At 39.5% G+C, this 543,851-nt stretch overlaps 2 protein-coding genes across 8 annotated transcripts; one reads left to right on the plus strand and one right to left on the minus strand.

Moving 5' to 3' along the window:
• The first annotated feature begins 198,110 nt into the window (after positions 1–198,110).
• Slc39a10 (solute carrier family 39 member 10) lies at positions 198,111–283,647 on the plus strand. 7 transcript variants are annotated; one of them, XM_051190194.1, is made up of 11 exons: positions 245,237–245,338; positions 249,360–249,464; positions 249,896–250,920; positions 252,611–252,818; positions 264,130–264,299; positions 265,245–265,433; positions 270,921–271,041; positions 272,257–272,625; positions 273,409–273,489; positions 278,516–278,706; positions 281,102–283,647. In XM_051190194.1, exons 3-11 carry the CDS (start codon positions 249,907–249,909, stop codon positions 281,258–281,260), a joined length of 2,502 nt encoding a protein of 833 aa, XP_051046151.1. In that variant the 5' UTR covers positions 245,237–245,338; positions 249,360–249,464; positions 249,896–249,906; the 3' UTR covers positions 281,261–283,647. The 7 variants fall into 7 exon arrangements, with proteins under 7 accessions (XP_051046149.1, XP_051046154.1, XP_051046155.1 ...); XM_051190192.1 differs by lacking the exons at positions 245,237–245,338; positions 249,360–249,464 and adding an exon at positions 198,111–198,179; XM_051190197.1 differs by lacking the exons at positions 245,237–245,338; positions 249,360–249,464 and adding an exon at positions 198,164–198,184.
• Positions 283,648–283,801: 154 nt separating this feature from the next.
• Positions 283,802–484,872, minus strand: Dnah7 (dynein axonemal heavy chain 7). Its single transcript, XM_051190199.1, has 61 exons — positions 484,727–484,872; positions 478,607–478,694; positions 476,125–476,305; positions 473,911–473,986; positions 468,692–468,817; positions 466,881–467,000; positions 462,731–462,914; positions 462,036–462,215; positions 457,130–457,402; positions 455,956–456,083; positions 453,517–453,595; positions 450,673–450,897; positions 448,857–449,003; positions 446,320–447,005; positions 444,465–444,651; positions 427,854–428,047; positions 426,165–426,363; positions 422,346–422,486; positions 414,726–414,938; positions 413,605–413,714; positions 409,327–409,495; positions 406,261–406,363; positions 405,998–406,125; positions 403,591–403,803; positions 401,714–401,812; positions 398,621–398,869; positions 394,901–395,050; positions 392,690–392,872; positions 391,779–391,955; positions 390,378–390,509; positions 388,691–388,915; positions 386,437–386,634; positions 385,020–385,175; positions 383,675–383,843; positions 382,127–382,253; positions 380,722–380,941; positions 374,890–375,762; positions 372,668–372,897; positions 368,276–368,606; positions 367,409–367,755; positions 364,650–364,830; positions 361,775–361,960; positions 358,359–358,522; positions 348,546–348,700; positions 342,916–343,106; positions 336,966–337,099; positions 335,708–336,043; positions 329,626–329,752; positions 328,233–328,427; positions 327,067–327,159; positions 318,460–318,636; positions 316,129–316,290; positions 314,979–315,179; positions 310,185–310,346; positions 307,341–307,526; positions 305,317–305,454; positions 301,159–301,389; positions 297,776–297,928; positions 296,174–296,351; positions 291,132–291,235; positions 283,802–284,060 (listed from the first exon to the last, which is right to left on the minus strand). Exons 1-61 carry the CDS (start codon positions 484,864–484,866, stop codon positions 283,854–283,856), a joined length of 11,817 nt encoding a protein of 3,938 aa, XP_051046156.1. The 5' UTR covers positions 484,867–484,872; the 3' UTR covers positions 283,802–283,853.
• Between the last annotated feature and the right edge of the window lie 58,979 nt (positions 484,873–543,851).

The raw sequence follows: 543,851 nt of genomic DNA on the forward strand, positions 1-543,851 counted from the left end.
AATAATTCACTTTTGAGTGTATTCTCTCCTGTTGCTATTTCCTCTGGTTCACCTTCTGAAAAAAGTCATGAATTGAGAAGCATTAATTAAACTTGAGTCCAGCAGCACTTCCACTTTAATGAGCAGGAAATATCACAAATCAGCAAATAAATACAAAGGGATGACTCACAAAGTTAGCCTCAGTCATTCATATACATGTTCTATAATTCAGGAAAGGACACACATAGGTCCCCAGGCTGTGGCACTACAGGAAAATTAAACCTTTGGAAAACACGTTCAACTTGAAGGTTTAAACCCTTCAGCAGCATAACCCCCCTAACAAAAATTAAATTATGGGACCATGCCTCAGCATCTTTCCTTTGTCTCTCTGTCACCATGAGGGTAACAAGCTGTCCTCTTAGACCCTCTGTCAAAAATGCTGCTTTTCCACAGACCAAAACCCAACAGAGGAAACCACCCATAAATGGCAACCTTGTCCAAATGAGGCCTTTCTTTCAATGAGCTGAGTTATTTCTGATATTTTGTATAGAAAATCAATACTGCCTTAAAAAGCACAAATATATGACCTAAGATGCCCATTTGCATACAATCAGGGTTAAGTACATTTTTTACTGACTACAAGGTTGTAAAAGTCTTTGTAGAACAAAGAAAGGATATTGAAGTTTGTTTGTTGTTTGTTTTTTTTTTGTTGCTTTTTTTCTGTGCTCACATTTACCAAGTATACATTTGAAGAGTATTCTCTAATTACATATGACCCCTCATTGAGATTAATGTAATTATTGTTCATGCAATTATGCAGCTTATAGACTGTCCAATTTTGCTTTGAGACAGTTCAATAAATATTTTATTGGGGATATGTAACTTGAATATGTATGATCATGTGTCTTGATAAATGAGGTTAATTTAAAACTTTTGACTATGAATTGTGGCATGATTGCAAATTTTTATTTATTTATTTATTTATTTGTTTCATATAACCAAATCCATTTAAATGAAAACAAACATTTATAAACAATATTTCAGAATTTGGGTGTTGTTCTTTCCAAACTACTTCCTGCTGGTAAGGGGCGATGTCATGGGGGATTCTAAGAAGATTCAGAAAATCTGGCTGTAGTCTGTAAGGCTGCTTTGTCCAGCTGTTTTGAATGTAGGATCACCTGGTACTCTGTTTCAGGTGGTCTGGCTTGATCAAACCACATTAGTCTGGAAGGAATCCACAGCTTTTCATTTTCTGTGGAAACAAAAATAGAAATCCTTTTCCCCAATAACTTGTCCTTGAACTTAAATTTTGGAGTCAAAGAATTTTTTAATTTAATTTATTATTTTACATGTCGATCCCAGTTCCCTCTCCCTCCCTCTTCCCTCCCTTCCTCCTTCCCTCCTTCCCTCCTTCCCTCCCTTTTACCCTCTCTGCCCTCTCACATGCACACTAAGCACCCTCCCCTCCCATCCTACCACCCCAATTCCATATGTAGGGGAATGCCATCCAGTTGGGGTCATGTAGATCTGACAGGTCCCAGGATAGCCAAAACAACCCTATACAATAAAAGAACTTCAGGAGGCATCACCATTCCTGACTTTAAGCTCTATTACAGAGCTATAGTTCTGAAAACAGCCTGGTATTGGCATAAAAATAGACAGGTAGACCAATGGAACCGAACTGAAAATCCTGATATTAACCCACACACCTATGAACACCTGATTTTCGACAAAACAGCTACAATTATACAATGGGGTGAGGACAGCATCTTCAATCCAGCTGGCACAATTGGATGAGGGTGTGTAGAAGACTGCAGATAGACCCACCCATGTCTGTCGCCATGCACAAAACTCAAGTCCAAATGGATCAAAGACCTCAACATCAATCTAGCCACATTGAACCTCTTAGAAGAGAAAGGAGGAGGTACCCTTGAACAAATTGGTATAGGAGACCGCTTCCTGAACATAACTCCAGGGGCACAGACACTGAGAGAAACAATTAATAAATGGGACCTCTTCAAACTTAGAAGCTTCTGTAAGGCAAAGGACTCAGTCGACAAGACCAAACGGCAGCCCACAGACTGGGACAAGATTTTCACCAATCCTACATCTGACAAAGGGCTGATCTCCAAAATATACAAAGAACTCAAGAAACTAGTCAACAAAACACCAAACAACCCTATTAAAAAATGGGGTACAGAACTGAAGAAAGAATTCTCAATAGATGAAATCAAAAAGGCTGAAAGACACTTAAGAAAGTGCTCCACATCCTTAGCTATCAGGGAAATGCAAATCAAAACATCTCTGAGATACCATCTTACTCCTTCCAGAATGGCTAAAATTAGAAACACCAATAATGATTCATGTTGGAGAGGATGTGGAGAAAGGGGAACACTCCTCCACTGCTGGTGGGAGTGCAAACTCATACAGCCATTTTGGAGATCAGATTGGCGGTTCCTTAGGAAAATGGGAATTAGTTTACCGCAGGACCTGGCAATCCCCTCTTAGGCATATACCCAAATGATCCACATCCATACAACAAAGACATCTGTTCAACTATGTTCATAGCAGCACTATTTGTAATAGCAAGAACCTGAAAGCAGCCTAGATGCTCCTCAATTGAAGAATAGTTAATGAAGATGTGGCACATCTACACAATAGAATACTACTCTGCAGAAAAAAAGTAATGGTATCTTGAAATTCGCAGGCAAGTGAATGGCACTTGAAGAAACCATCCTGAATGAGGTAACCCAGTCACAAAAGGAGGAACACAGTATGTACTCACTCATATATGGATTTTAGACATAGAGCAAAGGATCACCAGCCTATAATTCACACCTCCAGAGGAACTAGGATACAAGGTATATTCTAAGAGATTCATATAACGTCCCTCACAGAACCGGAAAGGGACAAGTCCCCCAGAGGACATGGGAAGTGTGGGGGGCAGCGAATGGAGAGAGAAGTAGGAGAAAATGAGGGGGAGGAAAGGAAAACACATGCGACCAGGAAGATTGAGCCCGATTAGGCATAGAAGACAGGACAGGGAGAGAGAGAGAGAGAGAGAGAGAGAGAGAGAGAGAGAGAGAGAGAGAGAGAGAGAGAACATAAAAGAGGGAGCCAATACCGGTTTGAAGATAAAATTGAACACAAAGAAAAGTCTAGAGAACTACAAGACTGCTGCCAACTAACAATTTGAGCTTCCGTGGAAAGGCTACCATAAATGCCCTTCCCGGAGAGTGAGATCAACAACTAGCTTATCCATGGAGCCCTCAACTAATGTCTGTTGGAAACAGGAGCAAACACCCATACATAAACACTGAGTCGAACTAGAACCCAGATGCAGATGGATAGGACAGGACCAGGCAGCAGAAACACATAGAGACAGTTTACCTGAACAAGGAGGAATTAATGGGCCACCAGACTGACAGCTGGGAAGTCAGCATGGGACTGACTAGGCCTCCCTGAATATGGGTCTCAGCCAGAAGGACTGAGGAGTCTAAGGGACCTCAGACAGTGGAGCTAGGATGCCTGGTGCACAAAAGGACCTTGCTAACATATCCCCCATGGAAGGATAACTGCCTTAATCTAGAGACAGGAGAGAAGCCCTAGTTCCTACTTCACATGGCATGATTGCTATTTATCCTTTAAGTAATGAGATTGGCTAACCATGTCTGTACATATCAGCAGGTCTTTTATATGTGTGCCTGTGTACATTCAGAAATCAGAGAGGGTGCAAGTTCCCTCATAGCTAGACTTAGACATCCTCTGAGCTGGATTCACAGACATTTATACGATGTCCAGGTTTGTGACATGAGTGCTGGGATCCAAACCCTACTGGACTGCAGAGCAAGTAGTTTTAGGTGCTGAGCATATCTCTATCTCCCAAACATCAAACTAGTAGGAATCTAGGAAATATTTTTTCATGTTTTGTTTTGTTTTATTAGTGGTATGATTAAAGCTTAAGTTATGGAAAAGTTTCTTTGCTCCTGATATGGAACACAAGAAAAATTAAAGATTTTTCTACACAAATTTTATACTTTTCTCACTGACTCTAGAGAAATGTCCAGAGACCAAGAAATATGACCCCAACTAACAATCTGATCAACAAAGGAAAGGCTACCTTATATACCCTTCCCTGATAATGAGACAGATAACTATGCCATCATAGAGCCAAACCTCTGGAATCCAGTTGCAGAGAGGGAGGAATGATAAGAAAAGGGTGGCAAGACCAGACTACAGAAACCCACAGAGACAGCTGACCTGAACAAAGGGGAGCTAATGGACCCCCAGACTGATAGCTGGGAAACCAGCTTTGGACTGACTCAGACCCCCTGAACATGGGTCTCAGTTAGAAGGCCTGGGCAGTCTAAGGGATCTCTGACAGTGGAACCAGGATTTATCCCTTGTACACAAAAGGACTTTGGGGAGCACATTCCCCATGGAGGGATACCCACTTAGCCTAGAGACAGGAGGGAGGGCCTAGCCCCTACTCCAAATGATTTGACTGATTTTGTTGATTCCTCCTGGAAGGAATCACCCTCCCTGTGAAGTGGGAAGGATGGGATGGGAGGGGGGGGTCAGGGGGCATGGGAGGGATGGAGAGGGAACATGAATCTATATGTAAAATAAGAAAAATAACTAATATTATGGCTAAATTCTAACATTAAATATGAATCTTCGGGCTTTATAGATAGCTCAGCAGTTAGAAGTGTGCACTGCTCTCACAGGAACCCAAGTTAAGTTCCTAGGACCTATTTAGAGAAGCAAAAAACTGCTTATAACTCCATCTCCAAGGGGAATCTGACTCCTCTGACCTTCGGGAATACACACTCATCTGCACACACTGGAATACAGACACAAAATTAAAAATAATAAAAATAGAGATCTTTACCTATTATTAGGCTCCTTGAGCCCCAGTCTCCCAGTCTCATCCCTAGCTCTGTGGCAGAAAATCTGCTGCAGTCTCCCTTTCCTTTCTGACCCACACACGAAGGGATCACAAAGACCTCCTCCAACATTTCTTTCCCTAATTCACCCCAGTATTTCAGCCTCCAACACAAGTGTGCATTCCCTGTGATCACACTAGCGTCCAACACCAACAGACATTTGTTACCACCACTTTCCCAACAGCCTGGTCTCACAGCTATATCAGTCCCAAAATAACACAGAGAGAGACTCTATTAGTGATAAAGCTACAAAAAAGCAACAACTACTAAAAGAAATGCTGCTTTGACTTACAAATTTAAGTCTAAGGACAGGTTACTAGATAAAAGAATTTCTATGTTTCCACAGAAAATGAAAAGCTGTGGATTCCTTCCAGACTAACATGCTTTGATCAAGCAAGACCCCCTGAAGTAATGTCCCAGGTGATCCAACATTCAAAACAGCTGGGACAAGGCCATCTTGCAGACCACTACAGGCGGGATTTTTGTGTCTTCCTAGGATTCTCATGGTATTACAGCATCCACAACCAGCAGGAATCAGTTTGGAAAGAACAATACCCAAATTCCCAAATATTGTCTAAAAGTATTTGTTTTCATTTAATTGGAGTTGGTTATAAATGGTTAATGAACATAACCAATCTCTTTTTAAAGGTAAAAAGGGGATTATGGTATAGAAATGAATACCTTGCTTTGGAATAGATTTTCATTTATTGATACAAATTTAAGGTCAATTTTGTGATATGTATATTTCTCCTCCTGTTTAGGTATTGTGTTTATATAGCTCATTTAAAAATGTATAATTTAGTACATATTATAAATAGTTACCTATGATAGTCAAAACTTATAGTGTTAGGATTTCTAGATATACAGAGATATATTTGAGATGAATAAATATTCTTCAAACCTTTCTAAGACCTACAGAATATGGCATTTAAAAATGGTTTAAGGTTTTTCTTAACAGTGAGGCACAACTGCTCCTGGCAATATCAACTGTGTCAGAAGGGAAGATGGAATCGAAGAAACTCGTTATGAAGTTTGTTTTCAATATGGCAAGACTACCCATTTGGTCTAGACTGTTTAACTCTATGATTTATAAAGTAGACATACAGGACCCACAGAAAAGTGACTGCTGAAACAAGATGGACAATGCTACAGGATTTCTGCTTCACAGAAGAGTCTGCCAGACATCTACAGAACACAGAGAAAAGTGACTGACAAACTGCCAATACAGATGGACAGTTTAAAATTTCCTGCTTTGCTAAGGAGTCTGACAGACACACTATGACCTACAGGCCAAAGATGAATGTCCCAATTTACAGAACTTTGGGTGAGTGTCCAGGTATAGAGATGTCTCTGTTAATTCTAGAGTTTATATGTTATCCTTATGTGGTCTTTTATGGAGGTGAAGACAGATAGTTATGGTTAAAGTTTCCCTTAGTTAAGATTAAAGATAAGTTACACATAACACTTTAGACTCACAAAGATAGGAAAGATGATAGAATATTTTCTTTAATTCCTGATAATGTTGATGGACTAAATGTTGTTAATTATAGTTCTTATTTGATAACTGTTTTGTTATATATTTTACTATGTTAAAGTTAAAACCCTTTTTATTTTAGACAGAAATGAGGAGATGATTGGTGTTACGAGTAAGGTTTTCCAGCCTGGTTTCACTGCAGCACCAACCCCAATTAACACACCGAGACTCTGTATTTGATATAATGCTGTTGGCCAGGTACTAATTTCTTATTGGCTATCTCTGTCTTAAGTATTATCCCATTTCTATTAATCTAAGTATTTCCACGTGGTCTCATCTTACTGGAGAGTGGACCGGTGGTTCTGCTCTTTCCAGTCTCTCCATGTTGACTCCTCCCTACTACTTCCTCGAATCCTCCTTGTCTCCTAGTCCTGCCTATCTTGCTTTCCTATTGGCCAATAGAGCTTTATTTTTATTCATTAATCAGTATGAGAAACATATTTACAGAATGACATCAGATGGGAGATGTCATTCTGTAAATATTTTGGTCTTATTGATTAATGAATAAAGCCCTATTGGCCTATAGGAAATCAGGATAGGAGAGACTAGGAGACAAAGAGGATTCTGGGAGATGTAGTAGAGTGGAGTCTCCATGTGATCTCAGGAGGAGAGGATGCAAATCTGGCATTCTTGGTAAGACCATGTAGAAATACATATATTGGTAATTATGAGTTAATATTTAACATGGAGCTAGCCAATAAGAAGCTCTAGCCATTGCCCAACAGCTTTATCATTAATAGAGTCTCTGTGTATTATTTTGGGACTGACATGGCTCTGGGACCAGGCTGGCAGGAAACTGCTCTTAACAAAAGACATTCCTTATGATCACAGCTGCCTCAAACATCAGCAGACATTCCTTGTGAACACACAAGCTGATCAGGCCAGGGAAATGGGTTCCCTAACTGAAGAACTTCATCACTCTGTTGCTTCTCCAAACCCAATCCTCCAGTCTCAAGTTCTTCAATACAACACTGGCTGCAGGTTTCCTACCCCCTGTACCCCCATCTCCCGTGGACCCCACAAATCTTTCCTCCTAATCTTATTTCCTGACTTGTTGCTTCTTTCAAGCTCAAATGCATCAGGTACAACCTTCTAATCCACAGACCACTACTGCCATGGAAGTAGGTAGGCTGCCTGTAGATCTTTCCCTCTCCTGCTCCTCTAGATTCAACCACCAAGTCCCATCCCCAGTGCTCTAGCAGACCCTCTGAGGTAACTTCTCTTCACTGACTCCTCCCATTTCAAGAAAAAAAATGTAAATCCTAGCTGAACACTCTGCTCTCCTCCCTCCTGTTGAAGCTCTCAGATCTTAGCCTATCCCCATTCCTAAATGTCAGCTTTCAATACCCAGAAACACATTTTCCCTGGAACCCCCACTGGCCATAGAAAAGTTCCTACCAGGCAATACATAGATAGTCATCACATTACAAAAATCTAGAGAGGAAACAAAAACCAAGGAACAAAACATCCACTCAACAAAGACAAATCCAAAAATCATTGCCTAGACCTGTACCCAACCCAACACCAGAAGTATGGACATCAGCATAAAAACACAATCAATAACATCCAGGGAAATATGTACCCACTAGAGTCCTATTCTCTTAACCACAGCAAGCTCTGAATATTTCAACTTGGCTGAAGCACAAGAAAAAGACTTTAAAACTAACAATGTGAAGGTGAAAGAGTTCCATAAAGAATAAATTAATGGAGGCAGAGGCAGACAGATCTCTGTGAATTTAAGGCCAGCCTAGTCTACAGAGTGATTTCCAGGACAGCCAAGGCTTGAAAAAAAAAAAAAACCACACACACACACACACACACACACACACACACACACAAAGAAAGAAAAAGAGTGAATTGATAAATCTCTTAGAGAAATCCAGAAAAACACACACCAAAAAATGGATATAAATGAATAAATCTGTTCAAGACCTGAAAATGGAAATAGAATCAATAAAGAAAACAAAAACTGGAGGAATTCTGGAAATAGAGTCTTTTAGGGATTCAAATAGTAACTACACAGACAGGATTCACCAACAGAATATACGAGATGGAAGAAAGACCATAAGATATTGAAGACACAAGAGGGGAAATGGATATATTGGTCAAAGAAAATGTTAAATCTAAAAATTCCTGACTCAAAACATCCACAAAATCTTGGACACCATGAAAAGACCAAACTTAAGAATAATAGATATAGAGAAAGAAGAAACCCATATCAAAGACCCAGAAAATATTTTCAACAAAATCATAGAAGAAAGTTTTCCTAACCTAAAACAGGAGTTGCTTATAAAGGTACAAGAAACATACAGGACACTAAATAGATTGGACCAAAAAATAAAGTTCCCTGGGCAAAAAATAATAAAAATACTAAGTGGTACAGAACAAAAAAAAAAAGAATATTAAAAGCTGTGAGAGAAAAAAAGCCAAGTAACATATAAAAAATATATAAAAATATTTACTAGAATTAAATTAAATCTATTAGAATTACACCTGACTTCCCATAGGAGACTCTAAAAGTCAAAATACTATTAACAGATGTACTGCTGACTCTAAAACACCACAGATGCCAGCCAAGACTACCATATCCAGCAAATTTTTCTATCACCATAGATGGAGAAAATAAGATATTACATAATAAATGAAAATTTACGCTATTTTAATCTATAAATCCAGCCTATAAGAGGTGCTAGAAGGAAAACCCCAACCTAAGGAAGTTAACTACACCCATGAAAACACAGCAAATAATCACAGATGAGCAAAATCAAAAGAAAGGAAGCATACTCACACGCCACCAACAACAAAATAACGGGAATCAACAACCATTGTTTATTGATATCTCTCAATATCAGAGGTCTCAATTCCCCAATAAAGAATACAGACTAACAGAATCCATGCACAAACAGGTTCCATCTTTCTACTGCATCTAACACACCTCAACATCAAAGATAGACACTACCTCAGGGTAAAGGATTGGAAAACATATTCAACACAAATAGATATAAGAAGAAAACTAATGTAGCAATTTCAATATCTAACTAAATAAACTTAAAATTAAAACTAATCAAAAAAGACAGGGAAGGACACTACATATTCATCACACACATATGCCTGTGTATACACACACACACACACACACACACACACACACACACACACACACACGTCCACCAAGAGAAAATTTCAAATCTTAGGAGCTATACCCACAACACCAACACAAAGGCACCCAAGTTTATAAAAAGAAACATTCCTACACCTTTTCTCACAAAAACAAAGAAATGGTGTAATTTTCAAACATTATAAACCAAATAGACCTAACAGATGTTTATATAACACTTCGCTCAAACATACAAGAGTCCACCTTCTCCTCTGCACCTCGAGGAACTTTGTCTAAAACTGACCACATGCCAGATGCAAAGAAAGTTTCAACAAATATAAGAAACTTGAAATAATTCCCTATATCATACCAGACCACCTTGGGTTAAAGCTGGATATCAACAACAACAGAAGCAACTGAAATCCTACAAATTTACAGAAACTGAACAAAAAAAAAAAAAAAATAGATCAAGACAGAAATACTTTCTAAAATTCAATGAAAATGAATCCCAAACTTGTAGGACACAGTAAAGTCTGTTCTAAGAGGCAAGTTCATAGTTCATAGCACTAAATGCCTACATTAAAAAAAAAAAATGCTGGAAAAAATCTTATATATTTAACAGCACACCTGAAAGCTCTAGAACAAAATAAGAAGTAAGTACACTTAAGAGGAGTTTATGGCAAGAAATAATCAAACCCGAGGCAGAAACCAATAAAATAGAAGCAGAAAGAATAATATAGAGTCAATGAGAAAACGTGTTGGTTCTATGAGAAAATCAATAAGGTGGGCAAACTTTTATCAAAACCAAAACACAGAGGCAAAATCAGAAACCAAAAGGACCTAACAATAGAAACCCAGGAAATCCAGAGAATCATAAGGAAACACTTTTTTTTTTTTTTTTTTTTTTTTTTTACATGTCGATCCAATTTCACTCTCCCTTCCTCCCCCCTTCCTCCCTCTCTCCCTCCCTCTTACCTTCTCTGCCCAATCACATGCACCGTGACCGCCCTCCCCTCCCATCCCCCCACCCCAATTCCACATGTAGGGCAATGCCATACAGGTGGGGTCATGTAAATCTGTCAAGTCATTTGAAGTAGGGACTAGGACTTCTCTCCTGTCTCTAGGTTAAGGCAGTATCCCTCCATGGGAGATGTGTTCACAAGGTCCTTTTGTGCACCAGGAATACATCCTGGTTCCACTGTCTGAGGTCCCTTAGACTGCTCAGTCCTTCTGGCTGAGACCCATATTTGGGGGGCCTGAGTCAGTTCCATGCTGAATTCCCAGCTATCAGTCTGGGGGCTGTTAGCTCTTCCTTGTTCAGGTCAGCTGTCTCTATGTGTTTCTGTAACCTGCTCTTGTCCTCTCCCTCTGCATCTGGATTCTAGTTCAACTCAGTGTTTAGGTATGGGTGTTTGCTTCTGTTTCCAACAGGTACTAGATGAGGGCTCCATGATGGTGGATAACTTAGTTGTTGATCTCACTATCTGGGAAGGGCATTTATGGTAGCCTTTCCATGGTTGCTCAATTGTTACTTGACGGCAATCTTGTAGGTCTCTATACCTTTCTTTAAGTTCAGTTTTCTCTTCAAACCAATAATGGCTCCATCTTTTTTGTTCTCTCTCCTGTCTTCTATTCCTACCCTAACTCAATCTTCCTAGTCGCATGTGCTTTCCTCTCCTCCCCTTCTCTTTCTCCTACTTCTCTCCCCATTCACTGCCCCCCACACTTCCCATGTGCTCTGGGGAACTTGTCCCTTCCCCCTTCTGTGAGGGACTTTATATGAATCTCTTAGAATACACCTTGTATCCTATTTCCTCTGGTGGCATTAATCATAGGCTGGTGATCCTTTGCTCTAGGTCTAAAATCCATATATGAGTGAGTACATACCATGTTCCTCTTTTGTGACTGGATTACCTCATTCAGGATGGTTTCTTCAAGTGAAACACTTTTAAAAGCTTAACTCAACAAAATTGGAAAATCTTTTTAAAAACGGATAATTTTATTAACAGATGAAATTTTCCAAAGTTAAGTCAAGAGCAAATAAACAATTTAAAATAGAAGCAGTCCCTTAAAGTCCCCCCCCCCAAAAAAAGCCCATGGTCAGACAGTTAAAACAGAATTCTACTATTCTACCACACTTTCAAAGAAGAGTTAATCCCAATACTTTTCAAATTATTCCAAAAATAAAAAGTAACAGAAGAAATATTGCCCACTTTGTTTTATAAGTCAAGGTCACAGCTACTCTGAATCCCAAACCACGTAAAGACCCAGCAAAGAAAGAATTGAAGACCAATTTCCCTTATGAACATAGATGAAACACACACACTCTCTCTCTCTCCCTCTCTCTCTCTCTCTCTCTCTCTCTCTCTCTCTCTCTGTCTCTCTCTCTCTCTGTCTCTCTCTCTCTCTGGATTTTTGTTTGTTTCTTTCTTTTTTGTTTTTCAAGACAGTTTCTCTATGTAGTTTTGACTGTCCTGGAGCTTTCTCTATAGACCGGATTGCCCTCAAACTCACAGACATCCAATGCAAACATTCTTAATAAAATACTTGAAAATTGAATCCAAGAACACATCAAAAATATCATTCATCATGATCAAGTAGGCTTCCTCTAGAGATTCAAGGATGGTTCAATATATGAAAATCTGTCAATGTAATCAGCCATAAAAACAAACTGATAAAAAAAATAACATGGTCATCTCATTACATACAGAAAATGCCTTTGAAAAAATCTAACACACCATCATAATGAAAGTCCTGGAGAGATTAGGGATAAAAGAAACATATTTCAATCTAACACAGGCAGTTTACAACAAGCTCCTAGCTAACATCAACTTAAATGGGGAGAAATTCAAAACAATTCCACTAAAATCAGAAACAAGACAAGGTTGCCCACTCTCTCCATACATATTCAATATAGTACATGAAGTCTTTGCTAGAGCAATATGACAACTGATATAGATTAAGGGATACAAATTGGAAACAAATAAGTCAAAGTATCTTAACTTACAGATGATATGATAGTATACATAAGTGACCCTAAAAATTCCACTGAGGAACTCCTACAGCTGATAAACATTTTCAGCAAAGTAGCTGGATATAAGATTAACATACAAAAAGTAGTGGCCCTCCTATATACAAATGACAGATTGAAAAAGAATCATGAAAGCAACATCTTTCACAATAGCTTTATGTGATACAGAATGTCTTGTGTTAATTCTAACCAAACAAGTAAAAGAATTGTGTGATTAAAATTTCAAGTTTTTCAAAAAAAGATATTGAAGATATCAGAAGATGGAAAGATCTCCCATGCTCATGGATCAAGAGGATTAACATAGTAAAAATGACCATCTTACCAAAATTAATATACAGATTCAATGTAATCCCCATCAAAATTCCAATACAATTCTTCACAGATCTTAAAAGGATAATTCTCACTTCCCATGGAAAACCAAATAATCCAGGATGTCTTAAAAAATAATCCTGTACAATAAAAAACTTTTGGAGGTATAACCATTCCTGATTTCAAGTTGTACTGCAGAGCTTCAATAATAAAAAACAGAGTGGCATTGGTATAAAAGCAGACACATTGATCATTGGAATTGAATTTAAGACCTAAACATAAACCCACACATTCACTAAAATGCCTCAAAAGAGCTCTATTCTTCTAAGCATTTGGGAACATAGGTATGAAATTTTAAATTTATGAATGGGGTTTTTCATGTACTAATATTTTACATTATGGACACCTACATACCAAGAGCTGTTTATAGTGCTTGATTATTTTCTACTCAGTCATTTAATCATTATAACCATAGATGGTTGCCAAATTTGCCCTATTTTGCATCTATCTATGGTACAGAGAACTTCTACAGGGGTTTTGGGTTTTTGGTTGTTTTGCTTTGTTTTGTTTTTTCTTGTTCTGGTTGTTAACTATTTTTGCCTTTTTCAATAGAAAAAAAATCACACAATACATTCTGGTCATACTAGCTAGTAAATGAAGGAGCTAGAAAAAAATGCAGACCGTTTTATTGACTCCATAATCCAAGAGCAGGAACTGTGGTATCCCACTTTCTCATTGGTTGCTTCATTGTTTCTTCTTGCAATGATATAATTTCTCAACTTATAATAGGTGATACATACAATATAATGCACCTAGTTAGTTAGACAGTGGGCTTGGGGAGGACTTTCATGTTGAGACACTCACATGGTTCCTATACCATTACAGGATACTTTGATTTCCCAAAGCAACTTTAAAAATAACATTTAAAAAACAACTAGTAACATATTCAATTCAGCATATCCAACTGACTGACATGAGATGGATGGGGAGGTCATTCCCATATACCAACTAAGCAATTTTCTAACAGATTTTCTGGTGGACACAGGCTGGAAGGGCTGTAATTTCGTTCAGTTATGATTTTCTACCTGGAAATAGCCTCAGATCCCATATGTTAAGGGAGAAGTCCAACAAGACTGTCCTCCAGTGCAAATGTATGTCCCACACTCTGGTAGACTGCTTATACACTGAGGTCCCCACAACCCCCTACTCAAATTTGATTGGCTTGCTAAAATGACACACAAGGAAACATTTTACTTAAATTTTCTGGATATTATACAGAATGCAGATGAACAGACAGATGGAAGAGAAGTATATATAGGATAAGGCCTGTGGGAAGGGCCTCTTGCAAGGGTGTGGTATTTCCATGCCTTCTCCATGTACACCAACCTTTAGAATTCCTATTGAGCAGTGGTTTTCAAACTAGGGATCATAGCGCCTTTGAGGTTGCATATCAAATATATCAGATATCTTGCATATTAGGTATTTACATTACAATTCATAACAGTAGCAAAATTACATTTATGAGGTAGCAAGGAAATAATGTTATGGTTGGAGTCACCACAGCATGAGGAACTGTATTAAATGGTTTCAGCACTAGGAAGGTTGAGGACTACTGCTAGAGGAACTCCTTAAATATCTTCCACAAGGGTTTTCTTCTCTTGTCCCAGACTTTTTGTAGATCTTGGTCTTTATCATCCTATCACCTCTTTTTTGGAGATTGCTGGGAGAAGCTGACAGTTCCAACCCACCAATCCTTTAATCATCATGTCTTTATAGTGACTGGTCCCAGCCTGAAGCTATCTTCAGGCCTTACTTCAATTCATCCCATTTCCATAACCACAAGTGTAGCCAAACAGCTTGAATACAAAGACACTCCTGTCACTCAAGAAATTCTAAGGATTTTACAGCTTTGTACAAAGTCCAATACATGAGAGATTTTTATCAGCCTTCTTACTTGGGAAATTATACAATATAAAGGATTTTTATGTGAGAAAGCAAGAACAATGACTAAACATATTGCAAAGTTCCTGTTATATCTTAGACATATCCATCAAAGATTATTAGCCTTGAAAGCCAAACAATGTCAAACAAAAATTGAATGTTATACATGATCTACATATTTAGATATTTTTCTCTTCAATATTAGTCACAGAATTTTGTGTACCAAATCAGTTCTTACCTGCCTAGAGAGGAAACCTCTTCATAGCTTGTAGGTATTGCAGCTATTATGATCTCCACTCTGACTTGGGAGATTACAATACAGCTGCATACCACTCCATTGTAAAATCACTTTTGCCTGAAGCTGATATTTATGTTTCTCCTGAAAGCTTAATAATTATGATCCTTGAAACGCCCCCTTTAAATTCCATGCCCAAACTTTAATCTGCTGGTTATTTTATAGATTCTGGTCAAGTTCTCTTCATTTTTCATGTCTTTTAAAATAACTAAGGTTAAAGTAGGACGTTTTATATAATTTGCCATTAAAATGTTATTTTCTTTACATCACTCCATTTTGTGAGTACTGAACTGGGAGGCAAAAGACTTAGGATGAACTCCTCTTTTCCTAGTTTATTACCTAATCCTTTTGGATAACTCCTAGCTTATTTTTGTCTTGGGTTGTTTATATATGGATACCAGAAACTGCATGAGACAATGTTTGTTGTCTCCAGATGCTATGGTTTTATGACTTCCTCCAGCAAAACAATATATTTTAGTGGATATCTGTGTATTGCTCACTTTTTTTGTTTTGCATTATCCTTTGAATATTTTTTGCTTCACAAAACAAATTATCCTTTCTTTATCCCCAGGGATTTTCAATATATTTATTTTTTCAGCTTGTCAAAGTCAATCAGAAATCTTTCTACAAAGTACAGAATTCACTTAAAATATCTGCCCTTCAAGTCCAACATGCAGCAGCAGGCTGGGGTAGAGGAAAGGAAAACAAAATATTTCTGTGAATATTGAATCAGTTTCAGGAATTTTATATAAACTAGTGTTTCCTACCTAGTATAAAAGATTAGCAGTGTAAGAAGTGGATCAAAGGTGAGGTTAATCTTTACAGTTGGTCTTCCATTTTATTCTTTTCTGGCAATATTTATTTAACACCCTCATTTACTGTGTTAGGTTTCATGCCAAGAAAGCCTTGAAAAATTCAAATCCTAAAATAGGCTTCTACAAAATGAGGAAAAGGGTATCAGGCATGAATAACAGAGAGAATTCAGGACTCGTTCCCAGTTCCTTTACCACTATGAGCCAGCTGGAATCTGATAGCAAAGAGGTCTGTGTCTAATATCAACCTCAGGACTGGACAGCCACTGTGCCTTGCTCATCTCTGTGTGTGTCTTTGGGGAGTAGCTTTGTCTAGAAACAGACACTGTCTTTACTCTTTTACCAATACTATTTTCTCACACTTACTTCGTTCCCATTTTCCTATCTTCCCACACATCTCTCCTACTCTTGACCTTTATTTGCATACAGGCAATAGACTTCAGTAGTTTGCTGTACAGTCAGTCTCATGTTTCCTTTGTTACTTGACTTTCCAAAATTATACTCAACTTGTTTCTCTAAAAACACACTGTCAACTGCTTTCATCCTGTGACAAAATGTTCCTAAAAACAATTATCATTCTACTGTTTTCTTGTAAAAATCCTGAAGGTGTAGGGCGATGTGTTATTCTTGTTGGTGTGAAGGGCAGATTTTCTTAACTGGACGTCATATAGTTGGGGAGGTCATGGAAATTGTATTGTAAAAGAAGACTTGAAAAAGTTCTTATAGCATTTGAATGAAATGAGATAAATCTCCAAAATTTTTCATGTATGTTTGAGAACATTCAGAATGTGCTAACAAGCCAGTACAATAGGAAAGAAATAGCAAAACAAACGATCTAAGTATCTTATCTTCTAGGTTATAACCGTAGACAAGGAGTTAGGCAGTCTAAGAGGAGAAACAACAGTAGAAAATATTTTAATGAGAATGAATATGATTATTTGTTGAAGTTATTGGTCACTGGCTCATTCTTGGTAAAACATATGAACACCCACACACTTCATGCCTTGGTATGTAGCAAGTTGTGCTTGCCAAAGAAAATATTAAAAAATAAAAATTCAAGGTTCTGAGAAGAGAGTTCAGTGAGTAAAGCATTTGGCATGCAGACAAAAGGCATTAAGTTCAACCCTAACCCCTATGTAAAAATGATGGATGTGGTGGTGCATACCTATAATTCAAGAACTGGGGGCCAGAGATAAAAGGACCTGTGGGGCTTATTACCCAACTGGTCTAAGCAAACTACTGAGCTCCAAGTGCAGTGCCAGACTGTGTCTCAGGAAATAAGGTAGAGAAGTACCTGAGGGTAACACCTGATTCGAACCTCTAGCCACACACATGGTCCATACACATATATACACACAAAATCACCCAGGTAAAGGACAGTCATTTCCTTCAGTGGTGCTGGCCCATAGTAAGTAGCTTATGGTCCCGTAAATAACTGACCAGCGTTCATGCAAGCAATCCTAACTACACAACATGAGTAACAAAAAAAAGAAAAATAGCTAATTAACTAATTTTTAAAAATCTCTCAGAGAACTATCAATTAAGTGTAATTTTAAAAAGGGGGGCATTGAAAAGCTGCTAATAAAGAGACCTGTTTTCAAATTTTCTACAGTTTTTCTCTAACATACTTAAAATTCATTCTAGTAAGACATAATTGTCCTAGTTGTGATACCTGCAGAATTATTTAGGTGTTTTTTCCATACTGCTGTTATAAAGTATGGTTTCAATCCATTGCTCACTTGGCTACAGCTCAGTCAGTAAGCATGTTAATTAACTAGGTAACATTTAAACCACCACTTAAAATCAGGCAAATACTTCTAAGCAAGCAAGCAGGTTGTCCCCCTACACCCGGTTATATATGTAGAAAAAACACTGATTTTAATTGATTTTGACGACAGTATCACAGTAAATTAATGTTAAAAATTAACTGCTTGGGGGAATTTATACATTTGGTAAAAACGGGATCCAGTGCAGTTGTGTTCAGCATCTTTTCATTTTTGCTTGGTATTTTTAAAATGCTTCCAGGAGAGGCAATGTTTTATTGATTAGCCAACCCAACAAGTTTTTGTTCTGTATAAATAATTGCTAGGCATTTCAGCAAATTCTAGTTGTAAAACCGACTGAAGTCAACACTGCTTGGTAAATTACTGTAATTCTTTACTCAACATTTTTCATATTTCCATTAACTTTTATCCTCTAGTAAGTACTAAATGATAAAATGAACGTACAGTTTGAAATAGTTTATTCATGCCCAAACATTACAGCTTCATAAAGGGCATCACTTTTGGATACCTAAATTGTCAGGAAAATAATTGCATTTGCCTCTTAATTGATGCTTATACCTCTTTGAGGCCATCATTAATGAGCCTCCTTTAATTATTAGCCAGAAAATATCTTCATATAATTAGCATTTTCCTGACACCCACTCTCTTTGTCCTAGAGGAACAGAGAGTGAAGCAACCTTTGAGAAGTTTCATTAAAAGTCAGTGTCAGGGACACATGTTCCCAGTGTTCATGGAATCTGGACCCACCTAACAAAAGTCTGATGGGAAGTGAAGAGAAAGTTCTTCAGGTTGTCATCATCAGTGGTGGAAGTCGGCTTCAGACATTCTCCTCTGCTGTGTGAGAATGAAGAACATCTGTGGGAACAAATGCTACCATGGGCTATTCAAGCAAACTAGGATTTCCACTTTGAAATTTGATTCCCAGATATGTTTGGGGATGACCAAAGAAAAGAAAGGGGAAAAATGGACCAGATCCATATGGTGTCCTAACTCAGTATTTACAGTCGCTACAGAGAATAACTGTCTTCCGTCATTATAGGCATTCATACATTAAGACTAGATAGATTGAAGCCATGCTTTTAATAAGGCAGAGATCACATGACTATCCACTTTGTTCAAAATACTGGTACTCATAGATCAGAAAGTAATCTGAAAAAGACAAATTCAGCCCCTGAATGTTTTCTGCCAAAGTAGTTAAGATTGTCATTGCAGATAAAAAGCAAAAAACAAAAAAATAAAAAATAAAAACTCAACCTCACTTGTTGACTCTATCCAGATAATTAGAATATTTCTGTTAGGTTTAGGTCATAGCAATTTTTTTCTGTTATCACAATCTCTAACTTCTGTAATCAAGCCAAATAAATTTAAGCCAAATGAATGGGGGGAAAAAAACAGTAGCAATGGTAACATTGAGAATAACTTGGTCTTTCTTTTTATTTTCTTTTTTCAGTTAACCTAAACCCACAGCACAATATGAGTGAGATTAGAAATGTATGCATACAAACCACCTTTGCTCTGGGCAGAGGCTGGCACCTACTTAGCACAGAAAATACATACATTTCACAGAAGGAGATTCAGCAAATGTTTTTAGTGTTTTCTGCTTGAAAACAGACATTTTTAAATTCTCTGGGATTATGACTTTGGTTTCCACATGAGTAAACACAGACTGTTTCTCTCCACCACAGTATATAAGATAAATATTGTAAATTATTTTTGGCATTTAGAAGATAATTGCTGGATACTTCTTTTGGTCTTGTCAAAGAAATTATTTTAACAATGGGAGGAAAGTATGTGCCATGTTTTAAAAGTGCATACTGTGAACCTTAATTGCTGAGTTATATTTGGAACATGCCATGCCAATTACATTTTGGCATTTCAGTATAAATGCTACCTACTATAAAAACAGTTGCATTTTAATATCATGAGGAAAACACTTATTGCTATGGACAAGAAGCTAGAACTGACTGAATGAGAGGAAAGCTGTGAGCCAGGCATGACTTTTCAAACCTGTTATCTCCCCATGCAAGTGGTTCCACTGAAAGGACTGTGTATTCCAGACCAGCATGGACTACATAGTGAAGTCAAGTCCAGCCAGAGGTACATAGAGAACTGTTATCTTTAAAACAAAAGTAGACCAAGATTTTCCTTTTTTTTTTTTTTTTTCTTTCTTTCTTTTCTTTCTTTTTTTTTTTTTTTTTTTTTTTTTTTTTTTTTTTTGCATTAGACATCAACTTTTTTTTCCTTCTTTTATTTAAATTTGAAACAAGGTTATTTTACATATCAACCTCAGTTCCCTCACCCTCTCATCCTCCCCTATCACTCCCACCAAACCCCAGCTCATCCCCTTTCTGCTCCCCAGGGATAGTGAGGCCTTCAATGGACAGTCTTCTGTCCTGTCATTTGGGGCAGGGCCTAGGTCCTCCCCCGTGTAGACATCAACTTTTTAAGAACTCTGCTAAAGAATGAATGGCATAGCTCCATGGTAGGTTAGGGAGGCCCAACCGCCTGAAGTCAGCTGGGAATTTTTTTTTTCTTTTTTTTTTTTTTTTTTTTTTTTTTTTTTTGGAAAATTTTACTGAGTCTGTTAGACAAGAAAACTTCTGGAAATAAGTTCTGTGAATTATTCTGAAACTTCTGACCAAATGATACTGGCATCATCTAACAAGCCCAAGCTCTGCTGTCAATTCCCACATGCTATATGTAAAATTCATCTCATCTGTTAAAAATGCATTGACTGCTTCGGCAGAATACAGACAGGACTTTAAAAGCCTGATTTTTTTTCTGTATGTTATTACCCTAAATTTATATCTCTTACCTTTTTATCTAGTCTCTGTAATTCGAGAATGTGGGAACTATTCTATAAAGTTTAATGCATTCCATTCCCACTTGTGAGTACCAGGTCTAACTCATTAAGACTGTCTTATAAAGCCCTCATTGGCCTTCTTGCAAAAATCCTTTTCAATTTTTATCACATGCCCATATGCAATTAGAAGCAAAGGTCTGATGTGTACGGAGCAAACTAAGGTGGTACCTTGACTGCACTTGCTCAGTCCCAGAACTGAAAGGGAGACCGACTTCATGACCGCCATTGCTTTTAGCTCCCCGAAAGTATCTTAATTGGATTTGTGTTTCCGTTTTTAAAAACAATGGCTATGCCAATAATTCCTTAAAATAAAATTAGTTGCTGTGGAGGGTATAAAAGAAGTAAGCTGTGAATCTTGTCTTTATGAAACTAATAGTTTGATACAGAAGGTAAGGTATATAAATAAGCATAGAGAGAGATGAGGGGTGGATCATTTAGTGAAGAGGAAAATCACTTCAGAGAAGTCTGGAGTGGATTGTCCAGGTTTAGGAGTTAACCCAGGAGAAATAATTAGAAAAGAGAAGTTCAAAGTCCTTAAAGGTATGGGGACTCTAAAGTCTTCGACCACCTTGGGCAGCCTCAAGTCCCCGCTGGAACCTAGCCACCTAGCCAGGAAGACTGGAGAGGCCTGCCTATGCTCAACCTGTCCATTGCAGTACAGTAGGAATACTACAAGCCACTGAGGGCTTCCTATTTAAGTGAATCTCTGAAATTCCTTTTCTTCTTTGTCTATTCTAGTTGTAATGTATACACCAACTCATACAAGAGGTTTGCTTTGGTTTTGTTTGTTTGTTTTTTCGTTTTGTTTTTGTTTTTTGGTTTGTTGTTGTTGTTGTTGTTGTTTGTTTTGTTTTCAAGGCAAGTTTCTCTGTATTGCTTTAGAGACTGTCCGGGAACTAGCTCTGTAGACCAGGCTGGTCTCAAACTCACAAAGATCCACTTGCCTCTGCCTCCAGAGTGCTGGTATTAAAGGCATGGGCCACCACTGCCCGGCAAGAGGCTTGCTTTTTAAATGCATGCATCTCGCACTTAAAACCAAAATTTCAATACACCAGCCACCAATGAACCCTGAGTCTCTGTTGGAAACACAAGGAAAAGGAAAGCAGTTTTTCAGAGGGCTAAACCACGCCCCCTTCAAGGGGGCTTTAGGTGGTTATGGATTCCCACGACATTTGCTGCCAAAGGATTAATGTCTGCCCCGAGTCCTGGGTGGATGCCAACTAGGATAATTGCTTGTGGAAATATTAACTTGGGTAAGCTGAAAACCGCCCATATATTAAACAATCCAAAAGCTCTCGCTTTCTCGCTTTTCTACGTGGTTTTTGTTTCTGGGCAGCCTCATTATAGCTAACGGTTGTTTTTTTTTTTTTTTTTTTTTTTTTTTTTTTGTTATTCACTTTCAGAATATTGGGCAAGTAGAAAGTTTAGAAAACTGAATTAAATCCAAAATAGGCTGCTTGAAATATGTAGGTGACGGGGTGAACTACATTCCTGGGCCTTCTAAGGCAATCATTAGCAAGCTCATTGTGGCTACTGCAGGTAAAAGTTAACTCATTAATTTTAATTGGGAAAAATCATCTTGACTTCCTTTTTCTAAAGCCCACACTTCATCCCATGGTTTAATTACGTTATTAATGCACCTCACCAAAAAAAAGCAGTTCATCTCTTCTTGATCTCCTAATAAGCGTCTCATGACAGTTATCCAAGACTTCCCTGCTGTTTTCATGCCCTGAGTCCTCCACGCTCTCGTTCTCCACAGATGAGCTCATTCCCACTTAGAGCATGCGCTGAAAGCAGTTAGCGCACACTCCCCCTCCTGTTCTGGCCTCCATACCTGCACACATGTTACTTGAAGTATTTTCTCAAGGAGCTCTTTCCTTTGCTTCCAACGCTCACCTGTCACAGTGTCCCTTGTCTCTACAGAGTGTAAAGCAGAAACTTCAGCATCATTTGACCAGAGCTTGCTCCAGATATACAAGCTTAGGACACATGCTCACCTGGCCATCAAAACCTGTGCTTGAAAGATTCAAGATGTCTGAAAAGTCAAAGGCTCTAAATTCAGAAAGATCCCATGGGGAATTACCTACCTACCTACCTACACACACACACACACACACACACACACACGAACACATGTTCACCCACGAACGTATACACAGGCATGTACACTCACGCACAAGCCTGCACCCACACAGACATACACACATGTACACACACACACACACACACACGCACATGCACTTGTACATACAAACAGACGCTCAAGTGCTAGTTTGTTTAGGTCCTAGTCAATTCTGCTTACCCCCAGGATTATTTTATCTTCATTATTTTTATTGTAACCTGTAAATTTCTTCCTTCGTGCTTGTTTTGTAGAAATTCATACCTTTTCCCATCTTTTCTTTTTCTTTTCACACCAAACTTGTGGCAATGGCTTTAAGAATATATATGCATGAGTGTGTTGTGTTGCTGTGTACGATACCACCAGTATATAAAGCTAAAAAGAAAGGTGACTCAGAATTCTCTCTTCTCAGGAACAGACACAGTGAACTCATTGGAGTTCTCCATTCTGTGTCTTGTCTTCATTTGGAAAGATTTAGAATGAAGAAAGATATAACATCTTTGCTACTATTTTTTTAGATTGCAAAGTGATTTTTTTGTAACAATATAGCTCAGGTTTCTTTGTTCAATCAGACCAACAGTGTGTGTGTTCACATGTGTACATGTGCACATATGTGTGTGGGCATGTGTACACATGCATGTGGAAGCTCTCAGAGTTGATGTTGGGAGTCATTGTCATCACTCTCCATCTTATATACAAAGCAGTAGAGGACAGGAGGGAGAAGAAAAGACGGTGGAGGAAGGGAGTATCAGTTGTCCCTACCATGAAAAGCTCATGCAAGGGCTTTTCAGAGAAGGAAATTTCTGAGCTGCCTATGGAAGTGCCCTGGAAGGGAAAGAGGCAGGAACCCGGAGTAATGGAGACTGGTTCCTCACATCTGCATGTGATGGTCATAGAGAGATCACAACAAAAAAATATCCATGGCTTTAGCTATCAGGAGTGGCCATGTGAGAAAGTCTGGAAATTAAAGACAGGACATCTGTATCTCATCATCTCTCCTACTCCACTACAGCCTCTCTAATTCTCTAGTTGTCATTAAGCCACTCTAGTTTCAATGAAGGGAAAAGAGCGTATTTATAAGCCTGGAATTGGGCTAATTTAACAGAAGTGAAGTCTTGGTCTCCTCAAGTTTGAAAAGAGACTCTTATTTTTTAAATGATTAGAGCTAACAATTTTTCTTATGTTTTCACTCTGCTATAATATTAAAATTAGGCCTTGCCACCCTAAGAATAAAAAAAAGTTCATGTGTATATTCCATGTTTTGATACATACACATCTGTGCTTCATACATATACTGCATCATATATATGTTGCATTTATGTGTGTGTATGTGTGTACTCCATAAGTCTTCTAGTACTTTAATGATCTCGTCTTAAATTTTTATCCACCTCTAGCCAATCTGTGTGATATGAATGCAATTTAGAAATCATTTCCCAAATGGTGAAGCAGCTTAATTACCATCTTTCCCACATACACACCTCACAAAGGGAATAAACTTGGCACCCTGAGAAAGGGAAGCCTGAAGCTGTTGCTTATTTTCTTTCTTTGGTGTCAGACTGGTTCCCTTCCTGAGTCCCTCAACTGTGCCCTCTTTCAGCTGCACTCTGAAGCCAGAAATCTCTGTGAGAGCAGCAGCTTCTCAGCTGTAGCACTGACACGTTTGAAAGGCTGAGTCGGAAAAGAGCCTGTCCTGTCAGGCAGAACCTGGGCTCATGGTGAGAAAACACAGTGCAAATTAAAATTGTCAAACAGTGACATGTCTCGTCCTGTGAGGAATTAATTCCTTCTTTTGCTTCTCTGTCTGTGAAAATAATTTCAACTGGAAGACTACTTGTCAGGAAGGCTATGGGAGAAATTCTTTCACAGAGAGAAGGGTGGGGGCAAAAACTGATCTCATGCCACAGGTATGGGGCTGCAGCGTAGAACAGAACTGGGATAGTCAAAGTGCAACCAACCGAGAAAAGAGAGTCCCCAACTGCTAAGGCAGCTCTCATTTAAGAGCACCCACTTTCTCATTAAAAATTAGGTAAGACGTTAGATGGTGATTTGGGATGTTATAGAGATTTTATCAGCAAGAAGCTATGAGGTTTGGAATAAAATTGTCAATGCCTATGTTTATTTAATGGTCTTCTAATTATGGGGCTAAATTTTCTGGATATCTAGCATAATCATTTTAAAATTATACGCATTTACAGTATATACTTTTGCAAAATGATAGTATATCAAACGTTAATATATATTTTGTTTCAGTTCAAGTACATAAATAGTCACAATAAATTCAGTAAGCAAAAACATATTCGCCAGAGTTTAGCATTAATGTAACCCATTGGAATATTTTCTTTGTTGTTTATGTGGGGTTTCATTTGTTTATTTTTCCCTTTTCATAGATAGACTTGCCATAGGCCAAGCTGGCCTCATCCTCCCCAAGTACTGCCTTTCTTTCTTTTACTATAGAGGCTTTGGTAGACCAAAGTGTCCATAGTACATTTCTGAAACAGGATTTTTTTAGCAGTATCCATCAGCTCAAGCCTGGTGTCCACAAAATGCAGGCAGGGGAACGTAGGTAACCACTCTAGTGATCGAGGCTCCTACCAAGTTCTGGCTAGGAGTGGTTACCAATACATTGTGATTCAGGTCACAGAAGGGAATCACATTCTGTGCGCTTTGACTAGATCATTGCTAAATGTTTCCCTTCAGAAGCATTACGTTAATTTTCAATTTCAGAAAGAAAATTACTTTTTCAATGCTTATAACAAGATGCTACCCAGGTTCATCCCAAACCTGGACCTTTGCCAAGTGCCTTGAGATATTCTTGACAGATAATTTCTTCTCCCCTCCTCTCTGCATGCACCATGCTCTTAATTATCTAGTAGGTGGAAAATATCATTTTATGCTAAATGGCTTTCCGCAGCTGCTATTTGGATTACCTATAAAACTTAGTCACTAATTCACAATGGGCCCAGATAAAGGTTTTAAATACACTATGACTATAGTGCTCGTAATTCTGTTTTTAAAAAAATATTGTTAGTGACATCTATCTATATTTAATGTATAGAATGAAATATGTTGGAGAGCTTAGCAAGTGAAAGAAGGCAACAGAGCCATTTATCCAATTAGCAAGTGTTTATGGATCAACTCAGATACAGCACTTGTACCTCACCCCCAAAGAAACAAATTTAATAGATTCTCTATACTACACAATGTGTTCGTGTTTCTCAGACCATCCAGTGTTCAATATCTAGTACTTAAATATTTACATATATGTGATTATATTTTAGGTAAAATTTAAGAATGCTTCAAAACATGTGTTCTTTGAGCTATTATGTACTTGATGACATATTAAGTTATTTAGTCTTTTTGAGTGTGTCACAGAACTTTCTAGGTATCACTTTCTTCTGAGGTTAGAATGATATCCTGAGAATCATCACTATGCTGATTAAAATAATAAGGCTTGCATCTTTTTCTGTTCACATATATTCCGTGGTATGCAAGATGTGTTGGTCATAAAACATTGCTATTTCTATTCAGCCCCTACTTTTGTAAGGTCCTAAAGTTCCCACTTTTGTGGGGATAACCACAGGCAATGGCATAGGCTGTATGTTTGGTGAATCCCTTTGAACCATGAGAAACAACTCAAAGGTCTTCCATGCCTAATGTTGGATTTTTTGTTTTGTTGTTGTTGTTGTTTGTTTGTTTGTTTGTTTCTCTCCATTTTTCAGATTATAATATGATGGCCTCATTTCTCTTTCTCTGCTCCTCCCTCCAAATCTCTGTGCTCTCAAATTAATGATCTCTTTTGTTATTAACTGTTGTTTTTTGTTTGGTTTGTGTGTGTGTGTGTGTGTGTGTGTGTGTGTGTGTGTGTGTGTGTGTGTGTACACGCGCACACATTCTCTCATATATCCTTAAATGTAACCTGCTCTGTCCATATAATGCTTCTTGTATGTATGTTTTCTGGGCTGAACATTTAATATTGTGTAACCAGTTGCTGTGTTCTTCCCTGGGGAAGGCAATTTCTCCCACACTCAGCATTCTTTACTTGCTTATAGCTATTTGGGTAGACTTGAGGCCTTGCATGCTTTCCCTGTTCCATTTTGACATACATGTCTATTGTTTTCTTTGCTTGGCAATCAAGGGCAAAGGCAATCAGCTGTGTATTTTGGAAGTCTCTTAAACACCACAACCAATAATTCAAAGGAGGGCTTCTCATTCCTGGTGTTGGGTTTTTAGTTAGGAAGTCTCTAGCCCTTGGAGGAAACTTGTCATCTAAGACGAGAAAAGTTCATTAAAATTGCATGTGCATGTCTATACATAGACTTATATGTATTATATGTCTTTGAAGATAGTTAATAATATAATGCCTTATGATATTTTGGATGTTTTTTGACCCTCATCCCTCCTTATGTATTTACCTCCTTCCCTTAAGATTCCTTATTTCCTATTTCTCTGATCAGATTGCTGGTACTGTGCTATCCCACTCTCTTGCATCCCCCCCCCAACACTAATGGTCCCTTTCTATTTTGCTAGTTTCTGCAGACACTCAAGATTATGTACTCACATTCTGAACACATGGAACCTCAGATAAGGGAGACCATGCACTTTCTGTCTTTCTCGATCTGGGTTTCTTTACTCAATATGGTGTTTTCCAGGTTGATAGTTTGTTGGATTTTTGAAAGAGTCTTGCTATGGTGACTCATAAACTCAAAATCTTCCTTCTTTGCTTCCTAAATTGCTGTAATTGTGTGCATGAGCTACAACACTAAGTTCAGTCTGCATCTTAAAAGCACTGAAAGCCTTAGCTTTTACCTGACCAGAATCCAGGCTGTACAACCTCTTGAGAAGCTTCATTTCCTACTTTTCGTTGCTGTTGCTTTGTGAGGAGTCAGTAGACACTTAGCAACTTGAAACAACAACCCACCATTGACTGGAAAGGCCTCATAAAGGTCTTTCCTGGGCTGGGTTCATGTTTCGCCACCTTCTAAGAATCATAATAATGTTTCCTCCATGGGAATACCTTATACACAGGGCAGCCAGACAGTCAGAATAAAGCTTCTCTTTGTCTCTGTCTCTCTGTCTCTCTCTCTCTCATATTCTGTGTGAGTGTGTGTGTGTGTGTGTGTGTGTGTGTGTGTGTGTGCGCATGTGTGTGTGTTGGATGGAGAGACTCAATCACTTGATGCCAAAGTCACACAATGTCAACTTTGCTGCCTTCTGCTCACTAAAGCAAATTGCAGGTAGATCAAACATAGAGAGACAGACCACCTCTGTCACTGGGTGGGTGACAGTGCTACTGCTACCACTTAGGGTAGGAGAAATGATTGGCCATATTTGGCTGTCTATCACTTCCTGGAAGTAAGAAACTAAATGTGGCCACAATCCAATTAATCACCAGAATTAAAACGGAGTCTCAAGAAACTAGAAAATATAAAGTATCTCTATAACAGCTAAACAATTCTGGGAGGATTGTCTTCCTTTCTTTCTGTCTGTCCATATTTTTCTTTATTTCTTTATTTTTAACAAGGTTTTACAATATGGCCTATCCTGGCTTCCTGCTTTAGCCTTCTGAGTGCTGAGAGCATAGGCAGGTGTTACCACAAGTGACTTAAACAAAAATCTTTAAATATTCTCAAGTGACTAAAGAGATGGCTCAGTGTTCAAGAGTATGTATTACTCTTGCAGCAGACAGATTAGTTCCCAGCAACATCTGTAACTCCAGTTCCAGGGGATCCACTACACTCTTTCTCACCTCTACAGGTACATACATGGTATACACACACACATACAGGCAAGATATTTTGCACACACAAAAGAAAAATAAATATTTTTCCAAGATGCTCAATATCATTTGCTGTGGAATAACCCTTCTATCCTCCTATATACTATGAAGATGTGTTGCTGTCATTGTTAATGAAAAGCTGACTGCACTATAGCTAGGTAGGATTTGGGGGGCAGAAGACCACTAAGAAGAAGAAGGAGCAGAGTCAAGGAATCAAGAGAGTCTCGAACCAACAGAAGAAGAAGCAACATGGGAAGTTCATAGATGAGGAACATGAGCTTTGGGGAAGCACAGAGATGAATAGAAATTGGTTCGTTTAAGTTATTAGAGCTAGTTGAAAGCAAGTGTAAGCTATTTGACAAGCAGTTATAATTAATATGAAGTCTCTGTGTGGTTATTTGGGAGTGGCTGGCCAGACACAGCTGGCCTGTGGTCCCAATGAAAAACTCTGCCTACAATTATTAATCAACATGAAAGTGTAATTTAAGTCCTATATATCAAAGTATCACGATACAGTCCATAAATATAAAGTTACTGTTTTTAACTTAAAGTTTTGTGTACTAGGTACAGTTGGATAAGAGAAACTTATAGTTTCAGGCTAATTATGGCTGACAAGTAACTGAAAGTTTCACAATGTGATTTTGAATGTTCCAAATGTATACATACAAAGAAATGATAACTATTCATGTTGACAGATATCCCAGCTTCCCTGATCTGATTACTAGACATTGTATATAGATTGCACTGTCAGTAAATACAAACAATTACTATGTGCCAATTAAAAATAAGAGAACATTTTAAGTAATTACTTATTAATGTGCATGTACTGGGTATGCCTGGTGTCTGTATGTGCAATATTTGCATGCAGAGAGCAGGAGAGGGCTTTGAAATTTCCATAACTGGAGTTATAGGAAGTTATAAGCCACCAGATGTGGGTGTCAGGAATTGAACCCAGATCCTCTGCAAGAGGATCAATTGTTCTTAACCACTGAACCATCTCTCCAGCCCCTAAAAACATATTATTAAAAAAGAAAAGTAATAGTGGCTGGGGGAATGACTTTGTTCATAAAGGACTTCTCTGGCAAGAACAAGTTCCTGAACATGATCCCCAGAAGACATACCTGAAAATCTAGATACTTGAGGTAGTATGTTCTTGCAACCTCAGCAAGAAATGTGGAGACAAATGGATCATTGGAACTCCCTGAGTATTCATATTCCTGGGTATTCATTTTAGCCTAGCTATTGAGTTTCAGGCCAGTGAGAGCTTTGTCTAAAAAAAAATAAAGTGTTAATAGCATCAGAAGAACAACATCTAAGGTTGTACTCCTAGCACACACATGTACAACTACACATGCATGTGCAGGTATTGCATACACATACCCACACACAAACACACACCCCACACACATGCACAAACACACATGCATGTGCACTCACTTTCATACAAACTCACACATATTCACCACCACAGGAATGTGCACTTATTGCATACAAACACACACGTATATAAACATCACACTATAATGAAATCATACCTATAACATATCTTACCCATTCATTTATTCAAATCATACCTATTACTTCCTCAGTTCCAAGCACTGTAATAAGAGGTAATGTAAATATGTCACTTTTTTTTAACTTCTAACAGCTTTGAACAAATAGATGGCAAAATAAGGTAGTGGTGTATTAAAGAGGGCCTAAATATATAAATGCAGCAGTGACCAAGAACTGGGAGGCCAAATAAATCCAGAGACAATCTTGAAGGTCAGGTAAACATTTACAAGAAAGTATGAGAAGAAGCAAGAAAAGAAGAAAGAAAATCTGTTGCACATGGGTATGATAGAACATGGCAGATGTGGAGAAATACAAGGAACATTTCCTTCAAGGAAAAAGGACAAAGCTATTTTTAATTGCTAGGCAGGTTAACCAGCACACTGGGGAAGGAGGCATGATACCCTGACCTCTTCTACTGCCTGAGACCTGATACCCTGCCCTCCTCTACTGCATGAGACTCGATACCCTGTCCTGCTCTACTGTTTGAGAGTTGATCTAATTTTTGCTCAGTACTTTACAGGATTCCTTATTGGTGACCAATAAATATTAGTTAAATTTTTTACTGTATCTATTAATTAGTGTTTGGTACTTAATGTGGACATATTGAAAAGATCAGTTTCCTGGTTGGTTCACAGATTTGGGACAGAAATGAACATGCAACTGCCATGCTAAAATATTGCAGAGTCTCTTTAAAATCAAGTAGTAGTAGTTTTTTATACATTTTAACATGAGTCTTGCTGTTTGATACATATCTTTGAGTGTTTATAGTTTATATAGTACTGCCTTTTGTCCTGTTTTACTTGAACTAATTTTCCTTGGAAGTATAGCCATGGATTTGGTCTGAAGTGCTGACACTTCATTCTCAAATCATTTCTAGCAGAAATTCCTGAAAGACTTGTTGAGCATGTTGGCAATGTGAGATGAGATGTACATTCTAATATGATTGATGATAAACTCAGATGTACTCTGGCAATACTGTTAAGGGTGAGAGGAAATACTGAACCCATAGCTCTTGGGTAATAGAAATTAGTGAATATAGGATGATATTACACATGGGTAACAGAATTCATTTTAATACTTATGTGTCCTAAATCCATGTCTAGTAAGTGAGAATAATCTGGATAATTCAAGAAGCACAAATTAACAAAGATCCCAGCATATCCTCTAGTATGGTAAGGACATGAGATTTTCATTATTTGACCATATTCAAGTAAAAACCTTCTACTCTATATCTCGTGTAGAGACAGATGCTTAATTCTTATCCAAGACTAAGGACACTTGAATAATTTATTACTGGGCACAGTAGTTTATCTTTAACTCCTATCAGTCCTTCACTATCAATCAGGCCAGTCCCTAAGTAAACAGATGAGATTTTTACCAAGCTCTGACAGCCAACAAGCATTGTTGAGCCAAAAATGAAAATTAATTCCATAGACAATGACCTTCTTCTGAAAATGCTTACATACTCAAGGCTTGCATTCAATCACTGCAGAGTTGCAGTCCACTTGATTTAAGACAGGCCTTTCTTTCTATCATTATATTGCTGGGTTTCAAGCAGGAGCTGCTGGGGAAAGTATTTGTCAGATAACAATGCTGTCTGAATCTTTGCAAATGATGAGGTTTGAAACATTTAGAAGTCAGTTAGGAGGAAGAGGAAGGGAGAGGTGGGCAAAATGGAGCAGGAGGATTGAGTCAGGGAAAGAACAGAGGAGAGCAAGAAAAAAGATACCATAATAGAGGAAGCCATTATAGGTTTGATGAGAAATCTGCCACTAGGGAAATGTCCAGAGAATTACAAGGATGACCCCAACTAACAATCTAAGCAATAGTGGAGAGGCTACCTTAAATGCCCTTCCTGTTAATGAGAATGATGACTATCTTGTATGATCCTAGAGCCTTCATCTAGTAGCTGATGGAAGCAGAAGCAGATATCCACAGCTAAACACTGAGCCAAATTCCTGGAATCCAGTTGCATAAAGGGAGGAGTGATGAGCAAAGGGGTCAAGACCAGGCTGGAGAAACCAGGCTGACCTGAACAAGGGGGAGCTCGTGGACTCCAGTCAAATAGCTGGGAAACCAGCATAAGAAAAACACAGACCCCCCTGAATGTGGGTATTAGTTAGGAAGACTAGGCAGTTTATGGGACCTCTAGTAATGGATAAGTATTTATCCCTAGTATACAAATGGACTTTGGGAGCCCATTCCATATACAGAAATACTTTCTCAGCCTACACACATGGAGGAGGGCCTAGGCCCTGCTCGAAATGATATGACAGACTTCAAAGACTTCCCATGAAAGGCCTCACCCTCTCTGGGGAGCAGAAAGGGGATGGGATGGGGGTTGGGGGTTGTTGGTTTGGTGGGGGAGACAGGGGAGGATGAGAGGGTGCAAGAACTGGGATTGACATGTAAAATCAGTATGTGTATATATATATATATATATATATATACACATACATACATATATATATATATATACATATATATATATATATACACATACATACATATATATATATATATATATATATATATATATATATATATATATATATATATATCCAGTTTCTTTCCACATAATTTCATTTCTTCTCCCATTGGAATGACCACAAAGCATCAGACCCAGAATGGTTTGCAATGCATCTTGAGTGGTTCAGATTCAGATGCAAATAGCATGCTTTCAGTACCAACTCCATTTCAGACAGTTAAATTTATCACAGTTGATATGAATTCATTCTTGAACCAAGTGTAGCTCTTCTATTTTTATATACTAAATGATAGAGATTCAGGAACTGGGGGAGTCTATCAGGAGAGTACCTGCTGTGCAATCATGGTGACTTGAGTTCAATCCCAACACCTGCCTGAACAAAGATGTGTAGTGGTGTGCCTATGACCCCAGTACTGGGAAGGCAGATTCTTGGCCAGCCAACCCACTATTCAATGAGTTCCAGGCCAAGAGAAAGGCTCTATTTCCAAAGACAAGGTGAACAGCACCTGAAGAAAAACCCCTCTGGCCTCATTATATACTAGATTAAATGATATTTTTGGAGTTTAATCAACATAACATTTCAAGTTAATGTTAAACACAAGATTTAGAATTGCATTTCCTGATTTTAAATTCTGAGCTCTCTCAATTCTTTCTCTCCCTCTCAGCAAAAGTCATGGTATAATATATTATTCTCTCTAAATGGCCCCACATATATTGTAACTACCAAAGTAAATTATAGAAAAGTCTAGAAATTTCAAGCTAGATTTTTTTTCTCTCCTAGTCTAATCACCCAGACCTCATCACAATATCGCCTTCAGGGAAATTTGTCATTGACTAGAAAGAAGCTGATTTACAAACAAACCAGCCCTTCTGGCTTTTAGTAGTTATGAAGGCTTTCCATACCCAAGTACATTTAGAATCAGCAACTAATGCAGAATGCTCTCTGTTTTAAACCTATTTTTAATGAAACAAAACCCCAAGCGGTATTCATAGTCTTCAAAGAAAACTTTCTAGCTTTAGCTGAATATAACTACTGAGTTGAGATCTTTTCTCAACCTACAAAAGTAATTAATTCACCACCTGGCTTACCGCCCCAGAAGGATTAAATATAAAACATGAAAATTGCTTTCAGTGAAGGGGCAATGAGATGAGATCGCATGAGAACTTAGTAAAAGACTCTTAAGATCAAACGCAGCACACTGGCTGCAGGTCAGGGGTATCTGCCATGTACAAATGTGCCAATGCTTCAAAAAACTGGCCTTGCAGCACTAGGAATATGTCTCCTGGGTCCATTTCTTGGAACCACTAGGGAGACTTCCATTTACCCCATGCTTTTTGCTTCCTGGCCACCATGAGGTTTTTGAAGTCAAACAGCATTGGCATAAAAGGAAGGATGTCACCGGGTTGTCTAAAAAGAAACATAACTACAGAATATAGGTACCTGATCCATATAGCATTCTCTGTGGTTATAGATATTCATATTCCTTTACCTGCTCAGCCCCCTCATCACCCTCTAAGTAAATATTCCTACAAAAGGAGATTGAAATTCTTCGGAGTGAAGACTACAAAATACAGCCATGCTTTCTCCTTCCTTCCAGTGACTCAGAAAACCAGGGAAATGGAATCAGTAATTAAACCTCAGAGTCAGCCTGGCCAGGGGCAGGTGGTTTACCAGTTGTCAGTTCTGTGGCCTCATTCACAATGAAGAGTAGAAACAAGAGTCATGTGGAACCGCTATATAAATGATGGCCCAGAGCAAACAGCATGGGACTCAAAACACAGTAAACACTCAGCATGGCTACATCATCATCATCATCATCATCATCATCATCATCATCATCAGTCTGAAACCTGGCAAGGTATCTCTCAACTCTACTCTCCATGTCTTTGTGGCTTGAAGATAAAAACACAGGACGAACAAGGTCCTATGAGACAGTGGCCTGCTGAGTTAGTGTCTGTGCAAAGAGGATGGAAGCAGCTGAGGGGGTTTTCAGAAACAGTATATCAGGTCTTTTTTATAACTTTTTATATTTTTTTCTTATTTTTCATATTGATCACAGTTCCCTCTCCCTCCCCCATCCTCCCATGACCTCTCATCCCATCCCATTCCCCATCTACCCCCCAGGATGATCCACCCTTCCAGGAGGGATCATCAAAATCTGTCAAGTCATTTGGGGTAGGGCATAGGCCCTCCCTCCTGCCTCTAGGTTAAGGAAGTATCCATAGGTGAATGTGCTCCCAAAGTCCTTTCGTGCACCAGGGATACATCATGGTTCCACTGTCAGAGGTTGCTTAGAATGCCCAGGCCTCCTAACTGAGACCCACGTTCAGGGTGTCTGGGTAGGTCCAATGCTGGTTTCCCAGCTATCAGTCTGGGGGTCCATTAGCTCCCCCTTGTTCAGGTCAGCTGTCTCTGTGGGTTTCTGTAGCCTGGTCTTGCCCCCATTTTCTTATCATTTCTCCCTCTCTGCAACTGGATTCCAGGGGTTCAGGTCAGTGTTTAGCTGTGGGTGTCTGCTTCTATTTCCATCAGCTACTGGATGAAGGCTCTAGGATGGCATATAAAGTAGTCATCAATCTCATTAACAGGGAAGGGCATTTAAGGTAGCCTCTCTGCTATTGCTCAGATTGTTCATTGGGTCATCCTTGTAGATCTCTGGACATTTCCCTAGTGCCAGATTTCTCTTCAAACCTATAATGGCTCATTCTACTATGCTATCTCTTTTCTTGATCTGCTCTATTCCTCCCCTGACTCAGTCTTCCTGCTCCCTCATGTTCTCCTCTCCCCTCCTCTTTTCCCCTTCTCCTTCTCCTAACTCCCTCTCCACTCACCCCCCCCACTCCCAATTTGCTCAGGAGTTTGAGCAACTATTTTTATCAGTAACTTGGTTGGTGATTTATCACATTCAAAGACGAACTGACATATATAGCATAACACCTAACGTTCCTTGCATCAGCCTTTCTCAGCTTCTTACTAAAAGGCTGTGAAAAAAGCAACACCTTATCAATACACCAAACCCTGGAAGGGCTGCTGATGTGAGGATTCAGGACCATGCTCTGGAGCAATTTGAATTAAGCAGCTTGTATACTGATGTGTCCTGGTCCACACAGCCAGATGCATGTTCATTTTATCTACCTGGTATTTGTTGATCACCTACAAATACACTTAAAACATCCATGTTAGGATCACACAGTTTATCCAGAGAGTAAAGCAAATTCCTGCCTACAAGGAACAAATAGACAGGTGTGGCCATTAAAATTAAAATGATACATAATTTATCATATGTGATATATATATATATATATATATATATATATATATATGGATGTGTGTGTGTGATGTGTTCTCTGGTTCGAAGTGCAATATAATAAATTGTAAAAGCAAAAAGACTACTGGCAGAGAGGGTAGGGGCAGAGTACTCAAGGAAAGTCTCCCCACTGGGGTAAAATGTAATCAACACTCAAGAAAAGGTTAAAGAAAGAGTTTCAGCTACATTGACATAGGAGAGAAAAAATCTGGAATAAATGCTCTAAGGTAGGAAGATAAAAGTAGATAAGGTATATCTCTTTCCCTACCTGTCCCCTGAATGAATGAATGAATAAATAAATAAATAAATAAATAAATAAATAAAGTGAACTGCTATATTTGGATATTGAACACCACAAAGCAAGCTCTTCATGGTGCTGGAAGATCATGGGACCTTTAGGAAATGGGCCTAACAGAAGAGCATTAATTAACATGGAACATGGGGTGGTTTTCATGTGGACATTTGGTGGGTTTTGTACAACCCCTTGAACTATTATCAAAAGAGCTAGTGTGGTGGTACCCCTGCCTTCTCCCACATGCTTTCATCATGATGTGTCACTGTCTACTGTCCTCATCAGGACCAAACCAAAGGAGCTATCCAATCTTAAACCTGGAACTACCGACATTGTAAATAAAATCAATCTTTTTTCTTTAAGAGTTAGCTGCTATGGCAAGGCTTGTCATAGTAATGCAAAGGCAACTAAGGCATGAAGCTGAGAGGTTTGTTTTAGAAAAAAGGAATAGTGTGAATAGTAAATAAGGAAGGTGGGCTGGGATATAATTTAGTTACACAGAGCTTGCCTGGACTGTGTGGAGTGCTGTGGAGGTAAAAACACAAAACAAACAAAAAAAAAACAAAAAACAACAAAAAAACAAAAACAAAAAAAAAATGCAATAGGATTCAAGAAAGGCCAAGTAACATAATATAAAGTTTAGTGGAAGTATGTAAAGAAATGCAGTTGGACTTATAAAGAAAACACCACTCTCTGGTTGAGCAAGCCTTGACTTGGCTACAGACTGTGTCAAAAATATCTGTAAATTTTAGCACTTCTTTAAGTCCAATGTAAGTCAATGACTAGAGTAGCTATTGATACTAAGAACCAGAATTCTACATAATATAATATCCCAAATCAGAAATGGGCATTTTGTTTCATGTAGTTGAAAAAAATGCTGGAGTAGAGTTGTGAGCCTTTATTTCTCTGTGAAGGTTGGGATTAGATGAATGTTAACACTGTTTAGTATCCAACAGTCTGGTACTGCAACATGGCTTCATGAAGCTGAAACTAAGACACTGACAGGAAAATAATGGAGTATGGGTAAGGAAGGATTGTGTGAATAGCTATAACCTACATATGAAAAACTTTCAACTAGATTTTTGTTATCTTTGTCTAATCTTCACTGTATCTAAAGGAATTATTATTATTATTATTATTAACACTTAAATTTCTCATTTTATCAGCATCTCATTTTTTAAGCTGAAGATTAAAATTCATAGATGTTAAGGAATGAACATATGGGGTAGACTAACAGTATAGTCACCGGCCTCCCTGAAGGAAGGAATTCTGCCTCCTCCCAGAAAGATTCACCATGCAGATGAAGGAATGCCATCGTCTGCTCCCTGACATGTTCATGGCCCTGCAAGCTATGGGATGCTGGGCATTAGCTGAGGTCAGTTCTCCCTCGTGGTTTCGCCTTGTGTTCACTTCGTCTCACCATGTAGCCCTGGCTGGCCAGGAACTTGCTATGCATGTGAGGCTGACTTCAACCACTCAGAGGTCCATCCATCTGCCTCTGTCTCCTGTGTGTCATTATTTATTTATTATCCTCACCTCCATGAGTTTTTCCTCCAACCTTGAAAATTAGTTGGTACTATTATATAGCTATCAAGTGAGTGCCAGAGAAAGGGAGAATGTAAGGAGTAGATAATAGGAAGACCATCCACAGAAGCTGGGATCACCTATCCAATGTGGTGTCCTCATTCCCTGTCCAAGAGCATTCTCCAAAGAAACTATGCTCAAGTACACAAAGCGATAGGAAGATATTTAACAAATATTGTTTATCATGTTAAACAATTCATTAGAATCCAAATCTGTCATAAAAACATGGATGAGCAGAGAAGTAAAAGAATCAACCAGATCTGTTTAAGAGTTATATATGTCACTGAAGAAAGTCGAACAAAAAAAAGGTACAGAATGACAGATACATAGTAATGACCATTCTGAACAGTTAAAATATAGTATGTTTACATATGAACATGTGTAAGTGTGCATGTATGAGTGTGCTTGTGTGAGTGTGCATGTGTGAGTATGAATGTGAGAGTGTACATGCCTGTTCCTTCTTTGAGAATCTTGTCCTTCCTTGTCATTTCACTTTCTTCTTTGTTAAGATGTACACATTTTTCTCTATTCTGAGATGTAGTAAAATTCTTCTGAAGGGTAAATTCCTCCCATGAATAGAAAGGAACAGGAAAGTTCATCTGGCAGAACATTGGACTTGGTTTTCAACTTTGCTCTTTCTTAAGCACTTCAAATCTTTATAATCTTGCTCAAGAAGTCCATTGCTGTGGTTTGGTTTAAGATCCTCACTTATCTTTCATGATCCAGCTTAAACTAACTGGGATTAAATTCTCCTCTCTTATTTCATTAGTGCCACTTGCAATCACAAACGTGTGCTCTTCTTAAGTTTTTAATATGCCTGTCTCCCCACTACATCGATTCCCTCTAGAGAAGAAATTTTCTATGTTTCTGAATTCCTCCTCAGAAGTTGGGAAGAGTTCTTCAGGTGTTTGCTTGTCTTAGTTTTATCTCCACTTTTTCTCTCTGTCCAAAGGCTGCCTGATATCTATAGGCTAACTAACCCTAAATCAATGTTATATCCTCCTCTCTACATGTGTGGACTTATCCTGACTTCAAATGCCTATCAGCTCTTTCCTGGAACAGCGCTCAGTTCTGTAGTGTAAATGTATGCATGCTTGTATGTGGGTTCCTGTTTTCAAACTTTTAAAATTATCTTGGCTGTTGAAAAGGATACATCTTCAAAAGGATTTCATTGTATTTTCATGGATAGCTCAATGACAGTTAAAAAATCTACCCTATGGAGCTGGTGATGGCAACAAGAATCAATAAACAAGCTTATAGTTAGCTGACATTCCAGTCATTTTCAGGATTAGAAAATTGTTAGAATTTGATAAGGTAACACAGGGGGCTGTGGGAGTTTTCTGATAGACATTCTGAATTAGCAAGTACTGAGGAGACTTCTATTACAGCTTATATATGATTAAATAAAGCTAAGTAATAACCAACCATAAAGAGAATTCATTTATATAATTCTGACGTTGACAGAAATTTCACAACACAATTCATTTTTTTTTAATCTTATTCCTCATCTTTCCAGGTTCACTTGTGTTTTTATTGAAACACACCCTTTAGTATTTAGTAGGAAAACCTGAGAACAATAAATATGATCTATTTTTTGAAACATGACATTTTTGTCCTTGATTTTATGATATTTTTGTTCTGGTACTTTAAGAAGATTCTTTCTCTGGTGTTTTATGGCATCTATTAGCAGAAGTCAAATGTCACTTTAATGGCCACTCATTTAGAAGTAGGCAATTTTTTCTCCATATTTATATTTCAGCATTTTAACTATAAATATCTAACTAAATGCACTGTCATTTAGTTTTTAACTGACAACTCAAGCTATATTTTTTTAATCTGACAACTCAAGCTATTCTGTCTATATAAATTAATTGCCTTCGTCCCTACTGTTGGAACAGCCTACATAATCTCCAATTGTAGACTATTTTCTATTAACTTTCTAAAGTCTACTTTTATAATTTTTCCAGGTGTTCTGGGTTGAACATAAACTGTCCTCCTTAGGCGCATGTGTTGGACTATGTGGTCCCCAGATGTTTGTTCAGATTTTGGAATGTTGTGGAATATTTAAGAAGTAGGTACAGCTGGGGGAAGTCTGTTGCTGAGGACAGGTTTTGATCATTACAGCTGGGTCCAGGTCTGGCTCCAGCTCTTCTTTCATATGGGGTCTCTGTGTGAGAAGTAAGACATGCAACAGACTCCTGTTGCTGTAGATAGAATAGAGCCAGCCACCATCACCGCCACCATGTGCCTTCCCTGCTGTGAGACACTGGATTCCATGAACTGTGACCCAGAATAAGCCTTCCCTGCCTTCCCTGAAGTCACTTCTTCAGGTATTTTGTCACAGTGAGTGACAAAGTAACAAAAAGACCACGTAATCATTAGATATAAATCATAACAGCATTCTGATCTGTTTCTCTTAAATTATCTCTTACCTTAATTATCAGTGTGTTTTTACATAATTCAGAGTAAATTCCTTAACATTGTTTTCAAGTTTGTTATTTTTTTTTCCACGTTGTGATTAGTAGGTTAAATGCTCTGTGCATTTAACCCAAAGTGGATCTTTAGCAGCCCACCTGGATAAAAAGGCAGGCACCCACTGACATTTTGAAGACAGGTCTTTTAATCTAAAACTAGGTGTAAGTTATCTCGATCATACATGCCCCTTTAGAGTCCTCATTTGTTTGTTGCCTATCACTTACAAATATTTGTAGCTGGCCTTGAGGGAAAGAGTACCCAAATCAATCTGGCACCATGGTGGTTTGCATTGTAGTTGTCAGCCTATTTTCCTAGAAACCTTCCCTATGTCTTCCTAGTCTAGCATGGACACATTACCTTCTGAGGTCTGAGTTCCTTGAGCCCACAAACATGAGGCTGTTCATCAGAGAGAAACAACAGTCTCTCTGATTTATATCTACAAATATAAATATCTATATAGTCAAATATATATGGATCCCAGTGAGTGGTGTCTATGTATAAATTGTTCTCTGTGGTAACAGGCTGATAGCATCACTTTGAATAGCCCATTCACTGATGCTTCCTATCTACTTAAATCAATAGAACCAATGAGACAGAATTACATGCTTCCTTTATTGGAAAAACTAGATTTCTTAAGATCTGGGAATCTGTTTTAAATGTGCACACACTGAGAAATTCGGAAGTTTTGGTTGTCTTTTGGCCTGGTGACCTGAACATCATGTGAGCAATCTGTTCCTTTGAAGACTGAGAATATATATAATCCTACTTGAAAAGAAAGAACACAGGTATGTCTTCAAGCTGTATCAAGCTTGTTAAACTTCTGGTTTTATTGAGATTATGCTTGTGCTGACAAAGAATTAGGAAAGCTGGTAGAATGTGATTGTAAGATATGGTATTAGACAAAGGACCTGCAATTCGCTGATAGGAAAGGAAGCTTGTAACCCATAGCAACAGCTACCTTTCTGAAACAGTATTTGTGAAAAAAAATAAGAATTTACTCATGAGTTTGTTCTCTTGTTCCTCAGGAAAAAAATGTAAATTCATTTTTAGGGGTGACATGAAAGAGAAACAGGTATTACTAGAGAGCTGAGACCATAATAATAAATGCTCTGGTTCACAAAGCTCCACCCACTTTTGACTTTCAGTACAACTTCAAGCACATCATACAATTTGTCTACAAAGTAGAGATGCTAATATTTGCTGTATCTTTAACAGATAAACATTCCTTGAATGAGGATTAAGACTTCACATAAATACAGCGGAATGCTGTTTTTCCTAACATCTTTAAAGCCTACTAAAAATTTAATCCATTTGAAAATAATTGCTTAATTACATGAAAAGACATGAACACCTGAATAAAATAAGATTTCACACCCTGTGGGAGAATTCACATAGAGCTGTCCCAGGAATTTACAGAGGGAATAAATTGGACTCATAAACTTGGGGCCTTAGGTCAGGTATTATCTCCATCTAAAGCTTTTCCCAACTGTAAGGAAAAAAAATTAGCCTTGTTTTATGAGATGAAAAAGTCATAAAACATACTGCCCTTACACAACCCAGTGAGTCAGATTGCTTCTTCTCTCAGCAATTACTGTACGAGCCCCAGGAATCAAATGAATTTGGGGGATGCTATAGGCCACAGTAAAATGCCAACGCCGGTGTTTGAAATGAAATAGCTAAGCACTGTCAGGTAGAGGCTTGTGTTATGAACAGAGCTAGCATTTAAAAAGGAGCAGGGCTCTGCCTACCTATTCATCACCCCTGTGTGTGCTGGGAAAGAAGGTGTACTGGCCGATTCACTGTGGTGCACGTTTGTGTTTTCTTCTGTTTGAACTGCTTTTCTTTTAAGATGCATTTTCAAATGTCACTGATGGCTGATCATAATTTGTCAAATCCTGTGTTTGTTCTTTAAACCTCATCTGCTTTGATGCCTTTGAAACACAAAAGTCTTCTTTCTAAAATCCATCCTGTAAGACAAGACAATCCTAGCCAGGGTCTTAACTGAGAGTCACAGAGGGCTCTTCCCACTCTTAAGTAGGCTGAGCTCTGTACTTCATTTCTACTATCATCCCTCCACTGAAGGCTCCCAAAACTAGAGAAGCCTGACTTCTCTCCAGTTTTTAAAGTCATGTTTTTTAAAAGCCCCAATCTTTAAATTCACATTTCAGACAGTCTTCACTAATGAGCCCATCATGCTCACATAGCTCTGAACACCTGCCTAAGAACCATCAACCATCCCTGTAGATAACTGTAGTGTAGATAACTGGTGCCCACTGCAACCAGATCGTGGTTCTCGCTATCATTCTTGCTGTTGTACATTGTGACCGTTGTGCTCTTTATGTTTACCTGGAGCGGCCTTATAGCTACCTGATGCCAGCAGCTTCTTTTTGCCAGCCTGATGCCTTGGAAGCTCCAAGAACATGATCCCATTTCTCTTACTACACTTATAGTTTTATGCCCTCCAAATTCTACTACTTATTAGCCACTAAGCCACTGTAATGTATTGTATCTTTCTGGCATCCTTGTTGTCTTCCTTCATGACCTTTCAACACTGGTTGCATGTTATGGGCTGAACCTCTTCTCTACAGATTTTTATATTGAAGTCCTAACCTCCCATGCATCTGGAGGGAGAGACTTAAAGAACTAACTGAGGTTGAAGAGGGACATAAAGGTTGGCCCCTGACCCAATAGAACGAATGACATACATAAAGAAAGAAAAGAATCTAAAGTGTGTAGTAGATACAGGACAGCATGCAATGCCACAGCAGGAAGGTAAGCCACCTATGACCAGGAGGTCCCATAAACAAGTAAGGTTACTGACACTAAATTTCAAGCTTCAAAACTTTGAGAGAGGAATTTATGTTATTTAAGCTACCCAGCCTGTGGATTTCTGTTACAGTATCTGAGGACAACTCCTCTTCTAAGAAATCTTTCTGGATGTCTGTACCTCCATGGAGCCCTTCATGCTTCCTTCTGTGTTGCTACTATGCAACAGGTTGAGTTTGTGTATCTAATAAACAAGGAACAATTATTCACTTGTTTTCAGATTTTGAAATGTTTAACAAATATAATGAGCTATCTTAGGTTTGCCCTCTAGTCTAAGCATGAAAGTTATTCATATTATTCACACATACCTTACAAGTGTAGATGAAAGCTAATTGCATTTTTAGGGCATCTGAGTTTGACTGTGACTTTTGTCATAAAGTCAGGTATACAATTTTCCATTTTGTGATATCACATTTCAACTCAAAGCATTTCAGAAATTTTTTAATCTGTGTTAGTATTTTGCCTGCATGTATATACATACATCATACATAAACACCACCCATGGAGGCCAGAAGAGTATGTCAGATCCCTGGAACTAGAGGTACAGTAGGTGGTTGTGAATTGCAGTATGCAGCCTGAGAACACAACTAGGGTCCTCTGCAAGAACAGTAAGCACTCTTGACCATTGAGCCACCCATCCAGGCCCTGTAGTTCAGAATTTTTTAACCTGAGGATGTTCACTCTATACTATGTTTTCCTGTTTTGTTTATGAATAATTTCAGAATTGCTAGGTATTTCATTAACAGTGTAGAGTTATTGCATATCCTTCCTCACCATCTCTTACTCATAATACATTCTGTAAGGAACTCTGGTACAATAGTTTCTATTATCAATGGTTTTTCTCTTCTAGTGTTCTATTCTGGTTCAGGGTAACACAGACTCTCACATCTCATTTGATAGTTCTATCTCCTTAGAACACTCCAGTTTATGACATTCCTACTCTTTCTTATTTATTGTGCTCTTTATGCTTTTTTTCAAGGTATAAAACAGTTATACGTGAAATGTTGTTCAAGTTCATTTTTCTGTTTTCTCCTGATCCAACAAAGTCTCCAGTTCTTGACAACAGTATTCAGAAGAATGGTTGGATCCTTCTCGACATAACAAAATGATAGCGGCCAGGGAACATGGTGCTATTTTATGTGATGCCTACTTGGATCTTAGTTACAGTAATGTCTGCCAGCTTTCTTCACTATAAAGTTACTCCTTTCCCTTTAGGGTTAATAAATATCTAAAGGCTCACACTTGTAAATTATGCAAAAATTCTTTAATTATATTTTTGGCCATGATGTAGCATCACTCTGTAAATCATGCCTTTAAAAAACTTATAGAAGCCTAACCTATATTTTTATTTTTTTTAATATTTATTAAATATATATTAAATATCTTCTACCGATAGTCTTTCTCCGCTATTATGAAATGAGTATATTCTTAATGTTTTATATATTTCTTTAGTTATAATCCACACTATTTTTAATTATGTCATTGCTCAAATTATTCCAACTACACAGCCTTTGATCTCAGACATTCTTAAATGTGGTTCATAACTTTTTTATGTCCTTGATTCCAGCAATAGCTGAATAAGTCCTTTCCAAAATGCATCATAATGACTCTGGCTCCACTGCGCCTCTGCACTCACAATGACACTCAGGAGTACATTGGACCCACACAGATAACTCAAGACAATCTCCATATCTCAGGGCCAAATGATTAATAACCATCAAGCATCTGAAACTGCAATTTCTCCTTGACATGTAATTTTGCAAGCTCAAGTTGCTGCGGTTAGACCATGTATGGGGCTAGGAGTGCTGAGTATCATTCTGTTTGCACAATGTTTATCAACACCTGTGTCTCTGATTCTAATCCTACATCTCAGACATGTTGTACACTTTTTGTATACTCTGAAGATGTGTCCCTGCCTATGATGCCTTCTGACTCGTTTAATAAAGAGCCAAGTGGCCAATAGATAGTCAGGAGACAATAGTTGGTACTTCTAGGAAGAGCCAGGAAATCAGGTTTTTTTTTGGCAGCCAGACATGGACAGAATCAAACATACAGAATGAGAAGAAATAAAGAGTCATGTGGCAGAACATAGATAATAGAAAGTTGTTAATTTAAGTTATAAGAGCTAGTTGGGAATAAGCCTAAGCTAAGGCCAAGCTTTCATAATTAAATATAAGTCTCAGTGTCATTATTTGGCAACTGGTGGTACAAAGAAAGTCTGGCTACACAGGGCTCATCCTAGTGTCCTTCTTTTCCTTATTTCTGCTTCTTTTCCTGGTTATAAAAAGCCTGGCTCTCATTCTCTGTGACATATTTACTTGTTGTCAAAAAAAATTTAAATTATGTCAGAATTTCTGACTCTTACTCTGTGAGAAACAAACTTATTAAATATAATATAGTATCCATACCCATTCTTTTTGTTTAAGCTCATGGTACTAAACAAAAGTAATGTTTCCCAAAGTTAGTTTTTTTCATTTCCCACCTCCTTCGTTGTAGTTGTTATTCATTTGTAGAAGAGTTAAACACACATAACTCTGTTCACCTTTTTGGAGGCTTCCCCACATCAAGGTTGCTTTTGATAGCTTTGTGTGGATTTCCTTGTAAACATACCCTTTTTAGAATATCAGTTACATCTTATACAAAGAACAGAGTTTCTGTAGATGAAGAGACCACTGCTCAAAACAAGCTCAATAAAGCCTCCCTTTCTATAGATATTTCAAAGTTATAGACAGTAGGCCAAATACAACCAATAAACCTGTTTTTAAGTTAGTATTTTCCAATATTGAGCAAGTACTTAAGAAAATATTAACATCCCTGCTCTCCCCTAAATTGAAAGGACTAGATTAGAACTCTAAACTTGCATTTGCAGAAGGCAGGAACTGGACAGAACTAAGAAGTGACTGCCTTCCTGAGTTAATTATAAACTCTTCAAGGAAACATCTTCTCTACTTTCTGGCCATACCCATTTCTTCCACTTCTTCAGCCTAGGATCTAACACATTCATCACCAAACACCTGGAGCTTGGTGTGAATATAACTGAGTAACAAGTTCACATTACATTAACATATTACAACTATAGGACCACCAACTAATTATTCTAAGTGTAGAAAATTTTACTAAGTATGTTATGCACAATACATCATTAAACACTACAAACATCTCTATGAAGGAAGTAAAACCCTCCTCTTTTACTAAAGAGAAAATGAAGACCCCAAAAAGTTAACTTAATAAAGAATGACAATTTGATCAGGGATTCAGTTCTTTAAGACGCCAGATGGTAACAGCAGATGGGCAATAACATGGAGGTGATTAAAAAAAGGCTGCACAAAGAAAGATCATAGAAAAACTGGAAAAGATGAAGAAGAAAACTTACAAAATAGTAAAATACACGATGATAAAAAAAAAAAGAGAATAGAAGGATAAGAAAGTAGTTACAAGAACAGCTGGCAAGAAGAGCAAAGCCCTAACCAGAAACTAACAAACAAAAGCAAAAAACTGCAAAATAGTAAGACCCCAGGCAGTCATTGTTGGTGAGGATGGTCCATACAGGCTCCCCACAGTCCACAGCCCAGTGCTCATTAGATAGAAAGAGAATCTCCAACCACCATAGTGTCTTAAGTCAACTTCATATACTTGATACACTTCCTTATTTTGCTTCTAATGTGGGTTATCTGAAATAAATACTTGAGCAGCCAGTGGGGACAGGCACAACAGAATGGTCATTGTCTGTTGGCTTAGTACCAACACTAAACCTAAGTCTCTCTGTCTCTTTCTCTCTCATCTGTCTCTCTATCTATCTATTTCTATCTGTATCTCTCTCTCCCCCCCCCCTCCATTTGGACACTGAAATCCATTTTCTGGTGGTGGTAGAGGCTAGGTGTATTCACTCTATGAAGGTTCACTGAAATAAAGTGACAACAGCAAATCAGTTGGAGAGAAATCACACAAGTGTGTTACATTTGTGGAGACAATCACATAACATTATCACTCAGCAATCCAACATGACTTAAAAAGTCATGTGTATTTTTCACCGTTAGGAGGGTGAAAACAGCAGAGCAGCATCAGAGAATCATGGCTGTTGTTTTGGTAACTCTATAGGCTTAGAAACATACGATGGCCTAGAACAAAGTCTATTGAGCATTGTCAAGCACACCATGATTCTAGGTGATTTTCTATGGGACTGAAATAGAGAACTATGTTCTGAAAAAAGGCATACTGACATATTTCACTCTTTTTCCTGTGTTGTGAAGTTAAGAAAATCTTGAGGAAGAAATGAGGAGAAGTCATTTCTTCTTTGTTGAGTCAGGTGAGAACTGGAAGAGCCTCACCTTGAGCTTAGGGATAGGGCAAGATGCAAAACAAAAGTAGAGGGGATTTTGATTCTGATTAGAAAGGTTTTTCATTTAGTTGAGATAAAATTGGTCATAGAAAAAAGCAACATATTGTTTAAGTATTATGTTTCAGACCCAACACCATTGTTTTGTGACTTAGTCTTGGGAACGGTCAATAAACATCTGTTCAACTCAAAAAGGTCACTGGAAAGTGATCAAAAAATGAGTCCATCTAGATATATCTTAGTGAACAATGAGTTGGAATTAGTCAAAGGACCATAGATGACACAAGGTACCTACATCACTGAAAAGCCCACCATAGCAGGGGTGACAACATATGAAAGCTCCCCCCATACTGACTCAGCTCAGCCAGTCATATCTCTTCACCCACAAATTGGTACTGTTTAAATAACTTGGGGGACACTTTGTGAATCTTCAGGGACTTCCTGCACCTGATAGCTTTTGTTGTATTCCCTGAGTATTAATGGCTTCCCTTGACAGAAGTTTTCCGTCTGAAGGAAATAACTGAGCAACAACTGCCTTCAGCACCATCTACCAAAGAAGAGCCTCCCCATCTGCAACCTCACCCCATCCTAGCCCTTCTCAGGCAATTGGCTTTACTCAGCAGCTCTGGCAGGTCAGCAAAGGGACAGATTCCTAACCACCCTGACTTAAAATTATGTTTCTACAAAGCCAGCCCTACAGAGGGTACTAAAAGGAAAACTCGAACCATAGAAGGTTAACTATACTGACAAAAACATCAGCAAAACCCAAAGAAAGGAAACATAGACACACACTACCAATATAACAAAATATATACATTCATGATATATACTTAATTATGTATCTATTGTACATATAAAATAATATATAAAAAATAGATATTAACAATTGGTCATTAATATCTCTCCATATCAATGGACTAAATTACCCAATAAAAAGATACAGGCTAACAGAGTGGAATCAAAGACATGATCCATCCTTCTCCTACATACAAGAAACATACCTCAACACAAAAGATATACATTACCCAGAATAAAGGGTAGGAAAAAGATTTTCCAAGCAAGTGAACCTAAGAAGCAAGCTGGCATAGCTATTCTAATATCTAACAAAATAAACTTCCAACCAAAATTAATCAAAAGATGGAGAAGACCATTTCATACTCATCAGAGGAAAAACCCTTCAAGAGTATGTGTCAATTCTCAACATCTATGCCCCAAGGGCACAAACGTTTGTAAAAAAAAAAAAAAAAAAAAATAGTGGGAAATTTCAATGCCCCACTCTCACCAATAAACAAGTTATTGAGACAAGACTAAACAGAGAAATCATGGAGCTAACAGACAATATGACTAAAATTGACCTAACAGATAACAATTTACCTAACCACAAAAAAATATACCTTCTTCACAGCACCTCATGTAACTTTCTCCAAAATTGATCATATACTCAGTCACAAAGTAAGTTTCAATAAATACAAGACAACTGGAATAACCCCCTGTACCTTATCATACTACCATGCATTAAAGATGGAATCCAACAACCCAAACTACAGAAAGCCTACAAACTCATGGAAACTGCACAACTCTCAACTGGGACAAGACAGATAAAAAGAAACATATATAAAACTTTCTATAATTCAATAAAGATGAATGTACAACATACCCAAGCTTATGGGACACAAAGAAAGCAGAGCTAAGAAGAAAGTTCACAGCATTAAGTGCCTTCATAAAGAAATTAGAGAATCCTCATATGAGTGGGATCTAAAACACACCTGAAAGCTATAGAACAAAAAGGATAAAATACACATAAATAATCAAACTGAGGACTGAAATCAATAAAATAAAACAGACAACAATGCAAAGAATCAATGAAATGAAGAGTTGGTTCTTTGAGAAACCAACAAGATAGACAAACCCTTGTTCAAATTAACTAAGAAAACAGAGAGAGGATATCCAAATTTAAAAAATCAGAAATGAAATGGGGGATATACCAGACACAGAGTAAATCCAAAGAATTATTATGTCATATTTCAAAAAAAACTGTACTCAACAAAACTGAGAAATCTAAAAGAAATAGACAATTTTCTTGAGAGATACCACTTATCAAAGTTGAATCAAGACCAGATAAACAATTTAAGTAGACCTAAAATAGAATAGTCATTCAGTCTCCCAATCAAAAAAGATTCCATAGCCAGAAAATTTCAGTACAGAATTCTACCAGACTTTCAAAGAAGAGAGTATATCAATACTTTCAAATTATTCCATACAATAGAAACAGAAGCAACATTTCCAATTTTATTTTATAAGACCACAGTTGCCCTAAGACCAAAACCACATAAAGACTTAACGAAGAATGAGAATTGATGCAAAAATACTTAGTAAAATATTCACAAACCAAATCAAGAACACAGGAAAAAGATCATCCACCATGATCAAGTAGGCTTCATCCCAGAAATGCAAGGATAGTTCAGCATATAAGAAAAAATTGTCTATGTAATCCACCTTACAAACTGAAAGAAAAAACTCATAAGATCACCTCATTGGATGCTGAAATAGCCTTTGACAAAATCTAACACTTCTTCAAGATAAAAGTCTTGGAGAGATAAAAGATACAAGGAACATACCTAAACATGATAAAGGCAATATATAGCAAGCCAATAGCTAACATCATATAAATAGAGAGAAATATAAGACAATTACAATGAAATCAGTGACAAAATGAGGCTGTCCATTCTTCCATATTTATTCAATACTGAACTGGAAGTTTTAGCTAGAGCAATAAAACTAAAGGAGATCAAGGGGATACAAACTGGAAAGGATGAAGTCAAAATATCACAATATGCAGATGATATGATAATACACAAAAGCAACCCCAAACATTCTACCACTGAACTCCTATAGCTGATAAACTCCTTCAGTGAAGTTACTGGATACAAAATAAACAACAACAAAAACAAAAACAGTGGCCCTCATATATACAAATAAAATCAGGAAAACAATACCCTTCAAAATAATCACAAATAATATATATTATCTTGGGATAACTCTAACCAAGCAAGTGAAAGACCTGTATTTCAAGAACTTACAAGTCTTTGTAGAAAGAAATCAAAGGAGATATCAGAAAGTGGAAATGTCTCCCTTGTTCATGGATTGGTAGGATTAACAGAGTAAAACTGGCCATCTTTGCCACAAACAATCTACATATTTAAAGCAATTCGCATCAAAATTCCAACACAATTCTTTACTGGACTTTAGAATAATACTCAGCTTCATATGAAAAAACAAAAACAAAAACAGGATAGCCAAAACAATCTTATACAATAAAAGAACTGATGTTATCAACATCCCTAATTTCAAGCTGTACTACAAAGCTATAGTAATAAAAACAGACAGGCTGATCAATGGAACCAAATTGAAGACCCAAACATAAATTCATACACCTATGGACATTTAATCTTTGATAAATAATCCAGCAATATACAATAGAACAAGAATCTTCAGCAAAAGGTGCTAGGCAAACTTGGTATCAGCATGCAGAAGAATGCAAATAACTTCATATCTCTCACCTTGCATAAACTTGTTCAAGTGGATTATAGAGCTCAACATAAAACCAGATACAGTGATCCTGATAGAAGAGAGAGTAGGAAATAGACTTAAATGCATTGTCATAAGAGACAACTTCTTCAACAGAACACCAATCAAGCAGGCACCAAGATCAACAATTAATAAATGAGACCTAATGAAACTGAAGAGCTTGTATAAGGAAAAGGATACTATCAAGAGGACAAAATGGCAGCCACAATGGGGAAAGATCTTTACCTTTTGCCAGGGGGCTAATTTCCAAAATATATAAAGAACTCAAAAACGAGACATCAACAAACCAAATAATCCAATTAAGGAATGGACTACAGATCTAAACAGAGAATTCTCAACAGAGGAATCTCAAATGGCTGAGAAGCAATTAAAGAAATGTTCAACTCTTTAACCACCTAGAAAATGCAAATCAAAACAACTCTGAGATTCCATCTTACATGGTCAGAATGTCTAAGATCAAAAACACAAGTGACAGCTCATGCTGGTGAGAATGTGGAGCACAGGGAATACCTCTCCATTACTGGAGGGAATGAAAACTTGTTCAGCTGCTTTGGAAATCAATATGGAGGTTTCTCAGATAATTATAAATTGACTACTTCAGAACCCAGCTATAGCACCCAGCATATACCCAAAGGATGCTTCATTATACCACAAGGACACTTGCGTACCTATGTTCATAGCAGCTTCCTTCATAATAGCCAAAAACTGGAAACAACATAGATGCCCCTCAATGGAAGAATGGATAAAGAAAACATGATACAATTACACAATGGAATATTACTCAGGTAATGACATAATGAAATTTGCCTGCAGTTGAAAGGAACTAGAGAAGATCTAGTAAGATAACCCACACCCAGTAAGACAAACATGGAATGTACTCACTATAGATGGATATTAGCTATAAAGTAAAAGATAACCATGTTGTACTACACATATCCAAAGAAGCTAATTAACGTGGATGGCTCAAGTGGGGAAATGTGAATCTCTCTGTGAAGGGGAAATAGATTAGATATCACATATGGATGGTGGGAGAGGTGGTGCATAGGAACAGGAGAGATCAGATGTGGAAACTATGGAGAGGGAGAGAACTGGGAAAGACAACTGTTATCTGGGGACATCTCTGGTAAAAGCTAGAAAACTAGTGCAATGGAAACTATGAGGGTAACACCAGCTACAATGCCTAGCGGTGGGGATACAGAGTCTGAACCAGCCATCTCTTGTAAGCAGGCAAGACTTTTAGTGGAGGGAATTGGAACCCCAACCCAGCCACATGACTTTTCACCTACAATTTGCCCTGCCAACAAGATATGTTGGGGTAAAGGTGGCACAGAAATTATAGGAGTGGAAAAGTAGCTTAAGACCCCTACCATGATGGGGAGCCTACCCTGACACTGCCAGGAGGGCCAGAGACTGGATAGCCTAAAGACCTAGGATAGAAACAAGCATAACGGGGAGGAATAGTCAATGAAATGGCTCCTAATGATATTCTGCTATACTCATGGATGTTGCCTAGCCCGATTGTCATCAGAGAGGCTTCACCTAGGAACTGATGGAAAAGATGCAGAAACTAACAAGCAAATATTAGGCAGACCTAAGGGAATCCTGTGGAGGTAGAGGATTATAGGAGCCAGTGGGGCCAAGGACACCACAGGAAAACATACAGAACCAACTAACCTGGGCTCATAGGGGCTCACAAAGACTTAACTGACAACCAGACAGCCTATGTGGGACTGATCTAGGTCCTGTGCACTTATGTTACAGTCATGTAGCTTGATCTCTTTGTGACTCTCCTAATAGTGGGAGCAGGGGCCATCTCTGACTCCATTGACCATTTTTGGAAACTTTCCTCCTACTGGGTTGCCTCATTCAACCCTTATAGGAGAGGGGGTGCCTAGTATTACCTCAACTTGATATGCCATGTTTTGTTGATATACATGGGAGTCCTACCTTTTCCTGAAAAGAAAGGAGAAGTACATGGGAGATTAGAGGGAGGGCTGGAAGGGAGGGAGGGGAAACTGTGATTGGGCTGAAAAAATTAAATAAATTAATTACAATATGTGTTTTGCTTTCTTCTTACTCTAATCGCAGGATAATTAATTTACACCTGATGAACCAGGCTGCCAACATCTTAGGCTTAAAAGCCATCTTATAGGGAAGACAAACTAAGTTTATTCCTGCTTATGATTATACCTGTTTCTCGAGAATTTGGGATATGCCCTACCTGTAACTTAACTACAAGTGTTTCTATAGCACCTGTTACAGGAAACAGCAACAATGCCTTTGTTTCAAAAATTGTTATAGCCATGTTGAAACCCTACTTTTATTTCACAAGTTTATTATGACATCCTGTCATTGTAACTACCTTGTTATAACCACCTTGCAGTCATGCCTTTGTTTCAGGAGGTCCTTATGACTTAGGTTCTGTTTATGCTTAGGTCCTTATTATGCTTAGGTTCTGTTCCTGATGCCCACCAATTCCTCCATTTTGAAACACTGTACATTTGAGCTATAAAAACCTTGTCTTCATGTCTAATACTGATCTCTCAAGCCCCACCATAAGGGGAGGCAGCCCTTGTACATGAATTTAGAAAGCTTGCTTTAAACAATTACTTGCTTTAACTAATTTGGCCATTGTGATTTGGATTGCTGGTCTTTTTCCTCCCATCTTTGGAGCTAGCAAGTCCTGCAAAGCACATTTCTTCAAGGAACTTTTCCTGTTCTAAGAATTCCCTCCTCACTGTAAAGTTTGTGGTTTTTTTAAGAACTTGAAACCTCTCGTTATTTCTATGAGTTGCCCCATCACATCCTTCCCTAGAGATAACAGGGATTCAACCAGTGCTTTGGAAGGAGTTAATAAAATAATAAGGTAGAAAGGATAATATTTAAGAAAATGTGATTTGTTTTCTATTTAAAAATTCTCTCTGGCAGTTTCTGTCAGCAATGACTTTAATAAACACTCCCAAAAGAGAAAGAATAAAAATAGGTGCTGTGAAAATTTTAGTCTACTTCTCTATTCCTCCTCCACCATATCAAAAAAGAGTCCACTTTGTAGCAGAAGTGAATATGGCTGAGAAAAGATGAGCTTGAGAAGCACAATGTCCAGATATCACCATTTCTATTTGGTGATGGAGTTTCTGAACCACATACTTCTCAAACATGTTACTCTGCACTGTGTTTTAGAGCCAGGAATACCTGCTGGATTTCTGTAACCTGTACTGCCATCCCCAGAGAGCTGGTCTATCCTGACTACACACCTCCATATGGATTCCAGGCCACACTCTTTCTTAACTGTCCCTTTGGAAAAGTTTCATCTGCCAGGCAGGAGGGCAGGGAAGGTAGCTTGGAAGTTCCTGTTGCTTCCAGCCTTGTTTCTCATCACCTGAGTGAATTCATGCCCTCCTTCATTTTCTAAATGTTTCCTGTAAGTGAGGCAATTGTGTGGTCACCGGGCAGACTAAGATGTCTATAATCCATAGCACAGTCAGTTCTTCAGAAATGATAAAATAATAATAATAATCTTTACTTAAGCCCAGGATCTCAAGGATGGGCTTGTGGGAACAGATGTCCAAGCTAAAGACCAAGTAAAAGTCTGTCAATGAAAATAAAATAGCAAAGGAGAACATCCCAAATAGGAAACGACCTGAACAAAAGTACAAATGTATGACAGAAAAGGAAGACTTCCACAGTCACTCAAAATCATTAGAAACTCCAGTTGGAGGCAGGCAGTGCAAGAATGAGGCAAGAGAGGTGAATGGGACCAGTTACACATTACTGTGTTCATCATTCTAGAGAAATTGGTACCAAGAAATAGAATCAAAGCTGAAGACCTCTCTTTGTAAACAGGAAAGCAAAGGCCAGATGACTTACTCTTCTCTGCCAGGTGTAAGAGTCTATTTTTAGTACTTTCAGCATACTGTGACAGGACAAGGCAGTACAGAGATTCCTCCATCTTATATTCTCACTGAGCATGTTTCAGATTTAATAAAAATATGATCTTTTGATGGAGAATCCCATGGAAAATTACCCAACTCTATTCTAGAAATCCAAGGTCAAAATGTCCCAGCTAACTTGCATTAGCTTCTTGTGCACAATCCTCTCCAACTAATCACTCATCTTAGTTTCTGATAAACTGCTTGTTTGTGTGAAGCTCACTCTTCAGCTGCAGAGTAAAATACCAGTATGTGGTTCTCACTTATAAAAGCCTCTCGGACTAAATGCTCAGAGCTACATTTAGGACCTGAGTAACTGAATGTAGTCCCAACTAGCTGAAATAAAGACTTTCAATTGTTTATAAACTGTGTCTGTGTGGTCATCTCTGGTGGGCTCACTATAACAGTACCAGTGCACATTGTTATGACTGAATTATTTTCCTTTTAATTCATATGGTCAAGGTCTACCTCAGAGAGAGGCTTTGTATGGAGAGATGGCCTTTAGACAGATAATTAACTGAGAGTGGGGACACTAGGGTGGTTCAATATGCTTTGTGTCCTTCTGAAGGGGGAGGTCATGTAAAGAAGTGAGAGAAGCTGGGTATCTGAAGGCCAATGATAGTAGGCTAAGCCAAGTCCTTCCCTCAAAGTCCATAGAAGGAAGCAACCCTAAAACAGCTCCATTTCAGCCCTTTGGCCCCAAGAATTCAGACAGATTATTAGGGCACTCCATTTGTGGTACTTCTTGTCTTCAGGAAACTTCTGTCATCAACTTAAGGGTTTCCTTCAGATGCTCTTCATCCTTACTTTCTTCATCCTTATTTTTCTGACGCCCTGAAGGGGAAAGTTTTATATATATATATAGATAGATAGATAGATAGATAGATAGATAGATAGATATAGTGTTTCATTTCATTTGCCTTCTTTTAACATCAGTGGGTAACCTCATCTCACAAGGTTGGATGTAATGTAGGAAAAACCTCACCAATTTTCAATCCCATAATAATCAAGTTCTATAATCACACACAAAAAGAGAAAAGTACAAAAGAAAGCCAATGCTGAGCCCTCTTGTGAAGCGAGCACAAAGGCAGAGATGGAATTGGCCACGTGCTATCATCAGCTGAAGCAGCGAGGCTCCTTTGTAATCCTGGCAGCTATTCCAATCTTTTCACTCACAGTGATGAACCGAACTTTTAATAAAAGAAAATATTTGATCTCCTTTTAGCCAAAAGTCTTCCCTTCATAAACCCATTTAATATTCCAGAAGGATTTGCTTCCCTTTGAAGAAACGTAAGTTTGACATTCTAAAGGCATTCATATTTTAAAGGCTACAAAAGGATTTTTTGGAGAGTCCCCAGGAAAGTACCAACTCACCCCTGTGGCTTGAAAGTTCAATTATGACAGACATTTCTTTCAGAATAGCATTTCTACCTTTTAACCTTCATCTAAATAATGTCCATTTCTTTCTCACTGTGATGGAGTTCAAGACCTTGAAATATGCTTTAAAAGTTGTCAAAGGCACGGGAGAAGTAGCTCAGCAGGTAAAAGTACTTGCTGTGCAAGCCTTACAACCCGAGTTCGATTCCAGCAACCCATAGAAGTGAGAACCAACTTCCAAAAGTTATTCTGTAATCTCCATCTATGCATCATAATACATGGGCACTGGAATGCATGCACACACGAAATAAAAGAAATTATAAAAGTTATAGAAGATATACAACTGTGCTTCTTTTATTCTTTTCCTGGGTTTTAAATATTGCCCCACTCCAAAAAAAATAGTAAATAAACTATGTTTTCCAAATAGAAAGTGGAGGTGATGGCTTCAATTTTTTTTGAGACTGAGTGGGTACCTGGCACACATATCTCTTTTATCATGATGCTCTTTTGAAACAAGAAATACACACCTGCTTTTGGAAAGCTGATGCCATAAAAACCCAAACGCGGAAATTATCTCCATGTTGAAGATTGAAACTCTCTTTCAAAACTGTTAACCATGCTTGTAGAGGTGGCTAGAGGACTGCTTAGAAGGCAGATAGTCTTTCGGGCAGGTGAAAAAGACCATGGAAACGCGATTTAAAGCGACAACTTCAAAGCTGACTCCATCTGGCAAGTAACACAAAGTTATGCTGACTCAATTCCTGGAATTTTTCCCTTATGAGAAACAGTAAAATCCATATGAATGAAGAGTGAAGTTGACAAAGATGTTGTTTTATAATGTGGTAGAAAATAAATAAAAGGTGAAAGGACCTTGGTTTCCTAGGAGCTAGGGTTGTTTGTGAGCAACAACTGACTACATAACTAAGCAGAAAGCAAAACTATGAGCAGGGAGACAAAACAGGGAGGAGTCAAGCAGGAAGGACAGAAAACCTCTAGTAGTCCAAGCAACAATAAGGAATGGACAATCTATTTGGACATCACCACTGTATCAGCCAGCTCCAACTGCTTTCCCCTCTAGAGTAAATCCAAAAGTGACTCTTATGAACCTTTCTCTGCTACCCACCTTGAAGAATAAAGAGCCCTTCAATCAAGCCTGCTCGCAGTGGCAGGAGTAATATTCCCTAGAGGAAAGTGGGCAGCATGAAGAGAGGAAAGTTTTGAAATGGATGGTCTGTTTCATAAAGTTAATTAGAAGAACAAACAAACGTCCTCTACAAGTAAGCACATATGACAGGCAGACATATGCCACCTGTATTCTTAAGAAGAAATTGTGTTCAGCCTTCAGATTTCACCTGAGTATGACTTTATGTGGAAAACCTAGTGAACTTTTAAAAGCCCAACAAGTGACAAATGGACTAAGACAAATTGATATCAATGCATCGTAAAATATTAGTCACAAAAAAAAAAAAAAGAATGAAACTGTGCTCTATGACAATACGGATGGGACTGGAAATCATTGTTATGTGAAATAAGTCAGATCTGGAAAGATGGGTACCACATGATTTCACTTCTATGTTAAAGCCAGAAATGTGGTCTTATATAAGGAGCAAGGTGACTGGTGGTCATGAGAAGCTGGGGAGCTGGGGGAAGGAGCAATGGTAGATTGATCAATAAAAACTGAATTACAATTAGAAATTCTCTTTTAGTTATTACCTAGCAGAATTATGCAAATTATTATTTATTATATATTTCATTAAGCTGGAACAAGTTTAGATACTGTGTTAGTCAAATTTGATGGGATACTGTAATGAAATATGTGAGGGAGATCAACTGGAAGGAGAAAGAAGGCTGGAAATGCAGCCCAGTACAATGCATTGCCTAGCGTGTGCAAGGCCTGGGATTTAATGCCAGCACCACATTCATACACATGTGCATGAACTCATCTCTCTCTCTCTCTCTCTCTCTCTCTCTCTCTCTCTCATACACACACACACACACACACACACACACGGAAGAACAGATTAGTCCTGATCATGGTTTCAGAAATTTTAGTTCATGTCTATCTGGCTCCCCTGTGCAAGGGCTGGGGGGTGGGCAGTATATAGCTCATTAGGCTGTCAGTTCATGGGGTGGAAAAGAGGAAAAAGAGGCAGAGGATAAAATATACTTTCCAACCACATACCTTTTCCCAGCTGAAGTTTCTGCCATCTCCCTATGATCATTAAGTGGATGAGTCCCTGGATGAAGTTTGAACTCTCATGACTCAGTTATCTCTGAACATTGCTACCTTGAGGACAAACGCTCGCATCATGAACATTCAAGGGCTACTTCAGATCCAGTCCAATAGCTAACATGTTCTCTTTAAATATGAATATTGGAGAAAAGAGCTACTTGTAACCTGATCTGAACATGGTACAAAAGATCCATATTTGCAAATGTATCATAGCTCCACACAAATAAATGCAATGCTTTGTTTTTAGTATATCAGTTTAAAATGTGATTTAAAATATTGCTTGCTACACCTGCAGTTAAGATTTTTACCTTTTGATATGCTCAAAACACAACTATCTGCTAAACTTTACAATTACAAATTATTATGAACATATTAAAAGTGTCTAGATATACTTTAGAAAGCTTATTATCTAAAAGCTAAAGGAGTAGACGAACATACATGGACTCTAAGAATGATACTTTGGGGGCTAACAAGACGGCTCATCCCACAAAGGCTCTCCTCACTAATTTGAATTCTGTTTTCCACATGGTAGAAGGAGAGAACTACTGCCAGGATTTCTGTGCCTTCTTAGGATCCCCATGACAGAACCCCCTATCAGCGGGAAGCAGTTTGGAAAGAACGATGCCCAAATTCCCAAATACCATTTATAACTGTTTGTTTTCATTTATATGGGGTTGGTTATAAATGGTTAATGATCACAATCAATCTCTTTAAAGGTAAAAAGGGGATCATGGTACAGAAATGAATACTTTGTTTTGGAATGGATTTTTATTTACTGACACTGATATAGATATGAGTACTTTTTAAATGCATTTTCATCTATTGATACAATTTAAGATCAATTTTATGATATGTATATTTCTCCTCTTGTTTAGGTATTGTTTATATAGCTCATTTAGAAATGTAATGTATAATTCAGTTACAGATTATAGATAGTTACCTATGATAGTCAAAACAGAGTTAAGTTAGTTAGGTTTCTAGATATATAGAGATATATTTAAGATAACAGGCATTCTTCAAACCTTTCAAAGACCTACATAATATGGCATTTAAAATGGTTTAGGGTTTTTCTTAACAGTGAGGCACAACTGCTCCTGGCAACACCACCTGCGTCAGAAAGGAAGATGGACATTAAAGAAACTCATTATGGAGTTTGCTTTCAATATGGCAAGACTAGCCATTTGGGCAAGATACTGCTCTTGTCTAGACTGTTTAACTTTATGCTGTATAAACTAGACATGCAGGACCCACAGAAAAGTGACTGGTGATTCAAGATGGATATCAATACAGAATTCCTGCTTCATGGAAGAGTCTGCCAGACATTCTGCAGGACATAAAAGAAAAGTGACTGACAAACTGCCAATACAGATGGACAGTTTAAAGTTTCCTGCTTTGCTGAGGAGTCTGCCAGATGCACTGTGGCCTATGGGCTGAAGATGGAACATTACAGAAGAACTTTGATGACTGACCAGGTGAGTTGTCTCTGTAATTTCTAGAGTTTATATATTTATCCTTCTATGGTCTTTGATGGAGTTGAAGACAGATAGTTATTGTTATAGTTTTCCTTAGTATTAAAGGTAAGTTACATATAGGACTTTAGAGTCACAAAGATAGGATAGTTGACTGAATATTTTCTTTAAATCTTGCTACAAGTTAATGGAATGAATATTGTTAACTGAGGTTCTTATTTGATAACTGTTTTGTTAAATATTTTTGCTATGTTAAGGTTAAAACCTTTTTTTATTTAAACAGAAAAGAGGAAATGATGGGAGATGTCATTCTGTAAATATGTTTCTCGTATTGGTTAATGAATAAAACACTATTGGCCAATAGGAAAGCAAGATAGGCAGGACTAGGAAACAAGGAGGTTTCAGGAAGAGATAGGAGAGATTCCACATGGAGGATGGAAAGAATAGAATGCTGGCCCCTCTCTCCAGTAAAATAAAACCATGTGGAAATATTTAGATTAATAGAAATGGGTTAATATTTAAGACAGACCTAGCCAATAAGAAACACTAATAACTGGCCCTTGGGTTGTTTTTTGAGCTCCACATGTGTGTCATGGCACAAGCACTCTCATGCTCATAAGTATAAGTAGATAATAGAGTCTAAAGAGATGGCTCGTTGGTTAAGAGCATGTGCTACTCTTTAAAAGAACCCAGTACCCACATAGTAGCCCTCCGCAGTCTATAACTCAAGTTTCAAGGTAACCAATGCCTCTTCTGACCTGCACAGACACCAGCCTCAAACAAGGCATACACACACGAGCAAGGAAAACACTAATAAACACAAAATAAGTAACTAAGATGTTTTCACATGTGTTTTCAATCCGCATAGAAAAGTCTACTTCACAGCATACTTCCTGCTATTTTAGCTTGTGTGTGTGTGTGTGTGTGTGTGTGTGTGTGTATACACATATACATATATGTGCATGTAATAATATTGAAAATAAAAGTAAAGGAAGCTGTCAACTTGAGAGTGGGGACAGAAAAAATGGTTCTAGGGAGGGTACCTAGAAGGGTCTGGAGGGAGAAGAGAAAATGATTTATTCTATTTCAATTAAAAAATAAATCCTGGTGTGAAAAAAATGATATTTATGAACACTATATTTATGAGCAGTATAGATTTTAATTTTTAAAATAATTTAATAGATATTTGACACTACCTCTCTTCCAAATTCTGGAACTACAAAACTGAATGGGGCATAAATGGCACCTTCAGCTCTTTCAGAATCTAGAAGACTGGTAATAAATGAGAGTAATGTCATGTGGGGAAGCAATGCAGGAATACAGAGGGAAGGCTTGGGAGGAGTTGGCTCCTTTATCTTGACTTTAAAGGATTAGAAGTGAATCAGAGGAGAAAAGTTTGCTGATCAGGGAAATATAAATATTAAGAAATATGGAAAGACATGAGAAAACCCCTAAACTTATTGCCAGACCATGACTTAAATAGGGCTAAAGAACTAGTATCTAGAGTCAGAGTCATGTCACAAAAGCTTTGCAGGACATGAAATGAAGCATATGGCACATTCCTCACTCCAGGAAGCTGAAATGGAGAATGACTATGTAGTTTAAAACCAAACTATACTACATAACAAGATGCCACTTTTATATTAAAAAAAAGCAAACACTAAGAAAGAAAACCATAATAGAAAAAAATAAACTCAATCTTGTAAATCATCATCATTTCTTGACCTCTTTGTCCTAAGAACCAAAAGCTCCCAGTCAAAAGGCTTGAGAAATGGTGTCTAATAAAACATGTACAGTGTCTTTAACAGTATGGAACCAGCATCCATTCATGGAATCCTTAGCAACGGGAAACCAGCATCCATTTCCTGAGGTCAATCCTCAGTTCCAAAAATAAAAGTTCCATTGAAGTATGAAGAAATGAATTCATCTCCAGAAGAGTGCTCTAAGAAACCACAACATTGTGTGACATGTGCTTAGACTGGGTAAGAAACTTTAACCTCTAACTTGGTCAACTAACGCAAGGCACGGCCCCAGTAATAGTGACCCAAAGCTGGGCCTAAATAATGATACCAGACTGAAGAAAATACAATTTTCACTGTCCTTCTCTTCTTCTCTCCCTGGAGCTTGAGAATAAGTGCAACTTTAACAAGAAGCCAAAGGTAATGATCCTAAAACCATAAGAAGAACCAACCATCATCAAGGTAACTGTAAATAAGATGAGGACAATTGTAGTCCTTGATGTCATCACTGAATTTCTGAATAACCCAATGCTTCATCACTGAATTTCTGAATAATCCAATGCAGAAGAATAAGACCTGATTTGTGGTGTCAAGGGATTTAGCATCTCTCAGGGAAGAAATTTCCATAAGCAGTACAAAGCATCATAGTAGAGAACAATGTAGATGTGAAGAAACAAATAAAGGGTGTGCTCAGTTAAGGCCAGAGGGAAGCCTAGATTCTGCTCCTTAGTCTTTAGGATAGTAAGGGGTCCATGGCTACTCTACAAGTATACTTTATTTTACCACATTGACATTTACTAAGTGTTTCATGTTACAGCCTCACAAAGTCTCATAATTATAAAAAGAAAAATTATTTTTAAATCAAAGTGCTGACAAGCATCTCATAAATTCCATATGAATTAAACACAAGTGGATTTGTTGTGCTATTGTTCTTTTGCTGAGGACTGAACCAAGGCCTCACACCTGCTACACATCACCCTATCACCAGCCTTTTCTCCTCCTCCTACCATTTATCTTGTTTCAGAAAGGTTTTGATGGGCAGTATGGACAGTCATGACTGGTTCCTTTGAAAGCATAGCCAAAATGGTAAGTTCTCATAAAGACAGTCAGCCTTGTAATTACAGCTCAAAAAACTGTCTTTAATACCCTGGGATCTTCCCATCAGTTAAATCATCAGTTATGTTGTAAATGCCATTTGGTTTGGGTTTCATTTTACTTAAAAGAGATATATAAATGTATAATTGATGAGAACATTTATTGCCTGGAAACACTATGGCCAGCCAGCTTACTTCTCTACCTAATAATTTGTTATATGAATTCTTACAAGACATCCTGACAAGTTTCTTACTGCATAATGAAGCAATGTGCTCAACAGCCCTCATGGTTTCTCAAGCCCAGGGACTTGAAAAAGGAAACCATACTAAAGCAGTTGAATTTCCATTTGTCAAAAAGAAATGTTAAATATTCTTCCAACTTCATTGAACTTTCTTTTAACCTGTGCTGATGGAGATAGAGACATTCTCCCCTATTTCATCTTGGCAAAGTGGAGATTAATGTGGAAGTGTTGTGTGTGTTCATTATTTAAAATGAAGTCACTTTTCTGCTGAGCAAAGGCTTTAGGCATAAAGTTCTTCTCTATTAGCAATATTTTGACTATCTCCACTCCAGAATCTTTATTCTGACAGTCGGGCAGCTGTGCAATTTTACAGCTTCCTGAGCTAAACTCCAGAGGCTGCGAGTCCATGCCAGCTGTCTTTCAATTTCACATCGACTCTCTTGGTGTTTTGTCAGTTGAAAGCTTCTGCAACGTATCCAGGGCCTGAATTCATTAGATAAGGGAAATGGGTCATCTAAATCTTAGCGAGCCTCAACTGCTGTAGACATTCGCTATTGCAAATTCCTTCAAGACTGAACTGGAAAATAGACCCCATGGGTTTGGGGCAGTGTTGGTATTTGATGATACCCTCCCAGCAGCAGCTGCTGAAGCTATCTGTGTCTCAGTAAAAAGTTCTGTTTTAAATTCTCTTTCCTTCTCATTTTCTGTATAAAATGGGATGCCAACAGTTTCAACTATCCGGCAAGGTGACTTCAAGTTCCACCGAGAGGCAGATGAGAGGCAACAGGCTCACCACTGTGGCACCTTGCAAAAATGGCTATTAGAAGGAGAAAAATCTATTTTATTTTTAAATAGTTCTCTGGAATCCTAAATCAGATAAGAGACAGATTGGCAGGATCGTTAGGGAAGCTGGGAAACAAAGTTTAGACCAACAAAAGGAGGCAGTGATTCCTCTGAGAGACACTGCCTCGTCGTCAAAAGCTGTCACTGTCACCTGCATTTTGAAACTCTGTGCTTCTCAGATCTGCAGAAACCCAGGCCTGCCCACAGATCATTATTAGACAGAAATATTTAGTGTATGTCTGCACTCTAAACTGGAAAGGGAAAACAGAAATGGCATAAGGACTAAGAAAGACACAAACTAGTGTTTCATCTTAGAAAGATGAAAACCTGAATCTGCTTTGCCAAGACAGTGAGGGGGGAAATCTCTTTATTATCTTGATAATAAAGAGAAATAGAAATTGCCTTGAACTGAACTTCAGATTATGTGAACAAACTTTTATTTGTTTATTGCCAATTGCTTTTCTACTAAGTTCTTACATTAGTGATGCAAAGCATATCCACCAGAGTCAACATGAACCACTCCACAGCCAGCTCAGGTCTTACTGTATGTAAGACCTGGGGCATGCTGTTTGCATTTACTACTGAATTGTAGGTGCCTTGTTGAGGAAATGTGGATAATATTCAACTCACCATGCTACTACTAGAGTTGAGTGAGGGAAAATGTACACCAAGTAGCAATAATACAGTACATGAACAATGACTTCCAGCTATTAATTTGTAATGGGTGCCATGGTGGAAACTCTGTATATGAATTGTGCACTTTGTATTGATAGCTCAGCACAAATACTAAATTTATCTTGGAGTATGTTCAGGATTGTATGTATTAAAATTCAGTTTCTACATAACACTCTGATGTTGGAGCAGAAAGTATGAGATCAGCAACTAGATCTTTACAAGAGAACTACAAATTACATGACAGTGTTGTCCCATGGTGCATTTTACAGTGATAAAAATCATATTCTATTCCTCATACACATGACTATTGAGCACATGAAATGTAGCTATTGCAGCTAATTGAATTCCCAGCTTTCTTTTAAATCATTCAAATTTCCATGGCCATATGTGGCTAATGCTACTAAATTTCATAGTATAACAGTATACTGACCAACACTCTCATTAGATGATCTAGGGAAACTAAGAGAAAAATAGTACAAAGTGAGTAAAAGTTTAATATGTGGTCTGGAAAGATATCTCTGTAATTAAGAGCACATGCTGCAAGTGAAAGACTTGATAAAAATGTAAAACCTTTGAAAAAAAATTGAGGAAGATATTAGAAGATGGAAAGATCTCCCACGCTTATGGATGGTTGATACAGTAAAATGGCCATTCTACCAAAGGCAATCTACAGATTCAGTGCAATCCCCATGAAAATTCCAATGCAATTCTTCATGGATTTTGAAGAACAATCCTCAGCATCATATGGGAAAAGAGAACTAAACAAAACAAAATAAAAAACCAAAGATAGCTAAAATATTCCTGAACAGTAAAATAACTGCTGGAGATAAAACCAATCCCAATTTCAAGTTGTACTACAGGCCTATAGCAATATAAAAAACATAGTGTTGGCATAAGAAAAGCACAGTACTAGCATAAAAACAGACACATTGATCAATGGAACAACAAGACATAAATCCACACACCTATGGACACTGTGTGTGTGTGTGTGTGTGTGTGTGTGTGTGTGTGTGTGTGTATGAAAAAGCCAGAAATGCACACTAGAAAAGACAGCATCTTTAACAAAGAGTGCTGTTCTAACTGGATGTCACCATGTAGAAAATGCAAATAGATCCATATCTATCACCCTCCACAAAATTCAGGTACAAGTGGATCAAAGGCCTCAACATAAAACCATATGCACTGAATCTGATAGAAGAGAAAATGGAGAATAGCCTTGAACTCATGGGCACAGGAGACAACTTCCTGAACAGTTAGCAGGCACAAATATCACCAATTAATAGAAGGGACCTCATGAAACTGAAACGTTTCTATAAGGCAAAGGACACTATAATTTGGTCAAAGCAGCAGCATACAGAAAAAGAAAAGATTTTCACCAACTCCACATCTGATAGAGGACTAATATCCAAAATACGTAAAGAACTCAAGAAGCTAGATAACAAAAAGCAAACAATACAATTAAAAATGGGATACAGATCTAAACAGAGAATTCTCAATAAAGGAAATTCAATTGGCCCAGAAACACTTAAGTGTTCAACATCCTCACTCATCAAGGAAATACAAATCAAAAGTTCTTTGAGATTCCATTTTATACCTGTCAGAATGGCTAAGATCAAAAGCATGTGACAGCTGTCTTGGGGTTTCTATTGCTGTGAAGAGACACCATTACTATAGAAATTCTTATAAAGGAAAACATTTCATTGAAGTGGCTCATTTACAGTTCCGATTTAGTCCATTATCATCCAGGCAGGAAGCAAGGAAGCATGCAGGCAAACAGCTGTGCTAGAGAAGGGGCTGAGAACTCTTACATCTTGACTTACAGGCAACAGGAAGTGATCTGTCTAAATGGGTGTGGCTTAAGCATATATGAGAACTCAAAGCCTGCCTCCAAATGACACACTTCCTCCAATAAGACCACACCCATTCCAAAAAAACCATACCTCCTAATACCACCACCTCTTTAGGAACCATTTTCTTTCAAACCACCATAACTCATGCTGGCAAGGATATGAAGTAAGGGAATACTCATCCATTGCTGTTAGAAGTGAAAACTTGTACAGCCACTATGGAAATCAGCATGGCAGTTCCTCAGAAAGATGAGAATTGATCTATCTCAAGATCCAGCTATGCCACTCTTGGGCATATACCCAAAAGATGTTTTATCCTACCACAAGGACACTTGCTCAACCATGTTCATTGGTGCTTCATTCATAATAGCCAAAAACTGGTAACAAGGTAGATATCTTTCAAAGGAAGAATGAATAAAGATAATGGGTACATTTTACAAAATGGAATATTCTTCAGCTTTTAAAAAATAATGACATCATGAATTTTGCAGGTGAAAGGATGGAACTAGAAGAAATATCACCCTGAGTCAGGTAACCCAGACCCAAAAAAAATAAACATGATATGTATTTACTTATATGTGGATGGTATCCAAATAAATGATATCCAAGCTATAATCCATAGACCTGGAGAAGTTAGAAGAGACTAGGGGAAAACAATGGATTTCCCTGGAAGGGAAAAATAGAATAGATTTTATGGCTGAAGTGGGGGCAGTGGTGGATAGGAATAGGAGGATCAGGTTGGGTGGGAGAGAAAAGATAGGATTGAGAGAAGGAATCTAGGGAAAGGTAGCTGGAATTGATGGGTATTTGAGAAGTGGTATGGAAACCTAGGACAATAGAAACATCCTAAAATACATGAAGGCAAGCTTAATGAAGTCTCCAAGTAATAAAGGAGATGGAGTGTAAACTGGCCATCTCTTATGACCAAATGAAGCTTTCAGTCCCAGGACTGAGTTATATCCAATTGAGTTGTTGGCCAAAGGAGTCCCTTGGAAAACCTAAAATAACCCAAGCTGTAGCCAAGACAATAGATTGCTTTCCACAATCTGGTAGCAAGGATCCATTGCTGAATACAAGCCCATACAACTCGGAGAACATGGAGAAGTCAACCTGGTACCTACATATAACTTTCACTCCTACATTCTAGTATCTGTGTTAAGGAAAAATACTCTTCAGACTACAAAAAGGGAAACATAAACACCAAACCAGTCACAAAATCTTTAATCTACAATGCTTTACTGCCTACTAACTATACTAGAAAAATTGTGTTACAAGGCTTGTAAGAGTAACCAACCAATGTCTGATTGGACTTAAGGCCCACTTCAAAGGCTAGAACCCATAAATGACACTAAATGTGTAACCAAGAACCAGGGAAGAGATAGCTCAGAGACCTGGCATCAAACCAAATATCACTGGTCTTTAACAAAAAATAATATGGGGGAAAGACTTTGACAAAATTCAACACCCTTTCATGATAAAGATCTTGGAGAGGTCAAGGATAACAGGAACACACCTAAACATTATAAGAGCAATATACAACAAACCAACTGCCAACATCAAACTGAATGGAGAGAAACTTAAGCCAATTCCTCTAAAATCAGGAACAAGATGAGGCTGCCCTCTCTACATATCTCTTCAATATCGTACTGGAAGTTCTCGCTAATGCTATAAGACAACAAAAGGAGATCAAGGGGATCCAAATTGGAAAGGAAGAAGTCAAACTGTCTCTATTTGCAGATGATATGATAGTTTACATAAGCAACCCAATAAACTCTACCAGGGAGCTCCTACAGCTGATAAACACCTTCAGCAAACTAGCAGGATACAAGATAAACTTAAGAAAAAAATCAGTACCCTACGTTTTTCAGACGACAAAGAGACAGAGAAAGAAATCAGAGAAACATCACCCTTTACAATAGCCACAAGCAACATAAAGTATCTTGGTGTAACGCTTACCAAACAAGTAAAAGACCTATATAGTAAGAACTTTGTGGCTCTAAAGAAAGAAATTAAAGATACCAGAAAAAGGAAAGATCTCCCATACTCTTGGATAGGTAGGATAAACATAGTAAAAAATGGCAATCTTGCCAAAAGCAATCTACAGATTCAATGCAATCCCCATTAAAATCCCACCACAATTCTTCATTGACCGTGAAAGATTAATAATCAACTTTATATGGAAAAACAAAAGACCTAGGATAGCCAAAACAACCCTATACAATAAAAGAACTTCAAGAGGCATCACCATTCCTGATTTTAAGCTCCTGATTTTGTATTTCTGAAAAGAGCATGGTATTGGCACAAAAATAGACAGGTAGACCAATGAAAATCCTGATATTAACCCACACACCTATGAACACCTGATTTTCGACAAAACAGCTAAAATTATACAGTGGGGGGAGGAAAGCATCTTCAACAAATGGTGCTGGCACAATTGGATGAGGGTGTGTAGAAGACTGCAGATAGACCCATGTCTGTCACCATGCACAAAACTCAAGTCCAAATGAATCAAAGACTTCAACATCAATCCAGCCACATTGAACCTCTTAGAAGAGAAAGTAGGAGGTAGCCTTGAACAAATTGGTATAGGAGACCATTTCCTGAACATAACTCCAGGGGCACAGACACTGAGAGAAACAATTAATAAATAGGACCTCTTCAAACTTAGAAGCTTCTGTAAGGCAAAGGACTTAATCGACAAAACCAAATGGCATACCACAGACTGGGAAAAAGGGCTGATCTCCAAAATATACAAAGAACTCAAGAAACTAGTCAACAAAACACCAAATAACCCTATTAAAAAATGGGGTACAGAACTGAAGAAAGAATTCTCAATAGAGGAAATCAAAAAGGCTGAAAGACACTTAAGAAAATGCTCCACATCCTTAGCTATCAGGGAAATGCAAATCAAATCAACTTTGAGATACCATCTTACTCCTGCCAGAATGGCTAAAATTAGAAACACCAGTGATGACTCATGTTGGAGAGGATGTGGAGAAAGGGGAACACTCCTCCACTGCTGGTGGGAGTACAAACTCATACAGCCAGTTTGGAGATCAGTATGAAGGTTCCTCAGGAAAATGGGAATTAGTTTACCACAGGACCTGGCAATCCCCCTCTTAGGCATATACCCAAGTGATCCACATCCATGCAACAAAGACATCTATTCAACTATGCTCATAGCAGCACTATTAGCAAGAACCTGTAAGCAAGAACCTAGATTCCCCTCAATTGAAGAATGGATAATGAAGATGTGGCATATCTACACAATGAAATACTACTCTGCAAAGAAAAATAATAGTATCTTGAAATTCACAGGCAAGTGGATGGCACTTGAAGAAACATCATCCTGAATGAGGTAACCCAGTCACAAAAAGACGAACATAGTATGTACTCACTCATATATGGATTTTAGACATAGATCAAAGGATCACCAGCCTATAATTCACACCACCATAAGAACTAGGATACAAGGTGTATACTAAGAGATTCATATAAAATCCCTCACAGAAGAGCACAGGGGAAGTAGGTGGAGGGCAGCAAATGGAGAGAGAAGTAGGAGAAAACGAAGGGGAGGAAAGGAAAACACGTGCAACCAGGAAGATTGAGCCTGGTTAGGAATAGAAGATAGGAAAGAGAGAGAGAAAGAGACAGAGAGAGAGAACATAAAAGAGGGAGCCAATATTGGTTTGAAGAGAAAATTGAACACAAATCAAGGTCTAGAGAACTACAAGACTGCTGCCAACTAATAATTTGAGCTTCTGTGGAATGGCTACCATAAATGCTCTCCCTGATAGTGAGATCAACAACTAACTTATCCATGGAGCCCTCAACTAATGCCTGTTAGAAACAGGAGCAAACACCCATACATAAACACTGAGTCAAAGTAGAATCCAGATTCAGATGGAGAGGACAAGACCAGGTGGCAGAAACACATAGACACAGCTTACCTGAACAAGGAGGAGCTATCGGGCCACCAGACTGATAGCTGGGAAGCCAGCATGGAATTGACTCAGGCCCCCCTGAATATGTGTCTCAGCCAGAAGGACTGAGCAGTCTAAGGGACCTCAGACAGTGGAGCCAGGATATATCCCTGGTGCACAAAAGGACCTTGCGAACACATCCCCCATGGAGGGATAACTGCCTTAACCTACAGACAGGAGAGAAGCCCTAGTCCCTACTTCACATGACCTGTCAGACCTACATGACGCCAACTGGATGGCATTCCCCTACATATGGAATTGTGGGGGGGGATGGGAGGGGAGGGTGGTTAGGGTGCATGTGAGAGGGCAGAGAGGGTAAAAAGGGAGGGAAGGAGGGAAGGAGGGAAGGAGGAAGGGAGGGAGGAGGGAGAGGGAACTGGGATCGACATGTAAAATAATAAATTAAATTTAAAAAAAAAATTGACTCCAAAATTTAAGTTCAAGGACAAGTTACTGGGGAAAGGATTTGTATTTTTCTTTCCACAGAAAATGAAAAACTGTGGATTCCTTCCAGACTAATGTGGTTTGATCAAGCCAGATCGCCTGAAACAGAGTACCAAGTGATCCTACATTCAAAACAGCTGGACAAAGCAGCCTTCCAGACTACAGCCATGATTTCTGCATTTTCTTAGAATCCCCCATGACAGTGCCCCTTACCAGCAGGAAGTAGTTTGGAAAGAACGACGCCCAAATTCCCAAATATTGTCTATAAATGTTTGTTTTCATTTAAATGGACTTGGTTATATAAAATAAATAAATAAATACAAAAAATTCAAAAAAAATCAAAAATAATATGGGGGCTGGGGAATAGTTGGCATCACTATTTGCTAATGCAAAGAACCTGGGTTCAGTCCAGTCCTGGCATGCTGGACCATCCGGAGCCTGCAGTCCCCTCATCCTAGGCTCACTGCTCAGGTGAGTGTTTGGCCAGAGCTCAGGTCCAACACCCCCCACCCCCTCCTTGTAACTTCTTGGATCAGCTGTGTGCATACTGGACCTGCCTCTCCAAACAGGACCTTCTAGAGCCTGCCCTCACCTGACTGTTGGGCCCCTTTGCATGCCTTCTCTCTGAGTGCTTGAGATCATCCTGAGCCTAACCCTATCACTGGTCTTGCTGTGGCCTCTGCTTGAGAGAACACCAAGAGCTCAGATCATCCAGAGTTACTGACATAGAAGTCCTGACCCACCTACAGCCACAGGAGGAGGAGGTTAGAGAGAGAGAGAGACCCTACCTGTACCCACAGGAAGAAGCGATGAGAAGAAAGCAATACAAGAAAGCACTCAACAATAGAAAGACCAGTATGGCACCACCAGAATCTAGGGACTCTACACAAACTAGACCTCAAGATATCAAAGCAGATAAAGCAGAAGAGAATGGCCTAAAAAAATAACTTGTTAAAAATGATAGAGGCCCTCAAAGATGAATGAGAAAATCCCTTAAAGAAATGGAAGAAAAAACAAACAAAATATTGGAAAAAATAGAGGAAAAGACCAAGCAAAAAATGCAAGAAATGAACAAATATCTTAAAGAAAGTAAGGAAAGCCAAGAACAAACAAACAAACAGATGAAGGAAACAATTTAAACTAAAATAGAGACAATAATGAAAACACACTGAGGGAATGCTGTAAATAGAAAAAAAAAAAAAACAATCAGGAACTACTCATTCAAGCATAACCATCAGAATACAAGAGATCAAAGACAGAATCTCAGGTGCTGAAGATAAATTAGAGGAAATAGATTCATCAACCAAATATAATCTTAAATGCAAAAAATCCTTAACACAAAACATCCAGGAAATGTGGAACTCCATGAAAAGACCAAACCTAAGAATAGTATGCAGAGAAGAAGGCAAAGAAGGCCAGCTCAAAGGTACAGAAAATATATTCAACAAAATCATTGAAGAAAATTTTCCCAATCTGAAGAAGGACATGACTATGAAAGTACAAGAAGTATACGGAACACCAAATCACCAAATAGAGACCAAAAAAAAAGTCCCCTCACCACATAATAATCAAAACTTCTCCATGGAAACTCTGAAAGCCAGAAGGTCCTGGATAGATGTTCTATAAACACTAATAGCCCACTAATACCAGCTCAGGTTACTATATCCAGCAAAACTCTCAATCACTACACATGGAGAAAATAAGATATCAAATTCAGCCCTACAGAAAGTTCAAGAAGGAAAACTCCAACCCAAGGAAGTAAATTACACTTAGTAAAACATAGTCAATAGATAATCCCACTTTTCGGGGCAAATATACCACAATATCACCGCCAACACAAATCTAAAACAAACAATAATTAACAATCAATAGTCCTTACTTCCCCTTATATTAATGGTCTTGTTGCCCATAAAAAGACACAAGTTAACAGAATGGATATGAAAACAGAATCCATCTGTCTGCTGTATACAAGAAATACATCTAAGATTCAAAGACAAACAGGACCTCCAAGTAAAGGGTTGGGAAAAGATCTTCCAATCAAATGGACCCAAGAAGCAAGCAGGTGTAGCTATCCTAATTTCTAACAAGTTAGAATTCAAACCAAAATCAACCAAAAGAGATGAAGAAGGTCATTTTGTATTCATAAAAGGAAAAATCCATCAGTACAAAAATCTCAATTCTGAACATCTATGCCCCAAATACAAAGGCACCCACTTTAATAAAAAGAAACGCTACTAAAACTCAAAGCTCACATAAAATCTCACACACTCAAGTGGGAGATTTCAACACACCACTCTTACCATTAGACAGGACCACCAGAAACTTAACAAAGAAACAAAAGAATTAACAGAAGTTATGTCTCAATTGGGTTTAACAGACATCGATAGAACATTACATCCAAACACAAAAGAATATATCTTCTTCTCAGCTCCACATGGGACCTTCTCTTGTAAGGTGTACGGTTTTTCAGCCCGTCACCTGCTCTTGTTCCGCCACCAAGCCAGCCCCAAATAACACACTGAGACTCTGTATTTGATACAATACTGTTGGCCCTGTTACTTGTTTCTTATCGGCTAGCTCTGCCTTACTTATTAACCCATTTTCGCTGATCTATGTATTTTCACATGGCCTTCTCTTACCGGGGAGGCGGCTGGCGTCCAGCTCTCTCCAGACTCTCCATCTTGACTCCTCCTTACTACTTCCTATTTCCTCCTTGTCTCCTAGTCCCTCCTATCTTCCTTTCCTATTGGCCAACAGTGCTTTATTATTAACCAGTATGAGAAACATATACAGAATGACATCTCTCATCATTCTCTAAAATTAACCACATACTCAGCAACGTAAAAAACCTCAACAGATACAAAAAAAAAAAAGAAAAAATTGGAATAGTCCCCTGTATCTCATCAGACCAGCATGCTTTAAAGTTGGAATTCAACAACAACACAAATTGCAAAAACTCTATAAAGTCATGGAAACTGAACTATGAGCAATTGCACCATTCCTGGCTCAAGGAAGAAATAAAGAAAGAAATTAAATATTTCCTAGAATTCAATGAGAATGAAGACACAACTTCCCAAACTTATGGGACACCTTGAAAGCAGTGCTAAGAGGAAAGCTCTTTCCACGAAGTGGCCCTATGAAGAAAATGAAGGATAGTCACATTAGAGAATTAACAACACAACTGAAAGCCCTAGAACAATAGGAAGCAAACTCACCCTGGAACAGTAGACAACAGTAAATAATCAATTTGAGGGCTGAAATCAATAAAGTAGAAACTAGGGAAGCAATACAAAGAATCAATGTAATAAGCAGACAAACCTTTATCCAAACTAACCAAAAAGCAGAGAGAGAGAACATGCAAATCAGCAAAATCAGAAATGAAATGGGGGACATAAAGGACACTGAAGAAATCCAGAGACTCTTCTCTTAGAAACCCTTTCTTTTTTTTCTAATGGCATACAGAATGGATCAGGATGGGAAGCGAGATGGTGAGAAACTGAGAAGTATAGAGGGAGGGGAAACTGTAATCAGAATATATTGTATGAAAAAATAATCTATTTTCAAAATAGGGGAAAAAACATGTGGTACTCTTCCAGAGGTCCTGAATAAAATTCCCAGCACCCATATGGTGACACCAGGCATGAAGGTGGATCAAGACATACATGTAGGCAAAATAACACATATACATACATTATTTTTTAATTTATGCTCAATATAGATATCAAAAAAGTCTACTCCCTTAATGCAATATTTGGGACTTTGGAACAATATGATTTACTAAGATATGAGGAATCAATGTTTTTCCTACTGAAATCAGCAAGGAGTAAGTAAGATCATAAAAGAAAGTTGTAAGGTATTTGATCACACTGTGAACCCCAAGATTAAATGATTTACTTGAAAAATCTGTTTCTAGTTGTGGTGTGTCTCAGCCCTGGCACAACCTTTAATCTAAGAGCTTTCTACTTATTGTAAACAGGATTAAATAAAGTCAACCATAGATCAAGAGGAAGAGCAAGCAACAACTTGTCAGGGTAAAACCATAGGGAGTAAGAGAGAGTCAGGAGGACAGATTGAGACAAACACAGAAAGCAGAAGAAAGGGACATTCAGTCTTAGAACTTTTGTTTGAAACAATGTAAGAGAACCCATTTTGAGGGGACATCAGCAAAAGAGGAAAGTCGGTCAGGTGCTTTCTCTGCCTCTCTGAAGGAGCAGGTTTTCACTCTAGCTCCCATGTATTTATTGGTAAAATATAATTATTGAGATTTAGTCAAAGGCAACATTTGGTGCTCCAATACATGGCAGGACCACATGGGCAGAAAAATCAGGCCAGCTTCAGACAAACTGAGAAGCCATCAAATTTGGTAAGACACCTGGGAAGTCCTCAAGGAGAGAGTCAAGTAATATTAAAAGGAAAAATCTTTCCCACTTTAAGGATGGGAAATATCATAATACATGGCATTAGGACCCTATATAATACTACATTAGACAGCTTAAAAATAAATGCAGAAAATGAAAGATAAATGACATAACTAAAATTGACATAATATCAGTTATAATTACTATCAGTCTTGTTATTTGTATTTTATCCTTAATAGCCTTACTTGGTTTTTGTGTCAAATATGTAAAGTGAATTGAAAGACAAAAGCCTTATGAAGACTCATGAATGAAGATAAGAAAAATACTCACACACAGAGGAATTTAGACAAGAACCTACCAAGGCACTGTAAGATGAGACTGAAGAGGGGTGTCCCAATGTTATTAGAAAACCAACTTTAATTTGTCCACTTACTATATAAGAACTACCAGAAGATGATAGGCAGGCCCAAGATTATCAAGAAATTAAATGGAATCCCATAGACATTTTAGATTTAAGGAGACTAAAAGAAGTGTCATTTTACATTTACCAAATGTGAAGCAGACATTGAATTCATAGACAACTCAAAACAAAATTATCCCCCAAAACTGGAAATATTTGGCAATAGCAACATCGGAAGCTGGTCCTTAGCTTTGTGAACATGATGAAAACAGGAAGCTAGGGCCATAGGACAAGATAGGGCTAGATGGATTGATATTTTCCAAGATCAGTTTCTAGATGAAGGTCAATAGGCTGAGTTACAAAGGAGGCCTGAATTTGATGATCGCACCTTAGATTTATGATATGTAGAAGTTTTTAAGGCTTGGGAGAAGGCTGAGGAATCAGGAAAGAAGTCTGAGTCATTTACAAAAATTATACAAGGCCGAAAAGAAGCCTTCACTGATTTTGTTTGTTTGTTTGTTTGTTTGTTTGTTTGTTTTGCAAAGATTGACTTCAGCTGTAAAATGAATAGTATCAGATAAAGAAGTCAGAAAAAATATTAATCAAATCTTTGGCTTTTGTAAATGCTAATTCAGAATGCAAAAGGATGATTAGGTCTTTAAAGGGAAGACGATCACCAATAGATGTACAGATTAGTAATACACCTGATATTGGATCTCACATTTATGATACTTGGATAGTAGTAACTTCTAAAAGTTTTAAGAAAAATCAAATGTCAGATTTTAATGTAGGTAACCAAGGTCATTTGAAAAGGGATTGTAGGCAAGGCATTCCTAAGAAAGAATTTTTTTCCTAGAGATAATCCAAATAGAAGGCCCTAACCTTCTGGAATATGCAGAAGGTATAGCAAAGGCTGGCATTATATTATTGAATAGATCAAGAGAGGACATGCAAAGGAACTCTTTGCTGTTGGGAAACACACTAAGAGGCCTCCTATAGGCCCTGAGATCAAATTCAATTTGGTCATTTCCTGTCAGCATCAGAAACTCATACACAGAGGAATGAAAAGATTTAATGCCTGTAGGACTGGCCTAGACCCCCTGAATATGGATGGCAGTTGTGTACCTTATCTGTTTGTGCATCCCTTAGTAATGGGACGAGGACCTGTCCCTGGTGCATGTGCTGGCTCTTTGGAACCTATTCTCCATACAGGAATGCCTTGCCCAGACTTGATGCAAGGGGGATCAGAGATCATTTATATCAAGACCAAAGCTAAAAATACAAATAAATGGCATTAAAATTGAAGGTTTACTGGACACAGAAACATATGAAATATTAAGGTCTCCAAATTTGTGGCATCCAGATTGGCTTATTCAGTTAAGTATATAGGGTCAGGAGGACAAATAGGAAAACTAAAGCCATATGTGGTTAATACAACCATGAATTTATGGGAACATTATTTGTTGCAGCAATGGAAAACACAGATTAACATTCCTCCCATCTCAGAAACAAGCCATAAAGAATGCTTCTGTGAAAAATAGTAAAAGTTATTATTAAGAAGAATCACAGGCTGTTCGAGTTGTACATAAACAAGGTACAACAGCTATTGCTCTTTCAAAGGTACCTATTTTTATTTTTTTCTTTGATAACTTTTTTATTTAAATTTGAAACAAGCTGGTTTTACATGTCAATCCCAGTTCCCCCATCCTCCCATCCTCCACTGTCCCCCCTCAACCAACCCCATCTCACCCACTTTCTGCTCCCCAGGGAGGGTGAGGCCTTCCATGGGGAGTCTTCTAAGTCTGCCATACCATTTGGAATAGGGCCTAGGCCCTCCTCCATGTGTCTAGGCTGAGAGAATATCCCTCTATTTGGGATGGGCTCCCAAAGTTCATTCGTATACTAGGGATAAATACTGATCCACTACCAGAAGCCCAGTAGACTGCCTAGTCCTCCTAACTAACACTCACATTCAGGGGGTCTGGGTCATTTCTATGCTGGTTTCCTAGCTATCAGACTGGAGTCCATGAACTCCCCCTTGTTCAGATCAGCAGTTTCTATGGGTTTCTCCACCCTGGTCTTTATCCCTTTGCTCATCACTCCTCCTGTCTGCAACTGGATTCGAAAAATTCAGCTGTTGATGTCTGCTTCTGCTTCCATCAGCTACTTGATGAAGGCTCTAGGATGGAATATATTGTAGTCATTCTCATTACAGGAGAAGGGCATTTAAGGGAGCCTTTCCACTATTGCTTAGATTGTTAGTTGGGGTCATCCTTGTAGACCTCTGGACATTTCCCTAATGTAAGATTTCTCTTAAAACCTATAATGGCTCATTCTATTATGGCATCTCTTTTCTTGCTCTCCTCTATTCTTTCCCTGACTCAGTCTTCCTGTTCCTTCATGCCCAACTCTCTCTTCCTCCTCCTCCTTTTCCTCCTCCTCCTTCTCCTCTTAACTCCTTCCCCCCACCCCCACCCTCACCCCACCCCCCCACCCCCGCCATGCTTCCAATTTGCTTGGGAGATCTTTTCCCTTCCCCCTTCTCCAGGGGACCATGTATGCCTCTCTTAGGGTCCTCCTTGTTTCCTAGCTGTTCTGATGGTGTGGATTGTAGGCTGGTAATCCTTTGCTCTATGCCTAAAGTCCATATATGAGTGAGTATATACTGTGTTCATCTTTTTGTAACAGGGTTACCTCACTCAGGATGGTTTCTTATAGTTCCATCCATTTACCTGCGAATTTCAAGATTCCATTGTTTTTTACTGCTACTCGTATTCCATTGTGTAAATATACCTCATTTTCTCTATCCATTCTTCAGTTGAAGAGCATTTTGGTTGCTTCCAAGTTCTGGGTATTACAAATAATGCTGCTAAGAACATAGTTGAACAGATGTCCTTGTTGTATGAATATTCATCTTTTGGGTATATGCCTAAGAGTAGACTGATTCCCATTTTCCTGAGGAATAGCCATACTGATTTCCAAAGTGTCTGTATGAGTTTGTACTCCCACAGGCAAAGGAGGAGTGTGCCCATTTCTCCACATACTCTCCAGCAAAAGTTGTCTTTGGTGTTTTTGATTTTAGCCATGCTGACAGGAGTAAGATTGGCACCTACTTCTAAAATGATTAACTGACAAACCTGTGAGGGTGGAACCTTTGACATCAGCAAAATTATAGCTACTTAGAACAGCTGTTACAGGAGCAGCTAAATGCTTGATGTGTTGAAATTCTCCTATATTTGTTATTAAAAAGAAATCTTGAAAATGGAGAATGGTAACAGATTTAAGTAAAGTGATTCAGCCAATTGTCTCTTTATAGCTTGAAATTCCATTGCCTTCTTTACTACCTAAAGGATGATTACTATAGAGATTGTTTTAAAAGACTGGGGTTTTTTGTTTGTTTGTTTGTTTGTTTTTTGTTTTATTCTATACCTTTTTAAGAACAGGATAAAGAAAATTTTGCCTATTTATCATAATGCTCAACCTGTTAAAAAGGTTATCAATGGAAAATTATTCCACAAGGACTCTTTAAACAGCCCCATCTTTCATCAACATTTTGTATAACAGCATTTAGAAATAATTTGTAAGTGGTTTCCTCAATCAAAAACTTATCGTTATATGGATGATATTTTACTGATTCAGATGCAGATACCTTAGAAAAATGCTTGATGAGGTAAGGAGAATTGCTCCAAAAAAAAAAAAAAAAAACAGGAGATTTCATTAATTATCTAAAATATAAGACATGTTTGTGGGAAATTCAACCAAGGAAAGTACAAATCAGGAAAGAAGGAAAGATCAATTACAAACTCTTAATGATTTTCAAAAATTGCAGGGAGATGTTAACTTACTACAGCCCACAATTAGATTAACTACTCAAGAGCTGCTACGTAGTTTATTTCAAACCATGCAAGTTGATGAGGACTAAAATAGTTCAAGAAAATTACCAGCTGAAGCTGAGAGATAATGAACTTTTGTGGGGAAGGGATTATAGGATACAGATGTGGATCACTTGAATTTACAGCTTGCTTGTGTTTTATTTTGCCTTCTACTCATTCTCCCACAGGAATTCTTATGCAGAGAGAAAATAATATCTTAGAATGGATTTCTTAGCACATAAATAGAGTAAAAAAAAAATAAATACCTGTATAAAAAAGAATTCTGAAGTGATTCTGAAAGGAAAATTAAGACTTCACCAATCAGCAAGAATAGCCCTAACAAAACTTGTGGTACCTTTTACTAATGCTGAAATTACCTCGTTATGACTAGAAAATGAACATTGGCAAAGAGCTCAAGGTGGTTTTTTTGGGAGAGATTAATAATAAATATTCTAAAACCAAGAGATTTCATTTTAAAAACAAAAAACCCAAATTGGATCCTTCCTCATATAATAGAAGGGAAACCAATTTCTGGAATCCCTACATTCTATATTGATGCAAATAAATCAGGAAAGGCAGGTTATAAGTCAGGGAAAAATAAGTAAAGTGACTCAAAGCCATTATGATTCAGTCCAAAAATCAGAAGTTTATGTCATTCTTACATTATTAGATTTCCCTGAATATCTTAATATAATTACTTATCCTCAATATGCAGAAAGAGTTGTTTTACATGTTATTCCAGATGATTCAGAATTAATTTTGCTATTTACTCAACTACAACAAACAATCAAAACTATAAATCAATCCACTGTATACAACAATATCAAAATCCTTATGGGTCTACCATGGCCTCTAGCACAAAGTGATGATGAAATTAATCAGTTATTCGTAGGAAATGTGCCAGAAGCCTCAGAATATCACAGGAAACACCATGTTAACAGCAAAGTTTAAAGAAAGATTTTTCTATCACTTGGCAAATAAGAGAATATCATATATATATATATATATATATATATATATATATATATATATATTAGACTCCATATATAATCAGACTCCATTACCTGCAGGAAGTAACCAAAAAGTACCCAATAAAATTAAATTTGGCAAATGATTGTTTCATTTTGCAGAGTTTGGAAAATTGAAGTAATGCACTATACCACAGATTCCATATTCAGAATTGCAATGGGCAACTGCTGTAAGTTCTGAGCAGGCTGATTCTGTAATTATAAATTTATTAGAAGTTATGGCTATTATGGAGATACCTAGATAAATTAAGACTACAAAGCTGAAGCAGATGTTTCTAGTACAATGAAACAGCTTTTTTGCATATTAAAACATAAAGCATATTACAGGTATACTACATACTCCTACAGGACAAGGGCTATAGAAAGATCTAATCACACTTTAAAGGCTATGCTTAATAAGAAGAAATAGGCAATCAAGACCCCCATAAATAGATTACCTAGTACTTTATTATCTTTAACTTTTAAATGTTAATGAGAAAGGAATAACAGCTGCAGAGAGACTTTGAATAGTAGAAAAATTTGCTGAATTAAATCATCCTGTATATTTAAAGATGTGGTGACCTCAGAATGGAAACCAGGATATATGTTACATTGGAGAAGAGGTTTTGCTTCTGTTTCCACAAGAGAAGAATAGTTGTGGATACCATCAAGATTAATTAAATTCAGGTTGAATAGTAAAGACCTCTTGAATAAGGAGAGGTAATAGGTCATCGGACAGCTTGGTCATTTAATCCAAACTTCTTTATGAAGATTAACAAATGCTTTTCATTTGATCAGGCATAAAAAATAATCTTTTAATGATAATTTACCAAATGTATATTTGCCTTACTGGCATGAAATGAAAGATGAGTTTTCTTAAACTATGTGTCATAATTCCATGTTAGAATGTTAGACTATAGATTTCCATGTAGCCCATGCCATCTTGGATATCAACTGTCAAGTTTTCTCCTTAAATAAAAACGATATTGTTTTGTTGTTGGTATGAAAAATACAGTTAAGAGATTTAAAATATCTTAAGTAAATTCAAGGAGTTACTACATTTCAAACTTGTTTTCTAAATATCTAAGAGTTAGCATAGCTTTGGAGTTAAAATAAAATATTTGAGCAGGGTGATGGTAGTCCATGCCTTTAATCCCAGCAAAGACAGGTGTATTTCTATACATTAGTCATTTTCTAAATACTAGAGTTACAATGAACAAGGGGATAGCAGCACATACCTTTAATCCCACCACCTAGGGACAAAACATAAATACAGCTCCTAATTGGTATGTTTGCACAGTAGAGAAATCACATACCATATTTACAGCTTATTATAAAAAATCCCTTTGTGGGATTACTAGAAAAGTAGGTATTTTCCAATGGGGACAAGAAAAAAGGGCAACTATTGCAACTACCAGCAAGCTATTCTCCATTCATGCAACCCTGATCAATATTGAACCAGATGATACCCAAATTATGGATATCATATGTGTTAGTTAATTGGAAATTAGAGACTCTACATAAAGCAAAAATGAGTTCACCAACATTTACCTGTTGGCTTCTATTACAAACTCTTCCCATATATGGAGAATAAATATTCTCTTTGAGAACAATTCTGCACATTTTCTGAAGCATATGGAGAACCTTATTCCCAGTCATTGCCAACCACCCTATGATCATAAGGGTACCCTTACAATGATGGATTGAACCTGTTCAATGGCTGAGTCTTTTGTAGGCTTAGCCATGTAAGGAAAGGTATTACAATGGAACTGGTACCAATGCGAATTCCTCTTTAATGAGCAGGACATGATAGACAAGGGTCTTTGCTTTCCCACTCTTTAGAAAATAGCTCAGTTGCCCATAATCTCCATCTGTCAACTGCTGACCCCTTCCCCAAGAGAGGGACATATTAAACTGTGGAGCCCAACAGAACTGTCACAGAATTTAGCCAATACAAGGTTTACTGATGGTTCATTAACCACTGATAGAACCAAAATTAATGAAAAGCAGCAGCCTGTAGACCAGGAGATGGAATGGCCAATACTGAGGAAGAAACTACAAAATCAGTACAGCAATTTTTACTATAAGACAAACAAATGGGAAATCAGAAGGGAAATGTAATGCAGCTATATGATCATGATAGTGGAAAACATTAACTGACAGGTAAATGGCAAAAGTATCTATATAGTCATGGAACACATGAATGGTATGTTAATTTGAAAGAAAATGGCCCCAAAGGGGAATGTCACTATTAAGGGGCATGGCCTTGTTGGAGTAGTGTAGTCTTCTTTTGAGCAGTGTGTCACTGTGGGGGGTGGGCTTTGAGGTCTCTTTTCTCAAGCATCAGTCAGTGTGACAGTCAGTAGACTTCCTGCTGCCTTCTAGTCATGATGTAGCCAGCACCAAATCTGCCTGTACACCATGCTCCCTGTCTTGATAATAAACTGAACCTCTGAAGCTGTAAGCCACCACCTCAATGAAATGTTTTCTTTGTAAGAGTTGCCATGGTCTCTTACTCCCACCAGAATGGCTAAAATTAGAAACACCAATGACAACTTATGCTGGAGAGGATATGGAGAAAGGGGAACACTCCTCCACTGCTGATGGGAGTGCAAATTTGTATAGCCATTTTGGAAATAAGTATGGCAGTTACTCTGGAAAATGGGAATCAGTCTACCACAAGACCCAGCAATCCCCCTCTTAGGCATATACCCAAATGATCCACATCCATGCAACAAAGACATGTGCTCAACTATGTTCATAGCAGCATTATTTGTAATAGCAAGAACCTGGAAGCAACCTAGATGTCCCTCAACTGAAGAATGGATGAAGAAGACAAGGCACTTTTACACAATGGAATACTACTCTATGGGAAAAAAAACAATGAAATCTTGAAATTCACAGGCAAGTGGATGGAACTTGAAGAAACCATCCTGAATGAGGTAACCCAATCACAAAAAGAGGAACATGGTATGCACTCGCTCATATATGGATTTTAGACATCGAACAAAGGATCACCAGCCTATAGTTCACACCACCAGAGAAATTAGGATACAAGGAGTATTATAAGAGATTCATATAAGGTCCCTCACAGAAGGGGAAAGGGACAAGATCTCCTGAGCATCTCATGTAGCCCTGGATGGCCTAGAAATCACAGAGATCCATCTGTCTGTCTCCTGAGTCCTGAGATTAAAAGCATGTGCCACTTCTATGGCTTCTATGGCTATGGCTGGCTTTGTTTTCTGATATTCAGTAGCTTTATTAGATCATAAACAATATATCACTATAAGAAAGGACCAAAAAGATTTTGAAATTGTCAAGCACTTTGACCTGATATCTCTACCTGTAATCCCAGTTTTCAACCAACAGGTCTCTGGATTTTGTAAAGCTCCAAAGAAGATAGCTTCTTTGGAGCTCTACCTGGTAGAAAACTGGGGAAGTAAGTGAAGCCTGAGAGGACTTACACAAAGCCTTTCAAAACTAGAATATGAGCAGAACAAAAGGAAGATGAGGGAGAGGAGTATGAGGAGGACACTAGAAGGAAGGCTAGAAACCTCCCCAAACCTCACAGAATCTCAGGGTGAAGCTTCATAGATGAAGATACACCAGAGATCCACAGATGGCCTGTGCCTCACTATATTTCTAAGCTTAACCTCCATCCTATGGATATGTAAGATGCTGATAAGGTATGTGGTGGGTGATGTTGTGTAGAAAAAGTAGAGCATGTTCCAGAAAGAATGCACTATGCAAATAACCCTAAAAGCCCATGGATGTGGTCTGAAAACTCCTGGTCTTTTGACTACAGGACTAATTGAAATGCTAAATGCTCTTCACTCCTACCCACCTCCTTGCTTGGAAGGATACCTTTTCCTAATAAATGATCTCTGCTTTTCTTGATTTGTGTGTCTCTGATCAATTCCTTGTTAAGGACATGGGAACCTGAAGCTTCTCCAGGATCATTAATATTCCCATTTAAAAAAAAAAAAAAGTTTGGGGTCTGATACAAAACTATTTTGTCCTTTGATAGAAAGTTGGAAGCTCTTGCTTCCATGAGAGCTTCTAACTCTCACCCTTCATCTTCTAGTGGTCATGAGTCAGCCTTCCATAGTCTTTGTGCTTTGATCCATCTAGTAACAGCCACAGCCACTCCACTTAAAGTACCATTTTGCCTCCATCTGTTAAATGCTTGCCTTATCGCACTGCTCTTCCTCTCTCATCAGTATCCCATCACTGTTCCCCACTAGAGTTCCATCTACCTACAAGGATAGTAAACCAAAACTTAGTCCCAGCACTTAATCTGCTTCCTAGTGTCCCTTTATTTCTGTTGTTAAGTAGATCGGCATGAACAAGAATTCCCAGAAAGAATCTGATGGCAAAGGCTGACTGACTGATTGAAACTTCAGTGGTGTGGAGACTGAGCAGTTGTAAGCAATACCATTTGAGGCCCCAGCCCCTTTAAAGACCATTTACTGTCCTCCCCTGTAAGCAAACTAACACCTTTGTGACCCTTATGTAAATGCTTTGGAATGTGCAAACAGTCCTAGGGTTTTTACCAACCAAAAGGCTAAGAATGTGATCTGAATAAGATAGTATCTGAGACCTATAACCTGCTTACCTCATATACCCACCATTGTATTTGAAAAGTATCTTAATTTCCGACATTCTTTGTTCTATTAACTTCATGGAATGCTACCTCATTGGAACTTGGAATTTGAGAGAACCTGAGTCTGTGATCCTGGGCTGTGGGTGGTCACATTTGCTTCCAAAATAAACCATCTCTTTTGTTCCTTTGTGATGAGAGCTCTTTCTTTAGTCAATAATAGATTTCCCCAGCTTCCATCTCTGAAAATAGTTCCTATGGCTCTGATGTAGGCTACAGAAGGTTAACTGGTAATATTTCTTGAGAAGAACTGTGGGTCCTAAAGGAAAAAGGAGTGGCCAGAGGAAGTTTAAACAGAGCTAGACTGCAAGGGAGTGTTAAAATAAATCTCTATGATGAAGCATTACATGAAACAAAAAGGTTTAATGAACTTTTATAGATGTTAGCAAGAAAAAGACAGGACCACAACCAAGCTTCTCCAACTACCATTCATAGGGCTAGAACCTTAGAAAATTTCCTATAGCCCTAAAAGAAAAAAGTTCTTTTTGCATTGACCTTACAGTGGGTAGAGGAGTGGGAGGGAGTTCATAGGCAGTAGATTTTGCTTCTGGATTGGTTGAGGTTGCCAGTAAGGACATAAACAAGAAAGAACAGCCGTAGTGGTCACCACAGCAGGATTTGAGTTGAAATTTTAACATACATTGAACAATGCTAAACAATCCTGTGTTCTTTTTTAAATTATTATTTTTTTATGTTATATGTATGTTGTTTATGCATATGTCTGTGTACCATGTACATGCCTGGTGCAAGTGTAAGCCAAAAGAAGGTATCAGATCCTTAAATGATTGTGACTTGCCATGTGGGTGCTGGCCACTGAACCTAGGTCCTCTAGAAGAGTAAAGTGCTCTTAACCACTGAGAAATCTCTTTCCTCCCTACCCCTCTATAATTAAATGTATGAGGTCTCTGGAGTTTCACCTTCCCAAGAGGCCTCAAATAGTATCTGAGACCTCTGAAGCTGAGCATGACATCTAGAGTCAGCCTGGTTAGGGCTGGCCCTTAGCATTTGAATCTGTGTAATTGGAAAGCAGAATGAAACCTAGGCTAAAATGTTCACTTCAGCCAAGCGCAAGAAGGGCTCAGCCTTAAGTTATCTGCAATCCTCTGCAGTCACAGGAATGAGTCCCTATAAGAAACATGAAAAAGAAAAGAGAAGTGTTTGGATAAAGGTTTGTCTATCTTGTTGATTTTCTCAAAAAGCCAACTCTTTGTTACATTGATTTTTTTTTTTTTTTTTTGTATTATTTTCCTGCTTTCTACTTTATTGATTTCAGCCCTCAAATTGATTATTTCCTGGCATCTATTCCTCCGGGATGAGTTTCCTTCTTTTGTTCTAAGGCTGTTAATTCTCTAATGTGACTATCCTCTGTTTTCTTCATATGGGTACTTAGAGCAATGAACATCCCTCATAGCACTGCTTTCAAGGTGACACATAAGTTCGGGTATGTTGTGTCCTCATTCTCATTAAGGAAGTCCTTAATTTCTTTCTTTATTTCTTCTTTCACCCAGGTATGGTGCAATTTCACATTGTTTAGTTTCCATGAGTTTGTAGGGTTTCTGAAATTTGTGTTGTTGTTGAATTCCAACTTTAAAGCATGGTGGTCTGATAAGATACAGGGGGCTATTCCAATTTTTTTGTATCTGTTGAGGTTTGTTATGTTGCTGAGTATGTGGTCAATGAGTGTGTGAGATTCTATGTGATCTTTGAGTTTAAGTAGCATTTCTTTTATGAAGATGGGTTCCTTTGTATTTGGGGCATAAATGTTCAGAATTGAGACTTTGTGCTGATGGACTTTTCCTGCGATGAATATGAAATGACCATCTTCATCTCTTTTGATTAATTTTGGTTTGAAGTCTAACTTGTTAGAAATTAGGATAGCCACAACTGCTTGCTTCTTGGATCCATTGATTGGAAGATATTTTCCCAACCCTTCACCCTGAGGTAATGTCTGTCTTTGAAGCTTAGATGTGTTTTTTGTATGCAGCAGAAGGATGGATTCTGTTTTCGTATCCATTTTGTTAGCCTGTGTCTTCTTATAGGTGAGTTAAGATCATTAATGTTGAGGGTGAGTAAGGACCATTGATTGTTAATTATTGCTTGTTTTAGATTTGTTGTTGGCAGTGGTATTGTGAATATATTTGTTCTGCTTTACTCTTGGGTTCTAGTGAAGCGGGATTATCTATTGCCTATGTTTTTGTGAGAGTAGTTAACTTCCTTGGGTTGGAGTTTTCCTTCCAGAACTTTCTGTAGGGCTGGGTTTGTAGATATGCATTGTGAAAATCTGGCTTTGTCATTAAATATCTTGTTTTCTCCATCTATAGTGATTGAGACTTTTGCTGGGTATAGTAGCCTGGGCTGGCATCTGTGGACTCTTAGTACTTGTAGAACATCTATCCAGGACCTTCTGGACTTGAGAGTTTCCATGGAGAAGTCAGGTGTAATTTTGATAGGTCTGCCTTTATATGTTACCTGGCCTTTTTCCTTCACTGCTCTTAATATTCGTTCTTTATTCTGTATGTTAGATGTTTTGATTACTATGTGTCGAGGGGTCTTTTTTCTTTAGTCCTGTCTATTTGGTGTTCAGTATGCTTCTTGTACTTTCATGGGTATGTCCTTCTTCAGATTGAGAAAGTTTTCCTCAATGATTTTGTTGAATATGTTCTCTGCACCTTTGAGCTGGGCTTCTTTCCTTTCTTCTATGCCTATTATTCTTAGGTTTGGCCAATTCTACCAGACATTCCCTGTGAACACACCAGACAAGCCTGACAGAAAAGCTAACAGGCCAGCAAAGCAGATGGCAAGCATCGGTTCTTCCTTGGGCCCCCTCTCCTCCATATCAATCCCGCAATCTCATCCTACTGCTCTGCAGCAGACGACCTGTTGTGGTGGCCTCTCCTCACTCATTGCCCCCATTTCCAGAGAACTAAGCAGATCCTGGTGTGATACTCTGCTTTCTTATCTCCAGCGATCCTCCTCTCCTTCCCCAGTACATAACCATTCCTAGACCTAGAAATAAGCATTTTATCAGGAACCCCAAGTGGCCACACCTGTCAGGATCCCACAAAATTTCTTGTCAGGCAACACTGAACCACCACACTCTCCTAAGGAATAGAGAGGGGCCACAAAAAACCCAATGAGTAAAATGCCCACCCAACAAAGACACGACCTGATATCAGCAGCTAGAATTACAATCTTCTGAAACCTGACAACTAAATACTTTTTGTACACAGTGAAGATATATCACTCTGACTGGTTTAATAAAGAACTGAACAGCCAATAGCTAGGCAATTTACAGGCAAAGAGGACACTGGGAAGAAGGGAGAAGATACCAGGGACACAGAGCAAGCAGCATGGGCTTTATAAGTAAAGGTAACCAAGCCATGCAAAAGAACATAAATTAATTGAAATGGGTTAATTTAAACTATAAGAGAGAGTTACAAACAAGCCTACGCTATCCCATGAGCTTTAATAATTAATAATGTCTCCAAATCATGTCATTTCTGAGCTGCCAGGCAGGTCAGATAGAATCCCTACAATAAGTCATAATAAAAACACAATCAATAACAGCCAGGGCAATATGTCTCCACTAGAACCCAGCAACCCTACCATAGTAGGCCCTGAGTGTTGCAACACAGCTGAAGCATAAGATGAAGATATTAAAACAGGCTTTATGAATATGATAAAGGTCCTTAAAGAGGAAATAAATAAAGCCTTTAAAGACATCTACAAAAACACAAACAATGGAAGGAAATAAATATAGCAGTTCAAGACATGAAAGTGGAAATTGAATCAATGAAGAAAATACAAACTGAGAAAAACCTGCAAATGAAAAATTTAAGAACTCCAACAGGACCTCAGAGGCAAGCCTCAAGAACAGAATATAGAGATGGAAGACTGAATCTCAGGTATTGAAGTCACACAATAGAAGAAATGGATATACCAGTCAAAGAAAATGTTAAATCTAAAAATATCCTGGCAAAAAACATCCAGGAAATCTGGGACACTGTAAAAAGACCAAATCTAAGAACAGAAATACAGCAAGGAGGAGAAATCCAGGTCAAAGTCACAGAAAATATTTTTAACAAAATCATAGAAGAAAATTTCCCTAACCTAAAGGAGGACATCTTTATTGGGGTAGAAGAATTTTACAGTACACCAAATAGACTAGATGAGAAAGAAGTTCCCTTCAGAACATAATAATCAGAACACTGTACAGAATATTATTTTAAAAAGTAATGTACAGATCACTGAAAGATATAAGGGACAAAAAGCAAGGAACATATAAAAACAGTCATATTAGAATTACACCTGACTTCTCAAAGGAGACTCTAAAAGTTAGGAGGGCGTGAGAGATGTTATACAGACTCTAAGAGACCACACATGACAGTGCAGACTGCCATACTCAGAAAAAATTTCAATCACAACAGACAAGGAAAATAAGACATTTCATGATAAAACCAAATGTATGCAATATGTCTACAAATCCAGCCTTACATAAGCTTCCAGCAGAAAAACTCCAACCCAAACAAGTTAACTACACCCAGGAAAACATTGGGAATAAATACTCCCAGACCAGCAAATCAAAAATCCAAAGAAAGAAAACACACAAACGCACCAATAACAAAACAATAAGAACAAAATAACAAGATTCAACAAATACTGATCATGGATGTCTCTCAACATTAACGTTCTCAATTCCTGAATAAAAAGACACAGACTAACAGAATGAATGTGAAAATAGGATACATCCTTCTGTTGCATCCAAGAAATTCACCTTAACATCAGGAATCTGCATCACCTCTAGGAAATAGGTTGGAAAAATTATTCCAAGCAAAAATACCTAAGAAGCAAACTGTTGTATCTATTTTAATATCTGACAAAATAAATTTCAAACGAAAACTAATCAGAAGAGATAGGGAAAGGTATTATATGCTCATCAAAGGAAAAATCTACCAAGTACAATATAATTCTTAACATCCATTCCCCAAAGACAAGGGTGCCCAAGTTTGTAAAAGAAACACTACTACAGCTTACAGCACATATTGACCCTATGCTAGATAGTTTTATTTCAACTTTACTCAGGGAATCTCAATTAAGAAAATGCAGGTGAGTCTAGTCTATAGAAGTGTTCTAGGACAGCCAGGGGTACACAGAGAAACCCTGTTTCAGAGGGGGGAGTAGTAAGGAAGGAAGGAAGGAAGAAGGAAGGAAGGAAGGAGGAAGGAAAGAAGGAAGAAAGGAAGGAAGGAAGGAAGGAAGGAAATGTCCCCATAAAATCAAGCTATAGTCAAGCAGGTAGGGCAATTTCTTAATTAGTGATTGACGGGGAGGGCACATCTCATTGTTGGTGGTGACATCACTAGATTGGAAGTGCTGGATTCTATAAGAAAGTAGGCTGAACAAGCCATGATGAGCAAGCCATAAACAACACCCTTCATGGCCTCTCTATCAGCTTCTGCCTCCAGGTTCATGGCCTGTTTGAGTTCTTGGCCTAACTTCCATTGATGATGAGCAGTGAAGTATAAGCCAAATAAACTCTTTTGTCCCCAACTTGCTTTTTGGTAGTGGTGTTTCATCATAGCAATAGAAACCCTAAGAAGACAGACCCTCACACACTGATAGGTGGGAAACTGCTGTCTCATTTCCTGTACACATTGATAAGGGGGTTCACAAAAAATTATCTCACAGCAGTTTTACAATTCTGAGGAAGAGGCACAGAGTTAGAGGTGTCAGGAGCTTATCTGTCAGGAATTTAGGATGGTGTCTAGCACAAAATGAGTTTTCCTTAGCCTTCACGACAGCATCTTTGGCAGTTCCAAGCCTCACAGTGTCCTATCAGAGATCTTCCTTTCTCTCTTTTCTTTTTCTTTTATATCATTTTTTATTATCTTATTAATATTTTGGTCTCTCTTTTTATCCTGCAGGTCTTTTGCAAATATATTATGGCTTCCAACTTAGTGTTTTATTGGGATTCCTGAATGTATGAATAAGTCTGTGTTCCTTCTCTTTGGCCTCTTCCTTCTGTTTGTTTTTCCCTTATGTTGGAAAGTACTCATTTTTGTTTTATTTTACTATATTTTATTTTATTATTACCCAAAATTCTAACTCTACTTTTGTCGAGTGCCCTCCTGCCTATGACTTCTGGCATGGAGACTGGATCATATTGGTGTGGAGCATTTCCCCTAGCACCAACTAAAAACAACATAAATACAAGGGATTCCTTTGCCCTTTAGAATGGAAGGATTTCTCTCTTCAGGCCCATCGCCATGCTACCTGTGACAGCTGTCTCTCGTAATAAAGCTCTTCTTGAGCCTGAATGCTTGCTTTCTTCATTCAAAGCCCTTTTATGGCTGCCTGTGGCCTTGACTCTATAGCTGTCCTAATGTAACTCTCCTGCTGGGTAATTCTTCTAGATCTCCTTCCAACATAGCATCATTAGGATGTAACTAACAAGACCTTTGCTATGTCTCAAAAAAGCTTTAAGACTCTTTCACCTCTACAGTTTCTAAGTTTGATCTTTAGGATTCATGCAGTTTCTTTTCCATTTTTTAAAAATATCTTCGAAGTTTAAGTACAGTGTAGTGATATGTTGTTTATGATCTTGGCTGGAGATCAGAATGTGAAGATAGCCACAGCCATAGAGGACAGGCAGTGCTAGTACAGACGTGTAATCCCAGTAGACATACTCGTTAGCCATTGAAGCTGGGCACTGGTGGTGCTCGACTTTAATTCCAGAACTAGAGAGGTATAAGACAGGAACAAAGTTTAAGAACTGGCAATTGTTCACCAGCCGCCTTGAGGACAAGATTGCTGCAGCCTTGATAGAGGTAGGAGCTCTCTTGTGGTTTGGCTACTTTGCTTCTCTGATCTTCATCTTGGACCCCAATATCTACCTCTGGGTTTTTATTATTTGTGCTACAGTTCAGTGATCCTCTGGAAATGGTGAGTAACAACCCCAATCTCATCTCCGCTGTGAAATTAAAAAGTAAGTAAAGGCCTTTTACGAAGTCATATTTTGAAAGGGCTCACCCATTCAACACTGTGAGGTCATAACAATGGTCTCACTAGAAAGTCAAGAGCAGCATGGAGAAAAGACAAGGCTATGAAAGATGCCCATGAGAAAGTGGTTGAATTTTTCTTAAATTGGGGTTTTAAGCAGGAAACTATCAACCTATTGTGAGCCAGAGATGGCAGTAAATTCCTTTGAACACTATACTCACTACTATTTTGGTTAATTTCTCCAAGTTTAATAACTGTTTAAATAACTGATAAAAGATTCTGATCAAGACCAGTCATGTCTTCAAAATCATGCCTGTACATTTGTGCTGCTGGGCTTCCTTAGAGCAAAGGAAGCTACATTATTCTGAACTCAAAATTCCCTCTGATGCAATTAAGTTTATGAAGCCTAAAACCTTCCCATCCTGGAGATGAGTTAGTGCCCTTAGGATGCATACGTCTTGACTTCCTTGGGCCGGTGCCCACACCCAGGGGAAAAAGCTGAGGATGGAGGAAATAGCTCTACAATGCAGGAAAAGTCTTACTATGTAACTCCAAACTTAAACTACTGAATAGTACTAAGAAAGAGGCTACATAACTAAGGGCACCAAAGAATTCTAGAATCAGCTCAGTAAATAGTAGAGCAAGGAAGGAAAAGAACCACAAAGAAAGAAAGCCACATTAAGCCTAGGCATTAGCTTTATCTCCATCTTGGTAACTCAGGAAGACATGGCACCATCAAGTCTCCTTTTAAAGCAGAAGTGTCAGAGCTAAACAAACAGTTCTCACCAGAAAAATCTCAAATGGCCAAAAGACATTTAAGGAAGTGTTCAACGTCCTTAATCATCAGGGAAAGGGAAATCAAAACGATTCTCAAATACCATCTTAAACTTCCCAGATTGGCTAAGATCAAAAATACTGATGACAGCTTATGTTGGTGAGGTGTGAAATCAGGAAATACTCCTCCACTGCTTGTGGGAGTACAAACTTGTACAGCCACTTTGGAAATCAGTGTGGTGGTTTCTAAGAAAATTGGGAATGAATTTATCTCAAGACTCAGCATACACCTAAGGGACACTCAATCATACCACAAGGACACTTGTTAAACAGTGGTAATAGCAGCATTATTCATAATAACCAGAACATGGAAACAACCTAGATGGCCCTCAACTGAAGAATAGATAAGGAAAATGTGATATATTTACCCAGTGGAATACTACTCAGCTGTAAAAAAAAATGATGACCTCATGAAATTTACAGGCAAATGAATGGAACTAGAAAAAAAAATCCTGAATGAGGTAACCATTCCAGATCCAGAAAGACAAACACAGTATATATTCGCTCATAAGTGGATATTAGATATAAAGCAAAGGATAACCATACTATAACCCACAGCTCCAGAGAAGCTAGGTAACAAGGAGAACCCTAAGAGGGACACATGGATCACCCTAGGAAGGGAAATTAGATGAGATCTTCTGGGAAAACTGGAGGGGTGTGAAGGAAAAAAGGGGGGATGAGAACATGAGGGAACTAGATGGTAAAAGGAGGGAGGGATGCAGTGGAAGATCAAGGAAAGAGATATCTTAATAGAAAGAGACACTATAAGGTTAGAGAGAAATGGTGCTAGGGTAATTCCCAAGAATCCAAGGATGATCCCAGCTAAGATTCCTAGCAATAGTGAAGTGGATGCCTGAACTGGCCTACCCCTGTAACAAGATTGGCGAATATCCCAACTATCTTCATAGAGCCTTCATCCAGGAATTGATGAAACCAGACACAGAGATCCACAAACAAGCACCAGGCCTAGCTCTGGGAATCCAGTCAAAGAGAAGAAGGAGGGAATACATGAGCAAGGGGGGCGTCAAGATCGTGATGGAGAAATCTACAGGCAGCTGAACCAAGCTCATAGAAACTCATGAACTCTAGACCTACAGCTGTAGAGACTCCAGGGTACCCAATTAGGCCCTCCATATGTAGGAGATAATTGTGAAACTTGAACTATCTGAGGGACCTCTGGCAGTAGGACCATCATACAAGCCTGGTACATGAACTAGCTTGTTGGAGCCTATTCTCTGTGGTGGGATGCCATGCTCAGCTTCAATGTATGGGAGAAAGAGGGGCTTGGCCATGCCCCAACCTATTGTGCCAGACTTTGTTGACTCCTCATGGGAGCCCTTACTCATGAGGAAGAGTGGACTGGAAAAGGGCTGGAGGGGGGCGGGAGGTGAAAAGGAGCTGGAGGAGGAGTGGGAGGGAGAACTGTAGTTGGAATGTAAAATAAAATTGAAAATAAATAAATTATAAAAATAAAATTAAAAAAGCAGAAGCGTCTTTCTCATACCAAAATAAGTAAAAGTTTGGAACATTGGGCTCTATATTTCAACACTACCAAGATTTTAGCCAAGCACTCTCCAAGGAAAAATAATCAAAAGAAGATAAAACACATGTTGCAATACTTCCAACCAATAAAGGGGCTGAAACTTTCAAGGAATATGGTTGTTGTTCTGAGTGGATTTAGCCCTGGAATGGGAGGACTTTTGTCTTCATCTCCATCACAAAGGCTTAGCCATTTGAACCATGTCTTGTAATTAGATTGCATAGTGCACACAATGCCTTCAGTATCAGATCAGCAGATCAGTTTGCTGGATCCTGGTCCATCCAAGCTCATACAAAACAAGTAAATAAGTGACATGATAGATTTGCTGGGCAGATCAGAGTTTTCTGCCTTTATGAATAGCTCCTTTGGGAAATTAAGGGAAGGAGTCACTTTATGTGGGCACAGTATTTCTGTCTTTTCTCAGTTCAGAAGGCCTTGAGACTTAGTATGAGGATTTCTCCTGTGACTTCAATTCATACTCATGGGCATCGTTTTGATTTATGAAATTCAGACAAAGGTCGCAGTTTCCTCATAGCAAAAGAAGAGCTGGGACAGAAGGGTGGTTTGTGCGCGTGGATACATAGACCCTCTGGCTGAACAAATAAAATAGTAGTTTTCTTTCTTCAGAGAAGAGAAAGTGGGAAATTTCACCTCCATCCTCTGAATATTTACTGGAATAAATGATAAAGACATTTAAATAATGAGGGAAGACATAAGAAGGTTTTTGGGCTTTTGTTTGTTTTGTTTTTTGTAGAATCCTGTTGTGCTGGCCTTAAAATGTAGTAGAGTACTAGAGCACCAGAAAAGACCACAGACTCAATTTAAATTACAATTAAATAAGTGTATTAATTACTGCTAGCTAAGTGACAGCCCTAAAGCCAAAATGAAGATGTGCTATGCAGAAGGGATAAGGGAGAGGGTTTTTTAAAGCAGGGATCAGTTACCCCATTTCTGTGGAATGTGCAGCAGAGTGAGAAACTGCTCCATTCCCCTCAGCTGGTGAGTGGCTGTCTCTTTCCCCCTACAAACATAAAAAGAGGAACCCTCTCATTCCCAATTACACAGCAATAAGCCTGTTCACAAAAGCCAGAGCAAGCAGTTAGTTATCTCAGTTTTACAATTTTGGGGAGGGGATAAGGAATCTATCAGAGTTACTGGGAGCTTAGCTTTTATGAGTTCACAGAACAAGGGGTCCAAATGCTGACTATAGGTATGCATACACCACCACACTGCACTTTACACAGATTATAATACATGAAATAATAACAATGAGAAGAAAGTCCTAGGGGTGTGAGTACCTTTTGGCTCAACCTAACTCAGAAAGTTATATACCTCTCTGTGTGTAGAGAGGGACATAACAGGAAATGTGGTAGTACTGAATATCTTAGGAAACCTTAATGGACTCAGAGAGCATTTGATAGCCTGGGACAGAGTACATGGCACCCAAAGAATTGACAATAGATTATATAAATAAGTGGTTTGTTATGGATCTAAAATAAGGGATAGTGGTGTGTCACAAAAGTCTACTGACTCATTCTTTCTTCCTGCGATGAGTTGGGTCTTCTACTGTTAATGAAATTTAACTGAGATAAATTTAAAAGGAAAAGAAGGCAAATGGCACAGTTGTTCAAGACTGTTGCCTCTGCAGAACTGTTACAGTGGATACCACATTACACTTAAGCAATAATGACACATGACCACGCACAATGAGGAGCTAAAGAATATTACGTTTGAATTGTTGTAATTCCCCACCATAATTCAAGAATAATCCTTCCTGCCCTTAAAATCTGCCCATAAAACATGCTCTCCAAATTCCCATGATGCAACTCTCCTGAGAAGTTTGCACCTACCTCTTATTTTGTTGTAACTAATAGTAATGGCCTTTTCATTACGTGTTTTCTTTTCTCACCCACTCTTAAGTTTCCCTGTGTAGTATTTATTTCTTAATAAACCTCACACTTTGCTTACCACACCAATAAACCCTAATTTTGATTGACTGACCCATCCTGAAACTCTTAAAACAGTTTTAATTAGTGTGAAGTGTGTATGTGTGTCAGGGGAGACAGAGAGACAGACGGATGGGCAGCCAGGCAGTCGTCCATGCTATCACCTGCGTGTGGAGGTCAGAGGAAAACTGTTCAGTCAGGCTCCCACTCCCACTTCCACATTGGTTCTGGAGACTGAACTCACCCACCAGTGTCAGACAGCAAGTACGTTTAGCCACCCAGCCCCTTCTCATAAAAACCTCCCCTGTGGTGGAAGAGTTTCCCAGTGCCAATTGAGTGGAAGACCTAAAAAGAACAGCTGGCAATTCTGATTTGCTTCTACCACCGATGACGACAAGACTACTTAAGGCAAATGTCCTTTTCTGGTGTGTCCCGACAAGCAGAGGAGAAAACTTTCCAGGAAGCCTCCTGCATGGCTGAGAAACAAAGGAAAGTCAGAGGGACCTTGATTCTGTAGTTGATTCCAAGGTTCAGTCTCCAGACACCATGTAAATCTGAGAGAAAAGATGTGGCTCCACAAAGTAAAATCGTGTCACAGCACATTTCTCAGGGCTTGCTTTTTTGAAATAAACAAATTGTGTTCTCCTTCCAAATAATCACATGAAAAAATATACCAAGAAGTACCTACTTAACTCAGACTTGTATACAATAGAGAAGATGAAATTAGATTGTCAAGGCACCTTTACTGGTTTCCCCCAAAAAAGGGGGGTCTCCCTAAGAAATGCAATAGTCAAAAGATATTTTTCATAGCTGGGTAGGTACTACCATTTGTTTATCATAATCCGTAAAAGAGCCATCGGGCACAGTCATCTGCAAGATTCAATAAAAAGCACATTATAGCCTACTGCAATTCCCCACACACACACACATACACACATTATATTGATGTAAAAAGGCCTTGTACAATGCAGGAAACTTGCCAAGTTTTTATTCAATGTTGAATCAATAGCTACATCATGTATCATTTTGTAACATTTTGTCCAGACATAAATGATAATAAGACATTCTATTTGTAATTGTTTTAAGACATTCAAGAATAATTGCCACTGAGCCGTTTCCCAAATGATGCACATAGAAATACGACTCGATGTCTTTCCTGTTTCTTGTGCAACCTTGTAACAGTGGCAGAACACACCTGACTGCATCTGGTCATTAAGCACTGGAGAATGTATGCCAGTTTCTGACACAGAACTCCCAATAGCAGGGTGTTCAACACTGAGCAAGTGTAATGTCATTCACTATTCAATAGCAGCTGAGAGCAACAAAGGTAATTCAAAACAGACTAACTGGTATGGTTTGTATATGGCTTGACTGTGTCTTGCAAAGGGTTGTGTGTTGAGGGATTGGTTCCTAATGTAGCAATGTTAAGAGGTAGCAGAGCCTTTGAAAAGCAGAACATGGTGGACGGTCATTTGGACATTAAAGAGATACATCTTTAAAGGGATAGATGCTCTGACGGGACTCTGTCCCTCTCTGGCTTCCTGTGTAGCTATGGGAGTCACCTTCTGACACTCATACTGTGCTCAGGATGCTAATGGCTATGAGGACTATCAAGCCTTCACCATAATGAAGAAAATGCCAGCACCTTATCCCTGAACCTCCGCAACTAGAGGTAAATAAACATCTTTGTAAGTTATCTAGGATCAAAAATTCCATTATGACAGCAGACCACTGAGTAATGGTTACTAAAATTCCTTCCCTGGGGGGAAACATAAAGCAATGTCTATCCCTATTTCCAAGGTCCCAGGAGACAAACCTAGGCATAATTCCACTGAAGTTCACTGTGGGGGAACTGATGGATGTACTGGACTTCCTTTACAGAGCCCAGGTGAGGAGTTTCATGAGTATGGACACTCCTCCCATTGCCAGCCATACCTGGAATAACCTTACATAGCACCATTGGGGGCTTCCAGAGTAGCTAACTAGATGAAGTCCCCTCCCCCTCCCCCCACCTCTACCATCTTGCCTTTCCCACCTCTGTATACTGTAGCTCTTCTCCCAGGTCACATGAAACAGGTGGTAGGCAAGCAGATGGGTCCCCAGGCAGGGGAATCGTAGGTCCCACTCCATGTCTCCATTGAGGGAGTTGGGCATCAACTGGATAATCTTCTGCAAGGGGCCACAGATGAACTCCCCAAAACAATGGTTAAAGATCTCTAAAGATAGTCACTCATGACATTACTATGCTAGCCTAAGTCCTTATTCACAGTTATAAAATTAGTATAAAAATCCCCACACATGCACATATATCCTTTAGAGTTATTCTTGAAATTTTCACTTTGATCTAGACAGCAACTTTGTTCAGACAGCAACTTGATTTCAACTGCACATCATGTCATTACTATAGTGTTGTTAAAAAAAAACAAAACAAAAAACCTTAATTGCTTTCCTTATTCACATAGATATTATTAATCTATAATGTCTTTATAGTCTTCTCAGGAAAAGGTTTCTAAGTTTCTACAACTTTTAACATGTAGAATATTAAGTAAGTTGATCTGAACTTGCAAATAATAGCCTCAGATAAGTAATCTTAGATGGAGTGTTTGTGTCCAAAAGGCAACTTCTACAACTTAGGGAAAGAAATTGGACAAGCATCTTCCTGTTTGGTTGGTGCTGTTTTAGTAGTGAAGTATATTCTCTCCTTCAAGGAGAGAACAGGTACACATTTGTCCTGATCCCAAAGTAAGAACCGGGCATATTCTGGCTCTGACCACTTTAAGGGGGATCAAAAGACAAAAGGTGAAGGCTGCTCTCCTGGGAGTGACCCATCACAAAGTCCTTCTGGGGACAAAAGCAGCTTCAAGCAAGGCAGCTGTTTCCCATCTGCATTCCCCCCCCCCCCAACTCCCCGGGGGTAATGCTTTCCCAACAGAAGCCCCAGGGACATTTTACAGTGCAAAGTAGATCTTGTAGAGAAATCAACAAAGCTCTCCAAGGTTCCTTATTACACTTTGAAAAATCTAAGTCCGGAAGCCCTGATGATGCGGAACTGGCCTCTAGGAGCTTCTCTGATCTCATTTCCTTACTGCTCCCACCCCACTTCCTCTCACTCTACCATGGACACTAGCTGCCTAGTGCCTAGTGCCTAATGCCTAGTGACATGCACGCGTGTCAACCTTGCTCCCACTTTAAGCCTCAGCATTTGAGGATCTCTCCGCTTGGAACACAAGTTCTGCCAGAGAAGAAGCCTTTGCTTCCTGGCGAAATTTCGGTCTCTTATTCCCCGTCTTAGCGGTCTCTCCTGATGACTTCAGCATAGCACAGAAGTTGTTCTCCGTAAGTTGCCCTGCATTATTGTCTTTAATGTTCCAAAGAGCATTACGTGTGTGTTTATCATCTTCCTTCGTATAATGCAAACTCCATTAGATCAGGGAATTCATTTCATTAACCACGGTCAATCCTGGCAGGGCATGGCATTGAGTACAAACCCATACACATTCCTTAAGTAAATGATGACAGGTGTGTTCTCAAGGAAAATTGTCCACAAATCACAGCCTACCAAAACTTAAAAATCAACCTGTAACTCCTTGCTACACCGGCCAATGTCAGAGAAAAGTAAGCTCACAAATGGGAATAATTGGACATACCAGAACTAAAGCATACCTTTGAGTAAAACAGCCTGGGAAAAAAAATTAACAACCAGACATTTTTAAAAAATCAATGAAGGAAACTTTCATCTTATTACCTTGTGCTCTGATTCTAAATCCCATAACGATAGCACTGTCCCCATCTACCGTACAAGAGTACCGAGCTGGAGGAGGGTGTCAGGATTGAAATAATTAACAGACCACCACAAAAAGTGAAGAGGAAGCTGCTGCCCTTTATTACAAAGAGTAATGGGCTTATACCCAAGCCAGGGGATGGGCTAAGCATAGGAAGAAATCGTGCACCACCTACACCTGGGGTCAAGGCATGGACACTGCACACCAGAAAGTTATGAGAACAAACTTGTTTGATCAACCTTGAGAACACAGGAGTTCTACAGCTGGGTGGGGAGGAAGAGAGCTGTAAGGGAAGAGTACTTAAATTTCCCAACACCCATTCCTGTATTCTATAGGCCTATGCTGTGTCCAAAGCCAGTTCCTCAAGTATGCTTACCTCAGGACCAAGCTTATGCAAAGATGCAGCATCTCCACCTCCCATACTCATCATCCTTTAGGCTGAGAGACACGACACATTGTACTCAGCAGGAGGCTTGGTGGCTAATCATGGGATGTTACAGCTGAAACAGCAGAGAAATTATTTAATCAAGGCCCTAAATTTATAGTGGAGAAAATCAAGGTGTAGACAATAAAGTTTGCTGTTAAGCCTTCATGATTCTATTGAAGGTCTTTCTTAAATATGTTTTGTTTAGAGAAGGTTATTTGCTATGTCCCCTATTTTGATCATTACTAATCATAAACTTGTTTCTTGTGCTCTTGCTTTCTTTTTACTAAACAACTGTGACAAGATCTGGCCCAGACAGGCCTCAAATTCATCACTCTGCTGCCTCAGCCTCCCAAATGCTGGGATTACAGTGGACACCACCATACCCAGTATAATGAACAACTCCTTCAGACCTAATGTAGCCTTCAGCTGCCAACATTTGCATATCTAGTAACCCTTATTGTAACACGAATAAATAAATGACCTAGAGATTGCTATTTGAGTTCAAACATCAAGATGAATATCAGAAAAGCAAAGCAGCTTACCACTAGCTTCTTACCTCTACCTCAGGCTGATCTTGTCTCCATGAGCTCTCGCCAAGCCTCAGACTGTAAACTCTCCTCAGAGTGGCTGGAGAATGAATGCCTCTCTGAGACCTTGCTTCTGTCTTACATACTTCCATAATGTTGAGATGAAAAATGTGAGCTATAATTCTCTTTTAGACTGATTCACCCTTGTATAGCTCTGGGTGGCCTTGAACTCAGAGAGATCTGTCTTTCTCTTAACCCTGAATCCTAGGATTAAAGGTATGTAGCACCACCTTCTGGCTTCTGGCTGCTGGCTGCTGGGATTAAAGGTATGGTGTCTATGGCTTGTGGCTGACTTTGCTTTTCTGAATCTTTAGTCAAGCTTTAATAAATCATAAATAATATATCAATACATGCTATTCCTTGTCCAGATACACAGCTCTGCCCATGACCTTTTGCACCTGGCTAACTGGAGCACATACTAGCCCTTTCCACAGTAATTGGTTAATAGATTGGCACATGACCTGATGAGCAGTAGTTACAAGACTCTTAAAGTCCTAGCTAGCCACAGGATAACAAGACTTAGTCCTCAACAGACTACAATACACCTACAAGTTTAAACAACACAATTAAAAGCAAGAGATAAGAAGATATGAATACCCAGTTACATTGTTCAACTATTTGGTTCATCTGTGTACACACCTTGACTATTCATATTCCAATCAAGACATGTTTTGTCTATCATATGCCACCAAGAGAACATTAGCATATAATAACTGCAATCAGAGTCACATGAAATTACAGAAGCAAAGCAAGTACACAGATACAATATACAGTGACTTACACACACCTGCCTTCATTAAAAAAAAAAAGACCAGCACTCTAAAAACTGGAAGCAAGACAAACACATATTTAGCTTGTGTCTTGGCTCCAGCCAAGAATATAGAAGCAAGTAACAAGGGACCCTGCCTGAGTTTTAATCATCTACATTTCTTCCTGTCTCAATCTCTAACAGAAATGAGTGCCAATAAGTTGCTTTAGGAAGAAAAGAACTTTGCAAATAAAGTTTTTATTTTACTTGCTGATTAAATAGGATTTAGTATATAACTGTACTATAATTTTTAAAAAATGAAGTTGTAAAAGCTCAAGATCAAATTGGAGATTTGTTTTTATTTTAAAGGAAAAACCTGAAGACTACAACAACTGCACCCACAACTATCCCAGTTGCTGTGACCCCCTCTTGTAGTTAAAATCAGAGGATGTTTCATATGCCATCTTTTAGTTTCAAGGAATAGTAATGCAACCATCCATATTGACATTCCTACTTATCACCAATTAGAATACAAGCATTAGCTATATTTTCTGTAAGTACATTTACTCCTTTTCAGCCTCTCCTGTATCATTGTCTATCCTTCCTCTTTTGGGATTCTTTATTCACACTCTTACCTTTTGATTAATAACTTATATGCTATCATAGAGCCCTCATCTAGTAGCTGATAGAAATAGAAGCCAACACCCACAGCTAAAAACTGAGCTGAATTCCTGGGATCCAGTTACAGAGAGGGAGGAGAGATAAGAAAAAAGGTCAAGACCAGGCTACAGAAACCCACAGAGACAGCTGACCTGAACAAGGGGGAGCTCATGGATTTCCAGACTGATAGCTGGGAAACTAGCATTGTACTGACTCAGAACCCCTGAACATGGGTCTCAGTTAGAAGGCCTGGGCAGTATAAGGAACCTCTGATAGTGGATGTATCTGGGGTACATGAAAGGACTTTGGGAGCACATTCCCTATGGAGGGATACTTCCTTAGCCTAGAGGCAGGAGGGAGGGCCTAGACCCTACTCCAAATGACTTGACAGACTTTGATGATCCCTCCTGGAAGGCATCATCCTCCTGTGGAGTGGCAGGGGAGGAGGGGGGAGGGGGGTTTGGGGGCATGGGAGAGAGGGAGGGAGGGAGAGGGAACTGGTATCAATATGTAAAATATGAAAAAAATAAATATATAAAAATACATCTGAAAAGTTTTTTTTTTTCAAGAAAGTCTACCAAGGCTCATCAAGAACAGCAGAAGCCTTTAGCATTTGAACTGTAGACTACTCTACCTTCCTTTAATCTAAAGATGACAGAAATTCCAATCTGAGCAGCTGTAGCTGAAAACACAGAAGTCTCTCCACCTGCAGCTTACCTTCAGAAACCTATTTCCTCTCTAGGAGAGGCAAGCCACAAGCACTCCACCCTCCATACGAAGATCAATTTGGAAGAAGCCAATTTCCAGATAAGGGTTCCATTCTTCTAACCAGCTGACCTGTAGATACAAGCTGTACCCCAGACAAAACATTAATATTGAAAACAATGCTGAGACACTGCATCACTCAGGCAGAACTGATGAGGATGCAACTGGTGCAGGCACTCTGGAAAAGACTAGTGTGATGGGTTTCTCACAAAACTAAACATGCTCACCATACAACCCACAGTGTGACATTTACTTCAGAGAGGTAAAAATGTGTTTTCCTAGAGTAGCTGTGGTGCTGCCAGGTTATCCAGGAGGACCCTTGTTATCACTTGTGTCACATGAACTTGTCCATATGATAAACTGTAAGGGATGAACTACACACCAAGTGCTGGTGAAATGTGTGAAAGGTTGAAGAATCATATCTGTGTCAACTTCCTGTTTATGTTATTATGCTATAACAAAGTAGGTGTTTCTGTGGAGGAATCAGGTGAAGGGTTATAGTATTGTTTTGTGTCCCAAGCTTTCACAACTATATGTGACTAGATAATTATAATAATTTTTTTAATTAATGAAAGTGAATTAATGTCACAGAGTTGAATGATTATTGCTAACCATTTAAACCAAATAATTTCCATGTTTCTAAATGGAGCTAGATACTGACCCCAGGACTTTGTTAAGGAAGTACTCTGCTAAAATGCCACATTCTAAGGCCCATTTTGTCCCTTTAAGAAATCAAAGACACTGGAAATTATATTTGATGACTACTTTCACCAGTTGTGTCCAATAATGCCACAGAGGTTGGGTGGTCAGTATTTTTTAACTGTGAATCTAGCCACACAGGTATGAAGTCCCCAGTCTATGGTGGCCTCATTTCTTTGGGCCCCCAGTAAGAACAGCTCCTCACAGCAAGAGTTCAAAGCAGGGCAAAGTTTTAACAGTGGGCCTGGAAGCAGTAAGGCAGAGGAAGCAGAGTCCCATAATCCTCTTCAGGACATATCCCAAGTGACCAAAAGACCCCCTTCCCCCAAATCAGGCCTTAAAGGTTTCACAACCTAATAGCACAGTATTAGAGATCAAGGCTTTAGCATGGATGTGGATAGAGAAGCAGTTGACAAACCACAGCAATGTGAAATCAAATCTTAGCCTTCTTCGACACTAAGAACAAGGCTAAGAATAACATTAAGAGCAACGCTAAGGACAAGCCACTTACCTGTCCTCAAAGTCAGGGTTGTAAAATAGTATAATTTCACATGGGAAAATTTTATAGAAACTAAATATGACACAAATGCACAAGCACATGGTCTTAGTTAGCATCTGGGAAGTGCAAACTAAGGCTACTTTAGCCTACCTTTGCAGCTGGTAGAATGGCCACCATCAAGAAAACAAAGGACAGAAAACACTGTTGGGGAAAAGGAACCTTCATTCACTGCTGTTGGGATGTAAACTGGTACAGCCACTATGGAAATCAGTGTGGAGGTGGTTCAAAAAACTAAACATAGAACTACCATATGGCCTAGCTGTGTGAGTTCTGGGTATATACCCGGTAGAATCCAAGTCAGCCTACACTAGAGATGTGCATCCGTGTATATTGCTGCATTAGAACCAGGAAATGGAACTAGCCTAGATGCCCAAATAGATAAAGAGAATGTGGTACAAGTACACAATGACACTTTATGCAGCCATAAAAAAAAAATGAATTCATGACATTTGCAGGAAGATGGATTTAACTGTAGGTCATCATGGCAATCAACATAAGCCAGACTCAGAGAGAGAACATGGTTTCTTTCATATGCAGGCTATAGATTTTAATGAGAGAAAAGGCACTGGGACAAGAGGGAGAGGGGAAGGACAGAAGAGGAGAAGGGAGGGAGGAAGGGGAGAGGGGGAGAGAGGGAAGAGGGGAGGAAGGAGGAAGGGAGGACAGAAAGGAGGGAGGGAAGGAAAGAGAGAGGGGGACAGAAGAATAAAGAGCTGAAGAGGAAGACACGAGAAAGGAAGAGTAGAAAAGAGAGATGCCTGTGATGCGAAAACAGAAATAAGAACTGTTTGGGGGGACAGGAGATAAATAATAAGTGAAGACAGAGAGAGAGGAGAGGGACAGTGATGGCAGGGATGAATGAAAAGAAAGCATTGCAACACAAATGTGTGGAGACGCCTCTTGTGTTCACTAGAATCTTGTTTGTTTGTTTGTTTGTTTGTTTGTTTGTTCTTCAGGACAGAAATTCTCTGTGTAGCCCTGGCTATCCTGGCTCTCACTCTATAGACCAGGCTGGCCTCAAATTCAGAGATTGACCTGCCTCTGCCTCCGGAGTGCTGATGGCTGACTTGATCTTAATATTTTTGGTAAAGAATTAAGTGAGTATTGGTTTAAAATTGGAATAAACCTTGGAGATTCTCTACCCAACCCCTAAATGCTATAGGAAAGAAATCTGGAGTGCAAAGTGGCAGAGAGTATCATAAAGAAGCCTGTCAGAAGATCATTAAAAGATCCCATTTTAGAAGGATTTTAGATGTTTAGAGGAAATTACCTCAGGTTCTACTTCTTTTCTAATATCTCAAAGCCTGTTTTCATAGCAAAGAGAACCACACAGCTAAATTCTAACAATATAAATATATAGCATATACAATATTTCACCCTATTTTTACCCACAATTTGAAAAACAGTGTAGCTTGTCTTCCTACTCTCTCTGCAAACAGGAAGAAATCAGTAGACATACAGATATTTAGTTCTGTGTTATTGTTGGTGATAAGAGCTCAAGCACCGCGGTCAGATTTTAGCTCATTAATGCCCCATGTCTGTCAATGCAGTCATCGCCTTTACCTTATAAATGAGCTCTAGATCTTTTCCCTCCATGGAGGCTGAGCAGAAGGTAAAATGGACAGGTTTTTCCTTGAGATTATCAGGACATTCTTATAGGCTTAATCAGTTTTTGTAAAATTCTTCCTGAATCAAAGCTTAAGGATTCATTTTACAGCAATATTTTATTTATCCAAGTCTACCCATCTTACTATTTTCATAGTGCTAAGATCTCTGTTTTTAAGTTTACCCTGAGCCAAGCACAAGAAGTATGTTTAGGAAAATGCCCCTTTCTGAGCCCCTAGACCTGGACTGTAGTCATCTTAATGTACGCATGTTCTGACAGCCTTGTACTACGTTATACATCTTTATTCTTTAACAACTCTACTTTGGAAGCCAGACTGGATAAAGCAATAACTTCAAGCTCCCTACGGGATTCCTCAACCATAATATCAGCTTTCTAAATTTTATTGTGTCAACACAATAAATGATAAAATCTTCCTGTGAACACTTTACACTTTGCGACCATATTAACCTATATAACGATACTCTGTGTCTCGTTGTGGATATCTTTTGCCTTTTTTATTTCTTCTTGTATAAGAATGGAAATGGAAACAAACAAAAAGCTCCATCCTTGCTCCTGCAGCCCATTCACACCACAACGCAGATGCCATGGACTCTGGCTCAGCCACTTCCCTAAGTGCTAATCAGGCCTCTCCACCACTCTCCCCTCTGTGCGCTCTGGAAGGCTGTGCCAATCCTTGCAAGGCTGGCTGCAACTAGACAATCACCAAGGTGAAATGTTATGTCTCAGGGGACTGATGTGTGCTTGGCTCCTGGAGGAATTCAAACATCAACGAAATGGCCAATTAAAGTGGATTCAGTCAAATGGTGGTTAGACAAGAGGACATAAAAGGTCATTTCTAACACTGGGATTCTGTGATTGTAACAGCATTCTTTTCACAATCTAACTTCAGTTGAGTTTTTTTTTTTTATAAATTGCTTCTTCCTCCCTATTATTACTAAAGAGAACAAATGTTAAAGTTATTGTATAAAAACTTAAGATGAGCAATGCATAAAAAATTAGGACAAATGTTTGCCTCAGTTTTTAGAAAGAACTCCACTTACTAATTCCTTTAGAAAATTATTTTGTCACCTTCCCATGTCTGATTCTTCTATTCTATTTGTGTATAGTACTGTGCAAACATCCCTTCCATGAGGGAAGTGTGCTGTATCTCCACTGCCTAATTCAGCAGCCACATGTAGCCAGGAACCTATCAAATGCATAAAAGACTAAAAGAACCAAGCAATTTGACTTTCTTGCATTTTCATTAACTTAATGCAAACAACCACAGGAGATAAAGACTACCAAATTTTACTGAATAGCATTTTACATGACCAAGATGATGTTGTTAGCAACAACCATACTTCTGCTCCCAGGTGAAAATTTCCTCCTGGATCCCATTTGTAAATGCAGAATGGCAGAATGCACCAACACCCAATTATACCACCTTCATATAAGGATTATTTTGAGCTAAAGGCACTTGAAAAATACCAGATGCAAGAGAAGCATCCAGTTCTTTTTTCTTTCAGAGGCAGATGAAATTCTCATGCGCTACACACATATCCCACCCCCCCAGCAAGAAAAAACAGTGATGTTCTCATCAAGAATGACACATGTAGGCCAAGAGAGCTCCTGGCGTTCACACCATGCTGGCAGGTTGTCTTCTGTCAGCCTCCCTGCAATGACTCTGTTTCTTTGAACAGTTGCTTCTTTATTTTTCCACTGTGTAAGCATTAGATCGTGCCCCTTCTCTGGGCTTTCCCTTGGAAGAGTTCATGCTGCCTACAACATATAAACCCTTGCATTTCTCTTCTGTGAACCATTTGTACATCCATCTAGAATTCTCAGTGCAGCTGTACTTTGTCTAGCTTGCATCCCCACCAGTGTTTCTCAAAGACCCCTTTCAAAATCCCTCTACCTGCAGAAGTTAGAGAGAACATATTCCTAAAGCCAACTGTTTAACCAGATATTAGGCCAGGGAAGTTAGATATTAATTTTGAGTGTTTCTTTCATCTTTAAAATGTGTGTAAATGCCTTCATTCTCAACAGGATATGACCAATTTCTATAAAGACATAGAGATTCAAAATAGCTGACCACCAAATAGAAAACAAAAGTGTTCTAACTTTTCATTGACTAACCAGCAAGAGGTTACTTCATTGATGCTAATTACTAATTAAATTAATGATTAACAATTTGGGGAAAAGCAGTTGCATTGACAACTGTTGTGGAGGAACTTAGCAGATCTGACACCCAGTCAGTTGCTTTTCTAAGACGAATATCACTAAAGTAACTGAGCTTTCTATTAAGTGTGGATTTCAAGTAGCAACTCTTTATTTATGGGTTTATGAGCTGTACCCAGAAAATAATTGCTAGAACATTGATAAAAAGAACTAGTGGGTGAAAAACAATTTTAGGTACATGTGGGTAGATATTCACACTGTAGCACTTTGCTAAGATGTCTAATCCATGTGGCCAATGGTACAATGCCGCTTACCTTCCAAGAGACAGCCTCTGAGACCATTTCCAGCTGATGCTTTTTTACTTTATTATAAATATTGACATCATATAAAAAATACATGCTAAACTCATTTTGAGAGTTGTTGTTTTTCTATAAAATAAATACTCATAATATATTTTTAAATATATATATATATATATATGTTTGCCTAAAGCCATATCTTTCTCAAGGTCATCCTATGACCAACAAATAGAGGCTGAATCATTGCAAACCAAGGAAAAGCAAAAACAACTAAACCAAAGAAGACTATGGTCTTCCTTTCCTTTTCTCGTGTTTGTCATTTGTTGCAAGTGACCTGAAGAACTGCTTGAGCCCAGTGTGTGGGGAAAGGTGCATTTAAGTTTGCTGAGTAAAGTTAAATTGTGAATTTGAAGATGACGGGGTGGCTGGTATTAGAGTGCATGAGCCCCAAGGTTAAGTCCCCAGCATCAAGAAAACAAGCACAGCACCCCATGAAAGCTAACTCACATTCTCTTGTTTAAAACTCTTTCATTAATATTTTTTGGCATGACATCTGCATTCCAATTAAGTTTTGAGAAGCTTCATAGTAAGGAACATGGCTTCTAGTCTACCTGACCTTGGGGCCATCAAGCAAGACTTCATTTGTTTGGGAATTGTTTCTATATCACTTCTAAATAGCAGTAAAAATCTTCTGGTTCCCAACCCCTTTAAAATGTGAGAAATATGATTTTGTATCATTTTAGTTTCATTGTGAGAGTGGTTTTGAGTATACTTATACTTGACAAGGTTGTTAAAAGCAAGTGTACAACATACATACCAGGGTATATTGGATCTTCCTGATCACAGATGCTGTATTTAGAAGAGCATGTCCCTTTCTCTCTTCCTAGCTTTTTAATTCATTTTGGCTTCTTTGCACTTTGATAGATGGTTGCCATGGTATTCTCATCTTCTTTGTGGCCAGGGCCAATGCAGTGGGTCAGGTAGGTAGCTCAAGCCTGCTCATTACCATGAATATTGACACTGGCTTCAAACATCCATTGCTTTAACCAGTGACTCATATACTCAGTTGCCCTTGTAATTTTAAATTGTAAGACTTTTAATATGTGAATGAACTGGTGGTAGGAAAAAAAAATCATCCCTAAGTTCTATATAGTTTCCAATACTTCTGTGTTATCAGAGAATACACTGCAAGAAGATGAACTCAAAGTAGAAAGTAACTATGCTTATAAGCTGGCTTTCCTTTGATGGGTGATGTAGAAGAAAATTAACCACATGTGTAAAACAACTACATTTATTTATGTTTAACAAGAATTGAAGAAGAATGGTAATTATTTATAAACATGTCTTTCTAAAAAATTATATCTGAGCTCATGGAGCAAGCTTATGTCCCCTTTAGTCTGGCATAGCCTCCACCTTTGTTCAGCTGAACTTTAACACCTATGGTAGATATTGAGCACATCCCCAAGTAAAAGCTATCTTCCCTACTATGGATAAAGGAGATCCACATCCAAGAACTGGTAGGTAGCTATGAGGCTACTACAACACCATACAGAGCAACGCTTTCTCTATGGAACCCTTAGAGGTTGCCACAGACCTGCATTGCTGCTCAACTTCTTCCTTGGCTCGATCCTGCATCGTTCCTTTCCGTCTACAGTAAATTTCCTGGGCACAAAGCTAGTGACTTTAAGGAGAAGTTAAAATTCAAGTTAAAGCAACAAATCTCCCCTTCCTGAAACAGCAGAGAGTTGTTTCTTACAGCACTTCTACTCATTTGATAGCAACAAAAGTCTAGTTTTCTAGCCACTTATAGTGAATGATATAACAACTAGACTTGTTCTAGACTGCATTATTCTGATACAAGTATCAAGATTTTATTAATTACGTTTCTCTTTGCAGTGACCAAACACCCAAGAGAAACAACTTCAGATAGAAAGGCTCTATTTCAGCTTAAGTTTTGAGGACCTACATTCTGTCATGGTGGAGAAGGCTTAATCCCAGGAGATGGGGAGTCACACTGAGTGCCTGGTTAGGAAGTAGAGAGAAAACAGGAAGTGGATCTGCCAGGTTCTAAAACCTGAAGGCATGGCTCAAGGGGCCAACTTCTCCCAGCCAGGCTGCATCTACTAAAGGTGGAACAGTCTTCCCAGTGTCTCCAGCAGAGAGTCAAGAGTTTAAACACAAGAAGGCTATGCCCACAAATCTCATCAACATGGCTATCTAAACAAGACCTGAACAAGGACAATGCCAATCAACATGTTCCATGGAAGGCAGAAATCTTATGAAGCCTTACTCCTGGATAAGGAGCTACAGGCACCAAAGGAATTCTGAGAGTAGAAGAATGGTGCTCCCCAGGGAAGAGCCCCTAATTGGTTATCTAATACCAAGTGGTAAGCCCTGAGGTCATATACATACAAGTAATATCATACAGACTGAGCAAGTTGTACTCATGGATTGAAGAAAAATTTTTGAAAACAGAAGATATTAATTTGAGAGAGCAAGAGAGAGTATATGGGAAGGATTGGAAGAAGAAAAGGGAAGGGGGAAACGTAATTATATTTTAGTAAAATGGAACTTTAAAAGAGAGAGATCAAGCACAGAGGGACCGGTTTGTGCTGGGCACTCACATGCAATACGGGTCAATTAACTCTGGAAATAGGAACTCTGGAAATAGGCCCCAGAAATCAGTATTTTTCAAAAAGTTCATGGGAGTCTGAAGTCCAGCCAAAGCTGAATACATTCTGGATTTTGAAGAATGACTATATAATTAAATAATATAGAAGAAGATGGTTCTGCTGTGTCTCCCTGGCCTTATATATGCTAAGATATGTTACTACCTCCTAACCTGTCAGCCAGAGCCTCTTGCCCTGCCCTTGAGCAGCTGCTCAGGCAAAGGATTGGATGTTCTCGGTGTGCTCTCCTGAAATCACTGGCCTCTTGGCCTGCACCACTGATTCTGTTTTCCAACTACAATATCTCCTGAGTATGTAACCATGCAAAAACGTTCCACTGCTATCTATGCAGCTATCACATCTCAACATCACCGTTACACTATAGCACTATAGCACTATAGCCTTCCAACTATAGCATTATTTTTCTGCCCCATGTTTTCAAGCAAGCATGCCTAAAGGATCCAGGAGGCATCATCTTCTTACACTTTCTCGCCTACCACACTCCCCACCTCCCTCTTTAATGGGTGTTTTATCCCAAACTTCCAATCAAAGCTACTAGTAGCAAGATCTCAGAGGTGCTCCTACTGACTGCATGGTTCATTCTCAGCCCTGAATCTTTCTGAAGACCAGCAGGAGGCTTTGACAAGTCTACCACTTCTGCCTCAAGACTCTGTCTCAAGTATCATGAACTTTGAAGAGTAGAGACTCTGTGCCTACCCTAAAGGTTCCTCCTTCTCCACCTTCTTTGCTGATCCTTGTCACCTTCCCAGACTCTACTCATTACTTCAGTGATGGACCCAACTTGTCTCCTCACCATCAATTATTGTTCTTGTGGAATTTTCCAGCCTTCCCATCTTTAAATACTATGTTGGAGTGTGCCTCTCGGGGATAACCTTCTGAGGCAGACTGTTTAGTATCCCAGGTTTATTCATCCCAGCTATCTATTTCCATTGCCACTTGCATGTATAGTTATTTAATGTTTTCACATTGAAAATACAGCATACTTTCTCCTCTAACCTGCCCATTCCTCTCCAGCTTGGTGAATAGCACTGCAGCTCAGCATTCTCATCAAAATCTTTAAAGTCAGTGTGGACTATTGCCTTCAAGTCTGTGCCACAAAATCTGTCAGGGCTACTTGAAAATATGTTTTTAAGAAATATATAGAATGAGGTCACTTCCCACTTCTGCTCTGCTACCACCATAACTACACTATGGCCTTTCAAAATAAATCCCCATGTCACTGGTAGTTTATCAGCCTACTCTTCCTGTCCCCAGGCTAGCTGGCTGGTTCCAGCTCTCCCTCAAGAATAGCCAATCTCTAGAATACAGGGGCCATTGTACTCTGTAGTGTCAATCTCTCCCACTGGGCTATGGGCAGATTCTTAGTTAGCCTTTCATCCCCATTCACAGTGCAGTGACTAAGCACATTTTAAGTTTTCAATAAATGGTAAGTGGATAAATAATGGAATGGATGAATGTTACAATAAAGGCCACAATGAATAAAGAGATTTATCGATCTTCTTGCTAGAAAATTCCAGGGGTTGTTATTAGCTCCATTCACTGGGCATGCCAACTGAAAAGAACGTCACACTTGCTTTGACATACTCATTTTTCTCCTGGATTCGGTTGGTAGAACTGAATTGTCTTTCTCCCTTCCAGTGGCTGATTAATTTAAACAAAGGGGCATGTGTGGTGACCCACGGAGCACACTGACCAAGTCAGTTGACTCCAATAATTCAATATGTACAAAGAAAGTCTGTTGAAACAAGAAAGTTGCTAATGAAGCCAACAAAAATCAATCCTAAAACTTTGGGAGGCCTAGAATACTCTATATATTTCTAAACTATCTCAAAACTGTTCATAAAGAGATTAGGTATCTCTTGACATATTCCTGGATAATTCATGTTGGCAGAATGTAGTCTTTTTAAAGTTTTATTCACATTTATTGTTTACTTTCGATGCAAGTCTACTTGATAATAGTTCGCAGGGGCTTACGCCAAACCCGAATTAAAATTTACGTTGATTTATTTCCCCAGTGACCGAGGCTGCTTGCTTTGCGTTCACTTTCATTCTCAGCCAGCTTACTCAAAATTGTTCTGAATCTGAGTTTTATAATTAGGACTTAACATTTAAATCACATTCAGGAATCTGTGCATATGGTTAAACAGACTGTCAGAATAAATTATGACCTTACCAAATAGTAATCTGTTTGCATCTTCTCACAAAAGCACTCGCTGAGATTCCTTAGCCATAGTTCACCCCTCATCCAACCCAAGACACTTGTTCACAGTGTTGGCACTTTCACCATCCTATTCCAGGACTTCCAACCTTAGCGGTATACTATAGGTCAGGGAAAAGGGGGCGGGGATATGATACGGGGCTTTTCAGTAAAATGTCCAACGTGTTTATGTTATTACTATTAACCATATATACCTCTATTTTTATTGGCGTAGCATATCACATTTTCCGAATCTCCGATAATCCTGTTTAGGTAAACCAGACTGGCAATTTTATTCCACAGTGCATTTGGGATAGCTGAGGTTGGGGGTGGGAGATAAGCGACTCCACAGTTACCCCTAGTCAGCGGCAAGCTGAACCATATATACCCAGGAGCCTTTCCAAAAGTAACAGCCACAATTCTGCACCAGCTACCAGAACTCCCTTGCTCTTCTGCCTTGCTTTTTGTTTTCGTTTTTCAGGATTTTGTTTTATTATTTGGCTTTAGTTTTGGCAGGGCTCAGGATCGTACCCAAGATCCTCTGCACATTAGATAAAGAGATCTTGTATGGAGCTACATGCCTGCCCTCCACAGTTTGGTTGGTTGCAGGATGTTTGTTTGTGTGTTTGTTGGTTCTCATTATGTAGCCCTGGGTATGCTGGAGCTCACAGAGATCTGCCTGCCTCTGTCTTCAAAGTGCTGATAGAGAAGATATACTCCTAACTGTTCTTAATCTATGCACTATTATCAATAGCTACGTCTGTGTTGGATGTTGGGGAAACCTGTTGGTAATTCCAGCACTCTTGAAGTAAGGAAGAAGGTTCTCAAACTCAAGGACAATCCGAGTCACATGGAAGCCCCAGCTGCAACAAACAAATGTACCAAGAAATTAGCTCATCCTTGAACTTTATTCACAATACAGTGTGAGTGACTGGTTCTTCCCAGGTGTGTCAGTGTTTTGGTATCAAAGACAGACATTCAGAACATTAGCAATCAAATTTCAGCCTTTAGCGATTAAGAGAAAGCCAAATGGGCTGGTGTAGGAGGGAGTAGAGGGTAGAGCTCTTCCTGTACTCCTAAAATAACATCTGGAAGGCTCTTGCAAACGCATCTAAATGTTATACTCAGTTCCAGACTCCCACAGACGTTAAGCACCAAGTTAAAGCTGCTTTAGACAAATCTAATTTTATTCCAAAACTCAAGTCAACACGTTATCAGGAAAGGTGAGGAGTTTAAAGGAGTTGAAACAAGGAAGTTACAAGGAAAGAATGGGGTTACCACAGGGGGAAATTCCACAGATAATTACAATTCAAGTTGTTGTGTTAATCACATGTGCAATATTCTGTCAAGAGAAAGAGAAATTGAAAATATACCGCTTTCTCTCAAAGGATGACAGAAGCAAAATCTGTATGCTTTATTCCTGTCCATCAACGTAATGCCCCTGCTGAACTCAGTGGCCTCCAAAGCCCCTGACACAGCACTGCAATCATCTTTGAACCTGGCTTCTGTCCATGGGAAATACCATGTAAATTCCTGACTATGCCTTTCTTTTCCCTATAGTGTTTTTCCCATTTTTTGAACTTCTGTTAGCTCTTGACCTGTTTTGCACTATCAACTTCTCAAATGTATTTTAACAACTTATTGAAAATTATCCATTTGATGTTTCCCTTGTTGAAACCTGAGGATACTAAAAAAAAAGATTAAAGTAACTAACTGAACCTGATAAAATCAGACACGCCTTTCTTTGAAGCAGTTCTGACTGCTTGGTTGTTTAAGTTCACAAAGTAACAATATCTCTTTAAATGCATAAGGCGGGGTGGCTTGGCAAGCTAGCTAGTTCACTGAGTAAATTGAGGGATTACATTAAACAGAAAGTGCAGATCTTTGATTGCCTAGCGGATGGAGCTGTAAACACACTTGATGCACAAACCTGACAACAGGACCAAAACCCAAGCATCTGCAAACCTAGTCTGCACATCCAAGGAGAGGAGAGGCCCAAAGAAAGACTCTCCAGAAGCTCAAGGACCTGGTTGACTGTCTCAAATAGGGTGGGTAGGTAAGGAACAACAATGAAACAAAGTGTGTGCCACAGGCACATACACACAAATGACTGCATATACTCCTATATTTATTTAGGTTCTTCAACGAAACCCATATTTATTGCTTCATTATTCACAGCAAACGGAAATGTAATCAACCTAGATGTCCATCTGCAGATGAATAAAGAAAATAGGGTGCCTACACATGATGATATTTTGTGAAGCCATTAAAAAAAAATGACATTGTGACATTTACAGGAAAATAGAATTGCAAATCATATTATTAAGAAGATTTAAAAAAAAAAAAGTCAAACTCATAAAGATGGATACAATGTTTTCTTTAATATGCAGAGACTAGATTTAAAAATTTAAAAGTGTGTGTGTGTGTGTGTGTGTGTGTGTGTGTGTGTGTGTGTGTGTGTAGGTTATAAGACTAGAAAGGGGATCAAGACATTTTCAAAGGAGAAAGGAGAGAGTACTGAAAGGCATGTAGTAAAAAAGCAGAAGGGTGAACTAACTGGAGGAAGAAGAGGACCAAGTAGGAGGAAGGGCACTGGGGGGTGGGAGGATGTATGAGAACAAAGCATAGCAACAATGTATACAAAATGCCACAATGAAGACCCATTTTGCATGCTAACCTAAAAATCAATTTCAAAAAATAAAATCTGAGGCTGGGCATTCCCAGCACTGAGATAGAGAGGCAGGGGGATCTCTGTGAGTTTGAGGCCAGCCTAGTCTACAACCAGGACAGCCAGGACTACATAAAGAGACCCTGTCTTGATGCAAGATATAAATAAAGTCTGTGCTGGGAAGAAGCTCAGCAGGTAAAGGCACTTGGCCACTGAGCCTGATGGTCTGAGTTCAAGCAAAAGGAGAGAACCAGCTTCCAAAACTGTCCTCTGATACACAGCCTTAGGCCAGCAGCGTGGGTCATTCACACAGACACAGTGTCACACAGGTGGTCTGCCCCACATGCACAAAGTAAGTTTAGAATAATAAAAAAAAGTAAACTCTCCAGTGAAAACATTAAAAAATTAGCTATTCTCTTCACAAGTGAAAAATTAGTTTGTGGTTTGTCTGTATCTGTATCTAAATGCAAATTTTATTTCTCTTTTAGATATTGTGACAGGACAATTCAGTGCAGAGGTTCCTCCATCTTGTATTTCTTGCTGAGGCCATTTCAGATATAACTAGAATGTGTTCTCCTTGATGGAAAATCTGGTGGAAAACTGCCCAACTCTGCTCTAGGAACCCAAGGTCAAGATGCTCCAACTAACTTATATTAGCCTCTTGTGTAGAACCTTACCACCACCACCCCACAGCTAACCACTTATCTCAGCTTCTGTTAAACTGCTTGCTTGTGTGAAGTTCCTCCTGCATCTGTAGAGTAAGATACTAGGATATGAGTTTTACCTTTAAAGCTACTTGGTCTAAATCTTCAGGGCTACACTAAGAATGCAAATACCTGAGGGTAGTTGCAGCCAGCTGGAATAAAGACGTTCATTGGCTATAAACTGTGTCAGACTGTAATCTCTAGTGAGTTCCCACAACAATATATTGTCCATAAATTATGTCTATTTACTTCTTCGCTTAAAAGGAAATATTAAATATAGAAAATAAGACGTGGATATATCCCAGAGATGGAATACTTGCCTAGAAATTATGAGGCCCTGGGCTCTGGCTCCAGTACTGAGGAAATTAGGGGTAAATAGAGGGATGGAGAATAACCTCCCTTTTAAATTAAATATATAGGAGCTATAAAAGTATTTTAAAAACCTGATCAAGTAGATACCCAATAACCAGAAACAAAGAAGTTTCAAGAAAATGAACCAATCAGAATTCACAGAACAAGCTGTCTATTGGGTCTTATTCCTGTCTTTAAGAAGATAACCACTCTGAATACACATGTTACTAACTTAGAGATGGATAAAGTGAAAGAGCACACTAAACTAAGATATCATTTCACAAAATTTCATTATCACAGTGTTATGAGCAGTTTCCTGCCAACCTGGTCCCACTGCCACATCAGCCCCAAATAACACACAGAGACACAGTATTAGATATAAAGCTGTTGGCCTGTTACTAGTGTTTCTTATTGGCTGGCTCTGTCTTAAATATTAACCCATTTCTATCAATCTAAGTGTTCCCATGTAGTGTTAACAGAAAGACTCCGGACCTCTTACCCTCTCAAGACCTACATCTTGACTTCTCTCTATTACACCTCCCAGAATCCTCCTTGTCGCCTAGTACCACCTATCTTTCTTTCCTATTGATCAACAGGGCTTTATTCATTAACCAATAAGAGAAACATATATACAGAATGACTGCTCCCATCATCTCCTCTTTTCTGTCTAAAATTAAAAAAAAAAAACTTTTAACTTTATATATATATATATATATACATATATATATATATATCAAAACAGTTATCAAATAAGAATTATAGTTAACAATATTTAGTCCAATAACATCTAGCAAGATTTAAAGAAAATATTCCATCATCTGACATCCTACTTAAATTATCCAGGAATGTTTCTAAATACCCTTAAATAGTAGACATCCCCAAACAATAGAAGCATTGGTGACTATGGTTTAGTAAAATCACTTCTCCATTGCAAAGAGTCCACTGTCTTTACAGTTTCAAATGCAGGACCATCTTTCCTGAAATCCTAGAAGTGATGACAAAATAGAAATGGTCTTAGAATTAGTACAAAGTATGGGAAACCTTATTTATTCCTGATTTTATTGTTAGCACAACAGAGGTTGAACTGTGTCTCTGCTCTTCACCACACTCAGGCTTCCTTCATGCTTGTCTAATTTCAAGTTTGTACAATCTGTGGGAAGCAAATTAGCAAATGGCCACCTCCCCTCACAGAGGAGCCGAGGCTTCAGCTAAAGAAACAACCTCAAAGTGGTCAAAGCCACTTTTATTTTCTTCAAGTTGAGCAAAAAAGGAGAGAAGAAAAGGAAAAGGCCATCTCTAAAAGCATAAATTTCAAATTTTTATAGATGATAATGTCAAGAACTTTGCCTAAATGAAATTCAAATGTGATTATGTCTGAAAGGCTGTTATTTCTCAACCAGAACTTCTCTTCTAGCTAGTTCAGTCATGCTTTCTTTACTAAAAGGAATGTATGTATGTATGTATGTATGTATGTATGTATGTATGTGTAATGCCAACAATGTATGTGTAGGCCCATGGAGTCCAGAAAAGGAAGGCCCATGTCCTGCTTCTACTCTCTACCATTTCCCCTTGGGCAGAGTCTCTCACTGAACATGGAGCTAGCTAGGTTGGTAATTACCAAGACCAGGGATCTTGCACTGTCTCCATCCCCAACAGTGATGAGGTTACAGGCACCCCTGTACAAAGTTTGCTGAGAAAGCAAACTAAGCTATTTGAGCTTTTATCCACTGAGCCATCTCTCCAGGCTTGGCAGCCATGTTTCTGTCATCTACTTATCAGAGTGTTTACGGTGGTTGACAAACAAAGGGCTGCATCATAGATGGCAGGTACAATAGGAAAGTGGCAAAGCCTGTATCTTTTGACAATGAAGCCTGGGAAACACGAATGGGGGATTTTTAAATCACTGTCAAGCAGAACCAAGGTTTAACCTCAATCATATCTGTTAAAAGACAGGGTGCAGGTGTGAGATATCTCAGAGAATGAAGGCATTTACTTGGAACAAGGACTGACAGCCCGAGCTCAACAGAGTGGAAGGGGGGGGACGTAACTCCAGGAAGTTCTCCACTGACCTCCAAATGCATACCAAGCACACATACCTCATACAACCATATAAATGTAATTTTTAAAACTTTTTAGAAAAGATTGTTTTATTTATATGTATGTATTTGTTTCTCTCTGTGTATATGCATATGTGCGTTGGATCTCCTGGAACTGGCATTATGGGCAAATTGTGAGCTGCTTCAGGTGGGTGCTGGGAACTGAACTCTGTTCCTCTTCAAGAACAGCAAGAGCTCTTAATCATTGGGCCATCTTTCCAGCTCATACTTCTAAAAGGTTTGGAAGGCAAGGTGTTTGGTTTAGAGTCGTTTGCAGTAGTTTCAGTTATTATCAAATGATTATCAAACAAGGTAGATTGTGAATCTAAAAAAAGAGAGTATTGAGGACTTGCTAACTTTTTTTTCTCATTAAACAGATTTCCTGTTTAAAACAAAACTCTGTGTCCTATTATCCAAAATAGGAGATCTTTTAAAAAGAAACAAAAAACAACTCTGTTCCCACAGATCTGTAAATAATTTTCTCAAAAGCTTTGTTTTCTAAGTCATGTCCCCTGGCTCAAAATGCACACACCCAGGAAGGGCAACACTGCCTGTTGACACTCACTACTGCCCTTGTGTCTTCAGATTGACGTCGTATGCTATGCAGACATTCATGTGAGCCCATGCTCGAGAATAAGGAACACTAGCTGGATAGCCAACCAGAAACCAAGGCAGTCCAACACACAAATTTACCCACTACCTATTTCTGTTTATATTTTAAAAGAACATTGCTAGCTTGTTCTAAAAAGACTTGTTATTCTTTCCTAATTCAGTTTTGTCTACGTAAAAAGAACTATTTAGACAGACCCACGTAGTTGACAGGAATGCTGAGGAAGGAGCATGAAAGAAGGAGATCCAGTTGTGACCAAGGTGCTCCGTATTGGATCTGCTCAACCCCACTGCTCTCTTGTCAGTAATTTATTAAGTTTTCATATTTACAGGACAAGTCATCTGGGCAGTATAACTCCAACTGTTCAGTTCCTTCCTTTCATTTTTCAAAGTGTATAGATGCTACTCCTCAAAATAAATGACTAAATCTTGTAAAGCCAAAAGCTGGAATGATGCTAGACAACTGGATATGGAATGTCCATTCCCGTTTGAGTCTTTGGGTTCTCAAGTTCTCATATGTTCTTCTCTCACACATTTAAAAATGTCTCCATTCAACATCTCATGTTCAGATATTGCAAAGGACCCTACATTGCCCCACCGAAAGAAAATCCACAGCTGGTAGGTTTCTGGTGATGTAGTCAAATGTAGCAAGAAACTTGCTCCTGGCCTTAAAATAGATATGGAGTCCAAGGAATGTACCAGGACCTAAAGTACACTAAGCCATCAGATGGTACCCAAATGAAGCTGATCTCTTTATATGACTTGATTGTTACTGGCAACTTATTCTTCACAATCATGAGGGCCACGCAATTCCTAGCATCCACATAACAAGCTGGGCATCCCCCAACATGCTCCTGAAATGCCAGGCTCAAGGAGGTCAGAGGCAGGAGGATTGCTGGGACTTATGGATTTTCATCTGTTAAGACAGATTTACTGTGATTTTTCTAGAAACTATGCCCCTTACCTACTCATCATGGAAATCACGCCTGGCAGTGGAAACCTAGCCAACTATCCAAGGCTAGTGAAGTCATGGGTCTTGGAGTAGAACCTACAACCACCACTTTACTAAATCAGCATGATGTCTAACAATACTCTTAAGTATTTGTCCTTATACCCACAAGCAAGTGTAGTTCTCCCCTTTATCAAGGAAACTTCTTGCTGCAACAGAGGGAGACCACTACAGAAAATGACAACCAATCAAAATACAGAGTTGTGGAGTCCAATTCCAACTGGTATATCTAGCTGCACCACCACACCTAAGGCTCATGGATCATAGGAGAAGAAAGAAAGTAAGGGAAGATTAGATGAGGAACAAGCTTCCCTCGGGAGGAAACTCCAGAGAGGAGCAGGGAGTATGCAGAGATGTTGCATCACCAAGAAATGTCAGAAGCCATACCCTTGGCTGCTTATATATAACCAGAACACAAACAGTACCAATAGACATGCCTCTTTGGATTGGGGAGGGCAGCTCAGGAAGCCTCAAATCTACTCAAAGAACTATAGCAGCTACGGAATGACAAGAGCAAGAAAAATAGTCTTTCCCAATACCAAATGGTTAGACCTGAAATTATGTACACAAGTAACATGGATATCATATTCAGAGTTAATGCACTTAGCTGGACCCTCTCAGAACTCTGAAATTATGTACACAAGTAACATATAGACTGAGCCATTTGTGTATATGTATTTAATAGCATATATATTTCAACAATTAAAAAGGGGTCCTTGATTTGAAAGAGGATATGGATGGTACATGGGAGGGCTTGGAAGAAGGAAAAGGAAGGAGAAATAATATAATTTTATTGTAACTCAAATTACAAAATTAACAAAAATTAAAGAGTTAAAGACCAATTTAAAGAAAAAAAAATGCCCCACAGAATAGCAGCCAGCAGGGGGAGCCTAAGCAAAATTTTAAAATGGTGCCGGTATTGGTAGCATGATATAGCCTTGTTGAAATAGCCTGCAGAGGTTCCCCCACCCATGAGTTCTGTCATTCGGGGCAGCATAGACTGCCCCTACTTGTTGAGTAAGTTAATTAATGCTGAATCTCAGCTCCCCAGTCCTTAAAAAGGTAGTTGGAGGAGATAGTATTTAAAACCTCCACAGCCATAACCATCTCTGGTGTTCAAAGTCTTACTGGCTCAGCCTCTAATGGGGGAATTGTGGCCTTCCTTGCCAAAGAAACCTGAATGTAACCTCAAAAACTGTCTAAAGCCCATTTCATTGTTTATGATAAATGTTTAAAATATCTCCCTCCCTCCTCCCCCCCTCTCTGTCTCTGTCTGTCTCTCTGTCTCTGTCTCTCTGTCTCTCTGTCTCTCTGTCTCTCTGTCTCTCTCTCTCTCTCTCTCTCCTTGTAAAAAGGAAACCATACCCTTGAAAGAAAAGAAAGTTCCAAGTCCAAATAGGTTGGCAGGTCCTCTTTGAGGTAGGAAGCAAGCGTTCCTACCTGCTAACCTTGGCGGGGTACTTTCCCCCTCCCTTTTCCTATTGAGAGCCCTCTGAAGTCTCCTTTGTGGAATAATGAAGAAAACAGGCTGTCTGCAAAGGCTGCTTGTCACCTCTGAATGTAGTCCATCAGCATGCTGCCACTTCATCTTGTTTAGGCTCATCGACTGCTCCGCAGAAGGGCACCGACGCCCACATCTATCTCCTTGAGACAGGAGGCGAAACAAATCCTTTGTCCTGTCTCCAAAAGGGCTGACAAGCTTTTAGTGGTGTTTATCTTCACTGAAGGATGATAACCTTCGAAGTGAAAGTTGAAAGAGACTGACGCAATTAAGGACCATGGTCTGCATTCCCTGGTTTTCTTTTAAAGTGCAAAGGGCAGGTGACGCTTGTATTTTTTTTTTCCACTTGTTAACACTAAGTTTTTTTTCTAAACTTAGTTATACTTATATACAAAAGAAGTCAAATGTTTCATGTTGTCATTGTTTTGCAAAACTGAAATTCATTTCTAAACCTAAAATTCTTTTAAGTGATGTGCCTTCGGTATTTTACATCCTATCCACCACCCCTCCCATATTGTCCATACTGGTCCTTTCTTGGCTGGTAATTTGTGACTTTGTATCATGATATCATGTCATATTCACACAGTCTTGAGATTCCCCTGATTGTTGTCAAGTCTAAGGACTATGATTGTTTACACTGGATTGACTCAAGAGTGAAAAGCATTAAACTGGTGTTCCACCCTTAACTTATATATTAGCTGTGTGTTTGTTATCTAGGTTGTGACCACTACCAAATGCAGCAGCACCTGGTAATGTAACTTGCCAAGGCTCCAGCTAAACCCAGCAATTGGCTCCCTGGAGAAAGGCAGAGGCCTCATTGCAAAAATGAGTCCTTGAAGACACCTCTGTAACTCCCCTCCTCACCCTTGCGACTCCCCTCCTCCCCAAAAGCTACATTTCCATGGGAGCACTTAGCCATTCCTGTGACAGGACTGAATCTTCAGGTTACAAGGGTAAGATCCTAAGATCCAAAAGGAGCCTCACAGGCAGCTTTACACCAGATTGGTGGTTCTCTGCAGTTAGCTAGCTGAATGCCAGAAGAGGTTGAGTCAGCATCGCCCACAGCTGAGCTCTGTGTTTGTCCTGCATTCCCAAGTGTAGACAAAAGAACTTTGTGCTCTTAATCTGGCCTGCAGGCTGTGCTTAGCTACCCTGGCTTTGGCCTTGAAAGCATGACACAAGAATATCTAAAGGTTATACTATATGGCTTTGGCTCGGAAATTGAGATTGCATCCTTCATGTGTTATCCTAATAAAACACAAGCCCTCCCTTGTTCTTTTCATACTATTAATACAGAGCATGAAGGTCACTCTTTGCTCTGAATTAATTTTTATCCTTCTACATTTCAACCTCCACAAAATAATCATTAAATCTTATGGATATGCTAAGGAGCAATGTTTATTTTACTTGTTAAATTTAAGCAATGTAAATAATAACTGCCTTTTAAAAAGTATAATATAAAGCATAATAAAATCAGTGACACTCCATGACCAGATTTTAAGAAGCTCAGAATTGTGGTCCAGGACCAGGCATAAAGGGACAGTTTTGAATTATTTTTTAAAATCATTTAATTATTTTTATTATTGTGTGTATGTGCATGTGTGTGCGTGTGTGTGTGTGTGTGTGTGTGTGTGTGTGTGTTTATGTGTACTAGCATGAACACACCATAGCACATCTGAAGAGGTCAGAGGAGAGCTTGGGGAGTCAGTTCTGTCCTTCCACCATGGCTTCTGGAGCTTAAGCCTAGTTTACCAGGTTTGCACAATCTCCTAGTTTGGTTTCTATTGCTGTGAAGAAAACCAATTGGGGGCGGGGGGGAGGGGTTATTTCAGCTTACAAGTTATAATCATTTAGAGAAGACAGGGCAGGAGGCCAAGGCAGGAATGTGGAAGCTAAGATGGTGGAGGAACCCTGCTCACTGCCTTACTGTCCCCAGCTTGCTCGGTTCTCTGTTTCTTACAACTCGGAACAACCCACCTAGGCGTATCACAGCCTACTGCAGGGTAGGCTTCTGACATCAATTGTTAAACAAGAAAATGCCCTACAGCCATGCCCATGGGCCAATCTGATGGAAGCAATTCTTCAGCTGAGGGCCCGTCTTTCCAAGTGACTCTAATTTGTGGTAAGTGACAAAAAGCTAACCAATACACATGGCAAACACTTTTACTTGGTATGCTCCCTGGCCTTTGAGTTAAATTGTGATGAAATGCATGAAGTAACTGTTAGTGTGGTAGGAGGAAGGCAGTGTATATTTATCCTTAAAGATAAAGTGCTTCTTCAAAGAACCCATAGGTTCATAGTACAGACTGCGTGACAAAACTGGATAGCCTGAAAATAAATAGAGATAATAAAGTATATTTCTACAGAACAACATAGCGATAAACTAATTAACTATGTAAATTATCTAATACAACACGTTCTTAAATGAAAATTTACCCTCCCCTCCCCTAGGCTGGAACCATGGAGCCTGTGCCAGAGAAGAAAAAGAAGCTTCCTGCAGTGCCAGAAACACTTCAGAAAAAGTGAAAGAATTTTAAAGTGTTGAAGGTGAAGTGGCTACAGGAGAAGTTTGTCCTAAAGACACTTTAAAAGGCAAGGAGGAAGCTTATCTGTGAAAAACAACAAAGCACTATCACAAGGAATACATGTAGATGCACAGGACTGACATTCAAATGGCTAAGATGGCAAGAAAAGCTGGAAATGTCTATGTAGGTGTAGAACCAAAATTGGCATTTGTCATCAAATCTGAGGTAGCAAAGGTGTAAGCCCAAGTCCACAATGTGTTACAGTTTCTCCATCTGCACCAGATCTTTAAGGACACTGTTATTAAGCTCAACAAGGGTTCAATTAGCATGCTGATTGGGAGTACCCCAACCTGAATGCAGGTACTCAGGTTAATCGAGGTAAATGCACTAATCTACAAGCCTGGCCTGGCTATGTGAAATCAAAAAGAAGCAAATGGCCTAGACAGATAATGCACTGTCTCTTTGTAAATGTGGCATTGTCTGCATGGAGGATCTTATTCCAACTATATATACAGTTGGAAGACACTTCAGGGAAGGGAATAACTTCCTGCAGCCCAATTATCTTCACCATGAAATAGAATAAAGAAAAAAAAAACTCATTCTGTGGACAGTGGAGATATTAACAATGGGGAAGACCAGACAAACAGGCACTTTTTATTTTTACTACATCTTTATTATATTTCTTTTTTGTTTTTTGTAATCTAATCTATTAATAAATAGTGACAGCTTGGCAAAGAGAACAGAAAATAATAATGAAAAAAGATGACTCTCCTTTTTCAAAATCATTAAGACTCCCCTGTGGCTAGTGCAGTGAAGATTAAATAGGCAGTATACATCACTTGTCTAAGCCCATGCTGCATAGACCGGATAAGGCCTTGTGTGCAGCACCAAAACTGTGAAGAAGGCTTTCTGTCTGGAAGATGAACGTGTGCTCTAATGTGACAAATCATGGGATGCTATGGAAAACTCCCATAGATATCAACAGTCCATCTCACTGACAAAGACCAGCTCAGGAGAGTCTCCAGTTAACTGTCCAATAAGGTATCTAGCTGGGAACACCTACAAAGTGAACTAGTCTCCGCATCCCTCTGCTGAATCCAGCCAACACTTTTGTCAACCTCAGTGATCATTATGAAGACGACATTAGACTAAATCTGAAACCATGGGATGGAGAATAACTTCCACTCCCTCCTAGCTAAGGCTCACTGAGCCACTGTCACGGCATCTGGGACACTGTTAAGCTATGATTTGGTCATTGTCCTCTGCCCTGCACTAGCCTCATCTGTCTTGCTTGGGCTGAATGAGTGTCTCCCCCGTGCCGTGTCACATCTTCTTTTTCATTACCTCATGGAATCCTTACATCAAGTGAATGACACATCGGAAACACTGTGAGGTTAATTAATGCTTATCGCTGTGAAATGTGAGGCAGGGCAGGAATCTGAAGACATGGGCCTACCAGTATTTAAACTGCCTCTCAGAAGCAAGTGGTGAACAGGGAGTATTGTAGCAGAAAATGCAGGCATGGCCTGGTGGCCAGCCTTCCTGACCCAGTGCACTTCTAAATAAGAAGCATGGTACACCATGCCCCAGAAGTCAGAACATTGAATTCTGAAGTAGCTGGCCTGCCGATGAGTTTGCACCTTCCACATCTTCTTTAATGTACTTCTTCCATATAAGGACCCTGGTGGTGCAAGTGCCAAGTCCCAGGTAATGTGCTAACCAATCCCAGCCCATAGCTTCCACTATACAAGTGGTGGCTCACATTCAAAAAAACAGCAACTATTCACCGAAACCATCTCCTGAGTGGTTTATCTCGGCACCCTTTACCAACCCACAGGCATTGCTGTCTGTAGCTCACGAAGAAGAGGAAAAGGAAAAGAAGAAGAAAGGAAGAAGAAAAGAAGAAGCAGGAGGACAATGATAGCAAGGCTGAGGAGGAGGGGTGGGGAAGAGGGAACAGCAGCAAGTGGGCTTTGAGTGTCTGGAACTTATTAAACTTAGCAAGCACACAGCTTCTTCCACCTAGGAGGTTATAATGCCAAATCATAGCTTAGAGATGTGAGAGGTCAAATTGCCACTGGCATCAACCTCAGAACATTTTAATGAACCGTGGGCCATCAGCCATCAGTATTTAAAGAAAGAAAGAAAGAAAAATCAGCCGTGTGTTGGTGGTACACACCTTTAATCCCACTACTCAGGAGGCAGAGGCCGGTGGATCTTTGTGAGTTTGAGGCCAGCTTGGTCTACAAAGCTAGTTCTAGGACAGGCTCCAAAGCTACAGAAAAACCTTGTCTTGAAAAACAAGCAAATAAACAAACAAAACAAACAAACAAAAAGAAAAAGAAAGGAAGAAAGAAGGAAGGGAGAGAAAGAGAGAGAGAAAGGAAAGAGGGAAGGAAGGAAGGAAGGAAGGAAGGAAGGAAGGAAGGAAGGAAGGAAGAGAAACATCTATTTACTTTCCTTTGGTCAGAAGGAAAAATGCATCTTGTCTGGTCTGAAATAAGTTTAAAACTGTCCCTGACAAAACAATGCCTTTTAAAATAACATTAAAAAAGAGCAAACCATGATTGTGCTTTCTCCTGATATTCATAGCTCCATGGCATTTAATTGCTTCTGTAGGCAGAACCTTGGATTTGAAAACTCTATAGCAGTTGTGTGATGTTGTTTTACATAAAAAGATCAAACTGAAAGCCATCTCCTTGCTCTGTCCTGCACTCTTTCCTCTGTGAGGTTGCCCTTCTTTATGCTAGCTTTAATTCCCTGCCAGAAGAAGAATCCTGCCTTCTTTTCTTCCTCTCCGCCAAATTCTTATTGATCAGTCGGTGATGAGTTAGTAAAGGCTTGATGAGAAGGCCGTCTAGGCCTTCAGTGTCAAGATCAAGGAAGGCATATAAAGAGATGCCTTTCATCTTTTCCCGAAGTCATTGCCTTAGGTAATCAGTTCGTGTCCAGAGGCAATGAGCATCCCAGATGAGGTGCCATGACTCGGAGAACTCTGGCCCCAGTGTTGTCAGCTCATTAAGGATACAGTCTGCCACAAGTGACTTTTAAACACACAAAGTAGGAAGAATCAAATGGTTTCTGCAGTGACAGGGTCAACTGGATCAGAGCCTGAGCCTGGAAATAAATCCAACTCTGAAGAAGTAAACAACAAAAGAGACAGAAGACACGTTGGTTCCAGACATGGGGCTTTCATCTGTCAGCCAGCAAGCTGCCGACTCTCTTACAAACTCAGGTTGTGTTTGTAACATGGTGTCTTATCACACCATGGGCTCATCCCTCTTGGTCTGTGAGCTCTTGAAGACTTAGGACCCGATCATGCATATTTTTATTCCATAGTTTGCAGCACATTCGCTTTCATATAGCAGGTGTTTGATGTGTGAAGAAATAAAAGAGGAAAGGAGCAAAAACTCTATGTCCTGTCTCCCAGAGGCATTTATAATGAGGCCTTTGCTGTTCGGGTTTCATAAAGCCACAATAGAAAACAAACCATGATTGTGGGAAATAGCAACATTGGCAGATGGTGTGGGAGGTGATAGGGATAAGAATGACTTTTGTTTAGGGACTACAGTGTCCCAGTTTTCATGTATCACCTCATCTAATCCTTATGATGATGTCATGTGAAGGCTGTTACCCCTTTTTTATGTATTAGATAAAGAAATCAGGGCTCTGAAAGCTAAACTTATTCAAAAGCCAGGTGACAAGTAACTACCCCACCTGGAATTAAAAGCACCGACTCCAAGGCATGCTTTTCTTTATTTTTATCAGTCTGTTTACCATGGGCAAACAGCCATTTTAACCATATTTAGTCAATAAGTGTTCCTATCAGTCTTGCACCCCAAGCATAAAGGGCTATTCTTCATGGTCCCACTTTTTATTTTAAGGCTTTATTCTAGAAATTTCTCTTACCACAAAGATATAATAATTAGATACAAACACATTCTATTGGCTAAAATTACAAAGGAAACGTATGTGTGTGTGTGTGGGTGTGTGGGTGTGTGTGTGTGTGTGTACTCAAGTCTTGTTTTTTAAGATGGAATGTCTCTGTGTAGATCACAGTGGTCTGGAACTCATTATATAACTTAGTGTAGCCTCAAATTCATAGCAATCCTTCCATCCAAATTCCCAGGCCCTAAGAATATAGGCATAAGCTACCATGCTGTCTATTTCTTCTAAGAAAAACACAACCACAGCAACTCTTATAAGAGGAAACATTTAATTGGGCTTGCTTACAGTTCAGAGGCTTAGTTCATTATTTTCATAATGGGACATGGCAGACATGGTACAGAGAAGTAGCTGAGAGTCTTACATCTTGCAGGCAACAGAAAAGTGTCACTCACTGGGCATGACTTGAACATATGTATGACCTCAAAGCCCACCTCCATAGTGACAAATTTTTTCCAACAAGACCACACCTACTCCAATAAAACCACACCTTTCAATAGTGCCACTCCCTTTGTGAACCATTTTCTTTGACCCTACCACACATGCCCAGCTCAGATTAAAACTATTAGGCAAGAGTTTTCAAGACATTGAGCACTAGTCAGTAAGACAAAGTGACCCCAAAGAGATGGTAAATGGCAGGAGTCCCTGAAAGGCTTCAGCTTCCTGTTCTGAAAGATAACACACAGAGAATGACTTGTGTTGAATACACACAACTAATTGTCCAAGGGGACTCACAGCAGCTGGAAATTGCCAAACGTAAATCCAGAGAGGAGAGGACTCAGCAGACAGAGAGTGTAGCTGATCTGTAGAGGTGTGCTAATTATTTAGTAGAGTCCTGATCAATGTAGGCCTTTGAGGGAATACATGTATTCATGAAATAAAAGGCTAATGAATAAATAAAAACATGTTCATTGTAAATAACTGGTGGTAGCTTTTGTGCCAAAATCACTCCAGTGAACATAGGGGATATTCCTAAAACCTCTAAATGTTCTCTAAGAAGTTTGGCAGTACCAACCTCAGAAAGTGACAGAATTCAAATGCAGGACTCAGTGCTGAGGGAAATGGCATTGTGACAGTAGTAGTCAAACTAAGTTGATTTTCTAGAAAAGGTGTAAACTGGGAAGAATATTGTTCAAGGCTGGAGTTCAATGAGCCAGTGTGCTGATCTAAGAGGATGTTGGTTGCTAGGGAACAAGAGCATTTTGAACTAGGAGGTTAGAAGAAAAGGACCCAGTGAGTCTGGTTTTAATTTCAGTTGTTTTATTATTAAGACAATAAAATCTTGTTATTCCTTTTGTTTGATTTTCTTCTGATACATGACATCCCTCTGCAGCCCACGATGGCCTGCAACTACCTATGTAGTCACTCAAATCTGTGACTGTCCTCTTGCCTCAGCCTCCTTTGTACTGGGATTTCAGTGTGAGCCACTACACCAGAAAACAATAAAATATGGAGGTCACATTCACATACAAAGAATTATCTGGTGGCAGGGACGAAAGTCAAGGGCTGGAGAAGTGGCTCAGCAGTTAAGAGCATTTGCTGCTGTACAGGGGATTGAGGTTCAATTCCCAGAATTCACATGGTGGCTCCTCATCATCTGTATAACTCCAGTTCCAAGAAATCCAGCACCTCCTTCTGGTCAAAAAGGGAATCCAGCACTGCCTCCTGGCCTACAACACCAGACATGCAAAAAACTTTTTAAAAAGAACTAAGTATGTAAATTGAGATTATGTAACTATCCCCCCCCCAGGAGCATTCAGCATTTCCCTCTGCAGTATAATTTAAAAAAACAAACAAAAAACATGGCTGCGGTTTCCATAATTATGAGTCATTCAATAAATTAGGAAGCATGGATTTCTCTTTTTTTCTGAATTTATAGATGCCCCACACCAGGGAAGAAGCCTAGAAAGTCTGAGCAAGAAAAAACTGCATGCAAGCTTTCCTCCACTGGCACATAAGCCATCGGGACTAGTGAGCCGGTAATGTTGTTATCGATACAGACTGAGATCCAATCGTGGCTAAGGACTGTGCAGCTTCAGGCTCAAAGGCAGTGACTCATTCCCTAGACTGTCCCTGGTGGAGACAAAATGCAGATATAAAAAGAAAAGAAAAAAACAAGTTTTAAAATAATACTTGCTACCACCTTTTGTACAGTTCAAAACAAATCTAAGCAAAACACCATAATCAGTTCTATGTACTTTCCATTATACTCTTTTATTTTGCTTTCTCTATTACATGATTCTTGTCCTATTCTTACCATTAATATATATCTTAGGTGGACCTCCTCTTCCTCTTTCACGTCTCTTTTTGAGAAATGTCTCTATGTAACCTCGGGCTGTTAAGATCAAAACAACCTTCCTGTCTCAACCTCCAGGTATAGTGTTGTCCTGGACAGTGGGGACAAAAACAAGTTTTCAGAATATGAGTTACTTCCTTCCCTACAGACCTAATAACCCCGAGTTGTTGCTACCAGTCTAATTACTGGCTTTATTTTCTAAGGGAGGGAGGATGGGAGGGGGGCAGACTGTGTTCTTCTAACTTCTCTTAAACTCCCGACCACAAATTATCCCCCAGCCTCAGCTCTCTGAGGCATGTTCTATCATGCCTGGCTCCTCCATCAGACTGAGCTCTTTGGAAGAACTCATGACTAGCTTTTTCTTTGTAGCCCCCTTTCTTGTTCAATGCCTGGACATTGTAGGCACACTCTAAAGATTTGTCAAAATTAGTTGGCTTGGGCTATTTGTAGTGTGGATTCCAGGAGGGTAATTGTCTCCCACCATCTTGTTCCTGACATGTCATTCTTTAGTTACTAAACTAAATTTTTCTAGGTAAGTAGTTTTTTTTCTTTTAATGTAGGATAAAAATAATACTTCTCTGTTTACATAATTGTAATGAGGAACAAGTGGGTCGAGAATTGTTTTCATCAGAATATAGTAAACTTTATGATTCACTATAATTGTCATTATTAATTTTGCTTAGATTCTGATAACTAATGCAATGTGCTATGTGAGCATTACTTGTTAGGGTTGAATGCTTGTTTACCTTCAAAAATTCACACACTGGAGTGCTGTTTATATCCTCCAATATGAAGATAGCAGTTGGGGTGTTGGAGCCTTGGGAGAAATTGTGTGGTGGCAGTGGAGACCCCATGTCTGGGAATTAGAAGAAACTTCTCTTGGTCAGGTGTGTCAGTACCAGAAGAAGGCATCATGAAGACCAGCGAAGAGTGCTCACCAAACTCCCAGTCTTCCAGTTCCTTGATCTTGGACTTCCCAATCTCTAAAATTGTGAGAAATGCATGTATGACCTATTTACAAATGCCAATCAGATACCGTGGACCTGGAGTTACAGGCTACTATGAGTGACCCAAAATGGATTCTGGGAACTGTACTTTGGGTCCTCTGAATGAGCAGAGAGGGCTTTTAACCACTGAAGTGTTTCTCCTGCTCAAACACATCCTCTTTTCATGGTAAATGAAGATGTGAATGAATTTTCAACCAGAGGAGGTTATTTTTCTCCAAATGTGACTTGGTACCAGTGATGGTTAACATTGGTTGTCAACATGACTAGAATCACTTAAAGAGGACTCTCTGATCATGATCATGTCTATGAGGGAGTGTCTAGCCTCGGTTAATGGAAGTGGGAAGACAGTCCTGAAATGTGGGTGGAGTCATGCCCTGAACAGGGGTCCTAATCAAAAGGGAGAAAGCTGGACGGACACCAGTATTCAATTCTCTGCTTTCTAGCCTTGGATAGAATGTGCCCATCTGCTTCAGGCTCTGCCCACCATGCCTTCCTGCCATGATAGAATGTATTAGAGCTGTGAGCCAAATGAACCTTTCCCATAAGTTGCTTTTGTAATGTATTCTGTTACAGCATTAAGAAAAGCATGTTTCGCCCTCTTCTGGAGGGTGTCAGAACATCACTTTGGCTTCTCGGAGTTTCCGAAGACAATCCCTTGTGGAAAGGAGGCAGCAGATTCTCTGGAAACGTCAAGGTCAGCCATGTTTGGATTCTGAAGTACAATGTGTGGAGCTTCTGACCTGGTGACCTCCTGAAGAGACAGCAAGGGAACCAGGTGTGAAAGGGGTTGAACTTTAGGAGAGAGACATCCAGGAGTCCAATCACTGGCCTTGGTCTAGTTGATGATGGAAGATTATTAAAGGAACAGCGCCCCTTACTGCAATCAAGACAAGAAGGCATCACTAAATATGATGCCAGATGGTAAAACCACCTCTATGAGCTGAAAAATTAAAATTTTAAAGTATAACTAGGAAGAGATAAGAAACTATTAACAACAACCAGCCAAGCTCCCCTTCCTCCCAATCCCTCCCTATTCTACTTTTCATCTGTATTATTTCTCACTTTATGTGTCTCATAGAAGTAAAGTGGTATGTTCACCATTTACGCCTGGCTTATTTCACGTCAGTGGTGTTTGGGGGTTCCTTTTTAATGGTGTGTATGTGTTGGGAATGAGGTATGTGCATATGAAGGCAGCTATTATAGAGGCCAGAAAAGGGCTTCATCAGACTCCCTGAAGCTGAAGTTACAGGCAGTTGTATGCTGTCAGTCATGGGTGCTAGGGACCCATTTCTGATTCTCTGCAAGAGCAGTACATTCTCTTAACCACTGAACGGTCCCTCCAGCCTTGGGGGAGGTTCATTCTTACTAGAATACTTGTCAAAGGATAAGTGATATTCCACTGTTTACATATATACTGCATTTTGTTGACAGATCTGTGTTTTCACATTTTGTCTATTATAATGGTGCTATGAGAATTGGGAGCAGGTTTATTACTATTTTATCTATCAGAATACTAGCTATAATGTAGGTGTTATACTAGTGTTTGCCACATTTATAGGTCTCAAACAGCTTTAGCTTATTTTCAGTTTCCTGGAAGCAATGCACTACTTAAATAGAGAGAGTACGTTACAGCAATGCACTTGGTTTCCCCCTTCCTATCCTTTGTGCTGTCACTGCTCTTCATTTTATTTTTACTGATGTCATAAACCCTACAAGGCATTGCTATTATTCTTGGTTGAGCAGTCAACTATCTTTTAAATGATATAACTAATAAGAAAATAATGTTTTCTATATTTACTCTTATATACTTTTCAGGGAGTTCAAAAGAAAACAGAAAAGAAGAAAAAGAAAACAAATCACTGAACAGGCAGGACATCTCTAAGGGGTTTGTTATGGGAGTGAGCCTATGCAGCTACGGAGGCTGGGAAGCCCCATAATTTTCCATCTGCAAGCTAGAGACCCAGACCAGTCAGTATTTAATTTCAACACAAATCCAAAGGCTGGAAAACTAAAGGCACCAATCGTGGTTTGAGTGCTGAGAAGATGAGGTGAGGTGTGCTATTTCTGTCAGGCAAGCAGGAAGTAGATAAAATGAGCTCTCTCTTTCCCTTTTTGTCTGCTCAACCCTCAACAGACAGCAAGCTCCCCACCTACACTGGGGATAACCATCTCATTGCTGAATCAATGGAGTTAAATGTCCATTTCATTTGGGAACACCCTCACTGACATAGCCAGAAACTATCTTTAATCTGGGTACCTCGTGGATAGTCAGGTTTCTAGTTGCATGCCTACTGTCATAGTTGATGCTCTTCATGAACCTGTGCATTTTCCAGCTGGAGTCATCTGCTTGCTGCCTCAAGGGCTTCACTCATTTCTTTTAGTCTAGATTTACTGTGAGGAACCCTGTGTATCAGTACTGTGTATCTAAAAAAAATCATCCTTACTTCATCCTTATTTCAACTCTGTGAAAGACCTTTCCACGGAGGATGGAATTCTAGGTTGAAGATTTTAAACACATTTCCCCAGTTTTCTGGATCACATTCCTAATGAGGAAAAACTGGGTGTGTTGTTATCATTGTTTCTCTGTTCATGATTTGTTTTTTTCTTCTCTGTATGTTAAGAATAATTATTATTATTACTGTTGATTTGAGACAGGTTCTGCCGTCCAGGTTTGCCTTGAATCTGTAAACCTTTCTGTCACAGCATCCCTAGCATTGGGCTTGCAGGCTTGTATCACCAGCTCTGGTGTCTGATTGCCCTGAAGAACTCCCTTTTGTCACTTGCTGTGGGCAATCCGATTATGACATCTTGCTAAGGTTTGTATTATATTTCTTGTAAATCTGAACTTTGTTAAACTTTTTGCTATTGTCATTTAATCAGTTCAGATAAGTTTACTCATCAACCCCTTTAATATATTTTTATCAAATCCTTATTTCAGACCCAGCTTCTGAAACAGTGGGTTGTGAGCCCATATGGAACTGTGGAACTGAATCTGGGCTTATGAAAATTTAGCAGCAGTAAAAGATTGCTGAACACACAGTGACCTGAATTAATTCAAAATGAGACATGCAACGAACCAGAGGTGTTTCCAGCTGCACTTGCCATGTTGCACTCTTGGACTTCACTCTAGCCTGGACTCAAACACACAACATGCGCACTTTGCACTGCTCAAACCCAATGAACACAACCTGAAACACCTCAGCTTACATTCAAGACTACTGTATGCTGTGAACTGCAAGTACTTATGGAACATAGCTTTCTCTTATTATTGAAAACACAATTGTTTGGGGCATGCAAGTGTTTGTCATGTCTTTGTGCACAGTAGATGTGGGTATGTATGTGTGTATGAGTGTGTACATCTGTAGGACAAAGGTCTACATCCGTTGTCTTTCTTCATCACTCTCCACCTTATTTTTTTGAGTCAAGGTCTCTCCCAGAACATGGAACTTGCTGACTCAACTAGACTGGCTGGCCAGTGAGTCCAGATGCCTTAATTGTGTTTCTTTTGCTGTGAGGAAACACCATGACAAAGGGCGACTTATAGAAGAAAGTTTATTTGAGGCTCATCCTTCCAGAGAGATAAGAGTCCATGATGGCAGAGTGAAGGTAACAAGCCACAGGCAGCTGTAGCAGTTGCTAGGATCTCACCTCTCAACCACAAGCAGGAAACACACAGAACTACCTCGGAAGGCCAGAACCTCAGAATGGTACAAATCCTTTGAAACCTCAAAGCCCATCCCCAGTGACACACTTCCTCCAGTGAGGCCTCACTTGCTAATCCTCCACAACCGAGGCTGCCAACTAGGAACCAAGTGTTCAAATGCACAAAACTTATGGAGGACATCTCCTTCAAACTACCACACCAGAGATATATTAAATAGGAAAGTTGATACTGATGAAAGATAGAGCAGTGGTTATCAGGAGAATGGGGGAAGAAAAGTCACATGACCCTCCCTCGAAGACTTTCACGTAGGGGCTGGGGATCTCAACTCAGACTTTCATGCTTGCACTGCAAAACATTTAGATGACTAAACCATCACCCCGCTCCAACAAAGACTTTCTACAATATCAAATATATAGTTAAGACTGAATTTCTCTATGTAAATATAGAGAATAGCCAACTCACTAGTATGAAAATGTACTTTTATATTTAATACATGAAAAACTTATGTGTCTAGAAAAAAAACTCAATACCAATTTCTTTGTGATTTGGTACCATACATGTTTGATATGCATACCTACTCTGTTCATCTTCCTACCTGGTGTTGCGTAACAGCTTCCCAGGTGAAAGGGGTGGGAGTAGAAAACATTTTAGAATCTATGGTTTTGGGCCTCCAACTGCTTGTTTCTGGGTCCTGTGACGTCTTCTCGTCATTCACGTATCCTATTTCGTTTTATTTTATTCACAAAACCTTTTTAATGCTGTTCACTTTGAACACTTTCAAGGGTTGTGCCTCCAAGCTCACTAAATCATTTTCCTTTGGTGACATCTGATCTGCCTGCAACTTTATCAACTGCATCTTATACTTTAGGTAGTGTGTGTGCGCGCACGCGCGCTCACGCGCATGCATGCGCTATTTAGTTCTGAGTTAGTGTTATTTGATCAAATCAATTCTCTGTTTGTGATTGATTATTTTTCTGCTCTCTTGCCTGCCTGCTTCCTTCTCTTTTTCTCCCCCAACCCCACCCCTATCCAGGCACTGCCTTCATAGATGCAGGGTCTCACTCTGCAACCCAGGCTGGCCTGAATCTCACTATGTAGTCCAAGATGGCAATCCACCTGCTTCAGCCTCCACCCCACCAGCACTCACAGCATAATAAATAAATAAATAAATAAATAAATAAATAAATAAATAAATAAATAAGAAAACTTAAAAATTAAGACTTGAAAATTAAAGGCATGCTGAGAGGTAGATAGACAGTCAGAGACAGACGGGGACAAATTGATTTGGAAAGCAAACTGAATATTTCTTTAAGATCTGATATTTGGAATCATTTTTGGGTCAGTCCAGAAAAAAGAAAGAGAGAAAGAAAGAAAGAAAGAAAGAAAGAAGGAAGGAAGGAAGGAAGGAAGGAAGGAAGGAAGGAAGGAAGTTGTTAATCTGGAAATTGTTTCTGTCTGTGCTATCTCCTTTAATCTTTCTGATCCAAATTAACACTCTCCAAAATTAGCTTTTCTCCAGACATGCATAACTTCCAGGAGTTTAAGTAATTCTAGTCATTTCTTGTGCAGATTCAGTGAGACTTGTAAATAAGGATGAATTTCAAGCCAAACATGCATTCAACTACATGGGATTAATTTCTGTTCAGGAGAATTATTGAGGACCATAAACCCTCCATGTGATTTCTTTCATGTACGTAAGTAGATATGAAATAAACAGTTCTTACTAGTTTACTGTGGTATTTGGAGGACTTTTGTTTGGTGTGGGGCAATAATCATACAATTATTCTGACTGGTCTACAGTCTAAAGAAAATCATTGCTGTATACTTTGTCTTTAGAAGTCATGTTTTATGCCAGGCGTAGTGACACCTGCTTGTTGTATCAGCACTAGGGATACTGACAAGAGGGGTGTGCAGCAGGTCTGAAGCCACTCTGGCCTACGTAGTGAGCCTCAGAGAGAAAGAGAGAGCGAGAGAGCACAAAACTAGCAGCAGTAAAGAAATTCAAATTTTAAATATGATTATATGATTCATGCCCTGCCATTCTTTAACTTGTCTTTTAGACACAAAGTTTTACAATGAGTAGTGGGAAGATAATTATTATAATTCCATATTATAAGGTACAAGAGAATTTGAAAAATGTTTTCATCTTTTCTTCACTAGAATTAGAACATTTCAGAATGTTTGGCTTATATGTTTCACCCATTTCTGTATATGGCAAATGGCACAAGCATGTATATAGGTGGAGGCACAGACATATATGTAACTGGGGGCACAGACATGTATGCAGGTGGACGCACAGACATGATGCATGTGGGGGCAGTCATGTATGCAGATGGGGTCACAGACACGTGTGCAGATAGGTACTTTATATGCTTGGGGTCAAGAAAGTTGTTATGGAGGTTGTCTTAGTTAGGGTTTCTAATGCTGTGAAAAGACACCATAACCATGGCAACTCCTATAAATGAAAAATATTTCATTGGGGAGGCTTACATTTTCAGAAGTTTGGTCCATTATCATCATGGTGGGACATGGTGGCATGCAGGCAGACATGATGCTGGAGAAGCAGCTGAGGGTCTTACATCTTGGCCTGCAGGCAACAGGAAGTGGTCTGAGACACTGGGCATATCTTGAGCACAAGAGATCTCAAAGCCCATCCCCACAGTGACACACTTCCTCCAACAAAGCCACACCTCCTAATGGTACCACTCCCTGTGAGCTTATGGGGGCAATTACATTCAAACTACCACAGAGGTGATAGGTTTTTAACTAAACATTCTCCTCCATAACTTTGATTAGAGATGAATTTCTCCTATAAATACAGAAAAGTGAAAACTTGTCCTATATGACCAATTCCACCTTCCTGGGACTTCATCACATGTCATAGGCCTTTTGTTTAGCCAAAAGCTACTCACAGCACATTCTTGCCTAGAGAGGGCCTAGAAGGAGGGTAAGCCTAAATAAGAAAAATCCAATTAAATTTTCTCCTGCACTCTACCACACTAAGGTCTGAACAACTTTGGACATATGGGTATCTCTTGACCTAAAACTCATCCATCTCCCTGAGGCCTTCTGTTCTTGTAGAAAATTTGAATAAAATAATAATTCACTAGATCTTACTGGGCTTAACTACAACTGTGTCAATACCACCATGATACATACTGCAGTTGTGAAAACTAAATAGGTGGTGGATAAATTCAATTTAGAAAAATTTATTTATGGATATTGGTTATTTTGTATCCAGTATCCATAGATTAAAATATGGGTGAAGAGATGATTTGATGTAAAATGAAATCAGTAATGGAGATGTTTAGATTGAATTTCTACCCTGTCACATACTGTGACTGTGAGCAAAATACTTAACCTCCTGGTGGCTTCATTTATATATCTAAAGAAGGGTAAATTGCCACCTGCATTATTTACAGAGAGACTGAGGATTTCCTTAACACACTAATTAGTAGGACTCTATTATTTTGGTAAAATTCTAACTCTGCTGGAAATCTGCACAGATTTATGGGAAACGTACATGCTGAAATTACTACTGATTTCTTTAAAAGAACTATCCAACTATAAAATTGGCAAATGTTTCCTTTGGGTGAGATAGATGAGTTTGCTCTGCTATGAACCCATCAGCTATTCTATCAGACCACAAGAGAGCTCGAGTCCACAGGAATAGTCCTACAGTAGTCAGACACTTCAACACACAACCCATCAGAACTATAACGTTCATCATGTCTGTAACCACAGTTCAACCCACTGCCTTATGTAGCACACAGATAGGCCACCAAGGACTCAGGGCCATGACTCGGGGTGGGGATTTGCACTTTGTAACAACTTTACAAAAGAAAGAAGAGGAAGTGGCGGAGGAAGAGAAATGCAAAATCCCATTTCACTAATTGTCTCAGTTAATAAGACCACACAACTTTTGTTTCATTATTAAGATGCAAACATCAACAGCATAGAGGTTTTTGCCTATTTTCCTCACTACCTGTGCTGGGTAATATTATGTCAGCTTGACACAAGCTAAGGTCTTCTGAGAGGAAGGAAATTCAAGTAAGAAAATGCCTCTTAATTAGTGATTGATGTGGGAGGCCCAGCCCGTGGTGTGTGGTTCCCTCCCTGAGCTGGTGATCCTGAGTTCTGTAACAAGGCTGAGCAAGCCAGTAAGAAGCACCCATCCATGGTCTCTGTATCAGCTCCTGCCTCCAGGTTGGTGCCCAATTTGAGTTCCCGCCTTGATTTCCCTCACTAATGACAATAGTCACCTGGAAGTGTAAACTTAAACAAACCCTTTCCTCCCCAAGATGCCTTGGTCAGGGTGTTTCATCACAACTGAAACCTGAACTAAAACACTACCTTTACCCCAAGTCCTAGAACAATGTTTCTAAATATTAAAAACAAACATTTGTTTAATTATTAAACTATTCTCAATCATGGGTATAGGGCCCTCTTTCTTTGAGTCTCAAAGGAACCACTGAATTTCCCAGAAAACAATTATTTAAAAAAAACTCTCATTTTAGGATTATCAGATTATATGATATAAACAAATTGAAATATGTGTTGAGAATATTTTTGGAATGATGGAATGACAGCTCCAAAGCATCCCTACTCCTCATCACATCCATTAATAGGTGCCACCTGCAACCTTTTGCCATAAGCCTATGTTGGCCTAAATTACTTTTAAAATATCCTTTTGGTCTCAAGAAGTCTTTAGACAACAGACAATATACTTAGAATATACTTTTATTCCTATTCACCTACCCTATACACCAGGAAATTCAGAACATAGATTCAGTTTACAAGAAAATTCCTCCTTCTAAACAACGTTTAAAGCAAATCTTGTTATATTCTGTGAGAATGGATCCACTAGTAATAGCAATCTGAATGTACTGTGTTAGAAAAAAAAGAATAATAAAAACAAGAAAAAAAAAAAGAATAATCAACTAGATGTTAACAAATTTACCCAGGTGTTGGATACATGAGGGAGGCGGAAGCAGGGGGATGATCTTCAGAGGGGAGGCTGGGCTGTATGTGACACATAGTGCTAACCTGTCTTAGAATGGAAGGAGAAGGAAGAGGAGAAAGCAGAGGGGTGAGGTGGAAGGATGGGGCTGGGAAGGGAGAGGAGAGAAAGGAAAGGAGGAAGACGAAAAGTTAAAGGGGAGCAGGAAGGAGAAAAGGAAAAGAGAAAGATGAAAAGGAGAAGGAGGAAACCATCAACAAACTGGAAGTATAGTCTCAGTATCTCACAGCTTAGCTGAGGAAATGTTTAAATTATCCCACTGAAGAGAACATGATCGGTTGACCTAAACTAAAAAACAAACAAACAAACATATACTTTAGTGGCTTATCTAGCTTTATTCTCTAATTCTTCATTTTATCCATTGCATTTTATCCTTCCTTTCTAATTTGTATGTATGTGGAAGGGTCCAAGAAATTATTTTTGCACATTAAATTGATTTTTAACCTATTAAATTACTTTAGAAATCATTCATAGGCTGTTACTAAAAACTATGGAAAAGATTAAAATCAACTCAAAAAATTTTTTGAATTATTACATTCTAAAGTTTAACTTTTGGGTTTGGGTTGTTAAACCCAAAATATATGTGTATTTCTAAAATATTTCAGAAATCCTAAGTAATAAAAATCAATAGACTGTCCTGTCTTCATCCGTGTGGAAGAGAGGAGCACAGGAGCTTCTGCACACAGAAGCCTGGTATCTCTAGGCCATGTCCCTGTCCCTGTGCACTCACCACCACCACAAAGCAGTGGCAGAGGACAGAGGGTAAGCTGATGGCTTATGAGGATGTGAGGGATGTGACAGTTTAAGTTATGATCCTCCCCGGAAAAAAAAAATGTATGTTTCTGATCTAGCAAGATGCTCACCCAGTGGAGGCACCTGCTGCCAAGCTTGATGGCATGAGTTCTCGTAGTGGAGAAGAGAACTGAGTCTTGCAAGTTGTCGTCTGGAACTCCACATCTATCCCCAGTAACAAATATGCTCACCCACTGTCTTAGAGTTTCTGTTGCTGTGACAAAACACCATAAGGGAAAGCAACTTTCAGAGGAAAGGGGTTTTTTTTCTTCATAACACTCCCAGGTAATCATCCATCACCAAGGGAAGACATGGCAGGAACTAATACAGAGGCCATGGCTTACTGCTTACTGGCTTGCCATGGCTTGCTGAACCACCTTCCTTATAGAACTGAGAGCCACCTGCCCAGGGCTTATGCTGCCCATAGTTATCTGGGCCCTCATATACCAATCACTAAGAAAATGTCCCCACAGGCTTGGCCAGAGACCTGTCTGGTGAAGACATTTTCTCAGTTGAGGTTCCTTTGTCCCAAATGACAATAGCCTGTGTCAAGTTGATGTAAAACTAGCCAGCGTCCACACACACACATGCACCATGCACACACACACACACACACACACACACACACACACACACTCACACCACAAAATATATACATAAATTATAATTTTAAAAAACATTTTAAAGATGTGTTCCAGGGGTTGAAGAGAGACAGCTCAGTATTTGAGAGCATATGCTGCTTTTTGAGAGACCTGAGTTCAATTCCTAGTACCCAAGTGGTACTAGGACCCACTGTAACTCTACTTGTAGAGGATCAGATGACCTCTTCTATCCTCTGGGGATGCCAGGCACTTGTGTGGTGCATAGACATACATACAGGTAAAGCACACACACACATAAAAATTTCAGAAAAAGAAATGTCTTAACCCTAAAGGAGGAGAATGAAGCCTTACTTGGAAATAGAAACTCTTTCACATAAGGAAACTGGGATAGATTTTTATCAGATCAGGGTAAATTCATGAAAGGAAGGACATAGAGAACAAAGACACAAGGCCGTGTCACAGAAGCAGAGATTTGGCATAGCTAGCAGGCCAGGAAGCCAAATATGTAAGCCAACACTTGAAGCTAGGAATGAGGACCAGTTCAGAGTCTCCCTCAGGGCCCTGAGAGAACCAAGCCTTCAAACACTTGTTTTCAAACCTCAGCCTCCTCCCAACTGTGAAGCCATGGATCACATTGTTCAAGACTCCCAGTTTGTGGTACTTTGCAGTGGCGGCCCTGGGAGATCAAAGCAGCTTCCTTTTCTCCCATGTCTCTTCCACAAGTAAGCCTAGACATGCTTGATTTGGCTGTGTGAACAGGAAGAGAATGTGATCCTGGTGACGAACCCCCATGAATTCAAGACCATTTCCTCAGTGTCAGCTCCTGGTCTCCAGCCCTACTTGTGGCCCCTGTGAGCAGAGTATGGTTGGCCCATCTTCCCCATGCTGCACTGGAATGAGCACATAGTTGTTGTTGTTTTTGTTTTTAAGAGGTTTTCTACTGTTGTTGCAAAGAAACAGATAAATAGCAATGAAAAGTTACACAATTCTCCAAAATACAGATGCTGTGTATGGCTTTCCTAAGATGCCATTGAAGTTTGGCCTGTCCATATCAAGGGGGGAAGTTGCTCAAAAAGGATGCCTGTGTTCATGTACAGAATCACTTTGTGTACACCTCTAAATGCAGTGCCTGCCTGGGCCACTGAACATAAATGGATATGAGGATTTAGTCTCTGGTCTCAAGAGATTATGCTGCATAAGAAGGGAAGTGTTTAGCCTAAAAAGGGCAATGGTTACGAAGAACAAGTACTGGATAGTTATTAAGATTGATGCTAATTAGCTGTCATAAGCACCTCTACAGTAAAAATGACTCTGAACTAAGGATTGGCAACTATGGGTGTCTGTCTATTGAGGAGAGGAAGGCACTCCGCGATGAGCAAGAGTTGGAATATATCTGTATTCACACAGAGATATACAGTTGTTGACAAACTCACAAAACTACAAAGTTTTTGTTATGCCAGAGCAACATGAAATAAAATGTAAAACAAAGAAGGAAACTATCCCATGGAAATATAAAGACAAAAGAAAAAGATCAAAAAGTTTAGTTCATAAACTCCTGTGGATCCTTAGGTAACATTCACATTTGGCTCCATGTGTCTTCCAGGCTTAAGCGTCATCAGTTAAAAGACCCCCAATATCAGGAAACCAATCCTTTGCACATGAGATCAAGAATAAATAGTATTGGTTATAATCCTGAGTTCCATATGGTAACAGTAGGAAGAACAGAAGGCCAGTGGGTTGACTCAGCAGGTAAAGAAAGGGTCTGCTCTTCAAGCCTAAGGATTGGCATTTGATCCCCATAGCTCACATGTGCAAAGTGAAAAACTCCCAAAAGCTCTACTTTAACCCCCAGGTGTGCCCTGTGGTACACTTGTGCCTGCCCACAAAAATAAATACGTAACTGTCCTTTGAAAATGGTAAAGAGGTCGATCAAATGCCCTTGGGTCACCAAGTCCACGTGGGTAATTAGAGCAGAGAGAACTGAGGGTAGCTTCCATGTTTCTGGCATTGGTGACAAATACAGAAGTGTCCCAAGAATGAAAGGAAGGAGGAAAATGAATTCCATGTGTGAATACTAAGTACACAACGCACCGTGTCTGCCTGCATGCCACCATGTCCCACTATGATAATGGACTAAACCTCTAAAACTGTAAGCCATCCCCATTAAATATCTTCCTTTATAAGAGTTGCTGTGGTCATGGTGTCTCTTCACAGTAATAGAAACCCTAATACAGTTGGAGATAAGGCCTCTGAGAAGCCCCTCTTCCATCTATGCTGGGATTTTGACTGGCTTTATCTTGTGAAAATCCTGTGTAGTAACGACAGCTGCTGTGAGTTCAGAATGCAAGGCCATGTCATATACAGAAAACATTTACCATGCTCCTCACAATCCTCTAGTTTTTACATCCTCTCCAACCTTCTTTTGAGATGCTTCCTCAGCAGGAATGTGGGGGATGTCAGTGTCCATTTTAGGCTAAGCACTAACAAGCAGCTATTCTTAATGCCTTGACCAGTTATGAGCCTCTGTATTAACTGATGCCCACAGCACAAAAAAAAAAAAAAAGCTTCTCTGATCAAGATGAAAAACAATACATACCTATGGTTATAGATAAGGCCATTTGACAACATGGCCATTTGTTGAAACAATAATAGGCTCCCTCTAGGACCTATCACCCTTACCCCCAATATATTATTTTAATAATATTTTAACATGCATTTTATTAGCATATATTAATTACTTACAATGGGATTCATTGTGGCATTTGTATACATGTATATGTTATATTTTGATTACATTCACTGGAATTTATGCTGGCCTTCCTTTACACTCAGTTTTTTTCTTTATCACATCGTCAATTTGAACTCCATCTATAACCATCATCTGCCCCTTCCTAGGTCCAGGGACAGTGGTTATGTCAGAGAGGACAACAGAAATAAAAATGTAAGACAGTAAGCTAAAGGGCAAGAATGATTGGCTCTAGCTGCATTCTCAGGACGGGGTGGCTGAGATGGGAGGAACTTTAAATTCAAGGTCAGCCTTACATCTACTGCAAAATCAAGTAGGAGAAGGAGAGAGAATTAACAGAGAAATCTGTCTAAAGAAATGTTATGGCAGTGGAGAGTACCATCCTTGTCTGTGTTGGGCCCTGCATTTAGATTGGCAGGAGAGTCCACATTTTAACACATTCTCTATGTTTTTGTGGAAGCAATTTGAGTATCACAGAGTCAATTATGACAAAAGCAGATACAGACACATGCACTCACATACAGAGAGACACACAGATCACACACACACAGGAAATGAAGTCATTTCTGGCCATGGGGGAAATTAACACATAGTCTTATTAACTAAAGCAGCAGAGTGTTCCACACATCTTTACAACTGCAGTTCAAGCTAGTTCAGGTGGGTCAAAATGGAGACAAGCAATATTTTGCTTCTGCTGTTAAATCTCATCCATCCCAAAACAATCTTGGGAGGTTTTAAACAACACACAAAAATGTATTAGGTTTAGCTCTTATCAAAGGATATGTTTTCAACTTAAACATGCTTCAAGTGAGAAATGATTTGTACTTTTTTTTTTTTTTTCTCCCAATGTTTGGGATGTTGTACAAGGATCCAAATGAAGATGGAGTTAATGTTAAAGACCTCCTTACCGTGCTGGCATACGACTTCCTTTCTATGATTCATAATTGCATTCATGCACAGCATGTGTTCATCATGACTGTGAGTCCTTTAGCAGCTACTTTTAAATTCCTTCAAAATGAAGAAGCCTGAAATAGCTTCTGTAGGATGTGTTTACTGGAACAAACTGAAGTACAAGATTTCTTTGTAATTGTAAGGCTTCACAACCTATTCTTTCTTGCAAACCCAAGGCCTCTTGCATACTAGGTAAGTGCTCTCCCAGAGAGCTGTGATCCCAAATATAGTATTCAGTATTCAAGTCTTTTTTTCCTCACAAATTATATTGTATGTTGATTTTTAAAAAAAAGTTTATCAAAGAAAATAATAAATGTTCACTTTTGAAAACTTAGCAGAGCAATATTTTAAATGTTCATGCCTAAGCTTAAATGTTATGGAAAAAGCCAAATAGTTCATGAGAGAAATATTCAGTCTTTAATAAATTTATTACACATGAGTATTCATTAGAATTTATTATTTTATTATAGACATTTATATTAGGAATGAAGATTTGTTATCCTTACATTACATGGGCATGGATCTATTTTAGGTGAATTTCTAGCAGATCAATATTTTTATATAAAACCACATTTGAGGTCTTAAGGTGTAGCCAGCACAGAAGTGAGACCTTCAATCCCCAGCTCTAAAATTAATTAATTGGTTAAAAAGTGCAGTTTGTGAGATTGAAAAATATTTTTTTCTCACTCACTACAACCAGACCACAGCACTCAGAGATACCAGGCAGTTGCTGTACTACTGAATTACATCCACAGCTCAATAAACACTGTTTCATGCCCATCCCCTAGTCCTGTGGTGCAACTCCTTACTGGTAACGATGAGATTTCAAAAGTCCTGTGTGCCCAGAGAGGTTTCTGTCCAGAGTATGACAGCCGCATGAGCAGAGTGGCTCAACTGGGGTGGATGGAAAGAAAGACTCCTGTCTTTAAAACTTACATATATATGTTATCATATATGTAATATACATACATATTGCAAGTATTTCTCTAAAGCTTTGTGTAGTGGCAGAAGTCTGAAATCCCAGCAACTTGGAATACTGAGACCAGAGATTCAGTGTTCAAAGCCAGCCTAGACTTTCTCTCTCTTTCTCTCTCTCTCTCTCTCTCTCTTTCTCTCTGTCTCACTCACTCTGGCTTTCAAAAAAAAACTGTTACTTACTATGAATTTGTGGATCATTCTTAAAGTATCAAATAAAAAGAGTTTTTTCTATTGTAACACTGTCACCCAAAAATTAACTGCAGTTAGTAACTGTTCCATGAATATAAAATACAAAAATATTTTATGTATTACACCCCAGTACATGTTCTTTGTTTCACACGCACAAGCACAGTCACGCCAGACATACTGGTTTTTATCTTGTTGAAAGATATATATTTAAGATCTGTTCAAATCTGCAGATGGAAATCTTCCTCATTCTTCCTTAATTACAAAATAAGCAGCTAAATGTCTATGTTAGGAAGCCATTCTCGAATGGCCAAACACTTGGGTGGTTCTGACACTTGCTAACACTGCTGCAATGCATGTTCATGCATAAAGTCCTAGTTGTCAAGTTGCTGGGTCAGAGTGTACACACATTCGCCACCTTGACAACTTGCCCTCTTGATGGATTTGCCATGTTTCACTCCCACACGCCAAGAGCTAAGGGCTGCAACTGCAAGGTGTCTTCTGTTAACACTTCTATCTGTGGCCAGGAATGGCACTCATCCCAAATACTAGAGAGAACCTGTTGCTTCGAGAATTCCTCCCCTGGGAGACATAAACATTTACCTCCTCCTCACAACATCCCAGACAAAAATAAACCAAAGCACAGTACCACCAAGTTCACCCTGGGAACCAACAAGTTTATTGTGATTAAATACAGAGCATGAATGAGCAGGTGGAGCATGGATGAGCAACGATACTGGCTTCACCGGGCATCGGCAATGGCTTCACCATAGGAGCACAGATGGGTTTCATCAGGCATGGGCAATGGCTTCCCCACAGATGCATAGATGCATAGATGGGGCCCCTATCAGTTAACTTTTCACGGCACGATAGCACCTCTGGAAGTACCCCTTAATCCTTGCCCATGTGAAATTAGAACAAAATTACAAAGCCTGAAGTAGTGACTTGAATCTGAGATGAGATTCAGTGAACTTTCCCACTCCCTCCTCTGAGGGATATCAAACGTCAACAAGCATGCTCTTTGTTTTTTTTTTTTTGTTTGTTTGTTTGTTTTTTCAATGTTTTTTGAAATTAAGATGTAATTACATCATCCCCCCTTTCCCTTTTCTTATTTTATTAAACTTTTTTATTTTATTTATTTATGTTTATATATCAATCCCAGTTCCCTCTTCCTCCCTCCCTCCCTCCCTTCCTCTTTCCCTCTCTCCCCCCCTCACATGCACCCTGACCACCCTCCCCTCCCATCCTTCCTCCACTACACGTGTAGGGTTATGCCATCCAGGAGGGGTTATCTAAATATGTAAAGTCATTTGAAGTAGGAACTAGGAGTTCTCTCCTGTCTCTAGGTTAAGGGAGTATCCCTCCATGGGGGATGTGCCCAGCAAAGTCTTTTTGTGCACCAGGAATACATCCTGGTTCCACTGTCTGAGGTCCCTTAGACTGCTCAGTCCTTCTAGCTGAGACCCATGTTCAGGGGGGCCTGAGTCAGTCCCATGCTGGATTCCCAGCTACCAGTCCGGCCAGTTAGCTCCTCCTTGTTCAGGTCAGCTGTCTCTATGTGTTTCTGCAACCTGGTCTTGTCCTCTCCATCTGCATCTGGGTTCCAGTTCAACTCAGTGTTTAGGTATGGGTGTTTGCTTCTGTTCCCAACAGGTACTTGATGAGGACTCCATGATGGTGGATAAGTTAGTCGTTGATCTCATCAGCAGGGAAGGGCATTTATGGTAGACTTTCCACTGTTGCTCAAATTGTTAGTTGGGGTCAGTCTTGTAGGTATCTGACCATTTCTTTAGGTTCAGTTTTCTCTTCAGTCCTATAATGGCTCCCTCTTTTGTGTTCTCTCTCTCTCTCTCTCCCTCTCTCTCTCTCTCTCTCTCTCTCTCTTCTGCCTTCTGTCTTCTATTCCTCCCCTAACTCAATCTTCCTATTCCCATGTGCTTTCCTTTCCTCCCCGTCTCTTTTTCCTAGTTCCCTCTCCACTCACTGTCCCCCCAACTCCCGATGTGGTCTGGAGAACCTGTCCCTTCCCCCTTCTGTGAAGGACCTTATATGAAACTCTTAGAATTCACCATGTATCCTAGTTCCTCTGGAGGTTTGAATTATAGGGTGGTGATACTTTGCTCTAGGTCTAAAATCCTTATATGAGCAAGTACATACCATTTTCCTCTTTTTGTGTATGGGTTACCTCATTCAAGATAATTTCTTCAAGTTCCATCCACTTGCCTGTGATTTTCAAGATTCCATTGTTTTTTTTTTTCCACAGAGTATTCCATTGTGTAGATGTGCCACATTTTCTTTATCCATTCTTCAGTTGAGGAGCATCTAGGTTGCTTCCAGGTTCTTGCTATTACAAATAATGCTGCTATGAACATAGTTGAACAGATGTCTTTGTTGCATGGATGTGGATCATTTGGGTATATGCCTAAGAGGGGGATTGCCAGGTCCTGTAGTAGGCTGATTCCCATATTCCTGAGGAACCGCCATGCTGATCTCCAAAATGACTGTACAAGTTTGCACTCTCACCAGCAATGGAGAAGTGTTCCCTTTCTCCACATCCTCTCCAACATAAGCTGTCTGTTTTAGCCATTCTGGCAGGAGTATGATCATATCTCAAAGTTGTTTGGATTTGCATTTCCCTGATAGCTAAAGATGTTGAGCATTTTCTTAAGTGTTTTTCAGTCTTTTTGATTGCCTCTATTGAAAATTCTCTCTTCAATTCTGTACCCCATTTTTAAATAGGGTTATTTGGTGTTTTGTTTACTAGTTTCTTGAGTTCTTTGTATATTTTGGAGATCAGCCCTTTGTCAGATGTAGGATTGGTGAAAATCTTTTCCCAGTTTGTGGGCTGCGATTTGGTCTTGTAAACAGTGTTCTTTGCCTTACAGAAGCTTCTAAGTTTGAGGAGGTCCCATTTATTAATTGTCGATCTCAGTGTCTGTGCTACTGGAGTTATGTTCAGGAAGCAGTCTCCTATACCAATTTGTTCAAGGGTACCTCCTACTTTCTCTCCTAAGAGGTTCAGTGTGGCTGGATTTATGTTCAGGTCTTTGATCCATTTGGACTTGAGTTTTGTGAGTGATGATAGACATGGGTCTATCTGCAGTCTTCTACACACCATCATCCAATTGTGCCACTTTCCTCCCCACATTGTATAGTTTTAGCTGTTTTGTCGAAAATCAGGTGTGCATAGGTGTGTGGGTTAATATCAGGATTTTTGATTCGATTCCATTGGTCTACTTGTCTATTTTTGTGTCAATACCAGGCTATTTTCAGGAATACAGCTCTGTAGTAGAGCTTAAAGTCAGGGATGTTGATGCCTCCTGAAGTTCCTTTATTGTACAGGGTTGTTTTGGCTATCCTGGGTCTTTTGTTTTTCCATATAAAGTTGATAATTATCCTTTGAAGGTCAGTGAAGACTTGTGGTGGGATTTTAATGGGGATTGCATTGAATCTGTAGACTGCTTTTTCAAGATTGTCATTTTTACTGTTAATCCTACATATCCAAGAGCATGGGAGATCTTTCCATTTTCTGGTATCTTCTTTAATTTCTTTCTTTAAAGACACAAAGTTCTTATTATATAGGTCTTTCACTTGTTTGGTAAGCGTTACCCAAGTTACTTTATGTTGTTTGTGGCTATTGTAAAGGGTGATGTTTCTCTGATTTCATTCTCAGCCCCTTTGTCATCTGAATAAAGTAGGGCTACTGATTTTCTTTGAGTTTATTTTGTATCCTGCCAGTTTGCTGAAAGTGTTTATCAGCTGTAGGAGTTCTCTGGTAGAGATTTTTGGGTTGCTTATGTAAACTATTATATCATTTGCAAATAGAGAAAGTTTGACTTCTTCCTTTCCAATTTGGATCCCCTTGATCTCCTTTTGTTGTCTTATTGCTTTAGCTAGAACTTCAAGTACAGTATTGAAGAGATATGGAGATAAATTCCTGATTTTAGTGGAATCGCCATAAGCCTCTCTCCATTCAGTTTAATGTTGGACGGTGATTTACTGTATATTGCTCTTATTATGTTTAGGTATGTTCCTGTTATCCATGATCTCTCCAAGACTTTTATCATGACAGGGTGTTGAATTATGTCAAAGGCTTTTTCAGCATCTAGAGAGATGAGCATGTGGTTTTCCTTTTTCAGTTTGTTTATATAGTGGAACATGTTGATAGATTTTCATATGTTAAACCATCCCTGCACCCCAGGGATGAAGCCTACTTGGTCATGGTAGATGATTTCTCTGATGTATTCTTGGATTCAGTTTGCCAGTATTTTATTGATTATTTTTGCATCAGTGTTCATCAGGGATATTGGTCTGTAGTTTTCTTTCTTAGTTGTATTGATGTATAGCTTGGGTACCAAGGTGATTGTGGCCTTGTAAAAAGAGATTGATAATGAGCCTTCTGTTTGTATTGTGTGGAAAAAATTGAAGAGTATTGGTATTAGCTCTTCCTTGAATTTCTGGTAGAATTCTGCACAGAAGCCATCTGGCCCTGGGCTTTTTTTAGTTGGAAGGCTTTCGATGAATGCTTCTATTTCGTTAGAGGTTATAGATCTATTTAGGTTGTTTGTCTGTTCTTGATTTAATTTTGGTAAGTGATACTTTTCCAGAAATTTGTCCATTTCCTTTGAAATTTCAAATTTTTTGGAGTACAGGTTTTCAAAATATTACCTGAAAATTGTCTGAATTTCCTCTGTGTCCATTGTTATGTTCACTTTTTCGTTTCTGATTTTGTTAATTTGCATGTTCTCTCTCTGCTTTTTCCTTAGTTTGGATAAAGGTTTGTCTGTCTTGTTGATTTTCTCAAAAAACCAACTCTTTGTTGCATTTATTTTTTCGTATTGTTTTCCTGGTTTCTATTTTGTTGATTTCAGACCTCAAGTTGATTATTTCCTGACGTCTACTCCTCCAGGGTGAGTTTGCTTCTCTCTGTTAATTCTCTTATGTGACTATTCTCTGTTTTCTTCACATGGGCACTTAGTGCAATGAACTTTTCTCGTAGCACTGCTTTCAAGGTGTCCCATAAGTTCGGGTATGTTGTGTCCTCATTCTCGTTGAATATTATAAAGTCCTTTATTTCTTTCTTTATTTCTTCTTTAACCCAGGTGTGGTGCAATTGCACATTTTCAGTTCCCATGAGTTTGCAGGTTTTCTGCTATTTGTGTTGTTGTTGAATTCCAATTTTAAAACATGGTGGTTTGATAAGATGCAGGGGACTATTCCTATCTCTTGTATCTGTTGAGGTTTGTATGTGGTCAGTTTTACAGAAGGTTCCATGTGGAGCAGAGAAGAAGTTATATTCTTTTGTGTTTGGATGGAATGTTCTATAGATGTCTGTTAAATCCAATATTGACATAACTTCTGTTAGTTCTTTTGTTTCTTTGTTGAGTTTCTGACTGGTGGTCCTGTCTAATGGTGAGAATGATGTGTTGAAGTCTCCCACTATAAGTGTGTAAGGTTTTATGTGAGCTTTGAGTTTTAGTAGTGTTTCTTTTACGAATGTGGGTGCCTTTGTATTTGGGTCATAGATGTTCAGAATTGAGGCTTTGTGCTGATAGATTTCTCCTGCAATGAAAACGAAATGACCATCTTCATCTCTTTTGATCAATTTTGATTTGAAGTCTAACTTGTTAGAAATTAGGATAGCCACAACTGTTTGCTTCTTGGATCCATTGATTGGAAGATCTTTTCCCAACCCTTTACCCTGAGGTAACGTCTGTCTTTGGAGCTTACATGTGTTTTTTGTATGCAGCAGAAGGATGGATTCTGTCTTTGTATCCATTCTGTTAGCCTGTGTCTTTTTATATCTGTATTAAGACCATTAATGTTGAGGGAGAGTAAGGACCATTGATTGTTAATGCCTGTTTGTTATAGATTTGTTGTTGGCAGTGATATTGTGAATATATTTGTCCTGCTTTACCCTTGGGTTCTGATGAAGTGGGATTATCTATTGCCTATGTTTTTGTAAGCATAGTTAACTTCCTTGGGTTGGAGTTTTCCATCCAGAACTTTCTGTAGGGCTGGATTTGTACATACATATTGTGAAAATCTGGCTTTGTCATTAAATGTCTTGTTTTCTCCATCTATAGTGATTGAGAGCTTTGCTGGGTATAGTAGCCTGGGCTGGCATCCGTGGACTCTTAGTACTTGTAGAACATCTATCCAGGACCTTCTGGCCTAGAGAGTTTCCATGGAGAAGTCGGGTGTAATTTTGATAGGTCTGCCTTTATATGTCACCTGGCCTTTTTCCTTTGCTTAATATTCTTTCTTTATTCTGTATGTTAGGTGTTTTGATTATTATGTGTTGAGGGGTCTTTTTTCTTTGGTCCAATCTATTTGGTGTTGAGTATGCTTCTTGTACTTTCATGGGCATGTCCTTCTTCAGAGTAGGAAAGTTTTCCTCAATGATTTTGATGAATATGTTCTCTGCACCTTTGAGCTGGGCTTCTTTCCTTTCTTCTATGCCTATTATTCTTATGTTTGGCCTTTTCACGTGTCCCACATTTTCTGGATGTTTTGTGCTAAGGATTTATTGGATTAACAATTTTCTTTGGTCGATGAATCTATTTCCTCTAGTTTATCTTCAGCGCCTATGATTCTCTTCCATTTCTTGTATTCTGTTGGTTATGCTTGTGTCTGTAGTTCCCAATTGTTTGCCCAGTCTTTCTATTTCCAGCATTCCTTCAGTTTGTGTTTTCTTTATTGTCTTTATTTCAGTTTTCAAGTCTCAAACCGTTTCCTTCACCTGTTTGTTTTTCTTGGCTTTCTGTACTTTCTTTAAGAAATTTGTTCATTTCTTCCAATTTTTTTGTTTGGTTTTTCTTCCATTTCTTTAAGGGATTTTCTTACATCGTCTTTGAGGGACTCTGTCATTTTTATGACAACAATTTTTAAGTCATTCTCTTCTGCTTCATCTGCTTTGGGGTGTTCAGATGTAGATTCTCGTGGTGTTATGCTTGTTTTGCTATTGTTATGTGTTTTCTTGTATTGCTGTTGCTTCTTCCAGTAGGTACAGGTGGGGTCTCTCTCTGTCTCTCTATGGTACTCCCCCTGTGGGCTTATGTGGGTCAGAGGTTAGATGTCTGTAGCTCTGGGTGGTCCAAGTTCTCTAGGATGACTATCCTCAGGCAGGGGCCTGGCGACGGGGGTTAAAGATCAGGCTCCAGCCGAAAACAGGTGATGGAGTCAAAGATCCCAAAGACTGGGACTCAGGATATTCCATGTGCCCATAGGTGGATCTAGCCTGGGCCTGGCACTCTCCAGTTAAGGCCTCTTTAGCAGAAGCCCTGTGATGGGGTTAAAGGATCCAGTCTTCAGGGGCTCAGGATGACCCCGAGGGGATAGGCAGATCTCTGGGAGGGGCCCAGAACTCCTGTAAAGGACCAGCTGAGGGGGTCAGAAACCAGGCGGGTATGGATCTCGGGTGGTCACAAATGGATAGGCAGGTCATGCACGTGCAAAAATATACAAGCACAACTTTCTCAATTCATTTAATGTTGCTTGCATGTATATAATTTCATGGCTGACCAATTGGTGTTGGATAGCCGAATTGGAGGCTCAATCCTAGGGAACACTATTGCAGCCTGAAAGACATTTTGCCATGCTGGCCATTGTTGTGGGTGATATCACATCTAAGTAGGACTATTGGTAACTTACCTTTCTTGGCAGATTGCACAGAACCCTCTGGTTCTATGAAAGGTAGTTTTCAGGGAGGAGGCCAGTTCAGATCCCATAGTGCCATGTTTGATGTGGACGGTGTGTTTCTTCAGCAAGCAAGCCTATTCTTGATGGTTACATACAACCAAACTCTGCATACCTTACGAAAGCAGTTGCTACTTACTCAGAGAATCACGTTCCACAATACTCATCAATCTTCTGTAGAATTCTCCTCCACTTAGCAGTGTACCTAGACATTCACTGGGTCCTGGTGACAGCTCTTGAAGGCACTTGTCTTATTTCGAGAGTTAGTTTATTATATGTATATATATTTGACATATTGATCAAAAGTTATCTACAATATGCAAATTTCCTTGTAAGAGGAAAATATTACATCTTTCCTGCTTCTTATTTTGTCCTTGTGACATCTATAGTCCCTGCATCTGGCTACTAACACTAATTAATACTTGTTTTCCTTATGTAGAACTTTTGCTCCAAGAAATCAAAACACATTATGAACATTATCTCATTATTCATGAAACATCCCTTTAAGGGAGATATTTTCAATTGATTTCAAAGGAGTACAAAGTATTGGCCAGAGTGCTAAGGATGCTCCTTAAGGGTTTACATGAATTAGTGGATTTTTTGTTTGCTGGCTTTCTGATTTGAGTTCAGTGAAGTTCATGGCAGAGGTTCTCTGGGTTGTCTTCATTAAGAGAAGTCTTTATACTTTTACAAAACTCTAACAAGCAAAACAGTACAGAGGTCTCCAGATGAGCCAAGAAAGGTTGTAAATTCTTAGTCCCACTTCTTCTATTAAACAATTACGAAAAGAGTAGACATTAGGCCACAGACAGGGAGAAATCCACACGGTGGATTAAAGTTTATTAATCTTAAGATTAGGGGTGGTTTATTTATTTATACATTTATTTATCTTTTTTTTTTCTTTTGATACAGGGAGGCTGTCCTGGAACAAACTCTGTAGATCAGGCTGGCCTCAAACTCACAAAGATCCACCTGCCTCTGATTCAGGGTGGTTTAAATGAAACAACTAACCTATGCAACTTAATGAGGCCCCCTCAAGGATTAATCACACTGGACTGGAGGTCTGTAAACTAAAAGGCATGCTGTTAGTTTTAACAGAATTCATAGATAGTAGTGTGAACATGGAGGCAAATCTGATAGCTCACCCAGTTTCCATTGCCAAGTGGTGTCTGATGAGCAGTGGCAGAAGTGCCTGATGTCACCACTTGACACAGCACATATGGCACCAGCACTGTGGCCTCCAGCGCTAGCTGCCTAGAATTCTGGCCCAACATAAGGAAGATAATTGACAAAAAGGCCCAGGAAGGCCAAAAAAGACACAAGAATGGCTCTGTGGCATTTTCTTCAGGCTTATTGTGGGCCCAGCTACAGGTACAGAGTGAATCCCACCCACATCTCATTTCTATTCTTCTCTCACTAAAGGATGTGAATGTATCTCACACAGAAACTCCACTCAGGGATCTTCCTGCAGTTCTGAGGTCTTAACAATGGCTACCATTGCTTCCCCTTGTTACAATTTAAGACAGAGGACTGTGGCTTCAGAGGGGACTCGTAGGCAGTATGGGAAATAGAAGAAAAGTCCATAAATAAAACCCTCTCTTGCTTTGTCACGTCAGCCAAGAGTGACTTATGAACCAGTAGCAGAGATCAAACTGCAACACACAGACTTTTTCAGAAAGAATGCTGCAGCAATTTTTTTTCACTTCAAATACTAAAATAGGAGGTATTCAGGGGGAAAAAAGATGTGGAAAAAGCTGTAAGCTCTGGTTAGGAAAGCGTACATGCATTTTGTGCCTGTTTCCTTGCTAAAAGCAGTGGAGCTTTGGCTGCACACTTCATGTCCTCGTTAATTTCAGTGTAACAAAAGGCTTCTCCTTGTGCTTACTGTTTCAAGCTATGCAAAATTATGAACACTCAAGTAAGTGTACAAAAAAAAAAAAAAAAAAAAAAAAAAAAAAAACCCAAACCGTGCTTACCGCCGTGCTTTTATGGTGACGCACATCAGTATCTCTGACATTGGAAGGACACAGTCAAGGTGACCCAACTATATTAAGCACACAGACTTGGGGCACTCTGTTTCCTGTAGGCTTGTCCTTAGAAAATGGGGAAAGTTGCCAGATCTTGTACACATAAATTTTCTTACCCTACTTTGTTCCTGATATGGGATGTCCCCTGGTGATTTCACAAGACACCCGCTGCACTGCTGATCAAAGCCTGCTCCACCACCCCACCGCAGCTTATCCATACTCATGGGATAGGGTGAGTAATTTGTTGTCAGACTCTAGACCACTGCTCTCTCCACCCCTGGGATAGCTTGGTTTTAATCACAACAAACTTACCCTATTAAGACTCCTTAGATCACTTGCAGTTTACTGGACCCCAGAGATATTTGTACCAATCTGAATCTCAAGGTTTGCTCCCAAATTTTAATTTAATTCATTTGATCACTTTATAAGCCACTGATACTGCTAACCATACAGGGGACCTTTTTAATTAACCTTTTTATTTTAGTGGTTTGGGAGACTATCCAATGCAGGAGCCTTTGGAGTCTCTAAAAAATGGGAACCTTTTCAAAGAATCATACAATGAAATCACTTTAGATCCGGAAGAGATGGCCATGCTATCTGCGATGGATCTCTTGTGCTATGAAATGAAGCTTCCTAAATATATCATTCTTTTTAGGATAAAATAATGGAAGCATATAGTCAGAACTTGAAAAGGCACACAACACTGAACAATGAGCAATAAATCTTTGCCTCTTGCCATCTAGTCAGCATCCCTGGGGGAAAACACTGCTACAGGTTCTTATGATTTTTCCAGAAATATTCATGCTTACCTTGACATCCTTTCAGCCAGAGCTTAAACCTGGTGATCTGGTGTGGCCCAAGAGGTTATAAATTAATCACATTTCCTAATTATCATAAAGTACCAGTGAGATTTAAAAAAAAAAAGGGGGGGTCTCAAGTTGTCCAACTCACCATATAATGGATAATGGAAAATGACCTTGAATCTTCCTGCCTCTACCTTTCTGGGGGTAGGATTGTAAATGCTTGTTAGCAGTGCTGATTATGTAGTGCTAGGGGTGGGACTCGGGTCTCTTACTTGTTGGACAAGCACACTCCCAAGTGAGTTACATCCTTAGCCCCACTGTGGGGCTAAGTATTCAGTATGTCACTTACTTGGGCAAGTTCATTAACATGGTCCTAAATTTCTCCATTTATTTGGTAGGACTAATGGGGCCTGCCAGATGGAATTGTCAGGATTATGTGAGGTAATAATATACCAAAGATCCAGGCCTACCTTGCATAATGTATAATACTTTTGTAAGGTCTTTCATTTCAAATTCAAGTCTCTTCAAGATAGGAATTATGGTGGTATGAATGAAAAAAATGTTCCCATTAACTCATACATTTGAATCTCTGGTTCAATTGGGAAGACTTAACAGGTGGAACCTCGCTGAAGGAAGAATGTCACTGGGGGGTGGGCTTTGAGAGTTTATAGCCTTACCCCACTTCTAGGCTGTTCTCTCCACTTCATATTTATAGTTGAAGATGTGATCTCTCAGTTTCCTGAGCCAGTGGCCTGATGTCATGCCTCCCTAGCAGCTCAAGATGTGAGCTTTCATCTTGCAGCCATATTTCCCTGATGTTACATGCAGTTTTCCCAGCAGCCTGGTCCTACAGCCGCATCATCCCCAAATAACACACAGAGATGCAATATTAATTACAAATCTGTTAACCTGTTACTAGCATTTCTTATTGGCTATTCTGTCTTAAATATAAACCCATTTCTATCAATCTAAGTGTTTCCACGTGGTATTATCTTACCAGACAGAGGGTCCAGATCTCTTCTCTCAAACCCCTACATCTTGACCCTTTTCTACTACACCTCCCAGAATTCTCCTTGTCTCCTAGTCCCACCTATCTTGCTTCCCTATTGGCCAACAGGGATTTATTCATTAACCAATAAGAGAAACATATTTACAGAATGACATCTCCCATCACCCTGCCTTGTAAACTCCTTCTATAAGTTACCTTGGTTGTGGTGTTTCATCATAGCAATAGAAAAGCAGTATCACACTGTTGAGAAAGTAAAAGAAGAGAGGAATCTTTGCTAATGTAAGGATGCAATCAGGCAACACAATGGAGGTGATGCTAAGAACAGACTGACTTAGGGCTGATGAATTCCTAGTGATATATTTGGTACTCTGGAGAAAGCCAGGAAATGATTAACTTGATCAAGTGAAAGATTTTCAGTACAAGTGAAAGAAAAATCTAACCAAATAGTTTAAATAATTAATGCTCATGCCCACATGTCTTGGGATGATGGTTTTAAGAAAACCTAAGATTTTAGAGTATCGCTATTTGTTCCCTCTGATACATGATGCTGTTTGCCTCTTAGAACATTTCCCCTGACAGCAGTTAGAAGCAACCCTAGCACCAGGCTTCTAAAGTCATAGATTACAAAGCAGTGAAGACCTTGAAATAGGTTCTATAGATTAGAGAGACATTTTCTCTCTCAAAAACTTGAGCTAGTGTCTCTTTAACTTCATTGTTCATAACTGGTCCCCATGTTTAACACCAAGTTAGTGCCATTAGCAGGGAAATGCATCACTTCTTAAATCAAGATAGTCAAAGTCATTCACCGGAGGTAGACATTCAAGCCTATCTCACTGGAAGACAGAGTTAATGAAGGTAGAAAACTGCTGATGGTAAGGAGGGATTTCTCAAACCTCTTCTTTCCATGCCATGCTCTTGGGCTGGGTCCATGTGCAAGGCTTCTTTTGGGAGAAACTTAAAGAAGAAAATAAAGTTTTTCTCATAAACCTAGATATCTAAAAAGATATTAACCAAGGTTTTTATATCCCAGGTGGTAAAGTATCAAAGCATAGAGTATTACCTTCTCAAAAGCTTTTCAAAGACTAGAAGAAAGCCTAAGCCAAAAGGGTTGTGAATTTCAGGTCATTCTTAGGCACATACCAACCCTGAACTTCATGAGACACTTGTATCCAAAAGCCAAGACAAAAAAAGAAAGAAAAAAAGAAAGAAAGAAAGAAAGAAAGAAAGAAAGAAAGGAAGGAAGGAAGGAAGGAAGGAAGGAAGGAAGGAAGAAGAAAGAAATAACAAGAAAAAAGAAAAAGAAACTGAACAGACTAACAAAATACTACAGATAATTTCACTCCACACGATCCATTTTCTTCTTCTGATTCCCAGCAGAATACAGGGAATCTTCCCTGCCCTCCAGCCCATCAGAGGCATTCAGTGGAGAGAGATTTTTGAGTACAACAGTTGCTTTCCCACTAGAAAAAGAAGTGTGTAGTTCTTTCTGAAGCCCAACTAAACCTCTGCAAAAGGCTAGAGAGGCAGAGCCTTCCCTTTCCTCCCTTGTGATGCATTCAGGATCTTGGACCTGAGTAGCCATCTGATGGGTACTACTATTAAAATGTGGAGTAAATAGGAGGGGAGCCACATGATCAGTCTCTAAAACCTGGAAGTGAGGGTACCAAAACTTTTTCCTAAATCACAAAAATTATACTGACTTAAATACTTAAGACTACAACATTTTTTGAGATAAAGTATTTTTAAAATAAAATTAAAACAACAATAAAGAAATACAGAGGACTGGGAATGTAGCTCTGTGTTAGACCACTTTCCCAGCATGCAAAAGGCTCTGGGTTCCCCTCCCAGCACTGCCACAAAACAAAGGAAGTTCCTGCAAAGCCTAAAAGTGACAATTGATGAGTTCAAGGCTGGCCTACAGAGCAAGTTCCAGGACAGGCTCCAAAGCTACACAGAGAAACCCTGTCTGGAAGAACCAAAATAATAAAATAAAAATAAAATGACACTTAATACTTAAAAGAAAGAAAATGTTAAAGGCACCGGGGAGAAATCTACAGTTGATGCATCAGCCTATGGCCTTCCCATTTCTCCACAGCTTTGATGGGTGGAAATGATGGCTGTGTCATTTCCACATGTTGTGCTCCTGTCACAGTGTGCAGGTGACAATCAAAAGAAAACAACTGCAAGAACGCAAAGCTGGAGATGATGATAAGAGTTTCCTTGCACTTCATACTGAGGTTTTTGACTTGGTGTTTTTCTAAGACAGCTGAAACATTCCCAGGGAGTTTACACAGAGAGATGTAAAGACACGAAAGTGTCTCCTTTTTTTTCAGTGTATCTAGAGCAAGAAGACTGATTAACTGTGAACACTTAACAAAAAAGATGCTATTGGGCAGTAGAAATCTTACAGTTGACAGATTATTGGTCTTTCTCTAAAAATAAAAACTAAAAAGCCACCTGGGCCTTCTGTTTATGAAACAGATGAGAAAAGCTGGGGGAAATCTTTCCCTTGGGGAATATTCCTGCAGCCAACTAAAGAGACGGCTATGGTACTTTTGAAGAGGCTTTGGTACAAGGATCCAGCTCTTCACGGTCACTAGCTGAACAAAACAAAGATGATTTCCTCTGGTCCCTATTCTAGTTTACTCTTTGAACTCCAAACAGTTTATTTATTGTTATTATTTTCAATTTGGCACAGATTCTTTCAAAAGTTATCTTGGTTCCCCTTTTTGAAGTCTTTTTCTTTGAAAAGAGAAGACGGTTTGTTTACTTTGGTTTCTAATGAGCCCCACCTCTACACCATCATCTGTTGGGCAATACAGCCTAGAGAGCACCACTAGTCTGACCCCAGCTGTGGACTGGATGTGAGGGCACTGCAGCCAGGACAGTGGAAATCTGAGGTAGGTGCAACACACTATGTCAACATAAACATGGCTAGGTGTGAGCCAAGGATGGAGTTTCATATGCTGAGCGTACACAGCTCATCTTTATGAAGACAACTTAATATGATTCAGTTCTATTGGTACATCAATATAACTCATCTCTTTGTATTGTACTCATCTTACATATTCATCTCTATCAATATGATTCATCATTTTCAGTACAGCTCATCTCTATCAATACAACTCATCCCTATCAACTTATGTCTATCAATACTTAACTCATGTCTATCAATCCTAATTATCTCTATCAATACTGCCCGTCTGCATCAACGTAACACATCCCAATGGACAAGACTCATCTCTATTAATACAGCTAACCACTACCACTATAACCCCTCCCTGTCAATCAACGTATGTCAATCAATTCTAATTCTGTCCAAAAGGTTTTCTGTCTTATGCATAAGACTCTGAGGAACACTTACCATTGTCACACAGTCATTTCTATGTGAATAGTCATATGTTGGTCACTCAGCACTAGAGGGCATTGTGCAGTGTTCCTTGACAGTAGTAGCTCAGCTTGAACCATCTCTGGTTTTCCTTTGATAGAATCATGAGACTCTGAATCTGACCCTGTAGCTTGGAACATAGTTCAGTGGTGGAGTATGGGCACTCAGGTCACTCTCTGGCAGCACCAAATAGTAATAAGTAAATGAGGCTGGATATTTCTTCCTTGTGGATTTTAGAGGCTTCGCTCTGTGAAAATTTGTTTCCTCTTTGAGATTTTTCTCCTTTAAGTTTTATTTTCCAAGTCCTGTATTTAAACTTTACTTGGAAATCTTTCAGAGTGTGTGTGTGTGTGTGTGTGTGTGTGTGTGTGTGTGTGTATGTAATGGAATTGGGAATTGGGTGATGCTGAGAATTACAAACACATTTGAATCAATGCTTTTGTCTCTAATAAATAAAAAAGCTCAATACATCTAGGATATCTATCTGATAAGCAGGTATACATACATATATACATAAACGTATATAAACATACACATATAAACATGGATAAGTCATATGCATGTAATAATATAAAGATGATCAATAAATGCTTTCATAAACATCAAAATAACAGCTATAAATAAAACTGATCCAAATGTTTATTAGTGAAAACTCTTATTTACTTTCAGCTATGGCAGTAATTTTTGATCACTTTAATCTGTTGTATTCCAATAGACTTTAAAATATTGAATAGTGTATTCTAACATCTAAATTATCAATAAGGAATAACATTTTAAAATTATAATTGAAACTTATGACCTGAAAGTCTATAGATAATATCTTATTAAAATGTACTATTTGGAAGGAGGCTAACAGATTGGACAACTGATAAATACAAATGGATGGATGAATTGTGAGTAATTTCTAACAGTATTCCATACTGAGTCATTACCTAAAAACTATAATATTATGTCTAGGCATATAGTTCAATGGTAGAGTGGCTGTTGCCATTTGTAGAGACTTATTTTCAACCCTTAGTACTTCATTAAATTAAATGAAAACTTTTAAACACCGATATTGATCTTCTATTTTCATGTAGTATCTCGAAAGATGTTGTTTCTGTTTCAATTTTCCTTTGAATTTTTGTTGTGTCCATTCATCTATTCAACAAGCATTAACTGACTTACTGAGAATTCAGGACTAGAAATGCAAAGACAAATAGAGTACAAAATTTGCCACCCAAAATTGTCAATGTATTACTTTTTTTTAACATGCATGGAGTGTATCTCAGAACTACAGAGAGGAGGAAGAGGAAGGGCAAAGGAAGGGGAGAGAGATGCATGGCTTAGGACATCACCTCAGACAGAAGCTCAGGCTATAATCCTGGGCCTCCATCCTTGTACCTTCAAATGATAGTGTATTAAAGAAGTGATTTGTAAACTGTACAAATCTTTAAATGAAATGTTTTTAGCTTATAAATTGTTTCTGTAAGAATACAATGACAACTTTCATTCTATAATCAAGCTTCCTTCCTTTGAATTTTTCATTTCAAAATTCCAACATCATGAATAAAACCCACTAAATTTCCAACCGCTATGTCCTACAGGAAGTAGGCAGGTGCACCATGATTTTTGAAGGAGAAGAGGCAGCTACAGTAGAAGCCTTGTGATTATGTTAGAGTCTCAAATGTAGGCTGTGATCGTTCTCTCTACTTCTGCTTCACTATTAATCCTTACTGGGTGTTTGTTTCTGCAATTAGAAAAGAAAAACATGATTTCAAGCAAATTTTATTAAATCAGTTCAATCTTTCTGCAAAATGCTCATTTCTCCTTAAGGCCAGTCATATCAAAAGCTGCACAGATCAGTGAGGAGACATACCTTCTTCCACAAAGTGCAACGGAAATTGTTCGAAGGAACCATCAGCAGGATGTGTTGAGTTTAAAGGATCATAAAGAAGATCCACAAAAGGTTTGCTGGAGCAAGTCCTTGATTGAACTAGGTGTATGAGGAGTCACAGCTTACATTGCTTCAGGGTCTATTATGTAGGGATTTTGCCTTCTGCTGTATGAGCACATTAAGCTATATTGGGATTATGATGGAAGCTTACAGTAAAGACAACTACCAGCTGTTAATCTAGTCCCTTGGCATGCTGGTAGAGTCATGCCTGCCACCATCACTTTCCACTAAGGGATGAAGAAAGTGGCTTCCATTCGTTCTACTTGTGAAAAAAAAAGTCTGTACTTATTTTGAATGATGAGTCATTCTAGAATATCTGCTGTCAAACATGAGCTATGAAAACCTTGGGAGGATAGAAACAAAAGTCAAAAGAAAATATTTAGTATATTATTTCTTTCTTGAAGTTCCTCTCATTTTATCTTCATTGTTTTTTTTTTTCTTTTATTTAAAATTCATTCCAAAGCAACAGATAGTATAAAAATGACTTGTGAATACTTGTGCACAAGGAGCCTAAAAAATAGAATTATGCTTCAGCAAGTTCAAACTCCATAGCACGTGAACTTTTTACCATGAGTGCATTTTGGAGGAAGATGTCACCCATACTCATCCAGGGACCTTCCCAGAAACAGGTAGCTATTTCAAAGACATTATTTGGGGGGAAATGTACTGAGTCTTCTCTCTGAATATAAAGTGGCATTTCACCAATCTAACAATCTAAAGGCAGCGAAATGTTATTCTAAAATGGCTAAGTATATTTCCTTTAAGCGAATATTAAAACAAAAACAAAATTTACCACTTTGAAGAAACCACAGGAAGCCATATGGTCCCACCCAAAATTCCTGCAGGCAAAATGTCCTCCTGGGGAAGGAGGTTCAAGGTGTTTTTAAGAATGGAGCTTTCATGTTCCTGCACATTAACAATGGCACTTCCTGTTTTGACCTCCAGCAATACCGAGGCTCTCAAGAAAGCAGATCATGGGCTTGTCCTTTTTGCACAGTAAACTGGTTATAGTTTCCTTCGTGGTGTGTATAGAGGTCAAATGGAGATTGCCACTGCACAGTTCTCCCAAGGCCTAGTAAATTGACCTATAGCAACCTCACTAAGGATTCAGTAATTTATAGTACCCTAGCCATGAGCTGGTCATTGATGCCAACAGAACATGTAGTGTTCCTTATCCAAAGTGGATTGAGTCTGCTTGCTGCTCTCTGGCCTGTGATTTATACAGCTTTAGCAATCCTGCAGGGTTAAGAGGTTCCTCCCTTCTGTGTTAAATCTTCCTTGTTTGCTCTATTACTTTTTATATGTTTTTAGACAAGGTTTTCTTAGTCACTGTTGGCCTTGAAGTCTGCCTCAGCATCCCTAATCTATATATGTGGATGATATGCCCTGCTAACCTCCCTCCTGTGGGGAAAGAAAAAAGAAGTACAGAGATAAAGCCAAAAGTTAGCCTAGAGGAAAGGGAAGAAAAAGGAAAAAATACAAAAAGAATTTTAAAAAAACAGCCATCCAAATAAAAAGATATTAGTTTAAAAAAAATAACTTTCTTATCAAATGTTATAAACGTCTCTTCTTAAATATAATGTATATGTTTTTGGAAACGTATTTAATTTGAATAAGTCTGCACAGATATATAACTGTTTTATATGGCTGCTTCATTTAAACTACTTCAGTGATTGGGACAAACACAATAAATGCAAAATCCTTCAGGTGTTGAGTATAGTATTGTCACTAATGGCTTATGTGTGATTTACTTTAAAAATTTAAAAACCATCTGCTTTAGACAGATTCCAAATTATTGCTGAGAGCAAATGATACTGAACGATAAAACATCACTACAGCATAAGATAAGCCAAACATCTCAAAGCACAGGGTCTGTGGAGCTGTGCAGCAATAGCAACTTGTAAGGACTGGAATCCATGCAACTGGTTGACCAGATGTTGGAAGATATCAGTGGGACATGAGACAACCAAAGATAATTAGGAAAGAAAGTTTTTTAGCAGAATGCATTCTGTGATGGAAATAAGCTTTTGATGCCAAAGGCTTTCTGACACAATGATTAAGATTTTTTATTAGTAATCTTAAAAATGTATGGATCTTAAAGAACCACTAACGGTCTGAACCAATGTTTATCTTCCTTCCATGGAAGTAAACAGCCCGCTTGATCAAACTGTTTTACTCTTAAAAATTAGCATTTATATGTGATTTTTTGTTTTGTTGGGAGAAAAATAGCCTTATATAGCCTAAGCCATCCTCAAACTCTCTATATAGCTAAGGGTCAAGGACTACCTAAAATGTGTGATCTCCCTGCTTCCACCTTCTAGGTGATGGAGTGACAGATCTCTATACCCTATATATCTCAAAATGGAGAAACAAGCTGTAGGTTAAGCTTTATATGGTGCTAAGAATTTACCCAGGATGTTGTACATGCTAGGCAAACATTCTACCAGCTGAGCTACACTTCCAACCCAGAAGTATAAATTTGAAGTTTTCCTTTTAACCCAAGGGTAATGTCATATCCTGTGAAATTTGGTGATATTATAAAATAAGGTTTGGAAGTTCAAGAATAAATGATCTTTGCTAATAAAAAAAAACACACACACAAGCAAACAAACAAAAGAATAGGAGAAAGAATAGACCCTAGATATCTCAAAATGGAGAAACAAACTATAGATTAAGATTTGTTGGGAGGGAATGTTAAGAAGCAAATTAGGATCACAAACTCTCCTCCCCCAAAAAAAAAATATTATTGTAGTACTTCAATCTTAACATTGTTTTTACCTCTTGCCTACTTAGAGAGAAAGGTAAAGCAGGTTTTCTTCCTTTTTTGATTTGGACTTGACACCTTGAATAACTGTTGCCAGGGTAAATAAATCTTCCATCCAATCCACCCTAGTTAAGATATTGCCACCAAGGCCATGCCAATGACTTTTAATGTCGATATGGCACTGGTTTGTGTTCCCCTACTTTAAAATACTTGAAGCTGATATTACTCAAGTCTTCATTGAGCAATGTTCAATGGGCGAATGCTTCTAGGGTACCTAGGCCCTATTTTGTTCAAGATGCAAATTAACTTACTACATAGTGAAAACTTGATTCCTGAGGCAGAGACAAGCAGAACTCTGTGTGTTTGAGGCCAGCCTTGTCTACATAGGAATTTCCAGGAGAAAGAGAAAGGAAAGAGGAAAGAATTACTAGAGAAAAAAATTTTGTTGACATTGAGCATGAGATTCATGTGCCTTGATCCTTTCTCTTCTGACTCCCTTTCTGAGTTCTTGGCTGATTAAGAAATGTAGGAACTGGTAAGTCTAGTAAAGAAGATAAAATATGTGTCACATAAAAATGTTTGTTGTGTGCAAAAGGAATCCCTCATCTGCAGCCTTATTAGGTAGGTTTAGGGTATTTCCAGTGTATTTTAACTTATTCTGACTATCTATGTGTGTGATGTAGAGGAAAGGCACACTGGTAAAGGTAGGAAGAGAGCTTGTTGAGTTGGTTCTTTCCTTGCATCGTGTGGGCACCAGGGAGCACATTCAGGTTGTCAGCTATGGTGTCAAGTGTTACTCTCTGAACCATCTCACCTATCCAAGCTTGAGTTTTAAGAAACAGTGTCACATAGGAAGAAGCCAAACACAGGTGACTGATTCTTTGCCATCTCTCTAATAGATGTTAAGTGTTGGCCCATGGTTTTCTTAGTCCATACAGTCACAACTGTAAGGAATGAAATAAGATAGTGGCTGCCAATTTGATTTCACTTCACACTTTCTATCAGCTACAAGATGCTAGGATGATGCAAAATGTTGAATAGATGACACAATTGCCAGGCAAGCAGTACATAAAGCAGTGCCCAAGAGAATTACATGTGTTGTCTAACTTCTTTGTATAGGAGAATAAGTGTCACCAGAGACCAAACCCAGAGCCTCCTATATATCAAGCTAGTGTTCTACCACAGAGCTACAATCCTCCTGTTAACTCCCCGGGAAAACTTTTCAAATAAGAGTAGAAGGAAACAACAACCAAATATTTTCATTCCAATTATGACTTACAATTTTCTATCCAAGATAGTGGTCCACATGCATGCTGGTCTCCCTACATCAAAGTAATGTGCACAGTAAATATTCTGAAAGTAGTTAGCAACTTACCAAAATATTCATAAGATCATAAAGAAACTAGAAAATCATTAGACAAACAATGCATACAAAATAGGATATGTTGCTGGTATAACCTCATCTCTTGCATATGATCATTAATCCCCAAATGGTTGGTTTTCATTGTAGGTTATATGCAAAAAAGTCAAGACAAACTGATCATTAAAAATTATCCTCAGTTAGCTGAGCAGTGGTGGCACACACCTTTAATTCCAGCATGTAGGAGGCAGAGGCATGTGGATCTCAGAGTTTGAAGCCAGTCTGATCTACAGAGTTCCAGAATAGCCAGAGCTATACAGAGAAACCTGAAACCTGTCTCAAAAAAAAAAAAAAAAAAAAAAAAAAAAAAAAAAAAAACCTGAATTCAATCCCTAGAACCTACATAGTAGAAGCAGAGAAGCAAGTTTTACAAGGTGTCTGACCTCCACTTCTAAGTGTTATTCCCCAGCACTCAGGAAAACACAAACACAAGCCACACAGTATGGATTATGGCAGCACTTGTAATTCCAATGCTGGGGAGACAGAGACAAGAGGATTCCTGGGACCTTCCTGCCTGTCCAGACTAATTGGTCTATGAGAGATCTGTCTGAAGGAAAAAAATTCAAAAGGTACCAAGATGGATATCTCCTGACAGTAGAGGCTGTCCCAGCCTGGTCTTCACACACACAGACAAGGAAAGATGTGCATCTGTACACACACTGCACACACAAAGAAAAGTATACATGTTAAGATATGTTAAAAGCATGTGTAGTATTCATGATACTGGCATTACTAGAAGAGTCAAAGATGCAAAAACAAAGCTATGGTTGATCCCGCATTAGTATTTCACATTTCCTGAGGACTTAACTATTAACCAAAGGAAATATGTAAACAGTTTAAATCCCACTTTCTGCATCCCCCTTGGCATTGCTTACTGCTGTGTGCTCGGTGCTCTGTGCTCTGTGTTCTATGCTCTGTGCTGTGTGTTCTGTGTTCTATGTTCTGTGCTCTGTGCTGGGTGTTCTGTGTTCTATATTCTATGCTCTGTGCTGGGTGTTCTATATTCTATGCTCTGTGCTGTGTGTTCTATGTTCTGTGCTCTGCTCTCTGTCTTCTGTGTTCTATGTTCTGTGCTGTGTGTTCTGTGTTCTATGTTCTGTGCTCTGTGCTGGGTGTTCTGTGTTCTATATTCTATGCTCTGTGCTGGGTGTTCTGTGTTCTATATTCTATGCTCTGTGCTGGGTGTTCTATATTCTATGCTCTGTGCTGTGTGTTCTATGTTCTGTGCTCTGCTCTCTGTCTTCTGTGTTCTATGTTCTGTGCTGTGTGTTCTGTGTTCTGTGCTCTATGCTGTATGTTCTGTGCTGTGTGTTCTATGTTCTGTGCTGTGTGTTCTGTGTTCTATGTTCTGTGCTCTGTGCTGGGTGTTCTGTGTTCTATATTCTATGCTCTGTGCTGGGTGTTCTATATTCTATGCTCTGTGCTGTGTGTTCTATGTTCTGTGCTCTGCTCTCTGTCTTCTGTGTTCTATGTTCTGTGCTGTGTGTTCTGTGTTCTGTGCTCTATGCTGTATGTTCTGTGCTGTGTGTTCTATGTTCTGTGCTGTGTGTTCTGTGCTCTGTGCTGTGGGCTGTGTGTTCTCTGCTCTGTGCTGTGTGTTCTATGTTCTATGTTCTGTGCTGTGTTCTGTGCTCTGTGTTCTATGTTCTGTGCTCTGTGCTGTGTTCTGTGTTCTGTGCTCTTTATTATTTTTTTAATATTGCACTTTGAGATTAGCTGTAACAAAGATCCTACTTTAGAGATGAAAGAAAATTACTTACAGGCCCAGGCAGATGGGTAGGCATTTCAGGTCATTGCCAACTCTGAAGCACACCGAGGGGGTCCACTTCCAGCCATTGGAAAGCTGAAGTGTGAACTAATTGTTGATTACAACCTTCTTCCAAGTTCACACACTCCTGGCTGCCTAGTATAGGAGGTGCAATTCGAGATCACATTTCCAAGCTCTTTGTTCAGAAAGTATGTGATTGAGAAGCAACTTCAGGAGAAAGATCCAGGAAAAGAGGGCAGGAGTAGCCAGCCATTATGGAACCCTCATGAATGTTTGTCAGCTCAGTCATGTAAGCCTGGTAAAATAAGTACCAAGGGCTCATCAGGACTCATAGGTGTTATCCGGGCTAGTTTTCCTCTCTATGCTTTATGTGCTGTGCTAAGAAGGGTCTCATTTCTACAGACTTGTAAGGAGTTTTTCTCATTATTATTATTATAGTAATTCCCCCTTCCAGCATGTATGGGGGGGGAGGGTCTGTGTGTGTGTGTGTGTGTGTGTGTGTGTGTGTGTGATGAGGGTGATAGTGTAATAGGGATCTTATAAGAAAATGTTGCATTATCATCAGGGTAACCCCCCACAGTGTGTGCGTGTGTTAGAGATGGAGGGTGTCTTAAGGATTAAACCAGGGTCTTGAACATATTAGGCAAACACTAACCTGAGCTACATTACTAGCTCCTTTAATGTGAGTCTCGGAGTTTTGTTTAACAACTATTGAAACTGGTGGTTTCCACGTCTCCTAGCTATTTTGCCTTTTTTTTTTTTTTTTTTTTTTTTTTAATTACCTGTATGGTATTTCAGGATATCAGATATCGTGAGCTATTGGGAGGCCCTACCTCACAAAAAGAGGGATGTTACCAGGTGGTGGCAGTGATTCACACCTTTAATTCCAGGCCAAGGCAAGCAGATCTCTGTGAGTTCAAGGCCATCTACTAGACTACACAGTAAGACACTATCTCAAGAAACAGCTGGAGCTGGAGAAAAAGTTGTGTGACTAGGAAGGTAACTCTGTCAGGAAAGACTTGCTTTCCAAGCATGAGGAACTGAGTTTGATCTCCAAAAAAATCATGTACAAAGTCATGCTGGGGAGGCAGAGGCAGATGCAGTGCTGGCATGGCGGCCAGACATCCCAAAAGACTCAGCAAATTGTAGGCCAAAGAAAGACTATCTATGCAAAAGAATGCTAATAGCACAGACAGCTGAGTGAATGAAAAGTGTCCCCCACAGGCTCTGGGCACTGTTCCTGCAGGCTGAGGAACCTGTAGGAAGTAAAGCCTGGCTGGAGAAAGCATGCCACTGGGTGTGGGCTCTGAGAGTTTACAGCCACACCCACTTCCTGTTCCCCCTCTGTCCTTTCCATTTGTGGTTGAAGATGTGACCTTTCAACTTCTTGACCTTCCTCATCATGGATTCCCCTTCTGGAACCATGAGCCAAAATAAACTCCTTCTTCCACAAATTGCTTTTGATCATGGTGTGTTATCACAGCAACAAAAAGTACGTAATACAGAAATCAGTGCTAGAAAGTGGGAAGCTACAATGTAGAAGTTGACCTTGCTGTTGGGGTTTTTTGTTTTGTTTTGTTTTTTGCTTTTGTTGTTGTTTTTGTTTTGTTTCTTTGTGCCTCTTGTTGTTGTTGTTGCTTTTTGGTTTTGTTTTTTAACTTGGAAGACTTGAGAATTTAGGACTAGAAAAAAAGTTGAATGCTACAAGCAGAGCTTAACAAGACATTCTAGCAAGAACTTGGAAACAGTACTGCTAAGAGCAATGCAGAAAGTAGAGGCCCAGGTTAAGTGCCTCTACTTAGTCTCCATTAGCAACTGGGATAGAGGCCACTTGTGTGACACTTTAGCAAGGCATCTGACTTGAGAGTTTCCCTGAGACAAAGCTAAAATTAATGGGCCAATTTCTTTCTCAAAGGAAATTCCAAGACACTATAACATTGAGTCTGTAGCATTGTTATTACTGCTTATTCTTATATAAATCTACAAAGAAAAGAGCAAGTGGGACAGAGACAAAAAGAACACTAGAGACCCAGCCACAGCCCAGATTATGGTGGGTGATGCTATAAATTGTTAAGGAGACACTTCCTACTCGCACTGGGGCAATAGGAAGGGTGCCCCCAGGATGAGAATGAGCCCAGGCTGCTTTCTTCTAGAAAACAATTATTTCATCAAACAAAAATGGCTACCAATGTGGTCAAAGGGTCAAGGGTCCATATTGAGATGGTAACTAAACTTGGCAGTGTCATCTGCCTGGCACCGACTTTGGAGAATTGGAAAATATAGGATTGAAAGGGTCATGGATTTTTTCTCCCTGACTTCAGACAGCCACTGAGGCCAGGCAGTGTGACACAGTGGTGGAGGGTCTGAGTGGCCTTTGTGTGAAACTGTAAAAGAGAAGCCTGGATCTGACATTTCTAGGTGTGCTAACTGAAGATTTGGGATATGGGAAAAAGGTGAACAATACTATTTGCTTTTTGTCTAGAAACCTGGATTATGTACAAATGAAAACCAAAAAGAACCAATAATGTTCATAGGTAAGATATATTTGCCCTAATTTCAGTCCTGAAATATCTCCACAAAAGTAACTTCAAAGGAGAAAGGCTTATTTGGTTTAAAAGTCTAGGTTTGATCCATTATAGCAAAAATCGAGGAAATTGCAATGTGTCCCAGGTAGTCACACCACACCTCCAGTCCAGAGTACAGAAAAATGAGTGCTAGCATGCATACTACTCAGATCATTTTCTCCACTCCCAAACTCAGGGAATGGTGTTACCCATAGTGGGATGGGTCTTCCCACATAAACCAGTGAAATCAAGACAATGCTCCTCGCAGACACACCTACAGACCAACCTGAGTTAGATAGTCCTTTGTTGAGTCTGCCATCACCAATAATTTTAGCTTGTATCAAGTTGAGAATTAAAAGTAACTATCACAACATTCTATAATATTATAAGAGAAAATTCAAGGCTGTGACTATGTCAAAGGAGGCTTTATATTAGAAACTCTGGTGTGAGAGGTTGTGTCCCCAAAGCAGTTCAGAGTAAAACAGCTTGGAGACATTCTAATACAGAACTATTTCTCCATGTTCTTCTTAGACTTCAGGTACTGAATGGGTTATCACAAGAAAGGATCTTTGATTTAAGGAAATGAAAAGATTAAGCCAGAAGAATCCAACTTTCCTAACCTGCAATGCCACAGCTCACAGACAGACTTTATCTTTGCTGTCTCTATCTTCACTTGCCTAATGTACCAAAGGCAGTGGGAAAGCATTGCATGGGGTTGGATCCTAGATTCTTCTCTGGGCACAACAGCATCCTTTCTAAATGAGGCTCTGGTCTTTATAAAGTCTAATGCATGCAATGTTGTGAAACACAGTTTTAAGTTTAGCATACTCATCTACCAGGTTGAAAAAAATGGGGAAGCATAAAAAATTCAAAGCCAAAGCAAAACTATGTTCTACAACCAAATGTTCTTTGATTGCAATCATTTCAATTTCAGAAAGGAAGATGGGGAAGGAAGGAGGGAGAGAGGGAGGGAGGGAGACAAGGGAGAAAAGGGAGAGAAGGAGGGAGGAAGGGAGAGAAGGAGGAGGGAGGGAGGGAGGGAGGGAAAAAGAGAGAGAGAGAGCTTTCTCCAGTTTCACCTCTTGAAATAAAAGAAGCAATCTGAAGGAGCAGAATTATCACTGATCTTAGAATCCAAAGAACAGGATGGGACTGTGTAGTATCATGATGGAAACAGGATAGAAACCCTTGCTACTTTTCTCCAGTAAGCTAAAGGTTGCCATGGTAACTTATCAGGCTATGAAACTATTGTGAGTTTTAGGATACAAGTTTTGATTGCTTTCTTAAAAGAGGGTATCAAGTGCTTGTATGGAAGGCGTGTGAAAAGAATCTTTTCGAAGTAGATCAAAGCTGGTTGAAGTTACTGATTTGAACTTCCTCCTTGGGAGGAAAACAAAAGAGTTATATCAACGAGTGAATCTTAGTAAGCCTGAAAGAAAGGACTCAGATTAGCTATCAAGGCTAACAAATCAGAATTCTGAAATAATTTACATTAACATGAGATAAATTGCTTGCTGCTTGTTCTCCTTGTCTCTTGGTTTTACTTACAAAAGACTCCATTTCAGTTGGAATAAGGCCTTCTATATTCTTTCCATCCCAGATACTTTGTACATGAATCCCTCTTAATTTTCTTTAGAGGAAAGCAAAATTGAAAAGGTTCTTATGGCAGAAAGTTTCTATTAGAACAAGTATTCCTAGTAAAAGCTTGATACCCATAGTGCCATCAATCATCTTTCATTTTTGTTTGTTTGCTTTCTGAAGTCCTGGAGTTAATCGTGGGCCTTGGGCATGTGAGGCATGTGCTATACCACTGAACCTGGGACCTGGGTTTCACCCAGGAGGCAGTCGCCACCCCTGTCCCCACCCCAAATGGGTGTGGTCTGTGCTACAGGTGCGGGCAAAATAAATATCTCACTACAGGGTATGGGTTTGTGAATGTATAATCAGTGCCCTTGGGAGACAGAAGAAAGCATCAGATCCCCTGGAACTGGAGTCACAAGCAGTTGTAGGTACTGGAATGGAATCTGGGTCCTCTGGATGATCACTAAGCACTGCTGATTACTGAGCCATTTCTCAGTGAGATATGGTCTCACTAAATGATTCTGGTTAGCTGACATTCACCATGCTGTACCACTGGGCCACTCTTATGTGACTGATTTTGTGTGGTAGTAGCTGTCTTTACCACTTGGGCTTTTCAGAGCTGTGGACCATGCTTTTGGAAAAATAGATCTGAATAAGCAAATAGGCCTTCTTCTTCTTCTTAGAGGTTTATCTTTACCAAGAAATTTGCAGACTAATTGGGAACTGGAAGCCAAATTCGAAGCAACATTAAAACAAAACAGAACATGAAGAAATCTCATAGCTTCTTGACAGTCATGATCATCAAGACTCCCCAAGGAGTCTCCCTATTTAGTACCCTATGTACAACTTTGAAAAGGCAAGACCAAAATACCTTTGACCAAGTTCAGCTTTGACCCATGATAAAATCTCTGAAGAAAATAGAATTAGAAAAAAAAATGTCCCCCAACATAATCAAACAATACAATATTACTTCTTTTAAGTTTGGAACAAGACAAGGGTGACCACTCTCTCTATTCTTATTCAGTGTAGTGCTAGAAATCATATCCAGAGCAATAAGATAAGAAAAATAAATGAAAGGAACATACGAAAGGATATGAAGGAATCAAACTCCCCCTATTTTTAGCTGCATGATCCTGTATTTAGGAGAATCACAGAAACTTTTAAACTGGTAGATACACTCAGAAAAGTCAGTATTCAAAAAAAAAAAAATCTTCTCCAGAAAACAAAAACAAAACTAAATGAAAAACTAGTATCTTTTTTTAAATAGCAATGATGAACTTGCCTAGATAAATGGATCAGGGAAAAAAATATTTCATTCATGATAGTTTCTAAAGAATAAAATAAAATAGTTGGGAATAAACCAAAATCCCTACAATGAAAACTTTAAGAAACTGAAGAATAAATGGAAGACTCCAAATACCTGATATAGAGACTTAATATTAATCATAAGTGCACAGTCAATAGCTTAGGCTTCTTACTAGTTAACTGTCACATTTTAATTTAATCCATCTATGATAATCTACATTCTGCCATGAGGCATTACCTCTCTTCCATTTTGCCGCCTCCTGTTTACTCTCCATGTCTAGCTGGCAACCCCTCTTACTCTGCTCTTCTTCTTCCCAGCATTCTCTCTATCCCAAAAATCTTGCCCAGCTATTGGTCAATCTACTTTTTATTAACAATGAGAGCCACACATTTTCACAGTATACAGAAGGACTATTCCCCAGCATTTCCCCCTTTTTGACTAAATATAAAACGAAGGTTCTAACTTTAACATAGTAAAATTACATCCAACAAAAAAGCTATCAAGTAAGAATTACAGTTACAATATCTAGTACATTTGTATTTGAAAATTTAGAGAAACTATTGTATTATTTATCTTATTTTTGTGAGTCTAAATTTTTATACTTAATTTACCTTTTATCATAACTAAGGAAAACTTAAACTATGACTATCTAGTCTTCACCTCCATCAAAGACCCCAGAAGGGTGAAATGTTACATAACAACAGGGACATCTGGCTGTCTAGACACTCACCCAATACTTTTTATAGTGTTTATTTGGCCTGAAGGCTTAGAATATCTGACAGACTTTTCTGTGAAGCAGGAATTTTGAAGGACTGTCCTACCTTGCCTTGGCAAATTTTGACAGTGGCTTTTTTTTCCATCCCATACAGAGAGGCTCTTTGGTGCCCATCATCTTCTCTAGGGTAGATTGGTGCTTCCAGGAGCAGATGTGTCTCACTGTCATAAAAAGCCTTACATCATTAAACATGATAAATGCCATATTATGTAGGTCTTTAAAGAGTTTGAAGTTCATATCTCTAAATATATCTGAGTATGACCTTGAAAACATACTTAACTTTCCTTTAGAAAAAGGCCTTTGAATTAAACTCTTTTCTTTCACTTTATTTCTGACTTTGACCAATAACAATTTGTAACCAAGCCCCCATTTCTTTACACTGTGTATCTCCATGAGAATGCTCCAGCATGTTACTGTTTTAGTGACTACCTGGTATCTCCCTAGCAGCTTCTTTCTGCTTTCCTCTCCCCAGAATTTTCCTCCTCTGGTAGCCCTGCCTATACTTCCTTCCTGGCTGCTGGCCAATCAGCATTTATTCATCAACCAGTGATATATATAACTGGTTGATGAATATATATATATATATATATATATATATATATATATATATATCTCACTGGTTGATATATATATATATATATATATATATATATATATATATATATATCATCAGCACAAGCCTATAATCTCAGAATTTAGGGGTGGAAGCAAGCAAGAAAATCAGAATTTTAAGGTGTCCCTCAAGACCAGGCTAGGTGACAGGAGACCCTGCCTCCAAAAAATGAAAAGTGAAAAAGAGAAAAAACAAAAACAAAACCCTACAATTAAACACCAAAACAAAAACAACCACCAGAGACAAAATAAAATATTATCCAGTGGATAAATGGGCCAATGAACAGAAAAGATACAAATGGCTAATAAAACACTTGAAAAATGTGTTCAACATTACTGATGAGAGAAATAAATATTAAAATCTGTCTGTCAAACTGTCCTCTTCAAGAAAACAAATGAGAAGGAACTTGGAGAATAAGGTGAACTGTATTTATTGCTGTTGGAAATGTAAATTTTCATAGGAGTCAAGAATTAGCAGGATTGTGGATGTAGCCCAGTTGGTAGTATTTTTCTAGCATGGGTTCAATATCACATAGAACTGATAATTATAATCCCTGTCTCTGGGAGTAGAAGCAGGAGGGTCAGAAGTTCAAGGTCATCCTCCTGTACAAATGAAGTTAGAGGTTAATTTAAGCTTCACAAAACTTTGCCTCCAAACAAAACAAAAAATGAAAGACAGGGGTGTGGCAGGTGGAGAGATGGCTCAGCAATTAAGAGCATTGCTGCTTTTGTAGGGAACCCATGTTTAGTACCTGGCACCCACATGGCAACTCAAAACCATATGTAATTCCAGTTCTATGGAGTCACCTTTGTAGGCTTTCAACATGCACATGGTGTACATGCAGTCAAAGCACTCACTCATACACATAAAGTAAAATGAATCTTAAAAAAAAAAAAAAAAAAAGAGCAACCCCCAGGAACCAGAACTACCACATAGCGAAGTTCTATCACTCTTGGTTGTGTGCTCAGGGGACTCAGTCAAAACACAGCAATCTTTGCACACCTGTATTTGATGCTCCAGCTGTTTATAGCCAGGCTGGCTACCTACTAGTAGATTAATGGATAAAGAAAATGTGGTACGTGTGCACAATGTAAGAGTCAATGGGGAAGTAGAAATATCACAATGCCAGCCTGTAATCTTAGTGCTTGGAACGTGGACACCAAAAAACTCAGAATTCCAGATCACCCTCAACTAGACAGGAGACTGAGGCCAGGCTGGGGTGACATGGGACACAAAAAAGCAGGAAAGCCAAGGAGTAGACTGATACCCTAGGAAAGAGAGGAGCCAGGCAGAGAGGCACAAGAGTAGGGCTGTAGATAATAATTAAGTGCAATGCCATGTATGTGTGAAAATATTATTCTCTTGCATGCTAGCCTAAAACTATAAGGGGAAAAAGAAAAAGAAAGATCAAGACTCAGCAACCTACAGATTCCTGAATATGACTTCAAACAAGTCACTCTTGGATGACGTGCATTTAGTTAGACCTCTCATTAGCTATTACAAACTTCAACATGGATTAATGTGAACACCTTCACTTTACACCAGATCTTATTCCTTATCTATTTTTCTACAATTGATAAGCTAAGAGTTCCTTTTATATTTTTAATGGCTCAAGAAAAAAAAAAAAACAACCCAAGAGGATATTTTTTGACATGTGGAAGTGATAGAGATCATGAATTTCACCCATACATGAAGTTTGTTTGGAACGCAGACATTCTTGTTTACATGTGCCCTATCTGAGATTGCTTCTGGTCTACAGCTTTACCACTCTGAACGAGCCCTATCTCATCTGATCTCAGAAGCTAAGCCATGTCGGGCCTGGTTAGTGTGTGGATGGGAGATGGCTTCTGAACAGATGCCCATAGACCTCCTGTCAAGCAAAACCCAAATATTTACCATTTGGATCCTTGCAGAAAAAGCTAGCTTCCCTCTAACATAAATCATGGTCTCCACTCTTGCCAGAGAACAGCCTGGGTTACCTAACAATGTAATTAATCAAATTATATTACATCTCCTAGTTCTTTCAATAAAAGCTCATTGTCCTGAACCTAAAATTAATGTGCAGACTCCTAGGATTGAATGTGAAGAAGGAAATACACACACACACACACACACACCAAACAATCAAACAAACCAAGAGACACTAGACTTCTAAGCAATTTCTCTGACAGAAACTGAGAAGTTTTCAATGTAATTTGCTGTCGAGTTTCCTTTTTCACATAGGAAACTAACATGCGGTGTTTTTAACCAAGTGGAAACTGTAAAGACACCACGGCTTACCGATTCTTTTTCCAGAAGAATTAATTGCCAGTGTATGAAAGTTCAATTTTCTAACCTTGTTTGTCAAACTGACGTTGAATGTGCTGGAAAAGTACAAAGGAAGGGGTCTGCTGACTTGCCGCCTGAGACTTCATTCATCTTTGATTTACTCCAGGAACCATCACAGCATTTTTCTGGCAAACAATAAGCAGCTTCCTTTACCCTAGGAAAGGCACCCTTTTGAATGAAACATCTATTTGTGATTCTCATTTAACCTAGTTTGTACCTCATTATTAAAGTCAGGCGACTGTAGTACATTTTCTTGGGTGCTTGGAGGTGGCTCATTTTTATTAACCAACTGAATTCCCAGTTGTATAAAACCTGATTAGGTTAGGGTGCATTTGCTGATATAGATAGTGGTTGATGGTCATCTGCTGGAAGTCTACATAACTCGAGATCCCTTGGCTGCTGGCTAATTACTCACTTCACATTCAGGCTGGTAAACACAAATCTATATAAGGAAAGTATGAGTCCACTCTTATGTGTATTTTAAATAAATCTCAGAACATATGCCAATATTAGCATCCAGAGCAACCATGAGTTGTCACACTCAGGTTGTGTTCTCTCTCTCTCTCTCTCTCTCTCTCTCTCTCTCTCTCTCTCTCTCTCTCTCTCTCTCTCTCTCCCCTTTCTGTTTTTTAGCACAGGGTTTCTCTGTGTAGCCCTGTCCTCTTTAGACCAGGATAGCCTCTTAACTCATAGAGATCAGTCTGACTTTGCCTAAAGGCATGTGCCACCAACACCAGGCTGAGGTTGTGTTTTCTTCTGATTTGGCCTCTCTGGAGAGCACCTATGAGCTGTAGCTGGGCTTAGTAGGGGCTCTGAGTGTGTATAGATAATTTAGAGTGTTTTCATGAAACAGATCTGTATCTTGCTGGATAGTGAATGCCTTGGAGTCTTAACTGACCAGATGTCCCTGTTACAAGAAGCTTATTTATGCTTGCATGTAGCAGGTGGTGGCCATCTGACCTTTGGCCCATTTATTTCTGCCAGCACAACTAGTGTCCTGGGGGTGGGGGTGGGGGGGGCTCATTCAGGTATGCTGGCTAGGCACACAGAGGAGGCAAGGCAACAATAATAAATGTACTATAGAGTGCAGAGAGAAGAGACAAAATTCTCTGCAGTGAAGGGCAAGGCCATCTGAGCCGTGCACACTGTTGCTAGGTAGGAAAAAGAGAAAGCAAACCATCGTTGGTTTGCCCAAGTCCAGTCAATCACCGTGTGTTTAGGAGTAGCCAGTGTGCCACATTGGCCCCATTCACATAGGGTGTGGGGGTCTGTGGGAGAGCCACCAAGACTATCCAATTGTCCCACAGGGAGGTAGTCACAGGAGGCCATTGTGTACAGTAGATAACTGAATCTGACTTCCCTAGGAACTGGGAGGAGGCAGAGAACTGGAAACTATGCCAAGGGTGACTAAACCGGTCTTCTGTGTAGAAAAGAGTTAAGTCTGCCTTCTAAATAGATGCAAAGATATGATCAAATTTTAAGGTTTGGGGTCAAGGGGTATAACTCAATGCCTGCCTAGCCTGCAAGAGGCCATGGAATTAAATCCCAACACCACATACACTGGGTGTGAAGGCACACCCTGTAAACCTTAGCAGGTGAGAGGCAGAATGGTGGCCTTAGGACGTGTTCTAGTTGGGCACCCTTAGCTGACAGCCTCAGCATCAGTCACAGGGCCTCTGTGGGAGGAGAACTCCAGAGGACTGAGTTCACAGATTCTTACAGCCCTACATCTGGCACACGGAGTTCTCTCAGAGCTCCTGCTCTATCAGTACAATGGGTTGTCGTGTCCCATTGGGCACCGGCACAGGTGAGGGGTCCACTCTCATCAAGGCCTCTCAGGAAGCTCACTACCCATAACCTGCTGAGAGGAAGATTCTACTCTGCCAGAATCAATCATTTCCTTGCACGCTCTACAGCTTTTGCAAGAAGTTGATTACATTCATTGGGGTTGAAGCATAGTCTCCAAAGGCCATACCTTCCTAGAAGTTTGTCTTAGGCATTTAATGTATCAGTTACTCCTAGGATGCATACTTGCCAAAATTATTTGGTATAAAATATTCTAGTATGCAGTGCCTTCTTTTAGGCAATTTAAATTAATTGAAGAGAGGGGGCAGTCCAGTATGTAGGTAAAAAGGATGCTTGATGTGCTGGCTTGATTTATATCAACTTAACACAAGCTGGAGTCATCTGAGGGGGAAACTGCAATTGAGAAAATGCTTCCATAGCACCAGTTTTCAACCTTCCTAACTCCACAATCCTTTAACACAGTTCTTCATGTGGCGGTGACCCCCAAGCACACAATGATTTTGTTGCTACTCTATAACTGTAATTTTGCTACCTTTATGAATCATAATATAGACATAATATGCAACCCCTGTGAAGGGGTAACGTTCTCCCTCCAAGGGAGTCACAAACCCACACATTGAGAACCACTGCTCCATACACTCAGTGGGTCGACAAGTCTGTAGAGAATTTTCTTAATTAGAGGTTGACGCAGGAGAGCCCTAGATGTTGTGGGTGGGGCCACCCCTGAACTGGTGGTCCTGAGTTCTATAAAAACCCAGGATAAGCAAGTCCGGAAGAGCCAGCATTCCTCCATGGCCTTTGCAGCAGCTCCGGCCTCCAGGTTCCTACCTTGTGTGAGTTCCTTCCTTGACTTCCCTCAGTGGACTTTGATTGAGGATACCTAAGCCAAATAAACCTTTTCCTCTCCAAGTTGTTTTTAGTCATGGTGTTTCAGCACAACAATAGTAAACCTCTTGCTTTTCCGGGGGAAAATAGGAATTCCCAAGTCAATGTAGTGAACTTTTAGATTTCTTGGGTCTTAATTTACAATGCTTCATGAGTAAGCAATGTTCCACAAAGCCAGTCAGGATCCCTGCTGCAGACAGATCTACAGGAATTTTCATTTCCCTTACAGCTGAAGGTCTAACTGCCAAGCAGAGCAAGGCGGGCGGTTCTTGCCTGAAGTGGAGGGAAAGCGCTCGGCTGGTAGCCTGTTCTGTACAAACTGAAGAATCTGCCCTGAAAGTAAGGCTTGTTGCAAAAACTGAGATTTAATTAATGTCAGATCTCTAGATAAAGAATGCATGTAATATAAATCTTAATTTCTGGAAATGATTTACTCTGCTTGGCTGCCACAAATCAGCACTGCAGCTTTGCACAAAGCCCTGTCCATCTGGCTGGAGGTTTTCTCTGAGTCGCTGATCACAGGCCTCTTACTCTTACTTTTTCACTAGTCTTCCTTTCTGACTTTTGAGTACTTTCTGTCAACTGATATTTATTTTTACATCTTTAAAAATTATTTTTACTTTACTTTTCAGTTTTGAGACAGGCTTCCCCTGGGTTGCCCAGGCTGGTCTCTTGCTATGGGTTAAGGTAGTCCTCCGACCTCATCCCTCCCAAAGCTGGAAGTTCAGGTGTTACAAGCCAATGCCACGCCTCCCTGCTTATTGGCAGCACATGGGTTTCTCTTTGCTGTGGTTTGAATATGAAATTTTCCACTTGGGGTCTACATACTGGTGCTGTTCTCATGAGTTGCAGGAGCTTGGAGAGGTGGGGCCTCGCTGAAGAAAGTGGGTTTCTGGAGGGCAGGCCTTGAAGTTTAGAGCTTCCATTTCCCCCTCTGCTTCCAATTCCCCTGAGGTAAGAGGTGAGGCACCCCAGCCCTGCAGAACTGCAGCCCAGTACAACCGCAGCCCCAGAGTTCCCACCACCCTACCTTCCCTGACACAAGGGGCTGCATGTCCTCAAAGTGTGTGCCAAAGTAAAATCCTTCCTCCTTTAAGAAGGTCTTCTTAAAGTTTCCTAGGGTCTTCGGTGACAGAGATGAAAAAAGTAACTAATGCTGAACCCTGGGACTGATAAGTGGGCATTTTCTTCAGGGAATCTGGCCATATGGTCGGTTAGGCTTTGGAGTTAGTTTGAGGGACCGTGGAAGACCTAAAATGTTGTAAGCAAAGCTTACTGGGCCATTTCCCCGTGCATCTCTAGGTACCTGGTTCAAACTTCTGAAACAGAGGACAGATTTTTCCAATCAACTTAATATAACTTCCTTTAATTGAGAGGCCTCTTAAAGAAATGAACCCCTGAAGAATCAAGGAGACCCCTGATGTGTATTTTTATGCTTAGGTTTTAGAAAGGGTGAAAGGTCATAGAAAGTAAGATAAAGGTTATGATTAGATATAAATGCTTTGAGAGGAACTTAACTAAGGGCCTCGGGACCTCCTCTGTCCCATTTCACGGAAGAAGAACAAGAGGAAGGTCAGAGACTTCCCTGCTGCTTCTACTCTTTTCTCTCTCAGATGTAAAGGTACCATGTTTGCAGTTAAGACTACCATTACCCCAAACCTTACCATTTGCTTCTGTTGTGACCAGGGGCATGTTTTCTTTCTTTTCAAATCCTTATATGTCTTTTCTTCCCATTAGAGTTTGTCTACTGGAGACAGGCCCTCACTATACTGTTTACACTGGTTTTGAACTTGTGGTCTTCTTCCCTAAGCCTTCCTAGCACCTGGGATTCCTGGACTGAACCTTGATGCTAGGTTATGCTACTTCATATTCTTGAATGCTCCATGCATACTAAAGGAAATATAGGTTCTATTGCTTCTGGATACAGTGTCTTGTATATGATAATTTGATGACATTTTCTGGTAGTGTTGATGGTTTTTGTTTGCTGCGTTACCCCAGGTGTGAAGACCTGTGGGTTCCTAATAAATGAGTTGTATGAATACCTGACTAGGTTAATGAATGCATGATCTATATAATGAATATTATTGCTGTTTTTATCCTTACCTAGAATCATTCTCCCTCTCTGCCTCCTCTCTCCCTCCCACCCCATCTGCCCTGGACCCTCACCAGCACCTGGTGCTGATCAGAAACAGACTCAGGTTCTAGCACCTGCACCATTCCCCAGGCTCAGAATTCTAAGAACTGGGCTTGCTGAAGAATCTTCTCAAATCTAGCCAGTATAGATCTGTCTCACTACCTTCTAGATGCTTCTAGACAATCACAGATAAGCATCTAGGTGGAAGGCCACCTTATTCTACACCCATAACTAGTGTGCATAGTGTTCTCAGTTACTCGGAGTCTGGTGATCTCTGCCTTTTGTTAATGTGCTGGAAGAAAACACCCAGAGGAAAGAACTTAAATGTTCGTTAATAGGTCTGGGGCTTCGTGGTACAGCATTTGCCCACCTTACACAAGGCCCTAGGTTCACACTCAGCACTGGTGTGTGTGTGTGTGTGTGTGTTTGTATGTATGTGAAAATCCATTCCCATCCCCAGCACTGAAATATGAGTATGACAAATCTGATTTCACAGTAGATGTCTAAGGAGAGGGAATAGAAGGAACTAGAAGGAAGGGATGTTGCAACAATTTTTTTTTTTTTTTTTTTTTTTTTTTTTTTTTGCAGAAAGATATTCTTCAGGGTTTTTATTATTATTTTACTCTGTCTTTACAAGGCTTTTGGTTCTTTGCATAACTCTTTTTAAAAGAGATATCAGTCGAGTTTGTGGCCCTAATAAAAATCGCAGTGCCTACTACAGAGACCATCAGTCTTTTCAGAATGCTCTCCATGTTTTCCCCGAAAGTTGTATTTCATGTTTATGTCTTTTTAAAATTCAGGCAAATCAATATTAATTTTATTTTGAGACTTTTACAACAGTCCATGAAAGTGCTATAAATACTCTGGTATGCTGGAAAGCCAGGGTTTCTGGATTGGGCTGTGACCAGTTTGAGGATGTGAAACCTATTAAGCATTGGTGCATTCTCCTTTGTGGAAGAGAGCTATTCTCATCTTAGTCAATACAGCTAAACTAATCCACATCAAATTTGTGCACAGTCGGTGTTCAGTTCAGCTCTCTGTCTCTCTGTCATTTCGATTTTCTAAAGGACTAATACCTTTTCTTTCTGTCTTTTTTTTTTTTTTTTTTCCTTTGTAATTCCCTCCAAGAAAACGCTGATAGAAATCAAGTCTGGCCGGCTCTTCTAGTTCTTGCACTAAGTATGAATACTATCTTTGCAATCATAGAGACTTGCTTGCTTGTCTGTTTTCAATTAGGCAAGGCATGTCTTAGCCTGAGAATTTATCTACATAATTCTAGGTTTTACTATGTAAGAAAGCTAGCCAAAAGAATATTACTTGTGATTTTTTGTTGTTGTTGTTAAATGGTTTGAAACTAACTTAATGCAATCTCTATAAAAACCTTCTCTCTACCCCATGAAATCGTTTCATTACATACTACTCCAGGTATGCAAACATTCACTTGACATTCCCTTCTTTTAGCTCGGATTTCATTCTTCCCTTCTTTTATTCCTCCCACATATTATACTATAAGCCAAAAGGAGTTCTCAGTACTTTACTTTTCCCAACTTTCTGCCCTAGTGGGAACAAGAATTATTTCAAATCCACAAAACTAAACATGTTGAGCACCCCAAGTAAGCCACTGTTTGGGGATAGCACTGCCATACTGAGGCTCCTAGGGGCAGTCTTGCTGGGACCTGTGAAGGTATGGGTGATTCAAGCTACCCTTACCCTGGTGGGTGAGAGCTCCACTCCTGAACTCACTGAGCAAGCCAGCACAGCCTGCCTCCCTTAGACACCCTGAGAAGCAAAGACCTCCTGGTAGTAGGTGGGTGCAGGTCTGCAGGAATGAGTAATGAATTCTGTCTGCCTCCTGTTCTAAGAATCCAATTAGGTGATTCTGAGCAGGCCTCCCTGAGTTCCTCGCAGCAGCCTCGCTTGGAAAACCTTTGCCTGGTTCCCCAGTGGGCCCAGGTCTATGGGTTAGTCCTTGTGTGACACAGAAAGGGGAAACCTAGCTTCCTAGGCAGGTGAACTCAGCTTCCTACTTGGCTTGACTTGTTTGGATCCTGTGCCAGAACTCACTCACGGCAACAGCCATGGTTCTAGGGTTCCTCTAGGTGAGGAGGGGTGCATATTGGTATCTGTCACCTCTAGGGAAAGGACAGCTACTGACAGGGAGTTACAGAGGAAGGTTGATTATCACAAAATCAGCAGAAAGGAAATATAAATATGAAGAGAAAAATCTGCCCTTTAGTGTCTTGGCTAATTTTCCCTTTTTGGTAAGGTCTTTCCTGGACAGACCTCCTGGGGCTTCTTTCTTCATAAATTAGTGCACAAAACAATTGTTTCTTTTGTGTGAGATTTTGTTTGGAGGTTTTTCCATATATATTTATTTATTTTATGGCTTGTTTGATTTGGTCTTTTGAGATAGGGTCTCAATCTATAGTCCTGGCTAGCCAGGAACTCACAGTGAAGATTGAACTGGCCCTGAATTTGCCATGATCCTCCTACTCTCGCCTCCCTTCTAAAAATTGGGCATATGGGTATACTCACTGGGCCCAGCCTTACTTTGTGCTTCTGAGATAGAGTTCCATGCTGTAGCCCAAGCTGTCCTAGAGCTCACTATGTAACCTTGAACTTGTGGAAATCAGCATTCATCCTCCCTCAACCTGCACAGTGCTCAGGTTATAGTTTAAAGGTCACTATGCCTGGCTCTGAATCTCAATGTCTGCTCAGCTATCTCTGTATATGTTCACCAGGATATTCTCAACACACAGCCAGTCACTGGGCACAGAAGCCAGGTTTATTGAGTCTTTGTTGAATGAAGGAGTGTCTTTAGGTAACCTCTGACCATGAGGAAAGGGAATAAAATTGCAGCAAAAGAAGACGGGATGGATGCCAGCTGTCCTTTCTTTGTCGATAGATAGTCTCTGTAACTTCCTGAGCTGCATGTCCTTTTCTCATGCTTTTTCCTTCCGGATGGGAGAGGCTGAGCAGATGAAGTTGCATTGTGATCAGCTAACATTCCTCAGAGAATGCCACCCACTGTGCCATCTAACCTGCACAGCAAGCAGCCTCGAAATAGGCATGCCATTCCTATTTTATGTATAAAAGAACCTAGCCTGGAAAGGTATGGATGTAGGTGAACTACATAAGCACCAATAAATGTCAATATCAAGACTTATCCCATGGCCTTTATGAGTCCCCCCAAATGCACTATAAAACAAATCTATTTACTTGGAGCGGTGATGTGGGTGAGATGTGGGAGCCTCTTGACCCAATCTACATTTAGTCTTTACTACAGTAGATGCTTTCATCTCTGCCTGCGCCCTACACACCCTACACTGGTAAATCTCCCTCCCATTATCTCTATTCTCGTTACCTTATTCTGCCATATTATAGACAAAGAGTTTCCTGTCCATATTGAACACAGTGCTGGGCCAGACATAGGCTCTCAGCATGGCTGGGGAGCAATGCTCTGTCTGTCTTCCAGGCTGGGGAGCTTTTTGTTCACACTTTAGAATTTAGCTGGAGATGACTGAAGTGGGATTATTATGACTCCTCAATTTTAGCAGCTTCTAATAGTGTCAATCTCCTAGCTGAGCAAGGGGTTTAAGAATGTCAGCCAACCCCAGGAAAGAATGCAGGCAACTTCTTTACAAACCAAAACAGTGTAAATGCTTACTAAATTTTGCCACCTCAAAACAAAACAAAAAAAAAAAAAAAAAAAAAAAAAAAAAAAACCAAAAGCCCTGCAGTGGTGGTGCACACCTTTAAATCCCAGCATTTGGAAGGCAGAGGCACATGGATCTCTGTGAATTGGAGACCAGCCTGGTCTACAGAGTGAGTGCCAGGACAGGCTCCAAAGCTACATGAAACCCTGTCTTGAAAAACAAACAAAACGAAAACAACACACACACACACACACACACACACACACACACACACACACACACACAATGTCAGATACAATTATATTAAACTACATACTCATTTATTAGGTAGAATATATTATGGTAGTTACGTAAGACATATATATTTTTAACATATAAGATTTCGTTATAAGTTGGAGAGTTTTTGTTTGTTTAGTTTGCTTTGTTTTGTTTTGCTGTTTTTAGGCTTTGTTTTGCTTTGGTGCTAGGGACAGGACTCGGGCCTTGAGCCCAGGGTTTTCAGAATGCTAGGAGACTCTTATCAGACTGCACCTCAGCTCCTAACGTAGTCCATAGTCCTTCCTTTAAATGCAAAGCTCTAAGGCCCTAGATAAACCAAATCAGGGTAAGTAAACTGAAGACTCTGGGTTTAGAATCTACTTGAAATTCTTCATAATAAGCTCCAGATATAAACAAGGTCTTTTTTTTTTTTTTTTCCGTTTTTTGAGACAGGGTTTCTCTGTAGTTTTGGAGCCTGTCCCGGTCCTGGCACTCACTCTGTAGACAAGGCTGGCCTCCTGCCTTTGCCTCCTGAGTGTTGGAACTAAAGACGTGTGCCACCAATGCCCAGCAAGGTCTTTTATCTTTAATATAAGACAAATGCCAATATATTGCCTCTTTTCTTAACCAAACACTATACACTAACCTACCTCCAATCAGGCAGATATGTGCTTCCCTCCTTTTCCTTGCTCATGATGTCTGGTAGGTCACCTTGCATTGGTCAGTACATAAAGAATGAGGTACAGAGAACACAATACAATTACAAGCTCACTTGTTTCTCCCTTCCTTGCCTCAACCCAATTGTACAGGTGAAAAATATGGAAGTAGCCTAGCCCGGCTTCCACTCCTGAATGTGAGGTAGCATAGGAGACATGCAGGCCAGGATCCACTGGATTTTAGTTCAGGGATCCACTGATGCAGTCCAGGATCCATGATAGAGTCCAGGGATCCACTGGCCTTTTGTACATGAATGAAGAAAAACTTAAGTGGGAACAGTGTTGGACTTTTAATTACTCTCAATGCAATTTAATTACTTTAGATGATTACCTATGCTAGAAAGAAGGAATTCAGAAATCACACAAATATGTCCATCACTTGTCTAAGCTCCTACCCATTCAGTTCTAAGATCTGCTCATTTAGAGGGTCTCTTTCCTTTTTCTTTTGGTTGTTTTGGTTGTTTTGTTGTTTTGTTTTTTTCTGAGACAGGGCTTCATGTAGTTCAGGCTGGCCTTGAACTTGTGATTTAGCCAAGGCTGACCTTGAAATCCTGTTCTTCCTGCCTCTTCCTCCTAAGTGCTGGGTCACAAGCCTGTACTGCCACACTCCACTACATTTTGAGGTTTTCAGTTAGAGTTAAACAATGCTGCACTCCGACAAAACTAACTGTTGTAATAGTGTGCAGTGAGTTTAAGAACTGAGATTAAGGCTTTCTTTTTCTGTTTACTAGGCAAAGGGACCCTGAGAGAGATCAAGTAATTTTTTTTTTTAATTTAGGGAACATTTATTAAATGTCTTTAAAAGGACCAAGCTAGGTTCTTAAGTAAAAATGAAACAGAATCCAAATGAGGAAATAAGACAAAGGAAAAAGTGGCTACAAATGAAATGTTGATGACTAAATGAGGGAAGCCTTTATAGCTGGTGGAGAAGAGATAGTTGAGTAGCAGTTGGTAGGATGTGGCATTTAAATTTTTGTATAATATTTTAAATTCACAAATTATAATTATATTGTATATAACATGATATACATGATATTTTGACATGTGCATATTATGACATAAGTAAGTTTAACTAATTCATTGTTTCAAAATTTGGATTTTGTGCTGGAAATATATTAACTATATCTGATAGCACATTTGAAGTATGCAACATATTAATTATTACTTATTATAGTTACTATTCAGTCCTAGAAGTCAAAGTGCATTTCTCCAGTGTATTGACAGTTAGCATGATTTGTCTTTGTTGCTGTGTTTGTCTGGTGTCTGGGACTTTAGTTTCAAGCCTTAGATGGCTCTACCTCTCCAGCTTTGCTGTCTGCTACATATGCCTCCCTGTTGACTATATCTGCTTCTTCGGTAGGAGCAAGAACTGTCTCCCTCTCTGTTGAGACTATATATACATCTTTAATATGAGCAGGAACTGTTTCCTTAACAGAAAGAGCAACCTGGAAGTGACCTGAAGCTATAAACTCTCAAAGCCCACCCCAATGAAGAGCTTCCTCCAGCAAGGCTCTACCTCCTAAATGTTTTTGTTAGGTGGAAGCTTCACCCCAGCCCTGGCATCCATTACCCAAAGAGTCTGGAATGTTATGGTAGAGGTTCCACCCAAGCCCCCTCCCCCATGTCCCTTCAAACCCCTGCTGTATCTCAGAAAGCTGGCCAAATGATGGGCCCTACCCCCAGAGTTGCTCAAGACCATTCCCATAGAGTATTTAAACTGCCCCCCCAAACCAGACTTGTGGACATTCTGATCTCCCTTTCTCATCTCCTCTCTGGGGGGTCTGGAAGGCCATCCAGGAGCATTGCATCCATTAAATGTGAGCTTTTCCTAATTCGGTTTCATTTGGTCTGATTTGGATTGCTGTATCGATGGAGAACCTTATCGGGTTTTAGAAATTTTCAGTTCCATGATAACCTCCAAATAGTGCCACCAACTGGGAACCAAGTTTCAAATACCTGGGCCTATGGGAAGTACTGCTCATTCAAAACACCATGGTGAATAGTCCTGCACTAAACATGAAGTTTGGGCTTTTCTTTAGACAAATGATTTCTATTCCTTTGAATAGATTTTCAGAAGTGGAATTTCTGAACCATATTTCAGTTTTCTTTTTTTGTTTTTTGTTTTTTTTTTTTTTTTTTTTTTTTTTTTTTTTGGCTTTGGTGTGTGTGTGAGTGTGTGTGTGAGTGTGTGTGTGAGTGTGTGTGTGTGTGTGTGTGTGTGTGTGTGTGAGAGAGAGAGAGAGAGAGAGAGAGAGAGAGAGAGAGAGAGAGATCTCCATCCTGTTTTCCATCATGGTGAGACTAATTTACATTTCCATTATCAGTGCAGGAAAGTTTTCATTCCCCTATCTTGCCAATGCTTGTTACCTCTTATCTTTGTGATAATATTCATTTTAACTGGTTTGAGTTTTTAGTGTCTATGGTTTTAATTTACATTCTCCTGAAGATTAATGCTAAACAATACTTTTCACATACACCTGTTGTTAGTTGTGGTTCTTATTTTGAGAATTGTTTTTTTTACCTTTGCATTGGGTTATATGTTTCCTCTGATTCACTACAGTTGGAAGGTGGTGTTTATTACCATTTTACCAAAGATCCTCCACAGATTATGGCCTTTAAAGAGGTGTTTACAATCCATTCCATTGGTGTCTGTTTGGAGATAAATTCTCTTCCATGTCTTCTGACAATCTTCTTTTCAAAAAGAAGAAACTAATATATGGTCAAATCCTTTGTTTTCAAATGTAAACTGTACTTTTACCCAACTGCACAAACAATGCAACATATTATATTCAGAGTGAAGACATAATTCACTCTGTTGGAAAGTATATAAAACTTGCAAGATTTTAAAAGTGTAATTCACATTTAAAAGAGGAAAAATTGGAGAAAGGCATGTAAAGAAGAGGGAAAACTGGAATGTAGACATTTCTAGTTTACAACACTGTAAATGGATGAGCCCAGGATCCTTGTTTTATTTATTTAATCACACTCTATCCCTGAAACTTTTGGATGCAAGTGCAGAAATAAAGGTATTTATGAAGTCAGACTTGTAATTGCCAGAAAGTAATAATGAATGCCAACTTGGTCCCTGCTACCCGTGTAAGTCCTAAGGGGAAGATGAGCTCATGGATGCATGTATATATAGATCATTACTAGGCTGAATTAAAATACATTAAATATGGAAGATGGATATAAAGCCCTGAGAATTATCCAGCATAAAAAGAATAGTAAGAACAACTTGAAGCTTTAAAAAGAAGAAACCCTAAGATGTTTGCTGACTGGGTAAGGTTACTTAGCATCCTTCAAGAAAAACACTGTATATAAAGCCCTGGCAACTGGCTGGTCTAAATTGGTGCAAATTTAGGTAGATGAAGTTGCTTTATTCTTATATTTGTGTCTGCCCAGTCCCTAGATCCAAGAGACTTCTGTAACTGATGCCTGAGCTGGAGTGAGCTGAAATAGAGACAAAGAGCCTAAAGCATCTATTGAAAAACCTTTTCAAAGGTAAGTTTTGCCTGTTTTTCATTTGCTTTATGGGTTAAACAGTTGAATACCTCACTATTTTGCTTTTGGATAGCAGTGTCTTTAGTCATACAGGAATCTGTAGACATGATAGAATGCTCCTCTCTTCACACACCCCAGAAATTTCATCCTCTAGACTAGCAGCAAGCCACCCTGGAGTGTATTAATGTATTAGGCATCACCACAGAGTGGGGACAAAGGGAAACATCTCAATGACTTTAACATAGAAGTAGTTACTGATCACATACAGAGACATTCACACAAGATCAGTTCATACAAAGGCACACATGTTCAAAATGAGAATTAGAGTTGGGAGAAACTGAGACAACAGGAACAGGAAGGACATCTGTGTGCAAAGTGTATGATTTATAAACCAAGATGTGGGCAAGGGATTGCACACAGGAGCCAGTAGAATACTGTTCTTTAAAATGTTCTAAAAGGATTGCCTTCAAAACTAAGCCAACATATGCATTCCTTTGGACGTGAAATCATTACTTTGAAAGATACCCAAGGTAAAGGAGATGCACAAGAGTAAACTGTCAGCGTGAGAGGAGGTGAAGAACAGTATGATTGATGCTTACAGTGCAGATGTGGCCAATGTCAAGCAGAACACCTACACTGTCAGAACCATCACCAACAGAAGGAAGGAAGACAAACTATTGAGAGCTACACTAATGTGGTTTGTCTTCTCCTAACCTTCCACCTGAACCCAACTAGGAATTTTGTAGTTAGTGGTGACTAGCTGATTTACCCCCAAATGGGTTCAGAAACACAAACAATTCATTCCAGATGATTCTGATGCAGAAATACAAACTCAAACCTGGAAATATGGACACTCCTATCTGAAAACCAAAGCCTGTGTTCTACCATAAACTGTAAGTTCTGATCATCCCCATCAGATCAGCACGGAGTCCCAACTACTAAAACAGGGAGCGAATAGAGAGCAATGTGCATTACCTTGGAATTCAGAGTCACTTTAACTGCAAAGATTCATCAGCGAGAAAGGCCCAGGCCTGGTCCTCTTAGAAAGTGAAATCAGAGTAATTTTTCTTCAAATATAAGGTAGGAGGAATTCCAATCTTGTACAGGGCTTCTCTTCTGCATGAGAAATGAAATGAAGTAAGAGTCAACTCAGTAAGACATGTTTTCAGTATCTTTTCACCGGGGATTTAATGGTACAATAAATTGGTCATCAGAATGTACTTTTACTAACAAGCAATGTTAATTTTAGGCTTCGTTCTGTGTAAGCAGCAGATCTTGTGTTTGCATATCATTCTCTTTTATTCCATACTGTGAGTCAGTTGTCAGACTAAAAATTCCATATTTTGAGTCAGTTTCCCTTTGTTGTTTATAGAGTAACAGGCTATTAGCTAAGTTGCCATAAAAAATAATGCAGTCAATGGCTAATTTTAAAAATGTCATTGACAGACAGGGGTGGTGCATGTTTTTAATCCCCAGCACTAGGGATTTCAGGACCAGCCTGATCTACAAAGTGAGTTCCAGGACAGCCAGGACCATACAGAGAAACCTTGTCTCAATAAATAAATAAATAACTCATCTTTTGGCATTTTAACTTCATGTTTTACTGACTTCATGTTTTAACTAATATCTTAAGTGAGTAAATTTTGTTTTTTATTGTTTTTTTTTTTTTTGTTTTGTTTTGTTTTTTTTCTAGATAGGGTTTCTCTGTATAGTCCTGGCTGTCCTGGAAATTGATCTGTAGACCAAACTGGCCTTGAACTCACCGAGATCCTCCTGCCTCTGCCTCCTGCGTGCTGGGATTGAAGGTGTATGCTACCACTTCCCTGCTAAGTGAGTAAATTGTATTTCTTTTTACAGATTTTTTTTAATGAAAACAACAATGATTTTGATGCATATATAAACTTATACCAATTGTTATATATGCATATATTTTTACAATCAACACTAATCTCATGTTTGCCTCTTTGGAAATATTACTCCCAACACATTAAAAACAGAAGTCACCAGCCTTTGTCCTGGAGGGGATTGCATCTCTTCATCAGATAAAAGCATGGTTTAGCTTTGTTGTTGCTCTTGTTTGGGATTTTGGTTTTTGACTTGTATTGTTTTTGAGACTGGGACAAGCTATTTAGTTGTGGCTAGCCTAGAACTCCCTATGTAGACCAGGCTATCCTGGAACTCCCAGAGATCTAGCTGTGTCTGCTTCTGAAGTACTGAAATCATAAGAATGCACGACCATGCCCTGTGTGCTTTCCCAGTTTGGTGGACATGAAAATGGTTTTTCATTCAGATGAACCTGAGATTGGTCCCTGTCTGTGGACTGAGGGAACCTGGGACTGTGTCTTTGCATCAGATCCTGTAACCTGAACCAGGTCACACCCCTTTGTAGCTCTCTCTGGGACTGTTAAGAAACACTCTGTGCCATGCCTTGACAGCTCTCAATTATGGTACCACACCCACACCATGCCCCTTGCCACACACTCTCTGCGGGACTTACTCACATGATGCAAAACCTTATGCCACATCAAAAAGGTTCTAAAAAGTCTAACCTTTCCTTTGCTCCCAGACTTGGTCCCAGACTCTTCAGGGGAGATTGTTTTCTAAACATTCTTCTTCACTCTCTCTATGCTTAAAAGGGAAGCCCCCCTTCCCTTTAAGGACCCATCACATTCCACTGCTCTCTATCCTTTCTGAAGGCCTGAATAAGACCGTGAGTCCCTCTTCATTCCAACAAACCTCATTGAAGGACTTTGTGCGAGGCTCCTTTCCGAGCCAACCACGCTACTTATCTCCGATTACACACACTCGGTACTTCTAGAAACCTGGAGTTTCTGGTGGAAAATGCAGATGCTAAATTTTAGCTTCCAGTGGCTTGTTAACATAGTCAGATATGTACAATATAGATTTATCCTAAATTACTGCATCTCCTCCCCCACCTACATTATTTAAATGACAAGCTCAGGTTATAGAATTGTCCACAGTTGTCTGCAATGACTTTGATCTAGAGTTTCCAAGTCACTTTCATAAACAGTCCTGATGAAATGGTTAGAATTTTGGTAGTTGAATATGGAAGAGATCTACTCATCAAGAATTCAGGCATGAGTAACAATAGCAGGGCAGGAAGCTCCAGAACAAGGCTTAGAAAGTCCTTCTAGACACTTCATTCTAGAGCCAGCATTTACTGTTTGAAATGACCTCCCAAGGGTGAGGAATTCCAGAACAACATACCCCAAAAGCCTAGGAAGAAAGACAGTTTGGGAAGGAGGATGGAAATGAGGGAGGGAAAACAAAAGTAGTTAAGGCAGGAATTCTCTGGTCGTTGTGATACAGGCTCAGAATCCCAGCATCTGAGGCTGAAGCAGGAAGATCTCCCTTGTGGAATCATCACTTTTTCGTAGAAACTGTGGTCATGGATGCCACATTAGTTAGTTATATTACTTTGGTATCAGAATTCTAATGAAGATAAAAAGTTATCATTGCCCCAAATTGTAAAGACAAAATGAAAAGGGGTTGGGGGGGGGGGGATAAAATACATACTCATGAAGTATAAAATCTTAAAACTCATAATTCCCATTTTATAAAGGCACCATCTTAAGGTTTAGTGGCTGAATAGGTAGTACTTAAATGATTACAGATTTTGCCCCACTGAGGAAATCCTCAGTGAGTTTCCAACACAATCTGGGGAGTTACAGCCTGTCTTTCTCAGAAGAGGGCAAATCATAGCGCCAAGTGCAAGGTTCAGGCTCCAGTGGCAGGCAGCTCGCTAACTTTGGGGATGTTTCCTATAAAGGTTTTTGTTTTGTTTGGAATTCATTTGTTTGATTCATTTGTTGATTTTTAAAATTGTTATGAGGAGGTTAAGACTCAGAGGTCCAGGGAGGTAGCAGAACATATTCTTACTGAGCGCCATCTTTCCAACGCTTCAGTTTTGATTAAGTTTTGTACTTCCTGTAAATTCTCTGACTTTTTTTTGTGTGTGTGTGTGTGAATTTGGGTCCCTAGACATGCAAATCTGCTTCTTTGAGCTCCAGAATCTGCCACATTAATAAATTAGTATCTAGACATTGATTATCCTTTCTCAATTTTAAAATGTAGATCATCTGGAAAACAGTAATTAAAACAATCAGGACTGATAATTAGAAAATTACTTGCTCAGCAGTTAATTTTTATTGTAGACACTTGTCCTCTGTCACAAAATTAAGGATGGTCCTTTTTATTGTGTATTTATGGGGGAATGTTGTCCGTTCTTCACTGAATCCTTGCTTGCTTAGTTGTGGGGCAAGTTCCTTGTAGCACCATTCATTGCTAGGTGTAGGAATATAATTATTTTCAACTAAGTTTCTGGTATGTGAAGTTTGAGAGGCTTCATAGTCAATTACATGAAGTCACAGAACCTTAGAAATCAGTCATCTAAGCTAGATGTGGTAACTCACAACCCTGGGGTCTGCTGAGGCAGGAGAATTGTAAATTTTGAGGCCAGCCTGTATTAATTACTGAAATTCTATCTCAATAAATAAATAAACAGAAGTAGGCAAAGATTTTCTCCATCCTATATATGCTGATTGTTTCCTATTTGCTGAGCAGAAAGCTTTCAAACCCAATGAAAGTCCTTTGGTACAGTAGAATGAAGTGTAAATCCTATGGAAACACTTGGGGAAACATGGCTTCACAAATACTGTAAGCCTAATCTGAACATCAGGTTTTACTTGTTTGTTTTAACCAATAATGGTTACTTTTTAAAAGCGGAAGACATGTTGGAAAGGAGGCTCAATGGGTAAAATGCTTGCTGTGAGGACATGAGTTCAAATCCCCTGCATCCATATAAAAAGCCTGCATGATATAACATGCCTGTAACCCTAGTGCTGGGAGGAAGAGAGTAGCAGCTGGCTGAGCCTGTCCAGCTGAAATGGTGGTGAACTTCAATTTCAGTGGAAGACCCTGTTCCAAATAGTAAGGTGCAGAGAGAGAGGAGAGCAGGGATGCTGACCTCTGAGCTCTATAAGGGCAGGCAATGGCATAAGTAACAACAACACATGCACACACACACATACATGCACACACACGTGTACACACACATGCACACATGTGTATATATACACACGTGCACACACACATGCACACATGTGTATACACACACACACACACACACACACACAATGCTTCTTGGTCTCCAGGTTTTAGCAGTCATAGGTAGATATTTACCTGTGATTCACAACCCCCAGCTCACAGGCAATGATGATTTCTCCTAAACATTAAGGGCTGAGGGATAAAGCTGCTCACCTCATCACCTATATTCTAGAAACAGCCTATTTTAAAGCAGAATGGAAACTATACAGTCAAAAGTTGAGAGAGAAAGATCAATATTTGTGCTGAAGGGAGTTGGCCATAGAACTGCAAATATACAATATAGACATAAAAGGCGAGAGGCTGGTCGTGTTCCTCAGAGGGACAGGCTTTGCTCTGCTTCATTTTCTTGACACATAAACAGCTCAATGTGGGAAAAGTCTCCGTTTTGTCCAAACCAAACTCCCAAGCTAGTATTCCACTTTCCTCAAAATGTGTTCTCCTTATGTCGCCAGGAAAGAGCCCCTGTCTGTGTGAGGCTCATGAAATTCAAACAGACAGAAGTGATAAAGATGTAAGCTGAGATTCTATTTTAAAACAAAGAACAGAAACCCCCTACCTGGAGCAGCTTTTGAATTTAACTTGCTCAAGATTTTCATTCAACATTTACAATTGGCTCAGTGTTCTGCCTAAGGAAAAACCTGTTGATACAGTTCCTTTAAAGACTGTGGGTTTCCAAACAACTCCAGATAGCACACATTCCTTTGGTGGGAGGCAAAGCTCTGCAGTGAGCCTTCCCCATTCATTCCCAGAAGGGGAAAGAGACTGCACTTACCTGCCAACAGGTGAAGTTATGCAGGTCCCCGACGTGGATTGCTTTGTTTTATGAATCGAGGTTCCGATGGTAAGGTCTGTAAGCCATGTTCTCTCCCCGGGATCCTCTGTTCCTCCTCCCCAACCCCACACCTCCTGAGCTCACAGGTGGGAAAATGTTTCTTATTCAAAGATGCCTTTCTTTCTCCTCATAGTAACCCCCCTTTTCTGTTTAGTTCCAAGAAGATTGTGGCTTTCTTTATTTGTCAGTGTCTGGGTACCTTGCCTATCTAACATATTCATTGTTTTTCTTTTCTCCTGTTTCTTATGCTTGAGCACATCTGAAAAACAAATGTAAGCTTTGTATCAAAACAAAGTAAATGCATACTTTATAAAACCATGAAGGACAAATAAGGCATAAGTCTGGTCCCCGTGGTTATATTCTTAGTGTTTAAAATTCTGGTAGTACTCACAGATTTCTGTTTAAAAGCTACCAACCAACCTTGTACAGAAACCCATTTTCTGAGGTTATTTTATTTATGCTCTTCCAGATTATGAGCTTCAGAAGGAGGTATGTGCATTTTAGTGAAAAGGAAACTGAACAGCTTAAAACTTTTGAATGTTGTTCTCTTTCTAATTAGTCAGTTATGTTTTTCTAACTTAATTAAGACTAACAGGACCTGGGTATATAGCATGAGGGGTACCACCTCTGGAATAGTTCCCCAGCACCACACACACACACACACACACACACACACACACACACACAGAGAGAGAGAGAGAGAGAGAGAGAGAGAAAGACAGAAAGAGAGACAGAGACAGAGAGATACACAAACACACACAGACACACACACACACACACAGAGAGAGAGAGAGAGAGAGACAGAGAGACAGAGAGAGAAACAGAGACAGAGAGATACACAAACACACACAGATACACACACACACACACACACACACGCACACAACACACGCATGTCTTAAAAGGATTCTAGGTTGAAGTAAAAGTACTTGTTGGTGTTTGTTATTCCTTGAGAGCTAAGTCCTAGAGTTGTGTAAATTTTGTGGCTGTTGCTAAACTCTGTAACAATGGAGAGACCAGATGTGTTGGATCTCAGTGGTCATTAATAATCCCAGACAAAGCTACTTGTCTGTCCACAGTGTCTCTCAGCTACTTGTTTGTCCACAGTGTCTCTCACGGGCACTGGAAGGGACTGCACTGAGTCACCCACATTTTTATCTCCTGAGCTCATGCATTCTGTGAGTAATGACATGGATCTCCAGGAGATTGGCTGACTGGGACTACAGATAAAATCCTTGACCATAGAAAAGGACTTGGGATAGCATCTGATTCATAGGAGGGGCTTGATTAGTATTTTGTTCATGACAGTCCTCAGCCCTTTCCTTTACACAAAATATGTCCCCAATCTAGATCATGAGGGAGAAAGCATTTTTTTTCTTATTTATTTATTCTGCATACATGTATCTCTGCAGGTCAGAAGAAGGCACCAAATCTCATTACAAATGGTTGTGAGCCACCATGTGGTTGCTGGGAATTGAACTCAGGACCTCTGGAAGAGCAGACAGTGCTCTTTACCTCTGAGCCATCTCTCCAGCTGGAGAAAGCATTTTTTGTTGTTTTTTGTGTTGCAGTGAGTTTATATGGACAAATGTAGGCAGATAAGCTTTCCTCTAACATCTTAATCCTTTCCGCCTTATTTCCCACATTCCTGTTGAATTTTGCTTTAAGGACACTGTGGAGTTGGGTTGCCTTACCCATCCCTACCCACTGAAATGAGAGAAATGCCACTTGCTGAACTCTGTAATGCTACAAGGGCTGCTTTAGGTGCTCAGAGAAACTCTTAAGTAGATAAGAAAAAAATCCACATTGCCTCCTGCCTGAAGACAATCTAAACTTAACACACTCCACTCATTCATCATGCCCTCTCCAGCAGAGTAGGAAGCTGTGGTTATGGTTTTGAGGGTTTGCAGCTGGTTTCAGCTCTGTACTGTTATGGGAACAATTAGAACATTTACAGTTACAGGGTTGTGTTCTCTATGGAAACACTGGACAGGTGCACTGGGCAATGAATGTTCTGTCCTGGGCAGGACAAAACCTCCCAGATTGGACACAGCCTGATTACAAAGCCTCTATACCTCCTTTATCACCTCCCCCCACCCCTACTCAGTCCATTCATTTCCAATATCCCTTGTCTGGCTTGGGATATTCTGAATTAATCACCTTCATCCTCCTTGAGAGAGTCCCAACAGTATTTCAAGACCAATTTTGAAATATTCCTGCACATTTTTTCAGATATATAATATATTTTTAAAACTCTGCTGGGGCTGAAGTTGTAGCTCAGTTGATAGAGGGCTTTTCAATTATGTGTAAAAGTCCTGGGTTCAACACCCAGCACTGATTTTAAACAGGCCTGATGGTACAAGCTTGAAATCATAGACCTCTGAGGGTGGAAAGCCTCAGAACTATAAGGTCATCCTCAGCTACCCGGCAAGTGGAGACCAGCCTCCTACCTGAGATCTTATCTCAAAGGGTAAAAAAAAATCCTTGTAGCAGCCACCTTGCCATGACTCCTACACAGATTAATTTACAATCCCTTAGGCAATGGCCACATGGCAATTATGCGTATTTATCTCACCCTCCTTGGTTGAGGCCCAGATTGCCTCACCTCTTTTATCTTCTCCTGTGGCTTCAACTTATTGCCCCCCACCATGCCTGAAGTATGCATTTGTTTATTCAACAGATTCCATGAAAACATGCACATAGATTTCCCTAGACCCAGCAGGGCAGGCCCTGGTGAGATTTGGAAAACCCAATCGCCTTCCCTGCTGGCTTTAGCAGACCAACCATTTAAGAGGAGCTGCTGAAACAGATTTCACTGATACAGGGAGGAATCTGAACTTTTCTAGACCAGAAGAGTATTTTCAAGGCAACAGGTGAGGCTGCAGAGAAGCTGGGGGAACAGAAAGGAGATCTACGCAAAAATCCCTTCTTAGGAAGCCACATGGCTTGTTTTTTGTTTTCGTTTTTGTTTGTTTGTTTGCTTTTGTGGCAAAGGGCCTGGGACCAAGCTCATTCAAGAGAATTCAGGATGAAAGATGTTTCAGAGTATCTGGGAAAGGAGAAGACACTTGACAAACATTGATGACAGAAAAGTGACATGCCCCCAGGCTAATCAGCATATGGTAAATTGTGTTATTTCCTTATATAATGATTGAAACAAGAAGTTTCAAACTCTAGGAGGCTACAGACTCCATATATGTGGTTTTGGCATTTGGAATTCTCAATAGAACTAGGTATCTCATTACAATTCAAAAAAAAATATGAATGATCCTAAATGTTGAGCTATGTTCAGTGTGTTGTAATCCCTGGGAAAATAAAAATCAATTGCTTTTATTTCAGTGGTGATACATTTGCATGGCATTTTAAAGAATTTAAGGGCTTAGAGGAGTATCTCAGTGGTAGAGTTGAAGAATGGTTTCAGCCATCAGCCACTGGTGTAAGGATTCAGACATTATGCCTGTTTGCCCCTGTCACCTGGCAGAATACACTCAGTCAGGCAGTACTCTGGTCAGCCCAGAGTTCCATGAGTACTGGTATGAAGGCAGGTGTAAAGGACCCCTTTAAAAGTCAGACCCCGCCCACTTATGCTCTATGTGCTCTCTCTCTCTCTCTCTCTCTCCCCCCTCTCCTCTCTCTCCTCTCTCTCTCTCTCTCTCTCTCTCTCTCTCTCTCTCTCTCTCTCTCTCTCTCTCTCTCTCTCTCTCTCTCTCTCTCTCCTCTTCTGTTCCAGGTGTCTCTATGTCTCTTTACCTTCCCCCTCACTCCCCTTTCCAAATAAACTTCTCACTCAAGCTCTGTCTGCCTGGCGTGTTCTTCCCTCTGCCTTGGTCACCCTTCCCTGGAACCCGCTATGCTTTATCTTGGGATGCCCCCTCCAGCCTTATCCTATAACTGTAACAAAGGGACAACAACTGGTACTGAAAACAAAGGAGAATTAGAAATTAGAAATTATTTTTTCACTGAAAAATCTTCTTCTTACATCAGTCTTTCATCTACCTAGGTCTCCAGGAAGGTGACAACTTTTCACAATTTTGTATAATTTAAGCATGTTAAAATTAATACATGTTAAGTATTTTTTTTTACTTCAGTTCACTCACTCATGTGAGTGTGTGTGTATGTGTGTGTGTGTGTGCGCGCACGCGCGTGCGTGTGTGTGTATGTGTGTGGTCAGTACTAGAGATTGTAAATAAGGCTTAACAAATGGTTTGCTTCCCAGTCATTTCTGCAGTCTTTCCTTTCCTTTTCATTTTATCTTAAAGTGAGGTCTCACTAACCTGCCTCTCTGACCTGGAACTCACTTTGGAGACTTCGTGTGTCTTGGACTTGGCATCCTTTTGCCAATGCCTTCTAAGTGGTTGGGGTTGCCGCTCTGTATCACCAAACCCTAATTCTAAGCACTGTATTCTTACCCCTCAAATATGTTCCTTTGCCTAGCTAGTCAGTCTGTATTTCTTCTTATTTAATTAGGAAGTGTTCTTATTTTTTTAATGGGGGAAAATGTGTTTCAAAGTTGTTTCATGTCTTTTTATATATTATTACATACAATGTTAGATATTATACATCAGTTAAGGTGACTCCAATATTCTACTTTTACAAATGGTATCGCAGTGAATATACCTGCACTTTGTACTTTTTCTGTATTTGAGAATCTATCAGTATGATAACTTTACTGGAGGGAATTGCTGAGTCCTAAGTATAAACACTGCAATTTTAAGTGATATTGCTAAATTGCTTTCTATAAGTATTATATAACTTTATAAGTCACCAGAAACAGATGACCCCCACCACACACACCCACACATAACTTCTGTAATATATTTTGAATGTTAGATTCAGCAGGTTAAAAAGGTATTGTATAGTATCTTAATTGGATCTCTTTTATTATGAGTGAAGTTGACAGCTTTTGTTAAATTTAAGGAACAATTATATTTTTATTTTATTTTTGATTTTTCGAGACAAAGTTTCTCTGTATTGCTTTGGAGCCTGTCCTGGAACTAGCTCTGTAGACCAGGCTGGCCTCGAACTCACAGAGATCTGCCTGCCTCTACCTCCGGCCAATTATATTTTTAATAAAAACTATCTGTTTTTGTTTACCTTGCCCAGTTTTTTAAAAGTAGGAGTTAAAATACTTTTCCAGTTGATTGAAATGAAGTCAAATTTTAAAGCTTTGAGTAAGGAAACAACCAAATGCAGAGCACAGCAGCTAAGCTGACTTTAAATAGTGGATTGTTCATCATTAGCGCTGTCACAGGTTCTTAGTGTAAGTTGCTAATAATGCTCCCTCTCTTTTCTGCATTTGTTTATGATATGTGGAAGGTTTTTGTTAATTTGCCTATTTGCCCATTCATCTTTGCTTTACAGAAAATGTCTTCATTAATATCACTTAAAGGGCTAAGGACTTGCCTAGGATATGAAGGACCTTGTATCCATTCTGGAGTGCTGTAAAATTATGAAGAAAAGAAAGGAAAATTTCAAAACAAAAGCAATACTTCCATGACATTTAAGCTTATCTTTTCTACTATAATTTCAGGATTTTGAATCACTGCTACATAGTCTTCTGTATAATTATAAATAAGTTATAATCTATGACACTTAAAATTCCACCATTTTGCTTTGAAGCCTTTGATCTTTCATACATATTTGATACATGCACAAAGCTTAGGTCTGCTTTATGGGGTGGGGCATTCCTTTGCCAACCAAAACAGAAATATTTGAACTTTTTAAAGTTAACAGACCATGAAGAAGGAAAAGCAAGACTTGAAAATAGAAGACTAGTTGTTGGGAAATAAAGTTGTGAACTACCAAATCACATGCAGAATCAAGAAGATGTAGCTATTAAATAAGTGTGGCAAGACGGTAGAAAAATCAGTGTCCCACAGGTGCTGTCCTACCCTCCTTTTCCTAGTAGACACAGACAGTCTTTCATGGGACCTTGTAGAATATCAATTCAGACAACCATTTCCAATAACCAACAGTGTCACATAGTCAATACTTGGTGAAAGATTTGGTTGTGGAAAAAAACAGTAGGACATGGTTGAAAGGAGGTGATATTGGGGTCTTAAACACACTGAGCAATGAATACAATGACATTTTTATCTTTAAGGTAGAAAATGGCATCATAAGGGATCTGGGTGGAGGAAGGGGAAGGTCATGATGGATAGAAGAAAATTAACTAAAGCTACTGTGATGCTCCAAACCAGAGGGAAACTAAACAGCATGTGTCTGAATTAAACCCAGTAGAATCTGGAAACCAATTAGTTATAAACTCTGAGAGAGATGATAAAATTATAAAAAGACTGACACCTCTACCTTGGGTGTGTAGAAGTATGGGGACCTAGACAGAGAACATAAGACTGTAAACACATTTGAGGATAGAGACATAGTAATAATAGTTTGGTTATGAATTTCAGATGTCAATACGGTATTTGGACACATTTAGACTGCTGCCATTTGTCTGTTGTTGGGTAAATACTATGGACATTTGGAAATAAAGAGAAATTCAGTTGACTAAATTTGTGAATTTCTAATATAAAATTTGTTCACTACTTGATGAATGATCAGAAGAAATGAAATTGCAAAAAACAAAAAAGAAATGAAATTGCAAATGGGGGGAGGGAGAGAGACAGAGAGGAGAGGGAGGGAGGCAAAGAGGGAGAGAGAGGAAGGGAGGGAGACAGGATGAGGTGGTGGCGGAGAGTTGCCCAACACCATAGCAACATAAACTAGAACATGAAGCCTAGAGGGTTGCAACCATATGGTTTAGCACAGCCTCTACCTGCCAGCACCAGCATATTGATTTAGGATTGGGCTTCAGAACTTCAGACATTAAAATCCTGGAGAGTATTCAAAGTGTAACAAAGATAATTAAAGGATTAGGAAAGAAATAGGTGAGATATGAATGTGTGCTTGAGTTAACTTGAAGAAAAGAACAAATGCTATCTTCACTCAGAATAGATAGGTGAATGTCATGGATTTATGTCTCTAGAGTTCAGTGCAAGAGAAGAAGGGATTAAGTTGTAAACTAAGATGCATGAGGTATAGCATGAAACTTCTGGGATGCAGTTTAAATATCAGAGCTAGATTTGGTGGTTTAAGTAGTCTATAGAAAACACTGTGGTTAGCAGCACTCTGTATTTACAGACTGAGGGTTCCAATCCTTCCAGAAATTTCCCACCACAAATCTTGGCTAAGTAGGTATCATGAGACATAAACTATTAATATTTAGAAGGTTGAATGAGTGTCGTCCCCTCAAGAACCAGTCCTCTGTGTGTGTGTGTGTGTGTGTGTGTGTGTGTGTGTGTGTGTGTGTGTGTGTGTGTGTCTGAGGACTGAGAATGCAGGGCCTTTCTCATGCTATCATGGGCTTTCCCACTGATCTTTACTACACAGCAATGAATGCACCAGGCCAGTGTTAGGTGTTGTTGCCTTTCAGGTATCTATGCATGTATACTCACCTTATCTGAAGCCTGTTTCTTGCCATGTTCCACACTTCCTGGGCCCTTTATCTAATTGCTCTTGTTTCAATTGCTCTGGCATCTCAGAGATTAGTGTAGCACACTAGAGAATCCTTGTTCCGAAAATAATGAAGTCCATGAGTGTTGGTCATACATTTTAAAAATAACACATGGATTATTTGTAGCTTTAACTTGTACCAATTTTATTGGGAATGAAATTACTCATAGACTACTGTTTCCTGCTGGATCTCTGCTGTGATGGTAAGACAGCATAATAATCAACATGGGTACTTACCAGGGATTTGTGGCACAGACAGTGGTCTATTTTATTTGCTCAGACAGATAATATTAGAATATGTATCATTTAAGTAGTTTATTTTTGTACATGCAACTACACCATGTATTCGTAAGTATTTAATAGTATAAAACAACTCTGAAATGAGACCATTATAAGAGTATGTTTTTTTAAATTTTTTTAATTTATTTTATATAATAAAGTCCATTTAAATGAAAACAAACATTTATAGACAGTATTTGGGAATTTGGGCGTTGTTCTTTCCAAACTACTTCCTGCTGGTAAGGGGCAGATTCGAAGAAGATTCAGAAATCCTGGCTGTAGTCTTGTAAGTCTGCTTTGTCCAGCTGTTTGAATGTAGGATCACCTCGTACTCTGTTTCAGGCGGTCTGGCTTGATCAAACCACATTAGTCTGGAAAGAATCCACATCTTTTCATTTTCTGTGGAAACAAAAATAGAAATCCTTTTCCCCAGTAACATGTCCTTGAACTTAAATTTTGGAGTCAAAGCATTTTTTTAATTTAATTTATTATTTTACATGTCGATCCCAGTTCCTTCTCCCTCCTTCCTTCCCTCCCTCCCTCCTTCCCTCCCTTTTACCCTCTCTGTCCTCTCACATGCACTCTAACCACCCTCCCCTCCCATCCCCCCAACCCAATTCCATATGTAGGGGAATGCCATCCAGTTGGGGTCATGTATATCTGACAGGTCATGTGAAGTAGGGACTAGGGCTTCTCTCCTGTCTCTAGATTAAGGCAGTTATCCCTCCATGGGGGATGTGTTCGCAAAGTCCTTTTGTTCACCAGGGATATATCCTGGCTCCACTGTCTGAGGTCCCTTAGACTGCTCAGTCCTTCTGGCTGAGACCCATATTCAGGGGGGCCTGAGTCAGTGCCATGCTGGCTTCCCAGCTATCACTCTGGTAAGCCTGTTAGCTCTTCCTTGTTCAGGTAAGCTGTCTGTATGTGTTTCTGCTGCCTGGTCTTGTCCTCTCCATCTGCTTCTGGGTTCTAGTTCGACTCAGTGTTTAAGGACATATTTAGAATTAGAAAATACGGCCATATATTTTGTGAGGTTTGTGGTTTTTTGGTTTTTGATTTTTTTTTTTTTGGTTTTTTGAAGGTGATATTTGAAGAAGTTCCCTTGGTACTGAATTGAGCATGGACTAAGCTTGATTATTTTATAGTTCTGTAGATGTTTATGCCCATTGGAAAGCAACCTATAGGGTAGGAAGTCATTTTCTTCTTGTTATTATCTCAAAATACTAGGCAGGGGCCTAAGGAGTAGCTCAGTGGGAAAACACTTGTCAGACATACTTGAGGAGTTGGGTATGGTCTCTAGCAAGAGCCCACACAGCCAAGTTCTATGAAGCAATCTGACATAAATTGTTTCAATTCTCCAGATCAAGCTGGTAGTAGCACAAGATAAGAGTAAGGGAAAAAAGATGTAGAACCAGCAAGTTTGTAAAAGACCATTTTATTGGTAAAAATTTTCATCAACTTGTTGATGTACAAGACTGCCAGAATAAATGGTTAGTTATGAAGTGACTAAACATCAGGACAAAGTTTAACTTGGAAGGATAAACTTTAAAAGGTGGATTTTTGGAACTAAACATGATTAGGCTGACGTTGATGACTTTGAAAAGAGGTTAGGAAGGGAGGGGGAATCCAGAGCATTCTGAAATGATGATGTCGTCTTTTGAGACAGCTTCTGGTTATATAGTGCAGGCTGGCCTTTAACTCATGGCAGACCTCCTGCTTTAGCCAGCCAGGATACTAGATTGAAGGTATGTGCCACCATACTTGGTAAAGCACTTTGTTCATTTTTCCCAGAGCTCGGTATTGAACCCAGGCCTTGTGCATGCTAGACAAGTGCTCTGCTACTGAGCTGAAATCCTAGCCTCTGTTTTTGTTTTCATGAGCAATCAACTATTCTGATAACAAATCCCATGGTCCACGGTCCACTTAGAACACATGACGACTATGATTAGAGCCTTCTAAACATTTTCCCATGACATCTTCATAAATACCCTGTAAAGTAAGGAAGTTTGTAGATAAGAACATGGTGGTTGAAACAGTGAAATAGTTTCCCATGCTGCAAAAATGGAAGTGATGGATTCCAAGCCACATTTCCCCGGTCATTAGCCAGGACACACTAGTGTGAATTTCTGCATTCTTCTATCACATGGCCTCTTACGTCATGATAACTATAACTTATAACAACAAAAGCAATTTAGAACTTGACTCTCTAACATCAAGCTTCCTACCATTCTCAGAATATCATTGGTGTGAGGTCAAAGGGTTAATAGGTAACATTCCCCAACCTGCAACTAGTCAACCTCAAATCCAGGCATAGGAAAAGAGAATTTCTTAAGGGTAAGGCATTCAGTGAGAATGCAAGAATTTGTAAAAATAAACTGTGGTAAATGTGACAAACTGACTTGTAAATAAATACCAAGAAAATCTGGACATCATTGGAGCTTTGAGCTTGAGGAATGGGTGAAAAGGGCAGCAGCCTGAGGCCCTGCCCAAGTGACACTAAGTGGTCATGACCTGGGCAGTGTTGGCTAAGTCCAAATCATGACTGGAAGAAGTCTGAGAAAAGTGTATGTAAAAGCCTGAAGATAGGTGAGTCACATCCTTTAAAGCAGAAATGAAGATGAACTTGATAAGGAAGGCTCATTGTGCTCCAGGAGGCAGCTGGGTTATCACAGGACATATAGTCCTCATTGACATTAATGATTCTGAGTAGGTTATTTGTCAACAGGATACCCCCCCCCCAAGTTGCTATTATTTAACATGATTTAAATATTAATTTAAATATTAATGCTTGTATTTTAAGTTCACTTAGAATTTCTCTATGACTTAGTGTTTATAAAATGTAAGGAATCTTATTTGTGATTCCTTCTTTAGTCAGTGTTATGTAACTTAAGTGCAACTATGAGATATTCTTGCCTATCCCTAAATGAGACAGACCACTGTGAACCAAGTCAAAGATAACCCTGCGCAGACACACACACGCACACACACACACGCACACACACACACACACACGCACACACACATACACATGCACACATACTTGCACACACACATACACTTGAATATAAGTATTTTGGAAAACTGGACCAAAGTTTCCAATATTAAAATGAAGACATTCTTATTTTTAAAAAGTATATGATTAGAAAAAATCAGGGAGAAGAATCATTCACTAATCAGAATATCATGACTCAATGTAAGGCAGCTAGCTGCTGATGGAGAATGGTTAGATCTTTGCATGTATAAAAGATGGAAGATGTGCTAGCTGTCTGTTCAGGAAGAAGAGAAAGTGGACACTTCTCTCATGAGTGGACACTTTCTCTCAAACTTCAAAAAGTTAATTTGAACAGGAACTAACATTTGAGAGGAATAGGTTTGTGCAGTAAAGCATGGAAGACTTGAAACCCTGTTGACATCTTATTCTAGTTAGCCATCTATGTAAGAAGCATATTCTCACCACCCTGCATCCTCACCCCACATCCATTTAGTAAGGATCAATTTTAGCCAGTTTTGTAAGGAGCATATCCTCACCACACATCCATTTAGTAAGGACCATTTTGTTGTTGTTAGTAAGGACTACTTACTTTTCCCGTCTTTGGGCTGGGAAATAAGCCAGGAAGTACATGTTTAAGATAAGGTCTTTGCTAGTTGGATTTTTTCAGTCAATACCAGTAAAACACAGAGAGCAAAGTGGAAGGAAGTTCAGTGGTGATGAACTTATTTTCATTCTTTTTTTTTTTTTTTAAGGAAAAAAACTGTAGTGAGCTGGAGATACACTCTATCGATAAAACGTTTGTTTAGCATGCATGAAGCCCCAAGTTTTATCTTCAGTGCAAGCACACACAAAGTCTCCCCCACCCGCTCTGTGTGTGTATGTGTGTATGAGCACACACGTGCATGTGTATGTCTGTGTGTGACATGCTTTGTGCATGTCAAAGGACAACTTGCAGGACTTGGGTCTCTCTACCATGTAAGTTTGGGGGAACTGAACGGTTTGGTGGCAAGTGCCTTCACCCACCGAACCATCTTGCCAGTCTAACCACTACCCCTCACACTGTCCTCATTTTTAAAAAAAGATCTATGGAAAAGCTATCAATTTAAGTAAGCATGTAATTTGCAATGAATATCTTGATACTGACTTTACTTGAACAACATATGGGGAATTACAATCTTCTCAGAACTTTAAATCCTTTCTAAGTTAGTCACTTCTTAGCCTTCCTAAACTTAAAATTAAAAGTTTCTAACTTTTTCTTCTGCCTTTTTCTTCCTCTCTTTCTTTCTATTGTGGAGACATCACTCTTATAATCAGAAACAGTTCTCGGGATAAAAAGATCTCACTGAGATTCAGGTAGGGGGACTGCTTTGCAATGAGTCTAATCATGTCTCGGTGGTGTAGTTACATGAAGAGTACTTTCCACTTTACCCATTCTCTCTTGATGCCTTTGTTCCTGGCATCCTCTGACAAAAGGTTTGTATGGTGATACAAACCTTTAATCCCAGAACTCAGGAGGCAGAAGTAAGTGGATCTGTGTGACTTTGACACCAGTCAGAGTTATGAGAGACTGTATCAAAAAAAAAAAAAAAAAAAAAAAAAAAAAAAAAAAAAAAGAAAGAAAGAAAGAAAGAAAGAAAAGAAAGAAAGAAAGAAAAGAAAAGGGATAATAAACACAATTTTACACTAAACAGAAATTATTTTTCTTGGTTACTAACCTAGATAATTACTTTTAAAAAAAAAAGAAAGAAAAGACACCCCCCCAAACTTTTAAATTATGTGGAAATTAAATTTAAAAAGCTTCTTTTCAAAAACAAAGTCATATCTCTTGATTTTAGGAAAGGTTTTTAGTGACTCTTCCTACAGAGCAGAGATGTAGCTGAACCCCACTGGAGAAAGCTGTGCATGGTACTGACGAGAGTGCACGGGACACCAGGTAAGATATTGCTGATGGGTAATAATTTCCCTAAGCAAACTTCTCCCCAGAGACATGATGTTTCCATATAAAGTTGCTCATCTGTACCCTAGGCCCACAGACTGGCTGGCAAATTTTATTGGCAGGAAAATTGATAAATAGTTGTAGCCTGGAGATGCAGTTTCTCTTTCTGCACATAACTGTCTTCCCACATCCCTTGGCTGTTTTTATCTCAAAGCATTAATCTCTGTTTCCTGGGGGGAAATATATTCATGATGATGCATCAGTAAGTTCTCCACCTCTCAAACACTTGCCTTAAAAATGCATTTTAAAATATCACCTTTCTGTGTCAAATGAAGGCCTTGCTCTTTCCTAAGGGGTCACCTAGCTCAGGATGGTGTGGGTTTGCTTGTGTGCTTTTTTTAAAACCAGTGATCTGTGTAGATTCCAATTGCTATGATGACTTTGGTGAGTTCAGTCATCTCTTAAAACATTTTGAAATAGTAGGTTTAGAAATCTGCATTGGAAAGAAACACCTTTGTCCCATTTCCAATGATACATACCTGTCTAGCTGTGAAGCAGAAAAGTTTTGGTTTCAATAATTCTCCATTCTCCCATCTTAAAGTGGAGTAAGTATGTAAATATTCCTTCAAAGTAAATGTTATGTGGGCACCATTCTGTGTAGCGGGGAACTGGTGATGGAATTTGGGCAGCACCAAATTTCTCTTCGTTAGCAGCATACCACAAGGACAATTGTATTATCCATCCCCACAAGAGCAGCAGAAAAACAAGGAAGAGATTCTTCTAAGCCTACCTATTCCAACATGATGTGTTAGTCCACAGTTAGACATTGCCTCATGGGGTGGGAAATGAAATGAAGAAGGAATTGGAGACAGGACAGGTAAACCCATGGGAAGAAAAGTGTACATAGTCTGCCAAAAGTCAGATGCTGCACTGAGAATCTCTAAGTACAGAGTAGCAGTAAAAGCTCACTGAGAAGGAATAAGAGCTGTGAAGATGGGAGTGGATGGCTTGCAATGTCAGACAGGGCAGTCATCATACTTCTGGTAGCTGTTGTTGTGTGAACATAGTTAGGCTTCAGTGCAAAGAAGCACTGAAACACATTTTGTTAATGGACCTTTGTTATAAAAAGCATTTAGAGAAATGGGCAATTTGAGTGAAACCAAAAAAAAAAAAAAAAAAAAAAAAAAAAAGCCAGCAAAATCAGTGTCATTTCTAACTCATTTACCAAAACTATAATTAAAGCATGTAAGAGTATGTTTAAATGCTATAATTAAAGCATGCGTTGGAACAGTAAACATTTATGAACTATTCATCACATATAAGAGAACTAGGAGGTACAGATGTTGCCTCCATCCTGGGAGCTTATGAGAGAACTGCCTGTACATTAAACATGTGAAGTTCTTCATATATATTCTTAATCACAGGTTGCTCCATGGAAGGAGACATTGAACCAAACCCCTTGGAGCCTTTGCTATTTCTTCTTTTATGTTTGTTTTCATTCTGGGGATTGAACCAAGGGCTGCTACATGCTAAGTGTACCATGCTAAGTGCTCTACCATGTATCTAACCCATATTCATCCCTTTTTACTTAATTTGGTTTCCCTCTAGGTGAGGCCAAAATAAATGCCTAGCTAGCATTTTAAACCATTGCACAGATTCATCATGGTTAAATTTCTCTCACAGCCTTAGTAGGTTCCTTTTGTGTTGGCCACTTTGATTCATTGTGTGAATTTGATTATTTGTGTGATACGATTGTGTGATATGCTGCCTTAATCCACTGGCTGGTGCTATGGTTAGCATGAGGATTTGAAACAAAAAAGACTGTATGTCATAAAATGTACTTTCTAATGGAAAAACAAAGGCAAAATACTCAAAACTAGTCAGTCACAACTTCTGACAAGCTCTTTGAAGGATGAGGACATGTGGTTCTGGTAACACTGCTTTGGGTAGAGGCATCACTAAAGCTCTGTGAAGAAAAGTGAAGAAAAAAGAAGGAAGAAGATGATGATGAAGAAGGAAAAAGAAGAGAGAAAAAAGAAGAAAAACAGAGATTTAGAACATGTAAGGCAGCCTATTGAAAATAGAGCTAATTCCTAAGTTTTCTAGTCAGAAGTCCTGGGCCCTTTCTTCATTCTATCCAATTTTATTCAGTCTGATGATTGCAAGTATCTTCTAGATGTACCTGAGAGACTTGGTTTATTTTTATTTTTATTCCTGGCTCAGTGATATCTTTAGGCTATGACCTGTGTATTCTGTTACTGTTGTGGTTTGAGGAGAGATATCCCTCATAATTTCCCATGTTTGAATGGGAGGTCTTCAAGTGTTCAGCTGTTTCGAGGATTTGTGAAACCATTGGGATGGAAGGCATGACAGGCAGAGGTGGGTTGCAGGGTGCAGATTTTTAAAGTTGTCACCCAGCTTTGATTTTGGTCCCAGCTCTACTTCAGCCCCTCACACTTCTGCTGAGTCAGAGCTGTCCAGCTGTCATTCCCCGACACTCTGAGCCAAAAAAACAAGACTCTGCTTTCTTAAAAGTAGCTCAAGTGTTTAGTCATTGAAATATGAAACCAGCGGCTTTAATACTTGACCCCTGTCACTGAGCTTTCACTTACATATTGCAAACTTTTAAGCACCCATCCCTTACTCTCCTCCATTACCTTTTCTTCCCTGTTCTCTATGTTGGTAAAAGATTCTTTCATCTGTATGTTCCATACCCATATCTCAATATCTGAGATAAATTTCATCCATCTTCTCCTGCCACCACTAGCCCTTTGTCACATGGTAAATTGATGGTGAATTTAACAGCAGCACCAGGAACTGCAAGCTCAGTATCTACATTTTTATATAACCACAGGATGAGCATAGCACCTAATGTTGGCCAGAGTGTGTTATGGGTTAAGAGCTCTCCACTTACATGAGGACTCAAAAAAATTTCTTTTTTGTGGGCCAATAAAACTATCAATAATTAAACATTAATTTGTTCCTGAGGTACCTAACTGAAATGGATTTGGAGAAGAACTATTTCCATGCTACTGATGGAAGAATGGAAGTAGTCATTTTACACAAAAGCTGTATCGCAAGTATCAAAGTGAATCTTCAGTTAGAAAACATAACTTAGCACTAAGCATGTTTTCTTTTTTTCTTACACTATCTTCAGAACAAAATGCTGTTTCAGTTTAGAGAAATATGGTGTGTGTGTGTGTGTGTGTGTGTGTGTGTGTGTGTGTGTGTGTTAGTTATGGGGATCAGGTCACAAAACTTATGCACTCCAGACAGGTGCTCTAGCACTGAGTTAGACACCTCTCTCCATCACATTATGTTATGAGCAGTTTTCCCACCAACCTGGTCGCACTGCTACATTAGCCCCAAATAACACACAGAGACACTGTATTAGTTATAAAGCTGTTGGCTTGTTACTAGGGTTTCTTATTGGCTAGCTGTCTTAAAATTAACCCATTTCTACTAATCTAAGTGTTTCCATGTGGTCTTATCTTAATGGAGAGAGGGTCCGGACCTCTTCCCTCAAGTCTCTACATCTTGAATCTCCTCTCTACTACATCTCCCAGAATCCTCCTTATCTCCTAGTCCTGCCTATCTTGCTTTCCTATTGGCCAACAGGGCTTTATTCATTAACCAATAAGAGAAACATATTTACAGAATGACATCTCCCATCAATATTATAAGTGAAACTTAACCCTAATTCAGTCTGTTATCATTAATAGGGGATGTTAACTCAGTGATCGAGCTTCCTGGCATATTAGACCATGAATTCACTCCCCAGGATGTTAAAAAAAAACAAACAAAATACACTTGATGATAACTTGCCTTGTTTTATGTTGGTGTCATCAAATGCATCACAAAGCATGTTATAGAATGGAAATAAATTGACCCTCACTAATCTTAGATTTGAAATTATTTATAAAACTTTTCCTAGAAACAGTTCAAATTTGTGAATAAAAGTGGTGGTGGTACACACTTTTAATATCAGTACTCAGGAGGCAGATGTAGGTTAGCTTGGTCTAAGGAGTGAGTTACAAAACAGCCAGTGTTACACAGAGAAACCCTGTCTTGAAAAACCAAAATAAATAAATAAATAAATAAATAAATAAATTAATTAATTAATTAATTAATTACTAGACTATGCAATGTGGTTATAACATCTGTATTTCTTTACAACAGAGATAGGAGATAGTATTGACTTCACCAGAAGATCAGCCTTACCATTGTAATACAGTGAGGAATGCAGATGAATGTACTCATTGTTATTAATAAACTATATAAAGAGCAAAAACAACTTGAATGTCTTCATGACACAGGGAGAGCTTCAGTAAATGCGCAGTTACTGCCCTGTGTATGAGCACTTACTGTTTCTGCAGAGCATGATTCCTGATGCTGCTCTTTCCTACTATGATGGTGTCTCTTATTTAGGGATAGAATTTCCATTGCTGGGACTCTGCAGATCACAGCCTCTATTTTCTTTCTTTCTTTTTTTTAAATTTTATTTAATTTTATATAACAGTCCAATTAAATGAAAACAAACATTTATACACAATATTTGGGAATTTGGGCGTCTCTTTCCAAACTACTTCCTGCTGGTAAGGGGCGCAGTCTTGGGGGATTCGAAGAAGATTCAGATATCCTGGCACAGCCTCTATTTTCTATGTTGGCTTTGATATTGCAAAAGAAGAATTCGATCAGGCTTTTCATTTGCAGGAAAATTACTTCCAAAGTTCATCTTTCTGTTCTTATCGAAGTCTTTCCAGGAATTCTTTGGAATGTAAGGTCTAATGCAAACCATGGTCCCAAGCCACCCTTCTAACTTCTGTATAGTTCTAAAACTTTATCTACTAATACCGGAATACCTGTTGAGAATCCTGGATTTATCTTTTCCTCCTGAGTCTGGACCCTTGTCTACTTGAGAATTTGGTCTCTTCTTCCTGTGATGATATGGATACAACACTTTTTATTTTGAAAGCTCTATTTAGCTTTGATGTGGTCAACTTTACTTATTCCTCAGTTCATATGAGCTGAAGTATGGAAGTAAGGTGACTCTCATTCATGTGTGAGCTTAAAACATAACGTCCTTGGCTTTAAAATTGTTGTATACTAGAGAAGCCAGAGTTTATTTGTTTACAGATTTTTAAAGTAGACTAGATTCTTTTTGAAGAAATAGGAACTCTGGTCTTGAAAGGCATAGACAGTTGCAGATCATTTCTACTTTTCCACTGACATACAAAAGGGAAGTGTGTAGGGAAACTGAAAAATAATGTTCTTTGGTTCCTATGTCTAGTTTTTTTCCTCTCTTATATTTGTCTGATTTATGCATTCTACTTTCTGAATCTCATAGAAAGTAAAATGGTAAAGATTAAAAGAAGTAGACTAGAAAGTTCCAGACTTATATTCAAAATACAGGCTTAATTTTATAAATACCACTTTCATGTAACTTGGTAATTCCTTCTTTACTTCTCTTAATCATGACTACATCTTCATGTTTGGTGGTAGAACACTAATTGTCCTAACATATAACAAAAAACAAAGCACATTTATACTGTATAATCTCTTTCCATTGCTTTTTTTTTTTTTTTTTTTTTTTTTTTTTTTTGGTCATGGGAATTGAAGCAGGGCTTCCTGAAAGCCAGGCAAGGGATCCACCACTGACTTGTGTTTACTTTTATTTTGAGTTAGAGTCCCACTAAGTTGTGCAGACTAGCCTTAGCCTCACCCTATAGTCCATGCAGTTCTCAAGCAGTCAATTTTACTACCTCAGTCTTTGAATAGTTTAGATGACAGTCTGTCCCCCTGGGCCCAGCTTTACTTGGCATCTTGGTACTCAGGTGGCTTTGCCTCTGCAGATCTGATTACTTTATGCTCCTGATTAATAATGTGTTTTTAATCCTTGAGTGCCTGATGTTATATTCCTATCTTCTTGGGAGTTCTCAATGTTCTTGCATTAAAATTTAACTTTTCCCTTTTTATTAGATTTGCCTCCCTATAAACCACCATTCTAGTTATTCAAGTTGATGCTCTGCCTTTTGGCTTCTGTTCCTTGTTAAACAGCTTCTAGTGATTTTTTTTTCTCATTTCACAGAGTTTGAAGTGTATCTGAAACTGGGGATCAGGCTCTTGGGGCCTTCTGATACTGGTAGGTGGATGGGAAGTATGAGAACCCATCTGGGTAGAGATATTTTTGACTCTAAGGAACAGACTACCTGTCTAGAAATCACTTACTTGGTGAAGAATTACCTCACATAGCAAGCCTTCTCAAGGGTTGAACAATTAATCTGATTTTTCAATACCTGATGATTACCCTGATATCTCTTTTTTCTATTTTCCTAAATTAGGGGTGTTTTTCCTCTTGGGTGAGTGATTGCTAGTGTTCTCATGTAGTCCCTAAATCCATACTCAGAAAAGGATAGTTTCTGTTGAGTGAGTCTTGTTCAAAGGAAGTTCCTGTCCCAGAGGTCCCTTTGGTTTGTTGACAGGCACAACTCACACGTCTCATCCAAAATTCACTAATGAATGAAATGGGACAAAGCCTATCACAAGCTGAGGGCATTGGTGGTCCCTGAACCTGAAGCCTTAAAATCTTATCTTTTCTAAGTCACTGAAAAGGCAGATGTGGCCATGGTATGTACCTCTGCCCAGAGTTTAACAGCAATAAAAGGAGAGTCACAAAAATGTGCTAATGATCACATCCTTCACTAACAGGTGCCCATGTAAAGTTCCATGATTTGATTTTTTTTTTCAGGGCATGCCATCTCATCTCAGCATCCCCTATACAGCCCTTTGAATTGTGAAGTGAAATGTTCACTTTTTTTTTTTTTTTTTAATAACACTTGTTCTCCCTCTGAAACACTAACAAGCAGAATGTGACTGTTCAGACGTGGGCCTTTGCAGACATTACTTGGACATGAATAAGCTAAGCCTGTCAGTTCAAGGAAAACAACTGGCAGTGTTTGTTGCAAATGATAAAATCCCGCTTTCAGAGGAAAATTAGAGTGTTGGGGAACTCACATCTCCTGGGAGCTTGTCAGCTTTTCAGGACTGAGAGACTCCTCTGACAAGATGAGGAGATTGGTAGCGATATTAACCAGACTGATATTTTAGATGCTTTGATGAAATATATCAGCATTAGAAAGATCGCATGACCCAGGGAGTCGATATTTTTCCAAGGACTGATGCAGGATACAGAATCATACTTGAGTAAAATCTGAAGGTATCAGAGTAAAAAAGCTCACTGATTCCTTTCCTGATTCTAGTTGTAGTCATCTTTCAGAAAGCTACTGGTTACTGTAATATTAAAGAAAGATAGCCAAAGACAATGTAGAAAACCTATTACAATTCTCCTTCCTCTTTAAATTAAGTGTTTATATAAAAATAGAAAGAAACTATAACATCAGCTTGAGACCAAATCAACAGATTGGATCCAGCACTAGATATGAGAAGCCATGCTTGCAATTAATAAGATGAACGATTTTCCTTATTTTAAAAACTAAAATTATTTTTCTATTAAGAATTATCTAGGATAATATATGACATATTTATGATGTGTCTTCCTTCTTTTTGAGACATGAACTCACCATGTAGTCCCACACTGGGCTCAAATTTATGACCATCTCCTGTCTTAGCATTTCAATTCTGGGGTTCCAAGAATGGGCCTCCACTTATCCAGCTTATATTTACTTCTAATGAATGAAATTATCAAGTCATTGTAAATATTGATAAAAAATAATTCATGTATCCAAATGCACTTTGTAGTCTTTAATAGTCATAAAGAATGGAAAGGGTCCTAAAACCTGTATGTTTGCAGACCACTTAATTTAGACTAATCAAAGAGAAACCATTTAGAGTTTCTGCCTCCTATATGGTAACATGGGTTCTGTTCTCTCAATAAAGTCAGGGTTCTATGAACAAGGAAGAAGGAGCTGGGGAGCCAATGAATGGCTTCATGACACAACAGCTACATGTCAGAATTAAAGCAAAGGAGAATTTTCCCATTGCACATGGCAGCCATCTCATTGTGACTGATTTGTTTAATGGTGACAAAGGAATACCAGGTCTTAGGAACAAAGACCTTACACTGCAATGCTCCTTGGCTACCAGATTCAGGGTAACACTTACTTGAAAAGTAGCACATCAACATTGGATGTAAGTAGTAGGTAGGGTCCTGTCATGCCCATTGGGATTAACCTATGCCTGTAGTTTGGCTCCTAAGGGCAATAATGGGTTTTGTTCTACACTGAAAGAGTTTTGTTTCTTTTCTAAAAATTATAAAACAGTGACATCTCCTACTGATATCCCATACCCTGACCTTAGGTCCCAGCTCTACCTCGACTTACCTCCTTACTTCCTAAGTTGGCCATGGGTATTTCAAATGATGTACTAGCTATTATTCAAGAAAATTAATTGAGTGAAGCAAAGTAAACTAATAGAATCATATTGAAAGAATATTGGTATAAGATCAGAATATAAGGATGGTAAAGAAAATAATCATGAGTGACTAGAAAAGCTACAATGATCACCCACTAATCATGATTGGGGACACTATAGGATTAGTGTTTTGAAAGGGGATTTCTCCTTTGGACACAATGAATTGAATATTATGGAAGGTCTGAGGTAGAAATGTCTACTTGGTATTTGGAAAGAAAGTCTGACCTCCACAAGAGAGACTAGGCTCAGAATATAGACTTTGGAATAGTCAACATAACGGACATAGCTGAGGTTGTAGGAGTTGCTGAGGTTTCTTTTCCCCTGACACATAATAAGAAGTGATAAGGCAATCAAAGTTTAGAAACAAGGGTTGGAAGAGTGCTTTCTCAGAGCTAAAAGTGTTTTTGAAGATATTAAAGGGAGTTTCTAAAAGGAGGATATTAGCTGAGAATTCAGGGTAAAATGTAAAAACTCAATACAATTTGACAAGTCAATAAATATTTTTAAAAATAAACTATTTTAGGGCAGTTTAAAGTTATAGCATATTATAAATATAGTATAAAATATCTTATACTTCAGACTTTTCCCTAGTATTAATTTCTTACACTCATACATGTTTGCTATTATTATGGACTAATGTTGATTTATTTTCTACATTATCTATCTATCATCTATCTGACTAGAGACCTAGAGATAGAGATCCTGCTTTGTTAGGCTGGCCTTTAATTCCTTGGCTTAAGCAGTCCTTCCGTCTCAGCCTCCTCTGAGTATTTGTTAATATAGGTACCACCACTGAACTTGGTTCATGCAGATACAATATTTTTTTCCCTTTGAGATAGAGTCTTAGTTTGTATTGCTGACTGATCCAGAACTTGCTAAGTAGATCAGACTGGACTTGAACTCATACTCAAAGAAATCCATTTGCCTATCAAAAGGACTGTGTGTGTGTCTTTGCTAATGCTAAGTTGCTGGTGACTAAACCCATGACATTGCAGCTGCTCCACACACGTGGTTCACCCTCAATCCTGAGGTCCATTTTTAGCACATCATATCACAGGCATATCCCCAGCCTGACACATCACTACTGTTGACTTTGGCAGCCAAAGTGAGAGCATCTGTCAGATTTCTCTACTAAGGAAATAGCTGCTCTTTCTCCTCCTTGCCTCACTCTCTGAAAGAAAGTTACCAAACATGGCCCCATCTAATGACAGGGAAGTTAAGTCTAACCTCCTCACTGAAAGTCCACATCCATCATATTAAATTTTACGTGGAATATTTGTCTCTTCCCCACATTTGTCAGTTACCCAATCATTTGTTTATATCAATTCAGACTCATGGGTATTTATTTTAAACTTGAGTTATAACACAAAACAAATTTTGATTTTATTGCTTACGTCCTTTCTGATTTCATCCCTGGGAGCTCTCTCACTTGGCTCCCTTGTCTCTCATATGCACTCATTCAGTTAGTGAAGCTCCTCTCTCAGCATTGTGCACACAGGAAGTGTCAAGGAGTGTCCCAATAGTGAAACACTAGGACCCTTAAATAACAAGGGAAGGTATAATACAGTCCTCAACAAGCTGTAATCTTATAAAAATGTAAAGAGATCAAAGCTGTAGTTACACCATGAAAAGACTGAAAATATTTCTTTGTTTGAAATCTCAGAGTGGTCAAATTGAGTGAAGGATGAGGATGTCACTTAAAATTTCTATCTCATGTAGTTAAGGGAAGTAAATTGTTACTGTCTGTTCTTACCGCTTTTATATTTGGCACACACCATTTTTTTTTTCAAACAGCAAGTAATGTGGTAAACTTTAATTATGATGTGAGTGTGCCAGAATTTTTGATGTTCTCAAAACTTCTCTGTGAATGCCAATCTTGCAGGATTATAGAGAAAATGATTTGATTTTAGGCCTCATTTAAATTCCTGCAAAGACTTGATCTTAGGAAATGCTATAAAAATGTTTTCCAACGAATAGGTAATTTTTCTCACAGTGAATGATGTCCTTTAGGATTAAAGCAAGTTTGAAATATTTAGGAGACAAAAACCTGTGTTCATTTTGTTGTGTGATCCTTTCCTTGGTCATGCTAATTGTTTTAAGTTTTTACTGGGAGCAAAAGAAAATCAAGTGAGTTAGATGTGTTATTGACTAGGATGTAGACAAGGATTAGGAGAGAATATTTATTCATAACCCATCCTGTACATATGTCATCAGCCATATTTCCTGGATTTTGGTTCAGAGAAGCCATTTGCAGGAGCCATTCTATAGAGTTTAGGAAATGCAATCTTTGTGCTAATCAATGTACAGGATACTAAAATGCTCCTATGTTGAACCAGGCACACAGCCCCTGCTACCAAGGAGTTGGTGAGCATAGGACACATCCCAGTTCACAGAGGCCGTAGACAAAAACCATGTGTGTGAGCTATGTGCTGTGGTGGGAAATCTAATTGCTAGTGTGCAGGAGGACTCCTAAACCAGAATTGGTCTGTGTGAGGACAGGAGTAAGGAAGCTTAACTTCCACAGAGCCCCGAAGGACAACTGAGAGATGGAGGGATGGGAGGTGCTGCAAACACAGGAAACCACTGCATTTTAAGAAACACAGCAAGTCCTTCAGTGTGGCTGGGTCAGAGTTCAAGAAACATATTGTTCAAACTGCAAACCACAGGTAGAACTGTGTGAAGAAGCTAGTCAAGCTTGTTTATTTAGCCCATATATTTGAAATTGCACCTCAGCATATAACTGATACAAAAGCCTATTGAGAGTTTTCAACTTTCTACTAAATTTTAGAAATCCAAGTATGTTTCACACTCTGTATCAGTTTGGACTGCCCACATTTCGAGTGCTTGGTGGCCAGACATAGTAGACTCATGGCTACCTTATCAAACACTCCAGTTCTGGAGTGAGGTAGTGAGAGATTAATCTGCAGGGCCACTTCAGGAACAGCCTAGGCCAAATGTTTGTCAGCTCAGTTGCTCAAGGACTGTGGGAGGTCCTGGAAGCTTCATTGGGGAGAGTAGTGGCTCTAGTTACCCACTTTGACTGCACAGGATAGATTGGAGGCCGGCTTTATCAGGAGCCGCTGGTTCTAGATAACACGTAACTTTTAGGAGGGGAGTGATGTGGGTATAATGAGATGCCGGAGTCAAGTCATGCGGGTCAAGTGGTGCAATGGTGGCAGGTACCTGGGGTTCTACTGACTTTCAAGGCTGAGGAGGCAGGAAGATGACGGGAGCCCAGGAAATCCAGGCCAATGTGGTGGGAGGGGGAAGAACTGTAAGAAGAGAACCTAAAGGTATTGACAGAGTGCAGACCAGAGAAGACCAGAATGGTCAGAGCACTTCTGTCTCCCCTCCTCTACCCTTCCAGGAAGTATGATAGAACTATTCTGAGAACTAGAGCAATGGTGTGTAGCAAGAATCGGGTGTATATGTCTGAGTTGCTGGTCATATCTAAAGCAGAGATGGGTGTCATGCCAGCCCATCATTAGTAACTGAAACCCATCATTAGTAACTGAAATCATGGAACTTGCTGTAGTCTAGATGTGGTTTGTCCTTGAAACCAAATATGTCAGAAGCTTGCTGCTCAGTGTGGTGATGCTTTTAAGGGGTAAGGCCTCGTGGGAGGGCATTTGGTCTTCAGAATGTCTCTCAGAAGTGAGTGATTAAGGTACTTCCCACAGGATGGTGATTAATGCCTGTGAGAATGTTATTATAAAGAGCAAGGCTGGCTGCAGGCTCTTCCTTATTTGGGCTGCACACTTCACCATGTCTTCTCTTGTGCATACATAATGCTTCTACTGTGCCCTCTGCCATGTCATAGCTCACCAAAGGGGCTCTCACCAGAGAAAAGTTCCCTTGGGCCACCTGATGTTAAAGTGTCAGCCTCTAGAACAGCTAAGCAAACCTCTCTCGGTTATTTTTCTAGTAGTTATAGAAAGTAGGCTAAATAAGGAAACATAAAATTATTCAGGATGGGTGCATTGTTGTGGTTGTCTAGTTTGGTGTATTTTGGAGAGATTGATCCCAACTCTTTTTTTTTTTTTTTTTTTTTTTTCTTCGAGACAAGGTTTCTCTGTGTAGCTTTGGAGCCTCTCCTGGCACTCATTGTGTAGATCAGGCCGGACTTGAACTCACGGAGATCTGCCTGCCTCTGCCTCTCAAGTGCTGGGATTAAAGGTGTGTGCCATCACTGCTCAGCTGATCCCAACTCTTAAGCATGCTAAGCAAGCACTCTGCTACTGAGTGACATGCCCAGCTCTTCCAATCTGATGTTTTAAAAATAGTTTCTGAGAAACTGATTTAAAATGCAGAATTTGGTTCTTACTCCTCAGTGTCCTGCGAAAGGTGGGACTCTGCACTTTGAATAAGAGTCCTTAGAAATGGGATGCAAGTGGTTCTCAGAATGCTCCTTTACAAACACTGGTATAGCATAGCGAATGAAAGGACTCAAAAGAGAGTGCCTACCTGTAGAGGGCTGAGATGAAGAGCCCTTGAATAAACTAGGAGATGAATCACTAGAATACTGTCTGCTATCAACATAGCAGATATGGTAGATTCTTCCTAAGGGGAAGTGGGCTCCATGATGGAGGAAAGGGGGGCAATCAGTGAGGGAGCGCCCCAGCTTTGGCTGCTAGTTTTAAGTATCTCCTCACCCCACTAAACTCATAGTAAATTCCTGAGCGTCTGAGGGAAGAAATAGTTAACGGCCTCAACTGTCACAGAGAAATGAAGTTTAAAAAGTGACAACATGGTTTAGTGACTAAGGTCAGCAGTGACAATTTGAGAGATGTGGTAGGAGAGAAGCCCCACTTCAATAGGTGACGTGAGAAAGGACATCAAGTAGACACAGTGGACAGTCTCTTTAGGTAACTGAGGCGATGAGGAGGGAAGAGAAGGCCACATGCATGGAGGGGTGCTCATGAGAAAGGCTGAGGGATGCAGGCCCTCCTGATTTCATTTCTCTATGCTGAGAAAGTCAATACAGTAAAACCATGGAATCTGCCTGTGCTTCATAGGATACAGTTATTAAATAATAGTAATGACAATCCTTAGCAGTCATATGATGTTCCACCAGACTGTGTCTTCTTTTAGCAATTCTAGGGATAGATAAACCATTTCGCAATACACTTAGTCACCCTTTTAGCAATTGTGTGTGTGAAGTGGCAAGCTACAGTAGGGTGAAATTGGATAATAAACAAGATAAGACCAGATTTTTGAAACTGAATTTTTCAGTTACCCTCTCATCTTCCTCTATTGGACAACCAGCTATAATTGGAAGAACTCACATATCCTACTCCAAACTGGCCAAATTATTTAGCCAGTTATGTAGTTCTGATGAGAGACCGTCAGCACTTTATTGCTATAGTAATATTTATTGTGTTAGCTTTTGTTTTCTCTCTATCGCTTGTTAATACTCATTACCTGGTTGATATAGAAAATTAGATTATTAGCCATTCTGCTTGTTACTTAACATTGCTAAGTATTATCTTATTGTACAAATGCAGTAAATAAATTAAGAGATGTACTTTGTTCAGTACAAACATTTAAGTAAAATGAGATCTAAATAGGACCATGAGAGCCCTACTTCTAAACACAGATGAAAGTTTAATTAGGTTAAGTATAAATTAGTTACTTGAAAATTTTCTGCAAGGAGGGTGGATCTGTTTTGAATCAGCCAATTAATTTTAAAATAGCATCGGCGCCATCTTTAAGGCCTGTCTGTAGCTGCACCCATGACCAATCTAACTGCCCTATTTCAAGGAAAGCTCGTTCAGTAAAATGTTTGTCTTGCAAGTGAGTGGACCTGAGTTTGAACCCCAGAACCCACATGAAAAAACCAGATGTGCCAATGTGTGCTTACAATCTCACTGCTGGGGTGTTGAAGATGGGTGCCCACAAGCAAGGGCTCATTGTTCAGCCAGCTTACCTGGTAACTCCAAACCAAAAAGACCCTGTCTCAAAATAAAAGCAGTTATGACACTACCTATTTCTTTTGGATCTCACACCCACACACACACACACACACACACACACACACACACAGAGAGAGAGAGAGAGAGAGAGAGAGAGAGAGAGAGAGGAATGTAGGGAGAACACCAAACTGTGGTTGTCTCAGAAGCTCTCCAATGACAAAGATACTGTTTCCTATATGAAGTTCTTATTTAAAATCCAGGAAGAAAATAACAATGTTTTTCCTCCCTCCCTCCGTCCCTTCCTCCCTCCCTCCCTATGTAACCCTTACTGTATTGGAACACACTCTGCAGACCAGGCTGGCCTTGAGTTCACATACATCTTCCTCTCCATCCTGAGTGCTAGATTAAAGGTGTGTCCCACCACTGCCTGGAACAAAATTAAACAACAACAACAACAACAAAGACAAATAAAAATAAACTAATAAAAAATCTATAAGGATTAAGGAATAACTTATAACCCTATAGAATTAAGGAACACCAATGGTAGATATGTTTAATATCCCTTGGGTCCTGGGGTCCATGCCTACCACAAACAAACTCCACAGAGCCCTATATGGCAGTGTATACCTGTTATTCTAGCACTTGCAGGCTGAGGCAGGAGGATCAATGTGGAGAGTCTACTGGATTACAACATGAGTTTCAAGCCAATTTAGGATATGTAGTAAGGCCTTATCTCAAAAACCAACCAAATAATAAATCAACTGACCAACAAAAACTCTATAGAATCATTTATGTGGTATAATAAATTCCAATTCCTCAAATACTATATTCACTAGGTAGTATATTTGTTTATTTTATATTTATTACAACACTTTAATCTATTCTCTTTGATCATATTTTTATCATCCCAAATAGATACTCTGTACCCAACAAATATTAACTAGCTATTCCCTCTGTATTTTCCTTTCATACTAGCCCAGCCTCTCTTTTATTTCCCATCTTTATGAATTGCCCATTCTAAGAAACTCACAGAAGTAAAACCATGTAGTTGTATGTTTTTGGCAGCCATGTTTCACTTAGCATAGTGCTTTTAGGGTTCATTCATCTTATAGTAGGCATTTGTATTTGAATCTTGTATGCTGATGTTAGCGTATTTGTTATATTGACATTCCCATAGAAATTAAATTAACCAAACCCTGTGAAGCATGGCTCCTCTTAGAGATAATGAAAATGAAGTTGAATGACCAAAATAAGGTCACAAGTACCGAGTAAAGTTTATCTTCAAATGGGATTCTACCTCTTCAACACTTTCCACTTCTAACTTTAGTTTCCTAACACTGCTATAACATGTTACCATAGATGTGGTGTCTAAAAACTTGAAAAAAAGTTCTCTATCAGGGGCTTCACTTGGGCATCCTTGAACAAAAACCCAGGTACAGCAAGGCCACCTTTATTATGGAGGCTCTAAGTGGGAGGATCCACCTCTTTTGTCTTTGTGAGCTTCTCCAGACTGCCCACATTTTTTTCTGTTTAGAGGTTCACACATTACTGGCAATATTCTTCTAGTTTCTTTTTAAAATACCTTGGGGAGTAGGGCACATGAATGCAAGAGTGGAGGTCAGAGGACAAAATGCAGGAATTGGTTCTTTCTTTCCAACATGTGGCTCTAAGAAATTCCAGTAGTCAGGCTTGGCAGCAAGCACCATCGTCCACAGAGCCATCTCACTCTCTCCTTTACTGTTATCTGCTGAAGGCTCTCCTCCTCTTCCTCTTTCTTTCTGAGGGTCTAGTGCAATTAAATTAGGCCCTTAATTCTATAGTCAGCTTTTATTCCTCTTTGATTTAACATATACACAGGCCTGTGGATTACAACAAGGGTATCTTTGGAAAGGGACAGACCTCTCTGCCTACCACACTAATCTTTCTTCCTTCTTGCCAGGCTCACACCACCTGCCTGCTTTAAATTCTTTGGGGGCTTTGAATGCACTCTAGCATTCAGACGCCTTGACATGGTACACAAAGGCCCTCCTCACCAGGCCTGCCTCATCTCTCCTAATCCTCCATGCCAAAAAATTAAAATAAAACCATGGATGGTGGGAGAGCAGACAGTGAGAGAGAGAGAGAGAGAGTGAGAGAGAGCTGTTTCAGTTCCCTAATCTGAAAACTATGCTTTCTTTCACATAACACGTCTGTGTAGATCATCTCCCATGACCCCACGTTTTTACCTGATTCTCCTCCACTCACCCTTAAGTCACATCTTACTAATTCCAGGAAGCCTGAGTATAACCCATTTTTACCTCTGCTTCCATAGCAACCACACCTATATCTAGCCTAGCATTTGCCACTCTATGCTATAATTACCTTTTTAATTACCTCCTCCACCAGACCATAAGCTGTTTAAGGGCCAGAATCTCATTTTGTCCACCCTGGTATCCCAGCTACTTAATGCCGTGACTTGCATGTAATAGAAGCTCAAAGGCATGCTTGAGGGTTTATCTATCGTTCAACACTGGCCTGTTTTCCAAGGCAGACTAACGACTTTCACTCTAAGTCTGTCTGGGTATACTTTAGTGAACCCAACTGAGGCCTGACTGGGTTGCACATTAGTTGTTCATATTTACATTTGTAGAAGTGGAGTTCTTTCCACACACCAGATCAGCTTAAATTTTAATACAACGTTACTGATATAAATACACACTTGAAAGACAAGATCAAATTGCCATGATAGGGGAGGAAAGCTTTAAAAATGAATGTAAAGCTGGATTAGCTAATTACCATTCTGATTTAAAAGACTGATGTGAACACGACCCTCAGAGTTGAAGATAAGGCAAAAGAAAGTTCACCACACAAGCATCTCAATGTGTTTTTGTTTTTATTCTTTATCTCATTTAATATTACATTCAAAATTTCCATTGGCCCACATCATTTATAGACTGACAAGTGCCAATTTATGGGGACCTTTTCTTTCATGTTCTAATTTATTACCATTTCAGAGAACGATCCAGATATCTTCACAAAAATCAGGCCTGGCACAGTCATGCATGTGTGTGAGATGTGGAGGTGGAAACACGTATGCAGATGTGTGCATATACACAGAGGCCAGAGGCCAACCTTCAGCAACCTTCAGTGTTGTTCCTCAGGTGCCATCTGTCTTGGTGTCCGAGAAAGTCTCTCTCTCTCTCCCTCTCCCTCTCTCTCTCTCTCTCTCTCTCTCTCTCTCTCTCTCTCTCTCTGTCTGTCTGTCTCTCGCTCTATGCCCCCCTCTCTCTGCCTGGAGCTTAACAAGTAGACTAAGATGGCTAGCTAGCCAGGAAGCAGCCATCTCTGCTTCCCCAACACTAGGCTACAAGTATGCACATGGACTTTTTCACTGGATTCTGAGGTTCATAATCAGGTCTTCAAGTTTGTGTGGCAAGCACCATGAGGGCTAAGCTGTCCGCTGGCATCTGGCACAGTCTTGATATAAGAAGCAGGAGTATAGATACCATCTCAGTGCTAGGCTCCTGGCTATGCCATCAGGGTATTGTAATTAAATGGACACACATTGTAATATCCACTCCACAGGGTTATAGCAGGAATTGACTACTATTTAAAACACTGAAATGTTGCTCAATACTTTTTAAACCATGTAACTTCATGTGTTTAGGGTGGGAAGGCAAACCATGAAATATATCTGCTTAGGGAAACAATGTCCTTATGCTCATAATTAGATTGAAACTTGAGTATGAAATCATCTGATGCTATAGGTGAGCTCATTCCCAAGAAAGCAAGCAAGCTAGGCATAGTGAGTCCTCAACTAACTACTGGGCATTGCCAGACATGTTCCCTACATGCATGAGAAATTACCTGAAGTTTCCCTCATCCTGTGAGGAAAAGGAGATGCAATTACAGGACAAGAAGAAAAGTAGCTTATTTTATTATAAAGCTTTACTTAGAAGGAAGTATGAAATTCAGAAACCCCTAAAATCACCACATGAATGTTTTGACTGAATGCATGTGTGTGTATTACGTGTGTGCCTGGTTCCCAGCATGCATGTATGCACTCTGTTTCTGGTTCCTAGTATGAAAGTGTGTACACCACATGTGTGCCTGGCTCCAGTGGAGATTAGGAGAGGGCAATGGCTTCTCTGGAACTAGAGGTACAGATATTTGTAAGCTGCTACGTGGGTGCTGAGCACAGAACCAGGGTCTTCCATGGGTACGAAAATGCCTTTAACTTCTAAGCCATCTATTTCCTCAGCCAGTAATTGTGACTCGTTTCAACAATTTATGTATTTCCTTTCCTAAAATGTACAATTTTACTGCATTCTTGCTGTTAAAGTTTCAACACACGAAACTACAAAATGTTTGCTAAGTGTGTTTTGGCTTAAACAATAGACTTGCTTGTTTTCATAGATGTTAGTTGTGAAATTTGTCTCATTATCTTGGAAGCTTTGGGCAAGATCTGAAACTCGTCCTCATATGATGACATTTTAAAACTGAATCCTTAACACGTGCTTAACCATTTCAACTAATTTAATAAACTTTTAAGATATTTAACTATCATAAATATATTTAAAATTTGCAATACTGATATGATCATTTTTGCTTTCTGATTCCTTTGGACTAGGAGCTAAGTTTCTAAAGGCCAAGTCAGCTGGAATTTTAAAGCATCTTTAATGGCGGCCTGTTGCCAATTGGGTCCTGTGTTCACCTCCGGAGCTACCAAGCCTGTTTTTCTTCATCTTAATGTTCTTGAGTGGGGAATGTTGACTGAGAGCAAGAGTGAGAAGTGGGCTGTTTATCTTTGTTCTACAGCCCTCTACCCTTAGGAATCTAAATAATCATGTTTGCTTCTTTCTTAGAACTTCTTTTTCATAAAAGCCCCCCCCCCCGCAAAAAATATACTCCATGGGCAGCATAAATGAATAATAGAAGGAAAGTAATTTCTCTCATGGTCAAAGTACATGGGGTCTCAAGGCCCAGCACCAGAGGGCTAAATATGGACTTCCAGGGATGTGTGACTATGCATAGCAGGTTTGGGTCAAGATATCTTCCTGATGTCACATGGATAAATTTCTATGCTTTGGTTCATTCTTCTCAGTGGACCTCCCTCTTTCTTGTGAGCTAGGTCTTATATTTCTGAAGAGCATGTCGGAGTGAATGCAAGGTAACTCTACAGTGTCTCTGCTGTGGGTGTCCCTGCAGCGGCAACCCTTAGAAGAAAGCTCTCTCTCAACACTGCCATAACTGAAACACGTGACAGCTATTTTAATGTTACAACATTATAGTCAGCTTGGCAAATCATAACGAAGTCAGTTTTTCTGTTCTGGGAGGGAAGTGCTTAAATATTTGTGTTGTTCCATATCTCCAATCTATTTCTGTCTCTGCAAATTTCTGAAATTCAGTTTATTACATAATTTTACTTGCCAGTCATATCAGTCACATTTGTCCCTCCCTGAGGCTATGTTGGCCTATCTTCCTGTGCTGTCTCAAAGAGTTGGGCTCTTCAGACAAGGCAGTTTTGCTCTTGAGAAACAGGAAGACCCGCAGAGCTGGGATTTCACCCCCAATGATGGATTATTGCTAATTTTGAAGCCTAGATTCAAACCTTTGCTTATATATTCCTGATATCCTCTTTCCCTGGCATTAAAATCTCTACTCTGGTACTCAATACCTCACTTTACACTTCATTTAATCTTCCTATCCTCTGCCATAACCACTGTTCTAGGCATAACTTGTCTAGTCCAGACATATTTGACTATGTGAAAATCAGATTTTAGACTGAAATGATTTTAAGGACATTTATTTTTTAAAAGTCATTGGTTATTATTAATCTTGATTCACGAAAAGGAAAACTGAGTTTGAAAGGTCTAATTTCTTAGGTTCAGCCCTGCTCTTTGTAGAGTTCATTACATCTTAACTTTGTTGTGGATGATAAGCACTTTCTCAGAAATCAGAAGGAAAGCCAGGTCTCTCGTGTGGACATCCCTCAGTGACAGTTAAAGTTCAAGGTGGAGTGTGAGTCGTGTTTCCATTATGGTCCCTAACTCTCTTCTAATCCTTGGAGGAACTAAAAGGGCCAAGAAATATATTGTCTCATGGAGGTAGGATGTTACCTTTAAAATTCAGGTACAGATATGTGAAATAATACTCTGAGGGAAGCAGTATAAGCAAGACCATTCGCCCTTTAGTTGTCACATTATGGTGTTCTGGGAAAGGACTGAGAAGTGTGGGAGCATGGGGGAATAGGACTCACACTAGCTACGGACTGTTTTGCATAGCCATCCTCCACTGTTTAATCTAGTATTTAGCAAACTAGGTGATCATTTGTTTAGTAAACACATAGCCCCATATCCCTAGAGGCGCTGGAAAACGTGATACATGTGCTTTGTCTTAGTTGAAAGATATTACATATTTTAAAGACACCAACAATGCATTCAATCAAATTAGAAACCTTAAAATATAAGGGCAACTTGGATGCTTTTATGCTTTGTACCAAAAGGACCTACTTATAATGACCTGATAAACTCTAAGCAACTTAAGTCAATACTTTATATGTAATACCTGGATTTATTCATTGGTCTGAGGACTATGGTCATCCATTATCTTCCTCCATTAGCAGCAAGGTCTGGCTTGACTTCTCAGAACTTTCCCCTTTGATAGCATGCATTAGATCATAGGTTGGCTTCCCGAGATGAGAAGTGCAGGGTGCTTTCAGTCAGACATTTACTAAGCACCTGGAAGATGTTCCATGTAGCGGTAGAAAACAAAAGGCAAACAACTTCTTTCATGGGGTTCAAGTATGCCAAATAGGCCACGTGGCCATACTGAATGGGTTTGCCCCTCCTATGCCTCTGTGTGCTCTCAGGCAAGTTACTTATTTCCTGTGTCTTCATTTCCTGGGTAATCATTCTTCACTGTGTTATGAGTATTAAATTAATACACATGCAAAGCACGTTGGAGGTACCTGACACATAAAGCTGGCAATTACTGCTGTTCAGTGTTATATGCACTCCGTTGGACACCCATAAAGCACCCCCAGAACTCACTTTCACTAGTAAGTACTCTTGTTTGAATACAGAAACACAGGCATCCGGGCAGAATACAAATAAGCCTAGACATGAATTAAGAGCCAGGAAGCAGAGTAATGAATAATGAAGCAAAGGGTTTGCCGAGCCTCCTTTTAAGAAAATTGTGGGTTGTTTGTTCATTGCTTAAGAGGGGAGGAGGCCATTTGAGGATGGCCGTGTGAGCAAAGGGATGCAAGCTCCAGCAGGATGCAGGCATGAGTCTACCGGAATTGAGGGCAGTTCAGGGTTCTCTGCCTTTGGGTGTAGAATTGTCCACTGGTTAAGGTGGTGGGGAGTCCTTGGAAGGGTACCCAGAGCTACCAGAATTACGTGGCATACATTTACTCTCAACTTCTCCTTTCCGTTTGGGAAGACCCACTGTAAGTGCGCTTTAAATGAGGGACGGAGTGGGGGGAGTTATGCAAAACACTTTGCACATAGCACTAAAGTTCAGATTTGCCCTAAGAATGGAATGGTTGCTGGGACGGGGGGAGGAGTTAATTTAATATAGATGTCTAACCCGCGTAGAGATCTGAATCCTAAATGATCACTCCGAAACCACTGGGCTGAGGCGTTCCCTCTGCAGGGTCCCAAGTCCCATCAGCCAACCCAAGGCCTCAGCAACCGACGTGCTAGACCAGGCGAGGCCAGCAAGGGAGCTCCACGCATGCGTTAGCAGCTGCCCCAACTCCCCCACCGCGTCCTTTCTCGGAACAAAACTAGCGCGGGGCTCCTCCGCTGCGCAATTTGCGTAGATCGAATTTCTTCCAGCTCCGCCAGTCGGTGTAGCTCCCGCGGGTGCCGCGGCTGCCCTACGCCAGGCGCGTCCGCGAAGTGAATGGCTGGGCGCTGCGGGTGCGCCACCAACGTAGCGCCGAGGCGGCCGGGGTGCGGCTGCGCAGGGCGCCGGAGCGGGCCGGGTGCGCCGCTGGCGTAGCGCTGAGGCGGCCGGGGTGCGGCTGCGCAGGACGCCGGAGTGGGCCGGGTGCGCCGACGGCGTAGAGCCGCGGCTCGCGCGCTGGGCTCCGCGACGCAGGTAGCGCAGAAGGCTTTGGAGAATACACGACTGGGTGCAGCCGGGGTTTGGTACCGAGCGGAGAGGAGATGCACACGGCACTCGAGTGTGAGGTAACTATAAAACCCCGATTTGTTTACATTCCCTCCCCCAGAACCGGCCCCGTGCGCGGCGGAGCCTGCGAGTCCCGGGACGGCAGGGGAGGCCGGGAGGCCGGGCTGGGGCCGCCACCGGGGCCTCCGGGCCGGGGCGCCGGTGTCCGCAGCTGCTGCAGGCGGTGGCGGCGAGCCGGACAGCGGCTCGCGGGGCCGGCGCGTGGGGTGGCGGGCGGCGGTGGGGACCCGCGCCCCATGGCCTGCTGCGGGGCCCCGGGGCGGGCGGGCGGCGCCGGTTGGGGGCTGCGCGGGCTTCCCGCGGCCGCCGTGCGGGGACCCCGGGTGTCGAGGCAGGTCCCAGGGGCTCGGCCGCGGGGACTAACGGACGGCCGCCGCCGAGCTCCGGGCCAACCGAAAAGGCTCTGCGGGGCGCGCGGGAGCGGCGGCGCAGCCCACGGGTCCCCGAGGCGGGGCGTGGGGCGAGCGTGGCACGGCCGCGGGCTTTGTTCCCGGGCACCGGGGTTCAGGGCGGCGTGGGCGCGGTTGGGAGCGGAGGGAAGTGGCGGAGCGGCCCGCCGCGGGGTCCGCATCCGCTCCCCGCCTCGCTCCTCCCTTGGGGGGTCTTCGGAACTCCCCAGCCCGGCGAGGCCGCGGGTGGCGTGACGTGGAAGGGCTTCCTGTGCCTTTTGAGAAGACGCGTTCACGTGGGAGCCTGTCCACATGGGCCGAGTTTAAGGAGCTGGGCACGTGGAAGAAATCTCGCCGCAGGACGCCCCGCCACCGATTTGGAAGGGTCGTCCTTTACCCAAGTGTCCGCTCCAACAGTGACACAAAGCATGAGTTAAAAGACAGTGCAGCCTACCGTCTTCTAGAAACTTTCATTTATGTCTCCATTGTTAAGTGCGATAACTAGCGTGTGACAGGTTTTTTTTTTTTTATGTTTTCTTTTTTGGATGTATCTAATGGTAATTAAGAAAGAAGTAATAGAAGAGCTTGAGGCTTGGAATTGTAACAGTGCGGTTGGGAAGCCTTAACAAAGCAAGACTGCTGTCTACAGTGTGATATTAGGATTCCCTTAATCCACACGTACTCGTACCCTGTGAGTCACAACTTCTGGACATTGGGAATCCATCCCAGACACCCCACTTCCTGTGTGCATTGAATGTTACACAACGAAGACAGACACATCGGTGATAAATACTGTGAAGAAAATAAAAATGTGCTGGCGGGCGTTTTTTAACATTTTTCTGTTTTCCAGACCAAAGGGTTTAGATTGTGACTAGATAGGAAAGGATACAATGAGTTGTTAAATGACGTTGAAACAGTTATGAAGAAACGACGTGTTTATGATGGAGTAATCCATACTTTAATAAAACATCAAATACCAACCGTCCTGGCCTGCCTAGTGACTAACTTCAAACTATCAGAACTCTAAGTGGTCCTTAAAGGATTTGTTTCAGGCGTTTTGTATCACTTTAATTTTGGCCTGTATTCAGAAAGTTACTTCCTCACCGGAAAGTAACTAAATTTCAGTGGCTTTAATCGCTCCCCAAACTGACAAAACTGAATTCTATCAACCATGGTTAAGAACCCCTGTGCAAGAATAATTAGGATGCTACTTTGAAAGAGCTGGGGATGATGTTTTCTCTTGTGACACCTGAAGCCACAGACCTAAAAACCCAGGTAATTTGGGAGACCGAGGAAGGAAGCTGTCAAGTTCATTCCTAGGATTTGTTTCAAAAAGTTTTCTTTAAAAACAAGTCTCATTATAGCTCAGTGTTAGGAAACTTGCCTAGTGTTTCCATGAACCCGGGCTCAAGTCCTTAGTAGTGTAAATAGATGCACGTGTGTGTGCTTGCACTCATGAGCTGTGCAGGTGAATACCCATTACCTGAAATGGACGAGAAATGTTTCCAATCTTTGTTTCTGGATTTGGGGATATTTGAACATGTTAAATAATGGATTTCTTGGGCCAGGACCAAAGTTTAAACATGACTTGCATTTTTATTTTGTATAGGCCAAGTGCACTTAAACCAAAGGTAATTTTACAGTATTTTACCTGCATTTACAGTTCGACTGAGACCTATCCAGACGTGACATGTGGATGCTAACACAATTGCTGCATGATAGTTCCCAGAACATTGTGGATTTGGTAGCATTTCAGATTTTATGCTGAGGTGCTACCTGTATTTGCTCTTCCTCTTATGCTCCTATTATCGTCCACTAATAGCTTGTAAACACCACCCTCATTCCACTTTTTTGTTCAGACTTGTGGTTTTGATCAGTAGTCTACCCATGTAGCCCTTGTGTGCCTGGAACTCAGGATCTCCTTTCTCTGTTTTGGGAGTCATTGTGGTTCTCAACAGATTTTGAATCCCTGGTTTGAAGTACTTTGAAGAGGCCTAATGTTTAGTATGCAGGCACTGCTCTAGGAAGCCTAAGTGATATATGGAGACGATGGGGTATATACAGCAAGGGAAGTCATTCAGCAGCTGAGCTCATTATTTTCTCTTAATTAAAGAAATTTGACTCAGTTCATATTGAATTTCCCTTGCTCCTTCTGAACTCTGGGAATTGAGCAGTATTGAGATAAATTTAGGGACTTGGAGTGAGGTAAAGTATTCTAAACCTGGATATGTTGTTAACTAATTTGGCTATCTTTGCAAGTTGCTTTAGACTGTGAACTTAAAGTATTATAAAACTTACTTCAGGAGTTTAATGTGATCATTAATAATGAACCAAAGGGCTATTTCTCTAAGATTTCCTATATCCAAACTTACTTTAATCATTGAATTTCTCTTTTGTTTTGCCTATAATTGATTATCCCAGGATGGTACCTCCTGATTTCTACTATTTAGGGGGCTCATCTTTTAAGTACGTAATTCAAATGTAGTAACTGATAGCTGTAGATTTGTTCCTGCCCCCCTTTCTATTCTGTAGTTACATGTATATGGGATTTATTTATTTACAAGGCCAGATCCTCAAAAGGAAACATATACCCCCCACACACACAGCACTTTGTCACAAAGTATCTTTACCATGACACATTCAGTGACTGGACATATATAGCTTTTTTTATCAGGTTTAAACTTAGCATTAACTTAAAGTCATCTGGATTAAAAGACTAGTCCTCAGTGTAGCACCTACTTCAAGAATGGAAATGCTACTGAATTCTGTATCTTGTATCAAAGGGACATTGCCACTAATACATTTAAAAGCAAATTGATTCACAAATTGGACAAAGTAGACAACTGAAAATGGAAGAGAAATAACTGGCAATCAAAACAGCATTATGTCACAGTGGCTTGCTTAATTTTAAGCCATCTTTCATTAGAGTGTCATTAAAAACATACAAAAGACGGTTTTGTTTTTGGTTTGGTGTTTTTTTTTTTTTGTTTTGTTTTGTTTTGTTTTGTTTTGTGGATTGTAAGCAGTTCAGTAGATGATTTAGCTGCCATAGTGGATTCCTAGGTTCTATCTCTAGCCCTACGGCAAAATGACTAAGTACAGTCTCTTAGTGTCTCAGGCTTTTGAGTTGATTGTCTGGTATTAATCCTCAACAGTTTGCTGCCCCCTAGTGTTTGATTTACCTTGAAGTTTCTTGGCACCTGTCCCCAAGACTAAAATTAGAATCTTCGATCCCATAGATGTACCTATGGGCTGGAGAGATAGTTCAGCCATTAAAGGCTAGGCTCACAACCAAAACTATAAGGTGTACCTATGGATTTCCTTTAGCTGTTGACTGTTGCTAATAAAAATGTGTGTCTTTAACTGATTGTGTCTCCATACACTTAGTCTTTGAGAAAAATTGGATAGATACAAAATAAAATCAAATTACATTTCAAAAGAATATGTAGGATTTTTTTTTCTCAAATTGCAAAAGCAATCTGTTAAAATTAGAGAGGTTAGTGTTTGAAGTTAGCTTTGTATATAAGTAATGGTAATTTTATTTAATCTGGGCTTCTTGTCTTGAAAAGGGTGTTAAACTGTCTGACTTAATTTTCCTCATGTAACTTTATGCTGTACTGATAATAAAGTTTGAAAATGTCATATTCACATTGTGACCTTGTTTTAAAAATTAATTTTTGAATAAAAGAAAGTCTCTAGCTTCTTACCATTACCACTTGAATTTTTTTTCTGGTTTTAGATTATGACAGTAATCAGTTTTGCAAAATATTTGTTTTTATTTTTTAAGATCTGTGGATGGGCCATAGTCATGTTTATGTTTTTCTGAAATAAAAATTACTTCATTTCTCAATAAAAACTTACTGGAACATTTAAAATTATGTTCAATAAGTATAAAGTAATATGTAACTGAAATGAAAAGGTTTAATTAACAGCAAGGTTACTGAAATTATCCCCAAATCACTCTGTAGGTCACTTACAGTATTTAGGAATGTTAGAATACAACCATTTAGTGTTGTATTGAATAATAGTATAGACTGTCATTTTTCTAATTATTTTTAATAGAACATACTTAGGATTATAGGCTACCCAGATACAGGGACTGGACATTTAATGAACTTTTTAATGTTAAAGGATGTCCTAATAGGATGCTAGCAGCAGTAACAGGTTTATGCAAGTGTAAGTATAACATCTTATTTGAGTAAGTGGGCCTTTTTGGTTTATTTATTTATTTATTTATTTGGCTATCTAAAAGTTAATAGAAGATTTTATAATTACCCACTTATATAATAACCTTCATAGTCCCTTTAACAGATGCTCTTTTGCTACTAAAAGAAAGGGGAATGTCAGCTAATACTAGTCCTTGAATTGACATTTCCAACAGGCATAATTTTGTCCTTACCTTATCTTCCATTCTGAAAAGGCTTTTAGGATTGCAGCATGAATGAGAATGTTGTAGAGAACATCCTTATGCTATTGTCTGGAAGTGTTGCAGGAACTTCTAAGTAAGAGAGGCCAGTTTTTACTCCTAGTCATCTGAGACTTCAGTGATCAATTTAGAATTTAGATTTATAGAAGAGGTAGAAAAATCTCAGTTGCAGTAAGGTAATAAGAGATCTGTTTCCTATTATGCTATTGATGTCTAACAAAACATTTCAGATGGGACTTTTGTGACTCTTTGAATTTTAAAATAACAGTTTCCCCTGTAGTAGTTTCTAATTCAGTTTGTGGGATTATTTATTTAGATAGGTTTTCTTTGTAACAGTCCTGGTTGTCCAGTTTCTGGGTTTGTTTCTTTGTTTGTTTATTGAGACAGGTTTTCTCTGTAACAGTCCTGGCTGTCCTGGATCGCTTTGTAGATCAAGCTGGCCTCGAACTCACTGAGATCCGCCTGCCTCTGCTCAGCTGGAATATTTGTTTTTATGTGAACTAAACTGGGGCAATAATGGGACAAATCTGTAAACTGTCTTTGAATGTGACTTCCTTATTCATGTCTGTGTCATTTATGGCTGCATTTGTGCATTGAGTAAACAGTACTGGAGACACAAACTCTGGCTTTATTCTGACCAGTTCAAGTCTGCCAACCCTTGGATACATTCTTATTACTCATCGTTATTCTACCTGTTGCTTTTTAGTGTTTTAGTAAAGTGTGCCTTCAGATGACAACTCACAGGTAATTGAATTCTCAGGAATTTTACTGGGAAAGCTTTTCGGCCTCCCCTTTTGCATTTTCTGCTGAAGAAATGGCACCTTTATTATGCTTGGAGGTGAAGTGCTGTGTCCTGGAGGACAGGTAGGGGCTCACACCTGTTACCACTATAGTGTTTCTATAGCTCTCATGTCTCCTAGTTTTGCTTCTCTGATAAGTTGGTTGTGTCCTCCTTGTAACTCCTTCAGAGTAGAAAATACATTACCTTAATTTTTATGCCTTCTCTTTGCTTCTTTGCCCATTCCCTTCTATTTCCTGTTTTGGTCTTTTTTCATTAAACAACTCATAGTTGTATATTTATAGGCTGATGAACACATTTTTGGGTCTGTTAACTCTAAATACGTTAACTCTAAATACTTCCTATTGAAGATTCTGTGAATATGTGAAGACATACAGTGTGTATTGTTAGCCAAAAAACATAACCTCTTCATGAAGGAGGCTGTGAAAGATCAGCCAGATGCCATTAGTGATTTCTTCCTAGGTTATAAAATGACATCAATAAAACAGTACAATAGAAGTGCATTTCACATATTGTAAAGACTCATTTAATTTTAATAGTGTCATAATATAAAATATGTAACAATCATTGTATGTGATATGTAAATGTTTGTATATACACATACATATACATGCTGTTAAATATATACACATAGTATATCTTACAGTTTACATAGTATATAACTTATATATAGCACATATACTTCATATTATATATAAATATGTAATATATAATATTTTAACTGTATATAATATACACACACATATATATATGTGTGTGTAAGCTTTTCCTGTAGACCTTTTTTAGAGTATATTATCACATAACTTTTTAATGTTTAGAATATTTGTTTCTAGTATTTTGTTTTAAATTAGGATGTTATTCTCCAATAAGTAACTGAGTATATATAAGCAGTGTAATACAAAGAGCTCAGAGAACTTCTTTCTATACAGTTAAGAGTGTTCATTCGGAACAGAAGCTATGGAGCTTCACAATGGATTTTGTTCTGACTATCTAACATAGCCTTCTTCACTTACCCATCACCAAAACAAGAAATCCATAACAGTTAGAACTAGAAAAACAGCCCTATAGCCTCTTTCATAACTCATATCATTATCTTCATTCAGTTCTTCGAAGGGATTTTGATTTTCTACTTGCTTGCTTTTTGTGGAGGGATCCAATCCAGAGCCTTGTACATGCTGGGAAAGTGCTTCATCCTCAGACCCCTAGATTCTGGCTTGAGACAGGGTCTCACTGTATATATAGTTTAGACTGACATGGAATTGTTAAGGCTGGCCTTAAACTCACTAGCCTCCTGTTTGAGCACCCTGATTGCTGGGATTTACAGATCTGTACCACCAATGACCAGGGCTGAAAGTTTTTCCTAAAAAGGAAGCAGATATAAGAGGTCTTAGCATTTTAGGGGTCCTGTTGCTTTTAGCTATATTTGTAGGATTATATATTAAGTATGGTGAGGGGGAAAGCTACTGAAATTTAAGAATCATGCAAGAAATTCCGAAATCCTCATAGTCATGGTTGCTTATATGGAAATGTCAGAAATGACAAGTGAATAATGACCTTGAAAATGCACCATAACAGAACTGAAAATGGGACAGTCATAGAAAAACTGACCCGTGTTGATAGAACGATTGGCAAATCAGGAATAATTTAAAAACTACAAAGCAGGCTCTTTGACTAATTCCAAGGGTAGCAGTACTATTAATGAGAGTGATGTAATTATACTGTTGATAGCAGTATAAAAAAGCTGAATCTTGAATTTCTCTGTTAAATAATTTGAGTGCAAGACTAACTGTTAACTGTTAAAAATTTTGCAATCATTTCTTATCTTGGAGTTAATTACAGACAAGTATCCAGAAATGATGCAATAAATTAGAATTAAGATGTTTATTGTAGTTAAAACTACTCAAAGGCTTGTGAAGTTATTGACTGGTGTGATTTTCTTCTACATACACTAGGCTTTTATTGACTCAGCTAAATGTTTTCAAATTTCATTGGCTTTGAGGGTTTTCTTAGAAATCAAACTTAAATATAGTTTACAAAATCAAATGGTTTTATGAAGTTTTTTAAGGGTAGAGGAAGTCTCTTATAGCATTTTCTCATATTCTCCTACCCAGAGGCCAGGCACCTCTTTAATGGTTGGAGTTGATTCTGCTGTTGACTGGCATGTCTCCAGGTAACATGTTCGCTTCAGTCAGGCATTGCCTGTTGCAATGAAGGGTGGCTTAGTGTCCTCCCACACTCTGCATGCCTTACCATTTCCTGTACTTTAAGTCAATTATAAGTTTGGTTTGGAAACTTATTCAGTGTAACTTACAATTAATCCATTGTAGGAAACAATTAACTTTTCTGCAATACTTTCTTTTCCAACCTTAATATTTTTCTCAGACATCATCCTTGTTACTTCTTTTCTCCTATATCATCAGCTCTGTGTTTTGGAATGTAGTTGCAAAAGGAAAATTAATTTCTTAAGTCTTTGTGCAGGAATTTATACATTTTTCTCATATAATAGAAATGATTAAGCCTGGTAATAAACATTGGGTTGGTAGTTGACTGATTAGTTTGGCATTTAGATTACATTCTTGTAAGAGTTTGCTAAATGCTTGAATTATTTCATCTCACTTTGTCCAACAATTAGAGGACCCTAGTGGCTCAAAATAACTGTAACAATGGTGGAAATTAATTGGCCAGGAACCTTTCCTACTAGAGAAATATCCTCTGTATGGCCAGCAGCAGCAGAGTCTGGCAGTTAGAAAGAATTGCCCTGCCCTTGTGCTCACTGCCCCACCTCCTGACCTCATGAGGATCATTTTGACTGGCAGTTCTTGTGAATGGCAAGATGGTGTGTAACATTAGGGAAGTATAACAGTGACACCATGGTGAAAAGAAAAAGTGTGGAGGGAGCGTAAAGATGGGAGCCATGGTATAAACGTGGGCAGTAGCAGTTCTAGGATTGAAGGCATCTCTTCCTCATGATGAGTGTTTTTGTGAGGATAGCTATATGCACATGGAATAAAAAAGGGAGTTGGAGCCTTTGCTGAAGAGTAATTAAAATCCTACATTTCAGTAGGTTTAAAGGCATTTCAGGAATTAATGACTGACAGGCATCTCATCCAGTGAGGTTTTACTCATCTCAGGTACACTAGCAAAAGTTGTATGCTAAAGTATGTTTCAGGGTCCCTGTAACAAAAGGGCAGTGTGCAGAAATAAAAGGAGTTGTACAGATATTTAATGAGAAAGTAAGTGTTTGTACATAAGTGTTCAGAATACAAGAAATGTTGGCTTGATGTGCTGTTTATTGGAGTCTTAGTTGGCTGTATTACATAATGGAGTGCCTTAAGTCACGACATACAGATGTTCACAGTCTATTTTTTAAGTTATAGAGAGGCAAACATTGCATTATACTCAAATTTAGTGAACATGTCTGTGCTGTCACATGGATGAATCTTAGTGGAAAGATTAAGAGATTGCCTCAACTGTGCTTATGTATTCATTCATTCAGTTTTTGAGAGTTTTATTGGCATTCTAAATTGTGAACATGGCTTTGGGTCACATGGTGCTGCAGGAGGATTCTGTTTTTCTGCTGAGAATTCATTACTCAGTTCTGTATCCCTGGAATAATTCTGCAATGTCAGGAAGCTGGTGTGTTGGGATGAGTCCTTCCTACTCCTGCTGAAGTTGAGTGAGCCTGATACTCCTTGGCTGTGCCAATTGGTCCTGCTTGTGTCCTTGTAATGTTTTGATAGCATTTGTTTCTAAAAGCCATTACAAAAGGTCTTTTCTCCCTAGTTTTATACTTTGTATAATTATAAGTCAAACAGTAATAGCACATCTATTAATGGTAGTGTTTTATGCTGTCATAGCTAATTGCTTTCCAGAGCAGTTTTGGCTGTATTGTGTCAGTTCCCTTGGTAGGGAAGTGTAGATATTATCTACTTTGTTCTGCTGAGGACAGACAGTGGCAGTGCTAGGGTGAATAAAACAATTTTTGTCTCTCTGTGTGTGCACATACACTCGAACTTTGTGTGTGTAGGCACCTCTGCACAGTACATGTGTAGAAGTCATAGGACAACTTTGCAGAGTTGGTTTTCTCCTTCCATCTTAATGTGGGTTCTGAGAATCAAACGGAGGTTGTCGTTGGGCTTTTGTAGGAGCACTTTCTTCTGTCTTGAAGCCCTTCCAACAGACTTGACCGCTTGGCTGATATTTCCTCTTACACATGTAGACACATTGCCACTTCTCACCTTTTCTGCAGATTTTGTTGTTGACTGATAGAAGGAAACATCTGTGTTTACATGAAGAAATGCAGTAATAAAACCTTACTTGCACACTGTAGATACATTTTAAAAAGGGATTTTCACCTTTACTAAAGGGTGGCATACTTACATAATCCAAGTTGAGCAGTTTAGTGGTTTTTCTTTGAATTTCTACCTCTTTGCCTCTCAAAATAACAATTGAGAATGTCAAAAGGGCTGGCATAAAGAACTTACAATACTTTCTTTCATGTTTATTACATGTGTGTAATAAACAGAGAACTGAGAGGCATTAACTGAATTCTTCAAAAATACACTCCAAAATGCTCTTTGTTCCACCTTTTACTTTTGGAAGATCAGTTAGATGACATAGAGTTTATCCTGAGTTGATTGCCCTTTCTGGGAACTCAGTGTTGGAAATAGAGTTGTTTATTATTTACTGGTGTTTTTTTCTTATGTCACTCATGTCAGCAACTTATTGAATGACTTTGTTTTTTTGGTTATATTATTTATATTTTACTAAATGTTATTGGGAAATTATTTCATTTCCCTTTAAATTAGTCTTTGTGGTGTATTAGATGAGCCATTTTACTAGTGTCCCATCAACATTCTGGTTATGGTATGAAATGTGATTCCGTGGTACAGGCAGGTCAATTCCTCATTCTGGAAGTCTTACCCTAAATGTGTGGTATACCTTCAGTGTTAGATATTTTCCAGAGTACTTGTATCCTTAATTTCCTACCTATTCATTTATTTGTATAGAACACAGGTAAAATATGTATCAGAAGGTTTGTAATGATAGCAATTAGTGTATAAGGTGCTATTATTATTTTACTTGAAAAATTAAAAAAAGGGGTAACCTGACATATAGTAAAAAATTCAATGGGATCACTAAGGAATTTTCCTGTCAACGATCTCAAACTTCCTTACATAAACAATTATGTAAACTGACAAATTATCTTTATTGTGTTTAGCATTGTGTTTTGATTCATGTATGCACTGTAAACTGGTCAGCTAAGATTTACTTTACAGTAAGAACAGCTGGAAATGGGAAGCACTTAGGTGTATCTTGTTCAGGCGATGCTTAGTCTTTCTGTGCCCTTCCAGTGCAGTCTGTGTGCTGCTGCCTGGCTTCATGTCGTGGAAGGACCTGGGTAGCCTTCCTGTTATGGACAGCCATGTGTCCTGTGTATGTAAAACATGGCAACATTCACATACTTTCAGTAGTTTTAACATTTAATTGGCATCAATCTCTTGGCTTTGAAAGTGGCCTGTGGTTATGTAAGACCACTGGGGAGAGTTGACTGGGAGGTGATGTGGAATCAAAGCTATTTTTACAACTGCTGAGTTTTCAACTATTTCAGGAGAAAAAAAGTTATTTTTAAATATTGATCTGTGAAAACTGTTTCCAGTTTTGTTTTGTTTCTTTGTTTTTGTTTTTCTGATTCAAAGTTGAAATCTATATTCTTTGTATAGGCATTAAAAGTTAAGCATAATTGAATGACAACACTTGCAGGTAAGCGTCCATGACTGCGAATAAAATTCAACTGTTTTTATGAAGTGAAAGAACTCATGAGGCCAGCACCCAGGTAATAACAGTTTAGAGTTATCTCATGATGTAGCCGGAGTTTACCACATCTGCATGGCACAAATGTTGGGTTTGGAAATAATTGTGATTGCATAATGATGAAACTGCCTTACTGTAAATTAATCCTCTTAAATAGAAATTATGCAGTGATAGAAAACTTAAACTTTCCACTGTGATGCTGTATGGCAAATCAACAGGGAGACATGAGCACATGTTTACGATGAGAGCTGCTTGTTTATTGTCAGAGTTCATCCTTCCATTTCTTGTGCAGAATTATATACTGGTGTCTGCAAAGCATAGCAGAGGTCTTGCCAATGAGCTTATCTGACATTTCTTGCATTCCTTTTTCCACCCCACAGATGTCCTGTAGGAGTTAAAGAATTCTCAACTTCATGGAATGCTTAGGAAGTTCCATAAATTATAGGTGCACCTGGATGCCCAGCCTCCAGATTAACTGAGGCCTGTGGCTACTTGCAGGTTGGATATAAGAAAAGTTGATGAGTGCAGTGTCTCCTTCCCCTTCTGTTGAGGATGAATGCCTGAAACTGTGTTTTCCTTTCTTTGATTCCCTCTGTCTGAGGTCAAGTCCATCCATGGCAGGTTGATATGTTCCTGAATAACCAGAGCAGAGAGACCCTTAATCCTGCAACAGGAAAGAACTTGCTGGTTCCTAAACTACTGCTTTTTGAGAAGGGGTCTCTGCAGAGCTTCTTAGCTCTAATGGATGCTTCAAACGGGTCTGCTGGATTAGTACTGAAATCACTAACTTTGTAGTTTAATTTCAGAAGCTCTCAAGTTTCAGATTACTCCCGTATCACTTATGTTCTTACATGCCTACTGTTCTCCCTTGAATGTAGTAATTAAGAGACTAGAGATTAGAATCTTTCAGCACATTGAATTCTTTACACAAATGTGAAGAATGGTGATACGTGTAACATAAATCTCATGTATACTACTTATATGTTTTCTGTTTTACAGCAATGTTCATTAGATATTTTCTAATCTATATTTACTACCACTGGTTCCCATTTATTGAGCAGTGAGATAATGCACACTGAAGAAACTTTGTGACATATGTGTATCAGATGAATGGATAACTCAGACCATCAGCTTTCACTAGCATCCCAAAGCCAAAACCTGAGGTCCCTGCAGGAGTGTTAAGGACAGACAATGAGGAGTCTTATTTTGCTTAGTGATTGACTGGAATCATCTCTGGCCTTTCATTTTCAATAGTGTATAAGTAAAATTAATTTGATTTTATCTAGGCTAAACAATTTATCTCTGCATTATTCTCTTGAACATTTCAATGCTTATAAAATAAAGACAAAAACCCTCACAGTTATTAGTAAAAGTAATTAGTCTCTGCATTGGGCTTTACAGGTTATTGATTATTTCCTCAGACTTCTTTCTCGTTTGACCATTAAAATGTCTAGGTGAGGGGAAGAAAACATTTTTGGCCAGGGAGTTTGCTGCTTTGATTAGCATGCCTGCTACCATAGCACACCTCTGCTGCTCATTCCTGTTGTATTTGAAAGGCCAGCATCCAGGACATGTCCCCTCCTTTTTATGGGGTATTTTACTTTCATTGTAAACCTATGACATTTTCTTTAACCTATGATTGGTTATTATCTCGTAGGTGTATATAGTCAGATACCTAGAGCTGTTGACATCCTGATCTTGCTGGTTTTAAGTCATTGTGTGACTTTGCTACTGTGTTTATAACACAGTTCTAACAATGATTTGTTGTCCTGAATCTGAGAGGCTAAAGAAGTCTGAAACCAGGTGTCCACAGACACTGACTCTGAAGATGTTAAGGGAGATACCTTAATTACTGCATTTCCTTTTCCTCCCTTCTGGCAGGTTCTAACTTGTTGGTGTTCTGTTGCTTCTAGCCATATCACTAAATTTAATATTTTTAATAGTAACATTATTAATGAGACTGTATAAGAAATTGAAATGTTTGGATTAAAAATAAAATCTTAGTGTAGCTTTGCAACTAAATAAAATTTGTAAGTTGTAAAAATTCTTAGCCCATGTCACATATAATTCAACATAATATATTCAGATAATTATAACCTTTGATTGACTACAGTATCTAACTAGGGGTATTTGATAATTTTTTGTTATAAATTATTAGACCTCAGACTTTAGCTAGTTTATATCAGACTCAGGAAAGCTGGATTAAAACATTGTTTCACCATAACCCAGAACCCTGACGTAGCAGGTCTGAGCAAGGTGTAATAGCTCCATAACTAGGGTATTTCTAACCCTGAGATGATCTTGATGCTACTGATATATGCTGCTTCTACAATCACCCGCTCGTTAACACTGCACAGGTACAGGGTGTCAGGAAACAGCAACACTTGCATCCCATCAGCCTGAGGAACAGATGTTAACTATCAGATAGCTTCAGTTCCTCCTCTCTCATCTGTTTCTGAAAGAAATCAAATACTATGAAATGTCAAATAGCTTCTCTTACCACTGATTCCCTCTCCCTTCCACACAAGAGAACTGCTCCAAAACACAACCCTTCCTGCTTTATCTGCACATGTGTTAATCCTAAAAATGAAAGGTTTTTTGCTTTGTGTTTTTGTCATGTTTTAAATCACCTGTAAATGACACAGTATATATCTTTCTGTGCCTGTCTACTCATGATAATCATCTTCTCCCAGTCCGTGACTTTGCTGTTTAAAAGAGTTTCATTAACTCTTGAGAATTTCATACCATGTATTTTGATCACATTCACTCCTTTCCCCAGTCCCTCTCAGATCCATCCCTACCTCTGAACTTATGACGTGCTGTTTTGTCTTTTTCTTTTTCAGAGATGCCCTTAGAACACAAATCCTTAATTTTAATGAACTAAACGACACCAGCTTTCCTTCTTTAGTACTTTCTGTCTCCTATCTTGAAGTTCCTAGTTTCTTCAGTAACTTTTGTCGATCTGCACTTCCTAGTAATAGTGATTGGTAGTCACATGTGACTACTGGGCACTTGAAATGTGGTTAGTCTGAATTAAGTTGTGCTATATATCATGTCGATGTAAAATACATTCATCAATTCCAACACATGTTATTAAACAGAATATAAAATACCCAGCTAACAAATTTCAGATGTGAATTAGCTAGAATATAATATGAAACGAGTTTCATGTGTTTATACTCTAGAAATTTCAAAATAACAAATCTGGCTCTCATATTTCTAGATTCTAGAAGTGTGCTGTTGGGTAGAGCTTACTGTAGTGATGATTGTGTTCTGTGTCTGCCCTGTCCAAGACCTTAGCTGCATGTGGAGGAAAATTTCAAATGTGGCTATGATAACCAAGAAACTGAATTTTAAATTCAAATTGCATTTGTTTAGCTTTGAGTACCCACATTCATATTGACTAGCAATTTTGGACACTCCTGTGTGTCTGGAATTTAACCTCCTATTTTAGCTATAGTTGATTTGTGTATGGCATCAGAGATCAACCAGGATGTTTCTTTCTTCTTTGTGCAAATTGATCCAACCGGACAAGGAAAAAATATTCCTTTTGAAGCCTTTTTTTCTTTTTTGTTCCTGTGGCATATTCTTCATTTTTATATTTTTCAATCTCTCTGTCTCTGTTTTTGTCTCTCAGTCCCTCCCTCCCATCTCTCCCACCTCTTCTCTCTTTCTCTCTCTCCCTCCCCCTCCCCCTCTCTGTGTCTACAAATGCTACAATATGTGTGACAGGACAGAGGACAAACTTGCAAGAATGTGGATTCTGGGGATATAACTCAGGTTATTGGGCTTGGCAACAAGCACCTTTATCCATTGAGCCATCTAGTTGGCCCTCCTTGGCCTATTTTTGTACCAAATACCACACTGTCTCTAAGAACTAATAGAATACCTGTTCGTTTTTGTTTTCTCCCTCAAGCTTGTCATGGCCATTCTTGACCTTGTCTGTTTTCACATAAATATTAAATATAGCTCATTGATTTTTACAAAATAACTTCCAGGATTTTGATTGAATTGTATAGGATAAACACTTCATCCATTCATAAACCATCTACTTACTTAAGTCTTCAATTTTGTTCAGTAATGTGTGTCCCTTTTCTATGTAAAGGCCTTAGACATCTTTTGTTAAATTTATTCCTATCTATTTATTTGCTATTACTAAAGGTATTAGTTACTAGTTTCATGCTATAGTTATTGTGGTATGTAGAAATGCATTTGGCCAGATGGTGGCTCATGCCTTTAATCCCAGACTATCAGGAGGCAGAGGCATGCCTGAAATTGAGGCCAGTCAGGACAGCCAAGGCTGTCAAGAGACAAAAACAAAAAATATGTTTGATTTTAAGTTATTATTCTTATGTCAAACAACTGTGGAAAATTACTTATTCTTGGATTTTTATTGTATACACTTCTAAACATTTGTTAGTAATGAGAATTTTTTTCTGATTTTTAAAAACAATTTTTAATGATTTTTAAAAAGATTAGGTGTGCATGTCTCTGTGAGGATGATTATGTGTGTGTTCAGTTACCTGTGGTGGCCAGAAGAAGCAATTACATTTCCCTGGAGCTGAAGTTACATCTGGTTGTTAAGCTGCTTGATACCACAGCTGGGAGCTGACTTGGGTCCTATGTAAGAGCAGTATATATGATCTAACTGTTGAGCCATCTTTCTTTCTAGCCCCCATGCCAATCATCTTCTTTCCATATTGCTGCCCTAACCAGGACCTCAGTTTACAAGAACCAGAAAACTTTATTTCATTCTTATGTTTAATGGACAAGATAGAAAGTGAGCCAACAATAAAAGTATATATAGTCTTTGGTATTTTCAGAGTAGTCAGAGCAGCCCTGTGTCTTAAGAAATTTGTATTAATTACAAGGCTGCTCACTAATACAATTAAATAAAAAAGGGCTATTTTTCATAGAGAGTCCCGAAACAAAGAATGACACAGGAAGGAAATGGGAGAAAATACTAGTTTAATGGGTTGGCAAATGCAAAAGAATTTTATTGTTCAGACTGTCCATAAGTATAAACTAATCATCTGTCTTTTTAAATCCCTTTAGGAAAAATAGAAATGAAGGTACATATACACACGAAATTCTGCCTCATTTGTTTGCTGACATTTGTTTTCCATCATTGCAACCACTGCCATGAAGACCATGACCATGGCCCTGAGGAGCTTCACAGACACCATCGTGGGATGACAGAGGCAGAGTCCAGCAGATTTTCAGTTCAGGATGCTGAAAATGAAAAAAAGTATTATATTGAAAAACTTTTTGACCGTTATGGTGAAAATGGAAGATTATCATTTTTTGGTCTGGAGAAACTTTTAACAAACTTGGGCCTTGGAGAGATCAAAGTCGTTGAGATTAATCATGAGGACCTTGGCCATGATCATGTTTCTCACTTAGACATTCTGGCAGTTCAAGAAGGAAAGCATTTTCATTCCCACAACCACCAGCATTTCCACAATCATTTAAATTCTGAAAACCATACCACGACCAGCATACTATCAAAAAGAAACCACAAATGTGATCCAGAGAAAGAGGCAGCTGAAGTACTCATCAAATCTGATGAGAAACACCTGCATGATCACACTCACCGTTTACATCATCGCCATCGTTCACATCATCACCTGGATCATAACACAACTCGGCGTGTTCACAATGATTCTGTCACTCACAGTGAACATGGGGAGCCTGGTCACGGACCTTCAACAGAGACAAATAAAACACAAGAACAGTCTGAAGTTAAGTCGCTGAAGGTCAGGAGGAAGGAAAAAGGGAAGAGAAAAAAAGAAAACTCTGAAGTTAACACACCAGGTTTCCTCCCCAGCCATGATCACAGTGAACAATATGAGCATAATCGGGTTCACAAACTTGACCGTGTACATAGCCCAGGTCATCCTCATGTACATCTTCCTGAGCGTGATGGTCATGATCTTGGTCATGGACACCAAGATCTTGATCCTAATAATGAAGGTGAACTTCGACATACTAGAAAACGAGAAGCACCACATGTTAAAAAAAGTGCAATTTATTCCACTCCTAGCCACAAAGACCATAATGAAGAAGACCGCCAACATGAAGTAGGTATAAAACGTTGTATACAACAGTGGTTTTATAACCACAACTGGTGTTTACTTGGTAGTTTTCAGGTAGTTGTGAAAGGGTTTAGGTTAGACTAGAGTAGTCATGTGTGTGCCTGAGGAATACCAGATAACAGTTTGCAGTGTTATTCTCAAACTTGGGTTCCTCGAGTCTAAATACTTACATGTTGTTTGAAAATAGATTCTTAGTTCATTTAGTTGTTGGCCTCTTTTCTCTCTCTCTCTTTATGATAAGGCCTATTGTGATGAGTCTTTACTGAGGCCCTCCACAGACCAGTATGAATGTAAACATATGTGATAGGAAATTCCAGGACTACTAGAATGGTCTTGTTTTCTCCTCAGTCTTCATACTTTGGGAGGCTTTTTACTGTTTTTTCTTCTTGGTTTAAGTGTACCTTTTTTTGTTGTTATATGTATACCAATGCTACTTTTTATTCTGATTCCTAACAATTCCATTAAAATTTAGAAAAGTTTGTTGGCTTTATATGTTTATATGAATGGTAAGCAGCACCGTCAGATGAGGGAAGGCAGGTCTATTCTTGTTGAAGTCATCTGAGTAAATTCATTATAGTGCTTTCCTGGCTAAATCAGCAGATATTTGTTTCCAGCAGTTATATTAAAATTTTAATGAGATTTTAAAGTGTACATTTATCATTCTGGATAAGACCTCAGTGCCTTCCCTGGATGATAATATGTTGTATTCTCCTATTTACTGTGTGTATCAGACTCAAGAGCTGTCTGTGCTGTTGTCCTCACAAATCTGATGCCCTGACCCCTGGAATTTTTGAAAATGTTTTGGGTATTGAGTAGGGTAGTACTTTGCAGTTATTACTAAGACCTATTGTGGTTACTTTGTGTGTCATGGTTACTTTGAGGTATTGAAAAGATGAGGTACTTAGGTAGTAGGTCAGTAAAGAAGTATGAAACCAGACTGGTATATAAGAGGAAATGGAAGTCCAGTTCTTTACCCTAATGTAAGACATTACTTTTTACTTTATGATAGATCCAAACCTGTGTATTTGCTTTCTGTTTTGTTTTTAAAGTATCAGTTGATAAATCTTATTTTTTCTTTTTGTACTGAGATTAAACCCAAGACCTTGCAATGAGGAACACCCAGAGTTCCTATCATTTTTCACCTTCTTTGTGTCCCTCAGTGCAAACTGAACTAGAATTTACTAATAGCTTTTGTGTGTGCACATACATGCATATGTATTTTAATGGATTGTAGTTACTTTTTGCTGTTGTGATACTCAAGCTTACTGAGCTAAAATGTGCCCAGGATTCAGTATAACATTCTCCTGGAATTCCTTTGGCAGGGAGAAAAGTGTATGTGTTAAAGAATTTTGTGTCACTGATACTACCACAGTTTGGTAGGGAAGAGCCCTTCTGATTCTATATGGATCTTGGGGAAATGACTGAGTCATTCTTTCATGTGTTGGACTAGAAAAATGACTAGAATCTCTAGAAAGTCTTGAGTAAACTAGTAGAATGTATTCCTATTTTAAATCTTTACATAATTTCCCGTGGAAAGGATGATTCTTATGTATCTGTATCCAGTTATTTTCAAGTGATATTTAGAAGAATATTTTAATTGTATAATCATTTATTTTCTGTATAATGTTCTTAAAAACCTACTTGTACTGAATTTGTTTTATCTGTTTCTTCGCAGTGTTTGAACGTCACCCAGTTGTTAAAACACTTTGGTCTCGGTGCCAATTCTCCCATCTCACCTGATCTATTTACGTACCTTTGCCCTGCATTGCTGTATCAGATTGACAGCAGACTTTGTATTGAGCATTTTGACAAACTTTTAGTTGAAGATTTAAATAAGGATAAAACTCTGGTTCCTGAAGATAAAGCAAATATAGGGGCATCAGGTAAGAGACATTTTTTTTCTTCCTTAAGATATTCTCATAATGTGTCTTAAATTATAGATTAAGGTTAAAATGAAATAGTAAATTGTTGGGTTTAATTTTGTGTCAGACTTTAATGTTAGATATGCATATAAAATATTGGGGGAGAGGTGAGGCTGAGTATATTTTTATATTTACTCTTCTGACCATATAGAGGAATGTTTTGCTGTGGACAGAGAAGAACAAGATTAAAAAGGAAATAGAAATCTTTTTGACGAGCACCTGTAAATAATGGGACCTCTAAATTATTTAATCTTTTGCAAGGGTAGGGCTTCATGAAAAGTAAAGATGATTGGATTTTAAAGAAATAAAATGGGAAGCTAGAGGCCAAACAGTGGTAATGTCTCTTGACATGCCACATAGTTAGCATACCAACTTCCTTCTTCTTCCAGGTTCCAATGGGACCAAACCAATTCTGTTTTCCAACTGCCCCTAGGCTGGTTGGTTGGGTATTTTTTTCCCCATTATATCCAGGTGGCCGGATAGCTCCCCTGTGGCCACAAGCATTCCCTCCTAACATTACACAACTCTACTATGTGATTGTTTGTAATTCTCGGATTTGAAATCCACCATTCTAGAATCTAGAAGTTATTTCCCTTCAATTTTCTCCTTTCCCCTTTTTCTCTTGTATTATGAGAAGTCTAATTGTAGACTGTAGACATTTTCTAACTCTGAGCACTCTATTGTAACCTTTGCTTATATTCATTTTGTTCTTTTTTTTTTTTTTTTTTTTTTTTTTGACTGTTGAAATTAGCTTTATTACCTTCTTGCCTATGTTCTTACCTCTTTACAAGGCATTTCTGGCACTTAAACTAGATTTGTTTTCTAAAATGTGAGTGAGATCCTCCAGCATAGAAGTTGTTCCTTTTAACATTATTAATAATTTAATTTATTTACTTTATAAATACATGTTGCAGGCTTTCTTCTAAATTCATTCATTTACTCCTCCCAGCAGTTTTAGAAGGTAGGCAATGTTATCCCCCCCCCCCCAACATGTCAAGTAGTAGGTAGTTGTGCTAGGATTCAAACTCTGTAATTAAGACATTTTGGTATTTATGTACCAAATGTTTTATAAGCTTTTTATTTCCCACTAAATTTCAGCAATAATCCAGAGAAATTTTGTGATTGATTCTTTAGTTTTAATTTTTCACATGTGGTTTTGTTTTCTTTTAGATAGAAACTGAGGCATAGAGAAGATAAGTAACTTGCTCACAATTTGCAGACTTTAATGAGTGACAGCCCACAAACATTAAGGTTTGATCAAAATTGTGAGCAGCTCATTCCTATACCATTACTTTCTGAATTTAGCTGAATTCTGATTCCCTCTAGGATGTTTGCAATATCTTAAAACTAGTTAATACTTTGCATTACATCTCTGGTACATTTTCTTTTTTCTCATGTATTTTGTACTATGCCCTTTGGTTTTAAGGTTAGACTCTTTAGCTTTGCTTGAGCCTTATGCTTTCTGCACTTACTTTCTACCTTCGAATCCCAACTCCTCACATTTCTCTTTTCTCAACTTAGTAAGCTTAGCAGACAGATGATTATGTTATTTTCTTCCACTCATCTCTATCTTCTGTGTTTCTTTGAAGTTTCAGCTCAAGGCATTAGAACTTCTGTGCTAATTTACACATGTCCCTAATAGTAGAGGTTTGGGGAATCCTTTCCTTTTTTCTTTCTTTCTTTTTGGTTTTTCAAGACAGGGTTTCTCTGTGTAGCCCTGGCTATCCTGGAACTCACTTTGTAGACCAGGCTGGCATTGAACTCACAGAACTTAAAAGACCCACCTGCCACTGCCTCCTGTGTACTGGGATTAAAGGTGTGAAATTTAGATAAATGTATTTTTGTTGGGCCTCAGTTACTTAAAGGCAGTGACTAGAACTCTCCTCTCTACACATAGGAAATAGAGCTTTGGATATGAAACAAACATTCATGTTGATTCAATGAATAAATTGCTTAATATTAGCCTAGAAGCTCTCTGTTATATTCCAGGAAAATGTTTATTAAACATTCACCTTGGAAGTTAATTAACTATGTAGAGGGAATAGTAAAAACTGGAATTTCTGTAAACCACTTAACCATACCAAAATCATAGACGTATTACTTTGATTTTAAAAATAATAAACACAGTTTGGGTTGAAGTACCCAAGATGTTTTGACCTAGGGCACAGTAATTACAGTTTCTTAAAATGGTATTTATGGATATGGATAAAGACAGAATTCTAGCATGGTAAAGGACAGAACTGTTTAAATTTTATTACGTCGTGATGAAGTAGACATATTTAGGAACATGTGATTCATTTATAAGAATTTTATTGGGGATACAGATAGTTCTTAACATCCTGGAACACTGCAAATAAAAGGAAATGGTGTCTTATCAAGTAAAGTCAGTCTTCTCAGTTCCTGTTTTTCTATTCCTGCTTTCCCCTCCCCCCGTGGGAAAATAACCTTTGAATAGATAAATTAAGTATAATAGGCTACAACTATTGAGACCTTACTGTGTATTAAGTTGAACACTTATCAGAGAAATTGTATTCATTCACTCCTCATTCTTGAGTTGTGGTTCACTGTTATCCAGGTTGGCCTCTCATGAACTGTGACCATTGGTTTGTGCTACTGTTCCTAACTCTGATCTATTAAAGCCTTAAGGTTGGCACATTCTTGTATTTTAGTTTGGTGAGGTTTAGAGGAGGGCTTTGCTCAAGCTTGCATAGCTGCCAGGTTTGAAGTGTGAACTCTAGATCTCCATGTGATGTTTATAGTCCTGTCCACTATGGTTCCTGTTTCTTATGGAAGTGGATCTTAAATGCTTTACTGGATGTAAATGAGAGCAAAGTGAAGAGATAGATTCAGCTGTGTTTAAGAGCATTGTAACTGATTTGTAGACCCAAGAAGGGTTGTAGAGGGGGTTGTTATAACTGTGGTTCTAGGTGTTGAGAAATATCTTAAAAACCAAATATGTTCACACGTCCTATAACTTAAAAGGCAGACACAGCCTGGCCGCCACCATAAGTACATCTTTAAGAAATAAAGGAAAGATAAACCCTCCTGGTAGGAGGAGTAGTAACAAAGTGAGTTCACAACTGAATTTGAATGTCCATTGTGAAGGAGATATAACTTGTCCTCTTTCTGGACTTCATGCATGCTGTTCTTTGTAGATGAAAGACCACATCCCTCTCACTGCCACAAAAAGGGAATTAGAGATTAAGCTTAATTGAAAATATATACTTTTTATTGTAGGGAAAAATGGAAACTAACAAGATTGTTTCATTTAAAGTTAAACCCAATAGGTTTGAAGGATTCTTAAAAAAAAAAAATAATTCCAGTTTTGTTTTCATGCCAGTGGTGAATTAGGGCTTTTAATTAGTGTTGTCTATGTTGTAGTACTGCCATAATCCATATATTGAAATAAAGCTGTTGACAGGTATGCAACTAGTAACACTGTAAGTTACAGCTTATTCAATTTGAAAGCCTTAGAGGAAATTTGCTTGTTTTGAAAACAAATATGCTGCAAATAGTGAATATTGATTAGTTGTTTGCAGGTGGTTTTTAGCATTGTCAGAAATACAGCTTGAATTAATTATGTCCTGATAGATGTTAATAATTGTTAGAGAGAATGTCCTGCTAGTAATTATTTTTAATGACTGTTGCACCATTAAGAAAGGTTAACTTGTTTTATATAAATCTCCCATAGTGACTCAACTACTACCTCATTAACTTTGTTCAAAGACTGCTGTAAACCAAATACCCTGAATAGTGTGCATGCTAGAAATCGTTTGTTTCACAAGATTGGCTTATTTAGTCATAGAGTTGACCCTAGCTTAATTACCAGGAGGGGCTGTGAAGAGGCTGCTAAGCATTTTCTGCCAATTAAAATGCTGAAACAGTGTAGAAAACTGCCATCTTGCAGATGCTTTGCACCGAGTTAATTAGAAAGTTTCCACAGATGAACGCTTCTTTTTAAAAGAATGCATTTTCTCTCTTGGTAATGAGAAAAGGACTTGGTGAATAACTAAGCTTGAAGACCTTTAGCGTTTCAAGCAACCTAATTTGCGGAAGAAGTGAAGCTTGCTGCAGACACTTAGCTCTTTTTATTACATATGGTATCTTGGGTACAAATAAAGAAAACATTAGCTAGTTGTATTTAGTAGTTTACATATTGCTTGCTAGTTACCGGTTTTCTAAAAGATACCTTTCCAGCTGTGTTTTACACCAAATAAATTGTGATTAGAAAAGCACAACTATTTGGTTAGAAATTGAAAAAAAAAAAATTGCATTGCTTTTTACCCCCTGGTGTATATAGAAAATTAAGAGCTTATGTAAGGTAAAAACCACTGAGTAATCTGGAAAGTTATTTCTAAATACACATTATTCAAAAGAGTCTCACACTTCTGGGTCAAAAGAATTGTAATTTTTCATGAGAAGAATTAGTAACTTGCTAGAGAAATGAATGTACATATTCATAGGTGTAGAAAACTTAGATTATTTTTGGAAAAACTAAAAGTAAATAATTAAAAGAGGAAGTTTACTAGTGCTAATGGAACAGTTGTCATGTAATACTTGTCATCTATAGAAGATGTCTGGAAGTTTCTGATTTTTTTTTTCTTCTTACTTTCTGGCATAATTTAGTTTGTTTTCTGTGAAGCCTCGTTTAGTAAGTAAAGGACAGGAATTCTCTGACAGTACCACACTTTTATGAAGGAAGCAGTGTAGTGCGTGAGAGTTACAGGACTGGGTTAGGTGTCCTGTTACCATCCCATCACTAACTAGTTATGGCTAGCCTTGCCCATCTCCTGGGGTTATAGTGCTTCTGAAGCAAGTTCCTAGCTCCCATGTTTAGTTTTGACTTTTTAAAGTAGCTAATTTTGTGTTAGACATTTTACAATATTTTTTAAGTTAAACCAAAAAATTGGGAATTTTTTCTTCCATTTTTAGTGTTAAAATAAAACATAACAGTTTGATCTTAATTACTATTAAGTGTACAGTTCACTGGTATTAAATAGACTCCTAACAATATAGCTATAACTATCTTTGTAAATCTTCATCTGGCAAAACTGATGCCTTAATTTTCATTAAGCAGTAGCTTTTCCTTCATCTCGACTTTCAGCCTCTAGAAATACTGTCTGTATTTCACTAAATTCTATGAGATCAGCATTATGACCCAATAGCAAAGCCAGACAAAGCCAGTATAGACAAGTTAGAACTCAGTGTTCCTTATAAATACACATGAAAGTCTCAACAATTTACCAAAGACTGACCTTTAAAGTTTCTGATGAGAATTCTGCTGATTATCCTACTGAGGAGCCCTTGTGTATGATGGATGAGTTGTTTCCCTTGTAATTTTAAAGTTCCCTCTTTGTTTTCAGGAGTATGTGTATTGGGCCTTTGTGTGGATTTCTCCAAGTCTATCTTAAAGTTCAACAAGTTTCTTTCTTTTATATTCATGCCTTTTGTCAAATTTGTGACATTTTAGCCATGCTTCTTCACATCCTCATGCTGTTTCTTCCTCATTCCAGAACTCCAGTATACATGTCAGTTATGATGATGGTAGCCCAACAGTCCCTTTGAGCTTCTGCTTGCTCTGTCCTTCTGTTTTCTTTCTGTTCCTTCAACTCAGTTACCATTGTCCTTTGTTTCCAGGATATTTATATATTGTTTTCTTGATTGCCTACACATAAACCCTGTAGCTTTTTTTTTTTTTTTTTTTTTCCCCCCGCTGTTTTGAGCATCCTTAAGATGACTGTTTTAAAGAAGATGTGCTGTCAGATTTTTCTTCCCTAGGGCGATTTCTGTTAGTTTGTGTGTGTCTCCTCCTAGCCCCTTTGCCCCTTATTTTTCTGTTGGTTTGTATGTTCTGAATTCTTGTAAATTCAGTGATGTGACAGTATAACACAGTGATGTGATAACTCTGGAAGGTAGATTACTCAACTTCTCCAGGTTGCTATGTTCATTATTAGTGTTTTGTTCTGAATTTGCTATGTGGTAGCTCTGTGCCCCAAATCAACATTTGGGTTTCTTCAGGCTCTTTCTGAACTGTGTTCCTCCATGGGCATGCTGGGACACACTCTGGTTTCTATACATGCATTTGTTGTGAATGTCTTAGTGTTTCATGTCTGTCTTCTGAAAGGAGAAGAAAAAAAATGCAGAAAATAAAAAGGTGAAGGCTCCCAAGTCCCCAAGGAGCATTGAGGCACAATGTAGAAGTGCAACAGTGGCCATGTGACTTTCTGTCTCAATTCCGTGATTACAGACAGTGGTTACAGATCTCCAGTATTGGGGGTCCTGTTTTGCCCACCTCTTGTGTGTTTTGTGTATATTATTTTGGTATACCATGTCATCCTTCTGAACAACCGGGAGTGGTAGATGAGTGGCTACCATGGTTCTGAGAGTTGACATCGATCAACGCAACCCCATTGTGTCACCAAGTCTTCCCTCTGAAGTTACAGGCATTTTGAAGGCAATAGAGCTTAGCATTAGATCAGGCAGAATGGGCCAGTGTCGTGAGAGCTTTATGATTCCTACTGTACAGTCTTCCTAAAATGTCCTTTTAATATGTTTTAACTGTATACTTCATTTTTGCATTATTATGTCAACCACTCTTCTAACCATTAAGCATTTTCACCCCTTCCAGCCCATAATAAGACCAAATTTACTCTCTTTATTCAAATTTTAACTATTCTAGATAATTCATATACATATTATTAGGCAATGTGTGTTTTCTTACCTGTTTGGTTTATTTTACTTACAAGTTTTTAGGTTAGGCTTCATTCATTTTAATGGAACAATGTTCCATTAGGTGTGTCCATCTGTTGGTAATCATTTGGGCCACAACATGACAGATACATAAGCCCAGCAGTTTGCCTTTCCACCTGATTCCTGGTTTATATGGCTTGTGTGTATTTAGCCTTTTGAGGAACTGCCAAACAATTCTCAAACTGGTTACATTATTTTCAAACTGGTTTACTTATTTTCCATTACTGTTCAGAAATTCTAATTTCTCCATACCCTTGCCAACAGCTGTTTTTATTGCCATCTCTGCCAATCAAAGACAAGGCTTATATGAAAGAGTTAAGCTGTGATGTTGTCCCATCAATGAGTTACCCAATTGAAACTTGTTTTTACTCTTTAGTTGGTGATGAATTTTAAAAGACTTTGTTAGTTGGATATGGTGGCACAAACCTTTAATCTCAGCTCTCAAGAGGCAGAGGCAGGTAGGTCTTTATATTGACCAGGCTGGCCTGGAACTCTAAAAGAGTCCCAGGCCAGCTAAGTCTTCATAGTGAAACCCTGTTTCAGAAATAAACAAAAATAGTCTTTTGAACATAACCCTTTAAAATATTTTATAATAAGCATACTGTATATTTTCTTAATTTATGAAATAGAAACTTTTTAAAAGGTACATTTTAAAGGCACATATAGATTAGTTTTATTTATCAAAACCATTTTGTTTTGAATTTCCAGTTGGTGATTAATGATCAAATACTTGAAAAATAAACAAGGAACCACTAAAACCTTTGAATCTTTCTTAATGTCCTTTTATCTGAATTTTGTATTAGTATGTAAGTCATTTGAAGGAACAGTTTTCAGCATAGTCCTTTTCTTTAACCAGATTAAGGGGTATTGCTGACTGTAGTCTAAGTATATATCATGCCCTCTAAGTGGGAGAGTAAGTACCCTTTATATTGGGAAGTCATGACCCTGGATTGAATTATAGAAGACCATTTTTCTCTGTGAGATTATAGTATTTTTGAGTTTCAGATGTCAAATTTCCAATTACTGAAGACTTTCTAATTACAACTGATTTTTCTCTTTCCTGTTCTCTTAGACCACAGATTTTCTTTCTGGAGAGGAAGATACATAAGTATCATATGTAGTTGGATTTTCTTTGGGCCCTCAACCACCTCCTAAATAAAGACAGAGATACATTATTAATTTTGAATATTTGACCGTAGCATAGGTCCACTAGCATTTTTAACTTAATTTACCCTGTTTCTATTCGTTTATGTTCTGCCCTCAGGGTTTTTACCTTTGTTTCATTCGGTATGTCCTACTTTCTTGCTGGCTGGCCCCTAGTGTCTCCTTGGCATCTTCTTTTCTTTGTTTTCTAGTCTAAATTCCTTCTCCTACTTATTCCCTCCTTCCCACCCCCCCACTCCATATACCATCTATCCCTCCTCCCTTGCTGTTGGCCAGTCAGGTGCCAAGGTAAAAACAGCAACACATCTTTACATATGGAACACATCTTTACATAGTTAAATATTCCACAACACCATAGCTATCACACATGAACTCACACAACTCCTCAGATGTACATGATTAGTTTTATGTGTGCTACTCTGCTGGTGATTGATTTTCCTTTATAGTGTATTTAGTGCAGCCATTAGCATATTGAAAATCTGATATTTGAGTTAGATTTTGTTAATTTGACTACTTGACTCTTGCATAGTTGACCAAGAGCCATTTAAAATTGCCAATGCAGAAAATTATAATTTGTGTGAATTCATAGGATGTTTCTAGACATTTCTTTGCAGTCCAAGATACTACTAACCAGAAGTTAGAATGAGGGTTTTAAAGCATTTACTTAATAAACTATTCAAAAGGAACATTGTCTTAAGTAATAGATTTTCTCTCAACTCCTTAATGAGCAGATTTCTTTTTAAATCATAGGAGGTTTAAACTCAGGGTCTTGTGAATGGGTAGTGCCCCACCATTAGACTTTCCCTCAATTCTATGAGCATATTTTTAAATATATACTAATTAATATATTTTAAGATGGCTTGAAATTCCAAGAAGTAGTAAGCTTGAATTTTAAATGATTTCATTCCTAATGTTTTATGAATTTTTACATTGTTATATTTACATTATGTTAATATTTCAAATATATAGTACATCAAATAAGTAGAATTCTCTAGATTAAAATTTAGAAATTTATTTATTACAAATGTCTTCATGTTCCAAGAGTGAACACATAGGATGTATTGTGTAGAGTATAACCTGAGAAAAAAATAAACATGGGTAACAAGTTTATCCAACTAGATATTTTGCAAACAATGAACTTTTAATTTAGCATCTTTACCTTTATGTATGAATTTTCCTAGACATTGTGGCCTAGAAATAAAATACTATTATAGAATATTTTTAGTAATTAATCGTGAGGGGTTTTTTTGTTCAGAATAAGTGATTAATATACGTTTCTGGTAATTAGGAAATTGCCATTATCAAGGTTGTTTAGTTGGTATATATTGCATACTTTGGGTCATCATATATTGACAGTATGGACCTTCATATTTACATTAGTAAGTATATACAGTTACAATAAGTTTACTAGCATATGGAATATTCTAGAATATAGATTACTAGTTTTCCCAGATAGTGTAGTGCTTCTTCCTTTAAATTTTTTATTGGAGTGTATTCCAGTCACTGTTTTGAGATAACTGCTTCTGGGCTGGAGCAATCCCAGTAAGGGATAATATGTATTTGGAAAGGACAAGTCAGGCATGACTGCAGAAGACATTTTGTCTCCATGATATTTTTGTTACCAACATTGCTTTGTTCCATTTAGTCAGAAGTACATTTTCTCTTTAATCTTTCCTTATCCCATGATTACAGCTGGAGAGAGTTTTGATGGTCTTATCAAACCTTTGTTGTCATATCTACCTTATTAGTTTAATAACTTCAAAACCTCAGCTGTAAAATTTATTGAGGCCCCTTGGGGCTGGAAAGATGGCTCAGTGGTTAAGAGCACTTGCTGCTCTTATAGAAGACCCAGGTTCAGATTTTTAGTACTAGCATGGTGACTCACAACCATCTATGAACAGTTCTAGGGATCTGACACCCTCTTCTGGCCACCTCCAGCACTGAATACACAACACATGGAGAAAAAATACTCCTACACATGAAATTAAAATAAATATTGGCCCTTTGACCCATTGACTCTGTTGGGCTCTTTCTGATATCACCAGTGAACAGAGGTCAGTGAGTTTGTTATCGTAATTAAATGAGCTCTTGACCTTGGACTTTTCTTCCTGACATAGGGTTTTTAATTAGAATGCTCTGTAATAACATCAGCTGGAAAGGTCTCCTTTTAACCCTTCGGTTTCAGCAACCATGTTGCTTCTGCAATGCTTCCTTGACCTAAGATCTTTGAAAAGCAATGGAGTTTCTGTCCCTTCTTTGTCTCAAGATGTTTGCAAGGATTGGAAATTTGAGCCTCAGTCTACTGTCATGACCTCTCCCTGTGGTATTAGTTATATGTTTAGGCCTTCCTACTTTCCCATTCTTATCTGATAGTGGTTATCTGTTAAGAGAGTAAGGTACACAGCTTCCCATTAGTGATGCACAACCTATTGTATTTGTTCTGTCAGCTAATTTAGCTAATGAGGATTTACTCTCATTTTGACTGTGTCAACTGACTCACATTATGGAATGCACAATAGATGAACACAAAACAATTATTTTGGTAAAGTTGAGCATTTAGTGCACATCTTAGCATCTATACTTATCGGCATGCTCTTGCAGTACAGGGCCTCATGCATGCTAACAAGAGCCACGGCCATGACAAATGATCTGTCCCTTCTTTATTTTACTTTTATGGAGTTTTGCTAAATTGGCACATCTAAATTTGAACTTGTAGTCCACCTACCCCAGCTTCTTGAGTAACTAAGATCACAAGAGTATGCCACCCCACCTAGCTATGGCCTTTGCTTATAACAATCAAGCTATAGTTTATGATACTGTTCTGGTAAACATATGAATGTGCTTCCACTTGGAGTTGATTTAACAAGTTTCTTAAACATATTGTTAAATCAATCACTTGATACAGGAAAGTTCTATATTTATATTTGCTTTGCGCTTTTTTGTTTTTTTCCAAAGATCTATTTATTGTGTATACAGGGTCCTGCCTGCATGTATCCCTTCAGGCCAGAAGAACGCAACAGATCTCATTACAGATGGCTATGAGCCACCATGTGGTTGCTGGGAATTGAACTCAGGACCTCTGGAAGAGCAGACAGTGCTCTTAACCTCTGAGCCATCTCTCCAGCTTTTAAACAGTGGAAAGATTACTATTTGGATATTGGTGGCCTTAGTTATTTGAAGTCACTAGTGTAGACCATGGTGGGCACTATGCTTGGATTGATTAGATCACATTTTTGTTTTGCTTTGAAGCACAGTGATACCATAAAGTTTCTTCTGTGTGGTCTAGGTAAGATGATGTGTCTCCCATTTGTCTGTTACCTTTTGTGCTGTTGAACTAATGCTGACTGTTTCCCTGCAGCATGGATCTGTGGCATCATTTCTATCACCGTCATTAGCCTGCTTTCCTTGCTGGGCGTAATTTTGGTTCCCATCATCAACCAAGGATGCTTCAAATTCCTTCTCACGTTCCTTGTTGCATTAGCTGTAGGGACAATGAGTGGAGATGCCCTTCTTCATCTACTGCCCCATGTAAGAAATCCTTTTAATCCACTAAAAGTTACATATAAAGATACTAGTGTTGAGAGTGTTCCTCAGTAACACACCAAAGCAGTGCTGGTTTTATTTGTGTAATTGTATGTTCTTACAGGTTGAAGCTTGTTTTTCACATTTTCACAATTTTTAATTATAGATTTTTAAATAACTCGATCCTTTTGGTTTTAAATGGTGCCAGGAGTGATAGATTGTAGTATATTAAGAAATGCATGCGGTGTGTCATATTGATTGTGCATATAGCCAGGAGGGTACAATGGTGAATGCTTTGAATCAGTTGATTTGTTTTACTAATTATTTGTGGTTTAAGTGATGCCATTAATTTCTATTTACAATGGACTCTTTATTTTTTGTTATTTCTTCCAGCTTGCTTCATTCATTAGTATTTTTCTAACCATTCAAGGCATTTGATTTTATCATGAAATATAATAATTTCCAGGTAATAAGCCAGGGAAATTAACTGGAAGACAACTTTATGTGATACAGTATCAGCAAAGCACTTTGAGATTTAAAAGCTATTCATGTGTCACATGTGGGCTCTGAACCCTTGAGGAAGGAGAACAGCAAGTGGGACTGGAGAGGTTGGCTTCTCTCTCAGTGGTTCCTAAGTTAGGGTTAAGTGGGAGGAGTAAGCTCTGCTGTTTTTTAGTATAGGACAGGTTGACTATAGGGTACAGAGACTGTGTGTGTGAAAGACTCCAGATGATTTTTTTTCCATCATAAAGCAATGATAAATGTTTGTATGACTTGACCATTGTACAATACATTCATGTATCAAAGTAGTCAAGGAAACCAATTAATGTGTACAGTTAATATGCCAGTAAAAAGTACAAATTAAAAACTAAAAGATACTCTTTCTATGTGTGTAAGATGTTATGGTCAAAATCTGAAGTAATTTCAGTTCTTTTCTTCACTGTCTAATAGTCTCAGGGTGGACATGACCACAGTCACCAGCATGCACATGGACATGGTCATTCTCATGGACATGAATCTAAGAAGTTCTTGGAAGAATATGATGCTGTGTTGAAAGGACTTGTTGCCCTAGGAGGCATTTACTTACTGTTCATCATCGAGCACTGCATCCGAATGTTTAAGCACTACAAGCAACAAAGAGTAAGTGTTTTATTGGATATAGTTCTAAATGAAAAGCATCTCTTTCTGAACACACAGTTTTTATTAATATGGTATTGGTGCGTATTTTTTCTCTACCTTTTTTTCCTGCCTGTGGCCTTTGTCATTACATTTATTATAATCAAGACACAGCAGTGTCTGAGACAGCGCATGTTTCATCTTACATAATGATTTAAATAGAACGTGGAAAGCTACTAACCAATTTTATTAGAAGAATGTGTTTGGAAACTGGTCTCATCAATCTTCCCTTTCAGTCATAAGTGACTTTCATTGTATTGTCTTACAGTGAAGCTTTTTTTGTACATCATCATCTTTATCAGAAAAACTTCCTTCTGGTATTTCTACTAGTGAAGAAGGAGTTGGGATAATAGGACTCATTTGGGAGACAGCATAAGGAAATGATGGAAGCAGTAATTCCTTTAAATCCTTGGGAGAAGGGGGCTCCAAAACCTAGATTGCCCTGCAGCTGTTTGTGTGTGATGTCACTACCTGAAAATGTCTGTCAGAAAGTTGGTTTAAAGCTACTACCATTCACAGTGGTTTAAGCCTGTTCACACTGGTTTACATTAGCCTAAACAGTATATCACAATACATGTCAGTAATGTTTGTGGTCATGACACATAGGTAGCCCCAATATATTATATTTAAGTAAAACTTTCCACAGACAGACAAGAGTTACACATTTCTTCTCTCTTGTTAATAGCAAATGTGTCTTTTTCTTTCCATTACTCTGGGCATTCATAATTCATTCATGCACACACACATTTTTGCATATTTTCTAAGACAAAAATAGACTTGGAACAGATTTCTGAACTAGGATTAAGAAGTGACTAGTTCATACAGACAGACATTAGCTCTGTCTTTGATCTTCATGATCTCCACTTACCATCTAAACAAGAAGTCCATTTTATTCTTATCTTTATTTTAATATCAAATTTCAGGTCATGTACTTAGTTTTTATTGCTTATCTTCAGAGGAGAACTGATTAAGATGAGGATCCCAGAAAAATTGCATCTGTGGAATTTGGTATGGTTATAGAAACAGAAGTCGGAAAGGTTGAACTTAAGAGAAAAATGAAATGAATCTAATTATGTGTTAATGGATAGATCTAATTATGTATTATGTTTGAAAGGTTCAATAATTATTTCTAATAGATGTGTGGACAGTAAAGTGGTGGTGAGAATTGGCAGAGTAGGGCTGGTTGGAGGAAAACAGGAATTGCTTATGGAACCTGTGTAGGATAATTTAGAAAACCAGTGATGGCACTTGAGCCAGGGTCACAGCATAAAGAATGACAAGTGGGAAGTGATGATAGGAAGTGTTTAGTACTAGATAAGAGAAGACTTGATAAGCGATTAGATGAAATAACAGTGTCTAATGCAGGAAAGGAATTTAGTGAAAATCTGAATTCCTTCATAATTAAAACAAACAAAACTGAACAGTTTGATTAAAAAAGGGGAGCGTACCTCAGCATTTTAGCAGGTGTTTGTGACAAAACCAACCAGCATGATGCTGAGCTGGGAATGTGTTTCCTTCCTGATTGTAAACAATAGTGTGATGTTAACAATCTTAGTTATGGTGGTCAGAAAAGAGAAGGTAATGACAGAAGGCACACATGAAGGCTGGAGGACTTCACACTATTCCTCCTCCTCCCCCCTAGAAGATAGGAGTCTATTCACAAGCAAGCCTAAAAATTCTACCAAAAGACAAGCAGAACTGATAAATGCTACAGTCCCAAGCTGCAGATTCAGTGCAGTACTCATTAAAACAGCAAGGTGATTAATGGCAGCCTAATTTTAGAACATGTCTAAAATATATATGCGAGCAAAGATCAGTGGTAAATGCAAAAGCCTCCCACATAGCACAGGAAACAACCTACAGGAAATACAGAAAATGGTAATCTAATGGGACTAATGTTTAGAATAGGGAGCTCAAAAGCACTTGGACAGTTCAGGAAATACTGAAAATGGTAATCTAATGGGACTAATGTTTAGAATAGGGAGCTCAAAAGCACTTGGACTGTTAAACAAACAGTCCAGTTGAGAAACAACCAGATAGGCACGTGTATAATCAACATTACCAGTCAACAACCTGGAATCCCAGCGAAAGCCAGGAGTGTACCTTAGAAGAACACCCCTGCCTTCCTTCTGAGGTGCCTCACCAGCAGTGTAAAAACAAATTTAAAACCCCAATAAGAAATCTATCCAATAGTAACCAATTCCAATAAATAAATAAAAAGAGAGGGAAAGGGGAACTTAAAGATAACAAATGCTGATGAAGATGTGGAGAAAGGGAATCTGCATACCATAGGAAAAAATGAAAATACTGTAGCCATTATGAAAGTTGTCTGGAAGTTCCTCAGAAAATTAAAATAAAGCCATCATAGGATCCACAGTCCCACTACTAGATATATATCCAAAGGAAGCAAAGTGAGTATGTCAAGGAAACATCTGCAGGCCAGTGTTAATGTAGCATGATAGCCAGGAAATAAAAATAGCCTGTGCATTCCATGTCAGTGGAAAATGAAATTGTAGCATATAGGCACAGAAAGATGGGCACTGTATGATCTTTAAGGAAGAATCTAAAGTTGTCTCCTAGTACCTGAGAGTACAATGTGGTTACCAGAGGCGGAGGATAGCAGAGGTCAGGGAGGGCAAGTGCTACTCAATAACTACTAAGTTACAGTCAGACAGGAGTGACAAGCTCTGGTGAACTGTTACACAGTGGGTTGATGATAATCAATGTTAGTAAAAAGCTGCAAGTTTAAAATACTACGTTAGTAAAAAGCTGCAAGTTTAAAATACTACAAGAGATCTTGCACATTCTTTGTACAAAGAGGTGGCCAGTCTTTGAGGTTCTTATTTTTTTAATTTATCACTTAATAATTAAATGTTAGATGGGCAAATGATAGGAATAGAATTCGCTTATGAAAAAACTTCATAAACCTTGGAGGAAGTGTGTAGTTCATTGTGAACTGTATGCTCAGTGTGTGTGTGAGTCCCTGACTCAAACTCCAGCTACTCTAAGAAAAAAGTAACTATAATGAGTTACCATCTCACATAGTCAAGATGGCTATGATAGTGGCCTTCTAGTGACAATGTGGAGCAGTGCGACATGGAAAGGGACTCTCACAGTGTTGGTGGCAACATAAACTGCTACTTACTACAGAGAAGGGATGAAGGCTTTTTCACAAACTGAAAAATAGATGTGCCATATAAAGAAGCCGTCCCACTTGTGAGTATGCCTGAGGGAAATGAAGTCAGCCTATAAACGGTACTTGCCCATTCACATTTATTGCTGTACTACTCACAGTACTTAAAATCAGGGATCAGCCCTTCTGAGTGGAGAAGCAGCTGGTGTAGGTGCAGAAAGAGTACGGAAAAACCTTACTCCTTACAGAAAAGAGTATTTGCAACCACAGAAGAGTAAAATCTTACTGTCCAGATGCATGGGACTAGAAGATATGGTGAATAGAATAAGCCAAACCCAGAAAGACAACTACTTCTCCCTCTCCTGTATTGACCCCAACAGCTGTCATCTGCATGTAGATAGTGGTTTCCAGAGGGTGGGGAGATAGGAGTAAAATAACCTAATCCACAACTCAAAAGAGTAAGTTCCAATGTTTCACAGAGCCTAATGACAACTGTAGTTCAGAATAAAGTAGTCTATAATTCATGAAGATCCTGAAAAGAGGATCACAGAGAGTTTCAGTCATCAGTAAATGTTGAAGAGAGGGAAATACTAATTACCCTGCTTTGATCAGTACATACTGGGTACATGTTTCAAAATGCCAAAATAAACTCCATAAACAGGCATAATTAACAATGGTTTTATATGCTTGTTTTGCTTTTTTAAGATGGGGTTTCTATATATAGCCCTGGTTGTTCTGGAACTAACTCTGTAGACTAGGGTATCCTCTATCTCAGATCCACCTGCCTCCCAAGTGCTGGGATTAAATGTATGTGCCACTACTGCCAGCAGTTTAAAGGGATGCTTATACATAAGTAAAATAGAACAAAGTGCTGGGAAGATACTGCAGTCAGTAAAGTACTTGGCATTCGAGCAGAACCTAAGTTCAGGCTTCACAACCCACACAAAAGCTGAGCAGGGTGGTGAGCACCTGTAATCTCAGCATGGGGAAAGTGGAAACTGGCTCACTGGCCAATCAAGTTAGGCAAGTTCTAGGCCAATGAGAGACCCAATGTCCCAATGTCAGAAAGAAAGAAAAATATTAGGTGAATGGTTACTAAGGAACAACAGTTGAGATAGATTTTTTTTCTGGCTGCTACAGATAGGCACCCACATGAACACACCCACACATGCAAAAAAGCACAAAACTACAGTAAATACTATATTACAGCACATACTGCACTGTGTTGGTCAAGGACAGCCAAAATTCCAGGTCCTGGGATAGATCCATGTCTTTAGAACTGCAGCAGAGTGCTCACACAGGGAAAGAGGAAACTGTACTTGGAGACTGCTTCAGGCACAACTAGCCATGCAAGCATACACACAACACTTAGAGAGATTAAACACCTGCCTCGTAGTTTACATCCTAGAAACCATCCTGAAGGTGCCCATGGCAGTAAGCACTCCCAGAGAGGCCACAACTCTGGAGTATATGCTTTTAAAATTAACATTAGAGGAAAGCAGATATTTTAGTGCAAAGACAAAGTTAGTGACAGAAGTACATAGTAAAAAGTCACATTGCTAAATCAAAAGAGAAATTCAAGTCTAATCCTATGAGGTGCAGCAATTAGTACATTAAGTAGTTGAGGATTAAATTATATTCAGTGTCTGCTTACAAAGTCACAAGAAAGAATGCTTGTTTTTATCTCCAAGTTGTTAAGAATCAGTAATTGTCATATGTTACCTTACTAAATCCTCACAAGATTGCTCCCATTTTGAAAGTCAGTTGTATGCTCTGTGTTAATAAACTTACCCACGCACATCTCAGAAGCAGCCTGCAGACTGAGAGATCTAGCTTAGGTTTGACTCTTCCATCATGCCACACCCAGGGAAGTGGAAGATTCCATTGTAGTGAGAAAATAGACATGAAAATTAGGACCTTTCTGCTACTTTATAGTACTACAGAGGTACTATGCAGTATTTCACACAGTATTTGAATTGTATAATTTAATAACTTGCACTCTGTTGTAAAAGTAGATAAGTTGAACCAGTGAGATGGGTCAGTGGGTAAAGGAGCTTGCAGCCAAGCCTGATGATTTAATTCTATACCCAAAACCCATATAGTGGAAGGAGGTAGTCCCCAATTTATCCTCTGACCTGCACACATATGTTACTGCAGGCATATAAATGTACAAGCTGTGCATTAAATAAAATGTAGTGATCAATCAAAAATAACTGAACAATGTTAACCTAATTGCTCCCAAATGAGTGTTAATAAGGGTATATTATTACTAGTTATTGCTGTAGATTTTATACTAATATCTGATTCCCCCCCCACAGGGAAAACAGAAATGGTTTATGAAACAGAGCACAGAAGAATCAACTATTGGAAGAAAACTTTCAGATCATAAGTTAAACAGCACACCGGATGCCGACTGGCTCCAACTCAAGCCCCTTGCTGGTAGCCAACAATTGCAATGAGAAACTTAAAATAGAAAAATTGAATAATTGTTTCTATACAGTGTGTTTGAAACTTCTTTTCTTTGTGGTTTTCCTAATGTGTTCTTCCTTATGTGTGAGTGTGTCTTGTAATTTTATTCATTTGTTTACTTTAGTTAGTTCCTGTGCTATTTATGCTATGAAACCAAATATATTAGGATCAAGGAAAACGTCCTATTCCTGGTTTAAAAACAGATAAGTGAAACAAAAAAGGGTCAGGCATAGTGGCACTCACTCATAATCCCAGCATCAGAGAGGCTGGGGCAAGAAGATTTCAATTTAAGACAAGTCTAGGCTACTTAGTAAAGCTACTCTATTTCAGTATCTCAAAAAGAATAGAATGCTTTGTCACAACCCCCAAAATGAGACAGTCTTCTCTGATAGTATTAGAGTGCCTTCCCCCTGCCTTAGCCTTCCCAGTGCTGGGATTGCAGGTGTGGGATTGAGGGCTACACTTTCCCTTATATGTGGTTGGTTATAGAAGGAAAATGAAAAGTTGCCTCTGTAGTTAAAGGAGGACGGCTTGCCCTTGTGTCAGAAATCCACAAGTTCTGTTTTCTAATGGAATGATGCAGCTTTTTCAGAGAAAAGGGCTTTTCTTACCTAGTTTTTCAAATTTCATTTGATTTTCCCTTTCCCCTCAGTTTGTCAGTAACTACCAGCATGGATGGCAGCCTTCCCTAGCTGTGGAATTCTCCCAGAGCTTTGTCATTTCAAAAAAACAAAACAAAACCAAAAAAAAAAAAAAAAAAAAAAAAAAAAAAAAAATAGTGCTGGAAAAATAATAAATTTTACAAAAATGACCTATCAAGTGTCATTAGCACATTCCAACAAAGATCTCTAAGAGGCATTGTCGTTGGTGGAGCATGTGTACAGAACTTTGCCGTGTGCAAGTTATTTAAATTTTTATTTTATTTTTATATTTATTTTATTTATTTATTATTATTTATTATTTATTTTATTATTAAACTTGACTTGTGCAAGTTATTTAAATTTTAGCTGGTAGACTTTAGAAACATTATTCTAATGGAATGACTTCCAAAATATTTTAGGGAAATAGTCACTTTTAAGACTAAAGTGTACTCACTTAAGCGGCTTGCGCTGCTGTCCTGCCCAGGGTTAAATTAGCACCTGTGAATGCATCTGGGAGATCAACATATCCTTTATTTCAATGTAGGAACTGATGATTCAGTTGTTTCTGAAGACCGACTCAACGAGACTGAACTGACGGATTTAGAAGGCCAACAAGAATCCCCTCCTAAAACTTACCTGAGTGTAGAGGAGGAGAAAATCATGGACCATTCTCAGAGTGATGGACTGCACACCATTCATGAGCATGAGATCCATGCCCCTTCACATAACCACCATGACGAGGAAAAAGCTGTGCTGAGGAAGCATAACCACCAGTGGCACCACAAACACTCGCATCACTCGCATGGCCCCTGCCACTCTGGCTCAGATCTGAAAGAAACAGGAATAGCCAATATAGCCTGGATGGTGATCATGGGGGATGGCATCCACAACTTCAGTGACGGACTAGCCATTGGTGAGTGCTGGGAAGCTTGCACTATAATGTATTCTTTAAACAAGTGTTCCTTTTTCTACTAATTTTATGAACTACAGTCCATAAGGTTAAACTTGACCTGGAATGTTTAAATGTCTCGCTATATATTGTTACCATTTGTTTTTCTCCAAATGATATGGTATTTAGAAGTAAAAGATGAAATTTTAGTAGCCTTTGTTTTTCTGCAGCTAAACAGTGTCTGTGGTATATTTCTTGAATAACTTGCTTTCTCATTATACAGTCACCTTACTGAAACTGCCTCCTTAACATTGAATTTCATGCATATAGACAAATAGAGATGAGTACAATTTTAGTCTTGGATTTAATAAAGTTTTCACAGCTTTGGAAAAGTGAAGAAAAGTCTCATATTAAAAACCCACCATAGAAAATTCACACATACTAGAATGTATAGGAACTATGTATAATGTTGCTATAATATAAACTAATGCCTAATTTAGAATATTAGCTTTGACCAGGGCATAGTTCTCTTTGGGGTATAGATTTAATCAATCAGAAATAGGCTTTGGTTTCTTTCAGAAAGCAGAAACCATATTTCTTTTATAACCATAGTAGCTGTTGATACTATAGAATATAGACTTCTGCTAGTGGAATGAGTGTGTGTTCAGAAGCCATGATGTGTAAGTTGGGTGGGCAACATACAGTATGAAATTAATTTAGATAGAAGGAACATGTCACTAACCAAAGTGGAAGAACCAGGAAACCCGAACCTTACTTACTGTCTGCTGTGTTCATATTCCTCTCCAGGGGCAGCTTTTAGTGCTGGGTTGACTGGAGGAATCAGTACTTCGATAGCCGTCTTCTGTCATGAACTGCCACATGAATTAGGTATGATCCTCAAAATTCTTACCTGCTTTCATCAAATCTAGGCCTTCTTCAGTTGTAAAATGCATGTTAAGACAGAAACCTACTGGCAAGTCTAGAGTGCCATTGATGGCCAGGTGCATCCCAGTACAAGACTGAGATCACCTGCTTATCACAGAAATGTCAGTGCCCTTGTGTTTTCTGTTTCTGTTGCAGGTTGATGATCATGAATTAAGGGTGTCATTTCTCAAATGCCTGATTATGGTGTTAACCCCTTTTTTATTTTATTTCATTTATCATATACTTTATGTTTTCCTTTTGTTTGTTTTTGGGTTTTTCAAGACAGGGTTTCTCTTTAGAGCCTGTCCTGTAACTAGCAACTCACAGAGATCTGCCTGCCTCTGCCTCCTGAGTGCTGGGTTAAAAGTGTGTGCCACCAGCACCACCCAGCACATTATATTTAACAAGCAGGGTGAAGTTTGCCACAACATAATTGAAACTTGAACTATAGAGACCTAAGACAGTGATTTCTTCACAGATGACAAAGAGATCACATTGATGTCCAAACAGTAAACAGAATGTTATTAAAGAGATGTGGGTGTATGGGTGGTTATTAGAGAAAGTGGGAAGTGGTTCTGATGGTCACTAACAAGCACTGGAATAATCAACTTCCTGTCATTTCTTTCTCAGCTATAAAGTTAGATGTTTAGACGATTTCATGTGTGTTATAATTCTTGCACGATTTTAATAAAGTAGGCCTTTTTTCTTTTCTATTTTCTAATGTTTTACTGTTCATGATGTGTATTATAATCCCAGTACCTAAACTGTTTTGTGCAGGTTCTTATTTTCCTATCACTTCAAAAATCTCTGTCTTGTAGATAATCATTGTCTTATACTAAAAAAAGTTTGGGTTTTTGTTTGTTTGTTTGTTTTTGAGACAGGATCTCACCATATAGCCCTGGCAGGCCTAGAACTTGCTATGTAGAGAAGGCTGATCTCAAACTTGTGTCCATCCTGTCTCACTTCCTAAGTGTTGTACCACTAAGCCTGGCCCAAAACTCCCTTACTGATTCTGAGCATTGTGTTTTGGCATACAGAAAATCACATTTTGGAATTTTCTTTGGGATGCCAACCAGTTCCCAAATAAAAACATGGAGACTCATTATTAATCCTGAATGTTCAGTCTTAGCTTAGGCTTATCCCTATTAACTTAGCTCTTTTCACTTAACCTGTTCCTATTCATCTACATTTTACCTAAGGGCTTTTTCCCTTCCTTTCATTCTATATGTTTTACTTTCCTGCTTCCTCTGTGTCTGGCTGGCCCCTGGTGCCTCCTTTTCATTCAAGCATAAATTATTCCTTCTACTTATTTTCTCTGCCTGGAAGTACCACCCATACCTCCTCCCTTGCTATTAGCCATTCAGTTCTTTATTAGACCAGTTAGTACCTTAGGCAGGCAAGGTAAAACAGCAACACATCCTTGTATAAGTAAACAAAAGCCACAGATCTCTACATCGTTAAATATTCTGAGAAACAAAGCAACAATTTTTTACATAGTTAAGTGCAACACATCTTTGCATAGCTAAACAAATATTCCACAACATTTTGATAATGGGTCATAATTTTAGGATTCAACTCAGCTAAGGTGTAGTGCTGTGATGTTTTCCATTCCCCTCAAGTACATCAGAAATTAAATTTAATTCCAAATAAATTCTCTGTAATGTGCGTAATTATCTAAGGAAAGTTGGCCATTCACCATATGAATGTACATAGAATTTTATTTATTCATTTTTTTTATGTATAGGTGTTTTGCCTGAATGTATTTCTGTGCACCATATGTATGTCTGGTGCCTAAGGAGGTCAAAAAAGGTGTATTAGATCTTCTGACCCTGGAGTTCCAGATGGTTGTGGGTTTTGGGGATCAAACCCAGGTATTCTGGAGGAGTACCCAGTATTCTTAACCACAGACCTATCTCTAGCCCATAGAATTTTTAGGTAAGATCATCTAAGTAAACCCTTTTTTAAAAATCTCAGTAATTATTTTTAGTAACCACAATACTGGATCACATTCATCAACGGCTTTGGCAGACATACCTTATCTGTTCTGCTAATGAATACCTTTGTCAGCAGGAGGAAAAGAACAGACTTATCTCATGAAGATAGCATACTCTGTCTAATCTCACTTGCAAGGAATCCTTTGACTTAGTTATAATACTTACACAGGCTCTCACTGCAAAGGAAGCTATGGAAATATGCAAAACCCCATAGTCTTTACAGCCTGAAAGATGAGAACAAAGAGATTTTTCAGGATTTTTGAGATAGGGTTTCCTTGTGTAGCCTTGGCTATACTGGAACTCTCTCTCTGTAGAGTAGACTGGCCTCTAACTCACAGAGATTCACTTGTTTCTGCCTTCCAAATTCTGAGATCAAAGGTAGGAGCCACCACTGCCCAGCAAGAACAAAGAGTTTTAAGGATCTGTTAGATGGTCCCACTTGAACCAAAGACATGAAATGTTGAGCCTAAATCTAACAATATGCATGGAATCTGTACTGAAAACTACTCAGTATTAAGTGTTCTTTTTTTTCTGTTCTCTTGATCCCCAGCAGTCAGAACAACAGCAGGTTCATTAACAGGGATTAGTGATCTTCTTAAAACTTTTATGGGAAAAGCAAACAATTTGACGTCTAGAAATTTTTGAAAAATGATTAACAAATTGATTTGAAAACTTGGTTTAACCACATACCCAAAACAGTGTCATTAAGAAAAAGGCAGGTGTGTAAATCACAGAAACATAGTTTAATACTTCCATATAGAGAGTTCATTTTCAGTAAAGCTGCAACTAAAATTCCAGATAGGGCTCAGCAAATGATGCTTCTTGTAGAATGATTACTTGCTAAAAATAGAAGCTGTTAGAAGTCTGTGATCCACACCGCACACCGTGAACAAAAATTAACTCAAAATAAGGCATTAATACACACAAAGTCTTTGTGTCTACTTAGGTGCATTAGTAAATATATAACCCATTAAGAAAATAAAGCAGACAACTCCACACGAACTTAAAATGTAACACACACAGTTTAAAGAGTGAAAAAGACAAGCCCTAGACTGAAAATTTAGATGACATATTTATAAAAGGCCTTTAGGACCACAATAGTAAAAGACTTAATCCATTTAGTGACAGGAATCTCTTCTGACCCCCCCCCCAAAAAAAAATTAGACAGAAGATTGAACAAACATTTACTAAAGAGGGTAAAAGATAATGTGAAAGTTTAGTCAAAGGAAGTGAACAGCTGTAGTCTTATATTTGGTAGGAATGGAATTTCTTATAAAATTAGGAATATAATGAACAATATGGCCTTACTCAAGAGAAATGGAAAGTTGATCTAAAAGCCTTTTTACTGTATACAGTGATTTCATAATTGTCTAAATGATAAGTAACCCAGATGTCTTTCAGCTGTTGAATAAAGCATTATTTGTCTGTGGAATGAATATTGCTGAGCAACAAAAGTAATTTCCTAATGAATCTATGTGCACATCATGCCAAGTGATGAAAATCCAGATCCAAACAATTCATGTAGTTTGACTCCATTCATACAATGTTCTGGAACAGACAGAAACATAGCAACATAAAACAAGTTGTTTGCTGTGCTCGTGGTGCAGGGCCCAGGGGATTTAGAAACTAATAGGACAGTTCTAGAGTTTTTTAGTAGTTGTGATTACATGGTGTGTGCATTGGTAAAGATCTGTAGATTAAACAAAGAAAGTTTTGTGAGTCATGCTTTCATGAAACAAAGCTAGAGGTCATAAAGAAACAGTTTTCATATAAATTAAGTACAGACTAAGATGAGATAAAGACCCCCCCCCCAAGAAACTGAGACAGAACTCAAGTTGCATGCTTTAAGAAAATGACAATTGTACACACCACCATATGGATATGATCATCTCGAGAGACAGCAGCAACTGTGTCTTATTTTTGTAGGAATTGATTAAAAAGTTTTCTCCTGAAGGATCCGAAGTTCAGGGCCAGCTTGGGCTGCTTGAGATCCTGTCTCAACACCCACCCACCCCCTTTGGCTCTTAACTAGCTAATTCATCCTCTTAGTTAATCGAGAGTGAAGTGAATCATGCTGCTCTGTGATAGCAGGAAAGACAGTGTTAGATGCAATTGTCTTTCTGTCTGTGTTCATTAAGTATTAAATCATGCTGCTTCCTGAGCCACATCTGTGAGACTGTAAAGGAATCGATGTGCTTCATAACCGACCTAAAGGACATATCGGCGGCCTCATTCTCTAATACCTTGCCCCCTACTAAGATACCCCTTTATTTTAGCACAGTTGGTTCAGAGTGAATTACAGCAAATACAGAGGAGAAAGTGGTGGAGAAAGAAGTGAGGTAGCTCCATCCATACAGGGTTACAGAAGACTGGACCAAATTAAACCAGACCCCAAGGAAGAAGAGAGCACGCCAGTGTAGTGCTGTGAAGAGGAAACAGTTGTACCAATTAATTCTATGTCAGCTTGACACAAGCTATGGTCATCTGAGAAGAGGGAAATCCAAATGAGAAAATGCCTCCATGAGATCCAGCTATCGGTGCTTTCGCTCACCACCCCCATTTCTCCTTCCCTCCCTCTCATCTCTATCTCTCCTTTCTTTTTTCTTCAGATGGGTTTGTTTTGGTCTTTGTTTTGTGTGTGTGTGTGTGTGTGTGTGTGTGTGTGTGTGTGTGTGTGTGTAACCAGCATCGTAAAGCAGCTGACCTCCAATTCAGATCCACCAGCCTCTGCCCCCCAGGTGCTGAGATTACAATCATGCACTATCACATCTGGCTTTTTACCTGGCTTTGTACTTACAGTTGCTTGGCTCTTCATATGCACATAGAGGTATGTAACTATACCACACACAGGGTTGTAGAAGAATTCTATCACCTCTACAACTTTTGCACTGCAATGTTGTTAATGCATTCTTAATTTTTTATTAATAGCTTTTTTTTTCCACTCACAGTTGTGCTTTCAAATCCTGTGGTTTTAAACTCTCCCATCTGAATTGCAGGTGATTTTGCAGTTCTTCTGAAAGCAGGCATGACTGTAAAGCAAGCAATTGTGTACAACCTGCTGTCTGCCATGATGGCTTACATTGGAATGCTCATTGGCACAGCCGTTGGTCAGTATGCCAACAACATCACACTCTGGATCTTCGCAATCACGGCAGGCATGTTCCTCTATGTGGCCTTGGTGGACATGGTAAGATGCTTCTAATATCTTTTCTGTTGTGCTAAACTTGCAAATAGAATGCAGCATCCAGAAATAGAAGACATCTTTGGAAGTGGTTGGAAATTTGACTGTTTAAACACTATGGCCAATTTTAAAGACTGACAAATAATTAATAAAAGGCATTTACTTTAGACTTTTTTGAAGATGTTGAAAATGTCTGACCAACAAATGTCACAACTCAAATAATAGCAGTATTTAGAGATGTGATTACAGAATAATAATACTTCTCAGGAGACCTGTGTTGGGTTGGGTCATCTTGTCGCTGTTAGGCCAAGAAGCAGGAAGAATTGCTATGCACGTGTCAGTCTTTATGTCTGCCTTCACAGTTAATCACAGCAGCTGCCCCATTTTCGCCTTACTCCAGTGTTCAAAATACATTAAACAATTTTTCTACAGGGCTCTCAGTGTCTGTAGGTTTCCTTTTTGCTTTTTAACAAGATACTACTTTCACCTGACAGCGTTTATCACACAGTCTCAAAACTTTGAGTTTCATCTAAGAATTACGCTCCTACGTTCTTACACTGACCCACCAGGTTCTCACTGTCCTCCAGTATTTGTGTTCACTTCCCTTCCTTAGCTTTCCTAACCTTGTGTCAGGTCATTTCCTCTTTCTGTGCCATAGAGCAACTCTGCGAGGGTAGGAGCCTGCTTCCTGCAGTCCCTCAGAGCCTTGTTTCTCACCCCTCAGGCAGCACATCTGCACTCGGAGTCTGCCCCTCAGGCAGGGCCCACTCATCCCCTCTGTGCTGTCACTCCTTGTCCTTGGCACTTGTGGCTTCGTCTATGGAGAGCACAATGATTATTTGACTTTATTTCTCAAGTTACGCGGCCTTGTCCACAAGGAGTCAGCTCTGCGGGGGCAGGCATTATTGTCATCATTATTAGTTGTCACCTGCCACTGCAAATGCTATGAATGAAGATGGTCTGGTCCTTGTACTGAGAAGCTAGAGATTGGAAGAAAAAATTTACAGTAAGAATGTGTGGGTTTTCGTAAATAACATTTTGTTTGTTCTTTGATAATGATATACAGCATATTTTGAGCCTTTCCCCCACTCCTTCATGCTCCCAGCTTGGGTCAGAGTCATGCACTATACTTGGAACTACAGAGAAGTTGACTGAAAAAAGAATTAGGAAGTTTTGTTTTTTTAATAGTAGGAAATCTGGGCTTATTTTAAAGGGTATGAAGAGTTTCCTGGGAGCAAGGGGAACCAATATATGCAGTCCTCAGGCCAGTGGTAACACGATTGTTCTGACCATTAGTTCTCTGGGGATTGTCCTGAGGAACCAATAGAAGGTGACAGTCATCTATACAGTAAGCAAGCAAACAAGAACAGCCCTATTTTCTAGACATGAACAGGTCTATCGTCGACACCAAAGGCAACAAACTCCCTGCAAAATTTTCTAGCACATTATTAACACAAATATGAGACTTTTTCTAATTAGCAGAAAAAATTACTTAAAAATAATATCCAGGGTCAATGAGAACTTAGCAGATAAAGGCACTTGCCACCAAGCCAGGTGACCTGAGCTCCCTGGGTGAAACTCTCAGGAACACTCTGTGTCCTTGGGGTAGATGGAGAGCACACTACTTACTGCAGGTTGTCCTCTGGCCTATACAGTGCACTGTAACACACACACACACACACACACACACACACAGTAAATGAAATACAGTTTAAACATTTTAAAAGGATAATGTAAATATGACACTTGGGAATTTTAAAAAAACCCCGAGATAGGTGCAGTAGTTTTATTTTTAGAAAGGCTGCCTTGACTGAAGGGAAGATTACTTATCTAAAGCTATCTGAAGCCAGTCAGGTAGGTATTGGCAACATGTGGGAGCTCTACTTGAGGTTCCTAAAGGAGCCACCTTGGGAATGCCTACTTAGGGGACAGGCAGTGCTATCTTCTGACAACTGTAGAGTGAGTTTGTGTGTGTGAGAGAGAGAGAGAGAAAGAGAGAGCGAGCTGACTGGTCATCTCACACAGGGGTCCTTATGAATGGTAGCAAGCAGCAGGCTGTATCCCAAAGCCCTGCCCCAGCCCCACCTTTGTGAACATGCATAAGTGCTGTGTCCAGGTTGATGCTGTTCAGCTGTACTGTGCTTATGGCAGTTGTGTTAGCATTCAGAATAAAATGAGTGGCACAGATCCAGTTATCATACAGGAATCCAGAGTGCATCTCTGAGACATTTTGTGCTATTTAAGCTTCAATATTAGGTGAAGTCAGAAGGAAAAGTTTTTGTAACAACAAAAATTTAGAGGAAGGAAGAGAAACAATGTAGTAATAGTCTCACTAGAACTAGTTATAGAAGTTTCCAATTTGCATTTTAAATGCCTTGCTGAGATCTGTCTCTTCTTTCAGCTCCCAGAGATGCTGCATGGAGACGGAGATGATGAAGAGCATGGCTTTTGTCCAGTTGGGCAGTTCATTCTTCAGAATTTAGGACTGTTGTTCGGATTTGCCATCATGCTGGTGATCGCCCTCTATGAAGACAAAATTGTGTTTGACATCCAGTTCTGACCATTCCCAGTTTGACTGCGAGAATGTTCGTGCAGCTTGCCTCTGTTCCTTGTCCTGTATGCACATTGCTCAGGGAATTCAGTGGCCTGCACTACTACTCACAGGTTCCGTAGAGTTGAGCCTAACCACAAAAGACTGGTGCTCAGTGCTGTTTTCTCTGCATGAATGGGTCTTTTAACAACAAAGTTTGTGATAAAGACAGGAGAAAATGGGACTCCATGAACCAATGTTGATAGACGTTTAAGACTTTTAAAAAAAGAGAGAATCATATAAAACACTAGTCTTCTTATTAGTAGAAACTTCTGTGGCTATGCAGAAATAGAAATTAAACCAAAAAAATCATTTAAACTTTAAAACTATTTTAAATGGACTTTGAGCAGACATTCTTGTGTGTATGCTAAGAATGAATTTTAGTGCCCTTTAATTCAGCTACATATATACATATGAGATTAGTAGGAATCAACTTGACACAACTTTGAAACTGTATAAAGTCGACTTTAGGAACTAGAGGGAAGCCCAGGCTGCATTAGATATGGATTTAGCATTGGGAAAAGCCCTTATTCTTGAATCTAGAGTTACTATTTTTGTATATATTTGCATAGTGTCCAAACTTGCAGCCTAAACTACTGAAATTTGTGATTGTATGTTTGTGTGAACTTCAGTTTAATGAAAGATTCTTAATGGTTCTTTGCATTACTCTACTTGGTATTGGGGTTATTTTCTTTTTTAACTTTTTATTTGTGGGGGTGAGTCAGAGCATGTAGTCAGATACCTTTTTCTTAAAATTACCATTCTAAAAACTATCAAAGATGTGGCATTCCATTTCCCTAGTACCAACTGGGTTAATTGAAAAGTTTCAGTTCCGAGTGTTCACATTACTTTCCCAGTTTGGCACCGGAACTCAGAGCACATGCTGTGGCTGGCAGTAAAAGCCAAGAGTGCCATGCCCATTGTCTGTATATAGAATGTCGGCTAAACAGTTACTGCACTGGAACCATGGTTACTGTGGTACCAAGTACATAACTAAGCCAAATCATTTATCATTTTGTGCCAAGATACAATGTTGGTGCCTGATACAGAACAGTCTATGTTTGGGTGCCTGCTCTTACACCACTGGTCAAGTGATATGTGAGAAGTGTAAGTCATGTTTAGCCTGAATTGTGACTCAGTAACTTTGTAGACTAGTCATGTGCACATAGCTCTGTTTATACCTCATGCCACTCGCTCTTCACTTATGCAAGTAAACTGTGTGGACTGTGTGCAGCTAGCTTTATTTTAACTGCTTGGCAGCCAGAATAGCCCTTGGGAAAAAAAATACTGTAAGAGCCAAACCCTGACCATTCCATTTTTAATGTCTCCATCTAGTCCTTTCCCTGGTTCTTTTCCTCTTACTCTGAATTTTTTAAGACGAAACAAAAATTTGAGAGCAGTACGTGCATCTGGTGTGAGCAGATAATCGCCAGTATTTCTTCGTTATGTTTTAAGCAAGGAACTTTAGGTGTTATTACTCCTATCATTTGTGCTTGAACCAGAACAGTTGTCTAGGCAGAGGCTTTCACCTCATTGCTTGGCCCTTTGAGCAACCTTGCTGAAAGGTGCTTGCATACTGAATTCTCCCAAGTCCAAGTAACTTGGATATTTTGCTTTCAAAACCAAGATGCTTTTATAGTTCATTTTTGAGTTTTACAGCCAAGAAGGATTGTGCATTCCAGAATCAGATCTGTTTTATTTAAAACATCAGCTGGAATATACTCCCATTCTAGAAGGCCTCATTTAAAGCTGATCGGTTATGCTTACAGTATATAAAGTTTGTCTTTATTTGGTAGATCTTCTTAACTGTTTAGTGAGCTTTAACAGTTGCTGCTAGTATTTTGATAGGGTTCCACCAGTATTTAGTCTTTACACCATTTTAATGTATAGTTTCAGGTCTCACTAGACAATCCTAATTCCACTACATTTCTGTTTGGCTCCAACATTCCACTTAGCTTGACCAGTCTAGTTTTAACATATGCTTGTTGGAGGTCACCAATGTTACTGTACAATGCTGTCACCAGGTGACATCCATGTGGACTTTGGTGTTGTATCACATTGCATTCACCAATCAGCTGTGATGATGCTTGGAAATACTATAGTAACTAGATGCAGTGTGAACCTTTTTCATTAACAGTGAGTCAGTGGCTTAAGTGTGATTATGCTCCTGCAAGGTGACACTTGCTAAAATATCTAAACATTTTTTGTTGTTGTAACTGAATCATTTTTTTTTAAATTTATAAAGCTGGAAGTGATCAAATGCTGTTTTTTCATTGTCAACAGTGGTGTGTCATTTTATATATATGTTCCTAATGCTTACGGAACTCTCCCAAAATAAAGTTATTCAGAAAGAGAAAGTGCACTGATGTTTCTGTCTCAGAACACTAAGTGTGAATTTCCATGATACCCTATCTAAAGAGGTCCGAATAAAGTCATCATTAAGAATGTTAGTTCAGTTTATTTAAGTCAAAAAAAAAAAAAAAAAAAAAAAAAAAGCTAAACAATACCATGTGGTGTTCTACTCAGTCCAACAAGCAGTCCAAGAGGTGATGACACCTTCGGATTATGAGTTCAGCTGACACAGAAGTGCAACACCCCGTCCAATCCAGTGCTCCTTGGGCTGGTCAGAGGGGAGAATCATAGCAATCACAAAATTGGTGGAGTGGCCTGTGGTAGACAGCGTGCCCCTCCTCTCACTTGTCTTGTAAAGTGGAGCAACATAACTCGGCCGCTTGGGGATGTCTAACTTCTTACAGGGCTTTAGCCACATCTGGAAGAAAGTACAAACACCTGTTACGTCAGAGCCATTACACTGGCACGTACTTCAGCTACCATGATAGTCCCAGGGTAAGGGGACATCTGAAAGTCTGTGCCCCAGATAGATGTCGTCAGCAGGGAAGTGGTTGCTCAAATACAGAGTCCTGAGTCCCTTGGAACCAGTCTATAACATGAAAAGAAAACCAGCTTGCCTTTGTTAAAACTTGCCCACTCATGTTTATTTTAGCTATAATTTGGCTTGCATGAGTTTATTGGGCTAGCCTGGGAAATGTTATCATTTCTATAGAAAAAAATATATTTAGTGAACTTTAAATTACGATCCATATTTATGTTGGAGCTGCCTGTGGTTTTCAGCAGTTTGTATGTAAAATATTCTTACAGTAAACAGAGTCCATGTATAAGATACTGCATTGTGCCATAATAAAGACACTAATACTTAAAAACATATCACCCACTGTTTGCCAAATGCTTCTTGGTTCCCTGAGGTGATTTCTGGTGCTTTTAATTATAAAACCAAGTTTGATATGTTTTCAAAGAGATGTGCCACTATTTATACTCAGAATCATATGACTATTTAAAAATAATAACAAAATTCTGAAGAGATGGGGGGGGGGCGAAAGCTATCTGACTAAGTCACCATAAATACTATGGATAATATGCATACTGTGCTGTGTCTAACAGCTGTGAGGCCAGGCAAGATGGCTCAATAGAGGAAGGTAGTGATTCACCTGCCCCTCCACTAAAAAAGACTGTAGAGCTGCAGCTAGAGTTGAATGACCTTAGTAAAAAAACTGGAATTCAGTGTCAGAAAACAAAACCCCTGTAGAATCCAGATCTGGGTCAGCAGCAAGGCAAGAAGAAAACAGCCCACCTGCTGTCCAGTGCCACAGCTCTGGGAGGGGGTCACCTCCAGCAAATGCCCAGTGCAGACAAGCACTGAAGTTCCCAGGTCCTTCCAGGTGTAAGGTCTAAAGAGATAGAGGCCGGAAATCCACACGCTTCGGCTTCACCCTCAGGAGACCCCCAGGGTGCTATAGCCAGCCCAAGAAGGGACCTGTTTGACTGGATTGCTCTAAGGGTCAAAAGCCTTGACTTATTCCCATGTCTGGAACCCACACCATTCTCTACCACATTAGCTCAGCAGGAGAACTGCTCACCAGGCAAACTGAAATTACTACATGGTGGTGAACAGGTATGCTGCAGAGGGAGCCTAGGGTCCCCTCCACGAGAACCAGGGTATCAAGGAGCCTGTCTGTGTTGTGGCTTGATGCTCTAGAAGGGTGAAGAAGATGCCACTGCCTCCTTGCCCACATGGTTTCAGTCAAATCATCCCAGTGTCCCAGAGGCACAGCCCAGGCAAGTCTCAAGAAACTAGACAGTGCTGCTATGACAATGCACATGAAAGAAACGGGGAGAATGAAATCCTTATGGTTAACATGCCCTCAGGATACACAGCCGAAGGGATACCTAAAAACTGCCCAACACATATTCCTGCTTACCTTCCTGGGAGAAGGACTTTGCTTGACCTCAGCCATGGCCCACTGATAGTCACTGGTGGGCACTATGGCTGGAACAGTCTAGAAAAAAAGCTTTCATAGCCACAGAAATACTTCTCTGTCCTTTGGGATGCATAGCTTGGGACCCACCAGAGGAGAGGGAGCTAACTGAGGTCCAACTGCTGGGTATGTACATCCCACTGTACTTGTCCTTACTTGTCTGGCCACACTGTGCTAACAAAGGAGGGTAGATGCTACAGAGGGTAAGGGGGAATGCTCTGTCTGTCCCTGTGAAGCAACTGGACCCATACAGTGTCTAATCAAAAGACAGTGCTCAGACCCATCATTGGAGTAGCCAAGACTAGAGCCCCATCAATGAATGAGAAATATCCCCTCCTATACAAGAACCATATAGGGTGCACTCCATTCATTCTGCTACCTACTTCACATCTGCTTAAACTGTTAGGTGTCCCACTGGGGTCTTACTCTTAAGTATGTGCTTTGCCCAAACTGAACAAACTACAAGATTATGCTGCAGTACCCAGCTGTAAATAAACTCAGCATAGCATAATAAACTGACACCACAAGACACATCTTTAAGAGAAAGTCATATTCTAGGAAAGCTATCCCATATAAATGGTAGAGATACAACTTTCAATAGATGTACAGCTTTCAACCTATAAAAACAAGAAGTAGTTTAGATATATTAAACTAATAACTTCTTTAAAAAAAAAAAAAAAACTCCCTAGTAACAGATTCCAAAGATACTGCAGGTGAGGTGGTACCTCACAGATTCAAAAGAAAGAAGGCTGGGGTGTGGATGAGTTGACAGTGTTTGCCTAGCATGCGTAAAACTCTGGGTTCAATCCTCAATGCCCACACAAAGCCGGGCATGGTAGTAAAGACCTAGAATCCCAACATTTGGAAGATGGAGGTAGGAGACTCAGAAATTCAAAGTCACCCTCAGCATTGAGTTCAAGGCCACCCTTGAGCTCTGTATGAAACCCTGCATCAAAACAAAAATGACAATGAGATCCAAGAAGACACACATAAAAAACCAAATTAGGAAGACAATGCAGATATGAACAAGGAAGTACTGGAGCAAAGATAGGAGGATTGCTGTGAGTTCAAGGCTACCCTGGACTACAGATTAAGATCATCTTTCAAATTCAAAGAAATTGCAGCTGCAAGTCTCTAAGCCAGACTCATTTAAGCAGATATACTAAGAATATTGGTCTTTCAGAAAAACACACTCGTTTAAAAAAAATAAAATAAAAGGAAAGAGAATAAGACAGAATGCAAGATTACAGGATCTTTGTGGCATGACTAAAAGATCAAATGCCTGCATAATTGGAGAAAAAAAGACTGAGGACACAGTAAAACCTACCCAATGAAGTAAGAGTAGAAAGCTTTCCTAGTCTTTGTGAAAACACATGGATTCATGTAGAGGAAGTCTTAGATCCCCAAATAATCATGGCCAGAAAAGATTCTCATAAACATTATAGTCAATGCCAAAAGTATAATACACAGTGTGTGTGTGTGTGTGTGTGTGTGTGTGTGTGTGTGTGTGTGTGTGTGTGTGTTATGTGCCCATACGTACAGCTGTACATGCCTAGAAGGGCCAAGAAAGATGTTAGACATCTTCCTCTATCATGTTCCACTTCAGTTTTTGAAGCAAGGTCTGTCATTTGGCCTTGAAGCTCACTGCAGGCTGGCCTGCAAGCTTCTGGATCTGTGTGCCTCCATCCCTCAACATGGTTGCAGGTGTGTGCCATACCTGAGGTTTTACCTAGATGCTAGGATTTGAACTCAGGTCTTCTTGTTTTCACAAGCGTTCTTAACCAAGAAGCCATCTCATCACTCCCAGGTTTTAAAAACCTGCAAGGAGAAAGCACCAAATCACACTGAAGGGCAGCCCTAGTAAACTACCAACAGAATTCTCAGCAGAAACTCGACAGCTCAGACAACATGACATGAACACATTTGAGTCTTAAGAAAATGTTTGCCAGTCAAGCTTCCTATATCCAACAAGGCTGTCCTTTAGAATTTTCAGAACACAGTCCAAGAATCATGTGAGGAGAATTCCAGGTGCTTGTGAGAAAACTGCAAGAAAACAAGAGTCTTGTGACCTCAGTTTCTTCAAAACACAGAATTGTTCTTGGAATGTGTTTTCATGTTCCTCCCAGATGCGGTAGATAGGCGTGAGCTTACTTCAGATAGTTCATTACAACTGACTATTGTTATTTGTTTATGTGCCTTCATGGATAAACATGCCTTGCCATGTGCAGCTTGCCCTTGTGATCGTACACTATACCTCAGAGTATAAATTGTCTGATGCTCTGATTAAAGTTGGTGGTTGCATGAAACTTTAGTCCACCTCATTTACCAGCTCCATTCTCTCAGTTCCCACTGCCAATAGAGCGGCAAACAAGAATGAAGAAGCTAAAAGACCTTCCTAGATAAATATACACTAAGATCATTTATGACCACAAGACCAACCTTACTAAAGATGCTTTCAAAAGAACCCTATATCCAGAAGTAAAAGAAAAACAGTCATCATGAGCACATAAAGTATAAATTCCACTGGAAGAGCAGGTACACAAATGAGAAGTCTAAAACATCAAAGTATCAATACATTAAATCATCAAACCACAGGGATGAATATAAATAAGGCAGGAAGAACCAAATGGTACTCCAAACAGAAGGAAATAGAAACCATGACAGGCACATCACACCTTTTTAGGACTCTGAATGTGGCCTTAATTCTTCAGTTAAATGATACAGATTGTTGGATGAATTAAAAACCAGACCCAAAATATGTTGCCCAAGAAAAACTCACCTCAACCCAAAAGATACACAGACTTAAATGAAAAGGTGGAAAATGATATCCCAAGCAAACAGTTCAAAGCCAAGAATGAGTAGTTACATATGACAAAGTAGACTTTTAAGACTAATAATGAGACAAAGGTCACTACGTAACAATCAGGGAACTAGTTCATCAAGAAGATTATTATTTATTAATATATGTGCATATACTAACAATACACAATATTATGTGCGTTGGTGTTTTGCCTGCTTCCGTGTGGGTATTTGGAATTGAACCCAGGTCCTCTAGAAGAGCAGTCAGTGCTCTCAATCACTGAGATTTCTCTCTAGCAAATTTTACTTTTATGTTGTACCCAATTTTTTCAAACAACACTACTAACAAAAAGGGAGCATAGGCTTCAGTACAACAATAACAGGGGATATCAGTACCCCATGCTCACTAATGGATAATCATCCAGATGAAGCATCTACACAGGAAAATCAGAGTTAATCTACACAGCAGGTAAAAAGACTTCATACTTATAGAACAGTCTACCCCAATATAGCTAGGATGAGGAACACAGCTTGGGGAAAAACATATATATATGTACATATATTTATAATGCATCCTTTCCACACAAATGTATGTATCGTGTGTATAAATATATATATATATACATATATATACACACACACATATATATAACCTATATACACAAATATAGGAAATAGATGAAGATAGATGATAGATAGATAAATGGTAGATAGAAAGATGATTGATGCCATAAAGAATAAAAGAATCATTCACAACCAAGTGGTCACTGGAACCAGAGAACTACAGCTTACGTGAAGTAAGGCAGGTGTTAGGAGAATCAGCGGGACACTCTCCACCATATGCAGAAGCTTGAGAAGCAACAAGGAAACTGAATGAAGAGGTGACTAGGGATCAGAGACTGTGTTACTGAGAGAGTGACAAGAATAGAAGAAAAGCAGGAGGATATGTCAAGGTACAATATATGGATATATGGAGATATCCGTGAACACTAATGTCTGTATGCTATGTGCTAACAGTTATAATTTTCCCGTTATTAAAACACTTAAAATATAGCATAGTTCCATTCCTCTATGAGCTACAATAGACCTGCATTCTTTTTAGTCATTAGGCTAGTTTCTAGAATATTAGCATGCAATTTATTGTAGAACACAGCCAGTCTTCAGAACAATGCCAGCTGGCCTTTCACTTATAAGGACAAAGAACAAACTATAACCATAAGCATCTTTTAGAATTTGACCAAATTAATTTATCTCATAGTAATGAGTAGTCCCTGAGGTACATGACTTCACCTCCCCCTGTTCAGAACACTCCTTAGGTCCTTAGGTCAAAACTCAATGACATGAAGAAGCCAGTGACTAAGACCCAGGGGTATCCACCCCTCTCAAATCATTGTGGGATCCATGTTATGGAGGGGCACAAACTGTTTTTGCAACTTAACTACAACTTAGCTCTCAAAATATTTTCAGCTTGGATGTACTTCATGTTAAGCAAAGAATGGATTCTTTTAATGAGAATTTTTACTTCGCATTGACTTCTTTGTTTAGAAGAACAATTATCCATTTGTACACATACTCCTTCCATTCCCTGAAAGCTAATAGTAATGTCCTCATAAAGGAAAAGAACTGCAACCCCAGTCAACTCCTGAAGTGGCACACATTTCAGTTTTGGAGTCTTACGTCCTAAACCTTCTCTGCCCAGTATATCTTTGTAGTGAGATATTCACCTTGTCGGCATCTGTGGCGTAGACCACACCCATTGGGGGTGCAGACAGGGCCAGACGTGACCTGGGGGCTCAGAGAATCTCTTGCTTTCAGCACTGGGACAGGAGTACATCCGGGGGCATCCTTGGGACCAGGAACCTGCTGGTGTTCATCTGTCTATGTTGTGAGTTATTTCTCCCTGAATAATCCTCTATTCAGCCTATTTGTTTCTCCTGATACTTATTAAACATCAATATATCTTGGTTCCCACAGAGGTGTATCTAGATGAAACTCTCAGGTTTGGACCAGCCTAGCCCTTTGCAGCTGCTTCGGTCACTTTTCACCTGTCTCTGAGCTGCTTACAGAATCCTACAATTGATGTGACTCTGATAGTTTATGTTTTATCACAGCATCCTGGATGTGCTCTCCAAATAGTATATAAATCTACTTAGTCATGATGCAGCTACACAAAGAAACTGCTACATACCATTGCTCCTCACCATTTATGAATTCTTTACTTGTAAGTTTCATGAAGCACCAAAATTCATTTCTCCTCCTAAAAGCATCCTTGGCTATGCTTTTGTGGGAAGTTCTTCATGGTCTAATTAGTGATCAGTTGTTAATATTCTTGTGCTGGTTTGTTACCATATTACCATACTATTGTTTAAAATAACTCACTGGCAAAAGGTTGCAGAACAGTACAATGTTCCTAAGTGCAAGAAGACTGAGGGATGAGCACCCAGTGGGAATCACAGGGCTACTAACTGAGTCAATGCCAATGAATCAAAATGAGTTTCCTTTACACAGAAACAGTGTAACACTATGTACCAATCAACCAACAAATATGCTGAAACTGCAGACCCTCAATCCAGAATCCCACCAAAAACAAATGTACTCAGCAATCCAGCACTGAGAGCAGCTTTGTAGAGTAAAATCACCATGAGCATCAACAAACTGTGTGTGCGTATATCCAAATGCATACACACGTGTCCTTAGCAAATACTGACCACAGGGACTGTGTCATAGAGAACTTTAGGGTGTGATTCTGCAAGTTTCTTGATCTTTCTGTTCCAGGAAGCTCCATCCAGAAACAATCCATGGATGTAAACACCTAAATGACAAAGAAAGAAGTTAACCTTCAAAAATGCATCCTGACCAAGTACCAAATCTGCAATTGCTCTTTGGGGGAACCAGGCCAGCACACGGTGCCAGCCACGGCTCCTCAGGTTCCCTCCCCTGTGCCTCCATTTCTACTAGCCAGTGCTTTCAGTTAATGACTGAGTCACCTCGATGGAACTAGCAACTCGGGTAACAGGAATCTTAGGTGATATGCCTAGAACAGCCAACATTAACCCTTAAATGAACTGATGGCTTCCTATGTTAAGTGTGACATTTTGTTATTGATTTACTTATTTACCTTCTGAGACAGGGTCTCAAGGTAGCCAGGCTGGCCAAAGCTCTCAATACTCCTGACTCAGCTTCCCAGGTGCTAGTGTTACATGTGTGTAAACACACTGGACACACTTCTCACTGTTCTACTCTTGGGTAAGCAAGGAAAGCCTGGCTTGCACAATGAGAAAACCAGAGGTAGGTACATATTACAGTATCTAAAAGGAGAAAGGCCAAAGGGGGAGGTGGGGTTTGGGAGGGAACTTAGGTTCCAGCCACAGCTATACTTAATAGTCTCTATGACCCTCCTCCTGGGGTTCCATGAGAAAGGGAAAATCCCATCTTCCCAGGTCACCCTGTGAACTCTTCTTTGTTTAGGTAATTTTGAAGTAGGATGAAATAAGTTGGAATGCAGATATCCCAGTACATTTTCTGGTTTAAAAAAAAAAAAAACAAAGTTTATTGCATACAAAATAAAATTCATAATTAACAAATATCTGTCCTCAATGTTGTTATGCTGGGGTGGACACATTGATAGAGTGAATTGCTTAGCAGATGGCCAATGCTTACTGGGCAATTTTGGAACACCAAGTAATCTGTACGAATCATTAGGTAAATTGTGTTTTACATTCTACTTCACCACTCTCAAGATAACTCTGAATTTTTAGTGCCTGATAACCTCTATTCCCCCTCAATATTCATTTATCAACAGGCAGATGCTGGCTGGGGAAAAGGAAAATAAAGGATTCTGTATAATCTCTACACTCAGTGTATCCACTTCCACAGTTTGAGTGTAGACATTTAGCTAGTTCAAAAAACTTCATGCAGTGTTTTCATAACTTAAATCTTTAGCTGGGTCCAAAATTGTATGGAGACATTAGTTCCACTCAGATGTCAGCTGGAATGCCACTTTTTATCTTGTGTCAGGAGGACATTGAACAAAGTTAGGAGGAAAAACTCTGGGCTCCTGAATGAAGAATCAACCACAATTTCATCAAGAGATTTTCTGTAAGATATGCTCTGTTTTCACACTTCTCCCTGAAGTGCTCAGTTACTAGGCTGGGAAGAAAGCAGTTGAGCATGAGGCCAGAGGCCTGCACTTAAGTCTTATCTTGGACCAATGCTACCTTGAGTCCTTGAGAAAGTTATTTAGCCTCCCTGAGCCCAAGGTTCTGCTTGTACTTAACAAAAACGGTCTAGTGCCTATGCTATAGGGTTATTGCAAATATTAATATAAAGGATGGGCAGTTTCCATGGCACAGACTTGGAACAGAGCACTGTTCCACTACACTGGAGTAGAGGCCCTTTCTTTGACTCTCCTTTACTCAAAGCTCTTTAGCTTTCCCCCACATTCTTTGGAACAAATATCTGTCCTTCTTGGCATGTTCCTCAATCTGTCTAGATATACTGAATTTTATGAGGGGAGGGGTTCGGGCTATTTTTTTTTTTTTTTTTTTAGAATAGTAACCTGTGTGAAGGGATTGTTTTTAAAGTTTATAAAATAAAGGAAATAAAAATGAAACAACGTAGCAGAGAGTTGTTAAACTTCTGAGACTCAGCAATGTGTGCATACCACATGCATTAATAACAAGGGATTCTAAACAAACAGGTTGATGACCTGTTAGGCATCTGCTCCTGGGGAAAGTGTGATTAGTTATAACGTAGCATGTGTTCCATTGTTGTGATTCCCTGTGTGCTCATTGTCCCTAAAGATGTTTCTGCAGTTCAATATTGGAATAAAAGGGGGACTAAAATCTTGGGCTAGCTTCCATGAGCTTGTGGTGAGTTTTAGTTCTCTGATGTCTTAGGACTTCCACAGCATCATTTGCTGCTCGAGACTGAGGAAGGAAGGGTGAAGTCAGGTAAGGTGACAGCTCTGCATTTGTATTCTCACAGGAGAGACAACAAAAGGAAACATGCAAATAACTGTGGAACAGGCCAGTGTCATCTACTTCCAGAGAAGAGTCAACAAGAGAAGGAAGACATTTAATAAACTGGCACACAAGGCCAGACAAATGGGGGTGGTGGCAAAGGCAGGGGAGATTTAATGGAGAGTATGTGGATGTGGGGGGGGGCAGGAGAGTCAAAGGATTCTGGCTGGATGGTGGTGTTATTTATTGGAATTAATTCTAGGGGATACAAAAGTAGAGATGGCATATTGGTAGTTATGGGCACAGCTCTCTGTACCACAGAGGAGGCATCTAACAAGGAGATGCTCAAACATATAAAAATGGATTAGGTCACCTGGGAAGAAGACGAATTAGTAAACAGAAATTGTTCAAGGACTTTGTCCTTGGAGACTCCAATAGCTGAAGGAGCATAAGCTAGCAAGCAACATAAATCCAGACAATAGGGGAAAGAAAAGCAGCAGACCATGTCCTAGAAACAAAGGGAGGAAAGTGTGTCTCGGAAGACAAACATGGCAAAAGGAATGGCTGAGACGTTGATATGAAGACAAAGGGGATTCAACTGGATTTGTCAGCATGGAAACATCAGTAACTCTGAAGAGAATGGCACCTTTGGAGAAGAGAGGACGGAAAGCAGCAGCAAGCACAGCTGAGAACTCAGATCACACGCAAAGCCAGGCTCCTGAGATATTTCACTATTAGAAAGCAGGGATACAGGACAGCAATGGGTACCAAGACAATGGAAAAGTTCACCGATTGCGTCTAAGACGAGAGATGCCAGAGCAGGCTGTGTGCGCTTCTGAGTCTGTTGATTCTGGAGAGAGAAGGCACCAGTAAAGAAACAAGGTTCTAGAGGAGAAAGGAAAGGGGAGGGGGCATGGATTCCCAGGGGACACACATGTGCACAGGCTCACAAACTTGGTGGTGCCAATAGCTGTTTTCTTAGCCTGGTACTTTACACGAGGATGAGGCGAGAAAGGAAGGCATTGTGCAGCTAGAGCACAAGTCTTCATTTTCAGAGTGGGAAGGCAAGTTTCCTAGGGCACAGCATAAGGATGGCTTCACATCACCAAAATCTTTGGCTGTGTGACTGGTCAAAAGTGAAACCATTTGTCACAGTAAAGTAAGGTGATTATTCCACACTGTTGTGGCTGTATCTCACACTTGTATCAGTGTCTCACACTTGACTCTAAACTGGAACTAGAGCCTAGGTCATCTGGCTCTCTGCATGTGGGTGACAGTTGCGTAGCTTGGTCTTTTGCGGGGCCCCTTGCAGTGGGACCAGGACCTCGCATGAGTACATGAGATGGTTCTTTGTAACTTATTTCCTATGGTGGGATGCCTTGCCCAGCCTTGGTGCAAGGGGAGAGAGGGAAAGATTGGTCCTATATCAACTTGATGTGCCAGGCTTTGTTGGGGGGGGGCTTATCCCCTCTGAATGGAGATGGAGGAGAAGGAGGGGAGTAGAAGGGAGGTGGGTGAGGGAATGGGAGGAGAGGAGGGTGTAAAGCTGTAGTTGGTATGTTAAATAAATTAAAAAAATAATAAAGGTCTAGGCTGATGCTTGATCTGTAGTGCCTAGCAGTGGGCCAGCGATGACCAATAAAGCATAGTTGCCTGTGACACATTGGCTGAAGCAGTCACTGAGAAAGTGATGCCGTTCATTTGAAGTCAGCACCATTTGGTAAAATCCAGTCCTTTAAAAAAAAAATGTAGTATTTATCTAAAGTAGTAGCCTTGTCCAACTGCATTTACATTTTGTTTATTTTGTGTTTATTTATGTTTATTACACTTTACTTATTTTGCTTGTGTGAGTGTATGCAAGCACACCAAGGCACACATGGAAGTCAGAGGAGAGCTAGCGGGATTCAGTACCATCCACCGTGGGATTGACTTAGGTTGTCAGGCTTGGCAAAAAGTATCCATTCTCACTGAGCCAGTCTGATGGCCCCACTATATTTACAATAAAATGTCACAGCAACTGTAAAGTATTTAAAAGACAACCAACCAGGAAACAGAATCTTCATAATCACCCTCCCAATCTTCAAATGTTTCTAGGTCCTCAACCCTCAGGCAAGAGTGATTGCTGCTCAAGCTTTTAACCACCTGTGCACAGATTCCAGCATCCATGAAAAAAAAGCCAGGTGTGGCTTATGTGTGTACCTAATAACCCCAGCACTCTAGGGGGGTGGAGACAACAGGATCCCTGGGGTTCATGGGAGGTCATCCTAGTACCAGGTTCAGTGAGAGACCCTGTCTCAAAGGAATAAGGCAAAGAATGATGAGTAGGACGTTCATCATCCTCTGGCTTCCAGAGGCATTTGCACACAGGTGTGTGCTTAGAACACACTCACATATACCTTCCTCTCTCCGTGTCTGCCTGCCTGCCTGTCTGTCTGTCTGTCTGTCTGTCTGTCTGTCTGTCTAATACACACATACATACAATGTTACCATTACCTGTAATTATCAGACACAGGTTAGGAATGATTAGCCTGTGTACTGCTCATTTTTTTATTACTTCAACTATGTAAAGTTTCTAATTTTCTCAGTTTGGGAGAAAAACATAGTGCAAGGAAAGTGTACCTTTAATCCAGATTCATCTACTCAATCCGTTTTCTCCACTGTTTGCTTATGATTTGTTTCTGTGTATTATGCACATGATTGCTTTTTGAAAGCTGAGAAGATAAGCAAAAATGCTATGCCTTTGTCCATTGCACAGACAATGAGCCAGTTCCTTTTGCCGCTGTACTTACCATCCTCAGGAGCAGTTTTATATTCTTTGTCATCCATCACTTCATAGTCAAACCCAAGAAGATCAATTGGGATGGTGAATTTTCTGGCATAGTTCTGCTGGGCACCAGTTAGGAAGGCTTGTGTGAAGAAGAAGCCAGAAAGCCAGAAGACAGGCGGAGGGCCAACTTCGTACCATTGCTATGGTAGATCCAGACAAAAGTAACAGATTTCATACAGATTTCTAATACAACGTCAATGCAATGCATCTCCAAATATGTATATTACCATTCAAACAAATTAGCTAATGGGATTCAATGAATATAAAGGCACATTCTCAAGATTTCAAAATCTGACTTGTCATCTCCATCACTCTAGCTTAGGAATTGCAATGTGCTAATGCAGACGTAGGTGTCTGTTTTTTATATGTCCAGTGGTTTCACCTGAAGTCCTACATACCACTGTGAACTAAAATTCATTGTTACTAAGTGTATCACATTACACAGATAGATTTCCCTAAAGCTGGTCACATGGAAATATTTTCATCTTTCTAATTAATTAGTTATTACTATAAGGTAGAATATTCTTTTGGAAGTTTCTCTTCCTACTTTACATACCATGAAATCCAACATACAAAAGCAACATGCAACAACACAAACAAGCAGGGTGGTGAATGCTTTTGTTCTTTAGAAATACAATGACACCATAATTCTGTATTTACTTCCCAAGCTTTGATGATGAGCTGTTGAATAGCAAGTGACTGAGTAGCAAACTATAAAAGCATTCTGAAGAAATGAATTCACTCTTTACTCAACTCAAGAAGAACAAACAGTTCAACCTCAGCTTTCAGGAGCTATCTTAGTCCTTTAGTAACTGACTCTGGTACATCAAAGGGACTGAACTATGAAAGGGAAGTTGTTCATTTTATTCCTGCAGAAACTTCCTGAGTGTTTTTGTTTTGATTAGAGACTTCTTTGCCTGGAAGTCATTATGTAGTCCAAATTGTTGTAGCATAGGCTGGCCTTGAATTTATGGGTGATCCTCCTGCTTCATGCACAAAAGTGCTGACATTTAATGTGTGGGCTACAATGCTCAACTTCTCCATAGTTTCATGTCATATAGTAGTATCTGTGTTTTTTCTTTTTAATTGATTCTTTTGATATATAATGAAGCATCAACTGGCAGATAACTAGGAGTCAGGATTCTACCCATTAAACATACTCAGGAAAAGTAACCATTGAAGTCACTGCTGTCGTGGACCAAGATGGCAGAGCTGGACGGTTGTCGGGTAATGTCGAAACAGCTCCTCTCTTTACAAACTTGCTGGCTTCCTAAGAAGCTTTGTTATAGGGCTCTATCACAGAAAGTCAACATGGCCAAAGTTTCTCCCTCCAAAGCATGTCATATGCTTAAATGTCACATATCACAAACCTCCTACTTAAGATGTAGAATACACACACACACACACACACACACACACACACACACACACACTATTGCATAGAAGTCATTCATTATTGCCTGGAATATGAAGGACTGTAGAGAGCCTATCTCCACTCAGCATTCTGATGAAGAAAATTAACCCAGGGGAGACTGGATAGCAGTGTTCATATGGATGAACTCACCTGCAGGAATTTTAGTCTTGCAAGGAAGTCATTCACATAGCTTCCAAGTGGCTTAAGGCTGGGATAAGATTTACCCATCCACATTCCTGGAATTTTGACATTCAGAATGCTACTGACCACTTCCTCCAGCTCTGTAGACATTACAACAAGCCCCTGAAACACAACAGACCTTGGTGAAATCAGCACCGGCCATCCTAGGCAGCCTGTTTCTTCACATTGTCTTTGTTAATAAAGGTAAGGTTTCTTTGGATTCGCGAGGAAAGCATAGAGTTTCTCAAACCTTCCTTAGAAAAGGAGTAATGGTTTTTCTAACCAAATTTTAGTTGAAAATCCTAACTATTTGGTAGCTACTGAATCACTGTCTACCTTTCATTTAAACATTTAATTGGGGTGGCTTGCATTTTCAAAGGTTTAGTCCACTATCATTATGATGTGACATGGTAGTATATAGGCAGATATGGTACTGGAGAAGTAGCCAAGTGTCCTACATCTTGACTTGCAGGCAAAGGAAGTGCTCTGTCTCGCTGGGCATGGGTTGAGCATCTACAATACCTCAAAGCCTGCCTCTACACTGATACACTTCCTACAACAAGACTACACCTACTCCAACATGGCCACACCTCCTAATAGTGCCATTCTCTTTGGAGGCCATTTCTTTCAAGCCACCACAGTGTGTGTGTATGAAACATGTTCCCCAATTTTTAACATGGTGATATGTTGATTCATGATTTAATGAAAGTTATGTTTATTTTTCCACATTTGTTTTTTAATATTTGAGATTAATTAATCACATAATTGGTCCCTTTCCTTTCTACCCTCTAAACCCTGCTCTTTTAAATCCATAGCCTCTTTCTCTTTTCATTATTTGTTGTTACAAGTATATACAAGTATATACGTGCCCAGCCTGTATAATGTATTCTGTATGTATGTTTTTAGGTATTTGTACTCTTTATGTTTAATTTTACCATTAATTTTTCCTCTAAGTAGTACATTGTTAAATGTTATATTGAATTTATAAATATATGGAAATTGCATACTAGTTTTTTGTTAATTTCTAAATTATCTCATGGTCAGAAAATATACTCTAATGATATCAAGTCTTTTAATTGAACTGGGCTATGTATTTTTACATGGTAAATATTTCTAGGTACATATATGAATTTGGATAATATATTATACTATCATTAGACTCAGTGTCTAGTACCACATCATATCATTTTATAAATGGGTTGTCCAATACTTTCATCCCCCATCCTTCCCCCTCCCTTCTTCCTCTTCTCCTCTTCAACTTTAGATTTTAAATTTCTTTCTCCTGGTATTGGATTTATACTATCATTTCCTTGGCTATTCTGTTAACTGCACCCCATAAATTCTGACAAGCAATTTCTTTTATATATTATTTCAACTTTGAAATGTATAATATGATTTTCAAAGTTGGGTTGTTTTGCCACATTAAGGAAATATTTAGAGAACAGTTAGAGATAGATGACTTCAAAAAAGGAAACTAACACATTTGTAGCTGCTGTAGGGGACAGTGAATAGGAGAAATTGACTCCAAAATAAACTATGCTCATCAGTGCTACCAAAACATCTGAGCTAATTTATCAATCTTACTTGATGGGAGATGCCATTATTTATATATGTTTCTCATACTGGATAATAATAAAGCACTGTTGGCCAATAGGAAAGGAAGATAGGAGGGACTAGAAGACAAGGAGGAAATAGGAAGTAGTAAGGAGGAGTCAGCATGGAGAGACCGGGGAGACCAGACGCCTGCCTCACTCCCCGGTAAGTAGACCACGTGGAAATACATAGAAATGGGTTAATACTTAAGACAGAGCTAGCCGATAAGAAACTAGTAACATGCCAACAGTGTAATAACAAATACAGAGTCTCTGTGTGTTATTTGGGGCTGGCGCGGCGGCAGGACAAGGCCAGGCGGCGGGAGGAAAAACCCGTACTCCTTACACTTATTTCTGACTACAATCAACATATTACAGACAAAGTTACAACCACGCTGACCTCCATTTAACAATAATGTCTTTACTGACTCACGAAGCACTAGAGAATAACATGATCATATTTCTTGATTTTCTCCCTCAATCCCCCTTCCCCCTTCTAGACCTTATATTTGCTGAAGCTAAACATTTGGGAGTTGTCCCTCAATCCTCTTTTTCTCAGTCCTACAAAAACTTTCAGTTATCCTAATGCTACAAGACAGCCATTTCTCTTCACCTCAATGCTACTGACACAGCTTGGATACCTCACCCAGGTTCTCTTCCGCTGGTTCCCTACTTCCCTTCCTGGCAGCAGCAGAAGTAAGCTTCAAAATATATGAAATATCACTATTGCCTGAAAACTCCTAATGCCTCTGTATTTCAAAACAAAATTCAAGATCCTAGCCATGGCTAACAAGGCCATCATGTACCCGGTCATGGCCCCTCCTCCCCCACACACCCATGCTCATCCCATTCTAGACCCACCAGACTTCCCCCGGTGCTTCTTGTCCATGCCATATTGGTAGTGCTTGTTGGCTGCTACTGTTTTAACATCTGCATAAATGCTCTTCCCTTAATAATCCATACATTCTTCTTTAATATCATTTAGGCCTCTATCCTCAGAAGGGTCTGCCCGAGCCTGTCTCCAACAACTCAGCATTTACAACTCTACTGACTTAGCCTGTTTTATTTATCTAATGAATTTTTCACTTTATTATATGTGGGCCTAGAGAGATGGCTCTGCGCTGAAGAGTGCTTACTGTTGGGGCAGAGGGCAGGAGCTTGGATTCCTCCATCTGTAACCTCCAGCTTCCAGGGATCCTATGCCTGCTTCTGGCCTTCAGGGGCACCTGTGTGCATGCACGCACACACACGCACACACACACACACACACACACACACGCACATGCACACATGAGCACACATGCACACACACACAGACACACACAGACACACATGCACATGCACACATGAGCGCACACGCACATGCACACACACACAGACACACTCATGAGCACACATGCACACACACAGACACACACATGAGCACACATGCACATACATAATTTCAAATAAAATAAATCTTTAAAAATTATGTTTATATTTGTTTAATGTTTTCCTTGTCTCTATTGCTAACTTGAAAGCTTGTTCTCCTTATGGCTTAGCACAATGTCTCCCTAGCATGCTCCTTTCCAGTATGCTGTGCTATCTAGCACACTCTTTATTAACTGTTATTCCCAGAATTCTACAGTCTAATCAAGAGCAGGGGCTGGTTTTCTACACATGGCATCAAGAATAGTGCTTGTCAGTGCCTGTCACTAATAACCGTTTGCTGAGTTGATAGAAATGTGATGTTTAGTGATTCTTTTTCTCATGTCATCTTACCTTGATTGCCTTTTGAATATTAATGCATGATTCTCTTATGGTTATCAGCAACTTGTTGAACCGTCCCATCTCCTGGACAAGGACAGTGTTCATGCTCTGAGTGTAGGTTGTGGGGTATCTCCTCATTGCAGACTCCACATCAAAGTTGTTTGGAAGTTTGCCCAGGATGTCACCAGCAACTTCGTTTACTACTTCATCTGATGACTTTGTTCCAGAGCCTGATGAACGAGACTGAAGAACCCAAACTGTTACATACATCCTCATAAAGGTCAAAGGGTAGCCAAGAGGGGAAAACTGCAAAGCAAATCTAAGAAGGAATTATTTATTCCATTGATGATTCTTCTTCATACAAGGGTTATGGAAATGTATGAGCCACAGGGGATGAAGTTCTGAGGGAAGATGATTGTGAGGCAGGAGGAGGAAGGGCATGTGATATGTTCAGAAAAGCAGGACCTCACAGAAACATCTGTATGTTCCTGGTACCCACTGAAGCTCGACCAAGCATCTGGGCAGTGCCAAACCTTAAAACCCATGAGAGAGGAGAAAATGTGACTATCTTGAGAGTGCTTGCCACAAAATCTATTTGCCAATGTCTGATGTACACCAGTTGCCAGAAGCAGGGATACAGGTTTCTCCCTGAACCTGTAGGGCAAATGAAATAAGCTTGACTCCTCTAGGAGGCTCAGAGTTATGGAGAAAGTACAGGCATTAGTGATTGTCATTGGAAGCCAGGAAGGAGCATCCGATGTAATTTGGGCCTCCTATGTTTATAGTGGCATCTTGTAAATGAATTTATATTTTCTGGAAAGGCTTTTAAAGAAAACAAATACACTCCTGGGGTCCGCCAGGGGAGAATGAGCACTATTAAAATATACTTAACTAGCGCACATTTTTCCAGCTCAAGAAAACTGAGTTTAGTCTCCCTATTTTACAATTCCTGGTTTCTTTACAATTAATATTAAACATTCTAATCTGTGAACACTATTTTTTTTCCTTAAATTTTTACCTACCTGTCACACATCCTTAGAGGAGATTATAAAATCAGACAATAAAACAATTAAATGTTGGAAAGTTTTAATTGCCTGCTAGTAAAAAGAAATTAAGAACTGTAAAGAAATAAGAACTATGCCCATAAAACAATGATTTTTTTTTACATTCCTAAGGTATTTAGTTTACATTTAACATTTAAAACAATAGAAGAAAAAAGGTACTGAATGCTGGGCCCAAACTAATGGAATGTCTTTTTTTTCATTTTACTTCATTTACAGAATACTTTGAGTTTTGCATTTTGAGCCACATTTAAAGTAGTACAAACAGATTTTAAAAAATCATTCATTTTCTATCGAGAGCTGTGCCCCCCTAAACCACACCAAACACAAACCCTACCAAAACGACACAAGCACACAAACCACACCTATACCCAACTGCAAGTGTCAGAGGAATATTTCAGGGACTCTGACATCCTTGTTAATCCAGGAAAGTCACACCATTGTTGGTGCAAGCTTTGTAGAGCAGTGTTGATGGGAGGCACCAAGAGCTGCAGGGGTGCTGTTCATTTGTTAAGTGTTTAGCTTGGCTTTCCATTCCCACTCCCTTTCCTTAGCAATTCCACAGCTTTCTCAGGTTTACGCTCCTCTCCTTTGCCCCCACATTGGCAACTGAAACTGTGGTCTTCTATGGGCTAGACAAACACATACTGCTAAGCTACACCTCGGCCTCCAGCCCACCCTCCATTTTTAACTATTTATTCTGAAGCAAGAGAGAAGCCAGAGAAATGGCTTGCCAGCTAAGAGTGCTTGCTGCTCTTGCAGAGGACTCATACTCAGTTTCCAGCACCAGGTTGGGAGGCCCACAACTGCCTGTAATTCCAACTGGGCATCTGATTCCATCTTGTGACCTCTGCAGGTACCCGCAGATACATGCACCAAACAATGCATACTCAAAAAGCAGGGTGCATGGCTCACTGATTTGCCCAAACAGGCCTTGAATTTGAGATTGTCCTGCTTTGGTCTCCCAAATGCTAGCATTACAAATGTGAATCAACTCGCCTGATTTGGGGCTGTCTTCCTTTTACTGAGTAAAGATGTGTGTAATATATCCTAAAAGAGACCTTGCAGAATTTAGCCTTTTCAGAGAGCCTCCAGCATATTGGTTTTATAATTTTTCTTCTTGAAATAGAGTATGACCATTAAGCATAAACAAAAGATCATTGCAAAAATTATACTCTCAACTCTGCTGTCTGCCTCTTCTATTTTTCTCTGATATGTTTTAGGCAGGGACATTAGAGCAAAAGTCTTGTCATCGATAACTAGCTCACAGGGCTCTGCAGTGTTGGTCTCTGCCTGAGTTGTGACTCAAAAGCTACTGCCTACCCATTATAAGAGTCACACGCAGGAACAACATCTGAGTTCAGGGATGTTGAAATCCACTGTTTAAATCACATACCAAACCATTTGTTTGGTTCTGAGTCATTTTCTGTTAGAATGAGCACTGTTCTATGGGTTCTGCAGTGTGACACACATCATACATGACAAGCAGGACAGACTGACTCATGACTGTTCACACATAACAGATTTTCTCGTCATCATCGTGAGAGATGGGCATTAAAAGCTGTCTTTGTTCTTTTTGCCTTACTAGAAAATGGCATACTAACAGAAATTAGAAGTGCAGGTTTTGTGGACATGCCTGCTTATAATAACACACCCCACATCCTCCTGATTCTGGGCCTTTTCAGCATCTTAGGTCTGACCCAGCCACAGAATCTGAAGGGGAGTACAAGATAGCATCTTAGAACGGGCTCTGGAACCAGTGAGGGTCAGACTGCTTAGCTTTAAGTCTGGCCTTGAAACTGGACTACCCAATATTGGTCAAACTACTTAATCTTTTTGTGTCTCAGTTTCCTAGCTACAAAATAGGAAAAGCAATGGGCAGTCATTCCCTGGTTCCCTGTGTACTGCATGTCATATGCAAAGTTCTCAAAGCAGTGCTAGCAAGGGCCAGCAACCACAGGAACAGGAACCACCACCATTTCACTCGGAGAAACCATAAAAACACCTGAATTCAGCATTGGAAAATCTGCCTAACTAAACAATTGTGCATCCTTTTTTATTGCATTTCATTTAATCTCTGTGGGAACTCCTGGCATCCACATTAATTTGCTTTCAAAAATGACAAACACGCGAGGTTCTCAGGTTCTCCTCTAAAGAGAGAATGTCTCTGGCTGGACTCAGGATTAACAACTGTTTAATGCACTGGCTGCTGCCCACACTTTCCATTCCCTTCTACCCACCCTGCGCACATCACACCAGCAGGGCTTCACGCCCTTCAGTGCCTCCCACCCATCAACTGTTTAAGTTCACTTTGCAATATTGCTTTCACCTACTTAAGCATTATGTTAGCTAATAAAATAGCGTAAAAGGATTTTCTTTTTACGTAAACTAGGTGAAATGTCTTGGGATGTTAAAGATGAATCATAAAATAGGCAACTTTAGGAGACTAGAAAATGAAACAGGTAAAATTGTACACAGATCCTGCTCCCAAACTGCTTCCCAGGTATCTTTAAAATGATGGTTGCCACTTAAAAGACATGAAATGGGTCCACTTTGCAATATTGCTATCACCTACTTAAGCATTATGTTATCTAATAAAATAGTGTAAAAGGAATTTTTTTCTTTTTTTTTTTTTTACTTTAACTAGGTGAAATGTCCTGGGACTATTAAAGATGAATCATAAAATAGGCAACTTTAGGAGACTAGAAAATGAAACAGGTAAAATTGTACACAGATTCTGCTCCCAAACTGCTTCTCAGGTATCTTTAAAATGATGGTTGCCACCTAAAAGACATGAAAGGGATCTAACACATTCTTTGTTTGGGGCGAGGCTTAGGCATATCAACAAAACAAACTGGAATTCCTGGAAGCAAGAGACTAAGAGAGACGCTTTTGTTCGGAAACAAGACTGATGAAAAGAAAATGCCAGATGCCCATATTCTCTATGCTGAAGTCCATAATTAAGGGATTATGTGGGTTTTTTCCCCTTTTGCTTTGAGAACTCCTTCACTTTGACAGAGCTTTGTCAGGAGGCTTTGCTGGATTGGGGTGGGGGGAGGGTGCAGACAGATCCCCGCTGGCTCCAGCTTAGGGGGCTCACAACACACACCTGGGTAAGGAGTATGTTATCAAACAACAGCTGTGTCTCCGATTGATCCTTAGTGATGTCGGCGTTGGCATTCATTCCAAAGATTTCTGGAGATGGGGTCAGTGGCAGAGTCTTTGTGTATTCGATGTAGCTTTTATGCTGCAAAGGCGTAGGGCAAGAAATCATCGGGAGGTTAGATGACAATTATGAGGTAGGACTTGGGAGAGAATGAGCTTGTGGGACTGCACACTGAATGTTTTCCCTTCTTTCAGCCCAGGCAGGGGACTAATGACAACATGGGCAACTTTTAAGAAAAAGGTAATGTGCTATTCAACTAAAGCATATTACTATTATTAATGAGGAAAGAGATTTCTGGTAACAAAACTTAGAAACTTGCCCTAGCAATGACAACGGGAGATAGACACTTGGGCAAGGATGATGCATCAGTTCTAAGAATGTCTTTGCTGAAGGCCAGAACTCCAGAAGAGAGCTCTGTGTCCATCTCCTTGTTGTTGCTTAGAACCAAGCACCTCTGTGAGGACTTACTGAAACCCAGAGGAGGCAGCTAGACTCCTTAGGTTTGGACAAACTAGACCCAGCAGCTCACCTCCTTTCCCTTTCCTCAACTCCATTGCAGCACAAGCACTTTAATTAGCCCCCAGACTAAGAGCTCTATTCCCAGGGCCTCTATGCTACTTGATCCTTTCTTTGCTTCCTATCTCCCTCCCTGTCCATAGCCCTTCTTAAGGCCCAACCTATGAATACATTTTAAAAACTCCCTAAAAGCAAGAAAAGTCTAGGACACCATAAGAGAACTCACTGAATCAACTAACCTGGGCTCCCAGAGGTATACAGAGACTAGACCAACAACCAGGGAGCCTGCATGGGCTGACCTAGGTACCCTGTACATATTTACATTAATGTAGTTTGCTCTTCTTAGGGGACTCCTAGCAGTGGGAACCAGGTCTCTATCCAACTCCTTTACTGGCTTTTGGGACCCTACTCTTCATACTGGGTTGTTTTGCCCAGCTTTAATACATGGGGAGGTGCTTAGTTTTACTACAACTTGATATGCATATATAATCATAAACATAAATGGATGGAGGTTTCATCACTAATAGTTTTATGATGTGGGCCTGTTACATACATGTTCTTTGTTAACACTTGACAAATCATTATTATTGGTCTTATTGTCCGCAACATCAGCCCTAGTTAGATGATGAGTGGAGTTAGCAAGTGATTTTGTACGTGTCTCATGAATGTGGTCAAGGCATGTTATCTGACCTTAGGAACCAAATGAGAAATGACTGGCACATGCTGCAAAGCCTTTGAAAGAAACTGTGCTATTATTCTGAAGGCGGTGCATGAGGCTGGAAGGTAGAGCAGAAAAGAACAGTGGCTGTGGACCACAAGTGGTCCCCTGCCTTGTACTCTGGAGGCTTTTGACAGGTCAATCAAGCTTAGTCAGTCTGCTTCCTTGTTTGTGAAGGGATAAAAGAAGGGCACTGGTGGCACACGCCTTTAGTCCCAGCTCTTGGGAGGCAGAGGGAGGTAGCTCTCTGTGAGATGAAGGACAGCCTGGTCTACAGAGCTAGTCCCAGGACAGGCTCCAAAGCAAACAGAGGAACCCTGTCTCAAAAAACAAAAGAATGATGCAGTATTATTTGATGCTGCAGTGAGATAACAACTTAGCACTAACTACAAAAAAAAAAAAAAACCTGAGATATAAACATTAATTATTGCTGCTAATATTTTATGACCCCCCATCACAGGTATATTCATTTTAATTGTGACAAAGTCTTTTAACCCAAACACCAAGCTTATGCTGACAAGATTTAAGATCACTAAGGGAACTATCCCACATCACAGTGGCACAGGAAAACTCCTAACTCCCTTTGCACATGGTGCGTGCACTGTTCCTAGACAACGTAAAAAAACAAGACAAGGATGGACAGCAAAATTAGAAAGTCTGGTGGGAAACCACCTGTGAAAACTATGCTATTAATACCCATGAGTTTTGTGTTTCTTAAAGGGGGCATACTTACATCACCAGGAGGAGGGATAAAATAGAGGCCACTCGAGTCAAATTTGTAGTCTGGATTTTCTACTAACTCAGGGCAGAAGAATTTGTTCAGAATGCTGCGCAGTGTGCGCCGGTCCCAATCGTCAGTCACCCGGCCTCCGTAATTGCATTCCCCAGTCATGTACCGCAGAGCATCATAAGGCAGTTCCTAAGTTGGAGAGCAGCAGTCACCAGCCAGTTAAGAGATACCAGTGGCACATGGTGTGGGGTGGTGTCTGTGTTTGGTTACCATCATCAAGCTAAGCATCTTCCTAAAAGTTCTCAGTAACACAAGCTCCTTTTCTATGCTAATCACTGAACTTTTCCCCAGGACCTTCCTCTTCTTGCCTTAGTTCACTTCCATTTAGCTGGTACTGAGACTTAAAATTCCTGTACTCGGTTGTGATTTATTATGCATCAATATAATTTAAATAAATAATAGTTTTCAAATGCTAGTGAAGGTCTTCATTGTCGCATATACTTACTAACATTTGTTGTAACACAAGTCCAGACCTTTCCTTCTCTCTCCATCTCTTAATATCTAAACCATTTTGATCCTTTCTCTTCTATGGGTATTGTATGTCTGGCATCTTCCCCATTGTAGTTCAATTCTTAGCATTGCCTGCCTGGTCTCCCAGCTTACTTTTCTGTGGTTCCCATTTGGTGACTAACATCGAAGGGGCAGAAGTGCAGGCAGCATCAAGGCAATGGTGGGAGCATGTTTGCTTCTCTGCCTCTGAGGATGCTCCGGGCTCCCTGGCTTTTGGTAACTCCAGGTGTTTCTTGCCTTTTGACAGCTTAACTTGATCATGCTTCCCACTTCACAAAGCTGTCTTCCCATGTGTGCACAGTACCTGTCTAATTGGACATCTTTTAAGCATGGCCTCAGCTTTTAGTTTCTATAGATATTTGTAGCGCCTTGAAATAACAATGGCCCTTATAGGCTCACATACTTGAGCTTAGTCACCAGGAAGTGGATCTTATGATAGCATCACGTGTGGCCTTGCTTGAGGAAGTGTGTCATTGGGAGAGGGCTTTGAGGTTTCAAAAGCCCATGCCAAACCCAATCTCTTTCTCTGCCTCTTTGCTTGCAATTTAGGATGTAGCTCTTAGCTACTGCTCCAGCCTCTGAAACTGTAAGCAAACCCTAACTAAATGCTTTCATTTGTAAGAGTTGCCATGGTCATGGTGCCACTTCACAGCAATAGAACAGTTCCTAAGGCAATATGACTTTTCATGTTGACCAAGTTCCTCTCCCTACCTAGTTTGCTGAGAGTATATATTTTTTTAAAATCACTAATGAATGGGGAATGTTTTAAAATGATGTTTTCTGTATCTACTGATATGGTCATGTGTTTTAAATTCTCTTTATCATGTTCATATAGTGGGTTTGATTTTTTTAAGTGCTACACCAAACTTGCATACTTATATATTTTAATTAGCTTCTCACTATAGATTATATTTTAAGGTAGACTATATTATCCAGATACTCAAATTGCTACCTACAAATGTTCCTCACTGGTTTTTACAATTATTTTAGCTCAGATACATCCTCCTCTGGCACTGTATTTTATCTCTATTATTAGCTCCTTTCTTTTTGTAGGTGTTACTATAAGAAAACCATCAAATTCATGATTCATTTGAATATTTCTGCCACTTGTGCCCTCCATCTTTTATGGAAATAGAATTGAACCTTCCCCATTTACAAGCCTATATTAAAAGAATGAAAATGTTGTTTTTTATGTTCTATCGATAGACTTAATTAAAGACATCTAGCTAAATTTGAATAAGGTTCTGCCAAAATTCAGACAACTTGTCTTAGGCTGGGACAGTTCCCTAGTCTTACAAGCTCATACAGTAATTTACAAGACAGTTTTCAAAGTTTCAAACTTATTTAAATCCAGTTCACAACAGTAAATCCCATCATGCCCAACATGGGCTGTCACGCAGAGAGGGAGAAAGCAAGAGGAAGAAAGAGAGAAAGTGAGGGGGATGAGAGTGGACTTGAGGGGAGAGGAAAGGCAGGGGAGGGAAGGAGGAAGGGAGGTTGAATACCTCAAGTTCAAGGCTTGCCTGGCCTACAGAGTAAGTACAAGATTAGCCTAGAAAAGGAGATCAAATAGTGCCTCATGGGAGAAATGAAAGGAAAACATTGGTGTGGTAATGGATATCTTTAACCCCAGTATTTTGTAGGCTGAGGCAGGAGAATTGCCCTGAGTTCCAGGCCAGTTAGGGCCACATACTGAGACCCTATCTTAAAATGGAAACAAAGCAATAGCAATAGCCCCAGAGAGAATCAGAACAGTGAAGGGCGATGTGAGCCTGGTGTAATGTGATATTAGGCTTTCTGGCCTTCTCACAGAATCTATTATTTAAATGGTTTTAAGTAGTTTATTTCTAGACAAATAGTCAAGACTCAAAAATAAAAATTTCACTTCACAAAAAATAAATTCATGCTCCAGAAAACAAAACAAAACAAACAAACAAACAAAATACTGATCATCCTCCTACCCCACCCCATCTCAAGCCTGGCTGACTAGCGGTCTTTTCATAGTAAATACAACATCATTACTTTTCAGAGCTCCACAGGTGGCTATGTGCCAAAATAAAGGACAAAGCCCAGGCTCTTTGGAAACAAACTGGCATCCTAACTACCCCCTAAAGCAGTTATAATTTCCTGCTATAATCAAGTACTACTTAATGGGCTGTTGGGAACTCCCTTGCAGTTTATTTTATCAGAGCAGAATTAATCAGAAGTCCCGGCACCAACAATTGTAACATGATAAAGAGTAAAAAGGTAACGTCCTTGCTGTGATGTTTATGGTACCTCATACTGGTTCAGGAACATGTGGAGTTGCTGCACACTGATTCTTAGATCTGTCTCATTGAATTCATATGGAATATTCCACCCCAGGGGTCCAAATTTTCGTCTCTCTTGTACCAAAGCATGAAAGAAACAGAGGCCGTAAAGCAATTTCTTGAATTCATCCTGAAACGAGAAGTTGTCCTGTGACGTTATTTTTCTGTGAACATTGCATTAGACTTGATATATTTCTAAATTCATATAATTAAATTACTTTGCTTGTAAATAGTATTCAGCTATTTTTATCACCCAAATAAATAAAACACAAGTGTATTGCTACAGGTACATCAAGTAAAAATCTGCCCATTCATACTCAAGTCCAATCAGCACACACAGCTCTGTACACTAGGTTTCTAGGAAACAAAGCAAATCCATCTAATTTGAATTTTACAGGATTTTTTTTTGGGGGGGGGGGTTGAGGAGGGACGTGTTTCCAGCTAAAGCAACCCAACAACTATGAACTCTCAGGCCACTGTGAAGAAATTTCAAAATAGACAATTTGAAGAAAACAGGCAGTTGTAAAAACCTTTAAGAATACTGGGAGTCATCAACAGAGGTTGAGGTACAGCTGCGGAGTTTCTTCAGACCAAGTCACTCTATGCTGGGAGTCTGTTTGAACCCTTCCTCTCTGGTGAAGGGCATGGGGAGACAGTCATCCTCACTAGCAAGAAATCAATGGGCCGTCAGGGTTGACACAACAGCTGGGGACTGTGGGAAAGGACAGAACTCAGACCTGAAAAAGAGCAATCCATTGCCACAGAGTAGACAGAGGGAAATGCCAGCAGTTGGTCAACCAGATGGGAAAACCCAGCAGGTAAGGGATGCTGGAGAAGACAACTTGTACCATGTGGTGAAAAAACCTGATAGTAAGAGCCTGTCTGAAGGGCACACAGGAGAGCCAGAAATATAAGAGGACAGATGGGGCAGGCAGGGGAGGAAGGAGTGTACTGTTTAAACCCGTGCCAGACCAAAGCATTCCCAGCTGATACCAAGAATGTCTGCCCCTTCCTATCTCAAAGCCATTCTGAAGTGAATGGCACCAACAGCTGCCAGCTGCGTCACTTGTGGGTTATGAAAAGGAGGATGCCAACTCCATCCTCTCCCCCTGACAGTGTGCAATCTACCAACCAGGGACACTGGGTTAGAGTCTGGAGAATCTAAAGGCCACATTTTTAATAACCATGTAGTTGTTATTAACATATTGTATTATACTTCCCAATTTCTAAATCAGGCTCACCTTGCAACTGAAGTAATTATAAGACATTTTACTATTTAGCAAAATCCAGAAAAAAAAATCACAGGGAAGCCTAAATTTTATCCCATGGCATAAGTATCCTTCATAGAACAAATTTGAAAAAGGGAATGGGAAACAAGGAAAAAAAAAAACCCATTAAAATCAAGCAAGGGAGAATGAGAGAGAATGAAAGGAATACATTTGACAAAAGAAGAATCAGAAATTGAACTAAAGGAATTGAATAAACATGCCTGTATAACTCTGAGTTATTTTCTATATATTGAATCATTAATCAACTTAATGGGTAATTGTTGGAGGGCAGATGTCTCAGTGTAAAACAAAAGACAAACAAATGTGGGATCAAGAGAGACAAGTAAGAATGTAGGAAGATGCAGTGAAACTGAAAGTACTGTAAGTATCCATCACTTCCAGAGGGCGTGTAAGTGATACGTGTGCATTTCTGTCTGTATTTCTGTGGGGTATTTTTTGTTGTTGTTTTTGTTTGTTTTCAGACAGGGCCTCTCCATATAGTACTGCCTGTCCTGGAGCTCACCATGTAGACGATGCTGGCCTCAAACTCACAAACACCTACTTGCCTCTGCCTGTACAATACTGGGATTAAAATGTGTGCCACCACACCTGGCTCTATGTTTATATTTTTAAGTACCAAGGAACTCATTTAATATCCACTGTGGTCTCCAATACCATTCACTACTCTAAAGAAGCAGGGCCCTTCAGAAAAATGGCTAGCTCTGTGGCAGGATCAAGATAGGTACAAGATGAGTCTGAAACATCCTATATTAGAAAGCTTGAATTCCTAAATCTGGGACCTGAAATACATACACAAACCAGGTTAATGCAGATCTCACTGATGAAATTTGAAACAATGAGTATAAAATTCTTGGTTATTGAATTGCAAATCATTGGGGTAAAATCAGGAATTCCTATGTTTGTGCCAATATCAGATAAATACATGGGGAGGAGAAGCCACTGCTTACAAGGAGAAAATGTGAAGCATTAAAAGTTCTAAGTGTTACATGGGAATTAATGACTTAAGGACCAATTCAATGAGGTAAGAATGCACACTAAAAACTAAATATGGAGTGGAGGGTGGAACACAACCCCCTACCACGAAAGAGGAAGACCAACCATTAGACAGTGGAAAATTAATCAATGCCTTTTTAAATGCATTGAGGACACAGGATCACCTACTTAATAATGCAGCTAAGGATAAAAACAAAAAAAGCTAAATCTGATCATTAGAAAATGTCACACGGATTCTGAATGGGGAAAATTCCCATTAAGACAATATCAGGAAGTGTATTCTTCAGAAATGTCAGTGCTGTAAGGCAGGTGAGAAGGGCTGGGGAAGCTTCAGGTCAAAGGGGGCGGAGTCCTGAGAGTGAGTTCAGAAGTCCAGTACTTGCCACAAATGCACATACAGGCTGGGTGTGATCCCCAGTGCCACAGGACAAAGGGAACAGGATGCTAAACCTTAGATGATGCTCTTACCTTGGAAATGGTACTCTTAATGGACAACACTGAAATACATGATAGATTGATGCAACAGTTACAATTACAAAATCTAATAATAATTCTGTGGCAAGATAATGTCCCTATTCCTAAAACATACATAAATGCATCCCACTTGGGACCTTAAGGCCAAGTGCACCCCATGACCCATCACAAAACTGAATTTTCTAAGCGTTTCTGGTAATTTGACTACTGGTTTGCAGCTATGAACTTTGGACATGATAACATTGTGTCTCAATGACAAAGGGAGTGTCAAAAGACTGGACATTCCTAAAAGTATTTAAGGATAAGGGGTCAGGATACCTTCAACTGGTATGTGAGTGTGTGTGTGTCTATGTGTGTACACCACACATGTACATGTAGTTAGACTTTTGTCTTCTGCTTGTTCTACATTCATGAATTTAATCAGTATCAGATTGAAACATTTTTTTTAATTGTGCTGGTGCTGAATATGTATAGTTTTCTTGCTCCAGGGAAACTGACAAATATTTATGAAGCATTCACATTCTATTATATATTATAAATTACATAAAATTACTTAAATTAGCATGCCATAAGTTAAGTTATAGGCAAATGGCATACCATTTTACATGATATGTTTGAGTATCTGAGGAAGTTCTAGACTATAACCAATCCAATAAGGATGCCAAGGGATGGCTTAATACACACACACACACACAGGGCAGGGGCAGGAGTGGGGGAGAAAAACAGAGACAGAGAAACAGACCAACAGAGAGAAAGAGGCATAGACAGATACATAGACACACTAATGTATATATGCATATATATTAATGTATTTAGAGGGGAAAGACAAAATGGCAAATTAAATGTAAAAAAAATTAACAGTAGGTAAATATGGAAGACATAGTTTGCTCCTTACACTATTTTATATTTGTAATTTCTCTATAAATATAAACCATTTCTACATTAAAAAGTTAAAATGTAAAGTTGTTAAGGCATTTAATGAGATTTTATCTTGGGTTGGAGCTCTGTTTCATAAATGCCTCTACCTCTAAAATGTGACTACTATGGGAGAGACCCTTCAATCTAGAAGAAAGGGAAGGTCAAGTTACACTTTCAAAGGGGGCTTTATCCAGCCTATCATATGGAAAGAAGCCCTAGCTACCTGTGTGGGAGCCACTGGTTCTCATCAATCCTCATCAATGCAAAAGCCAGCGGGCCATACACGAGTCATGGAGGCTTGGGACAAGGTTGACTCAGTTTTAAATGTATGTATGAATTTCTCCCCCCTCCCCCCCCGTGTGTGTGTGTGTATGTGTGTGTGTGTGTGCAAACTTTTGCCTAATGAAAGTACTTTAGTTTTAGTGCTTTCTCTTGATGACCACTTTAGTAATGTTCAGATATCAAGACAGTAAGCTTTTGAATGCCAAAACTTATCGAGGTTCATAGTGTCTCATATAAAGGAGCCCTTCCATTTTTAATTACGCCATAACACCATGAAACAATTTTAGGTCACAGACATTCAGACAGAATTCTAATCATGAAAACAGTGGGTGTTTTCCCTGCCTGCCTGGTGGCTCCGGAAAAGACCCCTGTGAGTCTCATCAATCGAGAAGGAAAATCGTTTTGGCTCTCATTATGGTTATGTGGAGGAAATGTTTTTATGTTTTAATTTAGAGAGATGGTTCCAGATTGCAAAGGGCTCAGTTCATATCCTAGAACAAGTTTTCCAGCCTTGCAGATTTGCGCTGGGAATGGCTTACAGCTGACTTTCTCAACAGAAACCTACATTATTAATGATAGCCCATAATATCTCAACTGAGCAGAGATGGGGCTAGTGGTAAAATTAAAATAAAATATTAATAAAATCGACTGCAGCACAGTCAATAATCCGTAATCAAAACCAACTGTGCTGCAGAGCAGGGGGCCGATTTAATTTGTAGTTTCACTCTGTGCTCACAGCCCGGATCACCAGGGGCCACTTGAATTGCTTTATAGGGTTGAGGTGACAGGACTTAACCATCACTAACAGGCTTTTTGCAGCTGCCAAAAAATTCAGGGTCAGAGATCGGGTCCATGAGATATGATCGGATGATATTCGCCCGTAATCCTTTCGGTGCTTCATTAGTCATTTTCACTCCATTCTGCAGGACCGACACAGGGAAATTTGGAGATGGGTAACTAGTCAGCCAGATTCGGAAATCCGGGTGTGTTGATTCTGGGCTTAACTCCTGCGAGAAAATAAATCAGAAAGCAAAGTGTGAATAAGTCTTGAGGAATCAATGCATATAGGGGACAGTCTGGAAGGAAGAGGAAACAGCTACAGAATAGAGATGGACTTGTTGCAATTTAAGCAAAAGATCAGAATCCACCCAAGTCTGAATCACCATACATTGCTGAGAAGGCCCAGAGCACAGTCACTCTCCAGAAAAAATTAATTCACAGGACTGTGACTTACAAAGGTGGTATGTGGTTCAGAATGGACGTAAAGACTAAAGCCTTTTTAAAGTGTTCACATCTGCACTGATGTTTCTAAAATATTTACCAAACTATTTCTTTGCTCAGGATTAGATTAAGACTAATTCCTCCTTTTGCTGCAGCCAGATTTGGGAGTATGGGATTTACTTAGACATGTCAATATTACACCAAGCAGGAATCATTTGCTTAAGAAAGAAGGGTATTTTAAAGGGTAGGAGCCGATGGATCCTGAAGCCGCAGCATTTATCACTATTAGCTCTATCAGGTCAAGGAACCCTCCATTAGTGCCCATGGTCAACATCAGAAGTTTTCAACAGGTTATAGTGCATACAAGATGAAAACAGCCCTGATGTCAGTCAGAAGCAGGCTAATGAAGTCAATGGTAAGGCCTAGGAATAACTACTGTTGGCCTGGCCACTGCTGTAAAATTTAGGGTTTACTCCCATCTTTGTGCCTGTTCCTCCAGGCCAAGGACATTCTGACACACTGAATGAGACCCGCCCCCCCCCAGGGGGTGTCTGGCTGGGTGCCTTTCTCTGTTCTTCCAGGTAGGGTTCTCAACGTGAACCCATCTTTCCCGTGGTGTAGCTGCAATGCAGCCTGCCAAATGAGAGATCAGAAATAAGGCACTTGGGTGGAATGTATATCAAAAGTTAGACAGGGGAGGTACACACTAGTAAATGGATATCGACATTTATTTACCTCACACACTTTCTCAAGAGTTGGCATCCAAGAGGTGGCAAGGTGACAGTTTTGAAGAACCACCCATGTCCCATCCTTGACAGCTTTTTCTAACATCTTCATAGCAATGGGCCCTTGGCCTTGGCCAAGAGATAGAGAGCTAAGTTTCGAGCCCCCATATCCCTGTGTACAAGAACAACAATGTCATTTAGTGCCACACATGGGTTTAAACAGAAGGGACCTGAACAAACTTAACCAACAGTTAGATGAAATAGTGTAGGAATAATCATGCAAATAAGAGAACCATTTTGTAAGGTTTTTTTTTTTTTTTCGGCTGTTGATGTAAGATATAGAAAATAAAAGTATTTTTAAAAGGCTTTTAATATAGGAATACACTAAAGAACGCAGCTGTCACTTAGCAACCTCTAAAACACATGAAGTATGTTTTTTTTATGAGTTGAATGGCAAAATGAAAATATGGATTGTCAGAGTAGCCTGTCCTGCCACTTTGAGTGTGTCAGTTACTTTGGATACTGAGAAAATTAGGAGGACTAAAGCATTAACCACTGACTCCCTGTCAACAACTTCCTTAAGAAATTCCCCAGCTCATTTGTGGTTTCTGGATCTCCTCATTTTAAGGGTAGTTGTCACTAGACTGCTAAGATACAGAGAGGAAACAGAAGAGTTCAAACGGATACTGGGGCAATGTTGACTTGCAGAGATAAGCCCCATGTATGACCGACTCTGAGCCACCTCCACTACTTCCATTCCAGATCTGCCACTATATTCCTTATCTGATTTCCAACACACTCTACCCCCACTAGCCACCTGCATCCATCTTGCAATACTCAAGTCAGTTCTCCACAGTCCAGCTGAGATGGTTTATGAATCAATGGTTGTCACTCTGCTACTTAAAGCATCTCCATGTTTAACCATGGCATCCATAGGGCAACACTTCTGTGATAAGCAGTGAGTACTATATCACACAACCATAGCACTCATACAAAACCCAGCCTAGGGGAGGGAGGGAGGGAGAGAGGGAGAGGGAACTGGGATCGACATGTAAAATAATAAATTAAAAAAAAAAAAAAAAAAAAAAAAAAACGCTTTGACTCCAAAATTTAAGTTGAAGAACAAGTTACTGGGGAAAAGGATTTCTATTTTTGTTTCCGCAGAAAATGAAAAGATGTGGATTCCTTACAGACTAATGTGGTTTGATCACGCCAGACCGCCTGAAACAGAGTACAAGCTGATCCTACATTCCAAACAGCTGGACAAAACAGCCCTACAGACTACAGCTAGGATATCTGAATCTTCTTCGAATCCCCCAAGACAGCGCCCCTTATCAGCAGGAAGTAGTTTGGAAAGAACGACGCCCAAATTCCCAAATATTGTGTATAAATGTTTGTTTTCATTTAATTGGACTTTGTTATATAAAATTAAATAAAAAAAACCCCAGCCTATTCAAGTATAAAGTGACCAATAGAGACTACTTCAATCTTAAATTCAGGTGTCTTTCAAGAAGCCATCCCCTCTCTGCTTTACTATCCCTCACTATGAAATGGAGATGCCATCATCTTTTTCAAAGTCTTCTGTAAAATTTCAAAGAGAAACCATTAATAACATTTACCAACAAAGTTCACTATAGGTCATGACCTTCATGAGATGATCATGTTGGCTTTAGAAACTACAATAGTACTTACTACTAAAAGTCATATTGATTATACCAAAATGAGGAAAACCAACTCAGAAACACACAGTCATCTACTCAGTACTTACTTCTAGACAGTGTGGTATAAGAACATTCATTACAAATCAATTTGAGTATGTCTTAAAACCTCTTACAAGTGTAGATAATTGAACATACTGTACTGGCAAAGTGCCCATAATGTATAGTTGCTCTTGAGAGTCAAAATAGCCCCTCAGAGATTAGAAAGAGAGGCAAGAATAGAAGGTTCATTCTGGAGTAACTGCCTGGACTTGAATGAAATTAACCAAGTTCATGTACTGGTATAAATGCTGTGGAGGAAAAAAAAAAAAAAGTCCAGACTGGTCCCAAACTCATGATCCTCCTGCCTCTATCTCTTTCAGCAAATCCTAATGGCATATGCCACCACAACCAGATCCCCCAATTTTAGTTTCATAAGTTGTATAAGGAGCTACTTTTAATGTAAATACTGCTATTGAGTTTCATTTTCTCCAGATAATGTTAAGTTTCAGAATCCCAAACTCTTCCTACAGTAGAGGGACAATTTTTAGCTTTCTTTCATCCTCTAAGACTTTGGTTGTAGCAAAAATTGATATTTGAAAGGAATGCAACGGTGTCAGCTAACTGCATTTGCTGCAAGGTACCTGGTCATCAGCGAATTTCAGGAGCGCAGCCATGGGATCTGCTCCAGGGGAGAGCACGAAGATCAGTGGTGCACAGCAGTTGCTGTCCCCAAATGCCTTGGACAAATCAAAGGGGGGCGGCTCAATGAAAGCACGCCCCAACTTCTTGATTATGAATTCCTGCAACATGGGGATCACCTAAAAGGGACAAGAATATATTTGAGAGGAGAGCCAAAATATTCCAGTTTTAGAACAAAATAATTGCTGGGCTTGCTAGAACATGCCTGTGATCTCAGCATTGGGGAGTCCGAGGAAGGAAGTTTACAAGTTCAAAGCCAGGCAGGGCTATATCCTAAGAGCCTGTCTCAACCAAACAAACCAGACTCTGGCTATAAAGATGAGGTGTTAAAAGGGGGAGATCCAGGGCATTATGGGGGACATAATTACCTTTCAAAAAAAAAACTTACAGATGATTTAAATAATCACTACTGACTAGTATGAGCCACTCAATCCAAAGACACTTTCATTTCTCTTGATGAGTATCCAATATCCAAGACATTGAGGAGAAACTGTTCTTTAAAATATTTTTATTATATTGAGATTATGCTATGTGTTATGATTACATCATTTATCCCTTCCAGTATAACCCCTCCCTGCTCTCTTTCAAATTCATGGCATCTTTTTCCATTAATTGTTGTTATATGAATACACATACACACACACACACACACACACACACAAAACCACAACCTGCTCGGTCTGTATAATGTTACTTGTGTGTGTATTTTCAGGACTGACCATTTGGAATTGGACAATCAGTTGATGTGTTCTTCCTTGGGGGAGACTATTTCCCTCATCCTCAGCACTTCTTTCTGACCTGTAGTTCTTTGTGTAGGGTTATAAAGTCTTGTGGTTTTAAAACACTGCCTATATCTCCACAGCTCCAAAGCAGTAATTATCATATACATTACACACCTCCTGCATCTTTGTAAAATGGATTGATACAGTCAAGGTTTGGGGGACGCAGACCTCTGTAAAAAGGCACAAGCTATTACTAAAGAAACAAGCCAAGCTGGGTTGGCACATTTTCTGATAGAATTTTCTTGGGGCCTGTTTGGGAAAGTAGAACTCTAAGGGTTGGGGTTCTCTCTAGGAGTGAATATGTGCTAATAGTAAGGACACATTCATCCATACCATTCCTTATTTTCCAATGAGGACCTATACCTGGCATCTCTGGGTTGTAATTAATGACAATATTCTTCAGATTAATGCCACACCAATAAAAGAGCTGAACCTCTTATTCAAAGTCATGCATGGGTGTGGGGTCAAAGGGCAATGTCTCCTCTGACTTTCTAAGAGCACAGGTGTACACTTGAAATTGAACTGGAGAAGTATCCTGCCTCTAGCTAATACAGCACCAGCTCTTCCTATAGCCCGGCTCCCATCAGGAGCTTTTTTTCTTTTCTTTTTTCTTTTTTTTTCCTTTCCTTGCTGTCTGCTAAGTATTAGTTTTTCCCTTTGAATATAGGACCACCAAGCAGAATTAAGAATAACATGTTGCAGTACTGAAATTACAATATACTCCTTCAAAGCTGTCTTTAACATAGCTTCTTTAGAGAAACACATTTTTATTTCATATACACTTGCAGTTTTTGAAATTCACATTCCCTTTGATAGAAGTTACAGCTACAGATGTTCATATGGCTAACAGCACACATATAATTTATTTAATTACCTAACTCCAGTTGGTGTCTCAAGCAGTAACTACCAAATGCACTTTTAACCCTGCTCTGAAATATGTATGTCTGTTCCAAGTACTTGCTCTGCTCTCACAAACTATTTAGTCCTGCCACACAAAGCACTGTGAGCACCTCTACGAGGTCATTATCATAGTAGGTAGGTAGCAAGACAAGCATGCCAGCTGTAAAACAGAACACAGGCTACCTTGGAGGAAGAAGTAATGCAAAATGTTAGTGAAGGCCTCACAATCAGGCCCCATTATACAAGGATGGGCCTAGACATACACACAACACCCCAGCCTACGGTAGCAGTTCCACATGCCTGAAACATCTCTCAGCTTGGAAGCAAATTGCAGGAGCAATTTACAAGTGGCCAGTATCTAAAAAGGCAGTATCCTCTGCAGACAATTACAAGTGCCTCCAAACGCCAGTTGCGTTTTTCTCAGCAACATATATTTGAATGAGATTTGTGAGTAAAAATTATCTGCATGTCACAATGCTTTTTAATAGTAAGGCAAAATTGTTTGTTCCTGCACATGTGTATGGCTAAGAAAGCTGAGAACCAATGGAGAAATAGCCAGGGTCAGATTAGACAATTTATTTATTTGTTTGTATATTTATTCGGTGTGTGTCATGGGGGTGAGTGTGTATGACCTATGGTATGGAAGCTAGAGGTCAACTCACAGGTGTTCTCTTCTCTTAGCATGTGGGCTCTGGGGCTGTTACTCGGGTCACTAGGCTTATGGCACCTTTGCCCACTGAGTCATCTTGCTGACCAAAATCAGACATTTTAATCTTTCTTCAGTACTTTTTTAGACCCATGCAAATATGCAAAGGTATGGATGAGTAAATCATACACTTATAAGCACTTTGATAAAAGCAGCTAGTTGGGGCACATACCTATCCCAGCATTCCAGAGGCCAAGGCAGGTTGAGGTCAGCCTGGCCTACATAGTAAGACTATCTCAAAAGACAGACAACCAAAGTATTGTAACAAGAACCTGCCCAATAAGGTGATGATACTGTTCATTCATATTAAATATCTACTCAATGAGCAAATAGAAAGTTTCAAGATTAAATTTCTATGAGCATGAAATTCTAAGTTCAGAAAGTCTAAACAACAACAAAATCAAAGAATAAATTCATACATATACACACAGAGTTTATTTCTAGACAATTAATGCTTTAGCTATTTTGAATTATCACAAATGTCAAACTCACTGCTGAATTAGTAAAAATATCCTAATTTCCCATCCTTGCCCTTATCCTTGTCTTTTTCTTTACCATTCTTTTCACAAAGGGATTTTTTCCCCTCATTAGATTAAAACAACCACAAAAGACAACACTTTTTCAATAGCATCTGTGGTGCTATATTGTTTATGATTTATTAAAGCCACTGGAGATCAAAATAGCAAAGCAGCCACACTAGCTAACTATAGAAGCTAGGAGGTGGTGGTAACACCTTTAATTCCAGGACTCAGGATTAAGAGGTAGATGGATCTCTGTTAGTTCAAGGCCATACTGACTACACAAAATCAATCCAGTCCTAAAACAAACAGCTCACACACAGGTGATCTCAGCATCTAGGATCACATGCCTTTTAATCTCAGCACTACTTAGGTAAAGACAGGAGTGATATGACTGGGCAGAAATAGGAACATGAGGAGGAGAAGACAGGAACTGAGAGTTTTTGCCTCTGAGGATCTGTGGAGACAGGATTGCCATTTCAGCTTAGAAGAGGTAAGATCTACTGGCTTGGCTACTTTGCTTCTCTGATCTTCAGTTTTAAGCTTGAACCCCAATATCTGTCTCTGGGCCTTTTATTTATTATGCCACAAGCCTATTTCCTTCCAAAGTAAGTTTTAACCTCTTCACAAAGTTATAGTTTCCCAAACAAAATGACAAGTACAAAAACCTGGAGTTTCCTAGGAGCCTGTTTGTGATAGTAATGGCCCACTTTGCAAAAGCAGGATGCACTAGTTTGTCTGCACAGGTAAACATGGCTGTTGCTGTGTTGATTCTTTTGTCTGTTAGCACTATGGGACCCAGTTAGGAATGCGAGTCTCTCCCCTGATGGTGAGAGGAGATAAATTCTACAGTTGCACATTTCATATTGTAACTGAACAAAACTTGCTTACTTTCCAACAGACACTAGAACTCCCAAGGCAAAGGCAGGCTGTGTCAGTGGTCAGGCTTGAGGGCTGAAAGACCTGTCTACATCTACAATCTGATCATTCCAGCATCAGGGTTGTAACATCATTTCTGTCTGTGGCAGACATTACTGCCTCATTTAGGCGTCATCTTCTCGAGGGCAGGGGAGAAGCCCGTGGTTTTTCTATGCATATTTTTCCAGTCAGTGCAAATTCCTACCGGTTTTATCTGAGGTCAGAGATGCTTACTAACTCACACCTGACAAGTGTCTTATTGAAAGCTGATGAAGTTGCTTTTTGTTTACAGTTTGGAATGGCAGAACTGTATCTGGAAACTCTTACATTCATAAATGGACTCCAAACACTGCACAACCCAGTACTTTTCCACTTGACATGTTTTTGTTTCTTTTCTGTCAATAAGATACTATAGCTGTTGAATTTTAAGAGAGAAACTATGAGCCCATCTCTCCTTAGCAAGAATCTTTCAAATTTTTCCAAACTATAGCATTAGAAAGCCTGACGCCTATAGCTCCTGGCCATTCGGTATTAGAGCGGGGTTTCAAGAAGACAAAAAGAAAGAGATCCATCTCTAACAACTTCCCCAAAAGAATTTTGTTAATTTTCCTGGTAGGTGTGTGTATTCTTTTAAGCTAGGGTAGTGAAGAAATGAAATGTGTATATTACTAGCTCACCAGACTAATAGCATTCCACTCTAGGAAACCACCCTTTCAGAGGCAGACTAGTAAAAAATCACCATATAATCAATTGTGGCATATTTGTTTACACTGTGAAGATGTGTCTCTGCCTAAGGAGCCTTTTGAAGAGGCTCTGCTGTGCAGCTGAGTACTTGAGCAGCCAACACTGGGTACAAACTTCTGCTACAGACAGAGATAACAAATTCCCAGAGTTGGGGTAGGTAAAGGCAGATCCAGGCAGGCACCCACCAGCATGAGGCTAGTTTCTACAGCACTGAGGTGGGCATAGCCAGTTGCCAGTACCACTCTGGGGCAGTAGCCTTAGCAGTTTAAGATTTGTCTCCCATAGTCAGAGACCTACAGAATATGGTATTTAAAATGTTTTAATAACATGAGGCTTTTCATGACAGCGAGAAACATTTGCTCCAGACAGTCCCAATTTACTTTTTAAAAAAGTGAGCATTGTGGACAAAACAGCCCTGCAGACTACAGCTAGGATATCTGAATCTTCTTCGAATCCCCCAAGACAGCGCCCCTTACCAGCAGGAAGTAGTTTGGAAAGAACGAAGCCCAAATTCCCAAATATTGTGTATAAATGTTTGTTTTCATTTAATTGGACTTTGTTATATAAAATTAAATAAAAATAAATAAATAAATAAAATTAAAAAAAAAAAGTGAGCATTGAAGAGCCTCCATATAGAGTTGTTTTCATTTGTGGCAAAGCTAGCTGCTTGGAAAGAAACTGCTCTTGCCTCAACTGCTGACAGTGTGCTGTCCAAACTTCACAAGCAGGACACAAAAGAAAACGACTTTCAAACTTTGTCAAGACAAGGTAGGAGAGTTCTTCAGAATTCATGTTTCATAGGAAAGTCTGTCAGATATTCTAGGCCTGGAGGCTGAAGACAGATGCTGCCATGTTACAGAGGAACCTTGGGTGACTGTCCAGGCAGCCAGATGTTTCAGTCACTTTTTATAGTTTTTTTAGAAGGTATCTGCTCTGTACTTCCTATTTACTCAGATAATATTTTATCTTTCTTGGGTCTCTGATGGGGAGGTGAAGACTAGGTCATTATACTGTTTTCCTTGTTACAAACTTTTTAAGAACTTACAGAAGAGATGTAAAGTTAATAAGATTTTCAACATAAAAGCTTAAGTTGTTTGTCTAAGAAAATGTTTTGAGGTCTAAAAGGATATTTTTAGGCTGGTAATACAAGTTATGATAAAAAGTGTTTAGGTATAAAACTCTGGACTCATCAAGATAGCATAGATAATAATTTCTCCAAATTAGTCAAATACAAATGGAATGGACATTGTGGATGTAATTCTTACTAGATAACTGTTCTTATTGTGTGTGTGTGTGTGTGTGTGTGTGTGTGTGTGTGTGTGTGTGTGTATATATATATATATATATATATATTATAGTTTTACAAAATTAGAGTTAAAACCCTTTCCTTTTTAATTAGACAAAAAGGGGGGGAAATGTTGCAGGACATTTGCTTATACTGTAAAGATGAGTCTCTGCCTAATTAGCCTTCCAATCAGTTTAATAAAAAGCCAAATGGCCAATAGCCAGGCAGGAGGGGACAGGTGGGACTTCTGGGAAAAGAGAGGAACTGAGAGGGAAGAAGAGCCTTGGCACACGGGCGACGTCAGGGAGACACTGAAGAGGTCGGATATACGGCACAGAATAGAGGTAACCGAGCCATGTGGTACAACATGGACTAATAAAAGGAGGTTAATTTAAATTATAAGAGCTAGTGGGACCACCCTAAGCTAATGGTCAAGCTTTTATAATTAATATGTCTCCATGTCATTATTTGTGAGCTGCCAGCCAACAACAAACATGCTGCAGTGAGTTGTTTTCAAAATAATCAATTCACCAGTAAAACTTGGAGTGTCTGAAAGCACTAGGTGTAGAGAGCATGGAGTTTCTGGATAATACAAGGACATTCTAATAACTATTTCAACATTAAAGGTGGGTATGGTGGTGTAGATACTGGTGACCAATTAATAGCATCACTTATGTGTAAAATAGCTGTAGTTGTAAATGGTATCCAAACTGCAGTGGCTCAACACATACCAGCTTATTTCTTGACTCTGCAGAGTTATCTGACTCAGGCAATCTGCAGGTATGAGCAGCTATCAAGCCTTATGACCCTTAAACCTCAACAAGGGAATCTAGTTTTGATGGCTGGGAAGTGTCCTGGGAAAACCTCACAGTGGCAGCTAAATAAATACATTCAACTAGCCAAGTCAGGTCTGTGCCCACTATCCTCACTTTAAATGTACATCGAGGAGAAGGCAACTAAAATATTGCTAACTATTTCGTAACTTGTCACACTGTCAAAGAAAACATGGAAAATTATAGAGGAAAAAAATCTGGAATAAATATGAAAAAGTTGTAAAACAGAAGGCTAAGGTGTGGACAGAACAGCATGATATAGAAGCTTAACCACAATTTAAAAACAAACAGAATAATATATATATATATATATCAGCCAAGAGAAAAAAAGTACTCCCCCCACACAAAAACACCTCCATCCTATGTAACTCCCACATTCAAAAAGAAAATTAATATGGAAAGTAATATTTGATCTATCTGATAGTTTACTCTATTTTTCAGATTAAAGTGTGTGTCAAGTTTCAAAATCATAAAGCTGAAGAAGGCTGCATGCAGATGAAGCTGTCACAATTAGGAAACAGCTCATTAACCACCTTTAATGAAGGGAGCATTGCAAGCATTTAACTTTCTCCTTCTTTAGACAGGAAGTAAACTTCTGAAGCTTCCCCCTGAAGTTTTTCTGAAAAGTCACTCTTTAAATGTCATCAAAGGCTACATTTAATTAGGTTCATAAACACCAAACAAATGTTCATTTACTTCAGCCCCACAGATCAGGGCAGAATTGTGACTTCCTCTATTAAAAATGTTTGCCAGGCATTGGTGGCACATGCCTTTAGTCCCAGCACTGGAGAGGAAGAGGCAGGCAGATCTCTCTGAGTTCAAAGCCAGCCTTGTCTACAGAGCTAATTCCAGGACAGGCTCATAAGCAATACAGAGAATTCCTGTCACAAAAAACCAAAAAGAAAAAAAAAGTTTGAAAATATATCCTACAATTATTTTATATAAAGATAAATCTAATACATACTAGACTATATTATGACTAAAAAATTAAAGTATGTGGACAGACCTCTATGCCTAAGATATCTGGGCCCTAGCTAAGCCCTGCAAAGCATTAGCCAAGCAGGCTATTGTATCAGAAGAAACATCTTATTTTCACCATTTAAATTCTGCTTTTATATGGGGGAAGAGTTGGAATGCAAGCATTTTCCTTGAAAAATTGCAGACACTGAGTTTTGAAGCAATTATGTAAAACTTCAATTTGTTTATAACAATGGGCAGTTATGGTAGCACCCCCAGTAACCTACCACTCACTTTATACTGACATCTCTGAGGATATGAGTCAACAATTTTAGGCAAATTCATTTTCTATAGACTGTAATACAAGTGAGGACAGTAATAAGTATTGAAATATGCTGAGATGGCAGGTTTGCTGCTTTGTTTGTTGTATATTTATTATTAAAGAAGTTATAACAGTACTGGCATTGTCCTTTGTGTCAACAATGACTAAAGTCTCAAAAAATCCCACATATTGTCTAAATGTTGAGTGTGTGTGCACACACGTATATAGACCTGCACTTAGAGAAGACACTCCAGATGTTGTGACATATAAACTTGAAGTTAATGCCGTTGATAAGTGTCCACCAACGTAACAAAATAAAAATGAGGCCACAGTACGAAAAGAGAGAAATCTGTGAGGCAGATTTCATAAATCATAAGGAATAATCATAAAAAACATAACACTAAAATACATCCTATTTTAGTGGGGTAACTATGTGCAGACACATCTTAGGAAATCCATCAGAAGGCAGTCAGACTACTTCCTCAGATCCCTTTACCCACCCTGAGTCTATGAAGAAATTCAGGTTTGACTGGGCTATGCAGAGAGGGGACAAGATGGGAGCTGCTCTCAAAGCCCACCCTTACCTTGTCTGGCCTCAAGCAACGAATAATAAGCATCCTTTGGAAGTCATTTGCTTTATTCTCCCATTCTTCTGGGAACATTTCATGGTGTGGCTCCTATATTTATAGTACAGAAGTCAATGTTAGAGGTTATTTCCAAAAGTAATAATATTTTACAAATCATCATATCATATTCTTAGGGAAGATTCCTGAACATTTGGGTAAATTTTATTTAAGCTGTAGGAAAGTTAATGTCAATATGTACACCTTCGAAATTTCAAAACAAGCTACGTGGTTTCTCTCCAAGGCTCAACACAGTGAATTAAACTAAAAAGAAATACAAGAAGAAGTTTCTAAGAACTGTTTCCATCAACAACAAAGATAAACCTGAAGTAGACCTATCCCAAATGAATGAATTCAGTCTCACCATCACATATGACAGGCAGCCAAGTACCATACTGATTAGCTCAGCTGCCAATCCCCCACCCCCACCCAGTGCAGCCACCTACTGGGCTCTTTCCGTTTAGATACAACTGTCTCTAACAGAATAGCTACTTACTATATTCAAGAAGAGTAAAAACCAGAAGACTGGAAAAAAGGAATAGAAAATAGTAACTGGGAACTGGAAAAATTTTAACCTTTATGCCAAACTAAAGCTGAAAAATGTAGGCATCGCTACTTATCTCAAAGGGAAACAAACTTTTATAGCATGTGTTAACTTTCAATATCTAATTAGAAAGTCGGGCTTTGTGAAAATTGTTTTGAAATGCCAGCTTTTCCCTTCCCTCCAATTATAAAAGTATTCATGAGCTTATATTCTGCATTCAGAAAATCTAAACAGTTGTTTGATAAAATTTTAATTCATCTCCTATAATGATTGCTCGAATCAAAATGGAAATGGGAAAGAAACACTTGTTAAGGAAAGTCAGCAAAACAGTTTTAAAGGGCATGTGGCTCAAAGTTTTGTGTCTTTGGAGTTTGGGTAGAATTAGAAATGGGGACATTGTTTTTTAAGATGGTAGGGATAACGGGAATCAAAATTTGTATTTTAACCACTGGCCAGTGCTGAAAGCTTATGAAATCTTGCTTTTATACAAAGGTAAAGATGTGTTTTTTAACATTATTATCTTCATCATTTAAAAGCTTTGGATTAAGAAAAAAAGTAAAAAAAAAAAAAAAAAAAAACATACCAAACTATCATATACTTTTTTCCATCCATCCTTCAGGCGCATAAACTCTCTGCGAATGGTCTTGAAGGCAGGTAAATCGTCGAGTCGGCAGATCTCGTCCCAGGACTTCTGAGGAAGCCATGGGCACGGATTGGTGTGAGGATTGTCCAGCCCAATGCCACCAGTGAGCAAAAATCTCCACTCTGACTTGTTAATCTGTGGGAAACAAACACCACAGATAATGCATAGAAAATCTTCATAGTTAATTTACAGCCATTGCAGAAGAACAGAGTCCTTTGAGATTCTCATGAAATTCCAAAGCCATGTGGCTTTCTATTTCGTCACAAAAATCCACATATCAAACACAACCAGTTAAAAAAAATAGTTCCATTTAAGTTGCTACTTTTTTGATCATTTTCTCCTGTATTAATAGCTTAAGAGGAAGACCTCAATGCATTCTACTTGAGTAACATATGTTCTTCAAAATGGTTGCTTGTAGTCCCACTTATTGGCTTTGAAAATTCATAGAAAGACAGATCAACAATCCACTGTATTTTCATTTATTCTCTATAAAATATAATGAGTTACTATGAAGTATTTAGAAGAACTACAAAGAAAAAGAATTAATACTTTTCCTAATTCTCTCAAGATATTACCATATGAAATTTTACCAATCTTAAAAACAAATATATTTTGTTGCTTCTCTTTCACCTGTAAAAGTACTTTCTATTTTTAGATAAAGAGAATTGAAAATGTTTATAATAGTTAAATGCATGGTCACTGAGATTGCAATAGAAATAAGCTTAAAAAAAACCCACAGGGTATTGCTATGTAGCTCAGGTTGCCCTCAAACTCACTGTACAGTCTAGGCTGTGCTTAGACTCACAATCACCTGCCCTAACTTCCGGGGTGTGGGGATTACAGCTGTGTATCACTACACCAGGCTCTAGAAACACTAAAATACATAAAAGTGGAAGTTATAGTAACACACTCTGTTCTTAAATTTATATGTTAGTACAGTGAAATTCAGTTTTGTCATATCTTACCTTGCCTTAATTTGTTTTTAATCATATGCATATAAGTACGTGTGTGTGTGTGTGTGTGTGTGTGTGTGTGTGTGTTTCCATGGAGATTAGCAAATTAATAAATCAATTATATAACAGTTGTGTTACATAACTAGACAAGCATCAGCAGGCTTGGAGGATACTAAAGACAGGCTTCTCACTCCTGGTAAACTTTAGAGCCCACCTTCAATTTTACCATATAAAAATGGGGGAGATTTCAGAGGTAAATTTTTAAATTGAATTATTGAGACACAGAGAATGAAGATGTGGCATCACATCATGGTACACCCCTAAGACCATCTTCCTGCAACAATGTCATTTGTGTTCTTAAAAACCAAGCCCTTACTAACCGCATGGTCGTGCATCAGCAGATTCACAGTGAGACAAAAGGAAAAGAGCATCTTGTCCTTCTCAAAGAGTGACCGGCAGATGTTGACATAGAGTGAATAAGTGAAGTGGTCCTTGAGTATCTGAAGCCTAAGGACCAACACAGGGAGGAGGGGCGAGAAAACACAAATGTAGTCACCATGCAGGACATGCTGAGACCATGTAGTAGACACTGTTAGATGTGTGCTCTAGCCATGTCTGTCACTTCCCATTCAAATGCCCACCTGTTTGAGAGCTAGACAAGGTAGGAGCGTTTTAACTGAATTGCATTTTACTATTGACTGATTCTCAACTTAATTTTTCTTTTAGAAAAAAGCGCTTGGCATTTTAATCTATTAAAACATCTACAGACTTTACAGCCACAAAGAATTGCATAAGGGGGTAAAATTTGACCTCTTTACAAAGTAAATACTTCCATATATTTTATACTAAATGGATAAAATAACTTGCATTAAATCAGTGGCAAAGCCTAATGCTGTGCTATAATGCTCAGGGATCTATCAAAGCTAGAAAAAAATCAGTAGATTTGATGAAACTGCATCTTTCTTTGTCACAGAGAGAAAACATGGACATACAAATAAACATAATAATTCCTGATGTCAATACGAAGCTTCACTCATTTTAACATAACTATTACATGAAATAATAATTGAAATAAAAATTTTAAAATACATTCATTGCATAGACATAAAAACTATAATTTTAACTCCTGTTGACAGAAAACACTTGAAGAGGATTAATGACTGACTAGAATAATGGCTCAAACCTTCTAAGCAGATCAGTTATGTGAAGGAAAAAAACAACATAATTTATGAGTAATCAAAATTATACTGGTGTTTCTTAATGGATTAAGGAAAACATAGCTACCCATCTGTAACAAGATCTTAGCTATTTTTGGTCTACTCTCCCTTGGCTTTGACTCATCCTAATTGGCACTTTTTTTTTTTTTCTCATCTCCTTAACTATTTTATCCCATGCCAGCATGTCATCAAGAGAGTGACAACAAATGGATGCATCTTATTTCTAGCACAGAATTCTAAAGATCAGAAAACAGTGTGGTAAGACAAAGGTCCTTGAAATGCAATTGAAATGTAGATTTAAAACCAATGTCCTATCCCTGTCATGCCAATAGGTCTTTTCACAGGTGAAATCTGTCTGTCCTGTAGTTGTATAAAAATGGTGATTTATAACTGCTCTTCCTAGAAGAGAGTTAAAATGTGTACATACTCTGAGACAAATTTCCTCTTGTAGATAAGAAGAAAATTATATGAATGATCAAAATGCCAAAGGGGAGGAACAGACCAGCACACGCTGCTAGCATACTCTGGTGATTGCTTGCGTTGTTAGGAAACTCGGCTCAGGCTAAACCAAAATTCTGCGATTCAATACTAAATCAAATTTCTGGACTGGCCAGTCTATGAAGCAGAGCTGGTGATTTTTTGTTTGTCATTTTTCAAGATGGGTTTCTCTGTATAGCTTTGATGTAGCTGCTGGTGATAGGCTCCTTTTCCTTCCCATACCCCTATCTTCTTCCTTCCTCCAAAACTATTAGAAACTCAAATTCAGTCTCACTAGTGATGAAGTATCAATGAAAATACTAAGTTTTAATAATATGTCCCAATGGGGATAAAAGATTAAAAGTCATCATTCAGTGTTATATGATAGGAGACAATTTATGATTCCTTAATGGAGTTATAGATTTGAATAAACATATATGAAAGGAAATTAAATGAGTGAAATAGCAGTGTGGATAGTTGTCATTATTGTGTCAATAGTTATAATACCTACAGGTCTTATCAAATATACACAACATGGTGCAGCAACTAAAAATTGTATTACAGAGAAATGGTGATAGATGAAAGGGAAATAAAAACACTGTATGTATATGCATGTTCACAAAGTGTGCATGTATGTGTACCTCTACATACACAGATGTATACATATACATACATGCATATGTACACATGTAAATAAAGTTGCCATTTTGCCCCTTTAATAAAACAATATCCTACTTAGATCTTTTTCTGTATTTGTTTGCTATAGTTCTCTTTAATCTTTGAGGGACAGTTAGCTTTTTAATGGAAAACTCTTAAAACTGAAAACTTTTACTGGGGAATATGACGAAAAGAACAAGCTAGAAGACTTTTGATGTAACAAATGTTTGCCCCTGTCAGTTCCATTCCTGAGTCTCTGCCCACCACAAATGTGCATGAGTCTGCACCAAAGGGTACCCACAGTGATGCTCACAGCAACCAACATTCATTGTGACCCAAGACTGGAAGCCGATATTCTCAACAGCAGAAGGGATCAACCACTTTCGGGTAGGGTGTCAGGCCAAGGAAATATTTAAAAATTAAAGTGGAAGGGCTTTTTTCTCTTGGTGAAGATAAAAAGACAATTTCCCCCTCCCTCCTCTTTCTTAGAGCCCCATGTTACAGAATCTAAAAAATGTCAAGTAGCTTCTACTCGCTAATGCTTTTCGACCTTTCAGTTTTATTTATTGTTGTCTGTATGAGAGATGTGTGGGTGCATATGGGACACAACGCATCCATGGAGCTCAGAGGATAACTTTCAGGGGTCTGTGCTCTTCTTCCACCATAGGTTTGGAGATGGAATTCAGGTCAGGCTTGCAAAGCAAGTGCTTTCACCCAATGAGCATCTGTGTCAGCTGGGAAAAGTGGCTGGCTAAGACTAACTCAAAAAAAAAAAAAAAAAAAAAAAAAAAAAAAAAAAGTCAGTAGCCCTCTTATAAACAACTGATGAACAGGGTGAGCTAGAAACTGGGAAAAAACACCCTCCACAATAGCCACAAATAATATAAAATATCTTGAGGTAACTCCAGCCAAGCAAGTGAAAGACTTGTATGTCAAGAACTTTAAGTCTTTGAAGAAAGAAACTGGAGAAGACATCAGAAGATGGAAAGACCTCCCATGCTCATAGTTAGGTGGGATTAACATAGTAAAAAAAGCAATCTTACCAAAAGCAAGCTCCAGATTCAATGTAATCCCCATCAAAATTCCAACATAATTCTTTACAGACCTTGGCAGAACATATGGAAAAACAAAAAACCCAGGATAGTTATAACAACCCTGTACAATAAAAGAACTTCCAGAGGTATCACCATCCCTGATTTCAAGCTCTACTACAGAGCTATAGTAATAAAAACAGCATGGCATTTGTATTAAAATAGGCAGGTGAATTAATGGAATTGAATTGAAGACACAGACATAAATCACACACCGATGGACACCTAATTTTTCAACAAAGAAGCAAAATTATACAATGGAAAAAAGAAAGCATCTTCAACAAATGGTGCTGGCTTACTGGATGTTGGCAATGTAGAAAATGCAAATAGATACATATCTATCACTCTCCACAAAACTCAAACTCAAGGGAAATTACTTAGTCCTACAGCAACTTAATATGCCATATTTTGTTGCTACCCATGGGAAACCTGCACCTCTCTGAACAGAAACAGGGATGGAGTGAATGGGGGGGGGCAGAAGAGGGAGGACATAATGGCAGGAAAGGAGGGAAGGGAAACTGGTGGGGATGCAAAATAATTAAATTAAATTTTTAAAATCACTTCAAAACCTAGTCAGCACTTTATCATCATCATCATCATCATCATGGTTTTTCAAGAGAAGGTTTCTCTGTATAGGCATGGCTGTCCTGGAACTCGAACTGTAGACCAGGCCGGCCTTGAACTCACAGAGATTTGCCTGCCTCTGCCTCCTGAGTGCCACCACCACCAGGCAGGACCTGCTTTAAGATCCAGCAATGCCTTCAATGTCTGCCAAGGTCCTGGAAGCCATTGTTCTGACATATAAACACAATGTCTGTACAAGGGCAGGGGGCCTAACCTCAGCAGGCACCTTGCATTAAGATGTAAAGTTAGCTCCTCTTATGCAAGTATGAAAAGTTTGTTCTTCCTCTAGATAAATAAAGTTCATTTCTAACACAGATGGTACCTCAGTTAGCAGAGTGGGCATGAACTAAGTGTGACTTTATGCTTGGTTACTAAAAGGGGTGAGATGCCTTTCTGTTTTTGCAGTCTCTGTGCAGATTGCCTGTGATGCGTGGCACACTCGGGTCTAATGCTTTTGCAGTTTTTAAACAGCCTTCTTTCTCTAATGCCTTTCTGGAGAGGATGTCTGAATTGGGAGAAGATTTAGATTTTAATTATCCTTCCCTAACAATAGGCACACAATGGAGAACTATTTAAAAGTGAAAGCAAACAAAACACTGCACTGCACAAAATGACACGCATGAGTTCCACTGATAAGGGGTTGAGTGCAAAACGCCAGCCCGGGAGAACACATATGGTGATTCTATTTAAACCAGCACCTAAAACAGGAAAATTGATCTGTGGTGTCACAAGCTGGACCACAGCTGTCTTGGGGGAGGGAAGTCAATGACTGCAAGGGAACGAGAGGAGGCCTCTGGGATGCTGGTAATGCCTGGAGCTGGGTCCTAGTTACACAGAGTTGCTCCCTTACAGAAACTCATTTCTGCATACTTCTGTGGGTACACTGCTATCTTTGGGAATGATTTTAAGTGCATCTTCTTTATTAGTCTTTCTATACTTCCCAGTTGCAATAGTCACACACAGTTTTCATTGCTTACAGATAAAAAAAAATTAACTACAAATAAAAAGTTGTAATTGTTTTCCACATTATTATCCAGATCTCGTATTAAGGTAAAAAGGGATTCGATGTCTTTGAATTTCAGGGGTTTAGCTTCTGGTGTAAAGAAACAAACACCTTGGACAAGTTCTAATTTGGTATAACAAGAAAAGGATAAAGATAAAACGTGTGTTTGAAGCATGGAATCATTGTAACTTTTCAATCCTATACCAAGAAAAAGTACATTTCAGGGATGGTCAGAGAAATTGTCTTGTCTTAGAAAATTAGACTTCTCCAGCAAGTTGACTTTAAACTCCATAAAAGATAACACTCTGGTGGCTATTGTGTTAAACAAGGCTGGGCTTAGGAGATGCAGTAAAAAGGGACTCTATGAGCCAGAGAGATGACTCAGCAAGCCTGAGGAACTGAGTTCAGATCCCTAGAGGCTATAAAAAGCTGGATGTGGTACTGCATGATTGGAGGAAGAGAGATGGAAAACCCTCTGATGGCCTGGACCAGCTAGCCTGGAGTACACAGCATAGAACAACAAGAGAGACCTGGCCTTAAACAAGTGTAAAGTGTGTACCAACTCCAGAGGTTGTCATCTAATACCCACTCGTGTGCTGTGACAGCTTCCTGCACACACACACACACACACACACACACACACACACACACACACACGAAACTAAAATCCTGCCTCAGCACTTAAAATCCAGTGTAGAAAACAGATATGTGTGTGTGTCTATTTAACTAATACACTAGAAACATAGGGAAACTTTGAAAAGAATGATCATCTACAATTTGTTTCTCTTCAGTAATCCTCACTAACTTGAAAACTTCAAGAACAAAAACCAAGCACCCAAATATTAGAAACAAATGCCCAACTAAAAAAGCATCACTAACAACAAATCAATTTTATCCTCCATCAACTTTCGGTTAAACAAGATCTTAACACTTTTGATTTCTATATACTAGTCAACAATAAATAAGATGGTCTTTATAGTCATAACATAAAAAGCTGTGGATTTCCATAAATAATCAATATCAGAATTTTGGTTTTGCCCTGGTACCTGACACCCAAATGTGAAACTACAGTGGCTCAGGGTATCCACTTATCACTGGAGGACACAGCCCATCTCTCCATCCCTGTGGTCAGTAAAGTATTCTGCAAATGGGAATGGGAGCTAACTGCTTCCGTTTTCTAGAATTATATGACAATCCTATATCTCAGTGAACAGTTGTTTCCCGGACTGAAGTTATATGCATCTGCTCTATTTCCAATCCCCGGTTTACTTCTGGGAAAATGATGCACTGAGCTCACTTCAGGCTCATAACTGTGGAGCCACACCATCCTACAACAATAACCAGAGCCATCATTTTCGATAACCTAGTGTTAGTTAGCATTTCCTTTACATACCTTTTTGGTAAGATTTCTGATTTCTCTGAATTTTCGATCGACAGGATGAAAAGGTTAATGAACCAGATCAGTGAATACTGGTACATGGGCTCAATGTTGGCTAAGTCAGCAATGGAGAAAAACAAGATGGAAGAGTGGACGGCGATGGGGCGGTAGCCCATGCGGGTGCTATCAATCTTTTTCTCTGTCTCCTCAGCTACTTCCTGCTTTTGAGAAATCTCATTAGCCAAAGCCTTGGAGGAAGATAATATCTTAATCGCAGTCTCATCTTCTAATATATTGCCTTCTGAAGATGAAAGGACTTCTAAAATCTTGTCCTCTATTTCCTTTAACTGCCTGGAATAAAGCACAGTCTTCTCAGAACAGAAAGAAATGGTTTAAAAATCACTTCAGATATGCGGTCTTTTCTCAGAAACAGAGACCCTGTGACCTAAAGAAATGCACCACGCCATGACAAATATCTGGAAAAGGGATGCTTTGAAATTAATTTCTCATCTTGTGAAATGTCACAAAGACATTGCCTCCCTGCTTCAGCTCCCTCGCTAATGGTCATTCATGTGATACCTTGAGAGAAATGTGGCAAAGTAGCCCAGCCCAGAGTGAGCACAAGGTAGCACTCCATTGACTTCTGAAATTTACAAGACGTGCTTTACAAGAGAGCTTTCCTGTGATAGAGACACTGTGAGCACAAAGTGGGAAACTACATCTGTGCATCCACTCACGCCATACTCCAAAGAACACAGGTCACCTTGCTTACACAGTGAACACAGAAACTTTCTTGCAGTGGAACTGAAAACCCATGTCCAGGCCTGTAGCACGTCTCCTGGTTCTTCCTGGTCTGAGAAAAAGACTCAGGAACACAGTTCTCTAAATTAACACAGAGGCCCTGTAGTCCCTGCATTATAAAAATTTTCCATCTGTGGGGAGGAGCTGGAGAACAGGCTCAGCAGTTAGGAGTATTTTACTTTAACAGAGGACCCAAGTTCAGTTCCCAGTACACATACCAGGCAACTCACAACTGCCTGTTAACTCCACTTCCAAGGGATCTTAGGCCGTTTTCATCCTTTTCTGGCCTCTAAAAGCACCACATATGTGGCACACAGACCCTTACATGAATAAATACAAAATAAAATGCACCTTTAAAACAAATTCCCATTTGCTATTCCTATCCAGTCTAACTAAATAGATGCTTAAACGTACTTCAATTTATTATAATCATAAAATAAATAATAATTCTGCATTTCAGCGTGTTTCAAACCTTTTGTTCTCAGCTCCTTGCAGTATCAAAGCTTGCTTTTCTTCTTCAAGGTCTGGCCTTTCCCGTGCCACCACAATTCCCAAAAGCTGATCCTGCATTCCCTCTGGAGTTATCATGAAGTTCAATAATGTAACCTACAAGCCAAAGGATATATTTTGAAAATTCATTGTTTATTCCACTAAGAAAGCTTCTGTGTGTATGACTCATGGTTCCATCCACAGAGCACATACTGTGGCAGTCATATGTATGAACATAGAACTCAGAGAGAGCCAAAGGTACAGGCAAGCCTGACTGATGGGTTAAAAATCCACAGAAATCCACAGAAGTTAGTGACTTCTGTGGTTTGTTTATTCCCAATTCAAACTAGTCCAATTTCTGATCATTTCTAACAGGGATATCAAATAGCATGAGGTCGGAAACAGTCCTTAATACAGGCTGGACTGATTCTCACGTTAAGGCTCCTGGAGGTGACATATGAATCAATCTTGAGGGAAGAGAAAAGGGAACACCACATTGCTATGCTTTGAGTGAACTACTTTTTATGTCAATGAGCCACCACCCTGCAGAAACAACACTAGGAAATTTACATTTCAATAGTGTCCATCAAGAGTTGTCTGCCCACATCCACTCATCCAGGTACCTAATCAGCTAGCGGAGAGGGTGGTGCGGTTGTGCCTGCCCATACCTTGGCCACATCTTTACCATTCTCCCTTCCCTGGTTCTTCCCAACAGGTAAGCTAACATTCTACAAGAAACTGTTCACAGTTCCTGCCAGTTCTAGAATGATCTCCAGGCTTCACACTTACACTTGCTGGAACTGCTATTATCTGGGCTCTCCCCCCACTCCCCCACAGTCTCACCTCACAGTCCAGCCCTCTGTTGTCTGCTCCCCTTCCCAGCCCCTGTGTACCCACCAGTGCACACACACAGCATTATAACAGCAACTGTCTAGGTCAGGCCACCAAGAATCCAGAAGCCAATAAACACCTTCTTATGCTTGGTTTCCCTTGAAATTCTCACTTGATTGGTTTTTGTACGTTTGCCAGTCTGCTGCCCACGTGCCTTAGGGTCTGCAACCCCGTCTTCAGCCTCCGCTACTTCCTTTCATGTGTTTTTTACTTCATCTGCACTGTGAGCCGATGATGGAATCCATACACAAGGGCTTCCCTGTGCTTCAGCGTTTGCTCTATTGAGCAGCCTGACCCTTGGAACACACCAGATTAGCTCTTCATTTTCCAAGTTGCTGACCCACCCGCTCCTGGACTCCTTCCCAGTGTGTCCCACCACTACCAGCAGCTCCCTGGGCTTCTTCATTGGCTCCTAACTCCTCGCAGCCACACACTTGACTGATGCAGCTGTGGGTGTATCACCTGGGCTAGAGTGAAAGTAGCGCTACTTAGGGATTGTCCCTTATCTGACTTTATAAGAATTCCAATGATTGCTAGAGGTTAAGTTGTTTTCTCTTATTTCTAGCTCCTAGAATTTTAGCCGTTTGATGATTATTTCCCAAGAAACTTCCTATAATATAATGGATCAGGCTGCCTTTTTGTTTAGCTGTGGTGGTGGTTTCAGTGGGTATGGCCTCCCAGAGACTAACGTGTTTGAAAGTTTGGCCTATATGTGTATATATATATATATATATATATACATATATATATATATATGTGTGTGTGTGTGTGTGTGTGTGTGTGTGTGTGTGTGTGTGTGTTTGTGTGTGTGTGTATGCATATATATATGGAGTGGCACTATTAGGAGGTGTGGCCTTGTTAGAGGAAGTGTCACTGTGGAATGGGCTTTGAGGTCGATTATATGTTCAAACTATGTCCAGTGTGAGACACAGTTCACTCCCTGTTCTCATGCTCCTTCTCTAGCACCATGTCTGCCTGCATGCTTCCATGCTTCTAGCCATGAGAATAATGAGCTAAATAAATCTCTAAAACTATAAGCCAGCCCAATTAAATATTTTCCTCTGTTAGAGTTGCTGTGGTCATGGTGTCTCTTCACAACAACAGAAACTCTAAGACAGTTGACTAAGCAGAGTACAAACAGCATCCAGTGGGACAAGGAACTGAAGGTGGTAAATATTCAGGGCAGGCCTACCCCAGAGACAGAGTGCAGAGCAAGACTTTGCAAATGGCTAGCAGAGAGCTGAGGGACAAACAGGACAGCACTATAGGCTGGCAGTGCCAGCACTGTCACTTTGCCACAATCCCCTGCAGAGCTGGGAAGCCAGAGGGACAAACGGGAGAACAGTGTAGGCTGCCTGGTTTCAGCACTGACAGTTCACTGCAATCCCCTGCAGAATGAGGAAGCCGGGAACAGTGAGTGTCTGGATTCTGTCTTCAGAGTTGTCTTGTGCTGGTCTGGAGTGGACCATGTCTCTGGTAGTTGATGTGAATGTGTAGCCAGAGCTGAGGAAGACTCCAGGCAGAGGGAACAGCACCAGACAGAAAGCAGTGGGAAAGGTGGGTACATGAATAGAGCAGGAATTCCATCATTCCAACACGGAGATCATGTGAACAGGACCTATTGCTAGGCCACTGAGAAGTGAAAGTAAATAGTTTCTATCATGTGTAACCAAGAACCCAGTATTTTCTTTATTATTCACAATGTCACAAATTATTTCTTTAGCCTTGAAAATATTGTAAGATTTCAGTAACTGCCAGCAGCCAGCTTGTGGCTCGCTCCTGTTTGCAGGATTTCCTTAATCAAAGACTATCTCTCACTGAGAACTACCCACCTACAACAATACACAACACAACTATGTATTGACCATTTGCTCAAAAGATTTAAATATGTTTATATCACAACTTAACTAGATCATTGCAGCAAAACATTGCTATTTTGTCATATCCAAAAATGAGGGGGTTTTCCATACTAAAACCAGAGAATTAGCAGAAAAGAGAAACCCAGAGAGCAATCATCTAACATGTCACTCAGCTTTTTAGAAAGATAATTTGCTTAGTGATGGGGTGTTATTTTGGTTTTGACCCACGTAGGTTCTTAAATGGATTAGAAAAGGGTGCATTCCAAAAACTGATGCACAGGTCAGTGGATTAGGATCAAGACCCAGACAACTATATGCACTGAATTTTCAACCACAACACACACACACACACACATACACACACACACACACACACACACACACACACACACACACACCAAAAATACACATTGAAGAAAAGACAGTCTCTATGACAAGTGATATGTAGAAAGCTGAGTGCCCACTTGAAGAAGCATGAACTAGATCCTATCTTCTAGACTTTACTACTGTCAGAGTCCAGACTCTGACATCATCTCAGGAAGAAAAGGTCAAGACAGAGGCATGAACTTTCTCAATAAGACTCCAGGAAAGACGACCAGTAATCAATACAGGAAACAGCTGATTGGATGAAGTGAAAACCTATAGAATGGGAGAAGATCTTTGCCAACCGTTCATCTGACAAAGGATTAATAACTATATACAAACTTCTGCCTGGCAAAACACAAGTAAATGAAACACACAACCTAATGAACTGAACAGTTCCCCAAAGTGAAACACAAACAGCCAGATGCTGTGGCTCCCTGTAGTACATCTTTGTCTTTTCAACACAGTGTCCTGACATCTGGCTACGTTACATACAGGTGACATCACATTTCCCTGCCTTTCCTGGCAGAAGATTATTCCCTCTACAGGGATGTGTCATTTTGTTTTTGTGTCAAAATTTGCTATCTGTGGTGGAAGCACAAAGTCACTTCTTCTGGGACCCCTAGAGGTGACTCCCTTCTCCACCCAAAGCCACACACCATCGTTCTTTCCCTTCATTTTCTCAGTGCTCAGCCTCCAATGCCACTACATATAGGTTATATGGATGCAATCATAGGTTCAGATGAGATAATTATCATCAAAACTCATAATTGATCCTATTCACAGATTAATCCTGAATGACAAACCAGCAATGTAATATGTACAGAAACACTATTAGCAACACATGTTTTGTAACTTTTGTATCGCTGCATTCAGATACAAGCCTATTCATTACTAGCTTATTAATGTCAGATCATTGAAGCCAAGATTTTGCAAGCATAGCCACACGTTCACATAGCATTTAAAACCCTACACATACAGCGTCATCATTTCATTTTCATTTATGCACAAAAGGATGGTAGCAGCATGGCACCCTTCTTTGGGTGCTTTTGAAAGCAAAAGGTACATGAAGGGCCCCGAAATGTGGGAGTGAGAGGATGTTTTTCAATTTGTAAATGAAAGCAAGTAACTGCCTCACCAAGCTTCCTAATCCCTGCTTAATCAATCCCAGCAATTAAAATAATAGAGCAATGGAACACTCTGGGGGGGGCATAGGGATTTCAACATTGAATTATACACAGATCAGTGTCCTTCCCACAGCGCCACTCGACTTCTGTCATAACCGGTTATTATCCAGCCAAGAGCTGCTCACACTGTATGTGAGATTGCCATCTACTTTATTGGGAAGTAAGGGTTTTTTTTTTTTTTTTAATACTGTTTATTAATTATTTCTTTAACACAGCCTTGGGATTTTGTTTCCTCTTGTTTTATTCTTTTCTACTTATATGGAAAAGTTAAACAGTCATGCTAATGGATAGCTCTCATATAAACTCTGTCCAGTAGGCCTCATTCTGAGCATTTTATAGAGACTAATTTTAGTTTTCAGTTCATTCAATGACACAGTAACTTTCATTATGATCATTTACAAATGATGGGACTGATGCACAGGGAAGTTAAACAATGTGCCCAAGTCTGTGATAGAGCAGCAGCTCGAATCCACACACTCAACTATGCTAGTCCCTTTCCTGATGCATAAAGATACCAGGTATGTTTCCAGTGCTTTGATAACAGTGTGTTGTAGCTAATTAAAAACAGTAGCCACAGCCTTTTCACTATGCTGTCAAAATCAAACTGAATTGTCAGTCACACACACACATCCATCTCCTCTAGTCCTCTTGGCTCTAGCAACATCTCAGTCTGTGTGTGTGTGTGTGTGTGTGTGTGTGTGTGTGTGTGTGTGTGTGTGTGTGCGTGCATGCATGCATGCACTTTGAGCTTCCAGGACACACTATGTCACCATCCATCACCACCACTTTTCTTGACCCACACATTATAGTCATTCTGTACACACTGCTGTGTGCATAGTGTGAACCCCTTGACAGCAAGCATCATATTCACCTCTCATGAATGGCATGAATGTACCTCCATGGTCTGCCCTCTACTGTTCGGCAGAGATGCGCCTGTGTTAAGTATTTCCAATAAAAAGAGCACCTGAGCACACTGGACAGATTTTTTTTTTTTTTCTATAGTAAAAAAATCAGAATCAAAACCTCACAATGTCTTCTCATGCATGATTCTATAAATGAACACCACACACACTTACAAACATTTGAATAACAACCAAGGATGAGAATAAGGGAGAAAAAAAATATCAGAGTGAGGTAAAGACCCCCAGGAGCCCAGCCTTAGAGCAATGTCACAATCATCTTGGTCCTTGAATAACACCTTAATTTTACCCTTTACAAGAATTGTCAGTATTTTAAAAGAACACTGATCAAAAATAATTCTTTTCAATAATCCTGTAAAATCAGATAGCAGCAGCCTTAGTCTGAGGAAGGGATAGAGTCCTGTTTCTAAATGTCAGCTCCAATAATTAGCATGTCATCGTCTATGACAAAGGTGATACATGATACCTTCTTTTAACAGTGAAAGATCTAAGGATGTTTGTGCAAATTAGATTCAGGCAGTCTTTCTTTGGAGCATGTTGAAGGCTCTTTTAGTACTCTCAGGCACACAAAAAGCAACATTTGCAGATTATTACCAGAATTTCAGGATGTGGACAGAAGGACAAATTTCAACTGTCCTCTTAAGTCTGAGGAGAAAAATACTGTCAGGGATCGGGAGACGCAATATGGAAATGCCATTAACTTGGGTACTGGCCTTCACTGATGTCTCGGGGAGATAATGTGGATTTCTCAGCTTGGTAGTGATGTAGAAGCGGAAGTCGGGAGCATACTCAATGGTGGAGTCCCCAAGCCGGATACATGTGCTCCCACCCTGTTTGAAGAGCTGCTTCAGCAAAAGAGGTTCCAGAATCGGGTCCAGTTCTTCTCCCACGTTTTCTAGCAACACTGAAGGCAGAAAAACATCCCATCACACTTAAAATATTGACTCTGGACATTCAATGCCCTGGTTCTTTTTATCTCTCCAAATGGGGCTCTGTCCCTAGCTACCTATGCTACTCTCATCTTCTAAGGATACAGAGAGATGATGTCGTGAAAACATTGCATGCCAGTGGGAAGATAGGTGCATGGTCCCCCACCTGCTTCCAAACCAGCCTGATTTGATGATCCCCACCTGGTCTGGAATGCACTGTATCTAGGCATGAGGACAGAGACGATGCATTTCTGTAGCTATTTCAGGACTTACTGTGTTTTTACTATAAAAAATAACTCATACACATTATAAAACATCTGGAAAGTACAGGAAATTATAAAGAAATTGAGCAACAACCTCTAATCAGATTGTCTTTATCTTTCTCTCCTGTTAAATAGCTTAGGTTGACAAATGTTAGTTTGTTGATAGAAAAATGATGCAAAATTTCATATAGCATAATTATCTAATGAATAGTTTTCAATATAGTATTTCTATCAATTTTTCTACATATACTTGAGATGAAACGAGCATCAATATCTGTCCTAATTATTTTGCATGACATTATAACAAAACTCCATTTTTGATCAGTGCTGTTTTGGATAATATATTTGGATATGTTTCTAGTCTAAGATGTAAGGAGCATCCTAACCAAAATTAGGCATATCAGAATATATTCTTCTGGTGCAATTCTTCTCTAGGAAGGAACCAGGGACAAAAGGTTCCTGAGAGTGTGAAATTCCTAATGCATTTGCTAAGAAGTCTTATGTGATGGTGTTTAAGCTGCTGGCAGTTAGTTAGTCTTGAATCCAGGAGCCTTGTAAGTGTCCTTTGAAGGAATGGGGGGGGGGGTAATCTGGGCTGGAAACAGAGAACTCAGGACTGAGAGGTTGATAGGCATTTGTACTGAGCTTGCAAACATATTCCTCCTTCCCTTTTTGAGCCTGGCTAAATGAATTTCTGCAACAGAGAGAGACTCAGCAGGTAACTTCTAAGAACTCATTTCACTTCTGGCTCACAGAGTTGTTTTTATAATTAAATAAAATGAATACGGCATGATGAACAAGTGTGCTAATTTTCCATGGACTAGGTTATTCTTTCCCCACCATCAATGATACAGTGAGTGTTGTTTTGACTGTTCCTGGTTCTGCTGGTCCAGGAAGCCCAATTCACAGCCAACTTTCTGGGTCACTTTAAGTCACACTACTTTCCTGAAAAGCTATGAGACATCGGGGCTATAAGAGGCACTCACTGGACCGGTGCACAGTGTTACACAGTGTTACAGTGGGAACACATGCTGGACAGCATGCTGTCACTGTACTTCCTCACAACCTAAAAAGCATAGATGGTCAGCATCACATTTAGCAGTGAAGGCAGGGACAGACAGCTGAGTCAAAGCTCAGTTACACCCATCCTTGGCACTGTGGCTGTTACCAACCATTAGGTAAAAAGTATGGTTAAAACTTTACACTTAGGGCAGGCATTACAGCAGCTTCTTTAATTTTTTTTTCTTTTGGAATTTGCATGCTAATATGTCTTTCCACTGTAAATAATGTATGTTACTTATAATTAGGTTCATCTCTGTCAGAAACTCTCATAATACTGTCAATGAAAGAGGACTCATATTCATGTCAAGGAAGTCTCAAATTGTCCTTGGAGGGACGGAGGGACAGCATCTCAGTCATGAGGGACCCTTGTTTTCTTTAGACCTTGACATTTCCCTCTTCTCCACCTGTAGCTTCAATCTCTTTAGCCAATGTGGTGTTTCAATACTTATCCATAGTCAGCCCATCAGAAGGAAAAGGACATCGTGTAAGGATATCCCTTGAGGTTGACAAATGGCATTTCCACCATTTGCTTATTCGCAAGAATGTAGGCATCGACCAAACCCAGGGATAGATGGATGCCTGTCCCGCTGCGGAAGTTAGGGAATCTGTATGTGAGAGTTAGCCTGTCATTACTGTGGCAGGGACACCTGGAAAGGTAACTTATCAGCTTTGGTTGATGGTTTCAGAGATTTCAGTCCATGCTCATTTGTTCCCTCACTCTGGGTCTGTGGCAAAGTAGAACCTCATGGCAGGTGCATGTGGCATTGAAAGTTGCCTACCTCGTGGTAACCAGACAATGGGGGAGAGGGGGCAGGAAGGGGCAAAACCAAAATCCACCCTTCAAAGGTTTGCTACCTACTTCCCACCACTAGTCCCTTCTCAGGACAGCTCATTGAGCTATGAATTCAATAAATGAATCATTGCTAAGGAGTGTTCTCAATAGCACCACAACCTGAGGGCCAAGCTTTTAATACAGGAGCCTCGGGGAACACTCCCCAATCATGGCAATGTAAAATTTAAAAGAATCTAAGAATCTACTAGATAGATGGCTAGAAGAGGATTCAGGAGACAGGAAAATGGTGTCACGTTATTTTAAGGACTTCCTGCCCCATGTGCTCACACTTCCACTTTCAAGTTCTCACTTTATCAGCATTTCTGACTTCCTCTGCATGCAAACAGCAACCAGGTCTGTCTTGTTCCTGCTGGTTTATAGTGCCCACTGCATGCTTGACATATGGCAGTTACAAAAAAAAAAAAAAAAAAAGTGTTTTAGTGAGATGAGCAAATAAGCAGAAAGCTAAAAGTACTGTGGAAGCCTTGACCCGAAGGGGAATGATGAGGCAATGCTGGCAGTCAAGACAGGAAAAATAAGACAGGCCCCAAAATGATGCTGAGTTTCCAAAGATCTTTCGTCAATGAACGTCTTTCTCAGCAGTGTTTATATGGTTAATACACTATATATACTTTGCTAGTTAGGATAGCAAATACAGGGGCAAGTGAATCTTGACTTTCAATGCCATTGGTTGCCAAACTCTTAAAATAACAGAATCTTTTTTTATTTTTTTCCTAAGAGAATTAAAAAAAAAATTTTTTCAGTACAAAAAGAGGGACACAGGGCTCTTGCTGAAGTGGAATCAGGTGGTTGAAACTGGCAAAAAAAAAAAAAAAAAAAAAAAAACCCTCTCTACCCAGGCTGCCTATGAAGAGCAAGCGATCTGAAGCCACTATCTCTGAATAGGCCAGTATCTAAAGATAACTTCTCAAATGGAAGGGGTTTTAACCACTTATGTTTTCAAACTTTTACTTGATGCTTAAATATATAAATAGATAGAGCTTGCCACCTTTCAACGAGAATTGAAACTTTTCACTTCTTTCTGATGTTTAATATTAGAAGATGTGTTTTTTAAAAAAGTTGAGAGGTAAAAGACCTAGTAGTTCCTCCCAGTACTCCTTCATGGGACACACACTCCAGGCTCCTCTATGGGACATGCACTCCAGGCTATTTTACGGGACATGTACTCTAGGCTCTTTCATGGGACATGCACTCCAGGCTAAGCCACTGAGCTTTCTCTAATACTTATCTGCCTTCTCAATAAAATGAAGTGGGTGTGTGCGGTCAAAACACATTTAAATCCCAGCACACAGTGTACAAGAAACATATCTTAGAGTTTGTGAAATGCTGCCCACCCACGCCTGGTGCACTGTGACCTTAGATCCCCGGTCCTCCCCGCTACACTTCAATGATGTAGTACTGTTTATAACCCCCAAAGTCGCTTTCTCTCCCATGCTTAGGATGCAGAATTTTTTAAAACACTAGATAGTTCACCTCCACTACATGTTCTGCTCTATAATTACGGAATTAAACATCAAAATACATGGCTCATATAGGAGAAATGTCAAGAATGCCAAGCAGATGGTAGGCACTCCATCACTTGTCTTTGCAATATACCAAACATTTCAATATTCATATTCAGTAATTTCAATTGCTTAAAGCACTTAAGGTGATGATTCGTTCTAGAAATTCTCCCTGATTTTTCTGAATCCACACAGACTGTCACCTGTGGCTTTCTCATTATATTTTAAGACATTGCAAATAAGCAACTTGTCACATGCTCAAAACCACCACCAAGCGGGGGGGGGGCTTTTCAAAGGCCAAGGTGTGATCTCCAGCAATGAAAAAACTGCTAAGAGCTACATCATGAACAAAAGCCTATCTATGAGCTGAGCAGCCAGCCACCAGACCCTAACTATACAATATACAGTAAGTCAGGAACTTCTCCCTCACACTACATAGCTAATGTGTAAATGAGTCACTGAACAAAACAGTGATGGCAGAGGCATAAATTCTGAACGCAGAACCAAAGGTCCTACCCAGAACCTGATATGATCCTTACATGAGGGATGCTCAACTTGTGTTTTTATCACAGCAATCCATGGATGATTCTAACATCACACAAGAGTAGAGATGATTGCCCCTTGTTGTGTAGCTCCTATATCAATTACAATACCACAGATACAAGTTACTCTATTTCAGAGTAGGGTAATTATAAACAATGTACTGTGCACTCTTCTAGAAAGTTAGAAGGGAATTTGAATTTTTTACCATATGGAAATGATAAATATTTGGGAATATAAGTATGTTTTCCATGATTTTACAGAATGTGTATATATAGACATTTCATGGTACATCAAAAATGTGTTGACAATTTTATGTTAACTTAAAATATTTTAAAATTCAAGGATAGAAACTGATTGAAATATCATGTGTGTGCATGTCTGTGCTTCATTCCATAGATACAAAGTCTTATAAATAGATGTAGAGGTTTTATTTCATGCTTATGCTAATATTATAATTAAAGCTTGAAAGCAAGCATATATTATTAACATGGAAACATGGATGTGATGGGAGTGATAGCTTGCTTATTATGACTCTTACAGCTGTACAGCTCTCACAGCAAGAGGGTCCTAATGAACTTCTCCTGGGGCTACGTATCCTATGGTTTCATAAGTGCTTGTATTTATTTGGCTAAATTTGATAAGTTACACAGATTTGAAATAGGACCCCAATTAGCTCAAATCACAAGCATGCTGAGTTTTGTTTTGGCAAGTGTGACACCTGCATAAGACCTTGATTAAAAACAATCCTTGTCATTCCTCGAATCTCTCCATTGTGAATGTCAGATAATAGCTGGGCATGAGAAATCTGCTCACTTTCCCTGACACTTCTGTAGCCTAATTCAAGAAAAAAAAAAAAAACAGAAAGTGGAACTATTATTGTATTAAAATATGATTGGCATTATCAATATCAAATGGGCTTTCTAACTGCAGACGATTAATAATGAAAACGGAAGAAAAGCAAATGGCAGACAAAAATTAAAGCATCTAAATTAGAGGCAGGGCCACAAAGGAAACCTCCTTGCCTTCCAGAGGTTAATTGTCATGGGAGGGGGGGTCCTCAAGTGCTCATTTGGTTATCAATAAATGCTGAGATCATCAAAGGCATCACTTGATATCAAGCCTGACACAGTGTGTGCAGACTGTGTCCTCTCTAAGTGTTTCCACATGTGCACTCGTGATTCATCCACGTACCAGGAGTTCCGAACTGGATGCAGTTTTCCAGGGTCCTGACATAGTCAGGGTCACTTAGCTTAATCAGCTGAAGACTGTTGGCTTTCTCCATGTTCTTGATCCATTTATTAGCCTGGCCTTGAGGGTCTATCATCAGAGGCCACCTTCTCGCATTCCTGAAAGAGAGAAGAAAGGTAATTTAGTCAAGCCATAACTACTTACAGTGTAGTCAGTCCCCCATGGCTGTAGATTTACCCTTTGTTAGGAATATTTTCCTTCCTCTCCATAGAGCAGGCACATTTAGTATGAGCACACTCTTGGAGAGGCTACAAAGGCTGTTTCTCAAAGTCAACACAAATCCTTTCAATCCTTTTGGAATCCTATAGTCTCTAAACCTTAAATTACATACTGAATAATATTTGCTGCTCTTGCAAACTATGCTACAATGACACTCCACTTCCCCTCAGGGCTTGATATTAATTAATCCATGACCTGGGCAGGTTACTTCACTTCCTTAGCTTCTATATGTTTCTGTGTGTTGACATTTGAACAGGCAAAAGAAAAAATAATTTGATCCATTCATAGTTGCTCTCTCTCTCTTCATTAGAGGTAAAATGATCTAAGAAACAATGAACAGCATAGCTGCCTATGATCAAACTGTTTAACACTTCTGAACACTGCAGTGTTACCACAACCACAGGCCCACCGTTGTTTCCAACACTTGCATATTTAATGTCACCTAGATAACTCATTGTACCCTTCCCTGGTGATTGTGAGCTTCCTGTGGGCAGAAATGAGTTCTCTGAAGGTCAAGGCTCACACCATGGGAGAGCTCATACCTACTGGTTTACTCCCACTCACAAGGTGTCAAAAGCAAGAGCAGCAGCCATCCGGACCCAATTTATGTCTAGAATTGGGGAGTCAAAGGTGGCCGCATCTGCCACCTTCTTGAGAGATGCAGCCTTGTAGCCTCCTGCCTTGAGTGAAATGTAATCATCACTTAGCGTTTTAATAAACACTGGCCAGAATGATTGTCAATGTCTCCAAAATATTCTCACACTCTTCTGAAAGGGAGCAGAGAAAAATCCATGCAAAACATTAGACGAGCAGAGGAGTAAATGAGAAAGGATTGAGGGGAAGGAGCTAGGAATGAATAAGGATGCTATCCAACTCGCTCTTCCAATACCATGCTGGATGTCATTGGATAATTTGCCTTCTGAAATTGAAAGTAATTCATTTTTAGCACATATGCTACAGTATGCCATAAGCCATGTAGCTCAGGTGGTAAGAAAGACAGCAAGCACCGCTCTTTGATGCCCATAGTATGTGTTAGTCTACTTGCCCACCATAACCAAACCCTACAGACTGCGTAGCTTAAGCAGGCATTTCTCACAGTCCAGAGTTGCAACTGCAGGTCTTAGAGCTGGTTTCTCCTAGACTTGTAGATGTAAGTGTCACAGCAGTGTGTCCTTACTGTCCTCACATGCTCTTTTCTCTGTGTAAGGGCCTATGCTGCCTCTTTCCTTACAAGGACACTAATCTTATGGAGTAGGAATCTTCCCTGAAGATTACCTTAAAGCCTCAATATGGGCTGTGGCTTCAACATATGAAAATTTGAGGGGGAGGTTTTCCAGTCCCTTAGTTAATATTTAGGGGAAAATAAAAAGCAAATCAAAGATCAGTAAAAAAGTAGTAAAAAGAGAACAATATGCTTAAGAAAATGAAGGGATGTGAAAGTAATTTATAAAGAAATAAAGTTATAAATGTAAAGGTTTCCATCTTGTCATATTTTAGAAATATTTTACATTTGATTTGGAGAAATATGTGTTAAGTGACATTTAAACTCCAAAGATGAACTATTCACTCATCGTTCTGTTACCTCCACATTTTCCCCCCACGAAATCCAGGTTCATACTGTTTCTTTGTCCAAAAGATTTCCCAGTCTTTTCATGTCCAAATTCTGCTCATGCTTCAAGGTCAGCTCAAAAGCTCTGTAGCTCACAAAGCCTTTCTTGATCTCGTCTCCCGGAACCTCTTTAGCAATTCACCCTCATCACATTTATGCTACTTCCACAGAATGTAATATCCTCATACAGCAATTCTATCATTTCTTAACTACATCACCTGAATCAACTGTGTAGTCCTTTGAGGGAAGGGTACATACTCATTCTTATTTCCCTTTATATTTAATATATTTCTAATATGATTATATTTAATCCTATTAATTTAAAAATAGCAAAAACGTCTGGTATATTTTCTACATGGTTTATCTCTGTGTAGAAAACACTGGCTCACGAACAGCATTTCAAAATCAGAGTAAAAGGACTTCTGATGCTGCCCAAGATCAGCCCATGGTACACTGCATCTTCAACCCCCCACACACACACACACCAACACACACAAATCTTCAAAGTAAAAAAGTCAACTTTCAGATTCTAAGAATTAAGCAAAAGAATCAGTAAATAAGAAAAATCAAAATCAAAATTTTAGGATTGATCAATAGGGAGTTTTTGAGTACCTCCTTTGCTTTTACTTTCTGGATTAACAGAGTCATTTTGTAGCAGACATGGATAAAATGTCTCTCAAAGTGGAGAAATAATAAAATGGCAATGTGTAGGCTAGCAAGCATAGGGGTGTGGTGGTGGGGGGCAGTAGGGGGACAAGGCGGGGCAGGAGCAAGGCGTGATAGGGCAGGGCTGTCTGGGCCAGGCTGGAGCAGGGCAGTGATAGGTGCAGATGCTGTGTGTTCTGTATGTTCTTTCTCACAAAATCTTAGAACTATGACATAAACCTAGGCTCCAGACTGCCCTCTGGATAGTGTGTACTGAGGAGCAGACCCACAAAGCAGTCAAAGCCTTTCCTGTCTGAGCAGACATGGGAAAACAAGAAGACAGATAGTAACTGACTCATCTGATCATTAAACCAAGTTCAGTCCTGCCCAGAGGATTTTAGCAGGATTTCACATTCAAAAGTTCTAGAAGCAGTGACTTATTATGTAAGAACCAGAATACATTTGCTTCTCAGGGAAATGAAAGACATTGAAACAACTGGAAATAAAAACAACTCCAGAGCAGATACTGCAATTATTCTTTGGGAGGTGTGGGTGAGTATGTTTTAACTAAATGGAGAAAAGACATTACATTCATCATTGAAGTAAAAACCATAAAGTGGATGAAACAAATTTTAGAATTGAAAAACAATGTCTGAAATAAAAATTGTTTGGGGGAACCCAAAGCCAGATAAGCACTCAGAAAACAACAAAATAAAACCCCTGCCCCCGCAAAAAAAAAAAAAAAAAAAAAAAAAAAAAGAAAAAAAAAACTAATTAACTAATACTATTCTCTATATGAGTAAACTAAACATCAAGAAATGTAAGCTCATGATGGGGAGACAGCTCAGTCAAGTGTTTGCTATGCAAGAATGAGGACCTGTTCTCAGCACTGAGCCTGTGGATATCGGAGGATCCTAGAGCTCACTATGCAGCTAGTTCAGTTGAATCTATGGATTCCAGGTTCAGTGAGAGCACTCTCCTCCACACACACACACACACACATGCACGCACACCCCACACATACCCACACATACATACACACACCTCCCAAATTCACACACATATACACACCCAATACACACACACCAATATACACACACACAAAAACTTCCCCTAAAAAAAATACCCAAACTATAAAATCATCTCAATAGTGAGAAGATGAGAAATTGGTAGTTTGACATCTATTAATTCTAAAAGCCCATCACAGACTGTTTTAATTAGAGTTTCTATTACCGTGATGAAAGACTATGACAGAAAGCAACTTGGGGAAGAAAGGGTTTTTATTTCACTTATACTTTCAAGTAATAGCCCATCACTGAGGGAAGTCAGGACAGGAACTCAAGCAGGGCTGGAACCTGGAGGCAGGAGCTGATGAGGTACCATGGAAGAATGCTGCTTAGTTGCTTGCTCCTTATGGCTTACTCAACTGGAGCCAGGATCACTATCCCAGAAGTAGCACCACCCACAATGGGCTGGGCCCTTCCATATCACTAATTAAGAAACTGCCTTACAGACTTGCATACAGCTGGATTTTATGGAGGCATTTTCTCAGTTCAAGTCTCCCCCACTCAGATGACTCTAGTTTGTGTCAAGTTGACATAAAAGCAGCCAGCATAATTGACCCCTTACAATTTGACACAGAAACACATTACTGTTAAGTCACAACCTTTCCTTTCTTGTTCATCCCCAAGATCACATATTAATAAATACATAGTATAAACATATTACAAACTTAAAAATCCCACCATCAATTCAAACACTTTAAAATTCAGCCTTTTTAAAAAAAAATCCCAAGTCTCTTTAATAATATCACTAAAAGATCCAAGTCTCAACTACAGGTTCCTGTAAAGCCAAAATAATTGTTACTTCAAAAGGGAAGAGCCTGAGCACAATCACAATCTTAACAAAGCAAAACTAAAGTCCATAAATGTAAATAACTCAGTTTCCAATGGCTGGGATTCACTCATCATCCTCCAAAGGGCTATGGCCACTTCTAGTTCCACCCTATAGGGTCCATATAGTTGTCTCCTAGGCTCAGGCTTGCTCAACTCTATGGCTTCTGCTATTCTTGAAGGATGTTCCATAGTACTGACAACTTCCAAATGCTAGGTCTTCTATTGCAACTGGGTTGCACTGTCACCCCTGGCCTCTCCTGAACTTTCTCTATGGACTTCAGGCCATCCACATAGTGCCAAGCCTCAGCTGTTCTTCACAAGCCCTTCACACTTCCAAAACCGATACCACCTGGGTGACTCTTACACTACCAAGTTCAGCTACCAGCGTGAGGTATGACTTTGGCCACCTCTAGAACAGAGTTTCTAGGTGCTGACCCTTAGGAAACACTTCCTAGATTTAACCTTGATGATGTTGGTTTTTCTTACATTAGCCTCATTTTCTCAGTTCTAGCTAACTAGCATCAATTATCCCAGTAAAGCAAAGGTTTCCTTTCAGTGGTGCTAGTGTCTTGTTAATCCTTGCGACTCTTCAGCCCCCACTGACTAGAACCACAGATTCCTAATTCAAGGCATTGTACAAAAAGTCTTGATAGTTTTAGCTTCCCTCTGAAATTTCGCAAGCCAAACCTCCATCAATTGCATTTCTCTCAACACCGTTATCTTCCAAGTTACCATAGAATATCTCACCAAACTTTGATTATTCAACAGCTTTTCTGGCCCATAGCTCCAAAGACCTTCCACAATCCTCTCCAAATCACATGGTCAGGTCTGCCACAGAAATAACTCTGTATCCTGGCAACAATTTCTGTCTTGGTTAAGGTTTCTATTGCTGTGATAAAAGACCACAAAAACAAGTTGGGAGGAAAGGTCTTATTTCACTTACACTTTCAGGCAACACTCCATCAATGAGGGAAGTTGGGACAGGAACCTGGAGGCGGGAACTGATACCGAGACCATGGAGGAGTCAAGAGTGCTTCTTACTGACTTGCTCCTCAAGACTTGCTCTACCTACTTATAGAACCCAGGACCACCAGCCGGGGCAGCCCCACCCACAATGGGCTGACTCCTCCCACACTGCTAATCAAGAAAATGCCTATTGCTAGATCTTATGGACGCCTTTTCTCAATTGAGGTTCCTTTCTCTCTGATGAGTCTAGCTTGTGTTGTGTCAACACAAAACTAGACAGCAGACAGACTAAAAGAGATTTTCTTTTACCCAATGAAATCAATGTAACAGCAGCAGTCAAGCTGAAACGGCTTTGTGATGCTCAATGTGTTTGCATCCCCTTAGACTGCGTGGACAACAGTGTTCAATTTAATTATCCATTTGCAGCATTATAGTGGAAGCCACTGACAGTGCAATAAGCCAAGGAAAAGAGGCGAAGGGCACACAGATTAGAAAGAAATTAAAGTGTCACTATGTGCAGACAGCCTGATTGCCAATATACAATATCCTAATAAGTCAACATTAAAGGCCAAATGAGTTTTTAAAATTGCAGGGTACAAAGTCAGTATGCAAATAATCTTTTCTAGAATATAGGAATTCCTAATACTAGCAGCCAACAACCAAATAAAAAAAATTAATAACATTTATAAAAGCAAAAAAATAAATACTTTGCATACATAAAACAGCAAAATACTCGAAGACCTAAAACAGGTGTAAAGATACACTACATTCATCATTAGAAAACATGTCAGTCTGTCAGTGTTGATGAGAAGTATCAATGTAACCCAGTAAAAATTCCAAGAGGATAATTTTTAGATATTTATATTTTATTCTAAAATGTATGTTAACAGCTAGACAAAATGATTTTTTTTATTAAAAAAAAAAAAAAAAAAAAAAAGGGAAGACATACTACCTGATGCAAGACTACCCCAAGTTTCCAGAATCAAGATGATACAGTGTCATGACAGGCTCATAGCTCAGGGTATGCAGTTCAGCAGCAAACTCACACGTGTACAGATAGTACATTTTCAACAAAGATCCAAAGATAAAATTGATAGGGAAAAGATAATGCTTTAAATAAACTGTGATGGGATAGGTCTTCCTTCCCCCTTTATGTGAACATATGAATACATCTCTGTAATTATAAATAAATGAATGTTGTTCTATAACCAGTTAACAGCCATATCCAACTTTTGCCTCATCAAACAATGTTCTTCACATGACATCATCATTCAAGGTCAGGAGAAGGTGAATTCAGCTTGTACATTTTTTAGATCAGGACTTCCACAAAATATTAGGTGAATAACATTTCAAAGGATATGTTCTTGCAGGTGGATAGAAAAGTGTTTTTCTTTTGAGAATAATCCATAAAAGCATTGATGGGGGGGGGGTGAAATTAAACACATATTAGTTCAAATAGTGTCACTTTGGGGATTGAAAACATTGAAATAAGAGGGAACATGGATTCTATTAACTTGCTTACATTACCACCATTATTTTGAAGTAGTTTTTGACCAAAAAAAAAAAAAAAAAAAGTATCTCTCTGCAGTTTTCATTTTTTACTTCATCAAACATCCTTTTGGTGCTACCTGAAATGTTTTATTTATTCATTTGTGTATGTGTACATGTTGGTGGACGTCAAAGGACAACCTATAGGAGTCTGTTTTCTCATTCAGCATTGTGGGTCCTTGGGATTAAATTAGGGTTGTCATTCTCAGCAGCAAGCTAGCACCTGCTGAGCTATCCCATTGGCCCTCAAACATTCTTGAAGTGTTAAATGTTTAAAGTCCATTGTTCACAAATGGAACCTGAATTTGTTAGCAGTCTCAGTTTCTGACTTTGACAGTCTGTTCTTTAGTTGTTGATCCAAGAGAACGCTTATTTAATGCTCTTGAGGTTTTTTGAAAACTGTAGATTTCTTATCAAGATAATGCATACCCACAGCAGGAGGCCCAGAGGACACAGAATTTGAATATTAACTGTTGAGGGCTAGGCTGGTCTGAGCCCTCCCTAAGGCCTTGGCTCCTAGTCTAAAAAGAAACACAGCTTGGCAGAGCCAATAATGCCCCCCCCTGGGGGGGGGGACAGGACCTTGGGGATCTATGGCTGTAGAACCTGAGAACCCAACTCTCTCCACCCCCAAAGACCTGTGGTTATCAGTCCCAAGGCCACAGTGTGCAAGGTCTGTGCTGCACTTGAGATGCCCGTGTTTCCTTTGTGCAACCTGCTCTGTTAGCTTGCTGCTGACTCCAAACCACTGCAGGCTTTTTGCTCACATTGTCCCATTCTTCCTTTCAGAAAAATTGTGGATAAGATTTCCTAATAAAATTGCTTGTATGAGCAGTGACCTTGTGTAAATTGGGCTGATCCCAAACGTTCCTATCCTCTCCATCTCATCTTCCCCTTAGGACCTTATCACTGAAGAATGACCTACTGGTTCATGTCATCTTAAAGTGGAACAATATAGAAAGCTTTGCTGTTTTCTTCTCCAAACACATAAATATAAACGAGAAAGAGTGGGCATTCTCAGTGATTATGGCTACTGAAATAAGTATGTCTCCCTCCTACTGAAAATCAAAGTCTGCTTCTCAAAAAAAAAATGAAGTTAGTTATGGGTTTGGTCTACTTACTAAGCAGTTAAATAATGCTCACTTTTATCCAAGAAATATCCAGATATAATCCAATTACACTAACCCCTCTTACTCACTTTTGAAAGTCAAGGACTTTTAAGTGTCAATAGTCCCCCAAAGTTAATTATATTCTAACTTGTCTAAATTTTATAGATTAAGCTTTCCCAGATAACCAATGCTTTACTAGCTCAAGTAATACGTATTAAACACTTAACGTGGGATTAGGTCCTTAGTAAGTGCCCAATATCAGGGATTATCATCACCAAATAAACATCTCTGGGAAACAGAAGGCGGCATTGTGCAAATAAAAGAGATGTATATCCAATGTTTTAAAGTGATGCCTTAAACATTTGTCTCTAAACCTCTCAGGGGAAGACTGCCAGACACACTGAGAAAAGACTACAATAATAAACAATGTCAGTGTTTTCTTCTCAGTAAGGTTGTTCCTATAAGATTTACAATACTTCAATTTTTCTACAAATAAATAATAAAGATGTAGAGGGTATAGGGTATATTAATAAATCTCTATTGCTCCAGGAGAGGGGTGGGGAAAAAGAGAGAGGGGGAGGGAGGGAGAGGGGAAGGAAGAAAGATAATATTCATGCATACTGTTTTGAATATTGATCATTGAAGTTTTAGAATCTTAAAGGTAAGAAACATTAGTAACAGCTGAGTATGAAACACGAAATGAAATATGATAAGAACCAAATGGAATGGCAGATTAGGAATGAGATGTAATTTGGCCTCTAATGGATATAATGGTTACAGACATCTTTTGATAGGTACACCAAAGGAACACAAATTACAACTTAAAAGTAATAAGACATAGTTATGATTCTCCAGGAGGCAAACAACTAGAAACACATGTATTTGAGGAGAGAAGTGTTTTCTGAGAGGTAAACAACAGCCATAATCACCCATATCAGGATAACCCAATGAGCAGTGATCATGGGATACCAGAGCTTTACTGTAGGTGACAATTTTCATAAATATCACATAACAAAAAAAGGATTGCACTCATCATATGCATTGATTATTGCTATTTAAGACATTATATCCAGTCATTCTTACTTTAACTGCTGTCATTTCAGTTGCTTATTTCTGGGTAAACAAATGAATCAAATCAAATGGTCCTATAATTCAGAACTGAATGCTTCCTATTGATGGTAGAACTGACTTATTTCCTGCTGATGCTAAGAAACACCTGGGCTGTTCCACCTAACACCCCTAAACCCCAAAAGGCTTCATCAGGTCAGAAAACAAGACTGTGAACTTGGAAATGAAAGATATTTGTTCTCACATTGGGACAGGTTGACCCATGTGACCTCTAGAAGAGGGTATGGCTGGATACCTAGTATCCCCTGGCCCCATCTCCATGTCTCTTCATCACCAGGAGATTCTGTGAAGGATGGTTACTGTCTGAAAGCTCTGGTCAACCCATAGAATCAACCATGAGCCAAACTTGTCCCACAACAGGGACAAGGACAATTTTTGGATCAATGAGGACAATTAACATCAAAGACCCATCACTGTGTATCTATTAACCTTTTATAACAAGACATGTTTTATGGGAATAAAAACTTGGCTCTTTATTATAATATTAACAGAAAAACTGTTTATATTTAATACAGCTAATTAGCAAATATTTTAATACTGTGAATATTTACTAGCTAAAACTGTTAAAAGATTTACAAATAAACAGTTCTACTAAATAGATAGTAAAGATCATTTGTGAAAAGAGATTTTTCCTTACATTATAATGATCCCATTATCGATGGAAAATGAGTCAGAAGGTAATCCGGCAATATTCCAAGCTCGAATTGTCACAGCTTCTCCCAGGGTCCCCATAAGAGAATAGTCATCTGAACAGGGGATGTCTCTTTCTTTGCATGATTGTGACCACTCCTTGGTTTGGGTCTTTAAAATGTTCACAGAAAAAATATAGATGTGAGTTGGTGGACAGTTGCCAAAAGAATTACATCTAAACTCATTAATAAATCTTTACTTATTGAGAAATTCAGCTATTGTTGAAGCTCTGCATCAAAAATTATTTGTGTATTGTGGTGGCTTGAATAGGTGTGGCCCCCATAGACTCATGTGTTTGAATGCTTGGCCTATAGAGAGTGGAGCTATTTGGAGGTGTGGCCTTTTTGGAGTAGGTTTGGCCTTGTTGGAGAAAGTGTGTCACTGTGGGGGCGGGCTTTGAGGCCCCATATGCTCAAGCTATAACCAGTATGGGACACAATTCACCTCTTGTTACCTGTGGATCAAGATGTAGAGCTCTCAGCTCCTTCTCCCGCACCAAGTCTGTCTGAATGCCACCATTTTTTTCACCATGATGATAATGGAGGACTAAACCTCTGAAACCGTAAGCCAGCCCCAGTTAAATGTTTTCCTTTATAAGAGTTGCCATGGTCATGGTGTCTCTTTACAGTAATAAAAATCCTAAGACCTTTCTCAAATAAAATTATAATTAAGAAAGTATGATATGTACTCAAATGAAAATTAAATGTAATCCAAAGGTGAGATAATGCCTGGGTGGACCACATGATGAAGTTGGAGTTGTGTATTAGAAAGAAATATTGCTGTGTGTAATTTTAAAGTTTAAATTTACAAAGTAATTTACGTTGTCTGGCTTAGTTTCATTTCTGTTGCTTTCATAAAATAACTTGACAAAAATCAACATGGGGGAAAATTGACAACCTTGATCCCAATTAAATTTGAGATGGCAGGAACTTAATGCAGCTACTCATACTCACAGTTGAGAGCAGAGTGAGGTTGAATGTATGCATGCCTCTAGTGCCCAGTTCACTCAGCAACTAACATGGTGCTGCCCACATGTAGGGTGGACCCATTCATCCCAACTAATCCAGTTAAGGAGATCCCAACAGGTGTGCTCATGAGCCAACCTAATGTAGACAACTCTTAACTGAGACTGTTTTTGTAATTGTAGATTGTGTCAAATGGACAATTAAAAGTAACCATCACATTATCCATGCAGTTCACATATTTTATTTAAATATACAGAAAAACACTATATTATTGTTGTTATTATTATTATTATACAAACCTAAAATGGTGGAATGGATAGAGAACACAGATAATACATTCTGGCTCCCATGTGCTCTGTAGGAAGAAGGATCACCCAAAGACAATTGGGTTCTATAAAGAGTCAGGTCTATCTACAAGAGGCATGGTCTGTTATGATGGCCAGGAACCAGAAGAGTGCTCAGTACTAACATTCACACTAATGTTCAAATCAGGTTACAGATAAAAAGCTCCAGAAATAGTAAAAGACATGACTTGGAAGAATGCAGAAACAAGACAAAAGAAGGATGTCCATAAGCAAAGTGGGAAAGTGAATCTATGTGATGTTGGTACCTGTTTTGGGTTAACAAGGATGTTCTGGGTATGTACAGGGAGTACTGGGAAGGGCTTGGTTATCACTACCCTTTCCCTCAGTTTCTTACTGAGCAGGTTGTATCAGCATTTTAGTTTTATGCATCAAGGACATAGTAGTGGATGAGTGTTATTAGTAAATTACAGATAACATTATTTTTCCCTTTGCATCCTACCAGCAGTACATAATTTCAAGTTATTCATCTACCATGGATGCTAGGCTTTTTAAAAATTTAATTACTTCATTAAAGCCAGGCTTCTCTTTCATGGTTGTAGGATGTTATGTGTGGTTCTTTGAAAGTTGGAATATAACACAAAGGTACTTGCATAAATGGATAGCCGAGTTCTCTTACAGCTGTGAGCATGTGACAGGAGGTTTTACTGAAAAGAGTTGCAGCAAGTTGAAGCAATAGCTGATAATACAGTAAGTGGGATTAAATAGATTTCATGTACTTCCTGGGGATTATGTACCTGGATAATTCTGTGGACATAACAAGAGGTTTCCCTGGGAAACCTGGGTAATTCGAGGACCTCTAAAAGTTGTTCATTGTCCTTCAGGAGTGCTAGAGCCTAAAAGGGAAATCACTGAGCTCAGAGCTTAGTAGACTACACAGGAAAAAGCAAGGACTTTACCCACAGTTGGAAACAGTGCCAACTGCAGTTGTGAGACAGTTTTGCTCCCTGATCCTTTCCATTAGCAATTAACATTTCAGCCCCTTGTAGGGAGACACCTGGTGACCAGAAAAACACCCTGGTCTTTGTCAAATACTCACTGTGTTAATTCATGCCAGAAATACATCTTTTCATATTTGATTCTGTATGTTATATTACCATAGGGTGTTGTTGGCAGCACCCTATACAAAGTTCATTGTCTGCCTTTCCACTCCACTTTCCCATCCTCCTCTGAGTATTTCCTCTAAGGTACATTTCAGGCTCTTATGATAACATATAAAATAACTGAGCACCAATCATGGTGTGGGATGGCACTTCTTGCTGCCCAAGCAGCAGATAATGTTCAGTGAGGGTCAGTGAGATGTCCAGGAGTATGCTTTGGACTAACAGAGATGGGAGTGATGCCTGCTAAATTTTTCCATTGTCCCAAGTTGATGTAAGATGGAGTCAAGTGGCCATGGTTCCTGTTCCCACCCTCTCACTGACTAGCCTGATGGCTCTGGGAAACTGTTTTAATCTTTATAAGTTTCCATGTCTAAAACTGTCAAGCATACTAATCCATCACTAATCAGATAGTTAAACAGTAACCACACTGAGAGAAACAATGAAGCCCTCTGTGAGGGTTAAGGAGGTCTTATCTCCAACCCATAATGTTTCATCTCTGACATGGTTTTAGAATTACTTATTAAGATCCATACAGATTAGTTGATGAAGCATGAATCCCCTCAAACAGGTGCGCGCGCACACGCGCGCGCACACACACACACACACACACACACACACACACACCTGATTCCTTTATACTCAGTTAGGAACTAAAATTTCATCACTAGAGTCTATTTATTTAAAATTAGATTTTAAAACAATATTTCATATAGCAACTTTGCCACTAAGCAATTTATAGGGTATTTATGTAAGTATAAATAATTTAAAACTATTTTGTTTTCCCTTCCAATAACTAAAACACAAAGTAAAACACATTTGAAAAAAACAATGCTCTCTAGTTCCCCCACAACAGTAATAACAACAACAAACAGACAGACCTGAGGTTAATGTTGCAATGATTAGGGAAGGGAGAGACCCAAGGGCATCTCTCACCTGTCTGTAGTTGGATGTAAAGGCCCCTAGGTAGGCAACAACTCCCGAGGAGATGAGGATATCCCCTGTCAGATTGATGTACAGCTGTCCAAGCTCCAGGGCCGAGTTGCTCCAGCGCGTTTTCTCACCCCCCAGACCCCCAATCAGTTGTTCAGCTCGCTCCAGCTTTTTGCTGCACAGATCAACCTCAAAAATAAATGTAAACTATTACCAACACCGACAAGCAAAATGAGCTGAACATTCTGCCGAGTTGTAAACTTGGGATTTTTTTTCCCCCTCAATTACAAACTAGCCTGAATTTCTAAAGCACTTTGATGCATCTCACTGAGATAGGGAAAATCCATGGTGCTTTGTGTTTTAAAACAAGTAAATGATGTCAATAAAGTTATCAGAATTCCTACAGAGCATTTAGTATACAATAGTCCAGGCTACTCTAAGGAGATGAGCTTCAACACAGGAAGACTGAGATTAATAAAGATCATTCTCTTGCCAATAGAGATATTTTTAAATGATCTAACAAAAATGGAGATGGCCCCAGGATGAAGCAGGTTAGTAGAGTATTTGCAGAGCATGCACAAGGGCCTGGGGTCCCAGCATCAGTACTATACTTTCAGTATTTTATAAGTGTTCCTCCTCATTTACCTTAGTTGGTTTAAGGTTGCTCTTAAAGGTTACAAGTTTTAGCACTTATTTACACTTATGTACAAAGCACACTCTTTCATGTAGCTAAATGGCATCATCCTCCCAGACACTTGCAATTAAGCTCCAAAGGGAACGTCAATCAACAGCTAGGAGCCTGCTTTCTCCATCGGACACTCAGCCCGAATTTATTTTACACAATTAGACAATGTGATAAAAGGGGAAAGAGGCAGATGTTGCTCAAGGTGGCAGACTTAGGGGAAAGCACTAAAACCAAGATTAGTGTTCCAGCCAGTGTGGGGACTGAATCACTGTAATTTAATTTTTAAGTGATAAGGTCATTATTCTTTTAAAAATGAAATCAATACATTTATTTTACTTGTTTAAAAAATATTTTAATAGTAATAGAATTGTATCACTCCACCCCTTCCTCTCTCTCTAGTTCCTCCCATGTCCCCTCCTCTCAAGTTGACAGCGTCTCTTTATTATTGTTACATATATATGTATGAATGTATGTGTATGGATACACACACACACACACACACACACATATAACTCGCTGAGTCCATCTTTTCTTGTTGGTGTGTAGATGTTTTCAAGGCTGACCACTCTGAAATGGACAACTAGTAAGGGTGCTCATCCATGAGAGAAGCAAATTCTCTCTCTCTCTGTTTGCAGTTCTTTGTCTAAGAGTGGGATCTAATAACCCATTCCTTCTTAGTATGTCCATTGATGTTGCCATTGGTCCAGCCTTGTTTATGCAGCCATTCCTAGGAGGGGCTCTCACAACAGGCTCCTGATATTCTAGCTCTTACTGTTCACTCTTCTCTGTTCACTCTACTCTGATGTTTCCTGAGCTGTGGACGGAGGAGTCACGATGTAGAAGTAGCCATCATGGCTGGGCTGCCCACAATCGGTTTATCTCTGTTGTGTCTGTGATGTTGTGTGTCCATTTGCTGTAAAGAGGCTTTGTATAGCTGAGGTTTTGGAGCCAGGAAACACAGATGAGAGAGAACAAGGGTGCTGGTCTTTCTGAGTCACTTGTGAGTCATGTTCATTGCCGCTCTATTTACAATGGTCAGGGAATGGAAACAACCTAAATGTCCTTCAACAGGTACATTAATAATGAAAATGTGATACATATACACAATGGATACTACTTAGGTGTAAAGAAAAATGAAAGTGTGTCATCTGCAGGTAAATGGATGGACATAGAAAACATTACATTGAATGAGGTAGCCCATTATTCATAAAAGAAGGTGAGTAAAGTGTATTTTGGGACTCAAACTGTGAAATTTTATAATGGACAACTCCATGATCAGTGAGAGAGAAATTTACATTATTTTGAAGTCATAATTCATCTTATGTATTTCCCCAATACTACTAACCATTATTTAAGATTAAAAGATATAAAACACTGGTTCATGCCTACAGATAGGCATGAGAAAGCACAAGGTTTGTAATGGTTCATAATTTTGATGTTTCCAAGATTAAAACTTTCTTCCTCAATTTTCCCACATTAAAAGACCTCCTAGTTTCCTAGTGAATCGATCACAGACTACAGTAATGTTGCCACTGGAAAACTCTGAAGGAAGTACTCCTGACTTCTTTTTCCTGGGAGTTCTTTTTCCTCCAAAAACAGAAAGCTACTATCAATATAAATATATGCATATGTTCATTTTCTATTTTTCCAACATTTTTCATTACAAAAACTTGAAAAATTCAAACACACAGTAAAGTTGAACAATGTTTCCAATGAGCAACTATATACTCTCACTTAGTGGTTATATAATATTATTTAAATAAAATGTAATTATGCCCAGTAACAGGTTAAACATTGACACAATGTCCTGTATGTGTGCAAATACAAATTACAGGGTAGATCTTAGAGAAAAAGAAGATAGCCCCTTGGTGGTGATACACACCTCTTATCCCAGCACTCTGAAGGCAGAGGCAGGAGGATCTTGGAGTTTAGGGTCAGCCTGGTAATAGATAAGGGCTCCAGGAGAGCCAGGGCTACACAGAGAAACTCTGTCTTGAAAAAAGAAGTGTGCAGACATGCCAGATGTCTGGGTTCAGGTCATAAACAATGACTAGCAGTTGGGTTGTCCATGAATAAATTGCTAATCACTGCCAGGAAGAGAACAGGAGTGGCGAGTTTTTTTAGAAGCTGGTAGCCATGTCTTTCTATCTGCAGCGTGACAACCCTCTCACATTTGCAACTGCCAGCACATACCTGGTTTTCCAAGTCAGCTTTCTTCTGCTTGTTCAGCTCAAGTGTGTCTTGAAGCTTGGCCAGCTTGTCCTGAACCTCATATAGGGCAGCTTGTTTCTTCCTAAGACCATCCATAGCAATTTTCAGCTCTCCCTCAGCAGCAGCCAGTTTTATCTTTTTGGGAGCTACAATTTTTGCCACTCTATGAAACAATACAGTTGGAAAATTAAATTCTTCTGAACATTATAGGAAGTTTTCTAACACAAATTTGCTTTCTAAATACTCTTTACAATGACTCAAAACGCTTCTTTATGCAGAATTTACACCGATTTCTAGATTCCATATTTTATCTAAGAATAAAATCTGACACAAAATATAGGAAATGGTCACTGAGACTTGGGGGGTAAGATGGCAGATTAGGAACTGCCTCTGTGTGACTCTGAGACTGGGAAGGGTCAAGACAGAGAAAGAGAGCAAGAGAATGAAGAAAGAGACAGCAGGAGTCAAGCATGCCACACTCAGGAGACAAAGGCAGGAAGGTCACTGCAAGTTAGAGGCCAGCCTGTTGACAGTCAGTTCCAGGACAATTGGGGCTCTTAGTGGGACCGGTTTCAAACTAACAAAGATAGTAAACACACAACAAAAATCCAACAGAGCAGCTAAAAATCGTGGAGAAATAGACAATGCAGAGAAAAGAAAGGGAGCCACAACCATGAAGGGGCCTGGCAGCACTTGTCACAGCAAACTGGCCTTTCTGGCCACCTCCAATCTACAATTTCACAAGCCTTAAATTCAGTATGGGGATTTGGTATGATAGGGACTCTTTCCACATAGCAGGCCAGCACTGGGGAAGAAATCAACACATTGTTCCCTGTGTCTCAGTGTGCAATAACTACACATCATCTTTTGAGAGGTAGCTTATTGTTGGAGACCAAGCCACTCCAGTTTATTAAAGACAATAGAAAAAGAAAAATCACAAGCCTGGGAATAGCCTGCCACAGTGGGTGGGACACAGAACTATGTTGGATACAGATCCACGGGGAGTTTAAGCAGTATGGGGCTTAAGCTGAGAATACAGTGGTTAGTCTGAACCATTTAGCACTAGTATATGTGTCTGTATTATATATACATTATATATACATGTATGTATATATAATGATTCACATTGACTATGTATTCAAAACATATCATATAACAGTTTCTGATTTTACTTGCTTTGTGGATGTTTAAATGTTTTCCTTATAACCATAGAAGTCCCCAAATGTCACAAGACTATCCATCTCACAAGTGGTTTTAAACTAAGCATGTTTTGGGAGGTTTGTGAGGCACCGAGCCCAACACCTATTCATGCAGGCAAGCACTGTACCACTGAGCTATATCCCCAGCCCTCAATTTTTCTTGTGTACTTCATCAAAGCAATACACTGAGACAGATTGGATTGAAGGGCAAACGTTTTCCTTTCCACCTCATATCAAATCACAGATTGAGGGGAAGGTGATATGGGTCAGTCAATAGAGTGCTTGCTTGCAGAAGATGAGGATATGAGCTCAGAGACCTAGCATACATGTAAAAATCCAGGTACATCAGCTTGCATCTGCAAATTCACTGCCAGTGAGGCACAGATAAGAGAATCCTTGGGACACAGTAGCCAACTAGTATTAACAAATGAATGAGCTGTGGGTTCAGAAAGATCCAGCCTCAAAAAAAAAAAAAAAAAAAAAAAAAAAAAGAAAGAAAGAAAAAAAAAAAGAAAAAGAAAAGAAAAAAAGGTAGAAAGCCATGGAGAAAGGATTTTTCCAACATTGATCTCTGACCTCTGACCTCCACATGCACACACATGCACATGTGCTATTATGTACACCCATGTAAACATGTACATATGCTCCAGACACACATATGCAAAATACACATTAAAAAGACTTGAAGTTATATAAAATCATAATTTCCTCATTCTGTGTGTGTACATATAGTATGTGTATATAGGTATATAGGATTGTGAATGTGTGTATACAGTATTTGTGTATACATATAATATGTATGAATATGTGTGGAATAGTAAGTGTGCATATGTGTGTATGTGAGTGCAGGCACACGTGTGATTATATGTGGAGACCAGAGGAAAACCTCTAGAGTCATTCCTCAGACTCTAGATCCAGCTGGCCTGGATCTTGAAGAGTAGGCTAAGACAGCAGGCCAGCAAGTTCTAAAGATCCACCTATCACTGCCTGCATAGTGCTGAGACTCCAAGTAAGTGCCACCATGTTTGGCTTCTCTCACATGGTTCTGTGGGTAGATCATGGGTTCTCGTTCATGTAATACAAGCCCAAATACATGTGGCCCCTGATGCTGGAATTAGAATCTGTGCCCCTTTACTGCTAGGCAAATGCTCTACCACTCAGCCACACCCCAACCCCTCCCGTTTTAATTAAAATTTCCATTTGTACAATATAAAATAACTTGTTTTTATTACCATGCCATAGTTTTGTTATTTTTAAATGAATTAATAAATGTCTATTAACTCCCCAATTAAATTTTCTAACATGATATATCAACAAAAGCTTTAGATAGACTTTAGGAATGTTTAATCAAGGTAGTCTTAAGTCCCAAAACCTTAAGAATCATTAAACTATATTTTCTTTTTAATTGCTATGATCTGGGCTCTAGTAAGATTGAAAACAGTGGTTCAGACATATGTTACTTGATAATCTTTTTTCTTACACGGGCTTCATGACCAGGCGAGCAAACCCAACATAGCAGTTAGGTTTCCTCTCAGCACTTACTTGTCGTAGGAATCCATCGCTATCACCCACTTGCACAGACCTTCAGCAGCTGTTGAAGCATTCCGAATCTTTTCTGGAACAAAGTCTGGGTTGGGGATGTAACTTTTCCTTATGATGTTCATATAAGCCGGAGGAATGTTGTCTTTGTCATATTCATGAAGTGACTGCAGAAACCTTATGTCACCAAGAAGTCTCTTAGCAGGGCCCCAGAAATCCTCAATTTTCTTCCCTGAACCTGTTGGGTCAGGGATTTTATCAGCTTTGATTCCTTTCAAGATGCAGATAGCTTCCATGACAAGCTTGACACCAGCAGGCGGACTCTTCATGGACTTTACCACTGTGATATCCTTGAAAAGTAACATTTTAATTATTAATAGAAATGTTCATTATAATCATATTAATAAGTTCACACCTTCAAACTAAGTCTTAATTTTCTGTGTTGGGTAGAAATGGCGACAACGATAGAGCCATGGCAAGAATTCTGACAAGTCCATTGGAAGGAACAGTTAAAGCAATAGAAAAATGGCCCTGGGAACTTACAGTGGGGAGTGGTACAGAGCTCCAGAAATAGCTGCCATGATGGGGACAGGGGATGAGTCTGGGAAGGGAGGAGAGAGGGGTGGATATGATCAAATAAATAAACCTTAAGTAGCAATAGTAAACCTTTAAAACGAAGCAGTAGTAGTGGCAACTGGCAGCTCTGTTCCTTTTCAAAGGTGACTCAGTCATGAAAAATGTACTTCTTTTTCAGATAACTAGGAAATCCTCTCTCCAGCTTAAAGTTGTCCCTTACATTGGGATGATAATTTGAGAGAAACTAAACTGTGGTCCCCAGTGGCAGATCCTCAGCATCGGGAGAGCTCTCACCTGCGCGGTCAGGGTGTCCAGGGCGGTCAGTGCAGACTCCAGGATGGGTAGGGCCCCAGCCAAATCAGCATCACACTCATCCTTAATGGCCTTGGCGGCCATGGCTTGATCATTTGCTACTATTTCATCAGCTTTCACGATCTTTTCAGTTTTGGCAACCTCCATGGACTCCCTCTCAATGATCACCATCATCTCGTCTACCTCTCGGCTTGCAACCTTTAGCTGAGGATGCAGCGCCTCCAGCTCAGTCTGCATGGTGGCTACCTGAGATGAGGCTGAATCCAGCTTGTCCAAACCCACTTCGTATCTTCTTTTCATTTTCATCACTTCACTGAAAACAAGCAGATGGACTGAGGTGAGAGGCCGGCATCTGTCTACCACAAGGGACATCTCAAGCTCTCTTGAGTTTTTCAACCCTTTTAAAGGAACTAAAGGTTCTCAAAGTCTTTCACAAGTATTGGCTGATTATGGAAAAAACAAAAAACAAAAAATATGAACACAGCAATGCTGGATTTTGCACTGTTATGACAAAACACTGTACCTTAGTCCTTTTTGTATTTCCAATGCCTCTGGGTATATAATAAAAACTCCAAAGTACAAGGCAAAAGGCATTCTATACCAAAATGAACTCTATACCTCCAACATTAGTCACCTGGTGAATTGCTTCCAACAAATCTGTAGTTTTATGGAGGGGAGGGGTCTGTTTATTTTTAATTAATTTATTTTTTATTTTTATTATTTTATGTACATCAGTGTTTTGTGAGGATGTCAGATCTTGAAGTTATAGACAGTTGTTAGCCACTGTGTGGGTGCTGGGATTTGAACCCGTGTTCTCTGGAAGAGCAGTCACTGAGCCAATTCTTCAGCCCCTGGAGTTGTTAATAATCATTTACTTCAAAAAGACTTCAATGCCCCAAATACATCACTTTGAATATTGTCAAAGATTAAAATATATGTAAAATATATTATATCTTCCTAGTAGCTGGGAAAGTTGAGCTTAGCTAATATAGCCAGGCTGGGCTATATTAGCCTAGGGTACACAGTGAGACCTGTATTTAAATTTAAAAATGTATTACATCTTGAAATAGGAATTTTTTTTTTCTATTAAGACAAAAGGGACAAGTGAGACTGATACTAAAACTCAACTGTTTTTGTGCAAAGTGATCTTAAAGGAATAATAAATGATTAGAAATAATTTAAGCCATTTAAACTTTACTATATTAATACTTTAAAACACCCATGTTCATGTATGTTATGAGAAAAGTGTTCTCATCTTTAACAATTCATTTTTAAGTATGATATATATTTAGAGGTGACATATTTCAAAAATCTTCAAGAAAATTGCTGGGGTAGGAAGACAGCTTGAGATATACAAAGTAACCCCAAAAAGGGAAAACAAAAACAACCACTGGAAAGGCTGTCATAGAGAATGCAGACAAAAATCAGAAATGCACATTTTTATCATGTATTGAATTCCTTCAGAAAAAGCAAAACATTTGACAAAAATGGGATGGAGGAGCCAGACCTACCTACAGTCCAGGGCTGTGAGTCAGGCAGCTCCACCACCACCTGGCGAGCAAGCCCTAGGAAGGTTTTGTTCCTGTCAGCTAAGACAATAATAGCACTCATCCCAGGAGACAATGCTAACTTTAAGTATCGACTTTTTGGCAGGCAATAAATATAATGACTTGTTTCTAGGTTCTAACTAGCTATTGAAAGATCTGGAATTTAATCTTTGCAATGAAGCACAAACACAAGGTAAGAATTCTAGTAATTAAAAGAGAACTTACAAATTTTAATTTGCAAGAACTTTTGAAAGTCTAGCTCTCAGCCCTCATCAAAGAGACTTCTCTCGGCAGCAAATGGAGATGGTTCCAAAAAAACCACAGGTGGACATGACACAAAGATCAGTGGATGGTAGAGAGCCTAGCCCCAAGGACATATGCATCTGCAGCACAGTTCCTGCCTTGGCTCAAGGAACATCAGAAAAAAATGATGGCAGAAAGATTATAGAAGCCCAAGGACCAGGAAGTCTTCTGGCGATCACCTCTTAGAAAGTGCTACATACCCACAACTAAACACTAGCTGAACTCCTGGAATCCAGTTAGAGAGAGGGAGGAGTGATGAGCAAAGGGGTCAAGACTCGACTTGAGAAACCCCCAGAGACAGCTGACCTGATCAAGGGGGAGCTCATGCATCCCAGTCTGATAGCTGGGAAACAAGCATAGGACTGACCCAGACCCCCTGAATGTGGGTGTTAGTTAGGAGGACTGGGCAGTCTATGGGGCCTCTAGTAGTGATCGGTACTTATCCCTAGTATAGGAATGAACTTTGGGAGCCCATTCCATATAGGGGGATACTCTCTCAGCCTAGACACATGGACGAGAGGACCTAGGCCCTGCTCCAAATGATAAGACAGACTTGAAGACTCCCCAAGGAAGGCCTCACCCTCCCTGGGGAGCACAATGGGGATGGGCTGGGGTTCAGTTGGAGTGATAGGGGAAGATGGAAGAGTGAGGGAACTGGGATTAACATGTAAAACAACCTTGTTTCAAATGTAAATAAAAAAATAAATTACTTTTACAATTGAAAATTAAAGAAAGAAGGAAAAGAAAGAAAGGAAGGAAGGAAGGAAGGAAGGAAGGAAGAAAGAAAGAAAGAAAGAAAGAAAGAAAGAAAGAAAGGGCTCTATAAACCAAGACATGAGCAACAGTATCAACAGAAAGACTAACACAGAAGGGGAAAATCTCACAGGGTCCTGCCCAAGGCAGAGAACTACAGGCAACTAGTGACTGCTCTGCTGTGAGGGAGCCCTGAAACCACACACACAAACAACAAAAATGGACTCAGTCGGGTATATTTATATGTATTTGTGTGCATGTGTGCGTGCATGGTGCATGTGTGTGTGTGACAATAATTTCAAAAGGCTATCAGTGAAAAGAGGGAGCATGGGAAGAGTTAGAAGAAGGAAGAATGGGAAGGGAGAAATGATACAATTATATTTTAATTAGCTTGCAGGAAATTATGAAGGGAATAGGGTAAAAGATAAAAACATGAAAGGGCAGTAATAGTATTTGAAATGCCCAGAAAACAATGGCTTTTTAACCTTCCCAAAAGTTTATATCTTGTTAGTTTAATCTTGCTTTCAGTTAGGATAACCTTAAGTACTGCGAGTATACAAATAAGAGCCTTGTTTAAGATGATACCCAAAATTTAATCTCTGAGAACAATGGTCCTCCAGTATAGGTAAATCAAAAAGAACCTGTAAGGTCCCATTATGAGGTAAAGAATCTTGAAAGCCAAATAAAGTAAAATCCTGTCAAGTCATGTAGCAGCTTTGGGCAGGGATTGTATATTTCATTAGATGGAAACTTTACTAATGGTAAGACTCTCTAGGGTGTGGGCTGCAATGACCAGGACAGCCCAAGTGTACTAATTTTTAGAAGCAAGGAAAGTCTAGGACCAACTTTTTTGAAATCTCATATTGGCTCTCACTGTAGGATAGATCACTAAAATTTCCTAAACTTCTAACTTCCAATCTTGATGTTGATACATTTTAAAATTTAGAATGTGTATTTCAAGTATTAATTTTTATAACCAAATGAAGTTTGAGATCAATCTCTCTGAAAACTCATGTTGGTGCTGGCTGCAGCATATGCCTCTTGTACTTTAAATTGACATCTTCAAATAGAAGGTTAGTAGAGGGGAAAAGCTGGCTCTATAAATGGAATCTCACTCTGGGATTGTGTTTGCGCAGACCCCAAAGACAAGGCTTATGCATCATCTTATCCCTAACAAAAAGGGAGGAAAATCACTCCTTATGGCCATTACTCAACATCATTATCAAGGAATCCTAGGGATTTACCCACTGCCCTTAAAGGACACACCTTCATTCTTCTACATGTGGGGGACGGTTGTTCTTGAGGGCATACGTGTATATCGGTGTTTTGTAGCCAGTGGTCAACTTAGGGTATCATTATCATTCCTCAAGAGCCATCCACCTTGGCTAAGCTAGCTAGCACACTAGTCTCAGGGATTGGCCTGTCTCCATCTTTCAGGATCCGTATTATAAATGTGTGCCTACCACACCCAGCTTCTGTTTCTCTCCTCAGATTCTACGGGTTGAAATTCAGACCTTCATACCGCCACCTACCCAGTCCCACCTTCATTCTTACAGTAAATGAAATGATAAATTTATGGTGAGCTAAGCAACATAATTACATTTAAGGATAAGTCCTGCTTCCTACCCTGACTCTTTAAGGACCGAACCTCAAAGTTTTAACAAAACAGTGAATTTATAGGTAAAGCATGTGGTCCCAACATTGCTATCTTTTTTGGACAAACATTTTAAACTTCCATAGCTTACTTAAAAGCAGAAACTTTCATCCTTACTTTCTTTTCTTTTCTAGCAGCAGTTTGAAAGTATAGATCAATTCCAGGTAAGAGGTTGGAGTCACATAATTATATCTTTGAAGTTCATTATGGAAGGACATTGATAAGTTGATAGTAGAGGTATGGAAACTTTTACACATGTCAATACAGCCTTCTCGGATTTCCTCTGACATTTCAATATCTTCCAGGAACCGTGAAGCAACTGCTTCCAAAGCATCTTCTGGCCACGACTAAATTTAAAATGAATATTTTAGCAGTTTAGCAAGGGCACTAATATGTCCTGTGGATTAGAGATAAAGAGAAATCGTTTGAGGCATGGAGTGGGAAAGACAGATTCATGAAGAGCTTCCTTCCAACCCTTGTCTGCATAGGGCACAGTGGTGTTGGCTAGTGCAGATAGCAGCTCTCCAGTTTGCTCTGGGATTAGAAAAAGTGTTACTGAGTGTTGACAGGACAAAGGGGAGGTTCTGAACTCAATGTGTGCTTTTCTATGCATGATATGTATTACTTCATTTAACCCTCCTCACAGTTATTATACTTTCCCCTAAACAACAGTCACATAAATGATGACTTCTTCGGTGTCCTTTGGATAGCTCAATGACACCTCCAACTCAACAAGCCTGCACCGGGATTCCTTCCTCCCCAGTAGAGCTGTATTCTCCCTCAGCCCAGTAAACACCCATCAGTCACCAATATGCCAGAATCAATACATGGAACTAGTGTTTGTCTGTTTCTCTTCCTCGTCCTCTAAAATGACTTCTAAACTCTTTACTTTGTCTTAACTCAAGCTTTTGTTATCATTAGCCAGTATGTTCCAGTGTGACCCTCCCTGTCTTCAGTCTCCATAAAGATGCAAAATATCTTTTCAAAATGCAAACCACACCCATATCATACTTCCAAGTACAATCCTGTGCACATGTGATAAGATCCAAACCAACTTGCAATTCTCCATCTAATTTGGCCCTTTGCTATAGAATATTCCTTTGCACTGTGTGAACAGGTGTTGCTGTGATTGGTTTAATAATGAAGCTGACTGGGCAGTAGCTAAACAGAATAAGGTTAGGCAGGAGAGCCAGACAAAGGGGACGCTGGGAGGAAGAAGCCCGGAGTCTGGAGTCACTACCCAGACACAGAGGGAGCAAGAGAGGAACTTGCCACATTAATAAAGACACCTCCACGTGGCACAGAGTAAATAAGGAATATGGTTAATTTAAAATATGAGAGTTAGTAATAGGCCTGAGCTATTGGCCGAGCATTTACAATTAATGTAAGCCTCAGTGTGTTTATTCCAGAGTGAGTGCAGGATAGGAAAACTCCATCTACAGCCCTTATTACCCTTCTGACTTCAACCATGCCTGCCCTGTCCTTCCTGCCTTCCTGTCCTGTCTATCTGTCCTTTTTTTTACTCTGCCAAGGTCTTGGTTTTGGTCAGTTTTTTCCTCTTACAGGTTGTAAGAAAACCTTTGCCCCCTGTGTGTACTGCTTCATCCCTGTTTGTTACAGTGTTGTCTGGTACAAAGCGAGAGAGACAAAGGACACGGGCACCAGCCTGGAATAAATTATGTGTTGATAGAGGTACAGAGTCTGTGCAAATTTCCAGCACCATAATTGGTTGTGTTAGATCTGCACACAGCACTTCAGCCACCCACATGCTATACCTTCAGAGTCTGCTCTGTGAAGGAAATGTAGAGGGGGGAGGAGGGACCCTCCATGTTTTCACACACTGCTGATTTCCCCCCGTCACTGTCATAGCTCCTCTGGCCATGTGTGCTCAGCTCCCTGATTTCCGAGACAGAACATCACTACAATATTCCCCATGGTGTTTTTCTTTTTGTTGGGTTTAGTGAATAGGGCAGAGGGTGGAATAAGCCTGAAGGTGTGTGTGTGCCTCTGCTCTACATGTATTGTCCCACCATGCCCTCTTGGCTCCCCCCTACCCACAGTTCTGTGACCAGTCATCTGCCAATCTCTTTTCAGCCAGCACCACGCGTATACTGTTTCCTATCGGGATCCTGCTATAAGGACAGGTTAATCCTAACATTTTCTGTAATAACGACATTGAGATTTATGAATGAAACCCTGTAATATTTTATGTTCCTACAGCTGCATGTGACATATTATGACAAAATTAAAGATTTTGCATTTTGGGGAGGAACCTGTAAAATATTTCATGATGATGGAGATTCAACATGTCTAGGATTCTCGATTTCACATGGAAATACCTGAAACCAGTCAATGGTACAGCAGTTGACAAGAGCAGGGAATTTCCTGAGACGGATCCTAAACGCATCTCCGATGGGGCTCATGGCCAGGACCACATGCAGTTGGTTGCGGCAGCGATCAATAAACATGTTGAAAAGGGCTATGGGGCTCCCATCTGTTTGTTTGGTTTTGTCCCGTTGGCGATCCAGCTGACGCATCTTTTCACATATCTCTTGCTTCTCATCTAAAGCGAAGAGATTTGGAACCTCCCCCGCGTTTAGCAGGTTGTTGATGTCTTCTAGGAACGACTCTCTTTTAATCTGTGTGTCCGTGAACAAAAAGACCCCCTGCATGTCACCCTCTGCACACTTCCTCAAGATCACTTTTAAATCTTCGCGCCACTCGTTGCTGCCATAGCCCTTGGAGATTTCTACCTGGAAAACTGAAAAGTCAGCCATGTGTGCAGCCAGTCTGGTGACCGACTGCCTTCCACTCCCTCCAACGCCCACGAGGAGAGCGTGGCTTCTCGGCTGCTTCAAGATGCGAGAAATCCTGCTGATGTGTTCTACGGCAAACCGGAATAAGACCAGGTTCATGGGCTTTTTGCTCATGTTGTTATATTCCTCTAGATGGCTTTCTACGATCATCCGAAGGAGTTCCACATCTGCGATCTCCCTGTAGCAGGTATCTTCCCTCTTAGGATCATGGAAGTCACAAAACATTAAACTTCTTAAATCATCTTCTTCCACAACGCCATCGTTATCAAAATCCAGGTTTTTAAATAGGTCATGGAAATCTTCCTGCATGTAATTTTTCAGAATTTCTTGTATGTAGTTAATAAGCCAGCTTCTGTCAGCATTATCCAGAAGGCGATCATAATATACTCTGAGGACCTGCATAATTTTAAAAGTGGCTTTAAGAATAATATTTTCTAAGTTTGCTTATTTAACCTGTATAAATTATAAAACACAAAATAGATAATACAAAATACTGTCATAAAATATCCACAAGTTTTATCAAAAGCATTTGTAAATACTCAAGACTACATAATCAAGTTTAAGTATTGATTTTAATTATGTTTATTTGATACTATAGTTACCTTCAGTGATAATAAATGAAAAGTGATTTGTACCCAGGCATGATGTCTATGAGTCATATCAGTGGACAGCAGGGCACGATAACCCTACAAGTGCAGTGGGGGGGGGGCATACCTTGGGAGAAACCAGTAGCTCTCATACTGTACTTAAGACCTATTTAACAAGAGGAAAATCATGCCTGGTACTTGAAATCTAGCTAATTCCTCAGGGCTATGAAGTCATGGTTATATTGCAGGAGAACCTACAACCACTAATTTACTAAACCAGTATAATCTCTAATAGCAATCAATAAACATGTGTCCCAGCCAGGAGGTGGCAAGACACACCTTTAATCCCAGAACTCAGGATGTAGAAGCAATCAGATCTCTGTTGAGTTTGAGACCAGCCTGGCCTAGAGAATGAGTTCCAAGGCAGGCTCTAAAGTTACAGAGAAACCCTAAACCCTATCTCAAAAAGCAAAAAAACAAAAACAAAACAACAAAAAAAAAAAAAAAAAAAAAAAAAAACAGAAACCTTATTCTCAAGGTATCTGTAGCCTTTACCCCCTTACCTAGGAAACTTGTCTTTGCAACAGCTATAAATCACTACAGAAAAACACAAGATTATGTAAGGCCCTGAATAACTAGGCATTTTGCCTGAATGCTGATGGCCATGTGTGCAACCATGGGAACCTAGACATGCTGGAAATAATAACAATGATTATATTATGTCAAAATAAGCAGATGAATTTAGAAAGTAATTTGCAAAGACTGATGGACTGAGTATATGCAAAGGAACTGATGAGCCTTGAGAAGTCAAGTGAATATTGCAGCTCACTGCTCAGATCACAGGACATGGTCACCAGAAACCAGGGTTTGTTACCTCCCCTCTCAAGGCACTTCTTTTTTCCTAGACAGATAACATTTTTTTAAGGTTATAAGCAAACGTTATTTGTTGTGTTTTTAAGTACATTATTTTTTAGAAAATTGTCTTGGATTAGTATAGTTACTTTAGACATGTGGTAGACAGCTAAACATTTCTGGGGGAATCTATTCCAGAAACAATGTATTAAAATAAATCTTACAGGCATATGATTAGGAGCTACAATAAATAAGCAAGTTTTCTGTCTTCAACAATTATTACTTCATGCTGATATCACTGTCCTGTGGTTATAGTTCATTTTGGACTGAATTACATGCCTACACATTTGGAGACTGGGCCTTGAAGAAGACAATTACTGCTAAATGATGTCAAAAGGGTCCCTAGTCTGACAGAGCAGGAGATCTTTCTACAGGCAGCAGGTGCTTTGCTAGCATGCTTTCTTGCTTGCCTGCCCCACCCCTTTCTCCCGCTAACTCTCTTGCTAACTCTCTTTGAGGGCATGCTTTTGAAAAGGAGCATACGCAAGTGATGGGTTTTATGGTGAACTCAGTTGTAATACTTTCTGATGTATTGTAGACACTTCACACTCATCAAAATGCATCTGACAAACTGTCTTCAGCCTACCTATTGTCTTTTCACTTTCTTGGTAGTTTCCTTTGCAGCATGAGAAATTTTAATTTTGGTGAAACTCAACTCATTCATCTCTTTTTCTCCTTGGGGCTGTTGTGTTCTTTGTTTTTGTAGGATACCTGTAATATCCTCACTAAAGTTTGGAAACACCATAGAGAAGCCAAAGGGAAAGAGAGGAAACTGGTTTTCTCCAAAACCATTTTATGAAATTATATTAGGTCCTTTCCAACAATACCTTGAAAGGAAAAGGGCACCCACTATAGTCTTCAACATATATTAAGCCCTGAAGGAAACTTTTTTTTGAGTAAACAGAAATAAAGCACAAATTAGAGTATTGAGTTCAATACTTCCCATATTTTTTTAAAGGATGAGAACAATGTGTCAAATATTGTTCTTGGTACTTGAAGATAAACAATCAAAGAAAAAAAGGCAATCTTCCTAGTGGAGTTAGTGTGCTGAGGGAGACGGACAATAAGCATAAGAAACAAACTTGCCAGCAGGCTGGGAGATGGCAAGTATTAGATAAAGGGGGAAGTCTGAACTGCTAGGGTGGGAGTGAACTGGAGTGTTTGGGCTGTAGTATTAAACAGCATGATCAGTGGAGACCTCACTGAGGCCAGATCTCACCAAAGGCAGGGACACCTTTGGTTCCAATGGTTCCATGTCAGTCAGAAAAGCCCTCCAGACACCCTCAGGGAAAGGGATTAAGGTACCCAAACCAGCCACTGTGGACCACCAGACTAAAATTCTGTACTTACACATATAAACGTGCATGTATAAGAACATAAAATAATCATTAAAATTACCAGTTTGTGTTGAGCCTTGCTAAACGTCCAAAGAACTATTAGTGATTGTTAATGTTCAATAATCTGAAAGAATGTGAAGAAGGCTAAAAACTGGTTTTGTCACACATGCACAACAGCATCTATAAACTACTCAATAGCTGGAAGGAAGCAATGGCACTTTTAACCCCAAATGATAAAGTCTGTTATGCAGTATCCATTTGTCTGCCTCCTCCCTTTATGTACTCATTCATCAGTAGTTACTGAACACTTATTGTATGCCAGGGACTAGGGAAAGGGGTTGATAAGTAAAAGCTAATACAATACCAAAGACAACACCAAGCAAACAAAAAATCTAAGATGTGTCAGGTGTTTTCCAAAAAAGAAATGGAGTTAATGGTTAGTGAATCTGTGGGGTTGGGTGGCTTGTATAATAAGGATATTGCTAAGTAATGACCACAAGCCTTGCATATAATGGGAAGAAACTACTGTAGAAAGAAGAATGATAAAGGGCAAGGCTCCTGAAATGGAAAACTCTAGATGCCTCCTCAAGTAAGATTGGCTCATGATGAAATGCTACCTTGCTCTAAATCTTAATTGCAAAATTTCTGTGTTGAAATCCGCTCTCCAAGATGATAATGGTATTGGTGGACGGGGCTCTGGAGGTGGTCATTAGGTTATGGGGCAGCGTACTCATAAGTACATTAATGTTATATAGAGAGACCAGAGAGTTCCCAACCATGACAACACAGGAGGAGAGTATTGTCTATAAACAAGGAAACATGCTCTCCACAGACACTCCATCTGCCTTTCCAGATTCAGAACATATTAGTCTCTCTAGAACTGTTGAAATAAAATGCTTGTTACTGATAAGCCAATCAGTCTAAAAGTTCTTGGTTAAAGTATTCCACCCATGCCAAAAAGGTATTATATATAAGTCATAAAAAGATAATGACAAAAGCTGCAATGGCAGGCTGAGACAGGATACTGATGTATAATTCACTTTAGAAGTGTGGTTTATTGGGGGAAAGGGAACTCAAAGCCATGCTCAGGCCCCCCAGGTGGGAGGAACAGCATTAGACAAAGCAATACAATAGTTGGATATCTAAACAAATGATGCCACAGAGAAGGAGGGACTTCCCTTTGAAACCTGGATAGCAGCTTCTTGAGGTGGCTGAAGGGGAGGTGAAGTAGAGAGGAACCTCCTCCTTAGACAGCAGCCTTCAGAGCACTTCCCGAGCAAACCCCAGGAACAGATGAAAGTCAGATATTTATAAACCCGAGGGACTGGAGGGAACTTTCGCATCACAGGACTTAGTACAGCACAGTGCTTGTGACAAAGAGCACAGAAAAGTCAGGTACCATCCACTGAGAACGTTCAAGTCACCACACAGTTTTACTCTCTGTCCCAGGTACAGCTGCAGGGAGGCATGGTCTCACCTCTTCAGGGTGCAGGAGCTGCACTTTTAGAAGTGACCACTGGCTTTAACAGACAGGTCATGTTCTAACAGGAGACACGCTATTTCAATGACTGTCAAGCAACTTCCCTGGCCCCCTCTCTAACTCCCAGCATATTTCTGTGGCTCATTTGCTCAATAAACTTGGAGCCTCTGTCCCCATCCCCAGATATGGGATTGCCAGGTCATACTTTCCAAACAACTTTAGCCTTGCTGTGGCCATAACTTCCAAGTGTGGTGGATGGCCACTCAGATTCAGATTTGCATTTGTAAAGATTTAGGAATCCAAATATTTTATCGGAAGTGCCCTGAGAAAATGGTTTGTTAGTATCTTTTAAATTTTACTGACTGTAGCACACCAATTTAGTAAAGCAGCATATCCCAATTGCTAGGTTTCTTAGCTACTTTAGTAAAACCTAACCTCTATATTATCCAAATATGGAAAATGAGGCAGGTTAGGTATTTTCTCTCCACCTCTCCACAGTCTCTGTGACCATGTAAAATACCAAACTATGATTTTCCGTGTGTTACTTTGATGATTTTGCTCTTCCCTCCATCAACCAAGCTTTTAGAAGAAAAGGAACATTGATAAGAAGAAGGAACAGGAAATCCTTACCCTATGGCCAAGGGAACTTAGAGCCTGCTTCTATGCCCTCAAACCAGGAATCCCAGTGCTGCTTTGCTTCATAGTTTCGCTTTCTTTGGGGGCAGCTACAAATGATGTAAATTGATAACAGCATTGCTTTAAAACCCCATCACAAAAACAAAAACTAAGGAGGATTATGATGCTTAAAGGCTGAAATGAATTCATACTTCAAGATATCCTATGAGTCAAAATGGAAGATTAGACGTTAAATACTTTAAAATTTCAGGTACTAAATACTTTAAAGTTTACCTTGACCATGGCCTACAGAATGCCAAATACAAAATGAACTTCAACAACATCACTAAGTGTCCCTTTTTACTCAGCCACTGCCATAGAATTCCTGCTCTTTTGCAATCACATTTTTATAATAAAGTTTTACCTCATGAACCCACAGGCGTTTAATGGCTTCTTTGTTCTCTGCTGTTTCTGGTCTTGACAAACAGACACCTTGAATGACTCGGGAGAAATCTCGTAGGTTGAACAAGTAGTGAGACTTAGCCGGGGTAGGCAAGAGATTCTTCATGGCGTCTTTGTACAGGGTCATTGTACCATTCACAATTTGTGTGGTCAAATCCAGAAAATCATCTGGAAACTTATAACTTAGGGGGAAAAAAATGTAAGAAAAAAGTTAGCAAGCATAGTAACACTTGATATGATTAGTGTAACATTTTCAACTGTGATTGAGTCAATTTGGCTTATAAAATTCCCACTTCTAATTACACTAGACTTTTATTTACTTTTTTAAAAGGTATTTATTTGATATATGAGTACTCTATCTTCATGTATGCCTTTATATCAGAAGAGGGCATCAGATCCCACAGATGGTTGTGAGCCCCCATGTAGGTGCTGGGAAATGAACCCTGGACCTCTGGAAGAGCAGTTAGTGCTCTTAACTGCTGAGCCATCTCTCCAACACACCTTTATTTACTTTCAAGAGGCTTTCCATTCAATATTTGATGATATGTCCAAAGAAAACCTGTGAATTCAGCAGGATCAGAGGCTTAGTGGCTTTCAACCATGCACAAAAGCCTAAGAACCAGACAAAAGCCACCATAAGCAAAGCCAAATCCTCCCTAGCTCTTTGACTCTTTGGTATTCTCAATTTTATATAAATAGGATCCATAAAGAAAGAGGAGAGTTTTCAGAGAAAAAAAAAGAGAATAAAAATTACAAAGAAAAAAAATGAGGCAAAATATATGATTAGGGTATGATAAAATCCAGAGGGAGATTATTCATTTAAAAGATTGACTGCATTCAACTTGTAGCTTAACAAAAAGCCAGGTGTCTGCTCCATCATCATTGGGTTGGGCAAGAAATAACAATTTCCCAAGAATAGGCATCAGGGAGTCATAATAGCTGACAGCTCCGCACAATTGGCTCCCTGATGACCACTCATCTTCTGGATTAGAATTGATTCCCTAGAGCTGGGGAACATTTCTCCAGGGCATAGGTTCAAGTCTCTAGTCTGTAATGTAGGCAAGGAAACACAGCCCTGTCAAAGCAAGGTTTCCACCAGAGTATATCAAAGTTACAACATCAACTGGACACGTCTCTCCAGCCTTAATTGTACTCAGTTATGAAAACTCAAGACAACCACACAGCAGAATGGAGTGGCTACTTTGTGCTATACTCTCACACTAGGGCAGGGGAAGAATGGAGGAGAGTGACATCTCCTGATACCTTTCTCTGTCTAGGGATGCTGTCACAAGAACATGAAATAAATATGACTCGTTTGATGCATTTCTTAATGAAAAAGAGAAGCCCAGTAATCTTAAATTACCTACCAGGTCCTTAGATGCCAGGTCAGGATTCTGGAGAAGATTGTGAACATGGACTTATCACTAAACTCATTGATAGTAATGATATTAAAATGTCTCATATATCGAGGAGTTATTGGATTGCGGCCACCACCTAAGGATTAGAAAGCATAATTCTTTGTTTTTTGTTTTTGGACACAGGGTTTCTCTGTGTGGTCCTGGCTGTCCTGAACTCCTTTTGTAGACCAGGCTAGCCTCAAATTCACAGAGATCCATCTGCCTCTACGTCCTGAGTGCTGGGACTAAAGGTACAAGTCACCACACTCTAGCTCTAGAAAGGATAATTCTTAATACTATTGCTATAATAATAGCAAAGTATTGTCTTCACTATTTGGCAATTTAAAGTAAGTTAGGTGATAAATTCATGTCACACAAAAAGAATTTAAAGTAATTAACTGTTTGGTGAGACTCTAATATCAAAACTATTTTCACTCAAACTCAAGGTGATGTTTTTCTTATTGAATGACTTGAGTAAATTCAACTTGTTGTTGTTGTTGTTGTTGTTGTCTATTTGTTTTTTATCCCAATTCCTCCTTCTCACCTTGATCAACTTCTTCTAAGGCCAGTGTATAAGTGCATGCAGCCACTTGGCTGGTTACTTTGTATTTTAGTAATCTGAAGAGTGTCTTACTTCCAGAGAATAATGTCTACATTTTCAAACACAAGACTGCTATAAGTGACTTAGCATTCAACATTCGTTTCACAGAACTGTACCATATTTAAAGTATATAGGGCTGAGGTCAGAGCTTAAGGGAAGGAAGGGCACAGGCTTGATGTGCTCCAGGCTCTGGGTCCAGCCCTAAAGACTGACAAAATACACAGATAATAGTTACTTTTAAAAGGGGTTTTCTCATATACGCTTCAGTAAAGAAGTAATTTTTGAGAGCACATAATAATTTTAGCATATATTGTGCATAAATACTGTCTCCGAAGCAGAATATTCAGAGAAGAAATTCTAGTTTGGATGGAATGCCGATTGACTGAAGGCAGAAGGAAAACAGTGAAAGGCTCCAGTGAGTAGAATCAAGCCACTTTCGGCATACCAGTACTAGCTTAGTTTACAAACTTCTCTTTGAAAATATCAAGGAACTGAAGAGTTCATTTCTCTGGGTTCTCGCTATTTTAATTCCTCTTAGCAAACTTTAAATCCAGACACTAGTGAGAAGGGGTGTGCATTAATGTGGAAGAATGATTATCTCTGATGCATTCAAGAATAATGACACAGGGATAGATGCCAGCTGGCCGAGGGGTGCCTATCTGGGTTCTCAGAATATAAGGGCAGGAGATGGGGAGTCAAGTCCCAGGAAATACTGCAGGGTTTGAAAGAATTGGTCAGCCAATGTTCCAATCAGGAGCACCCATTTTATGAAATGAACTACAGTGGTACATTCCATTAGATCTCCATTGAAACAAAATGAAAAGACATTCCCCAAACACTCAGTATTGTTCGATTAGATGGTCCTTTCTCCAGTCATTTCTTTAGATATAAGTGGTTCTCTCTTTTAGGATGCATACCTGGAGGGCCCATAGCACACATGATCTGGATGTCTACTAGTTTAATCACAGAGCAATCTTTGAGGTCATACCAATTCCAGTGATCTAACCACTGTCTGAGCAACTCGATGGGAGGCTGAGCCCCATAGACCTCCCGAGCAGGCATATTGACATCATCTACAAAGACAACCTAAGAGAGAAAAGAGAAGAAACATCAGAAAATGTGAGCACTGAAGGCCCTATGGTGGCACATGCCTACAATTTCTGCACTTGGAGGCAGAGGCAGGAGATCTCTAAAATTGAAGGCTGCCTGGTCTACATAATGAGTTCTAGGTCAACCAGGGCTACATAGTGAGATGCTATGTTGCCAGAATAAATAAATAAATAAATAAATAAATAAATAAATAAATAAATAAAAAGAAAAACTTTTGGCTTATGTAGATGTAAGGAGACCTTCTCATTACTAATATTTATAGGTTGGTGGTTTAAAGTTTATAAATCCTCTTCAGTCATTTGCCTGTCAAAATAGTTCTTTCCCTGTGAAACACTCTGACTTATTAAATAGCGAAAGAAAGTGTGGATGTTAATTGAACACACAATCTTTGCATGATCAAGGTTCAGTTGAGAATGGAATTCTCAGAGAAACACAGAAGAGTTCTTAAAGAAAAAGAAGCATTAAATATGTTAAGAATGTTAGTACACAAATTACAATCTAATTTTTCATATCAATATTTTGTTTTCAGTTCAAAAGGCAGGCAGTTAAAAATAACACCAAAATGTTCAGTATTATACAAATGTCACCAGTTATAGGAAATTTTAAAAACAAATATGACTTATTTTAGGAAATTGGTTTTTCTTTTCTTTTTTAGACTGTGTCTTGTATATTCCAGGCTGACTTTGAACTCAATATGTATCCAACAATGACCTTGAATTTCTCTCATCTTCTGAGAGTTTGTATCATAGGCTTTTGCCACCAAAGGTCTGCTATACAACTCATGACTCAGCGTGTGCTAGCTAAGTACTCTGCTAGTCATGCTATATCCCCAGGCTAGGAAAATTTAAATCAAAAATTCATTTAAAAGAAAAGAGGCAGTAAGGTAGAGATATCTCAAGGGCAAGGGTGCCTACAGTCAAGCCTAGTGTCTTGAGTTCAATTCCAGAATGCATGGTTGAAGGAGACAACCATTTCTAAAAGTTGTCTTCTTACCTACCCCCCATACACACAAATAAATCATTTAAAAAAATAAACCAAAGATGGCAATGGAATTAGTATATTAGTTTTCCTTGTTCTGATTGTAGCAGTAGACTTGAATGGGTCCAGTATTATACTAATGATAAAATAAACATGGAAAAAGAAAGCCATTACCATTCTCTTGCCTAAAGGAGGGCCAAAAACTCCTTTTCTTCTTTTGTCCAGTTTCGACATGATAATGTTCTGAGTTTGAGCTGCTGTCGTTTGAGCTGAGAAGTTAACTATCAGAGGTTTGTAGATATCTTTATTGAGTTGATTTAAAAGGAAATTCTATTAACAGGAAATAAGAGAGTGAGCCACAGCTGAAATATGTTTGGCATTTCAGAACAAACACTAAGCATCATTGTTGACAAACTTGACTTTAACCTGACAAGTCAGAACAATGCAAAAGGAGGAATGAATATGGAGAAACAAGTTACTATGCCAACAGGGTACCTGTACCTGCCCAGGTGCCTGGCATGTACGTATCTTCTCTGATTTTCACAACCACACACTACTTCTTCTCAGGAAGTAGCAGGGCCTGAGAGGTTAGGAAAGTGGCCTCCAGCCTTAATGAAGGACAAGAATTCAGCCCCCTTTTGTCTCTGAATAGGGCCAGGGTTCTATTAGATATGCAGCTGCCTTTGCATGTTCATGTCCAGTTATCGTTCTGTAAGTTAAGCTTACTTCACTGCATTTCAAACAGAATTTGCTGGAAGGCAAATGATAGTATTGTGGTCTCTCATCAATATGTGTGACAGGGACAGATAATAGGTAGATAAAATTTTATGAAAAGTAATATTTTCCCTACCAGTACAATCCATTGCCTGGGTTGAATTTGATAGAGATATAAATGGCAAAAGGCCATGTGTTCCTCAGACTCTTCCTTAGAAAATGAATAATACTAGGACAACTAGCATTTACCCACATACATTTCAGAATAGGTATAGGGTTCAATTTAAAATAAATGAAGAACCAGAAACAAACATTGCCAAAAGCTGGAGGACTGTGGGATAACTGGGAACCAGAGAAGGAAGACAGTTTGGCAATAGCACCTTCCGTCCCCTCTCCCAGCTGTGCAGGGCAGCTGGGATTTGGGCTGCACCTATCATGGCGGCTAACACAACCATAACTAACAGCTAGGACAGTTTAAGCATCGCAGTGCAAAGTTCATTCTCTTATTACAAAGTAACCATGAGATGTAAAATAATTCACAAAAGTAACCATCAGTTCTAATTACTAAAACAGTGTTTACCAGACATAATTCTTGTCCTAAATAAGTTATTAAAATATCGAAGTGAATGGGACAGTGATTTAGTGACATAAAACACTCTCATCTAACATAGAGAGCTAAGATTTCCCTTTTTTTAAAGGTATATTTTACCTGAGTTTTCTAAAATAAAAGACAATTACTCCCAATTTCCTTGGAATTTAAACAACAAAATAGTTGAACACATTTTTAAATTAAGCCAACCTTAAACACTGTAATTCTTAGGACACTATGTGTGCTTTAACAGATGCATTTACATTTCTACATTACTACATTACTCACAATGATATAAACACTCTTCCCAGTTCCTGTTGGTCCGACGAATATCGAAGGCTTCTGATGAGTGGTCAGTAAGTTCATTAGTGCAGAGTAACGAATTGTATCTAGAGTTGGCACAATGATCTCATTAAACTGTACATCCTTGGGGATTGGGGGAGTGTCTGCTAATTTCTTTATCCACTGATCCCATCGTCCCAAGCCCTGTTTACAACAAACAGCCAAAAACAGTCAAAGTTACAAAGTGGGCTCTGAACTTCTGTGCAGTTGTAGGAAAGATCAAGGCCAGTTAAATCTGGTATGTGCACACAAAGCAATTAATTAAATCTGACCTCTACACATTTGTTTTATTCTTTAGAACACTTACCTTCTTTGGCTGAAGTTAAATTTTATATGAAAATTGAGGAGAGACTAGAATTTTGTGTGAATAGAACTGAGAAGGCAATGCTCAGACATTCCAGATGTTCTAAAACTACAGCTGATCAATATTGGATTCTCTAATTCACACTGATAAAATTTGGTGAATCAATTAATATGTGGACAAAGACAGGCTATAATTTCCCTAAAAGTTAACTTCACCACTGAATATTTATGCTTATCTCAGACAGTATTTATTTTATGAACATTTATAAATACAATTTAAAATCATTAATGTGTGTGTGTGTGTGTGTGTGTGTGTAAAACTAAGCAGTATTAACTACATTCTCACTGCATTGCAATGTAGTGAGATTTCTCAATTTGTGATTATTGTGAATTAATATTATGCTGCCTATTTGCATAAAATTCATTTGTGAATTATATAATTTGATTTTCATAATAAAGTTTCAAAATTGTTTTTTCTCCAGAAAAATATACTGCCTTACCCATCCTTAATACAAATTACAAAGAAACTCCAAGTGATTCAGAATGCATCAGATGCAGGCCCAACTTTCCTTGACATTGCCAAATACCCACAGCTAGTCCTCGCTGGTGGCTGTACTAGACGACAGATGTCTCATCCATTTGGCCTTTGCATCATACTCCCTGAGCTTAGACTATAGCATGATGCTCTTCTAAAGCTGTATTTTATTCATTTTTATGTAACCAGTTATACATTTAGTAAAGACACTTTGAGAGCACTGAACTCACATCCAGTCTAAAAATTATAGCATGGATTTCTATAATACTGGTGAGAAAAAGAGTTCCTTTTCCTGATCTTGATAATCTGTCCAAACATGTATCTTTGGCCTCATAGAGGAAAAGAGGAATTAAGAATCAGTAATCTGGAAGACTATAGTCATTTAGAGACCACAGTTTTAGAGGAACCACTTGTGAGCTCTGTGTCCCAACTCCCTCCACAGGAAGCGTCATACTGCCCTAACTTCCCTGACTCTAGAAATTCCAGGGTTATGAATAGTTTAAAAAGAAATTAGCAAATATGTGTTGGGCAGGATGAACAAGGATTCCTTGTAGCATGAGGTTGACAGTCCAGCTCAAGGTCTATAAAAATTAGAAACGCCTTAAAATTTATCTCAAGGAAATAATCAGCTATGTATACTATGACTCATAGTGTAAGAATTTTCACTAAAGTAGTATTTATAAAAGTGAAAGACTAAAGATTCAAAAAGCATCTTACTAGATTGAGGAAGACCCCAGAAAACAATTTTAGCAAAGAAACACCAGTGATGTGCAAAGTCTTCTCTTTGTTAAGAAAAAAAAAAAAAAAAAAAAAAAAAAAGTAGAAACTGCCCAGTGATAACACAGCATGCTCCCAGTTCTACTAAGTTTATATAAGCTTGAAGTATCTGTTCCTCCTAAAGTTTTAAAGTGTGTTCTGGGTACAATTTTCGTGGAGTTACAACAAAACCAATGATCAGAACTCAAGTCTCATAGTCCAGTCCATCAGGAACTGTGCATAGGTACATTTCTGCAGGACTCTGCCTGCAGTGTACTAACAGACACATGGATCTTTAAGAGATGGCTTTGAATAGCACGTTCATGGTGCTGGTCTAGGTATCATAATGTATAATTGTCTTTAATAGGTAAAATTGGCCTATTGTTATCAGGACATTTTATCACTGAGGAAACAAAATTCAAAAAAAAACTTCCTTGTCCGAGACTATTCAAGAAGAACGTCTCTAGAACTGAAACTCAGGGTGTCTGGCTGCAGAGCTGGCGTGCCTTCCTCTATTTCACACTGTCCATGTGAACTCTGAAGGACATGCTAGGTCTCAGCAGAAACTGCCAGGCTGGCAGTTACTTGTGTCCCTTATGAACTCACCTCTGGAACAAACTGATAATCATAAATTGTTCCCTTCTCAGGAAATGGCACTGTTAGTGTCTTAGAGGATGTTTGTTCGGTACCACTCTGTAATTTAAACTTATTTCGGGTTAGATCTGAAATGGGACCTTCCATTAGCTCTTTGAGAATCTTACTGAATTTCAAACGATCATCAGCTGTACAAGAAGCTCCAATAGACCAGATCAATGAAAACAGAAAAATGCCCTGCATTGGAGAGATGAGAAGATAGAGTGCAATTAAAGAGATGCTTCAGTCTACCCTCGTGGCTTTAAATCACATCAGCTAGATTGACATCTCTGAGAAAAAATTCATGAGCTATCAGGTACTAGCAGGTCATCTAAGGATTCTAGAAAAATTAATTTCCCCACAAATTATGTTTTATGAAATCTTGAAAGTAAAGCAATTGGAAGCATACCCTTCAAGCTAAGGCAAATATTGCAAGGGTAATTTTGCAAATGTGTTTTTAAACACATGCTAGAGCTTGATCTTCACAGAAGCTTTTTAGTTAACTTTGATGGCAAAGAACCGAGACATGCTTCCATTTCAATTTAATGCAGATGTGTTGGATTTAAACAAAACTGCTTTCTACTATTTTACTTGAAATACTATCTCAGCATTATTGTATGAACTAGGTTTGTTATACTACAAGCATCCAGCAAGAGTCTGCCTGCTTTAACAGTCAAGTTTCTGTTTAAATGCTAAAATTAACAACCACAACCATGCTGAGAAAGCTTCTGCCTTTAATCCTATTCACCTAACATCTAGTCTATGTGAAAACTGTTTCAGGAAAATACTTGTCCCTAAACTTAAAGGTAACTTACTTTTTCATAAAATATGAGCGGCAAGAACTTCATTATTGTAATATTGGCATTTTGATCTGAAACTATCCAAGGTCTATTGATACCTACACTGCTGCTTTTTAAGGCTTTATATTATTTTTAAATTGAATGTAAATATGTGTGCCTATGTGGGATATGTGTACATGAGCACAGGCACCAACAGTGGCTCCGGCGAGCAGCTTTTTTGAGCTGCCTGAATTGAGTGCTGGGAACTGAACTCTGGTCTCATGCCAGAGCAGCAAGCGCTCTTAACCACTGTGCCATCTCCCCAACCCCATGTCACTATTTTGAAATCTACAGTCTTAAGATATAGTTCAATGGTAGATCACTAGCCCAGCATGCATGAGGTCCTGAATTCAGTCTCCATTACTGAAAAATAAATGAATAATTGGTTAAATATTTAGTTATTTATGGATTGTCTATTTTTCTATTTCCCTCAACTTCAAATATATTTATGTGCTTTCACACAACCCCCTCCCCAAAATATAAATTTGCTCTCATACAAAAATGATGAAAATCAAAGTGCAAAAACTATAAATCACAGTTGGGGGAAGAGATGGTTTGTGACAGAAACTGAGGCTGGTTAGAACCTGGGGTTTCAGTGGCAGACCTTCACTTAAACTCATGGTACAGCATATCTACCATTGCAGAAGTTTCTAACAGGCCTCTGCATTAGAGGACTCGGCCTCTTCCTCCCTCATAGGATTCCATAACTTCCCTCCATCCAATTTTAGGAGCAAAGTGGGTCTCATTGATTTAAGAGCTTTGGCAAAAGCAGGAGATGCATTTTTCTACTGCAATACACTAAGAACAATGAGCCACCTTACCTCAAGCAGAGAGAAAGTTTCTCGATCACTTCTTTCTTTCTGTTTGTTTTCATCAGCAAAGTCATCCATGAAACAGTCTATGAGATTCATTAAGGAGCGGACCAAGTTGGTATCTGAAGTAGGAGAGAGCTCCTGAAAAATCAGAAGGAGAAGTTTATAAACAAATGCAGCCAAGGACTACCATGCCTGCAGCCCATGTTATTATAGTGCCAGTTTGATCCTACCAGGCATAGAACCTACCAAAAGGTACTCTTGTGGTTCCCAGTTGCATATTCATTCCTTGCCTAGAGTTACTGTCACACTTCAGTAATACACAGTCCTTTTATGTGACCCCTGGGACTAGAACTCAAGTGGTCAGGTTTGCACAGCAGGTACCTTTAGCCATCTCAACAGCTGGTGGAACAAACCTTTCCAAAACCTCTGAGCAAATTCTCAAGTTAAAAAAATCCCTAGCATGTATTTGTCTTAATCAAAGGCATTCCTTATTAACCTTATAAATCAAACTATGGAAAAAAATCAGAAGAAATGACAATTTATCTATGTGAAATGCTTAATAAATAGACCCTACTTAAATATCTATTTATAATCCATAGCTATAGCTACAGCAAACTTAACTCTTCATACATGTGCTTGCTAAATTGCCCCTATTTCCTTTACTATTCTTCTAGCAAGGGGTTGCTTGTTTTGGAAAATTTGGTAAAACAAATACACACATAGACAAGGGAATGTAATATACAACTGCTCACCAGAAATAAGAGCTAACATCTTGGATATTGTTATCCACAGGGCTAGGCAAGTCATTCAGGTTTGTTTTTAAGAGAGAATAATTGCCCCAATAGCACTGTCTCACTTTCTAAGATGCTGCACTTTGTATATTTTTTGAGAATAATTGTATGAAGCCAGGCGTTGGTAGTGCATGCCTTTAGTCCCAGCACTCGGGAGGCAGAGACAGGTGGATCTCTGTGAGCTTGAGTTCAGCCTGGTCTACAGAGCTAGTTCCAGGACAGGATCTAAAACATTACAGAGAAACCCTGTCTTGAAAATCAACAAACAAACAAACAAACAAAACAGAATAATTGTATGAACTCAAGCTTTTTTATTTCAGTATGAGCTAAGGTTTTAGCAAGGAGTGTTGGCATATGGCAATCAAAGCACTTGGGAGGCAGAGGCAGCCAGACTGCATGTTACAGGGCAACCTGGGCTCCCGGCCCAAGTGGGTTCCAGTGAAGATTAGTGTCAAAGAAAATAAAACAAAGAAAAAAGATCAAAATGGAAAACAGTCCCAGTCAAACCTGCTGAAAAGTATTTTATTCATTAGCTTTAAAAACCACATTGAAATTAATATATTTAATTCAAGTTTTCCATTTTTTTTTAAACCTTAAAGTTCCAGTTTTCCCTTACCTTCGTATGCCTTCTAATGAATTCAACAGAAACAGGGACCATTCTGTCAAATAAGCCTTCTATGAACTCCTTCTGAATGACACTGACTGACTGTGGTAAAGTGTTTATCCAAGACACCATCAACGGTCTCCAACCCAGCATGTGGGGCTCCATGTAAATCATGCCACACCGGGAAACCTGGGAGGACATGCATCACTTAACGTCAAAATATGCTTAAGAAGTTCCGTTACCTGAACAACATCAGTCTGCTCACAGGACAGGTAAGGGGCAGCCATCACTTGAGGTTGATTTAGGGACATTTTCCCAGGGAGACGGGTGATCATAAACTGGAGGAGGTTGGGGGTCCCATGACATACACCTGATCCTAGGCACACAGTCATAGATGCTTTTCTGTTTTGTGTATCTCCAGAACAAAGATCATTAATTCCTTTGCTAGCCTTACCATTAATCATGTTTGGGCACATGCAGCACCTGACACAATGGACTGACTTCAGCAAGCATCTCTAAGAAGCCTCTTGTTGATCATCAGATTCCCCATGATGATAGAAAACCTACTGCTGCTGATCACTGGGACACTATCATGTGACATTAGGCAGGGAGTCCTGTGCACAAGACCCGGCTTCCTGCTGGGCGTTAAGATGACTTGGGACATCTGTTTCTTATAAACCTCTTAGGGGGCGAAGACTTAATTTTATACAACTTCATGATCTCAGCTTTTGCATGTGATTTTGCAAAATGATCCCAGATAAGAGAAAACTAGCTGAATTACTAAACCTACCAAGGTATGGAAGCAGATATGCTCACACACAATGGAATGTACAAATACACTGAATTTAAAGGGAAAGCAAGTAAAAAGGGACATTTATAAAAGCTGTGCGACTCATAGGCAGATGCCAAGGCCGAGAACTTACAGTGGCAGGAGAAGCAACTTCTAGATCCATTGGTTCAAAAATCAGGTTCATCTGTGGTGACATCTGAATGATCTCCCCACTCATCAGACAGAGCTTCTTGTTATCATCCAGCACAGTGTTCATGTTCTCAATCCACACTGCATCAACTGGGCCATCAAAAATTAGCCACTTCCGGTCTGGAGTCTGAATACACATGGAGTGGATAAAGGACAAAATAGAACAAAGCAAACGGATCAACCCTAATATCTCAAAATTTTAAATTAGAATGGTTACTTTATCATGAAAACATAAAAAATACCCTTTAAGTAAATCATGGCCTACAGGTTGAGAACCACTGGTATAGGCTATTAAAATCAATATAGCATTCACATAAAGTCTAGTACATCAGTAATAATATACATTAGTGTATATATATATATGTATGTATATATGTATATATTTCATAAAATCAGTTTTGAAGTCTGACATATATTAAGGAATATGAAAAGATGCATTATATAGAAAATAGTCAACCTTCTGATTTTTATAATTCTATCTGCTTGTATATACAAGTCGTGGTGTTTGCATTACTTTCAGCTAATGTGAGTAGAAGCTACAGTGGTGGCAATGTAAATCCTTCTCAACACATTCTCAGTTGCCAGGGTCAACTCCATAGACAGTAGACTGCCCAAAGGTCAACTCCATGGGACAGTGGGCTACCCCAGGGTTAACAAACTCCATAGGACAGTGGGCTACCCCAGGGTCAACTCCTTAGGACAGTGGGCTGCCCCAGGGTCAACTCTTTAGGACAGTAGGCTGCCCCAGGGTCAACTCCTTAGGACAGTGGGCTGCCCCAGGGTCAACTCCTTAGGACAGTGGGTTGCCCCAGGGTTAACTAACTCCTTAGGACAGTGGGCTGCTCCAGGGTTGAGTCACCCTATGTTCACATTTAAGTTAGTGCTGGTGTGCTCAAAACTCAAGAGGGCAGCAAGGAAGAGTATTTCTCGATCCATGGGTGATCACTTGAGATAACTTTCCCTCATGCTATGAGTTGTGTGATTGGTCAACTATCACTTTAGGGACAGGGGACAGTCTGAAGGATGTCCTTTTTTTCCCCACTGTTTTTGAGTAAATTGCTGAGCTTCACTGAGATTTGGTATTTATGGGGCATAGCTTTCTACAAAATGTAATGTAAGTTATGTAACTGCACGCCTGGTGGCCATTTCTATGTAAATGATATGTCTGCTTACATTGTCTAGAAGCTTTGTGTTACATTATTCTGGGCCTGAGCAAATGCATTTGACAGGAGAGGACCCAAGAAGCTACTTGTCTATTTTCCTTGTGCCTTGTGATGACTTACACTGAAAATTACTATCAACGCTTGCTGCTGGGCAAGATCTCTGCCCTGGGAGAACCTATACTATGTTACTCACTGCCATGGCCTTTCTCTGAATAAAAGTTATGGTGAGTTACAGTCATGTGCTATGGTCCACTGACCCTTTAAGTATGGAGAACACCAAATTTAGGGTCCATGGTAGCCAAGATAAAGAAAACATTTATAAAATAGTGACTTTCATATTAAAAACATTATGTGTCGCTAGTGCAGTCCTCTTTTTCTATACCATCTTAAGTAAGCTGAGTCCCATAAAACCATCTACAAGAACCTGCTGAAGCTCTGTGGCCAGGTCAGCATTTGCTGGCCTACACTCTGCTTTTGAGTGTGACAGACAATGACCCCACAGAACAAGGCCAGCCCTGCCATGTCTCTTAAGTCTTCTGCTTTCCACAGTGCTTTCCTTCGCTTCCAAACACACTATATGGAAAGTTCTAGAACATTAGACAATTTCAAAGGTGTGCATTTTTGTTCTCTAAGCACTGAGGTATGTCTAACAAGTGGGTATGACAATGGCAGCAGCCCAGAGTACAGAAATAAATGATGTTACCAAAGAAGCTGAGGGCCACATCACTCAGACCATCTACTTTCCTGTCTCCCACGAGGTCTGATGGGTACTCCCGGGTCAGAGGTGCCCAGGAACATGGTCTCTGCTGTTCTTGCATGTGTTACCATTGTTCCTTACAGAAATACGAAAGCATCTAGTAATGTGCTTTCAATAAATATCTTAACATATAAATAGAAAGGTTTGCTTGAAACAGCTGGGAAAAAGTCAGACAGTAGTCACAAGACACAACACAACCTTTTAAAAATCTGCATGTGAGAATGTGGGCTCTTACCGAGGAAGCCGCAAATGCTCTAAAGCTGACAGCAAGGACCCCGTCAGACCACTCATGAGACACTAAGTCAAACTGTCCATACAGCTGGCCCATGGTGACAGACTTGGGATTTAAGACGGTTATTTGAACCTTGTTTTCTTCCATTAGTCCCTTGATGGAAAAGCAACAACAAAACATTATTTATACTGAAGGATACTGCCTTTCCACATAGAACGCATGATTGAGTATGTAAAAATACCTTAAGGAACCTACAAAGAAGCTGCCAAAGTAAGGAATGAAGTTAACAAGGTTCCCAAGCACAAGGCCGCTGTGTGAGAAGAACTATTTCTGTTTTCTCCATAATGCCAATGAACAACTGGAAAGTCAAGTTCTGAAGGTTGTTTATAACAGTATTTTAAGGTAACAAAATATAAAGGGGTACATTTAAACGATGTTCATTCTTATAAATCTGAAATTACAGAAAAAGAATTGACAGCTGTTGCTGGTACAGACCCACAGAGTAAACGATGTAGGCTTTTGGGTTTCTTGTTCTATTTTCAGTTTTTAAAAAATTGTAAGGACTCTCAGCACCATTCTGAGTTCACTGCCATCACAAGCATAGACTTTGGCTGGATTTGGCCTGTGGCTGTAATCTGCTGACCCTTGCTACAAAATGCTCTCTGAGAGAAAATAAAGACATGTAACGATAGAGACTTCCCATGGAGTCAAAGACTTAATGTTAGTAAATTGCCCATTTTAGCCAGAACCCTGGCTCTATGACATTATTGTAAGATATATTGGCACCCTTGGGACATATAAGCCTTGTTTTTAAATTAACAGAATTAATTTTCAGAACAGTCTCAGATTTACAGGAACTCGAGCAGAAAGTGCAGAGCTTCCCAAATCCTTCCTCTGCCTGGGCCTCCCTGATATTACCATCATGCACTGGTGTGGCACAGGGCTTCACTGTGAGTGTCTGGACATGCACTATTAATAACATATACTTACATGAGGGTTGAATTAGTGTTTAACTTTGTGGGTTTTACTCATGTGTCTATCATTATAGCATTGTATAGAATAATGTAACTTCCTTAAAACCTACTTTAGTAATTTATTTTATATACAACAGCATAGCAAGTCCAATTCTTTCCAACACTGCCCAAGCTATGGACAGACACAAACTAATAAATCAAAGAACAGATGTGTAAATAATCACTTAAATAACAAGACAAAGCTCAGCTCAAGGTCTCTGCTCTCACCCCTGTGCCAGGAAGAGCTTTGCATAGAAACTTCCTCAATGGAGAAGTATAGGGAAACTCAACTCTATTAATCAGGATGATATTGCTGCCCCTAAAGACAGGCTTTATTCCAAAGGCCAGTACAGAGCTATGAGCTGAGTATGGTAGCTAAGAAACAGTAACACCACTGTTACAATTTCCATGGAAGGAATGTGTTGTGCCAGGTTTGCGGAGCCCCAGACCAACCTAAGGAGCCATGACACCTCCAATGCAAAAGCAAAGGTTTCTTTTTATTGTTCAAGTTGGCCATCTTGGATCTCACTCTATGGCGGGGAAGTGATATGCCAACCAGTCATAAAGGGAAGCTTTTAAAGGGAAAGATCATAAGGTTGAAGGCCACAAATTCCAAAGTGTCCATGGTTACTTAAGGTCATACAAAGTACAGAGCAAAGCAGTAACTACGCATTTTAAGCAAGATACATTTGAGTAAGATAAGACAGGGTACAGGATTGCAGGGTTACAGAGTCACAGGGTCTGTCAGTTATCCCCTGGGCAGATGAATCTTTACAACCTTACAACCAGCAATTAGCAGGCATAGGAATGTTGACACAAGTGGTGGACAGTCACCTCCCCTTCTGTGAGAGCAGGGCTCAGGCGCCAGCCACATCATTCCCAGTCATCAGAAGTTCCCTTTTTAGGGCCCAAGTTTTTAAACTTATATTCATTTTAATTTCTGGTCCTTCAGAGCGAACCGTTTGGATTTCACAGGAGACTGAAAACAGGCTCGTCCGGTCACTCCTGCCACCCTTTCAGCAAGGTGGTGTCTGGTTCTTTTAGAGCCTTTATCTTTGTGTGTGGCCAACCGATTAGCATAACAATGAAACGGCATCAGGAGTAAAACACAAACAAGTGAAACACAGGGAAGGGAAGATAGGAAAGCAGGCTGGGAGGAAAAGAAAAAGAAGAAATGTCATGAGAATTGAAGCAAAGTATAAATTACCTTAAATTTCCCTATAAAATAGAAGTGGATTGGGGTTCCCACCCCTGACGAAGAAGCTATTTTATTTGGTACCTAATGCAAAGGGAAAGCAAGTGCCTAACAATGGCTGTCACTGGGTGTGTGAACCACGCTCTAGAGCAAGCTCCTTACCAAGATGCGAGGAGTAGCTGGCCAACACAAAATGAACTCCATGTGGTGGTTTTGTTTTGTTTTGTGGGGTTTTTCTTCTCTCTATCTCTCTCTCTCTCTCTCTCTCTCTCTCTCTCTCTCTCTCCCTTTTTTTTTTTTTTTTTTTTTTTTTTTTTTTGGTCTCATTTTGTTTTGTTTTAGCATTTTTTATTACATTTTTCTTATTTGTTTTGATTTTCATTTTGGGCTTTTTTTGTTGTTTTTTTTCTTTTTGAGAGAGAGAGAGACAACATGAATTTGCATGGGTAAGGAAATGGGGACGATTTGGGAGGAGTTGGGAGAGGGGAAAACACAATCAAAATATATTGATAAAAACTGTAAATGAAAATTTAAATATTAAGGTGATCAGCCTGCAGAAATGCAAAGTCACACTGTTATTTTAAAAGGTAAGTCACCATGATACTAAGAATACAGCGGAAGGTACGGGCAACAGGCACACAAGGAGAACACAGAGTGTGTTAGTGAAATGAGACAATGTGAATCCAAGGTAACAAGACAAGTAAATACTTTCATATTCTTTGAGAGACTCCACAGAAGATAATAGTGATCAGAAACCCATCTAGGTTCCACACACTGAGATATGTGGTAAAAACTCCCCAGGATACAAGAGGACAGGACAAGAGCAGTATCTGCTACAGAGGTGCAGAGTCCCATTTAGCATACAAAGTGGGTCACAGTGTGACATGCTTAAGAGTTTTAAATAGCTGGGGGCTGTAGACACAGCTCAGCAGTTGAGTATTTGTTACTCTGCCAGAAGACTTGGGTTTGGTGCCCAGTACCCCTGTCTAATGGCTCACAAGTACCTGTAAATCTGACTCCAGAAAATCAGCCACCCTCTTTTCATCTCTAAGAGTACCCACACACATGCACATATATGTAAATAAATTATACAATTTGAAAGAATTTAAGTAGTAGTTATATATGTAAACTACATACACATACTTATGTACACATATGCCTTAAAACTAATATCACTGGCATCTCATAACTCCCATTTATAACATTCCAGAAAAATAAAAATACTCTCCTAAAAGAAAACCTTAAACTTCTGTATTTTCATATTTTTACAAAAACAAACAAAAAGTTCATTGTCTTTAATCAAAAGCAAAGACTCCAAGGTAAATTTGTGACATATTCATCATGTGTTGGAGTCACCGCTTGCTTCATTTTGCCCTTCTCGTTTATCATTTCTAGCTCATTTTCTCTCTTTAGTGATTTTACACTGCCCCATGAAAAGTATGTTTTAAAACAGCCCTGCATCCACTCTTGCACAAAGCTAATTATCAACAAGTTATGCATTGGCAATGTGTGTACCTTCTCACAAATGTCACCTAACGCTCCAGCTAGAACACGGTAAGCGCTGGTCTTCCCCCCAAAAGGCTCCCCGACGATCATGAAGCCATGGCGCACGATCATCATCTCGTAGATCTGCAGGATCTTCTCAGAGAAGAACTTGGTCATCTGCAAATTCATGGCCACGCAATTGTCCTTGATGGCTGCCAGCAGGTCATTATAGTCTGGCTTTGGTAATCTCACCCCAGGAAACAAATCTGAAGTGATTCCCTGGTAACAGGTGGGAAGTTTACATTGCATATATTTACATCCAAGAGACACAAGCAAATGGTTGTATATTAGCCAATGTATAAATTTGCATTTAATATAAATGGGAATAGAGCTGCTTTAACAGTTCAAGTTTTTGTTTTCTGACATAAAATTTGCAGCCTGAAGTTTTGTGAACTAATTTAAAAATTGGAAGTCTGACATGATGTGGTTATTTAACTTATGGACTGCTGTATTGGTGAAAAGCAACAAATACATCACCAAAACAGAACCAGGAGCCCATGAATTGACCCACTTACTCATAAGCAACAGATAATCGGAGATACAAACCAAAGGCTTTATCAGTGAAGGTGGTGTCTTATATAGAACTGGTTCTAGAACTATGATCCAAGCCGTTTATACATACAAGAGTCATTTCAGGCATAATTTTAGTACATACATGCAATATATAAGTTGTGTTTTGGGGTCACCCTGGACCTTGATCAATACTTATATGAAAACTTGGGTTTCCACGTGTAGATGGTTAAGATGTCACACTAGGTAAGGATGATGCTATCTAAGAGGGAGAGGAGGGGATGCTCAGATACTTGGGCACAGTGAAGAAGGCCATGTGTCGATGGGTTCATTGAGATTAGCATAAAGCAGCCACAAAGCAGGGAATAGCCAGGGTTGCAGGGAGCTACCAGGAGCTAGGAAGAAATTGGAAAGGAGTCTCTAAAAGCCTGTGGTGGTTAGAATGAAAATGGGCCCCATAGGCTCATTAGGGGTGGTACTATTAGGAGAGGCATGTCCTTGTTGGAGGAGGTCTGACACTAGGGTAGGCTATGAGGTTTTAAATGCTCAAACCAGGTGCAGTGTCACTCTCTTCCTGCTGCCTGGAGATCCAGATGTGGAGCTCTCAGCTAAGTCTCTAGTACCAGGTCTGCTTGCACATCACCATGCTTCCTGCCATGATGATAGTGGACTGAACCTCTCAACTGTAAGCCAGCCCCAGTTAAATGCTCTCCTTTGTGAGAGTTTCTGTGGTCAAGGTGTCTCTTCACAGTAGGACAGTGACTAAGACAATGCTGTTTGGTCTCTAGCACTCTCTGTCCACACTTCTAGCTTCAGAGTTGGAAGAGAGTGTTTGTGTCGTGCGTGCTGAGAGTGTTTGTGTCCTGCTGCATCGCCTTAGCAGCCTTAGGAAGCTAACATAATCATATAATGTGCATTTGGCAACAGTGGTGATTCTGCATGTAGTGCTTATGAATGAATACATTAAGCTAATTACAAGGTCTGAGGAAGAACCTTGATAAACTGGTGAGCCTATTTCATTATGTGAGAAGTGACTAATTTTTTTTTAATCTGAAGGTAAAAGTGAAATTTCAGAGGTATTTAATGCGAAAGCATATGCTTGAGTTATACTTAAAATTTGAGCTACCAATTTAATCACTCCCTCATCCAATCCAGTAAGTTACCTTGGGGGGAAAGGAGACAAAATAGCACTGGAGAGACTGATTAACAGTGTAGCTGGCTGGCTAGAGTCCCTGCCCTCACACATATGCCACAGATACAAGTTGTTTGTCATCTTTCTGTTGTGCTTGCATCATCATAACATGGGGGTAATGATACCGCTTGCTCCCATTTGCCATTTGGGACATGAAATATAGACAAGAAGTCTTGCTTATGAATCAGGTGGGCCTGTAATTTACCATGTGGCCCAGGCTAGGGACATTCTTCAGTGTAGGTATGTGCTTAATGAAAGCGAGACCCCAATTTGATTGTTTGATCCCCAGTGTTCTCTCTCCTCTTTCTTTCATCCCTCTGATCCCTCTGCTTGCCACTGTGAGAGAGGTCTGTAGACACTGGGTGAATGCATGTGTGGGTGGGAGGGTGTCCTGTAGTACATGAGGCTGTCTTACACAAGAAATTGTCCTGACTGGAAATGTCAAGCATCCTCCATTTGAGGGAGTGCTTTCTAAACATTTGTTTTACAGAAGCACCACTCGATGTGAACATACTCCAGGACACACACTCCCACCTGCTGGAAGAAAATGCAGCTTTTGTTCCCCCAAATCTGTTCCATGTTCTAGCACCAAGAGGTTGGGCAGAAAACTTTAGGGAGAACATTTGAGATCTTCCCCTGTTCGTTTGTTCCACTATGATATGTGGAACATATCTAAAACATATCTAAAAACAAGGGAGCGTTCCTTTCAAAGTGATGAAACATGGTTGCTATGGGAGCAACTCATGGAAGCTTCTCTTATCTTGCTCCCATGACAGTCATGGTACCTTTTGCCTTTACATATGCTGGAAGCTACCAGCACATCTACCATTTAGAAGGAGCCAATGCTCCTATGAATTCTTATAGTAGACAAAGAGAGTGATACAGGATTGATTTTAGAAACTGTGATTCTAATTCTTCTTTCTCCCAGTTACTCATAATCTAATCTTAAAATATACCAAGATTTTCAAATTTGGTTCTTATGTAAGATTATCCTGAATAAACAATTTCATAAAAGTCATTGCGTTCACTTAATCCTTATTTTAGCAAGTGCTAAGGATTCGGTGATATGCTAGCCAAAATACATTCAACATACATTCTCATGGAATTTATAGCAAGTATCTACACTTGTATGTTCCTTATTATTGTCCAGTAAAAAAAAAAGCATAAAAATATTAAGTTGCTAAATGTATCAGAAGCAAGAGCCCCAGCTAAACACACTCCAGGTAAGCAGGGCTGGTCCATGCTCCTCTGACCACGCCCCTGCTTTTTGCAGCTGAAGTCCCTGCAGAGAAGTCTGCAGACATGGTACTGACTACACTACTCTAGGAGTGTTAGTACATGGGAATGAGAAGTGATCTTACCTCAAAGAGTGGCAAGTCGTGGGATAAAAACTTCGGCAGATTTACATCAATAATAGATCTAAGTAGCAAAATTTCTTCATTTTCATTCGGATACTTTAGCTAAAAGAAAACATAGTCATTAGGATTGCTGTCATAGACACTTTTTTGTGTCTATACATACACAAATGCACAGCAACTATGAACAATCTAAACAAAGTATTGCTCCTGTTTTCATTACAGAAAATGATGTTTATACTCACTGACTCCCCTATAACATGACCGCAGGCACAATTGACTGCATTTCCATGGATATGTTGATACAGGATTAGTGACCAGGAATTCAATACATTGAGAAGTGTCCTTGCCTGCTTTGTGGGTATTACTTGCTTATTCAAGGCCCACAGTGGCTTGGTTTTGTAAAAATCAGGACGAGTAGTATTGTGAGTGGAGTGAATGATCAGGTGCTTGCTGGCTACCTATGGGCTGCCTGTTCACATGCCATGTAGTTACCAAGCTCTGCAGAGAAGGTAGAGGGCTACTAATCTAGTCAGGCAGATTGTACGTAAGAAAACAAGCTCTAAGTGTCTGTTGCATGCCCAGTATTGACTAAAACTCTGATGGAGCTTGGAACTTTTTGCTTATGCCTATGTTATGATTCACATAACTAGTGCCCCCAAAGATCAAGCCTTAGAATTATTTCTCCTAAACCTAATCCTTACTCAAAGTCTAATTCAAAATTCCCAACCATTACATTTTTTGTTTCCTAAAATTCTCATTTTCCTTCCGGAACCCCTAGAGGTCAAAATTAGCTGTGCTCATCTGGACTTTGTTTTTGATCAATATAACAAAAATGAATTTTGATGTATCAGATTCCATTTTTGTTATTTGAGAGGCTATTATTTTGAAGCAAATGTTTAAGCTGTTTCTTGTTTAACAAAAACAAACTAAAAAAATATTTAAGCCAAATCATTTGACAATTCTAAATTAGCTTGTGACAAAGAGTGATAGTATTCATTTGCAGGATTTATTTGCAGCCTAACTTTTATAGTTCAATTCCAGTCAAGATTCCAACACCGACCTGCACTAGGACAATGTATTATCATTCCCATTATCTGGCCACGAGGTAATCTTGACAAGCCAGGGTAGTACAAATTGCTGCTTCTAGGCACTTGTGTTTATTGCAAAAACAAAACAATGGCTTGAAGTTATGTTAGGCTAATATGAAATAGAATATAGCAACTGTATATCAGAGTTCTTGATAGCATTATGATAGAGGATAAAAATTGTTGTTAATCATGTGGGATGTATTTTAAAATTTGTATCTTCTACAAATTCTGAACATTGTGTAAACTCCAAGGTCACATTTTGGGGGTTTGCTTTTAACAATAACTTATCTTGCCTTCATAAAGAACTAATATGTAGCTCTATGTCAAGGTTCTACTTCTAGAGAGAAGCCAGCTGTGTCCTGAATTATCTGTTGTTTTTATCTATTTACTTATGATCTTAGGATGCAAACATTTTATCACTATTGCCATGAGCCTGCAAGTGATTACAACTGGCAGTTACATAAGTGACAATTCTTAGGGCTTTATATATATATTTATTAATTTATACATTATTCCCTAAAGAGTGCTACATGTTATATGAATAGAAAACCTTCAAAACATTCTTGACAGTGACTGTATTCTTTGGCTATTACTAATTCTGTATATTTAAACTCAAACACTAAAAATTATCTGTGTACAGTTTTATAAAACAATATAAAGTTTTGTTTTTCATTATTATATATTTTTTTCAGCTAACTGATAAATCCAACCAGGCACTGGAACTCTTGTGAAAACAGTTGGTTCTAAGGTTTAGGGAGAGAAGTGTAATGAGTCAGAGGCATTTGGCTCTACCTTCAGATTGCCCGCAGCTGTGAGCACCGACTTCACGGCTCGCATCCCGTAGTCATAGTGGTGTTGAGAGGACAATTGCTCTGAGCACAAGCGGTATGTGGCCACAATTTTTATAGATAGTGGCCGAGCAGTGACAAAGCCACAGGAGTACAGGACGATCTCAGCAATCATGGCATAGTCAGGGACCATCATTGCCACTGTCCGAAAGAGAGCCTGGAGCACATGAAAGAGGCCTTTCAGAGGGTAATGGAAGGCAATCCTGCTCTTGTTTAACAAGTGTTATGATATTTATTGCTTTTCTACAATAATTTCACACTTACCAGTAATGTTTGTTATCTAATATATATTAATCACAATATCCAAAGCATATAGGTAAAGTAATTATAAATTCAGTTTCCCATTAAAACATATGTAATAAACATACCATTAACTTTAGATAAACGGCTCTTTCTAAATGTCCAGAATTGGTTTTTCTATGCTCTTTGCAGAAAGCAACAAGTTAAGGGGAAAAAGAACATCAGATGGCCAGGACACAAGCAAACCTGGCCTCTCACCCAGACTGGTGACAAAGATCTGCTGCTGGTGCCTGGATTTCAGTCAGGCTCTCTAAGACTCTGGTTAACTCATAACCTGCAAGTGTTCAGCTGCCCCAATAATAGGATTGTGTTAAGTAAAGGAGATATTCTGAGACAGTCAGAGCATCTCTGCATCTGAATATTGAGTCTGTACAAACTTGACCAGCCCTTCTGCAAACACAATAATGCAAAGAACACTGGAAAATCATGGATGATGACTAGTAAAGATCATTAATTTTGAAAATTATAAAGACCATTTATACTCATAATTTTAATTACTATAAAACAACTAAATGTCATGTGATGGTAAGATAATATAAAATTACACATTTATTCCTTAAAAATCTAATTTATGCTTAGAATATTAGTTCACTAATATTAGTGTTTTCTTGCACACATACATAATGTAAAAATCTACCTTAAGCAAGTAACTTTCGATCCAGACCACTAAATACCACTGAATAAAAGAGTAACATAAGTGATGGTGAGACAGAGAAGCTGGAGAGAGCTTCCTAGAACAAAAGTTCAAAGAGAAGTCACAAAGAGATTCTTAAATGAAGGGTTTACCACTTCCCTCCTCCAAGATGTGTTGTATTTACTCATTGCGGGAGGCGGGGGGGTGGGGTGGGGGGGGGAGGGGATGGGGGGGGGGGCTGCGGTCCGCATGCTATAACCTGAACATGGAGGTCAGAGTTCAGTTTGAGGGGTCAGGTCTCTCTTCTCCCTGCAGGTCCTGGTCTCAGGTTCTTGAGCTTGGAGGGCAGGCACCCTTCCCCACTGAACAATCTCTCCAGCCCTCACTCCTCATTTTTAAATCATTCCTTCCTTCACTAAGGCAAAGTGCTAAATTGTCTGATCTAGCACATAAAGGGTATAAAATAGAAATACAAAAATATTTGGTGGCAATCGGCATTATTTCAGGAGCTGTTGCTGCACACAATGACCAGTGGAAGGCACATAGGGTTTAGTCAGAAAACTTGGCTTTGGGGGGAGGGGGTCTACAATTATTAATGTAATCAAAACAATTAATTAATTATATAATGTATTTTCCAACATGCATTGTTCCTTATGCACAATCTATAAACATGCGATTCACCTGGAAGTATATAAGGAGACCACATAAGTGGAGAAAACAAGGTACTTTAGTAACAATTGAAGTTGCCTTTTTAAAGTGGAAGTTTTGCTCTATTCTACTAGAACGATGTTTTGTCCCTTATAAATAAATAAATAAACAAACAAGTGCTATATATTAATAAGAACTGAGAATCCATAGTAGGAGGCTGACTGTTCCACACTGTGCTGAAGGTGACCCAGCTAAGGGATATCTTCCAATAGAAGTCTTAAGCAGGAGCAGCCTAGGTGGTCCTGATATAACTGAATGCATCCTAAATGTCCACAGCATGACACTTAGTAAACTTAGTTACAGTATGAATCATGTTTCTAAAGAAGGGAAAATGTTCATCATGAATTTAACTTAAAAAACAAAACAAAACAAAAAAAACCAACTATACACAATTGTTGGATTTAAATACTTTAAAAAAATGCATATCAACCTGGAAAGATAAATAAGAGTTAAGAAGTATTTTTTTTTGTCTTTTTTTCATTTGCTATAATCAATTCTATTTTAAAACTATAAAATTTTGGGGTTGTACCTATTCTCCACATTTGTAAAAATTTCTGGCTTTAGATATCATCTTCCCAAATAATTTCCCAAAATAGTGTCTCTCAAAGAAGATTTGAAAAAAATATTCTAGAATCACACACTCCCTATTTTTCTTTTGCATTCATAAATTGTGAAAAAGAAACAGATGTCATAATTTCACCCTTCATACCTTCAGATTGTCTGGCAGCTCTGAACGCCCAGCGTACCCGGGGTTCATTGTTATAAAGACAGCGCATGTGGGGTCAAGTTTTAGTTCTGTTCCTTCAAACACTAGTAGTTCAGTACCTGCGTTAATACCTGTGGACAGTCACAAGTTCAATGACTTAGCAGTCACTGACACATGCAGCTTGCACCACCCACCCCCTCACTCCCACCCCCACGCCCAGTATTTCTTCTGCCTTCACACACTGCATAGCCAGGTTAGCTCATTACCTCTTTGGATGGTAAGGATTTGTTGAGCCACCACAGAAAGTACTTCCAAATCAATTCGGTTAAACTCATCAAAGCAAGCCCAGGCTCCGCAAGATAACAGACCCTGGGAGGAAAGAATAATAAAATTTTTCACCTTTATCTGATTGAATAGTACATTGAAATGATGCATTTTTACCTGATCTTTTCAGGGATTTAATATCCTATCAAAGAAATTGCTTATTCACTTTTATCTTTAAAGACAGCTCATTTTTTCATTACCAATTCATTATTCTAGGTGAATAAAGAGTTTGATCAACTGGAAAACTTTCTAATTTACTGCCTTTACTCTGGATATATCTTTAGGCATTTAGAGGTACACCTATAATTTCCAGGCTTTTGCTTTTTATTTACAGTTGATTTTACTTGCTATTTTAAAAGGATGGTTTGTAATAACCCTCTCTGCAACATGATTTCCATTGCCAGATAAACTGCTTTGTAATTAGAAAACCCAAGCAGTCAATATTCAAGGCCCAATTTGATTGCCTCAAAAATATGTGATGTCTAGTCATAAAAAAACAAAACTAAAATAAGAATGAATAATTATGTTTAAACTCAGATTTAAAATTTGGAAACAAAAATTAAGAATTTATTGAGGACAAATTTCATAGATTGCATGTGTGTGTGTGTGTGTGTGTGTGTGTGTGTGTGTGTGTATCAGTGTGTGTGCATGTTTGCCTGTGTATGCCTTTCACTGTCTATCTGGTATGTGCAACAGTGATATTCTGAAATGCTGCTCTACATGTGATACTAAGCCATTTGCAAAAGGCCACAGAGATACTAATGCTGACCCTAGGTTTGTACACACTTACATCACTGTCCTGAGTCACACTGGACTGAACATGAACTCCATGCACATCAAAGACAGGTAACTCTTAGGAGATGATAATACCCATTACTTTGACCTCCAATGATTAATATAGTAAAAGGCTTAGTTATCACAGAAAACAGGCTGTTAAGCAAAATATATGCAAGCATTCAAATTGTGATGATTTTTATAATCTTTATTTATTTATGTAATATATGTGTGCTTGTCTGTATGTCTGCTAACCAGAAGAGGGTATCAGATCCTGTTATAGCATGGGCTGCCATGTGGCTGCTGGGAAGTGAACTCAGGACCCTTGGAAGAGCGGCCAGTGCTCTTAACCACTGAGCCATTTCTCAAGTCCTGTGTTAGTAATTTTAAAAATAATGATTGAATGATTATGAGGTTCTTAATAGTAAGAACTATTTCTTTATTTGTACCTCCACTGTTCAGCATGAACTTAACACCAAAAATGTATCTATACAATCAATTAGCATTTATTAATAAGCAAATTTAGTTCTACTGAAATATAGCAATCTGAACCAAAAATGAAGAAGAATATTGCAAGGAGAAGCCAGGAATTACTTGCAATGCATTAGAATGTACTATTTATTCAAACTAAATCTAGGATATTTTAACTTTGCAACTTCTTAGTCATTGCAGCTAGTTTATATTACACTATAGAAGAATAACTGTCACTCCAATGTTTTCCTGCCTCTTTATTTCTTATTGTTTTTGACTTCCTTAAAAAAATCTTATTCTGTTTTATAATCACAAATGTAAAGTCTTATACAATTCCAAAATTGTGAAAAATGAACAAGGCATATCACTCAGGAAAAGTTTACTTTATTGGATAAGAACAATAATTTTTGTTAAATCTTGAAGTTGCTAAATTTGCTGAAGAAATAATTCAAAAGTAAATAGTACAGAATAGTTAAAATATATCCATAAAAACCACAGAAGAATAAAAGGAAGCAAGCACAAAGAGCCCACTGCCCCAAAGGGATAGCTGAGCTTAGACTTCACCTAGCACTTTTAGAAACACGCTGCTAAGTGGTTTCCAAAATGTGCATGCTTTCGCCTTTGATTCTCCGTTTTACAACCTTACAGACCTCTAGAATCTGACAGATTTAGATAAATAAACATGGTAGTGGGGGGTAGGGTAGGGGTATGTGAATCGCCAGGGACTGAGTCAGTTGGTAAAATGCTTGACACACAAACACAACAACATGAATTCAATATCTAGCATCTACACAGACAGACAGACAGAAAACACTGGGCATAGTGATCCACGCTTACGGCATCAGTGTACAGGGGGCAGAACCGGGCAGATGCCCTGGGAATTGCTGGATAGCCAAACTAGCCTGTGGAAAACCCTGTCTCAAATCAAAGTGGAGTGCAATCGAGAAGAGGACCAGTATCAACCTCTTGACCTTCTCACACACAGCACACATGTACATGCACACTCACAGACACATATATGAATACATATGCACATTATTTAAAAAAAAAAATAAAGCAGCCAGGAGGTGGAGGTACACACCTTTAATCCCAGCACTGGGGAGGCAGAGGCAGGCAGATTTCTGAGTTTGAAGCCCAGTCTGGTCTACAGAGCTAGTTCCTCAACAGTTAGGCCTGTTACACAGAGAAAACCTGCCTCGAAAAACCAAATAAACAATTAACAAAAAAAATTTTTTTTTTATTTTAGATTTTTTTTTCCAGAGAAAAGTATTTAAGATGTACCCTAATAGTCAACTAGTGAGTCCTGAAACTACTGATAGTACAACAGAAAAGTTAAAGGAGTCTTTGGAATTCCACACCACAGCCTTACACAGTGGGTGGTTCTCGGACTTTTACCTGCATAATATATGTAAAGATCCCACTTAACACAAACTTTCTTTGCTTTTTGGAAGAATGAGTTGTAATAACCTTCTCTGCAACATGACTTCTGTTACCACAGAGGCTGCTCTATAGTCAGGGTACCAAGTTAGCTAACTAGCATTTATAAGTCTAAAACCCAGTGAGGACTAGCCAGGAAGGGACCACCACAGCAGGGACCAAGGGAGGCAGGGCTCAGGTCCTTGGGACTAGTTGAGACACTGTCATAATTTTTATGTTTACAAGGCATAGTTAAGCTTCCTCTCCCATTCATTTGTGCCTCTTCATAAGCCTTTTCATCTCTGATCAGCTACCCTACTAAAAAGAAACGAGGAGTTGACTCAAACCTTAAAGAATTTTCCTAAAGCCAAATAATCCAGCCCATCGGAGCAGTTGAAAACGACACATTGTTTGGCTACAGCTTTTGCTAAATCCTTGGTTGTTTCTGTCTTCCCAGTGCCAGCTGGGCCTTCAGGTGCTCCTCCAAGGTGCAAGTGAAGGGCTCCAAATAAGGTCCTAGGGTAAAAGGAATGGACAGAATCACAAACACAGAGAAAAAGAAGGTTAAATGGGATCCTAACTGCCAGCTCTTCTTTAAAAATTCCATCCTTCCTGTTAACCTCCGACAGTACAATATTTTGTTATTACTTTTACTTCCAAGAGTAGATAGAATATATATATATATATATATATATATATATATATATATATATATGGACAGACGGATGGGCAGGCGGGCAGGTGGGTGGATGGATGGGTAGGTGGGTGGGTAGCTATGTGATGGGTAGATGGATAGATGAATGGGTGGATGCAGGCAGGCAGATAGGATGCATGTGCATAAACATATTTATATACACAACAAATTTAGAGCACATGTACTTCTGGAATTCAGTCCTGACTTCTGGTCAATGTGGAGAATCCAGCTAACTCTGTGAGCACCCAACCCTATTAGAAGAATAAGGGAATATCATTTGGAAGACAATAATTTTAAAATCTACAGCCATCACTTAAAGAATTAAAAGATGTCACCAATGAGGGCATTCAACGATGGAGACTTGATTACGTGCAAATCTGCAGAGATATGTATTATTTGAGTGCTCACCAATAAACACAAGTGCACTTTGGCAATGCAGATATGAAATGATCAGAGTTGAGGGAAAGTGGGATGGAAGCCTGAAATGTTGCTTTATCTCTAACAGGAACCACAGACTCTCCAGCACACAGGGTCAAGCAGAGAAAGGACGAGGAAGCTTGCAAGCTTCATGGAGGTCCTGGTAGCAAACCCACATGGCTCTTCAAGGAGAGAATGGGTCAGATTTCCATATCTCATTGCACATAAGCCAAAACTAAGAAAAAATAATTTTTTTCCCCCTGAACTTGAGAAAATCCTAAAGCCTTCTTCAGAGGTAACTTTGAAAGTGTGGCTAGGTCTACAGCTGGCATCATCTAAGGCAGGAAAGGGAAGCAGCCGTTAATCTAACCATGTTCACAGTGAACCGGAAAGTGGGGGGGGGGGAGTCATTGTTGATTAAGACACATAGTAGCAACACTAGATAAACAGGGACCTGTGAGTTTCATTACAGACACAGCATCCTTCTCTATCCTTTTTGGTTCCTAGTGGTCACAACCCCCCCTCCCCACACACACACACCTTTCTTTCTGAGGCAGAGAAGCCAATTTAAAAGAGACAACTTGAAATTCTACAAAAAAAAAAAAAAAACATTATCCAAAACCTTTTTGAAAACATTGTAATAGGTTACATATCAGAATAAACATAAGGAAATAAAATTATGTGTTAGGAAGTAAATATAAGGGAATTACCCAAAGATTTAGAAGATCAAATATAAGAAAAGTTAAAGGTCACAGAATAAAGGAGGGAGAAAATGGTGAAGAGGTACATTTCAAATGATAATGACTGAGAACCTTCCAGAATGGAAGAAAGGCATCAATAACAAAAACAACAACAAAAATCCCAAGTAACAAAAAAATTAAATAACTTCTAGAAACATTATATCAATAATCAAGGGGGAAAATCTTTTAAAAGACATAACAGAGATAAAGAGAATACTTAAAACAATATTTAATTTTAGTGAACACTATTAAAATAAGTGAATTAAAATAAAAAAAAATTAAGGCTCTGGGGATATAAAACATACAGCATAATTATTTTAATGAGTCCAAATAGGTTGCTAATCATATTACATGTAAGTGAATTACACTTGCTCATGAAACAATGCAGAGAGCCTTTTCCTTTCCATGCAATTAAATCCACTTACCTTGTAATATACGATATCCATCCAGACCTTCCTTACTGCACTCCTTCTCAAGGGATTCCCCCATGAACTCTGTTCCCATCTGGGTAACACACACCTCTGGCATCTAATATTTCCCTCTAGTACCTCAGTACACAGTACAATCTATTGCAGTTGTTTTCTAATCTAACTTCCCCATCTGATGGTAAAACATATGAATGACACAATCTGTGTCTTTTTTATTTTATGAAGCTGAAAACAATAGCATGTTTTTATTTATCGTATCTTCTGCCAAAGTTATTATTACCACATAATGAGATGATACATTGTATTGTTTTCTAGTCATACTCATTTTGATATATAAAAAAGAAGAAGGTATAGACCATCTTTGGTCTATGCTATCAGAGTATATACTTTGTATCTTGAATGAGTGAGTGAAATGTGTGACTCCCCTCACAGTTACAGGGTGTGTGTGTGTGTGTGTGTGTGTGTGTGTGAATATATGTTGACTGCAAGGAGAATCCTATACTGTAACATCTATGAAGGCTTCAGTTGGATATGGCATTCCATCTTAAGCAACACCCTTCTTGTCAGTAGTGTAGCTTCTTGCAGAGAGTATAGTGAGTGTGCCTGCCCGTGCACCAGGCCACCAGCACAAAACAAATAATGGTATTTCTGCAGTTGTCTTGAACTTCATCCTGAACAAATCACCCTAATTTATTCCATGTTCTATAACTCTCATAGACCTATAAGGATGCCCAGTTACTAGCACTATCCTCTACCTGAAAGCCATCATAATTCATAAGCAAACACGTGAGAAGTCATAATGTTCCTCCAAAAGTATCCACAATTCTAAGTATTCTCAAAGAGTCTACTTTAAAACTGAAGTTCAATATATTTTACATAGTGCCTCTTTTAAGCCTTAAAATATGCTGGTAGTGGAGACACGTCAAAAAAATATATATCAGATAGTCTTTATCCATGAAAAAGTTTAATAAAGAATATAAAATATAGCAAGCATGCTTCAACTCATTATGACGAGCAGTAAGATAGAAGAAGAAACCAGGGATGCAACAGGGAAGTTGCATGTATAAATTAACAATGATTATGATAGCATGCACAAGACCTGTGTAAGCTCAAGTCAGATAAAAATCTCATGAAGTCCCATGTTATGAGTTGTTTTTCCTCCACAGATCTGGTCCCACTGCCACACCAGCCCCAGATAATACACAGAGACACTGTATTTGATATAATACTGTTGGCCAGTTACTAGTTTCTTATCGGCTAGCTCTGTCTTAATTATTAACCCATTTCTATTAATCTCAGTATTTCCACGTGGTCTCATCTTACCAGAGAGAGGGGCTGACATTCTACTCTCTCCATCCTCCATGATGCCTCCTCCCTACTACTACCTCTGTCCTCCTAGTTTCCTTGTCCCACCTATCTTGCTTTCCTATTGGCCAACAGTGCTTTATTCATTAACCAATAAGAGAAACATATTTACAGAATGACATCTCCTGTCAGTCCCACCTCTAGCTGAGGAACTATTGGCAACTGGTAGATGCCGACAGAACGAGATCTGGCTTTTGCTTTTGTTTTTTAAATGATGTCACTCCTGGTAGGTCAAATATGTCCCAGGTGATGTCAACATACTCAAGAGCACATGGGCAGAACTAACTGGCTCAATAGATTAAAAAACTAATTAAGAGTTCACAAAGTTGGGTAGGTATGAAATGGTGTGAGGGTGGGTCTAGGAAAAGATGTCAGAGGGGAATGAGTCAAAATATAGTATATTTTATTGTCATCTTCTGAGATATACGCCTGTTAATCTAAGCTAATTTAATACATAAAATGGCTAAATTGTGCCTGAAAAAAAAAGTAAATATTAAGTAACTATGAGATATCAAAGAGGACACACCAAGCAGATGTGTGCACTGTGGATGACTGCAGCAGAAAGATCCAGACGTGGTTCTTTAGGACATAGGCAGTTCAAGTCTATAAATGAACAGGCTGGAAAACGTGGAACATAGAAATAGAACTCTAGAAAATTCAGTATTCAGGAGAAGGAAAGGTAATATACTTCAAATGATCCAAAAAGAAGCCAGAAAGTTTGAGGCAGAAAGGAGGAAAAGGAGAATAGAAAGTGCTAATCACAGCAATGCCCAAGAGCACCCTGGTCCCCAAAAATGAAGAAAAGAAACCAGCAGAGCAGAGAAAATGCAACTGACAGAAGGTTTAAGAAGTGGTGGAAAACAACAAAGATAAATTCGCAGAATGCAAGATAAAAAGACTGAATTACTGTAAACTCATTGATTGGTCTAGAAGGTGATTATAGAAGTTGTTTCCCATCCATCTTTGGATGATGGGGCTTACCTGTAGCAGCGGTCTGTGAGTGGGGTTATGACCAGTCTAGGGGAATTGCCCAGATATTCATAGCCATATCGCAAACCAGCATTGATCATCTTTGTTTCTAAATGATTTTCCTATGGTCAATCAAATCAAATGGAGCTGGTTAGAAAGCAACATATGAAACAATATGAATTCACAAGCTCTTTTAATTAGAACAACAACAATGTAGACTTTTTTATTATTACCTTTCAGGTACCAGTTCAACAATTAGAAAAATTCAACAGCTAGTTTTCTGAATGAGTAGCAGAAGTGAATGGTTTTCACCGGATATTTTAAAATATGTCCCCCCCCCTTTCTCTCCTGTATTATCACTATTTTTCAGTATGCAATATGGCCATTATTGCAATTTTATAGCTGAGGATCTCAGTGCTACAGAGGTAAGTTCCTGGTCTATACTCTGATAAGGGAGTATCTGCCTTCTGAAACATGGATTCCATCACCCATGCTCCCACCAGCAGACACTGTGGCCCTGAAATGGCTTAGACAGTGCCTGCTCTTGAGTGTCCTGAGTGTCCTGCCCATACCTTCTAAGATTTACATGGCAACCTGAGAACTACTGAATCCCTATCTCTCCCACACTCAGCAGGCCACCATAACTGCCCCTGCCCCTCTTCCTTCCCATTTATGTTAAGCATCACCAGACAGCCTAAAAAATTCCTTCCTTATGGATCATGTTTCTGGCTTCTTTAGTGACTAAACCAGACCATAAGACTGACCTGTACATCATGTAGATGCATCAGGAATCTAAAAACACAAGGTTAAGCTGACTAACCCTAACATTTTGTAAATAACAAGCATAATAATGCATTGGAAAGTCCCTAATTTCTGCTCATTTTGTTGCTTTTACATGGACATATATGTTAATATGTAACAATACATTTGAATACAAATACAGGTATGTAAATATAGATATTGATGATAGTAGGTATAGTTATTGGCTGCCTTAATTTTCATTCTGAAAAAACATATATAGAAAGTCATTAGCAAAAGGTCCTGTATTACTGATCTGATTACCCTTCTGATCATGATCAGGTAAGCATGAATTAAAAAGCTATGAGCTGAAATTGTTGTGTGAAACCACTTACTTGCCAGTAATATCTAAGCTGACTTAACCATTCGAAGTCACTCTCATCACTGATTTTCTTTCTGACAAGGTTTGCAAGGACATCTCTAGCATGAACATCCAATACCACAAGGGCTCCCAGAGTAACCCGGTTCTGCTTAGACAATTTGCCACGGACCAATGTAACAATATCATCAATTTGATTGTTACAGTTATCCAAGTAGTCCTCAAGAGCCTGAAAAAAAAAAAAAAAAAGGTACTATTCCCAATGTGATCAGAATCAGAGTGAACAAAAATTTTTTGAACTAGTGTATTTATGCATATATGTGGGTCTCATATATAGATTATGTATGAGATATCTTCTCCATTTTATCATAATTTCTATGTAATTTAAAACTAATCTAATTTTTCTACTGCAAAGGAATTAAGACAGCAAACCCATTCTGGACAACACAGTGGGCAAATGAGGCTCATGTCAGCCTCTTATTTTTCTACTCTCTTCTATTCTCTGTGGTTATGTTGGCATTGTCAATATTATTGCTCCATGGGTCATGAAGGAGGGGAAGAGTTCCAGTCAGAGCCAACCATAGCTCTTCCCAGGGGCTCAACAAACTACTTTTCCTAGTGTAGGAAGAGTTTTCTTTCCCACCTACCAGTTCCCAATTAACAAACATGGAGACTAATTATTAATTTTAAATGCTCAGCCAATAGCTCAGGCTTATTACTAACTAGCTTTTACAATTTATAACCCATTTCTATTACTCTACATTCTGTCATAATGCATTACCTCTCATTCATCTTGCACCTCCTGTTTCCTCTCTGCTGGCAACTCCTCTGACTCTACCCATCTTCCTCCCAGCATTCTCTCTGCCCTGAAAATCCTGCGTAGCTATTGAACGTTTGGCTTTTTATTAAAAAGGGGAGCAATACATTTGTAAGGTGTATAGAGCTCCTCCCTCTCCCTTTTTGTCTAAATAAAAAAGAATACAATAAGTATCTGTGTGGCTATTTGGGAGTAACTGCCCAGACATAAAGAAAGTCCACCTACAAATGGCATTCCAAAGTGGGGCTAGAATTTCCATGTAAGACCTGACAAATACTTAAAAAGGATTCTAAACATACATAAACAGAGTCAAATGCAGATTCTTGGTAACAGCCTTTTCTTGGATAGGCTCTGTTTGCTAGCAGCAAGCAGAGGTGCAGCTTCTTTAAGAGGCAGCTTCCTGGATCAACTCAACATGCCAGGTTTTGTTGACTCCCCATGGGAGGTCTTAATTTTTGGGAGGAGTGGGCGGGGATGGGCTGGGGGAGAAGGCAAGAGGGGTTGGAGGGAGAGCATTACTCAAACATTAAAAAAAAAAAAAAACTGGCATCATGAAATTTGCAGGTAAATAAATGGAACTAGACAAAACCATCCTAAGTGAGGTAACCCAGACTCAGAAAGACAAACACAGTATGTACTCACTCATAAGTAGATACTAGATGTAAAGCAATCGATAATGAAACTACAATCCACAGCTCCAGAGAAGCTAGATAACAAGGAAGATCCTAAGAGGGACACATTGATCACTCTGGGAAGGAGAGTTAGATGAGATCTCCTGGATAAACTGGGAGCAGAGGGGGGCAATAAAGGGAAGGGGATGGGGGGGATGAGAACATGAGGTAATAAGATGGTCAAGTTGGGTGAGGAACAAAGTGAGAGAGCAATGAAAGAGATACCTTGATAGAGATGGTCATTATGGAGTTAGGGGAAAGCCTTGTGCTAGCAAAATTCCCAGTAATACACAAGAAGACTCTTAGCCATGGTGGAGAAGGTGTCTGAACTGGCCTTCCTCTGTAATCAAATTGGTAAATACCCCAACTGTTATCACATCCAGTAATTGATGAGACCAAATGCAGAGATCTACAACCACGCACCAGGCCGAGCTCTGGGAATCCAGTGGAAGAGAGGAAGGAGGGAATATATGAGCAAGGGAGGCCAAGATCATGAAAGGGAAATTTATATAACAGCTGAATCAAGCTCATGGGAACTCATGAACTCTAGACGACCAGCAGCTGTGAAGCCTCCATGGGACTCAACTAGGCTCTCCATATGTGGGAGACAGTTGATTAGCTTGGAATATCAGAGGGGCCCTGTCAGTATTACTAGGATCTATCCCTGGTGCATGAGCCAGTTTGTTAGAGTCCATTCCCTATGGTGGGATGTCATGTTTAGCCTTACTGCAGCAGAGAGGCACCTGGTCCTGCCTCAACTTAAGTGCTAGGCTTTGTCAACTCCCCATGGGAGGCCTTACCCTTTGGAAGGAGTGGATGGAAGCAGTGGGCTGGGGTGGGGGAGGTGAGGAGGGGGAGGAGGAGTTGGAGGGAGAACTGTGGTTGAAATGTAAAATGAAATTTAAAAACAAACAAATAATATTTAATAATCTAAGGCTTTTCATGACCCTGAGACACCTAAACTCCTGACAATACCAATTTACTTCAGAGAAGATGATGGGCATCGAAGAAACTCCATGTGAAGTTTGCTTTCTTTCCGGTAAAAGAGAACCACTGGGAAAAGAAACTGTTCTTGCTTCAATTTTTGACAATATACCATCAAAACTGGACCAGCAGTACCCAAAAAATGGTAACTGTAAAACTTTGCCATGGCAAGGTAGGACAGTCCTTTAAAATTTCCTACTTCACAAAACAATCTTTCAAATATACTAGGCTTGAAGGGAAAAATTGGATGCCCAACATTACAGAACAACTTTGGACACTGTTCAGGCAGCCAGATGTCCCTGTAATTAGGTAATATCACATCCTTCTGGGGGTCTTTGTTAGAGTTAAAGACTAAATAATCAGACTTAAAGTTTTCCTTAGTTATGATAGGAAGCAAATTAGGTAGAAAACTTTAGGCTCACCAAGATAGGGTAGATAATTGAGTATTTTCTCTAAATTTGTCAAATGCAAATGGACTAGATTTGTATTTGTAATTCTTAATTAATACCTGTTTTGTTGTACATAATTTTATTATGGTAAAATTAAAATTTCCTTTTTAATAAGACAAAAGGGGAAAATGCTGTGGAATAATTCTTTTGTACATTGTAAAGATTTTTTTTCAATTGAATTGGTTTAATAAAAAGCTGACTTGCTAGTAGCTAGGCAGAAGTATAGGTTGGTCAACCAAACTAAAGAGAAGAAGGGCAGAGTCAGAAGAGTTGCCAGCCAGATGGAGAGGAAGCAAAACATGCTAGAGAGGTAAATCCATTATTCTCTGGGCAGCACATAGAGTAACAGAAATGGGTAAATTAAGTTATAAGAGATAGTAATAAGCCTGAGCTAGCAGCCAAGTATTTATAATTAATAAGACTATCTGAATGGTTATTTGGGAGTGGGCTGTTAGGACAAAAAAACTCCATCCACACCTTAGACTGTGGCTCTGTCACTCTAAGCTACTGAAAAATGTCATCCTCTCAACAGAGACTTGTAGAGATGAGAGATAGGCAGGGAAAGTGACTCTAGGAAGTGATGGGACACTTGGGCCACCTCTTTCTCCCTTTGATGTCATAGGTCCTCCAAGCATTCTTCCATAAACTTGCTACATGGGTTTGAAATATTAGTGATCTTATGGTTAAAACATTATTTGCATGTGTCCCTTGATGTTTTGTGTGCTGGAGGCTTGATTTCCACTGTGGCAGAGCAGAGTTGGTGGAAGCTGTGAAGTCTTATGGATGGTAACAGGCTGTGAACATTACTCTCCAGGGATTAAGCAAGTCATGTGGAACTGAATTTATCCCCATGAGAATGGTTTGTATTCTGCATTGGATATAAAATATTCACTCAGAGGGCTTGGTTGTTGGTGATGACATTTTTGGGATGTGGTAGAAACCTCAGGAGGTGGGAATTATTGAAGGAGGTAGATCGATGGGGTGTGTCCTTAAAAGATACAATGGATATATACCTCTCCCCTCTTCCTCCCCTCTTCTCTTTTCTTTCCTTCTCTCTTTCTTCTTTCCTTCCTTCATTCCTTCCTTCCTTTCTTTCTTCTTCCTTTCCCTCTCTCTGTTTTTCCCTGAACCAAAAATAAATCATTCTTCCTCTCAGCTTATTATTTAAGGTATTTTGTCACAGTGATGGAAGGCTTTAAATAACATTTTGTTATTTAAAGGGAAGCTTGGCCTCTTATCAGTCCCTGTTGTTTTTCTTATACTATATCTCTTTCTCTTGTTCACCCTCTGGCCATGGTGCTGTCCACCATGTTGTGATTAACCAAAAGGCGCTCACCAGAGTGGCCAAAAACAGATAGGGCTGCCTAAATCTTGGACTTGTAGCCTACAGATATAGTAGAAGTAACCTCTTTTCTGTATGAAGTATCTACCTTCTGGAATTTTCTTAAGCAACAAAAAGGAGCAAAGATATAATAATGATAATAAAAACTATAATAATGATAATAAATAATAATAGTAGATAATGCCAAGTGATTTGGTTTATCTCGCACTAAGGTAAATTCTAAGGAATTGGCTGGCTTTTTCAATAGATGAGAAAATTCAGAACTGGAAGAGGATTTACAATGAAAGTAAATTGAAATCAATGAAAAGTAATATGTTTAAGGGAATTGTCAATATGTTCCAGCAGACTGGTGGCCAATTTCTCTACTCTCATAATTTTTAATAAATTTTGTATGCTAAGGAGTTTATTTTAGGTCTGTTGTTAAGAGGCAACAATTAAACCAAGAAGCCAGCTTCTGAGCATGTGAACAGTTTAGAGAACCAAACTGGGGACAAGACATGTCTTCCTTGAAGATTTTCATCATTTTAATTTTAATTATTACTTTTGCAAAAGCTCTTTATTCAAGCTCTTGGGGCTTAAACGCCATTTCATTTCTATTATTTACATGAGTGATTTACTTCTTATGTAATGAAAAATTAACTTCTTTTCCACCCATGTTTAACCATAGAAGTGTTTAAGTTCTTGAATCCAATTAGTAAACTTCACTATAATTAGTAGTTAAATCAGTAAAGACAGTTTTGGATCCTATCATGTAAGGTTCATCTTCATCCTCTCATCAGTACCATTTGGCATCTCTCGGCCCCCTTACAGTTTTAATATTCTACCACAACATAGATACACATTTAACATTTAGACATATTGAGTGTACATACTAACCCATAGAAATTTATTTGTACTAGAATAATGTATTTTACTGCAACAAAACAATAATGTTAGAATTGAAATTTGGCTCCAAAATACTAAAAACCAAGCTCTTTTGGAATGATGCTATATTATCAGTGAGAATTTAATCAACTAAACTGGAGAAAATGTTTTAATAAAATGATGTTTTCATCACATTTTATTCCTTGTCAATGTTCTTACAGTGAGCCAGTAATGCTAATGGTAACTATCACTGTGGTCTCTGGAATTGGTTATTTTTGTCAGGCCTAGATCCTTCTCTATTTGACCCCCAATAAACTAACTCAAAATCCCATTCATACTTTCAATATCCCACCAAGCTTTACAACAGTGACATTTCTTCAATTTATCTTAAAGACCCTCTAACAACTCCCATGGTCCCATTTCACAATCAGCACTTATTGAAAGGGGAAATGGCCACACGGATGGGAACACGTACTGTGGGTACAGTGGTGTAGGAAACTATCATTGTTTTAAGTTTCTGGAATCTATGTGTTCGCAGAATCATCTGCCACTCAACCAACTCAGCAGTTTCAAATGGAAACCACTCATTAATTAGGAGAAAATTATCAACATACAGAATATTAAATGAACATAGTAGCGACATCCAGGGACCCCACAGGCTTACTGCTGCCAGGGAAACTCTATGCTCTGGCATTCTGGCACCTGAAAACCTTTGACCTTGACCTATATCCCCATACTTTTTCCTTCCTGCAGAAAAGTAGTGAGTGGCACGTTGGTGAGGTGCAGTGACTTACACATGCATGCCTCCATCCTTTCCTGTTGGGAATCTGCTTGCCTAAAGAGGACAAGCTGTCTTCTCAAACTCCAACACTTACTTGGCTTTCAGCAGTGCCTTACAGTGATATTAAATTCCTCACCAAAAATAGACATAAAACTAGCTGCTTTAAACTAAGGATCACTAACTACAAGGTTTCAGTTGATCCATTGGTCAATTACAAGTTGGCTCACTTGAACTCTTACTTCAAGTATAGTAAGAGTGTCTTACTGACTAAGGCCTGCCCATTAAATGGGACCTTTTCAGTAGACTGTTAAAGAGGCTACAATCTGCAGCTAGGGAGATTACAGCCCCAGGGGAAAACCCACTACTATCATTCTGCTAAGAGGACACAGCAATAAAATGATTCCTAATGATTTATTGCCATGCCCATAGATCAGTACACTGCTCAGCCTTCATCAAAGAAACTACTTCTTACAGTAGACAGTGATTAATACAGAGACCACAACTGGTCAACATGCAGAGAACACAACTCTTTCTCGACTCTAGTGTTAACCCTAAATGGGAGTGCTCTCCCCGCTCCCACATACACTCCAAGCATGGCTAAGAGGAGTGAGCACCCTCACCCCCACCCAGCTGAGAAGCTACTGGCACTTGATTGGTGCTTAGAGAGGGAGAGTCGGTTTTCTTCAATGGTGTGAAACTTGGTACATAGATCACACTCCAGGGGTAGGTCTCACAGCTGGAAGTAGTTAAGCAATATGAACTGGACTTGAGAGTTTAAAAGAAAAACAAAAAGGCCCCACCCATTTAAATTGACAAGAATGGGAAAGAGCTCTGCAATGTTGACTGGACTGATACATACATTATTATAGTATTGCTGGGAAAAATGAGTCCAGTATAAAGACTAAAATATGCCAAATAGGCTTTCTTTAACTTTCTCTGCCATTCCCCAAAGCTCAAAGACAAACAAAAGCTAATAAAGTGAATTTATAGAGGAAGCAGGAAATCTTTCACTTCATTTGTTTCCTAGCTGAGTCCATTCCTAAAACAAAGTCTGGGATAATGTAGACATTCACAGTATTTGTGATGAATGGAGAAATGTTAAACATTCAAAAAAAAAAAAAAAAAAAAAAAAAAAAAGAAAGAAAAAAAGAAAAAGAACAGATTACTGTAAGTGTAATGCATAATTTTGTTTTTTTAAATTAATAGCAGCTATCCAAATAATAATGTTAAGCTCATATATTCAAATATATTTGACTATTTGGTATTAAGCAGAATTCAAAATACTCATATTCAAAATACTCATATTCAAAATCAGTACATTAAAAATAACAATGGTCAAGATAAGTGAACTGATGTCTTTATAGGCATCAGTTTTACTTAGGGCCCAAAAGAGAATTCTATTATTCCATACCTCCATACTTCTGAGCTTTGTAACTTCCTAGGTCTTCTTACCATCCTATTTGTAAAGGCATAAAACTGTGCAAACAACAAGGCTGGGAACTCACCCTTAACTCTCACATGATGGGAACAAACAAATGATTTAGATACAAATCTTGAATAACAATGTATATGTTTTCTATGCATCTTATTTTTAAAACTTGTAACTTGGCTTACAGCAAAAAGTGTATTTTTAAATGAATTATCTTCATTTTGTACTTTAGGGTGAGTATATTTTTTGTATCACAACTATTTTCTAAATTCTGGAAAATGTGGGTAAGAAAAGCTTACCTGTTGCCCGTTAGGTATAGAGGTTTGTACTTCTACTGTCCAAAAGGTTTGAGATACACAGAGAACAGTCTGTCCCGGCCACTCTCTTACCCAATTAATTCGTTCATTTTTTGTATAGGCAAGAATTGCATCTCCAATCACCTAAATTTTTTTAAAAAAGATAAAAATGAACATTCTGAGAGTAAGATAGACATTGAAGAGCTGAACTATTAAACTAAATTGATTCACACCACTTACCTTTTTACAATGTCCTTATCCAGTTGATAAACTTATAGAAAACGTGAGTAAATTAACTTCTACTTAAATACAAGGTAATTCATATGGGCAGACATATTAGATATTATTGTTGAGCATCATCAATCTGTACAAAGCACACTTGTCAAATTGTTATTTTATTATAGCCAAAGATATCATAGATGCATTTGGGTTGACACATTTGTATAATTTTGGTACAAAGTATAAATTCAATTAATTTTAAAATTTAAATTTTAAATTAATTTAAAATTTAAAAGTTGTGGCACATGATTCTTGCTCAATTAAATCAGGTCTCCATGCAATCTTGTGTGTGTGTGTGTGTGTGTGTGCGCGCGCACGTGCGCTCGCGTGTACACGCACGCACACATGCGCGCACACACACGCACACCTACACATAGGCCTCTTGAGTTTCAGACTTTAATTCCTTCTCTGGTCTGATGCACAAGACAATGATGATGGACACATGGGACAGATGGACAGTTCTCTTTATGGAAAGGCAAAGACAATAAAGTTTAACCTATGGTGTTTGTTGCACATTTTTCAGTGGGCTGATATATCTACTTTTTTTTTTTTTTTTTTTTTTTTTTTACAAGATAGCAAAGGGAAACACTCTCCTCTGTCATACATAACAACCAAAACTAGCAACATCCCCTGGAAGTGATGTTTACTTCAGTGTTTTAAGTTCAGAAGGGACTATCAAAATTAGAGTTTCCAGAGAAATATATAACAAGTTAAAACTTTGTAGACAACTGGTTTAGCTGGATATTTATGTAACAATGCCAATGCCAAGAGATAACTGCCAATGGTAGCAACTTTTTTTTTTTTCAAGGCAGTGTGTCTTTGTATAGCATTGGCTGTCCTGAACTTGCTCTGTAGACTATGCTAGGCTCAAATTAAACCACAGGAAGTATAGAGGAAAGAAAACAGGTAAAGAATGGAAGAAGCAATGAAGACACCAGGCACTTCAGACACAGGACCCAAGCTTAATCTAACCTGAAAGTCTCCTCCTCTCTCAAGGGTTAGCCCTCATGGTACCAGATGTTGCCATGCAAGCTTGAAAAGAAGGAAAGCAACCAACAGTTCTATGCAGCATAAACCACGTCAATGACCAGCATGCCAAGATATGCCTAAGAGTGCAGTAGTGGCACGCATACATTGATAGTAACCAATGGCTCTCTAACTTGACTTAATGCCCTTTCAATATAAAAGAAATCATTCCTGGTATTGAAAACCTAACCAGCTACCTGGGGCTAGAGACATCACAGATATTAGAGGAGGATCTACAATTGTCACCAGCATAATCTCTAACTATATTCTAAAAATTGATCCTTATACCTACAGATAAATATAAAAATATAGTTCTCACCCCTCAGCAAGGAAACTTCTCTTGTCAACAAATGGAGATTAAAAGCCCATAAATGGTCAAACTTCAGAGTTGTGGACCCATCCCCAACTAATATATCTACCATACAACTTCTGCACTCATGGCTCAGAGATCATTGTGGAAGAGGAGGCAGGAAGAATGTAAGGGCCTGAAGAACAGAGAGTTTGCTGTGAGCTGTGCCTCCTAGACATGAAGTCTCACCAACATGGTGCCTACACATAACTGAACAAGAATAACATCAATAGAGATGCTAATGTATAAGGGAGAAAAGCCCACAGACTCAACCCTACACCAAGAACTGCAGGCAACAACTTAATGCTGAGAGAAGAGCATATTAATTGGTTACCCAATGCCAAATGACCAGCCCTGAAAACACACATATGAGTAACATCATACATACTAAATAGATTATATTATGTATTTAAGAACCCATACAGCAACAATTAAATTAAATTAAATATCAGAAAAATTAAAGAAAAAAGGTATTGAGTATTGTTGTAGGCTATTTGATCACACTGTGAACCCCGAGATTGTGTTGTTTACTGGAACAACCCCTTTTTGGTTGTGTTGTAGCTCAGCCCTAGCACACATCTATAATCCAAGAGCCTTCTGCTTGAATACTGTAAATTAATAAGTTAAATAAAGTCAACCATGTGTTAAGAGGTAGAGCAAGCCACCAGCTGACAGGAAAAAAAAACCATAGAGTAAGAGGGAGTCAGGAGAATGAAGAGAGGGACACAGGAAGTAGGAGGGAGGGACACTGAGTTGGAGGAGTTTTGTTTGAGACAGAGTAGGAGAAAGCTTTCTTCCTGAGACATTGGTGGAGGAGGAAGGTAAGCTGGGTGCTTTCTCTGCCTCTGTGAGCTAGCAGCCTTTCACCCCAACATCTGACTCCCAAGTCTTTATTGGTAAAATTGAACAATTGAGATTTAGTTAAAAAGAGCAGAATTTGGAAGAAAGCCAGGTGAGTATGGGACAGGGGACATAAATGGGAGAGATTGGAAGGAGAAAAGGAAAAAAAAAAAAAAAAAAAGGAAAATTACATAACCTCAAAAAATTATATTATTAAAAACAAAACAATGTCAGGAACAAAGGATAGAAGAGCACAGCAGAGAAAGTTAAAATGGAGTATACATATTCTAAAAGGTCACTGTGGGTACCAGGAGAAATTAACTAACATTTAAATCATACAAATGGATTGATTCTTCATAGTTTGATGGGCATATACCATATAATATATATATACACATATATAATTCATATAAATATATATGTACATATATATCACTCTTTTAAGTATGCAAATACAAATAATATATATACCTCCTATTTATATTACATTTGCTTATATATTTTACTAATAAAATTTTACACATGAACATTTTGGAAAGACAAACATTTTCTACACAATTTCTTGTTGCCACATTTTAGCACTGAAGTGACAGCCACACTATTTCCTCTAAGCATTCTACCAACAGGAATTAAAAGGAAAACTGAATAGCAATAGATACATCTACAATATCCGGCTGTCTCTGCATATCATGTCACCTGACAAGCTATGCAACCTAATGCCGTTAATCAGTGGTCACTGTGGAATTCATCTCCATTGCTAACAGCAATATAAGCAATCATGTTATTTGTCAATATTTACCAATACTGACCAAGTAAAACCCATCCTCTCTGGCCTGGGGTCAAGTATATTAGTTACCACAAGAAAATAAATGACTCAATCAATGAAACCTGCCACAGGCAAAGGGGCAATCATTCAGGAAAAGGATCAACTGGGGAGGGTCCAAGTCTAAATGATTTAATGTACATTTGCCAAAAGATTTATTTAGGATTATAACATTGTAACACATGATGGCATTAAACACTTCAGTTTGAAGTAATTTCTCCAATACTGCTAAGGACTGAGGAAGCGAACGGAGTACCAGCATTCTTCCATGTTGTGACAGACACACTGTGAGCTCAAACCAGAGTAAACAAAAACCCTTCCTTCTTCAAACTGCTTTTGTCAACTATTCTATCATAGCAACAAGTAACCAATACATTATTAATTAGACTTTAGTAGTCTAATTAATGCCTCAGCTCCTCCCTAAAGTCTACTTATCAGTGACATGCCTGTAGCAACATAAGTAGTCTATCATATTTTTCTAAAAACAATAAATATTACCAATTACCTTGTGAATGGACTTAATCATAACTCTCTCTAACTCAACCAGCCACTTTTCCACTTGACCCCTGGCTTTGACCGTTGAGATGGTGTCTACAAGTTCCACAACTTCTCCTTCGCTACTCTTCATATGTGTAATGTCTAAATTTTCTGTAAATTCCACCTTTGCAATTCCTTCAAAGCATTTCTTCAGATGAGGCTGTACTCTGTTGTGAAAAAAAAAATTAAACAGTTGATCAAAGTAATGTGGTACCTACCATGTCAGGCTTCTTTGTCCACTAATCTTCACTTCAAATTGACAAACGTGTACAAGGTAGTGGGTATATGTTTACTTTCAATAGAATGAGTTGAAAGGCGCTAAGAGTAGCACAATGTACAACCCAGTCTTAGCTACAGCCCTCTATAAGGTCTTCAAGTACCATAAGCCAGCCTTCCAGGGCTCAGCCATTTCCAGTGGAATCTTTGACGATATGGAAACTCATGGACTAGGTTAGTGGTTCAGCAGGTCTGGCATGCCCGCCATCTTTCTAGGCACTATGACACAGACTATGACTGATACCTCACTTTAGCACATTTTCAGCTTCATTTATCTTTAAATGGGCAAAAAAGAAGCAGTGAATAATATTTAGGTGGAAATGCAAGCCTAATTTATCTTAGTCGTCTAGACCCTGTGACTCTGTGTAGGCACAAGAGACACAATAAAAAAAAAAAAAAAACTGATAAGAACATTTATTCACTACCTGCTTTAAATTAGATTCTTTCCTAAGAATTGAGAAACAAAAACAAACAAACAAACCTAATAAAAACCCTTTGCCACTGTGGAGCTTGTGTTCCGCTATAGGAAGAGGAACAGTAAGTTAGTCTGTTATAGGCCATGGCTAGGATGACAAATATGCAGAGGGAAAGGCACCAGAGACATACCTCTGGGAAGAGAAGTCAGAGAATGCTAGGTGTGGGAGGTATGTCATTTTAAATAGAGCGGGTGTGAAATGGTGGTGCAGTTGTCCATAAAGATCTCCAGGAGACAGATGAAAACGTCACATGACCATTTAAGAATATTCTAAGCAGAGAGAATGGAACATAAGGGAAGGGATCGCCCCATTTATGGGAGAATGGTAAGGAGGCTAGCAGAGCACAGAGGGAGAGAGAACACTAAGGCCGACTTTCACTACTCTCCAGCATTCCCTCAGCAGCTACAACTGTGGAGTGTGCTGATTAGAAGAATAAAGAACAAACACCTAAAGCGCTAGTTATTACCTCCATTCCTATTCATGTTATAGTTGAGAATGGGCCATCTTTGAGACCATAGCAAACCATAAAACACCATGGTGCCTGGCTTTTCTTGATGCAATTTGAATATGGATGAAAAGACTAATATGAGTGGGTAAGTGGTATGTCCTGAAAACCTTAAGAAAATATGTGATGAAATGAGAATTCCACTCCAAGGTTCATCACATTCAGGAATACATATTCAGAGACTATATATATATGTATGTATGTATGTATTTATATATATATATTTTCAATAACAGACAGCAACCTATAACTGCTAATAATGTTCAGAATGTTTAGAATATTCTTGTAGAAAGTTTATGTAGCCATAGTTGCCCATAACTATTTATGTTCTGTCTTATTCAAATCTATTAAATTTGAACAGATGAATGTAGCCACACATCCTGGCATTGACGGTACTTACCGGGTAGGATCTTTAGTCTCAGACAGTATCTCAAGGAGCTCATCATTGGACAAGAAAAAGAACCTGGGGAAGAAAAGGCGCTTCTTTTCCAAGTACTCGTTCAGCCCTTTAAGAATGAGCTCCAAGAGTTCGTTGGACTTTTTCAGCCTCTCCAGCATTCTCTCGATTGTTACAACCGCCAGGACATGCTTATTCTAAAAATAAAAGGTAAACAGCACTTGTCTCCATTTGATTTTTGTTGTTGTGATGAACACTATGACCAAAGGCAACTCAGCGGGGAGAGGAAGCGGTTCATCTTGCATTTTTTCGGTGACAGAAACCAAGGAAGGACCTCAAAATGAAACCTGGAAGCAGGAATTGACATGGAGACTATAGAAGAGTGTTGCTTACTGGATCGTACCCAGTGGCTGGCTCAGCCTACTTTCTTATAGAACTCAGGACCACGTGAGTTCTCCTCCCACATCCATCATTACTATAGAAAATACCCCACAATCACATCCACTGGCCAGTCTGATGGAGGCAGCTCCTAGTGGAGGCTCCCTCTTCCCAGTGAATCTAGTTTGTGTCAAGAAAAGAACTATCCCATGCAGCATGCAATGCAAAATACTGGTTATTAATTTTATTTCTAGTCACATTATACGTGAGGCTGTAATATATTTTAATAGACTCTTAATAGAATGAAGATTATGGGAACTTTTAAAGGTATTTACCGCTAAAAAAAAAAAAAATAGTCTTGAATACTCTATGCCTGATAAGTTCTTTCATGCAAAGGTCATGTTGACTCTGTTCTCAAGCTGTGCTGTTTCCAACTCCCACGGTAAGTGGAAATGTACGATGAGAGAGAGAGATGATGGGGAAAAGGTGTAGAGAGAGAATATGCTGTCTGTACTCACAAGAAGGGTAGGAGCGAAGAGTGTAGCAGGAGACACACCTTTTGTTCTTTTTTCTTGAGGGAAAACACTACAAACTGCAAGTCAGCATAATTATTATTTTGAATATTGTTATTAACAACTGGGAACCAACACTAGCCCTGGTTTTTATAATTATAGATTTAAAAAATAGGTGAGAATGGGGAGGTTTCCTGGAAAGATTTTGAAAACAGCCACCGGGTATCTGTCTACATTGTGCCTCTGCTTGCAGGGGGTCTTAGGCAAGGTATGCTCTCCTGAACTTTCTAGAGACAAGACTGGTCTGCTTCTAAGGCTGGGGATTCTGAACTTTTAAACACTTGCAAGTATCACCACAGGTTGTTTGTTTCAAAGTGACTCACAGTGAATCAAGCATTTCAAAAGGAGCTCTCTGGCTGCTGGTCTCAAGAACTATAACCAAAAGCTGATCTTAAGAGAGTGCAGGCTTTTATGGGTGGGAGAGATGGCTCAGAGGTTAAGAGCACTGGCTGTTCTTCCAGAGGTCCTGAGTTCAATTCTGTGCTTTACAAAAATAAATAAATAAAATAAAATACTTTAATGACTTCACTTGTTTATAAAACTCATGTATAAAAATAAGATCTTGAGGTAGGTGTGTGTGTGTGTGTGTGTGTGTGTGTGTGTGTGTGTGTGTGTGTGTGTTCAAGTGTGCCTGTGTGAGGAACACAGAGGTCAGTCTTCAGTCTTATCATCAGGAGCTGCCCATCCTGATTTTGGCAAGGCTGCCCACAAGCCCCAGGTTGTCACCTATCTCTGCTTCCCTCCCATGCCAGGCTACAGGACAGGTCACAACATCCCACTTGTTTTGTGCAAGTAAGGATGGTCTTTAAGGTCCTACTGCAAACGCTGGCATGAGCTATTCATCCCAGCTTCCCGTTTCTCTAAGACATGACTCATATTAACCCAAGTCTATTCTCAGCCTTGCATTCCCAAGCTTCGTGTTCACCATTAGCAAAAGTAGAGTTCTTTCCGAAAGAAACTTAGAATGCTGAAGAGGTGAAGGTGACAAAACACGATGGAAATCTCAATCCGACTAAGCTACGAAGCTCGTGAGAACGCGGCAGGCATCTTTGATATAATAGCACATTCTTGGGAGGCTGCGTGAGATTAAAATGAGCGGGTGACACTTTAAGAGTAAACACTGAATTTTAAGATGAATTACTCATTATTTGAATTGTGCTCAACCAGGACTGAAAGGTAAACCAAAAGCATCAGCTGTAAATTGTTTCTTGTATGAGTTTTCTCCTAGGACTGGAGATGGGGCTCAGGGCTAAGTCACTGATCTAACAGCAAAAAAAGAGCTTCATTCTTTCTCCAGAATCTCAAAATGCATGTTTGTTTGTTTTTGTTGTTGTTTTTGTTTTTTGTTAGCCTGCTTTCTGTTTTTCTTCTACTTTGTTTCTGACTTCAAACTTGCTCTGCAGGCATCTGTGAGCTCCTTTTGGGCCTCTCACTTCTGCCTCCCATGTGCCAGGATTGCAGCTCAGGGCGTTTGTTAATAATTAGACCATGGCTGAAAAGATAACATGTCTTGCTTTGCTTTGAACTATGATGATGTAACTTAGAAACCCAACACTTTAGCAAAGAAATGACTATCAGTAATAGCCATTTTATCAACAAAACAAAAGCATGGAACGTGTACAATGAGATATTAATCTCTGAGTTTCAAAGGTATTTTATTATAATTCTCAGAAGTTTTTGTGCTTCAAATAGATATTAAACACTATCTCTCCCTCCCCCTCCCCACACACTCAGACCACAGTTTTTAAATGTGTGTGTGTGTGGGGGGGGGGTGGAATAGCATTTTTATGTGCCTAAGTCTAAAATCAAAAATAGTGTTCTTTGGGCGCCACCTTCTGGAAGAAAGTGCTTCTCTTATTTGAAAAACAAAATCCCGTGATTGCTAAAGAAAGTGGAAATTTTCTTTCAAAAATTAACAATAATTGTTTTGTGGAAACTTGGGTAGTTTTATCACAATGTGACTATTTTAGGTTTTATATTTGAAATTTATGGTCTGATAATTTGAAAGTATTTTAGAATAACCTTTTTGGTGTTCAATAAATACTAAAATCATTAATAGCAACAACAAAAAAACCAAAAAAAAAAAAACCCTAGGGAAGACATTCAGGTAGAGTTGGTAAGTTGAGCATCTCCAATCTGGAACACTTAGGGACAGACATGTTTTTTATTTCAGAGTTTTGTGGGGTGTATATGCTTAAGCTTTACTGGTTGAACATCTTAAATCTGAAAATCAGAAATCCAAAACGAAAACTTCAGACTCTGAGGCAATCCAGGTTTTAAATCAGATGTGGTGAAGTTATTCTAAATTCCTGAGTCAGTCCTACTCAGCCAGATTAGCTCAATGACTCTGATTCAAACATGGATTTCCAAATTGCCTGCATGTGTTCACATATGAACTAAAACCACAGGAAAGCCATCATTCCACGCCTGGAAGACATGTCATGAGGAGACAGACACAGTGAGGACTTGGATAAGGCAAAGGCCCGGCGTGAGACATGCTGATTTCTATCCTGCCCTCTTCTCCCGTGTGCCCATGCAATATACCACTTGTCTACTCTCTAAATGAAGAAGAGAGGTCTTTCTCAAAGTTGGTGTGACAATCAGGTTAGATGACATGTCTGAAGTGGCCACTATAATGCCCATACCCCCACACACATTGAAAACCACACTTTATACTTTCTCCAACCTATACTTGGCAGAGACAGAAGGGCAGAGAGAGACTGGGGAGGAGGAGAATGGGACACGTTATCAGCTAAAATTAACATTTTATATCATTCTTCAAGAAATATATCTTTATTATTTATTATTTATTTGGGGGAGGGGCACATGTATGCACAATGTGTATCTTTGTTAGGATTATTATTGCTATGCTGGAAACCCATGGCCAAAAGCAAATTGGGAAAGAAAGGGTTTATTTGGCTTACACTTCCATATCACTGCTCATCACTAGAAGAAGTTGGAAAAAGAGGCCATGGAGGGGTGCTACTCACTGGTTTTGCTCATCATGGCTTGCTCAGCCTGCATTCTCACTAAGAAGATACCCTACAGGCTTACCTATAGGCCCTATCTTATGGAGGCATTTTCTCAACTGAGGCTCCCTGATCTCTGATGAATCTACCTTGTGTCCTGTTGATACAAAACTAGACAGTACACTGTACACTTGGAGATCACAGCAAAACCTGGGGAAGCTGGTTCTCTGCTTCCACCATATGGATCCCAGGGATCGAACTTGGGTCACCAGGCTTTGAAGTAGGTGCCTTTACCCACTGAGACATCTTGCTTGCTAGAAAAAATATCATAAAATAAAAAGACCTATAATCCTCTAACCATTATCATGAACCCCTCAACAAAGTAGGCATTCCAGGACACTGTTAAATGTTTGTGTGCTGCATCAAACCTGTGAACACAAAGAACTCAGGAAATACTGGTCCCAGTTAGCTGAGGTCTCAGATACAATAGCTGGTAAAACACTTTACTAGGTGTCACTGGAAATGTAAAAATTGGATATGATTTCCTGTCATCCTTGATGTCTCTCATAACTGTTGGTTAGTATCTTTACTGTTTGTATTTTCCTTCATAACCAAGGCCAATCTGGATAGCCCAACTGAGGACTGATGTATTGATTGACAGGAATTATCACCAGTCTGGGTAGTCCAAATGAGGACTGATGTGTTGATTGACATGTCCAGAGTATGTGGAGGTAAGCCGGGTATGTGGAGCCAAGTGGCTGGGGTACGTGGTGCCTGCAGTTGTCATTTTGGCAAATGGAGAAAGCCAGTAGCTTTACGGGAAATATAATGTTATGTGCTTAATGGAGTTAAGCTCCAGCCTCTTAGTGGAGGAATTACCTTCCTCAGCTTAAATCCCTGGACAACAGAAACCTGGACAGGACCTCATTAGAACTGTGATGCTCAGAGAAGTAAGGCAGGTGGCTACACAGAACTGGAAGGCTTTTCCGACTCCAAGACTGTGATTCTGCCAGGAACAGGAAATCATTAAGACCTAGGACGTTTCCAGGATTAAGACAGATCCCAGGGACCACTTACCTGAAACTGAATTTTCAGATATGTTTTTCAGAATAAACTTACAAGTCTTTAGAACTAGCAATAATTCCAGGATCAGTCCTGATTTTTCAACAGCTCTCTCAAAGGCCCAGCTCTGTGTGAGCCAATTCTCTGGGCTTGGTGACAGCAGTGAACAAAACAAAGACCCTAGCCTCCATGGGCAGCGAGGAGCACAAAATAAATAACAAAGATAATGATTGATAAACTGCATGTTCATCGCATTCTCTCCTGTCATTACTGCACTGGGAGGATGCTGCAAATGAAAGGTTTGTGGTGACCCTGCACCGAGCAACTCTGTCAGTGTCATTTTTCCAGTAGCAGGCATTTGCTCATTGTCCCTGTGTCACATTTAGGTAGTTCTCACAATATTTCAAACCTTTATTACTACCACTGCGGTGGTGATCTGAGATCACTGATCCCCAGTGTTAGTACCCTGACGTGTTGAACAGTGTGTCTCACCGTGTCACAACACATAGAACAGAAACTTAATCAGTCTGGCTGCTCCCCCCTCAACACTACCCCCCTACCCCGACAGCATTGCTGGAATTAGGCCAGTTAATAACCTTCCAATGGTCTCTAACTGTTTAAGGGAAGGGAAGTCAATGTCTCTCATTTCAAAGCTAGAAATGCAAGGAAGATCCTCTGAAAGCCAGGACAGGCTGAGAGCCAAGATCCCTGTGACAAACAGTTAACAATATTGTGAATTCAAAGGCAAAGTTCCAGGGGGAAATTAAAGATGCCATTGCAGTGGACACATGAACCGGAAAATGAACAGCTTCATAGCTCATATGGAGAAGGTCCCCATGGTCTGGAAAGAAAGGGTTCCCTGGCCACAGCCTTCTCTTAAGACAAAGACATCAGTGAGGAAGCTCTAGAGGAAAAGTTAAGTCTGCAGAGCTTGACCTACAATGCGTAAGCAAGACACTGACTGGGGTCTGGGAGTACAAGATGGAGCAGCCATGGGCATGCAGAAGATGTACAGCTCCCAGGAGGCTCTAGCAGGGCAAGGGATGAAGGTGGCCACACCAGACAGCTGAGTATGTACTACAGAGAAAATAGACTTTTGTCATCTGAGGCTTTCATGGCTATGAAGAAAAACCCAGTGCCAGGATTTAAGCTACAAAGAGCAGGCTGCCTCCCTTCGTGAGTTGCTGATTCTAAGTTGAAACCGATACTTATTTACCATTCAGAAACCCTAGGACCTTTGAGGATTATACTAAATCTTCTCAGCCTGTACTCTCTAAATGGAACAACAGAGCCTGGGCCATGGGGCTTCTGCAGCATGGATTATTCAATATTTAAGCTCACTTTTAAGAATAATGGCTCAGAAGGAAAAAAACAAAACAAAACAAAAAACTCCTTTCAAAATGTTATTTTCCTTGACAATACATCTGTTCATTCAAGAGATGTACAATAAAATTAATGTGTTTATGCCTGCCACTACAACCCAAGGACAGAGGGCCAATTTGGACAGGTGAGTCATTATTTTAGGACATTCTGTAAAGGTTCTAGCTCCCACAAGGTCCTCAGTTAATAAAGTGCCCACCATGCAAGTGAGGAGCTCTGAATTCAGTCCCCAGAACAGACACGAAAATGGCAGTCACGAGTGACAAGCACTTTTATTTGGATCCCGGGGAGGGGTGGCAGGGAGGCAGAGACAGGAGGAGTATCCCTGGGGCCCACGGGTGTGGTGACTAAAATGTGGGGACCTTCAGGGACAGCCTCCTGTACTAACTGCACCCTCAAAACACCCTTTCCTTTGTTTTCAGCTGGAACTTTATGGTGAGAATGACATGTTCAAGGATGTACTCCTAAAATGAGCATGCTTAGGAAGAAATCGGCCCAGGACTCCATGAATGAGGGTCGACCTCTGAACAAGCCCATGCTTGCTCTGTTGGGGAAGAGCGCCATGCTGAAAGTGAATCGCATACTTGTCTTGCCTGCTGCAGGTAATAAACCTGTCTCTAGTCTTCCATGTCATTAGCTCTACATGTACTGAGATCCGAAGTCATTGCATATGGTAACAATGGTGGGAGGTTTTTAAAGAATGCCATGAGAAGTCGCCCTCAGGCCTCCATGTATGCAGGTACACTTGTGTTCATGTGAGCACACGCACGCACACACACATACATACACACACACACACACACCTTTAAAAAACAAACATGCAACACAGAGCTGCCAGAGATGGTGAGTCCTCTCATCGCTTGGGGCCAAGCAAACCAGACACCCAGAGAGGAGTCACTGCTCTATAAGTGTCATTAAAAACATCTGTGACTCACAGGAAGAGACCCAAACATGCACATTGGCAGGTGCTTGGAGTAATGTTTCCACGTTGCTCCATAAATAAAAGGCCCAGAGACTGGTAGTGGGGTTCAAGCTTCAAGATGAAGATCAGAAAAGCAAAGCAGTTGAGCACCAGCTCTTACTCTACCTCAGGATGAAAGGCGAGCCTGGCTCCACCTAACCTCTGCCTCTCCTCCGCGTGGCTGGAGAATCCTGAGACTCCGTTGTCTTCCTACCCTCTGTGTGGCTGGAGAACAAATGCCAGCTCTGAGACCTTGCTCCTGTCTTATATTCCTCTCTAATTCCGGGATTAAAGGTGTGTGATCCCAGGTGCTAGGATCAAAGGCATGAGCAAAGGAAGTGGTTTCCTGAGGGGCAGGCCACTCCCTGTGAAGATGCTATAACTATTAACCAAAGGCAGAGGGTTTCCAATGGTATGCAAAGTAAGCTGGGAAAGCAGTAGCCGGGTTCGAGATGACTGACTCCAATTTTAAAAGCTATTCTGTGGGTAAAAGGTAAATTGCCATACTGCCAAGCCGCAGAACATGTGAGAGAAGGAGTCTCTTGTGAATAGCAACTTCATTGTTGTTGCATTGTAAAGAATTCTCCAAGGCAGCACAGCCATCAGCAGCCTCCACCCCATCAGGCAGCAGTTACCATCAACATGGAGAGGCTCCACCAGCAAAAGGTATTACAGGGAGTCCAGAAGTCTCTTTAGCATTGCTTAGAAGCAAAGGACTTTTTTGTACATTTTTGTCCAGATACATTTCTTTCATTTTCTTGTTTTTCACAAATTGCAACATGTTCTTTTTAAACTCCCATCCTTCTTTAAATTAATTTTAAGTGATCTTACAAAGTAATGGGTTTCATGGAGGCTCTTTCATACATGTAAGTCATTATTATTTTTCTAATTGCTCTCCTCTTCCATGCCTCCTGCCACCACTGGCTGGTCCCTTTCTTCCTCAAAACAGTCCTCCCTTCTGTTCTCATGCCACAAGGATTCATTATCTTATCTTCCCTTCTCTCCTCTCATGATCTCCATTTTGAATGAGCACGCGCGCGCGCGCACACACACACACACACACACGCTTCACAGATAGAAGAAAATGTATGTGTCTTTCTGAGCCTGGCTTATTTTGCTTAACATAATAATCTTCAGGTTTCATTCCCACCTTTTTTTTCCCCTGAAAAATATGATTTCATTTTTCTTTATAGTTGAATAAGGTTCTATTGTGTATAGACTACAGAAGTAAACATGACTTTCATATACAACAGGAAACTTAAAACATCAAAACATCACGGTCCCCTCAGAAATGCACAGCACATGAAAATTCAAGAGGGACTCGCTGACAAGAGGAAAGGAAGCACAGAAATGGGAGGGGGAGGGGCACAAGAGAGGATAATGAGGAATATAAGCACATTACACATGTGTACAAAGATCCCATAATGAAACCCATTAGTATAGTTAATCGATATACACCAATACACACTTCTTATATTCATGACCCGAATTATTATATTTTTGTGTGTACAGCAGTCTAGAACACAGCCTGAGATACCTCTGAGGCAGGCCTGTAGTACATTAGAAGACAAATACCATGAAAGGAAGGGAGGGCACATGAGGTGCCAAAGCAAAAAGGCAATTTTATTTTAAATACAGTGCTTACTATGTGTGTATCTTCATGAAGATGCTATGGGAGCTGACTTCAAGGAGGCAAGGTGCTGCTCTGAAGATGTTTAGACAGAACGTTCCAGGAAAAGGGCTCTGCCAACTCAACAGCCTGAGGGAAGAGTTAGTATGCCCCATAGAAAGAGGAGGAGAAGAGGGGGGAGAATGAGGAGGCAGGGGAGGGGAAAGGAGGGAAGACTAGGAAGAGGAAGGGAGGGGGAGGGGGAGAAACATAGGGAGAGGAGGAAGAAGGGGAGGATGCTGGGGGCCAATGCAGCTAAAAGAGAGCAGGTAACATTGGAGTTTCCTGTCCTTCACAGGGTGGTAAAGGAATGGCACAGCCGGTCTAGGTTTCCCACTCAGGGACAGACCCACTGTCACATCCCTACACAGATGTGTCCCTCTCTGTCACTAAGTGTACTTAATCTAGTAATACAGTGCTGCATTTCAACAGAAAAAGCCAACCCTGAGAAGCAAACTTACTCTGAGTAGCTTATTGAATGAACTAGTAAAGGTATTGATCCTGTTCCCACGTCTCGACTCCCACAATCCTACTCTTTGGGCCTTAAGCCATCTATTTGGAGCTGATAAAGAACTCACCTTAAAATGCAGCCATACCCACAAACTGTCGTCTTCCCTCGGCGCAGCAAATGAATGAGTGTTTCTACATATATGAGACCATCTGCTTCTTTATAAGGTCAATGCTTGTAGTAGGACCTATAAATCTCATGAGTGTCAGTCAATTGCCTCATTTCCCTTGTAATGTGAGTTCCCCAGGAGAAGCAATGTTGTGTGGAAGGAGTGAAAAGGAATGAGTCCGTCAGTGCATCAGTGAATGACAGTGCTCCAAGAAGCCTGGCATGCAGAAAGAAAAATCTGTCTGGTGCAGACAACCCACTGCTTCCCTCCGTGCTGAAAGAGCCAGTGTGTTCGCTTCCTTCTTCATGGCTACCTGGTTCCTGCAGGTGGGGCGATCTCTCAGAAGCATTATGCTACATCTGTTCTTGGAAGCTGGGGGTTGGGGGGATCAGCAATGTTGAAGAGCAGATTCTGTAGTGGTTAGCCTTTACACAGGCCTACCCCTGCCACTGTGACTTCTCTGTTCTTTGTCTAGAGTGACCACATAGACACCTGATGGGAAGAGTTTGGGTGTGTGTTTGTCCTGCATTGATTATGACTTCCGGTGACTCACAACAGTTCTCCAGATTAGATAATGTATCACATGATCACTCTATTTCATAGATTACTGTGCACACATGGCATATGCTAACTCGTGTTCAGAGGATATGTCAGCTGGTCAACCAGGTAGTTATGTATGTCCTTTAACAGTTGTGCCTTTTACTAAGCATTCATTTAGAATGTAAGTGTACTCGCATCATAGCCTGTTTTGTGAGCCCTTAGGTACTGCCTCCTCCTCCTCAAACCCTCATAACAATCTTTTCAATCTAGTTTCTTCTAAGCAGGTTTGCTACTGACCATGGTCAATATAAGGCCACACTTTTGATTATCTCTCTTCCAAATCAGGTCTAAAAAGTAAAAAACACCAATAAATTCAAGTGTACATTGGGGGATCCCCTTCCTACTGTTCTGAACAGCTGCCCATAAGTAGAGTAACCCTGTCCACTTCTGAAAGGAAGAGGCATATATTGCTAAGTGTCTATAAATAATTGTCCAGTTTCCTTAGGTCATATCAAAGATTCTTTCATCTCACTGAAGTAAGCCATAGAGGTTGGTTGGTCAACAGAACCACTCATGCCTCTTTGACTAGCACACTGAATCCAGAGTCTTTGGTAACTGTGTCTACATCATATTTTACCATGTCTAAGAGACTCTTTCCTCCTAAGCAAACACCATTACAATATATTGCTACCCAAATTTCTACAGAGCTATGCCAAGACTTCTAGTAAGAGCCAGCAGGATTGGAGGTGCTGAGTACCTAGTGTCAATCAAACACATTCAAATGTCCCCATTCTAGTTCTAGACATTCTCTTCTTCCTCAGTGGGTAAACCATGTTTCACAGAACAAGTTCAGAAAGACTGTACAGATACATCTTAAGTCAGCAAGTCATTGGATCAGACTCTACAATATTTTGGTCTATGTCAAACCACAGTTCTAAGAAAAGCAATCACAGATATTCCTTGTCCTCTGAATACATCTGAAGCAGAGAATTTAAAATACTAAATTATACCATTTTGTTAAATCCCTCATAGACCTCTTGTATTTCAAAGTCCTGTCATATTTACCTAATCCAGGAACCACTGTAAAGACTTGCCTATAAAATATGCAAGAACAACTACTCAGTTTCAATAAGGGATTTTTTGAACTGCATGCAGGGACTGTGAGCTTGAACTACCAGTTACAGGCATGCACCAAACGCTACCACTGGAAGTTAATGTTCAAGATGCAGCCAATTCTCGATGTCACCCAACCCTAAAGAACATGGTAAGGGTAAAGTCTATCAGCAGTCAGAGACATATAATGATGGAGGATGTCCTTCTGTGTGTCGTGAATATATATTCTCTTATTGGTTGATGAATAAAGCTGCTTCAGCCAATGAGCAGGCAGGATTTAGCCAGGCAAGAAATCCAAACATATGGAGAAAGGTAATAGAGTGCTGAGGAAGCAATAAACCTGGGGCATCACTGGCAAGCCAAGACCACATAGAGATACACAGATGAATAGAAATGGGTTAATAATTAAGAGATAGACAGACAATAAGAAAGCTGAGCAATAGGCCAAACAGTCTATAACTAACTTAAGCCTCTGTGTGTTTATTTGGGACTAAAAGGCTGTGGGACTGGGCAGGACAGAAATTTCCATCAACATCATCTATACCTAATAGCTCAATGGCCTTTATCTCCAAGATAAAGCACAGAGCCTCTCAACAGGTCTAGTGCTAGAGGAAGATATACAGTCCCTGTCTATCATCAGATCCTTCTTCCCAGAGCTGGCTGCAGCATTCTGGGGTCATGCATGAGTGGAACTTAGCAGTAAGCTGTCCATAGCACTTCCAGCTTTTGTCTTAGACTAGGGATATGCTTGTATGTGGACTGAGTGTTAACAACTTTGGTAGTATTGCTGCCTGCGGATGTGACATGGAAACTTGAGGCTGGTTCATCTTTGGTGATTCTACGTGGAGCCAGTCTATACTTCCTGATCGCAGCCTGGTTATTATAAATGAGAATGGGGTCCAGGTCTTATTCTCCTAGGAATAATCTTGTAGGAATAAAGTACAGCTTCCACTAGTTCATCAGAACAACACACACTTGATACACACGCATCTTTGGATCACCCTCTGGTACTTAGACAGTGACCACACACCAGCAGCAGATTCCTGAACAACCTGGGCCTGGGTGCCTCCCAGCACTAAAAAGAGAATTAATGACTAATGCCTCAGAAGTAGGCAAGCTGCCCATTTAGAGGTCCTAGAATGACAAGTACAAAGCCAGGTTGGGAAGATGACTTAAGTGTACTCCTCCAATGCCCCGATGACATCATATACCAACAGGCACCAAGACTTTAAAGAAACTGCATTCTCCCATAACAGTCAACATGAGACTCCAGGAATTGACCAGACAGCCATCACTGTGGATGACTGGGACGGTGATGAAGAGTTTTCACCAGCTGCTTTAAGAAAACTCAATGAAATCCAACAAACACAAAAGCAATTTGGTTCTATTACAAAGAAACTTTCAAAAGAGATGAAAGCAATTTATAAAACTCAACCCAAAATCTAATTGAAAATAGAACAAGCCAAATTTAAAATGTGGTTGAAGGTATCAAGAGCGGGCTAGGTTTCCCCAAAGAAACACTAGAGAATGGGAAGGGAGCTGTTTCAAAATACAGCTGCAGGGGGAAACAAAGAGGGAATGAAGAGAAATGAAGAAAACCTACAGCAACTGTGGGCCCGCATTAAGACAGCAAATATTTGGGTACTAGGGTTCAAAGGGATACTTGAGAATGTCAGCAGAGTACAAAATTTATTACAGATTTTAAAAAAATTGGCAAACATAGGGAAGGATACAAATATTAGAAGCAGGGAAGTTAAAAATGTCATCAAGCAGATTGAACTCAAGTGTACCCCACACTTAGTGTCAAGTTCTAAACAGGCAACAATGAAGCAAGCTCTCCTCAGCTGAGCACGGGGAAGGAAGTAGCAACAGCCAGTGGACCAGAGACAGCAGTGGCATGAGAGTCTCAAGCGCTGAAGGAGAAAACCTGCCAGTCAAAAACACTGTACCCAATCAAAACTATCCTTTGAGAAGGGAGGAGGGACAAAACCACTGCCAGGCAAACAGAAGCTGTGAGACTAGAACTCTACTAGAGAAATCCTACAGGAAAGCAAACAGAGGCAGCTCAGTAAACTTCAAGAGACATTTGCACACAATGAGTAGAAAGCATAGGAAAGTGTACAGCTAACCAGTGAAAGTAATGCCAGAGAAAAACCCAAGGGTCCCTCTTTCACAGTGAGAATTTAAGTTCATACGGCCATAATGGAAAACGGTCTTTTCCTGGGAAAAGCTCAAAACAGAAGCAACACGTGATCCAGTGACCCCACTAAGAGCACATAAAACACTGAAATCAGTGTGTTGAACAGACTCTTACACTGCATAGCCAGGAAAGGCAAACAACTGAACTGAGATCTTGTTGTCTGTGACTGCACACATTATGTTGTACTGGGATCATTACGTTAAGTGAAATGAACCAGACCACAAACACAAGTACCACGTGATCTCACTCGTGTGTGGAATCGTAAAAAAGGCTGGCCACCCAGAAGTCGAGATTAGACTGGCGGCTATGAGAAGCTGAGGAGACCAGAGCAGGAGGGAGGTTTGGGGAAGGTTTCACCAATGCACAGTGCTTTGTTACCAAGCAGGGGCAAAGGTTCAGGGGGATGCTACTGAACAGTAACATGATTATGGGCGACAATAATAAACTGTGTGCTTCAAATGGTCAGAAGAAAATGGCTTGGAAGCTTTCACCATAAGAAATTACAGATATTTAAGGAGACGGAAATCCCTGAACATCCTTGATACAGGGTTGTTCATCTTATGACCCACCCACAAGAGGAACAGCCCGTGTGGCAGTGAGCACCAGAAGTGCTCTTACACTATGTGTCCCTTTTCCCACATCCTCTCCAGTTCCTACTGTCCTCCTCTGCTCTGTTTCCCTTCACTCTGTCCTTGTCCCAACACTAGATCATATGTGTCTGAATGACAGGCACAGAGTGGGGAAGGGGTCCCCTCATCATCCAGAGCCTCAGTTTTACCTGTGCTGTTTGGAGAAGAGTCAGGGCAGATTATGAACCTGGACTTCTGAAAGAGACAAGTCTTCATAGACAAAACTGTGCTAATAACCAAAAACAATAGGAAATCTCTAGAAGTACAATGAAAGGTCTTGGAATGAGGAAGGTATTTGGGTTGTGTACACAGTGAAAAAAAAACCATAAAATTACTTAATGTTTATACTCTGGTCATTATATGGATAAGAGACTGAGATGTCAGTCAAGCCTATCATGCTAACAATAGCCATGAAATTCTGTTCTTAACCTCAGGAATTTTGTCATGGAAAAGTCAACCACATAGAGAACCTTTCTTAGGACCCCTAAGGATGAAAGGGAAACCTCTTGTGCCAAGCCGTTGATCTACCACACAGACCATCTCATGAGGCTTCCTGAGAAAATATGGCCATATGCTTATCTTCAAGGCTTTGGAGAGTGTACACAAGATCTTCTCTGAATATTACAACTGAGAATATGAACATGCAAAAACCTTTGGGAAAACAGTAACATCATGCAACAAACATTAATGAAGTGTAACCAAAACAAACAGCAGTAACCACAAAACTCAAACCTATTTGTTTGGAAATTAGTGTTATGAGCCGTTCACTACTTTGAGTTGCACAATTCCATATGGCCGTAATGATCCCTTCTGTCTTTGCTCAGGCCAGCATAGCTTCCCCTTCTAGACACCAAACAATGTATAAAACGCCTTAGAACTATGGGCTTTTAAAGGATATTTGCATCAAATATCAAAAATACTTCTTTCCAGGAGTGGTTGTGCATGCCTTTTATCCCAACACTTAGGAGACAGGTGCAAATGCATCTCTCTGGGTTTGAGGTTAGCCTGGTGGCAAGTTCCAGGCCAGCTAGGGCTACAAAGTGAGACTGTGCATAAATATATATTATACCAGTGAGATAAATATAAATATCTACTTTAAATATGGGGAAACAAAAATTCTAGTGAACCCTTTCTTAATGAAATTAATGCACGTCACTAGGGCTTTGCATTGTGGTGAGGAAACTGTATGACAGATTATATTTGTGTACTACACTAGAAACGACTCTGTTACACAGTAACTCACTAACAGCTCTGTTAATTACACTGTGATTAATTTTACAGCTTCATTTGTACATATTTGATATTAATATTAAAAAACTGAAGTGAGCCCAGTAAACAAACCCATGTTCATCTTCCTGAAATTGTTCTGTCAAATATATAATTGCCATTGATAAATGATGATATCTATTTAGGACTATGGGCATAACTTTATAAATATGTGCACATTGTTATTCAGGTTAAGGCATTTATATGTAGTTCTTCTATGTTACAGGGTATTTGATTAAAATATCAATGGAGAAGTTCATGTTCTTGAGATAATGAAGCCAGTACCTTTGTACTGAATCTTGTGCATGATGTTCTTTAGTGTGACTATGCATTATTAAATTCCTCCTTGGCTTAAGTTCTCCTCTCCAGGATCTATGTTTTGTTTTTTAACCTTATTGTATTTTGTTTGCATTTATTAGACCCTCTGGATGGACTTCTTTTTGCATTTTTTATTTTAAACTCCCTAAGAGAGATACTCTTGCCTGAGCAGCAGGAATGCTTGCTGGTCATTTCCTGTCACAGTGCAATAGAGAACAAAGAGGCCACGGCATGGAGACAGGGCCTGGATAGACATAGCATCCAGAGAGGATGCTGGCTTCCTAGCAGAGCCTCTGGTATAAAACCATGCCAACAAACAAAGGTCACTGAGTAAACTCCATGCAGTGTAGGCCTCCAAGAGGAATTAAGACAAAAATCTCTATTTTTTAATTTCTTTTTATTTTTTTCTTATATTTATTTATTTACTTATTGGTTTTTTGAGACAAAGTTTCTCTTTATTGCTTTGGAACCTGTCCTAGGACTAGCTCTGTAGACCAGACTGGCCTCAAACTCACAGAGTTCTACCTGCCTCTGCCTCCCAAGTCCTGGGATTAAAGGCATGTGCAAACAATTGATTTTCACACTTCTTTGGAATCCTAAAATCATAGCTGAAAAGGGAATGTATATTGGGGGAAAGTAATGGCTTATTAGGAACAGTAACTGTTCATATGGATTTTTAAAAATTTATTTATTTTTATTTCATGTGCATTGGTGTTTTGCCTGCATTTATCTCTGTGTGAGGATGTTGTATCCCCTGGAACTGGAGTTACAGACAGTTGTGAGCTTCCATATGGGTGTCGGGAATTGAACCCTGGTCATCTGGAAAAGCAGCCAGTGTGTTTAACCAGTGAGCCATCTCTCCAGCCCTCATGTAGCTTTTTAAAAACAAAAGTCATATAACTTCTATTACATAGTTGCATTCTCAGAGACTTTTACCTACTTGAACCACAGTTTTCATCACATCTCTCCACGTTTTATCAACAGCCGTAAAGCGCCTGCCTTCTTCTGGCATCTGAGACATGATGTCAGGAGAGCTGAAAATAGGCTCCAGGTAAAGCCAGGTGGCTTGCACCTTCAGCCACTCATCCAGGATCTCCTGCAGCAGCAGCAGCTTGCCCTCCCATTCTCTGTGGATCAAGCACAGTGGCTCTCAGAACAGCAAGGCAGGCAGAGGCTCAGAGAGCCAAGTTCAAACCCACAGCTGGCCTGCCCACCACACATGCGACATTGTTGTTCTAATTTCTATCTCTCTAGTTGCACGCGAAGGTGAATCACTAGGATTCTTTTTAATAAATCCTGCTTTAAGAATAATTACATCCACATTTAGGCTTCTAACCAAAAACTAAGATAGAGCTTGCATCCACAAATTCCCATTCCTGTAAATATGATGTGGCATATATAAGAGAGAAAAGATTTAAATTACAGTAGGTTATCAGCTCATCTCTAAACACTGAAAACTTAATGACTGGAGATCCTTTATGCATAAACAACATAATTACTTCAAAATTAATGTTTTTATAATCACACTTTTAAAATCTCTCTGCATTCCCTGCCCACCTTTATAATAACCCCGAACACAACAGTTCCTTAACAAATGGGGGACAAGGTTATGTAGCAGGTGCCAGTTCTCACAGCTAACAAAGGGCAGAGCCCACAGATGTGACTGCTGTCAGAGAAAGCAAACAAGGAAAAATGCTTTATTAACCAGTGGGACTTGGAAGAAAATAGCTTTGTTTGTATATTAATGCCTTTCTCATTTGCAAGAGATAATTTGTAACTTTCAGCTATTTAAAAAAAAGAAGTGTAAATAGCTCTTCTGTCTAAAAGGTGCTTTCAAATGTCTTTTCAAAATGATGTTTTCCCCAGTGTTTATCTGTGAATTGGGCAGCAGTCTCACTGAAGAAGATAGTGAAGCTTCTGCTTTCTTCTGACATTTTTGCCTTCTCTCTAATTAATCCCTTTATGATGCAGAAGAAAAATCCCACTACTTAATAATATTATGCACCGGCCCTTGAAAAAGAATCTAGCAATACCACTTCAGATGCATTTGCTCTTATTGGAGCCTGGAAGGAGACCAGCCAATCACAGAGCTTCTGATCATCTCTTAGGTTTAGGGTAACCAGAGATGGAAACCTTCCAGTCAGTTTCCCCTACCAGTCAAATGCATACTGAAGATGGTAATCTGATTTGGTTGTCTGTTTCTAAGTTAAAATATAAACTGTTTAATACACATTTCAAAAACAAACAAACAAACAAAAACCAGTGAAGAACGGAGTAAGAATTCAATGTATTTTGCTATTTTCCTTTAAGAACTTCTGGTTAAAATCAGTTGCATTTGCCAGCATCACACATAGAAATTGAAACTACAATAGGCTGTCTTGGAGGATCCATGTGCAAATTTGGGAAATGGCATCATCTTCAGTGTTATACTTTACTCTTTTTAAACTATGTTCCTTGCAAAATTACTTCTTAGTGTTTAAAAGGTAAGATCAATTTGTTGGCAATAAAAATGAGGTTCTGATTGTTGCCTAAAAGGATCCATACTCTTTCAAAACTATGAAGTTAACAATGGATTCCACAGGATCCTACACTGTCTTCTGGCCTCCATAGGTACCTAGACATGTGCACATCTCCTCTCTCTCTGTCTGTCTCTCTGTCTCTCACATACGTACAACTAGAACTGAAATAATACATTTAAATTTTAAATGTGAAATGCAGAATCAGTCCCCAGAAGGACTTTAGACTGAATGCATGTGGCTTGGGTGACATCACATAAGCATTCCATGTTATTTTACCTCATTTGCTTTTCATAAGGCTTGATGAAAGGTGATCCTCGCATAGTTTGTGTTTTGATAATGTGGTCATCCAGCAACATCTGAATTTCATCAACTGATGACAAAATATATGTCCCACTCTCTCTGTAAGGAAGAATGACGAATTCCATTGCATCCCATTCAGTGATCATCTTATCCATGGCCTTTTCAAGAGAATATTCTTTGCTAGCAGCTTCACTAATGCCTTCAAATCTGTCTAAAAATGGGTCCAGATTCATGTCTATGAAGGAGAAAACAGTAGAGTCATCGGCTGGCTGCATGGGGAAGCCAACGATGGCAGACATGGCCTCCCAGTGCCTGGGGCGCAGACCAGGATTACAGATCACCTGGATGAGAGGAATGTACTGTTTGAATTCTTCCACTCTCGATCTTACTTTTTTTGTCATTGCCAGTGCATTTGGAGAATCGTGGAAGGCCTTCTCTAGCTTATAGAGTCCTCTCCAGTAATTCCCAACATCGGTTTCGACTTGGTCTGGGTTCACCTTATGATATGGTCCTTCTGTCCAGGCTCTGTGCTTGGTACTAAACTCCACAGCAGTTTCATAGAGACGGAGATAAGGGTTCAGACCATCTTGGATCTTTTTACGTTGAGGATACACTGATGGGATCCAGCCAAATGCCTCCTCTTCTGCATTAAACTGCTCAATCTGAAAAGATGGGCGGTGAGTAAGTGATTCTGAAAGTGAATGATGTTTAAAATGTTAATCACCAGCACACCCTGAGCCCTGACAGTAAATCCAATGAGTGTAAGGACTGAGTTTTAATCTAGTTCCTGTTTATTTTCTCTTAAAATTAACAGAACATGTATCTTGATGGTGTACATCTGTATGTAGTTTGAAATGAGGAACTTGAGCTAATGAATATGTATGTGCATTACCTCACCCTGAAAAGCTGCTCTCTCAACAATTTTCAAATATATAATACATAGTCATTAAATATAACCACCACACTATGTAATAAAACTATCCAATATATTTCTCCCATTTAACTGAAGTCTCATATCCTTTAATCATCATTTCCCAGTCCCTACTCCCCCGTAACCACTGTCTGATGCACTGCCTCTACAGGCATCACTCTCCTCAATTCCATCATGCAATTTGTATTTTTCTGTATCTGGCATATTGGCCTAACACATTCCCTCTGAACTAACCTATGTTACAAATGAAATGGTTTATGTTTCTAAAGACTGCATATCATTTCCTCATTTCTTTGAGATCATGTTTTTGGGCAATGTTTTGTTACATTCGCTTAATAGTCAAATAAATATATTTACAAGTAGAACTTTTACCCACTAAGACAGGTTGAGGATCTATCTGGCTTTAGTCACTGAAAGAATGCAAATGCTTGAAATGAGAACAGCATTGTGTTAGATGTTGTGAAAAATATACCAAGGGTCTAATTCCTAAGAATTCCTGATTCAGTTCAGGAAAGACATAAATAGGTGGAAATTCAATAGGAGAAATATTGCAAACCAGTAGCTACTTAACATATATGTAATGTTATGTATGCACATATATGTGCTGTGCCTCAGACATGTGTAGAAGCAAGCAGACCACAGTTCAGGATGAACAGGAAGAGGCAAAGGAAGCATTATCTCTTAGTTATGGACTATGTGAAGACTTGGGCTGCACAATCTACAAAACTGCAAAGTTGTTCTTGGATACATCAATTAATCAGGGACTTAGAATTTCAGTGACCCCAGTTATAAACCAACTTTAAAAGCTTATTTCTTTTCTTTCTTTTTCTTTTTTTTTTTTTTTTTTTGATGTGTGTTTGACCTTTTTGAGATGATTGTAAACTACTTAATTACCTAAGCAGACACACAGGCCTTTAAATGTAAAAATAGTACAGGTTTTTTTTTTACCATCATAAAACATAATGAAGATTACATTATGTGTGGCAAACGATATAGCTTTTGTCTTCCAGGTTCTTCTAAGCAAGCTGACTCTGATGCAGCAGCATAGGAACACAGAGGCTCAGCAAGAGATAATAATGGGTCCAATCTTAAAACAGCTGTGCAGTCTAAGTGGGCATCTGAATACAAAAACGCTAAACAGCAATCAAATGCTATTATGCGCGTGCTTTTCTCAACAATTACGGTAGAACTGCGATGCCAATGATTAAATGATGCAATGTATGACAAACTGGCAGATATAACTCTATCTTTAAAATAAAAGCTGAGGACCACAGATACATATTGCCACCCACAGAGCACCACCCTGCCGTTTCTTCTTGAAGCATGACTGGAAATTTGGATTGCTTCTATTATTCTCTTGTTTAACATAGTTCAACTGTTTTATCATTTTTTTTTTTAACAACATCTCACTTTGTAACTTATGCTGGCTTTAGACTTGCAATCCTGCTACCTCAGCCTCTCAAATACTGGTAGTGAGGCATGTAACACCATGCCTGGATGGATCTATTTAAGAGTGAATACTCAATACAAACTCACTGCTCTCTCCTTGGATGACTTCATCCTTTAGAGATTTTAATTATACCTTGTCTGCTGCTGCATCCAGCTTGCCATTCAGCATCTGGGCCTTTTTCAGGTACCGCTGCACATCTTGCAGGTCCCCAAATGTATGAAATTCTTCCGCTTGCTTAGCATAACTCTCCAATTCCTCCACAAACCGCTCACACCGCAACTAATCAAAACAATACATGTGCTTACTATACTTTCAAGATGAAAACCACTGGGCATCAAGAGAAATTTTAAGTATTTGAAGGGCTTATCAAAATTATTATATTTTTTAATGACAAAAATATAAAGAACCTAAAGGATAACTGGAATCTAAAATACAAATAATTAATTTAAAATAAGCATGCTGAAATTCCTCTAGTTCCATAGTTTATAAGTTGGCTAAAAAATTGATGCAGACAAATGACTAAGCATTTGAACAACTCCTAATAACTAGGATGCAGTTAGAAGAGAGATCTGTTTATTTAAGGGTTATACAAATAACTACATCATTTTCATAGTACTTGTGAAAAACTGAACTTCTTTAATTATGCTGTTTCCAAAACAGCTCTTCAATTAGTAATGCTGAACCAAGATATCCCAAGGTTATTGCTGTTTCCCATGAGCACTCATGACAAAAAAATGTGCGAAGCTAATAAATCCAGGTGTGAAATATTAATATTTTAATAGTCCAACATAAAACAACACTTATTATAAAACTGTCATGGGTAAGTTATCTCAGATTAAATGATTCTAAAAATATCTATTAATGAAATATCTAGAAGTCAAACCTAGGTTATTCAAAAATAGGGTCTTTTCTTCTATTTCATTGATCCTAGGTTGGTTTCTGTCATCTTTTCTGTTATTTCCCAGTAAATTCATTGCCCTGACTTAAGGGGCAAAGGAAAATAAGAACAAGATTGCATTGATATTATGTGTAGACTTTTGAAATAGAATACTTTATAATCAACTGTAGACAATTCTGGGTCACCTAGGAATTTTCTAAGGGTCAATTATTTTATGATTTAAGCATCCAATATTCATTTTCACATTTCTATATTCATAATGTTGGTAATAACCTAGTTGTAAAAGAGAAATAGCAGAATTAATTTAAAAATAAACAATTTTAAGGCTATGAATTAGTCTCCAACTATCATAAAATATGAACTGAATCTTCTTTGGGGTACTAGAGAAAAACCAGTAGGTTGTAATCAAAGAACATCTTAATTGGCTGACCTAATTAATTCTTAAGATTAATCAATCTTAAAGAGTTTTAGATTCTTCTATAAAATGAAGCTGAAAATTTTAGGTGATTCATACATAAAAATCTGTGGTATGTTCACAGCCCTCTGAAAGCTGGGTTTGAATATGGCCCACATTCGTGTACTGGAAATAAACATGGTGAGAAATGGAACCCTAAGAGTGAGCAGGGTCTAAGGTCCTGATGAGGTGGTTCTGCTATCATGGAAGTGACTATGAAATATAGAGTAGCATGTCAGTAGGGAAATCTCCATGTCAATGCAATAAAATATTAGAAATTAAATCAATCAAACAAAAAACACTGAAGTTAGAATCATAAACTGCATAAGACACTGTCTTATTTATGGTCACCTGTGGGCAATATTTTCCAACGTTTTCTTCACACTAACTCTAAAACTGAAGAAATGATCCCACATCAATCATTTGTACTGTTGACTCTTGAATCATGCATTAGAAAAGATCCAGTATGTGTGCACTCTTCTACTGAGATTACAGGGGAAGAAAGCTCCGTGTGCTCCGTGTAGCAGAGGAGCCTCTAACTCTGTGTCAAGAGTTAAAATTCAAAAAACTTTCAGAAAGTAAAATCTGCTGCCAACCTTAAGGCCTTCTTGATATTGTTCTGTCTTGTCTTTGATGATTTTCCTGTGTTCGTCGAAAATCTCTCCCATCCTGGCATACCACTGGAAAACACTGTTATTCAGCCGAATGTCCGCGGGAGAGAAGTTGACACACTCAATGAGGAAGGCCAGACAGTTCTTAGAATCCACTAATCTCTGCCCCAACTCCACCATGTCAGTGGACTCAACTTTCTGAATGTAAGCCTGAAGGGAAACAGAGGTTACAGACAGCACTGTGAGAGCTCTGTGCAAACACAATGCACAATACACACAGGCACATCGCGAAGTGTGGCCAGAACTGGAAGGGCGGGGGGGGGGGCTCGGCACAGCGTCCTTCTCAGCCATTCTAACCGCTTCACTAAAACAACAGAAAGAAAAAAAAAGTGAGGATATACTTAATAACACATTAAAAAAAAAAAAAAATCAACGGAAGACCAAGGAGGATGCCGTGCATCCCTGGAAGATGAAGATAAAAGCAGACCTGAGCAATTGCATTTATTCTTTCAGGTTGATGCTTTTGGGCACCAGACATATGCCCAACACATTTGCCACGTGCTGACAATGGACTGAGCATGAAGCAGACATGGCTTTTACCCTCATCGAGGGTGCTGTCTAACGAGAGAGATGGTTATTAGTCAAACAAGTGGAAACGTAAAAACCTCAGCATGGACAGCACACCAACAAGAGGCCTGCTGATGCTTACAACATGGCATGGAGTTCTGAGGCTGCCAGACATGAATGGTAGCTCTCCACAAACACAATGGGACAGGCAATGGGCGTGGCAGGTGGGAACAGGGCAAGAAGAGGGAGCTTGTGGGAGCGTCTGAATAGATGCCAGGGCTGCAGCAGGGCACCAGTCTAGAATGCTTATTTTTAAAGATTTATTTTTATTTTGATTATGTATGTGCGTGAGCATGAGGGAGAGTGAGGTCACATGAGTTTGGGTGCTTATAGAGGCCAGAAAAGAGCTTCTGAACCTCTGTGGTTGGAGTTACCGGTAGTTGCAAGGACCCCAAAATGGGTGCTAGGAACCAAACTCAGGTCCTCTCCATCCTGAACAGCAGAGCCATCTCCGCAGTCTCCGCAGAAAAGTGGTTTTTAATTGAAGCCAGATCCCATGGAACATCCCAGGCTCTAGTCAATTGCACAAATCAACTGAAGGAAGAAGATTGTACCAAGCCGAAGTTGGTAACAAAACTACCTTACTTGCATGAGGGAAAACACTAAGTAGGAGCGAATTGCAGGAGTCTAGAACTGTATGGCTACAAAATAAAAACCCACAACCAACAATGTCCCAACACATAAGCAACAGACAGCTTTAGAAACCAGAGTTTTCACAAGTAATTAATATCTAGTCAAAATATGTATTTTTACACTTAGCAAGTCTTGTTTCCACAGAGCTCAATAACTAGGCTTATATTTCTCCTTACGCTAAATAACTATTTTTGTATTGAATAAATTTACCAACTTGTTTGTTCTTATTGGAATGAACTTTTAAAGTGCAGAGATTATTTTAAATACAAAACAATAAATTTTATTTGCTAATTTTGAATAGAAATGCATATTGAGTAACCCCAAATTTTCTTCAACAAAGGGGAAAGCATGACACAGTGGTTAACTATACCTATCACCAATCAAAAAAGTTACATGAAATTACTTGATGATTGATGACAGCTAGGCAAAACACAAAAATGCCCCCTTTAAGTCAACTAGACTATGGATGTGTTTACATACTCAGAACCCCAGCCAAAATACAGACAACTTTAAAGATAATAAAAATTTGAGTAAAACTAAAAATACATACAAAATTTATATATTTTGATAAATAATTTTGATAGATTTTAAAGAAATAACTAGAAGAATATGTTCATGCAACCATTTTAATTTTTTTTTATAATTTCTGTTTATGTAGAGTTTTGAATGGTTTTACATGTTTCCAGGTTCAGTTAAAAACCTAAAACTCAATGTAAAAGGGTCCTAATTTGGATTTGGGGAATTCTAGAAAGTGGAAAAAAAAATTCCATAGAAGGTAAATGTTGCAAGAACAAAAGCAGCATAAAATGGAACTGTTATTAGTTACTTTATATGACTTTAGACAGAGTTGAAAAACAGAAGCAACTAGAAAAATAACATTGTGCAGATGGAAGGGCTTGATGCTGGAAACACTTCAGCTGACCATTGCAGTCAGCACGACACAAAACACAGCCTTTTCAGAAATGAAAGAAAATATTGCTTGAGGACTGAATGCCAGTTGATTAAAACAAGTGACTGTACATGTACATCTCAGGTTACCCTGACCAGTCCTGACCAACGTCTGCCAGCACAGTGATAATTGCAAACATTGTTCTCATGAACATCCCACAGATGGCCCCATCAGGCCTCCAACACTTTCAGTATCCAAGCTCCCTGCTGTCCCCTCAACTCTGACCTGGTTTGGTCAGTGAGATATTAGCTAATGTCGCAGTAGCAGAAAAGCACTTATACAACAGGCATGCTTGAGTGTCTGCTCTGCCAGGGGAACCTGTGCAGGGACCTGCTGGAGCCCGAGAGACCAATGGAGCAGAATCACTTGCTAAAGACTATTTACACCAGACAGCTCAACTGAGAGCAGCTGAGCAAACTGAGTGTATTGTAACAGGCAGCCCGATCAAGTGCCCACACAGAGGTCAGAGGGAACCTCCAGGAATAGCCGGACTGCAGGCTTGTAAAGGGAACATTTAACACGTCCTGACGAGTGGAAGCCGCTGTCTTAACCTTCAGAGTGACCTCTGCGCTCTTGTGACAGTTCTGATACACACAGTGACACAGGCCCATCAGCGATACCTTCATCTCCATGAGCTCTGCTGTGTTCGGGGGTGTGCTCAGAGCTTTCTCAGCTATCTTCTCAAACTCCTCGCACAATCTGAAACAGAGGACAAAAATCGATCTTACAAACTTATGATTTAATTTCACTCCAGCACATATTTATTATTTAATACTCTGTTGCATGGAAAATAGCTCATGATTTATCTACATGACATGTAATGAATTAAATACAAATTTGTGTTCATTTACTTATTTCTCAATATAAGTTTAATGATCACCTGTCATATTCCACACTATAACATTAAATGACAGAAATATAAAACAAGTAAGATTTTATAATGACACACACAGCTCAATTTGATGCCAGAAACAATTCCTTCAAGAAGCGGTTCCTGTGCTTAGCCCACTGACACAGTTAACTAACTCTACTTATGGGGAATAATTAAAAGAAACAAAACAAAAAAACAAAACAGGCCGGTTGCCCAGAAATGACAGGTATATACCAACATTTCCTACTGGTCAATTAAAAATAAGGAACAAACTTGGAGTTGGTAAGAAAGTAAGGGACTCCAGAAAAAAAATAAAAAAAAGATTCTTCACAAAACCCTGCTGTGGAGGGAAGGAAGAGCATGGGGACCATGCTAATTTGAAGGTGGGGCTAGAGAGATGGTTAAGCATTTGAACATGTTTGCAAACCTCAGAGGCAGAATCAACAAGGAGGACAGGTGTGCCATAAGGGATACAGATAAGAAGCCACGGAGTTCTGCTGGTAAGCAGAGAGATATGAGAATACGTAAAACCATGGTAGAGACCTTTGGGGTGAGGCTAGGTGATCCCTACCCGGGGCTCCTGTAACAGTTCCGTTGTGTGCTCTGTACACTCAGTGAGCCTGACTGACATAATTAAAAATAATGGGGGAATAAAGGAGAGCTGCCATGAGCTCAGAGGGTCATAGGAGGGGGGAGGAGGCAAACTAAAACTATAAAACTAAAGCAAGCGCTCCCCCCAGTACAGAACCCTCAATAGGAAATATTGCTACCATTCCTTGGTCCATGTAGAGGGAACAACAGCGCTTTACACTGACAATACCTTGGGGGTCCTGGAGATTCCCACACATCCTAGCCTCTTCTGCTGGCACCTCCCTCTACAGCCTTCTCCTCATTCCTTTGCCATACAAAAAGAAGCAAAGCAACCGGCTCTTCCCTGATGGATACACAATCCCAACAGCCTGCTTGCTACCTAGGTCCTTTGTCTACACCGCTCTCCTCGCAGACTCATCCTTAAAAAGGAAATTCGTAGTCCCTTTTGTCTTTGCAGCCCTCCCTTGCTGCCTCCTCTCTGCAGAGCACCACACAGAGGAAGCAATCTGTATTATCTCCCCTCCCCCCCCCCATCACTGAGTGTAGTACTTATTGTCCCCTATTGCAATGTACTGTTTGTATTTTGTGTCCATTTCTGCACTGTAACTTCTCTCAGCATATTTCATTCATAACTTAAGCCTAGTCCCATGTGGAGCACATGTTAGGTCAATGAAGCTTCCTTCAGGCTTCTACACGGTTTATAACGGTCTTGCTTTTTTTTTTTTTCTGACATCAGGGCTGTAAGAAACAGTCTTCGAGGCACATGTGGTGACTCCCATCTGTAATCCCACTTGGATACTGGGAGATGAATATTTGGGAGTACCCTGGCTTGCAGGCCAGCCCAGGGACCTAGTAAGATCCTACCCTCAGAAGCCACACAAGGGAAGTCCTGGTTGTCTGCCTTCCCACCTTGTAACGTGTTAGAAACAAGGATCTCTGTTCCAAGACCCATTACACTAGTTGTGCTTGCCTTAGACAAGCAGGCACTCAGTTTTACACACTCGCATTCTCTGAATTTAGACTAGCTAGCCTTGCAACCCCCAACTCCCTGTTTAGCCAACAGATACCTCTCCAGTTAAGATAACAACTTGTCAAACCTTAAACAATAATGATAGTTGACAAGGTTCCAGATTTGACATGTCCTCAGAATCCCCCATTGCTCTTACATAAATCTACTTTGAAAACTAACTAATGTGTTGATGGCATACATTTTAAAATATGAAGAGAATGTCTTGTGCAAAAGAATGAAAACTTGTTTTAATTGAAACAATTAATTTAGATGATTGGGGAGGCACATTTGTGATGGAAATCATACTGACAGTCCCATTACAAAATGTCACTCCATGTAGAAATAAGTTTAGCATAAGCCTTTCTTTTGAATCACTTGTGACACTGTCCTAGGCCACTGCTGTAGCTGAGTAACACAGTGACCACTCCCAACACACACTCACACACACATTCACACACACTCACACATACACTCACACACACCCTCATTCACATACACACACACACTCACACACACCCGTATTCACATACACACACACACACACACACACACACACACACACACAAACAATCAGGGGCACTTCTATACCTGGTGTTCACTTCCTGGTGATCTCGGAACATCTTAGCTATCAGTTTGCCACAGATGACATCTGCTCGCTTCACCAAAGCTCTGATCAGTTCCTCACAGTGCATTTCAAACATTCCCAAACGAACTGTCTGCAGGATGACAGAGACTTAACAGACATGGACAGGAACAAGTCTTCCATTCTCTGGTACAGATATTGGTACGTTGCATGCAATGTAACAAGGTTAAGCCCTGAGTTTTTATTCAGGTCTATAATCCCATGAACTTGGGAGGCAGAATCAGGACTGAGCTGAGTTTAAGGCCAGCCTGGGCTACATAGTGAGTTCCAGGCTAACCTAGGCTACATGCAAGATCCTAGCTCAAAAACAAACACCAGAAGACAACAACAAATTCGCATGTGGGGATGGGGGAGTTTCTGATACCTGTCCCCCGCTCTCTGTATTTTACAAATATCTTGTGAGTAAATATCCTTGAAGTTTGTTATTTTGGAATCCAGAATTATAATACTAGATTTTTAAAGTTTAGAAAATTGGGTTATTGTTAAATCAATAAAAATTGACTTCATTTATTTTCATTTTGTTTTGTTTTCTCTTGTTTGTTTTTAGACATTGTCTTGCTTTATAGTCTAGACTAGCTGACCATGAGCTTCTGGTCCTCCTGCTTCAAGAGTGCTGGAACTACAAATGCATATCATCAAATTCAGCAGTAAGATGGATTTCAAATATTTGTTCTATATTTAAAAATAATACATGGGCATGGCAGAGAATTTGAAAAAAATGTTGTTGATAAAAAGGTTAAGAGAGGACATGTAAATTTCTATTTCTTATGGAAGGGTAGGAATCTAAACATAATGGAAGCAAGCACATTTTGGCGTCATTGCTGTAGTTCCCAAATAATTTGTTAACATGCAATTAGAAAGTCAGGTTCTTGAGAGTAGAGGCAGTACATGACATAGGTCGCCAGTGGTCCTGGCATCTCAGGCACTCAAGTACAAGAACTGTGTGTGTCCTAGCTGTCCTACACTGAGACTTACACCATGCTTGACACCTATCACCATGAGTTTGTTCCTGTTGACAGCACTCTGAATTTTTCACTATAGGTTCTAACATTAGATGTTAATACAACTGAGAAAAGATCATTCAATTCAGTTAGGAGTCATACAGAAAAGACCATTTACCTTTCGAGATGTATACTGTATTTCTTCTATTAGTTTTTGGTATTTGCGGATTTCCTCTATTAGTCTCTCATAACTCTGACTTTGTGACAAGAAGTCATCAACATCATGCTCTGCTTTTCTGGTAATCAAGAATTGATACTTGTCGTACAGTTTGAGGTGTTCAGTTGGTGCCACGCTCTCTCTTATCACCACCTCCTTAATTTTTTCTTTATGAGCGTCCACAATTTCATTCAGAATTATGGGCTTCAAGGTTGTTGGTTTAGATTTACTTTCCTAAGCAAAGGAGGAAAATGATGTTACTTCAGGCACCTTTAGTTACACTAGCCCTATTACATTATCTTTGTAAAAAGTGTCGATCTCCCTACATTGTCGTTTTTTATTCCTAAGTGTCTGTATCTATAGGAATACATTTAATCTAGACCAAGGAAGTGTTGGAATTTGTGTAATTTTCATTTTCCTAGCTAGCTGTTTGTATTTTCTTTTCAGTATGATTGGGAGAATGGGCATTTGAAAATACAATTGCAAAATCAGACCTACGACACAAAACAGCCAAGTCCACATATAGTTGTGCTGGATTTCTAAGGCTGGCCTTGGCCTGCACTCCAAAAAAGAAAATGCTCACAGAATCACAGCACCACACTCCACAATCACAGAACCTCTTACTGGTGACCTTTGATGTTCATCATTAGCTGCCAAATTCCTATTCTGCTACCACAGTTAGGTTAACAGTGAGAAAGAACGCATGAGACAACAATTTTAAATGAGCAGATAAATCTCATCAGCTTGATTCCTTCCCCTTGCAAATAAGAGGATAAATAACTGTGTTGAGGTAACTTATAATCTGTGTGGTTATTCTTAGAAACATCTGTACTCCGACATCTAGAAGACACAACTTTAAAACTTGTAATGTATAAAGATCATGTTCTGTAGTGGGCATTCTATGACATTAAAATTGATCACACTGATTTAGTAATCCAGTGAGTATTTGCCTGCTATGCCCCCTGGTGGTCACGTTGAAGAGCATCTGTCTTAAAGCTAGATGACTCACAGGGACAGAACTAAACACTGGTGCCTCTAAAGGTCCCTCATTCCTGGATTCAGCTGACACTTGACGTCGTGTCTCTTCTATAAAACAGCTTTCAGAACGATGCAGTCCACATAGCAGGCCGTGTGCAGTGTGGATATATGGGTTCTCGTGCAAAGGTCATTAATACTCATCATAGAATGTTTCTTACATTTTTAGCAGCTTGTCTAATTTTTAAAATAGAGCTATCTTTCTAGACATAATTGGATTCTCAGACTTGAGAAGTACCTTAGAAAGTTTCTAATATAAAATTTAATTAGTACCCATTGAGAGTTATGGAAAATGGTATTTTGTGTGATACCTTGGGTGTTCAAAGAATATCAAATTTGATCATGAGACAGTTATGAGCTTGGACTCGTGGTGCATTAGCCCTTACCAGGTTTGCCTTCCCTGGGAAATAAAGGTGTACTTTAATCTATTTTCCATTGCTATCAAATATAATAATGGGCAGCAATATGAACCGGCTTCTGCATTTACTGTCAGAGGTCATTGAGACTTGCTATGTAATTATTTTATTCAGAGTGTTCATGTATTTTATTTTCAAGTCTGGCTGGTCCTCAGATCACCTAGAGACATCTAGGGGTGGTGATCATGATGAACCCCTGAATTTTTATTTTTAAAATATGACCAAGCAAGGTTGACAAAACCACTATTCCACATACAATGCCCCATACAAGTCCTAGCTCTCAAAATCTGATGTCAGAACAAATATCATTCACTTCTTGAAAAGTCTAAGTTATGTATTTTCATACTAATTGAAACTCATTATATATCCTCTTTACTTTAGACACTGGGAAGGGATTACTCATGTTTCCCAATCAAAGTCATAGCAAGAGAATTCATTTGGCTACTATGATCAGTACTTAGAGTTTGGTAATTATTATCTTATTAATTTGCTATCTGAATGTGTTTCTTAAGCTTCCTTGACATTTTCCATTCTTGAAAAAAGAGTAAAGTATTAGAAATGAGTGTGACAAATGAGTTGGGGTTATGCAAGGGCAAAGCAAGCACTGAATTTTGACAGACTTTGAAATTTGGCAATATGAAGAACTGATAAAAACAATTTCAGAATATATAAATATGTTGGAAAAATCATTAAATTCACCTCTTCCAGTGCATGGCTGAGGAATCACAGTATAAATGGAGAGTCTATGGGGCCAAGATGAGAGAAACTCAATTTAGAGAAGTCACACATGCACAGTGGACTGTAGACTTCACTCATCTCTGTGGTTAGGCTAGGCTCTGAATCCCCAGCAGGGGGGAGTGGAGTGCAGGGTCTGACACCTCGAGACAAAGCCTCAGAGTGAGCAAAGTAGGACACGGTAATTCATGGCCTCACATTTAGTTAACAGAATGAGGGCTCTAAGGAGAGAGACCTTGACAAAACTAAAAGGAAACAGAATCTTTGAATGGGGTGCAAGAGTGAAGAATATGTCAGTTCTTTGCCTGTGAAAGAGAAACGGTTGCCTTAACAGTCCGTGACCAGAATTCTATTCTCTGACTTGGATAAGCCAGTGAGTTCAAAATATTATTAACTCAAAAATTACTCAGCCAAAGCTTAGCCTTCCAGAGCTCTCAAATAATTACAGAATTCCTGAGAAGCTGACTTAAACAGCAGCCCCAAAGACCTCCTGAGTCAAGTCCTTACGTCTGCCCCATAGTAACAAAAGGAAAGAACTCAGAGAAATTAGCCGTGATGGACAGGATTCTACCAACAGCAGAATCATACAAGCCAAGAACACCAAAAGCAGAATTCTTAAATTCAGAATGAAAGAGAATTAGTACATGTAAAGACAAAAAAAAAAAAAAAAAAAAAAAAAAAAAAAAAACCTTAATAAGTAGAAAGAAGAAACAACTGTCCTAATCTGTTTGTACAAAGAATTGATAATGGGAACCCCATGGAAGGGACATTGTCCTACCAATGCATGATTTCATTTTGTTTATTCTTTCCACCTTTTATTAAGCATGAATTCTTTTCTTGAATGCAGTTTCCCCCCCACTCTCTTTCCCTCCCCCACCTCCTCTCCTACTCAGACCCACTCCCTATCTGGTTCTCATTAGAAAAGAACAGCCAGTGAATAACTTCATAATCAAAATGTGTCCTGGTTCGGATTTCCATTGCTGTGATGAAACACCATGACCAAAAGCAACTTGAGCATGAAATGTTTTCTTTTGCTTATACTTCCTTGTTACTGTCCATCATCGAAGGAAGCCAGGGCAGGAACTCAAGCAGGACAGGAACCTGGAGGCAGGAGCTGATGCAGAGGCCGTGGAGGGGCCCTGCTCTCTGGCTTACTCATTATGGCTTCCTCAGTCTGCTTTCTTACAGAACTCAGGGCCACTTGCCCAGGGGTACCACCATCAATCACTAATTAAGAAAATGCCCAGGCTGGAGAGGTTAAGAGCACTGACTGCTCTTCCAGTAGTCCTGAGTTCAATATCCAGCAACCATATGGTGGCTCACATCTGTAATGAGACAGGTGCCCCCTCTTCTAGCCTGCAGAAATACATGCAGACAGAACACTAAATAATAAGTAAATAAATAAATCTTTTAAAAAAAGAACAAAGAAAATGCCCTATAGACCGATCTTATGGAGAAATTTTCTTAATTGGGGCTCTCTCCTCTCAAAGGACTCTAGCTTGTGTAAAGTTGAAGCAAAAGTAGCCAGCACAAAATCAAATCATGAATTACATATAAGATGTCTGTTAGATAAGCATATGCAGCATTTAAAAAGAAATTATTTAGGAATATACAGAAAACTAGTAACTTCCCCTCAACTTTTCACCCTTCTCTCTCTCCCCTCTCTTTTTATAAATTAACAATAGTCAGTCGTCCAAGACTCAGGCTCGTGATGCTTCTGCTATAAGCTAAGAAGGGGATGTGAGCACCATAGTAAGGTGTGATAGGGAGTAGCCTCCAGGGCAGGGATACTCTGTTCCTTAAGATGGGCTGCAACTATGCAGGCTAACTGAGGCCATTTAAGCCTTTAACGCTAGTGTCCCGTCTGTACTTTTTGTACACATAAAATATGGGTAAGCTACTTTACAAGCAGAAAAGGAAGAAGAAAGCTATTGGTTGGAGCTGTGAAACATGAAATCCTTGCAAGTTAATAATGCACTGGGCACTTCTATGTGATAGATTGAACTGAAGTGGCCACCAAGGAAATGTTGAGGCAGGATCAGTGATCAGTGAGGACAGAGGCAGGAACTTGCTACTGATAGAAAATGCTAGCTATGAGAAGGGTTATCAATCACAGGACAGTTTTACAGAGCAGGGGTTATGTTGACCTCACTGAAGGAGTGCTTTAGCAAGTGGCCTGACTGAGACATATAGCCAGCACTCATAAGCTATTCAGATCCCATCATGGCTTGACTTCTTGTCCCACAAAGTTTCCTGCTATATCCAATGGAGGATTAGGCTTGGGAAGTGTGTATAAACCATGAGAGAAGCTAGTGGGAAATTATATTTTTCAACCAAGATTGCTATTTTTTAATGTTATTTGTGTGAGCACCTTACCTGCATGTTTGTCTATGCCCCATGTGCATGTGGTGTCAGAAGACAAAAGAGTGCATGACATCCCCTGGAACTGGAGTTAGAGATGGTTTAAGCAACCATGTGCATGCTGGGAATCTAAACCTGGTCCTTTGGAAGAGTATCCAGTGCTCTAACTGATGAGCTATCTCTCCACCCCCAAGTTTTTTGTAAGATGGTATTAGTAGCTTTCATACTCTGTGAAGCAGAGGGTTTCTATAAACTCTTAGTAGGCCTTGTGTGAATGGTATCATGCAAAGTCAAGAAATCAGAATGTCCTTGTTACTTACCCACTTGGAATACAATTTTGTCTCAACTCTTGGCACAAAGCTGACAGCCTTAATCATGACTTCATAAACATTTATAAGGATATCTATGTAGTCATTAAACTCAGGTTCAAACTTTATGCTGTTATTATCAAGAATCAGCCTCATGATGAAACCTGGATGTTCAAAAGCTCTAACAGATTCCTATAAAAATAAATAAAATAATGATAGGTATACATGGAGATATAGAGATCATTTGTTAAGAATGAAAGTATGCCAACCACAATTAAATACACTGAACACATTTCCTCTTGCGCCTGAGATACATAAACCAGAGAGGATCCTACTGGAAAGATGGCAGTAGTGACTGCCATCCTGACTAGCTGAACCTGGGTGTCTTGTTGGACCTACAGTTTAACTAGAGGACAAGCACATTCTGTAGGAAACAGTCTCCTTCCATACAAAAAAAATGGACTCCTCATGCAAGCCCCACCCAAGCCTTCAAGACTCCACCTTCCCCAAAGAATTTGCCCAAACCCTCATGATTGTGATGATAATCTTATCCAAACTATACAGGTTGACCTGACCTTTTAGTAGTGCAATGGGTCTGAAGACAACTTTCTGCTGTCTCATTGGAAAAGCTATCTTGCTGTTTTCCTCTCTGAAAGAATTGGAAGCCTGTTATGTAATGAGCAGCCGCATGGCTGAGGCACACTTACTGTGGGCTGGGCGATGAGGTCTGTGAAGTCTTGCATGGAGACAAGAGTGAGGTCCTGCAGCTGTAAGGTCATAAGCGTAGCAGCACAGTTGAAGAAAGATTCCAATTTGGCGCTGCTGTCACCAGTTGGCAATTGCTTTTTTTTATTGCCTTGGTAATAAATGTTCTGCACTTCCGGAAACCACCTTGAAAGAACAAAAGACATTTAGAAGTCAATGCTCTCAGGGAATTACTCCATTCACATTAAACATTAACAATAAATTCTAGATATCCAAAAGTCTTCATAGAGAGGCGTATAGCTAAGTGGCATTACCCACTCTCTGAGACCTAAGTGCTAGAGTATTTCACTTCTTCTAGGAAAAGAAATTTTAAATCATAACCAATAGAAAATGACTCAATGATGTGGTGCTGTAAGATATAAATCTAACCCTGCAATTATGGTTCATGCATGTTTTGAAGAAATATGAACTAACCTTATTGGACACTTCAGGCTCTTAAATGGTCTCTGTGGAGTATCTGTTAGCTTCAAGTTACAGAGTGAGTAACTTGTCAAAAAAGCAGCTAGCTCTTGCCAAGTTAAACCCACATAGTATGCGAAGCTTTAAAACAAGGCACAAATCAAAAACAGCATAGATTTTACTTTCCCAATTTCCCTTAATGTGAATACTGAAAGAATGACTGACTTAAATATGAGTTTCAAATGTGCATGTGTCCTTGTAATAAAAGAATAATAGTACAATTCATATATAAGTACCTCATGCTGAAAATCACTAAAGATTCCAGCTTATAAAACTCCTATATCAACACTGAAAGATTAAAGAGTGCTGCTTCTTCCTGTCATAAGGAATAACTAACTCTTAAATAGTTCATAGGAATGACCACAGTGTTCCAACAGAAGAAATATACATTTTTAAATTTTCTTTTTTGCCTTCTTAGCAACATGTACTGTGACTACACTTACATCCTAGGAATAGTGTTATAGAAGGTATAAAAAGATATTACATCATCTTTTCTCTCATAATGATGAAAGTGTAGAGTTTGTCATGGAAAACTAGCTAGGAAGTCAAAGGACAGAGACACGCCCTTACATTTCAATCTTGGACAAAGGATTTATAGTGAAGGCAGCAGTTACAGAATCCTAACAGACGTATCTGAAGCAGAAATGATGAAAACTTACAGAATTAATCATGTGTTTCTGAAGGCCAAGGTGAAAGAAATTGTACTCAGAGAGAAGACACAGAAAGATGGCATCCTGCTACAAGTTCTCAAAAACAGATTAAGAATTTGTATTTATTACTTGTCAATGAATAGGAGATGCTGAAATGAAGGTTCATAGGATAGTCTGAAGAGGAAAGTTTACAAAGATAAGGAATAGAGACATCATTTATATTTTGTAATGGTCTGTCTGAATGGTGGGTAAGAACTGGCTAGGAAGACAGCTTAGCTGGTAAAATACTTTCCATGTAAGCATGAGGACATGAGTTCAATCCCAAGAATTCACTTTAACAATACCAATACTGTACCTCAGACCCCAATGTTGGGAAGGCAAAGACTGGAGGGTCCTGGAGAGCTACTTAATTTAAAGCCCCAAAGCTCAGACAATAATAAAAAAAAAAAAAAAAACAAAGTATAGACTCCTAAGTACAACACCTGAGGATGTTCTGTGGCCTTCACATGCATATATATGTGTGTACCCCAACATCCATGACTGTTTGCATGTACATATATGCATGTGTGGGCGTGCCAATGGTAGAATCAATGGGAATTAAGATGAAGGGATACACATTAAATGGACACAGAAGATGTTTTTTTTTAAAAAAAAACTGTCTAAATGGATGATGGTAGTCACAAAATAGTTCTTAATAAATACAAAAGGACTGAACTTCAAAATTGAAATCAATAACATGACACTTGGAGATTCAAAAGTATGTGGAGATAAGATAATATGACTATACATATCCAAAATTCACAAGACAAATTAGAAAATAATTTAGGATGAGTGAATATGAAATTATCATATTCTAAAACCAAGAGATAAACAAAAAATGTCAATGAATATAGGGAGTTTTAAGCTCTAACCACCTACATTAAAATACAAGATAATTCTAGACATTTAAAGAGAAGAGCAAACTAAACTTGAGACAAGAAGGGAATAAGTAATACCAACAAGCAGGGGACATAAAACATCAACAAATCTCCAAGTGATTTATTTGAAAGAACCAACACCACCAGGAAACCCATAGACATGTCTAGAGTCCCATATGAAGGACTCAAGACCTCCCTCTTCTCAAGTGTCTCTGGTTTGTATCAAGTTGACAGGAAGTGACCAGCACAAGGATATACCATAGACAAGCCTGGAAAAAGTACTTCCTGTAAAAAAAAAAAAAAAAAAAAAAAAAAAAAAAAAAAAGAATGGCCACATACTACATCATTCTGCTAAAATGTGATTTCCCAAACAGGGAAGTCCACAGGGACAGAAATCTGATCAGTGGCTAGCAAGGGCTTGTGGGAAAGAGAATGGGGAATGGCTGCCAAGGGAGGGTGAGTTTGCTTGGGGCTGGAGAAAACATTCTGAATTAGTGGTGATGACTGCACCACCTCACGAATACATACAAGCCACAGAACTGGATACAGCAAAGTGGTGAACTTTGTGGTAAGTAAAAAAGGAAAAAAAAAATCTCAAAAATATAATACTCTGCAAGGATCAGAGTGGATGTTGATTGATGAATAAAGGAGATTTTTGAAAACCAAAATATTTTAAGATGCTCTTGGAATGGTCCCCTTTTAGGGGACAGAGAGAAAAGTAGAACCAGGAAAAAAAAAGCAGGGTGGGATAAAGAATTAGAAAAGTAAAGAGAGAGGTATATAGAAGGTCAACAGACCATGCCAGCAGCCAACAAAAGACACAGGGCTCTGTGAGAACACCCACCCTGGGGTTTAGAAAAGCTGTAGTCATTTCTTCACTAATTTGTCTACTGTGAGCTCATTTCTGCCTTTTAGAAATGAAGACTGCATCCTGGCTCACCAAGAGATACTTAGACTCAGTGTGAACACAGCAGGGGACACTGTCAATCAATCTACATTTTTATCAGAAAAGAAATCAATGAAGTTTTGAGCTCTATTCTATCCTGTGACACCATCTCACTGAAGTTTGTGGCGGGGTCTGTCCCCAGAGTTTTATGTTGAGGGAGTTCATCTGAGCCCTGTCCTGAACAGGTCACTTTCTTCTCTGCACTCAGTTAAACAGTCCCATTCTTTCTCTTCTCTCTACTTGTATTTTTTGTCTACTATGTATAATATTAACTAAAAGGCCAAGTTTTAGAAAATAATCTTATTTTACCTTACTGGAGAAAAAAAAGAAATATATTTATTCTTAAATGATCAACATACTTTCTACTGAACTTTTAGAAATCACGAGGATGGCCTGACTTTTGTGTCCTTACTGGAGAAAAAAAAAAAGAAATATATTTATTCTTAAATGATCAACATACTTTCTACTGAACTTTTAGAAATCATGAGGATGGCCTGACTTTTGTGTCCTTTTAAATTTTAATTTGACCTAATTTTAATGTCCTATTTTTAATAAATTAGTGACCACATTAGAGACAATTGTCCTAAGTGGCTCAGGAGTGCATTGTCTGGCACCTGCATAATTAATTATCATATCTGTCTATCCCACTCTGAAGGACCAATCCAAGCAGATGCTTAATTATGTTTTGGTAACCCTAATACCACTGTGGTTATACACTCCTTTACACCGCATCCTTTCCCTTCTGGGTCCTTTCAGTGCTTCTGTGTTCCTCACCCAAAGTCAAGATGACAGAGCACACCCTGTGCCCGGTGCAGACAGCAGGTGAAACATCTGGTGGTGACTAGTTTCTGCCTGTTGTCCAACAGCTCTCAGGCCAGAGGCAATAGCAACACATTTACAAAACAGCCACCATTAGTGACAAGCATTTCAACTGCTTTCCGTTTGTTGCTGTCTACAACATGTCACAAAAACCAAGATAATTAAGGGCAGATTTAACTCTTAGACTGAAATGTGTTAAAAACTTGTTGAAATGGATTTTCTAAAAAGCAGTTAAAATGAAACACTTCAGCAACCACATCTCTAAATGTAAACTTTCCTATATGAGAGTTTGAAACCTTACGTTTTAAGCAGAGTCTCCTTGGCAGATTCCATGTGCCTAATGACAATGTTCTGAAAGCCTGACAGCTCCAGCGCATCCTGGCGGTTGTGGAATTCTTCTATGTCAACTAAACGCAATTTCCTGCAAGAGACACAAACAAACAGCAATGTGAGATCAAGGTTTGGTAGTGCATAATCATATTATATTCCTAGATTTATCATCAAAAGTTGTACTCTACAAAATGAAATGGTCAAGAATATGAGATTTTTCTGTGTGGGGCAGCTTTCTGTTGCTGTGACAAAATGCCAGAGAAAACAGAGACAGAAAGGTTTGTTTTGGCTCCTGGTTTCAGAGGCTTCAGTTCACGGATCTGTTGTCTGGGGACCTGTGGTGAAGCAGACATGCTCAGTTTAAGGCAGTTGGGAGAAAGGAACAGAGGAGGGAGGGAGGGAGGATGGGAGGGAGGGAGGGAAGGAGGGAGCCCCCATGATCCAATACCTCTGAATCCTGGGGCACTGGGAGCAAGCCTCCAACATATGAGCCTGTGTGAGTTTCTAAGGGCAGGAACTTGCTCAAACCCAGTTTAGTCACAGGGATGTTTGTAAAAAAAAGTTCTGAGAGGAAAAAAATGGATAAATTTTCATTTGTATATAAAAATGTTTGCTAAAACTTACACTTCAAGTGTTGTAGCAATCCCAAAATATTGTGTGTGTGTGTGTGTGTGTGTGTGTGTGTGTGTGTGTGTGTGTGTGTGTGTGGTGTGGTGTGGTGTCTTTATGTATGGGGGCATTCAAATGTGGTTAAATGAGTACAAAACAATATAGAAAACGTCCACCCTACTGCAACTGTGAGTTGGTTGTTTGGGTTGGTGGGAAGAAGTCAAGGGTTGAAGAAGGGGGAAAGGGGGCATCCCATTGATCATAGATGCAAGGATGGCCCAGGCTTTAGACGCCATCTTAAGAAATCTGAATTTTGTATTATTTTGGTAAATTTTGAAGCATATGTCCATGTGAGCATATTGCCGAGTGCTTCCCTGAGACCTATGGCAGGCCTGCAAAGAGGGGCTGTGTAGCTGGAGTTCCCATACAGCCTGGCACATCCTCCTCAGCCTGAAGGGACAAAGGTGTACCAAGCAACCTTTATTTCCACCTCTGCCAAGCCCTTCCTGTTCACAACTGCTCTGCCCCACCAGGATGACACCTATGAGGCTAGCCATGCTCCCCATCAGCCATCAGGGGTCTTCAATACATGCTACCGACTTGGGCAATGTTTATCTTGTTTCTGAGCTATTCAGGGAACTCAAGCAGCTAATGTTCTGGACCCTGAGTCCCTTCAATGAGATTATCCGTAAAGCATGTATGGTGATTAGATGGAGATGCTAAGGACAATGGTTTAGATGTAAAAGACAATGTTCACTTATTACTCTATACATTATATATCATTTATTAAAACCATGTTTGAACACTTTCATTATATTTGTAATTAATTTTAATTTACAGTTAAAATAGTAAGAGAAATAACTCAGATGTGATTAAAAAATAACTTCCTTTCAAAAATTTAGAATGAGGCCTACGGATGATGAGTCAGTGGTTAAGAGCACTTGCTATTGCAGACTTGGGTCATCTCCTAGCACCAACATGGCAGGCTTACAGCCATACTCTGGGGAAATTCAACGCCTTCCTCTGACCTCCCCAGGCACAAGGCATACACACGATGAACATATACACATGTGGACAAAACACTCACACACATTAAATAAATAAAGCTAAAACAAATTTAGTTTCAAATAAAGCTAAAACAAATTTAGTTTCAGGAAAGCCAAAAATACTCACTTAAAAGTGCTATGCCACAGATCAAGCACGGCCAGCATCGTAGGGTTCATTGCATTCAAGTGATCCCTAATATAACTACAAGCAGACAGGAAAGATCTCCTCCACGGCTTTGGCAAAACTTCCATTCTGAAAACAAAAAGGAAAAATTGAGTTATCCTCTTTAAAAATTGAAAGGAGTGTTGGCTTGGACATTTAGCTCAGCAGTAGACCACTTGCCTCGCACATATAAGGTTCTGGGTTTGATCTTGAGCACTGCAAAATGTTTTGTTTGTTTGTTTACAATAAATATATATTTTGAGTAGTAATTAGTTTTGTTTTTATATGATCCATCAGAAATTACAAAATATGTAATTATATCTTAAGACATACACTCTGGGTACCATAACTTAATTTTGATAATAATCATGAAATTTGTTTTAAATACTTAACACAAAGTACAAAGTATTCTTGTCTCTAAATCCTCGAGTCTATAAATCCTAGTGAGTGTATAAATGACTTAGAATAATCAGATGGGTAGGAATAACAGTGAGCTAGCTTTTCTACATGAAGGCTCTAGCCTCACATCTATTGCTGTGATAAAATGCTCTGACAAAAAGCAATGTAAGGGAGAAGGAGGTTTTCTAGATGATAGCCCATCATAGAAGGAAAGCCATAGCAGCAGCAGCAGCTCCAAACAGCCATCCTGTCATATCAGTCAAGAGCAAAGAGAGAATATACACATTCAGGGTCCAATCTTAGCAATAGTGTCACCAACAGTGGGCTAAGTCTTCTTATATCCATTAACATCCAAGACAGTCCTCCACAGTCAAGCCCTTCAGCCAACCTGATCTATCTAATGCCTTAATAGGAGTTTCATCAAGATGATTCTAGATTGACAGATTGATAGTTAAAAATAACTGGTACAAATTATATGTTATATATGATTTATGTTCTGTGGTTAGTATAATTTCATTATGACAATAATTTAAAATCATATTTAAATCACTAACATAATACATAATTTTTGTCTCTATATATTTGACCCTACTGAGTCCATATATAACTTAAAATGATGAAATGGAAATAATAACGAGGTAACTTTTTATATATAAAGACCCCTAATATCAGGATACACAACATTTACATTTTTGCTTTATTTTTCAAATCATGGTAACGGATAGCCGGGCAATGCAGTAACACATGCCTTTAATCCCAGCACTCCCAAGGCAGAGGCAGGCAGATCTCTGATTTGACATCAGCCTGCTTTATATAATGAACTCCAGGAGAGTCAGGACTCTATCCATAGAGAAACCTTGTCTCAAAACATCAAAAACAAAGAAATAAACAAAAATGGTAAGGTTGTAGTCCAGCTTGCCTATGGAAATCCCCCTTGATCTTTTCACCTGTCAATGTATGTGTAAGTATCATTTGCAAATCAGACACACTCTACCATTCTTATTTGAAAACATATTTATGTTGTAGCCCTCATGGCTTGTGTAAACCATCCTTTGCATAAAGGAGACAGACCAGCTTTGTTGTTCAGAATACAGATATTCCTTGACTTAGACTTTTTAGTCTTCTGGCTCTAGTTAGTTAGTTATTTAGTTAGTTAGTTAGTTAGTTAGTTAGTTAGTTAGTTTTTCTAGACAGGGGGGTCTCTCTGGGTAGCCCCTGATGTCCTGGAACTTGCTTTGTAGAGCAGGCTGGCCTGGAACTCACAGAGATACACCTGTCACTGCTCCCCAAGGGCTGGAATTAAAGGGAATTAAATGCTTGACTTGAGTTTTCAGGTTCTGTGATGTTGGAAGAAAAACACATTTGGATTTTGTCTTTATCCTGAGCTAGCCATAGGCTCCAGTCAGTGCTCTTAAAACGCTAGGCACTGTGGAATAGCAGGCCTTGCAGCAGGTAGGATACACGTGAAGGGCCTTGCAGAGCCCCAAATCACTAAGCTGTGAGACAGTCCAGTATTTCAGAGGCATTTTTGACAGTATTTTCAAGCATCTGTATATTTAAACATGTTCACTTTGAGGCTACAATTTTTATTGCCTGTTTTATTTAAACATTTGGGTTAAGCATTTGACTTTAAACATTTCCGGTTGACACAATTACTCTAAGTGTTAAAGATTTCAATCAAATTCCATTTGTTTGACTGGACCTTGGCTCAGTTTCAACACTACTTAACCTATGCATGGGACCTGCAGCTGAGGGAAGCCCATTGTTGTTTTAACCTTAAAAAGAAAAAAAGTGATGGCTAAATTTCTTCTCTCCATCCTTAGGAGCCATCTGGGAAGTACTCACACTGTGAATCTAGCCACTAGCAGCCATCGAAGTACCTGAAAGTAGATTCTGGGTGCATCACTCTTAAATTCAACCTTGGTAGAAAGAACTCAACGGGCAGATGCTGCTATAAGCTCGAAAAGCGATTCTAATGGACTTTAATTCACAAATTTTAAAATGTCTTTTCTTCTAACTTTTCCTGGTTTTCTACATAGGGCTTATAATGCTGGTAACTCTTGCCTTTACTTCTGCCTCACATCTCTATCCAGTCAAGACTTCTTTTCCCTGTATCTAGTTGTTGTATAAATATAAGCTCACTAGAGGGTACCCCAATTGCCACACATAATGATCCCTTGTAACAAAGAGAAGCCAGATTCAGTTGTGTCCCCAGTTCCCTATGGCCGTTAATGTTTATGTCTTTAGAGGGAAGATTATGAGGACAGTGACAGACATGAAACAGGCAGTTTAAGGACATGGATTTTCATTCCTGTCTTTGGCCATAAACCAAGACATTTGCAGGGCAGTGGTGGCGCATGCCCTTAATCCCAGCACTCAGGAGGCAGAGGCTGGTGGATCTCTGAGTTCAAGACCAGTCTTATCTACATGAGCTAGGTCCAGGACAACCTCCAAAGCCACAAAAAAACCCTGACTCAAAAACAAAACAAACAAACCAAAAAACATTCTTGGTCCTATCCTATCTGGAGGTCAGAAATGCTAAACAGTGTATTGGAAGTATGATCCTTTATCTGGTTCCTAAGTAAGTTTAGGGTCATATATTCAAGGAGGAGGATATTACAGTGGCTTTGATCAGGGCTTGTGCCAGTCCATTAGGAGAAGCTATTTCTCTGGCTTGAGCAGAGAACCCACATTTCAAGCTATAAAAACAGACGGGTTGACTCAATTATGTAGCAACACATTTTGGAAGAAAAAAAAAAAGCCGATAAACCTCTTACATTAAAAGAGATAGGAACTTTTGCTGGACCACACAATCAGAATTAATAACACACCTCAAGGACACTTAAAAGACTTATGACTGCTGTCCTACTGTGTGTCAGTATGTATGTTTAATCTGCCTCTAAGAGACACTATACATTGTAACAACCAAACTGACTTGTCTTACATTTCCTATGTAATCAACAATTACAATCTGAGTTACTGAACAGCTGTAGTCTTAAATTACATACTTTTCATGCCCTGACCCAAGAGTAATGCATGTGTTTATATGTGAGTAATGATAACAATTGGATGAAAGTAGGATAATAGTAGCCTTACAAAATGAGTATCTATCATAAATGCTGAAGACAACACACAGATATTGCTTGATAAATAATGATATTTATAATAGTTTTTGTTATCTGGGTCATTTGGAGTCAGTGACTTAATATCTTGCAAAACTGTTAAAATATCTTGCATCCCTCCCCCATGTGCTGTTTTCTGTGCTATATAATGAGAGAGAGAGAGAGAGAGAGAGAGAGAGAGAGAGAGAGAGTTCTTTATTTAGGACACACACAGGGGAGATGAAGCAGATTCACAAGATTCACAAGACAACATCAACATTCAGGAAGCCCTTTGTTAGGGACAAGTACACCAGAACCACACACACACACACACACACACACTGGGGGGGGGGGACAAGCAGAATCACAAGACAGTATTCAGGCAGGCACTTATTCAGACAACAAATAGGACACCGGAAGACATAGGGACAGTGGAGCAGAGAATTCAAATCTGGGCTTGTTCTTGGTAAATGACACCGAGGAGGGATGCTTTGATTTTTTTTTTTTTCCTTAATGTGACACCAACACACTATTGGCAACTCTGAGTTTATTATGGTATTCAAACGGACCCACAGTTGGATCAGTCAATCATACAGGACCACCCCTCAGGAAAATGGAGTTTCCTCTAGAAAGGAGGGCTCATCTTAAAGCATGCTAACAAGCTGGGAAAAGTAATTACCCCATGATTTTCATCCCAGCACAGTTCTAAAGTTGCCCTGAAGTCATTGGGTCTGCCCATCCTTCTGTGTGCTAAGAAATCCTGGCTTTCTTACTCCTTCTAGAATGTTCCTTTCCCTGCACGTGGCTGCTTGTTGTTGCCACATGACTGGCCTCCACAGCAATTTGAAGGGCTTGATTTATTTTTGCATTTTTTTCTCCATTCCCCTCCTCTGATGAGAGTTACAGTTTGCTCATCTTGGGTTTTTTCCCTTTTAGCCCCTAATAAAATGGACTTCCAGTTTTCTTATGAGGCTGTTCTTAAACTCCTTTACTAATGAGACTATGAATGCCAACGGACCCAAATTTCCATAGTATCACCTCTAGAAACAGCAGACCTTAGCTCAAAAAAGGAAATGTTTCCATTCCCTTCTCCCTTCTGTTTCTACTCCATAGTCCCCAGTGGACAACAGCTTCTCATGCCTAAGCTAGAGAACTCCTCCACAGAAACATCAATAATTAAAAAAAAAAATCCGTTTTATTTTTCAAACATTGAAGAGCTGTACTCCAAAATGCTCCTTTGAAGGAAAATGGGTACATTTTTATCATATATTTTGTACTTTAATCCATAAATAAATTGAAATATTCTATGGGTACACTGATCTTTTTCAGTGTTCCAAATGTTGTACAAACTCACCAACTTTTCATGGCTCTACTGTACCTGAAGCCTGATCTACATGCCATGAAGGCAAGGCAGCCACACCAGGTTCTTTCCACAGCAGGTTTTTTCAGTTGGGTTGGTTGGATAGATGGTTTGGTTTTGTTTTTGAGACAGGGCAGACTCAGTCTGAAGTCTGCCCTCAAATTCACTTATGAGAAAACTGTGTAGATAGGTGTAACATATAAATTAGAAGCACATGTGTGAGAAAATGAAAACATGAATGGGGCTGTTTTTAGTTTGACAGTAGTTACATATTGTTGATCATACAGAGTGGACACCATCAGTGAAAAACCCTGCTCACTTACTCAGCACGATGCGGTGGGAGTTCCATAGTTTTGCTATCATCCTCTTTTTCTCTGGGGTCTTTTAAAACAAAGTCAACTAAGGAAAAATTGAAAAGTTTGGATGAATAACCTTACATTAATTACATCAGATTTCCAAGAAAAATTCTGTTGGAACTAATCACTTAAACTGTGTTGGTTTTGTAATAAAGAAAAACTTGTGCATTTGTGAAGTCTGTCTTTAAGAGTGTGTGTTCTCTTTCTTAACAATCTGTTTCTGTTGTCTCATTTGAAAGTGGTAGTTGACTTCAATATTACATTTTCCTTTAGAGTTGTTCCATCAAAAGCACTCTTGTTGAATTGTGGGTCAGCAAGAGAGGAGAATTTCTTGCACTGGGGAAAGACACATTACCTTGTTGCATTTGAAATTACAAAAGAGCACCACACAGCACAAAACCAGCAAAGCTGGCTCCTTCTGTGCCTGTCCTCTGTGTCTTCAGTCACAATTGACTCTATTTTCCTGCCTGTGTTTCAAGAACCTATGCAAAAATCACACTGCTTAAAATTCTTCAGACTGTCCTTTCACCTTCCAATGCCTTAAAGGGGCACTGAAGCCCCTCCAAGATACTGTCCCTTTCTCCAAATGCACCATAGGCTTTGGCCATCGCAGTGGTCTGCAAGTCTAGAACCCCCTTTTAAACATGTCTGCTGTTGCACATGCTGTCACCTGGACCAAGCATGTTATTTAGTAGACGTGCTTCAAGAATCCATTCAGGAACTGGGAATACACTTGTGATGCAAGAACTAAGCAGGAGGATCACAAGTTCAAAACCTCCCAAGGCTACATAGTGAACTCAGGCCAGCCTTAGCTATTCAGGGAGGCCCTGTCTTACCCCCACCTCTTATCCCACCACTCCAAAGACTGCTTCCTAGGTAACGGTGACCTCCTATTTCTTGTGGATCTCCTCCTCACTGCACTTGCTAGGCAGGCTCCCTTATAGTTTAGATATTTGGCTATCTCTCTCATTATGATCTATTACCAGGAATGCCTGTTCTCCAAAGGGTTAAATCACTCCATGCATGTGATTTCACAAGCCTCTAGTGGAGCATTCATCATGCATGCTGTACTATCACAAACAATTGAAAAACTTTCTTAAAAGTACATATTCCAAGGTCCTGCCTCCTTGTTTTGATTGGGCCAGGAACTGCTATTTGAAAAAATTACTCTTATTACCTAGTCATACTTAGAGTCAACCTGTTAAGTCCATACCATGGCCCAACCAATTTCTTACATAAAAGGTCTTAAAAAACACTTCCACTTTGTGAACCACAAGGTCTCTTCTGTTCAGCTGCTCAACTCTGTTGTAACTCAAAGCAGTCATACACAGTGTGTTAAAAAAAAAATTAGAATGACTGTGTACCAGTGAAACCTCATTTACAAAAGACATACTAGTCAGGCATGGCTTCTGACCCATAGTTGGCCACCTTTTGGTCTGTAGCAAAAATGTAATCATCCATATTTGAATTTCTTATCGGTAATATTAACGATAATTGGTGGTTAAAATCTTTGATAATTATTCACCTAGGCACACACTGCATGCATACACAATGTACTTGCATACACACATGTATGTACCCACACATGCACAAACACACAAATAAATACACATTCACATGCTTTGTTTCTCATACCTATACCAAGAAACTTTTAAGCCAGGAAGCATCCTGAAGGGAAGGCATGCTTCACAAGTGTCTAATGCTTTCTACTGACTGATACAATACATATTATAAGGGTCTGGAAATAGTGTTTTATTACTTTCCTCAGTGTTGTCCTTTAATGAGGGATAATATATTTATAAGTAAAAAATAATTAGGTATACATTATGTTTTAAATAATAATTGACTGAGGTCTTTTTAAAAATAATTTATTTTAATGTGCATTGGTGTTTTTGCCTGCATGTGAGAGGTGTCAGATCCCCTGGAACTGGAGGTACAGAGAGTTGGGAGCTGCCATGTGGGTGCTGGGGATTGAACCCCAGTCCTCTGGGAGAGCAGCTAGTGCTCTTAACTGCTGAGCTCTCTCTCCAGCCCACTGACTGGGGTCATAAGGAACATACCAATGTGGTAAGAAACTGCATTATTAACAAAATGAAGTGTCAAGTACAGTTAGTAACTTTTGATTCAAAAATTACCTAGAACAACACACTTGAATTAGAAAACAGAGCTACAACAATTTACCTATGGATTTCTTCACGCTAAGAAGATAATCCTCTCTCATTTCATCTGACAAGACTGTTATGCTGTCGGTGAGGACTTTCAAATGTTGTGGAACCAAATCCAATACGTGCTCCAGCCAAGAATCTTCCATTGGGGCCACATGATCTGTATCAATTCCATGATGAATGTAATAGTAATATCTCTGTAGGAATGAGGAGGGAGGCAGGGGAGTTAGTACTACAATAAGGGAGTGTGTTTGTCAAAACACAAAACCACAGGGGAAATGCAAGTCTGTGGATAAGAAAGAGTTTTTAAATCATAAAGTGTTTTGTGTAATTCATGTAAGCACTGTTGGGGATCTCTTAATTCTTTTAAATGCTACTCCCTGGAAGCAAAAGCCTCCTTCTCAGTTTGTAACTATACCATAAGCATCAAAGTTATATCATCAAATGCATGATGCTCTGAATAGAGTATATACTAAGTACATTTTTTTTTTCTTCACAAGAGATCATTTATTAATCCAGGTAGAAAAGTTACAGTGTTTGCTTTCTGATTCAGGCAGAAAACAGCAGCAAACGATCTTGCAGGTGCAATTTTTAAGAAGAGAAAAAAGGGGAGGTCTATGTTAGAGTGGGTGAGGATGCACATCTTGATTTGGGCATGTTAATTAGGTAAACCAGAGGGGGCTCTTGATTGCTGGACCTTGATAGTCAACCTCAGGGGGGAGGAAATGGTAAAATAAGGGAATAGGCCTTGATGGCTATGTAATCTAATGGCTTTTAGTAAGGCACAGGGAATGGGAGAGAAGAGCAAGGCCTGCCAGAGCCATGCTCCCCACATGTGAGCCAAAGTCCTTTCGTATCTAACTGGTAAGGGAAGTGCCCATGTGTATCCCCTCTTGTCTTCCTGTGTTACCTAAGTTCAAGGAAAAGAAACATATGTATGCCAGAAACTTGAATGTGCATTAAGAAACAGACATAATCAAGAAGGCCTGCTTTCTTATTTTGATAATCAGAAGTCGGTCTTAAAAGCTGCCTTCCAGACAATATCCTTCCACACTAACTCTAGAAATATACAACAAAATTAGGTTGTTCTAATTGTACTATGTGGAAGTCTGAACAAGAATGGACAACATAGGCTCATATTTTTGCAAGCTTAGTTCCCAGTCGATGAACTGTTGGGACGGATTGATTAAGATCTGTGGCCTTGCTGGAGGAGGTATATCACTAGAAGTGGGTCAAGGCCCAGTGGCTGGCTGCTGCCCCTACTTCTCTCTCTCTCTCCCTCTCCCCCCTCTCTCTCCTCTCTTTCTCTCCCCCTGTCTGCCTGCCTGCTTACATATCAGGATATAACTCTCAGCTACTTCTCTAGCTCTGTGCCCATCGGCATGCTGCCATATGCCCTACCGTAATGGTAATGGACTAAACCTCTGAGACTGTAAACAAGTCCCCAGTGAAATGATTGCCTTTATAAGAGCTGCCTTGGTCATGATGTCTCTTCATAGCAGCAAAACATTAAGTAAGACAGCCTATTTATATCCTTTATTGTAATATTATAAATATCATATGTGTTAGTGCTCACTTTAAAATCGGTAATTTTTCATTCTTTGTAATTATTTACACACAACTCAGGGCAAAAATTAAACTTCAATATATTTCAGATTCACAATGTTCACTCTTTTGTTTATATGTGAGAGTTTATCTTGTGTGTAAGAGTATTTTGTCTGCATGTATGTCTGTTCACTACAGGAGTATATGTTGTCACAGAATCTGGAAAAAGGTATTAGGTTCCCTGGAACTGGAGTTATAGACAGTAGTGAGTCTCCATGTGAATGCTGGGGATTAAACCTAGGTCCTCTAGAAGAGTAGCCACTGCTCTTAACCTTTGAGCCACCTCTCCAGCCTACAAAGTTGAAGGTTTTGTTTGTCTGTTTGGTTGGCTGGCTGGCTGGTTGGTTTTGGTTTTCATGACAAGGTCTCTCTGTATATAACTTTGGCTGTTCTAGAACTTGTTCTATAGACCAGGCTGACCTTGAACTCACAGAGATCTGCCTGCCTGTCCCTTCCAAGTGCTGGGATTAAAGGTGTGTGACACTGCCACCAAGCAACAACGTAGAAAGTTTTAATGTTTACATTTCTAAAATTTACTGTATTTGAAATAACTGAATTGCTACTTCTAAAATAAATTAATGTACTTTTCAAAATGTACATTATCGTGATTCAGAGAATCGTAAGAGAATAAGAGAGCAATGGTGCACAAAGGTACATGTAACAGAAATGAGCTTTAAGGTGGGATCAGGCAGAACTGAGATTCCTTCATTGTGGTCTTAGGGGCAAGGAAGAGTGTGCTTTCTCCCCTTAATCTAATAGAACAACTTGATGCAGCTCTCCATTCCTGCATACACAGTGAAGCAGAAGGAAGGCCAGAACAATCGCAAGGGCATACAACATTTTGGGTCCTCCCTCTATTTGCAATTCTACTAACAAAAGAAGTGAGTTGTTACCAAGATGTCTTTCTCTATTGCAGAAGTGGTTGTTTTTGAGATCATGCTCTCATCAGGGACAGCAGAGTCTAAGCGACCATCTTGTTGCCTAGGACAGTGACAAACACAGATGACTCAAAAACATACAAAGGCGGTTCAAACTCAAAACCTTGATATAAAAACACAGGAGTGTTCTCTATTAAATCACCAAGAAAAATAAATGGCTGAACACATTTGCTTGATGTGACGGTCCTCCTAGAATGTCCTTTTCTCTGTATGCATGGGGAGACAATTACAAGTGCTCTCCCGGACCTGCTTCATGGTGATCATCCCTTGAAGTAGCCTTAGCTCATTTGCTTTCACTACTACAGAATCGAGTTCTCTCTTCTTTGGATTTGCAGGACATGTTCTTACATTATCCTAAAATATGTAGAGTAGTTTTTTTCATTTGAAATGAAGTGATGACAAAAAGTTCAAGTGCTGCTTTGCAGAAAACACAAACATACTCCCCCAAAGACTTTTTCTCGGAAGTCTAGACATCCCAAGCAACATTTGAGACTCATACATCCCTTTATGCTTTTTATTGCATGTGTGTCCATAAAACTCCTGTTATGATTGTAATTCAGTTCAAATGCTGTGGCAGATATGAGCCACACTCTGTGCCTTTTTCTGAAGCCTCACTGTGTAGCAGGCATAGATAGCTTTAGCATAGCTTCTACGTTCAGCTCTAACTTCTACATTGAGCTCCAGAACCCAGTGTGATCTGCCAATACAAATAAACGGTCCTGAATCAGTGCCTATGCCCTCACTGACTGAAGAACAGATGCAGAAAATTGATCGACTATGTTCCTCAGAAACCGTATCAAAGTAGGTACTCAGGATATATCTTTTAATTTCTTTCCTAATTCCAAGAACCCAATGTTATGTGAACTTCATATTTGTGTTTTTAAAATATGTAAAAAGAGTCCATTTACTTTAACACATGATAGGTGATCAATAAATCTTTAACAGATAACAGGATGTTAATATGAAAGTAGTGGGAGATCTTCAAAGTATGAAGTAGCCAAAAAGACAAGAATTGATTACCCTAACCACAAATGTAATCTCACTATGCTGTTGCTCTCCTAGTAAAGAACTAATGAAATAATACTCTATTTTCAGGTCATCAAGGTTGGGTTCACAATCTGCCACTATAAGGTGCATGACTTCAGTAAGTGGTACTTGTGGTTCTTTCTAATTCACCTTTCTCATCCTTGCCAGCCTTCTGGCATCCTGGGCACTGCCCTTTCATCCTTTGGGAGGATAATACCTAGAAGGACGGGGTGGGACAGGAGAGTGCTAGAGGTGTAGAAACCACTACAGACATTCTCAGTGAGTGTCAGCATCCTTTCGGCTCCACAATCACATAATTCCACCATTCTAGGGCTACGGGCCTACTCACCAGAAACGTTAAGAGCTATTCACCACTGATCAAGCCTTCCAAAGTTTTGGAAGTATTATTTCTAAGCCTCATGTGTACTGTTGAAATACATAATTATCCCCACTTCACAGATGAAGAAACTAGATGTCCAAAGAAATAGCTCCCCTTTGGCCACACAGCTAATTTTGTGTGGAAAGAGGGATCAGGGTCTCACTTTGTGCCTCTGAGCAGCTATGCTCTTTCCAGGATAAGGGTATCCCATTCAGAACTAAAAATATCTGAGGAGGAGATACCTAGTGAAGAAAAACAGGATATACTTTATTTCTCAAAAGTGAAAAATAACTATATTGATATCACTGTTTATAACATTAAGAGGCCTTTGGCTCACAATAGCAGCACAGCAATCCCTTCTTCAAGTAGGTAAACAGAAGTGGGATGATTTTAAACTATGGCTATAAGGAGATGAGAAGAAAATCAGCCACTGAGGAGACAGGCACCAGAGGGCAGGCAACACAGTTTAAATGCTGTAGCCCATCTGTCACAGAAGGAAGCAAGCAATCCACCTGGGCCCTCACCCTGGAGTCAGTGTGTACCAAAGGCGGCAGAAAACCAGGTTGTCTCGATAGCTAATTACACAGAAAATTAGGCAGCTGAATGGGAACGACACATAGCCCAAAGGCAAAAATGTTCCAAACACAGCTCCAGAATAGAAAATATGATTAGATCAATATCAAGCAAATTAATTGAAATAGTAATTAATAATTTCCCAGAAAGGGAATTTCAGATCCAGGTGGCCTCACTAATGAGTTCTGTCAGTGAAGAAATCCAACCAGCTCTACAGAAACTTCTTCGAAAAACAGAGAAGGAAATAAAAAAAATCCAGTCACAATTCATTTTATAAGGACAGTAGAGATCTGATAACAGAGCTGGAGCCATAACATGGCAGGCCCAAATTGTTTACCTTGTTTAAAAACTCATCTCAAATTAGCAAATCTCTGTCTTCCAGCTGAGCAAGATGCTGGAAGAAGAACAAGCCGAGAGGAAGACAGTGGCCTGAGACCTGCTCCTGAGATGCCCTAAGGGTGGTGAATCCTCTGTGTCTAGGATCAAGGGTGTAGGATCGAGGGTATTGGCCAGGATATCCAGGGGGAAAGAGGTCCCCAGGGCTTTGTCAGGTGACCCAACCACATCTGGCAGCTGCAGCACAAGTCTCTCTGGTGATTAACCAGCTCCCTGGGCCTGGGGTGGTCAAACAGCTTTCTGCAGCTTAAACCTGATAAAAGCAAGAGAAGCAGAACTGCCCTGATGAAGAGAGCAGTCCTTCAAGCAGGGGTTGATACTGCAACGACCTTGGTAGAGGTCAAGAGGACTTAGCGTGATGGGAGATGTCATTCTGTAAATATGTTTCTCATACAGGTTAATGAATAAAGCACTGTTGGCCAATAGGAAAGGAAGACAGGAGGGACTAGGAGACAAGGAGGAAAGAGGAAGTAGTAAGGAGGAGTCAAGATGGAGAGACGGGAGAGAACAGAACTGCTGTCCCCTGCTCACGTGGAAATACATAGAAATGGGTTAATAATTAAGGCAGAGCTAGCTGATAAGAAACTAGTACCTGGCCAACAAAATTATATCAAATACAGCGTCTCTGTGTGTTAATTGGGGCTGCCATGGCGGTGGGACAAGACCAGCAGCGGGAGAAAAAACAATATTCCTTACATCAGCGGGTATTGGTTGCACAATGATGTAGCCCTATCCATTTGTTGCTTTTCCTGTCTATCCTGTGTTACAAAGTGGGGGCACCTACTTGGCCATCAAGGAGAAAGCCAGGCTGGGCAGCTGGTGGGCAGGGACACATGAGCCACTGATGCATTTTCATGTTAACTGGATAAGCTGGTGGAAGCTACCAGAACCAATTACAACAGCAGTGGTGGGAGGCAATGTGGCTTCACTGCCTGTCTGGAAAGGGCAAGGGACTTGCCACCAAACTAGATTAGAGGCATGTCACTGAAGTTCCTGGACATATAGTTTTTAAATTGTTCTTCAGTAGATTTAGCAAATAAAATCCACTAATATTGTAGAGATGGTACACGATGACTGAGTAAAACGTAGGAAAGCCATTAGGGAAATGTATCCTATAATGATAGAATAAAGGACTCATCTCAGTAAAGAAAAACGTAGCACTTATTCACAACAAAACCTCTCACAAACTCGAACACTCAGCTTTCAGTTTCATTTACATATTCAGTTCAGAGATTACAATTTTCTGTCTTCTGCTTTAATTTAGTTAAAAGTCTTATTGTTATAAGCAGAAAAGCTGGAATGATATATGTATTAAGCAAAAGGTGATACAGAATGAAAGAAAGGTTAAAAAACCCTGAGGCAAAACATAGATGAAGAGAAACAGGTTATATTAAGTTATAAGATCTAGTTGGGCAAGCATAAGATAAGGCCAAGCATTCATAACCAATAATGAGTTCCTGTGTCTTTATTTGGGAGGTGGTTGGTGGCCCAAAAGAAACCCTGCTATGACTTCTCTTCACAGCAGATGGAGACTATCACAGAAAACCACAACTGGCCTAAATGCAGGGAACAACTTATCATGGGATACACAGCCCTAAAACTATATAAGACAACTCTGCACCTAAGACTCAGGGAACATTGAATAACTGAGAGCAGAAAGACTTTAAGTACCAAAAGGACCAGGAAGTCTGCTATGAGAGAATGTTTCCTAGAAATGACAGGAAGCTATACCCATGATACCCCTATATTATGGTTGCATAAATAAGACTTGAACAATGATAACACCATCAGACATGCTAACATGAAAGGGCAAAAATCTCACAGGGGGTCCTCCCTTACACAAAGAAATACAGGCAACTAACAGCTACTAAGACTGAAAGAGTTTGTCTTTCCTATGTGTGAACCCCCAGTTGACCCACCCCCTGGGGTAAGCCCTGAAATACTATACATACAAGTAGCACTAAACTGATTCGGTGAGTTGTATTTATCTACATGTGGAGGGTGTGGGGTGTGTGTATAATATTAATTAAGATAAAAGGCCATGAATTTGAAAGGAATCAGGGGGAGTCATGAAAGGGGTTGAAGGGAAAAGACATGGGAGAGGTTGGAGGAAGGAAAGGGGAAGGGGGGAAATGATACGAAGATTTTTAAATAAAAAAGAAAATGTCAAGGCAGAGGCAACAAAAATACTGAGGTTGTAGCTGTGCCTATGTGGCTGGGGTCTTGGGTCTTCGCACTCAAGTAAGGAAGAAGCTAATACTACAAGCCCAGGTGAAATGGGGACTTAGACTGAGACCCTGCACCAAACTGAAACCTGAGATGCATTCTTCTTTCAATGAAATGAGCCTAGAAATTACAAGAAGCTGAATCAAGAAAGTTCACCTCAGTCACTCTATGCTCTTATACCTACCGAGTTTGACTGGAGCCCTTGAGACTGACCAATCAGCACACCATAAGGATCCAGGATAGTAAGGGAGGCAAGGAAGGAAGGCATAAAGGACAGGAAAAAAGCAAGCTCATGTTCCTTGATGGGTGTAGTGGCACCATGTCACCAGTCCCAGGCATTCCTGAGGCTGAGGAAAAAAATGATCCCAAGTTCTAGCCTAAAAAGCAAAACAGTATGTCAAAATAAAAATTAAAAGAGGATTGGGTTTATACTTCAGTAATTCAGTACTTGCTTGAGCATGCATGATGCTGTGGGTTCAACCACCAATACTAGAAGTAGAGGAAGAAAAGTGTTTCTTTTACAGGCTCTCTTTCCCCTCCCCCCCCCCATTGATTTGGTATTGATTTTATACCATGTGATCTGGATGTGCTCACGCAAAGAAAACAACAAAACAACACATGTGGGATAATGTGGTAACAGTCTTGTGGCATCTGTCAAAAGCAAACTTAAAACCACTCTGCAGCTGGAAGCAAAGGCAAATGCCTTCATCTCCTCCAGCACTTGGGGGTCAGTAAGATCCTGGCTCAAAATGAAAAGATAAATACACATTTTGACACCACATTCTCAAGCCACCTGTGAGAACACACACATGTCCCACTTGCTCTGTTCATCTCAAGAGGTTCAGATAGTGAAGTGGCCCATGGCAGCAGAAAGCAGCCATCTGTGGGTGAGTCACTGGCCACAATGGGTCACGAAATCGCAGGTGTCCCACAAGCACCCTGAGAGTCAGAATGAAGCAACAGAGGGCACTAAACAACTTGTACAAGCTGTGTGAGAACAGCAAAGAGGGAGTCACCTGGGCCTATGTGGCTCTCCATGGAAAGCTTCAAAGCTCAGGCTAGGTGAGGCCACCCATGCTCATACTGCTCGACATCACATCCTAATTCCTGCGCCACATGAAGAGACCATCAACATCACAGCAGTCACCATATCACCTGAACAGACATGGGGTAGTGTGGGGACAGCACACCACATCCTCTGCCAGCCACCATGATGACAGCCAGAACTCCCAGATGGTTTCTGCTCACTTGGCTGGCATCAAATATTAGCACAGGCACTTTTATAAGTAATGGCATTTTAAAGTGGGACCTATTTAAGAGGGGTAATCTCAAACACTTTCAGTCTCTATTTTTATAGTAACCTCACTGTAACAGGGATTTGAGGCACCCTCCGGAGATGTGCAGAGTGCTAGTATTTTCAGCTTACTTCCCAGGGCTCTGCTAGGGTAACATGCCAGTCAACTTGTGAAACTCACATAATGACATTGACGAGAGTGCTTCTGAAATTCTCTCGTTCCTTATGTGGAGATTTGACCTTTGATCTGGAAGTCGACGGTCCAGCTCGGCTATCATCAATCTGGTCCATTAACTTGCCTTTTCTTCCAAAGTACTCCATATACTCAGCTTAAATTTTAAAAACAAGTTGTTCTTGTGAAAGGTAAGCTAAAACATGTAAGTCCTTAGAATAAGGCACTGCAGCACCAGAAAGAAAAATACTATGCAATTTATGTTCTCATCTCAAAGAATCCTAATGCTTAATTTTAATATCAAAAGTTATTCAGCACTCCTTTAAGTTATCATAATAGGAGCCTCTTTTACTGTATGAATATTGTTGAATTGTATGGTCCTTTGTTTGGTGCAATAAATATTTTCAGTTGTATTTGTATCAGTCTCTTAAAAGGATAAAGATTTAAATTATGATTTAAAAAACAAAGTTATATTGTTCAAGAAATATTTAAAAGAACCATAATTTCAAAAACATTCTAATGGTAAATGTAATCAATCTGATAGTGCTATACATTAGGCTGAAACAAAATGTGTGTGTGTAGCTATGTGTGTACTTGTGTGCATATGCCACACAAATACATGGGTTGGGCTTGAATGACTAGCCAGCCAGTCTCAGGGATCCTTCCATCTCACCCAAGCACTGGGATTGTAAGGGCAAACTACCACACCTGGCTTCTTGTGTGGATGTGGAGAGCAAACTTGGGTCCTCGGGGCCTCGTGTTTTAACAGCCTGAGCTATCTCTTCAGACGCTAGAATAAAGCTATTTTTAAATGACGAATTTGGAAATGTTGTCTACAACTTAGAACAATCTTAGAAAAAAGTTCTCAGCCTTTGATGCAAAGGACCCATCAACATTATGGAGTAGGGAGGGCTGAGCTCATAAGGCCTCACTCAGGAGCCTTCAGCAGTCAAAGGTTGGTCCAGGAGGGGAAGACTGGTGTGCTTCAGTGGTAGTCACCAGGAAATAGCCTTTCCTATATAGACAACCCTAAATGAATTGAATGCAGAAGGGACTTGCTGGAAAGAAGTAGTTGGGGTTCTATGTGTAAGAGAGAGAAGGGATATGAAAAAATAATGGAGGAGAATATGATGGAATATATATATATATATATATATATATATATATATATGATGGAATATATATACATATATATATATTGAAATGGTGAGAGACAAAATTAGAATAAATATAAACGTTTCATGAAAAGCATTTACAATGGCCTTAAATAACCAGGAACTGGAAACAATTGTTCTATGATGGAAAATGTATGGAAGGAAAATTTTCTATATGATGTGTGCCACATACTTTATAATTTTATAGTTTTATTAACTATACATATAACTATACATATTTTAATCAAAATTTAAGGTTCTTACCATATGACTGCTCGTTTTTAAGAGTATAGGGTTCTAGACTCGGGTTGTCCTGTTTGATATTTAAATGGAATGATGGAGCAGCCTGCTGCCACTGGGGCTTAACTCCTGTCTAAAATAGAACATTTAAATATGATTAGTAAATCATGTAGAAGATGTTTCATTTAATCAATGAGTATTTCTATGAGTTGATATAGCATTGTCCTCTGGGAAGATGCATGGCCATCAGCAGCCAGTCAGATTTTATTTTGCCTGGGCATTACTGGGAAACATTACAGAAAGTCCCCTGCTACATGGTAATAAGTGCCCATTACCCAAACCTTCAGAGTCTATTCCACATAGTCTGCTCATTGCCCATGTCAGCCACTGTTTATAATTTCTCTCAACATGTTTTTGACTGATGAATAGTAGCATGAAATTCTTCATATCAAAATACACCATGCAGTGTTTCAGTACTTGTATACATTGTATAATGTCTAAGTGAGGTTAAACATATCTACATGAAAAATTATCATTTATGGTGAAAGCATTCAAATTCTGTTAGCTTTCTGAAACGTGCATTGTATATTAGCAGACATGAACACCTCAGCCTGTCTAGCTGTAACTTAGAGCCACATCCCCTGCCTCCTTAGTAAAATAATAATTCATTTGTTTCTTCTAAGTTGTCAAGTCTATCCTCACACAATTATTCATAATGATCTCTATTAATGTAACAAATATTTTTATCTTTTGCATTTCTATGATGTTAGGTTGTGGTGTCTCCGTTTTCATTTTGAAATTCTCTTTTAATTCTTTTATCTTTTCAAAGAAACGTGTTTGTTTCCCAGATTTTTTGCAGTGGGTTTGTCAGTATCCATTCCATGTAGTTATGTTCTGTTCTTTCTTAACCTCCTTGAGCCTTGGAGCTCAGTTCATTCCCAGGGTTCTATTTGTGGAGATACAATGGTGGGTTTCATGGTTATCATCTCTCTACTTATTGAATGCTATCTAGCCTTTCTTAGTGCTGCATTCCACACATTTTGAAATATTATCATCCCAATTTCATTTAATTTTTAAATTTCCTTCTTTATTTTCCCTTCATTTTTTGTTCAAAAGCAGCTTGTTTAATTCCCATGATTTGAATACTTTGCTGAGATTTTTTCATGATTTTTCATTTTAATTGCACTGTGGTTAGAAAAATATATTCCATATTTAAACCCCAAGAGCTACAAGAAGGCAATTCAATGGTGTTGAATTCAAGATAGCAATGAAAGAGAATAAACATTAAGTAGTCAGCATTTAACTAAATGCCCACTGTTTTTCCAATATGACAATGACCATTCTAAGTCAAAATAATAAAAAAGGAAGCCAGGATTCATGAGATCATTGTTAGAATTGCCCTTTATCATTAAAGGTCCATCTACACAGAGAAAATCAAATCCTCCCACTTTCAGTCCAGAAACTGAGGCCCAGAGAGGGAAATGACTCCCTAGAGGTGACAGAGTTTTTCCACAGAGTTTCACTCTGCGCTCTTATTTCCTGGCAGTGATATTCCTCTAATTCATCTTGGTAATGCTTTTATTTAGCCTTAAATATTTTGTACACACTGAGAAATTATGGTCATAATGGTCTTACTAGATATTTGTAAATTCCTCTATCAAAGAAAGAATCAAATCAGAGCACAAAATCAGAAATTTGGTATTTCGTTTTAAGTTTGGGTCCTATAAACCTTTGAAAATGGCAACATTTTAGAAATTATATAGATAAATTACCATAGTTAACTGGGGTAAAACTCTTGTTGGTGGCTTTGCCTTTTCTTTGCTGGCTGGTTTATCCTGCATAAAACACATGAGAGAGAAAAAAATTAACACAAATTTTATATTGTCTAATATAAAGTACATTTAACCAAAATGTTCAAACGTGAACTCAGAATCCACCCTGTGTGGGCCAGGCATGGCTGTGCTTTTAATTCCAGCACTCTAGAGGCAGAGGCAGGCAGACCTCTGTGAATTCAAGACCAGCCTGATATACACAAGTTCAGACCACCCATGATGATATAGAGAGACCCTGTTTGTCTCAACATTGGGAAAAAACAGGAACGATATGCATCAGCAAGACTTATCAAAAAGCCTTAAAAATCAGGTGAAATCTTTCCTATATCATAAGTGCTGAGAATTTAATCTAACATTAGTGTTCATGGCTTTCTCAGCTTTACATCTGTCTATTACTAAAACAGCATATTGCCCTCACTGATATACCAGAACCATCTCTTCCTGAAGCTACGGCATGTTTGGGTTAACGTGTTCAATGGCCATGAGTATAACAGTTGTGCTTTTCTGCAATTTCCTTAAAAGGAGCATCCAGCAGCAATGTTACCATGGGAGGAACATCACCAGCTAGGGGGACACACTACTGTGGTTAGGGACAGAATGTTTTGGTGTATAAACCAGATATCTGCTGTGTTTGGGCTGGCTGTCAATGCTTTGGCCCTCAGCAGCAAACCAACTCTTTCTGCTCCCTTTGGATACTCGACAGGACCCTCAATGTTTCTCTATTGCCATCCAGTACACTCTTAGAAGATGCTAAAAAGACCTGTAAGAGAGGGTCTTTCATCCTGGTCCTGGTGTTTTTTTTTCTTATATTCTCCTGGTGTGACTGCCAGCAGTTAGCATCCTGGTTGGTGGGCACCATCTCCTGATGGGAGATGTCATTCTGTAAATAGGTTTCTTATATTGATTAATGAATAAAGTACTGTAGGCCAATAGGAAAGCAAGATAGGCGGGACTAGGAGACTAGGAAGAGAGGAAAAAGTCAGGAGGAGATTCAACATGGAGGACAGAGAAAGTAGATATCTGGGCCCTCTCTCAGATAAGATGAGACCACATGGAAATAATTAGATTAATAGAAATGGGTTAATATTGAAGACAGAGCTAGCCAATAAAAATACTAGTACCTGGCCAACAGAATTATATCAAATACAGTGTCTCTTTGTGTTATTTGGGGCTGGCACAGCTGTGGGACCAGACTAGCGAAAAAAACATACTCTTAACACTCTCCACTTGTGCGTGGCTGACCCAGTGCAGACATCTTTCAGCACATTTCACTGGCACTACATGTGGCTTTCCACTAAGTGCCAGAGAAAGGAATTTCAGAGAAAGGAATTTCATTTCAAGATTTCAGCATCCCAGCATGTTATGGAATATTCCTTTACACTGCATGATTAAAAGGTAAATGGCCAATAGCTAGGCAGGATTTTGGGGACAGAGAGAACACTAGGAAGAAGAAGAAGGGTGGAGATGCCAGGAGAAGAAGGGCAGACATGGAATGAGTCAGACTCACAAAATGGGGTAGAGGTATAAGACACGTGGTAGAATGTACATTAAAAGACTTGGGTTAATTTAAATTATAAGAGCTAATTAGAAATAAGCCTAAGATACTGGCCAAGCTTTCATAATTAATAATAAGTCTCTGTGTCGTGATTTGGGAGCTGGTGGCTAGCCTACACCAGCAAGTGGCATCCACCCTCCCGCAGGCCTGTACCACCTAGCAAATGCCTCTGGCATTTGGTAAGCCACAGCCACACCATCTCCATCGAGGTCCAAGTCTGAGCTTTATGGAAGTGGTAGACCTTGAAAGCATGTTTGTTGAGCACTTTCCTTCAGACCTATGGAGGATGGTTGTCCCATTTTCTAGCTTGCTTTTTACCCTGTACTGCCCAAGTAGCATCGGTAGTCCTCTGTGGCTATTAAATCACTTGAAATGTGGCTACTCAGAATTGAAATGTGTCTCCAAATGAAATGCATGCTGGATTTTGAAGATAATTCAAAACGGAGGATGCAAATTATCTCACTGTAATGCCTCAAATTTATAAGCTCATACTTTATGTTGATTATATTTTGCATACTCCACAAAGTTTCTATAAAGTAGCATATTTAATATTCTTAACATTTTTGAGATAAAAACCATTGTGCCACTTTCTTGCCTTTTCTATGGATAAGGAAGGACAGGTTTCCTGTTTCACATATAAAATATGACTTCTCCTATCCAGGACAGATTATATAGGAGAATAGTCAAGGAAAGTTTTAAAAGAAAAACTGATGGAAGCCAAACCTTGAAACACAATTAGATCTACACAGAGAAAGCAAACAATGATTTTACTAAAGACAGGAAGGCATCAGGAATTAGAGGCCAAAGAAGACAAGCAAGCTTGAGAGAGGACATTGGGGTGAGCAGTATGGGCACTTGGGTAACTCAAGCCAAGGGCAAGTTATTTTTTTTTAAACAAGGAACTACTGAGTCCCTACTGTATGCCAGACTCCACTGCTCTCCTTGGGTCTACAGTTACAGACAGTCCAGCCCTCCTTTCATGATTCATAAGGTATAGACAGCTATTTCAGAATGGATGTATCAAATAATGTCAAGAAGTAATGATACGTAGAGAAAAACAGAGTAAAGAGATGGTAATGTGTTACATATTCATCTAGGAATGAGAGTAAAGACTAAAAAGTTATGTTTGAGTGGGGACCTGAAAAAAAAAAGAAGCAGGGGGAGATGGTACTGCATAAGTGGGTACTGGTTTGCCATGGAGGACATGTGCTTCAGGTTCTGGCTAGCAACAGAAGCTTATGGCAGTTCTTCTTATGGTAACCCTAATGACAATGTATGGCCCAGTTTACACCTTTTGCCCATGTGTAAGTAGCACTCTTCTCTTTCAATAGTATGTCCCTTTGGATGACAAATGATTCTGTCACTCCACTGACCATAAAAGGACACACAAAATATTATTCCATACATGTTTCTAGAAACAGCAAACACAATGCATATGATAGACTAGAGCCAGCACTGGGGCTAGGCTGACAGCATTTTTAAACAAGACAGACAGGAAAAGATTTACAGGCAGAGCTGTATTGGAAGGCCACCTCAGCCTTCCTGAGAATCTGCTCACTGCACTGTTCAGAAACACGAACAAGCTCTCAGTAAAGGAGAAACAAAACTTTAGCTTAGGTTTCAAAGCTCTCACCCAGTCTCCAAATTACCTCACTTCCAAGCCTCCTCTTGCTTTTCCTATCACTTAACACTGCATAGACATAGCAGACAGTCAATATGACCTATACTGCATAGACAAAACATATGGTCAATATGAACTGTACTGAATAGACACAAAGTTGATCAATATGACCTGTACTGCATAGACAAAACGGATGGTCAATATGAACCTTACTGCACAAACACAAAGTTGATCAATATGGCCTATACTGCATAGACATAACATATGGTCAATATGACCTGTACCACATAGACAAAATGGATGGTCAATGTGAACAGTACTTCATAGACACAAAGTTGATAAATATAGTCTATACTGCATACATAACAGATGGCCAATATGACCTGTACTGCATAGACACAGAGTTGGTCAATATGCTGTTGGTCTATGCAGTTGGACCATCTGCATAGACACATCAGATGGTCAAAATCTGGAAGTGTGTCATCACTCACACTTGCACCCATAGACATTAAGGCTATCTGCTCCCAGAAGCATAACTATAAGATGAAGGAGGGCTACCTGGTGCCTGTCACATTTCATGGAGGCAAGGAATAATTGTGTTTGGTCAAACCTTTAAGACATGAGAATGTGTTAAATCGGTTGATGTTAATTACCCTAAATCATATCACCACATTAAAAATCTGAACCTTTGTTCGAGGCAGGGATGTAAAAAGCTTCTTAATTCCAGCTGTAGGTGGTTACCTGTGAATATGCCCACCATTCTTTACAATTTAAGCAATTTCAAAAACATGCATGTATATATCACTCATCCTGCTCTCTCTCACACACAATGTACCTAGCTTTACTAAATAAATTCAATTAACTGATTAAAATAATGTCAACTTTATATTAGAAAATTACACGAACAGTTAACCAGCTATTTTTTAAAGAAAAGGGTGGCAATGAACTCTAGACAATAAAAATACCAGATCAAATGAATGACCATGTTCACAAAACTATCCTGGATGCCAGTACAATTCCTCGGAGACCACATGGTAACAGAGGGAGAATGAGCATATTTCCACATTAAATGATATAATATTCTCAGAGAGGAAGGCTCCCTTTTTGGAAGAATGAGAAGAAAGCTATGAGATGTTATGTGTAGTATGGAAAATAAAAGACACAGAGACTGATATTGGGGTTAAGCAACTGGCCACTATCTTTTACTCTACCTCCTGGCTCCACCAAACCACAGACTGCCATCCCAGACTGCTATGCTCTCCTCAACATGGCTGGAGAATCTTGAGACTGATTACTGAAGACCATGCTCCTATCTGTTATATCTCTTTAGTACTGGGATTAAAGACATGAGCTCTGTTACTTTTAGACTGATTCAATCTCGTGTAGCCCTGAGTGACATTCTACTAACAAGATCCATCTACCTCTTAATACTGAGTCCTAGGATTAAAGATGTGTGTCCCTAATGCATAGTTCCTATAGATAACTAGTGTGGCCAGCTTTGCAAACTGATCTCCAGTAGCTTTATTAGATCATAAACAATATGTCATCACAGTTATGGTTTACCTGTTCTGGAACTTTCATATCCGGGAACACATTCAATTCATTGGTGTCTACTGTAATGTGTGAATTTGGCCATAAATATCCAGAACACATTGAACAATCTCAGTCTACTACAGAAACTCCCTCATGGATCTGACTTATAGACTGTGTACCACCAGGCTATTTCCCCGTTTCATCAGCTTTCTAGGTGGAAGAAGTCCATGAGGCCTTGAATCTTTCCTGATTATACTTCAGTGTAGGATATGTATCTCACAGAATATTTATGCATAATGATTCTCTGGCAAACCAAAAACAGTGGTCACATATAAGTTAGAGAGCATCACGTAGCTCTGGTGCCTCAAATCATTTCTGTCTTCATGGTCTCACATGGTGACTACAAGCATGGCTGTAGTAAACAGCTTGGTCCCACTTTCAACTCAAGGCACCATTCCCCCCTACCCAAGAAAATGTGTCTTTCTACAGGAAGGGAGCAGAGGTGGTGAGGATTCCAATGACATAGCACAGTGCCATAGGAAAAGTCCACTCTGTCCCCACACACAAGTAGCCACAAAAGTATATGAATTGGTATCCACAGGAGAAATTCTCTATCAAAACAAGATGGAGATAAATGCCTGCCTGTCTGCCTTCCTCCCCTTTTACTTCCTCCCTCCCTCCCTCTCTCTTTCCCTCTCTTCCTCTTTTCCTCTTTCCCTCCCTCCATCCCTCTCTCCCTCACTTCTCCCTTTCTGCTCATTCCTTCCTTCCTTCCTTTTTTTTTTTTTTTTTTTTTTTTTTCCAAGACAGGGTTTCTCTGTGTAGTTTTGGCTGACCTGGAACTCATTCTACAGATCAGGCTGGCCTTGAAATCCAAGAGATCCACTTGCCTCTGCCTCCAGGGTGCTGGGAGTAATGATAAACAATTCCAGGACATACTCCGTCATGTCAGATCATGACAGCACTGCCTCAGTTTCCTAATGGTATAACCAACTTAAAGCTCTGGTTGCTGACTTTCTTTCTAGTTGGATTCTCTCCCATTTCCTTACTCTTTGAATCATCTCCCAAATAAATGAGCTGTATGCAAGTCCTTTCTGTCAGATACTCGTGTCATGGTCCATCAAGCGGACAGAATGCATACCCTTCTACCCTTGTCTGCCCTTCCTCGCCTCCACTTTCATCTTTCTCAATAGGAGAAGGTTCACAGAAGTGGTATGAGTGAAATGCAAGGAAAAGGTGAGAAACAGGTCACCAGCTCAGAGGCTGGATCCACTAGTGCTGGGTCAAGCTTGATTTTACCCTCAGTGATCAGAGACCCACTGTCCATAAAGGAAATCACTCTTAGTCTTAGGCATGCTGGTGTGCTTTTATCTATGTATAAACTTGTTGTTCAGACACCAACAAGCTGACAGATGGCTTCTAAAGTTATCTCAAAAGTTATGGTTTCTTACAACACATGAATGCCTCAGGAATACAAAAGAAAAACTCTAAGATATGCTCAGATATGAGTGCATCATAAGGTTTTAAATCAGCCAGAAAAGACATTCAAAGCAACTATATGGTCCATTGGCTTGAAAGAAATCTTTTGTGTGAGCCCAGAATATTTAGTCAGTGAGTGAACACGAGTCTAACAGGCCCAGGAACCCCAACAGCAACTTTTCAATTTTATAATTTGTTAAATTTTAAAGAGAAACTGTCTTATTTCATTTCAGTTCTTTGATATTAGAACTAGAAAACATAAATAGGCATTCATAGATATAAGAAACTTATAATGTTACTTTAAAAGCTTTTAATAATATTGGTGTTAAAATGCAAATAGACTTAAAATTGAAACATGGGTGCTCTAAAATATTTGAGATTATTCTCTTAATGTTCCATTTAATTTTATTTTTGTGGCATTTAATTTTGCTTTTTAACTGCAGAAAATTTTTGTTTCAAATTGTTAGGAATCTTCCCTGTATGGAGCAATGCAAATATTCTATCATATACTTCATCCAGGGCCTTTAAAATATGTTTCAAAACATATCTGTTATGAAGCTCTACTTAAACTCAACTCCTAGGGGCCATAAGAATGTAATTTGATGCCATTAAATCCATAATTAATACGTGGTTAAGTTTTACTGCAGTGGAAACCAACATTTCTAATACTTTATCCACTAACAATGCCTATTAGGTGACTTTTCCATAGACAATGATAGTTTATAGTGAAAATAATGAAAACAAAAGCCATGATCTACAAAAATCTCTTGTAGTACAGTTATTCAGTCCTAGGATAGCCATCTCCTCAGATATTACCAAATCCTCTCAGGTTTAAACTTTCAATGGGGTTCTGAGAAGTAGGTGTCTCCTCAAAGATCACAGAGCCAGACACAAAGCTGTAACCTGATGCCCACCCAGGTCACTTGGGAAGTCTTAGCTCAGCTTGCTAAAACCATCCATCCATGCTATAAATTATGAACATGGTGACTTCATTAGAAAGGGGGGTTTCCTGGGATACGTACCACACAGAATTCTCCAGTCAGCTAGAACCCAGAATTTGAAATCAGACAGTAATAAGCAAGTCTATCAAAATAGAATAAAGCATGATGACATATTAGCAAATTACCTTAGGCAGCTGTGGTAGGAACCTCACCGGTGCCCTGGATTTTTCTTTGCCGGGTAGTTTATCCTGTGTGTAGGGAAACATTGTTTACTCATTAGTGCTACATTTTAAGTTTTCTATAAAGTCAAACACATATCAAGAAAATATCCTAAAACATGATTCACTGATGGCATGATCTTATATACAATAAAATCTTATAATACACCAGGAAACTATGAGAACTATTTAGTTCATTTATAATGTTGCAGGATTCAAAGTACACACACACACACAGAGACACTAGCAAAATTCATTTCTAATTCTTAACTGAATTTTGCTACTGTAATGTAAATATCCAATATGCAGGATATCTGATATGTAGCCCCTGTAAAAGGGTCATTTGACACCCAAAGGGATCACAACCTACGGGATGAGAACCACTGCTCTAAATTAAAGTTTGTTTCACACTCATTTGTGCTCCCTGGACACCACCCATACCTCTGCAAAAGGTCTCTTTCTAAATACTCCTTATATTTCCAAACATTGCAAGCATTTTCCATAGGAACCCTTAATATAAATTTATATTCCACAATGAAATTGCTGAACAGTCTAGTTCTTCCTTGAGTAGTCAAGTCTAGCTTTGCATTCAGCTTTTTCTTTGTTGGTTTTCATGATGTCATGTACCTGTGTCCCAGTACTTGGGAAGCTGAGACAGGAGGATTATACGGATTCCAAGTCAATCTGAACTGCATAGTAAGACTGTTTCAAAAATATAATTTAACAGGCTAGTTCAAAACTGAGTGTCCCACGTTAGAGCTATGGTTGATAAAGATGTCACTATGGGGTTGGTTTCACAATAAACTTTTTCACAGCTTCTTTTTTGTTATTAAGATAATATGATGAGGGGCTGGAGAGACAGATTAAGGGTAAGAGGAACTTGTTCCCTTTGCAGAGGGCCTGGGCTCAGTTCCCAGCACCCACATGGCAGTGCACAGCTGTCTACAATTCTAATTCCAGAGGCCACTGCACACATGGTGCACACATAGACAAAACTCTCATATACATAAAGAAGAAAAATAGTCTTTTAAAAGAAGATGTTGAACAGGACGAGCATAGCAGACAAATGACAAACACTTTAGAAAGTGCTGGGCACAACAAGGCTACAGTACTTTCCTCCCTCTGTCAAGTTCTTAAGGACTTTCCTGTGTGCATTGACATGTTTTAACTCCAGAAAGTTCTTCAACAGAGTCTCCAAGTGCCTAGAGTAGTTTTTTTAAACTAGTTTTAAAAAGAAATGAGCAACTGCAAAAGACCTTTATTTCTCTTTAAATACCCAACTTAAGAGAAAAACCCTGACAGCCATCTCTGAAAAATGCCTTGTCCCTCTCAACCTTCCACTAATGAGATGAATATGTTAAAACCTCCTCAGTAAATACGATTCTGCCACCTGCTTACTTCTTCAAATGGAATGAATACATAAGTAAATGTCACGTTAAAATGGAATTTCTAAAAATTTAATCCATTCTATTTGTTTTAGATTAAAGTATAAAACTTTCATCTTTCCAAAAGGAAAACTGTACTCTAAATTAGCATAGACAAAAGCATCAAGATGACTTTTAAAATTATAAAACCAACCAAAACAGTAGGAGAGAGCCCTCTGCTGCTTGAGACAATGGCAAGAATCTAGATGGGTCATCAGTGCCCATTCTTGTTAATTCCAAGGCTTCTTCAATGGCACATGGCCCCTCTGGAGGTTGTGGGGAGACAAGGGTGTTGGGTCCCAGTGTCAATTTTTAGAAAGAGGGAGCAAACGACTTCCAGGGATTGCTTAGGGGCTGCTTCTTAGCTCTGTCTGGATAAGCAGAAGGAATTATGGAATATAGCTCTCCAGAAAAACCATTCTATGTTGAGTAGAAGTATTTTAGACTTGACAGTATAGTCTATGACTCCATGATTGGGCCAAAGACTGACTTGGGCATCAAGCAAATGAGCTGCTCAATTATAGATGGCAACAATTCATGATTTTGTTAAGAAATTTGAGCACAATGTTGATCTAGTGATGCTTGGGTGTTTGTTGTGGTGTCTCCTTTTTTGGTACAATGTATCTGAAATTTGGGAGGATACTTTGATATATGAGTCATAGTACCTGCTTCTTCATTCTCAATTTATTATATGAATTTCAAAAACAGTGAAATAAAATTTTCTTGAGCGTTTAGATAACTATTACTAATTTGCTTAATGAGTTGAAGATTTGACATTGCTACTCATCTATAACCTATATAATCTAGAACTATAGATGTTATAATGTAGATATTGTATTTCTTTCCAAATGGCTGATTGAAATGAGGAGTAGCACCAACTAATGTTCTTGGGAAACTATGAGGCCATGAAGATGTTATTTTGTATCTATAAATTAATGTAAGTTTATAATAGAGTGAGCTGTGGAGTGGTAGGGCTGGTTGAAGGACATGAGTTATTGGGCATATGCCTTCCACATTCTGCACTTACTCTAGCTTCTTCCTTAGTGCTTTCTGACTTCTGGTTGCCATGAGGTGAGCAGCTTCACTCTCCCATGCCCTCCCTGCCTCGGTATAGCACCTCAGTGCAGCACCCAGAAACACCCAGAGCCAAGAGACCTCTAAAACCATGGCCCAATAACGTTCTCCTCCCTTGAGCTGCTTTGCTCTATTTTGTCACAACAACAAAAACCTGACTAGCACAGTAAGGGTTTAAAAAGCACTGTGTGTGTGTGTGTGTGTGTGTGTGTGTGTGTGTGTGCGCGTGTGTGTATGGTATGTCCATGGTATCTACGTGGTATATCTATGTGTATGTATTTATGTATGTGTGTGTGTATGTGTGTCCTATGTATATGGGGTGCCCCTGCCACTACACAGAAGCAAATCAGTTGTTTGTTGACTTACTACTTTGGGACAGGATCTGTCACTGAACCAGAAATTAATGGATAGGAAGTCCCAGCAATCCTCCTGTCTGCTCCTCAAAGTGCTGGGGTCATAGGTAAGCTCAGTAACACTGGCCCTTGAAGTGGGTGCTGGGAATTAGAGTTTATGTCTTCATGGCTTTCACATCAAGCTCTTAAGCACTGAGCCATCTCCTCAAACTCTAAGTCACCTTTTAATATCATTTTCACAACAAACTCGACCCACATAAGAAAGCAGTATGATGTGATTAAAAAAAAAAGCTGAGTAAAAAATTTCAGATGGAAAATCAACTTCTTTTTGTTTGGGTTGCTTACAGCATCCTTGTCTTATTTGTCATGGTGAGAAAGCTGGAATTTTTCTCTAGCTACCCAGAACAATGTCTGTGCTACAGCCTTCCTGTGGTGTGCTGGCATCAAGACCATTGACCATGGCTTTGTGCTGTAGTTACTCTTAAGGTCAACAAAGAAAGATTTTTATTTTCGCAACTATTTGTTTTTACAAGCTATTGTGGCATGCATCTTTTTTTACACACCACAGGACTAAGTGAGATTCCTGGGTGGCCTGTAATCTCAGCACTCAGCTGGCTGAGAGCTGCAAATTCAAGGCCAGCCTGGCCTAAATAAAGAACCCCCAGCCCAGCCTGGGATAGGAGGGGTGTGGTAAATAATAGCAAGTCTCCTCTACTCAGAAAGGAAAAGTCTTAGTGGCTTGGGGAAAATCACACTTATAAGAAGTGCACGCCCACCTTAAGATCCCGCCCAGCCTCCTGCCACCAAAGTACTACCCCAGGATAGCAGCAGGGGTCGCTGTCGAGCTGTCCCCGCAGCAGGCGCATCCCAAAGAGTTGTGTTTCATAGTTACCATGAGAGCGAGGTCCAGTGGTTGGGAAGGGGACAGGAGGAAAATGCTCAACACCTAGGCCAGCACAGGGGTTTAGGGTGGGTCTCCGAGAGCTGCAGTCTGCACTGCTCCTGTACTTTTGGACCCCAGGGACCCACAACCCTAGCTAGCGCCCTAATCTCACCTGCTCGCTATTCATGGCTGCCAGGACTTGGGAGCCGCCCAGGGCAGGCTTGGATCGCTGCTGCGGGACACCAGACCCAGGGACACAGGTGTCCACCGCGGGACAGCTCTCTCCTTCTGGGAGCTCTCTGAGCTGGGAGCTCTAGCGTCCCTTCTCGTTTGTTGCTAAGCAACAAGCTGGCGGGTTCCACTTCCGGTCATCTGTGTCTGTGTGATCAGACCCAGAACTTTCTGGGAGGTTTCAGTAAGGTGGCTTTCTGGGCCCACCTTGATGACTGAATGGGTCCTCAGACTTCTACATTCAACCAATCTGAGTGGGCGTGGTCCTCTACCTTAAGCCTTCATTAAGCAGTGTCTGCAGATTTCATTGCTAATGTAGGCAAATGGAGTAATGAGCAGGCACTCACGACTGGAGCCAGTAAATGTGTTTGGTATTCGGGTGCTTCGGTATGCAGTTCTGTTGACCCCTCCCCACCACTAGAAAGTGAGCCTTCAGAGGTTCATTTAAATCCACATGTGATTGACAGATGAATGAATGGGTCAAGACAATACCTCAGGCACAGGCTTGGGAGAGCTTTAAGCAAGCCAGAGACAATGCTGGGAGTCTCAGCCCTACTCACTTCTCATGGAAGATGCAGAAGGGATGTGAAAGCTGGGGTTTAGAGGAGGAGAAGTGGCTGTGTGAGGACTGCTCTAGGCAGGGAGAAGATCATGAGACATTTCATGGCTATTAGAAGGAAAAAACAAACAAGAGAGTCTACCAGATGGAGGAGTGGGGCAAAAACAGATTAGAGTCCAGTGATGGAGGTGAAGAGATAAAGAGGTGCTATATTTCAAAGACCTGATAAAATATGGTGAGGAGTTTAGACTTTAAAGGAAACACCCCCCCCACTGAGAAGTTCTTATTTAGTTTAGTTGTATTTATTTTAGTTTGGTTTTGAGATGGTCTCACTGTGTAACCCAGAGTGGCCACACTTTCTTGGCAGCCCCCCCAAGTGCTGGATTTGCAGGCCTATGCACCAAATCTGACTGTAAAGTCTTCTGTTGAGAAATGGCAGGCTGCTAGCCTAAAATGTATGCGACAGGTTAAGGATCTCAAGTGGCCAAAGCATATTTAAAAAGAATGACATATTTGGAATCATATTTCTGATTTCAAAATTTAATTCACAACTACAGTAATGGAGACAATCCCATCTCAACAAATGATGGTGAGAAAAGTAAATACACACACACACACACACACACACACACACACACACACACACGAAGTAAACAATCTCACATATAAAAAAGAACTCACACGGATCACCTAAATACAAGAGCGGACTCTTTAAATCTCTTTAATAAAAACAGGGGAAAGGCATCATGGTCTTTGATTTTCTTTTGTTGTTATGTGTTTATTTTATTGGGGAGAGTATGTGGAGGTCGGAGGACAACCTGCTTTCCCTCTGCCATGAGTACTCTAAGAACTGAACTCAGGTCACCAGGCTTGACAGCAAATGTCCTTAGCCACTGAGCCATTTCACTGGCTCTCTGACACTGGATTTTTCAATAACCTCTTAAGTTGGCACCAAAAACAAAATAAACTCAAATAAACTCACCTCCTTTGTACAACAGAGAACACCATCGAAGACTAAAACAGCAATGGAGCTAAGATAGCAACCCCATCCCTAAAATGGAATATGAACAAATTTTATGCCAGTAAGAGGTTTATACCCAGAAATATTAACAAGTACTACCAAAGACACAGAGAAACTAGAACTCTGTGCACTACAGGGAAGTGTAAACTGGTATCGCTGCTGAGAAAAAATAAGCTTGATGGCAACTCAGAAAAGTAAACTTGACATTTGACCCGAACATTCAACACCTGCATGCATGCAGCAAAATAATTAGCGGCTAAGACACAAGCAAATGTGTGTACACATACCAGGAATGCCTTAATAAAGAGGAAGCAACACAAATGTGTATAAGTGGAGGAATGGACTTAACAAAATATAGTATATTCCAAAACAAAAGACAAAAAGGGCCCTGCACAGGGACAAATACTGCATTATTCCAACCACATGGCATTCGTGGTGCAGTCAAATTTATATAGACAGAAAGTAGAATGGTGAGTGCTGGTGGCTGAGAAGGAAGAGATCTTGCTTAATGTTAGACAATTTCAGTCTTACTAGATGAAAAGAAGAAAGGCTTTGCAGATGGGTGAGTGGTAGGCGCATAGCCATTGGAGAAATTTAATCCCATCAAACTGTGCACTGAAATATGATTAACTGCCCCACAACTAAACACTGAGCCTAACTGAAATCCAGATGCAGAGAGGGAGGACAAGACCAGGCTACAGAAACACATAGAGACAGCCGACCTGAACAAGGAGGAGCTAATGGGCCCCCAGACTGACAGCTGTGAATCCAGGGGGACTGACTCAGGCCCCCCTGAACATGGGTCTCAGCTAGAAGGCCTGGACAGTCTAAGGGTCCTCAGACAGTGGAACCAGGATGGATTCCTGGTGCACAAAAGGACTTTGGGAGCACATTCCCCATGGAAGGATACTCCCGTAACCTAGAGAGAGGAGAAAAGGCCTAGACCCTACTCCAAATGACTTGACAGATTTAGATGACCCCTCCTGGAAGGTATCACCCTACATGTGGAGTGGGGGGATGATGGAAGGGGAGGGTGGGGTGGGGGTGCATGGGAGGGTGGAAGAGAGGGAAAGAGAGAGGGAAGGAGGGAGGGAGAGGGAACTGGGATCAATATGAAAAAAAAAAAAAAAAAAGTTGTCGCACCTAAAAGCCTCAAGGCAGATATCGTCTGCAGGGAATCAGGGGTGTGAATGGCCACTTGCTTGGCTTATCACAATGAGACACCTGTAGGAAAAAAAATAAATATGATTAAATGGTAAATGCATAAAACATATGAACTAATTATATACACATATATACATATATATTACTTTAAAGATTTGCTTTAAATGTCCTTCAAAGGAAAGCTAAGGGGGAAAAGAAGAGAAAAAGGATGAAGAGAGGTAGAAAACAAAAAACCAGAGAAGAGGAGGAAGAAAGTAAGGCTGGAGAGAGAAAATGGGGGAAGAGAAAACTAAGATGGTGGTGTTGATATTTGACACTTTTGGCTTTTTTTGGTGGGGGATGCCACCCAGCTCCCAAATGAGCCACACCTGAGGAGGCTTACCGTTACTTACGAACCCCAGGTCTTAGCTTTACTTAATTCTAGCCAGATTTTAAATTATTCCACCTACTTTTTTTCCTCTGGGCTTTTACCTTTCTCTCACTTCTGTGAGTCTTGCTTTCACTGTTATTCCCTATCGGGCTGAGTGCCTGGCCCCTAGTGTCCTTCCTCTCCTTGTTCTCTCCTGTATCTCCTCCTCCTCATCCCAGATTTCTCCTCCTATTTATTCTCTCTGCTGGCCAACCCTGCCTATCCTTTCTCCTGCCTCACTACAAGCTGTTCAGCTCTTTATCAGACCAATTAGGTGTTTCAGAGAAGCAAAATAACACCACTTCACAGAGTTTTTAAAAAAATGCAACAAAGAGCAATGCAATACATCTTTGCATCATTAAAACAAATGTTCCAGGACCTAAACAAATGTAACACACCTTAAAATAATATTCTACAACAGATAAGGAGGGAAGGGAGGGAGGGAGGGAGGTTAAGGAGGAGCATATTAGTTATTTTTCTGCTGTTGTGACAAAACAGCATGGCCAAGGCAGCTGAAGAAAGAAGGTGATTTGGTTTACAGTTACAGAGTGATAGCTCATAATGGCAGAGCAGAGGCCTAGCAGCTAGAGCTGGAAGCTGAGAGCTCCTGTGTCCACACTGCACAGGTAAAGCAGAGAAAGCAAGCAGGAAACAAATGGTATGTCTTTAAATTCTCCAAGTCTGCCTTCACCGGCCAATTCTAAACTCTCCCAAAGAGCACCACCAATTGGGGGCTCCATGTCCAAATAACCAAACCCATGGGTGACATTCTTATTTGAACCACCACACAGAGAGAAGGAGAAAGGAGGATGACTGGGATCGACATGTGAATAAAAATTAAAAAAAAAAAATAAAAGAAAAAAAAAGAAGAGGAGGATGAGGAAGGAAGGGAGGGAAGAAATGATGATGACCAGATCACATATGCATTTTAGAAAGACCACCGTAGCTAGCTTCCACATAGCAGAGGGCTATTTCAAGGGTTCGGTAAGACCAAGAACTGGGTTATGGCAGCAGTGAGGGATGGAATAGAGTGGACAGATGCAGAGGCGTTCAGGACACGGTTTCATTAAGACATTGAACATCACTTCTGATACTCTAGTGGATGTCGGTGGCATAAATAGGCTTAAAGAGAAAGTGAAAGTCGAGTGTGGACCATGTGACCAGTGAGGTAGGTAACTAACTGTAGGACACTGGAGTGCACATATCCCACTGGGCATCACACATACTGTTCAGAACTCAGAAAACAACTATGAAGCTAAGACTATGGGTTCAAGACTAATGTAAAGATATCAAATCCCTAATCCAAGAAATAGTTCACGAAGTGTGTAGCACAAAAGCAAATGGAAAGCTACTAAAATAAACAAAACCAAAGCAAAACAAAAAGCAACAACCTAAATACTAAACATCAATAGTTGAAAGCCAGACAGAAAGGGGCCCTAAAAACATAATAAATAAATAAATAAAATCCAAAAATGTGACCAGAGATAAAAAGAATATAGAACAATAGAAACCTAGACAAATGATATTTCTGGAAAGTGAGTAATCGTTTCAAGATCGTGATGAGCAGTCAAAGGATTCTCAAAATGGTGTTAATGCGACACCAGAAGGGTATGGGAATGGAAGAACACCAGCAGTGGACAGTATCTAACAGTACTCAAAAATTTATGAGCGAAGGTAAAGACTCAGGCCTGCAGGATCTCATCTCCCCAAACAGGAACTACGTTATTTTAAACAGGAGTTTCACTTGTCTTCCCATACAAATGAAAAGCAAACAGAAGTAAATGAAAGGAGGGAACATTAATTTCAGATAAAGACACCCTAGAAAGGGCGTGTTGTAATGAGAAGGAGGGGACAGAGTAGCTGGAGATGTAGCTGTGTGAGTTTGGTAGTGTGCAGTTTCTGGGAAAAGAAGAATTTCATTTTTTTTTTCCCTGTGAGAAAGCAATGCCACCACTTGTGCCAAAGCAATAGGAAAGGCAGAAGGGAAGGCTGATGACAAAGCTAAGGAAAAGGAAGGTTTAAAGTAGGCAGCTGATAAAAGAAAGAAGGAAAGAAGGGAGGAGAGAGGGAGAGAGGAAAGGAAAGGCCACTTACACCGCATTTCAGTTAGTGAAGGCTCCAATCCCTAAGGGCTCTAGATGCTTTCTAAAGGGCTCGACAAACACACTTTGAATCCAGAGAGACAAACGCATTTTGCAGTGCCTGGTACCACAGGAGGACGATGGAGATAGAGTGAGCGAGCCTGATAAGGGAAAGCCAGGAGAACCCAAAATCAATAGAGGAAGAAGGACTTTTAAATGCAAGGAAGGAGTGCTAAATAGAGGTGCATGGAGTCTTGGTCGGGTTATGTGGGAGAAAATCATTCTCAAAGGACAAAGGATAAGAGTCCAACACCGAGCTGGGCCTCTGGTGGTGGCACAGGTCTTTAATCCCAGCACTCGGGAGGCAGAGGAAGGAGGATCTCTGTGAGTTCAAGGCCAGCCTGGTGTACAGAGCTAGTTCTAGGACAGGCTCCAAAGCTATACAGATAAACCCTGTCTCAAAACACACACACGCACGCACGCACGCACGCACACACACACAGTCACACTGACTTCAATTGCAGAAGTATAGCACATTCCTATTTGTCCTGGAAGTAGGCATCTGAGGGAAGGACTTCAGCCATGTAAAGTTGAATGCGCGAACAGTTGAAAGCACAGCAGGAGGAAAACTGAACAAGTCCTCAGCAAAGGAAAAATGAAACAGACAGCGGATGTGAGAAGGCAAGAACTGGTACTAGAAAATGGTATGCAGCTAAGCAAAACGGGTCCACATGTGTACAAAGCCAAAAAGTAGCAACCAGGAGGCAAAACAGTTTAGGAGGACGTGTTGCATGCAAAGGGTATGAAAACACTAGAACCATCTTGAAAGCAACGCATCCCTGAACAAGGGAGACTTGGGAGTTTTATTTGTGATATACATATTTATGTGATATACACTTTGGAAGTGCACACATTCCTGAGCTCAATCAGCTCAGGGGCATAAATATGATGAGTCACATGCTTCTGAGCATTCAATTTCATTCCAAAAATAATTTATTTGTTAATTGTACAAAATAATGAGCTTCAGAGTACAAGCTGATCCTACATTCCAAACAGCTGGACAAAACAGCCCTACAGACTACAGCTAGGATATCTGAATCTTCTTCGAATCCCCCAAGACAGCGCCCCTTACCAGCAGGAAGTAGTTTGGAAAGAGCGACGCCCAAATTCCCAAATATTGTGTATAAATGTTTGTTTTCATTTAATTGGACTTTGTTATATAAAATTAAATAAAAAATACTCTATATGCAAAAAAAAAAAAAAAAACAAAATAATGAGCTTCATGATAACATTTTCATACATGTATACACTGAAGGGAACAAATAAGAGCATGTTGGCCTGGGGACTGCCATTTGGACTTGAGACTCCATTTTACCTGTAGGGGAAATAAAATTCAGGTTCCCAAGTCCTAGGGTAGTTGAGACCTTGCTAATGGCTGACCAACCTCCTCCTTAAACCATAGAAATAGCCATTATGCATCTTAGTTCTTCAGACTATGACTTCATTATGACTGTTGCTAACAACAGAAGGAACAAGTAAATCTGATTGGTTGGACTCAGAGGCTGGCATTGTATATCGGTTGACAATGATGGAATACACACAAAGAAGCCCCTAATCTTTGATTTCTGATTGGTGAAAATTTAGCAACAAATGCTTGTGAATTTTATGCTTATAAATTCCACATCTGCCCCTGATTGCGGCTGTCAAAAGAAACAAGGCTCCTGAGTCCTTATCCTACATCCCTGACCTACTTATGTGACCCGCTTGTGTGGTGAATTATTAAAATCTTTGAAACTATATGTGTTATCTCTCTCCTTCTTCATGGCACATTAATGGGCTAGGTAGCCCATTATAGGATTTTTTTCTTTTAAATCTAGATTCCACGTGAGAGAAAACGTGATATTTGTGTCTCTGAGTCTTGTTTACTTGACATGGTGATATCCAGTTGCATCTGTTTTGCCACAATGACACAATTTCATTCTTCTTACATTTTCTTCATCCATTCGTCTGTTGTACCTGAGTGGATTCTCACCGTGTGGCCATTGTGAACAGTGCCTCAGTAAACCTGGATAGACAAGTACCTGTTGTATGCTGATTTAGGTTCCTTTGGCTGTATACCTAGTAGTCATACAAGTGGATCATATAACTCCCATTCTGCCTTCGGAGTTCCCTTCCTCCCTTCCTCCTTCTTTCCTTCCTACCTTCCACCTAATGCCAGTTTCCACAGCAACTATAATTTAAATTTCTACCAGTACTACATAACGGTTCTACACCTCACCAGCACTTTCTTTTGAGACAGGGTCTCACGTGTAACTCAAGCTGGCCTGGAATTTGTTTTGTACATCAGGCTGGCCTCCAGACACAGAGCCCCATCTGTCTCTAATTCCCAAGTGCGAAGATTAAAAGCATGTGCCACCATGCTCAGCTAGTCAGATGTTTCCATGAGCCAAGTTTACTATTATAACCTTACAAGTGAACCAGAGTGACTCAGTCACCCTGCCTGTTCCTTGCAAATTTCTCTGAAGTCTTAGTCAAAACAAAATAAAACGAAGTGAAATAACCTGACAACTCAACAAACAAACAACAACAACAAAGAAAACCTTTACTACTCCAAAGTGTATTCACATATGAGTTTGGCTCTGAAGTACCTGTCTCATGTAGCAGCTAATATATAAAGGCTGCAGATCCCAAACCTGGAGTGGAACTGGATTTCAGGAAGAAATAAGTGTCACCAAGGCTGGGAGGAAAAGGGGGGGGGGTCTGAGAAAGAACTGTGGTTCTATCCTCGCCAGGCACAGTGAGAAGACTGGAAAGCCAGGCAAGCAATGCAGTGTGAGTCACCCACATAGAAACCTTTAAAACAGTTAGAAGGTAAGAGTATGAGAAGAGAAAAAATGACCTCGAGGTCTTTTGCCAGACAATGAGTGGGAGAAAGGATGGTGTGGCCAGGCTAACAGTTGACAAAGCCTTCTCCAAGCAGTTCCCAGAACAGAGGGTTCTTGCTAGAAGCCCAACCTCAACTAACAACTTCACGGAGGGTTACAGCCTACCCAAATGGCATCAAATGATTAACAGCAGCCACACTACACACAGAAGAGACTGGGCTTGCCGGCATTTTCTGTCCACAATTTCCCATCAATAAGCATTCTTCATTGCTTTGCTTTCTAGCCACGTACTCCAACCTCAAAGGCCATAGTTGTCATAGCGGGGCATCACACTAGTGTGACCCTGTGCATTGCTTCTGCAGCCCTCCATCCATATCTCTTCCCTGGCCAGCTTCTCATTTGCAGAGCCCTGCTTCCAAGTCTGTCTTCAGCAAGGCACCATGCCAGAGTTCTGGTAAGAAAACCATTTTATGAAATTCGCAAAAGCAGTGCTTTTATGCCTGTCAGTTGTCCTGTACTCAGTCAAGCAGAAGGGACGTGGCACATGGGGCTGGGTTCCCACACACAGTACTGACACTAAGGACATAAAGTAACCCCTCCTCTTCTCCTTCTCTGTAGGCTAAGACCAGCTCAAAATTCTGACAGGCATCAAGGGATTTCTTGTAGATGAGAGATGTTGCGATGCTAGGGATGTCAAGTGGGGAGGCATTATTTCCGCTCATGTTATCTGTCTCCTGCATAGACTCCATCAGCTACTTGGAGCTTCTCTTGGGTAGAGCTACCTGCATACTTCTGATTTACCAATCTATAAACGAGGAAATGCATTTCAGGTACAGTAGAGCCGATTCCCAGATAACTAACTGTGAAAGACTAAATGGAGAACAGAAATTACTTCATATTTCAGTTCCCCTAGCATTGTGCATTGTTTTCGGTTAGATTTTAATGGTCCAATACTCTCTTCTGTGTTTAGGGTGTTTTATTATTTGTGCTTTGTTGGTAAGATGATTTTTATTCGATATGACCCAAATACTAGCTTAAGTATTGTATACCCAATTTTGTACTGATTTTAGAACTTTTTTTTATTATAAGAAGACGTTATTAAACCTTATATTGTCATAATCCTAGCACTTGGAAGGCAGATGCTGGACAATCAGTTCAATCAATCTTAGCTATGTGGAGATTTGGGGTGGGACACTTAGGCCATATGAGATTGTGTCTCAGAAAAACAAACAAATACGGGACAGTGAGATGGCTCAGTAGGTAGAGGTGGTTGCCACCAAGCCTGATAGCCTGAGTTCAAACTTCCACACACAGGCTGTGGCACATGCGCACACACAATGATATATGTAAATGTAAAAACAAATTATAGTATCTAAGTTTAAACTACTGAGTTCTGGCTTTTGTGGTGTTCTTTATTACTTTATTTTATATCTCTTGTTTTTGAAACTGTGAACACGTGAAAGGAAACAGCCAATGGCGGTGTTTGGAGGCACGGGGGAACCGTACACTGAAATGGGGCGTGGCTAGGCTCATGCTGCTGCAGGAAGGCCAACTGGAGAAGGCAGGGAGGGCACCATGGTGACTCAAAGTAGGGGATGGCAGTAGATAGGAAAAGGAGATTGCTTTGGGGGAGAAACCGACAGGACTTTCTGGTGCTCTATGTGTAAGGTCGAATGTCAGTTATGGTTTGTTTGTGGTTCGTCTTTTGGACTAACCATTCCGTAGATGTCGAGGCCATGGCGTGGAAAATGAAAGAAATGAAAAAAAAAATGTTAAGTATGTTGGAGTTTAAGATGTTTATTTAGATGACTGAGAAAGGTGTTGGTGCGGGGAAAGAAGCTATACAACTCTGGGTGTGTTACTAGCCGGGGTATAGATTGGAAGTTCATCCACAGGTGGTACCTAAAGCCCTGGAGGGAGGGAAGGAGGGAGAGAGGGAGGGAGAGACAGAGAGAGAGAGAGAGAGAGAGAGAGAGAGAGAGAGAGAGAGAGAGAGAGAGAGAGAGAGAGAGGGAGGGAGGGAGGGAGAGGGAGGAGGAGGGGGAGAGAAATTGTCTTTATATTTTAGTTCCCTATATTGTCAAGTTCAGTTAGATTTACAATCTTGACATCTCCCACACAGTTCGAGCCGTTTTGTTGTTACTGTTTCATTTTGTTGCTGAGGTTATTCATCATGGAGGAAAGAAGGACAAAGGTAGTTTGAGGACAGACCCTGGGCTCTTGTTTTCTCTTTCGGGAAACTTTAAAAGTCTTACATTTTTCAACTCTTTAACAAAGTTATGCAAGTAGAAAGTCAAAGTTACAAAAGATATTAGATATGAAAGAACCCTACAAAATGAGGTTGGCAATTCATGCATGTGGTATTTGTTTGGGAAAACATTGAAATATATGTGGACCAACTCCTAGGAAAACAAACAGCGATGTTGCTTTTTTTACCACATTTGACCTTCTACTAATCACAACCAGACAAATCGAGTGGCTGCATTATCTACTTTGAACACTAGAGGGAGATATATTCACTTGCAAATCTGGAAGAGAAACTTGTTTTACATAGCACTTCACTAATAACATGGAACTTTTAATATGGACTATTTAAAAATCTGATAATTTTTCAGTCACTGAGAAACACAGACATATGTTTAAAAATCAACCTGATTTCTTTTTCAGACTAGGATTTTTATGAATAGGTTGCTTTCAGGCCATATCTTAAGTCATTTCCTTTCAAGCAATATAAAGCATTAAGTACACAAAATGGCTAGTTTTTGTTTGGATAGACATCAGTTCTTCCTCCATGGGAACTCAGGGGATTTGCATATTGTAACTTAAATAGTCAAAAGCTTCTAGGGACTGGTGTCTGCAGATGTCTGAATCACAGTCCTTCGCCACATCCTTGTCAGGTGGCTCAAAGGTCATTGGCACAGAGATCATTCTGGACTTTTATTTACCCACTAAAATGCTTTTCAACTTTGCCTGGTAATCACATAGATATGTAGTGTTTTCATGATTGCTTGGGGCAACTAAAAAACTTTCTCTTTATTTGCTTTGGTAATCTTTCCAAAGAACAGTCTGCAGACATTTGTTCCCCCTGATCAAAGGTTGAGTGCAATCCCAGCCAGCCAGCCAAGTGCTTTGACCTTGTAATTTATAAATTAGTTCTATAAATCTTCGGCCCCCTAATCCACCATTGAGATGGTCCTGGTAATTTTAGGTGGTGGTATCCTTTTTACCTCCAAGGCAGGAGAAGGCAGTCTGCTTTCTGGAATCAGAGCTGGTATCCATCAAGCCTTAGTCTCTATTGGTCGGTGAATGTCAGCAAGTGACTTTGAATCCCTCCATAACGATTTGTGTGTCTTTGATGTGGGACTGCAGCCCTTCAGAACTGTGGAGATTGATTCACACAATATATAAACTGCACGCTGCTTTGTTTCTAGTGCCAGCCAAGCATTCCAGTCCCCACATCTTTCTTGCTTGCCACCTTAAATGCTATCTCAAAGGAACCTATAAAGCATATGTTCTTTATGTTGCATGCTCTGAAGTTATATCGAGTGCTGGTGTCCAATAAAGAATGTGACCTGGGTCACATTTGCAAGGTTATCTCTTGTGAGACTACGGAGATGATCAGGTTTGTATTGCCCTGTGCAGATGGTGGGCCTCACCCAGACCCCAGGCTGTACACAGTCAACCTCTGCTAAATATGGGCTGGGGAGGAAGGAGACAGGAGGGAGGCAACTGGAAATCTGGCAAAGAGAGGGGCTGTCTTGGACAGAAGACCTACTATTTTACTTGCCAATGTGAGTTCTATTTCCCATCTCCATAAACTCCAGTGTACCCCTGTGTTCCAATCCCGGGCTAACTGAACTCACCTCTATTAACACTCAGAGCATCTCCCAGGCCAGTCGTCTGGAAATGCATGCTTTGCATTCCTACCTAGCCACTCCATTTGTATGTCTCACCAGCCAGAAAGGAAATCATGTCCTATCTTGCCGTGTTTCACTTAACACATTTTACTGTGTCCAATATGAAGTAGACGCATACACTTGGTGTATTTCCATACCAGTTTTCCCTCAGTTTACATTGTCGTTTGCTTTATGACAATAAAACTTTTTGGAGTAAGTATACAGATACAATTTGAATATTCTTTTGTTGGTAGTGTCTGAAGATTACCCTTTTCCTTCAAATTATATATTCTTAAAAAGAAGCTGGGGGGGGAGCCAAGAGGCACAAAATGACAGGCTTCTTTTGTTGGATTCATCTGGTACCCATGCCAGGGATGGAAAAAGAGCCAGAAAATGACACACCAAAAAAAAAGTAGATGCAGAGAAGATTATGGAAGCAGACTCCTTTTGGCCTGCTTCTAATGATGGATGACTTTCCTAGCTGCAAAACATATGCTTATCCTGAGATCACCTTTCTTTTCTGTTTTAGAATCCCAATCCAGTGACTCTTTCACAGAAGTGTGGTACAGACCATCCCTTCCTGATAAGTCCTACTGGGTGATGAGCACCTAGGTAGCTATATGAGTCCTCAGTGCCTTCCCAGTCCCTGACCTCCACGATATATGAATTTAAAAGGAGAAAACACCAGAACAATCCAGAAGACCACTCCTTCTTCCATGTCAACCCAGCTAGAACTCTCACAAGCCTTTTCTCAATGCAAACCCTGAACCTCTAGTCGGACTTGACTGTGAGAGCCACCTTTTGGCAGACTCTACATGTTTTGTTTTGTCTTGTTTTTGTAAAGCTTTGTATTACACCTGTTTTGGTGATGTGCCAATAATTGAGCTTCCTGCTCAAACAGCCAACCATAATGTTTTGTTTTATAATAAGAAGTCATAATGAAAAATCTCATTTACTGTTATAGTTGCATGAATGCTAATCACTTTCCATATACATTTGGATACATACATATGTATATTTATAATTTCAACTTTTACTTACTCTTTAGGTCCCAGTTGAAAGATTGGGACCTATCTCTTCAATAAAGTCTTGCCTGTCCACTCTAGGCATTTTTGACTGCCAAATTTACCAGATGTAGTTTTACATATCTAATTGAATGAATAAAATATCCTGGTTCTATAGTTTGAAGAATAATGACTTCTATGAAGTCAACTGCCTTCTGAGACCCAAAGAGCATACACATAAATTAATAGAAGATGCTCTGTTTTGGGATTAGTCATTAGTGTTGTTAGTGTAAGTAATAAATAAAAATGAACTCTGAGTGGTGGTCCATCTCCAGTGGAGTTAAGAAACAGCTTATGTTTGTGAAATGCTTACTACTTTATATCCTTATAGAATGAACATCATTTTATAACTTCTGATTTTTCTATTATAATTGTCGGTGTCAACATACATGTGTCAGAATTACAGGCTGTAGACTACCAAGAGTGAATTTTAATGTCAATTAAGGACCTCAGCTAATTATCATCAATGAGCTTTTGCTTATTACAGTTATAAATGTTACCACACGAATACCGGCATCACTGATAGAAAGCAAGGTAGAGAAGATTAAGACAGTCTATGGGAACGCTGTATTTTCCATTGCAATTGTTCTGTAAATCTAAAGTTAGCATGAACAAACAATAATTAAGAATGTAAATTAAGAATAGTAACATGCAGGGCCTTTGGGTTATAGTATGTCATGCAGGTTCATGAACTGTCATAAATATGTCGCTCCACAGGGGACCCTTGCAGAAGGCCATGCACGTGTGAGGAGAGTAATGGAAGATGCACACGAGTCATCTCTCTTCTGATCAGTTTTTCTGTGAACTTAAAACTGCTCAAATAGTAAAGTCACGAATATCTCAAAGCCACTTGAAAACCTCTATGCCATCACACATATAGGGAAGAAAACAAAAGTCAACCTCAAGGACCACTGCATTGTCACTGCCAAATTTTTGGTGTCCTTCTAGCCTGCTGCTCACCTAGCTAACAATGAACATCATGCCCTTTGGTAGAACGTGGCTTGTTTATATGTAATGTAAATATATTTGGATTCTCGATCTTCTTTTCTCAAAATGTTTCAAGTGAGTTCTATGGAGTTTCTGACTTTTCCTGTAACAGTTTCATTGAACTGAGTTATTTTATTGTGCTAGAATTTCCTTCCTTAACACACTAGATCATTAGCCAAATATAAAACAGAGATTCATGACAGACATATTTTTATATCTTATCCACCATTTCCACACCATATGACATTTTCTTGGCTTACTAGTTGTGTTCACTTATACCAAATGCTTTGCAATGAGACAGGCTAGAAGTTAACACCATGCAAGCTGGGACTAGTATCTCAGGAATTTGATCCCAACTACTCAGGAGGCTGAGGCAGGAGGATTGCAAGTTTAAGACCTACTTGGTTATAGAATTAGTTCAAAGACAGCCTGGGCAACTTGGTGAGACCCTGTTTCAAAATTTTAAAAAAGTGAAAAATAGTTTGGGAAATTAGATCATTGGTAGAATACTTGCTTATATGAGAAGCCCTGGATTTAATCCTTACTGCCAGAAGAAGGATGATGAGGAAGATGAAGGGGAGGAGAAGTGGAGGGGGAAAAGAGGTAATACCTTGAAGGATATCTGTGCAGCATCAGAGAGGGCCTTGCAATTGGTACACACAGATTAAACTGGGTCAAGTGATGGACCGAATTCTCCAGCCATTCTGGTGTACATCATTACTGAGAAGTCATACATCTTTCTTAGCATCTTTCACTTATGTGAAATGAGAGTGTTTAGTATGAGTTTGTTTATGTCATCTTGCTCTATTTTGATGAGTGTTCTTGGGTTATAAACATCATCTAATTTGAAAGCCATTGTGAATGGAAATGTATCTAAGATCTTTCTCTGTACCTTTGCTGTTGCTGTTTAGAAAGCTATGATTTGAGCAAGTTCATTCTGCATCCTGCCATATCACTGACATTTTTTTATTCATTGCTCTAGAATTCTGATGGAACTTGTGTGATCTTTAATGGACAATGTCTTGTCATCCGCAAATTGGGATATTTTTTACCCATCCTTTTTCTATCTGTACCCTTTAATTTCCTTTCTTGCCTTACTGCTCCAGCAAGCACTTCCAGAGCAGTGTTGTAAAGGAATGTGGACAGTAGAAAGCCCTGACTCATTCCTGACTTCGGTCCGACTACTTCAAGCTTTTTTTGCATTGTTGGCTGTGGGTTTCTCATATATAGCTCTTTATGATATTGAGGTATGTTCCCTCTAGCCTGACATTCTATAGACTTGTATCGTGAAGGTATGTTGGAATTTTTCCAAGGCTTTTTTTTTTCTTTTCATCTTTTGAGATAGTCATGTGATTTTCAAAGAATTTGACTGGTATTTCCTTAAATCCTTGTCTGTCCGACTCCATTCCTACTCTTTAAGGTAGTATGACTGCTGATGTCTCACAGGTCACCAAAGTTCTAGTTGCTATTTTTTTTCCTTGTGAGTCATGGTCTCACTGGCTTAGAACTGCAGTCCTGTCACCTCAGGCTCATCTGTGTTAGCACTTCAAACATGCAGCATCATGCCTGGCTGCGCACGCACCAGTGTGCGAGAGGTGGGGGGGGAGGGAGGGAGAGAGAGAGAGGGAGGGACAGAGAGACACAGAGAGAGACACAGAGTCAGAGAGTCAGAGAGAGACACAGAGAGAGTCAGAGAGGGAGAGGGAGAGGGAAGGACAGAGAGAGACACAGAGAGTCAGAGAGTCAGAGAGAGACACAGAGAGAGTCAGAGAGGGAGAGGGAGAGGGAAGGACAGAGAGACACAGAGAGAGACACAGAGTCAGAGAGTCAGAGAGAGACACAGAGAGAGTCAGAGAGGGAGAGGGAAGGACAGAGAGACACAGAGAGAGACACAGAGAGTCAGAGAGTCAGAGAGAGACACAGAGAGAGTCAGAGAGAGAGTATGTGTGTGTGCGAGAGAGAGAGAGGGAGAGATGGAGAGACACAGAGAGTCAGAGAGAGACACAGAGAGAGTCAGAGAGAGAGTATGTGTGTGTGAGAGAGGGGAAGAGAGAGGGGGAGAGGGAGAGACACAGAGAGAGACACAGAGAGAGTCAGAGAGAGAGAGAGTATGTGTGTGTGTGTGAGAGAGAGGGAGAGACGGAGAGATGGAGAGACAGAGAGAGAGACACACAGAGAGTCAGAGACACAGAGAGAGTCAGAGAGAGACACAGAGAGTCAGAGAGAGGGAGAGGGAGAGGGAGGGACGGAGAGACACAGAGAGAGACACAGAGAGTCAGAGAGAGTCAGAGAGAGTCAGAGAGAGTCAGAGAGAGACACAGAGAGAGTCAGAGAGAGTATGTGTGTGTGTGAGAGAGAGGGAGAGACAGAGAGATGGAGAGACAGAGAGAGAGACACAGAGAGTCAGAGACACAGAGAGAGTCAGAGAGAGAGTGAGTATGTGTGTGTGCGAGAGAGAGGGAGAGAGAGAGGGAGGGATGGAGAGACACAGAGAGACACAGAGAGTCAGAGAGAGACACAGAGAGAGTCAGAGAGAGAGTATGTGTGTGTGCAAGAGAGAGAGGGAGAGATGGGGAGATGGAGAGACACAGAGAGAGACACAGAGAGTCAGAGTCAGAGACACAGAGAGAGTCAGAGAGAGTGTGAGTATGTGTGTGTGAGAGAGAGAGAAGGAGAGGGAGAGATGGAGAGAGAGAGACACAGTCAGAGAGAGAGTGAGTATGTGTGTGTGAGAGAGAGAGCACACATATGTGCATGCATGTATTTGCTTTCTGTATTCTCATTTCTATTGTTGTTTTATTTTGTGCTTCAGTTTTAATAGTTCCTGTGACCCATCTTTAAGATTTTTCTTCTGTAATGTTAAGCTTTCTTTGTAAATAATTTCATTTTCTGTGTTGTACTTTCCAGTTACAGAATTTCTGTTTTATTCTCCTCAAAGCTGTCCATTTCTCTGTTAAGGTTCCTTGCTGCTTGCCCTATGCATTTCTTCCAGTTGGCTGGCCCTTCAGTGAATTCTTTATAATAAAACTGTGATTATAACTCTACAGCTTTCCCAGGGTCTGAGTCATCCTTGCAAATTATTGTTTTACCCTTGCAGGGAGTCCATGGGAATCCCCAATTTTACAGGCAGTTAGTCAGAGGCACACATGACTGTCAGGTCTTGCAACTTGTTATCTGAAGTGAGGGCAACTTTGTGAGGCTGACCAGTTTGTAGAATCTATACTAACTCTGGGTGGTTAGTGTCAGGATTTGTGGAAAGAAACACAAATGAAAACTCACATGGTATACCCCAAATGGGTGACAGGTGAACCGAGCCTCATCAGGTCTTATGAGTGCCAGGAGCCCTAGCTGGTTGCTTCTCTAAATTAGGGAGATTCATTCATTTTTCTCATTGCTCTGTCATGTGAAAACTGCAGGAGGGGTATTTTGTTGAGATAACCTTAACTTAAGGAGGTGACTGTGCTGTCTTCACTATTATACTCTTCATAAGTAGATCTGATGTATTTAAAATATTCACATCGATAACAGCAGGTTGTCTACTCTTTTCTCCAAGCTCTGAAGTAATTGAACTACTGTGACATAAGACTCTTGGGTAAAAGCATCTACATTTCCTTAAGGTGGGATTAACCTTAAGCCAAATCATTCATCTTCAAATATAATTTTTTCCAGTAACCAGACTTGCATATCTATTTCCAGTGTACCATCAGGTTTGGAATCAAAGCAAAGAGGAGCTATTTGATTTATTGATCTCCCAATGTGACACTGCATAACATTTACAAAGTGACTCAAAACTGGCGGATGAGTCAAACAGAACTTAAATGCGTTTGTTGCTCATTGTTTCTTTACCACAACTGAATACCTAAGTCTGCATGATTTGTGTAAGACACTTTATTTGCTTCTTACAAATCTGAAGGTTGGGAATATGTGAGATCTGGCAAAGGCATTAATGTTGCATCAAAATGTAGCATAGGGCTTCACAAAGTAAGAGAGCAAATGTTTATCTCAGATGCCATCAGGGCCACCACAGGGACCTCAACACATCACCAGTCCTAATTATGAATCATAGGCTTTATACCAAAATGCCAACAATATGTGAATTTGAGGATCAAGTTCCCAACCAATGAGCTTTTGAAGTACATATTCAACCTTAATAACAGGTTCTCCAATGATGAACAAACATTCCATAAACTGTCCCCTCCCCTTCTCCTATCAGCATAAATTGTCACTTTAATAGCTCCTTAAAAATCTCTGCTCATTGACCATACCTAACCTACATCCTGCCACCACTGCTTCCATGACCAGTGTCAAATGAGCCCTAGAGCAGACAGTTCAACTCCTCCCCCAGCTCTCCAGTTCCTTCCCTCACCATCCATGCAACATCCTCATTTCTTAGAGGACTTCACCGGGAGCTCTGCCCTAGTGAGCAGAAGTTACAGTTGGCAAAATTTCTGCCTACTTGGTTCTCTATTTTTTTCAATCCTAGTTAGCTCAGAGCACCTTCTAGAAAGCATCACATCATGATTTTTTTTTTCTGGAGCAGACACTGCATTAGTCACTTCTCTATTGCCATAATCAAACACTGTGACCAAGGCAACTTATAGAAGGAAGAGTTTATTTGAACCTATAGTTCCATATGGATGAGAGTCCATTATGGCAGGGAAGGGACAGACAAGGCAGTTGGTATAGCAAGCTGAGAGCTAATGGCTTGAACTAAAAGCAGGAAGCAGAGAATGCACACTAGGAACATGGCAAGCCTTTAAAGTTATCAAAGCCCACCTCCAATAAGGCCACATCTCCTAAACAGTGCAACCAGCTAGGAGCCAAGTATTCAAATTCTAGGTCCTATGGGGGAACATTTTCACAAGTATCTGCCAAGTAACTTTCATAGGGAAGTACCTGAGACTATGAGCTATTACTGAACACCATCTCCTTTGTAAAGGGAGCTGTCAACTACAATCTAAAGAGTTTCTCCTGGTCATATTTCTGCCAATGTTTGTCCTAACACACACACACACACACACACACACACACACACACACACACACACACCATTCCTCTACTAGCACCTTCACATTCATGTGAACAAATGTCCTCACATGAAGCAACAACTAACATTTTGTTTGTGTCATAAAATACCAAGATTGTCTTTGGGATCTTTAGTGGTAACGTTACACAGAATGTACTTAAAAGGCATGGTGCCTAGCCAAAGATATCAAGAAAGCCTGTGCAAAAGCATTTCTTGTTGGGTCAGCTTTTATTAAACCATCCCCAGGAGATAATATTTGGGGGAATAAAATATTATTGGTAAAGAAAAGCATGCAAAGTTTCCAGAAGTGAAAGTGCATGTAACCAAAGGATAACATTTCAAGGCCTGCACAGCAAAGCGGCTGTGAGATAATTTACTGGAAAATTCCTCTAAAACATAATAGGAGCTGCTGCTGCCGCTACAAAGGAAATTATTTGCCCTTCAAGTGTGTGGTATTAAAGTTCAATATGTATGTGATATACTGAAAACACCTCCCGTTAAAGTCTGAGATCTCTCACGATAACCTCCCCGCTTAGGGACTTGACTCCTACTGCGGCACCACTGGGGTAAAATTCATGATATGAGCCCTCGACTCCAGGGACCCATTCCTTTCATGCAGCGTCCAGCATCAATAACTGAATATCCAAGCTCGTTCCTCAGGGACACAAATGACTCATACTAGAGGATGAAAACTGATAGCATTTTGCTTTCAACTAGAGAAATTATCCTACACTTCCAAGGGGTGGCTGGAGGGTGGGCATTGTGTGATTTACACAACAACAGGACTGCTTGGAGCACATACAGGGCCAGCATGCCAGCCGGTGGTCTCCAGTCTCTCTAGGGATCAGTGAAAACAGCGAGGTAGATAGCACACAGCGCAGTCACTGTTCTACATCTATAGCACAGGATCGGTACCAACTAGACCAAAAAAGAAAAAAACCCTCTTAATTGTCCCCTTGTGTCCCCTTGTAGCTTGCTCCTTGGCTCTGCTAATCCCCAAGGGCAGGCACTTCTTAGGAGTAGTAAGATTCTCTTGGACTTTATGCAATGCTCTGTTTACACATACAACACTAGTTGGTTCAAACTACAAGGTTGACTCCTTCTGTACAAAGGGCACCATTGCACTTGCTGAAGGCAATTACTCCAGAGACTTTGGTCTATACAGAAAGTAGAAGAGCACAAACGCTGCAACAGAAGTCATAACAAGAGGTGTCCCAATTACTCTCACTATTCCAGCCACCTTTAACCACTGTGGCGGGAGAGCCCTCTTGAGCAGCCAGCCTTGTGTCTATATAGCCACTGATTCTTGGTGAGGAAGCTGCACTTAGCTCAGGTTAGAAAGTCTGTTTTCACATGTGCATCCATTTGATCAAAACTCTAAGCTAAATATCCTACTTTTCTTAAGTGTGGAAATGATCTAATCACAGCAGGGCATGAGTACAGAGCAGACTGTTCAAGAACAGTCAAGTATCCCGAGTTGTAGGACCCTCTTTAGGACAGGGAAGCAGGAGGCTGAGGCTCAGGTTGCTTTGTAGGGAAAGCCTGAGTCTCCATGTGGGTGACTCAGCTTTGCTATGCTTGGGGAAGATAAGCTGTCACATGCTTTACTCTTGGTGAAATAGGTTACTTGTGGTGGGGGCTGTAGAAGGGAACTTGTTTTTAGATCCCTGTGAGTTAGAAAGGGCTTTATCTGAGAATACACATTGGGCCTGCAATGGGAACTTCTCCTTCCTCACGATAAAAGATTATCTTCCAAGTTATCTGGAACTGTTGCTCCCCAGACCCTTTGAGCTGGGCCAGATAAGAGATGGAATTCTATCTCCCCTGCCACTTTGCTCAGCACAGCCTCCGCATGCTGTCCCAGCTGCCCCAGTGAGGCACTAGCTCTGAAGTCTGTCCTGGGCCACAGCAAGAAGTGGTCAGAAGCTTTGGGGATGCCTGGCCCAGGCACACAGCAGGGTTTCTGCATTAGCCTGCTAAACACCTTGCACTGTGTGGGTAGGCACAGCCTAGAGAGGGCAAGGCCTCTCTCTCTTCACTAATGGACTCTTGGCTTTGTTCAGGGCTCTGACCAGGAAAGAATCAGGCTTGGCCATTCCCCATTTGCCAGGAAATGGTGCCTGGATCAAGCCACTAAAGAGACACTGCTTAAGGTCTTTGCAAATAAAACCTTCTTCCCTAATAAAAGAAAGCTTTACTTGACTAAGTTGATTAATTAACTACTTGCTCCCTGCTCCCTGCTCCCAGCTCCTGCTCTGGAGTTCCTATTTGGAAAGTTGATCAGTTCTGCTGTCTAAGCCCTCCTGGACTCCTGGATATAGTACAGTCACAGTTAAATGTACCCTAGCCACCCTCAGCTGGAGAAGCTGAGCTTCAACTTATTTATAAATAGACAAAATTAGCATCCAGTTGAATTTTCAGGATGGCTATCCCTCTGCAGAATGGATATATAACAGTGACAATCTCAAAGTAATTCCCTGATTACCACATGTGGGAAAGCCCTTAAAATAGCATACTGAAAAGACTCAGTTGAGTTGTCAGGAGTTGTTATTGAGATGATGGGCAAGACTGCTGATTCTGCAGTAAATTATAAGGCCTGTGATAGATTGCTTCTTCTGCCATGGAGAGCACAGCAAGAAAGACCCATCTATGGCAAGGAGCTCTCTCAGCCATGGGGAATCTGCTGGCATCTTGGTGTTGACTGTCCTAGCCTCCTGTACTGGAGGCAGTCAATTTCTGTTTATAAAGTGCTCAATGCAAGGTATTTTTGGATTGCAGTTCAAATAGATTAAAACAGGCCATACACCAGGGAATACAGGGACTTGCTAGAATCTGACAAAGAAAAAAAAATAATCAAGATTTTCCCCTGAGCCTCCAGAAAGAACATGTCCCTGTGGCAAAATGAGTTTAGGCTTCTGACCACCAGAACTGTATGGGACTAGATGTGTAGCATTGTGAGCCCTGCATCTACAGCCATTTTTTATATGAGCAGAGGAAAACATCACATCTAGATAACAGGCATGGTGTGCTATGATGGTAGCTTAGATATTTCTGCTACAAGGAACAGAAGCCACAACTCAAAATGACTTAAATAGGATCTATTATTTCACACATGAAAAGAGAGTGAGCATCAGAATCAGTATGTCCCAGATTAACCTAACTCTATCATGAGGTTCAAAGCTCACGCCTGTCTCAGCCCGAAGGCTGCACTGGTCTGCCCCTGGCTGAGCTAGTTTGCTTCAGTTCTAAGCACTTAATCCTAACACAATAATGCCCAAAGGTGGAGGACAGAGCTAGCTGCATTATGTATTCCTTTCTAAGCAGTGGGAATATGTCCTCAGAAACATGCAGCCACCCCTAAGCCAGTTGCTAGGGAATGAAGGAATCAAGGTTGGCCCACTGGCCCAATGGGAGGGTTTGGTGGCCTCCTTCCTGGTGTCTGTAAGGAAGGACAGGGATAGAGGGCTGTGTATGGCATAGCAATCACAGTGTCTGCTTTCTCTCTCTCTAAGGGTTCCTTGGAGCAATCAGCTTTCTGACTAACAGAGCTCTAGTGCCCAATAACAAGGGAAATGAATGAGTTGTGTGGGAGCCACATGATAATTATTAAATGCCTTACATTAATGACCTTTAGCTGTATAAGCCAACAAAAATTAATGTCAGTATCTTAGTAATATGTCTAATTAATATATTACTAATTAATGGTAAAATTAGCACAATATATTCTAATTTTGCTTTGCTATATATTAGTATTAGTGTATGTTAATATTACTCTTTATACTAATTGAGACATCGAACATTAATAACATGTTGGACACTCACAAATTTTTGGGTGCGCATTACGGAATTAAGACAGAAGACAAGAAACATGAAAACTAATGGATGATTGCCTCCATCAAGAAAGCACAGAATCAGAGTCAGCTGGGGATGAACAATAGATAGGAAGCAGTTATTTACAATGTTCATCTTCTCGGTCTTGGCTGTCACCAACTGTATAATCTTGAGTCTCAACTGTCAGCTTCATACTTCTCCAGCAGACATGGGTGACAATGCCTTGTCTAAGGTCACTTTCCCCAGTAAATGACTAGGTAGCACAGTCTGAACGGAACCTGGGTCTTAGGAACACATGTGAGGGTATTTGGCCTCACAGTTTCCCAAGGGGACATCCAGAGACATGCTAGCAGTAGATGCCCAGATGCCCAGGGAACAGTTCAGTGGTTAGAGATGCTTGGGTTTCTATCCTGTCTTCTACCCCTTGAGCTTTGTGACTTGGATCCCTAGATTTCCATTCCCATAGCCATGAACCTGGGATGATAGAGATGCCGTATGTTAATTAGATTCCCATCTGTGAGGCACTTGGAGCAACGTCTGGTGTGCAGCTGCCTCCTGGTGCCAGCTGTTGTAAATTCTATCCTGTATTTTCATGACTTCCTCTTGCCACACCACATCCTGCTCATTGATCAGCCCATAGGTTGCTCTGAATTATTTGGGAAATGAAACAAGGTATAAACAAATACAGATTGGAAAATAATCTTTAAGGTATTATTTGAATTATTTTAGGGTTACAAATTAGCAAGTCGAAAGCTGATACTCTTTTGCAGTTGAAGGAGCATTCTAGGAATGTGTGATGGATAGTATGTGACCTATTCTGAATAAGCATCGCTCTCTCAGTCCCAGGCTCTGATCTGATAGGCAGAGATGACAACGGCACCATTGCCTCCCTCAGTGCTCTACCATGGCACTCTTCAGTTGCCTCTGCTCTGTCATCACATGGCCCACACATGTGCTTAGTGAGTACCAACTCTGCACTAGGCTCAGTGGGAGGCATACAAAGTTGGACATACAAAATCTCACAGAGAGACCTGCAGTCCTATACCAATATAGAGGTATAATGTGGAGAGTCAGTGTGGCATGTCCACATGCATACATGTATAACTACTTACACATGCATGTAAGCATGCATTCATGAATATGAACACACATACAGAGATAGGGACAGGACAAGGAAGTGGCTATCTCAACTGCAAATGACAACTTTCAAATTTTGGAAGAAACCCCAATCTCAAATGGAAAATAGCCGATGTTAATCTTAACCGTGTGGGAACAGATTCCTCTTTTTGATGTGGACATGTACATTATTTCCCCTAGATTTTCTAACTTCATTTGTCCACATTGTAAAAGTTTGGCTTGTGTTTATTTTAGCTCGTTGAAAATTCCACAGACCTCACTCCAGCTTTCCAGCCCAGAATATCCCTCCTAAACAGTATTTGGCAGAGATTTTCTCACTATCATGTTTGATTATTAAGTTAGATAGGAAAAGAGATATTTCCTGTTTCTCATCACTGACATTTTCCATCAATAGAAACTTTGATCACCGTCAAAGACAAGATCAGGTATCAGTCCCCTTGGAGAACAGAGTGTGGGCCTCTGATTCAATTGCAGATGGAGCTGAATTTGATAGCTCCAAACTATCTGCCAATAATAACTTTGTGGCCACAGACAATGCAACTACTAAGTGCTACGATTTGAAGTCAAATGAGAAAAAGGCCTATTGTGGGTCGTCATATTCTACATCCACTACCCAGTTCTTCACACATCATTCAACAACTGCCATGTGTGTCTGCACACAGCAGAAAAGCCTGCTGTTGAAGGCTGTGCTTCAGTTACATCAAGTCTCATACAGTCTCTTTCCAAAGGCCTTGGCTTGACATCTAAATAAAGAATTTGGGGGTAAAACACCCTAAAACCTGTTTTTAATCTGTCATTGGAATTTAGTATTGCTTAGACTGAGCCAAAATTATTTTAAAATCTAATTTCTCAACATAAAATAAAAAGACAAAGACAACAGGCCCACAAATGACCAAAAGGTAAATAGCAAAAAACAAAGTACTGTTTTTCTATAAAACTGGAGACTCAGCTGATGGGCCTTAACATATCATGATTTTTTTCTAAAATTTTATTCTAAAAAATCTATTTTATACATTCTTTAACCTTGACATTCTAGTTTTAAAAAGTTATCTTAAGGAAATAAAAACTTTCACCTATAAGGATAATATCTACCTTGTCTTCAATGAAGAATAATTTTTAAATGAGATGTTCAAAAACGAGAGACTAGTTAAAGACAAGCTACTCACAAAATGCCAGATAATGAGTGGTATTATCCAAAACAATGTTATGTTAGGAACTTTTGTGGAAAGAATAATCTTGTGACATGTTAACTAATACTGCATGGATACCTTATAGAGCTTTGAACTGATGTTTACTTGGTTGCACTTTCTATGGTAAGTGCATTTTCTGCTTTATTAAAAACAATAAAATGTATTAGAACCCTTTCAGTAAGAGATGTGTAACACATTATGTTTCCTCAATATAAGTTCCTAAATGCTGTTACACAGTTATGAAAATTCATCTTATATCCTGTCATTAATAGAATTTTTTTTGTAAAAATACACTCTATTAGATGTTATCAGCCAATGCAGTGTTAACTGAAGGCTCTGTGAAAGCTGGGTTCTCTCTGCTTCTCTTTAGATGGTTGTATAGTACTCCAGTGGGAGACAGCTACAATATTAACCTTGCTCCATGGGAAGCAGGTGGGATTGATCGGCAGGGAGTCATTAAGAGCAACATGACAGAAGCGCAATGATACTCAGGCTTCCACTGCATCCCTTTCCCTGCTCTACATTGGCTATTATTGTGTACTAAGTATTTTGTGTCTCTTGAAATCCACGGGTTGAAGTCTCCAGTGATGATATCCGGAGCTGGAGCCTTTTCAGGTACTAAAGATGGGATGCCCATGTGTAGTATCAGTGCCATTAGAAGAAGAGAAAAGATGAGAACGATGTCTGGCTCTCTGCACCAGTAAGGATACATATGAAGACGTCTGTCTGAGAACCGGGAACTGAGTTGGCTTTGATCTTGGACATTCAGCCTCCAGGACTGAGGAAAGTAATTTTTGGTATTTAACCCACTCGGCTTGTGGCATTAACTCAGAGAACTATGAAAGTTTGGTTGGGTTACTTAACTCCACAAAGCCTTGGAGAGTAATAAATTTGCCATTTTATTAGCCAGAGTTCAATAAGGGTTGGGCAACAGGGATCCACTTAGAACTGCGTGATGATATGCGTGATGATAGTCTTCTCTTTAAAATTATGTAAATGTTATCAAAGTTTTTAAAGGTTGGATGAAAATCTCTGCCTAAATGTGTAAACATTGTTAAAGTTCAGAGATAGTTATTTCAACACAAGGGACAGCCGGACATACTCTTTGCATAAGCACAGAAACAGTTATCCACCTATGTGGTAAATAATCCACAGCTAGAGAAATGACTACGGGAAGGAATAATGCAGGAAAATTTACTTAAAAGGTATGACATTAGAACCAGGTCACACTGGAATCGAGATAGTCATGGAAAAACTAGTTGCATGTCCCTTCCATAAAATTCCTTGGCCATAAACAAAGCAGACAAAGAAAAAAAAAAAAAAAAAAAAAAAAAAAAAGATTTGTCTACTTCCTTAAAAAAAACACAAAAAGTTCATGTTTCAGATTTTAAAAAGATATAATTTAGGAAAGGATAACTACAGACAATACTTTCTGCTAAGACCAAACACTGAAGTGAACAAATATTTATGGACATTCCCATAATTCATGTGAAGGCTCTGAAACATCAACATCCAACAGGAAATGAAAGGCCTTGGGGAGACTGGAGGCCAGCAGTAGCCTCTCTCCTGCCCACACCTCTGTGAACTGCAAAGAAAGTCCTTATTTTTAGTAAGATTGCTATCACAATTGCAAACAGCACTTCTGGACGTGTGTCCACAGCCCTGTGCCAGCATCTCTGTGGTGTTGTGCAGCCAAACCCACCAGGACATTCTGTTTTTCAAAAGTAGCTTTGTCTCAAAATACATTCATGTGGAGAGCAGGGGAAGACTCCAGCGCCTAAGGAGCACTCCAGTTAGAACAAGGGAAATCTGGGAGAAGGCTCAAGGAGTCTCCTGCAAGGCAATCGTTTTTTAGCTCTGAGTGAATTCCTCCGCAATTAGTGGTTTGTCTTGAAATGACAGCAGTTGCAAGAACTGTGGCCAGGGATCTATTGCTAGCCTGCTTCATGGGAATATCCTCAGCCCCAGCAAAGCAGGCTGCAGGAAATTTTAAGGCACAATGTTTTCAGGGATTTATGTGCCTCTCTTTCAAAGACACATGAAACAAAGAGATAAACAGTGAGAAAACAAAAAAATGGCCTTTGATCAGAATTTCTCAGACTTTGGAAAATAGAAAGTGTCTACCAATTCCATAAATTGTTGTTTCTGAACAAAGAAATGTATATCAGTTTCCAAAGCCACCCTCCAAAAAGCAACTTAAACAGAGAAATACAGTCCAAGAAAAATGGCTACGGAACACTAGAGGGAAAATGACTTAATTCCCTGGCTTTACTAAGAAATGTATATAATACAGTGTCACGAAACGCCACCCCAGACTTCTAAAACCATCACAGATCTTCAAAGATAATCTATTATTTTCATTTTTTATGCTACTACTGAGACAATTTTCTACCCCTTCAGCAAAATGTCTGCTTATTAAAGAAATGCATGTTCACCATAAATAATTGTAAAGCCTGGAAAAACATATAGCCTAGATTCCACTATGCAGAATCCAGGTTATCAGACTGAAGTGATTCACTTAGGATCTTCTGTGTTCTGCTCTGATTATGAAATGCCCCCGCAGACTCATCTACGTCAGACTTAGTCCCATTGTGAAACAGTGCTCTCCAGACATGATATGGCTTTGGCCTTCAACACCCAGCAGTCTGGATTACCATTGAAACGTGTATGTAGTTGGGTCAATTAGGTTCTGTCAGGAGGAGGAGAGGGATTCCTGAGACCCTGCTCCTCCCCACCAACATACAGGCAATAACAGTTACTGGGAGGAGCCACTCCTCCTTGAAAAGATATGGGTGGTTAGGTGGTTACTGGGAGACATTTTCTTCAGTGGTGTAGCCTTCTATACATTGTTCATGCTCCTAGAAATAACTCCACGCCCATTGCACCTGAAAGAAATCCCAACTAAAATCATTGAGTCACCAACCTAGACTTGGACACAATTGTTTCTTTGGTCTGGGTTGGTATTCTATCTGGAGTAAAAAGATACTTGTCTCTCCAGGAGGAAGATGTCACATCATAGTTCTAGATCCATCTTGTTCACTCTAATTTTCAGATATCATGAGGGGAACCAATATCCTGTCATATTCTTGCTGCCATGATATTCCTCCCATCTCGCCTCAGACCTCAAGCAACATAGCCTACTGTCCCTGCCCCATGTAAACTATTTCTCCCAAGGATTGTCACAGAAATAGAAAAATCAGACCAGAGTCAGCTTCCTGCTGCTGTAGGAAATCACTGAGACAATCAGCTTATGAGTTGGGAAGGGAAACCTTGGCTTATAATTCAGAGGTTTGGTGCATTGTCTCTTGCCCATGACATGTTGCAAAGGAGACCTGTTTATTTCATGACAGCAAGAAGTGGTGCAGACTGAGGAAAGGGCCAGGCCTCAAAGCCCCCTTGCAGGCCATGTCCCCAGTGGCCTAACTTCATTCCACTAGGCTAACCTCTTAAATGCTCTGCCACCTCCTGATAGTGCTATAGGCTGGTGACAGAGCCTTAAACAGGGGCCTATGGAACACTTCCAGAGCACAGCACTAATACTTCTTTTTCATGCCTTGCTGCATGTGCTTCGAAATGCAATTAAGACTACATTGCACATGTGAGGCTTTTTCTGTTGATGTTAAATGTTAAAGAGACCGCACAGTGCTTATTCTGAAGACAACTGTATGTTAATGCAAGACTATGTCAGAATTTGCTAAAGGGTTTCTATATTTTGTGTATTTTCACATTTTTGAGATGCTTTGTTTTTGCATGTAATGAGCAGCTTTGCATGATAAAACACAAACAGAATAGTACCTGAATTGTATTAGCTTATATTGTGGGGATATTTTGATTGCACTGACACCATCGAGACTGGCAATAAAGTTTTCTTTGAGTCAGAGGGTGGAGCTAGCTACTAGCTGACCAAAATGAGCCATAGAGTTTTTGGAGGAGCAAGGATATGGGAAGTAGTAGGAAGGAGCTTAGAAGGATTCTTAGCCCTTTAGGATGGAGGATGGAGAGAGAGGAGGTAACTGGTCCCTTCTCTACCACTTCTCTGACCATACAGGTTCTAACCCCAATATGCCCTGAGTTCTTATTGATAAAGGATTATTAGATGAACCCTTCATCTGGCATGCAACACGGAGAACAAGTTCATGAGGCATCTGCTCACTGCTGGCTTTCCAGCCATGGAAGTCCCCACCACTGTGGCTGGCTTTCCCCCCCCCCCGCCCCCCAACAGCTGCTTGGAGAAAGTCTTGGGTTTCCTGTTGCATCCTGTCTACAGCAGCCTCCAGCTGCTGCCTGTCCCCAGATCCTAATGCCACAGGCACCTGGGCCCCAAATACTGATGGAGTTAGCTGCCCACCATCAGAGACAGCTGCCCACTGCCAGCCAGCTGTCATTCAGGCAGCCGGCTCCATGCTGTGCTCTCGGTTCCTGCCATGCAGGCTTCTTCCATACACTCCTGTGTCTGATAGTCAGGCAGCTGGCTCCCTCTCCCTGTGGCTTGTGGGCTTCCCCTGGACCCCTCCTCGGGCTACTGCCACACCAGGTCAGCCACCTTGACACCAGCTCAAGCTTGTATGGCTGCTGCCACTGCCACACACTGTCAGCTCCCAGCTACACATGAGTAGCTGCATGCGCCCCCAGCCAGGCCAAACACTTCATTCTGTACCCAGTCATGTGGAACGGTGACAATCAGCCTCAGCCCCATACTTCACTGCTGTCAGTAGTTCTGGTAAGGCACTTGGGAATTCTTAAAGGGGGAAAATTAGGTTTTAAAGAAGATTTTAATGTTAAGACCGGGGAGCAATATTACAATGCAGGGAGTTGGGGCTCTGTATGGTTCCATAATGGATGGTTTGAAACATGGAAAAATGAAGGGATAATCAACTTAGCCAGGACTGACATATGTTGCTTGTAATCATTATCAGTTTGGTAATTCATGTTTTATCCTTAAGCTGTTTGATTATCAGTGCCAAATAAGAAAATCTGCTAAAATATAATCCTTAGAAAGGCCTATTAATGAAACTAAGAAAAAGAAGAGTTTAGAGCAGAACCTACAGCACTATTGCATGATAAAACTGAAGAGGAGCAGTGCAAGGTTATAAGAACAACCACCAGATGATAGGCACCCCCAAGGCTATTCAGAAGCCAACTGGAATCCTGTAGAAATGTTAGATTTGAACAATAGTTTCATATGGTATGTATCACCTTTTGTGAAGCAGATGTTGAATTCATAGGCAACTTGGAACAGATTATTTCACTAGACTGGAAAGATTTAGCTATAGCAATATTGGAAGCTGATCCTCACAACAGAAAATATGGCAGAGAAAAGAAGCTAGGGTCATAGAACAATGAAGTAGGGCTAGAGGTGTTGAGAATCACCTTTGCCTAAGTCCAATATGCTGGTTTGCAAAGACGAATTACATTTGATGATCACACCTTGGCTCTATGCCATACAGTAGCTTTGAATGATTGGAAACAACTGGAGAATCAAAAAAGAAGACTGGGTCATTTACTAAAACTGTACAAGGCCCAAAAGAAGCCTTCACTTTTTTTTTTAAATAAAAAGATTGACTTCCGCTGTAAATAGAATGATATCAGATCCAGAAATTAGACAGATATTAATTGAATCTTTGGCTTTTGGAAATTCTAACTTAGACTGTAAAAGGGTGATTAAAGGCAAGATCAGTCCCATAGATGAATGGATCTTAAATACAGCTGATACTGGATCTCACATTTATGATAATACTTGAATAGGAGAAGTGACTTCTAAAAATTTTAAGAAAAGTTAAAAGGTGAGATGTTTTAATTGTGCTAAACCAGGTCATCTGAAAAGGGATTGTAGGCAAGGCATTCCAAGAAACAATGTTTTTTTTTCTAAAGATAATCCAAACAGAAGGCCCCAGCCTTCTGGACTATGCAGAAGGTGTAGCAAAGGCCAGCATGGGGCTAATGAATGCAGATCAATATGCAACAGGCAAGGTAGCCCTTTGCCATAAGCAAACACCTTAGGGAGCCTCTCCCAGGCCCACATGTCAAATTTGGTTCAATCATTCCCTGTCAGCATTGCAGAAACTCCTCCACAGAGCAATGAAAAGACTTAATGCTGGTTGTGGAAAAACCATACTGCACTGGATGACAGACCAGCTTCAGGAGCTAAGACATTTTCAGGAGAGACCATAAGACAAGTATTTTAGCACATGTCTATAAATGATCAAAGATCAAAGCTAAAAACACAAATAAATGGCACTGTGATTGACGGTTTACTAGACATAGGTGAAGATGAATCAATAATTTCTTAAGGTATAAATATTCTTATCTTAAATATGTATATACATATTTAAACTTTCTGTCATGATATTAATGGTCATATAAACTACTAATATTACTAAAAATGAGCTTCATTTAACTTCCTGTACATACATGATTTGGGTTTAGGTATGAATCAGATAACTAGGAATTAAGCTTGTATACCCCCTCACACACACACATACATTTAACCTCTCCAAGATCTACTACATATGACATTTAAAATGTTTAAGTTTTCTACAATAATCCATAAACATTCCTAACAGTGACCTTTGAAGTCTCCAAAAGAATTAATAGGGCCCCACAAGGACAATTCCATCTGGATTACGGTAATGCCACTAAGCTGACCAACACCACCCAAAGATCAGCTAAGATAGTTCAGCCTCATGGACTACTCACTCCAGCCAGGACTTCAGGTAAGCCCTTCACTTTCATCATAGTGAGACTGAGCAACAGCCAGATCTCCCAGGATTTGACAATTAACTCAATTTTCTCTGGGTCTCCTAAAGATGCCAATACTCTTAGACAACAGGAAGGGATTTTAAGAACACAAAGCCCATATTCCAAATTCCCAAGAGGTGGGGTGGGTGCTTTTTGGTTGTTTAGTGATTATGGATGCTTATCATCATTTGGAGGGGTTGGTTGAAAATTGCTACTTGTCATGGTAAAGGAGGAAACTAAGAAGGGAGGTTACTTCAAAGATCTCTTTCTGAAAAGAAAAAGAAGGGATATTGAAATTATAGGACAAAAGGCTAGATTATTGAGTCTACTTTAAACTAAAAAGCAACTACTATTCTCAAATATTTTATATTTGTATATTGATACAAATTTAAGGTTATTTTTCTTATACTGTATATATGTTTCTACTCTTGTTTAAGTATTGTACCTATACAGCTTGTTTAACAATGTAATGTAATGTAAATTTCTAGTCCTTGAAAGTTATTATTATAAACCATTTAGGATTATTAAGAAATGCAGGTTAGTAGTTAGTCACCTAATAATCTTGTGGACATGTTAGAAGTATTTCCAAGGTTAAAGAGATATATTTTAGATAGGTGCTCCTCAAACACTTCAGAGATCTACAGAAATTGGTATTTAAGATGTTTTAATAACAAAAGGCTTTTCATGACAGTGAGACATGTCTGCTGCATCAGTCTACTTCAGAGAAGATGATGGGCATCAAAGAATCTCCATGTGGATTGGACATTGTGAATTTAATTCTTATCTGATAATTGCATATACTTTTGCTGTGTTAGAGTTAAAACCTTCCCTTTTTATTTAGACAAAAAGGGTTAATGTGGGATATTCTGATTGCACTTGCAACTCCTGAGACTGCTAATAAAGTTTTCTTTGAATCAGAGGGTAGAGCTAGCAACTAGCTGACCAAAACTAGCCATAGACGTTTTGGAGGACTGAGGACATAGACACTGGAAGTAGTTGGAAGGGGTTTAAAAAGCTTATTGGTGGACTCTGGGAGCCCATTCCACATAGAGGGATACTCTCTCAGCCTAGACACATGGAGGAGGGCCTGGGCCCTGCTCCAAATGATATGACAGACTTTGAAGACTCCTCATGGGCCTCACCCTCCCTGGGGAGCGGAAAGGGAATGGGGTAGAGGGTTGGTGGAGGGCAGGGGGAGGGGAGGGAGATGGAACTGGGATTGACACAAAAAATAAGCTTGATTCATATTTAAATAAAAAATGAGTATTGGCCATTTTGATCTAGAAGGAGAGAGAAGGTCACTGGTCGCTTCTCCATTGCTTCTCTGACCATTCAGGTTCTGACTCATGAATTTTTATTAAAAGTTGAGCTTGTTTGTATGTAGAAGGAAAACTGTTCCATTTTAAATAATGCAAAGTATTTGAAGACATTTTTCCAAAGAATATATACAAATGTCAATAAGCACATAAAAGATCAAGATCATAAGCTATCATAAAAAGGCACATCAAAGGTATGCAGAGATGCCACTGTCCCCCACTAGGGACAGTGTATGTGTATATGTACACCTACCACACATAGGGAATACACCCATTCACCACATACCACACATAGGCATATACATATACACATACCACAGTCACAAGGCAGAAGAAAATGTTAAACCTTTAGGTTTACTGCCAGTGTGGATGCAAACCAGAAACAATGTGTCCATTGGTTACCATTAACACCTGGCACTTCTTCTACGTGTATCACCAAAAGAAATGAGATCATGCATTCCCACAAAAACTTGTGGGAACATAAATGTCACTGATTATCAGGATTTATTTTTAACCAATAGAGAAGTGCATCAAATATCTAATGAGGAATAATAATAAAAAATCATAGCTCTGTATATAGATTATTATTTATCAAGAAAAATGCAAATACTAATTTATGCTATAAAATTTATGAATTTTAAAATACTGACTGAAAGAAGGCAGTCACAATGACCATTTTAAGATCTCATTTATGTGAAATGTTGAGAATGGGCTACTCTACAGTGACAGAAAACATATTAGTGGTTGTCACAGATTGAGAAGGTTTACAATAAATGTTTTTATTAGCAAATGCTGGATTTCTCATTGGGGAGGATGTAATGTTCTGGAATTATTGGTATTGGTTACATAAACTGGTAAATAAACAAAATGTCAACATGAATTTTAAATCTTTAAGCAGGTCAATTTATGATGTATGAATTATACCTCCATAAAACTATCATCTGGGGCTGAGAAGACAATAAAATGCCAATGAGCATGAGTGAGGACCTGTGTCAGATTTTCAGAAAACACATATAGCTCCAGTATGTCAGCCAGTTACCGTAGCTCTGTGCTGGCTCTTGAACTTATTGGCCAGTCGGTCTGGCCAAATCTCCAACACAAGTTCAGGGAGAGACCTTGTCTTATGAAACAAGGTGGAGGGCTGGGAGATGGCTTTTACAGTACTCAGACTGGAATCCAGAGTCCCCAGAGCCCATATATGCACTGAATGGGTGTGGTGGCCTCCCCACAATTCCATTATGAGGAAGGTGAAGACAGGATTCCCTGAGCAAGCTAGCCAGCCAGATTAGCTACTGTGAACTATCTCTGGATGCATTTGAGGTCTCTGCCTCAACAAATAAGGCAGAAATACTCCTGATGTCAGTCTCAGGCACTTACACTTACAGGCTGACATCCGTACATGTGCACATAAATGAATATGTGTGATGGGAGATGTCATTCTGTAAATATGTTTCTCTTATTGGTTAATGAATAAAGCCCTGTTGGCCAATAGGAAAGCAAGATAGGTAGAACGAGGAGACAAGTTGGTTTCAGGGAGAGGTAGGAAGAGATTCAAGATGTAAGACTTGAGAGAACAGAGGTCCGGATCCTCTCTGTAAATACTTAGATTAATAGAAATGTGTTAATATTTAAGACAGAGATAACCAATAAGAAATACTAGTAACAGGATAACAACATTATATCTAATACAGCATCTCTGCATGTTATTTGGGGCTGATGTGGCAGTAGGACCAGGCTGGAGAAAAAACAACTCGTAACATATGTGCATACAACATAGACAAATAAATACAAGGAAAGAGATCTGTAAGTATATTATGTAAAGCATAGGCTCATTTTCTGTGCAATAACAGGCATGCCACATTCTAGGAATATTATTACTGCTGCCATAGTAATTCCCAATATTACTAACATTGCCATTTCTAGGTAAAGTTTCAGATTGTGGACTCATAAATGCCTAGCATTTGGGAAAGCTAGAGAGCCATTGTCAGAAATTTTAATTTAATCCACTGACTTTTACTGTCAGTTCAAAGCTAACACAGAGCACCCCCTATTTAGAGAATAGAATGAGGTTTATCCAAATTCAAAAGTTAGGTATAACAAATTGCATAATAATTCCATAAATTTCATTGTTGTTAGATTTTTTTTCCCCCAGGGAGAGACACAAAGAACATCTTCCTCTCTTCCTAAGGTTCGAAAGACAAACTGAGGCACATTTCTACCAATGTTCACTCTAGGGACCAGTGAGTTTATTAGGATTCATTACAGAGTATAGGTGAGAGGTTACTGGGTGTGGATGCTCCCCACAAAACAGCCATAGCAGAAAGTCTTTACCAGCACAGATGATGGCCTTCCTATAGTCACCTACATATGGTCCCTCCCGTAGTCTTCTGTAGTCTAGCCTCTCCAAGACCACATGCAGTTAAGACAGCATGGTATACAACAGGTGGTAGAGAGAGGCCCTCCTTGCCCTTCTATGTGGGCATATAATTGGCCAAGAAGCTAGGAAAATCTTTTACCTGTGGGCACAGCTGAACTCCCCAAAATAGTAGTTGTTTAGCTCAGAGGATAGCCCTGTACACTACTCAAGTGGGCAAAGTTGTTCCCATTTCTAGCCTTTCTGAGAAAACAATGCTTCTGATCAGTTTATGTAGTTGGCACTTCTTGAAACTTTTTGCTTGTATTTGGACAGCTCACGCTTGTTGCCTGCTTGTGCAGTGACATGGGAGAAAATGGTGAAGAGGGCGGAGAGTGAATAGTGAGGCTGTGAAAGTGTACGAGAGAGCTCAACTGTTTCTGTGGCCACTTTGGAGGGAAGGTCACCTGTTTCTGGGGATAGTTGACACTTAGTCATTCCCACTTTTAGATGAATGTATCTCAGGTAAGTCTATCAAGGGATTTTCATAACAAAGAAAGAATTGGTTGCTGAGACTTACATGGATAGGGACGGTGGCATGGATAGCAGAGGAGACACTGTGTATGAGCAGCCTTTAAATGTCAGTGTGCATGCCACCCACCCGGTGAAGTCTCTTTTCCTCTCTGGATAGGAATGGCAGATGGTCCATGAAAACAGACTCTTTAACCTTCACTCTTCCTCCAATCATTCCCTTCCATCATTTCTTCTCTCTCTCTCCTCCCACATGGAATCTTACTGAAGAGCTGAAGACTGAAGTGCAGGCCTGAATTGTGGAAGATGTTTTGTGTTTCCCTCCAGTTTACTGTTCCCTCTGCTTTAATATAACCTCATCACCTTGTTCTCTTGGAGGGACAGACAACACCTATATTTATGTTTTTGTGCTCATCAGACCATCTTTTTAAAAGCCAGCAGTTTAACAACAAAGGCAAACTGAACTGCCTTGTCCATAACCTGCTCCTCCATCCATGTTCTCTGTGTTACTAAATTGGCAACCATGCAAATTCACTTAAAACGGAAGCCTGGACATGATCCATATAAGACACACTCCCCCGTGGGGCACACCCAAGTAATTAAGAGCGTCTATCTGTTCAGTCTCTCAGACTTTGTTGGGATCACTTATTTCTCTCAGCCCCATAACCCCATCCTCTTGCCAGGATACAAGGAACCATGTTCCTAGATGGCATCTCTTAGATCTACTCCTTTGTCAATCCATCCTCCACACCACACCCAGATGAAGATCCCTTGAAAAATGAAATATGATTAGGTCAAACTCAACCTTAAAACTCTTTGAAGAGGAGCTCATGGCCCTGAGGGAAAGGCTAAGCTTGTTAACCCAATCCCCGCCCACACCACCCTCCTCTCCTCTTGCCTTTCTTGGCTGAGTTCCTTGGATGAGTCAGGCATTATTGACCCAGAGCAAATACTGATCATCCCCCCCCCCACTCCAGTGAGAGCTGTGCTCATCAGATATTCCCCCAGACATTGTGATTAAAGGAGACCAACACTCACCTATTTCTGATTCAAGTGTAGCCAATAGTATATAAGTAATCAGTACAATAGCTATGTATGTACCATATAAATGGCATAGTATAGTGAATTGCTTACATCTCTGTTTAGCACTTACCACATTGGGTACTGCAGCAGGTACTGCAATTTAGAATATCATACTATAAATTTCATTGACGCTGTGATACATTTTCAGTTAATCATGCAAAAATTAAAATTTTAATTGATTTTCAAAAAAAAAAAAAAAAAAAAGATCAGGTTCTAGTCACTTTCTCTAGCTTTTATATTGTTCCTAGAAATTTAGTTCCATTTTGGTATGATAGAAAGGGCAAAGAATATACGAAAAATGTCTTTTAAAAAACTCATTTGGTATACTTACAAGGCAGGAAGGAGAAAGGAGTAGAAGTAGGAGGGAGGATGGCAGGGTGCAGCCTCAGGAGTCAGGGGAACCTGTGCACAAATCCCAGCACATGGGAATTAGAGGATTTGAAAGGTTGCCTAACTGTCTGAAATCTGCTTCCTCGCCTGCACAGAAAGAGTGTGGCATTTATTTTGCCCACTCATCTTGCAGAGTGCATGAAATAACATGAATAAAAGAGCCAAATATAATTTCTGACTCATGGTAGATCCTTTAACACACTTCATTCTTTTGTCTTCATGTGTTATGTATCTCAGAACACAGATATGCATATGCACTCCTTTTTTTGCATAGACATACAAGCACAGTAACAACACATTCTGTTAAGAGTTCAAAATGAGGCTGACTACTTAGATCCAATATTGTGAGGTTGTTTGTCATGTTTGTTCAGGGATACCGGAGCAAAGCCAAAGTAATTAAATCACTAACCAATTTAGTAATATAGAAGTCCCGGCTATCGGCCAGTGTAACCATTCAACTTCTGGGAAGAAAGGAGACAGGTTCATTTGTAGTATCCCTTGCTTAATCATTAGTGTTAAATGAATTAGGACCAGAACGAATCAAAGAAGCAAACAGCTGATGGCTGCTGTTCTGTAAGAGAAAGGAGTAGTTGATGTTCACACAGGTTACGGCAGCCAAGAAGGCCTCTCGGTAAACGGCCAGGCGCTTTCTCTCCCATTAAACTTGTTTTCAATGGTCTTTAGTCTGTGATTACTTAAATATTCATTTACTTCAGAGGCCTTTTTGTGCACATCTCAGTTTAAAACCTAATCACGTTCCAATTAAATTGGGCTAACAACTGATTTCAAAGGAAGAAATAAACTAATAATTCATCCGTAAAATTTGACATTGAGTAAGAGAATTTAAACAGTTAAGTCAGTTATACAAATTATGAAATTCAGCTATAAAATAACCTGGGTTTCAAGGGTGACACTACAGAAAATCAAAAAGCCTAACAGGCTTATGTGTGGTTACTGGTTTACAGAGTGAAGGGGTAGGATATATGTTACAGGACAGAAGCTGTTGCCTAATTTTTCAGTAAGTCTACCTTATAATTTCCACCAATATATTGTGTATGCATTTATAATTCCACATAAACTGGGCTGATTGTACACTTGCAACTTCATAATTTTACAATCTAGCTAGAAATATCAGGATAATCAGAATATATCTTTCCTTTGGTCTTTTTAAAAGGGTATTATAATCACTAAATTTAAATTCCAATGGTGAACCACAGAGGGTGGGATCCTCTGAACTAACTATAAAATAATCCTCTCTTTTTTTTTTTTTTTTTTTTTTTTTTTTTTTGCTTATTCTAAGGAAGGACTGCATCATCGGTTGGCATTGGCCTACACATGCGGGACTATTCATATGATTCTGGCCATATTTATGCTTGTTGTCCCCACTGGAAGTCTCTTTTGAAGTTTTTGTAGTGATGCATCTAAAGGGGAAGGAGTTCATACTCTTCATCAAGTTGGAAGACTGATATACTTACTACTAAGAAAACCTTTGTATTTCCATGTAAGAAGATAGAGAAGTGTGAACGTAGGTATGTACACATATGTGAAACCACATAGGAAAAGACTGGAGCTTTTCCGTTGTCATAGACTATACTTGGGAAGGGCACAAAGACATGAAAAGACCTTAATTTTGAGTTATAGAAAATATCACAAAGAGGTAAAGGGATAATGGTAGAGAAGCAGTGCAAGTTCTGCAAGCCCAGGCATAGCCAAGTTGAGTCTTGAATAAAACTTCACCGAAATGACTTTCTACCTGGACACATCTTTGGCATCTGGAGGGACCACAAGTACCAGTGTACATTGTACCAGACTCTGCTACCGATTCCTAATATGCATGTGAAGTTTACAGAGCTACCAAGAGTGAAGCAGCGTTTCTCAGGTCAAGGGTCTCTTTATCCTTACATTCCTTTCTCTAAAACGTGGTTTCAATGTCTCTCCATAGGCTCACATGTTTGGACACTCAGGTCCCAAGCTAGTAGCATCTCTGGAAGGCTGTTGTAAGAAGTGAGAGTTACCTTTGAGGGCTCTCAGCCTGTCCACACTTCCTGTCCAACCTCTACTTTCTAACAGTGGCTGAAATACCTCGTGCTGGCACATAGTCCTGTCACCATGCCTAGATGAACCATAAAGTCAAACAAAGTCTTCCTCTCTTATGCTGCTTGTCTGGTATTTTGTCACAGCAACAACAGCAAGGAACAAGGATGGACACAAGAAAACGATTTGGCTCTCACAAAACAATCTGAATCCCATCCCTAGCTAGATTTTGAATAACATTGAACCAAATTTACCACATTGCTTTGTCATTTAGTAGTATGTTCCATGATAATTGTCCATGGCTAATAGTCGAAGAGCTGTTACCTGTGTCATAGGTATTCTTGAAAACACAGTATGCATTAGATGTTTCACTTGGGGATTCCCAGGGCAAATTAAAGCCCCTGAAAAAGACAACAGCGGCAATACAGGAAACTGTGTGCTTGCAAAATATACTTGGGAGCAGAATGCTTTGTCACACACTTCTGCTAGACTAAGAGGACTAAGAGTTCAGGAAACAGAGCTAATTATGTAAATTAAAATTATCTCAACTCCTAGTATCAGAAGTGATTTAACTTTATTTACAGGGCTTTGTATCTATATCACATCAAAAAGTCAAAGAGATGGCATCTTCCATCCCTTCCATCCCTTCAGTGAACCAACTATGTCAGCACCAGCATCTCCAGACTTCTTGGTCCCCCCTCTACTAGTTACAGGATGATGGAAATAGTTCACACACTAGATACTGGGAACAGGTAGCACCATTTCTGGCTTTTCTCAATAAACCAAAACCACACAACAGACTTCCCGCTCATTTTCCATTCCAATGAGTTGGAATAGACACTGTGTTGTGCGGGGGAGAAAGGGCTTGGCTAAGGCTGACAGGGTAAACAACTGATAATGTTTTCAAAACCATTTACCTTCAAAGGACTTGCATTGCGGTCTTCGTTGCTGGCTTCTGTGTTGTTATATCTGGTTGCATGAAATCTTTTCTTTTTTCTGTAATACCAGTGTGCTGTTCATGGGACCTTTCCACACTAAAGGGAATACACAATATGAGCCTTTGATGCTTCTTAGATCTCTCTCTCTCTCTCTCTCTCTCTCTCTCTCTCTCTCTCTCTCTCTCTCTCTTTCTGTCTTGTATTCCTCAATCAGAAAAGTATAGCTACTCCCATGTAACTACACGGGTCCTGCTTTAGCAATGGAAGCTCCCAATGGGACACTATCTACAAAGTCCTGAGATTTTCTCATGTTAAACTAGGGAACTAGGCAGTCTCACCCTTGACATGCAAATATCTGTTTCTTTTCCCACATTTCAAAAAAAAAACCTTCCCCCAACATGCTCAAATATTTGCAAATACAAGTACCAATGGAAGATACCAGTGACCTCCCTCTAGAACGCAGAAGTAAATTTTTTTAATGTGAAAGGGAAAAATACTGGCAGACATCATAAATTTACATTATGAAGATTGCTTAGCCACATGCTGTACAACAAACTATTTAATCACAGACTAAGAAGCTCACTATTTATGACAGACCATAAATTCTACCCATTTGATAACACCTCTCCAGAATTCTTGAATCTTTCTTCTGTTGGTTTGTCTTATCCAACTTAGATGTGATAGTTTTTGTTTTATCTTATATATTTTTAAATGAGTGAACTGAATGAGAACCTAGCCACCAGGGTAAAGGTTAACAACTGAACTGTCACACCTGCTGAGAGAGGGGAACTCCATTTTCCCCAGTAGAGTACCAGTGGTACATTAATCACTCCTGGACAGGCCTCAGACTCAGGAGTAGTTGATCAACATATAATGAACTCCATAGTTTTGTGTGTGTGGGGGGGGTTGTGCTTTTCTTTGGTTATAGTTTGTAGATTGGTGGGTTTTTGTTTTCTTGGGGTTTTGGGGGGTTGTTGTGCTGGAGTTTTTGTTTGCTTGTTTTTTGGTTTTTCAAGACAGGGTTTCTCTGTATTGCTTTGGAACCTGTCCTGGAACTATCTCTGTAGACCAAGCTGGCCTCAAACTCAGAGATTCGCCCATCTCTGCCTCCTAGTGCTGGGGTTAAAGGCTGTGCCACCAATGTCCAACTTGGGTCTTTGTTTTATGAGAAAGAACTAAGTTGTGTGGGTAAGAGGGAAAGAATCTGGAAGGGCTTGGGGGAGGGGAAGAACATGTTCAAAATATATTTAAATTTAAAAACTGTTTGAAATGAAATATTTTTAGAAAAGAATTCTTCTGTTGCCCACTGCTGTAATTTAAAAGAAAAAAAGCAGCTTAAGAGAGAAAGATGCCATGTGACAGAGCTCACATGGGGTTTTTTTATTAGTGGAAAGGGAATGGAAAAAGGAGGGAGGGGAGGGGAGACTGGCCTCTGGGGACAGGAACAACAGAAGAGAAAATAGAGGAGAGAGAGGGAAGGGGGACAGAGAGACAGGCAAAGAAGGAGAGAGAGGGAGGAGAGAGAGGGGGAGAAGAGAGAGGAGAGAGGGAAAGGGAAGATGGGAGGGGGAGAGAGGAGAGAGACAGAAAGAGGAAGGGGGAGAGGGGACGAGAGAGGGGGTAGGCATGGTCCTTTTAAAAGGGAACATAATGAATGTGCATAGGTGGTGCTCTTGTGGCTGCAGCTGAGGGCATATCCTGTCAGAACCCTAAGATCAGGCCAGTACAGATGCCTGAATACTAACAACATTTTGCTAAACTTTCACTCTTCAAATTATACTACTCTCCAACTTCTTTACTCTGTTTCTATTTCTGGAAAAACATTCTTCTAGCAAGTCTGACCCTTTTATTTGTGATCATGGTGTCACTACTTTTGCTGGCATGTTTTAATCACCAAACATTTTACACTCCCAGGTATTTTCTGCTTACAGAAAGTCAAATCTCCTCACCCACAAACATTCCTCAAACTTTTTTTTTTTTTTTTTTTTTTTTTAAACTCTTTTGGCTTTTTGAGCTCTGGAGTGCCTGCCACCTAGCTCCCAAATACATCACACATGGAGTTTTATTACTATTTATGAATGCCTGACTTATTCCTAGGCAGCTTTTGTTATCTTAAATTAACCCACCTACCTTTTTCCTCTTGACTTTTATCTTCCTTACTTTTCTGTATTATCTTGCTTTCCTTCTTCTCTGTGGCTGGCCAGCTGGCTGGGTGGCCGTCTGGGTGGGTGGGTGGCTGGCTGGCTGGGTAGCTGTCTCCTGATGTCCTCTCTCCTCGTTTTTCCATTGCTCCTCTTCCTCTTCCTTGTTTCGCCTTCTCTTTATACTCTTTGTCTGCCTGCCCCACCTATTCTTGCTTGCTATTGGCTGTTCTGCTCTTTATTAGGACCACCAACCAGGTGCATTAAACACAGTAACACAGCTTCACAGAGTTAAACAAATGCAGCATAAACAAAAATCACACACCTGAAAATAATATTCTACCACACAAGCCCTCTCCATTGTCTCCAACTTTGATTCTCTTTCCCCCAGATTTCTTGGGGGATTGACCTACACCTACATTCTCTTTGGTTAATTACTTGGAAACTCTCCATTGTATTGAGATTGCTAGGTCCAATGGTTGTTTCCTAATCCTCTGCCTAAAATTCCACTTATTGGATAAAGTCAACACAGACATTTTTTCCCCTAAGCTGCTGACATTGCACTGCCCTTTTTAAAAATTATTTTTATGTGTATGTATGTGTGCCTGTGTGAGTTTATGTGTACATATGTTTGTAAGTGTTTGCAGAGGCCAGAGGGCATTGGATGCTCTGAGACTGGATTCAGTGTCCACTATGAGCAACTTGATGCGTGTTCTGGCTCTCTGTAATAGCAGTAACTACTCTTTACCACCTAGTCATCTTCAGCCCAACCCTTTCTCCTTTTGGTCTCTCCTTACACCTTAATCACATTAGGGCTAGAAGAACAAGTAAAACATCATTGCAATGAACGTCTGGATTGGGATTTACTAAATGCTCCTTTGTATATATGGAAACATAATTCACATGGTTGATACCTGCCCTTGTGATGATAGCTTATAGTAGAAATGGTCCAGCTTATGAGATTTGCAATACTTAACAACAGGCCTGTAAAGATTTAAACTTTTTACTTCTGTGAATTTGTGAGTGTGTCTATGTGCAAGGATGCATACACATGTGCAGGTGCCCATGCAGGAGAGTATTGGGAGTCTGAATGGTAAACATCAAGAGATAATTGCAAGATGCAGTAAGGACACATGAATAGTAAGTTAATGGCTATTTGAAATAAGTGCAATAAGGAAATACAAAAATCCAATTGATTCCTAAAGATTCCAGTTTTGATATTTGAGCAAGTGATGCTATCTTAACCAAGGAAAAACACAGATCCAAGGACCTACATGTGGAGGTAATATGAAGGTGAGGAGACATGATTTTGTTAGATATGTCATATTTGAGGATGGTTAGATTACACCCAATAGAAATAATAGATATGACTTTAGGCCCAGGAGGAAAATCTGAGCTAAAAAGCAAAGTTTGGAACTGCTCATGTGCCAGAACAAGACAATAAAGCTGGGATGTTGCAAGGCAAGGCTTGTAATTTCAAAATAGCCCCATACAGAAATTTCTCCTTACCACAAATTGGCTTGCCAAGTTCCACACACCATTTTTCTCTGCACACCCATAGTTTATCATGTACAGTTGACCTCATTATTCATCTGCTTGCTTAAATTTGTTTCCCCAGAAGCAACATTCCTGGTGACTCATGTGCCTTTACAGAATATTATCAGTGATCAAAGCAAAACCAAGCCAAGCGAGGCTCCTTGCTCTTCGGCTGGCCTGATGGATTTTCTCCTGCATTCAGTGCCTGAACCTTTGCCTACGCTACCCCCACACTGGGAGGATGCCCCTGTGTCAGGCTTGCAAGTCTTCTCTTACACTTTAAAGT

This window comes from Phodopus roborovskii, unplaced genomic scaffold (genome assembly GCF_943737965.1).
Source record: "Phodopus roborovskii unplaced genomic scaffold, PHOROB, whole genome shotgun sequence".
Classification (NCBI taxonomy): domain Eukaryota; kingdom Metazoa; phylum Chordata; class Mammalia; order Rodentia; family Cricetidae; genus Phodopus; species Phodopus roborovskii.

What these genes read in the sequence shown, in the direction of transcription:
- Slc39a10 (XM_051190192.1), top strand. An exon ending in CAGTGACGGACTAGCCATTG is followed by an intron (nt 272,626 to 273,408) that starts GTGAGTGCTGGG and finishes ATTCCTCTCCAG; the next exon opens with GGGCAGCTTTTAGTGCTGGG. An exon ending in ATGTGGCCTTGGTGGACATG is followed by an intron (nt 278,707 to 281,101) that starts GTAAGATGCTTC and finishes CTCTTCTTTCAG; the next exon opens with CTCCCAGAGATGCTGCATGG.
- Dnah7 (XM_051190199.1), bottom strand. Translation starts at nt 484,866, where the DNA reads ATGGAGTACTTTGGAAGAAAAGGCAAGTTAATGGACCAGATTGATGAT. An exon ending in CTGCTAGAAAAGAAAAGAAA is followed by an intron (nt 368,607 to 372,667) that starts GTAAGGATGAAA and finishes GCTTGTTTTCAG; the next exon opens with TGAAGTGATGAAAATGAAAA. An exon ending in AAAAAGTATATGATAGTTTG is followed by an intron (nt 327,160 to 328,232) that starts GTATGTTTTTTT and finishes CTATAAATATAG; the next exon opens with GAGCCACACCATGAAATGTT.